The sequence below is a fragment of the Periplaneta americana genome, chromosome 7, assembly GCF_040183065.1.
Source record: "Periplaneta americana isolate PAMFEO1 chromosome 7, P.americana_PAMFEO1_priV1, whole genome shotgun sequence".
In the NCBI taxonomy this organism is placed as follows: domain Eukaryota; kingdom Metazoa; phylum Arthropoda; class Insecta; order Blattodea; family Blattidae; genus Periplaneta; species Periplaneta americana.
Window position 1 is genome coordinate 185,722,989 of NC_091123.1, and position 534,067 is coordinate 186,257,055.

The 534,067-nt window shown below is 35.1% G+C and overlaps 3 protein-coding genes across 12 annotated transcripts in view; all 3 read left to right on the forward strand.

Annotated features, from left to right (window-relative positions):
* Window positions 1-117,543, forward strand: part of LOC138703834 (C-type lectin mannose-binding isoform-like) — a 653,858-nt gene extending 536,315 nt beyond the window's left edge. For 3 of the 5 annotated variants that reach the window (XM_069832047.1, XM_069832050.1, XM_069832049.1), the window contains 3 exons: window positions 90,957-91,066; window positions 115,234-115,342; window positions 117,146-117,543. In XM_069832047.1, the coding sequence (XP_069688148.1) occupies window positions 90,957-91,066; window positions 115,234-115,342; window positions 117,146-117,393 (467 nt within the window). In that variant the 3' untranslated portion in view covers window positions 117,394-117,543. The remainder of the gene's footprint in view (window positions 1-90,956; window positions 91,067-115,233; window positions 115,343-117,145) is intronic. The other 2 variants (XM_069832048.1, XM_069832051.1) reach the window with 1 other exon arrangement.
* Window positions 117,544-139,246: 21,703 nt separating this feature from the next.
* On the forward strand, window positions 139,247-459,670 carry LOC138703836 (protein FAM135A). 5 transcript variants are annotated; one of them, XM_069832052.1, is made up of 18 exons: window positions 139,247-140,110; window positions 167,420-167,520; window positions 334,441-334,520; window positions 343,618-343,757; window positions 351,022-351,266; window positions 362,807-362,836; window positions 370,748-370,844; window positions 387,407-387,613; window positions 394,756-394,836; window positions 403,684-403,839; window positions 407,920-408,187; window positions 411,610-411,822; window positions 414,993-416,892; window positions 425,453-425,698; window positions 427,839-428,043; window positions 429,813-430,062; window positions 437,859-438,086; window positions 440,387-459,670. In XM_069832052.1, exons 2-18 carry the CDS (start codon window positions 167,444-167,446, stop codon window positions 440,590-440,592), a joined length of 4,629 nt encoding a protein of 1,542 aa, XP_069688153.1. In that variant the 5' UTR covers window positions 139,247-140,110; window positions 167,420-167,443; the 3' UTR covers window positions 440,593-459,670. The 5 variants fall into 5 exon arrangements, with proteins under 5 accessions (XP_069688153.1, XP_069688154.1, XP_069688157.1 ...); XM_069832053.1 differs by having other exon boundaries at window positions 427,839-428,040; XM_069832056.1 differs by lacking the exon at window positions 394,756-394,836.
* Window positions 459,671-473,578: 13,908 nt separating this feature from the next.
* LOC138703837 (regulation of nuclear pre-mRNA domain-containing protein 1B) lies at window positions 473,579-532,110 on the forward strand. Of its 2 annotated transcripts, none has more exons than XM_069832058.1 (6): window positions 473,579-473,844; window positions 504,788-505,027; window positions 505,223-505,551; window positions 508,121-508,220; window positions 513,073-513,248; window positions 518,192-532,110. In XM_069832058.1, exons 1-6 carry the CDS (start codon window positions 473,691-473,693, stop codon window positions 518,339-518,341), a joined length of 1,149 nt encoding a protein of 382 aa, XP_069688159.1. In that variant the 5' UTR covers window positions 473,579-473,690; the 3' UTR covers window positions 518,342-532,110. The 2 variants fall into 2 exon arrangements, with proteins under 2 accessions (XP_069688159.1, XP_069688160.1); XM_069832059.1 differs by having other exon boundaries at window positions 505,226-505,551.
* Window positions 532,111-534,067: the final 1,957 nt, after the last annotated feature.

Here is a 534,067-nt window from a genome sequence, read left to right on the forward strand (position 1 = left end):
AAGTTTGATTCCCGTTTGGGCTTGTCATTCGGTTGGGCTTACCGAGGTTTCTCCAATTGCAAGACTATCACCACCGTCACTGATCTTAGATGACTTCACGTTCGCTACAGCTCGTTTAATAACGGATTTAAAATGTTTATACCAACTTTAACCTAAGGAAGTGAATGTTGGATGTTACAAAAAAAAAAAAAACAAACAAAGATGGTAGTATGAAATTAGATTTTTAAGGCCGCTATTAGGAGTGACAGGAGATCACATACCAAATAAATTATTGCGCCCATAGTAATAAATTATTTTGACTACTAAGTGCTGGAAATATATTTCGCATTAAACTTACAGCTAAAAGTGAAAAGATCTTGTCATGCGTTCATCTGTCGAAGTTACTGACTCACGTCTGTACTGATCAAAAAGAAGTAAAAGTTTAGGAAGACCCAAAAATAGATAGATCAAAACTAGGTCTTTGATTCGGAAAAGTAATGCAAGTATTCACACTTAGAAAAGAAGAAGAACGTTGTTGGTAGCCATTGGTCTAGACTATAGGCTAGGAGCTACGAGGTTGCATTGGGTCGTAAGTTAGAATCCTGTTTGGGCTGATCCTTCAGTTGGATTTTCCGAGGTTTCTCCGACTGTACGGCGAATATCATATATTTCACATAATGAATGATCTTCGTTATCAACAACATAAGTGACGTTAGATAACTTCACGTTCGTTACAGCGTCGTTTAATAATAGATTTAAAAAGTTTGTCCATAATTACTTGATGGAGTTAGAGAGTCCAGCTTTGAAATAACAACATTTGAATGCAGAATAGTGAAATGACAAAATATGTGATAATCTATCGCTTATTATTCTTTATCATTCTACTTCATTCTCTATCTCCTTCATTCATTAATTTCCTAAAACATTTGAAATTTGTCTCTCTCCGTCTTTTCTTACATGTATCTAGACTGGCGACTTCATAGTCACATTTCCACTTGGTCAACACTACATGACACCTGCAATTGAAAACGTTGTACAGACAAACTAACCAGGTGTGAGTGATAGACACTGCCATTGTTTTGAAATGGTTACAGATCATGACCACGTGAGCGGCTTATCTTCGAGTAAATCGACAACGCACGAACAAGAACGACCACGTTCATGATCCGAACAATATCATTATGAAACACGTACCACTTTGACCAAGTCTGTTCTTGTCGAAATTAAAATCTATATTTCATAATTAATTTTATATGGTACAGTGTTTAATAAAGAAGCTGTATAATGTTGAGTACAAAGCGAGCCAAAGAAAAAGGTACAAAATTGGAAATACTCTCTTTTAGGAAATACATAACATTACTTTATAATGAATACACTGTTGGAAAGAGTAGGCTTTAAAGTTGAGCAGAATTGACTATTTATTATGTTTTTTTAGGCTCAATTAAAATCTTATGGAGGTCAATACACAATGATGCGAAAAATGTGGTTTTGAAGATAATTTTATAGGGCTAGGATTTTGATGACCTATAAATCATGAAATATGTCCTAAAAACAATGCATTTATGACCTAAAAATCTTTCAAAAATGCCCTTAAAAATGCCCTAAAAATTGATCTCACATAATTGGCTTAGTAGGAAAAGATGTTTCGTACTACTTAATATTTAGACTAGTAATTAAATTAATTCTAGTACCAACATTTAAGTTTATTTAATTTTACATAATTTTTTCTAAGTAGTACACTTTAATTAATTATTTTACCTGATGTAGTCTCCATGTAGTCCACCACAAGGCCACTCTTATCTGGAATTAGCAAGTATAGAGGAGTCACTATTGAAGGGTTGGTTGGAGTGTACTACGTTAAAATGGCAATATTTGTGTAGAAAAAAGGATTAATATATTATAAAAAATAATTGGTATTAGCCACCGGCGTAGCTAGGTCGGTTAAGGCGCTTGCCTGCCAATCCGGAGTTGCACTCGGTCGCGGGTTCGATTCCCGCTTGGGCTGATTATTTGGTTGCGTTTTTCCGAGGTTTTTCTCAATAGTAAGACAAATGTCAGGTAATCTATGGCAAATCCTCAGCCTCATCTCGCCAAATATCGTATCACTATCACCAATTCCATCGATGCTAAATAACCTCATAGTTGATACAGCGTCATTAAATAATCAAGGAAAAAAATAATTGGTATTAATGGACAAAATATGTAGACAAAATGTCAAAGGAAATAAACATTATTTTATATTAATAATGGGGATTTATGGCCAAAATTAAATGAAAATGTCCGAAAAAAACAAAAGATGCTCTTATGATTTGAAACAGGCAAAAAAATTTAAAAAAAAAACGCCCTAACAAATATGTCTTAAAACACTCAGTTTATCACATAACATATAAATACTAAAGCAGCTATGTTTTTGACTTGCTAGAAAAAAATGCAAATTCATCAAAATCCTAGTCTTTAATTTATTAGTTCAAAATGTAGAAAATGAATATTGATAAAATTAATAATAATTAATGATCTTTAAAATAATCTAAACTAAAAATTATGCTCTATGTGACCGCCATTTGCCTGCACAACCATTTGTAGGCGTCTTCTCCATTGTCCAATAGCACTGGATATCTGTCTTTGATCAAGCCGGTCCCAACATTCAAGAAGGCGTTGTCTTAAATGTTAATATTACAATTCTTGTTTTGTAGTAAACTGCTTTTTGTAGTTGACGCCATACAATAGTCCATAGGATTAAGATCTCGTTTGAAACTCCAGCGGAAACCATCAGAGAATCTGAGAAATGCGATCTTTCACGCAATAATCTCTCAGGAGGGATATCATGTCCGTATCTTGCTAATCAATCGTTGTACACTTGAAACAGACCATTCTCGCTGAGCGCAGTTCCTTACAATTTGACGGGCAGATAAATTATCATATTGGTGCAAATGTTTAATGAAAATCTTGTCTTCGTTCGTTAAGCGACCCATTGTTGACAAAATGAGAACTCAAAACGGAAGAAAACAAATGACGATAGCTCAACAAACGGCTTGGCCTGCTGAACTCGTAAGACCATAATGCTTAGTTCGGCATAAACGATCGATTTTGTAGTGCCTCACAAAAAATAAAAAATAATGTTTAATAAATGGTAAAAAGTTAAATTCAAATTTATTTACAATTTACATTTGAAATGAATACATATGAATTGATACCCGAAATGAGCATATGCTCGTGCTCGGGTACAGTCCAGTAGTCTACATAAATTTTACAGGGTTCAAATAATAATGCTGATGATATAAATAATAGTAACAATAATAACCATAATAATAATAATAATAGTAATAATAATAATAATAGAATAATAATAATAGTGATAAAACAAAAATATTTACAATAATAAAATAAATACTGAGACGGATAAAATAAAATTTAAAACCATTAGCGAGATTTAACACAACTTAAATAAGCATAACCGGAAAAAATGACGAACTGGAAAATCAACAGAAAAGTTCGTTGTATCGCAGACGACAGCAACCGCCGTATTGACATTGTGTTATGCATTAATGGTAGTAGGGGGAGCCGAAAGTCTACGTAACTGCCGTTCTCTTCGAATCTTCTCGTACAATCATGGGAAGTTAATGCTGCAAAAACAAAATGTCTACGAGTCAAACTGTTCATTATTACCAGGATAAATACAAATAATACTGAAATATATTAATCGAGTTTCAGTTATAGATCTCCCCTTTTGTACAAGAGGTATCATATCAAAATATTTTATGAATGGCGGGGAAAATATAAATTTCAAAAACTCTCTAGTGACAAGAGATAGTGACAAGTACAATCAAGTGTATCTGTGGCGATGCTAAGAAATCATTTATTGGAGATATGCACTGTTATTAATTAAGAAAATGATCTATTTATATTTATTACAATATTTTATCTTATAGGTTACATGCATCAGATAAATACAATAAATATTAGTACCATATAATGCTAGTAACACTTAAAATAATAATAATAAAATTTATCAAAAATCATACAAACATTTCCACTTTATTTTTAAACTTAAGAATGTGTAGATTGCTTAGGTCTGGATTATTTTTCAATACTGAATTGTATAGTTTTGGTCCATAATTCCTACTTTGTCTTAATCCAGCTGTAGTGTGGCATTTAGGTTCTGCCAAAAGAGTTGGGACATTTCTTCTGGTGTTATGTATATGTTTTTTAGTTATAAAATTCATTCGATTTTTGTGAAAATAAATTAGTACTGTATATTTATATATTTGCTCAAATTTTAGTGTTTGGAATTCAGAATAAATAAATTGTGTCGGATAATCAAGTGGTTTATGCAGACAAATTTTGATGATACGTTTTTGTAGTAATATTAATGGAGTTAGGATAGTCTATTACAGTACTTCCCCGGTCTACAAGGACTGTGAATTTTGCCTGTGAAATAAACTTTGAAGTGAAATCATTAGCTACTGGAATATAACCATTTAAATTTTGTGCCTTTTTGCACACTGTGTACATAATATTTTCAATGATATTGCTTGCCTTAAAACAAACGAACGTTATGTTTTAACACGAGGCTGAAATGGAAACTGCCAAACTTGGCATGGTAGCTAGTGATCTGTCAAAAATTAAACCCGATAGGCCTGTTTGCCAAAACACGTGGACAGAAAAGTGTCAGCATTCTCTCTGCGTAGCTAGTTGAGTAGTTGAGCAATCTTTCGATGCACAGAAAGCAGCCGCTACAGTACAACATAGTTACAGCAGGATTTATTAACAGCGAGATTAAATTATTAACACGTTCTGAGCAATTTGACATGTTTCTGTGCGGCGTGCACCTCATTTGTTTTGACTGTGACTTATGCACTTAGGAGATGGAACTGAGGAACACGTAGCGGGGGGGGGGGCGGCAGATAATAGCATACAGCATCATCCTCACTACATGGGCAGAAGTGTCTTGTATGGAATGTGCAGATGCGAGAACATAGTAATGGAAAAGTCTTGTAATCCGAAGAGTCCGCTATGTAACCATTCAGATGTTTTGTGTAATCTGTAGGCTACACTTCTGCCTAGATCTGTATTATTGCTTATCGCCCACCACGTTTATTTTCAATCTCCTAACCTCATTATTAGGGACCGGATTTTTTTATGTAATATCAAGGTGTGATATATGTACATATTTATGTAAGAAAAATAAGCTGAATATGTACGAAAATCTGTAAAATCATGAAAATATTTAATATCAATATCTGCACTGGTTTGTAAATATATTATTTTAATGTACCGAAGTACATATGATATTTCCATGCAGATATTCTGCGTCGTCATACGATGAAAGAGTAATGGAACGGAGAAAAATTCTCTCCGGCGCCGGGATTTGAACCCGGATTTTCAGCTCTACGTGCTGATGCTTTATCCACTAAGCCACACCGGATTCCACCCCGGCGTCGGAAGAATCGTCTCAGTTTTAAGTTCCAACTCTTGGGTTCCCTCTGGTGGCCGACCTCTGCACTAAGTCATAGATATCTATGAACCTAGGACCGAAGTCCACACATGTGCTGAGGTGCACTCGTAATGAGTGACTAGTTGGCCGGGATCCGACGGAATAAGCGCCGTCTTAAATCACGAAGTGATTTACGCATATCATATATATTATTTCAATGTACCGAAGTACATATGATATTTCCATGCAGATATTCTGCGTCATCATACGATGAAAGAGTAATGGAACGGAGAAAAATTCTCTCCGGCGCCGGGATTTGAACCCGGGTTTTCAGCTCTACGTGCTGACGCTTTATCCACTAAGCCACACCGGAATCCACCCCGGCGTCGGAAGAATCGTCTCAGTTTTAAGTTCCAACTCTTGGGTTGCAGAGTGCAGAGTGCGGCCGCCAGAGGGAACCCAAGAGTTGGAACTTAAAACTGAGACGATTCTTCCGACGCCGGGGTGGAATCCGGTGTGGCTTAGTGGATAAAGCGTCAGCACGTAGAGCTGAAAACCCGGGTTCAAATCCCAGCGCCGGAGAGAATTTTTCTCCGTTCCATTACTCTTTCATCCTAGATATTTGTAGTCTGGTACAATTTTTAATTTTCTGTTCTTCATGACTATTTCTACTGTTTCTGGTGCTCTTCCACCATTTCTGCTTATTATCATTTCTGTCTTGTCCACATTTATATCAAATTTGTTTCACTGTTTTCTTAATCCAACAGGCTGCTTATTCCTCCTAGCATACCTAGCGCTTAATGCCCGCGCACCAAGTCAAGGTCAAAAAAATGCGCTTGCTTTGACATCACTGTCGTAGGCGATTAAGGTGCGCGGCACATTGAGAGGGTTGATGCATTCATGGAGGTAGATGACGCACTCCGCTAGTTCGCGGAATCAACACCGGTCAATTTACAACGGACGGGTAGTACAGGAAATCACATTAAAAACAAACATACGTTCTTAGCGAGATTCGAATACAGAACCACGCTAAGTTTAAATCTGTGCTGTCAGCCGTTGCGTTTGCCACGATTTAGGGGAGAGTTGGGTAGTATCGGACGTCGGGTAATATCGGACAGTGAGTTTCTTTCATCTACCACACGACGATAGTGCCTGATTGACATGGTTACTTTTCTGTGAAGTTGCATACAGAAACGTAATCATGTCAATCAGGTACTACCATATTAATAATTTATTTATTTAATCTGGCAGAGCTAAGGCCAGTAGGCCTTCTCTTCCGCCCAGCCAGACTCTAATTCTAATTAAATACAATTGTTACATATTTATTACATTAATATCTAGACCATAAAACAACATAAAAGTAAATAATGAAAGTTGGATAAGTAATGTTAGTGTGACAATAATAAACATTGGTAAGAAATAGTTAAAATAATAATAATAATAATAATAATAATAATAATAATAATAATAATAATAATAATAATGGGATAATTTAGATACAGTATTTATCTGTGATAAACATTGAGAAACCTGAAACAGCTATTATTGTTAACAAGAATTGTTAGAAAAATATTTCGTTAGCCTGTTCTTAAATTGGTTTGATGTCTGACAGTCCCTGACATTACTCGGTAGGGAATTCCAAAGTCGAGGAACAGCCACAGTGAAAGAAGATGAATATGAGGATGTTCGGTGGGAGGGAATGGATAATATTGAGGAGTGTTGTGATCGTGTGTCTAGGTTATGATGGTAGATGGTGGTAGATGAAAGAAACGCTCTGTCCGATATTACCCGATGTCCGATACTACCCAACTCTCCTCTACTTCTCTTGATATAGAATAGAAAAACTAAATAAATACCGACGAATCCTAGTTAAGTTGGTTACTGATTTCACTACGTCGATACATCATGTGTGACTGCTGGGGTATAGAAACCATGATCGTCTGTATCTTTATTCTCAACTTACGTCACAGTGAATGGAACGTTAACCTACATTTTCATCATTTTCTTAGTTATCCACTGTTACATAATTTATGTCCAATATGTTTTTGCTTCCCGTCGTCGATTCAAGACCCGCACTTCATAGACTTGAAGTGGTCTCACGCTCAGCTTGCATCTTGTTCTCCACCGCTCTGCTCCCAGTAGAGTTGCAAAGGTTCGATTTCGCTAACTGTAGCCGTATTTAATTAGCCTAACGACGTCCGGCGTTTCGACAGAGTTCCGACTGCTCTGGCCTTGGACAGGAATTCCACCTGTTCAGGACGCTGTAATATGAACATGTGCGTGAAACCTTGGGATCTGAAATCCAAGAAATTCTGTTCCAACCAAACCAAGATAGTCTCCTTTCAGTACAATCCCAAGTCATGGAAACTTACCATAAGACTTTATGCAAATAATTTTACATGAAACGTTTATGTTAGATTGTCAAACGAATGATGCATGAATGTTTCTATTTTGTACAGGGACATCATTTTATTTTTACTAACATTTTTAATATTAACTTGCCTATACCTCTGGATCAACGCCGTTTGCTACCCCCTTCCGCGACTGGAGTTCGATGATACTGGCGAAATATACAAACAAATCACTTCACTAGGTATAGGAGGGAAGAAAAGTAGTTCATCCATTTACGTAAACTAGGAAATATTGCGCTTTTGAGTTTCATCATTTTCATTAGGTTTTTGTTTAATCAAAATACAGTACAGTATTAACAATGAGTCCATGTGGACGTATTCATTATGCAGTGTATATTATACTGTCTACAGCACATTAGCGTACAATATAGAGAAACAAGTTAAATTGAAAAATAATCATAATATGGATATTTAAACACATTTTCAAAAATGGTGGCCGTTCATTTCGATACAGGCTTCAGTTCTAATGTGCATATTATCGCACTATTGTCTATTGTACCTAATTCCAATTACCAGGTTCGTCCTTCGTACTAGTAACTCACGTTGAAATAATTCTGTACCTACTCTATAAAAGAGTACCTTATGTACTGTAAAATCAGATCCGAAAAGATAAAATTACTCAGACATGCTATCTACTGTCCGTCCAAGTGGTTATGTCGTAGAGTCGTAGAAAGGAGGAAATCACGTGACAGTTAATTACTTAACAAGGCCCTTTTATTTAAGTTATTTTAAACAATTGTATGGGTATAATATTACGTAGACGTCCAATTCCTAACTGAAATTAATGTTCTCGGAAAAGAGTTAAGACAGCCCAGCCACTAGCTGGCGAATAAAAGCTGGTGGGGAAAACCGGGATACGACGTACGCAAATGGACGACAGTACCTGTGCGAAAATGATTGAATATTGAAAGCTCTTTCGTCACTGGAAAACGCGAACATATTTTTGGAACATACTGTTTACTATGACCGTAACGCTACTGTGGCTGTATATGCGGCCTTGGTTCTGTGTGGAGGACGGTTGAACTTCATTAGTAGAAGGGGTGAGAGTGAAGTACATTCAAAAACTCCGGTACAATTAAAATTGAAGTAAAAATAAAATGATGTCCCTGTATTATCCATGTTGAATCTTTCGTACACTACTTTTAACACTTGAATATAAATAATTGATTAAATGACGATCTTACTCGTGTTAATTATGTAAGCATGTGTGGCTTACAACTGTTTCGGTGTTACTTGACACCATCCTCAGAGCCTACTAGATCTCGGCGCTATCTCAACTTCGCTGCCTGTTGTGTAGGTGCGTTCGTGTAATGAAAAGTTGTGTCAAATAGTGTGTGTTCTGAAATTGATCTGTGTGTTGAGAATTTGATTAGGGTGTGCTTTAGTGTGTCTGTATATTTCATATTGTTCTAGTGTGTTGAGTTTTTGGTTTTTGGGTTGTACAGTATGTGTAGGATTTCCATGTCTGTATTTAACAAACACATCATCAAAATATACAGAAAACCAACCACCACCACCACACAAATACAAGACATCTAACCACCCCACACAACACAAACATGCTGCATTCAGGACAATGGTACACAGATTACTCAACATACCCATGAGCCAACAACACTACAATGAAGAAGTGAACACGATCACATACATAGCACAAGAAAATGGTTACAATCCAAACATAATAGACAACATCATAAGGAAGACAAGACAAAAACTTAACAAACACAAAAACACACAAAACACAACACAAACACAAGAATATAAGAAATACATCACATTAACATACGAAAACAAAAACACACACAAGATTGCATCCTCATTCAGAAAACAGAAATACAACACAGCATACACAACAGAAAACACACTACAAAAACATCTCAACACACAAACAACACAAACAGATAAATACAACCACACAGGCGTATACAAACTCACATGCAATAGTTGCGACAGTTTCTACATTGGACAGACAGGCAGATCATTCCAAACTCGATACAAAGAACACATTAAAGCAATAACCAGAGGACACAATACATCTACATATGCCGAACACATAACTAATGCTAACCACACATACAATAACATAAATACAGACATGGAAACCCTTACATACAACCCAAAAACCAAAAACTCAACACACTAGAACAATATGAAATATACAGACACACTAAAACACACCCAAATCACATTTTCAAATTCTCGGTAAGTCTATCGTGCTATCAACAAGGAGTGCGTTATATGGCAGTAAAAAAGTTTTAATGGCCTCCCTATCGATATAAAAAATGAAACTCAAAACATAACATTATTTAGGGCCAAATTAAAGAAGTGCCTAATTTCTCACGCCTTCTATTCTGTAGGTGAATTCATGACATTCAATAACACTTCATGAAATTGATACTAAAACTTTGTGTTGTACTAGTAGACTATATTGTAAATCTCGTCTGTATATATTTCATCTAGACTGTGACTATAAATTAAGACTTTATAATAGTATTAAGTTTTTTGACTTGTTCCATATTCTAGCTGTAAGCAATGTATGAATACCATGGAATGTTAATAAATAGAATACAATACAATACAATACAGATTAATTTCAGAACACACTCACTATTTGACTCCACATTACAACACACAAACACACCTACCTTTACAACAGGCAGCGATATCAGGAAGACGCTATGATCCAGTAGGCTCTGACAATGGTGTATATACCGAAACAGCTGTAAGCTCACGTGCTTAAATATATAACACTAGTAAGTTGTCCATTTATCAATCTTCTGTAATAAAGTGTTAAAAGTAGTGTACACAACACTCAAGATGGGGTAAGACTTGGTAGTACTATTAAGATTTATTTTCACTTGTTCCATATTCTAGCTGTGAAGCGATGTACGAATACCATGGAATGTCAATAAATACAATACATTAATTTATTCATTCATGCATTAAATATGTATTTCCTATTTTTGCCTTCTGTTCTTCTATTAACATTCTATTATAACATAAATTAAAATGTTGTATTCTATAGGATGCTTCTTTCATATAAAGGCTGGTTCACAATAAACCGGGAACGAGAACCAGAGTGAAAACGAGAATCAGAAAACGTGAATATGAAAAATTTTTGATTCACAAACCGAGAACGTAAACGACTTTGCATATCGATATGTATGTCAATAACGATATGTAAAGTCGATATTACGCATTCTGATGTTATTTGTGTATAATTGACCAATGGCGTTCTCTCATGAGTATAAGGCAGCCAACATAAACACAGGTTAACCAACTTCAAAATTTCAACGGTACTATAAATATGTCCATGCATCTTTATTATCACAACCTATTTTAAGTCTACCATAACGTAAAATAATTAGAGAAGAAACATTTGTAATAGAACAAAAATGAACACAACAGTAGTTATTGAATTGAAGCATGAATATGTAGTGTGTAATACAACCAATACAGTAATAAAATATGATTCGCTTCCGATCGGTGTTCAAAGATGCAGTTGTTGAAAGCCACGTATTCTCCTTCATTTTCTCATCTTTATACGAGGCGCGCCGCTCATCGTAAACCTGAGGATTTTCTTCAACACTCAAAATTAGAATCTCATCAAATAAAACTTGCTCCATGATGCACAGCACAGAACAAAATAATGCATAGGTTATGTGACGGTCTTCTTGCTACAAAATATACGACGACGAAATACCTTTTAGATGGCAATAGAATGAATCTAGTGGGCTGAGATCGGAAACGTGAACGCCAGAGTTGAAACTTGGCAAGCTTTTCGTTAATTGTTAATGCTCACATTTAAATGTACACATTTAAACAATTTTCCCTTTTTCGTTTTCGTTCCGATTCTCGTTCCCGGTTTATTGTGAACCAGCCTTAAGAGTTAACACTCCTGTTTCATTATAATAATAATAATAATAATAATAATAATAATAATAATAATAATAATAATAATAATAATAATGATTTATTTTAACCGGCAGAGTTAAGGCCGTAAGGCCTTCTCTTCCACTCAACCAGCAGAAAGTGTATATACATATGCATGAACTTACAAAGAATTCAACAATTTGATTTAGATGAAAGTTACATGTATACAAGAGTTATTTACGAATTAAACAACAAAATACTATGAACTATTAATTAAACACTGAAATAAACTGTGTAGCAGAATTAAACTAAAATACATAGAATGTTAATATATTTCAAATGATATTAGATAATAGAAAGAGATTATTATGAGACAATTTTGAAAATGCAGCACAATCAGGATGATGTCTAAAGAAAAAAGCAACAGTGTAGTCAGTAATATTTTAAATCAGTATGATTGGAGTGAAATGCTAATAAGGTTATCTTTTAAGCTGTTCTTAAAGGTGTTTGTTGTCTTGCAGCCCCTAATACTTTGTGACAAGGAATTTCATTAGGAGCCTGGAAGAGAATCTCTTCCGTTCTGGATTTGACAGACGAAATCAGAAGGCATTGAGTCACGTATTGATTAGTACCTCACCCCTCAGAGCCGAGTTTTATCTCGCCGCAGTCTCTTCTAATGAGATTCGTGAGGCTTGCAGTTGTATTCAAAACGATAGCCGGAGCGAAAGAAGTCTTCAGATTGATCACGCTGTAGCGGGGTGCATGACAGCCCAATCGATGGAGTACGGCGAGGCGTGAGCCGGTGTTCTTCCTGATTTATGTGCGGACAAGGACTGATCCAACTGCAGATAAGCCCACGTACACATCGAGATCTGCACTGTTTAAACGTTTCTACCTCCCCCACCATCATTAAAAGCGCTGTTAACTGAAATACAGTTCGTGGCTGTGTTACCGTCTGCATTGGCAGTAACCCGCTTGTGATTGAAACATTTAATAAACTAATCTTTCCGAGTAAGACGAAGAGAAACATAATAATACAAAACAACATTTACCACTCTTTGCTCTTAGAACAGTGATGGGCAAACTGAACGCAACCCACAAGACAGGATTTAAATGGCAACTATACTGTTTTCGCTGTAAGAAAAATCCTAATGTAAACACAAGCACTTTGCTGTCATACCCGTGATTGGCTTCCAGTCGAAACACTCACATGACGCAGGAAAATATAGTCCGTATTTGGAAACCACAATCTTGTATTATTTGAAAATAAAAAATTGAATTCTAGTTGTTAAATACGATAAAAAATTTAACTTCATTCATATGTAAAACGCTATTTAAAAGAAAAACTACTTTTATATTTTATTATGTACTATGAACGCGGATGAATACCAACAGTAATACCGAGGTAGTCTGTTCTTGTAACAAGCTGGCGTCACTTGAGCTCGTAGTTGTTCACATAAGCACGTGGTACTGAAGTATGGTTTTTGCATTCTCAACTGTCCATTGTGAAGACATAAGACTTAAAAATAATTTAATTACAGTAATTATAAAGAAAATGTTTCCTAAGCAAACGAATGCATAGTAGTGAGGTTAGGCCTACTTGACGAGTAACGGGAAATGTTTAACATGAAACAGAATGTACAACAGTAGGCGGGAACACGTACTGAGAATCTATGGCGCCAAACAGCGGCCAATGAAGCCTCACTTCAGTCACGTGCTATTGTTTATATTGGGATTTTTCTTACAGCGAAAAGATCATACATACTGTGGGAGGGGTTGCACTCTACAGTGCAGTGACGGATTTACAGACAGTTGCACCACTACACTCCTACCTACCATATGTAATTAGAATAGTCCATTCACGTGATATTTAATTAATCATTTTTCAAAGCAATTTCTTCGAAATTGGGATTTATATCTGTGCATGCTATTTTCAGTTGCGCAAGGAGATGAGCATCGCTTAAGTGAGATCTGTGGCTGGACTTTATAAATTTCATTTCAGAAAACAGCTGTTCGCACTGGTAGGTTGATGAATACATACCGTCATTTCCCATAACTATGGTCCACGATACAATCATTCAAGGATCATTGTAGACCGTTCGTAGATAGCTGTAGTGACTTGACTTCAAACTGCAGTACAGCAAAAATATAGATAAACGAGGTACTACGTTATGGAGTACAAAATTTGAATGGTTGTATCGTGGAAAATAGTTATGTTCCAGGACCATATTTATGGGAAATGACTGTACTCATTATTTTTGAAGCAAACTTTCTAAGCAGTGGATATGTAGTACTGGACATCTTTTTAAAAATTTTAGCCCCCAGTAGACCTTCACATTCTGCTTTCAAGAAGCCATCATTCTGCAAATCCAGAACCTCTAACTGCAATTCTGGGATAACATTTTCAATTTCAACATGAAAAGGAGTGGCAAAAATATTGAAATCTTTCTCCATCCTTTGAAACTCACTGAATCTGTGTTCTTTGAACTCGTATAGCAAGTGGTCTATTTTAAGAATGTAGGCTACATATTTCAGTTCGCGTCCTGATTATTTGTAACGGATAATAAACATGAGAAATGAAAGAACCGCCTTTCTTGTAAGTGTGATATCTATCTATCTATCTATCTATCTATCTATCTATCTATCTATCTATCTATCTATCTATCTATCTATCTATCTATCTATCTATCTATCTATCTATCTATCTATCTATCTATCTATCTATCTATCTATCTATCTATCTATCTATCTATCTATCTATCTATCTATCTATCTATCTATCTATCTATCTATCTATCTATCTATCTATCTATCTATCTATCTACCTACCTACCTACCTACCTACCTACCTACCTACCTACCTACCTACCTACCTACCTACCTATCTATCTATCTACCTATCTATGTATCTATCTATCTATGTATCTATCTATCTATCTATCTATCTATCTATCTATCTATCTATCTATCTATCTATCTATCTATCTATCTATCTATCTATCTATCTATCTATCTATCTATCTATCTATCTATCTATCTATCTATCTATATCTATCTATCTATATCTATCTATCTATATCTATCTATATCTATCTATATCTATCTATATCTATCTATATCTATCTATATCTATCTATCTATCTATCTATCTATCTATCTATCTATCTATCTATCTATCTATCTATCTATCTATCTATCTATCTATCTATCTATCTATCTATCCTTGTCTTGTCTAAACTGTCTGCCTGTGTGTCCTTGAAGATGTAAATATAGGTTAAGGATTAAATTTCCTCTGAACATTTGTTTTCCATGTTACTGTCTATCCGTTCTTGCCGTATGAAGTGCATGTCATTTGTTTAGGTTCAGTTGAAGGACAACTATTTGACGTTATAGCCTATATGCACGTGACTTCTGAAGGTATTGTCTGTCACAAACCTTTCCGAACAAATTAATCAACAGCAGCGAACTTCGGTTAAACTTGTAGGATTCATTGCGATCTCAAAAAGGATTAATTTGCCAATTCGGTGCTCATCAGTGTACAGTCTTAGATAAAAGGTTGTCACAAAGATACTTTATACATACAACGAAACAAAACTAATTTTATTACTTCAATTAGTCCTTCTCTTGTGCACGTCCTCTGATCACGAGCACTGCATCCTTTCTGGGACTTATAAAGTATCTGTCCGACAAAACTTTTTTCTAAGACTGTACACAGATTCCTTTTACCTATGAGTTTATTTTGGACTGAGTGTTCCGTTCACATGTCCCAGCAAATTTTGTCGTGAATGCTTTATTTCATCCACTGGTTAAATTATTTTGTGGTTCTCATAACTTCATTCGGGTTGCTGTAATGAAATTTAAAGTCCTGCCACATCTCTCGAGAAACTCATTTCCTTTTTCATTGTCTTGCAATACAGAATTCAGAGCCACATGTACCATTGGAATTGTGATGTATGTACTTACATAATTGTAAAATTGTTTGTGTGAGATCGTGCGTATTTGCTTGTTTTCCGCACAGAACCAATACGCGGTAAGTGTGAAATACCACATTCAGTATTCCCAACCTAACACACATAACAATTTCCCTCTTCTTACCGCTTAAGCGCGACATTCATTTTACTGCTTTAGGCTTTTAACGTATTATTTTTAGAGTCGTTTAACGTAGTAATAATTATAAATTGGAAACTTACCACTGCAATTTCACCTAAATTGCAATATTAATTATTGTTTTTAAATATTTGCAAAAATTAAGTAAAGTCTACTACTCCACGAAACTTATTGCATTCCTGATACAAGTAACATTAAGGAAGCCGTGAAAAAATCAACAAGATTCCAGATGCCGATGTTATTACTGCAATATGTTATATAAATAATATTGTTAAAATATTAAAACGAAAAATAAATCATTACATAACCTTACCGTTTGTTTTAAGTTCGCATTTATAGACTGGGGGAAAAAAAGACAGACGTATATCACGACCTGCTGGAGTATAGTAAACACAGAAAACATTTTATAACAACAACGTTGAAGAAAGAAGTTGCCGTCATTAAACAGAAACCAACATGGAGATTTCATTGCAACTAATTAGAAATTCGTCTTTCAGGTATGTAATAAACGATCTTCGCACAAAATAATGTACGATACACGAGCGGTATGTTTGTTTTCATGTTCTCGGAAATTAAAAAAGCTCAACTACGTTTCGCTTTTTCAATCTTTTCCTCGACCATGAAAACGTCAACATACCGCTCTTCTTTTCTATTTTTTTTAAGTTCCTGTAAACAGTGCCGCCGACAGAATGTATGGGCCCCTATGCAATACTGTACTCGGACCCCAGATGAAAAAAGTAACAATTACAAGTTACCAGTTATTCTAACCATAATAATTATTTGCAAAATAAATAAAAGATAACCCCATATACAGATACGAACTTAAAGCACAATATATTATATTCATAAAATATTATTCCTAAACACCTGTAATTTCTGACTTGTAGTAAAACATCAACAAACAACTCTCCTTGACTTCATAGATGTAAAATCGTCAATTATATCATCAAAATTTAAAGATCTAGCAAGATCGCTCTCCAGACTAAGGAAGCCAAGGTTACTCAGTCGTTCTTGACACATTGTTTATCTGAATACATTTTTTATTTTCTTCATTTTGCTGAAAAATCTTTCAGCATCAACAATTGTCACAGGAATTGTATAGAATATTCTAATGCCTATACAAATATTTGGAAATAAACTGTCCAGTTTTAATTCCCTCAGACTATTTAGGAGATTAACAGGTTTCAGTGGGGTTGGCCTTAAATTAGAGGCATGAATTGATTTTAAATATTTCGGATCATCACTGATCTCTTTGTTAATGTCTTCATAATATTTTTCAAGTAGTCTAGCACCCATATTAATATCTTCCAATTTTTTCTGTCTCTTCTTGTGCTTCTCAGCTCCCGACTTATGCCTGTACTTGTCCATTGTGAGTTAAACTATAACCAGTAACACTAATGAACAGAATTTACTAGACAAACGACAACGAAAAGACGAAAGTTTCGACACGAAACATACAATGTATTGAAAAAGAAACGTGATCCTGCGACTTCGGTTTGAGAGAGTCCACTAGCATATTGTGTTGAGCCAGCGGTGGTAGTTAAAAAGGACAAGTCAATAAAATAACTGAACATGTTCGGTACAAGCGATGGCATAGTTCAGGCTAGACTTCGTGGAATTGCCACGAGAATCGTAAGGTTTACTACGCACGCGGTATAGACTGTATGAGAAGGGGACGTGCAACGGATGGAGTATGCCTCTGATGTAAACACTGAGCAGTATACTGCGGTTACAATAAAACCTGTATCCTGCATTCAAGAAATATAATGAATGATCATTGAAGTAGGAAACGTCTAAACATGTAAATACACAATTATTTTGTAGTGAGATATATTAACTCTTAAAATTTAATGTAACATACTCACATATCCTTGAATATGTGCATTGCAGTGAAGAGTTGCGTACATTTTGAGTGACTGCAAAGTAATCTCCTCCGATGGTCACTCAAACAGTTTTTATATTGGGAAAATGTACGTTCAACATCACACGATGTAATACGTACATATTTGAAAGTCACTACTTTTTAGTACACCAACTTCAGACGTCTTGTCGTGACCTGATGGTACATCATTTATAATACGAAGTTGTGAGTAGGCAGAATTTTTAGGAATAATGTTTCTCAACTTACATTTCACTTTTTCTGAAATTAGTGAATTGTTATTTTGGATAACGGTTTGTGATACTTTATGCACTATATTAAGGGCTTCTGAGAGTTGTAGTTTAGACGATTCTAACAGGCAGAATATCTTCCAATAGCTGTTCAGAAGGAAATGATTTTACAGCTGCAACAGCGGAACTGTCTGTGCTATCCAATGCATCAATTACCTCCATTATTATGCCGTAATATTTTGCATAATATTTAACAGCATCCAATCACGTTTTCCAACGGGTCAAGACTGGCTGCGGGGGTAAGGGTATTCCAGGGGCAATTGTTTGGAACAGCAACACTCTCATTGTAGTATATTTGATTGAAGTCTGCACTGAAAAAATGTTAAGCTTTGACTATTCCAACCACAGTAATGCAAAAACAAGTGCTTACATAGGTATACATTAGCTGTAGCTGCTCTATCTATTTGGACAGGCCACAATTCTTAACATGAACTGCTTATACTACGAGACCTGGCGGTCGCTCACCTCCTCTATACTACCGTACATCGGCAACCTGATTGCATGCTGCGTGTGGCAATTCAACGAAGTCTAGTTCAGGCAAATATCGGGGCCCTCAATTGTCGTGTCAGTGAACGTTAATGCGTGAAACCGATATTCTATTATATAATTTCATTTATTTATTTCAAATATACAGAATAAAGAAATATAATTACAAAACAAACAAAGAGAAATAGAAATAAAATAATACAAGCAATATAAAAAGAAGATACAGTAGTATTAACAAAATTTGAGACCGAATGAGCAGCGCTCGTGCTCGGTCGCAGTTCAGATATAATATTAAAATAAAAAATAATAATAATAATAAATAAGTAAAATAAAATAGGAACTAAAATATAATTACAGCGGCAATGGAATTATATAATATAATATTAACACTATAGAAGAATAATATCGCACGTGAAAAGTAGGACTAATATATATTTCAAAATTATAGAATACAAATATAATATAGGTTGATTAATTCATACACATAGGCTATAAATTTATTTAATCAAATTGAAGATATTAATACGTTTCTAATTTTCTTGTTATATGTTAGTGGGTTACATGTTAGAAGTTCTGGGTGTAATTTAGTTAAAGCATTGTACAACCGAGGGCCAAAATTTATGCTATGCTTTAGACCAGCAGATGTGAGACATTTAGGTTCTACTAATGTTGAATTAATATTTCGTCTTGTGTCATAATTGTGTGTCTGTAATACAAACTTATTACGATTTTTATGATAAAATTTCAACAGCGTATACTTATAAATTTGTTCAATATTAAATACATTAAGTTCAGAATAAATTAATTAATTAAATTAAATAAAGTCAAATATTTAAATATGAAGTGGTAATTTGTATTAATTCTATTATTGTTGAGTTAATATGTCAAATTTATGTAACAAATGTCCTTACAAAATTTTATAGTACCCATAGCCTATGTATCTACGAATAATTATTATTCATGGTAATAAAAAGTAATCAGACTCACTTAATGTGACGGGCCCATATGCACTTGCCCCCCCTTGTCGGCGGCCCTGCCTGTAAATATTGACACTACAGACGTAATTTGCGGCACAAAAGTGGATAGTGTGTCCCGATACACACATTCTTTCAGTACGAAGAATTTCCCCTATCATGGTGCGTGGAGCAGTATTGCAATGGCTGTATCAGTCCATCTATTTATTTAACAGGTGCGCCATCAGTTTGCTGTCAAACGTCTGTCAGGCAGGATTAGTGAGCATATGTTTTCGACATTTTCGTCCGTCAGCGTTGTGATCTCGCGTCATTTATGATTCTTTTCTCCATTCTAAAATAAAAATCCTCTTGAATCCATCAAAACCATATGATGTCGACATTTCATCAGCCGATCCCTTCATAAAAGCCTTCTTCAACTACTACATAATGCACCTGGCAATTTCGTTGTTTTCATCACCTACAGCGTGAACTGCAAATATTCGTCGACATGAAATACTGGCGATTTGTGCATCTGTCATTCAGCATTCAAGAGAGATATTTGTGAAATGCTGTTATTAGCATGGGAGCTTTTTATGCTACAGTTTTTTGCCCAGTTATGATTATTCTCTCGCGTCTTTTCGCCTAGCAGTATAATGAATTCTTTCAATAAGAACACTAAAGCAAGACTTCGTTTCATTTACGGTCAATTTTGGAAATTCAGTGTGCACTGTACCAGATTTCTTTATTAATATATTTGTAATAAATGTCACCTCTATAACAATTAGAAATATCTTACTTACTGGCTTTTAAGGAACCCGGAGGTTCATTGCCGCCCTCACATAAGCCCGCCATTGGTCCCTATCCTGAGCAACATTAATCCAGTCTCTGCCATCATATCCCACCTCCCTCAAATCCATTTTAATATTATCTTCCCAGCTACGTCTCGCCCTCCCTAAAGGTCTTTTTCCCTCCGGCCTCCCAACTAACACTCTATATGCATTTCTGGATTCGCCCATACGTGCTACATGCCCTGCCCATTTCAAACGTCTGGATTTAATGTTCCTAATTATGTCAGGTGAAGAATAAAATACGTGCATTTTCTCCATTCTCCTGTCACTTCATCCCTCTTAACACCAAATATTTTCCTAAACACCTTATTCTCAAACACCCTTAACCTAGTTCCTCTCTCAAAGTGAGAGTCCAAGTTTCACAACCATACAGAACAACCGGTAATATAACTGTTTTATAAATTCTAACTTTCAGATTTTTTGACAGCAGACTGGATGATAAAACCTTCTCAACCGAATAATAACAGGCATTTCCCATATTTAAAAGTATAAAATAAGCAAAGAAAATAATATTATGACGTAGTGCAGAGGGCGGCCACTAGAGGGAACCCAAGAGTTGAAACTTAAAACTGAGACGATTCTTCCGACGCCGGGGTGGAATCCGGTGTGGCTTAGTGGATAAAGCGTCAGCACGTAGAGCTGAAAACCCGGGTTCAAATCCCGGCGCCGGAGAGAATTTTTCTCCGTTCCATTACTCTTTCATCGTATGATGACGCAGAATATCTGCATGGAAATAGGAAATAGCATATGTACTTCGGTACATTATAGTAATATTGATGTATTATCATCACCGGCAAGCTGACAACAATCAATAACTTAGGAATTACACATCTTATCTTAAGCCTGCTCATGGATATAATTATTATTATATCCTCCTCATCAGAAACCTTAATTCGAATCCTGCCAGCATATCTGCTTCATACCCGAAGAACGCCTATGCCCCGAATTCTTCGTAAGATATTTATTATAGTCCTACTGGATAAAAATAAAATGGAGATCTGGGGTTAGTTTGATTAGTTCAGAGATCGAAATGGTTGAAAAAGTCTGTACCTTATGAGTGACGGAGATGAGTGATTATTTATATTTTGTTTAATCAAGAAACTTGACAACTGTTTATATATAATAGAGGTGTCGAGATATGCTTCGCTGACTACAGGAAGCAGTGCTTCAAGAACAAGTTCATGGGCACTTAGTCTCAGCTCGTATGACTTTCTCTAGTGCACTGACGACCAAGAACAACTTTCGTGTTAGGAAATACTGATGTACCTGGATAGTTAATCAATTACCACAGTAATAGAATCATTTCACTTTATGCTTCATTGTTGTTATTATTATTATTATTATTATTATTATTATTATTATTATTATTATTATTATTATTATTATTATTATACGTCGATCCTTTTTCAGCAGATGTACGAATAATATAGTTAGATCTTCAATTTAAACTCACAGATTTCCAACGTGATGTTAAATGTAAGGACTTGACAAATGTTGAATTTTTCAAATCTTTGCCAAAAATGATAAATATCCGAAGCTTCGTTCTTTCGCTTGCTCTGTTGAAGCCATGTTCGCTACAACTTACGTTTGTGAAAAATTATTTTCAACAATGAAATAGTAAAAACCAAATTTAGATCATGACTGACAGACAAATACCTTCGTGATCAACTACGACTGGCAGTGACATAACTCCTGATTTTGAAATTCTGTCGCAGAGACATTCTGAAGACAGTTAATTTTAGGTTGTGATAATGTCCTATTTTTTCTTGTTCATTTCTTTCTTCGTTACACGTACTAAACATTAGTTTGTAGCCTTGTACTGTATAAAATTATATTTGAGTGCTTGACGTAAGGCAAATGAAAATCCGTTAATAAGTCAGACAGTTGCTTCACTTCCCTTCGGGTGTCCGCCTCCCTCCATAGGTGCTATGCACGTTGCAGGTTACACAGTGGCTCGGCGCACGATCACATTTTCGCCACGGCTGCTCTAGAACGATGCGATTGCGAATGAAAACACGCGACTAGTGAAAAATCAACAAATCGTAGACGCTCCGAGCAAAATGGTGACCAACGATTATCGTTCAACGTTTCATCGTTCAACAATAATCGTTGAACCATCATCGCAATAGTCGTACCGAAGAACACGTACCTTTAGTTGGGAGGCCGGAGGGAAAAAGACGTTTAGGGAGGCCGAGACGTGGATGGGAAGATAATATTAAAATAGATTTGAGGGAGGTGGGATATGATGATAGAGACAGGATTAATCTTGCTCAGGATAGGGACCGCTGGCGGGCTTATGTGAGGGCGGCAATGAACCTCCGGTTCCTTAAAAGCCAGTAAGTAAGTAAGTACTGCGTACGGCAGATTCTGCTGCAGAGCTTGCGATTTTAGAAGGTGATGGCAAGTGCGGTGGGGCTAAGGTATCCACGCATGTCGTATCCCACATTAGCGATTTTCCTCTGCTCCACGGTACGAAAGTTAATCCAACAGGACGCTTTCCATCCGTGCGGCTAATCCCAGTGGGTTCTAAAATAGCAGGGATACCAGAAGATGTTAATACTCTCTTGTTTATGTCGTTAATTGTTGAATGTCTAAAAAAAAGTCCCTTACTCTTAACACAGCTCAGAGCGTGATGACCGAAAGTGTCGACAACTTCCCCACATACATATTTATGTGGTTGGCAGATTTTATTATTATTATTATTATTATTATTATTATTATTATTATTATTATTATTATTATTATTATTATTATTATTATTGTGTAAAATGTTTGCTAATTGTATTTCAGAAAGCATGAAAAACTATGCATACAATTCTATAATCTGTTTGCACTGAAGTGGTGGTAGTAGTTCATTTAACAATATTGTTTCAACCGAAGAGGGTATTCATCGCCAAAATTCAATATTTCTTGGCATTGAATAATTTCAAGCGAAATTGTTCTGGGGCCAGGTATCGATCTCGAGACCTCTGCTTGAACGTACCTGCGCTCTACCGACTGAGCTACCCAGGAACTCCACCCGACACCGTCTCAATTTTTCCACTTATATCGTGGAATGGGCTGACAAGACGCCAGAGATACACATCGAGTGCACACAAACTCTGTGTGACTTGGAATTGTGGTTTTCAGTTAACGTACTGTGGGTAGAGCGCTGGTACGTTCAACCAGAGGTCTCGGGATCGATACCCGGCACCGGAACAATTTTTCCCTTGAAATTATTCAAGTCTGCTTCACAGGGAGCTTTACCTGAAAACTAGATTTGCATTTCTTGGCATTATTTTTCTTCGTTATTGGAAGCAACACTGTCTCCCAGGCCAATCGCCTTGCTCATGTATTTCGTTGCATAATGACAGAATTTCCTTCTTGTCTCCACACAGCATTCAATGGGGATTCCATCAAATCCTGTTACTTTCCCATTCTTCATTTCCCTAAGTACTAATTCAGCTTCTTTTAGAATAGATAGCCCTTTTTCGTCTTTAATACTGTTGCTTCGTCTTCTGTAGCTAATTCATCTGGACGATTCTCCGTCTCATATAGTTGTTCTACATATTTTGTCCATCTGTTCAGTGTTCCTTGTTTATCTGTTATTTCATTACCGATTTCGACTTCTATCAAACACATGGATTTTCTGTTCTTATTTGTGAAGATCGTACATTTTACTTCGCGGTACATTAAATCATATTTTCCATTTATCTCTAGATCCTCTATTTCTTTATATAGTATTTCTGTTTCATCCAGCCTACCTTCGTCTTATCATATTATAGATTTATCAATTTGTCCTACAGAATAATATCTGTAATATTGACAATTACCTAATGTTTGGCAGTCAACATATATGCCTAACTTGGAGTCAGGCCACAAAGGGAAACATTGAAGGGGGAAGGTTCGATCCGGTGTTGTGGATTGAATTCGGCGTAGCTCAGTGGTCAGAGCGCTTGGTACGTAGAACCAAGGACCCGGGTTCGATCCCCGGCGCCGGAGCGAATTTTTCTCCTTAAATATTATTCGTCTTATCAGCTTCTCTTCGTTACTAACCAGTGTCTGACGATAGCGTTTGATGATTATGATGATGATGATATAATAATAATATAATAATAATAATAATAATAATAATAATAATAATAATAATAATAATAATATCTCCATTATTCTGTGTAGGGGGCTACCATTGCATGTCTTTGTGCGAGCGAAGAGTCTCCAGAGTAAAATGTGTTAAACTGTAGGCAAGTGTGAAATGCTTTTGAGTTGCTAAATTGAGACAAAGTGTTAACAGGAACAGCAAACCTTTCAATTGTTATTTCTAGACTTGTCTCAGCTTTTACTACTTGCTTAAGTGGGATTCCAGTTGTAGGCTAAAACATGGTTGTTGTATTTCTCTAAAGGGGATATTTATTGTCATATCCTTATACGACCAAGATCTAGACGACAGTCATGACAAAACCTTGTAAGAGAATACGTTTGCTGGCTTCTGATCTCCGGAACGAACTGATGTTACGTAAATCTTAAATAAGGTTAAACTTTATTGCTAAAATCTGGATCCAAAACTTTTTTTTTAAATAAAAGAAAATGAAAAAATATACGTATTTGTTAATGGTACTTGCCATTGTTTCTGTCGATGTTCGTGCCATCTGGATACATCAGCTAAGTTTTACGTTTCTTTCTTTACAATCTTTTGTTATTCTGCACTCACGCCAACACAACAGCAGTGAAATTCATTATGTTTTATTTGTTTTTAGAGGTGACTGTGTATAGACTTGAGATAGACAATGTAGTAATTATGATTCCAGGAGTACTAACGGACGTGGAATGAATTCTCCCTCTGTTGCGATGTTTTTTTTTTTTTTCCATCATGTTTTTCTGAAGTATAGTGAGAGTCACATAAGAACAGTTCCTAAAGAAAAAATATTGCCGTCTTGTCAATGTTGCCAACTGTTATTAGATATCACACGATCTTTCGTACTAAATGACTTATTCACTTACCGTACTTTATGTTGAAAGGTTATTCTAAATAATTCAATAATTTGTAACATATTTTCGTAGGCAAACTATACGAGATAAGGATCAACATGTCAAGTATTTTGTCTGGAAATACGAAATTCATTGGTTTGAGTAAACAATTGACTCACGAGACCTAACCTAAAAATGTATTTTTTTGAACACATGAAATTATTAGTACTAACTCCGAAAACTTACTTGACTATAGTCTTGCATTATAATCACAACGTAACACATAAAATAACTATTATGTATTAATATTAATGCTGATATTAATTTTCTTATTGAATTTGGTATTCCCAAGAGACTAGTTCGATTAATTAAAATGTGTCTCAGTGAAACGTACAGCAGAGTCCGTATAGGTCAGTTTCTATCTGATGCTTTACCAATTCACTGTGGGCTAAAGCAGGGAGATGCACTATCGCCTTTACTTTTTAACTTCGCTCTAGAATATGGCATTAGGAAAGTCCAGGATAACAGAGAGGATTTGAAATTGAACGGGTTACATCAGCTGCTTGTCTATGCGGATGACGTGAATATGTTACGAGAAAATCCACAAACGATTATGGAAAACACGGAAATTTTACTTGAAGCAAGTAAAGCGATCGGTTTGGAAGTAAATCCCGAAAAGACAAAGTATATGATTATGTCTCGTGACCAGAATATTGTACGAAATGGAAATATAAAAATTGGAGATTTATCCTTCGAAGAGGTGGAAAAATTCAAATATCTTGGAGCAACAGTAACAAATATAAATGACACTCGGTAGGAAATTAAACGCAGAATAAATACGGGAAATGCGTGTTATTATTCGGTTGAGAAGATTTTATCATCCAGTCTGCTGTCAAAAGTCTGAAAGTTAGAATTTATAAAACAGTTATATTACCGGTTGTTCTTTATGGTTGTGAAACTTGGACTCTCACTCTAAGAGAGGAACATAGGTTAAGGGTGTTTGAGAATAAGGTGCTTAGGAAAATATTTGGGGCTAAGCGGTATGAAGTTATAGGAGAATGGAGAAAGTTACACAACACAGAACTGCACGCATTGTATTCTTCACTTGACATGATTAGGAACATTAAATCCAGACGTTTGAGATGGGCAGGGCATGTAGCACGTATGGGCGAATCCAGAAATGCATATAGAATGTTAGTTAGGAGACCGGAGGGAAAAAGACCTTTAGGGAGGCCGAGACGTAGATGGGAGGATAATATTAAAATGGATTTGAGGGAGGTTGGATATGATGATAGAGACTGGATTAATCTTGCACAGGATAGGGAGCAAGATTAATGCAGTCTCTATCATCATATCCTACTTCCCTCAAATCCATTTTAATATTATCTTCCCATCTACGTCTCGGCCTCGCCAAATGTCTTTTTCCCTCCGGCCTCGCATCTAACACTCTATATGCATTTCTGGATTCGCCCATATGTGCTACATGCCCTGCCCATCTCAAACGTCTGGATTTAATGTTCCTAATTATGTCAGGTGAAGAATACAATTCGTGCAGTTCTGCGTTGTGTAACTTTCTCAATCATCCTGGAACTTCATCCCTCTTAGCCCCAAATATTTTCCTAAGCACCTTATTCTCAAACACTCTTAACCTATGTTCCTCCCTCAAAGTCAGAGTCCAAGTTTCACAACCATAAAGAACAACCGGTAATATAACTGTTTTATAAATTCTAACTTTCAGATTTTTTGACAGCAGACTGGATGATAAAAGCTTCTCAACCGAATAATAACAGGCATTTCCCATATTTATTCTGCGTTTAATTTCCTCCCGAGTGTGATTTATATTTGTTACTGTTGCTCCAAGATATTTGAATTTTTCCTAATAATAATAATAATACTAATAATAATAATAACAATAATATAAAACAGGATATGCTACTGGAGCTAAATGACAGCTGTGAGCAATATGAGGTGAAGATAAATGCAAATAAGACGAAGACTATGATTAAGTAGTAAAATGAGCTGCTGCCAGAAAGTCAAAGGGAGGATAGCAATGGCCAAGGAAGCAGTCCATTCATTAGTAAAGACAACGCAGAACATGGGTCCTTGATTTATTTCCTATAACTAGAAAGGAAACGAATACTCTTTCCGGAAGTCAAACTTTGACTCATTACTTTTGTATTCGTAAGTGCTGTCATCGAACCGATGGAGAACATTACCTGCAACACATGTACACAATTCCACAGGAAGTTTGACTTTCCTCCAGTGGGCGTGCCTTGCAACAAGTCTTCTCTATAGTACACTAGTTTCGCCGTGGGCGAGTCCTGCAGGCTCAGAATACGACGAACACATTCTCATATTAGACTTTAACAACAACGCGTATGTTTTGTTTTTTATTACTGTTTAAATGGCTGCGTGGCCGCGAAATCTCATTCGACACATCTACGATTTCACTCGGGACAGCGCTTGGCATTGAAGTCTGTGTTTACTGCTCGGGGAAAGCAAACGGTCGAGAAAATATTTCTGACTTCATCTAGGTTAACACTTTCATTACCTGACTGTTAATTTCTTGGCCTCACGCAGAATTTCCATCTGGCCTCTATGACATCTAGAGAAGATAGAAGTTAGTTTCTTGTAATAGTATAGTCGAGTATAGCGTGTATTTTCTTTAAAATGTATTCTTTCTGTCTAAGAGTATTGGCATGGATAAATATATAATAGGATGCGAAACTGCGGTCAGCACCATCTAGATTTGGTGATCTGAAATGAGGTGATCAGCGCCCGACGTCGTAGGTAGTGAACATTAGAACTACGTGTTGGGTACATTACCGAGAGTTCTCTATTTATCCGTTCGAGATATTGTATGGGAGAGTCGAGGAGAGAAGATGGCGGACTGAAACTTACTAATTAAGTGAACATAAAGTGATACGTGTGTGTATAAGCAGTGTATGTTAAACTGTGAGTTTATGGACGTTGTAAAAATAGTGTTGAATGTATTGTAAAGTAATAGTAATATAATAAATCGAACTGTCTACGTAGTTCTTGCAGACTTTTCCATTGTGCTGTACAATAAATACCCAAAGAATACAATCCCAATTATCTAACCTTTTGCTTTATTTTTTGTCTCTGTCTGGTTATATTTTAATCGGGTAGTGTAAAACACATCGTCTCTTTTATCTTCCTGTTGGCTCCGGTAAGAATTTTCAGTAGAATAATGCTGTGAGGAATAAAACTGTAAATGTTTTATTTTAAATTGGGTTAGTTTTGAATATCGATGAGGGCGGGAGGGAATACTTTCTGCACAGTTTAACATTTTCGTCACCAGGTGCGCTGCTAAATGCATGGAGTAATTACTCTTTTCGCTACTTGGTGCGCTGCTATTTGTAATAACGCCTCTACCACATATAGATGGCAGCAAGATCAATTTCTACAACAGCGCCTCTAGTATGTGTTACGGGAAACTCATTAAGTTTCGCATCCTATTATATATTTATCCATGGTATTGGTTTTCATTCCGGGAATTAATCTTCCAGATAGATTACTCTGATTTCAAAGTAGGATTTTATGCTTACCTCATTAGTATTTATTACCTCCTATAGTACAGCGAGTGCTGATAGTTTTCCGGTCATTTAATTGAGCTTAACGAATGTTTGTTGTCGTGATAATTATTTCGAGACCGGAAGTCGAGAAATTATTATCTAATGACAGCAAAAATGAGTTTAAAAAGCGAAATTAAATTACCTGAGAATAACTATTACCACGAATTGTATTCATAAAGATAATTCCAATGCGAACAACTGTAATTCTGAACAACTTGACATTCGAGGTTATAATAATGTTACATGACCAAAGATGTTAAAGCGAGTATAAATAACAGCGAGAAAAAATAATAAGTTCCAGAAAAACAATCGAAGCGAAGAAAAGATGATAGAGAGAGAGAGAGAGAGAGAGATCTCATCCGGCCTTAATTGAGGATGACCACGAGGATCCGGAAATTAATAGCAAATAAATATAATTAATTAAATATGAATATTGTTATAAAATGTAATAATTAAGCACCATTGATTATCAATTATAAAATAAAATCTTTGAAGATGACTATAAAATTAATCTTATAAATAAAAGATTTTATTTAAAATTAGCATATCCTTAATTAAGGCCTTCTGAGTGGTATAAATGAAATTGTATAATCTGCAGGGAATCTTTGAGAATTTGCGAGATGATTTTTTGAATTTCAAAAGATGATATTGATAATTGTTTTAAAAAATTATATGTAAATTTTGGTAAAGAACTCCGAGCACCAAAAAATAAACCTGTCACTGACCAATTGAAGAGAAGGATGTTATACTTGGCACTAAGGTAGGGAATACAAGGTTCATAAATGGCCCTCTTTTCCTGATCAAACTGATGAGCTTGGTTTAGATCTCTCTCCATGCGTATAGTTGGATCTATGATAATAGCCTTTTGTTGTTGCCTGTTTATTGCTATTATATCCACTCTTCTGTGAGAGTCGTCTTCAGAAATGCAGTGGACCTCTTCATGAACTTCCCAACCCTTGTTCCGAAGAAGACAGGCGATAGCTCCACGGACTCTATGATGCCTGTTGTTACGCAGTAACTCTCCTTTCCGACAAAATCCCAACACGTGGCCAAGAGTTTGCCTCGTTGCAGCCAGGTTGACAGCAACGGGTGGTGCTGAAAGCTCTGCCTTGGTTCCTTGGAATAAAAACAACTGAACATTTGAGGTTATAACAAAACTTTCTTTTGAACGCTTTTACAGTATCATAGCTTATCTATAATTTTCAACGTTTAATTTTATTATAAACATTTTACTTATATTAATTAATTGTGCAATTATTGTAATTAATTATTGTTGCATGTTGAGACGGCGAGTCCCACGTAATTGCTTGACTGCTGATACATCGAAACAAAGACGATACAAATAAAACAGATGAAAGTAGGAAGAAAACTATCACTTATTAATTTTAAGCAGCATGTCTTTTAACAATCAGTGTAATTCAATTCTCATTGGTCAATCTAGCAAGAAAGAGCTCGTTAATTGGCTGAGAAACGTTCGCTGGGATTATCAGTAGTATTAATTTATTTAACCGATATTAAGAATATAATTAGGAACATTAAATCCAGACGTTTGAGATGGGCAGGGCATGTAGCACGTATGGGCGAATCCAGAAATGCATATAGAGTGTTAGTTGGGAGACCGGAGGGAAAAAGACCTTTAGGGAGGCCGAGACGTAGATGGGAGGATAATATTAAAATGGATTTGAGGGAGGTGGGGTATGATGATAGAGACTGGATTAATCTTGCACAGGATAGGGACCGCTGGCGGGCTTATGTGAGGGCGGCAATGAACCTTCGGGTTCCTTAAAAGCCATTTGTAAGTAAGTAAGATATTAAGAATATAACTAAAATTATAATTGCGATTAATATTAAATTTACAATTACAATATTGAAGACTTCCCCGGAATCAGGATGTAAACCAACAAAACTATCATTTTATTCATGTTTCTGGAGAAGGAAAATAATGTCAGGGCATATTTCATTAGGCCTATATTTACTAGCAGAACCATTTTACTAATCAAGAATATATTTTTTTTTTTACAATTATGCCACATTTACAATCTGTCTACAATAGACAATAAGTAAATATTATAAAAGAATATGACATGAGTGGAGATGTCATCCCATGACAACACTCCAAAAGAAAAATAACAATGTTTTAAATAGCTGTAGTAAAAATGAGTGGAAGGTCAAGAGCATTGGTCCTTTTAAGTCTTCTTATTGTTTGACTATTATCCAGCAAATTTAATGCATGATGATTCGGATGTTGATTTAATCGGTGCAGGTATTTTTTGCTGAACTTAGAGATTTCTTCTTTTACAGTTGAAATGTTAAGATAATGATGAATGACATCATTACGTACATACCATGGTGCAGTGATAATGGAACGTAAAGTTTTGGACTGATACCTCTGCAGTATTTCAATGTTTGAGTTGCTAGCAGTTCCCCACAGTTGGATGCCGTATGTCCAGATTGGTTTTAGTATGACTTTATAAACAAGAAATCAAGAATATAAGTTTACTAGTGGCTTGTGCAGCAAATGCTGCAAACTAAGTTGATTAGACGTTCAAATAAACATTTTTCAAATTTATTTTCAATGAAGAATATCAGACATTCGGAAAGTTATTTCCTTCCATAATAATGAAAGATACTCTCTCTCGAGCTAATACTGAAGAGAACCACGCATATAAATATCTACACCACACCGCCATTAAATATATGAAAAATACCCAACCCCACTTGATTAATAACTATAAAAATATTTTATTTTTAATAGTATTATTATCTTACGTAAGTTTTATAGCTTTCAGTAACATATACTATATAGCCGCCACTCAGTAAAATATAGAAATCAAAATCTAATTTAAGTTATTCTCTACATCTACTTATATAACCAAAAACGTTTCACTTTCATATCATCAATATAGCATTAATATGTATAATTAATGAAAAATAGTCACATCATGGCATTAACTACAATAATATTTCATTTCTAATGGCAATAATGTCATCAAACCACCTCAAGTTTTGTAGTTTTTAATATCCAATACACAGCTGTACCCAGAAAATTACACACCAAAGAATCGAACCTGTAAATTATTTTTAGTAAGTTAAGTTTTTAATAACCAATTTAATTTGAGCTCTAAATATGTCAGCATTCTTGCAGATCATGGCCTTCGTGTTATATTGTTTACTGTAGTATGTGTTTTGTTTTACTCTGAAATGCAACACGGCCGACTTGATGCTCGCTTCGCTTCTCCTTTACAAAAAAGCGAAGGTAGTATCAAGTCGGCCGTGAATGCTATTAGCTAGTTCTCAAAACTGACGACAGATGGATTTTGGAAAATAGGAAAATTATGTTTAAAAATTGAAATTTCACTGAAAACTACTATTTTTCCGAAAAACTTTGAGTTCCAAGCTTCAAAATGAGGTGTCATTTATTAAAATCCGTCCAGCCGTTTTCCCGTAATTTCTATTACCAGTTCAAATTATATATATATATATATATATATATATATATATATATATATATATAGATTCTGCCTTTCAGTGCATTACTTTGTTTTCCAACTAAAACACACATTTCAATAATTTAATGTTACATCCTTTTTTCCGGGGAGGTTTTCAATTGCAATAAAAATCAAAGTACTAAAACATTACCTGATTGATAAAGACTAGACACTTTATTGTGGAAGGTAAGAACAAAGGAAGAATTTTTTTACTGAAATACAAATTAAACGTAGGATGATTATACAAAGGATAAAATTACCGAAGATTGAAATATTTTATGCAAGACCTGACTTCACTAAACAACCAATAGCCTTATAAAGGAGGAGTTTAAGATGATCTACCGGACATTGCCACCTGAATAAACTCCTACTTGTATTGGGCTTCACAGAATAAGAAATGTGGAATGGATGTTGAGTCATAATCTCTCATTCTGCTGGACTGTCCAGGTTTAAGGCACGTCAGGCATCGATACGTAGCTACCTCGGAAAAAAACATCTTGATTCCCGAGGAGATCCAGGAAAATAAATCCAGCAACATCGTGAAGCTGAGTATGAAGTTACAGACGTGGACAAATTATTAGACTAAATTAATTATATGTACAACAAAGCTGTATTTATCGGCAGAAATAATGAACAAAAATTTATTTTGCACAGAAAAAATGGACAGAAAATTGAATCTGAAGATTACTAATATTTTGTGAACATTCCCTTATTCTTTATTAACACGTTGATTTTGTCAGGGATGCTGCAAACCAAAGTTTGACACTTTCTTTGAATATCAGCATCATTTAGCCAGATATCAGACAGTGCTTAAATGAGTCCATGTTTTGTTGTAAGCCTCTTTTTGTTCACTTTCTTCTTCAGTATAGATCACAGATTTTCATTTTTGTTCATGTCCGGTCTTCTTGCAGGCCATGGGAGAACAGACAGTTGAATATCTTCTGCAGTATATAATTAAAACACCAGTAGTACCAACACAGCCAGGAAAAAATATACTTAACCATTGAAAAAATATACTAGAATATGTAAACAATCATATTTACAACAAGAGAGACTCTGTGAATTATACTGATAGTTGATATGACGAATTACATTATGTTTCCAAGAAAAATGTTTTAGTCTAATAATTTGTCCACGTCTGTACACCATGCCTTAGAGGTTGAAGCAGAAGAGGATCCGTAGATGAAATCAGCGAAGAGTTGCAACGCGTGGCTGAGGCTTTCAATTGAGAAACTGCGTCTGTTGTCCCTGAAGATGCTTTGTGTCGCGAAAACTTCTTTCAGCGCCACACGTGGCTACTGGGGCTTATTTAAATGATGTTAATTGTTCTGCAGACAGAGAGAAATCGTTTGGTGCGATGGGAGTGCCAACACTTTCCAGTGATGTGCTTGCTTTGGTAAACAGGAAAAAGATCAGATATAAATACAAAATTCCCTTGCAACTCATTTTTGGCCAGTATATCTTGAGCTGTATCAATAGATGCAGCATCACTCCAGTCCAACGAATTAACCACATCTTTAATTTTCTCATGAAATTTCGGCCAGTGTATGGGACCGGTGTCCACCCAGCATCGTGATGCACTTGGGGAGCTGCGATAGGTAGCGAAATCCGGTTGCAAATGCCAGCTATAACGGCTGGGGGGATCATCGTGCTAACCACACGATACCTCCATTCTGGTTGCATGATCGTCCACCTCTGCTTCGGCATGTGGACGTGAGGCCAGCAGCCGGCTGGTCGGTCTAGGCTGTAGCGCCACGGATTATTATTACTATTATTATTATTATTATTATTATTATTATTATTAACTACTTGTAGATGCTGTGCACAATATAATGTCGCATCGATCCGTGTTTCTCATGGGGTTAACACTGGTACAGGTGGAAGTGAAATATTAGGCGCTAAACAACTGAACTCTTCGATGAACATTTAACAACATTTTTCTTTATGGAGGCATACAAGTCAGCAATCTAGGATATGATGTTTGAATGTTCGTATTTCATCACGATGATTCTATCTCCCACGCAGCTTCCTGCTTTTTACGTTCACAAGAAAAAATCTTTTAAATCTTAATGTCTTTATCACCACTTTTATTTAATTTGCATATTGACAAAGAATGGTAACAACTGCTAACATATAACTATTATGTAAATGGAAGAATTTTAAATACGATCTCATTTGCTGACGACCAAGTGGCCTTCGCTGATTAAAAGAATAATTTACAAAAAGCTGTTTATTTTTTATACCAAGTCTCAGAAAAATATAATTTAAAAATCTCAATGATTGATTAAATGGCAAACTTACTAGTGTTAATATTATATATGTATTAATTTGTCCTACAGAATAATATCTGTGATATTGACAATTAATATTTGAGGAGAAAAATTCGCTCCGGCGCCGGGGATCGAACTTACGTTATGTCAATATCACAGATATTATTCTGTAGGACAAATTAATAACTCTATAATATTCTCATAGCTGCAGTGCACATATTTGTACAGATTACTGTGCACGTAACTGCGGAATCCCGGCCAAACAAGTCACTCAGTTGAGTGCGCTCCTAGTATAATGGCAGTTGACATTGGACATATACGTCAACATATATGCCTAACTTGGAGTCAGACCACAAAGGGAAACATTCAAGGAGAGGGGTTCGGTCCGGTGCTGTGGATTGAATTCGGCGTAGCTCAGTGATCAGAGCTCTTGGTACGTAGAACCAAGGACCCGGGCTCGATCCCCGGCGCCGGAGCGAATTTTTCTCCTCAAATATTAATTACTAGTGTTAAATTATATAACCATGTGTGGTGTATCCTTCACACCATCATCAGAGCCTACTAGATCCCAGCGTCATTTCGACATCGCTGCCTGTTGTAGGGGTGCGTTTGCGTGTTGAAATGTGGAGTCGAATAGTGTGTGTGTTCTGAAATTGATCTGTGTGTTGACAATTTCAGAACACACACACTATTCAACTCCACTTTTCAACATGCAAACGCACCCCTACAACAGGCAGAGATGTCAAGATGACGCCGGGATCTAGTAGGCTCTGATGATGGTGTGAAGGACACACCGAAACAGCTGTAAGCCACACGTGATTGTATAATTTAACACTACTAAGTTTGCCATTTAAGCAATAATTTATATTTAAGTGTTAAAAGTAGTGTACGCAAGATTCAAGATGGATTAAAAATCTCGACTGAAAAACTGAAATACTTGTACTTAAAGCAAGTGATTCTCTAAGAACCAAAATTATATTAGAAAATAAAACAAAAGAACAGGTTAATAAGTTCAACTCCCTTGGCTGCATTATATCTTATAGGGAAGAAAATGACATTGAAAATAAATTACATAAATTCCAATAATTAATAGGTACAATAAGGAAAATTTAATAAGCAAAGTAAGACCAGACACAATAATAAAATTTTATAAAACCTTGGCCATTCCAACACTGACATATGGATCTGAAACCTGGACTCTCAAATCTGAACAGTTACAGAGGATAGACGCTGCAGAAATGATATTACTACGACCTCTGGAGGGATATAACCTACTAGACCTTAAACGCTGTGAAGAAAAGAAGTTAATACCCAAAATATAACTGAAACATTATTAGAGACTACAAAGAACGAGGGCAAAAACATTTACTGCGTATGGAAGAACACAGACTACCTAGACGACTATACAATTACAGTGCAAAGGGAAAAAGAAGTATTGGAAGACCAAGGAAACGTTGGAAGGGCCAATTTCGAAACGTGTAGAGTCGGGACAGACCTTAAGGTCCTGCCCGAATAGCTTGTGATGATGAGGTTTTAAAGTGATGTCAAAGAAAGCGCATTTTTCTGACTTTGACGTCGTGCGCGGGCATCAAGCGCTAGGCATCGAAGAAAGAATAAGCAGCCTGTTGGATTAAGAAAACAGTGGTGCACAAACTTCAAACGGAAAGTGAAATTTTATGTTGTTATTTTTATATGGCTTCTTTCTGTTTGATATTATCTATATTGTCTGTAAAACAAAAGTACTAACACTGATTTCTTAATATTGCACTTGTGTTTTAAACGTTAATAACACATACGGAATAAGGAATATTCACATAAATTCCATAGCAGTATAACTATACTGCACTAAGTGGATGAAACACATCATTCATGAAAGTGATTTCCCCCCCCCCCCCAAAAAAAAAAAGATTGAGTATGATATGATAATTTGGAATTGATATTGATGGTATCTTTAGCCTTATAAAAGTAATCAATGAACGAACCAAAACAATATTAAAGTACAAAGCAAAGTTACCTAGGTATATGTTTTAACTAACTAATATTACATAAAAAAAGCTCTTGTCGCATTATGCTTTTAAGGTGATGTTGGTGCGCAAATTCCCATCATCAGAATATTAAATTATTTTCTCGAAATCTGCTGAAGCTATAGAGCTGACATTTTTACAACACATGGGCACATATCTTTTTTTGCTTATGATGTAACAGTAGTTGCTTTGTTAATTCATTTCCTTACAAACAATTTCCATGCGAATATTTTCAAAATTTTCAATACACAATCTTCAGTAATACGTATTTACGTATATTAGATTTACGAAAACATTGTTTCAGTACCTGTAAGGCTACTAAATAAATAGGCCTATACCTGAAAATTTCACTTTTCTATAAATAAAAGTTGAGAAAATATTCGTTTTGAATAAAAATACAAACTTGTGGAAAATGTGCATTAAAAATAAAATTTGCATTCTTATAATGCACTTATACTTCTCAGACAAATCTAAAAATTACCATGGATACAGTTTTAATAAGTTCTCTTCCCTTTATCTATTGAATCAGTGCTGGCCATCCCTGAATATAGCTCGACCAAGCGGCATATACCACCTCTTTCGTCTGTCTCTTTCCTTTCCGCTGTAAAGCGCTCGGTCTCTCCTCGGCTCTAAAGCGCGCTGGCGCCTATGGGCACCAATTGATATGACTGTCTTATGTATTTATAAAAATTACGGAAATATGCACTTATATGTAATATAAAATTATGCTTAATAAACTCAAAAATTGATACTTCGTATAAATAATGTGTAAGCATTTAGTTACACACTCCAGGAAAAAGTATGCAAAAGTATGAACTTCTGGGCCTTAATAATAACATACTTTTCACTGGTATCGCGTAAGTCTACCGTTCCTGCACTAGACAATACTTACTTACTTACTTACTTACTTACTTACTTACTTACTTACTTACTTACTGGCTTTTAAGGAACCCGGAGGTTCATTGCCGTCCTCACATAAACCCGCCATTGGTCCCTATTCTGAGCAAGATTAATCCATTCTCTATCATCATATCCCACCTCCCTCAAATCCGTTTTAATATTATCTTCCCATCTACGTCTCGGCCTCCCTAAAGGTCTTTTCCCCACCGGCCTCCCAACTAACACTATATATGCATTTCTGGATTCGCCCATACGTGCTACATGCCCTGCCCATCTCAAACGTCTGGATTTAATGTTCCTAATTATTTCAGGTTAAGAATACAATGCGTGCAGTTCTGTGTTGTGTAACTTTCTCCATTCTCCTGTAACTTCATCCCTCTTAGCCCCAAATATTTTCCTAAGCACCTTATTCTCAAATACCCTTAACCTATGTTCCTCTCTCAAAATGAGAGTCCAAGTTTCACAACCATAAAGAACAACCGGTAATATAACTGTTTTATAAATTCTAACTTCCAGATTTTTTGACAGCAGACTGGATGACAAAAGCTTCTCAACCGAATAATAACAGACATTTCCCATATTTATTCTGTGTTTAATTTCCTCCCGAGTATCATTTATATTTGTTACTGTTGCTCCAAGATATTTGAACTTCTCCACCTCTTCAAAAGATAAATTTCCAATTTTTATATTTATATTTCTTACAATATTCTCGTCACGAGACATAACCATATACTTTGTCTTTTCGGGATTTACTTCCAAACCTATCTCTTTACTTGCTTCCAGTAAAATTCCCGTGTTTTTTTTTCCCTAATCGTTTGTGGATTTTCTCCTAACATAGCACTAGACAACAGTGTTTGAAATTTGCATTCTAACCATCTTGAAACTGACAGCAGACACTCTGTTCCTTGAGCTCGCTCTGACGCTGTGACTATAACATCCCTTTCACATGGCAAGTCTCACAATTAAGAGGCATTAGCTCTGTTACATTGTAGCTATTGGTCGTGACTGAACGATCTTGACATTTCGATCCCCGGGCTCTAACATTCCAGAGGCTTCCGCTTGTTTTCCGTGGGGATCCTGAAGGCCTCGTGTATGTTGGAAGTTGAGGTCATCGGCAATAATGACCGCGGGAGGATCCATCTTGGGCGTGGAAGTAACTGCGTCCTTGTGGGATGTGCCGTTCAGTAGAGCTATGACGTTGCAACTCCGCACGCCGCGTCATCCTGAATACCGTGTGATCGTAACTGGAGATGGGACGGTACCAGACTTTTATCATACTTAATTGCACCTTGAAATCAAACGAGCGACACTTGTTTCTTTTCCCCTTATTCTCATTGTTCAACTCGTGATGAGACGAATATTTCTTAGGGACTAGACTAGACCAATGGCGGGCATTCCTGCGGCATTGCCGCAGTGACGTCAGACCTCAGCGAAGCATCAAACTTACCCCCTACCTTCCCCTTCCCCCACTCCATGAAAATACTGCGCGTGTACTTGGCGGATTATACTGGATTGCTGTACTTCGAAGCTTCATTAGTGATACAATGTCTTTCGCAGAATCATATGAATCGAGAGGAAATCACACTTACAAGAAAGGCGGTTCTTTTATTTCTCATGTTTAGGATCAGTTACAAATATTCAGGACGCGAACTTAAATATGTACATTCTTAAAATAGATCACCTGTTATACGAGTTCAAAGAACACAGATTCAGTGATTTTCAAAGGATGGACAAAGATTTCAATATTTTTGCCTCTCCTTTTCATTTTTAAATTGAAAATGTTATCCCAGAATTGCAGTTAGAGGTACTGGATTTGCAGAATGATGGCTTCTTGAAAGCAGAATGTGAAGGTCTACTGGGGGCTAAAATTTGTTAAAAGATGTCCAGTACTACATATCCACTGCTTAGACAGTTTGCTTCAAAAATAATGAGTACCGCCATTTCCTATAACTATGGTCCTGGAACATAACTATTGTCCACGATACAACTATTCAAATTTTGTACTCCATAACGTAGTACCTCGTTTATCTATACTCCTGCTGTACTGTAGTTTGAATTCAAATCACTGCAGCTATCTACGAACGGTCTATGTTACTTCTACAATGATCTTTGAATGGTTGTATCGTGGACCATCGTTGTGTTCCAGGACAATAGTTATGGGAAATGACGGTATGTATTCATCAACCTACCAGTGCGAACAGCTGTTTTCTAAAATGAAATTTATAAAGTCCAGCCACAGATCCCGCTTAAGCGATGCTCATCTCCTTACGCAACTGAAAATAGCATGCACAGATATAAATCCCAATTCCGAAGAAATTACTTTGAAAAATGATTAATTAAATATCACGTGAATGGACTATTCTAATTACATATGGTAGGTAGGAGTGTAGTGGCGCAACTGTCTGTAAATCCGTCACTGCATCGTAGAGTGCAACCTCTCCCACAGTATATAGTTGCCACTTAAATCCTGTCTTGTGGGTTGCGTTCATTTTGCTCACCACTGCTCTAGACTAATGGCCGTCGCTGAATCTTGGCGTAAAGTAAGAAGGAACTTACATCAGTAACGAGCAAGCTCTAAAGACTCATTCACAATGAAAATTAAACATAACGTAAGCGTTAACTTAAAAATATAAACGTTACAGTAAAATCAAGATCATTCACGATGGGAACATAAACATAACAGCAAACATACTTGGTAACCATGGAAACATAACAACGACGTCATTTCCTCATATTCTGTCGTATACTTCAGCGCTCCACGATTGTGTTCTGTTTGCAAATCACGTAAGCATAATCATGAAAGCTTGGAGTTTGCAAACTTTCATGTTAACGTCTAACAGCAATGTTAATGTCAGTGTTTATGTGAATCATTGTGAATGATCCCACTTGGTAGCCTGGGCGCAAACTTCTGTGTTTATGTTACGGTTATGTTTAATTTTCATTGTGAATGGGCCTTAATGGTAACTACAGGGACATCACTTTATTTTTACCAACATTTTTAACATTAACCTGGCTATACTCGGAAACACTGTTGCCCCCTTCCATTACAGGAGTTTGGTGTTACCAGTGCAATATGTAAACAAATCATTTTACTAGGTATAGGAAGAGGGAAAAGTAGTGTATCCCCATTAATGTTGTAGGGAAATACGATATTACGATTTTCAGTTTGATCATCACTTTTACGGAATTTATCAAAATACAGTAGAGTAGTAACATTTTTTTTCAAAAACTCAACTTTTCAGGCGGCTATGTTCGTTATGTAATGTCTACTTTATTTAGCATATTAATTATTGATGTTAACATACAATATAGAGAGTGCATTTAAATTGAGGGGGTCATAAGTAAAGGGCTGTAAGTGCACTTAAGTTACTTTTGAGAAAATGGGGTTTAAATATTTAAGCTTTCGTAAAATCGGTGAAATTTTTATTTAAATTTTAATGTGTGCTGCGATTAAAATATCCCTTTGCCACTAAAATTTTAGATACTTTAGCTTACATTGGATGCACTTAACTCATGTTATTACAAATGTCACTAGCATTCCTTTGCTTCTAGCCACCTCAATTCAAAAAAAGCTGATCTGAATTTTTAAACAAGTTGCTGAAAATGGTTGCCGTTCATTACAATGCAGGCTTCAATTCAGTACGCATATTATTAAAAACATTTTGAAGCATATTCTCTGAAATTGAATTTATCGTTTCTTGAATATAATTTTTAGTACGATATTATTAATATAGGTTCTTTCTTCTATAGAAAACGCAATCATATTTCTGAAACACACTATACACTGCAGTGTTTACTTCACTGCTTGAAGACTTCGAATGCAACAGCGGCCGTAAGTTTGTGTGTCTGACGGGAGCAAGGACATTAGTGAAGGGGTGAGAGTGAAGTACATTCAGAAATGCAGGTACAATAAAAATGCAAGTAAAAATAAAATGATGTCCCTGTACATTACCCGAAGCTATGACCATAGGATTCACGCTAGCAGCTTTGGTGACTCATGAGTAGAGGCACAGGATAGAATAGTGTTTACGAAGCAACTGGCAAGGTAGTCTTCTGCCCTCATACACATACTGCGTTAGTCGAATGGAGCTGTTGTAATACGTAATACAGGTCCATCAAGAGAAAAAAAAATAAACCTCCGCTTGAAGAGCAAACGTAAATATTATGTTGGGTAGAATACAATGTGTTATTGTGTAGAAAAATAACATTTTTCTTGGATCTATAAACAGTTATTTAGAGCAATAGATACTATTTACAAAGATACTTTGTAATAATAATAATAATAATAATAATAATAATAATAATAATAATAATAATAATAATAATAATAGTAATAATCCTTAGCACTACAGCCCGTGAAGGGTCTAGACTGATCAGTTGGCTGCTGGCTTCACGCCCACATGCCGAAGGAGAGGTAGACGATCATCCAACCAGAATGGAGGTATCATGTGGTTAGCACGATGATCCCCTTAGTCATTATAGCTGGGATTCGCAACCGGATTTCGCTACCTATCGTAGCTCCCCAAGTGCATGACGATGCTGGGTGGGCACCGGTCCCATACACTGGCCGAAATTTCTATGGCGCGGGACAATAATAATAATAATAATAATAATATAATAATAATAATAATATTAATGATAATTTATTGTAAGAACATGCATTCGTAAATGTCTCTGAATTGCAATCTAAGAAAAAGAAGCGACATAAATATACTTACTTACTTACTTACAAGGAACCCGGAGGTTCATTGCCGCTCTCACATAAGCCCGCCATTGGTCCCTATCCTGAGCAAGATTAATCCAGTCTCTACCATCATATCCTACCTCCCTCAAATCCATTTTAATATTATCTTCCCATCTACGTCTCGGCCTCCCTAAAGGTCTTTTCCCCTCTGGCCTCCCAACTAACACTCTATATGCATTTCTGGATTCGCCCATACGTGCTACATGCCCTGCCCATCTCAAACGTCTAGATTTAATGTTCCTAATTATGTCAGGTGAAGAATACAATGCGTGCAGTTCTGTGTTGTGTAACTTTCTCCATTCTCCTGTAACTTCATCCCTCTTAGCCCCAAATATTTTCCTAAGCACCTTATTCTCAAACACCTTTAATCTCTGTTCCTCTCTCAAAGTGAGAGTCCAAGTTTCACAACCATACAGAACAACCGGTAATATAACTGTTTTATAAATTCTAACTTTCAGATTTTTCGACAGCAGAGCGACATAAATGTAGTAATTATAAAGTACAAGTCAAAAAAATTAACTTGTCCTTTTTTTAATTGGGTTATTTTACGATGCTTTATCAACTGTTGTGGTTATCTAGCTTCTGAATTAGATGAAAGTGATAATGCCAGTGAAATGAGCCCAGGGTACACCGCCGAAAGTTGTTCAGCATTTTTGCTCAATGGGTTGAGGGAAAACTTGTCTTAAAATAATAAGATTAAAATAAAAGGAACAACTTTTAGATAACAATAATATGTTCTATTTAATATAATTCTAACTCCCGTATGAGTGAAACTCGTGTTCGAGTGGAAAATTCAGTATACAGTAGCTTAATACAACATTTCCAAGAAAGGAAGGTAATATTACAGTCTAGTATATTATTTACAATCACGAAGCTCAATATGTAGTAAATATGCATCCATAGATAGCTGCTAACCACTAGGATCGGTACTATCGCCTCATTACAGACAATGCGAGAGAGTACCTGCACAGTCTGTTGTTCCTAGTACCCTCACAACTCAAGCTTCGTGACTGTATATACTAGACTGTGGTGATATTATACTTCAAATTAAAATAACTGGAACATGGTATTTAGTAAGAATTTAATATAAGTAAGAAGTCTGAATGAAAGTTTTCTAGGTTAATTTGATAATAAAAGAGTAAACTGAGAATAAAATGAATTAAAATGAAATATCATCAAATCATATGATAATTAAAATAATTAAGTAATTTAAATAGCGTATTCTACACAAATCTTTTATTTTTAATTTGAATTTAAATGCTACAGTTTTTTAATATAGGTACTTCGAAATCATGTCATTATAATTTTTCTGTACATAATTAAGTTCTTTTTTTTTTTTTGTCAACAATTGTGACGCATTTTGTCTCTTCAATATAGGCTATATACTTTCTTGAAAGGGTTTTTTTTCGTGAAATGAAGTTAATAACATATATTAAAAATGTTATTACAATTGAATTTCGTTTCCGATATCGCAATGACTTCACGTTCTCCCAACTCCCTCAGCTTCAGTGTTTGTACGTACGAAATCTCCAACTAGATCTAGGCAGACAACGCAAAGGATAGTACCGATATATGGAAAAAGTAGACAAGCCCTAACCTGTTCTCCCCACCTTCGCCCAATACTTCGCTATCAGTTAACCTGCATCTCTTCGACTGGGACCTCAATTTCGAAGTCTAATCATGAGTCATGAAAACTCTGATGAGGAAAAGCAGAAAATTGATTACCCGAAAACCAACCACCTAGCACAGTCTTAGCTTACTACAAATTCCTCATGGATACATTGGGATTCAAACCTGGGTTACCAGCATGGAAAGCCGACGGTACATCATAGTCTTCCAACTAGTCTCGTGGTAAGAAGTGTGATCTAGGCTAGAATGTCCTCCAACTTGGGTTGGAATTTCCCTTAGATCGATCACTGTTCTTTTTCGAGATTTTCCCCAACTGTAATGCGAATATTAGTTAATTCCATGGCGAATCCTCAGACTTATGTCGCCAAATGGCATTTTCCTGTCACCAATTCCACCGATGCGGATAGATAGAGCTTCGTTAAATAACGAATTTATAAAATCGCTTATACAGGGTGTTTCCGAGGTGGTATTACAAACTCTCAGGGATGATGACGAAGGGAACATGTATCAATTTGAGATACGGAACCCTGGTCCAGAAATGACCGAGTCGAAAGTTACAAGCAAAAATAGTTGTGTGGAAATGAAATAATTTTATTCCTCTGTACACCTTATTTATGTGTATTTATCTGTACATCTTACACATACTGTATTCATCTGACGTTGTTTACGTTGTCTACTTACAGTATTCCATTCAGTGCCTGTCTGAGGGATGGGGACAGGAAACTACACTAAAGCAATGCAGGTAGCGTAGTGTGTAACGGACATGGTCGGCCCTGATATGCACGTCTGTAGACAGCAGTTGCAGTGTCCAGTCGATCAGTCCTAGTGAAATGGAGGAGTACACGAGAGCGGAATAAGCAGACCTGATTTTCGAATACGGATGAGCCAATGGGAACAGTAGACAAGCTCACAGATTGTATCGGGCCAGGTACCCACGTAGGAGACATCCAGCCCATACCATATTTGCATGACTGTTCCAAAGGTTAAGGGAAGGAGGGCACATGGTGCCAAATTACAATTCCATTTCCACACAACTATTTGTGCTTATATCTTTCGACTCAGTCATTTCCGGACCAGGGTTTCTTATCTCAAATTGATACATGTGCCCTTCGCCGTCATCCCTGAAAGTTTGTAACACCACCTCGGAAACACCCTGTAGATGACGACAGATTTAATTATGATATTCAAAATTAATGGGAAGTAAGGAAAAACAGAAGTGAAGAACCTACTAAGAAAGCAATTAAACAGTCTAAGTATAGTGTATGTTTGCCGACGAATTCGAAAGAGCTGAAATGCAGCGTTTTCTCTTAAAATTCGACCCTCTTCACTCAGTTGAAATAGAGAGTTTTGCGGTTGACAATGACAATACGGAAAATTTATGACATGCATCGAAGTCGTGACGCGGAACTTCATCGGCAAGTGACGTGTGAGTGGTGGGGGAAGGTTATTATTGCTGAAATATGTCGTTTTCCTTCTTTCGCTTACGAATTCTTCAGTTTTCTTAACGGCTGAGACATTTGAATTTTTCCGTCTTTATTCAAATGGAAATTTTGGACGAAAACTAAAACTTTACAAGCAGTGAGACCTTGGTCTTGTGAGATGTGCGATAATGGACCGATACTTAGAGTAAGCCTACATCCCAAGTATTTGGAGTTGTCCACTTGTTCCACTGCATCACTTCAAATTCGCAACTTTACCTTCTTTACCTTTCTTTCGTATGACATGTTTGTTTATATTCCAATTTAAATTCAATTTTTATGGCAATCTTCAACAATTAATCGGGTGAAATTGTCTCTTCCCTAATTGGGTAATATATAAATACTACTACTATTTAAAATTTCAGAGCAAAGCCGGATGTAATGTCTCTTAATTAAGTTCACAATATTCTCCATAAAATGTACACTATTTTGCTGAGCAACTGAACTTCGGTTGCTAGCTAATTCTTGGCGTTCAGGCAGGTGGTCTGTGCATTTCGAAGTTATTATTATTATTATCATCATCATAATCTTTATTACTTACTTACTTACTTACTGGCTTTTAAGGAACCCGGAGGTTCATTGCCGCCCTCACATAAGACCGCCATTGGTCCCTATCCTGAGCAAGATTAATCTAGTCTCTATCATCATACCCCACCTCCCTCAAATCCATTTTAATATTATCTTCCCATCTACGTTTCGGCCTCCCTAAAGGTCTTTTTCCCTCCGGCCTCCCAATTAACACTCTATATGCATCTCTGGATTCGCCCATACGTGCTACATGCCCTGCCCATCTCAAACGTCTGGATTTAATGTTCCTAATTATGTCAGGTGAAGAATACAATGCGTGCAGTTCTGTGTTGTGTAACTTCCTCCATTCTCCTGTAACTTCATCCCTCTTAGCCCCAAATATTTTCCTAAGCACCTTATTCTCAAACACCCTTAACCTATGTTCCTCTCTCAAAGTGAGAGTCCAAGTTTCACAACCATAAAGAACAACAGGTCATATAACTGTTTTATAAATTCTAACTTTCAGATTTTTTGACAGCAGACTGGATGATATTATTATTATTATTATCATTATTATTATTATTATTATTATTATTATCATCACTATTATTATCATCAGCAGCATCACCATTCTCAAAAGAATACGTTCACGCCACGAAATGGAACTACTGTAAGATATTATCTCCTCTTCTTCTGGATATCGTAAATAGTCTAAAATATGGCTTCATTTCTAGCAGTTAATTCAGTAAAAAAAGGGAAAAGAACATTTATCGAAATCAAAGAATTCATTTCTCATTTCCGTCAATATATACACTACAGCTGTCTGTCTAAAATCGATACTTCATCCTTTAAAATAAAAAAAAAGAAACAAGCAAAAACAAAAAATTGTTACACCCTGATTTCACGTTATGATTATCCGGAAGAATTTTACTTACGGTCTTACTAATAAAAACTCTATATACAGACGTTTAACTCTCTTATACTTATACAATGAATAGCTCGTTTATAAGTCGTGTGTAAATTCCTTACTAATAATCACTACATACGTCTTGTATAACAGTATAACTGTTACACAGCTACGTCATAGTTTCGTCATTACTTCATTACGAAAGGTAATAGAATATCTGAGATTCTTTATTGCATCCGGTAGAGCGCTCTAGTGTGCCGTATTAACTATCGATAATACAACTGGCTCTGATCGATTACACACTATATTTTGGTCAAAGAGTACAAGCTACAGCAATATTATTCTAATTATTCTGTGCTCTTTCATTTGTTCTCCTTTGGTTACTAGGTAACCATCATCATAAAATGACAATCGATACGAACAGCTGTTAGAGGGGTGGCCATTTTTTCTCTATATACAACGCTTAAACAAGGGGTTTTGTGTATATAGCTACTGCAAAGCAATTCCCATGTATAGTTGCAGACTGTTTATACATCCATTGCTTAAGACCGATACTGTATAAATTTGAAGCTTGGTGAAGTTGTTAGTAACACAGAAATAAATAGAGAAACTATGTTTGGCACCAATGTGAAAAGTAGCTCCGGACAGATCCGTGTTGTGTTTTCTGTCGCACCTTCCCGTTGTGGAATTACATGGCCAGGGGCAAGGAATAGCGGATGCTACTGGAAAGTGAAATCTATTTCCAAGTCACCAGCGTACTCAGAGCAACAAGCATTTACGTCATAAGCAGAGTACTGTCGGTAAATATGACACGTGTACTGTCACATGTATGCAGCTCTTACGGCTCATTCTCAATGAAAATTAAACATAACGTAAGCGTTAACTTAAAAATGTAAACGTTACGGTAAAATCAAGATCATTCACGATGGGAACATAAACATAACCGCAAAGATACTTGGTAACCATAGAAACATAACAACGACGCCATTTCCTCATATTCTGTCGTAAACTTCAGCGCTCCACGATTGTGTTCTGTTTGCAAATCACGTAAGAATAAGCATGAAAGTTTGGAGTTTGCAAACTTTCATGTTAACGTCTAACGGTAATGTTTATGTCAATGTTTATGTGAATCATTGTGAATGATCCCATTTGGTAGCCTGGCCGCAAACTTCTGTGTTTATGTTACGGTTACGTTTAATTTTCATTGTGAATGGGCCTTTATTGCTCTGATTGTAGGTTGAAAGTGTGAGCGCTGCAAGAACTACGAGATTCCTGTCTTCACACCCTCTTCTTTCAAATCCCTGCGCTCCACACGATTACCCTTGTCGTGGATATTGGAATTCTCTCTCCTGAAAGAGACGAGAACGTGCCTTTACTAACATCCTTGTGGTCAGAAGAATAGGAAGTGCGTGGGATGGTACAACAACTGGATTTGAAAAGGGTTTTGTCCCAACGGAACGGGAGATTTTTCACTTTGCCTCAGCTTCTAGAAAATTGCTATGTAGTTCACTCAGAATTCCTTATGCAGAATATAGAATGCCCCTTTCTTGGGAGGAAAGTGACAGATCAGGTTAAAATATTAATGATGATTAAATTTTTAACCATCCTATCAAAGGCTACTATTTAGAGCTGATAAAGCTATGAAGTGGTGTATTCAGTACCACATGGCAAGTCCAAGTACTGGTAATGGTATATTACGATACAAGGTGGGGAAGTGCTTTTTACAAAATCGAGGAAAAGTTTGAAAAATGAACAAGATTTTGTAAAGTACTTCACAAGCGTGTATTGTACAACATTTTCTGCACGATAATATTTTTAAAATTACAAATACTGTATATTTTACATTGAAAATTTTGAGCAATATTATTCCAAAGCCTTCGCAAAACAGCACTGTAATGGTAACTAAGTAACAATAAGTACACTGTAATGGGTGTATTTCAGTTTAGTGTTATGTTATGAAGAATGGTTTCCCTAGCAACAAATTTCAGTAAGTCCACATCTATGAAATAACGGTTAGCGCATCTGGCCGCGAAACCAGGTGGCCCGGGTTCTGATCCCGGTTGGGGCAAGTTACCTAGTTGAGATTTTTTCCGGAGTTTTCCCTCAATCCAGTATGAGGAATTGCTGGGTGACTATCGGTGCTGAACCCCGGTGTCATTTCACCGGCATTATCATCTTCATCTCATTCAGACGCTAAATAACCTGAAATGTTGATATGAAATTCAATTCAATTCAATTTATTAAGCCATTAAACATACAATGATAGGCGTCGTCACAGTACAAAAGGGGAAAAAAAAACATATATTTGAAAATACACATATAATTTAAAACAGTAAAATTTAATTAGAATAGAAACACAAAACATTTATAAACTGTAAAAATTAATGAAAACACTTCACTCTTGATGTAATATTTGTAACTAAATGTAAATAACTCTATTTATTAAAAAATAATTTCGTATGAATTTATGTTAAGAAACTCATCTACACAGTAGAAAGGATTAATTAAAATCAAATTATAAAATCTAGTTTTGACTTGATAGAGCGTCGTACAGCGACATTCGTCTTACAATTGGAGAAAACCTCAGAAAAAATCCAACCACGTAATTAGCCCAAGCGGGAGTCGAACCCACGCCTGTTGATAGTCTCAGATCTAGAGTCAAAACCGCTACCATCTGAGCTGTGCCGGTGGCACCGTAATACCTTAGGCCTATAGAGTGAGCGGAAAAACTACTTTTAAACAATTGTGTGGTGGTACGTGGGGGATCCAGGAAATAACGACCGTTTTGTTGTAATAATTAATATATATATATATATATTTTTTTTTTTTTTTTTGAAAAAAAAAAACAAAAACAAAGTCTGTTACATAACTGAAGCTTCCTTTACTTCTCTACATAATCACCACCTACATTTAAACATTTGTCGTATCTGTTCACTAGCTTTAGAATTCCCGTGTTATACTCCTCTGCCGCCAGTTCATTAAGCCAGGTGTTCACTGTCTTCTTCAACTCTTCATCACTTCCAAAACGCGTACCACCCAGAAAGTCTTTCAGCTTAGTGAAAAGGTGAAAATCGCTAGGAGCAAGGTCTGGACTATAGGGCGGATGATCAAAGATTTCCCAATGAATTGATCCAGCAATTCTCGAGTTGAAGCAGCAGTGTGCGGGCTGGCGTTGTCGTGAAGAAGCACAACTCCTCTCGAAAGCATTCCTCGCCTCTTGTTTTGGATGGCTCGCCGTAGTTTTCGTAAAGTCTCACAATAACGATTTGCATTGATCGTAGTGCCTTTTGGCATGAAATCCAGCAAAAGAACACCTTTGCGATCTCAAAAGACAGTAGCCAAGACTTTTTGTGTTGAGAGAGTCTGTTTGAATTTTCTCGGTTTCTTGGGTGATGAGGGATGATGCCACTGACGTGATTGGCGCTTGGTCTCTGGGGTGTTGTGAGACATCCAGGTCTCATTACCTGTCACAATTTGAACATCTGTGTGATATCGCATCAAGAATGTCAATGCTGAGGCCATTCTCTGAGTTTTGTGTTGGTCACTCAGTTGCCGTGGAACCCATCGTGCACGGATTTTGTGGTAGCCAAGATGTTGCGACACAATTTCACCAAGCAAAGAACGAGAAATGTCAGGAAAGGCAATATGCAATTCGTCGAGTGATGTGCGCCTGTCTTGCAAGATTCTGTCATTCACTTTAGTCTTCAGGTCTTCTGTGACGAGTGATGGGCGTCCGGGTCGAGTTTCATCGTGGACATTTGTTCGCCCATTGTTGAACATTTCGCACCATTTTCTCACATTTCTTTCACTCATTACAGTATCACCATACACTTCTTTCAATTGCCGGTAAATTTCTGCAGGTTTCAAATGTCGGGCATTCAAAAATCGAATCACACTCCTCACCTCACAGTCGGCGGGATTATCAATCACGTCGTTCATTTTGAAGTAACACAAAATGCACAATGGCGACTTGTTGCAACCAGTACTCACAACATTATGAGAACACATGTTAAGGAAGCCAGTTGACCTTCAAACAACGAAGGGGAGTCAGCTGCGCGGCGGGTATGCGCGAACGGTCGTTATTTCCTGGATCCCCCTCGTATTATCGTCCCATTCAAATGGTTAACGTCGTCAAATCAAAGAGTTAATGATTGCTGGCTTATTGTTTTGTTTATTAAAAGTTATCCATTACGCGACAAGCTTCTAAGGTGAAGATAATGCTGAACTCGACCTCTTCCTCCACTGATACAGAAGACTCTGTACAACAACAATTGGCTCAAAGACCAAAAAACACACGAGTAAAATAACAGACACTCGCTGAGCGGTGTAAACTTAGGTATCAAAGGATTTCCGAAGTTAACCGTTTGAGTGGGACGATATTAGATGGGGCCAAAAGAGACATGTTAAGGTAGGAAACCTTGGATCTGAAATACTTAATTGCTATCCTAAGGACCTAAGTTGCATCGATCGCTGTACGTAGAGATAGAAAATTTTTAACACTCTTGAAAGTGTTCAATTCTGATTCAATTCAATTCTATTCAATTTATTTGGCCATTAGACATACAGTTTTAGGCTTCGTCAGAATACATTGAAAAACATATAAATACATTTTAAAAAACACTAATAACAGAAACAGTGAAATTTAAATAATACAATAAAAACATGAAATAATTTGAAACTTTTAAATTGAAGAAAACTAACTAAATTGCAATTAAACTTATTTATTAAAATGCAATTTCATACAAATTTGTGTTGAAAAACTCAGCAACAGAATAAAAAGGATTATTTAATAACCAATTGTAAAATCTAGTTTTGAAGCTATTGGTTGGTAATTTATAATATTGACTGGGGAGCTTATTATATAATTTCATCCCCATAATTAAAACGTTTGTGTTGCTCTTGTGTAATCTACAATATGGAATATTAATTTGTTCACTATTTCTAATTTCATGATCATGTATATTGGCCACTATTGAGTAATTGTCGATATTTTGTCGAGTGTAAAGTACTTACTTACTTACTGGCTTTTAAGGAACCCGAAGGTTCATTGCCGCCCTCACATAAGCCCGCCATTGGTCCCTATCCTGAGCAAGATTAATCCATTCTCTATCATCATATCCCACCTCCCTCAAATCCATTTTAATATTATCTTCCCATCTACGTCTCGGCCTCCCTAAAGGTCTTTTTCCCTCCGCTCTCCCAACTAACACTCTATATGCATTTCTGGATTCGCCCATACGTGCTACATGCCCTGCCCATCTCAAACGTCTGGATTTAATGTTCCTAATTATGTCAGGTGAAGAATACAATGCGTGCAGTTCTGTGTTGTGTAACTTTCTCCATTCTCCTGTAACTTCATCCTTCTTAGCCCCAAATATCTTCCTAAGCACCTTATTCTCGAACATCCTTAATCTCTGTTCTACTCTCAAAGTGATAATCCAAGTTTCACAACCATACAGAACAACCGGTAATATAACTGATTTATAAATTCTAACTTTCAGATTTTTTGACAGCAGACTGGATGATAAAAGCTTCGCAACCGAATAATAACAGGCATTTCCCATAGCGTAAAGTACTAGATCATATATATATATATATATATATATATATATATATATATATATATATATATATGTACAAATTTATGATTGTTAAAATCCGTGATTGTCTGAAAAGTGGCCGACAATGTTCCAGATAGTTTGATTTACATAGAATTCTAATGGCTTTCTTTTGTAAAATCAACACGCTTCCAATTTTGGTTCCATTTCCCCAGAAAATTAGGGCATATCGAATTATCGACTGAAAGAAAGAAAAGTAGGCACATCTTAAATAATTTTGAGTGTGGTGCATGAAGTGGTACTCTTCCAGTTTCCTGGTCCGTTAAAATATCAGAAATATCAATAGTTTGAATAATATCTCCTCTGGCAACTAAATATGTGTGCAGGTCTACTTGCATTGGAATTTACTAATGTATTTCGCAAGAAAAGTGAAACTCTTTGAGGAATATGAAAAACATGTGAGATAGACGGTTATTCCTCTGGATGGCATACGTCATACTTTCGCCTCATCCTCTGACAACCTTGAAGTCGTGCTTCGCGCGATCTTGTAGCAGGGCAAGGTTATTCGCTGACCATTCGCTCGTAACTTAACGGTATCCAGCATCCCACTGCAGCATCCCGCGTAGAGGCAAGGCCTCTGATTTAAATAATGAAAAATAAAAACAAAATGTTGGTACATCAGCCCCGCCTCTTCAATTTGTGGTGCAGGAAATTATTTCTTCTTCTTTCACCAATCTTCATCGCATTTCCTTCAAAACTTGAGATCTGCAGTATTATAATATTTACTGGGTATTCCCCTCCTCATGTGGAAATAGTACTATGCGTATAGTTTTCATGTTCGAGGAAAAGATTGAAAAAGCGAAACATAGTTGAGCTTTTTTAATTTCCGAGAATTGAAAGAAAACATACCGCTCGTGTATCGTACATTATTTTGTGCGAAGATCGTTTATTACTAAGGAGCGGATTCCTATGTAATTAAATATTATTTTTGCGTGTGATAAAACACAATTAACAGAGTTAAAAATTCCGAACAACATGTTTCAAGTTTAAAACCCGAATTTTATTTCACATAAAAACACATATTTTCACAAAAAAATTATGTAAATACATATTTTCAGGAAATCTATTATAAACACATAAATCTTGAGTTTTTTTTTACTTAAATAATTTTTGTACAAGAACTTTTAAACATTTTAAAACTAAATCAATTATGTCACTCAGAAGTACGTTATCTTTTTAAGAATTCTTGGTTGCTTCCAGTTTCTAAGCGCTGTGTGGTGTATCGGTGATCCATTTTTCTAATAGTATCGCCCCAAGTTCTGAGAACTGCTAGGCAGCATATCAATGTTATTATTAGAGAATAAATTAACATGGACAAGGAAGAGAGATCTTGCAACACATAATTAGGAATGTTTATTGTTGCTGAAGATGATTTCATTCCACGCTTTGTTTGTGAAACACAACAGAGAAGAGTTCGGGTATGAACATTATTTAATTTAAACAAATCTCTCGCCTCTCGCTCATGTCTATCAAGTAAGGCAATATATCTTGTTGTGATTCCCTGTTATTGGGCTTCGTCAATCGATATCCTCAAAATATACTGGAAGATGGTTATTTAAAAAACGATTTGGCTTTCCTATTAGCAAATTTAAGCTTTTTGTGTGACATCATAAAAAACTCGAAACATCCAAAAACCTGTTGTCTGAAACAGGGAGGTGCGTGCCGTGGAAATTACACTAGACTCGCTACCAGGTTCAGAAGTACAAGTACTAAGGGACAAATTCCAGAATGTGTTTGGGAAAAACAGTGGATATAAAAAATGTGTAAAGTTGCTCAAATATTGGAGGATGTGCCTGTAGGTGAAATTGACGATGTTTGTGTTTGTGACATTCCTCTCTTTAAATATGCACGTCTGACTTCCTGTGATGCGGAAAGATCGTTTTCACAGTATGTCGTTGTTCAGAGATAATCGGCATGCATTTGTGATGGAGAATTTGGAGATGACCTTTGTTGTTCACTGCAATTCTCGGCCAACTACTAGCATTCAAGTGTGGTTGGTGAGTACCTAGCAACATTTTTTTTTTTCCAAGCTAAGTAAGGTATTTTTGTAATATTTAAAACAAATATTTTTTTGTTTTTAGCAAATATTTTTTTGTTTTTAGCAAATATTTTTTTGTTTTTTAGCAAATATTTTCGTACCTTTTAGCACATAAAAAATAAATATATTTAAATTTTTTAGCACATAAAAATCCGCTCCCTATTTATTACATACCTGAAAGAGGAATTTCTAATTAGTTGCAATGAAATCTCCATCTTGGTTTCTGTTCAATGACGGCAAATTTGCAAAACAAAAATATATATCTTCAACATTGTTGCTTTAAAATGTTTTCTGTGTTTACTATACTCCAGCAGGCCGTGATATACGTCTGTCTTTTTTTTTCCCCCCAGTCTATCATGAGTCTGGAATCTTGTTGATTTTTTCACGGCTTCCTTAATGTTACTTGCATCACGAATGCAGTAACTTCAGTGGAGTTGTAGAGTTTACTTAATTTTGCAAATATTTAAAAACAATAATTAACAGTGCAATTTAGGTGAAATTGCAGTGGTAAGTTTCCAATTTATAATTATTACTATATCGAACGTCTCTAAAAATAATATGTTAAAAGCCTAAAGCAGTAAAATCAATATATGTCACTTAAGCGGTAAGAAGAGAGAAATTGTTATGTGTGTTAGGTTGGGAATACTGAATGTGGAATTTTAGACTTTCCGCGGATTGGTTTTTGTGTGGAAACCAAGCAAATACGCACGATCTCGCACAAATACTTTTTACACTAGTATTGAAAGTACTTTTCGCGCACTACCGCATAATAGTGAGTTTTTAAAACGATTGTATAGCGTTAAAATATTTGCTTCTAGGAATGGCTATCTAAAATATTGTTATATTTTCAATACCTGTAAATTTATTTTCACTGTATTGGTGTGGGTCCTTAGAGATAAAATCTTGCAACTACAAAATTAGTTAAGTGTTACACACGCCTTCATAGTAACTTATAATTTACATCATGCAAATTAGGGATTCTCATACAGTGAAGGGAGTGTTTTTCGGATAAGGTAGTTTCATAATGTCAAGGTTTTGAAGTGTAATATGACGTAATCATTACAGCGTGTAAACACAGTGTATAGTATTTTTACAGCTATTTTTCTTGTAATTATGGTCAACCGTCGGAGATACAATCTCTCCTGGTAACATTGAGAAAAACAAGAGACTGTCATTTGTTTTATTTCTGGGCTTTGAAATGCCAAGACGTTCAGTGACGGGACACTGAATCGACCTAAATTGACTTACACATAATTCAATTTCAGGTTATTACCAAGTAGAAAAAAATGGATGTAAAATTAAGTAGATGATAATGATCGAAAATTGATACTTTTTAAATTATGCATTACCTTTCTTATTGCTAAATTATATATTAAATTATATATCATATTAAATGATATAGATCTATACTATGGGGAAAAACGGGAGAAACGTGAGAAAAACCCCAACTGTGACCTTGTCCGCCATAAGTGTCACTATGGATTTTTCAATGAAAAATCCCAGACATGAAAAATCCCAGACCTGACCGGCACTCGAATCCGGGCCGCCTGCGTGACAGGCCGGAGATCTGACCACTCAGCCACCGTAGGAGTTATAACCTAACCTTACTTCACAGTCTAATCTTGGTACGAATAACCTACATTAGATTAAAAGATTTAGGGCCGATTGTATAAATCATTTAATCTTAGATCAGAGGTTAAATTGATCCTCGTTCTAGCTGAACTTGGAATTTTGTGTTGTATAAAGTCTAATCTGAGATTAATTTGTCTCAAACTAAAGTCAACTTTGATTGAAGAAATTTCTACGATTAAGTTAGATGATCCAAGTTCAGTTATTTCTTCCCTGTTTGAAATATACGAGTGGCAGATTGTGCAAATAGAATAATATTATTAATATTAATAGATACGGTAGTTACATATATATATATATATATATATATATATATATATATATATATATATATATATATTCAGTTTCTTGCCTTAAAAATACACAAACATTCTTATATTTTATAAGGCTCTATCGTGTTCAGCAGTATCAAATAACATAACCTATAATTATATTATGTCTATAACAACCATTAATTATTAATGGATATGATAGGTACATTCACAAATTTTCAATTAACTGTATTACTAAACGAAAATTGTTGTTTTATAAAGCTTTATTATGTTTAGCAGTATCAAACACCATAACATGATAACAACTCGGAGAACAGTCAACCTTCTTCTTATTGTCCGCAATTATTTACAATGCACGAAACAAACCAGTGTCTCCAACAGAGTGTGCGGAAAGTCGCCAAAAAGTAGTTGCAAAGTCGCTAGATTTCTTATTATCAACAAAGAAAGATTGCGTTTTGTCACTATGGGGTGCTAAAAGTTCGCTAAATCCCTATTTAAGCAATATAAAAGTTAAAAGAAATTGTCATTGAAAAAGAGTTAAAGTCGCTAGATTGGCAACACTGAACAAACCTGTACAACATGGTCCGCGCATAACATACTTCACCTGTTTATGCGATGTTGCCAAGTCCTTTTCACGTGAACTTAGATTGCATTTGAACCAAGGTAATTTGATCGCAGAAAAGTTTTATATAATAGAAGAAGTGTCTGAACTCGGTTCACTTTCCGATCTTCGATCAAAGTTGATCTTTAGTCAGGGAGTTTTATACAATTGGGCCTTAGTTACTGTTTCATTAATTACATTTTCCGTTATGAAGACTCACTTTTACTATGAAGTACCCATTTTGAGGCCGTGTCTGTGGCTTAAACACTGGCGCGTTAGTCTTCGTCCAAGTGTCTCGGGTTCGATGTATGGCCTGATCGTACTGGAATGTGTGGTGGACAGTTTTTCTCGGGGTACTCCCGTTGTCTAACAATCCTCCAACACTCTTCATCTCTTCCTCATTCATCTATCATCTACAGTAGTTATAAATAGGCTGCGTTGAAGTCTTTGGGGATTAGTATGGGTTTCTGGTTATGATTAGGGAGCGGATTTTTATGTGCTAAAAAATGTAAATATATTTATTTTTTATGTGCTAAAAAGTACGAAAATATTTGCTAAAAATAAAAAACTTTTTTTTTTAAATATGACAAAAATACCTTAATTAGCTTTAAAAGAAAATGTTACTAGGTACTCACCAACCACACTTGAATGCTAGTAGTTGGCCGAGAATTGCAGTGAACAACAAAGGTCATCTCCAAATTCTCCATCACCAATGCTTCCCATTATCTCTGAACAACGACTTATACTGTGAAAACGATCTTTCCGCATCACAGGACGTCAGACGTGCATATTTAAAGAGAGGAATGTCACAAACACAAACACCGTCAATTTCACCTACAGGCACACCCTCCAATACTTGAGAAAATTTACACATTTTTTATATCCACTGTTTTTCCCAAACACATTCTGGAATTTATCCCTTAGTAATTGTGCTTCTGAACCTGGTAGCGAGTCTAGTTTAATTTCCACGGCACGCACCTCCCTGTTTCAGACAACAGGTTTTTGGATGTTTCGAGTTTTTTATGGTGTCATACAAAAAGCTTAGATTTGCTAATAGGAAAACCAAATTGATTTTTAAACAACCATCTTTCAGTATATCTTGAAGGATATCGATTGACGAAGCCCGACAACAGGGAATCGCAACAAGATATATTGTCTTACTTGATAGACATGAGCGAAAGGCGAGAGATTTGTTTAAATTAAATAATGTTCATACCCGAGCTCTTATCTGTTGTGTTTCACAAACAAAGCGTGGAATGAAATCATCTTCAGCAACAATAAACATTCCTAATTATGTGTTGCAAGATCTCTCCTCCTTGTCCATGTTAATTTATTCGCTAATAATAACACTGATATGCTGCCTAGCAGTTCTCAGAACTTGAGGCGATACTATTACGAAAATGGATCACGGATACACCACACAGCGCTTAGAAACACGAAGCGACCAAGAATTCTTAAAAAGATAACGTACTTCTGAGTGACATAATTGATTTAGTTTTAAAATATTTAAAAGTTCTTGTAAAAAAAAGTATTTAAGTAAAAAAAAACTCCAAGATTTATGTGTTTATAACAGATTTCCTGAAAATATAATTTTTTTTCTGAAAATATGTGTTTTTATGTGAAATAAAATTCGGATTTTAAACTTGAAACTTCATGTTCGAAATTTCTAACTTTGTTAATTGTGTTTTATCACACCTAAAAAGAATATTCAATTACATAGGAATCCGCTTACCCGGTACTCCGATGGGATCTGGATCTGTCAGGGCTGAAGCAGGATGTCTCTCTGTCAGCATTGGATTCACGAATTCGACACGGAAAACTCAGTACTTACTTGTTTGTAATGGATTAATAAATTCTCATGCACCCTGCTATCTATTCTCTAATAGCACACGCCACAACATAATCCGCAATCTATAAATTGCTTTTTTGTTCAGGTTTACAGATGTATTACTTACTTACTTACTGGCTTTTAAGGAACCCGGAGGTTCATTGCCACCCTCACATATGCCCGGCATTGGTGCCTATCCTGAGCAAGATTAATCCATTCCCTATCATCATATCCCACCTCCCTCAAATCTATTTTAATATTATCTTCCCATCTACGTCTCGGCCTCCCTAAAGGTCTTTTTCCCTCCGCTCTCCCAACTAACACTCTATATGCATTTCTGGATTCGCTCATACGTGCTACATGCCCCGCCCATCTCAAACGTCTGGATTTAATGTTCCTAATTACGTCAGGTGAAGAATACAATGCGTGCAGTTCTGCGTTGTGTAACTTTCTCCATTCTCCTGTAACGTCATCCCTCTTAGCCCCAAATATTTTCCTAAGCAACTTATTCTCAAACACCCTTAACATATGTTCCTCTCTCAAAGTGAGAGTCCAAGTTTCACAACCATAAAGAACAACCGGTAATATAACTGTTTTATAAATTCTAACTTTAAGATTTTTTGACAGCAGACTGGATGATAAAAGCTTCTCAACCAAATAATAACAGGCATTTCCCATATTTATTCTGTGTTTAATTTCCTCCCGAGTATCATTTACATTTGTTACTGCTGCTCCAAGATATTTGAACTTCTCCACCTCTCCAAAAGATAAATTTCCAATTCTTATATTTTCATTTCGTACAATATTCTGGTCACGAGACATAATCATATACTTTGTCTTTTCGGGATTTACTTCCAAACTTATCTCTTTACTTGCTTCCAGTAAAATTCCCGTGTTTTCCCTAATCGTTTGTGGATTTTCTCCTAACATATTCACGTCATGCGCATAGACAAGCAGCTGATGTAACCCATTCAATTCCAAACCCTCTCTGTTATCCTGGACTTTCCTAATGGCATACTCTAGAGCAAAGTTAAAAAGTAAAGGTGATAATGCATCTCCTTGCTTTAGCCCGCAGTGAATTGGAAAAGCATCAGACAGAAACTGACCTATACGAACTCTGCCGTACGTTCCACTAAGACACATTTTAATTAATCTAGCTAGTTTCTTCGGAATACCAAATGCCCTTTTGAAATCTATGAATAACTGATGTACTGTACCCTTATGGTGTTTGAGAATAAGGTGCTTAGGAAAATATTTGGGGCTAAGCGGGATGAAGTTACAGGAGAATGGAGAAAGTTACACAACACAGAACTGCACGCATTGTATTCTTCACCTGACATAATTAGGAACTTAAAATCCAGACGTTTGAGATGGGCAGGGCATGTAGCACGTATGGGCGAATCCAGAAATGCATATAGAGTGTTAGTTGGGAGACCGGAGGGAAAAAGACCTTTAGGGAGGCCGAGACGTAGATGGGAGGATAATATTAAAATGGATTTGAGGGAGGTGGGGTATGATGATAGAGACTGGATTAATCTTGCACAGGATAGGGACCGATGGCGGGCCTATGTGAGGGCGGCAATGAACCTTCGGGTTCCGTAAAAGCCATTTGTATGTAAGTAAGTAAGTAAGTAACTGTACCCTTATACTCCCATTTTTTTCTCTATTATCTGTCGAATACAGAATATCTGGTCAGTAGTTGATCTATTACGCCTAAAAGCACACTGATGATCCCCAATAATTTCATCTACATATGGAGTTAATCTTCTCAAAAGATTATTGGACAAAATTTTGTACGACGTCAACAAAAGTGATATTCCTGGAAAGTTACTACAGTTAGTCTTGTCCCCCTTCTTAAAAATAGGTACGATTATGGATGTATTAAATAACAAATTAGAGAACAACCATGAGGTTGTAATTTCTGTTGTAAATAATTTTAAGTAATGAAAAGCAAATAACAGACACAAAGTTGCAGCTGCCGTGTTTCTCTACAGCCTTCGTCCCTGTTGCGGTTTCTCTGTTACGAAACATAAAATATCGCAAAGCAATTTCCTTGGTTTCGGCCGTCTTTCTTTTGTTATTAGTCATTATTTACATCGGAAGAAGTAACCGACTTCCTTGAAGTTATGTTTCTATTTTTCTCCATCGCTCGTCTGTCAGAGCGTGCCAACCAGATAGTAATCAAGAGAAAGTGAGACGTCATCAGAAAAGCGAGGCAAACGACACACAAGATCGTTTTCATTTCCCATCAAGGAGTGTCATTGAATCTCCAGCCTTTGTTCGGAGTTTTGGCTCATTTTTCTGTCGTCATAGCAACTTGATCAGATTTTCTGTTGTTCTTGACGGAAAATGGACGTCTGTACTCAAACAAATGAAGATGCTTACACGCTGACCCCGATACTGTGAGTCAGATTGAATGGCCCGATGGATGGAACGAATCGTCAATGTTAGCAATGAATTCTTCTTCTTCTTTTGCTTCCTGGAATTATGTCGTAGACCTGTTTCTATTTCAAGAGACTAAATGTACGGCGAATACTGTACTTCTTTCTTCTGTAGGTAGACCTATATGAGCTGTTCAGAGCAGAAGTGGTGTAAGTCAAAAATGGATAATGAGGGTTAAAGTAAACATTCTGTAAAATACAGCGCAAAGTAGCAATTAATATTCAGTCACTGAATAGCAAGAAAGACCTATTATTATCTCTCTTTATAATCTTATCTCTCTTATTATCTCATTATAATGAGATGATTTTTGACGAGATGAGGCAAAGGCAGGCAAGCGCCTTAGCCGACTGAGCTACATCTGTGACCAGCATATATCTTAGGCGGTAGTAATATGAAATATTCAGAGTAAAAAAAAAGGTTCATATAAACATGTGTCCAATTTTGAATGGTTGTGGAGATACACGTGTTTAAATGTTACGCATAACATGTCTTAACAAGAAATGACAAATGACTACGTACGAATGAATAGAGATCGTCTGGGGGCAGCACTGCTCAAAATGGATGCAAAGGAACAGCTGTTTGTAATGTGTACAAGTCTGAAACAGATGACAAGCGCTTGGCACTATGAATAACATGTATCTGACTGCAGTTTTGCTCGTATGCTGTTGCGTAGTAGCCTACACGACGTTTCTTAACAAACGCCTATCGCACACCTGTACGCAGTATGTGAATATGTCAATAGTATATTTTTTATGGTTTTGTGGTGGAAATTCTGTCTCTGATCGTAGAGAGATAGATGTTGAGGTACTCCTGATCACTACTACAGGTTTGATATACGGATTACGCCATTAGGCTGGAGAGGACTGCGTACTGTGGCGGAGTGGGGAGTCGACTTGATCGAACAGCACATTTAGCACGCATCTCATTTCATCATGGGTGTACAAGAAGCTTATTTTCAGTTGAAATGTGTAGGATACATGATTCAGGGTTTCAAAGCGGCCAAGGACTTAAAGGGTGATAGAATTATTTGCATGTCTGCTTCTGGGAAGGATTTAAAACTAGGGGTCTCATTTCGTATGTTTACGGCGCCTAAAAGAAACCTATTTCTGCTAGAGGGTTCCAGGCAAAGTTTGCTGTATTTCTCACCTATGTTGAATTTCGGCACCGAATGATATCAGCAGTAGAAAGCTTGTTAAATATATACTAGTACTAATATTATTACTACTGCTACCTTCTTCTGTTATTCGATATAGACGTGAAGACGACAGCTACACAAAAAGAAGTTCTGCAATGTTCTCTGTACCATCACACCATGCATTGCATGTTACTTATTTCAGGCTCTGTTGAGATGGCTGCAACTGAGCAAGTTCGGGGACTTCTGGGTCAGCACAAGGTCTGGCCGTGTGACATGTGTTGCGAAGAATGCAAGGGGCGTTTTCTCACGTTTACTACGACCTTGGTCCGGACTAGCTTTGCCAGTTTTATACTTATTTTACTCGCAGTCTTTGTAGATCTACTAATCTGTGTTTATCCTTCCACAGATGGCTTCATTGAACATATGTTTGAAATCTTTGTAGAAATGCCGATTGTGTCGAGTCAAGGCCGGCCATGCGAAATACTGCAAGGTGTTAAATTCACAGGAGAGCGTAAATAATTAGCCCCGCCTATGTTTAATCTGTGTATAGCAGAGTAATCGAGAGTAAAAAAATGTTTGTTACGTAGATAATACACGCGTTCGCGTTATATTCTTCATGCGTTTCCACTCCTTTATTATGTTGTTACTATGTACTATCTGTAGTATATGTTCTATACAGGGTGTTACTATCTGTAGTATATGTTCTATACAGGTGTTACTATCTGTAGTATATGTTCTATACAGGGTGTTTCAGAAATACTTCGATAAACCTTGGAGGCATGTTCCTCACATCAAAACAAGAAAAAAGTTCATATAAACATATGTTCGAAAATCCTTAGTTTTTAAGTTATTAATGAAAGAACATAATGAAACATCTGTTAGATATTGTCAGCTAGTATCAAGTGTTGCAGCTTTAATCAATTCAGAAACTCATAACAATGAAAGTTTACGTTTAACGCGTTTCGAAGTACAATTCAACAACTTAACTTAAGTTTGTAATCGATAGTAATTCATTTTGTTAGAAAATCGAATGATGTTATCGATACAAGTCTGCTGATGCACCCATTGTATCCTAGATGGCTGTATGTTGCCAAGGAGACTTGTCTACTACAGTCACTTGTCATTTGAACATTTGTTATGAGTTTCTGAATTCATTAAAGTTGCAACACTTGCTACAAACGTCTCCACTTATTTACACTTATTCTCGAAGTGTGCAGAACTCAAAATACTGTGTGTTGCGGGATAGCATTTATTTCTATACATTTTTTAGAACCCACTGCTTCGTTAAAAAAATATTTCCCAACGGTAATCTGTAAAAACAATATACACGTTACAAAATTTTTCTATCAGTAATAACTGTTATGATTCATTTCTTGTTCAGCCCAAGGGCAAGTCTTTCACTACAAACCCAGCATTCTCCAATCTTTCCTCTTTGACTCCTCATATTATTTTATTTATTTATTATATTGCTAATAATTGTAACATAAATTATAAAATATACAGAGAAACTTTAGCTCGCCCCTGAAAGAGTAGAACTCGTGCTCAGGGCCGGATTCCTGAATTGAAATTAATAATTATACAATACAATTTGCAATTATAGTATATAAATTTAAATTTACAATTTTTCAATTTTTTATAAAATCCATACATAACTTTTTAAATTTAATACTAGAACTATTAGAATTGACAAGATTAGGATATTTAAATATAAATTTGTTATATATTCTTGGGCCTAAATTACTACTATGATTAAATACTGTAACAGTGTTGCATTTTGTTGCATATGATCCATATAATATCTTAATGTCGTCTATCATCTGATAAATTAAGTGTTAAAACTGTTCGGGTATACGTCATATCCGTTACAAAAGAATGCCTGAAATACTACACGATACACAAAAATGCACAAAATATGGTTGAGTTCTTAAATAATGATCGTTATTTAGAAAAGTGGAAATAAAGGTTATCGTATATATATATATATATATATATATATAATCCAATCTTCCTCAACTTGGTGAGGTTGCCAAAGATAAAGAATGTTAAACAGTAACATTTAAAACGATATTAAAAATGTCTTACAAGAAATTTGTTTACAAGAAACTAAAATTTGCAGTAGATAATATTTCACATAATGAAAATTTATAAAAATACAGATAAAAAAATAGACTGAGAAAATTCAACTGTAATTTGAATTGAAGTACAAGTATCGCCGTAAAATCTGCAGAGAACCCTTCAAAGCTATCATAGAAATTTCCTTAATTGTTGTTGTTGGGGATCCAAATTTATGACAGAATGACACAAATTGTTTTGTTGTGGTCCCTGTAGTGCCCACCATTAATCCGATGACTTCTATATCCCTGAGTTTATATCATGTTTTGTAATACGGGATAGTGGGTTCATAAATTGTCCTTTTCTCTAGATTAACCTCCTCAGGTAGATTCTGATGCGTCTCGAATCTCATGGTCGGATCCAGAATATAACCTTTTGTCTCTTCAGGTTTATACAGGGACATCATTTTATTTTTACTAACATTTCTGATATTAACCTGGCTATACCTTTGAATCAACGATTGCTATCCCCTTCCACGACTGGAGTTCGATGGCGTAATATACAAACAAATCACTTTACTAGGTATAGGAGGGAACAAAAGTAATTCATCCATTTACGTAAACTATAAAATATCACGCTTTTGAGTTTGATAATTTTCATTAGGTTTTTGTTTAATCAGAATACAGTACAGTATTAACAATGAGTGTTTTTACTCACGAACTGAGCTGTCCATACGGACGTATTCATTATGCAGTATATATTGTACTGTCTACAGCACATTAGCGTACAATATAGAGAATGAAGTTAAATTGAAAAATAATCATAATATGGATATTTAAACACATTTTTTAAAATGGTGGCGGTTCATTTCGATACAGGCTTCAGTTCTAATGTATGTAATTCAAATTAAAAGTTTCGTCCTTCGTACTAGTAACTCATGTTGAAATAATTCTGTACCTACTCTGTAAAAGAGTACCTTACGTACTGTAAATTCAATCTTCACTTCTGCTCGATCCGAAAAGATAAAATTACTCAGACATGCTATCTACTGTCCGTCCAAGTGGTTATGTCGCAGGATCGTAGAAAGGGAGGAAATCACATGACAGTTAATTACTTAACGAGGCCCTTTTATTTAAGTTATTTTAAACAGTTGTATGGGTATAATATTACGTAGATGTCCAATTCCTAACAGAAATTAATGTTGTCAGAAAAGAGCTAAGACAGCCCAGCCACTAGTCTTTACAGAGAGGGAAAACCGGAATGCGACGTAGGCAAATGGACGACAGTACCTGTGCGAAAATAATGCAATATTGAAAGCTCTTTCGTCATTGGAAAACGCGAACATATTTTTGGAACGTACTATGACGGTAAGGCTAGTATGACTGTGTATGCGGTCTTGGATCTGTGTGGTTGAACTTCATTAGTAGAAGGGGTGGGAGTGAAGTACATTCAAAAACTCAGATACAATAAAAATTGAAGTAAAAATGAAATGATGTCCCTGTACAACACACAATGACACTCGAAATAGAAATTTTTGCGGCTTACATAGACAACCATAGTCTACTGTTATCGTTTTGAGCAGTAAGTCGTCTCTGTTAAAAGTGCCTGTTGTCTTCATCGTGGAGAAGTCTTGATTTTTATGCCTCGTGGCCTGTGATAGCCTCACTGTTCATCCAGAATATTCTTCTAAGAGGGCGATCTGGGCTCCGTTTCCTTATTGGTTAGTACTTTAAAATTAAATATGGTAACCTATTCTTCGTCTATCTTCCAACATGTAGGATCAGTTTATTTCCTTACTGGTGAATGTTTCAATGGCAAGTTTTACTTTCAGCTCTGAAATATCTTGCTTTGTTTTTTGGTCTTACCCTGAGGGTTTTGCTGTTCTCTTGAATTCCATTTCTTCTACAGTGATGCGGGATTAATGTTTTATTAAAACTTTGAATTTTAAATTTAAAAAGTAATTAAATGATACGATCCAGTCGTGTGGTCCAAAAGAGCGGAAGCAGAACTCGCTGTAATTTTGTACGTAATTTCCGTTCGGCGGCAAAGTGCAAGTGATATGTTGTTTCATGTGTGGATGTGATTTTTGGAAGTGACTTTTTCATTTGTGGTGCTTATCGTGCGGCTTATCTCGTCCTATTCACGCACTACTCCTTAAAATTCTCGTGTTTTCCCTAATAGTTTGTAGATTTTCCCCTAACATATTCATCATATTCACGTCATCTGCATAAACAAGCAGCTGATGTAACCTGTTTAATTCCTAGTCCTCTCTATTATCCTGAACTTTTCTAATGGCATACTCTAGAGCAAAGTTAAAAAGTAAAGGTGATAGTGCATCTCTTGCTTTAGCCCGCAGTGAATTGGAAACGCATCTGACAAACTGACCTATACGGACTCTGCTGTTCATTTCACTGAGACACATTTTAATTAATCGAACTAGTTTCTTGGTAATGTCAAATTCAATAAGAATATTATATAAAACTTCTCTCTTAACCGAGCCATATGCCCTTTTGAAATCTATTAATAACTGAAGTAGGCCTACTGTGCCCTTATACTCCCACATTTTCTCCAATATCTGTCCAATATAAAAAATCTGGTCATTAATTTATATTAAATAAAATGTATAATTAGGATATTTTCCTTCTTCTTGAAGAGCCTTATCAACAATTAGAAGTTTAGACCTTTCTTTGTTCCAACATTAGACTCTTTCACATGTTGATCCTCCCTGTTCGTGTTGTCAGCACTATGCACAGCCACCGACAAATACAAGATAAGAGACAAACATCCTTTCCCATGGAATGGAGTTAGGATCTACTCCTCCCACGCCGGGATAGAACTACGGATTGCGTGATTGGGGAGCGCACGCGTCATTCACTGAGCCATAGGAGAGGAGAATTTGGATATTATGGGTGTCATATACTGAATTGGTATCTTTAGTTTTCATTTTCCGATTAGATGTTTGTAGGTTCTACCAAATTCTCATATTTAATCATTTTAACTTAATTCATATAGGAAAAAGCAAATTCGACTTTTGAAGAGAAATATTGGAACTAAAGAATCTGGATATTACTTATAAGATAGTCGTCCAAATATGTATGTATTTATTAACACTACAATTGGGTATACACCCGGTGACAGTGATATATAATATACAATAATACCATTACAATTATACAATAATTACAGCAATAAAATGAAAATAAAAAAAATAAACCTAAGATTTCTAACTATAAATAAATAGATGCAATAAACCTAGGGTTATAAATAAAAAACTATTCTATAATAACGCCTACAATAAGCAAAAGTAAACCTAACTTATAAGTACTTCTATTTCACCCAACTATTACCAATTTAAGTAATTACATATCACCTTAATTAATTACAAATCATCTTAATTAAATATCATTTTAATTAATTACATATCACCTTTATTTATTTACATATCAACTAAATTACGTATCATCTTAATTACATATCATCTTAATTACATATCAACTTAATTAATTACATGACACAAATTAGATAATTACCCTGCCCTACAATTAAATTTTTAGTCTAATCTTCTCAACCTTTCCTTAAATGTATTGATTTTAAGAGGACCACCCTGAAAGATTGCCGCAGGTAAGCTGTTCCAGTCTACTATTGTGCGGTTAACAAAGGAAAATTTTGCCACGTCCGTTCTTTGTTTTCTACATTTAAACTTCCTAATATGATCAGCCCTTCCTAAGTATGATGGTGTTGCTAATCTAGCATTGATGTCGGTCCATGGTTTGTGTCCCATTTGTGCCTTAAACAATGCGGTGAGTCTGGTTTTTCGTCGCCTTGATTTGAGAAGTTCCCACCCTAAATCTTTTACTATCTCTTCACCATGTCCCTTTCCCATTTTGACATATTTTGCTGCCTTGCGTTGGACCTTTTCTATTGAATCGATTTGATTTTGTCTGTACGGATCCCAACCTACTATTCCATATTCCATAATTGGGCGAACAAGGGTTTTGTATGCTAATTCTTTTGACTTTCGGTTAGATTTCTTCAGAATACGCATAGAGAAATGTAGTGCTTTCCAGGCTTTTCTTGTGGTATTAGTGACTTGTTCCTCCCAACCCAGTTTGTTACTTAAATATATACCTAGGTATTTACAAGTGTAATTCTTTTGACTTTCGGTTAGATTTCTTCAGAATACGCATAGAGAAACGTAGTGCTTTCCAGGCTTTTCTTGTGGTATTAGTGACTTGTTCCTCCCAACCCAGTTTGTTACTTAAATATATACCTAGGTATTTACAAGTGTAATTCTTTTGACTTTCGGTTAGATTTCTTCAGAATACGCATAGAGAAATGTAGTGCTTTCCAGGCTTTCCTTGTGGTATTAGTGACTTGTTCTTCCCAACCCAGTTTGTTACTTAAATATATACCTAGGTATTTACAAGTGTTCACTTGTGGCACCGATGTACCATTGAGCTGATATCCGAGACAAATTTCTTTATGCATTCTACAGAAGGATATTGACTTACTTTTACTCACATTGATTTTCATTTTATTTTCTGTCGTCCAGGTTTCAATAACGTTAAGATAGTCTTGTAAGCCGGCGATATCGGATTCGTCATTATTTATATGTCTGTTTAAATTTAGAGAATGTTACAGATCTAAACTTTAATAATAATAGAAGATTATAGTCACAAGACTTTTCTATTTCCTTGACGCAAAACGTATTATCTTACCATAAAATATGTACCACACTGCTAGGCCTATATTAATTACAAGATGTTGTTATCCCGAAGGTCTTGTTGTGGTCATCATTTCCAGGCATCATTATATTATCTTTGTCTTCCGTGACAAAGGAGGGCGTGGAGCCTCCCTGAGATTGGAGGCTTCTTAAATGAAGAGAAATCACGCAGATTGAACCTTCTTTTGTATTATAATCGTGTAACAGAGCTTCAGAAATTTTACGGGTGACGTACGTAACGCCTTAAAAATAGAAAGCCTTCAATTTTACGTCTCGGACTGGTGGCACACAAAAGCTAATTTCAACACTCGATTCGAGACAGCTTGTTGGATTCATAAGCGGAAGGTCAGAAGTTGGTGCTTGAGGTCAATTCCCTGACTGGGAGGAGAAGAATTGTGATTGGTTTGACTTAGATTACACGTGAAGTAAGTGCATTTTATGATGTAAACGGTTCGATTACCGCATGACTGATTACATGGTTGGATTTTTTCCGTGGTTTTCCCCAACCGTAAGGCAAATGTCAGTTAATATATGGCGAATCTTCGATCTCATCACGCAAAATACCATTTTGATATCATCAATTCCGTTGACGCTGAATAACATAGTAGTTGGTACAACGTCGTTAAATAATCAGTTGAAAATAAGAAAATGATTTAAAGAAGCATAGATAACTTTCTAATTGTTCTGATTGCGATCTCCTAATTATCTATTTAAATTTGCAATTTTCAGCTTCTACAGGGTGATTCACGAGGAAAGGTAAAAAATTTAGGATGTGAATTCTGAACTCATTCTGAGTCAAAAAGTTCATATGAATATAGGTCCGTTTTCGAACGGTTACGGAGATATGGCTCTTTGATTTCACAAAAACTTCTGAGATTCCATTGTACTAACTCGCATTTAGAGACAGATAACGGACAAATTTAAAGTTTATATTCACGTATGCATACATACCTAATATTCTAGATGTTGGGGTCGATGTTTTCGCACATTTTCAAAGGTACCTCCTTCTGCTTCAATGCACTGTTGCGCTCGGGTGTGAATCGCGCTCATAGCGCGGGAGAGTTGCACGCAATTGTTCTCTATGCCGCATCCGAAATACGGTCGATTAGCGCCTCTCTCGTTTCCCCCTTCCTTTGCCATGCCAAGTCTTTCATCCAACACCATAGACAGTAAATACTCTTCGATATGGTACCCTTCTGTTCGGAAAGCGTCGTTCATATTCAGCGACGGCACGCAAGGAACTTCCATCGCACAAACCATAAACATGCACAATATCGGCGTATTCTGCAGTCGAAAATTTATAAGGCATCTTGAAAAACACAACTTAACATTTCCGATAACTGTACCTGTATAACTACTGTACTGTAGGTAGCTGACTGAACTGCTGTGAATTGATGATAGTGTAGGCTATTTGTGTTATCTGCAGGTTCTGTGTCATTACATCAGACAAGGGCCGGCGATTGGACATTTGTAATGCCCCACCACCCGGTTTCTTCCTCTTATCTACATCGTTCTCAAGGCAGATTCCAATGTTATGTCATTCATTGCGACCTTGACCTTGTGTCACGCCTCGTCTCACGTCAGCAGCATATGGTAACGTCTGATTCACATTGGGGCGAGACGTTTTACCAAAAAAATTCATCTAGCTCCGCCATCGTTCGAAAACGGACCTATGTTCATATGAACTTTTTCACTCAAAATTGTCTAAGATATCGTATCATAATTTTTTTACCTTTCCTCGTGAATCACCCTGTATTAATTGAAAGATATGTCAAAATTTTCGAATATAAATTTGGTTTAATCCCCTAATCACAAAGGAAATTCCGTGGTCTACAGCTCATTAAGAGCTGAAGTCTAACAGTCGGAAGTCTCACATCTACATGCCTCAGCAGAGGATTATAATAGGAGAATTTATCCTGATGAACTATTTGATCGAATCCTCTCGCCTCTCGGAGGGACTGGATATTTCCTTCCCTTGTTTTAGCCTCGTCCAGCGTTGGCCTGGAACTGATGCTTGAAGTACAGTAGTGGCAAAAAAAACCGGACCGACCCTTGTAGCTGATTTCAAAGCCTTGTTCACTCGGAGCACGATAGACTGGTAACTAAGACTTTCGTGGTTCGAATCCTACCTTGGAAAGAAACTTGTTTTTGTTTCTTATTCAAATTTATTCCCAATACTTTTCGATTGCAGCGATATTTTAGTACTTAATTAACTTATTATTCCCAGAACATGAATTTTACCATCAATCGAAAAGTATTGGGAATAAATTTGAATAAGGAACAAAAAAAAAGTTTCCTTCCCAGGCAGGATTCGAACCACGAAAGTCTTAGTTACCAGTCTATCGTCCTCTGGAGCAGGGGTCGTCAGCACAGAGCACGCTGGGGCTAGTCTCTCTTACCCGCGGAAGACGCAGTGCACTGGGGTGCACTCCATAGCTGCTAGCGGCTGTGCTCTCTATCTCTCCCTGTTGCACAACAGTGCACACCGGACAGCACTGCGTACTCTTTGCACATTTCAGCGAGTGCTGACGACCACTGCTCTAGAGTGAACAAGGCTCTGAAATTAGCTGCAAAGGTCGGTCCGGTTTTTTGCCACAACTGTACATCCACCGTGGTATTTACTGTATTACTAGTGACTCTAATATAGCGTGCGCGCTTACCGAACAAGCGGTCTGAAGTTCGATTTCCGGCGTCAGGCGCGAGCATTGGAATAAATTTATCTTCAATCCATGGGACTGAGTGTTTGTTCGTTGTCTTGTGAATATCCTGTGATGTCTCTGTGCGGTGGTTGTGCGTCATAACCAGGGAGACCGTCATTTGTGGGATGTCTAGTGTACGACCTGAAGTATCTCCCTCCTCTACCCGCAATGATGTGTAAGTCGGAAAAAGGTGAGGTTAAACAGAGTAAGAAAGAAAGTTATTTCTTAATCATAACAAGAATAACGACGGAAAGGATAAAAATCTCCATTACTAGAGCACATTATTATTATTATTATTATTATTATTATTATTCTTATTGTTATTATTGTTATTATTATTGTTGATGACCTAAAAATCTACTTAAAATGATCATTAAAAAGCCCTTAAACTAATGGCAAAATTACATACAATTCAAAGAAAAACATTTAAATATTATTCACCGTACTCGCGCCACAACTTCTTAAAAATTAGTCACCTTGTTTCAATGACTGCCCTGCAAATCTCGGAGAGAGGAGGCAACTTCCTGGAATTTGGCTAAGATAAAGGAGAAGAACATGCAACAAAATGAGGGTTTTGAGGGAAAACTATAGATTTTAATGAGGTTTTACAATGTGTTTCACTCAGGGGTGGTCCATGTCAGTGCCTTCATTCTCCGTCTCCTCCTTCCGCGCTTCATTTTTGTTACCAGATCTTCCAGATAAGGGAGTATGAATGACAAAACAAAGTGTCGTCGCAGCGTGCATTCTTGCAATCGTTGTATTAAAAATACTGTCTACTACAGTAGATATCCCTTCCGAACCATGTTGAGGACACAACGTCCTGTCCAAGACACGGTAAAAGTTTCCCCTCTTCCAAACATAAATTCTAAGGACGCCCTCGTTCCGATAAAAGAACAGTAGCGGTCAAAGCCCTCACTTAAACTAAGCTGTTGTCAAGCATTTTATATTACTTCCTTGTGTGAAGTGAATCCTTCAGTGGAATGAGGGATGGACTTCAGAGTCTGTTCCAAACTATAAAACTCAAATTTCACTGTTATTCACTTATTCAGTAGATAATTACTACTGACCTATTTGCTTAGAAAATGATTTAACAGACCTATCGGTAAAGAAGAAAGTAAAATGCATTCCAAATGATCTAAAAGTTCTTCAAAGTATTAAAAATGACCAAAAAACTGCCGAAAAAAGTATAAAAATGACCTATTAGTTCAAAAACGTCAAAAATGCAAAAAATGCAATATAGGAAATTATTTTCTTACGTTGATATTAACATAGAAAGGATTTCTACATTAATAGGCATCGTCCTAATGCGAAAAATAAGAAGATGACTTTTCATCAACATCCGCCCCCTAATTAGGCCTATTACTGAAGCAATAAAACATTCTGGTAATTTAAAAAGCGTCTTTGCGAAAGTTAGATCTGTAAAAATAAATGACGTGAAAAATTTACTGAATTCTATGTGTATGCGACAACTGTTTTTTTTTTCTTTCGAAGCGGATTGATATATGATCCCACATAAACCCATGTCGTCCTTGCAAGACCACCTACTAGAAGAAGGTCAGAGATCCCTACATTAGACACAGAATTGGTTTTAAAATTGTATTGCAGAAGAGAGCTTCTACTTGGCCTTGACATTCATCACAGCGGTTGTTTCTAAACGCCCACATATTACGATATAGATAATGAGTCTCAAGATTGGACGGAATTTTATGGTTGCTGAATGTAGTACTGATTGCTGCTATAGAGTTATCTGATCTGCATTTGGAAACGTCAGGTTATTCTTTTTCCTTTTTCGCCTTATGTTGTGCCCTAAGGCTTGTCTTTCCAGTTTGATCTTCCTCGGACATCGCCCAGCTTTCTCTCAATCTTTTTTGGTCTTCCGGGTGATCTTGTCCTTTCTACTTCTGTAATCATTCTGACAATTCGATTGCAGTGCATTTGATCAATCTTTTGATTTCGTCCCTTCCTTGGTAATCTTGCCCACATATTGTAGAATTTTCAGATGTTTTCACCAACAACCAACAACCAAAAACGTATTTAAAAATAGGCTTAAGGACTTTACTAATAGACGATAATTATACACAGTATGTAAAGGATGTAAATGATATTTTGTTATTGAAGTGTTGTATCAGTGAAGAATTATGTTGTGTCAGTGAAGTGTGTTGTGTTAGTGAAGTGTGTTGTGTCAGTGAAACGTGTTCCTGTCAGGGAAGCTTTATAGTTTATAGTGGCAGTGCAAAGTATTTGAACAGTGAAATGTGTTTGAAGTGTTAGTGAAATCAGGATAGAATCAGTGAAATGTGTCGTAGTTCCAGTGCAGTGAGTGAGTTGACAGCGAAATGAGTGTAATGTTGAAAGGTACTTGTGCAGATATGAACATATCATACTCGTGGGTTTTAGTTCGAACTTAGATTTAAGATACAAATTAGATTTATTTTAAATGTTATTTTAAGTGACCGTGCTTCATTTAATTTAGGATATTCCCTATTATTATTATTATTATTATTATTATTATTATTATTATTATTATTATTGTTAGTATTAATTATTGGTATTATTAAGTGTATTTTTAATTAATAAGTTTATTATTGTCATTATTGAGTGTAATTAGTTACCACTGCCACCGGGTATATACCCATTGCAGTGTGCATAAATACATACATACAATTTTTATTGACTTCGCCGCCTTGGCTCTTTGAATGGCGCACGCACTTCCAGTCCCAAGTGGTTCGTGGCTCGATTTCCGGTAGTGGAAGGGATTTATTTTCCGTTTACGGGACTGGAAATTTGTCTCTGTTATGTATTGTCTTGTGTTGTTTCAGCGGTGGCCCTATATCGCGCTGTTCACATGATTCGTGTGGGGTTTTATCAAAGATATTGTCTATTCACAGACACCCAGAAACATTGATAATCTGAGAGTAAAAATTACTCAAGGTTTTCAACAAATCAACCCTCTTATGTTACAACGGACATGGGCTGAATTACATCACCGTTATGAGTTATGCAGGGTGCGCAATGGGGGTCATGTTGAGCTCTGTGGAATCTCCCATCTTTCAGTGTTGTATGCACAAAGTTTCAACAAATAAAGTTCAGTAGTAAATGTTTTACGGTGTTTTTATTTTATCCATACCCAAACGGATCACCTTGTACAGTATATGAAGCATTTCCAGTAGTTTGTGTGAGAATAATACTTACTTACTTACAAATGGCTTTTAAGGAACCCGAAGGTTCATTGCCGCCCTCACATAAGCCCGCCAGCGGTCCCTATCCTGTGCAAGATTAATCCAGTCTCTATCATCATACCCCACCTCCCTCAAATCCATTTTAATATTATCCTCCCATCTACGTCTCGGCCTCCCTAAAGATCTTTTTCCCTCCGGTCTCCCAACTAACACTCTATATGCATTTCTGGATTCGCCCATACGTGCTACATGCCCTGCCCATCTCAAACGTCTGGATTTTATGTTCCTAATTATGTCAGCTGAAGAATACAATGCGTGCAGTTCTGTGTTGTGTAACTTTCTCCATTCTCCTGTAACTTCATCCCGCTTAGCCCCAAATATTTTCCTTAGCACCTTATTCTCAAACACCCTGAACCTATGTTCCTCTCTCAGAGTGAGAGTCCAAGTTTCACAACCATACAGAAGAACCGGTAATATAACTTTTATAAATTCTAACTTTCAGATTTTTGGACGGCAGACTGGATGATAAGAGCTTCTCAACCGAATAATAACACGCATTTCCCATATTTATTCTGCGTTTAATTTCCTCCCGAGTGTCATTTATATTTGTTACTGTTGCTCCAAGATATTTGAATTTTTCCACCTCTTCGAAGGATAAATCTCCAATTTTTATATTTCCATTTCGTACAATATTCTGGTCACGAGACATAATCATATAATCATATACTTTGTCTTTTCGGGATTTACTTCCAAACCGATCGCTCTACTTGCTTCAAGTAAAATTTCCGTGTTTTCCCTAATCTTTGTGGATTTTCTCCTAACATATTCACGTCATCTGCATAGACAAGAAGCTGATGTAACCCGTTCAATTCCAAACTCTGCCTGTTATCCTGAACTTTCCTAATGGCATATTCTAGAGCGAAGTTAAAAAGTAAAGGTGATAGTGCATCTCCCTGCTTTAGCCCGCAGTGAATTGGAAAAGCATCAGATAGAAACTGACCTATACGGACTCTGCTGTATGTTTCACTGAGAGACATTTTAATTAATCGAACTAGTTTCTTGGGAATACCAAATTCAATAAGAATATCATATAATACTTCCCTCTTAACCGAGTCATAAGCCTTTTTGAAATCTATGAATAACTGATGTACTGTACCCTTATACTCCCATTTTTTCTCCATTATGTGTGAGAATAATAATAATAATAATAATAATAATAGTAATAATAGTAATAATAATAATAATAATAATAATAATAATAATAATAATAAATTGGCGACACTGGAGAACCAGTTTAATAAACGTTCAGACATTTACGTACAAGTCTGAAAACTTGTCGAATGTAACTGTCCTTGTTCAGCAGATATTTTTCTTGCTGGTGCATATTATCATAACGTAAGGTCATTCAACATACACTTTAAACTTGAAAACGTATACATTTTATAATATTTGAGTTACAAAAAAACATCACAGTGTTGGGCAATCAGTGGAGTTTCGTTTTACAAAAGGCTCGTAATATATCCGCTGTTCTCTTGTTCAACACCCACCTTTCTTTCTGCGACACCATGCACAGTCATATTGTTAGGAAGTGCGCCCTGATGACAAGCTCGCCAAAGATCAGTGTAATTGTTTTGCAGAGGCGTAGAAGTGAGGCGGTGCGCCATATTCCATAAAGATTATGTTTCGCAGGTCGTGAGTTCTTCAGTCTTGGGATGACGAAGTTCTGTGGCGAACTGTATTAGCGCTCTCCGTTTACTGTAAAAGTCTCTGTTATGCTATTGTCTATTTCGAAGAAATATGGACAAATGATGAATTGCGTTGTGAATTCACACATACAGCGACTTTCAAATCATAAAGACCTTGTTGAAATGAAACCTGGGGTTCATTTTCAGATCAAATTCTGTAATTACATGTGTTAACTTCGCCATGAAATATGTAGTGCGTTTCGTCTATTCAGAAAACTTTGCCTATCCAATGATTAAGTAGAATTATTTCTTCTAGCACACAAAAGCAAAATTATAAATTTTCTTATACCTTGAGAAAGACGCATTGGACCAACTGTATTTTAACAATTGTGGACTGGACAAGGAAAAAGATGTATGTGCCAAAATGACAAAGTGCGGGAAAACACATAAAAACTGTATACATGCAATCATTATTTAATTCTTTCAACATAAAGTGTCTCAACATCCAATTAAGTTCCCTGCAAACATATTGAGCTGTGAAACAACCCATTATTGACGATATTATGTAGTGTAACTGACTCCCACATTATCAGTCTGACAACGTTATAAGTGACATCATTTTATTTTTACTTCAATTTTTATTGTACCTGAGTTTTTTAATGTACTTCGCTCCCAATAAGTTCAACCGTCCTCCACACAAATCCAAGACCGCATACACAGCCATAGTAGCCGTACGGTCATAGTAAACAGTACGTTCCAAAAATATGTTCGCGTTTTTCAGTGACGAAAGAGCTTTCAATATTGCATCATTTTCCATTTACCTACGTCGCATCCCACTTTCCCCCACCTGCTTCTATTCGCCTCGCTGTAAAGGCTAGTGGCTGGGCTGTATTAGCTCTTTTCTGAGAACATTAATTTCTGTTAGGAATTGGACGTCTACGTAATACTATACAACTGTTTAAAATAACTTAAATAAAAGGGCTTCGTTAAGTAATTAACTGTCACGTGATTTCCCCCCTTTCTACGACCCTACGACATAACCACTTGGACGGACAGTAGATAGTATGTCTGAGTAATTTTATCTTTTCGGACCGGGCGGAAGTGAAGACTGAATTTAGAGTACGTAAGGTACTCTTTTATAGAGTAGGTACAGGATTATTTCAACATGAGTTACTAGTATGAAGGACGAAACTGGTAATTGGGATTAGGTACAATAGTTTATAATGTCATAATATGCACATTAGAACTGAAGCCTGTATCGAAATGAACGGCCACCATTTTAAAAAATGTGTATAAATATCTATATTATGATTATTTTTCAGTTTAACTTCATTCTCTATAGTGTACGCTAATGTGCTGTAGACAGTATAATATACACTGCATAATGAATACGTCCGCATGGACAGCTCAGTTCGTGAGTAAAAACACTCATTGTTAATACTGTACTGTATTTTGATTAAACAAAAACCTAATGAAAATTATCAAACTCAAAATCGCAATATTTCCTAGTTTACGTAAATTGATGGACTACTTTTCTTCCCTCCTATACCTAGTAAAGTGATTTGTTTGTATATTACGCCAGTATCATCGAACTCCAGTCGTGGAAGAGGGTTTCCGGTTCTTAATCGTTGATCCAAAGGTATAACCAGGTTAATATTAGAAATGTTAGTAAAAATAAAATCATGTCCCTGTATAATTTCCTTGAAAACGGTACAGTCAAGTGATTTGTGAATATTAAAAGATAGAGCACTAACAATTTGATTTGTAAGCATGAGAAACTGTTTGTTTTTTCTTACTGGCACAGGTCCTTATAAAAATCATGGTACTTAGTGTCCATGAAATCTAGCATTGCCAGAAGGTCTGCCTTTAAAGAGTTCTTAGGAGTCAGCATAGCAAACTTCTCCAGATTTGTAATAGACTGCAGTGTTCGTCCTCTTCTGAACCTGACATGTCTTCCACTGTTCAGATCACTCTAGTTATTCCTGGTAAGGACCAATGTTGGGTGATCACAAGCAACTCGAATCCATGATACTTGAGTAATGCGCAATGGTAACGTATTTAGAGCCCTGTCAGCTTCTGAAGCCACATTCAAGAAGTCTTCAGATTTCATTGAAATCACTTTGAATGTTTTTTTAATTCTGGCCGACCTTACAATGTCCTGCATCTCATCAGGAACCATGGCTTTACAAACTTTCTCCCTTGGCAGTTGTGTATGGCTTCCCTTGCTATCGTAGTTTCCTATTTTCTACACACTTCTTTGCCTTAGATACTTCTATAGTTAGTGGCCTGTTACTATCCATGATAAATGCTACAAAACCGCTACATTCACTACAGATCAACACAGCGAGTAACCCTCCACAGAACATACACTAGGTGGCATTTATATCGTTCATCAGGACTATACTACGAGACTTACATCAAGTGTCATCTAGAATACACTCGTTTGACTATATGGAAGGATGTTTGGCACATATATCCATTACACTTACACCATTTTCCATGTCTGCTCCTTAAGTAATGATAGAACCATGGCTTGAATCTTTAACTTGTATCAGTTCTAATAAAAAGTCATTGATATTTTAATCAAAAACCGTCACTGTGGCTCAGCGCGTTGAGCTTATAAGTCAAGGGACCCGATTTCAAATCTCGCTCCACTCTGAATTTATAACTTGTGTCGGGCAAGTTCGTGGTCCAGACAACACAAACGTTTTCTTAGGTTACTCCGGTTCCCCTGTGATATCTCAACAATTCTTCATCATCTATTACAAGCGTAATATGGACTTACTGCTTGTGGTGCACTCTGGATAGTCTTTGACAAACTAAGTGGTTTACGCTTCTTGGCACTTGGCGAATAACGACAAGTTAAGGACCCTGTCATTGAAAAAAAAAATATATATATATATATATATATATATATACAGTGTTACTATAAATGAACTTCCCGATTACAAACTTGAATAACTATCGTTAGGAGACACTTAGAAACATGATATTGGTATCAATAAAAAGAGAAACTCAAATATTTTTTGTTATGTTGGTGAACCTGTCGCATATTTATTAATTTCGTTGCTAGGAGACGATATAACAGAAAAATGGCTGCAAACGAAGACAGGAGGGCATTTTGTGTGCTAGATTATCACATATCCCAGTCTGTTTCACTCCACAACGCAATTTTAGAAGAAATTTTGGTGTTGATCCACCCAGTGGGCCCAGTATCCGTAAGTGGTACGCTGAGTTCAAAACGAGGGGATGCATCTGTAAGCGGAAGTCAACCGGTCGTCCGTCAGTAAGTGAGGCAAATGTGGAGCCTGTGAGAGAGAGTTTCACACAAAATCCACAGAAATCCACCGTAAAGGCCAGTAGATAATTAAACATCCTCCAACAAACTGTGTGGAAGATTTTACGGAAACGTTTGAAGTTCCATCCATACCGTCTGCTCTGAAACCAGACGACAAAGCCAAGCGACAGCCTTTCTGTGAGGAGATGCAACTCAGAATGGAATACACGACTTTCAAAGAGATGGATTGGACGTGCTGACCGTGAAGATTAAAAATTGTTTCATTGGCCTCCGCGTTCCCTCGACCTCACTCCTTGTGATTTTTTTCTGTGGGGTTTTATAAAACAGCAAGTGTATCATTACCGCCTACCATTGAGGATCTTTGTGTCCACATCACAGAGGCCATTGCACTGGTGGATGGTCCAATGCTACAACGTGTATGGCAGGAAATCGACTACAGACTTGATGTGTGTCGTGTGACACAAGGAGCTCACATTGAGCACATGTGACTTACTTACGGTTGTGAACCAAATGTTTCTCTTTCCGTTTCATGTTTTCCAGTGAAAAAATGTGAAAGTTGTTGGAGTTTCTGTTTCTGTTGATACCAATTTCATTTCTGTTTTCCAATTTTTGCTGATTTAAGAGTATCACGTGTGATTTAACCGAATGGATAACAAAAAAATATTTGAGTTTCTCTTTCCATTGATACCAATGTCATGTTTCTAAGTGTCTGCTAACGATAGTTATTCAAGATTGTAATCGGAAAGATCATTTATAGTAATACTGTATATATATTTTGTGCGAGATCGTGCGCATTTGCTTGGTTTCCGCACAAAACCAATCCGGGGTAAGTCTAACATTCCACATTCAGTATTCACAACCTAACACACACAACAATTTCCCTCTTCTTACCGCTTAAGTGACATATTGATTTTACTGCTTTAGGCTTTTAACATATTATTTTTAGAGACGTTCAATATAGTAATAATTGTAAATTGAAAACTTACCACTGCAATTTCACCTAAATTGCACTGTTAATTATTGTTTTTAAATATTTGCAAAAACTCTAAATCATTACATAACCTTACCGTTTGTTTTAAGTTCGCATTCATAGACTGGGGGGGGGGGGAGACAGATGTATATCACGGCCTGCTGGAGTATAGTAAACACAGAAAACATTTTAAAGCAACAATGTTGAAGATAGATATTTTCGTTTTGCAAATTTGCCGTCATTGAACAGAAACCAAGATGGAAATTTCATTGCAACTAATTATAAATTCCTCTTTCAGGTATGTAATAAACGATCTTCGCACAAAATAATGTACGATACACGAGCGGCATGTTTTCTTTCAATTCTCGGAAATTAAAAAAGGTCAACTACGTTTCGCTTTTTCAAACTTTTCCTCGAACATCAAAACTTCAACATACCGCTCTTGTAACGCATATTACTATTAATCAACAATATGGTAACTATGGAAACGTAAAATGTTTGCCCAACATATCCACGTTTCTTTGTTTTTTTGTAGCACAAAAATATTGCAATATTTATAGCGCTTTGAAGTTTGAAGTGACTTTTGAATGATCCTGATGCTTCAGCTCGCAGCGTCGTAGTCCAGGCCGTCGCTTCCTCTGAGGCTTGATGACTACTTTCTCCGCTGAAAGACTCGTTCGTTAGCGAGTAACAAGTCGTTCACAGACGCCGCGTGATACCGCGTCGTGACATCGTCCTGATTGCGATTCTCATCGTCGCTGACGGTTCAATACCCAGACTGAAGTGTCATATCCTGTGTTGATTGTTGCGAAGACATACTTTTCCATCCACTCGCTGAACAAGAAACAGATTAGATCTCTCTTGCTACGTACAGTACATAAGAATGTATGATCAGCCCATAAGCGACTGGATTAGACTGGAACTCTATCAACACAATCGGGTATAAATTAATTGTCGCTGATAGATGAAGCAAGATTCAGCTCCTGAATGCAACTTTATATCTGATGTAACGGTTTGTTTTAAAATATCAGCAGGGGGTTTCGAACTAGGTCACGACACAAAATGCCGCACCAGTCTGTAAAATGTTACAGAAATAAGAGCAATAGTAATATGCGTTACAAGAGCGGTATGTTGAAGTTTTCATGTTGAGGAAAAGTCTGAAAAAGCGAAACGTAGTTGAGCTTTTTTAATTTCCGAGAATTGAAAGAAAACATACCGCTCGTGTATCGTACATTATTTTGTGCGAAGATCGTTTATTACATACCTGAAAGAGGAATTTCTAATTAGTTGCAATGAACTCTCCATCTTGGTTTCTGTTCAATGCCGGCAAATTTGCAAAACAGAAATATCTATCTTCAACATTGTTGCTTTAAAATGTTTTCTGTGTTTAGTATACTCCAGCAGGCCGTGATATACGTCTGTCTTTCTTTTCCCCCAGTCTATGATGAGTCTGGAATCTTGTTGATTTTTTCACGGCTTCCTTAATGTTACTTGCATCACGAATGCAGTAACTTTAGTGGAGTTGTAGAGTTTACTTAATTTTTGTAAATATTTAAAAACAATAATTAACAGTGCAATTTAGGTGAAATTGCAGTGGTAAGTTTCCAATTTATAATTATTACTATATTGAACGTCTCTAAAAATAATATGTTAAAGCCTAAAGCAGTAACATCAATAGGCTATGTCACTTAAGCGGTAAGAAGAGGGAAATTGTTATGTGTGTTAGGTTGGGAATACTGAATGTCGAATTTTAGACTTTCCGCGGATTGGTTTTGTGCGGAAACCAAGCAAATACGCACGATCTCGCACAAACTTTTTTTATTATTATAGGAGTCAACGAAAGTAAATGTTTCGCTTATGAATTTCGACATATCTGAAGTGTTTCGTGCATTACAAAAACTGATTTCCTCAGCTTAAAACAGTATTGTATTTTGATCTCCCGTCCCACATCGTAGCTGCGTGGTATAAGGCATAATGCTTTGGATTCGCATTACGGTACGGATTGAGCGTTGTTGTCAGTATTCATTGAGAAAGATTTTAGGTTATTCTTATGACGTTTCGGCCAATGTCTGGGACCGGTGCCCAGCCAGCATCATCAAGAATTTGGGGAGCTACAGAAATCTCATTTCGTAAGCCAACTATAACGGTTGGGGCGATCATCGTGCTAACCACACGTTACCCTCATACAGGTTGGATGATTGTTCACCTCTGCTGATGCATGTAGACGTGATGAGGCCAGCAGACGGCTGGTAGCCTTGGATCTTCATGGGCTGTCGCGTAACGGATTTGGTTTTTTTTATTGTTAGTTAGCACTAATGTCAGTCCGCTAGTATTTCACTTGGAATCGCCCTCTGCTAAGCAAATCTATTTCACGCATACTTATATAAAGTATGGACTGAACTAATTTTGTTCCTTTGTATAATAGATTAATTATAGCGCTACTGAATTGCTGTCCGTCACCTCCTGTGGCAGCCAGTGTGAATGCTTTGTGCTGCCAGATTGATTTCTTTTATATTAACGTTGTTGTAGTGCCTGCAGTGCTTTGCGTAACAAGCGACTGTGTGCTTAATATTAAATGGGGCCCAGAATTGCTTACACTTCGGACTACTTTCATGGAACCTGCCAACAATTATTCATTGTGATGGTAAGCATTCAGAATTTTAAATATTTTAGTTATATGCTAACTAGGCCTATTCGTTATTTACACATACTTCACGGAAAACGATTTTCACTTTAGAAATACTAACGACGGGTAAATGCAGTTACACACCGTGTAGGCAAAAAAATTTGAAATCATTTTTGTACGGTTTAAAAAACGTATTATTGCTTTCAAGGTTTGCAATGAATTTTTTCGGTATCGCAATATTTTCATACTGTATGTGATATAATAATAGTTATAATTATAATAATAATATATTATAATTATATTACGTTACGGTATATTGTGTTGTATTATATTATATTATATTATATTATATTATATTATATTATATTATATTAATTATTTTATATTATATTATATTACACCATACTATACTATACTATACTATACTATACTAAAGTATATTATATTATATTATTCTATACTATACTATACTATAATACAATGCTGTATATTATATTATATTATATTATATTATATTATATTATATTATATTATATTATATTATATTATATTATATTATATTATATTACACTATACTATACTATACTATACTAAAGTATATTATATTATATTATTCTATACTATACTATACTATAGTACAATGCTGTTTATTATATTATATTATATTATATTATATTATATTATATTATATTATATTACACTATACTATACTATACTATACTAAAGTATATTATATTATATTATTCTATACTATACTATACTATAGTACAATGCTGTATATTATATTATATTATATTATATTATATTATATTATATTATATTATATTACACTATACTATACTATACTATACTATACTAAAGTATATTATATTATATTATTCTATACTATACTATACTATAATACAATGCTGTATATTATATTATATTATATTATATTATATTATATTATATTATATTATATTATATTATTCTATACTATACTATACTATAGTACAATGCTGTATATTATATTATATTATATTATATTATATTATATTATATTATATTATATTATATTATATTATATTATATTATATTACACTATACTATACTATACTATACTAAAGTATATTATATTATATTATTCTATACTATACTATACTATAATACAATGCTGTATATTATATTATGTTATATTATATTATATTATATTATATTATATTATATTACACTATACTATACTATACTGTACTATACTATACTAAAGTATATTATATTATATTATTCTATACTATACTATACTATAGTACAATGCTGTATATTATATTATATTATATTATATTATATTATATTATATTATATTATATTATATTATATTATATTACACTATACTATACTATACTATACTATATTATATTATATTATTCTATACTATACTATACTATACTATAGTACAATGCTGTATATTATATTATATTATATTATATTATATTATATTATATTATAAATAAACTGCAAACATTTGTTAATAGATGTTTACGAAGAATTTTAAAAATTAGATGGCCAGATATAATCACAAACTCAGAACTATGGAAGATAACAAATCAGAAAGAAATCACAATAGAAATCAAAAGACGAAAGTTGAATTGGATAGGGCACACAATCAGGTAAGAAGATGGATAAGTAGAAAGAATGGCTTTGGATCGGAACCCCCAGGGTAGTAGAACAAGAGGAAGGCCAAAAAATACATGGAAGAGAACAGTTTTGGAGGAAATTGCTAGGGAGGGGAAAACATGGAGCGAAGTGAAGAAGTTGGCTACAAATAGGGTCCGATGGTGGCACTTTGTGAATGCCCTATGCTCCTATGAGGAGATACAGGAGTTTTATTGATATATTATATTATATTACTAGCCGTACCCGTGCGCTCCGCTGCACCCGTTAGAAATAAATATAAAGTAATTACATAATTAAAATAGGACATTTGATCCAGGGAACATTCGTGTTTGATAGAAGGATAAATCGTTTAATATGTTACTTAATTTAAATTGTATTTAAAATATTAAATGCGATCATTTTGATCCAGAGACCACTCATTCGGCGCAATGACAATTCCTTTAACATGTTTCTTAATTGTTATTACCAATTATTTTTGGAAAAGCGAAAATTAACAGAAAAATTTTGGCTACAGATTTATTATTATGTTTATATTATATTATATTATATTATGGAAAAGTGTGTTGATAACGGATGTACTCGAATTAGAAAGTTTTTAATTTGTTGTGGGAGCTCTTGAATCTCAGGAGGAACAACTTTTACAACAGCGCAACATAATCTGCTTGGCTCATTACCCATTTTTTTTTGCATTGCATTTATTGCATATGTATTTTATGTATTTTAACACGATTTAATTGAGCATAGTTAAAATTTGAATTATGAAATAATGGATTGCTAAGCTAACGTACTATTACTGCATACTAAATCAATACACTCTCGTTGTTCGTTAATTCTCTGAGATAAAAATGAATATGTTCATAATCATTATTATAAGAAATACAGGAAATGAATATACAGAATAACCTATCAAGTTTTCTGTGCATAAGAAGCTATTTTAATCTTACCTGTCCTCAATTCACTCAGAAGTTACTGTAATAACATTATAGCATTATGTCCATCCAGAGAAACTACACTTTCCAATGATGAAATAATAATTAATTATACAAATCGGTTAATTTAGCTTCCGATATTACTTCATATAAACACAGAAACATTCTCTGTAGGCTATCTTTCATAGCTTTCGATTGTTCTGTCCAAGGCCCCTTATAGACGAAGTCATTTGTTTTTTATTTCAATACACCGCCTTAGATGGCAGTTATTTTAATTTTAAAACTCATTTATCTCATTAAATATCGGTCCTATCAAAATTTTTCAGAGAATAAAACTTATCAGAAATCATTTTTAAAGAAACTTTTGTTATGTAATATATTTCACAAAAATCAATAATAAGCGAGATATTTCGATTTATTTAATTCAGGCCCCCTTATAACCCCCCTTTTAAATAACGCATTTTGAATGTCATATAGCCTATAATCTAAGTTACAACGAACTTAATTTATATTCCAATTTTCATCGAAATCGGTTCAGCCATTATCGCGTGAAAAGGTAGCAAACATACAGACAGACAGACAGACAAACAAAAATTTCAAAAAGGCGATTTTCGGTTTCAGGGTGGTTAATTATATATGTTAGGACCAATTATTTTTGGAAATTGAAAATTACCAGAAAAATTTCGGCTACAGATTTATTATTAGTATAGATATTATATTATATTATATTATATTATATTATATTCCAAACCAATCCGTAGCGCGATAGCCCGTGAAGGGTCTAGGCCAGGGATGCCAAAACCCTGCACGTTGTGCAGTTGCGCACATTTTGCAGTAATAGATATACGAATTAGGTTATTATCTCACAGGAATGTGGCAATGTTCATTTTTCCCTCGTACCCTTCATTCCAAAAAATCGAACCCAGTCCGTTAAGTTTATAGCTAGAATCCTAGAGAGGAGGACGATATAAAATAAAATATAACGTTTCTCTTTATATAATTATGCCTGCTTGGACAAAAACGCAACATTTTTAGACAGAGCTTTATACAGTATTAAGGTATGAAGATTTGCCACTCCGCCACTTCCTCTGCTGTTTAGCCGGAACAACTTTGTATCTTTGACCTTTACGTCCATCTCATTAATAACTACAGTGACATTAGTATTCTAATTTAACGGCTTCATCCTAAAGGGATACAGCGAAGAGCTTGCAGTAGGGAATATCTGCTTATTTATACTTATTTTCAATGGTCGAAATGGATATTGCACAATTATTAGCGGGTAGGAACCTGTGCCATCAGCACGTATAAATGTTTAGGTAATATTATAATCCATATTGCTTCACAACTGGAACACCAAATTAATTTTCAGAAATTGATTGTAATAGTTTGTTTATTGCCCTGTCTCCTGTCTGGCAGCTTAATGATAACGCACACGTTTGTCACTCCAAGACTCAGGTTTTATATCTGAGGGTAACTGGAATAGATACGGCCAAGCTCGTGTGATGAGGATTTCCCACAAATAAAAGTCACAAGGAGTGAGATCGGGACTACGAGTGGGGCCACAACTAATGACTCTATCCTAAAAAATCTCTTAAATAAGTCATGTGTGATGATTCGTAAGCAGTGTGTGCAGTAGCAGATTGCTGCTGAAAGAATTATTTATTGCTGGCATTCAGTGTCTCGAGTAAAAAAAGGTCTTAATATTTTTGTTCGCTATCTTGCAACATTGTTAGCATATTCATAAAACATATATTCATGACAGACAGAGACACTGCTTATCGTAAATACAGACGGAGCAAGGACGAATTAGATTTTAATACTTACAAAGTTTTAAGAAATAAATGTAATCAAGCAGTAAGAAATGCTAAATTACGCCATGCACATTCCCTTATTATACCTTCGGTCAGTGCGAAAGAATTGTGGCGTAACCTTAATAACCTGGGTCTAACAAAAGCAAAGCCTCGGGTAGATAACATCAACTTGTCACTCAATAGCCTAAATGAACATTTCGTCACTGCTCCACCTGAACCATTACATAAAAAAGAGACTCTTGAATTTCTCAGATCTTGCCCCCAACCTGTATGGGATAAATTCTTCTTTAAATACATTAACCCGACTGACGTAATGAAGACGCTGCGATGTATGAAATCTAAAGCCCAAGGTGTAGACAATATAAACATCACTCTCCTGTATAAAATAATAGATGTGATTCTGCCGACCGTCACCCATATATTCAATGCATCTATTATGACTGGGTCCTACCCCTCACTCTGGAAAATGGCATTAGTGAAACCTTTACCTAAATCTAACACACCTTCTACAGTAAACCAATACAGACCGATATCAATTCTTCCCACTCTTTCAAAAGCATTAGAACATATTGTACACGGACAACTTACGAACTATCTCGACGAACACAAACTCCTCGATGACTATCAATCGGGTTTTAGGTATGGACACAGCACTACTACAGCCCTACTTAAAGTGACCGAGGATATCCGTGAAGCTATGGATAGGGGTGAAGTAACGGCACTAACTCTTCTCGATTTCAGCAATGCCTTTGGTTCTGTTGATATCGACTTGCTTCTTGCGAAGATGAAAACTTTGCACCTATCAGACAATACCTTGAGCTGGATGGACTCCTACCTACGGGACCGCCAACAGTGTGTTTCACTTGATAATCAATTCTCCCAATGGCGATACACAAAGGCGGGAGTGCCGCAGGGCTCCGTATTAGGACCACTACTTTTCTCTATCTACATTAATGACGTATCAAAGAACTTACAGTATTGCCGATATCACCTCTATGCCGACGACCTACAACTTTACATACATTCCAGACCCAATACGATCAATGAATCGATTGACAAGTTAAATTGTGACCTAGCCACTGTCTCCACTTGGGCGGCCAATTTCGGACTCGCACTTAACCCAAGTAAGACTCAAGCCATAATTATTGGACATAAGCGTGTAGTTAACTCCCTTAATAACAGTAATCTTTCAGTTGTTACCCTTAACAACACGCTAATCCCTTATTCATCTGTCGTAAAAAATCTTGGCTTCTTTTTTGATAATAATCTAAGTTGGAATTTTCAAGTTAAAGAAACGATAAAGAAAATCTGTTCCTCCTTTCACTCTTTGAGTCGCTTGAGAAACTTCTTGCCCCAGCAACTAAAACTTACCCTAGTACAAACCCTAGTAATGCCGCACTTCGATTATTGTGACGTTTTGTTAAGTGATCTAAGTTCTGAACTGTCAGTCAAGTTACAGCCAGCTCAGAATATGTGCATCAGATACGTGTGCAACATCCGACGATATGATCACATATCACCGTCCTTCGCAAGTCTCTCGTGGCTCCGACTTAAAGAACGCAGAACTTTACACTCTTTGTCTTTACTCTTTCGAATTCTGCACACCTCAACACCAAATTACCTTTCGTCTCGTTTCTCTTATCTATACTCTAACCACGACGTAAATACCAGATCACTTATCTGTGGCACGCTAAATATACCTCTTCATAGAACATCTTGTTATTCCTCATCTTTTACAATATCCACCTCGCGTCAATGGAATTCCTTGTCACAAAGTATTAGGGGCTGCAAGACAACAAACACCTTTAAGAACAGCTTAAAAGATAACCTTATTAGCATTTCACTGCAATCATACTGATTTAAAATATTACTGACTACACTGTTGCTTTTTTTCTTTAGACATCATCCTGATTGTGCTGCATTTTCAAAATTGTCTCATAATAATCTCTTTCTATTATCTAATATCATTTGAAATATATTAACATTCTATGTATTTTAGTTTAATTCTGCTACCCAGTTTATTTCAGTGTTTAATTAATAGTTCATAGTATTTTGTTGTTTAATTCGTAAATAACTCTTGTATACATGTAACTCTCATCTAAATCAAATTGTTGAATTCTTTGTAAGTTCATGCATATGTATATACACTTTTTGCTGGTTGTGTGGAAGAGAAGGCCTTACGGCCTTAACTCTGCCAGCTAAAATAAATCATTATTATTATTATTATTATTATTATTATATCCTGTCTTTCTGTATGTATTGAAATCACACCACACACCAATCTCTTGTCGACCTGGTTGGCAAGTTGGTATAGCGCTGGCCTTTTATACCTAAGGTTGCGGGTTCGATCCCGGGCCAGGTCGATGGCATTTAAGTGTGCTTAAATGCGACAGGCTCATGTCAGTAGATTTACTGGCGTGTAAAAGAACTCCTGCGAGACAAAATTCCGGCACATCCGGCGACGCTGATATAACCTCGGCAGTTGCGAGCGTCGTTAAATAAACCATAACATTTTTAACCAATCTCTTAATCATGTAGTGGATCTTCATGCACAAGCCGGAGGTTTGTTACATGTCAGTACCAGTTTTTTTGTGAAATGATGTTACCATTTGAGTCTAACCCTGCTTCATCCGAAAATATTATTGAAGGAAATACTTTCTTACTAGCGACAAAAGCTGACTCTACTCTCATCATCAGTCGACATGAACTCGAGGAACATTGTAATTTAATAGTGTTTTAATTTAAGCCGATTAATCATGATTTTGAAACGTCTATTTCCAAAAACTTTCCACCAATATGGTATTACACTTTTTTGTTTCATTCAACACGAGCTATTTCCTCTGAAAATCTGAAGGGTTATTTCACTTCCACCATATATATATATATATATATATATATATATATATATATATATATATATATATATATTATATATATATATATTATATATATATATATATGTATGTATGTATGTATGATCAGAGGTTTAACTAAGCCTGTTTTCATTTTGTGTTGCAGGTGATTGTGCCAACTGCGTGGATGAAGGTGTAGGTCTGTCTGGCAACAGATGGACGATGCCGCTACTCAAGTTGGGAGAGAAACGCTACTACCTCGGCATCTTTTTCAAGGTGAGGAACAACGAGACTTTGTATTTCTGTAGAATATCAGAATTTGTACTTCCTCATGGTTGGGTTTCAAATCTGACGCACTTATTTTTACTACAGTATACTGTAATTAAGTGCAGTGACAAAACCACTGTATCTCTAACAGAAGCTGCTGAATATTATATAGTAATTATTACATCCCGGATTGTGGGTCCCTATCACCACGGCATGGCGCGTCCTCAGGTTGCGGATAGAGGAGACGGCCTCCAGATATGAAGGGTAGCTGTGAATATATTGAATAAGCAGTCGTGGACAGGCGATGAGGGGTGGTCCTCCAGCTTGGGGGCTGGGCGAAGGGCTAACAACCCATCACCGTAAAAAAAACAGCTTGTTACGAAACCTAACAATAAGCCTCGGAATAGGACTGATTCTCCGGCACGACCACAGCAAAGGAATAAGGACGGAAATTCTACTTGAAGCAAGTAAAGAGATAGGGTTGGAAGTAAATCCCGAAAAGACTAAGTATATGATTATGTCTCGTGACGAGAATATTGTACGAAATGGAAATATAAAAATTGGAGATTTATACTTCGAAGAGGTGGAAAAATTCAGATATCTTGGAGCAACAGTAACAAATATAAATGACACTCGGGAGGAAATTAAACCCAGAATAAATATGGTAAATGCCTGTTATTATTCGGTTGAGAAGCTCTTGTCATCTAGTCTGCTGTCAAAAAATCTGAAAGTTAGAATTTATAAAACAGTTATATTACCGGTTGTTCTGTATGGTTGTGAAACTTGGACTCTCACTTTGAGAGAGGAACATAGGTTAAGGTTGTTTGAGAAAAGGTTCTTAGAAAAATATTTGGGGCTAAGAGGGATGAAGTTACAGGAGAATGGAGAAAGTTACACAACGCAGAGCTGCACGCATTGTATTCTTCACCTGACATAATTAGGAACATAAAATCCAGATGTTTGAGATGGGCAGGGCATGTAGCACGTATGGGCGAATCCAGAAATGCATATAGAGTGTTAGTTCGGAGACCAGAGGGGAAAAGGCCTTTGGGGAGGCCGAGACGTAGATGGGAAGATAATATTAAAATGGATTTGAGGGAGGTGGGATATGATGATAGAGACTGGATTAATCTTGCTCAGGATAGGGACCAATGGAGGGCTTATGTGAGGGCGGCAATGAACCTCCGGGTTCCTTAAAAGCCAGTAAATAAGTAAGTAAGTAATTATTACATCACATATTCATTATATGAGGTACCGCCACCCGGGTTCGATTCCCGGTGCCGGAACGAATTTTTCTCGATTTAAATGTGATATTTAGTAATTATTGTTAAGCTGAAATAAATTAATTACGAGATTTTCACTGAAATACACGTTTTTAAAATCCCTGGTTATTATTTTTGCTAAGTTTTTTTTTAATTTCATTGATATAATTGTACATTTTCCCAACAATTTTTTCCTTGTTAAACTTTTTTTTTGGCTTGTTGCTTTTCCCAAGTTTTACACTTGTACTGACATAATTATAAATTGTCCTAAAAATTTTCTCCTTGGTAAGCAATTTTTTTTAGCTCACTGTTTTTGCTAAATTTTGTAATTCTACTGATACAACTATGAATTTTCCTGGAAATTTTACCTTTGTTAAAAATTGTTTTCGCTTATTGATTTTGCTGAGTTTTATACTTATACTGATATAATTACTACTCACATCTTATCCTGATCGCTAGGTAAACTAATTCCTCCTTAAATAGCCACCATTTACACAGTTTTTGTATTACACTATCACACGAAAATTACACACGTACAATTCAAAACAGATAAGGGTTTAAAAATGAATTTTTTCTACGATAGTGCGTAAAGTTGCATTCTACCTACTATCATCATTATTAAAGTGAACCTTTAAAACACTAGTGCGTAAAAAAAGTAAGTAATCACTTTGCTTCAAAGTACAAACTTCATTCAATAAGAAATTAATACATTACCTCGATCTTTCAATACGTAAATATTACACGTAACACAAATAAGTAATAAATTTAACATTCATATCTATATTCCATCTCTTATTATTCTGAAGTCACATATAGGAGAGTTATTGCGTAACAACAGGCATCATAGAGTCCGTGGAGCTATCGCCTATTTTCTTCAGAACAAGGGTTGGGAAGTTCATGAAGAGGTCCACTGCATTTCTGAAGACGACTCTCACAGAAGAGCGGATATAATAGCAATAAACAGGCAACAACAAAAGGCTATTATCATAGATCCAACTATACGCATGGAGAGATATCTAAACCAAGCTCATCAGGTTGATCATGAAAAGAGGGCCATTTATGAACCTTGTATTCCCTACCTTAGTGCCAAGTACAGGGACATCATTTTATTTTTACTAACATTTTTAATATTAACCTGTCTATACCTTTAGAGAACCGGAAACACCGCTTGCTCCCCCCTCCAAAACTGGAGTTCGATGATACTGGCGTAAAACAGAAATCACTCTACTAGGTATAGGAAGGAAGAAAAGTAGTTCATCCATTTACGTAAACTAGGAAATATCGCGATTTTGAGTTCGATAATTTTCATTAGGTTTTTCTTTAATCAAAGTACAGTACTGTATTAAGAATAAGTGTTTTTACTCACGAAGTGAGTAATCCATGCGAACGTATTCATTATGCGGTGTATATTATACTGTCTACAGCACATTAGCGTACAATATAGAGAAGAAGTTAAATTGAAAAATAATCATAATATGAATATTTAAACACAAATTTGAAAATGGTGGCCGTTCATTTCGATACAGGCTTCAGTTCTTTTGTGCATATTATCGCACTATAGACTATTGCATCTAATTCCAATTGCCAGTTTCGTCCTTCGTACTAGTAACTCATGTTGAAATAATTCTGTACCTACTCTACGTACTGTAAATTCAATCTTCACTTCTGCCCGACCCGAAAATATAAAATTACTCAGACATGCTATCTACTGTCCGTCCAAGTGGTTATGCCGCAGGATTGTAGAAAGGGAGGAAATCACGTGACAGTTAATTACTTAACGAGGCCCTTTTATTTAAGTTAAATTAAACAGCTGTATAATATTACGTAAACTTCCAATTCCTAAGAGAAATTAATGTTTTCAGAAAAGAGCTAAGACAGCCCAGCTATTACAGAGGGGCGAGCAGAAGCAGGTGGGGGAAATCGGGATGCGACGTAGGCAAACGGACAGTACCTGTGCGAAAATATGATTCAATATTGAAAGCCCTTTCGTCACTGGAAAACGCGAACATATTTCTGGAACGTACTATACTCAGTAACTCAGTACTGCTTACTATCTACGGTGTTGGTTCTGTGTGGAGTTGGAACTTCCTTAGTAGAAGGGGTGGGAGTGAAGTACATTCAAAAACTCAGGTACAATAAAAATTGAAGTAAAAATAAAATGATGTCCCTGTATAACATCCCTCTCTTCAATTGGTCAGTGACAGGTTTATTTTTTGGTGCTCGGAGTTCTTTACCAAAATTTACATATAATTTTTAAAACAATTCTCAATACCATCTTTTGAAATTTAAAAAATCATCTCGCAAATTCTTAAAGATTCCCTGCAGATTATACAGTTTCATTTATACCACTCAGAAAGTCTTAATTAAGGATATGCAACTTTTAAATAAAATCTTTTATTTATAAGTATAATTTTATAGTCATCTTCTAAGATTTTATTTTATAATTGATAATAAATGGTGGTTAATTATTACATTTTATTTTATAACAATACTCATATTTAATTAATTATATTTATTTGCTATTAATTTCCGGATCCTCGTGGTCATCCTTAATTGAGCTCGGACGATTTATTTCTCTCTCTCCAACAAGATTTATCATTCAACTATTCCTAACCGCTTTGCTGATTTTATTGCCGGTTTAGACGGCCATGAAATCGTAAACATGAATCAAACATGCTGCCATTCCATGGATGCTGACTTCTTAATGGTTCTGAGTTTAGATGGCCATGACGTTGTCATCTGGTGAGTCTGCAGACATGCAGGCATAACGATGTCAGGGAGTGACAAACCACACAACAGTTTAATGTGTCCCTCAAGCAAAAATTAACAATTATTATAAATTGATAGGCATACATCAGCCCCTTGTGATACAAATTTATATGACTATTTATATTATATCAGTAGAGTTATCAGAATATGATATTCATCAGCGCGTGTTTGCTTAGCAGTATCAGTGTTGTGGTAAAGCAGACTTGACAATGGCGTTGTTTTGGAGTCAGTCTGGCATAGTCATCGAAGGTTATGACTTACGACTAAACGACCAGCACATGTGCAGCTCTTGGGGCTGGAAGCAAGGGAGCGAAGAAAGAAACAGTTTGGTCAGGCGTAGCCGAGAAAATATAGTTGAAAATTTCCAAATCAGACATTTCTCTGCGGAAAATTTTCCTTCTCACATAACTACACTCTGTTTACCTTAGTTCATAGGCTGTCTTCCGTGACTATGAATAGTATATAGTGTTGAAAAACATTTGTTATGTAGATGAGGCTTTCTCTTCCACTCAAATAACAGCAATACAGAAAACAATAGATGAGATTAAGGTGAGCGGTTTCTAAAGTTTTGGGAATACTGACACAATAATGAGGTAACAGAAATAAGGTGGGGTACACTAGGTGACCTACCCACTAGCGACTTTAAAGGTTTGGTGCAGTAGCACTGATATGATCGCAGAATAACAATTATAATTGTACACGCCCGAACCAGCGTCCACCAGTAAGCACGACAGCCTGTGTAGAGCATAGATAGTTATGGTTGTTGCAAGGTCGTGAATGCCAAAATTTTAGAGGTCGGAAATTCGCAGCTGACGTAGTAATTAAGGTATTAGGAAGTCATAATAACCGACTTGCTATATTTAAGGACTAAAATTCTGCATGAAAATAGCAGTTGTGGGCTCGAACCCCGCCTAGGGCATGGATCTTTATCCGTTGTGAGGGCGACATTGCATGTTTTCCTAGTTGAAGCACAGCGTCGTGTTGACTCCCTGTCACGAGAGTCTCACAATGTCTCTGCGTAATTTAAGGCCGAGGAAACGTCCAGGTGTAAAAATGATCCATAGCTCTTCAAAGTTTATAATGACACGAAGATAAACTATGTCACAATTAGCAGTTTACGCATGTCGATACAGGAATATGCTATATTTGTGATTGTAGATGAATATTATGTACATATTTATAGTCTCACCACCTGTGGTGCACTCTGGATAGTCTCTAACGAACTAAGTGGTCTAACATGGATGAATATATAATAGGATGCGAAACTTACTGAGTTTCCCGTAACACATACTAGAGGCGCTGTTGTAGAATTTGATCTTGCTGCCACCTGTTGGGCGGAGGGCTGTTATTACATCTAGCAGCGCACAAAGTAGCGAAAAGAGTAATTAATTACTCCATTTAGCATTTAGCAGCGCACCTGGTGACGAAAATGTTAAACTGTGCAGAAACTATTCCCTCCCTACCCTCATCGATATTCAAAACTAACCCAATTTAAAATAAAACATTTACATTTTTATTCCTCACAGCATCTTCTACTGAAAATTCTTACCGGAACCAACAGGAAGATAAAAGAGACGATCTATTTTACACTACCCAATTAAAATATAACCAGACAGAGACAAAAATAAAGCAAAAGGTTAGATAATTGGGATTGTATTCTTTGGGTATTTATTGTACAGCGCAATGGAAAAGTCTGCAAGAACTACTTAGTTCAATTTATTATATTACTATTACTTTACAATACATTCAACAACACTATTTTTACAACGTCCATAAACATCACTGTTTAACATACACGTAGCAAGTTTCTGTCTGCCATCTTGTCTCCTTGAACAATATGTCGAACAGATAAATAGAGAACTCTGGGTAATGTACCCAACACGTAGTTCTAATGTTCACCACCTACGACGTTGGGCGCTGATCTTCTTATTTCAGCCCCCTGCCGCCAGATGGTGCTGACCGCAGTTTCGCATCCTATTATATATTTATTCATGGGTCTACTCTTCTCGGCACTGGCGACATCTCTGAGCACGCTCGTAGAATTGGGGCGATTAACAGCAAATTATGGACAAAAATATACATTCTGGGTTTTATATTTCCCTTTTTTGTTCTTCAACTGGCTACACTGTTACTCAGAAGTTAACCAGCCATTGTGTAAAAGAGAATGCTTCAGTGTATCAATTTATCACTATGAAGAATAAGGCCACTACGAATTAAGCTAAGCTTCTGCCTGTGATTATTTAATTCGTGGTTCCCTTATTCATATAGTGATAAATCGATACACTGAAGCATTTGTCTATGTTATGTACACATACATGGGGATCATAAAATTTGAGATAATTTTTACAGAATGATATAGTAGTTCAGGAATGGTCAACTTGATACCCCTAGAGGGATAGATTTAATTCGGAGAAGTCCATTAGGAGCCAGATCATGCTTTAAGCTTACTTTTATTCAAACGGAGAGAAAAATACAAGCAGTAATGCATATAATTTAATTTAACCCCTTCAGTCCTGAATTTATATTTAAAAAAAATTGAAAAAAAAAACTGGTCTCACAATCATTCTGGGGATCCAAAATTCCAAATCAAGTTTTCACAGAAAATAAAAATTTGAGGATAATTTTGATCCCTAGGGCCCCAAAATTTCAAATTTTATTTTTAATTCGGGTATAGAAATGTTTCAAAAATAACATTTTTCATTTCTATCACATTGAATTTTTAAAAATATTTATAAGTATGGAAGACATTCCAAACAAGAACAAAAAGGAACAATGTGTACACTATAATGTACATCAGGCCTGAATGAGTTAAAGATCATATATGGAGATTTGTCATTATTCATCAGAAAATAGTAAGTTAATAGACAAAATTATTCCTCTTTCAGCAGAATCAAGCATAAAAATCTTATTGGACCTAATTTTGTTATGGCCCTTAAATAACTGAAATTCTTTTACACACGTTGTTAGTAAGAACACTGTATTTTCTGAGTATATGAAACTAGTGATTGAAAATCTACGTATAATTGTGAGGTTGGAGAATATGTGATATGAAGAGTCCAATGCAAGAATGATGGATGTCACTTTCTTGTCGAAAATGAACCAAGACTGTCAATGCATAGCTTAAGACATATAGAATGTACGTAGAGAGTTATATGGCATTAACACTGATAGTCATTGTCCAGTAATGATCGAAAAATCACAGTTAAGCTTTGAGCGCTAAGCATTTCAAACTTTCAATTGCTTCTCCTGCAAAATGTATTCCAAATGACATCCATCATTCTTGCAGTGGACTCTTCAAATGATAACACGGATCTGAAAGTCTGTTTCTGTTCTTAGGTTTTACATGCGTCTTTCGAATAATAAAGAAAATACAGACTCTTATTAATAGTAATATAATTTGCAATTGAATTCTTGTCAGACGCGTAAAACATATAATGAGAAAGTATGTGTCACTTTCGTGACATTCAATTTGATAGGAATCGAACCCACTCCCAAGCGTATCCTCGTAGTATGAGTCCCGCTCGTTAGTCGCTAGCTACAATGGTAGCTTACCTCTTGTTATTAGGTGAATTACCTTTAGAGATACTTAGCCTATAGAATACTTACAAAAATTTCCACTCATGTCCGGACAAGAGGGGTTTTGCTGTATGAATTTTTTATGTGTGTGTTGTGCAGAAGTTAGCTGTCTAGATTATGTGAATGAGCTAGTTGTTTTGAAGAGAGTTGTTCTCTATAAAAAGTTAATCCCCTGTTGATAGGCAGGTAATGCTCGACTGCAAGCTGGGTCGGAGATTACTTTCACTTTAAGCAATATTGATCCTGACAAAAGAAACACGTCGCTATTTAACCCAGGCACGATGGTACCATCCCACCGACAGGGGAACGTTGTAAGAAGCCAGAGCAGTTTGTTATTGCGGTTACTTTTTAGTACGAGAATAAACAGCAAATCACGTTCGGTGAAATCTTCAGTCATCAGTAAATGAGTTAAGAAAAACAAGAAGCAAGAAAACCATTGTCACTGTTGCAGTAAGTAGCGTGGTTAATTTGTAAGCAAAAATTAAGTTCACTTTCAATTCACGAACAGAAATTTAGTTTATTCTAATAGGCTTATAATTGATTTATTGAGGAAAATAAAACAAAAACTGCCGTTCTCCTTCGGCCTGCTGGGTCTGGTATTTCCGTGAGATTTTTTAGTGACAAATGTTTAATTTTTTACTATAAAAGGAGTCACAAGTAGCCGACATAACTCTTTGTTATTTTGGGTAGATGATAAGGTTTCGGGTTTAGCCTAAAGGCTGGTTCACAATAAACCGGGTACGGAAACGGCAACGAGAACGAGAACGGAAATAATTTTAAAATAAATGTATTTAAATGTGAGCGTTCACAATAGGTAATTGTGAGTCCTCACATTTAAATACATTTATTTTAACATTATTTCCGTTCTCGTTCTCGTTGCCGTTTCCGTTCCCGGTTTATTGTGAACCAGCCTTAACAGCTGTGTCTGTTACGTACACTGACATTGATCTTTATCCTTCAACTTGGTAGTAATTCGTAATACGAGTACGCTTAGTATAACATCTGAAACACATTATCCAGAGCAACATTTACTCTTTATTTATTTGTTTTCGTAGTAAGGATCAGTATTCGCGTAACATCTGAAGTCTGTCTATTTATTTATTTATTTATTTATTTACTTGCTTACTTATTTACTTATATATTTACTTACTTATTTATTTACTTATTTATTTATTTACTTATGTATTTACTTATTTATTTATTTACTTACTTATGTATTTACTTATTGATTTATTTATTTACTTATTTATTTATTTATTTATTTATTTACTTGCTTACTTATTTACTTATATATTTACTTACTTATGTATTTACTTATTGACTTATTTATTTACTTATTTATTTATTTACTTACTTATGTATTTACTTATTCACTTATTTATTTACTTATTTATTCATTTATTTATTTATTTATTCATTTATTTATTTATTTACTTGCTTACTTATTTACTTATATATTTACTTACTTATTTATTTACTTATTTATTTACTTATTTATTTATTTACTTATGTATTTACTTATTGATTTATTTATTTACTTATTTATTTATTTATTTATTTATTTATTTATTTATTTATTTATTTATTTGCTTACTTATTTACTTATATATTTACTTACTTATTTATTTACTTATTTATTTATTTACTTATGTATTTACTTATTGACTTATTTATTTACTTATTTATTTATTTATTTATTCATTTATTTATTTATTTATTTACTTCCTTACTTATTTACTTATATATTTACTTACTTATTTATTTACTTATTTATTTATTTACTTACTTATGTATTTACTTATTGATTTATTTATTTACTTATTTATTTATTTACTTGCTTACTTATTTACTTATATATTTACTTATTTATTTATTTACTTACTTATGTATTTACTTATTCATTTATTTATTTACTTATTTATTTATTTATTTACTTATTTATTTATTTATTTATTTATTTATTTACTTGCTTACTTATTTACTTATATATTTACTTACTTATTTATTTACTTATTTATTTACTTATTTATTTATTTACTTACTTATGTATTTACTTATTGACTTATTTATTTACTTATTTATTTATTTATTTATTTATTTATTTATTTATTTATTTATTTTTTTTACTTGCTTACTTATTTACTTATATATTTACTTACTTATTTATTTACTTATTTATTTACTTATTTATTTATTTATTTACTTACTTATGTATTTACTTATTTATTTATTTACTTACTTATGTATTTACTTATTGATTTATTTATTTACTTATTTATTTATTTATGTATTTACTTGCTTACTTATTTACTTATATATTTACTTACTTATTTATTTACTTATTTATTTATTTACTTACTTATTTATTTACTTATTGATTTATTTATTTATTTACTTATTTATTAACTTACTTATTTACTTACTTATTTACTTGCTTACCTAGTTATTACTTATTTATTTACTTACTTATTTACTTGTTTGTTTGTTTGTTTATTGAACATAATAGGCAAAATTTAAATGTCATATTGAGAGTTCAGATAAGTTCGTGAATTATAATATCAAATAATTTGTTTTATTTTCAGTCTATCACTTATCAAGTTATGGCAGCAGAAGTAGATTCTGTTACATCATTTACAATATATTAATATGCATCACGAATATTTTCGACTTTTTTATGTAAGTCATCTTCAGGTGATGTAATTTGCTAACAAACAAGTACAACTGAACGTAGTTGAAAATATATAAAGATAAAAACACATACAAAAGACAAGTAAAAATTTAACCTTGCTTGCTCATTTTAAGAGGTTAAATGACGTCAAACATAGTATTAAATTAAAACACTTAGATAAAAAAATATTCTAGTAAATATGGTTGCAATTAGAAACAGTATATTTAAATGGCAAACAATGTGCTGAAGTTGAAGAATTAAAATGGTTTAAAATTATTTTAAACAGAAGGCTGAGGCTTGTTCATTTGTAATACAATGTTCAACATGTTGGAATTCTGTAGGAAGTAGATGCAAGATTATTCTCAGTCTTTCGCCACAATGAGCATTGAATCATCATTGTCGACCATTTTGCAAACATTGCCTGTGGTCACGTGATAGAAGTTAATGATGTGACAATACGTCAATACATAGTGTAAAGTCTGTAGATTATGATCATATGATCGTTTTTGTTACATTGTTGAAATTGAAATTATAGCAATGTTTTGCTCATGACTTTCAGTGCGACCCTCTGTACTCTATTAGATCTTTTACTTAATACTGGATTTCTATTATCATATGGGATGGCTAGTTTCATACAAATATTTGAGAGCACAACATACGATTCATAGTAGGCACTGACTTAGTTAAATTGTATCGACATATACATTTTATTGTGACTTAAAAGTTGCAATAATTTGTCTCTAATAAAGCGTAGGAAGTAATTTCACTAGCTGCAAATACAAAGGTCACTGAACACTAATAGACAATTGGCACTAATTTCTTAAGTATTTTTTCTCTCTTTTGCATCTTGCTGTTTGCTTATTATGTAACTAGTGTTTATAAATGATCTTGCCCCCCTAATAAAAGATGTAGGTCATCCCATATTATTTGCAGACGACACAAGTATAGTAATTACAGCCAATAACTCCAACACATTCCAATCTTCAACAGAGGAAATTCTCTTCAAAATATGTGACTGGTTCTCAGTCAATAAATTGGTATTAAATTGTAACAAAACTAACATAATTCAATTTAAATCCTGTCCAAATTCAACCTCGCAAATTTCTAGCGCAATAATTAACAATAGATCCCTATTAGAAACAACAACAACCAAATTTCTTGGCTTAAAAATCGATAATGTGTTAAATTGGAAAAATCATATTAAAGAAATTACCCCGAAACTAAATTCAGCTTGTTTTGCTATTAGATCTATGCAAAGGATAGTAAATATCAATACCTTAAAAACAATATACTTTGCATACTTCCACTCGGTAATGAGTTTTGTAATAATATTCTGGGGAAATTCCACAGATAGTAACAATATATTTCTATTACAAAAAAGAGTAATTAGAATAATAGTAGGTGCCAAATCTAGGGAATCTTGTAGGACTATTTTCAAAAAACTACAAATAATGCCCATTGCTTGTCAGTATATCGTTTCATTAATAATCTTCCTCGTATGTAATCGTGAAAACTTTGTAACTAATTCAACAGTTCATAGCATAAATACACGTAAAAAAATGACTTTCATACTCCATCGGCAAGTCTATCGTGCTATCAAAAAGGAGTGCGTTATGTGGTAGTAAAAATTGTTAATATCCTCCCTATCGATATAAAAAAAATGAAACGCAAAACATAAGATTATTTAGGGCCAAATTAAAGAAGTACCTAATTTCTCACGTCTTCTATTCTGTAGGTGAATTCATGACATTCAACAACGCTTCATGAAATTGATACTAAAACTTTGTGTTGTACTAGTAGACTATATTGTAAATCTCGTCTGTATATATTTCATCTAGACTGTGACTATAAATTAAGACTTTATAATAGTATTAAGTTTTTTGACTTGTTCTATATTCTAGCTGTAAGCATGTATGAATACCATGGAATGTTAATAAATACAATACAGTACAATACAATACAACACAATACAACTTTGTTTTGAAGTAGGCTTGTCATGTGCAAATTGTAAATCAGTGTTTCGACCTGCGGTGGAAAGTTCTCATGTTAGTCGAACCTCTGTGTTGCACATCGTCAATTTTTTTTTAATTTCTGCTTTCCAGAATTTTCAGAGTCGTCCTCGTTTATTTCTCTCTGCAAATACTTGGCTGTATACTCTTTTAAGTAATCTATCTTCCTCTTCTGTGCTATAATGCCCAAACAGATTTACTCTCATCTTCCCGAACTCTCTAATCCGCATTATTTTAATTTCTTCGTTCTTAACCTTCCGTTGTTAATTAGTTAATGGAGAATTATATAATAATGGATCCATCAGAATAATAATCCATATTACCTCTTAATTACAAAGCTAGGTCCTAAGCAGAATATTTTTATTAGATATAGTGAAAATCTTTGTTTCCTCAGTGAACTCAACTAACTCTTATTTTGTAGCGAAGTATATTATTTACATATCTCAGAATAAACAAGATGGTTTCGTTAATCTCCCAAAGGAGATGGAAATATGAATCGTTTCTTTCTTTTTTCTTTGCCAAGCAATATACTCCAGGTCCATTGAATTTCATTATATTTATCTTATACTGGGCACCACGCTACGAGACAGAATGACAAACGAAACACTACAAAGACTGACGAACACTACTGACGCAGCAGAACGAGCCATGGCAATGAAGTGGACCTGGGGAGACATATGGCGAGACTACACTAGACAAGATGGACCCATGCAGTCACGATGTGGGACCCCTACGTCGGAAAGAGAGGACAGGGAAGACCACGGCTCAGATGGTCTGACATGTTTACCAAAGAGGCGGGGGAACAATGGTGGAGGACAGCAAAGAACAGAGTTTTGTGGAAAGAACTAGGGAAGCTCATTGTAAATAGATAACGTAATCAGTGTTAAGATATTGTAAATAGTAAAGTCAGTATTAGTGAAAGTGTAGGATAAGTTTTGTAAATAGTAAAGTCAGTGTTGAGAAAGTGTCAGGTAAATAGTGTAAATAGCAATCAGTGTTTGTCAAAGTGCTGGTGTCAGTATAATGTGGGTAGTGCAAGGAAAAAAAATGAACAAAGAACAGAGCTGAGACTAGCCAAACAGGGTTATTAACCATGTCACAAAAGTAGTACACACGTCAAGCTCGCCTGGATTGGCTCACCAAGCGAGTACACTTGAGCCATCCCTGTCGAGGGGGTTCTAACCCCATCACAGGAGGCCTGTGCCCAACATGGGATATCATGGCTAACATTCATTCAAGTTAACCGTCAATATGTGTCAGAGGAAGAACAATTAAGTTGTTTGTATACATCTGAAGTCTGATTACTATAAAATGTAGCTCATCGGCGATGTATGCAATGGAGAAGGAAAGGAACTGGTCACCCTACCCCATTATCTCTTGGTCTAGTTACCTCATAAGTGGTGCCTTCTTGGTATCACTTGTGAGGTTCAGACCTGTCTTCGGACAGTTGACTAAACAACAATAGTTTACAGGCTTCATACGAGGTATAATCTACCTCAAAGTAATCCCCAATAGTATGTTACCGGGATATTGCTTAGCGGTTGTTTCTCCTGAAGAGCATTATTATTATGTCTTTATAGTTCTGTCCATTTATTGTCTTCTAAGAACCTATACATCATCTTCAGTTTTTTAGTTTGAACGCGAAAACGCAAATAACAATGTCAGGACGATCAGTCGGTTTTTCATGTGAGAGTAAAGCAATAACTATTTCAGGTCATTGCGGAATGTAGGGGAAAATTAAAAAAAAAGTCAGGTTTGCTATGCTTTCCAACAATAGACATAGCATCTTGGTATAGCTGCTGCATGTTTCGTGAAGTACTTTGAAATGTAGGGGGTAAAATCATTTTATCCTGCTAAGAGATCTTGCTGAAATGATCGGGAGACTACAAAATTTTGTAGGCCTCTTATTTTATCAGTAATACCTTTTGGTCTTTCCTTAGGAACTGTAATTTTTGCGCTCTCTCGAGCCAATACTGAAGAGAATCACGCATATACAGTAAATACCTACACCACACCGTCATTAAATATATGAAAAAGACCCAACCCCACTTCATTAATAACTATAAAAATATTTGATTTTTAATAACAGTATTATTGTCTTACGTAAGTTTATAGTTTTCAGTAACATATACTATATATACTATATAGTCACCACTAATTTAAGATATTCTCTACATCTACTTATATAACACCAAAATGTTTCACTTTCATATCATGAATATAGCATTAATATGTATAATTAATGAAAAATAGTCACATCATTGCATTAACTATAATAATATTTTATTTCTAATGGTAATGTTATCAAACCACCTCAAGTTTTGTAGTTTTTAATATCCAATACACAGCTGTACTCAGAAAATTACACATCACAAAATCAGACCTGTAAATTATTTTTAGTAAGTTAAGTTTTTAATAATAATTTAATTTGAGCTCTAAATATGTCAGCATTCCTGCAGATCATGGCCTTCGTGTAATATTGTTTACTGTAGTGTGTGTTTTGTTTTATTCTGAAATGCAATTAGTGACGACAGATGGATTTTAGAAAATAGGAAAATTATGTTCAAAAATTGATATTTCACTGAAAACTACTATTTTTCTGAAAACCTTTGGGTTCCAAGCTTCAAAATGAGGGGCCATTTATTAAAATCTGTTCAGCCGTTTTCCCGTAATTGCCATTACCAGTTCAAATTATACACTGGATGTTCAGTTCATAATGTGTCGTGGCTCGCTGTATGCCGTCATGTGGCTAGTCGATGAGCCTAGAGAATTCAATCTTCCTACACTTCTGCAGAGGCGTATTACCTATATGCCAGAGAAGTTGCCTAGCAAGTACGGCGTTCATTATGAAGAGTACTTACCGATACGTACGGTAACGCCGGGTAGTGGCAGGAATGTGAACTGTTTGGAAACACGTACTGAGATGAGTTTTTTTTCTTACTGTCGGGATATGTGGAGAGGGTTAAGACGATTACTTACGTATTTGTTGACATCAACTTCAACGGTCAACATGGTCACAGAGCATTTGACTTGTATTGTGGAATGTTGCCGTACGAAATCGATGATAACAAATACCCTGCGACGACTTGCCGGCGCAAAACACAGTTCGAAAGAGGTTATGGTAGCACACAGACCGTACAGACCGCCGTCTGTTGCTACGACATTCAAGTTATACCGTACACGTTCTCAAGTTCAGATTGAACGCCTTGATTAATAGGCAACTTCTCTGACATAAAAGCTGAAACTCGCTTCAAATCGCTGACTCACAACAGTGACGTCATGACACACTTTGAAATGAACACCCAGTATATAGCCTAGATGACATGATCAACGTATATAGATGACAAGACAAAACCTTGAAGCCGCGTGGTCGTTTGCATGAACACTGCCTAGGGCATGGATATGTGATGATCAGGGAAAGGATTTATATGTAAATACATATTTACTTATAAAGCTAATATAATTTATATTTTGCATTATCTTTAGGTTTCACAATGTGTAGGGTTGAAAAATCCTACTTTTATTTTCCATATTTTTCCATATTTTAGAGTTTAGTACATATTTTCGTTAATTTCCATATATTTTCCATATTTCATATAAAACAGTCCATATTATATTAGGTTTAACAATAAAACAAAACAAAATTCCATTAACTTTTAAAAATACATTTCAACAATAGAGATTTAAACACATGTTCAGTAATCCCTTTAACATCAGAGTTATTTGAAAATTAGCAGTCCTATCAACAATGGGAAAGTAAGTTACAAAACTGTATTAATTTAATTTAAAATTTTTAACAGACTTCAGTTGTGCAGCTCAACAGTTAAATGCCAGTCAGAGTACACATAGGTTCAGTTTTGTAAATCATACTATAAAGACGGTAAATATGCCAAAAGTACCTCATTCAGTCAATTTAAAATCAAAACTAACAAGTTACATTTCAGAATTTAAAGAAGATGGTTTATCAACTGACAATAAAATATTATTTTGTAATTTGTGTCAGTGTGCAGTATCATCTACACAAAAGTTCCTGGTGCAACAACACATTACAACTAGTAAACATCAGGCCAACAAACAACTAAATTCCAAGCAGAGACAATTGTTTTTAACACAACCAACAACATCGAATGTAAGATCTGAGTTTAACATCGACCTGTGCCGTTCTCTCATCTCTGCTGATATTCCTCTCTACAAACTAAAGAATAAGGTCTTCAGGGAATTCCTTGAAAAATATACTCAACATACAATCCCGGATGAGTCAACACTTAGGAAGACGTATGCTCCATCCATCTACGATGAGACAATACAGAAGATAAGAGATGAAATTAAAGATAGTTCAATTTGGGTTTCCATTGATGAGACTCCCGACAAAGAAGGTAGACTTGTTGGTAATGTAGTTATCGGTTTGTTAAGTGAACAATATTCTGAACGAATTCTTTTACATTGTGATGTTCTAGAAAAGTGCAATAACAAAACTATAGTTAAACTGTTCAACGAAGCTATGGGTATCCTGTGGCCAAAGGGTATTATGTACGATAATGTGTTATTCTTTATTAGCGATGCTGCCCCTTATATGGTCAAAGCTGGACAAGCATTATCTGTTGTATATCCTAAATTGACTCATTTTACTTGTGTGGCGCATGCATTTCATCGTGTGGCAGAAGTGGTCAGAGACAATTTCCCTAAAGTAGATTTGTTGATTTCATCAGTGAAAAAAGTATTTCTCAAAGCTCCCAGTAGAGTTAACGTGTTGAAAGAAATGTACCCTGAAATTCCATTGCCACCAAAGCCAATTTTAACTAGATGGGGTACATGGCTAGAAGCAGTTGAATATTATGCCGAACATATAGACTCTATTAACAATGTTCTCCTTGCATTGGACTCTGAAGATGCAGTCTCAATTGATACTGCGAAAACAGTTACCTGTGACATAAGTGTGAAGAATGACTTAGCTCACATTCAGCATACATTTTCATGCATCATAAAAACGCTCAAAAGTCTCCAAAATAGGCACCTTTCACTATCTGAAAGTTTTGAAATTATAAATAGTACTGTGGAACAACTGAATCGTGGTAGAGGTAAAGTTGCAGATGCAGTAAGAGCTAAGGTGGACACTGTACTTTCAAAAAACCCTGGATATGAAGAACTACAAAAGGTTGTTGCTGTGATGAGTGGTGAATCAACAGTGAAGATTAACTTGGACTTATCCCCAGCAGACATTGTGAAATTGAATTATGTACCAGTTACTTCTTGTGACGTCGAACGCTCTTTTAGTCAGTATAAATCTATCCTCAGAGACAATAGAAGAAGATTCACTTTTCAGCACTTGAAAGAAATGTTTGTAACCTATTGTTATGGTAACAGACAATAAAAATTGTGTTTTGTTGAAACTACATTGGAAGATAAGGTACGTCCATTATGTTTTTTGTTTAGTTTGATTAAAATGTACCAATATTTAACGTACATAGTCATTTTTTTATAATTTTAAGTCCATATTTAATTCCATATTTTGGTAAAAATCCATATTTAATTCCATATTTTGGTAAAAATAACTACATATATATTTACATATTTCATATATTTTTAGTCCATATAAATCCGTTCCCTGGTGATGATTATTATGTTTTAGGTGGAAATTCGATATGTTAATCCTACGTCGTATGATCTATCTAATGTAGGGTTGAAAAATGTCGGATATAGAGGCTGAGGGATAAATTCAGCCGAAGGAATTATTAGATCGATTTATAGCATGAACGAAAATCCTATTTCATAGCAGGAGACACGGATAGCAATCACTTCTTCCCCATATGGCCGTTTTCCTTCACGGAAACTATCATGATGGACATTTATCGCAGAACGCCCGGGGCATTCGAAGTGGGGAGGTTGTAATAGCTGTGATACAATAACCGAGAACAATGAGGTCCAAGAGCAGCCTTGGTGGCAGGGAGTTTTAATGATTTAGGTCTGTGCCAAGTTCGTGCCAGCCTTGGTGAAGCAGAAACGCTCGAGGCGGGCGTGTTAGCTTCGTATTTGGAATGTCAACAGATCGAATTCGGGCGCAGGATCATTTCATAGCGTAGGCCTCTATGATCTTAAAGTTACGTAATGGAGAGTTCAGCATTGAAGTATCATACATAAACAAACATCGAATGCAGCTGAGAAGTTTCACGTAGGGTAACCAAGGGTAAATGGGGTCAAAAAGCAACAAATCTTCAATTTTATTGTTAATTTCATAATATATTACACTCATAACTAGACTTCGTTGAATTGCCACACGCAGCATGCAATCAGGTTGCCGATGTACGGTAGCATAGAGGAGGTGAGCGACCGCCCGGTCTCGTAGTATAAGCAGTTCATGTTAAGAGTTGTGACCGGTCCAAATAGATAGAGCAGCTACAGCTAATGTATACCTATATAAGCACTTGTTCTTGCATTACTGTGGTTGGAATAATCAAAGCTTAACATTTGTTCAGTGCAGACAAGAATTCAATCAAACATACTACAATGAGAGTGTTGCTGTTCCAAACAATTGCCCCTGGAATACCCTTACCCCCGCAGCCAGTCTTCACCCGTTGGAAAACGTGGTTGGATGCTGTTAATTATTATGCAGAATATTACGGCAAAATAATGGAGGTAATTGGATAGCACAGATAGTTCCGCTGTTGCTGCTGTAAAATCATTGGCTTCTGAACAGCTATTAGGAGATATTCTGTTCATTGATTCTAATTTTAAAATCGTGTCCAAAAGCATCATCCTATTAGAATCGTCTAAACTACAACTCTCAGAAGCCCTTAATATAGTAGATAAAGTATCACAAACCGTTAACCAAAATAACAATTCACTAATTTCAGAAAAAATGAAATTTAAGTTGAGAAACATTATTGCTAAAAATTGTGCCTATTCACAACTTCGTATTATAAATGATGTACTATCGGGTCACGACAAGACATCTGAAGTATTGACTTTCCGTTCTTCAAATATGTACGTATTACATCGTGTGATGTTGAACGTACATTTTCCCAATATAAAAACTGTTTGAGTGATCATCGGAGGAGGTTCACTTTGCAGTCGCTCAAAATGTACGTAACTCTTCACTGCAATGCACATATTCAAGGATGATGTGAGTATCTTGCATTACATTTTAAGAGTTAATATATCTCACTATAAAATAATTGTGTATTTACATGTTTAGACATTTCCTACTTCAATGATCATTGATTATATTTCTTGAATGCAGGATACAGGTTTTATTGAAACCGCAGTATACTGCTCAGTGTTTACGTCAGAGGCATACTCCATCCGTTGCACGTCCCCTTCTCATACAGTCTATACCGCGTGCGTAGTAAACCTTACGATTCTCGTGCCAATTCCACGAAGTCCACTCATAACATATCATTAGTTACAGCCACATGTAAGTACTACTTCCCCAAAAATGTTTCTCTTTTACTCTAAACTAACTGTCTGTACATGAACTGAAATATTTCACTGCAGTGACCCTTTTTACCCTTCTGTATAAGAATAAATGGAGTCAGTGTTTAGGGCAAATCGGGTCACAATTTTTCCCTCTATATACCCACACGGAACGTTAAAATCAATATTGAATTGATTTAATTTAATACTTTACACCTTCCATAAACAAACACTGTTTTCTTTTCTGCACCAACGAACTGTGTTGCAGTATAGTCCAAAACCACATGCGTACAGTTTCAAAATTCTAGACACAAGTTCATTTTCTTGTTCTGGAGTAAACGTAGTTTGACGGCCTTTACTTTTCAAGTGGTTGACGTCGTTGCAGACATGAATGAGGAACTCCTAACAATTCAGCAGCATGACGTTGGCTTCTTCCCTCGCGAAATGCTTTAATAGCCTTCTGCACGTCGTTCTCAGTCCACGAATTTGACGTTTTCCTCTTACATTTAACCATCTGTCACAAAGAATTGAAAATAAATACTTAATTTGAGTGGACTGTTTTGAAACATGTGGACCCTTTTTGTCCGATACTACTGAACCTATTTAACCCAAATTTAGAACTTTTTCTGCCAGAGGTTGGTAGTACTGAATACTGCTTCGACGAAGGCGTTAATAGGCATAATCTCTTCTAAAATGCTTAAACTTAATACTGAAAGTTAATCACACAAATTCTCTGCAACAGTTGTAAAATAATAAAGGAACCGTAAAGCATTATTTAAAATGTATAAAATACTCTTAACTCACCTTTATATTCTCTCTATTCTTTTATTGTCAACACAAAGAATACACACACCAGCTACCATCAATGGCACTCAACGTGTACATGAAGTTCTCTTCCTGACCAGTATATGGTAGCACTTGCTTGAACTGGTTTACGCCTGAATATGGAGACAGGGTTTTGAAATTGACCCGATTTAACCTCTGACCCGATTTAGACTGAGTTATCCTATAGGTGCAATTCGATTACAATACAATGTAATGCAACAGAGTTCAGTAGTGAATCTTCGCATATAAATGCAAATAATTTAAGTGAGCTTTGCTTAAAGTAACAAACTGAGCAATGAATTCTTAGATGTATACCAGTGCAGTGGTGTCACGAAATCAGCACGGCAACTTGTGATTTTGAAGATTTTTATCGCCAAGTGCTCTGCATGTAACTGTACGACTGCTCAGTCTTCAGAAAGATCTTTGTAAACCTGTTTTTAATACTCTAATTTTTTCTCTATTTATACAAGGTGCTGAGGACAGTGCATTTTCAAAAATATACTATCGAAAGTCAAACGGTTTTCGTACTATTGAGCGACAAATTTAGCGTATTTTATAAAAACAAGCCTCTTTCAGCGCTCAGAACTCTGGAACCATTTACTGCAGAACATTGAATGAGAGCTTATTTTGAAGCTGACATTTGGTAGGTTATGTTAAGAAATAATCCTTGTTTTTATTGTACACAGAGAGACAGATAATCTGATTTTACTTACTTTTAGGCTTTTTGCTAATTTGTAAAAATGTAAAAAATATTGAGAAAAAACCTTGCATTATCAAGAGGAATTCGGCATTGTTTGCTTAGTGGCTCGGCAATAAGTTTCGAGGGTATTAAGTAAATTATTTTCATACGCCTAGACTTAAACGGGACAGTGCCGCACGCACTGGCCGAGAGCTGAAGATAAGCGAGCGTTGGGCGTCATTTTACTCCTGTGTTTATGAAAACTTGTGATAAAGCTAGCCCAGACATGCGCTACTAGACGAAACATCACGTGTTTGTCTCTTGGCCTTGCTTGCCTGGGCTAGCTCCCGTCTCACAGTCAGCTGGTTACTTCACGCGCGTACTATTTATTTTCTTTATTTGAAATTTTTAATACTTTATCAACGATGCACCAGTAAAAATGTGTGTTTATTTGTCCTTTCAATGCGGAATGTAACGATATATTTTAAAAATATTTTTTCGTGGCCAAAGGCGTCTTAATGAAGAAAAATCTAAATTTCTCCATTTCCAAAACAAGTAAGAAAAACTGTTTACATGTCAATATAAACTTTAATTTCTCAGCATCAAAATAAACAATGTTTTTTATCATTGGGTGAAAGGGTTTCGGAGCCACAACAGTTTAAAGTTGCTAATTTTATGAAAATACGATAAATTTAAATATTTTAAATTTAAACACTATGAAGTTCTGATACCTCAAACTTTGCACAAAGCATTGTATCACAGTTGTCAACAGACAGAAAAAGTTTCATTGTATTTAAAAATTGCAAGGTCAATTTTCTCTATATTTCGGTCGAGTTGAGATGGAATAGCCCATATGTAGGGGAGAGTCGGGTAGTATCGGACATCGGGTAATATCGGACAGTGCGTTTCTTTCATCTACCACCAGATGGTAGTACCTGAATGACATGGTTATGTTTCTCTATGCGACATCACAGAAACGTAACCACGTCAATCAGGTACTATCATCGTGTGGTAGATGAAAGAAACTCACTGTCCGATATTATCAGATGTCGGATACTACCCGACTCTCCCCTATTATGTGGCCTTCAATAATCTCAGAAAATCTGTAAGTAACCCAAGTGATGCAAAATTGTCCATCTTGCTGGTTGTATAGTTTTAATGCCCTATTCGTCGCTGCAAGCTGAGGATTGTTGCATAAACGTGAAAATGCGGAAATAAATAACTTGCATTTCATTTGCTTTTTAATCAACACGTTAAATTAATATAGCAGCCTACCTTGATATTGGCCATGACAACTTCCTTCTGATTTTTTTAACTCGTGTCGCAGGGCTGTCCTCTGCTTCCTTTACGTGTTATGTACACAAAGTCTAGTCCTCTCCATTCTTCATCACTCATTATTTGTATCTTGAGTGTCTTTGTTTCCATTATAGTTATAAGAACGTTGTCATAGTTACTTGAGCTTACCTTCCTTTTTTTTGTTACTATTAGGAAAATATTTCGTCCTGCCTCAATCGTTACTCTTGCTGCCTTGGTAGCATCATCATTCAAACAAGTATAAGGCCCAAAACCTGTTACGTTCCCAATTAGCAAAAATAACTGTGGACTCGGCTTCGGATTCCGGTGGGATTCGTATTTGTAGTGGATAAAGCCAAGATACCTGACAGTTTTTTTTTTTCAGGTTCTCCAGTTTCATCCATCTTTTGACTCTCACTCTCCGTTTCAATATTCATTATCTTTTCAAATAGCATTAACCAAAATGGTATCGAATTATGTAGTACTGTAACTGACATACAAATGGCATCAGACTGACCAGACTCTCGTATGCTTTTGGGGAAGGTAAGAGTGTGCTGCAGTGAGACTTAATTGGAATCGTAAAGATATGCAAGCTGAATGCAAATATAAACATGAAGGCAATATCCTTGAGAGTCCATTTTTCTGTTAGAGATAAGTTCGCAAAAATAATTTATACACTTCCTTTGTAAAATCGGAATTTCTAAATGATTTATTAATGTTAGGTATGAACAATTGTTAATAAAATAAATAATAAAATAATTATTAATAAAATTAGAATGCCAAATTAGCGGATGTCTACAGCTCTTCTTAACTGTAATCCAACTGACCTGTATCATGATGTACACTATTATTATTATTATTATTATTATTATTATTATTATTATTATTATTATTATTATCCGTGGCGCCACAGTCCTTGAAGGGCTGTTGGACGGACGATCATCCAACCAGAATGGAAGTATCGTGTTGTTAGCACGATGATCCCCCAGCCGTTATAGCTGGCTTTCGCAACCGGATATTTCGCTATCTATCGTAGCTTCCCAAGTGCATCATGATGCTGGGTGGGCACCGGTCCCATTCACTGGCCGAAATTCCATGAGAAAAAATTTCTTCCCATGAGGACTCGAAACAGCGCGCATTCCGTAACGCGAGTCCTAGACAGGACATCATCATCATTATTATTATTATTATTATTATTATTATTATTATTATTATTACTATTATTATTATCATTATCATTATTATTATTATTATTATTATTATTATTATTATTATTATTATTATTATTATTATTATTATTTAATTACTCTCCCAAACTGGAGATTGTTCTGCGTCAATAAAATTACAAAAATGAAAATCTCTTGCCTTTGATACAGCTTAGAGCTGTCTCAGCTCAATCAGCAATGAACTCCAACTAAAGGGTCCTCAAGTCGTTTGCCGGTAAATACTGTAACACTTTATTTTTAGACGAATAAAAGAATTGATTAGAATTGTTCTTGCTTCTAGTACTATGATTTTCATTCTACCATTGCTTCACGATAATTTCACCAAATGTGAATAGCCTTTTCACAGTGAAAATATCGTCAAAATTAGAAGTACGACTGCGCCAGAACCTCTCTGTTCAGTAGGCTATGTATAATAAAACACTGCATATACGTAAGTTTGGTGTGTTGTCTATGTTGCAGGCGAACTGGTACAGAGCAGCACAGTATTGTCGCTACCACGGGATGCACCTGGCCAGCATCAACAGCCAGGAAGAGAACGACAAGCTGGAGAAGCACATACGAGACTTCGGTACGTTTCTATTATAGGACCAGCGATATTTATATCAATGTCCAAGCTTTATAGTTATATACAGAACGCCCTGATTACACTGCATGTATAATGAACGGCGCCATGCTGGTTCCACTCCATGAAGTTGCATCATGCCTAAGGTGTGTAAGGTAAACCCTGACGGGATATGAAAACCACTGTAGAAAAATGGACATAGATACAGATATTACTTGTGTTATAGCTATATTTATGTAGGAAGGAGATGGATAGTTCGGTAGCTACTGTGACAGACAGGTTGCTGAATGGGCGAATGGATTAGATGGGTATATGGTGAATTTGTGAATAGAAAGTTTATATGAATGAATGGATGGATGGATTGGATAGTTGTGTGGTGGATAAGTGAATAGAAGAATTAGATGGATGGATGGATGGATGGATTAGATTGGTGTATGATGGATAAGTGAATAGAAGAATTGGATGGATGGATGGATTAGATTGGTTTATGATGGATAAGTGAATGGAAGCATTGGATGGATGGATGGATGAATAGATGGATTAGATAAGTATATGGTGGATAAGTGAATGGAAGAATTGGATGGATGGATGGATGGATGGATGGATGGATGGATGGATGGATAGATGGATGAATAGATGGATTAGATAAGTGTATGGTGGATAAGTGAATGGAAGAATTGGATGGCTGGATGGATGGATGGATAGATGGATACATGGATGAATAGATGGATTAAATAAGTATATGGTGGATAAGTGAATGGAAGAATTGGATGGATGGATGGATAGATGGATGAATAGATGGATTAGATAAGTATATGGTGGCTAAGTGAATAGAAGAATTGGATGGATAGATGATGGATGGATGGATTACATTGGTGTATGATGGATAAGTGAATAGAATAATTGGATGGATGGATGATGGATAGATGGATGGATTAGATTGGTGTATGATGGATAAGTGAATGGAAGAATTGGATGGATGGATAGATGGATGAATAGATGGATTAGATAAGTATATGGTGGATAAGTGAATGGAAGAATTGGATGGATGGATGATGGATGGATTAGATAGGTGTATGGTGGATAAGTGAATGGAAGAATTGGATGGATGTATTATATGGTTGTATGATGGATAAGTGAATGGAAGCATTGGATGGATGGATGGATGGATGAATAGATGGATTAGATAAATATATGGTGGATAAGTGAATGGAAGAATTGGATGCATGGATGGATGGATGGATGGATGAATAGATGGATTAGATAAGTATATGATGGATAAGCGAATGGAAGAATTGGATGGATGGATGGATGGATGGATGAATAGATGGATTAGATAGGTATATGGTGGATAAGTGAATGGAAGCATTGGATGGATGGATGGATGGATGGATGAATAGATGGATTAGATAAATATATGGTGGATAAGTGAATGGAAGAATTGGATGGGTAGATGATGGATGGATGGATGGATTAGATAGGTGTATGGTGGATAAGTGAATGGAAGAATTGGATGGATGGATGGATGATGGATAGATGGACGGATTAGATAGGCGTATGGTGGATAAGTGAATGGAAGAATTGGATGGATGGATGGATGGATGGATGGGTAGATGGATGGATGGATGGATGGATGGATGAATGGATGGATTAGATGGGTGTACGCTGGATGATTAAATTGGGTGATGGGGGTGGGGAATGCAGGAGGTAGAATATGTATGTCTGGTGGATATAAACTGCAATTGTGCCATTATAAAATATGTGACTCCTGAAGCTGAACTATATCATTGACTGGTCTGTTCCCACAAGCAGGACTGGGCCACGAGCACTTCTGGACGTCGGGCACTGACCAGGCCGAGGAAGGAGTCTTCTTCTGGATGTCGACCGGACGACCCGTGACCTTCACCAACTGGAACACGGGGGAGCCCAACAACTTCCGCTACGAGAACGGGGAAGAGGAGCACTGTCTAGAACTGTGGAACCGCGACGGCAAGGGACTCAAGTGGAATGACACGCCCTGCTCCTTTGAGACGTTCTTCGTGTGTGAAGTGCCGTGACGCTAGTGTGAACCTCCCTGTACATAGCGCTTCTTGCTCAGCAGCGGGATTGCAGGAACATTGGCTGCGAAGTAACCCCTACTTGTGGACGTGCATAAGAGTTGCACTTAATTCTCTTTTTACAATTAAAAAAAATAGTTAAACCTTACAGATTATCTGAATTTTTGTAATACTCGTGTTTAAAAAAAAAACTGAAAATTTCCATCCCTCACATTTATGTTGTTTAATACTCACAATATGACGAGGACGCGATGATTTTTAAAGGTATTTTCATACGTTTTTCTAAGTTTATGTTACCAATGAAAATAAAAATGTTGTTGGCGTTACCCGTGTAGTTCAATAATCGGGAAACATCTACCGGGTGTTCAGTTCAAAGTGTGTCATGGCTCGCTGTATGCCGTCACGTGGCTAGTCGATGAGCCTAGAGAATTCAATCTTCCTACACTTCCGCAGAGGTGTATTACTTATGTGCCAGAGAAGTTGCCTAGCAAGTACGGCGTTCATTCAGAAGAGTACTTACCGATACGTACGGTAACACCGGTAGTGGCAGGAATGTGAACTGTTTGGAAACGTGTACTGAGGTGAGTTTTTTCCTTACTGTCGGGATATGGGGAGAGGGTTAAGACGGTTACTTACGTATTTGTTGACATTAACTTCGACGGTCAACATGGACACGGAGCATTTGATTTGTGTTGTGGAATGTTGCCGTACGGAACCGATGATAACAAATACCCTGCGTACGACTTGGCCGCGCAAAATACAGTTCGAAAGAGGTTATGGTAGCACATAGACCGTACAGAACGACGTCCAAGTTATACCGTACACGTTCTCAAGTTCAGATTGAACGCCTTGATTAATAGGCAACTTCTGTGACATAAAAGCTGAAACTCGCTTCAAATCGCTGACTCATCAACAGTGACGTCATGACACAATTTGAAATGAACACCCTGTATTTCCGCACCATTACGCCGTTGCAGACTGTCCGGGAAAGGAAATGCATAAGGCTGTACTTTTAACAGTAAAAAAACGAAATACAGTGAAACTTCCCTTAACGGACACTTCCCAATAGCGGACTCCTCTCAATAGCGGACATTTTAAAATTCCCCTGCAAAATAACATGGGCCCTTATGATAAAATTCTTCCAAATAACGGACATTCTCAATAACGGACGCGGACACTGAAATGTATCTCCCAACAACAATTAAAACTTCCAAATAACGGACAGCGTGAAAGAAAAAAAGAAAAAGACGGTTGTAAATTAAACGGAATTCTAACGGAATTCTTTGCAACAATCATTATCGTGCATTTGAACGTTCTTGTACTTTATTGAAGGTAAGCAGCACAGTTGTTAGTTGTGATACTGTACGTGAGCAGTCCGTGCTTTCTTAGTTTGTCAAGTTGAGTGTTCGGAAGTACAGTCACATTAAGAAGTCACAAAAACGTAAACGTTTGTCACTAAAAGAGAAAGTGGATATTGCAAAGCAAAGTGAGAAGGAGAAATTAAGTGTTCGTGAGCTGGCCACAAAGTTTAATGTGGAAAAAACTCAGGTTATTGAGATTTTGAAAGACAAGGATGTTATTTTAAAATCATACACTGAGAATGCAATTCTAGATTTCTTTGTGTGAGGTGAAGTGGTACAGTGACTGATGTCTATTTAATTTACAAAACATTTACTGGTACGATTTCTCTCTGGATGAATACTGTAAACAATCTCACTGTCTACTGTACGGTACTGTAAAATATAGTGTTGAATATGTATGAGAAATTTTAATGTACTGGATACTGGCTAACGATTTTCTAAATAGCGGACACTTCTCAATAACGGACACTTAATTTTTCCCCGGCGGTGTCCGCTATTGGGAAGTTTCACTGTATTATTTTCAATGCAACGTCTCTGACAACTTTGTATTCCGGATAGAGGACTGATTGTTGAAAATGGTAGCGCAGGAATGAGTGTAATTAAATCTCAATTTGTGTTTCTTAAAATAAAGAACTCTGGAGTAATATAGCAGACACAAAACAACTGAGAACTTGTGTTTGTCCAATAGACTTTCCTCTCTTGAGTGTTGCCGATAGCGGCTGTGAAACGAAAGTGAAGGAAGCAGTGTTGCCAACTCAGAATTTCATTTACCGCTGCACAAGCTTAAAAAAGCCGCTAAACTGTAGTTTAAAAACTCCATATTTTTCTAACACATAATTTTAAAATTTGAAATACAAACTATATAGTTTTAGGAACTGGACAATTTCAGGTTTCAAATTTATAAAAAAAATTGTAATATTTATAATGCTCACCTCTGCCCAGAAGCTTGTTGTGAATGGCAATATTATGTTGTCGAAGAACAGAAAAACACTCGCTACCCTTTTTTGTGTGTATAATTATCAGCATGGGTAATTAAATCTAAATATTTTGCATTTAATATCACCTTACACCATTTTGAAGTATCACCGGTAACTTCTCCCACCCAATCTTTCAACACATGTTTTTTTCACATCTCTAAACTTTTGTACGTATGGAGTTTTATGCGGCATATTTCTTCAAAATTGAATGAAGTAGATCAAGAATAATATACTGGACACTTCGGAAATAATCACATTCACAGTCACACCAGTCTGTTCGAAATCTGATTTCACACTGAGCTGGAGACGTGCCTGCCAACAATGAGTCTGGTTTTAAGTTTTAAGTATGTCTGTGTTACATAAACTATAATGCGGAATGATAAATTAAATAATATATCATAAGTGAAAATAATAATCCAGTTCATTATCTATTCTTTATGATTAAATACAACAATTCATTTTAAAAACAATGCATACATTAGATTAAGAGGTTAACGAATGCGGAATACCTTATTTGTACAACAACAATGGATGAAGTAGGAAATGGACGTGATTGCACCAAATCGAGTTCACATAAAACGTTGATATTATAATATACTCGCACAATGAAAAAGTGTGTTAATACCATACTAAACTCTGGTTTATGATTAATTAACATTGTCCGAAAGTACATATAAAAATTATAACATTTTTACAGAAAAAAAAACTTTAAACTATCATCTCTCTCTGCCTGGAATCATGAGAAAAAACGCCAAATAAACAGGTAGCCGCTGACGGTAAAATTCTGTAGCTGACCATAGTTCTAAAAACACCAGATTTAGCTACAAAACCGCTGACTTGGCAACACTGGAAGGAAGGCAGCTGCTATCTCTCTCTCTCTCTCTCTCTCTCTCTCTCTCTCTCTCTCTCTCTCTCTCTCTCTCTCTCTCTCTCTCTCTCTGTTCCACTCTGCACCACAGAACTAAACAGTGTAACATCCAACAAACATCCGATTTGTCGAATCACCGATACTACGCTGTCTTCGTAACCAACATATGGAAGTTCCCTCGCCGATATGTCAAAGCTCCCGCTTGGCGGACGGGAGATAATTTGCTTATCCAGTACAGTAACGGGCATAAGTTTAGAGCACCTCTCTTTAAAAACGTATTATTTAACATTATTGCAACACAATTTTTTTATGGGCAATTGTGACATTGTGTAGTTATAGACGATATCCATACAAGCATTTTAAGAGTTCTTGGGACTTGTTAGCATTTTTTCTTGAGGAGTTATGACAATTTTATGTTTCTTTACATTTCTACACTTATAATGCGATTCCGATTTTTCAAGAGATTAAAATGTGTGTCTTAATGTTCGTTTATTGGTTTCAAGGTGCACCAATAAACACATTTTAATAAAAAACTATTCAAAACTTTATTTGATCAAAAATGTGCAGGCCATCAATTGAAAATGACGTTTTTTAGGGTGGAAAAAAGTTTTTATTTACAGTTTTCCCCACTATGTTCTTTTTCCTTCTCTTTCCCATGTTGCAAGAATCTGGAAATGCAGAAATAATGGTTAGTGTGAAAGAATGTGCCCTCTCAAACAAAATTCCATTATTCACCCTCGCCTTCTCCCCTTTTATGACGGGACGGAAGTTGCCGCGGTACCTACTTTAGAAATAGGAAGTTGTAAACCATTGAAGTGTGACGGCTGCGAGCTACTCTTACGAAATGGGAAGAACATCAGTGAGTGTTGCAATTAAATGGCAAATCCATGTGTCAGTCATCTAAAAACCAATGTGTCCATATCTAGAAAAAAAAAAAAAATTGTGTGTGAAGTGGCAGAGGATATATTGAAAATTGCGAAATTTAAAAAAAAACATAAAAATAAACATATTTCCTTAACAAAAGCTAATAATAAGTTCAAAATTGCATCTAAGTCATAATTTTAGTAGTATTTGATAAATATAGAAGCAACAATTAACTCCAGAAAAATATGTTGAATTGGCAACAAATTATTCAATTTTAAAAGTGGGTGCTCTAAACTTTTGCCCGCTACAGTACTTGGAGTTAGAATTCCTTTTATTGATATTACATGAAAAGATAAGGCACAAATCTGTTATTTTATTCACAGAAACAGTTAAAACATTCTGTAACGAACTGCCGGGATATCGCAATTCTCTTGATCACTCGTGCATATCTTCACTTATTGGGCTGTCAAAGAAGAGTATTAAATGTTCTGTCTTAATTTTATACCCCATGAAAACGCAGTCTCCAGACTTGCTAATTGAAGAATATAGACAGAGAGTGTGGGCTGTCGACTTCAAAACATCTAGCTTTATGTCTTGGCGTCACCGAAATAGTAATACCTTTAATGTTCTACGCGTAAAAAGTAAAATAATAACAACGTCACTGCGAGCTAGACTGTAGGACTGTAGGACGACTACACCAGCATCTCTCTTATGCATGTTGCCTATAATGGTAATTAAGATACTCATATGAAAATTATGAACGCTCGTTTCACAAACATACTCGCGTCTTCATTCCTACCATTATAGACTCGTTGCATAATATAATTTTTGTACGATAGTATTTTTTTTTTGTAGCTGTTGTTGTTAGGCCTTGAAAGTTAGAATTCCCACATAGAAACTTGTTGCTAGGAAACCAATCTTCATAACATAAAACTATACTGAAATAGACCCATTCCAGTGCACTTATTGTTACTTAGTTACCATTACAGTGCAGTTTTGCGAAGGCTTTGGAATAATATTGCTCTACATTTTCAATGTAAAATACATTCTATTTGCAATTTAAAAAATATGGTCGTGCAAAAAATGTTGTACAATACGCGTTTGTGAAGTGCATTACAAAATCTTGTATCGTAATATACTATATAGAGAAAAAAGTATTTTGACATTTTTAACGTATTACGTAGTTAATTAAAAGTATATATATATATATATATATATATATATATATATATATATATATCTGCAGTACTTGGGAAAAGTGACACAAGTCAGTTTCCACAAACCTTTTTTGATAATTTATTGACTACTTTCGAAACATCTACTCGCTTGGGAAAAAAATACATAAGTATTTCGCCCATTACAATAATTCATACAGAAAAAAATCAAATCGACATAAACCAGTGTAAGTTGTCAATAAATTAACAAAAAAGGTTTGCGGAAACTGACTTGTGTCACTTTTCCCAAGCACTGCAGATATACAATTAGAATTTTTAAATAAATTATATACCAAATTACGCAGAAAAAACTAAATAATTATTTAGAACAAAAAAAACAAATTTTTAATTTTTGTTTCCAAAACGCCATCTCTGATTTTACCTTCACCAGATTTTACACTACATTGATGAAATGGTATTTGAGCGAAATACTGTTTAAAGTAAAACTCATTTAAGTAATTAAATTCAAATATTGGCGGTATACACCGTATGTAGCCATAACAATTAGATAATTTACTTGAATAATTGCAATATTTCTCAAAATCTGAGCGAAACGTGTCCATGATTTTCTCAGTATTATTTGTGTATGAAAATAAAGCCGCTCGAATGCATGGGCATCGATTTTGTCTCTCAGACTAGCACGTGTGGAGCGGGTAAGCGTGACTACAGGCACGATATGCATTATTACACGGCGTTAAAATTTAACGTACCTCGAAAAGGGCACACGCAGACTTTTATTACAAAACGCAGCAGAGACTGTAAGATGAGGGGTTCTTGGGTAGCGTCACGCCACAGCCACTGTATTAAGAAGTCACAACACCCACAAGAGACCAGCATGCTTTGCGTTGCCCCAACATCCAGTATTGGCTAGCTCAGCGTTAGACAGGTTCAGATGGGCTATTTTAAACAAACTGTTTCTTCATTCTTTATATTAAAATAATTTTACCAGATAATTCTGTAAACTTTAGTTTAGCTCAGTGGTAGACCGGTGCAAACGGGTTATTTTAAACAAACACTTTGTGAGTCTTTTTTCTTTCAGTTCTTGAAAGAAAAATTATTATTATTATTATTATTATTATTATTATTATTATTATTATTATTATTATTATTATTATTATTATTATACTTTTCGTTTTATTTTAGTGTTTAGAAATATTTCCTGTTCCGATTTCAGTTTGTCTCTTTCGTAAGCGATTCAAGTTTTTTCTTCTTCTTCTTCTTCTTCTTCTTCTTCTTCTTCTTCTTCTTCTTCACTTTTGTTTTGGGATTCTTTCTTCATTCTTTATATTAAAATAATTTTACCAATAATTCTGTAAACTTTAGTTTAGCTCAGTGGTAGACCGGTGCAAACGGGCTATTTTAAACAAACCTTTGTGAGTCTTTTTTCTTTCAGTTCTTGAAAGAAAAATTATTATTATTATTATTATTATTATTATTATTATTATTATTATTATTATTATTATACTTTTCGTTTTATTTTAGTGTTTAGAAATATTTCCTGTTCCGATTTCAGTTTGTCTCTTTCGTAAGCGATTCAAGTTTTTTCTTCTTCTTCTTCTTCTTCTTCTTCTTCTCCTTCTTCACTTTTGTTTTGGGATTCTTTCTTCATTCTTTATATTAAAATAATTTTACCAGATAATTATGTAAACTTTAGTTCAGCTCAGTGGTAGACCGGTGCAAACGGGCTATTATTATTATTATTATTATTATTATTATTATTATTATTATTATTATTATTATTATTATTATTATTATTATTATTATTATACTTTTCGTTTTATTTTAGTGTTTAGAAATATTTCCTGTTCCGATTTCAGTTTAACTCTTTCTTAAGCGATTCAAGTTTTTTCTTCTTCTTCTCCTTCTTCACTTTTGTTTTGGGATTCTTTCTTCATTCTTTATATTAAAATAATTTTGCCAGAGAATTCTTTAAACTTTAGTCTAGTTCAGTGGTAGACCGGTGCAAACGGGCTATTTTAAACAAACTCTTTGTGAGTTTTTTTCTTTCAGTTCTTGAAACCAAAATTATTATTATTATTATTATTATTATTATTATTATTATTATTATTATTATTATTATCATAATACTTTTCGTTTTTATTTTAGTGTTTAGAAATATTTACTGTTCCGACTTCAGTTTGTCTCTTTCGTAAGCGATTCAAGTTTCTTCTTCTTTTTCACTTTTGTTTTGGTATTCTTTCCTCATTCTTTATATTAAAATAATTTTACCAAAGAATTCTGCAAACTTCAGTTTTGTTTCCTAAAACAAATATCTATATTCATTCCATATAGGTCTACCTTTATTTTTAATTATATCCAGGTTTATAAATTCTTCAATACAGTTCAAAATTTAATATCGGCGATCGTGTTTTGTTAATATATTTTTCACAAAGGGTAGCTATATACCTCGTATCCATAAAGTAAAGCAGCAAAATTTTGTGTATTCTCTTTTCTAAATTATATGAATCTTTGTATAGGGTTATTAGTAAGCAACTAAAATAATTCAAATCAATAGGCTATAGGAACCAGCTGATAAACAAACAGAGCAATTAAGCTCGACTAAATTGCCATCGAATGTGTTAAGAATGGTATTTATTCTCTGTGCTTGCATTTACTGTTGTCTATATTCTACAATTATGAATAACTGAAAGTACAGTGAACAGCATTTGTCGAAAGTATTCGAGATAATAAATCAGGTTCAATTACCGCCTCAACTAATACACACAATGAAAAGTTGATTTCTTTTGGTAATCATCTTCCTTCAATTCAAACATCATTTACAGTTTGTAATGCTAGCGCCTTGAACAGCGAATTCTGTACTTATTTATTTTCTTGCACTGCTTACGATATTCATTAAAAGTTAAAGTTTCTGTCTTATAGTTATGCTAAGATGAATCTCACCAAGCGGTGATCTACGATTATTTGAAATCACACAACCACTAAGCGCTTAAACTTTCCACCCAGTAAATAGGGGGTTTATAATCCCTTACCATCTTTTGTTCCTGAGAGAGATATTGAAAGAAAAATCAATCGTATAGCCTTAATTAAGAATTACCGTAAAGTGGGGATATTTCGGACGCAGGGGTAACATCAGACAGTAATTCAATGTATCATATTTTATGTTGGTAACACCAGTTCTTAGCATCTTTTCCGCGCTTTTTACTATGTTCGTATGTTTCTGCACATTTTTAAAGACTCATTGGTGAACTAAGATCCGGCAATTAATAGCAAATATAATTAACTAAATGTGAAAATAAACACCAGGGGCCTGTTTAATAAATGTATAGTAAAAACTCTATTAGCATGATATGATATGATATGATATGATATATGATATGATATGATATGATATGATATGATATGATATGATATGATATGATATGATATGATATGATATGATGATATGATATGATATGATATGATATGATATGATATGATATGATATGATATGATATATGATATGATATGATATGATATGATATGATATATGATATGATATATGATATGATATATGATATGATATGATATATGATATGATATATGATATGATATGATATATGATATGATATGATATGATATGATATATGATATGATATGATATGATATGATATGATATGATATGATATGATATGATATGATATGATATGATGTATGATATATGATGTATGATGTATGATGTATGATGTATGATGTATGATGTATGATATGATATATGATATGATATGATATGATATGATATGATATGATATGATATGATATGATATATGATATGATATGATATGATATGATATGATATATGATATGATGTGATATGATATGATATATGATATGATATATGATATGATATGATATGATATGATATGATATGATATGATATGATATATGATATGATATATGATATGATATGATATGATATGATATGATATGATATATGATATGATATGATATGATATGATATGATATGATATGATATGATATGATATGATATATGATATGATATATGATATATGATATATGATGTATGATGTATGATGTATGATATGATATATGATATGATATGATATGATATGATATGATATGATATGATATGATATATGATATGATATGATATGATATGATATGATATATGATATGATATATGATATGATATATGATATATGATGTATGATGTATGATGTATGATGTATGATATGATATATGATGTATGATATGATATGATATGATATGATATGATATGATATGATATGATATGATAGTCCACACCTGTGGAGTAACGGTTAGCGCGTCTAGCCGCGAAACCAGGTGGCCCGGGTTCGATTCCTGGTCGGGGCAAGTTACCTGGTTGAGGTTTTTTCCGGAGTTTTCCCTCAACCAAATATGAGCAAATGCTAGGTAACTTTCGGTGCTGGACCCCGGACTCATTTCACCGGCATTATCACCTTCATCTCATTCAGACGCTAAATAACCTAAGGTGTTGATAAAGCGTAGTAAAATAACCTACTGAAAAAAAAATGATATGATATGATATGATATGATATGATATGATATGATTTATTATCATTTAAAAAATATCCAAGTGGTTAATGATCTTTCATATTTCTGTATTCAGGGATTCACAATCACTATTTACAGATTGCTATACTAAATTGACCGGTAATCTAAATTACATTCCATAACTTAACACATTTCCAACCCTATCAATTCTAACGACCACCCTCCATATTCCTCTAATATCTATCTATTCTCCCTACACCCCAAAGTATATTACTATCCTCCCCTGTACATAATAATAACAATCACTACAATAAGAGTCATTCACTATTATTGTTCTTGTTCCATTCTCAGTTCTGTTCAATTTTTTTTTTTACTCTCGTTTCAAGACATACGTACCACATTCACATAACACCTCTTCACCTAACAACTATAGTAAACTTTTATGAAACAGGCCCCAGAGACATTAATGCTTTTGTTCCAAATCAAGTCACTAATCTCCCCTTAAAGTAAAAACAGTAGATGCCCTTAGACTCCAGAGTGAAAAGCAGCGATCCCTTCGAGAATATAATTCACGATCTACTGTATATTAAAACATCCTTGAATTTAAATTAATCGAATTGAATTTCTAACAAAAATGACAAACACTAGGAATATAATATATCTTAACGGGAAGTTTTCAAATGTACCGTGGACTGGAAGCCGGTTGGTTTCTTATATGTTCTCTAAGCTGTTTTACAAATCACAGAATTGTTTTGGTATTCTGACATATTCCATTATTCATGTTTGAAGCTCCATCCGAACCCGCACCGCGGAAGTGTGACAGGGTTGACACGTTTGCAAAGTGAAATGTTACTGCAATCCCTTGTGACTCTAGTTATCCGTGAGATAACGTAATATGGACAATATTTGTTGCGTTATAACAACTAACTTTTTTTTTATTATAGACCCGTTTTAACGACAGTAAACTGTTTTATGGTGTCAACATCACCACCTTCTGTTACTTTGAGTCAAACTGTGTAACCATGTTCATTTTCTTGACGTCTTCATGTCCATGTGTGTGATGTGTAAACATTGACGGGTTGAAGATAATGTTTTTTCAGCATGATTCATTCAATTAAATGTCTTTTTTAATAGAATATGTTTGTTTAGAATAAGTTGAAATTGTTGTATTATATTATTATATAAGATCTACATATGAAGTATTTCAATTCATACCAAATAAATGGGCCACTAATCATTGGACACTTTCCTTGCTTGACGTTAACGTCTTCGGCATACATTGTTGTTAGTACTCTTAATTGTATTATCTTATTGAGGAGTAAGAATAAAACTGAAGTACTTTCTCAAGGTTTATACTTATGAGTATGAGCACTTTATGTGACTATATACTCGTAACCACTAGAACATACTCATTTCCGTAAGAATAAAAACATTCTACCTAACGCAAATATATACTCATCTCAACAGCCTTTTTGATCATTTAGAAGTTAGTATATACTCGTGTTATATATTATCTTCTTTGACAACATCGCACCGTGATGCTCAATTTTTTTTTATAGATTTTCACATGCTGTCAGCAGTCAAGGCTTCTATACTCTCAATAGGTTATCTCGTTTTTCAATAGCCAATCAAATAGCTAGTTGGCTGATGACGGGTGAAGAGTCCATGCTGATTGGTCCTTTATTTTTGATGATAAGCGTGAATTATAAACATAATCGCCTCAAATAAAAACATTACAAGGAATATAAACCAAATATGTACGTATCATGGAATAAAATAAATACGTTGAAAATGTTTATACCTTGTATATAAAAGCTGTACTTGTCACTGCATTATTTTTCTGTATTTCTTAACAATTCGTCTGCTCTCAGTGTCTGACGTCCGTTTTCGTCTGCTAGTTTCCAGTCTTGTGTTCACATACTAGAGTCGTATAAAGAACCTAGTTTTGACCGTATAATCAACAATAAAATTTCACGTGGAACGTTATGTACTAACATTGCCACATATTGTTTGGTTCTTTTTATAATATTCCGCCCCTTTTTAATCGTGTTCTTGCCATGAAACTCATTGTAGAATTTTTCAGTATTATTGAAAGAACTTAGCCATGCTGGTGATGGCATGGTTAAACCTTCAAAAGATAGAATAATGTACTAAAATTTAAAGAGGGCCAAGATGGTGGAGTTTTTATTTTAAATGGATGCTTATAAAAAATCTAACATTGATTGATCTTAATACCTCATTCTAAAGTTTGGAAAAAGGGGCATGTACCGGTAATGAAATGTCAACAACACGTTCATTTACAATAATCATTATAACTCAACAATGAATTATCACTGGAGGCTATTATGATTAACCCACTGTTTATGCCATAATAACAAAATGTCATAAATCGTTAATATAAAATCAATATAATGATAATTATAGTGAAAAAAACATCACTGGTATCAGTCGTTAACCCTCCACCCCTTTGGTATGCCACTGTTAGTATAAGTAGCATGATTACAAAAGAAAGAAAATAATTTGTAGGTTAACATAGACGAACCTAATCTAATTATATAAAGCTGGTATTAATATAGGCCACTTATATAGACCTACGTGATTTATTTAAACTTACCTATAGGCATTAACATTGTCGGTCGTTTCGGCTTTATTTTCATTAAAGCTGCTCGAAAATCAGGAACAAAATCGTCATCTTTAACATTATCACAGCATAATCTGCTTGCATCAGGATTGAATTTATCCTGTCTTTTGCACGCAATTACCCACTTTTTTCTAATTTCTAAATCTTTAGGAATGGTAAAGAGAGACAACTCTTTATTTTTATCGTTAGAATTGTTGCATACCGTAACAGCACATCTTTGACCTGGCGTAATGCATTCAAAACAACATAAACAAGAAAAAACACGAGATACTGCTTTGAAGCATTTGAGCTTTGGCGCGCTTAGTCTTGTGACGTCAGAATCGCTTTCCTTTCCCCGTCGATCCCTCACCAACAAGCTCAATAATAATGCAACCTATGATAGGTTTAGAAGCGTTGGTCAACAATGGCTTGTGGTTTTTTTTTGTAAATTTTGATAATGGCTGGATAAATAAATAAATAAAATGGAAGGGAGAGTGAATCAGAAAAGTGACATTAAGAAAACAGGAAATAAATTTATACTGGGAAATCGTCATTGATTAACGAGATGTTGAATGAAGATTACAATCCATTTCTAGAATTACAGGTATGTTAATAGTCTTTTTATTATGAAGCAGTTATTTATATATAATGATATGTGTAATAGGCTATATAATTTTAGAGTTACAAGTAATTGCATTTTTCAATTCATATTTTACAAAATAAACTGTAATTCTTAATTATAAATAACAATACAATCTAACCTTATAATATGATAGTCATTCATATGTTTATAGATCATGTCTTTTATGAAGATCAAATCGTGTTTAACCAATTTACACTCACTTTCGTGAAGTGTTAAAGGTTTTTAAATTTTGTGAATCCACATGTTCACGTATTTTTCTATATTTTTCCATGAGGCATTACATCGTTCATAAATTCTGCAATTTTTTCTTAAACTAAACACAAATCAACAAATACTCAGAATTGATCCTGTTATAAACCATACTCAGAATAACATGAGAACGAACTTATAAATATGAGAATATACTAGCTTTTATTCTTAACAAATGAGTATGTATTCTGTACAAGATGGACACTAGAATATATTCTACTATGCTTCCATGTTATGAGTATGTAATTAAAAATAAGTAGGTACTCAAATGTTTTTATTCCTACTAACAGGAGTATTTACTATTATATAATATATACTCATTTTTATTCTTATCACCCATTTTCTTTTTAATCTTATTGTCTGTATACGAAATATATCTTCCAAATATAATTACTGCTCATGTTCAATGATAAGTATTTTGCAATGTGAGATACAGTTGCAATTGAATATAAATTCCCATTTGCTCAGCCCCAAAACGATTACACACCACAAATCTAATAGTTTACGCTTCTTCTTTTTCTCTTCTTCAGACTTGAAGTATTTTTGTTAATGTTTTATATGTTCTGCCACAGTATATGAATTTGTTTGTTCTGTAAGTTCACAAACTCTTGGCCAAAAATTCTAATTACTAACAATGGTTGGAGAATTAAAGTGAACCCAAAATATGTTGGCATATTTTATTGTTTCGGAATTCTGCTTCATTTATTTTTTCTCAAAATAAAATGAAGTATAATGACAATGACTGAGTATTGTCTACAAGTGTCTCAACCAGAGGCTTCCTAACTCCGGATAGCCTGATATTTTTTTCATGGTACTTAAGTGATAAACATTATCTTAGCATTGTAAATATTTGTACTCAAACAGATGGCCCTCTTTTACCAGTTTCATTGTATATACATGTATATCAAATACTGTAGATTACAATACAAATTAGTCATAGAAGTTAGAATAAAAAGTGTGTAATAAAAATAAATAATTTCTACTTAGACTGTACATTTGCCTGCTCATCTATTGATCTATATTTACATGATTTGTCTTGACATCGATAGTATCTTAGTCTATCTCACTCTCTTTGATTCTAAAATCAAAGGAAAGAATAAAGGCTCATTCTCAATGAAAATTAAACATAATGTAAGCGTTAACTTAAAAATGTAAATGTTACGGTAAAATCAAGAACATTCACGATAGGAACATAAACATAACCGCAAAGATACTTGGTAACCATGGAAACATAACAACGACGCCATTTCCTCATATTCTGTCGTATACTTCAGCGCTCCACGATTGTGTACTGTTTGCAAATCATGTAAGCATAAGCATGAAAGTTTGGAGTTTGCAAACTTTCATGTTAACGTCTAACGGTAATGTTAATGTCAGTGTTTATGTGAATATTGTGAATGATCCCATTTGATAACCTGGCCGCAAACTTCTGTGTTTATGTTACGGTTATGTTTAATTTCCATTGTGAATGGGCCTTAATACATTTTACGTTGAAGTTGTTTTCAGATTATGTTCCTTGAAGGCATACATAATTATGTAAGACTTGACAAAAGGAAATTGTGCTGTACGTTGTTATATTTTCAGGAACGCACTCACTATTTCTCATTTTTGGCGGTTCGGTAATCTCTCTGCTCGCCAAACTGTGATCCAGACCTGCCAACATGATGAGCTACAGAACAACGTAGACGAATTCATGAAGAAATATGATAATGATGACGCAAATAAAACATTTTGATTTCTGTAACAATGTGCAGTAGTGATGATTTTTACCACGTAGCTTAGCTACATAATTTTAAGGTATTTTAACGATATCGATGTCTAAGGATCGATAAAGAAACAACTTGTATCGATGTAAGCACTTCACAATAAATCTCGAAAGCAATAACGTTAAAGCCACGTGCTACATGAATATACATTATTCAGGACTAACGATGCTGTGAAGTTGAACTGAAAGCTGGCAGGCGACTCAAAGTGGGTGAGAGATCACAGGTTTGACACCACTCCTTTGAGTTGAGCACGGTATTGCTTCAGAGAGCGCGGCACCATCATTTCCAGCTCCTGATCGTTACCAGCGCTTCAGACTTGTTCGACGTCTTGCCACATAATGTAATAGGCTACAGCGTTCCTGAATAACTGAAAGTACAACACTGCATTCTAGAAACCTTAAATGTTTTGGAATTACAATTATTATGACATTATCTTAAAGGAAATTCTCTCTTCCGATGGCCATGATATGCAGAACGATTAACACAACTTTCACGTGTAAGCAACAAGTTTATTAATGACTTATTTATTTATTTTATTTATTTATTTATTTACTTACTTACTTAGTTACGTACTTATTTATTTATTTATTTACTTAGTTACTTTATTTATTTATTTAATTATTTATTTATTTATTTATTTACTTATTTACTTACTTACTTAGTTACTTACTTGCTTTATTTATTTATTTACTTACTTAGTTACTTACTTTATTTATTTATTTACTTATTTATTTATTTACTTAGTTACTTACTTACTTTATTTATTTATTTATTTACTTACTTACTTAGTTACTTACTTTATTTATTTATTTACTTACTTAGTTACGTATTTATTTATTTATTTACTTACATACTTACTTTATTTATTTATTTAATTATTTATTTACTTATTTACTTACTTAGTTACTTACTTTATTTATTTATTTACTTATTTACTTATTTATTTATGTATTTTATTATTTATTTATTTACTTATTTAATTATTCATTTATTTATTTATTTACTTATTTATTTAATTATTTACTTATTTTCTTACTTATTTACTTATTTGTTTGTTTGTTTATTTGTTTATTTATTTATTTATTTATTTACTTACTTATTTACTTACTTATTTATTTATTTACTTATTTATTTATTTATTTACTTATTTACTTACTTATGTACTTATTTATTTATTTGTTTGTTTATTTGTTTATTTCTTTCTTTATTTATTTAATTATTTATTTACTTACTTATTTACTTATTTATTTATTTACTTACTTATTTATTTATCTGTTTATTTATTTATTTACTTATTTATTTATTTATCTGTTTATTTATTTATTTATTTACTTACTTACTTATTTGTTTGTTTATTTATTTACTTATTTATTTACTTATTTGTTTGTTTGTTCTCCAAAAATATTTAATTTATGAAAACAATCTAACATACAATTTTATGTGTACAGTACAGTATACAAATAACAAATGTTGGTTAGGAGAAGTGATTTCCTGCTTGTACACCATTTTGAAGCCGGCTCTATACAATGTAGTCCATAGGGTTTATTTTCAAACTGATATATCTGTCATATTTATTATTACCAAATTGATGTTGATTTTTTGGTATTATTTTGTAAACTATAAAAATAATATTTGTAGAATTGTTTCAGTTTTAAATCATAATAGTATATTATTTACCAAAACCTAAAAATTTAAATTAAGCTCGAAAAAAACCTTTTGACACAGAAGAAGGAAAACAGTACGCTCCGACTATCTTTTACCCTCGGGGGAGACCGAAAACTCAAAGTGATAGGAGGCTGAGCGAACCTCGGGGCCTTTCTGGAAGTTTGGCAACAAGCAAAACCCCGCCACTGCGAATACAGAGCCTTTCAGTCCGTAGCTAGCTGCTCTACCAACTGAGCAACTCGGCCACCAACGATTCTGTAATATGAATATTTTAAAAGGCCGACCATAATGTTCCCAGTTTGCATTGTACATCATACAGTATTTTCCCTAGTCCAGAGTGAATCAATTGCCTTGTGGAGGCCTATGTCACCTAATCAGTTTCATGAAAATTGTTTACATGGAGTACATTTCGTTGTTTTTAATGTATAGATTATATTTCAATAGATAGGTAGAAGGGGAATTGTTATCCCCCAGGATGAATAATTCAAATTATTCGTGGGAATATGAAACACTGGGGAGGGGGAATCCCCACATGTCCTTCCCCGGTAATTTGCACACGATGTATCTACTGTTGTTCTGGACAGAGTTCATCCCTTTGCTGTAAACATTTCTTGGAGCACGGATTTCCTATACCATTCATTTTAAGAAGGCCCACACTGAATACTGTTACATAAAATAAATTGCAGTAAAGTTAATACTATTCATGCATGTAAATCATTGGCTTACAAACGATTAGGGAAAACACGGAAATTTTACTTGAAGCAAGTAAAGCGATCGGTTTGGAAGTAAATCCCGAAAAGACTAAGTAGACTATATGATTATGTCTCGTGACCAGAATATTGTACGAAATGGAAATATAAAAATTGGAGATTTATCTTTCGAAGAGATGGAAAAATTCAAATATCTTGGAGCAACAGTAACAAATATCAATGACACTCGGGAGGAAATTAAACGCAGAATAAATATGGGAAATGCGTGTTATTATTCGGTTGAGAAGCTCTTATCATCCAGTCTGCTGTCCAAAAATCTGAAAGTTACAATTTATAAAACAGTTATATTACCGGTTCTTTTGTATGGTTGTGAAACTTGGACTCTCACTCTGAGAGAGGAACATAGGTTAAGGGTGTTTGAGAATAAGGTGCTTAGGAAAATATTTGGGGCTAAGAGGGATGAAGTTACAGGAGAATGGAGGAAGTTACACAACACAGAACTGCACGCATTATATTCTTCACCTGACATAATTAGGAACATTAAATCCAGACGTTTGAGATGGGCAGGGCATGTAGCACGTATGGGCGAATCCAGAAATGCATGTAGAGTGTTAGTTGGGAGACCGGAGGGAAAAAGACCTTTGGGGAGGCCGAGACGTAGATGGGAGGATAATATTAAAATGGATTTGAGGGAGGTGGGGTATGATGATAGAGACTGGATTAATCTTGCACAGGATAGGGACCGCTGGCGGGCTTATGTGAGGGCGGCAATGAACCTTCGGGTTCCTTAAAAGCCATTTGTAAGTAAGTAAGTAAATCATTGGCTTCGTAATATTACAGCGATTATAAACCATATTTTGTCGAAAGCACTTCAGTAAAAGTTCCGAGTCTTGGTCAGTTTTGTTATGTGATTCCATAAAATAATTTCCATACACACCACGAATCCACAAGGAAAATAATCATGCTCCGGTTGTTTTTGTACAAGTACGATTATTTAGTCCTGACAGTCACCGGCGATGTGCGCCTGGGTCAGGCGAGTCCATTTAGTTACGCCAAGGGGTGTTTGGGTTATTCACTCGCTTGCCTTCGGAGCGATCGGATGTCAGAGTGCGGTGGAGCACTATGTTACTAGTACAATTATTAAGCTGTACTGCATTCCTTTACCGACCGCTCGCCCTTATCTATACTCCGGAGCTCTCTCCACTACTCCTATTACTTCCCCTCTTTCGCGTCGCCGAGCTTCAGGACTAAATAATCGGTCTGTATCCTACGAAAATATTTGAGTAGCCATTTGATAGCAAGCTGAAGATTTGTATTAACGTTCCGAAAGTAAAAATGAATAAAAGCATTCGTATTCCTATCGAAGATCCAAGATAGGTTGTTTCTGCCCGTATCCATTGGCTGTATCCACTGCAGTATATTAATTCTCAGTTTCGTCTATGGTTCAAGCGCCAGCGAGATGATCTTCCACCCGCCGGTCCGCGTTCGATCCCCGGACAGGTCATGATGGAATTCCTGGTGGAAAAAGCATACGTGCAGAGGATTTTTCTCTTGGTCTTCGTTCTCTGTATTATTCCACTTTCACCTCATTTCATCTATCATCTGTAGTGCAGGTTTTCGATGCTGAAACAGGGACATGAGTTTATTTTTACCAACATTTTTAACATTAACCTGGTTATACTCGGAAACACTGTTACCCCGTTCCATTACAGGAGTTTGGTGTTACTAGCACAATATGTAAACAAATCATTTTACTGGTTATAGGAGGAGAGAAAAGTAGTGTATCCAGTCATGTTACAGGGAAATACGATATTAGGATTTTCAGTTTGATCATTACTTTTACGGTATTTTATCAAAATACAGTAGAGTAGTAACATTTTTTTTTTTTTTTTTTCCACAAATTCAACTCTTCAGGCGGTTTTATTCATTATAAATGGCTAATTTATTCAGCATATTACCGTACTTTCGGTAACACTAATTTTCACTGCTGCTCAGTCCACAGAGATGAAGTTATTCAGTCATGCTACACATCGTACCTGCGCGAAATAACCAGGGGCGGGTATTTACGGAGATCGCGAAAATCACGACATTCAAATAGATATACAATAGATTTTTACTAATCTTTACGAGTTAAGTGATAAAACAATCACGACAAATCGGGAAATAGAGTTCTAATAGCGAAATATGAACACATTCGCGAATTATTTTTGTGTAATTTTATAGCGAATTTCATATTCTGAGTTCTTTTTTCGGACTTTTTTTTAATTTGAATTTGTTGCACATTCAAGTAGGCTACATTACATGGTATTCCAGGTGTTCTAATTACATTAGTGAACTCAGAAGACGAAGAATTCAACATTTCATTAATAATTTGAAAGTGTTAATTTGAGGGATGAAATTTTTTTTTCCGTTTTTAATGAATGTGTGTTAAATACAGTCTCAATCCAACAAATATTGTCTATTGGCCATACCGCACCTTTACCAGAATCCAATGAATCTTTAATGTTAATTATTTGGGAAGTAATATTCATACTGAGTTAATACTCCAACTTCAAAATAGTTGTATTTTCCAAAATTTCCATTAATATCCAACAAGAGTACAAATCAATCTCCAACAATCTCCGCCGACACCAATACTGAAAAACACAAATGATAAAATTAATCTCCATAAATATCTGCCCCTGGAAATAAGCTTCAATAATATAGGTTCTCTCTTCTATGGAAAACGCAACCATATTTCTGAAACACACCAGACTCTGTACTAGGCCTATTTACTTCACTGCTAGCAGACTTCGTTTGCTACAGCGGCCGTAAGTTTGTGTGGCTGACTGGAGCAAGAACATTAGTGAAAGGGGTGGGAGTCAAGTACATTCAGAAACGCGGGTACAATAAAAATGCAAGTAAAATAAAGTGATGTCCCTGTATAAGAAGGGCTTGGGATTTCGGCCCTGCGTCTTATCAGGCTACTCATCCTAGGATGCGACCTGGTTCTATCAAGGATGGTCCACCAGTCATCTTTGGATTCACGAAAGCCATAATATAACATTATCGTTCATATCCATGTAGTTGCCGCAAATCAAAAACTCTTTGTGATATTAGAATGGGCCTATCTGAAAACCTTGAAAACGCTTTTGTGAGTATACTGAAAACCAAACGTACCAAATGACCCAAAACGTGAAGCTCTTGTTGTTTAATGATGATCTCTGGTGAAAATACGTATTTCTCTTTTACTGTCATTCTAGCATGATATTTTCACTGAATGAAAGAAAGTGTTATATTTTTAAAATTCAGCTTTAAGCTTCTTTAATTGTAAAGGTACATGTCCTCACGAACGGGCTAGAAACTGATGACCTTAAATTGCCAATAACAAAAAAATCGGGAATGCCATACTTACCAAGGAACAATCCGGACATAGGAGTCGGAAATCGAACCCGAAATATCCTGCTTAGAAGCCAGCGTCGCTAACCACTAGACCAAGAAACTTACCAAGGCGCAGCGTACTGAAATTTGATAGCTATCGTCCTCACAGTCCGACAACTGTGTGGTGAAACATGTTTTATTACCCCTGTTTCTATTAAGCTTTGATAATTCCGTAAGTAGATAAATACATAACTGGGAAAATTGAACACTGGCACAAAACAAAAATAACCTCAATGAATCTGAAATATTTTTAAACTTCCAAAATGACAGAAAGGTATAAATATGATCTGAAAGCCAAAAATGATGTAAGATGACTTAAAGTTGGCCTAAAATGTAAATATTGGTATGGGATTTGTGTGCAAATGAGCATTGTTAGTGAATATTTAAAGAAATATGTCTTTAAAATCTGTATTATTCTCATTATTGACTTGTGAAGGGGCATGTGCATAGGGAGCTATCATATTTCTGTGATTCTTACAATGTTACATGAATGAATAATCACACTTCGACCGCTTTACTTCAATGAAAATCGTTTACTTTTTGTTTATTAGAGGCCAAGAATGAAGCACAGCTATTCTAATATTCATGACGATGAAAAAAATAGTTTATTTCTCCCAAACAAGGATATGCCCTCTTTTAATTCCTCGTCATAAATTTATTTTAACTTCTGTTAAGTCTACTCGACTCCGTTGAGTTAACTGGAGGTATATAGGCGTTTTGAATGTCCGCCAATAGTTAGACTTATCACGTGGTCTGTTTAGTTCTTACGCTATCCGCGAGATGGAAAGACAACGCAATCTGTCAGTACAACCAATATATGCTCAACTTTTATCGGACTTGATTTGACGCTTATCGCTAATATCATACTTTTAATGTCACCTCTATTCTCATATAGAATAAATTATACACATATGCTGAGTGCATATTAATTTTATAGAGTGCCGTAATAACTATGCACATTTATGTACTTTATGTACAATTCCCTCTGTTGTTGGTCACCCTGATAGGAGAAAACAAGTTCCGAGTATGGCGTCTGATATCGGTTTGACAGTTTCTGTGGAGTGCAGTTTTCGTTCTGTGTGGCATGGGTAGCGTACATGTTTCGCGTCTAGTGTGCTAGTGATGTTTGATTTATGCCTTAGTTCAGTTGAGAAGTTTTAAAAGGGTGTAGATTACAAGTTTTAAAAAATCGATAAAATGTGTTCACCACTCTTGAGCTCAAGTGCAAGAGAAGCTGGATGCGCTGGCCCGTGAACCAGGGAATCTGGATGGATACATTGATTTATGATGTCTGTGATACTTTGTCAAGAGTGCAATCAGGTCGTAGTCCAACGGGATAAAACTTCAGTACGTAGTGAATTAGAGATATGCTGCAATTTTCGTATATTTTAGTGTGACCTAATTTTAAAAGAGATTTAAAATGAATGGCAGCGGTGTATTCCGTGTAGTGACTGATACTGTTGATGATTTAACATTAACTCTGACATAACGTGATGGATTTCAATACGTACATCGTTATGGATATGATCACAGAAGCTGACAGTTGTTATGCAATTAAAAGTTGTGGTGGGATGAAAGGATTAAAAAAACATAGTTGTGGGCAATACTTATTCCTGTTTTTAAAAATGGAAAGTTTGATTGATGTGAGGTTAGAAGCTGTTGAATTAGGGTTGCTCACATGTTCCTGATTACGTTTAAAGAACTCGAGCCGTATTAATGAGTGGTTCCGTTCGTACTTTCAGAAAGTGATTAATTTTCGTATTTTGACAGTGGTTGTGAATATTTTCGTATTGAGTGCCAACATTTCCAGTGCTTTGTGATTCAAGAGTTTATACACAAGAATGTTAGAAGTTTGGTAGTGGAAAGGTATGTATTTTACTGTATCGGTATTTTACGTAACGTAAGCTTGTTAAAGCCACTAATTTTTGCACCGTGCAGATTTAAAAATTATAATAGTTGTCAGTGTGCATACTTCACACATGCTTCAAATGTTACTTAGAAATGTCCATTAATAATGCAGAAAATGACATTTTCAGACTTACGTAGTAATTTAGTTAATATGGGTAATTTACAATCTGCAGGACTGCATCGTAATTTACCATTTATTACGGACATAAATAATCGTAAAAGACATAGACCTAAAGGAAGAAAATAAATGTAGTGTTTAGTTTTAACGTTAAGGCTTAGCTTGTTTTTTTTTTTTTCTTAATCGTTGTTTCATTGTATATATTGTCTCTATAAATCTTTGTATTTAACTTTTATTTGAATAATATCTAGGCCTACTAACATTGACTTCATTCTACTATATTATAGCCCTGATCACCAGGTATTATGATGAGATACAAGTTCAGTTTAGAAATTTCCAAATATTTTGAGAGTACGCTCATTAGTTGTTTTCATGAGTTATTAGGCCTAAATAACATGTTCATTTCAGTTCAATTTATTAAGCCATTAGACAAACAGTGATAGACTTATTGTGTTTATAATACATAAAATTTATTTTATATTACATTATAATTAAGTAATCTATTTTTCAAGTTTTTTTTTTCTTCCACCATTCTATAACGGAATAGGTATGTATGGCCATTTTTATTGTTTAACGAAAATAACTGATAATTCTGATTGTCTGATAATTGTTGTGTTATCGTTTTTACTTTCAAAGTATGCGCGACTTGAGAATTTTTGTACAATATAAAGTTAGTGAAATTTAAGTTTACTGAATGCTGCTGGGAACATGTTTTTAAAAAAGCTAATATTGTCTTGAATTCAATTAAAAAATGATTGGATTTTAATCTGCTAGCACGCAACATAGATAAGTTAAAACAACTTTCATTCCCTTTGCTTTAAACAAAACAAGCCTCCCTACAGTGGAAAACAACTGTAATTAAGAAATTCATAGCAATAATTGTACAAATATCTATAATAATTGCAATTTCCTAAACTACGCCCATCAAACCATGTGAAATATTTAGGTATCTTCATCGATCATATTAACTACCTACTTATGTCTTAAATTACGTAAAACTCTTATAAATTTCAATTTCATTTTTGTTTTGTTACCGATAAGCTGCTATATTTTAATGGCAATTAAATGGCAAGACACAACAGAACTCAAAGACGGAATAACAAAAACGACCAAACAAGTGTTCTTTTATAAAAGTTTTTATATTGGTGTTATACTATAAGTTTTATATTGCATTATAGAAATTGATTGATATTAAGTAAGCTTAGTATTACTATTAGCACTAATTACTAGTAGACAAGCGACATCCATAAATGTATCACACACTTAATTCAAGAAAAGAAGTTCACAGAACACACACACCAATGGCTAGGTTTTCAATCATTTACAAATGTTAATTGTTAATTTTAATTATAATGCATCTGAAGATGATACAAAAAATGGTATCGAAAACGTTCATGTAAAAATCTTATTCATGTAAATGACTATTATAGTAGATAAGCATTGGCGGCTTAATAAAAGTGTTAAAAACATTAAATTCTTACAAATTTGTTCATCTGAGTCGCTTTATGCCAGTAAAACTATTGAAAACAGTATTTTTAGCCGTGGTTCAGTCTATAATACAGTATGGAATTATAGGATGGGGTGGATTGTCACAGAGTACCATTCGCCAATTAATATTACTACATAAAGGAATTATTAAAATACCGGTAGCCTAAGTTATGTTTAAGAAGAAAACTTGATCATCCAACTCATCTTATATATAAGTTAAAGAATTGAATGTTTTGAATATCATGCAAATGTATGTGTATACTATTTTGAATTACTACCATAAATAACAAATTAAATTTAGGCTACATCATCCGATCATGACCACAACACAAAAAGATAAAATAGGCTCTTTCGCTCCTCCTCATTGAACCAAACTGTAAGACTGAAGCAGGTCTAAGGCACAGTTCTAATTACGGTCCAAGATTATATAATGATTTTATAAAGAGGAATTCTAAACTGAAAAATTTATTAAACAATAACTTACATTATTGAAAAAACAAGTGCTTGAACTATTTTTAAAATTATAATCATATTATAAATTCTTATCCTTTATTTTTGTCACTTTAACAATTCATTTCATTTAGTGTTCTGCCCAAGGGCAGGTCTTTCACTGCAAACCCAGCTTTCTCCAGTCTTCCCTATTTTCTGCCTTCCTCTTTGTTTCCTCATATGATCCATATAGGCCTATCTTAATGTCGTTTATCATCTGATATCTTCTTCTGCCCCAAACTCTTCTCCCATCCACCATTCCTTCCAGTGAATCCTTCAGTAGGCAGTTTCATCTCAGCCAGTGACCCAGCCAATTTCTTTTCCTCTTTCTGATCAGTTTCAGCATCATTCTTTCTTCACCCACTATTTTCAACACAGCTTCATTTCTTATTTTATCTGTCCATTTCACACGTTCCATTCTTCTCCATATCCACATTTCAAATTGCTTCTGTTTGCTTCTCTTCACTTCATCGTAATGCCCATGTTTCTGCCCCGTACAATGCTACACTCCACACGAAGTACTTCATTAGTCTCTTCCTTAGTTCTCTTTCCAGAGTCCGCAGAAGATATTCCTTTTTCTATTAAGGGGGCGACGGGTAAAATTTTGGTCATTTTCAGTTAAAATCGCATTTTCGTTTTCTTGTAAAATGAATCAGCAATCCCTTATTTATATGTTGAGCAAGTTTCAAAGCTTTACATCGCTCGAAAGCATAAGAATTACTCAATATATTAATGGCTGCACCCTTGAACTTCAATTTCATGCAAATTTTATAAACTGTTTTCTCACACTTTTTTTTTCAGCGCATTTCGTCAGGTTCGAAGTGTAAAGCTCTTACAATTTTGATACTAGGAACATGAATTTTTTTCTCTGCATGTTCTATAAACTATGGTTAAGACATTAGAATATCAGATTTTTGATGTTAATTACTTTTTTTAGACCTAATTAAAATATAATTTGTATAACAATAGGTACTAGAAAATTAAAAAAAAAATAACTTTTGACAAAATAATAATTTTTTTCTGTATTCTAAGGATTTATAAAATATGGATTATTTGCAACCAAGACCTCTTCAAGTCATATCTCTATCCAGTGCTTTTGCTTCAGTAAAGTCTCATTTTACAAACCTATGGATCAACAATTGGCTCTCTTCTGACAAAGGAAAAATTTTACAGTCTGTACAAAAGAAACCAAATGACCTGCAAATGTACAAAAACTTGCCAGACTTGTTCAAACATTTTTAACAAGAGCCAGAACAGGTCACATTGTCACTCAGTTGTACCTACACCGATTTCACATTTCTGATAATCCTACTTGTCTGTGGTGTAATAATCATGATGAAGATCTGGAACACATTCTTCTATACTGTCCATCCATAAACCACAAAAGAAGTAAATTAAAATCATGAGTACCAGTTGCAGAAGACACAGCCCTGCAGTATATATTGACTACACCCCAACTCTGGCTACTAGCAACAGGCATCTATAATGAACACCGATCAAAATACCCCTCATTTCTCGTGAAAAACAACAACTGAATAGACTACAGTGGACTATAGTGGAATTTATGTTGTCAGCAAACAACTGGATACATTAAGAAGAGTGATAAAATATGGATGCTTAGTGCTTTTCTAGGTACATCAGAGTTACTGTAACATTTTTCTAGATCATATAGTTTACTTAAAATTTGTACGAGGAGATAGATTTTGAAAATATGCCCCAGTCTTTTTAGAAAAAGGGCATAATTCAGAAAATATCTGGATGACATGCATGAAAATTTGTAGCATGTAGGTCTATATACTGTATATCATATGTGGAATAAGTTACGTGTGTCAAAAATGAACCAAAATAGCTTAAAAATGACAGAAGTTAGAAATTTCACCCATCTCCTCGCTTAAAAGCTTCCTTTGCCATTGCTATCCTCCTTTTGACTTCCTGGCAGCAGCTCATGTTACTGCTTATAGTACAACCCAAGTATTTGAAGCTGCCCACTTACTCTGAAATAGCAAAGACGTGTTGAACTGCCATTCTCATTTGTGAAGATAACTCTGTAGGCATCCATGCCCTAAAAATTTACACCATTTTCCAACACTTGTCTGATGTTCACTTTATTTAAATGTACATTTCATCCGTCATCCTGTCTGACTCCAAAGCTGCAATCCAGTCCATCAGCTCAACTACATCCCCTAAAATGGAAAAAGTAAAAGAAATTCATTGCATGGTAAAACAAATTCAAATGCTAAATAAAAAAGTGGTCTTGCAATGGATCCCGGCCCACTGTGGACTGAACGGTAACGAGAAAGCGGATATGTTAGCAAAGAAAGGAACTTATATCAACTTAAAAACAAATTTCAAGTTCCCATATTGAATCAATAAAACGAGTCATAAAAAGAATAAGTAACAGCGAACAGGCAAAACATCAAAATTCAAAATGGAAAGAATCATTCAAAGATCCAAAACTAATTCCTATCTACCTCGAAAACCTGCCGTGGCCATGTTTAGATTGATTACTGGTCATGATTGCCTCAGTAAACACCTCCATCGTATTGGAGTACTGAATTCACCTAAATGCTTACTGTGCACCAGAGAAGGGGACATGGAGATGGAGCACCTGGCTAATTGTGAAACTCTTAGGACATTTGTGGACCTTCCATCAAAATATTGGGAAGCAAGAAGGATGATGACTTCATCGTTAAAGCCATAGCATTAGATACACACATTTCATCTAGATGAAGCGCTAGTTTTTGCCAAAGACTTAAAATTTCTTCCACTTTTAGTGTAGAACCATCAGATTTTAAGGCTGAAAAATACTTGAAAATTCCCATGTCTTTAGCTGGTCTGAGTCAGTGGCGTATACTGGTTAAAGGGTTTGGGCTACCGCTGACCCTATTATTACACAAAATATATCTAACAATTACTTTAATTTTAATTACTATGGTAAAACTATTAATACAAAATTATTACATTATGTTATATTATAAACTTTTACTTTTGTAATTTCCTTGGGCTACCACCGGTAGCCCGCAAAATACGCCCCTGGTCTGAGTTAACGGTTAAAATGTCTCACGATATAAAAAAATCCTTTTAGTCTGCTAGATAAAAGCTCTTATCACAAGTTCTAAAATTCACTTGATAAAATTGCGGGCCAGAAACAGGGCGATAAGGGATTGATGTCGATCACCGGCCTTGTGTTGAGATACGCCAAGATTTGCGCCCAAGCTGGTGAAATACCGGTAAGTTGGCAACCCTAAATATGTTACTAATCGGTGAGGGGGAAAGGAATTGGCCACCCTTCAAGCTTAGTTGCCTCATGTATGATGCTTTATTGGTGTCATTTATTAGGTTCAAACTTGTTGACTGAACAAAAAACAATGTAAATTTTGTACCTGTTGTTATGTTTCATATTTTCTTAGCAGCAACAAGGAAAGAACTTAAAGTTTGTTGTTTTTTGCATGTAACTATAACTTAAGCTTAGTGTTATGCTTTTTATACATTTCTAGCTACTCATTTGACATTGGGATTGATTTTTTTATTTGGACGTCTAATAGGCCTGATATTTCTTAAATAACGTACTAGGAACATTTTTTTACATAGTATTACGAATAGCCGTATTTGAAATGTGGATATGGAGAAGAATGGAGCTTGTGAAGTGGACAGACAGAATAAGAAACGAAGCTGTGTTGGACAGAGTGGGTGAAGAAAGAATGATGCTGAAGTTGATCAGGAAGAGGAAAAGGAATTGCCTGAGTCAGTGATTAAGAAGAAATTGCCTACTAAAAGATGCACTGGAAGGAATGGTGAACGGGAGAAGAGTTCGGGGCAGAAGAATATATCGGATGATAGACGAAATTAAGATATATGGATAATATGGAAAGACAAAGAGAAAAGCAGAAAATTCATTTATTTATTTATTCTGGTGTAGTTAAGGCCATCAGGCCTTCTCTTCCACAGCACCAGAAATACAAATACAATAACAGAAATAGGCCTAAAAAGGGAAAAAAAAAAAAACACTGTAAACAAAGTAAAGTCACACAAAAATATACACAGGTTGCAGTCACAGAAACTTTAAATGCGTGATTAAGTATAATTAATTGTATCCAAAGTAATTAACTAACATAAACAAGAAACTTCCAATTTTAATCTAGATTAAAAAAACACAAATCAATACTTCTAGAAATACCTAAAAAAACATTAAATAAGACAAAATTTTCCAATTTAATTTTGAATTGTGATAAAGTCCGGAAGTCCCTGACGTCATTAGGTAACGAATTCCAGAGATGAGGTATTTCTACAGTGTAGGAGGATGAGTATAAAGACATTCATGCAAAGATAGGAAAGATTTGAGAATGCTGGGTTTGCAGTGAAAGACCTGCCCTTGGGCAGAACACTATGAATGAATTACTTTTTTTTTTATTTCGTGTTTGCTGCTCCATACTATTTGATAGTATTACTTGGATTAATAGTAGGCCTATTGTGACTAGAACAACACTTACCTGGAATGTAGGAGACCTAGTTATAGGCCTACATAATAATATAAAGTACACAGATGTGATATTTCAACACTGTTAGCATAGTTACATCGTACTAACGGCCTCGAAAAAGTCATTTTACAAACTCCTCATTTTTATTTGAAAGATTATTGTGTTGTTGTTTAGTCAATTGTCCGAAGACAGGTGTGAATCTCATAAGTGACACCAATAAGGCTTCACTCATGAGGCAACTAAGCTAGGAGATAATGGGGTAGGGTTGTCAGTTCCTTCCCCCTTCCATTGCATACATTGCTGGCTAGTAACATATTACATTAATCAGACTTCAGATGCATACAAACAATTGTTCTTCCTCTGGCACATATCATCAAGTGAGATATACTGCCTGATAGATATGTGTGCATATCGTTTACCAACCAGAACCTCAGTCAGAAATGCGATTATTATGTATAGCTTTAATATTCTGAATTTATTTAATCTTACTACAGAAGAATAATAATTCTCGTGTTTTTGTGTGCTTGTTTTATCTGGCTGTAGAAATCTGGAATGTAGGGTAGTGGCAGTTGTGTGTTGTAGAGATAAGCCTAGATGTGCGATACTTTATGGCAGTGTACAGCTACACACAAAAATGTTTATGTTCGACCATGCCGAAATGTAGTAATTATACACCTGGTAGCAGTCCTTTAATGCATGTCATTAAAGTACACCTACTCATTAAAGTACAGGTCTTCAGCCAATCACAAGTCAGCTTTGTACCGTTATATCGATTATTCTCGGATATGCAATCGACAGACAATTAGCGAAAAGTCACGGAGGCTGGAAATCCAATACTGTCGCAGAAGGTTATGTTCTGTTACTATAATAATTAGCGTTAATTGTAAGTAATATTAAAATAAATTCAATTTGTCATCTCGTTTTTCAATTCTAAATCAATTTCCAGGTTATATCAGACTAATGTTCATTCTTATTCTGTGCCAAGGTCAATGACATTCGGCCTCGGAAAAAATCAATACTTACGCGTCTGCGCACATCTCACAATTCAGGTCAGTTCGCACATAACCATAAAAAGACCTAATTTTCAATACTTTCAAGTTAGAAATATGGTCGAGCATAAAAAGTCGTATGAAACTTGCCTATATGGTAATTAAGATGCTCGTATGAAAATTATGAAACTTGCTTGCTCTCGTTTCATAAACAATCATACTTGCGTCTTAATTACTACCATTATAGGCTCGTTGCATATGTACTATTATTACATCGCAGAAATTTGAGCTAGGCCTATTTTAAAATCATGTTTTATTCTCGAAATAAAATCACTTTAAATTTAATTTACTTATTTTAAGACAATTGCCTAATCCTTATTTTTGAAAATAAGATAGGCTATTTTCTCTGTCTCATTTCTGTATTAAATTTTCAGTACTTAGACCTACTCCTATGTTGCATCCAGCTAGTTTGACTAATATAATGGCATAGGCCTATGCATGCTTTCACTTCAACGACATGATTCATGTTAAGCTACGTACAGGTTATATTATTTTTCTGTGATGAGTCATTTTGAAGACATGACTCACTGAAAGTAAATAATCGTGACTTGCATACATTACCATGTAAATAGGATGCATTGTTCCACAAAATGTAAAATTGAGTCACTGGGTGCAATAAGTTGAAAACCCATGTTTTCAGAAAAAACAGTGTCAAAGTTTTAGAACAAAGTATAAATTTTAATTAGTAACTTAAATATACTCGCATCATTTGTTTTGTATAATATTTTAGACTATAAATTATTCAAACTCAATACTTACTTACTGGCTTTTAAGGAACCTGGAGGTTCATTGCCGCCCTCACATAAGCCCGCCATCGATCCCTATCCTGAGCAAAATCGATCCAGTCTCTACCATCATATCCCACCTCCCTCAAATCCATTTTAATATTATCTTCCCATCTACGTCTCGGCCTCCCCAAAGGTCTTATTCCCTCCGGCCTCCCAACTAACACTCTATGCATTTCTGGGTTCGCCCATACGTGCTACATGTCCTGCCCATCTCAAACGTCTGGATTTAATGTTCCTAATTATGTCAGGTGAAGAATACAATGCGTGCAGTTCTGAGTTGTGTAACTTTCTCCATTCTCCTGTAACTTCATCCCTTTTAGCCCCAAATAATTTCCTAAGAACCTTATTCTCAAACACCCTTAATCTCTGTTCCTCTCTCAAAGTGAGAGTCCAAGTTTCACAACCATACAGAACAACCGGTAGTGTAATTGTTTTATAAATTCTAACTTTCAGATTTTTTGACAGCAGACTAGATGACAAAAGCTTCTCAACCGAATAATAACAGGCATTTCCCATATTTAATTTCCTCCCAAGTGTCATTTATATTTGTTACTGTTGCTCCAAGATATTTGAATTTTTCCACCTCTTCGAGGGATAAGTCTCCAATTTTTATAGTTCCATTTCGTACAATATTCTGGTCACGAGACATAATCATATACTTTGTCTTTTCGGGATTTACTTCCATCCCTATCGCTTTAGTTGCTTCAAGTATCAAACTCAATATCAGGTATAATTTAAAGGTTAATTTCACTGTCACTAACCAGCAATTTCATAAAATAAGGGAATTTCTACAAAGAATTTAAAGTGTTTAAAAACTGTCATATTGGTACTGAATATATCACTCAAATAAGTGAAATGTATCTCTTTTTGAGCAATTTGTTTACAAAATGAAGGTTTTTAAGTAAGCAATAATCTTTATTCTTAGATGTTTTCATTGTAATTAGAGCTGCTAACTGACTAGAGCATTTATGTAAAGCATAACATACTGAAGTTCAGACATCAGAGCATATACTGCAAGGGAGATTTGTTAAAAAGTTATGCTAAACTTTATTGCATTAATATAGGCCTATTACTTTTATATAACATTTATCCCACTCATAAATCAAAAACTTTTTCTTTAATTAATTTAAATTCTGTTGTTAGGATTTTCTTTATGCTTTATGAAAGTAACCTAAAACATGTGATTAGTTAACCTATAAACTCGAAATAAAGAGGTGCCTTCTTTTTTATATTAAATATGGTAACACATTATGGGTGGGACATTATAGTAATTTATAATTGGATCAAGACTATGTATATTGATATTGCACAATTCATTGCTTTTTTATGCAAATCACGGAAACACTCCCCTATCATTAACTGGGAAAGGGTGGTTGATCTTCCTTCTGATGGAATTAAGAGGGTACCAAATTTCGTCCCTTTCTTGTCACCACTGCCAACCTCCTCGACATGGATGTAAAGCATTTACTGACACTTCACTGTTGCACATATTTGTAATTACTCCTGGATATGATTTTTTTATCATATGTAACTGAAATACCGGTATTGGTTTCTGTAGGCTCTTCATTGCTTGACCAATCGAAACTTTTAACCTTTTGAAACAAACCTTGCAGAATTTTATGATTATTACGACATTATACACATAGAAATTCTATACACTGGTATTTATATTAATGTTGAAAGGGACTGCAAGTGAATAAGGTATGATTTGTAAATTCGACGTAAGCGAGACATTATTATTAGTATTATTATTATTATTATTATTATTTTTTTTTTTATTTTTTTTTATTCGGTTGACAAGCTTTTATCATCCATTCTGCTGTCAAAAAATCTGAAAGTTAGAATTTATAAAACAGCTGTTACATTACCGATTGTTCTGTATGGTTGTAAAACTTGGACTCTCACTTTGAGAGAGGAACATAGGTTAAGGGTGTTTGAGAATAAGGTGCTTAGGAAAATATTTGGGGCTAAGAGGGATGAAGTTACAGGAGAATGGAGAAAGTTACACAACACAGAGCTGCACGCATTGTATTCTTCACCTGACATAATTAGGAACATTAAATCCAGGCGTTTGAGATGGGCAGGGCATGTAGCACGTATGGGCGAATCCAGAAATGCATATAGAGTGTTAGTTGGGAGGCCGGAGGGAATAAGACCTTTGGGGAGACCGAGACGTAGATGGGAAGATAATATTAAAATGGATTTGAGGGAGGTGGGATATGATGATAGAGAATGGATTAATCTTGCTCAGGATAGGGACCAATGGCGGGCTTATATGAGGGTGGCAATGAACCTCCGGGTTCCTTCAAAGGCAGTAAATAAGAAATTAAGTAAGTAAGGATTATTATTATTATTATTATTATTATTATTATTATTATTATTATTATTATCCTTTTATGAATTGATTAACTAGAATATTATACAGGCATGAATAGCCGGAGTACAACTGCTTTATGCAATACAGGACAATAGATAGGCCTTCATACATGCAAGAGGGCGTGTGAATGTACAGTTCCCCAGGTGGGAATACAATCCAGGATCGTTAGATTTGTACTGTATTAACGTGAACACTAACCACAGAACTGTATGTTCTTTTGGTCATAGTACATCTTCATGGCGTATTTACAATGTTGTTTAGTCAACTGTCCGAAGACAGTCTGGACCTCATAAGTGATACAAATAAGGAATCACTCATGAGGAAACTAGGCCAGGAGATGATGGGGTAGGGTGGCCAGTTCCTTTCCCTCTCCATTGCATATATCGTCGATTAGCTACATGTTACACTAATCAGACTTCAGATGTATGCAAATAATTATTATTCTTCCTCTGACACATATCGTCAAGTGAGATGCACTGCCTGATAAATAATAGATGTACGCCTCAATCAAAGGAATGTATTTACGATATCTTTGTTAATTTAGGCCGAATATAGGCTATAATTCAGAGATTCAGATCATAAAAAAGTGTTGCAATCTGTTATATTGCAGTTCAAAGTAACTTAATGCTGTTAATTTCAGGTGGTTATTCATTGAGATAGGCTATTTAAAAAGAAAAAATAATTTTAATACAAATTTTTCTCGTTTTTGCTTCCTTCTCGAGACAAAAATTGTTTTATATTAAACACTAGCCGTACCCGTGCGCTCCGCTGCACCCGTTAGAAATAAATATAAAGTAATTACATAATTAAAATAGGACATTTGATCCAGGGAACATTCGTGATTGATATAAAGATAAATCGTTTAATATGTTACTTAATTTAAATTGAATTGAAACAATTAAAATGCGATCATTTTGATCCAGAGACCACTCATTTGGTCATAAAAATTATTTTAGGAAATACAGGAAACGAATGTACAGAATAGCCTATCAAGTTTTCTGTGCATAAGAAGCTATTTTAATCTTACCTGTCCTCGATTCACTCAGAAGTTACTGTAATAACATTATAGCATTATGTCCATCTAGAGAAACTACACTTTCAAATGGTGAATTAATAATTAATTATACAAATCGGTTAATTTAGTTTCTGATATTACTTCATAAAAACACAGAAACATTATCTGTAGGCTATCTTTCATAGCTTTCGATTGTTGCTGTCCAAGGCCCCTTATAGACGAAGTCATTTGTTTTTTAATTCATTACACGGCCTTAGATGGCAGTTATTTTAATTTTAAAACTCATTTATCTCATTAAATATCAGTCCTATCAAAATTTTTCAATGAATAAAGCTTATCGGAAATTATTTTTAAAGAAACTTTTGTCATGTAACATTTTTCACAAAAATGAATAATAACCGACATATTTCGATTTATTTAATTCAGGCCCCCTTATAACCCCCCTTCTAAATAAAGTATTTTGAATGTCATATAGCCTAAAATCTAAGTTACAACGAACTTAATTTATATTCCAATTTTCATCGAAATCCGTACAGCCATTATCGCGTGAAAAGGTAACAAACATACAGACTGACAGACATACAAACAAAAATGTCAAAAAAGCGATTTTCGGTTTCAGGGTGATTAATTATATATGTTTGGACCAATTATTTTTGGAAAATCGAAAATTACCAGAAAAATTTCGGCTACAGATTTATTATTGGTATAATTTCATAGCGTGTTTTGCGAAAGCCGTTGTTAGGTCGAATATAGGTATGATAATTCAGAGAGTCAGATCATAAAAAAGTGTTTCAATCTAGCATATTACAGGTTCTTAATATACATAGTGAACCGTAACTAATGGCGTTAATTTCAGGGGTTTATTCTTTGAGATATTTCAAACAAAAATGTTTAATACAATTTTTTCTCGTTTTTGCTTCCTTTTCGATATAAAAATTGGTTTATATTAAACATTCATAGCGTGTTTTGCGATTTAATTTCCAGTATGCTCAGTCAATTTAAGATAGCGATCTATTCTGATTATAAATAATTGAAAGAATTTGTTTTGTCCTTTAAATGTGCAGAAATTTGATCAGCACAAATGGAACATTGAAAAATTTCTTTCCTGAACGGGAAGTTACATTTGTTCGGATAAAATTGCTGCACATATAAAGAACAAAATTGAAATTCCTTCAATGATTTATTATCATAATACACTGTAAAAATATCTCAAGTAAATAGTAATAAAGGATTGTATTAAACTAGTGTTACTCTCATTAGATATCTTACTTACTTACTGACTGGCTTTTAAGGAACCCGGAGGTTCATTGCCGCCCTCACATAAGCCCGCCATTGGTCCCTATCCTGAGCAAGATTAATCCATTCTCTATCATCATATCACACCTCCCTCAAATCCATTTTAATATTATCCTCCCATCTACGTCTCGGCCTCCCCAAAGGTCTTTTTCCCTTCGGCCTCCCAACTAACTCACTATATAGGCCTACATTTCTGGATTCGCCCATTAGATATCTACATGACTTATTAGCGTGAAATAAAATGATATCTGATTCTGTCTGTACAGATACGGAAATAAAATTTGGAGCTCCCTTATTGTACAAGTTTCGCTTACAATACACTGTGCATACAGAAAACAAGAGCCCCTGTATATATATATATATATATATATATATATATATATATATATATATGCTACTTGTGGACAGTTGTGTGAAATTGTTGCCTACATACAGTTGGACTCCCATGAAGACTCGCTCCAAATTTTAATTCCTTGTCTGTATATGTTTGAATGCGAGTTAATATATCTGCAGTGCTTGGGTAAAGTGACATAAGTCAGTTTCCATAAACTTTTTTTTTTTTTTTAGACTGCCTCCGTGGTCTGTTGGTCAGCATGCTGGCTTGCAGATCCGGAGGTCCCGGGTTCGACTCCCGGGCTCGGCTCCCGGTGAATTTTTCTTGAAGAAGAAGAAGAATTGCCTGGGTGTCTAGAGTCTGGAAATTTGTATGAATGTGAGTGTGCCGGGTTAATATTAATTAACCAATCATCAAAATATAAAATATATCAGGACTGTCGCTGGGCAGTAACCTGAACACACGTTTCAGCGTCACATTGCAGACAAGTGACTCCATCTGTTAGCACAACCATAAAGCATCTATTAGATGCTATAGAGTTACCAACAACGGGGGGGGGGGGAACAAACATTTTTTTATAATTTATTGACAACATACGGAACATCTGCTCGCTTGGAAAAAGAGACATAAGTATTTGTGTTTCGTATGTATTTATTTTCACTGCAAGTGGGCAAGCACCCGGTGGCAGTGGTATATACAATATTAACAATACACAGTAAAATGATAAGCAATACACAATAAAATTTACAATACATAATACAATTTACAACACATATACAATTTTATACACAATACAATAAGAATACACAATACAATTTAACACAATAATAATAAAACATAAAATAAAACACCTAATTTTACAACACAACCTACATAATTATGTATAGGTCCTACATAAGTTTCAATAGTCTTTCACTTTACTCTCATCTCATTCCCTGTAGTGGCACTATGACGCATTTCAGTGACACTTTAGCACACATTTCACTGACACTCTGTAACACATTTCACTGACACTATAGAACACATTTCATTGACGCTATAAATTATCACTGATCGGAACTGTTCACTGCACTGTAAAACCATAACTTCACTGACTCACCTCGCTTCACTGATATAACAGTTCAAATAAGACAAATAATTGCATTCTTATGCATACTTATAAACAGAACTACATTTAAACTAAACATTTCTAGTCTAAGGCCCTCTTACACGCTATTTTTAAATAATTTACAATTCAAACCAAGGAAGTAAACTCGTCAGGCTAGATAAATACATGTCACCTTAAAAAATTAAATGTTGAATGTCACCTTAATTTTAATTTTCACTTTATACACAACTCTTTAAATTATTCTTGAATCTCCTTAAGAAAGGACAGTCCTCAAAGACCGCTGCAGGTAGGTCATTCCAATCATTTATAGTTCTATTTAAAAATGACAATTTACCGACATCCGTTTTCTGTTTCCTACATTTGATTTTAAAATCATGATCGTTCCTACCATAGTACGTTGGCTTTTCTAACCGAGCCGTTATGTCCACCCATGCTTTCTGACCTAGATGTGCTCTATACAATGATGTTATTCTAGTTTTCCTACGTCTGTTTTCCAAAGTTTCCCATTTGAGTTCTTTTATCGTATCGTTTCCATCTTCTCTTTTACCTTTAACAAATTTAGCTGCCCTATACTGGATTCTTTCTAAGGAATTTATCTGATATATTCTATAGGGATCCCAACACGTAGTTCCGTATTCCATTAACGGTCGCACTAACGTTAGATATGCTATTTCCCTCGATTTGGGACTAGCCTTTCTCAAGATTCTCATAATAAAGTGAAGTGCCCTCCATGCTTTGCCTGTAACATTATCAACATGCTCTCCCCAAGAAAGTTTGGAGTTTAAATACACTCCTAGGTATTTACAACATTGTTCTTGCTGAATTACAACACCACTGAATTCGTAATTAAGACTAGTTTCCTCTCGGGTTTTACAAAATGATATAGATTTACTTTTCGAACCATTTATTTTCATCCTATGCTTTAACGCCCAGTTGTAAATGTTATTCCCATTACAATAATTCATACAGAAGAAAAATCAAATCGACACAAACCAGTGTAAGTTGTCAATAAATTATCATAAAAGGTTTGTGGAAACTGACTTGTGTCATTTTTCCCAGGCACTACAGATATGTTCTTAAGAATAATTCGTTTTACTTAATGATATTTACACATCTTTGTTTTTTTGCGCTCACTTCTATAAAATATAGTGCATTCAGCTGTTACTGCTTGTAGCGTTTTCATGAAGAGTTATGTGCGATTTTACACTGCACATTTTATGTACCAGTAGCGACTTATTTTTATATAAACAACGAATCCAACCGAGTGACAACACGTATAAAATTATACATTACATATAACTTAGCATGAGCACAGAAATCAATTGCGAGTGAATGGGATGCAGAGGAAAGTAACAGATGAGAGAAAGCAAAGAGGTGAACATTATAAGCGAATTCGAATTCCTTTGTTTAGAACGGCTGTTGTGTGAATCTTTTTCATGATTTAACTTGTCTTCTGTAGCAAATGTACGATCTCTCTGTCCGTAATTTCTACCCGTTACTAAAAGTCGCCATTACATTTCCGTGTTTATGTGAACGTTACTTTGCATCTCTGAATAGCAATGAATCCCCTAAAGAGTGTCTGCTTATTAAATTATACCAGTCTTTGTTCTGTGTAGCCATTTTAGGTAATATATTTCACAAGTTGCGTGACTCATGTTATTCATTTTGTACTACTGGCCAGCGGTACGATAATTGTACAGAATTTGAAACTGTGTCATTATTAAAATATTCAGATTTCTATATTTACATAATTCTCGATATAGGCTATTCACTTTAAGTAGGCCTACTTTTCATTATTATTTCATACTTATGATTTGTATTGGTGCCACAATAAGTGCCAGTGACATATACATTTGAGCCAAATTGAATAATGAAGATCGACATGTTTTTTCAGTGATAACACTGGTCAACAGTGATTTCATTTCATTTATTGTATTCCATAGATTTTATATTAACAATGAAGCTTTAAGATGTGGAACAAATCAAAATTTTACAAGATTACAATGACAATTTTTACAATTTAAATTAAAATTAATAAATTTAACTATACGAGTATATGTCGAACAATAAAAATCAACCTCAAACAAACTAGGAAAGAAACTAAATTAAAATTTTATAAAGTAATGGCAGTGCCCATGTTCCTATATGGCTCGGACATTAAGAAAAAGTGAAGAGAGAAAAAATAGAGGCCGCCGAAATGCGATTCTTAAGGAGTATAGCTGGCTACACTTTGTTAGACAAAAGGAGAAATGATGACATCAGAAAGGAATTAGGCATCTTTAAACTAACAGAGAAGATACACCAATATAGAACTAAGTGGAGGAAACATGTGGAAAGAATGGAAGAATACCGCATTCCAAAACTGCTATTAGATTACAGACCAACAGGCAAAAGAAACATTGGCAGACCAAAGAAAAGATGGACTCAACAAATGTTTAATGCACGAGACCGGAACAAGCCTATAGAGGCTTAAACCTTGACGATGATGATGATAATTTAAATTTCATTTTTTACAATTTTTTGGCGAGATGAGGTGAGGCCGAGGACTCGACATAGACCATCCGGCATCGGTCCCACGACTGGGGAAAACCTCGGATGAAACCAACCAATCAGACCAAACCAAGCCCGAGCGCAGCTCCGGATTAGCAGCCAGCGAGACTGTCGACTGAGTTACATCGGTGGCTCTGCTAAAAATATACAGTACATAGCCAATTAGATTATTAAATTTACAAACCCAAACGATTATTCATCAGCTGAGCTATAAAATATAATACATAGCAAGTAAGTTAATTCAATTTAAAGGCATAAACAATTCAATCAGTTGATATATACAGAAATTGATAATACATATCATGCAAATTACTTAAAATTACAAGCATAAACAATTCATCAGTTGAGCTACACAGATTACTGTTCAATTTAAAGCATATACAATTCATCAGCCAAACTATACAAACATATAGCAGTAATTTAGACCCAAGAATATATAACAAATTTATATTTAAATATCCTAATCTTGTCAATCCTAATAGTTCTAGTATTAAATTAAAATTGTTAGGTATGAATTTTATAAAAAATACTTATTAAATTACATAATTCTGATTGTTGTCTTATACAGTGTAATGTCCGATTATTAAATAGTCCTCTGAAGTTAAGTATTTAGGCATAATTTTCGATAATCATTTAAAATGGAACCAACACTTTAATTACCTTTGTAATAAATTACGTAAAATAATATATTATTTTGTTTATTGAGAAATGACTTGTCAATAAGTTTATTACGCACAATATACTTAACTTTATTTCAATATGGAATTTTGAGTTGGGGTAGCTCATTTAAATCCAATTTTAATCTATTTTATTTATTACATAAGAAAATAATTAAAATATGTCTTCATAAACCTATTCATTTCCCATCTCAAAAATTGTTTTTAGACTTTAATGTACTTAACGTAAGATAAATTTATTATATTGTATTAATAAAATTCATACATAAAAATGGAAATAATTTTGAATTGTATTCTCATAGTTATGAAACAAAAGGCATGAATTCTTTAAGATTGTTTGAACCAAGTTGCAACACTGTTACAGTATTTAATCATAGTAGTAATTTAGGCCCAAGAATATATAACAAATTTATATTTAAATATCCTAATCTTGTCAATTCTAATAGTTCTAGTATTAAATTAAAAAAGTTATGTATGGATTTTATAAAAATTGAAAAATTGTAAATTTAAATTTATATACTATAATTGCATAGTAGACATAAGACAAATTGTATTGTATAATTATTAATTTCAATTCAGGAATCCGCCCCTGAGCACGAGTTCTACTCTTTCAGGGGCGAGCTAAAGTTTTTTTTGTATATATTATATTTTATGTTACAATTATTAGCAAAATAAATAAATAAATATACAATACACAGTAAACAGATTAATTCAATTTACAAGCATACTTTCGTTAAGCTATACAAAATTGTACAATTCCTTTCAAGTAGATTAATTGAATTTATAGTCATAAACAATTCTTCAGTTGAACTATACAGACTACTATTCATTTTAAAGCGTATACAATTCATCAGCCAAACCTACAGACACATACAATATTAATTAAATTTACAAGTATATCTTCGTATACTTAAAATGTCATACTTTGCATATTTTCACTCTGTAATGAAATATGGATTAATGCATAACAGGCAGAGCTCAATTTAGGAGTAATACATTCTATGCGTGTTTTGCAGTTCAATGATTGTCCAACTTTAAACCAAAAAACTTTATCCTTATAAATGTTATATATGTTTCATGCTTGTATATTCTGGGGTAACTCGTCTGAAGCTAAACATATTGTGTAGATGGGAGGTGGGCTATGATGATAGAGACTGGATTAATATTGCACAGGACAGGGACAGATGGCGGGCTTATGTGAGGGCGACGATGAACTTCCGGATTCTCTAAAAGCCATTTGTAAGTAAGTTATGATTATTTTAATCTTCTATTACCAACCTATCTGATTTTCTTAGCAAATATGAAAGTTTAGTCTTTAGTTATTTAGGCCTATTTGTTTTGATATCTTCTAGTAAAACATACTTCTCACACTTAGCTATGGGAAGTCTTTCATAAAACGTTTGCTGTACATTTACACCTCGTTGGTTTTTATTTTGTCTTTTCTCTACAAAAGGTTGAATACAATTGCCTTAGAGCATTTGAAATGGTTTGAAGAAAATCAATTTGTATAGGGTTAGCTGTAGCGTTACGTAACTGATTTATTTTTCTACAAAGGTCCGTGTGTGCACTGAACCATAGAAACGTTTGTAGTTTACTTAAACATTGCAATTCCAAGAAAAATGTTACATGCAAGACTGTACGAATTCTTTATTGGAAGAATAATAAACTCCTTTGTTTCTATTTTAATGTTCCCAGAATTGTTATGAGTTGAAGTATTTCAGTGAAGAATGCATAATGTTCTTAGAATGTTTGTAGTAACATGAACGTGGAGATATGCTACTTTGCTACTCCAATCAACTAAAATTTGTATTGCAGTTTTTGCTCTTACTAATATTGAGTTACAGTAATCGGAGATGTCTGAGGTTTTGAAGTTATGGTGTGCATTGGTTTTATGGGCCTTGCTTAAAGGCTCATTCACAATGAAAATTGAACATAACGTAAGCGTTAACTTAAAAATGTAAACGTTACTGTAAACTCAAGAAGTCATACCATCATTCACGATGGGGACATAAACATAACCGCAAAGATACTTGGTAACCATGGAAACATAACAACGACGCCATTTCCTCATATTCTGTCGTATTCTTCAGCGCTCCACGATTGTGTTCTGTTTGCAAATCACGTAAGCATAAGCATGAAAGTTTGGAGTTTGCAAACTTTCATGTTAACGTCTTACGGTAATGTTTATGTCAATGTTTATGTGGCCGCAAACTTCTGTGTTTATGTTACGGTTATGTTTAATTTTCATTGTGAATGGGCCTTAATACATTGTACAAGCTAGGTAGGCGTCTGTCAGCATGCTGGCTTCTCGGTGAATTTTTCTTGAAGAAGAGGAATTCCCTGGGTGTCTAGAGTCTGGAAATTTGTATGAATGTGAGTGTGATTGTGAATGTGCCGGGTTAATATTAATTTACCAATCATCACAAATATAAAACTACATCAGGACTGTCGCTGGGCAGTAACCTGAACACACGTTTCAGCGTCACATTGTTGACAAGTAACTCCATCTGTTAGCACAACCATAAAGCTTCTAATAGATGCTATAGAGTTACCAACAACGAGAAAAAAAAAAGATAGGCGTTTCCATGGTAACTGGTCATTTGATTGAATAAGCTCTTATGCCCAATGCTTTTTTTCCTTAACGTGAAATCCTCTATAGCTCTTATCGTGATTTATGAGCCTACCCGCTGACAAAAGCCTGTAGCTACTATTGTAGTTAACTTGGCTAATAGGTAGCGGTCCTTCTGTGACATTCCCCCCCCTCCCCCCATCTAGTTGTGGATACGGAATACTTGTTGCACTTGTTAGAGTTACTGCTAGTTGACATGCGATGCAGATATGTTTCAAGATAGGATCAAACTAATACCAGCTTGGTTAATGTAATGTACCTCTTGGGTGTTTAAATCTGAGAACCCTGGCCGCTATGTAATTAAATATAGTTTCAGAGCTTGCTGTTTCACATTAACTAATAATGCATGAAATTGTAAAAAGAAAAAAATAATTAACAGATGTATTACAAGAGTTTTCTCAGAATTTTCGGTAGGCTAATTACCTTAAATCCGACCTTTATGAATGAAAATCAGTAAACTGCTTTTTACTACAATGAGGTGCATGCACGAATAGAGTTCAGAGTTACAGGGGACATGAAGTTCATATCTTGTTTTGTAAAATAAGCGACACTTGCGTTCATGATAATGTAAGCAAAGCTATAGAGAAAATAAACAAAGTGTTTAGGCCTATGTAGATTTTCTTGTCTATGCGGATGACGTGAATATGTTAGGAGAAAATCCACAAACGATTAGGGAAAACACGGAAATTCTACTTCAAGCAAGTAAAGAGATAGGGTTGGAAGTAAATCCCGAAAAGACTAAGTATGTGATTATGTCTCGTGACCAGAATATTGTACGAAATGGAAATATAAAAATTGGAGATTTATTCTTCGAAAAGGTGGAAAAGTTCAAATATCTTGGAGCAACAGTAACAAATATAAATGACACTCGGGAGGAAATTAAACGCAGAATAAATATGGGAAATGCATGTTATTATTCGGTTGAGAAGCTCTTATCATCCAGTCTGCTGTCCAAAAATCTGAAAGTTAGAATTTATAAAACAGTTATATTACCGGTTGTTCTATATGGTTGTGAAACTTGGACTCTCACTTTGAGAGAGGAACAGAGATTAAAGGTGTTTGAGAATAAGGTCCTTAGGAAAATATTTGGGGCTAAGAGGGATGAAGTTACAGGAGAATGGAGAAAGTTACACAACGCAGAGCTGCACGCATTGTATTCTTCACCTGACATAATTAGGAACATAAAATCCAGACACTTGAGATGGGCAGGGCATGTAGCACGTATGGGCGAATCCAGAAATGGATATAGAGTGTTAGTTGGGAGGCCGGCGGGAAAAAGACCTTTGGGGAGGCCGAGACGTAGGTGGGAAGATAATATTAAAATGGATTTGAGGGAGGTGGGGTATGATGGTAGAGACTGGATTAATCTTTCTCAGGATAGGGACCAATGGCTGGCTTATGTGAGGGCGGCAATGAACCTCTGGGTTCCTTAAAGGCCAATAAGTAAGTAAGTAATATTTATTCATTCATTCATAGTGTTCTGCCCAAGAGCAGGTCTTTCACTGCAAACCCAGCATTCTCCAGTCTTTCCTATTTTCTGCCTTCCTCTTAGTCTCCGCATATGATCCATATATCTTAATGTCCTCTATTATTTCACATCTTCTTCTGCCCCGAGCTCTTCTCCCGTTCACCATTCCTTCCAGTGCATCATTCAGTAGGCAGTTTCTTCTCAGCCAGTGACCCAGCCAATTCCTTTTTCTCTTCCTGATCAGTTTCACCATCATTCTTTCTTCACCCACTCTTTCCAACACAACTTCGTTTCTTATTCTGTCTGTCCATTTCTCACGCTCCATCCTTCTCCATATCCACATTTCAAGTGCTTCTAGTCGCTTCTCTTCACTTCGTCGTAATGTTCATGTTTTTGCCCCACACAGTGCCACACTTCACGCAAAGCACTTCACTAGTTTCTTCCTTAGTTATTTTTCCAGAGGTCTGCAGAAGATGCTTCTTTTTCTATTAAGTGCTTCCTTTGCCTTTGCTATCCTCCTTTTGACTTCCTGGCAGCAGCTCATGTTACTGCTTATAGTACACCCCAAGTATTTGAAGCTGTCCACTTGCTCTACTGCCTCATTTAGAATTCGCAAATTTACCTTCTTTATTTTTCTTCCTGTGACCATGGTCTTCGTTTTGTTTGCATTTATCTTCATCCCATACTGCTCACAGCTGTCATTTAGCTTCGGTAGCATATCCCTTAGTACTGTCGAGGATACAAATACACAGAAAATAAAATAACCATTTCCAAGCAAATTTTTTTCTTCTGTATGTAACATAGGCCTGTATAGATTAAAATAGTTACATTCCAAATAACGCATTACATTATATATGACAGAAGTCATTCAGTTGAAATAGTAATATACGTTACAAGAGCGGTATGTTGACGTTTTCATGGTCGAGGAAAAGATTGAAAAAGCGAAACGTAGTAGAGCTTTTTTAATTTCCGAGAACATGAAAACAAACATACCGCTCGTGTATCGTACATTATTTTGTGCGAAGATCGTTTATTACATACCTGAAAGACGAATTTCTAATTAGTTGCAATGAAATCTCCATGTTGGTTTCTGTTTAATGACGCCAACTTCAGAACACCAAAATATCTTTTTTCAACATTGTTGCTGTAAAATGTTTTCTGTGTTTACTGTACTCCAGCAGGCCGTGATATACGTCTGTCTTTTTTTTCCCCGAGTCTATAAATGCGAACTTAAAACAAACGGTAAGGTTATGTAATGATTTATTTTTCATTTTAATATTTTAACAATATTATTTATATAACATATTGCAGTAATAACATCGGCATCTGGAACCTCGTTGATTTTTTCACGGCTTCCTTAATGTTACTTGTATCAGGAATGCAATAAGTTTCGTGGAGTAGTAGACTTTACTTAATTTTTGCAAATATTTAAAAACAATAATTAACAGTGCAATTTAGGTGAAATTGCAGTGGTAAGTTTCCAATTTATAATTATTACTATGTTAAACGTCTCTAAAAATAATATGTTAAAAGCCTAAAGCAGTAAAATGAATGTGGCGCTTAAGCGGTAAGAAGAGGGAAATTGTTATGTGTGTTACGTTGGGAATACTGAATGTGGTATTTCACACTTACCGCGTATTGGTTCTGTGCGGAAAACAAGCAAATATGCACGATCTCGCACAAAATGTAATACATAGGCCTAATATATAAACCTATAAAAAGTGGAAAATGAGTGTAATAAAAATATGGATGATTTTGAAGTTGTAAGTTATAAAATGGAGGACGTGATATGTGACGGGCATGCAGATGGCATTAGTCTGAGGGGGCATAATTCGATTTCGAGCGGGATTCTCGTGGGACTTGACCTATCTACAAAGATGGTGGCGTTTAGAACTTGAACAATATTCCTCAATAAATAAGTGGTAAGGCACTATAAGACCATTTGGACCCTTTCTCCATATAGGAAAAAATCGTTAAAAGATTCGTTAGCGAGAAGAAGAAAGAGGTAAATAAAAGTTAAGGGAGAGAACGAAAAACTAGGAGATGCAAAGAAGTGAAATGGAGGACTTATTAATAAAGTATCTAAGCCTATAGGACTAATTTTTCAGTTATTATAGAGAAGGAAAATAAGAACCAATATTGAAGAGTAAGAGAGCAAATAAGATAAGAGAAAAAGAGGGAAAGGAAAGTACATGCAGGAAGAGAGAAACGGGAAAGGAAGGAATGAAAAGAAAATATGAAAGAAAAGGAAGGTGTCAATGAATAACTCATTTTCCTTATTTAATCATTCTTTTCATTAGCAAGGCGTATTTTGATTTAAAATGTATTAAGAATTGAAGACCTCCGCGGAAAAAGCATGTAACATCAAATTAATGAAATATGTAACTTAGGTAGAAAAAGTAATTCTGAAGCATTCATTTATAACAATAAATTCATTAGCTGAAATGTTTATTTCTCAGACATTATGAAACGAAGTGTAGCACTGTTATAGATGAGGGGGCGAGACCTGGCATGTGAGCTGTGTGAGAGGGGAAGGAACGAGCGATCAGAACGAGAGTTTATTTCACGAGTAGGGTACGGATTTTTAGGTCGTTAAAATGTAATTTTAGGTGCCTAAAATAGGCTTAAAAGTGTAGAAAATAGTCTGTAAAGAATTGAAAATAGGTTCTAACAAAAAATAATGTTTTCTTTTAAAACATGTTCCAAATCATCAGGAATTCACTTCTAGAATTTAATCATTGTAAATGCTTATACACCGTTACTACCACTTCTACTAAAAGTACAAGAACAACAAATATCTAACTAGTTATACATAAACTAAACAATTAAATGTGAAAAATAAGTTTTAGACATAAATTCAGTACATAAACAAGTCAATCAATTTTTACCAAGCCTTGTCCGTTAATGTCCGTAATTAGCTTCACACTAAATTAGGCTACTAATACTTTTTTCTAAATTTTCAACTGAAAAGAAATGCTTCTGTCACTCAACATAAATTTGTAAGCTGAAAATGAACGCTCCACGTCCACTGAAGTAACAGGAGCGTATTTCAATTTTGACACTAGTTGGACAGGAATGTTGCATTGTAAATCCGTGTTCTTCCCTGCTAGGATATCTGAAGCAGTACGCAGGTCTTTCAGCCCTACATTTCTCTGCAGAACTTGCTCCAAATTATTTATCCCGTACTTTATTTCCAACAGGAACACATTTGGAATTTAAAATACAATTTTCCGAAATAAGAATGGGTGTTTTGACCTATTACAGATAAAACATACTTAATAGGTCAAAATAGGCTTTCTCGTCAAAATAGGCATTTTAGGTGCTATTAAAATACCAATTTTAGGCATAGTTTTATATGAAACTTATACTTGCAAGTTTTTATAAACTTATCTTTTAAGGATTAATACCTAAAATCCGAAGTGTATTCATGAGGTTAATCTTATATGAATCTGTCGACGCGGAAGTTCATCTCAGACTAAAACCTATCTTCCCCCTCCATACTCATTGCTGATACAACCACAGCTCATGGTATACTCTATTTTTTTTTTTTCGTGGAGTGCAGTTTCATAGAAAGGTCTTTACCGACAGACCTTCTACTGCCCCATACTAATTGGTTGTCGTAAATAAATGTCTTTCTTACTGTGACGGAAATCTTGTCTTCTCCTGTCAGTAACCAATCAAACCCTTGTTCAGAAGAATTGACAGGCTCCCCTCAGATCCACATAGAGGCAGAGTTGCTGCATCTTTTCTGAATATCAAGAATCCCGTCAGTCTCATTTCGAGGGTCACCAGAATTGTGGCAACTGTGCAATGTTGGGACGAGGGGACAGGATGGAATTGTCAGAGGTGTTTGTTTAGGAAGTCATAAATCTGTAAGTGGGTGTTCAAAGGAGCCACCGAACTGCACTCCTTGAAATGAAATAGAGTATAACGTCATAGGACAGGTCTTGCCTCCTCTACTGTACTACTGCTGCTGCTGCTGTGTTGTTCCTCAATGTCGAGTTCTAGCCTCATCAGCAGGGAAAGGGATTTGGAGTATTATAAAGAATGGTGAAACGTTCGTAGCTCAGTGACTGTCAAGCGAGCTGCGTCACGGCGCATGGAAGAGTACAGTCCACTTCATACAAACTTACACGCAACGTCTGTAAATATATTTCAGAATAAACAAATGGAATAGTTTAATGACATATAGTGACCTACATACATAATCTGCATTTCTTTTTTAACTACATGTGCTTTTCTTCGCAACGCACAAGACACCAATAAACAACATTACAAATATACATAATTAAATATGAACCTCTGCATCTTCGCGTGTCAGTGGACATATTGATGTTGATAGACAGTTGTCTTCTGTATGGAACTCGCCTCTGAATATGTAGATCCAAACGAAATGGCATTTTCAATTAATGCTATACCTTGTTATAATAAATTGTAAATATTATTTTCAAATTTTCAAAATACAACTTTGCTCTGTTGCAAGGAAGGAAATTTTGTAACATGAAAAAACTCCGCTCTCCATCTGCAGAGACAATTAGAGAGTACTTGAAACAAGATACGTCAATTAAATTCACATGTTGAATGACGTCATTGGGACACGTCTTTGTTAGTACATCTGAAATCCGACTAAGAATATCGTATCCATCATTTTTAATCAAAACTTTGTTCATTTTTTCACCAACACGTTTTCCTACTTCACCTTCCACTGCACTCAGTTTATTTACAATAGTCCTCATAATATTTATTTGCTTAACTAGTTCTACTCCTGACTTGCCTAATTGAATAATGGCATCCGGTAAATATAAAAAATTTGGCTTAATATCCGTGACTCCTTTCTCGATTGTTCTATCATTTAGCAGTTCCTGGCGTATTTGAATCGCAGCCGCGTCATCGGTATCGAAAGACTGGACCACTTTCTTCACAGATTGGAGGTGACGTGCGTAATAATTGCAAGCTTCTAATCATGACCCCCATCTCGTAGGAACTGGACATGGGGGAAGCGACAATTTAGGGAATTGTTTCCTGAATTTTGATACTTGATCTGGAGGTTTTACAAATATAGTCTTTCAATACTGTATTGTTAGTTGGTTTCACTTTCGGCATTGTACCTGCACTTCACTACTCTGAACTGCAAACCTGCACGTTGAAGTTCTTATGCGACAACTGTCCCGTTCACCTGTTGTTGACGTGTAGAGACCTGCGAGTATGTCATGGAGGGGAGGACTTGGTATAAAGGGTTGTAAACAAATGACTGTGTAGATGCCAATACTAGCTTTTACTACTCCAAATTCCGTTCCCCACTCATCAGCTATGATATTCTAAATATGTACTGTGAATAAAATCTGTGGAAATGTGAATGAAGACGACGCAATCGCAATGTTGATACAAAGCCTATTGTTTCAGGATGGGGAGCCTGGCTGGGCCGCCATGAGCGAGCTGCAGGCGACAGTGGAGTTCTCCGTGGAGCTCTACAAGTTCTACAACGTGGATCTCTTCCAGAGAGGGTAGGGTATATCATTAAAGTTCCCTAACTAGCTGCTAGATGATACCAATTGTCAGTACTAATATAACAAACCGAAGCGCGCATCACTTGACATCCAATATTTTATGCTTTACTTCGCCACTCCGTTAATGAAGCTCAAAGCAAGTCCCAGACTGTAACTTGTAACGAAATTGGTATGAAAACTAACTCTCCCATAAGCGTAGCTTGTGAATATTATCAGTTATTTAGTTTCCAGAATTATACGGGTGCTGGGTGAATACGTTGTAGAGAAACCTCAACTCAGTGATTCGGTTCTTGACCAAGCCGGTTGCAGACTATCAGTGATATGCAGATTATTATTATCGGTAACTCCACACACCACGAGACATTACTACATGTAGTATGTATAAACATTCAAAGGACGGAGTATAGTGGGAGAGTAAAGGCCCATTCACAATGAAAATTAAACATAACCGTAACATAAACACAGAAGTTTGCGCCCAGGCTACCAAATGGGATCATTTACAATGATTCACATAAGCATTGACATAAACATTACCGTAAGACGTTAATATGAAAGTTTGCGAACTCCAAACTTTCATGCTTATGCTTACATGATTTGCAAACAGAACACAATCGTGGAGCGCTGAAGTATACGACAGAATATGAGGAAATGGCGTCGTTGTTATGTTTCCATGGTTACCAAGTACGTTTACGGTTATGTTTATGTCCCCATCGTGAATGATGGTATGACTTCTTGATTTTACCGTAATGTTTACATTCTTAAGTTAACGCTTACGTTATGTTTAATTTTCATTGTGAATGAGCATTTATTTTGCTAACAATAACCTTAAACTTGTATTTATTTATTCACACTGCAATGGGTATATACCCGGTGGCAGTGGTAATTAATTAGACTCAATAATGACAGTAATAAACTTATTAATTAAAAATACAATTAATAATAATACTAATAATTAATACTAATAATAATAATAATAATAATAATAACAGGAAATATCCTAAATTAAATGAAGCACGATCACTTAAAATAACATCTAAAATAAATCTAATTTGTATTTTAAACCTAAGTTCGAACTAAAACCCACGAGTATGATATGTTCATATCTGCACAAGTACCTTTCAGCACTACACTCATTTCGCTGTCAACTCACTCACTGCACTGGAACTACGACACATTTCACTGATTCTATCCTGATTTCACTAACACTTCAAAAACATTTTACTGTTCAAATACTTTGCACTGCCACTATAAACTATAAAGCTTCACTGACAGGAACACGTTTCACTGACACAACACACTTCACTGACACAATATAATTCTTCACTGATACAACACTTCAATAACAAAATATCATTTACACCCTTTAAATACTGTGTATAATTACCGTCTATTAGTAAAGTTCTTAAGCCCATTTTTTAAATACATTTTTGGTTGTTGGTAAAGCCTTTAGTAAGTCTGCAGGTAAAGCATTCCAGTCCCTGATAGTACGATTGAGAAAAGAAAACTTTCCAGTGTCCGTCCTCTGTCTTCTTTCCCTCAATTTATATGAGTGGTCGTTCCTTGAAGAGTAATTTGGCGGCTGCAACCTATTTTTTATTTCTCTCCAGGCAGGCTCACCTCTGTATGTTTTGAACAGTGCGTATAATCGAATTCGCGTTCTCCTGTCTGTGTGTCCCATTTTAATGGTGAATTTTTCCGACAACACTTGAGAGCCCGTTTTTTAATCTTTTCCAGTGTCTTAATATGTTCTAATCTGTAAGGATCCCAACATGCAGCACCATATTCCATTACTGGACGTACTAGTGATTTATATACAATCTCTTTGGATTTATCAGAGCTTTTTCTTAGTACCCTCATCACAAAGTGTAACTTAGTTGTATATCTACGTAATTAGATTTTTCGTACAAGACAGATTTATTTAAAATAGTTTTGTGGTTTCATTTAAGAAAACAATTTGACACTCTAAAATTGCTGCCAGTTTAGTTTTTCTATTGCTGTGATTTCATTAAATCATTACACAGTTCAAGCTGTGGCTACTTCGCTGTTGTTTGCAGGAATGCAACATTAACTCTAGCTTTTAGTATGGAAATGTTAAGTTCCTTGATTTTGGCAAAGGGCCATTCAGTTTATCAGTGCTTATCCTGGCGGGGGTGGTTCTTTGTTTTCCAGAAAGTCATCCACAGATCAAGCCTTAATATTCAGCCTGATAAATTATTATTCATATATTCCAAAGTGTTCCCCTAAACACTTCTTCATTGTTGAGCTTCCGCTTTATGCCGGGGGGGGGGGGGAAACCAAATTCTTACCCAGTCTACCTAGACGCGGATTACACCCACCTTCTCTGAGTTGTCGAGTTGGTCAGTGCTATTAACCTGGGATCCTAGCATTAGTTAAAGTGAGATTGAGTGTTTTGAAAGGGAGTAAAAACAAACAGATCACTTTAGTGTGTTCACAAATATTTGCGATTATGATCTGTTGCTCTTAGGGATAGAGACAGATGGTCCGTATCTTTCTTCATCTTCTGAGGTTTATGAACTAACACTGGACAAATAGGAGAAGAGAAACAGGCATTCGCAGTCCTTTTCGGAGAGAGATAAAAATCCCCATATCCATAGGCTATACTAAGTAGCCGAAAATGCTATCGGAACTCACAGAGAAAGTACGGAAAATAATCAGTCTTAATTGAAAGGAATATATCACTTCAGACATATGCATGAAAGCGAAGTAATTCTGAAAATAATTCTGACCTCTCCCTCTTTCTTTCTCTCGAACTCTTTTCCACCTTTCGTTTACCTTCTCCATGGAGTTCAAACTGTTAACGCTCATTCACAATGAAAATTAAACATAACGTAAGCGTTAACTTAAGAATATAAACGTTACGGTAAAATCAAGAAGTCATAAGGTGGGTGCTCATGTTATGGCCATGTTCCTGATATGGCCAACCCCCTATTGTGAGTTAGTTAACCAAAAAATCGGCTAAATTGCAGCAGCATCCAGTGAAAGGGCATCCTGGTATGTCACTTGATCGTTTTCCATCCAGTCAGGTTGAGCAATATGGCGTCAGTTGCCTGTTTTGCGGTTTTCATGTAACCTCTTCTTATTTTTCTCTGGTAAGTTTCCTTTGTTTTATGCATGTTTTTCAAATACTTTTTTCATGAAAACCATCGTACTCCATTCAGTTTTTAATGTTCTGTTGATTGGTGTTGTAGTTGATGGCGTATCTTTTACGAGTTGTTCATAATCAAACGATTTTCGTGAAAGCTTACCTGCCCCTGATATGGCCATATCAAATGCACCATGGCCATATCAAGTTCATTTCACTTTTATTTTTTTCACCTGACAAATTTACATGCCTTATAGCTGGGATTACGCAAAAATTTTGTATTTTAAGAAAAACAACTTAATTTTTTATGGAAAAACCTGTTTTGACTACACTTTTGAATTATAAAAAGATTATTAAGTGTCATTTTTATTCATTTTACACCAAAATTATTTAATTTTAGCACAACTGCGCTATCAAACTGAAAACAATCACGATTTGTAGAACATGGAACAAGGGTGGCCATATCATGTGCACATGTTCCTGATATGGCCACTAGATAGACTTTTGGAATTTGGGAATTTTTGGACAATTAAAGCTATTTATATGGTGAAAGGTAATTGATTTAAGAGTCCATTAGACTGAGAACGAGTAAGAAAAAAGTGGTTTACATTTTTTTTTTCAAAATGGCGGCTAGAAAAATTCTCAAACCTTAGCATGGCCATATCAGGGACACCTACCTTACCATCATTCACAATGAGAACATAAACATAACCGCAAACATACTTGGTGGCCATGGAAACATAGCAACGACGCCATTTCCTCATGTTCTGTCGTATACTTCAGCGCTCCACGATTGTGTTCTGTTTGCAAATCACGTAAGCATAAGCATGAAAGTTTCGAGTTTGCAAACTTTCATGTTAACGTCTAACGGTAATGTTTATGTCAATGCTTATGTGAATCATTGTGAATGATCCCATTTGGTAGCCTGGGCGCAAACTTCTGTGTTTATGTTACGGTTTTTTTTTATTATTTTCATTGTGAATGGACCTTAACGCTGGGCAAATAGGAGAAAAGAAAAACACAGGCATTCGCAGTCCTTTTCGGAGAGAGATAAAAATCCCCACATTTATAAACTATACTTGTAACCGAAAATGCTATCAAACTCATAGACAAAGTACGGAAAATAATCAATCTTAATTGAAAGGAATATATCACTTTAGACACATGCATCAAAGCGAAGTAATTCTGAAAATAATTCTGACGTCTCCCTTTTTCTTTCTCTCGTCCTCTTTCGTGTACCTTCTCCATGGAGTTCAAACTGTTAGTATTACTGCTCATGGATACACTTCACTAATTCGATATACTGTAATACCTCTTAACTGCTCTCTCCTTGTGCAGTCTGGACTTCAATTGCCAACTGAATTTTGAAATGTCGGATGTATTTTCTTTCCATTTCATCTACAAAGCTTATTCACTAACGATCTCCACTTGAGCTACGATATGTATCATGCTTATTTGTACACCGTGTTCCGCTTATAAGTATAACAAAAGAAATAGCTATAACTTCTGAATTAATACAAGTATATAGTTGAAACCAACTGCTACAAAGAATGAAAACTGGGAATTTTTGTTACCTTATGTTCCATAAACCTCAACATGGCTTCCATTGGTGGCACGGGAAATATCCAACCGGTATTCAACCTCGACCCAAGTGTTATGAAGCATCTGTGGTGTAACATTGTTGACAGCAGCATAAATTCTTTCTTGTAAGTCTGCCAAATCACGTACTGGCGTCCTGTAGACCTGGTCCTTAACAAACCCCCACAGGAAAAAATCAGGTGGTGTTAGATCTGGTGATCTGGCAGGCCATGTGATGTGCGGTGATCCTCTTCCGATCCATCTTGCAGGGAATTGTTCGTCTAAGAATGTGCGAACCATGTTGGCAAAGTGTGGTGGAGCCCCATCTTGCTGGAAAATTGCTCCATCTGGGAGTTGTGGCACAGCATACAGTTGCAACACATCCAGGTACGTGTTTGCAGTGACTGTCTTTTCAGCAAAGAAATAGGGACCAATGATTCTGTCACGCATGATCCCACACCAAACATTCCATTTAGGGGAATCCCGTTGGTGTTCAATTACGACACTTGGATTTCCCGACCCCCAGATGCGACAATTGTGTCGGTTTACTTTTCCACTGACGTGGAAGGTTGCCTCATCTGAGAAACAGACTCGAGTTAGAAATGTGTCGTCATCGTCCACTTTATCCAACATTGTTTCTGCAAAGCGTTTTCGTTCCAGTTTATCATTCGGCGTAATCATCTGATGAAGTTGCAGCTTGTACGCTCGCAAACGCAATCTTTTATGGAGCACTGTATGCACTGTTGTTGGTGGGATGTTCAACTGCACACTAGCCTGTCGAATGGATTTCCGCGGGCTTCTCTGAAATGCCTCGCGAATGCGTTCGACATTTTCGTCAGACACTTTACGCTTGGAATGTTTACCTGCATTAGACAACAAACTTCCTGTTTCTCTGAGCTGCCTATCCCATTTCATTATTGAGACGTACGTCGGTACAGCTTCCCTCGGTCTAAGATTGTACTGACGGCGAAACAAGCGCTGTACACGAATTATGGATCTATGTTCTGCTAATGACAGCACACAAAAGGCTTTCTGCTGTGGCGTCCACATGCTGACTGACTAAAGATACGATACGAATTCTCTTATTTAATGATCTGCGCATGCGTGAGTCTTCTAAAAATAAGTAACAACAATGGATTAAAACTTCCCAATTTCCTCTTTACAATGGTACCAATCTTAACCCATTTGCATGCATTGTTATGAAATTATAACTATTTCTTTTATTATACTTATAAGCGGAACACGGTGTATTTGTTGAATCATAACAATCACTTGAAGTTACACAGAGCTCGAAAGAAATAAAATATTCTGCGCCTATTATAAACAGTTTCCCTCGACTAGAAATAAATTCTGAGAAAAATATGATTACAAAATCACAGTTTGTACGTAGGTAATAAAGTAGAAATGTGGGCAAAAATAGCCAAGAAATTGAGACGCCAAAACCGTAGGCATGTGCATACGTTTTTGGTACTGTAAGTTTCGAAATTTTATTTTAATTTTTTCACATGTATCCAATTTCGGATACGAACATTTTACCTTACTGACATGTATTCCCTTTCAGATATGAACATTTTAACTTATTCATGTGCAACCCATTTCGGTAATAAAATGTGAAATTCTTGACGTGTATCCCATTTAGGATACGAAAATGTGAAATTCTTGATGTGTATCCATTTAGGATGCGAAACTGTGAAATTCTTGATGTGTATCCATTTAGGATGCGAAACTGTGAAATTCTTGACTTGTATCCATTTGGGATACGAAAATGTGAAATTCTTGATGTGTATTCCATTTAGGATGCGAAACTGTGAAATTCTTGATGTGTATCCATTTAGGATGCGAAACTGTGAAATTCTTGACTTGTATCCATTTGGGATACGAAAATGTGAAATTCTTTATGTGTATTCCATTTAGGATGCGAAACTGTGAAATTCTTGACTTGTATCCATTTGGGATACGAAAATGTGAAATTCTTGATGTGTATTCCATTTAGGATGCGAAACTGTGAAATTCTTGACGTGTATCCATTTGGGATACGAAAATGTGAAATTCTTGATGTGTATTCCATTTAGGATGCGAAACTGTGAAATTCTTGACTTGTATCCATTTAAGATACGAAAATGTGAAATTCTTGATGTGTATTCCATTTAGGATGCGAAACTGTGAAATTCTTGATGTGTATCCATTTAGGATGCGAAACTGTGAAATTCTTGACTTGTATCCATTTGGGATACGAAAATGTGAAATTCTTGATGTGTATTCCATTTAGGATGCGAAACTGTGAAATTCTTGACTTGTATCCATTTGGGATACGAAAATGTGAAATTCTTGATGTGTATTCCATTTAGGATGCGAAACTGTGAAATTCTTGACGTGTATCCATTTGGGATACGAAAATGTGAAATTCTTGATGTGTATTCCATTTAGGATGCGAAACTGTGAAATTCTTGACTTGTATCCATTTAAGATACGAAAATGTGAAATTCTTGATGTGTATTCCATTTAGGATACGAAAATGTGAAATTCTTGACGTGTATACCATTTAGGACACGAAAATGTGAAATTCTTTATGTGTATTCCATTTAGGATGCGGAACTGTGAAATTCTTGACTTGTATCCATTTAGGATACGAAAATGTGAAATTCGTTATGTGTATCCCATTTAGGACACGGAAATGTGAAATTCTTGATGTGTATCCCATTTAGGATACCAAATTTTTGTGAAATTCTTGATGTGTATCCCATTTAGGATACGGAAATGTGAAATTCTTGACGTGTATCCCATTTAGGATACGAAAGTGTGAAATTCTTGATGTGTATCCCATTTAGGATACGAAAATGTGAAATTCTTGACGTGTATTCCATTTAGAATACGATAATGTGAAATTCTTGACGTGTATCCCATTTAGCATACGAGAATGTGAAATTCTTGATGTGTATCCCATTTAGGATACGAAAATGTGAAATTCTTGACGTGTATCCCATTTAGGACACGGAAATGTGAAATTCTTGACGTGTATCCCATTTAGGATACGAAAATGTGAAATTCTTGACGTGTATCCAATTTAGGATAGGAAAATGTGAAATTCTTGACGTGTATTCGATTTAGGATACGAGAATGTGAAATTCTTGACGTATATTCCATTTAGGATACGAAAATGTGAAATTCTTGACGTGTATCCAGTTTAGGATACGAAAATGTGAAATTCTTGACTTGTATCCCATTTAGGATAGGAAAATGTGAAATTCTTGACTTGTATCCCATTTAGGATAGGAAAATGTGAAATTCTTGACTTGTATCCCATTTAGGATAGGAAAATGTGAAATTCTTGACTTGTATCCCATTTAGGATAGGAAAATGTGAAATCCTTGACTTGTATCCCATTTAGGATAGGAAAATGTGAAATTCTTGACTTGTATCCCATTTAGGATACGAAAATGTGAAATTCTTGACTTGTATCCCATTTAGGATAGGAAAATGTGAAATTCTTGACTTGTATCCCATTTAAGATGCGAAAATGTGAAATTCTTGACGTGTATCCCATTTAGGATAGGAAAATGTGAAATTCTTCACGTGTATCCCATTTAGGATGCGAAAATGTGAAATTCTTGACGTGTATCGCATTTAGGATGCGAAAATGTGAAATTCTTGACGTGTATCCCATTTAGGATAGGAAAATGTGAAATTCTTGACGTGTATCCCATTTTCGATGCGAAAATGTGACATTCTTGATGTGTATCCCATTTTGGATGCGAAAATATGAAATTCTTGACGTGTACCCCATTTGGGATACGAAAATGTGAACTTCTTGGCGTGTATCTCATTTCGGATACGAATATTTTAACTTTTTGACGTGTATCCCATTTCGCATACGAATATTTTAACTTCTTGACGTGTATCCCATTTCGGATACGAATATTTTAACTTCTTGACGTGTATCCCATTTCGGATACGAATATTTTAACTTCTTGACGTGTATCCCATTTCGGATACGAATATTTTAACTTCTTGGCGTGTATCTCATTTCGTATACGAATATTTTGACTTCTTGACGTGTATCCCATTTCGGATACGAATATTTTAACTTCTTGGCGTGTATCTCATTTCGTATACGAATATTTTAACTTCTTGACGTGTATCCCATTTCGGATACGAATATTTTAACTTCTTGACGTGTATCCCATTTCGGATACGAATATTTTAACTTCTTGGCGTGTATCTCATTTCGTATACGAATATTTTGACTTCTTGACGTGTATCCCATTTCGGATACGAATATTTTATCCTCTTGGCGTGTATCCCATTTCGGATACGAATATTTTAACTTTTGGCGTGTATCCCTTGACATTCCCCTTGCAAAGAACAGTTCTATTCCTTAATTTTGTAAAATGACAACGAATTGAAGACTTGACGAATCCAGACGAGCTGGGACTTGCAGCAACAAGAAACTTGTGCATTACGACTGATAATGATATTACCCTTGTAATGTGGCATGTATTGCCTAATTATCTTCAATAATGGACTCTGTGAATGCCAGGGAGTTATCACCAAGAGCCATAGGCTACGAACACAAAAATCACAATGACAAAATCGCCATTATCTCTCACGCGATTTTTCCGGAACTGTGACGGCAAAACGCTGTCACACGCCTCCTCTACTCTTGATCCTTAGGGAGAGAGGATGGTATGTTTTGGTGAAAAATGAATAAATTTTCAAAAAAAAAAAATCTTTAAAATACTCTGTGATATGTGTGGAATGCATTGTATAACATTTTGTGGGTATTTGTGACCTTATCGGATGTTTAGTCACCATTTTTAAACTTCCTGCGTTATGGATTTTTAAATGATTCGGCCACTTTTATTGTTGTTTCCGGTAAATCAAATTTTCAAAAAAAATTTTTTTTCTTTAAAATACCCCTTGATATGTGTGGAATGCATTGCATAACATTTTGTGGGTATTTGTGCCCTTATCGGATGTTGAGTCGCCATTTTTAAACTTCCTGGGTTATGGATTTTTAAATCATTCGCCCACTTTTATTGTTGTTTCCGGTAAATTAAATTTTCAATTTTTTTTTTCCTTAAAATACCCTTTGATATGTGTGGAATGCATAGCATAACATTTTGTGGGTATTTGTGCCCTTATCGGATGTTGAGTCGCCATTTTTAAACTTCCTGCGTTATGGATTTTTAAATCATTCGCCCACTTTTATTGTTGTTTCCGGTAAATTAAATTTTCAAAAATTTTTTCTTTCTTTAAAATAACCTTTGATATGTGTGGAATGCATTGCATAACATTTTGTGGGTATTTGTGCCCTTATTGGATGTTGAGTCGCCATTTTTAAACTTCCTGCGTTATGGATTTTTAAATCACTCGCCCCACTTTTATTGTTGTTTCCGGTAAATTAAATTTTCAAAAATCTTTTTTTCTTTAAAATACCCCTTGATATGTGTGGAATGCATTGCATAACATTTTGTGGGTATTTGTGCCCTTATCGGATGTTGAGTCGGCATTTTTAAACTTCCAGCGCTATGGATTTTTAAATCATACGCCCGCTTTTATCGGTTTCCAGTAACTTCATTTTTTTTGCCACATTGCCAGACAAAAATGGGTATAATTTCTGAAGTATTAAAGATACATGCATGAAATTTAGAACACACTTTCTTTAGACTATTAGGAAACGTTTCTCTATAACAGAATTTTGTTAATTGATTTCATTTTAAAAATACGTCCGTGTTTTTGCAAGAAAGGAAAACTAGAAAACTGTTATTAAATTTTAATTGTTTATTTTACAAACGTAGGGACTAATATCAAAATTCTGTTGCAGGCAGTTTGTAGAACATGCTTTTGCAAATACATTGCAAAAAACTGTTTGAATCTATCTTTAAAAACGGTTTAGATATATCGGTTTTAGTACAATCTTGCATTGGGTATATTTTTTTTTCAAATTTAGGCCCCCCAAATAATTTTTTTTTTTTTATATTTTTATTTTGTTGAGTTGCCACAGCTATGAGCTCTCTACATACAAAAATTAATAGTTTACACCAAATAGCAAAAAAGTTTTTAAAAATATCATCCTCTCCCCTTAAAAGTGAAGCAACCGAACTAAGGTACCTTTATAAATGTTTCTTTTCTCTTTCTTCTCTCTTTTCTGGAATGGCAGACCGATGTGTTTTTAATCTGTGTATTTTGCTATCTATCCTTTAAACCCTATAACTTGGAATGAGTGTCATTCAAATTTGGCGTCTTTCAGAATGCAGTCTCTACGGCATGTCGTTTAGAAGGGTCATTAAGCGAAGCATTAACAGGCAAGAAAGGATCCATTTTCCGCCATCTTAATGTGACGTCATGTAAGGGGAAAGTGTTTTAAAGTTCTTGAGCTTGAGAATCACGTCGTCGTTGTTTGTTTAGTTTTCTGCTCTCGCTCATTTTAAATTAGATTTCAGAGGTCATCGGGACGCTCGCATGAAACACTGTATTGCACTTAAAAATAACAGCGAATCGATTAGCGCATCAAAGAATAGCACATGTAGGGGTTCACGGCTCTGAAAACACCCTCTGGCATCAGGATTGGTCTGTTCGAGCGATTGAATTTAATGACGGGGAAGAAATATCCGCCCTAAGGGAGGATCTGTTATCGATTTAACATTTTTACTTTCTTTTGCCTTTCTCCTTTATGGAAAAGTGTACTCATTTGTTCTATACGATTGTTCAATACCTAAAACTTGTCGTGTACCAGTCGCTTGTTTCTTGTTTTAACATAATTATCTTGCTGTAACTCTGCTTTCTTCTGGCTGAACAGTTGATATAAGAACGTACAAATACAGTGAAATTGTAAAAATTAAAAAGAAATAGAATTCCTACGTTTTCACTCTAGAGATGGTGCAGAAAATGCTTATACAGTGAAACTCTCATTTACGGACATCGAAGTGACGTAACAATCTGTCCGCATCTGGGAGGTGTCCTTTATTGGGAGGGAGGCTCCCCAATCTAACAGTAAATTTATAATAATCCAGTTATTTATCCCTTCACGCTTTAAATGAAATGTATTACTGTACTTTAATTCTAAATACAATATACTGTACTACTATAAATTCTTTGCAACTTTGAACTACAGTAGATGAAACTGAAAAAGGAAAATACAGTACTGTGCCATGCAATTTTATTCTAGGTCTACAGTTATGCAGTACTGTAATTTACAGTTTTCAACTTAACCTTTACGTTCAGGTGCCATGTCCTCTCGAAACAGAACAAGTGATTGCAGTGAAGAGAATAATCCTACTAACCCCATCATGTGTCGAATACAATTTCACGATCGCGGAAACCTTGGACCCATCAGACAGATTAAGGCCCGATTGTATAAACCATTTAATCTTAGATCAGAGGTTAAATTGACCCTTGTTTCAGCTGAACTTGGAATTTTGTGTTGTATAAAGTCTAATCTGAGATTAATTTGTCTCAAACTAAAGTCAACTTTGACTGAAGAAATTTCTCCGATTAAGTTAGATGATCCAAGTTCAGTTATTTCTTTTCTGTTTGAAATATACGAGTGACAGATTGTTCAAATAAAATATTCATTATTATTAATATTAATAGATACGATAGGTACATTTATATATATTTCTTTCAATTTCCTGCCTTAATACACAAACAATCTTATATTTTATAAGGCTCTATCGTGTTCAGCAGTATCAAATAACATAACCTATAATTATATTATGTTTATAACAACCATTAATTATTAATGGATATGATAGGTACATTCATAAATTTTCAATTAACTGTATTACTAAACGAAAATTGTCGTTTTATAAAGCTTTATTATGTTTAGCAGTATCAAACACCATAACATGATAACAACTCTTCTTATTGTCCGCCATTATTTACATTGCACAAAAAACCAGTGTCTCCAACAGAGTGTACGGAAAGTCGCCAAAAAAAGTAGTTGGAAAGTCGCTAGATTTCTCATTATCAACAAAGAAAGATTAAATTTTGTCACTATGGGGTGCTAAAAAGGTCACTAAATCCCTATTTAAGCAATATAAAAGTTAAAAGAGATTGTTGTTGAAAAAGAGTTAAAGTCGCTAGATTGGCAACACTCCGCGCATCACGTATTTCACCTGTTTATGCGATGTTGCCAAATCCTTTTCACGTGAACTTAGATTGCATTTGAACCAAGGTAATTTGATCGCAGAAAAGTTTTATACAATAGAAGAAGTGTCTGAACTCGGTCCACTTTTCGATCTTCGATCAAAGTTGATCTTTAGTCAGGGAGTTTTATACAATTGGGCCTAAATTTTATGACTTTGTTTATCCACCCGCTTCCAGCTAACAAGGGATAGCCGGCTGGGCTAGTGGTATCCTACGAGACTCTTATGTTATGTTTCATGTTAAGGAATTTCTGTACTAAATTTCCCATTTTTGTAACACATTAGGTCTTGAAATCCAAGTTGTGTCCGGGGTCAGGAGGTAAAGCAAGCTTTAGGACTGTGAAACAACTGTCCGTGTCTGAGAGTGTCATTATTTCTATATTATTTCAGTTGGGACTTAAAAATCTGTCCGTAAATGAGGAGTTTCCGCATCTTGGAGGTGTCCGTTAGGAGAGGTTTCACTGTATAGTGATTTAGAATAGTCCGAAATAAGTCACAAAGTATCGTAGAACTTGGTTTCCTTCACAGGTACGGTTGATATAGAAAATTTTACCACGGTAGTCTTGTTCTTTTTTTTTTTATTAAGATATTTGAAGTCTGATAATGAAGACATGAACTCCAGAATCACAAAAAATAAGAAAAGTTGGAAACAATGATTATTATGTAACTAATAATGCTTCTTATGTCAAACAACCAACAACAGTTTCAGGGCTCAACAATCTGTATTGATTTAGGGAAAGAGTGTCTCAGTTCAAAAACTTCATAATAAGTAATGGAGATACAAAGTTTTGTCGATATCATTTAAGGACTAAAGCCGAGACTTTAAAGTTGTGTAATTAGGAAAATTCTTTTTGAAACCCTCTAAGGGAATGGATTCCTTTGTTACTCTAAAATTAAAACTGTGAATTGTTTTACAACGGAGCAAACTTGTGAACATGCTTTGCTGTGATCATCACAAGATAGCGGTTGTGTAGAATTATTAAATTAAATCCGTGCGCGACAGCCCATGAAGGGGCAAGGTCGACCAGCCGTCTGCTGGTCTCACGTACACATGCTGAGCAGAGGGGAACGATCATCCAATGATCCAATGGTTAGCAAGATGATCTCCCTAGCCATTATAGTTGGTTTCCGTAGTAACCGCATACGAGCGTTATTTAGTTGTAAAAGAGTGCATTATTTATTATTTATTTATTTAATCTGACAGGATTAAGGCCATAATGCCTTCTCTTCCGTCCTACCAGATAGCACATATAAATACAAAAAAGAAATACAGATGCTGGTGAAAATAATACAAATTAAATTAAAGCCCTATAGAGGGTCAACAGGGTCAAAAGGACAGTATAGAGCTTTCATCGAGCTAATACAAGAAAAAAAAATAAAGATAAACAGAGATAGCAATGATGATACTGATAACTAATAATAATAATAATAATAATAATAATAATAGTAAATACATTACATATTAATTGTCAATTTTACAACAGCATAGTTACAATATTTACTATATGTCATGGGTTAAGGTGAAGTTGCGCAACCTGACAGGTGTTCAACAAGAAATTCCACGAACTAGAATGTGATTTTTAAATTAAATTTCAATTTTGATATTGTCCGACAGTCTCTGACATGGTCAGCGAGAGAGTTCCAGAGGCGTGGAATATATATGCTGAAAGATGATGAGTAGAAGGATGTTCTGTGCAGAGGAATAGAGAGAAGGTACATGTTCCGGGTTCGAGGTAGTGAAAGGTAAACGAAAAGAGATGCTAGGTAAGAGGGTGTGGAGGTGTGGATTATTTTAAATAGTAATAAGAGAGAGTTGAAGAATCTTCTTTCTTTAAGTGGACTCCAAGACAACAATTCTAGTGACGGTGTTACATGATCGAATTTTCTAATGTTACAAACGAAACGAACGGAGATATTGTGAACACGCTGTAGTCTATGGACAAGATCAGTATTTAGATTCGTGAATCCTGAGTCCTGAGACTATAGTGTACTATACCTACTGCATACATGATTATGAAATAAGATGTATGTGCAGAGACCCGTAGTATAGTATAATATACCTGCATTTATGCCCTAACTGTAACCTGCAAATTGTTTTCAACATTTTCTCTCATGTTTGACTATTTTGAAGTACAGAATTATATTGAACTTTAAAAATAAAACAACAGTTGTGTCAGGACTCAGAAGGATATGAAAGATTATGGAAAGAACATAGAACGAACAATTGAAATATTGAATAATTTCAAGGAAAAAATTGTTCCGGGGCCGGGTATCGATCCCGGGACCTCTGGTTGAACGTACCAGCGCTCTGCCACTGAGCTACCCGGGAACTCCACCCGACACCGTCTCAACTTTTCCCTTTATATCCACACAACTCGCGTGGGCTGACGAAACGCCAGAGACCCACAACGAGTGCACACAATCTCTGTGTGACTTGGAATTGTGGTTTTCTGTTAACGTACACAGTGACGTATAAGGGATATAAAGGGAAAAGTTGAGACGGTGTCGGGTGGAGTTCCCGGGTAGCTCAGTGGCAGAGCGCTGGTACGTTCAACCAGAGGTCCCGGGATCGATACCCGGCCCCGGAACAATTTTTCCCTTGAAATTATTCAAATCTGCTTTACAGGGAGCTTCACCTGAAAGACTAGATTTGCAATTGAAATATTACAAACAAATTGAATCAAAGCAGGAAAATTATAAATGGAGGGAAGCTGTGGTGGTGGTGGTGGTGGTCCTAAGACAAGTTGTCACCCTCGTTCGTGGTTGGAAGAATCTTGTTTTGTTTCCGGACTGTACACGTCAGAAAAACTTAACATATTGGTTACACGATCAATATTGATATCTCTTCCCTGTTTGATTTCACTCCATGATGCATCGGTGTATAGATATTTGTGCACAAAACAATAGAATCAACTTTGCGTCTGATTATGAATTTGATCACCCCTAGCATGGTCTCTCGTGTTGTGAACCACTAGCCTCAAACACCAAACTAAATTAAAATGTCAAAGCACAAAGGGTTAATAACAAGGGAAAGGGTGTTTTGTTCGAGATCATGTGGGAAGCGAATCCGCCAACACAAATCGGGTAGAGTAGTGAATTCGACGGTCCCTAGGGTCCGAGAAGAGTGGGAGGGATCCTGTCACAGTCAGGCCTCGAGTTAACGCAGCGAAATTTGTTTTTCGATTCAGGGACACTCCGCATGTGTTAGAGTTGCCACCTTCCACCTTCCATTATCCTCTAAATCTGTGGTACTCACAACTTTTCTGGCTACGCCGCGCTGTCTGAAAAGCCTTTTTAAAATCTTACTTTATCGTTTAATACAGAGACATTGTATAGTTTATGCTAGGGAAATTGCTTGGACCATGGAAATAGATGCAAACTGCATTTTTCTTATAGATTTAGGTTTTATACTTCTTCTTGCATTTGTTTCATTACCTTAAATTGTGGCCTTGATCTATTAGGGTTCGTTACTGTATGCCTTATTAATAGAATAAGACTAGTGGCTTGTGCAGCAAATGCTGCAAACTAAGTTCATTAGACATTCAAATAAACATTTTTCAGATTTATTTTCAATGAAGAATACCAGACATTCTGAAAGTTATTTGCTTCCATAATAATGAAAGATACTCTCTCTCGAGCCAATACTGAAGAGAACCACGCATATAAATATCTACACCACACCGCCATTAAATATATGAAAAAGAACCAACCCCACTTGATTAATAACTATAAAAATATTTGACTTTTAATAATATTATTATCTTACGTAAGTTTTATAGCTTTCAGTAACATAATATATTATATATACTATATAGCCGCCACTCAGTAAAACATAGAAATCAAAATCTAATTTAAGTTATTCTCTACATCTACTTATATAACCCCAAAATGTTTCACTTTCATATCATCAATATAGCATTAATATGTATAATTAATGAAAAATAGTCACATCATGGCATTAACTACAATAATATTTCAGTTCTAATGGTAATAATGTCATCAAACCACCTCAAGTTTTGTAGTTTTTAATATCCAATACACAGCTGTACCCAGAAAATTACACACCACAGAATCGGACCAGTAAATTATTTTTAGTAAGTTAAGTTTTTAATAACCAATTTAATTTGAGCTCTAAATATGTCAGCATTCTTGGAGATCATGGCCTTCGTATAATATTGTTTACTGTAGTGTGTGTTTTGTTTTATTCTGAAATGCAATTAGCTAGTTCTCAAAACTGACGACAGATGGATTTTGGAAAATAGGAAAATTATGTTGAAAAATTGACATTTCACTAAAAACTACTATTTTTATGAAAAAATTTGAGTTCCATGCTTCAAAATGAGGCATCATTTATTAAAATTCTTTCAGCCGTTTTCCCGTAATTTCCATTACCAGTTCAAATTATATATATAGATATTCATCCTGCGATGTATTGTTGCATTGGGACCAGCGATTTGAAAGTAAGGTGCATAAATATAAGCAACTTATAGGTAGGATGGAGCAAACCTTGTTAAGGAGAGTATGAAAGTTTAAAATTTCATAGAGACGTGGCGCTCTTAACTCTGTAAGTTAATAGCTCTGAAATATGGATACTGACAACCTAACAAGAAAAACGCATCGACTTGGCAGATATGAAATTCTTGACACCTACCTCTCGCAGGATATAGGCTACACTACGTGACATGAACCTAATTAAAGAAAAGAGGTGTTAAAATTGATACTATTACAACTAAAATAAGTACTACTATCTGTGCATTTCGAAATGGCGCCTCAAGGTCAAGTAATGGACTGCATTTGCCACGTGTGCTTATCCCAAACCTGGACCATTCTCCTCAACTAATGTCAGCTGGGACAGCCTGAATTACCAGTGCTTCAGTTCACAGTTTTCAGTTCAGTGACTCGTGCGTGGTTTGTACATTTGTAGCTATGTGACTTTGATCCGCCAGTTCGAAATTCATTCATTCATTCATTCATTCATTCATTCACTCTATTCCATAGATCTTACATGAGCAATGAAGCTTTAAGATGTGGAACAAGTCAAAATTTTACAATATTACAATTACAATTTTTACAGTTTTACAATTTAATAATTTTGTACAATTTTTACAAATTTGTGCAATTTTTTACAATATTTTGGTGAGATGTAGTGAGATGAGGTGAGGTCCGAGGATTCGCCAAAAGATTACCCGGCATTTGCCTTTTGGTTGGGGAAAACCTCGGAAAAACCCAACCAGGTAATCAAATCAAAGGGGGTTGATGCCGAGGACTCGCCATAGACCATCCGGCTTGAGTCCCACGGCTGGGGAAAACCTCGGAAGAAACCACCAAAGAGGGATCCAACCCAAGCCCGAACGCAGCTCCGGATCAGCAGTCCAGCGAGTCTGCCGACTGAGCTACATCGATGGCTCTACTAAAAGTATACAATACATAGCCAATCAGATTATTAAATTTACAAACGCAAACGATCATTCATCAGTTGAGCTACATGTATAATACAAAACAAGTGAGTTAATTAAATTTAAGGTATAAACAATTCGATCAGTTGTGATATACAGAAATTGATAATGCATATCATGCAAACTACTTCAAATTACAAACACACAATTTATCAATAGAGCTATACAGATTACTATTCAATTTAAAGCATATACAATTCATGGCCATAACTATACAAATATATACAATACAAAGTAAGCAGATTAATTGAATTTACAAGGATACTTTTATTAAGCTATACAAATTTGTGCAATTATTATCAAGTAGATTAATTCAGTTTATAATCATAAACAATTCATCAGTTGAGCTATACAGACTACTATACAATTTACAGCATATACAATTCATCAATTGAGCTATACAGACTACCATTCAATTTACAGTAGGCCTATATACAATTCATCAGTAGAGCTACACAGACTAGTATTCATTTTAAAAGCATATACAATTCATCAGCCAAACTATACAAACATATACAATCAAATTAGTTCAATTTACAATCTTATTTTCGTTAAGCTATACAAAATTGTACAATTCATATGAAGTAGATTAATTCAATTTACAGCACATACAATTCATCAGTTATGCTAAACAAAAATATACAAATAGACTAAGTCAATATGCACAGATAATAATTATCCAAACAGCTGGCTAGATCATATAACAAAAATGAAACCAATAAACACCATAAAAGGTTAAGATTACAGATGGAAAGTGTGATAGCTCAGTTGATAGAGCAACTGCTACGGACTAGAAGGTTTTGGGTTTAATCCTGGTTGGTGATGTAAATTTTCGTTACCAGAATTTTCAGCCTCCTATCAAATTGAATTCCGGGCCGTTCCCTGAAGTAAAAATCGGTCGGAGTTTGGTGCCGGCAATATCATCTCATTCTAATTCCATTCATTGAAGCATGGAGCTGTGTCTCCACGCCACCCATGCATCTTCACTGCATATATAGGGGCTAACTTTACCTTTACAGATTGGTAGGCGGATCAGTGGGATAACTTATGAAGAGATAACGAGTTCACTTTCAATGTCAATTTTCCTGCTGAATTGGATTCTTTCGCAGCAAAGTCACTTAAGGTATTCCAGGGAGATCAAGGCGAAATATGAGTCACAATGGAATCAGTTCCTTTCCGTGCTACGATGTATCCTGGATGATATATATATATTGTGGGTAAAATGCAAGAAATTACTTATTACAAACTGAACTTTTTTTCTCCTGGAACATTTCTGTTGGATGTTTCTTCTGAAATAGAGAGCTTTTTGGAAAATTGTTGCCACCAGGTTTTGAAGTCCAATAAGTCTGCAGTGCCTCTTTCCTACATAGTGAACTTTAGAGTTGTATGTATGTATGTATGTATGTATTTATTCACACTGCAATGGGTATATACCCGGTGGCAATGGTAACTAATTACACTGAATAATGACAATAATAAACTTATTAATTAAAAATACAATTAATAATAATACTAATAATTAATACTAACAATAATTAATAATAATAATAATAATAATAATAATAACAACAAAAACAACAACAGGGAATATACTAAATTAAATGAAACGATCACTTAAAATAACATTTAAAATAAATCTAATTTGTATCTTAAAACTAAGATCGAACTAAAACCCACGAGTATGATATGTTCATATCTGCACAAGTACCTTTCAACATTACACTCATTTCGCTGTCAACTCAATGCAATAGAACTACGACACATTTCACTGATTCTATCCTGATTTCAGTAACACTTCAAAAACATTTCACTGTTCAAATACTATGCACTGCCACTATAAACTATAAAGCTTCACCGACAGGAACACGTTTCACTTACACAGCACACTTCACTGACACGACATACTTCTTCACTGATACAACACACTTCACTGACACGACATACTTCTTCACTGATACAACACACTTCACTGACACAACATAATTCTTCACTGATACAACACTTCAATAACAACATATCATTTACACCCTTTAACTACTGTGTATAATTACCGTCTATTAGTAAGGTCCTTAGGCCTATTTTGAAATACATTTTTGGTTGTTGGTAAAGCCTTTAGTAAGTCTGCAGGTAAAGAATTCCAGTCCCTGATAGTACGATTGAGAAAAGAAAACTTTCCAGTGTCCGTCCTCTGTCTTCTTTCCCTCAATTTATATGAGTTGTACTAGAGTTTGTGATTGGCTCTGTAGAATCTGTCACGATTTTTTATTTCTCTTTTTATTATACTGAAAACCCTATTACATGGGAGAAACGAATTCTTCTCGTAAGGAAGTAGCGTTCAATTCTTTTTTTTTTTAATCGAATGGTATCAGTCGGTGCTAACAAAAGTCTTGCTACAAAATTATTTTTATTTTCTCTCCCACAGTTATCAGAATATAATTGCAATTCAGTAAACTGTGGAGAAATATTTTACAAAAACTCGTAGATGGAGGAGCATATCTTATTAGGTCGTTTGTTTGCTATGCTATTCTTCACGAATAAAATGTATGAAACGATACGAACTTCTCTTCTCTTCTCTTCTCTTCTCTTCTCTTCTCTTCTCTTCTCTTCTCTTCTCTTCTCTTCTCTTCTCTTCTCTTCTCTTCTCTTCTCTTCTCTTCTTCCTTGTCCTGTCCTCACCTCCAATTTTTCTCCTGTCCTCCCCTAACCTCCTCCCTTCTCCATTCTGTTCTTTCTCCTCCCTTCTTTCTTCACTGTCTGTAATTTTATCTAGCAAAACGACGAAGAACTCAGTTGTGTTGTCCTGGCCAGTGTACGGAATCGAATACCCGACCTGTACACTTAATATCCAGTATTTAACCCACTATTTTCATTTTATGATATCTACATATGTGTTTTAATTACTGTATACTAACTCTTAGTGTGCAAGCTTGCCAGCGATTGAGAAGAGGCGTGGAATCCTAGACACACACACTAATAGATATTACGGCGAAAGGTTAAACATGCCTCGTATGACCTAACATGACCACACTTTGAACTTGCAACATTTAAACTAGCCTAAAGGTCGCACATAAAACGTGTAACAGTAGCCGATTTGTGACCATATTTCGCAGGATTAACACGAAAAACTGAAATTATAAGAGGCAATAAAAGTTGCCGTCTGGCGGCAGCAGGCATTAAGCTCGTGGCTCGTGCAACAAGCGTTTACAAGCTTTATGAATTTTATTTAAATAATTTTAAGTTTATAGGTTCTCCCACTTTCATGGTGACGTAAGAAGGTAATGGCGTTACTGAGTATTTTGCATTCCGACACGCATTTAACAGCTTTAAAGTTCACATTAATTTTATTAATGTTGGACTATCGAAAATTTCTACGAAATTTAATAGTGTTCAATGATGTGAAAGTCGGTTCTGAGGTTTTTATATAAGTGCACGGTGTTTGCATGTCTACCGATCTATCAGTTTTGCCTCCTTCTATCTATCCTATCTATCTGACTGTCTGTGTGCCTGTCTACTGTCTATCCTAATCTCTTACAATCTAGGTCTTATGCTGTCTATCCTAGTCGTAAGTTGTCTATGTTTATCTTATGTTGTCTATCCCGATCTTACTTTGTCTATCCTGATCTTATGTTACCTTTCCTAATCTTGTGTTGACTTCCCAAATCTTTTGTTTTCTTCTCCATCTTGTGTTGTCGAACCTAATCTTATGTTGTCTAATATAATCTGTGTTGTCTATCCTAATCTTGCGTTGTCTGTCCTAATCTTGTGTTGTCTAATTTAATCTTGTGTTGTCTATCCTAATCTTGTGTTGTCTGTCCTAATCTTGTCTGTCCTAATCTTGTGTTGTCTAATTTAATCTTGTGTTGTCTATCCTAATCTTGTGTTGTCTGTCCTAATCTTGTGTTGTCTAATTTAATCTTGTGTTGTCTATCCTAATCTTGTGTTGTCTGTCCTAATCTTGTGTTGTCTGTCCTAATCTTGTGTTTATAATTTAATCTTGTGTTGTCTATCTTAATCTTGTGTTGTCTATCCTAATCTTGTGGTGTCTATCCTAATCTTGTATTGTATAATTTAATCTTGTGTTGTCTGTCCTAATCTTGTGTTGTCTGTCCTAATCTTGTGTTGTCTATCCTAATCTTGTGTTGTCTAATTTAATCTTGTGTTGTCTATCCTAATCTTGTGTTGTCTAATTTAATCTTGTGTTGTCTATCCTAATCTTGTGTTGTCTATCCTAATCTTGTGTTGTCTATCCTAATCTGGTGTTGTCTGTCCTAATCTTGTGTTGTCTGTCCTAATCTGGTGTTGTCTGTCCTAATCTGGTGTTGTCTGTCCTAATCTTGTGTTGTCTGTCCTAATCTTGTGTTTTCTGTCCTAATCTTGTGTTGTCTGTCCTAATCTTGTGTTGTCTGTCCTAATCTTGTGTTGTCTAATTTAATCTTGTGTTGTCTATCCTAATCTTGTGTTGTCTATCCTAATCTTGTATTGTCTATCCTAATCTTGTGTTGTCTGTCCTAATCTTGTGTTTAATTTAATCTTGTGTTGTGTATTCTAATTTTGTGTTGTCTATCCTAATCTTGTTTTGTCTGTCCTAATCTTGTGTTGTCTGTCCTAATCTTGTGTTGTCTATCCTAATCTTGTGTTGTCTACCCTAATCTTGTGTTGTCTATCCTAATCTTGTGTTGTCTAATTTAATCTTGTTTTGTCTGTCCTAATCTTGTGTTGTCTATACTAATCTTGTTTTCTGTCCTAATCTTGTGTTGTCTATCCTAATCTTGTGTTGTCTATCCTAATCTTGTGTTGTCTGTCCTAATCTTGTGTTGTTTAATCTAATATTGTGTTGTCTATCCTAATCTTGTGTTGTCTAATATAATCTGTGTTGTCTATCCTAATCTTATCTGGCTGTTTATGCTTACCTATACTTGTCTGTTTGTCATTAATTCTATTGAGCAAGTATTGATGATTTCTGAGAGTCATCAACTAATTTATCAGATAAATACGATATTAATTTTCTATATATTTTGTATGGAATAGTTGTATTATTGTATACGTTAATCTTAAAAGAAAACTAATAAAAATAACAATTTAATCGTAGTTAACCTAGGATTTTTTTCCTAGACCTTATTTTTAAGTAAAGAAATATTAAAGGTAAAAAATCCTAATATTGCTCTGTTATTACCAAAATATACTATGTCATAAATAGAAATAATATTATACTTACAAAAATTGTAAAACTTAGAGCTACTCAGCATTGGATGTCATTCTAGTTAGGAAATAAGCCCTTGACTTAGCAACAGACAACAGACCATCATGTAACTTTCTCTGCATTCAGTTCATATTTTAACTCACCTTTTTAAGAATTAGATTGCCCCTTAAGAGTGTTCTTATTTAACCCTTTCCAGTCGAATGGGTCCATTTGGAATCACTAATATTTCTGTTATCTCTGATTCGTATGATTTTCCTGATGATTCCATTTGGTGTCCTCAGAAGTAGTATCGTTCTTTACCGATAGAGTGCAGTACCCGCCAGTTCCTTAGCCAGCTGTTATTAAGAAGAGGATTGCTTTGCTATTTTGTTTTTTCATGATGCCTATGAAAAAAATTCAGATCAGAAAGGGTTAAAAATTAATTTTGAAAGGATTTGTTCTGTTATTGATATCGATACTTGTGATTTTCGTGACCGGGTGACCGTTTTCCGGATTCATTAGAAGCGCTGCTCTACAATATAACTCAAAAATGTAATTTTTCTAACTAATATTGTTCCCGTACTACCCCCATTTCCAATCTGGCTGCTATACGTGAGGCATTCCATGGAATTCCTAAATATTATTTTATAAAATTTATATCTTATTCTAGGTATGTGTACTTCTGATAAATAATCTCCCCATATCTCAATATTATTTAATATCTTTGATTCAATCATCGCTCTACAAATATCATTTAATCTTTTGCTATCTATGTTGGGCCATTTATTTAAACATTTGTGTATTGGTACGTTTCCTTTATTTCCGGTATTTTCATTTTGTTCTTTCCAGTCTCCTTTATTATGTAAATTAGTTTCATATATGCTACGTGTTTAGTTTGAGATTCTGAAATGCATAAGAACTAACTAAACTTATTTTAGACGCCGGGTGACCGTTTTCCGGACTCATTAGTTATAACTAGGGCTAGGATTTTGATGAAATTGCATCTTTTTTCTAGTAAGCCAGAAACATAGCTGCTTTAATATTTATATGTTATGTGATAAACTGAGTGTTTTAAGACATATTTGTTAGCTAATTTTTTTGCATTTTTTGCCTGTTTCAACTCATAAGAGTATCTTATGTTTTATTCGGTCATTTTTTAGGCATTTTCATTTAATTTTGGCCATAAATCCCCATTATTAATGTAAAATAATGTTCCTTTCCTTTGATATTTTCTTTACATATTTTGTCCATTAATAGCCTACCCATTATTTTGTATTATATTTTAATCGTTTTTCTACACAAATATTGCCGTTTTAACGTAGTACACTCCATGTAATGGATCAGTCCAACCCCCTTCAATATAGACTCCTCTATACCACAGTCTAGTATATACAGTCACGAAGCTTGAGTTTTTGAGGGTGCTAGAAACAATAGACTGTGACGGTTCTATTTTGCATTGCCTGTAATGAGGCGATATTAGCGATCCTAGTGGTGAGCAACTACCTAATGTTTGCATATTTACTACGTATTGAGCTTCGCGACTGTATATACTAGACTGTGTCTATACCTGCTAGTTCCGGATAAGAGTGGTCTTGTGGTAGTCTACATGGAAACTAAAAGTAAAGTAAATCCATGGCGCTACAGCCCATGAAGGGCCAAGACCGACCAGCCGACTGCCGACCTCAGGTCCACATGCCGACGCAGAGGTGAACGATCATACATGGAAACGACATCAAGTAAAATAATTAAAGTGTACTACTTAGAAAAAATTATGTAAAATTTAATACTTACTTACAAATGGCTTTTAAGGAACCCGAAGTTCATTGCCGCCCTCACATAAGCCCGCCATCGGTCCCTATCCTGAGTAAGATTAATCCAGTCTCTATCATATCCCACCTCCCTCAAATTCATTTTAATATTATCCTCCCATCTACGTCTCGGCCTCCCCAAAGGTCTTTTTCCCTCCGGTCTCCCAACTAACACTCTATATGCATTTCTGGATTCGCCCATACGTGCTACATGCCCTGCCCATCTCAAACGTCTGGATTTAATGTTCCTAATTATGTCAGGTGAAGAATACAATGCGTGCAGTTCTGCGTTGTGTAACTTTCTCCATTCTCCTGTAACTTCATCCCGCTTAGCACCAAATATTTTCCTAAGCACCTTATTCTCAAACACCCTTAATCTATGTTCCTCTCTCAAAGTGAGAGTCCAAGTTTCACAACCATACAGAACAACCGGTAATATAACTGTTTTATAAATTCTAACTTTCAGATTTTTGAACAGCAGACTGGATGATAAAAGCTTCTCAACCGAATAATAACAGGCATTTCCCATATTTATTCTGTGTTTAATTTCCTGCCGAGTGTCATTTATATTTGATACTGTTGCTCCAAGATATTTGAATTTTTCCACCCCTTCGAAGGATAAATCTCTAATTTTTATATTTATGTAAAATTTAATTTAATTACTAATCTAAATATTAGGCCTAAGCAATACAATTTTTAAGGCATTTTAAGGGCATTTTTGAAAGATTTTTGGTCATAAATGCATTGTTTTTAGGACATTTTTTTAATGATTTATAGGTCATCAAAATCCTAGCCCTACTTATAACACATTTACGCACACGCAAAGAAGAAGTGCACATTAGAAGTGAACTTTTTATCTGGTGAGCAGCGAATGGAAAATCTTTCCCAGATGTAGCACAGCTGCGTTCAACATGACAATAAAAACTCTGTTTAGATTATATCTGTGTAATATGTGCGCTTCGGTATCAGGAGCAGCAATCTTAATGATCGGGACAACTCGCCCGGCTCGTCAGCTCCTGCCTCTGCGATGGCTCGGACTTCGACACCCGGGAACTTCGTGAAGGATTGTGGAGATGAGATAGGCCACCCTATCCGAGTTCCTTCCTTAGCTGAGCTGTCCCTTCTCCTCCCGCGCCTGGCAACGGAATTTGGCAACGTGGCGCCTCGAATATCGATCATCTGGGGCACCGAACTCGGGGAGAGAGAGAGAGTAGGAGAGCTGGCCGATCCGAGGCGGGGGTCACACGATATTCTTAAAGCAACCACCGACGTGGATACACGTGGTGAATCTATTCCCTTGCTCCCACGTGACATTTTACAAGTTCGGTCTAGTGATGAGCCCCACCCCCGCGGCCTTCATCTTCTGCTCAGCAGGGACGCTTGCCAAACCGCGGCCCCCGGCCCAGGTAATGAATAAAAGAGGTCAACCTCATCGCAAGGCATTTTTAAGGCCACGGTTAAGATTGTGTCGGCCCTCGTGAATAGTGGAGCAGCCCGTCTGCTGCTATTCAGGGCCGGGGATCAATTCTGACGGGTGAAATATTTAATATCCCGACGCTGTGCTTTTTTACGTTTGTCTGTCGCGCCGACGGTCGAATTCTGGGGTCACCTGCGGCCAAGTTTCCTTGCGAGTGATGAAATACTTAACAGTTCCAAATATAACTCCTCAAAGTCCGTCCCTAGACAGAATTGATTAGTTCACACAGAAATACAGTACCATAGTTCATACTGCCTAATTCAGTATTCACACTACGTAGGCTATATTTGATCAAGATCAACGTAGAAGTATGTTGTACAATTTCTATACAACCAGTATTCACATTATGTAGGCTGTATTTGATCAAGATCAACGTAGAAGTATGTTGTACAGTTTCTATGCAACCAGTATTCACACTACGTAGGCTATATTTGATCAAGATCAACGTAGAAGTATGTTGTACAATTTCTATACAACCAGTATTCACACTACGTAGGCTATATTTGATCAAGATCAACGTAGAAGTATGTTGTACAGTTTCTATACAACCAGTATTCACACTACGTAGGCTGTATTTGATCAAGATCAACGTAGAAGTATGTTGTACAATTTCTATACAACCAGTATTCACACTATGTAGGCTGTATTTGATCAAGATCAACGTAGAAGTATGTTGTACAGTTTCTATACAACCAGTATTCACACTATGTAGGCTGTATTTGATCAAGATCAACGTAGAAGTATGTTGTACAATTTCTATACAACCAGTATTCACACTACGTAGGCTGTATTTGATCAAGATCAACGTAGAAGTATGTTGTACAGTTTCTATACAACCAGTATTCACACTACGTAGGCTGTATTTGATCAAGATCAACGTAGAAGTATGTTGTACAGTTTCTATACAACCAGTATTCACACTATGTAGGCTGTATTTGATCAAGATCAATGTAGAAGTATGTTGTACAATTTCTATACAACCAGTATTCACACTATGTAGGCTGTATTTGATCAAGATCAACGTAGAAGTATGTTGTACAATTTCTATACAACCAGTATTCACACTACGTAGGCTATATTTGATCAAGATCAACGTAGAAGTATGTTGTACAGTTTCTATACAACCAGTATTCACACTATGTAGGCTGTATTTGGTCAAGATCAACGTAGAAGTATGTTGTACAATTTCTATACAACCAGTATTCACACTATGTAGGCTGTATTTGATCAAGATCAACATAGAAGTATGTTGTACAATTTCTATACAACCAGTATTCACACTATGTAGGCTGTATTTGATCAAGATCAACGTAGAAGTATGTTGTACAATTTCTATACAACCAGTATTCACACTATGTAGGCTGTATTTAATCAAGATCAACGTAGAAGTATGTTGTACAGTTTCTATACAACCAGTATTCACACTGTGTAGGCTGTATTTGTTCAAGATCAACGTAGACGTATGTTGTACAATTTCTATACAACCAGTATTCACACTATGTAGGCTGTATTTGATCAAGATCAACGTAGAAGTATGTTGTACAGTTTCTATACAACCAGTATTCACACTATGTAGGCTCTATTTGATCAAGATCAACGTAGAAGTATGTTGTACAGTTTCTATACAACCAGTATTCACACTATGTAGGCTGTATTTGTTCAAGATCAACGTAGAAGTATGTTGTACAATTTCTATACAACCAGTATTCACACTATGTAGGCTGTATTTGATCAAGATCAACGTAGAAGTATGTTGTACAGTTTCTATACAACCAGTATTCACACTATGTAGGCTGTATTTGTTCAAGATCAACGTAGAAGTATGTTGTACAATTTCTATACAACCAGTATTCACACTATGTAGGCTGTATTTGATCAAGATCAACGTAGAAGTATGTTGTACAATTTCTATACAACCAGTATTCACACTATGTAGGCTGTATTTGATCAAGATCAACATAGAAGTATGTTGTACAATTTCTATACAACCAGTATTCACACTATGTAGGCTGTATTTGATCAAGATCAACGTAGAAGTATGTTGTACAATTTCTATACAACCAGTATTCACACTATGTAGGCTGTATTTAATCAAGATCAACGTAGAAGTATGTTGTACAGTTTCTATACAACCAGTATTCACACTATGTAGGCTGTATTTGATCAAGATCAACGTAGAAGTATGTTGTACAGTTTCTATACAACCAGTATTCACACTATGTAGGCTGTATTTGATCAAGATCAACGTAGAAGTATGTTGTACAGTTTCTATACAACCAGTATTCACACTATGTAGGCTGTATTTGATCAAGATCAACGTAGAAGTATGTTGTACAGTTTCTATACAACCAGTATTCACACTATGTAGGCTGTATTTGATCAAGATCAACGTAGAAGTATGTTGTACAGTTTCTATACAACCAGTATTCACACTATGTAGGCTGTATTTGATCAAGATCAACGTAGAAGTATGTTGTACAGTTTCTATACAACCAGTATTCACACTATGTAGGCTGTATTTGATCAAGATCAACGTAGAAGTATGTTGTACAATTTCTATACAACCAGTATTCACACTATGTAGGCTGTATTTAATCAAGATCAACGTAGACGTATGTTGTACAGTTTCTATACAACCAGTATTCACACTGTGTAGGCTGTATTTGTTCAAGATCAACGTAGAAGTATGTTGTACAATTTCTATACAACCAGTATTCACACTATGTAGGCTGTATTTGATCAAGATCAACGTAGAAGTATGTTGTACAGTTTCTATACAACCAGTATTCACACTATGTAGGCTGTATTTGATCAAGATCAACGTAGAAGTATGTTGTACAGTTTCTATACAACCAGTATTCACACTATGTAGGCTGTATTTGATCAAGATCAACGTAGAAGTATGTTGTACAGTTTCTATACAACCAGTATTCACACTATGTAGGCTGTATTTGATCAAGATCAACGTAGAAGTATGTTGTACAGTTTCTATACAACCAGTATTCACACTATGTAGGCTGTATTTGATCAAGATCAACGTAGAAGTATGTTGTACAGTTTCTATACAACCAGTATTCACACTATGTAGGCTGTATTTGATCAAGATCAACGTAGAAGTATGTTGTACAGTTTCTATACAACCAGTATTCACACTATGTAGGCTGTATTTGATCAAGATCAACGTAGAAGTATGTTGTACAGTTTCTATACAACCAGTATTCACACTATGTAGGCTGTATTTGATCAAGATCAACGTAGAAGTATGTTGTACAGTTTCTATACAACCAGTATTCACACTATGTAGGCTGTATTTGATCAAGATCAACGTAGAAGTATGTTGTACAATTTCTATACAACCAGTATTCACACTATGTAGGCTGTATTTGATCAAGATCAACGTAGAAGTATGTTGTACAATTTCTATACAACCAGTATTCACACTACGTAGGCTGTATTTGATCAAGATCAACGTAGAAGTATGTTGTACAGTTTCTATACAACCAGTATTCACACTACGTAGGCTGTATTTGATCAAGATCAACGTAGAAGTATGTTGTACAGTTTCTATACAACCAGTATTCACACTATGTAGGCTGTATTTGATCAAGATCAACGTAGAAGTATGTTGTACAATTTCTATACAACCAGTATTCACACTATGTAGGCTGTATTTGATCAAGATCAACGTAGAAGTATGTTGTACAATTTCTATACAACCAGTATTCACACTACGTAGGCTATATTTGATCAAGATCAACGTAGAAGTATGTTGTACAGTTTCTATACAACCAGTATTCACACTATGTAGGCTGTATTTGGTCAAGATCAACGTAGAAGTATGTTGTACAATTTCTATACAACCAGTATTCACACTATGTAGGCTGTATTTGATCAAGATCAACATAGAAGTATGTTGTACAATTTCTATACAACCAGTATTCACACTATGTAGGCTGTATTTGATCAAGATCAACGTAGAAGTATGTTGTACAATTTCTATACAACCAGTATTCACACTATGTAGGCTGTATTTAATCAAGATCAACGTAGAAGTATGTTGTACAGTTTCTATACAACCAGTATTCACACTGTGTAGGCTGTATTTGTTCAAGATCAACGTAGAAGTATGTTGTACAATTTCTATACAACCAGTATTCACACTATGTAGGCTGTATTTGATCAAGATCAACGTAGAAGTATGTTGTAAAGTTTCTATACAACCAGTATTCACACTATGTAGGCTGTATTTGTTCAAGATCAACGTAGAAGTATGTTGTACAATTTCTATACAACCAGTATTCACACTATGTAGGCTGTATTTGATCAAGATCAACGTAGAAGTATGTTGTACAGTTTCTATACAACCAGTATTCACACTATGTAGGCTGTATTTGATCAAGATCAACATAGAAGTATGTTGTACAATTTCTATACAACCAGTATTCACACTATGTAGGCTGTATTTGATCAAGATCAACGTAGAAGTATGTTGTACAATTTCTATACAACCAGTATTCACACTATGTAGGCTGTATTTAATCAAGATCAACGTAGAAGTATGTTGTACAGTTTCTATACAACCAGTATTCACACTATGTAGGCTGTATTTGATCAAGATCAACGTAGAAGTATGTTGTACAGTTTCTATACAACCAGTATTCACACTATGTAGGCTGTATTTGATCAAGATCAACGTAGAAGTATGTTGTACAGTTTCTATACAACCAGTATTCACACTATGTAGGCTGTATTTGATCAAGATCAACGTAGAAGTATGTTGTACAGTTTCTATACAACCAGTATTCACACTATGTAGGCTGTATTTGATCAAGATCAACGTAGAAGTATGTTGTACAGTTTCTATACAACCAGTATTCACACTATGTAGGCTGTATTTGATCAAGATCAACGTAGAAGTATGTTGTACAGTTTCTATACAACCAGTATTCACACTATGTAGGCTGTATTTGATCAAGATCAACGTAGAAGTATGTTGTACAATTTCTATACAACCAGTATTCACACTATGTAGGCTGTATTTAATCAAGATCAACGTAGACGTATGTTGTACAGTTTCTATACAACCAGTATTCACACTGTGTAGGCTGTATTTGTTCAAGATCAACGTAGAAGTATGTTGTACAATTTCTATACAACCAGTATTCACACTATGTAGGCTGTATTTGATCAAGATCAACGTAGAAGTATGTTGTACAGTTTCTATACAACCAGTATTCACACTATGTAGGCTGTATTTGATCAAGATCAACGTAGAAGTATGTTGTACAGTTTCTATACAACCAGTATTCACACTATGTAGGCTGTATTTGATCAAGATCAACGTAGAAGTATGTTGTACAGTTTCTATACAACCAGTATTCACACTATGTAGGCTGTATTTGATCAAGATCAACGTAGAAGTATGTTGTACAGTTTCTATACAACCAGTATTCACACTATGTAGGCTGTATTTGATCAAGATCAACGTAGAAGTATGTTGTACAGTTTCTATACAACCAGTATTCACACTATGTAGGCTGTATTTGATCAAGATCAACGTAGAAGTATGTTGTACAGTTTCTATACAACCAGTATTCACACTATGTAGGCTGTATTTGATCAAGATCAACGTAGAAGTATGTTGTACAGTTTCTATACAACCAGTATTCACACTATGTAGGCTGTATTTGATCAAGATCAACGTAGAAGTATGTTGTACAGTTTCTATACAACCAGTATTCACACTATGTAGGCTGTATTTGATCAAGATCAACGTAGAAGTATGTTGTACAATTTCTATACAACCAGTATTCACACTATGTAGGCTGTATTTGATCAAGATCAACGTAGAAGTATGTTGTACAGTTTCTATACAACCAGTATTCACACTATGTAGGCTGTATTTGATCAAGATCAACGTAGAAGTATGTTGTACAGTTTCTATACAACCAGTATTCACACTATGTAGGCTGTATTTGATCAAGATCAACGTAGAAGTATGTTGTACAGTTTCTATACAACCAGTATTCACACTATGTAGGCTGTATTTGATCAAGATCAACGTAGAAGTATGTTGTACAATTTCTATACAACCAGTATTCACACTATGTAGGCTGTATTTGATCAAGATCAACGTAGAAGTATGTTGTACAATTTCTATACAACCAGTATTCACACTACGTAGGCTGTATTTGATCAAGATCAACGTAGAAGTATGTTGTACAGTTTCTATACAACCAGTATTCACACTACGTAGGCTGTATTTGATCAAGATCAACGTAGAAGTATGTTGTACAATTTCTATACAACCAGTATTCACACTATGTAGGCTGTATTTGATCAAGATCAACGTAGAAGTATGTTGTACAATTTCTATACAACCAGTATTCACACTACGTAGGCTGTATTTGATCAAGATCAACGTAGAAGTATGTTGTACAGTTTCTATACAACCAGTATTCACACTACGTAGGCTGTATTTGATCAAGATCAACGTAGAAGTATGTTGTACAGTTTCTATACAACCAGTATTCACACTATGTAGGCTGTATTTGATCAAGATCAACGTAGAAGTATGTTGTACAATTTCTATACAACCAGTATTCACACTATGTAGGCTGTATTTGATCAAGATCAACGTAGAAGTATGTTGTACAATTTCTATACAACCAGTATTCACACTACGTAGGCTATATTTGATCAAGATCAACGTAGAAGTATGTTGTACAGTTTCTATACAACCAGTATTCACACTATGTAGGCTGTATTTGGTCAAGATCAACGTAGAAGTATGTTGTACAATTTCTATACAACCAGTATTCACACTATGTAGGCTGTATTTGATCAAGATCAACATAGAAGTATGTTGTACAATTTCTATACAACCAGTATTCACACTATGTAGGCTGTATTTGATCAAGATCAACGTAGAAGTATGTTGTACAATTTCTATACAACCAGTATTCACACTATGTAGGCTGTATTTAATCAAGATCAACGTAGAAGTATGTTGTACAGTTTCTATACAACCAGTATTCACACTGTGTAGGCTGTATTTGTTCAAGATCAACGTAGAAGTATGTTGTACAATTTCTATACAACCAGTATTCACACTATGTAGGCTGTATTTGATCAAGATCAACGTAGAAGTATGTTGTACAGTTTCTATACAACCAGTATTCACACTATGTAGGCTGTATTTGTTCAAGATCAACGTAGAAGTATGTTGTACAATTTCTATACAACCAGTATTCACACTATGTAGGCTGTATTTGATCAAGATCAACGTAGAAGTATGTTGTACAGTTTCTATACAACCAGTATTCACACTATGTAGGCTGTATTTGATCAAGATCAACATAGAAGTATGTTGTACAATTTCTATACAACCAGTATTCACACTATGTAGGCTGTATTTGATCAAGATCAACGTAGAAGTATGTTGTACAATTTCTATACAACCAGTATTCACACTATGTAGGCTGTATTTAATCAAGATCAACGTAGAAGTATGTTGTACAGTTTCTATACAACCAGTATTCACACTATGTAGGCTGTATTTGATGAAGATCAACGTAGAAGTATGTTGTACAGTTTCTATACAACCAGTATTCACACTATGTAGGCTGTATTTGATCAAGATCAACGTAGAAGTATGTTGTACAGTTTCTATACAACCAGTATTCACACTATGTAGGCTGTATTTGATCAAGATCAACGTAGAAGTATGTTGTACAGTTTCTATACAACCAGTATTCACACTATGTAGGCTGTATTTGATCAAGATCAACGTAGAAGTATGTTGTACAGTTTCTATACAACCAGTATTCACACTATGTAGGCTGTATTTGATCAAGATCAACGTAGAAGTATGTTGTACAGTTTCTATACAACCAGTATTCACACTATGTAGGCTGTATTTGATCAAGATCAACGTAGAAGTATGTTGTACAATTTCTATACAACCAGTATTCACACTATGTAGGCTGTATTTAATCAAGATCAACGTAGACGTATGTTGTACAGTTTCTATACAACCAGTATTCACACTGTGTAGGCTGTATTTGTTCAAGATCAACGTAGAAGTATGTTGTACAATTTCTATACAACCAGTATTCACACTATGTAGGCTGTATTTGATCAAGATCAACGTAGAAGTATGTTGTACAGTTTCTATACAACCAGTATTCACACTATGTAGGCTGTATTTGATCAAGATCAACGTAGAAGTATGTTGTACAGTTTCTATACAACCAGTATTCACACTATGTAGGCTGTATTTGATCAAGATCAACGTAGAAGTATGTTGTACAGTTTCTATACAACCAGTATTCACACTATGTAGGCTGTATTTGATCAAGATCAACGTAGAAGTATGTTGTACAGTTTCTATACAACCAGTATTCACACTATGTAGGCTGTATTTGATCAAGATCAACGTAGAAGTATGTTGTACAGTTTCTATACAACCAGTATTCACACTATGTAGGCTGTATTTGATCAAGATCAACGTAGAAGTATGTTGTACAGTTTCTATACAACCAGTATTCACACTATGTAGGCTGTATTTGATCAAGATCAACGTAGAAGTATGTTGTACAGTTTCTATACAACCAGTATTCACACTATGTAGGCTGTATTTGATCAAGATCAACGTAGAAGTATGTTGTACAGTTTCTATACAACCAGTATTCACACTATGTAGGCTGTATTTGATCAAGATCAACGTAGAAGTATGTTGTACAATTTCTATACAACCAGTATTCACACTATGTAGGCTGTATTTGATCAAGATCAACGTAGAAGTATGTTGTACAGTTTCTATACAACCAGTATTCACACTATGTAGGCTGTATTTGATCAAGATCAACGTAGAAGTATGTTGTACAGTTTCTATACAACCAGTATTCACACTATGTAGGCTGTATTTGATCAAGATCAACGTAGAAGTATGTTGTACAGTTTCTATACAACCAGTATTCACACTATGTAGGCTGTATTTGATCAAGATCAACGTAGAAGTATGTTGTACAGTTTCTATACAAATGGATATGCACTAGTGGCTTGTGCAGCAAATGCTGCAAACTAAGTTCATTAGACGTTCAAATATAAAATTTTTCAGATTTATTTTCTACTAGCCGTACCCGTGCGCTCCGCTGCACCTGTTAGAAATAAATATAAAGTAATTACATAATTAAAATAGGACGTTTGATTCAGGGAAAATTCGTGTTTGATAGAAGGATAAATCGTTTAATATGTTACTTAATTGAAATTGTATTTAAATAATTAAAATGCGATCATTTTGGTCCAGAGACACTCATTTGGTGCAATGACAATTCCTTTAACATGTTTCTTAATTGTTATTACATGCAACCATAGTTTAATGAAGATTGACATATCATTTAGTTTTAATGTGTATACTTTATTTTACTTGTTATAGGTTTCCATTGAATTATGGTAATAACTTAATTTTAATCATTGTTTTCTACGTCTTCAGTAAATGGCGCTTGGGCCACTATGGTTCTAAACCCTTCAAATAAGTTAAATAGTGATACAGCATAAACAGTGATATGTAATTATATTATTATTTCTTTCGAAAATGTAAGAATTCACGATCTCCTATGTACCATTGCCATGGAATGAATAAATGTGTTTTTTCTTCCTACTCAAAAATTTTATATTTTGCACATAGGAATTACTGCAGGAACAACAACGCTACAATCTGAGGCGGCAGTGAAAATGTATTGTATTGTTATTTTAAAAGTCTTATATATCCTTAAATATCAGTCCTATCAAAATTTTGCATTGAATAAAACTTATCGGAAATCATTTTTAAAGAAACTTTTGTTATGTAACATTTTTTTTTACAAAAAATCACTAATAAGCGAGATATTTCGATTTATTTAATTCAGGCCCCCTTATAATCCCCCTGTTAAATAAAGTATTTTGAATGCCATATAGCCTAAAATCTAAGTTACAACGAACTTAATTTATATTCCAATTTTCATATAAATCGGTTCAGCCATTATCGCGTGAAAAGGTAACAAACATCCAGACAGACATACAAACAAAAATTTCAAAAAAGCGATTTTCGGTTTCAGGATGGTTATTTATATTTGTTAGGACCAATTATTTTTGGAAAATCAAAAATTACCAGAAAAATTTCGGTTACAGATTTATTATTAGTATAGATGAAGAATACCAGATATTTTGAAAGTTATTTGCTTCCATTATAATGAAACATACTCCCTCTGAATGGCTTTTTATGCCGAATACTTTTTCTTGAACTTATCCACCTTCAGTTTTTGAGGTTCAACGCGAAAACGCAAGTAACAATGTTAGGACGATCAGTGGGTTTTTCATGTCGGAGTAAAGCAAGAGCTATTTCAGGTCATTGTGGATTCTAGGTGAAAGTTTAAAAAAGTCAGGTTTGCTATGCTTTCGAACAATAGACATAGCATGTTGGTATAGCTGCTACATGTAGAGCTTGAAATGTAAAGGGTAAAATCATTTTATCAACAGTAATCTCACTAGAAGTTTTGATTTATCTAGAGAAAATCAAAACTCGAGTGGGATTTAATTGACTATTACACGATTAGAAGAAAGTATATGAAGATTATAAGTAACAAAGTACTCCAATACAATAAAATATTAATTGACTTACGAAAATAAACCTGTCTTCAAATGTATTATTGCACCATTACGCTAGATGGCAGTTGTGCCAACTATGGAATCTTCATTGAACTCTGTAGACGGTTACTAGTCAAGAAAGCTTTGTTGATTCAGTTTCATTTTTATTAAGACAGTTGCATTCCACTTCAATTATCCGAATCCCAGTAATCAACGTCACTTGACAGATGATTTTCAATAAATCTTAATATTAAACAATCTCTGATACGTGACTAACCATAATATCATATATCAGAAGCTATAACATAACCTAACTAATATACACAAGTGTTAGAAAAGTTTTAATTAACGACGACGACATAAAAAATAAACATGAATAATTTTAAAAGGAATAATTATTGAATGTACAATTTTCAAATTTGAATGTGGTTGGTGGTTCAGTTGATATTATATTGGACGTGTGCGTAATAGAAGTGGAACTCGTTGATTTAGGCCTACATGGTGTATTCAATTTATTCAGGATTTCCTAATGGTGCTCTTCATTTATTTGTAAATCGGATTTCAGAAGATGCATAGGTATGATCAGTGATTTTTATTAATTCTTGTTCTTGAATGCCAATGCGAGTCATATTTGAAACTGCTGTGCATCGACTGGAGTGGTTTGTAATTTTATATGTATATATATATATTTTTTTTTGACGTCCAGACCAGCGCAGTTTCAAATGTTGGCAAACAAAGAAACAAATGCTAGGGACGCGATAAAATGAAACAAATGCTAGGGACGCGATAAAATTAAACAAATGCTAGGGACGCGATAAAATTGTGCGATAAGCAGCCATGATTGGTCGAAATACGTCCTTTCGTACCGTTTTATTGGTAAAAAGTAGTATGACGTAGTAAGAGTGTAATAGTCCTGTTTAGAGATCTTGCTGAAATGATCGGGAGACTACATAATTTTGTAGGCTTTTTATTTTTTGGTCTTTCCTTATGAACTGTAATTTTTGCGCTCTTTCGAGCCAATACCGAAGGGAATATAATATGATATAATATAATATAATATAATATAATATAATATAATATTGTAACACTACGATATGAACGTTGCATTAAAATAATAAATTATTTTAACAGTTCGACAGTACCTTTATTTTGAGGAGTGCCTTTGTGATTGGCACAACATGATATTTATGTGAAGACCACCTTCAGTACTGGTACTTCAGGATTTGAAGCAGAGTTATTCGTTAAATATTGTATGACAAATCAGTATCGGTATTTGTTTCCACTGCTAACATGGTTTGTATATTTCCACATTAAATCGATACCTCTCTTCAAATCATATGTAATTTATGCTAGAAAGCACTCTTTCAATATTGATGATGCTTTGCTGCCAAGTGAGCTCAGTAGAAGGTCTACAATTTTCATGTTGCTATGCGACATCACTTTCTTTAAAATGTACACAACTTCGATGTACTCCTTAGGCTGAGAATTAAAACTAAACTACTCGCTCTTTCTTACGCGATAGCTAACCGCGTAAATAAGTACACTCCTACCCCAGCATTATAAACAGTCTTTATAGTTAGTGAAAGTTGTGTATAAATTATGCACATATTGTACTAGACCCGTAAAATATTACCAAATCTATACTAATAATAAATCTGTAGCCGACATTTTTTTGGTAATTTTCGATTTTCCAAAAATAATTGGTCCTAACATATATAATTAATCACCCTGAAACCGAAAATCGCTTTTTTGACATTTTTGTTGTATGTCTGTCTGTCTCTCTGTATGTTTGTTACCTTTTCACGCGATAATGGTTGAACGGATTTCGATGAAAATTGGAATATAAATTAAGTTCGTTGTAACTTAGATTTTAGGCTATATGGCATTCAAAATACATTATTTAAAAGGGGGATTATAAGGGGGCCTGAATTAAATCGAAATATCTCGCTTATTATTGATTTTTGTGAAAAATGTTACATAACAACAGTTTCTTTAAACATTATTTTCGATAAGTTTTGTTCCTTGAAAAATTTTGATAGGACTGATATTTAATGAGATAAATGAGTTTTAAAATTAAAATAACTGCCATCTAAGGCCGTGTAATGAATTAAAAAACAAATGACTTCGTCTATAAGGAGTCTTGGATAGCAACAATCGAAAACTATGAAAGATAGCCTACCGAGAATGTTTCTGTGTTTGTATGAAGTAATATCGGAAGCTAAATTAACCGATTTGTATAATTAATTATTATTTCACCATTGGAAAGTGTAGTTTCTCTAGATGGACATAATGCTATAATGTTATTACAGTAACTTCTGATATAATATAATATAATATATGTAATATTATATAATATAATTCAAGTTATTTCAAGGGTTCACAACCATAGTGAGCCAAGCGCCATTTACTGAATACGTAGAAAACAAGGGTTAAAATTAAGTTATTACCATAATTCAATGGAAACCTGTAACAAGTAAAATAAAAAGAAAACATTAAATCTAAATGATGTCAATCTTCATTAAACTATGGTTGCATGTAATAAAAATTAAGAAACAGGTTAAAGGAATTGTCATTGCACCAAATGAGTGTCTCTGGACCAAAATGATCGCATTTTAATTATTTGGATGCAATTTAAATTAAGTAACATATTAAACGATTTATCCTTCTATCAAACACGAATGTTCCCTGGATCAAACTTCCTATTTTAATATGTAATTACATTATATTTATTTCTCACGGGTGCAGCGGAGTGCATGGGTACGGCTAGTAATAAATAATAATAAACTGTCCCCCATTAAGGGTAGTCCTTACGGACTCAGTATATCCTCAAAAAAAATATTATACATATGTAAACATAGATAGTAAATTTAAAAAAAGGGAAACAAAGAAAAGGGCGTGAAAAATTACAATTGCTATTAATGTGGCACCATGTGATTAATTAGGATTTGGCAGGATTTTTTTAACATAATTATCACAATGTCATCCCTCAGAGATGTTGGTAGAGCAAACTGCCGTCGAAATTCTTAAAAAAAAAAAAAAAAAAAAAGCTGGTATAGTCCCTCGAGCACCTATGGGCAAGCCGAATACCTCAACGTGAATTAAGGCCTATTTCAGCTTGAAATAGTTGACTGTAGGCTCATAGATCGACTTCTTCTCAAGGTGGAACTCGGCTGACTGATGACATTCTACTTCAAAACGTATCGTGGGGTCCACAATGATGCCCTGTTTAGTGTCATCATTGTACGCTAAAATATCTACTCGTCTCATTGACCCATTTTCAGCTAGACAGGAGATTTCTTCTTCTACTATCCAGCCCTTATTTCTTACTGCGGCAGCAATTTTGGATCTTACAAGATGATGTCTAGAGTTCCTCAAGAGCAATCCCTGTTCACAGAATCCCAAGACGTGTGCTAAAGTTTCAATCTCCGGGCAGCCATGTCTGCACCGGGTGCCGTCGAGAGATCTGCCGGGAACGGAACGAACAGCTGCTAAATTTGCTGTCATTTTCAGGCTAGATATCCATTCACTAGTCGAAAGTCCTTTCTCGTTTGCAATCCAACTGTTGGCGGCTGTTACTTCGCTATACATCTCAACACCTTTTCCCCGTCCTGAAAGGGTTTTCCATGATTCATATTCACGACCTCGCAATTCTTCTCGAAAATTTCGAATTGTAGCTTTAGTAAAGACTTCGGGAAAAGAAAGGCAGAGGGAATCACACGACGATTTGAGTTCGACATCTGTCTCATCATGTTAACATGCGGATTATCTGCTCTGATTAATGATAGACAGATGTTACAATGTTGAAGAAAAGCTTCCCACGAAGCGCGTATTAACTGAAGTCCTTTAAACTTTTTACTAGCGTACAGCATGCTATTTGGAATATCAGCCGGGAGGAAAAGCATTTCTTTTATGTCTTGCAATTATATTGCATACATCACTGTTGTCATAGCAACCAATTTATGCATATACCATAATATAAAACTACCCACCATTACAAATTTGATAGATTATTTATTGTTATACTAGCCGTACCCGTGCGCTCCGCTGCACACGTTAGAATTAAATATAAAGTAATTACATAATTAAAATAGGACATGTGATCCAGGGAACATTCGTGTTTGATAGAAGGATAAATCGTTTAATATGTTACTTAATTTAAATTGTATTTAAAATATTAAAATGCGATCATTTTGGTCCAGAGACCACTCATTAGGTGCAATGACAATTCCTTTAACATGTTTCTTAATTGTTATTACCAATTATTTTTGGAAAAGCGAAAATTAACAAAAAAATTTTGGCTACAGATTTATTATTATATTATATTATATTATATTATATTATATTATATTATAGTATATTATATTATGTAAAAAGTGTGTTGATAACGGATGTACTCGAATTAGAAAGTTTTTAATTTGTTGTGGGAGCTCTTGAATCTCAGGAGGTACAGCTTTTACAACAGCGCGACATAATCTGCTTGGCTCATTACCCAATTTTTTTGCATTGCATTTATTGCATATGTATTTTATGTATTTTAACACGATTCAATTGAGCATAGTTAAAATTTGAATTATACAATAATGGATTACTAAGCTAACGTACTATTACTGCATACGAAATCAATACACTCTCGTTGTTCGTTAATTCTCTGAGATAAAAATGAATATGTTCATAAACATTATTTTCAGAAATACAGGAAATGAATATACAGAATAACCTATCAAGTTTTCTGTGCATAAGAAGCTATTTTAATCTTACCTGTCCTCAATTCACTCACAAGTTACTGTAATAACATTATAGCATATGTCCATCTAGAGAAACTACACTTTCCAATGATGAAATAATAATTAATTATACAAATCGGTTAATTTATCTTCCGATATTACTTCATACAAACACAGAAACATTGTCTGTAGGCTATGTTTCATAGTTTTCGATTGTTGTGTCCAAGGTCCTTTTTAGACGAAGTCATTTGTTTTTTATTTTAATACACCGCCTTAGATGGCAGTTATTTTAACTTTAAAACTCATTTATCTCATTAAATATCAGTCCTATCAAAATTTTTCAAAGAATAAAACTTATCGGAAATAATTTTCAAAGAAACTTTTGTTATGTAACATGTTTCACAAAAATCAATAATAAGCGAGATATTTCGATTTATTTAATTCAGACCCCCTTATAACCCCCCTTTTAAATAATGTATTTTGAATGCCATATAGCCTAAAATCTAAGTTACAACGAACTTAATTTATATTTCAATTTTCATCCAAATCGGTTCAGCCATTATCGCGTGAAAAGGTAACAAACAAACATACATACAGATAGACAGACAGATAGACAGACAGACAGACATACAAACAAAAATTTCAAAAAAAGCGATTTTCGGTTTCAGGGTGGTTAATTATATATGTTAGGACCAATTATTTTTGGAAAATCGAAAATTACCAGAAAAATTTCGGCTACAGATTTATTATTTATTGTTGTATAATGCTGGTGTACAAACAATAACGTATGAAACACGTTTGGAATGTTACACAGTTATTTCAAGAAAATCAGAAAACTGGCTTCACTCGTTCCCTAAACATTGACTCTTCCAATAAAGCATATCCTTATAAACTAGGCATGATATGCAATTATGGGGTTGACGTTCTTAAATCTGCTATTCTGAGGACATCAGATCAAATACATTATCGGAATTTTCTACATCAGACAACTTATCCAAAAGAAGAAAGTTCAGATTCGATTGATATTCATCTTTATTCCATACTTTTAAATTCGTTTATAAGTTCAGAAGTTATAAAATGTAATTTCAACTTTCAGTGACTCTCCGAAGCTACATTTTTGTTTTCCTCAAAACATGCTTCAGCGTACAGATACCAAATCAATTGTTTTTTTACCATACGAAGGGTGTGAGTTTTGTTAATGACTCTTAAGCCGAAAATAAACCAATGATTTGCTTAGACGGTAATTTAAATTAAATAAAACGAGATTTAAATGCCTATCACCCTACCACACTGGCAGAAGTTTGTATTGTATTGTATTGTATTGTATTGTATTGTATTGTATTGTATTGCATTGTATTTCTTAACATTCCATGGTATTCATACATGCTTACAGCTAGAATATGGAACAAGTCAAAAAACTTAATACTATTATAAAGTCTTAATTTATAGTCACAGTCTAGATGAAATATATACAGACGAGATTTACAATATAGTCTACTAGTACAACACAAAGTTTTTGTATCAATTTCATGAAGTGTTATTGAATGTCATGAATTCACCTACAGAATAGAAGGCGTGAGAAATTAGGTACTTCTTTAATTTCGCCCTAAATAATCTTATGTTTTGAGTTTCATTTTTTATATCGATGGGGAGGTTATTAAAAATTTTTTATGCTCGACCATGCCGAAATGTAGTAATTATACACCTGGTAGCAGCCCTTTAATGGACCTCATTAAAGTTCAGATGTTCCACCAATCAGAAAACATCATTGTAGCAATATGAAAGCGTAAGTATCGATTATTCTCGCATATGTAATCGAAAGACAGCTAGCGAAACGTCACGGAGGCTGGAAATCCAATACTGTCGCAGAAGATTATGTTCTGTTACTATAATAATTAGCGTTAATTGTAAATAATATTCAAATAAATTCAATTTGTCATCTCGCTTTTCAATGTCTAAATCAATTTCAAGGTTATATCAAGATTAATATTTATTTTACTCCCTAGATTATATCAAGGTCAATGACATTTGTTTCTCGGAAAAAATCAATACTTTTGCGTCTGCGCACATCTCACAATTTACGAGATATTGCACAAGGTCAGTTCCCCTCCCCAGTCAGATAAGAATAACATGAATACTTATGAATAATTTCAAGTTAGAAATATGGTCGAGCATAAAAAGTCGTATGAAACTTGCCTATAATGGTAATTAAGTCGCTCGTATGAAAATTATGAAACTCGCTTGCGGTCGCTTCATAAACATACTCGCGTTTTAATTACTACCATTATAGGCTCGTTGCATAATGTACTATACTGTCATATAACGCACTCCTTTTTGATAGCACGATAGACTTACCGATGGAGTATGAAAGTCATTTTTTGACGTGTATTTATGCTATGAACTGTTGAATTAGTTACAAAGAAGTTGTAATTTATGAAATTACACCGACTACAATGATCAAAAGTTACACATTGTCGATGATTTTATGAAACCTCCTGTGTGATAGCACAGATCATAATTTTTCAGAAGGAAGAAAAAATTAATTAAATATCAATAGGCCTACACTATATTTGGGGCTAAGAGAGATGAAGGTACAGGAGGATGGAGAAAGTTACTCAACGCAGAACTGCACAAATTGATTGTTCTCCTTTGTAGCACATTTCTGTGTTGGGAAGGGTCATAGCCTTCACTGTACTAGTAACGATGACCCGATGAATTCTTGGCGGCTCTAGGGGCTCATTACGCACCTGTCTTGGAGCATATCCAGCACCGTCGAACGGAATGATGCCTTCGTTTTATATAGAAATACAGTCATCAACCAAGGTTAATATCTGAGAGAACAAAGCGGAAGTACATTAGCCATTGCCTAGCAGAGCGGTATCGTGTTTCCTGACAACTCAGTGGTTTGGTAGGCCATATCCCAAAGCATTTGACTGTATAAATCATAAAATGCTGCTAGATAAATTAGATTATTATGGAATTAAAGGTGTTGCACACCAATGGTTTCACTCATATCTCATAGATAGGAAACAGAAAGTTGAAATCAATACAACTATGAAATCTGCATCGACATGGGGAACTATTAATAATGGAATTCCTCAAGGATCAATATTAGGTCCCCTACTTTTTCTAGTGTTTATAAATGATCTTGACCCTCTAATAAAAGTTGTAGGTCATCCCATATTATTTGCAGATGACACAAGTATAGTAATTACATCCAATAACTCCAACACATTCCAATCTTCAACAGAGGAAATTCTCTTCAAAATATGTGACTGGTTCTCAGTCAATAAATTAGTATTAAATTGTAACAAAATTAACATAATTCAATTTAAATCCTGTCCAAATTCAACGTCGCAAATTTCTAGCGCAATAATTAACAATAGATCCCTATTAGAAACAACAACAACCAAATTTCTTGGCTTAAAAATCGATAATGTGTTAAATTGGAAAAATCTTATTAAAGAAATTACCCCCAAACTAAATTCAGCTTGTTTTGCTATTAGATCTATGCAAAAGATAGTAAATATCAATACCTTAAAAACAATATACTTTGCATACTTCCACTCCATAATGAGTTTTGGAATAATATTCTGGGGAAATTCCACAGATAGTAACAATATATTTCTATTACAAAAAAGAGTAATTACAATAATAATAGGTGCCAAATCTAGGGAATCGCGTAGGGCTATTTTCAAAAAACTACAAATAATGCCCATGGCTTGTCAGTATATCTTTTCATTAATAATCTTCCTCGTATGTAATCGTGAAAACTTTGTAACTAATTCAACAGTTCATAGCATAAATACACGTCAAAAAATGACTTTCATACTCCATCGGCAAGTCTATCATGCTATCAAAAAGGAGTGCGTTATATGGCAGTAAAAATTTTAATAGCCTCCCTATCGATACAAAAAATGAAACTCAAAACATAAAACTATTTAGGGCCAAATTAAAGAAGTACCTAATTTCTCGCGCCTTCTATTCTGTAGGTGAATTCATGACATTCAATAACACTTCATGAAATTGATACTAAAACTTTGTGTTGTACTAGTAGACTATATTGTAAATCTCGTCTGTATATATTTCATCTAGACTATGACTATAAATTAAGACTTTATAATAATATTAAGTTTTTTGACTTGTTCCATATTCTAGCTGTAAGCATGTATGAATACCATGGAATGTTAATAAATACAATACAATACAATCCCAAACTCTTTTCCCTCCGCACTCTTTTGGCTTCGAACAATAATAGCTAGGGCTAGGATTTTGATGACCTATAAGTCATGAAAAAAATGTTCTAAAAATAATGCATTTATGACCTAAAAATCTTTAAAAAATGCTCTTAAAATGCCCTAAAAATTGATCTTACATAATTGGCTTCGTAGGAAAAGAGGTTTTGTACTACTTAATAATTAGACTAGTAATTAAATTATATTTTACATAATTTTTTTCTAAGTAGTACACTTTAATTATTTTACTTGATGTAGTTTCCATGTATGATCGTTCACCTCTGCTTCGGCATGTGGACGTGAGGTCAGCAGTCGGCTGGTCGGTCTTGGCCCTTCATGGGCTGTAGCGCTATTGATTTACTTTACTTTTAGTTTTCATGTAGTCTACCACAATTCCACTCTTATCCGGAATTAGCAGGTATAGAGGAGTCTATATAGAAGGGGTGGTTGGACTGTTGCATTACATGGGGTGTACTACGTTAAAAGGGCAATATTTGTGTAGAAAAACGATTAAAATATTATACAAAATAATGTGTATTAATGAACAGAATATGTAAAGAAAATATCAAAGGAAATGAACATTATTTTACATTAATAATGGGGATTTATGGCCAAAATTAAATGAAAATTCCTAAAAAATGACCGAATAAAACAAAAGATGCTCTTATGAGTTGAAACACGCAAAAAAATGCAAAAAAATGCCCTAATAAATATGTCTGAAAACACTCAGTTTATCACATAACATATAAATACTAAAGCAGCAATGTTTCTGGCTTACTAGAAAAAAGATGCAATTTCATCAAAATCCTAGCCCTAATAGTAGCAGATCTCACGTCTTTGTTTCAATGAAAGTAGCGCTCAAATTATACCACACAGACCTGTTGCTATCCAAAAGTTAATGAAACGTTGCTGTTAAAATACTTACTTACTTACTTGCTTTTAAGGAACCCGGAGGTTCATTGCCGCCCTCACATAAGCCCGCCATTGGTCCCTATCCTGAGCAAGATTAATCCATTCTCTATCATCATATCCCACCTCCCTCGAATCCATTTTAATATTATCCTCCCATCTACGTCTTGGCCTCCCTAAAGGTCTCTTTCCCTCCGACCTCCCAAGTAACACTCTATATGCATTTCTGGATTCGCCCATACGTGCTACATCCCATCTCAAACGTCTGGATTTAATGTTCCTAATTATGTCAGGTGAAGAATACAATGCGTGCAGTTCTGTGTTGTGTAACTTTCTCCATTCTCCTGTAACTTCATCCCTCTTAGCCCCAAATAGTTTCCTAAGCACCTTATTCTCAAACACCCTTAACCTATGTTCCTCTCTCAAAGTGAGAGTCCAAGTTTCACAACCATAAAGAACAACCGGTAATATAACTGTTTTATAAATTCTAACTTTCAGATTTTTTTGACAGCAGACTGGATGATAAAAGCTTCTCAACCGAATAATAACAGGCATTTCCCATATTTATTCTGCGTTTAATTTTCTCCCGAGTATCATTTATGTTTATTACTGTTGCTCCAAGATATTTGAACTTCTTCACCTCTTCAAAAGATAAATTTCCATTTTTTGCTGTTAAAGTACAACTGTCTTAAATGGAAAATTGTGCACCAGTGGATGGACATGTACGCAGACAGGCGTCACGCCAGAAACTAGTCTTTCGGTGTCGGAAGTTGGAAACGTGTATTTGCAGCAAAGAAAAATTGAAATAAAATGTGCATCATTACAAAATGGTTTCTTCATACTATCTATAACGGGAAAATAACAAGGGTCACACACCCACTCCTCAATCTGCACTCCTCCACAAAGAGGACTATCAAGTGCTCTGCTTCATAAAATCATAATAGCGTTATTGATGTTTTTCAAAGCAGTAAGTCAAGTGAGCAATTCTTTAGCTAGAATTATCAGTGGCGTATTGCTGCAGAGAAATTTAGGACCCTTATGTTTTCTAACACTTCACCTTTGAATAAAAATGTTAGCTTATTAGTAGATTTCGAAGTTGAGGCACATTTACTCTGAAGGTAAGTACACACAGAATAATACAGTGCTTACAAAGCAGCTGGCAAGGTAGTTCCTCCCCTCATACACATCATTTTAGTTGGTTAGAGCAATACAGGCTGAGCAAGGGAAAAATTAAATGTTCACGTGAAGGACAAAGTTAGATTATCCTGTCTCTTGTGAAAGCCGTCGCAAGGATGTTTCAGTCTAACACAAACATCCCATACCGCAGTGATGTCAAAGCAAGCGCATTTTTCTGACCTTGACGTCGTGCGCGGGCATTAAGCGCTAAGTATGGAAAGAGGAAGGGTTGTGTATATGAATAAGCAACCTGTTGGATTAAGAAAACAGTGGTGCACAAACTTCAAACGGAACGTGAAATTTTATGTCTTTATTTTTATATGGCTTCTTTCTGTTTGATATTATCTATATTGTCTGTAAAACAAAAGTACTAACACTGATTTCTTAATATTGCAGTTGTGTTTTAAATCTTAATAACATAATAGAGAGTTAAGAAGGAATATTCACCTAAATTCCATAGTAGTATAATATCATACTGTATTAAGTGGATGAAACACATCATTCATAAAGAAAGTGATATTCCAAAGAAAGAGATTGAGTATGACATGATAAGTTGGAATTGGTATTGATGGTATCTTTAGCCTTACAAAAGTAATCAATAACTAAACAAAACAATATTACAGTACAAAGCAAAGTTACCCAGGTACTGTATCTGTTTTAAGTGTAACTAATATTACATAACAAAACTCTTATTGCATTAAGCTTTCAAGGTGATATTTGTGAGCAACTTCCTATCATAAGAATATTAAATTATTTTCTCGAAATGTGCTGAAGCTATAGAGCTGACATTTTTACAACACATGGGCACGTATCTTTTGCTTATGATGTAACAGTAGTTGCTTTGTTAATTCATTTCCTTACAAACAATTTCCATGGTAATATTTTCAAAATTTTCAGTACACTATCTTCAGTAATACGTATATACGGTAGGCCTATATTAGGTTTACGAAAACATTCTGTAAGGCTACTAAATAAATAGGCCTATACCTGAAAATTTCACTTTTCTGTACGAAAAGTTGAGAAAATATTTCTTTTGGATAAACAAATCAAACTTGTGAAAAATGGGCATTAAAATTAAAACTTACATTCTTATAATGCACTTATACTTCTCAGGCAAATCTAAAAATTACCATGGATACAGTTTTAATAAGTTCTCTTCCCTTTATCTATTGAATCAGTGCTGGCCATCCCTGAATATAGCTCGACCAAGCGGCATATGCTACCTCTTTCGTCTGTCTCTTTCCTTTCCACTGTAAAGCGCTCAGGCTCTCCTGGGCTCTAAAGCGCGCACTTGCTCCTGTGGGCATCAATTGACGTGCCTGCCATACCGTGTTGGTAGTTAGTGTTGACTCGTTCATCTAGAGTTTCCCTGGTGCCGTTTATAGATAGAAAACACAATTTCTTGGGAAGATTTATTAGAACAGATACAGCAAATATTGTTGAGCTATTTTTTCAACGTATTCCCCACCGGAAGTTTTATCTAGAATGTCACTTTTTTCATTTGTGTACAATTTTCTGTGTTTATGAAAACATTTCAGAAACTGACGATGAGAAAGAAAAGTAACGCTTCTCTTAAGACGATGCCATTGTCATTTACTCGTTAGCAAGTCCGCGTGAAGCAGCAGATGTTTAGTATTCACTGCAAATGCTTCCAGCACAAAATTATCGGATTCATGCCGTGTGTACTTCATCTGACTGGGGAAGCTGCGTAGGAGTTGAACTTGCCGGTCGAACATTACAGCTCAAGTCTTCCAAGTTTCCGGAAAGAATCTGCGACATATTCAGCAAGGAATATCTTGTTTCTATTGTACTGCAGCACTTTCTTTGCAACTCAGCATTCCAAGAAATAATCTCGTTATATTGTGATGTCTGCGACTTCATGCTCTTCTGAGAAAGGATTATGAATTGACTCTTGCGCGTGGGATCGCCACTTTGCGATGCACTTCAGCAATTTAGTTCTTATTGCGACCAAGGAGGTTCCTGACATAAGGCTCACTATGAAAAACGTGTGAAAAGTGTATCTTTGTTTCTTATAATTATGAACCAAAAATAAGCTATGTCTTGCTTATTTATCAACAGTAATAATAATAATAATAATAATAATAATAATAATAATAATAATGATTTATTTAATCTGGCAGAATTAAGGCCATACGGCCTTCTCTAACACTCAACCAGGAGTAAAAACTGCGTTATAGAAACACTACAAATTTACAAAGTACACACAAAACTGAATAAGATAATAATAATAAAATGTAAACAACAAGTAAGAAGAAATCAGACATAATATATAACTTACAGAAAGAAAGAAAAAAGCATAATAAAATGTGAACAGCAGGTCAAAAATAAATGAGGCCTACAAAGTATAAAAAAATAAGAAAATTATTGATGATAATAATAATAATAATAATAATAATAATAATAATAATAATAATAATAAATAAGAATAGTAATGATAATAATAATAATAATAAAATAATAATAACAGGCCTAATAGTAATAATAATACTAATAGTAGTAATACAATAGTGCAGTACAAAGCATACAATGAATACAATATTTTTAAGTACACACAGTAAGGAAAATTATGTTTATATATAGCTCAACTTATCACATTAGAGATATACCATTATCGGAAAATATGAAAACAAAAATATAAAATAAGTTAAATATCACTAGAACATAAAAAAAAATGTGAATACGTGGAAACATGCAATACAACACTTGTCATAATAGTAAGTTAGTTTGGCAACTCGTCATAAGATAATTTTCTAACTTGGATTTGAAAGATTTCAATGTTCGGCAGCCCTTGACTTCAGGCGGCAGAGAGTTCCAGTGACGAGAGTAATCTCACTAGACGTTTTGATTTGTCTAGAGAAAATCAAAACTCGAGTGGGATTTAATTGACTATTACACGATTAGAAGAAAGTATATAAAGATTAGAAGTAACGAAGTACTCCAATACAATAAAATATTAATTGACTTACGAAAATACAACTGTCTTCAGATGTATTATTGTACCATCTCAACATTACAAATATTACGCTAGATGCATGCTAGATGGCAGTAGTGAGCAATGCCTTCTCGTCGAGAAGTTCTCGATCTATTATACACGATGGCAATGTTACTAGTCAAGAAGACTTTGTTGATTCAGTTTCATTTTTATTAAAATGCAACATTCCACTTCAATTATCCGAATCCCAGTAATCAACGTCACTTGACAGATGATTTTCAATAAATCTTAATATTAAACAATCTCTGATACGTGACTATCCATAATATCATATAGCAGAAGCTATAACATAACCTAACTAATATACACAAGTGTTAGAAAAGTTTTAATTAACGACGATGACATAAAAAATAAACATGAATAATTTTAAAAGGAATAATTATTGAATGTACAATTTTCAAATTTGAATGTGGTTGGTGGTTCAATTGATGTTATATTGGACGTGTGCGTAATAGAAGTGGAACTCGTTGATTTAGGCCTACATGGTGTATTCAACTTATTCAGAATTTCCGAATGAATAATTTTAAAAGGAATAATTATTGAATGTACAATTTTCAAATTTGAATGTGGTTGGTAGTTCAATTGATGTTATATTGGACGTGTGCGTAATAGAAGTGGAACTCGTTGATTTAGGCCTACATGGTGTATTCAACTTATTCAGAATTTCCGAATGAATAATTTTAAAAGGAATAATTATTGAATGTACAATTTTCAAATTTGAATGTGGTTGATGGTTCAATTGATGTTATATTGGACGTGTGCGTAATAGAAGTGGAACTCGTTGATTTAGGCCTACATGGTGTATTCAACTTATTCAGGATTTCCGAATGGTACTCTTCATTTATTTGTAAATCGGATTTCAGAAGATGAGTAGGTATGATCAGTGATTTTTATTAATTCTTGTTCTTGAATGCCAATGCGAGTCATATTTGAAACTGCTGTGCATCGACTGGAGTGGTTTATAATTTTATATATATATTTTTTTTGATGTCCAGACCAGCGCAGTTTCAAATGTTGGCAAACAAAGAAACAAATGCTAGGGACGCGATAAAATTAAACAAATGCTAGGGACGGGATAAAATTGTGCGATAAGCAGCCATGATTGGTTGAAATACGTCCTTTCGTACCGTTTTATTGGTCAAAAGTAGTATGACGTAGTAAGAGTGTAATAGTCAACGTAATCAATCCTCAAGCTGATTTAATCATTTTTTCACAATATCTCATCTTTATCAACATCATAGCGGTATAGACCAGGGGTGCTTAATTCAACCTTATGAAGTATGAGGACCAGTATTTTTTTATAAAAATTCTGACGGAGGACCGCAGCGTCCTATCCTTGAACTTCGACTGATGTGTGTGCATATACAGAGTGAACCGGAAGTAATGTCATTAATTTTAGGAGGTTATTCTCTGAGGTATTTGAAACAAAAAAAAGTTTAATACTGTTTTGCTCGTTTTTGCTTTCTTTGCCATATAAAATTGCCTTATATTAAAACATTATATTACGTATTTTGGCAAATCCATTGATTTCATTATCCAATATTTATTTTATTTTAGTAGGTTATTTTACGATGTTTTATCAACATGTTTGGTTATTTAGCGTCTGAATGAGATGGTGATAATGCCGGTGAAATGAGTCCAAGGTCCAGCACCTAAAGTTACCCAGCATTTGCTCATATTTGGTTGAGGGAAAACCCCGGAAAAAAACCTCAACCAAGTAACTTGTCCCAACCGGGAATCGAACCCGGGCCACCTGGTTTCGCGGCCAGACGCTGTATCTGTTACTCCACAGGTGTGGACCCCATTTCCAATATGCTTAGTCAATTTAAGAGAGCAGTGTATTATGACAATTCATAATTGAACGAATTTCAGTTTTGTTCTTTAAATGTGCAGAAATTTGATTCGAACAAAGGTAACATTTTAAAATTATTTTCAGAACGAAAAGCTACATTTGTTCGGATCAAATTTCTGCACATTTAAAGGGGGAAAAAAACTAAAATTTTCTCAATCACTTATTATCATAATACTCTGCTGTCTTAAATTGACTGGGCATATTGGGAATTAAATCAATGGCTTTCCCAAAACACGTTATGAAAAATTTCATATAAAACTATTTTTATCTCAAAAAGGAAGCAAAAACGAGCAAAATTCTATTAAGCTTCATTGTTTGAAATGTCTCAAACAATACATACATAGCCTACATACATACATACATACATACATACATACATACATACATACATACATACATACATACATACATACATACATACATACATACATACATACATAAATAAATAATATACGTACATACAGTCGACCTGATTGGCGAGTTTGTATAGCGCTGGCCTTCTATGCCCAAGGTTGCGGGTTCGATCCCGGCCCAGGTCGATGGCATTTAAGTGTGCTTAAATGCGACAGGCTCATGTCAGTAGATTTACTGGCATGTAAAATAACTCCTGCGGGACAAAATTCCGGCACATCCGGCGACGCTGATATAACCTCTGCAGTTGCGAGCGTCGTTAAATAAAACATATTTACCTACATACATACATACATACATACATACATACTCGTACATACATTCATTTATGATTTTATAGTGTAATTTACAACATTTATAATAATTTTTTAATAATAAAAATGTAATTTACAAAAATGCATTACTAATTAAATTAATGGTTTGATAGTGTCATTAATAATAATAATAATAATAATAATAATAATAATAATAATAATAATAATAATCATAATAATAATAAATGCAATTTACATAACTTGAATGGTGAAATAATAATATGGCACAGTTTAATGAGAAATTTGGCACAGTTTACGTCTTGCTAAATTCTCAATGTTACGTTCAATGTCCGATATTGCAGTATGTATGTTGCTTCCAAATGTAAGTTAGGATTCTCCTTTCCATTTCATTTGTTTCATCACCGCAAAATAACTTCATACAAATGGGCATTGCCATTTTCATTGCGTGGTCACTGAGGTGCTCCCTTTTTTGCGTAAGTAGAACTTACAGAAGTCAAGGAATGTTACACTATCAAATTAAATTTTTAATTCAATGTTACTTTGAATATCAATTACTTTCAGCTGCAAAATTTGAGAATTATCTCAACATCAACATGAAAGTGCAGTGGAAATAATTTGAGTGATTTTTTTCAAATTTTCGAACACTCTGGAATCTGTTGTTTAAATTCATCCCTAAGGTTTTGAATGAGGTGAGCACATTATTTTTCAAAATCCGTTAAATGAATAATAATGTATTATATCTGTTGACATTAAGTTACTTCGTAACTCATTAATTTCGTGAGCACGAGAGTATTAAAATTTTCTGTCCTAGCAGTGGAAAGGGCGATGTCTATTATGTGTATCTTTCGATTCCAACATTTAATTTAAAGTCCGACACTACGGGCCGCAAAAAGTACACAGACGGGCTGCGGGTTGTGTACCCCTCTTGAAACCATTATCGACCTGTTACTGTTACACAGATTTTTTTTTTTGTCTAAAGTTGTCTAGCCATGTCTTCCTCAGGCATCCTGTTCTTCTGCCTGTAGATCTGTAAAGTAATAATTATTGATGAGGTACCTTGTAGTCCCCACACACCGTACGTACTGTACATGTCCGTGACGTCTCTTTTTATAATCTATTGCAGAGTTAAAACTTACTACTCTTAGCTCTTGTATTTCTTTCTTCCGTTTACTATTGATTAACATAAATCCTGCTACATGTCTCAGAAATCTCATGTCTCCTACATCAACCCGTTTTTTTTCTCTTGGTAACTGTCCAGGTGTCTGATCTGTATTTCGATATTGGAACTGCAATAATTTTACGAAATTGTACTATTGTTTTTTGTGTTACTTTTCTTGCGAAGGTTATTTTTATTATTCCTGGCATATACACTGAGTTCCAAAAGTTACGTTGAATTTCAGAGAATTACATCTTTTGAATGAATATATGTATACAAATGTAATATTGGTGCCAGATGAAAATAAAATTCTCAAAAGTTTTTCGTTTGTAAGTTTGAGGCACTGAATGAAACAAAAAACGGTAACAATCGAACCAATGGAATAATTTTCATTGTTACAATTAATTATACAAGATGGATATCCAAAGAAAAGTGCAATGTGTTTTGTGACTGGCAAAATTTGAATCTGTGACTCGTGTAAGACGTGAATTTCGTCGCATATTTAACGAAAAATACCACACGAGAATAAAATTCCTCGTTAGACTGGACAGTTAAAAGAGACTGAAAGTCTATTGGGAAAAAAAAGTGTACTGGAAGACCATCGACAAAGGAAACGATAGAAGCCATCTGAAGAGCATTTTTTCGGAGTCCAAAGAACAAAAAAAAAAAAAAAAAAAAAACAAAGATGTCATGTCCGGCGATCGTGGAGGCCATTGCTTCCATCCACCCCTCCCAATCCAGCGCCATGGAAATCTTTCATTAAGAATATCCATAACAGTGTTGGCATGTTGTGAAGGAGCACCATCTTGCTGAAAGATCACATTATCATCAAAGTGGGGTACTGCTTTTTGCATTTTCTTCGGACATAAATCTTGTAACAATTAAAATTATTTCATTTGTTCGATTGTTACCGTCTCTTGTTTTCTACAATACTTCAAAGTTACAGACGAAAAGCTTTGGACACATTTTGTCCGTAAGTGTGAAAAGAAAGGAGTCTTATTGGTTGATTTCATTAAAAAAATAAATAAATAAAATAATTAATGCTGATCGTTACATTAAAACTTGGATGTGGTGGAATGCTCTTCCAGAGCGTCAGGTACGACAATGTAACTCTCCATACTGATGCGACAAGTTATGAAAAAGAAAGAATCTGGAAATTCTGAAGAAACTCTCTCACAATCCCTATCTTGCACCATCTGATTTCCACCTGTTTAGGAAGGTGAGCATATACTTTTAAGACAACTATTTTCATCTGATGTGCAAAGAAAGACAATAAACTGGCTGATAAACATGGACGAAATTTTTTGCAACTCGTATTTTGAACCTAGTGTCACGTTGCGTTAGGATATTTGGATAAATACACTTAGCGATTACGTTGAAAAACGAGGAAGAGACAAGTTTTAGCTTTGATACACAATTATGAGGATATCTTGTGTGATATCTTTTAAAAATAATTATAGAATAATGACTGTGAAGTCCAGGAATATTCTAAAAGAAAAAAATATCACGAAGATGATACATAGTTTCTCATGATACGGTTTTGTGTTTCTTAGCAACTCAGTTCTTCTTCATCTTATAATGACATTTCTCTTCGTGCTTCATTTTTTTTAACTACTCGTGTAATACAAAAGGCATATATTGGCTAAATCAAATCTTTTAAATAAAATATATATTTTTTTTTTGACACAATACTAATATACGTTACAAGAGCGGTATGTTGACGTTTTCATGTTCGAGGAAAAGATTGAAAAAGCAAAACGTAGTTGAGCTTTTTTAATTTCCGAGAACATGAAAACAAACATACCGCTCGTGTATCGTACATTATTTTGTGCGAAGATCGTTTATTACATACCTGAAAGACGAATTTCTAATTAGTTGCAATGAAATCTTGATCTTGGTTTCTGTTTAATGACGGCAACTTCGGAAAACAAATATATCTATCTTCAACATTGTTCCTATAAAATGTTTTCTGTGTTTACTATACTCCAGCAGGCCGTGATATACGTCTGCCTTTTTTTTCCCCCCAGTCTATAAATGCGAACTTAAAACAAACGGTAAGGTTATGTAATGATTTATTTTTCATTTTAATATTTTAACAATATTATTTATGTAACATATTGCAGTAATAACATCGGCATCTGGAATCTTGTTGATTTTTTCACGGCTTCCTTAATGTTACTTGTATCAGGAATGCAATAAGTTTCGTGGAGTAGTAGACTTTACTTAATTTTTGCAAATATTTAAAAACAATAATTAACATTGCAATTTAGGTGAAATTGCAGTGGTAAGTTTCCAATTTATAATTATTACTATGTTAAACGTTTCTAAAAATAATATGTTCAAAGCCTAAAGCAGTAAAAGGAATGTCGCGCTTAAGCGGTAAGAAGAAAGAAATTGTTATGTGTGTTACGTTGGGAATACTGAATGTGGTATTTCACACTTACCGCGTATTGGTTCTGTGCGGAAAACAAGCAAATACGCACGATCTCGCACAAAAATAATTTCGTATTTTTAACAAGTTATATAGCTCAACATTTTCCCGTACTAATGTAATACAATCATTTTATACATTTAACTATTGAAGTACATGTACCTAATTAATTTTGCACAGTTTCACTTAAAGTAGATATTAACATGTTTATAATGACTTAGATTATTTGATTTACTCTTTATGAAAATCTGTATTTAAAATTGACGGATATTAAAATTATTGATGGTTTATAATTGGATTATAAGTAGCTGCAACATTATATGCCGTGAACTAGAATGGATTGAAGAGTAGGCCTAAGTTTCATCTTCATCTTCCTTTCAAGTAATAGACCTGCTGCCGTATTAAGGTCTCCAACCATTTCTTGTGAGTTCCTCCAACGGAATCTTTTCCTTCGTGGTATGTAGAAGGAATCTGTCAGATATTCTGAAGCGTTCCATTCTTTTTACATGTTGAAGTAGATGTTCCCTGTAGTCTTGTGAATATTGAACATTATGTGTTATTTTTAACGCATTTACTAATTCATCATTCCTCTTATAACCCAAACGACTATAGTCAGCAGTTGTTAAAAATCTCATTTCTGCATTTGTTAAGCATTGTTCATCTCGACGTCTAATAGTTCAAACTTCACTCCTACAGTCAAACATTTGTAGAATAATATGAGCCTTAAATGTTTCTGAACTTTTAAATGACTGGAAGAACTTGATTGCAATGCTTCATTACATTTTTGGATTTTGTCACACTCTTTTATATTATACTAGCCATACCCGTGCGCTCCGCTGCACCCGTTAGAAATAAATATAAAGTAATTACATAATTAAAATAGGACATTTGATCCAGGGAACATTCGTGTTTGATAGAAGGATAAATCGTTTAATATGTTACTTAATTTAAATTGCATCCAAACAATTAAAATGCGATCATTTTGGTCCAGAGACACTCATTTGGTGCAATGACAATTCCTTTAACATGTTTCTTAATTTTTATTACATGCAACCATAGCTTAATGAAGATTCACATCATTTAGATTTAATGTGTATATTTTATTTTACTTGTTATAGGTTTCCATTGAATTATGGTAATAACTTAATTTTAACCCTTGTTTTCTACGTATTCAGTAAATGGCGCTTGGCCCACTACGGTTCTGAACTCTTTAAATAACTTAAATTATATAATATAATATTATATTATATTATATTATATTATATTATATTATATTATATTATATTATATTATATTATATTATATTATATCAGAAGTTACTCTAACATTATAGCATTATGTCCATCTAGAGAAACTACACTTTCCAATGGTGAAATAATAATTAATTATACAAATCGGTTAATTTAGCTTCCGATATTACTTCATACAAACACAGAAACATTCTCTGTAGGCTATCTTTCATAACTTTCGATTGTTGCTGTCCAAGGCCCCTTATAGACGAAGTCATTTATTTTTTAATTCATTACACGGCCTTAGATGGCAGTTATTTTAATTTTAAAACTCATTTATCTCATTTAATATCAGTCCTATCAAAATTGTTCAAGGAATAAAACTTATCGCAAATTATTATTCAAGAAACTTTTGTTATGTAGCATTTTTCACAAAAATCAATAATAATCGAGATATTTCTATTTATTTAATTCAGGCCCCCTTATAACGCCACTTTTAAATAATGTATTTTGAATGCCATATAGCCTAAAATCTAAGTTACAACGAACTTAATTTATATTCCAATTTTCATCGAAATTCGTTCAGCCATTATCGCGTGAAAAGGTAACAAACATACAGACAGACATACAAACAAAAATTTCAAAAAAAGCGATTTTCGGTTTCAGGGTGGTTAATTATATATGTTAGGACCAATTATTTTTGGAAAATCGAAAATTACCAGAAAAATTTCGGCTACAGATTTATTATTAGTATAGATGTTAGTGTGATAGCCTAAATATTTAAAGGAATTGACGTGTTTCAGTATGAAATTTCCAATGTAAATCTTTCTTCCCACTGGTAGTTTACTCTTACAGGCAATAACTTTCGTTTTAATTGATAATATTTTCAAATTTTAATTTTTTTGCCGTAAGATTCATGTGATGTATTGAATACTGTAATTCATTTTCATTATTGCTGAAAAGAACAATTACCTGCGTATAACAGAGTACCTAATAAGGCTTATGTTGTTTCTTTGTATATGGATCCATGCACTATCGAACTGCACCGCTTAAGATCAGAGTAAGTTTCAAAACAATTATCAAATTGTAGACGTTTGCCAGAGTGTATAAAAGTGGCAGTGTAACCATTTATCTGAAACCGTAATGGCTTTCATCACTACTTGAGTGATGAGGATCTAATATCTTTGTAAAGACCGACTTGGGATGATACTGCCTAGCTTTTAAATTATTTTAAATAGAAATCAAACACTCCGGGAGTACATTTGCCTGTAGAAAACTAAAAATGTTCCAGGAAAAATAACCTTCTCCCTCCCCCCTGTTTGCGCAAGGGCTAGGGTTAGGTACATTTTTGTTATCGATAGAAATATCTTCAGTCTCTAACATAGTTGTTTGGAATTTTAAATTAACATAGCGCTGTGGATAATTCTGTGGTGTTCGGGTAAAGGGGTATAAGTAATTTTTTGTGCAGGTGGAATTTTGTTTCCCAGATGAACACACAAGTTAAATTATACAAATGAGTGTGCAAAAATCAAAGAATACAAGCAGTTGATGTGCTTTATTTGTGTAGAAAATTATTTGCAATGATGGTTCGAAGTTTAATTTTCATTTATCTTCAAACTCATTTTTATGACTTACCTCTCTTTACCCAAACACCACAGAATTATTAATTTTAGTAGAAAAGTAGTGCGACTAGAATTACGTTTATTTTAGTTCAGGTTAGCCAGCGTTTCGTATCTGAACTCGGGGCCTACATAGTCATCAACAATCTAGCGTTCTAGAAGTTCTCACGACTCGCTGTCTTTTAAGTTTACCTATTTTCTGGGTCTAGGGGTTTTGGCCCTCGGAAATTTCGTCACAGGTATAGATAGACACGCTGTTTTAGTCACACTGTGTGTTTTGATCACATTGGGCAAGTAGTCATATTGTAAAATAGTCACAATGGTGTTTTTTATCACGGGAAAATTCAACACAGGCATGTTTTTTTTATTTTATTTTAGTAGGTTATTTTACGACGCTTTATCAACAGCTTAGGTTATTTAGCGTCTGAATGAGATGAAGGTGATAATGCCGGTGAAATGAGTCCGGGGTCCAACACCGAAAGTTATCCAGCATTTGCTCATATTGGGTTGAGGGAAAACCCCGGAAAAAACCTCAACCAGGTAACTTGCCCCAACCGGGAATCGAACCCGGGCCACCTGGTTTCGCGGCTAGACGCGCTGACCGTTACTCCACAGGTGTGGACGGCATAGATGGTCACAGATAAAAATATGTATATTGTTTCAGAGTGGGCTGTACAATTATACAAAGTGTAAAGGCACAGTTTGTCGTGATTTTCATGGGGGGGGGGGAGAAAAAAAACCTTTCAGCAATCTTAATATCCAAAATTATTGTTTTACACCCTTTTTTTCTGTCTGTGTTCAGCGATTTCATCTAAACTATGGGACGGGTTTTGTTTAGATTCCGAGTGTATGAGTTAATTCATCTTAAAGTGAAATTACTTTTACTGAAAAGAATAAGATTTTATCTGTAGTAATGTCACGAGAGGTCTGAGATTTATGTGGGAAATCTCAGACCTCGAGTGACATTTATTATGACTATTTCGTGAATAAAATAAAAATGTAAATAATATATCCATAAAATTCTATCACAAAATATTAATAATTGTATATTAACGAATACTTAACCTATTCAGACATTGTGAAGTTGAAATACTCGTAGATGAATATCGATTACTGCAATAAAGAAATTCGATGTTATTATTCAGTAATGCCAATTGCGAAAAGCGAAATACAGGTTTAACAATGTTAATTACATGTGGGGACAGCTATATACCAATGCTTATGTATTCACAGCGAGACATGTTGCTATATAGTGAAGCCATCTCTGTATATATAGGCCTAATTAAAACACGAATTTTATTACGCCATACGGAAGGCAGTTTCATCAAAGGCCTTATTATTACTATGCAAGGTCTTTGGGTTTGATATGCGATGATGTTACATAAATTTGAACATCTGACTTTCTATTATTGTTTCATTTCATTCACAAAATACAAATTTTATAGGCTACAATTATAGGTTAAGTTACCTGTGGGAGCAGGACCAATGTCAGCCGTGCCTTATTTCGACCGTTACTTAAAAGTCAATGCTACACGAAAACATTTTTTATAGCTCGACAAACGCATTCTAGCTGTAGTGTGTAATGGAACTAAAGCTGCATCTACACAGTTCAATATTCCAATCGCGTATGCGTGCAATCTGGGAAGAAATTGAAAGAATCAAGTATAAAAGGTACGTTCAATTAAGATGCATGAAGATTTTGTGTCTACATGGTGCGCCGTTTTGAACGTCGTCTTCACTGCGTAAATATATTAATTAATATTAAATATCAATCTTGCATTCATTGCTTTAAAGTTGGAAGAAAAGCTTAACCGTGTAGTTGCATCTTAATGTATTCATGATCATCAATTTACGGGGAAACAGTTGGCGACAACGACTAAACAAAAGAACGACCATGCGATAAATTGATAGCGATAAATCTAGCTGCAAAAATTATCGCGAAGTGTAACTGTGATTGGTTAGAATTCAAAATTTCATTACACTTCATTGGTAGAAAATGGAATGACGTCATATAAACGAAATAGTCATTTAAATTCAAACAGTAATAACGAAATCGGCTTCAACTATTTTAACAGAATCTAATCTCTTACATAGCTTAAAGTAATATGTGAAACCGCTCGGACAGTACGTATACGAAGTCATGTGTCCAAGAAATAATGTATTTACATAATTATGTCTCGATTGCAAATGTTAGACAAGTGCATATCTTTATTACGCTGCATAAAGTTATGCAGGTAGAACTACATGTGGGTGGTGTGAGAAATGAAACATGGAGAAGATGAGAACAATGAGAATACAAGGATGACTAGAAGACAAGGAGAACAAGGGGAAAACTAGAGGATTGTAAGGAGAATGAAGTACACGGAGAACAAGAGGAAGAAACGGAGAGCAAGGAGAACAAGAAGAAGAACAAGGGACGGGTTTGCACTTTTATGTAACGGTCAATTCCCAAATCCTCCCGCTCATACTTAGTGAGGAGGAAGACATAGTTCTACGTCAAAATTCCAATTTATAATATTTTGTGCGAGATCGTGCGTATTTGCTTGTTTTCCGCACAGAACCAATACGCGGTAAGTGTGAAATACCACATTCAGTATTCCCAACCTAACACACATAACAATTTCCCTCTTCTTACCGCTTAAGCGCGACATTCATTTTACTGCTTTAGGCTTTTAACATATTATTTTTAGAGATGTTTAACATAGTAATAATTATAAATTGGAAACTTACCACTGCAATTTCACCTAAATTGCAATGTTAATTATTGTTTTTAAATATTTGCAAAAATTAAGTAAAGTCTACTACTCCACGAAACTTATTGCATTCCTGATACAAGTAACATTAAGGAAGCCGTGAAAAAATCAACGAGATTCCAGATGCCGATGTTATTACTGCAATATGTTATATAAATAATATTGTTAAAATATTAAAATGAAAAATAAATCATTACATAACCTTACCGTTTGTTTTAAGTTCGCATTTATAGACTGGGGGAAAAAAAGGCAGACGTATATCACGGCCTGCTGGAGTATAGTAAACACAGAAAACATTTTATAGCAACAATGTTGAAGAAAGATATTTTGGTGTTCCGAAGTTGGCGTCATTAAACAGAAACCAACATGGAGATTTCATTGCAACTAATTAGAAATTCGTCTTTCAGGTATGTAATAAACGATCTTCGCACAAAATAATGTACGATACACGAGCGGTATGTTTGTTTTCATGTTCTCGGAAATTAAAAAAGCTCAACTACGTTTCGTTTTTTCAGTCTTTTCCTCGACCATGAAAACGTCAACATACCGCTCTTGTAACGTATATTACTATTTAAGTATGAGTAGGTATTCAGTCTATTGTTGGAAATGTTTGCAGTTCAGCTGTCACCTTTCGACGACCACATTTTCAGTCACATATATCTACCTGGTCGCCTGGAAAGATGATGGTCCAGACTCTAAAGACACCCTATTGGTCTACAGGTTCCGAAAAGAATAGCAATTCGGACTCTCTTTCCTTTCCTCCAGGGATGCTCACCTGCCACACGAGGAAACGTTGTGTTAATTAAATGTATCAATATTTTGATATCTAGTTATCTGTGTCGTCTTTCAGTCTTCAGGGAATTTCTGTCGTTCTATATAAATTGTGTGTGAATGACTACGTTTTGGTGCGCCCTCTCTGTGTAGAACTGTCACCTACAAGAATTTGTTATTTCTCTAATAATATTACTGCAAAAGATTTTTTTTTTCAGTATCTGCTGCAAAAATTTATGCCAGAACGAACAAGTTGATGTCTTAAGAGCCCATAAACCATCTTGCTTAAAATGTGGAGAGAAAATTATTAAAAATTTGTTAAGTGTAAATCGAATCTCTCTGACACATTACTGTAGGTGTATTCTCTTCCAAGAATTATTAATGCTGGAGATTTACAAGGTTATCATTAATACCGCCATCTTTTTCTATTTATAGGAAAAGTATACATGGTGTTTTCGAGGTGGTGTTAGAAACTCTCAGGGATGATGACGAAGGGCACATGTATCAATTTGAGATGAGGAACCATGGTCCGAAAATGACTGAGTCGAAAGTTATAAACCAAAATAGTTGTGTGGAAATGGAATTGTAATTTGGTACCACGTGCCCTCCTTTCCCTTAACTTTTGGAACAGTTGTGGAAAAATGATATGGGCCGGATGTCTCCTACGTGGGTACTTGCCCGATACAATCTGTGAGCTTGTCTACTGTTCCCATTGGCTCATCCGTATTCGAAAATCAGGTCTGCTTATTCCGCTCTCGTGTACTCCTCCATTTCACTAGGACTGATCGACTGGACACTGCAACTTGTACACATACACTGCTGTCTACAGACGTGCATATCAGGACCGACCATGTCCGTTACACATTACGCTATCTGCATTGCTTTAGTGTAGTTTCCTGTCCCCACCCCTCAGACAGCGCACTGAATGGAATACTGTAAGTAGGCAACGTAAACAACGTCAGATGAATTCAGTATGTGTAATATGTACAGATAAATACACATAAATAAGGTGTGCAGAGGAATAAAATTATTTCATTTCCACAGAACTATTTTTGCTTGTAACTTTCGACTCGGTCATTTCCGGACCAGGGTTCCTTATCTCAAATTGATACATGTGCCCTTCGCCATCATCCCTGAAAGTTTGTAACACCACCTCGGAAACTTCCTGTATAAAGAGTGCCCCAACAAGAACGCCGTATTTAATAATGTAATAAATTCAACAAAACATATAAAATAACAGGTAACAGTTCCGCCAACCCAACAACAAGAGGGTTACGCAATGTCCCAACAATGTTTTGTTGTCATTGGGTTGACGACATTATTATCTATTCTCTTATTTGTCTGTGTTGCATTTATTCACGCTATTAAATCCGGCGTTCTTGTTCGGACACCCTTCATTAGGAAGAGGATCTCGGGAAAGATGGACAGTTTATGTTTTTGTTCTCTTAAAGTTACATTAAGTCTATATTTTTCTCTTTATCCGCAATACACGAACATTTCGAAACTTCCGTAGGGAGTGGTTAGCACAATATCAGTTAGCACAGCGTTTCTCAAACTATGGTCCGCGGACCACCTGTGGTCCTAGAGTTCTGTCCTTGTGGTCCTTCAAAAAAGACAGAAGAAAAAATAAAATTCAAACGAATTGCGTATCACACTATAGCTGAAAATCTCAGACTTTGGAAATTACACATGGCAATCGCCTTTCACTTTTTCTGCCAGTATTAATATTTTATGAAATTTCTTACCCTACCCGTCTGCCCACTTCCTACTCTACTCTCAACAACAAACGAGGGATTTAAAGCACTATGAACGTGGTGTTTCTCGCCATATTTTCCCTGCATATCTGGTGCCGAGACTGTAACCTAGCCAGGGACCACTCGAATTCATAACAGAGGACCGAAGTACCGAACCTTTTCATGTATTGATGACTTTCTTAATAGTTTTGCCGACACTCAGTCTGCACATTGAAATGGGCACGTACTGTACGTCGTATATCAATAAAATAGAACGTGCCAGATTGCATCTTTACTTGTTGAAAATCGGGCATGTTTCTGCATTAATTTTTTTAATTTGTTTTTCCAGATGACGATATAAGTAATTTTAGACTCCGCCTATTTTAAAATCCAACAGGTTTACTTTTCACACTTGAGTGTTTCGTCTCTAAGTGCCGTTTCAATTTCACAGGTTTCATACACTCGTTTGAAAGCACCGAGGTTTCGGTTCACTCTCATTGCCACACCAAGCAAATCCAAGTTCCAAATAACTCTTGTCATATTTACGAAAGTATTTTTTCTCTGAACTGCTACCACTAGGACTAGATATTTCTTTAATGACACTGTAATTAATATATTTCTTCACACACAGCTTCTGAACTATTAGCACTGGCTAAAAGAAGCGTATCAACATATGTTCCTTTCTTTTCAAAGATCCGGATCAAAGCCAGTTTTCCATTATTTATAACGGACACTATATAATAGAGACGTGGACAACTACTAGCGTGTACCACATAAGAAGGATTTCAAACAACTAACTGCTAACAGGCAAGCGATGAATCAACTATGCACAGAATTTGTTATAAGTTACTTGTGATTGGCTACAAAAAATATAATTACAAAAGCATTATAATTAATTAATTCTGTTTTAAAATATAAGTATACTGGTATTAAAATATAGACCTACTACAAAAATGATGAATTTGCTTTCAGAGGGAATAAGAGTAAGGTGGTCCGCAGAACTGTTCTGACTTAAAAAAGTGGTCCCTACTTGAAAAAAGTTTGAGAAACGCTGAGTTAGCACATAGACTACAGTAAGACGTGCCAGGGCTGTCGTCGTTGGTATAGTTGTTTCCATGGCATGTCATAGTATTTTTAAGACAAGTGAAAATCTCCTTGGCATGCCTTCCTTGAGCGGGAGAATAAAACAGAAAAGCCCGTGTCATACATTTTCCGCTTGTTGTTCCAAAATTAAAAGACTCTGATAAAATTTTCCGATCACTTCTCGTCTACGTTTAAATTCAATTCCAGACGTAGGTAGCGTAATTAACCGGTATGTGTGGCTTAAGTACGCATGGTTTATCCCTCCACCTGTAATCCATTCACTGGAAACAGTACGGCGCGTTGCATTAACAACATACAAACAAGCATGTCCTACGCGACATTCGATCCCATGACTGCAGCTTCCACAGTCCATACTGCGGTATAAGAAGTATGCTTACAACGACACTCACTCTAGTCCTCCAAAGTATCAAATGTGTTTTTAAAATAAGTAAAAGTTACGTTTCTTCCAAGTTATTCAGTGTGACATATTTAAATTTTCAATCTTACGTTCCTTCCAAGTTATTCAGTGTGACATATTTTAATTTTCAATCTTACGTTTCTTCCAAGTTATTCAGTGTGACATATTTAAATTTTCAATCTTACGTTTCTTTCAAGTTATTCAGTGTGACATATTTTAATTCTAAATCTTACGTTTCTTCCAAGTTATTCAGTGTGACATATTTAAATTTTCAATCTTACGATTCTTCCAAGTTATTCAGTGTGACATATTTAAATTTTCAATCTTACGTTACTTCCAAGTTATTCAGTGTGACATATTTTAATTTTCAATCTTACGTTTCTTCCAAGTTATTCAGTGTGACATATTTAAATTTTCAATCTTACGTTTCTTCCAAGTTATTCAGTGTGACATATTTAAATTTTCAATCTTACGTTTCTTCCAAGTTATTCAGTGTAACATATTTAAATTTTCAATCTTACGTTCCTTCCAAGTTATTCAGTGTGACATATTTAAATTTTCAATCTTACGTTTCTTCCAAGTTATTCAGTGTAACATATTTAAATTTTCAATCTTACGTTTCTTCCAAGTTATTCAGTGTGACATATTTAAATTTTCAATCTTACGTTTCTTCCAAGTTATTCAGTGTAACATATTTAAATTTTCAATCTTACGTTCCTTCCAAGTTATTCAGTGTGACATATTTAAATTTTCAATCTTACGTTTCTTCCAAGTTATTCAGTGTGACATATTTAAATTTTCAATCTTACGTTTCTTCCAAGTTATTCAGTGTGACATATTTAAATTTTCAATCTTACGTTTCTTCCAAGTTATTCAGTGTAACATATTTAAATTTTCAATCTTACGTTCCTTCCAAGTTATTCAGTGTGACATATTTAAATTTTCAATCTTACGTTTCTTCCAAGTTATTCAGTGTGACATATTTAAATTTTCAATCTTACGTTTCTTCCAAGTTATTCAGTGTGACATATTTAAATTTTCAATCTTACGTTTCTTCCAAGTTATTCAGTGTGACATATTTAAATTTTCAATCTTACGTTCCTTCCAAGTTATTCAGTGTGACATACTTAAATTTTCAATCTTACGTTTCTTCCAAGTTATTCAGTGTGACATATTTAAATTTTCAATCTTACGTTTCTTCCAAGTTATTCAGTGTGACATATTTAAATTTTCAATATTACGTTCCTTCCAAGTTATTCAGTGTAACATATTTTAATTTTCAATCTTACGTTTCTTCCAAGTTATTCAGTGTGACATATTTTAATTTTCAATATTACGTTCCTTCCAAGCTATTCAGTGTAACATATTTTAATTTTCAATATTACGTTTCTTCCAAGTTATTCAGTGTGACATATTTAAATTTTCAATCTTACGATTCTTCCAAGTTATTCAGTGTGACATATTTTAATTTTCAATCTTACGTTCCTTCCAAGTTATTCAGTGTAACATATTTTAATTTTCAATATTACGTTTCTTCCAAGTTATTCAGTGTGACATATTTAAATTTTCAATCTTACGATTCTTCCAAGTTATTCAGTGTGACATATTTTAATTTTCAATCTTACGTTTCTTCCAAGTCCTTCAGTGTGACATATTTAAATTTTCAAATTTACAAATGAAGGAGTCCATAATCGTACCTATCTTTAAGAAAGGGGACAAGACTAACTGTAGTAACTTTCGAGGAATATCACTTTTGTTGACGTCGTACAAAATTTTGTCCAATATTCTTTTGAGACGATGAATTCCATATGTAGATGAAATTTTTGGGGATCATCAGTGTGGTTTTAGGCGTAAAAGATCAACTATTGGCCAGATATTTTGTATTCGACAGATAATGGAGAAAAAATGGGAGTATAAGGGTACAGTACATCAGTTATTCATAGATTTCAAAAAAGCATATGACTGGGTTAAGATAAGATATTCTTAATGATTATGATATTCCCAAGCAACTAGTTAGATTAATTAAAATGTGTCTCAGTGAAACGTATAGCAGAGTCCGTATAGGTCAGTTTGTCAGATGCGTGTCCAATTCACAGTGGGCTAAAGCAAGGAGATGCACTATCACCTTTGCTTTTTAACTTCGCTCTAGACTCTAGAATATGCCATTAGGAAAGTCCAGGATAACAGAGAGGGTTTGGAATTGAACGGGTTACATCAGCTTCTTGTCTATGCGGATGACGTGAATATGTTAGGAGAAAATCCACAAACGATTAGGGAAAACACGGGAATTTTACTAGAAGCAAGTAAAGAGATAGGTTTGGAAGTAAATCCCGAAAAGACTAAGTATATGATTATGTCTCGTGACCAGAATATTGTACGAAATGGAAATATAAAAATTGGAAATTTATCTTTTGAAGAGGTGGAGAAGTTCAAATATATTGGAGCAACAGTAACAAATATAAATGATACTCGGGAGGAAATTAAACACAGAATAAATATGGGAAATGCCTGTTATTATTCGGTTGAGAAGTTTTTATCATCCAGTCTGCTGTCTGAAAGTTAGAGTTTATAAAACAGTTATATTACCGGTTGTTCTTTATGGTTGTGAAACTTGGACTCTCACTTTGAGAGAGGAACATAGGTTAAGGATGTTTGAGAATAAGGTGCTTAGGAAAATATTTGGGGCTAACAGGGATGAAGTTACAGGAGAATGGAGAAAGTTACACAACACAGAACTGCACGCATTGTATTCTTCACCTGACATAATTAGGAACATTAAATCCAGACATTTGAGATGGGCAGGGCATGTAGCACGTATGGGGGAACCCAGAAATGCATATAGAGTGTTAGTTATAAGGCCGGAGGGAAAAAGACCTTTAGGGAGGCCGACACGTAGATGGGAAGATAATATTAAAATGGATTTGAGGGAGGTGGGATATGATGATAGAGAATGGATTAATCTTGCTCAGGATAGGGACCAATGGCGGGCTTATGTGAGGGCGGCAATGAACCTCCGGGTTCCTTAAAAGCCAGTAAGTAAGTACGTTTTGGTTACAAACCGAAGTGTAGTCCAAACATGAATAGCGAACTGGGGAAGTCATAGTTCGAGGCATGACTGTATGTTATGTAAATCGTCACCCTGTTTTCAGTAATTCATACAGGTACGAAATTATCATAGTGGTAACACCCCGCCCCGCATGTTCTTTCCTTTATTAAATAATTGCTCTGCATGTTTTACACAAGTACTCTCTGTTCCCTTGGTGCGGCAAACCGAATGGTATATTGTGTTATTATTTTGGTGTCACTTGCCGTTCAATTATCTGCAGGTCATTTACTGAGAGGGGGAAAACAATGCATCGATCATATGACGCTTTCCCACAAACAGCAGGGATGAGTGTAATGAATCAGAGCATTATATAGCTCCGCTCGAGAAGGAAAATTATTGATGAAACTCAGTGAGTGTTGTGTCGCAGTCGAACACCTACTGATTGCGTTGTGTATAGACTTAATAAAAGGAGTAACGCATCATTGGACGCGTTCGGAAACAAATGTTTCGTTATTTTCAAGTGCAGTAAAATAGGGAACGTGTATTACGGAAAGAATTAAGTGAAACGATCTTCTAAATCAGGCATGTCAATTGATGCCCACAGGAGCAAGCGCACGCTTAAGAGCCCAGGAGAGCCTGAGCGCTTTACAGCGGAAAGGAAAGAGACAGACGAAAGAGGTGGTATATGCCGCTTGGTCGAGCTATATTCAGGGATGGCCAGCACTGATTCAATAGATAAAGGGAAGAGAACTTATTAAAACTGTATCCATGGTAATTTTTAGATTTTCCTGAGAAGTATAAGTGCATTATAAGAATGTAAGTTTTAATTTTAATGCTCATTTTTCACAAGTTTGATTTTTTTATTCAAAAGAAGTATATTCTCAACTTTTTTTTTATAGAAAAGTGAAATTTTCAGATATAGGCCTATTTATTTAGTAGCCTTACAGAATGTTTTCGTAAACCTAATATAGGCCTACCGTATATACAGACGTGGACAGATTATTAGCAAAATTGAAGATTTTTATTATAAATTTTTACAAAATATGATTCTTCAATTCAGACTGCAGTTGACATTTTTGCGTATTTCCAAATTATTAGCAAAATTGAAGATTTGTATTGTATATTTTTAGAAAATTTGACTCTTCAATTTGGACTACATTTGATATTTTTCCATATTTACAAATTATTGGCAAAACTGAAGATTTTTACTATATATTTTTACCAAATTCGACTCTTCAATTTGGACTACAGTTCACATTTTGGATATTTCCAAATAATTAGCAAAACTGAAGATTTTTATTTTATATTTTGACAAAATCTGACTCTTCAATTTAGACTGCAGTTGACATTTTTGCATATTTACAAATTTCTAGCAAAATTAAAGATTTTTATTATATATTCTTACAAAAATTGGCTCTTCAATTTAAACTACAGTTGACATTTTTGCATTTTTCTGTCTACTATAATGATAGAAATATGAAAAATTGTCAACTGTAGTGTAAATTGAAAAGTCAAATTTTGTAAACAGACTTATCATAAAAATCGTCAATTTTGTTAATAATTTGTCCACGTCTGTACGTATTACTGAAGATAGTGTATTGAAAATTTTGAAAATATTCGCATGGAAATTGTTTGTAAGGAAATGAATTAACAAAGCAACTACTGATACATTATAAGTAAAAGATACGTGCCCATGTGTTGTAAAAATGTCGCCTCTATAGCTTCAGCAGATTTCGAGAAAATAATTTAATATTCTGATGATAGGAAGTTGATCACCAATATCACCTTAAAAGCATAATGCGATAAGAGTTTTGTTATGTAATATTACTTACACTTAAAACAGATACAGTACCTAGGTAACTTTGATTTGTATTGTTATATTGTTTTTATTAGTTTATTGATTACTTTTGTAAGGCTAAAGATACCATCAATATAAATTCCAACTTATCATGTCATACTCAATCTCTTTCTTTGGAATATCACTTTCTTTATGAATGATGTGTTTCATCCACTTAATACAGTATAATATTATACTACCATGGAATTTAAGTGAATATTCCTTCTTAACTTTCTATTATGTTACTAAGATTTAACACACAAGTGCAATATTAAGAAATCAGTGTTAGTACTTTTGTTTTTACAGACAATATAGATAATATTAAACAGAAAGAAGCCATATAAAAATAACGACATAAAATTTCACGTTCCGTTTGAAGTTTGTGCACCACTGTTTTCTTAATCCAACAGGTTGCTTATTCATATACACAACCCTTCCTCTTTCCATACTTAGCGCTTGCTGCCCGCGCACGACGTCAAAGTCAGAAAATTGCGCTTATTTGACATCACTGTTCTAAATAATGAATGAATTAAAAGAGGGAGAAAGGAGGAATTATCAGTTAAACGATACGCGAAAACGCGTCCTTGCAGCGAAATTGGGGCTGAGAGAAAGTGTCTGTGAGAGCTCCAAGCCTGTTGGCCATTTGTCTCACTCTGCTTTTTGCCAGTCCATATGAAGGGACATTAGAGAATTTAGAAGAGAAATGCCGAAAATGGATGTAATCTACCAACTACCATTTGAAGAAGGGACGAAACACGACAGAATAGCAACAGAGCAGGATCGCCGAAGACGTTAAAAGCCTGGGCAACGAGTGGGAAGAGGAGGCGTCACAGTCCTCGCAAGAGAAGGGATCAGAACCCTTGCGCTGTGCAAGTGACAATTGAGTAAACTCGCCCTAGAGTACCGAAGGCGGTACTTTAAATAATTAAGTGCAGCAAAATATTTATATTTTATTTTATTGAGTTATTTTACGACGCTGTATCAACATCTAGGTTATTTAGCGTCTGAATGAAATGAAGGTGAAAATGCCGGTGAAATGAGTTCGGGGTCCAGCACCGAAAGTTACCCAGCATTTGCTCATATTGGGTTGAGGGAAAACCCCGGAAAAAATCTCAACCAGGTAACTTGCCCCGACCGGGATTCGAACCCGGACCACCTGGTTTCGCGGCCAGACACGCTGACCATTACTCCACAGGTGTGGACAAAATATTTATATTGTAATACAATAAATCACAGTCGATGAAGATACATAATTAGGAAAGTAACCACCAAAAATTGTTAGTAGCGAATGAAGAAACTCGTAAGAGAAAGGCTCTCTCTTTGGCATGAATGTGAAGTTTGTGAAACGAGAGCAAAAAAAAAAAATAACTTTACGAATGTATATCATACAATGGTTTTTTCTACGATAGCACAAATTTACATTAAATAAATATTCCAATTATTAATGAGTATTTAATGAATTTCAATCTTAAGGCATATAAACTTGCAAATGTTTATTTGCTATTTAATAACAATATATGAACGTTTTCGCCGTTTAGGGCATCTTCAGATATAACAAAACATATTATCTGGACCTATGATAACATATTATGCAACTAACATGGAAAATAGAGAACAATATATGTGGTACATGAAATTCATGAGCTTTATGTAGATATAACATGAAACAGGATGAATATTGAGATAATCTTTGAATTTGAACTTAGACTGGACGAATATTTTATTTTATACATATAGCTCATGTTACAATTAATATACAATGTTTAAAATTTGTCAGTGATGTTAATTTTAAAATTTAAAATGATGATAATAAAATATTTAAAGTAATCATGGCTGAAAGTTGTCGTAAGTTACAAGATAGTATGCGTAGTTAATGTGTTTTGTAATTATTTCGCTTAGAGAGGCCGTTGGCATTTGAATGAATGTTGGCCTCTCTAAGTGAAATAATTACAAAACACAAGAACATTAACTACGCATACTATCTTGTAACTTCAGCCATGATTACTTTAAATATTTTATTATCATCATTTTAAATTTTAAAATTAACATCATTGACAAATTTTAAACATTGTATATTAATTGTAACATGAGCTATATGTATAAAATAAAATATTCGTCCAGTCTAAGTTCAAATTCAAAGATTATCTCAATATTCATCCTGTTTCATGTTATATCTACATAAAGCTCATGAATTTCATGTACCACATATATTGTTCTCTATTTTCCTTGTTATTTGCATAATATGTTATCATAGGTCCAGATAATATGTTTTGTTATATCTGAAGATGCCCTAAACGGCGAAAACGTTCATATATTGTTATTAAATAGCAAATAAACATTTGCAAGTTTATATGCCTTAAGATTGAAATTCATTAAATACTCATTAATAATTTACCAGGCATATTGATATATTAAAATGAAGTGTAAATTAAATATTCCAAGTTGGAGAGGTTATAAGATCACGCTTTCACGGTCGTCTAAACTGAGAACCATTAAGAAATACGAATGTATTGATTTACATGCTGTTTTATTCATGATCACGATTTCATGGCCATCTAAACTGGCTATATAATTAACAAATCGGTTACGAAAAGTTAAAGTGTTGCAATGAGTACTACAGAATAATACGGGCTAAAATGTAAATATGAGTGTTACATTTGTTGCTTATTTGTGTTACTCTAATTTCTACGTCATGAAATACCGAGGTAATGCATTAATTTCTTATTAACTGAAGTTTGTACATTGAATATTTCATTTTTTTTTTTTTGCATTGCGAAAAATGTATAGGAGTGCGTAAAGTGATTACTTACTTTTTACGCACTAATGCTTGAAAGGCTCACTTTACGCAATGATATCAGTGGGTAAAATGCAACTTTACGCACTATCGTAGAAAAAATCTAATTTTTCTCGATAATGTTGTTTTGTGACATTTCGGTTTTCTCGCAACATCCTTCATATGCACAAGTTGTGAACTAGGAATTTACGAAGTCTGATTTTCAAGTTTGTGGGAGCTCTTGGATTGCGTCAACAGAATGGTTTTTGTTGACATCATCTCGATAAATATCATATCCCACCTCCCTCAAATACATTTTAATATTATCCTCCCATCTACGTCTCGCCTCCCCAAAGGTCTTATTCCCTCCTGCCTCCCAACTAACACTCTATGCATTTCTGGGTTCGCCCATACGTGCTACATGCCCTGCCCATCTCAAACGTCTGGATTTAATGTTCCTAATTATGTCAGGTGAAGAATGCAATGCGTGCAGTTCTGCGTTGTGTACCTTTCTCCATTCTCCTGTAACTTCATCTCTTTTAGCCCCAAATATTTTCCTAAGAACCTTATTCTCAAACACCCTTAATCTCTGTTCCTCTCTCAAAGTGAGAGTCCAAGTTTGACAACCATACAGAACAACTGGTAATATAACTGTTTTATAAATTCTAACTTTCAGATTTTTTGACAGCAGACTAGATGACAAAAGCTTCTCAACGGAATAATAACAGGCATTTCCCATATTTATTCTGCGTTTAATTTCCTCCCTAGTGCCATTTATATCTGTTACTGTTGATCCAAGGTATTTGAATTTTTCAACCTCTTCGATGGATGTCTCCAATTTTTATAGTTCCATTTCGTACAATATCCATGGTATAGTTCTGTGGGACAAAATGTCACTAACTGGAAGATGCCTGAACTATTTTGTACTTTATATTGTTAGTCAAAATTTAAAACTGCAATTTATTTACAGTATTTCACGTTTAATGTAGAATGCAGCTTCCCAGCACTCGGGTTTCGATGGTTCCAACAGGCTTTTTCAATTAGACCTGTAGGGTTTTGTGCAGTTTTTTAACTTTTAAAAATGTTTACAAATGGAAGTTATTAAATTAAATTATGTATTCATTACACAGCACGGTATTGTGAGTTCCGTTATACGCATACATACATTTTCAGTGTAAATATTGTATCTAAATTCCAATCGCAGGGATTTGTTACTACTCGTATCTTCGCTCCATGATGGATTATATGCACCAACTATGCATTGTCTATTCCTACCCGTCGTTATTTTGTCTATGGATATGATATATGTTAAAGTTTTGTCGATATTCGTGAGCGAATTGTTTTGAAAAGGATGGCATTTAATGCATAAGCTGTGATTTAAATGGTTAATAATGCATTTGACGTAGCCATAAGCGTATTTTCACAGTCCGACGTGTTTTGTGATTTTTTTGAGTTTGACTAGAGGTTAAAATGCAATGAAGGTCCGGACACTAACTCTTAAAAAAAGAAAATAAAAAAAAAAAAAATAAATAAATAACAAAGAAACAACGGCGCATGCATTTTAAATGAATGTATAAATATCTACGTTATATACATAGCTTGGTGGAAAAGGGGTGAGTGGATGCATTTGATTGAATTACATGGATGGCTTGCTGTATGGATGAATTGAATCGAATAATATAGAAGGATGAATGGATAGATGGATTGGATGGTATGGACCAGCCGTGGCGAAAATGTGACTCGCGAGCACATTGTGGCTCGCAATGATAGCTATGCATTTCTCTTGCTTCCTACCTCTCCCAACTCCCACCCTCTCACTCTCGGAGTCAAACGCCGTTCCATTTGTATTTGTTTCTGACCTGCGAGTGGCGTATCGTCGCAATGTCTCTCTCGAAACCATGTACCTCTACAAAAACGAAAGTTTCAAGTAGGATGGGAGGACGCATTTTTTTGCTGCCAATATGATGAGAATATTAAATGTATGATTTGTTCACAAATATTACGAGGAAAACGGTTGTATAACATAAAACGACATGATACTATATATCATTCATGAAACAATAAAAGGTTAAGTGTTATTATTATTATTATTATTATTATTATTATTATTATTATTATTATTAATATCCGAAGCTTCGTTCTTTCGCTTGCTCTGTTGAAGCCATCTTCGCTACAACTTATGTTTGTGAAGAATTATTTTCAACAATGAAAATAGTAAAAACCAAATTTAGATCACGACTAACAGACAAATACCTTCGTGATCAACTACGACTGGCAGTAAGTGACATAATCCCTGATTTTGAAACTCTGTCACAGAGACATTCTGAAGACAGTTAATTTTAGGTTGTGATAATGAGTCCTATGTTTTCTTATTAATTCCTTTCTTCGTACACGCACTAAACTTTAGTTTGTAACCTTATACTGTATAAAATTGTATTTAAGTGCTTGACGTAAGGAAAATGAAATCCGTTAACAAGTCAGACAGTTGCTTCACTTCCCCTTCGGGTATCCGCCTCCCTCCGTAGGTGTTATGCACGTCGCAGGTTACACAGTGGCTCGGCGCACGATCACATTTTCGCCACGGCTGGTATAGACGATAGAGGATTGTTTGGATGGATTGTTGGATTTGATTAATGGGTTCGCTTCGTTGTTGGATATTCATTCTTTCACTGATTGATTTAGATTTACTGGATCAGATTGGATGAATGGATGGATTGCATTGATTATTGGAATTAATTATATATTTTGATTTTTATAATTTTATTTTAATGATTAATGTAAATATACGTGATGTGAACACTGAAATAAATTTGACTTTATTTGTTTATCACTAAGATAGGTTGATGGATTTATGAATTTATTACATAGGCGTAAATAATGGATTTAATTGAATTGATGGATTGGATCTGTTGGATGGATGTATTGGATGGATAGGTTGATGAATTTATGAATTTATTACATAGGCGTAAATAATGGATTTAATTGAATTGATGGATTGGATCTGTTGGATGGTTGGATAAGTTTATAGGATGCATTGCCCTATAGATCGATCGGTAGATAAAGAATAGACAAATAGGTAGACAGGGAGATCCAAATATAAAAATAATTAAACTATAATAATATGTTAATTTTATTTATGCTCGACCATGCCGAAATGTAGTAATTATACCTGGTAGCAGTCCTTTAATGCATGTCATTAAAGTACACCTATTCATTAAAGTTCAGGTTTTCGATTATTCTCGGATATGCAATTGAAAGACGAGGGAAACGTGACGGAGGCTGGAAATCCAATACTATCGCAGAAGGTTATGTTCTGTTACTATAATAATTAGCGTTAATTGTAAATAATATTTAAATAAATTCAATTCGTCATCTCGTTTTTCAATTCTAAATCAATTTCCAGGTTATACATTCTCTGCATTAGATCAAGGTCAATTACATTATTGTTCCTCGGAAAAAATCAATACTTTCGCGTCTGCACACATCTCACAATTCACGAGCTATGAACAAGGTCACTTCAGATCTTCTGTCAGATACAAATAAAATAAATACTTCTGAATAATTTCAAGTTAGAAATATGGTCGAGCATAAAAAGTCGTATGAAACTTGGCTATAATGGTAATTAAGACGCTCGTATGAAAATTATGAAACTCGCTTGCGCTCATTTCATAAACAAACATACTTGTGTCTTAATTACTATCATTATAAGCTCGTTGCATAATGTACTATTCTCTGTGTCATTGGATACAATTACCATATCTTGACTGGATTCGTCGTCATTAAACACAACTAATGATGGAGATAAGACGACAAATTATTCTAATCGATCTTTAAATTGACGTAAAACATATAGTAAAGAATATATGTAAGCTGCGTGTAGTCACTCCGGTAAATGGGGAGCAGAAATCAGCATGGGGCAATGGGTGCAGCTTCCCTACTAAAAGGAATTAACTGTTATAAACGCTAACACCCTCCTGTCCCTGTGTTTTCTCTCTGGCGCTGAATTGGCACAGATCATTACTGCCGGGTGTTTTATTAATAATGAGACTGCTGAGCGTTGATATTTCAGTGGGAACACTGAAGACTGCGAGGGTTGAGCGGATATACAGGGCGACCCGAAAAGTTTGAAGAGTGCATACAATTCGAAGCAAAGCAACTTTCGTTTAGAAACCTGTGCATAAACTTCCAAATTTCTGCAAATTAAACTTATCATAAATAGAACTTCCGGACAGAGTTCTGTTCAAAAGCCTCCATTTAACGACACTGTTTGAAGTATGATGTGTGATTGGTGATGCAGTGGAACTCCACAAATAGACGCTCAGTCTCGTACACTTCACGATACAAGGCAAGTCAACGCATCCTGTCCCGTGCTGCACAGGGCTAACCAGCTGAACCAGTGCAGTAGTGTGCAGATACTGGTACACGTTGCAGCAAGGCAGGGAACAGAAATGTGTACTTATGTTGAAGCAGACGTTACAACTATTGGAACGGTTAAAAAAGGTGTATCAATCAAAGCCAGCGCTCAAGAATGTGACATTTCGATCAGAACAGTGCATGGGATAAAACAAAATTCATCTAAATACGAGGCATTCTGTAGTGATTATAAGAAGCTTTGTTATTATCAGTTGATTGCAGGATGAAAATACAGCTTATTTTGTGTATTTCCTAAATTTAATCAATAGGAATGATTTATGTTCTCTCTTGAAGGGTATAGGCTACACCATTTGAAAATAATTTAATACACAAACACAACTATTACAAGAAATGCTCGATAAGTTTTTGTAGCTTTATTCTCTTCGGCTCTAATCAACAATAACAAAAATGCAGGTTGCCAGGCGACGATAGAAAAGAAAAGATGCGAAAACAAATGAATGAGGTGTATAATCAATTGAATGCTCTTTCATATTTAAGTATAAAAATATAGGGGTACCAATTGAAATTTCAAAGTGGGAGCGGCTAGGGGTGGGAGGTGAAATCTAAAATGCAATTAAGCCTAGTTTAAGACTTCCCCTTGATATCTAAATTTACGTGTTTTTTGGTTTAAATTGAATTCAATTTAATTAACTAGCTATTTAGAGTGGGAAGTTTTGAAATGAAAGCCCCGTATGTAGATATATTTAGAGAGTTTTTCCTCCAGAAGTTTGTTTTATGTTTCAGATGTATCACGTATATATTATACTTAATCACGGATTTGTTTTGTTATATATTTTGCATATACTACAATATATTATTTAAAATTATGCACGGTAATTATTATGTCTCGTGACCAGAATATTGTACGAAATGGAAATATAAAAATTGGAGATTTATCTTCGAAGAGGTGGAAAAATTCAAATATCTTGGAGCAACAGTAACAAATATAAATGACACTCGGGAGGAAATTAAACGCAGAATAAATATGGGAAATGCGTGTTATTATTCGGTTGAGAAGCTCTTATTATCCAGTTTGCTGTCCAAAAATCTGAAAGTTAGAATTTATAAAACAGTTATATTACCGGTTCTTCTGTATGGTTGTGAAACTTAGACTCTCACTCTGAGAGAGGAACATAGGTTAAGGGTGTTTGAGAATAAGGTGCTTAGGAAAATATTTGGGGCTAAGCGGGATGAAGTTACAGGAGAATGGAGAAAGTTACACAACACAGAACTGCACGCATTGTATTCTTCACCTGACATAATTAGGAACTTAAAATCCAGACGTTTGAGATGGGCAGGGCATGTAGCACGTATGGGCGAATCCAGAAATGCATATAGAGTGTTAGTTGGGAGACCGGAGGGAAAAAGACCTATAGGGAGGCCGAGACGTAGATGGGAGGATAATATTAAAATGGATTTGAGGGAGGTGGGATATGATGATAGAGACTGGATTAATCTTGCTCAGGATAGGGACCGATGGCGGGCTTATGTGAGGGCGGCAATGAACCTTCGGGTTCCTTAAAAGCCAGTAAGTAAGTAATTATTTATGTTTCGGTCCACACGCCATAAAAACATTGTACAGCCCTTATGTTTACCAATTTCGCAGTACTCCGTAGAAAGACAGAGTTCGTACCTCGTCTCGCACACGAACCATTGCTGTGTGTATTTGTGGAGTTCCACTGTATTGAAATTATATTTTGACGATAAGAGTTCGAGGATTCACCATGGAAAATCTTGAAAGAAACTCAACGAGATAATCAGTCCAAGCAAGATTCGAACCAACACTCGGATTAGTAGGTCATCGCTCTACCGCCTAAGCTACGCCGGTGGCTTTCTGTTTTGAGGAATGTATATAGTACGAAGTTTGATCGAACAGCAAGGCGAATATCAGATAATTCCATTGTAGGATAATGAATCCTTCTGTGTAGGCGTGGGTTTGTTAGCGCGATGAAAAGAGGACTGGGCTTCAGCGAGTTAAGAAATGTTACGTATTGAAAACATCCAGGCAAGGAATGAACAATGAATTATGCACAGGCTATGGTAGGACACGAGATGTGCATGTTTAATGTGTACGTGTGTTTTCGTAACAGCGTAGTTCGGCGTTTCGTGCGTGTGCCCCCCTCCATTCTCCCGGCTTCACATTTTCAGCTGCCATAGCAACTCAGCGAACTTCTTGCTTCATATACAGTATGTAGGATTTTCTCCTTAAAGTTCTCATTATTTCCATGTGCAAAATTGCGTTTCATTACACAAGGCTGCCAACACAATGCCGAGTACTTCACCCGTGTTTATTTGTCTTTTCTTTTTCTAGCTTCTTGCCTCTAATAAGGCGTCGCCTTTCTGCTCTCTCGAGGAACAGTAAAATTTCCGACTAGACACACGTGGCGTCATCTCTTAATATGGGGTTAGCATGAAGTCGAACCTTCGCGTAAGACTATGCAATCATCACATTGACGACCGACGAACATCAGTGTCCCAAGCATGATTCGAACCCACGAATTTCCATAGAGTAGGGGAGACTGTTGTATCTTTAGCATAGTGTACCTTTGAACATTTTTTGTTTCTTAATTTTTGCTGTTACCTAGAAGACTCAAATTGAAGTAGATTGTAGAGAAAGCCGCTAAGTAGCTCTGGTCGTAGTTTCAGTTTGATTTATTGCAAACTGTGAGTTCCGTGGACAGAAGAATTTTTTTAGTACCAAAAGTAAACATTTCGTTCATTGATGTATGTTTTCCAACACAAAACCAGATTGCATTTGTTAATATCTTTCAAGTACGGCGTGCTCCCTATCATCTGGTGAGTAATAACATATTTTAATTTCCATGATTTATTTGACTCTCTTATTTTTCGGAGCCATATTTGTTTAAACGTGCACCCTCTTGTACCTTTGAACACAAAACATGTTGTACCATGGAACATGTTCCAAATTACACGATACTATCGGTTTTTGTTTTTCTTTTATTTTAAGGTCATGTCACGAAGAAAGTCTGGAATTAAAGAGGTCCCCAATTGATTCGGATGCCTTGAAGAAAGTTGTTGAATCAGTTATTGCTCCTCCAGGAAATAAAATCTAAATCAGAGAAGCCTGCTCTGGTTTATGATTACAAATACATTTTAAATATGATTGTCAGTTTTTACAGCTACATTCCCATCTATATTCCATGTGTTCCAACTTACAAGAGGGTATGTTCCAAGGTACATGATCCTGTTGTACCTTTGAACACATTACATATCCCTTCATTTTATTTTTTCCATCCTTGATAGATCTGTAAAACAGGAACATACATACAGGAAGTTGTAAAGGAATCTTCAATAATTATTTCAAGCATTTTTTCATTTAAAAATTTTCATCTCCCAAAGTTAAAAAAAATAAAGTATGAAAAGTGTTTAAAGGTACAACACTCTCCCCTAGTATTTTTAACGATACTTTCAACTACTGAGATTAGTCAGCGTGGACGAGAGCTCTCTCTCTCTCTCTGTCTCTCTCAGGGATGAGGTTCTTTTACTTGCCGTAAATCTACGACGTGGGCCTCCCAGCTTTGCTTACTTCCCGGAGGAAGCCATGCTAATATACAAATCTACGCGCTTTGACCGATATTTGTCAAAGTTTGCACATTTAACCTTCATAACTAGGAGAAGAACATAGGCTACATTAAAATCGGACAAATTGACGTTAAATTTATTTAAAAAATAAAATTATATACGATCAAACATTCATGTATAATATTTCATGCAATCTTCTGCAGTCAGTGGGAACCTTTTTGTCATCGTGTCCCGACAGATGGCAGCAGGGGCTAACCCGGTCCAGGTCCGACAACATGGCGTCTGCTTTGTTTATATTGTATCCGAGATTGTGAAGTCTATTGACTGAATGAAGTTTCTGAATTACTTATAATTATTTTAACATTTGACTTGAATACTAATACTAGTAGCAATACTAATGCTAATTTTGACTATAGTAGTATTTTCACTATTTGCAGTAATTATACATGCATGATATAATATACTAGTGGCTTGTGCAGAAAATGCTGCAAACTAAGTCCATAAAAAGTTCAAATAAAAATTGTTCAGATTTATTTTCAATGAAGAATACCAGACATTTTGATAGTTATTTGCTTCCATAATTATGAAACATACTCCCTCTGTATGTTTTTTTTCCCCCCAAATACTTTTCCTTGAACCTATCCGTCTTCAGTTCTTGAGTTTCAATGCGAAATCGCTAGTAACAATGTCAGGACGATCAGTGGGTTTTTCATGTGGGAGTAATGCAGTAGCTATTTCGGGTCATTGCGGATTGTATGTGAAAGTTAAGAAAATGTAAGATTTGTCATGCTTTGAACAAAAAACTTAGAATCTTGGTATAGCTGCTGCATGTTTCGTGAACTACCCTGAAATGTAGAGGGCAGAATCACTTTTTCCCACTAAGAGATCTTGCTGAGGTGATCAAGAGACTACAAAATATTGTAGGCCTCTTATTTTATCAGTAAGTAATACTTTTTGGTCTTTTCTTAGGAATTGTAATTTCTGCGCTTCCTCCAGACAATACTGATCTACCAAATACTGCTGGATTAATTTGTGTAACAATGAATGTTATTTCGTATATTTTCTGTAATATAGGCTGTTGTGAGGAATCTATTGCTGAGATGTGGAAAATGAGGCGAATGATGTGTCAGAGTTGTAGAATCGTATATGCGCCCTAAATAAAATTGTCCATCGTAAATCGTTAGCAGCTTCAGTGTTTCATTCGTTGCTGGTTGCGGGAAATAAACGTACTCATCACGGTAGCAAGAAGTGAAATGGCATGCTGTTTTCCCTACAACAAAATATGCTTGGCAGCGATCACAAATCTAATCGATTAAACCAAAGAAATATTAAATTGATTTTGATGTAGTTAAAAGACGCAGCTAAAATAGGAAGCACGACTCAATTACTACCAAGGAAAATTAGAGACTGAGACATATAAATATCTATATCACACTGTCATTACATATATGAATAAGACCTACACCACTTGATTAATAACTATAAAAGTATTTCATTTTTAATAATAATATTGTTACCTAACGTAAGTTTTATAGTTTTCAGTAACATAAGTTTATATATAGTCGTTACTCAGTAAATTATAGAAATGAAGAACTAATATAAAATATTCTTTCTCTGCGTCTACTTACTTAAAGCCCCAAAAGGTTTCACTTTCATAATATCATCAGTATAACTATAGCATTATGTGTTGCATTAACTATAATAATTCATTTTTAATGGTAATAATGTCATCAAAATTCTTAAGTTTTGTAGTTCTTAATATCCAATACACAGCTGTACTCGGAAAACTACAGACCAGAGAATCAGACCTGTAAATTATTTTTTATACGTTATCAAAAATTACACAAATGAAGATCGACATATTGGCATTATGATGGGAAAGAATCTGAGCCATCTGAATTCTATGTCAGCAATCCTGTAGGTCATGGCCTTCGTGGAATTGTCTATTGTTTATTGTAGTGTGTGTTTTGTTTTATTCTGAAATGCAATTAATTAGTTCTCAAAACTGACGAAAGATGGATTTTGGAAAAAAGGAAAACGATGTAGGAAAATTGACATTTCACTGAAAACTACTATTTTTCTGAAAAACTTTGGGTACCAAGCTTCAAAATGAGGGATCGTTTATTAAAATCCGTTCTGCCGTTTTCCCGTAATTTCCATTACCAGTTCAAATTACTGTATATATAGATATCTTAATATAGTCTATCATCTGATATCTTCTTCTGCACCGAACTCTTTTCCCCTTCACTAATTACAGATGAAGGGGTAAGAAGGAAAGGGATACAAGTGACATTTGTAAGAACATGAGTTAAATGCATCCAGGGCAACCTGAAACATTTAAAATTTTAGTGGCAAAGGGATATATCTTTTAAGCACACTACACACTAAAGTTGAAATAAAAATTTCACGGAATTTACGAATTCTGAAGTATTTTCAACCACATTTTTTCACAAATAATTTAACTTCACTTATACCCCTTTGCTTCTGACCCCTTCAAATATATCCTAACGGTCTTACTAATAAAAACTCTATATACAGACGTTTAACTGTCTTATACTTATACAATGAGTAGCTCGTTCATAAGTCGTGTGTAAATTCCTTACTAATAATCACTACATACGTCGTGTATAACAGTACAACTATTACACAGCTACGTCATAGTTTCGTCATTACTTCGTTACGAAAGGTAATAGAATATCTGAGGTTCTCTATTGCATCCGGTAGAGCGCTCTAGTGTTGCATGTTAAGTATCGATAGTACAACTGGCTCTAATCGATTACCACACTACATTTTGGTCAGAGAGTACAAGCTACAGCAATATTATTCTAATAATTCTATGATCTTTGGTTTGTTCTTCTTTGGTTACAAGGCATCCATCATCATAAAATGACAGTCGATACGAACAGCTGTTAGAGGGCGGCCATTTTTTCTCTATATACAACGCTTAAACAAGGAGTTTCGTGTATATAACTACTGCAAAGCAATTCCCATTGTATAGTTACAGCCTATTTATACGTCCATAGCTTATTCACGGTTTATTAGTAACGTTTTCTGTCTCAACTCTGCATAAGTCTCGTATAAAAACTATACACGGTTTATTAGTAAGACTGTAATTGTGTAAATAAAAGCGCTTGCATCTTGTTAACTGTAATAGTTTGAGTGTTGCATCATTCTATGCAGAGATAGTGTCATGGCTGTCGTTGATTGCTCTTCTTGTTCTTTTCTTATTTGAACTTTGAAAATTAGACCAACATTGCCCATAAGCCTACTTCATTCTTTGATTCCTTTCCATTTCATCAGCTCAGGTCATTCTGCTGCCTGAACTCCACCGTTAAACAAACACCCCGTCTGCAGGTGTGGTGGATTTGGTAATAACCGCGCCGCTCTCCGCTCCTCAAGACCATTGACTTTAATATTATGCACTTCGCGATATCGCGTCGCCCAGCCGCCGCGCCGTGGCTTCTTAGCCCTGAATGCCGTCATCTCTCCCCCTCTCCCCCACCACCTTCTTAGCTACAGGCATTCTGAATAGCACTTTCCCATTTAGTCATCTGAAATGAAAATGTCGCCCCCAGACTCCATCGCTGGTTTCAATTTCAATTACAGCTTTCGAGGAGGGTGGTTTCATTTTGTAATATTTTCTCCCGTCCCCTTCCCATACTCGATATATTTTTAGATCACCCTAAGAAATCTTGTCCGATGATCTCTCGTCTTATATTCAATTTCAGAGGCCGGCCGATATTACACGGCAGATTGACTGCGCTCACAGCTATTCCTACGTACGTCATTGCGAGCTCGGGGACGATAATCCAGATTGGAATGGAACGAGAGGTGTTCGCAGACTTGTGCAATATCCAGCTCTAAGCTCAGTTTAGTGGGACGATGTGTAAAGAGAGGGACTTCTGTGTCCTAAATTGGTTGGAGTCAAACATAAATACATTGCCTGTGGAAGTTTATCTCTAAAGAGATAATAATAATTATTATTTATTTATTTAATCTGGCAGAGCTAAGGCCAGCAGGCCTTCTCTTCCGCCCAGCCAGACTCTAATTCTAATAGAATATAATTGGTTACATAGTTATTACATTAATTTCTAGATCATAAAACAACATGAAAGTAAATAATGAAAGTTGGATAAGTAATGTTAGTGTGACAATAATAAACATTAGTAAGAAATAGTGATGATGATGATGATAATAATAATAATAATAATAATAATAATAATAATAATAATAATAATAATAATTCAATTCACTGTGGGCTAAAGCAAGGAAATGCACTATCACCTTTACTTTTTAACTTTGCTCTAGAGTATGCCTTTAGGAAAGTCCAGGATAACAGAAAGGGTTTGGAATTGAACGGGTTACATCAGCTGCTTGTCTATGCGGATGACGTGAATATGTTAGGAGAAAATCCACAAACGATTAGGGAAAACACGGGAATTTTACTGGAAGCAAGTAAAGAGATAGGTTTGGAAGTAAATCCCGAAAAGACAAAGTATATGATTATGTCTCGTGACGAGAATATTGTACGAAATGGAAATATAAAAATTGGAAATTTATCTTTTGAAGAGGTGTAGAAGTTTAAATATCTTGGAGCAACAGTAACAAATATAAATGATACTCGGGAGGAAATTAAAAACACAATGAATATGGGAAATGCCTGTTATTATTCGGTTGAGAAACTTTTATCGTCCAGTCTGCTGTCGAAAAATCTGAAAGTTAGAATTTATAAAACAGTTATATTACCGGTTGTTCTGTATGGCTGTGAAACTTGGACTCTCGCTTTGAGAGAGGAACATAGGTTAAGGGTGTTTGAGAATAAAGTGCTTAGGAAAATATTTGGGGCTAAAAGGGGTGAAGTTACAGGAGAATGGAGAAAGTTACACAACACAGAACTGCACGCATTGTATTCTTCACCTGACATAATTAGGAACATTAAATCCAGACGTTTGAGATGGGCAGGGCATGTAGCACGTACGGGCGAATCCAGAAATGCATATAGAGTGTTAGTTGGGAGGTCGGAGGGAAAAAGACCTTTAGGAAGGCCGAGACGTAGGTGGGAAGATAATATTAAAATGGATTTGAGGGAGGTGGGATATGATGATAGAGAATGGATTAATCTTGCTCAGGATAGGGACCAATGGCGGGCTTATGTGAGGGCGGCAATGAACCTCCGGGTTCCTTAAAAGCCAGTAAGTAGTAATAATAATAATAATAATAATAATAATAATAATAATAATAATATTATTATTATTATTATTATTATTATTATTGATGAGATGATTTAAATATTTATTCTGTGATATATATAACCATTAAACATTGAGAAACCTGAAACAGCTATTATTGTTAACAAGAATTGTTAGAAAAATATTTCGTTAGCCTATTCTTAAATTGGTTTGATGTCTGACAGTCCCTGACATTACTCGGTAGGGAATTCCAAAGCCGAGGAACAGCCACAGTGAAAGAAGATGAATATGAGGATGTTCGGTGGGAGGGAATGGATAATATTGAGGAGTGTTGTGATCGTGTGTCTAGGTTATGATGGGTAGATCAATTTTGAAAACGAGACGCAAGATAGACAGGAGTGGAGAAATGTAATATGTGAAAGAGAAGGGAAAGACAGTGGATTTTCCTACGATCTTCTAGACGGAGCCAGGACAACATTTCGAGGGATTGTGTTACGTGATCAGCCCGGCGAATATTGCAGACGAAACGGACGCACATATTATGAACACGTTGTAGTCTCTGCGCCGAAGTAACGCTTAGGTCAGTAAGCAGAATATCACAGTAATCGAAGTGGGGCATCACGAGTGTTTGCACTAACATTTTTTTCATGGAAAAGGGTAGAAAATTCGTCAATCGCCTAAACGAGTGGATTAATGAGAATGCTTTTTTTGCAGGTTTCTGCAACTTGAATGTTCCAATTTAAACTTTTATCCATATAAATACCTAGATTCTTTACTGATTCACTGAACGGAATTTCGGTGCCGTATATTTTAATCTCCTCAGTAAACGCTCATTTGTATCTTTTCTCCGAAACTATTCAACTTATTTACTTGACTTTTTCATGCACGTAATAGCAATCCGAATTAATTAGAAATATGATGTTAAGGGCACTGGGACTGAGTTCTGAAATTTCTAAAGTTTTTGATCAATTGCTTTCAAATTCGGTGGATTTATTGTATCTGTACATTTAAATAATGGTACCAAATTTAATCAAATTTCATGCATTAGTTCCTTAGATATTAATATTATTTTAATGATATTAAATTATGCGTAAATTCAAAACATCTCTGATGGCTTTAGAATTGTTATTGCGTATTAAAATTTTCTGTGGAGGACTTACGGGAAACTCGGCAAATTTGGCAATATTCCTGTATTTCTTTTATTGCCAAATTTCCTACAGAGTTTTAAGAAGTTCAATGACACCTTCATACAGTGCAACATCTGAGTGTACTTTCAGTTTTCGTTTCATTCGAATCCGCGCATTATAGTGGCAGATATTGTTACTAATAGAAAGAAGTGTTGAATACTTCCTGTTGACGTGGTGATTGTGTGGACGTGTGTATACAAAGACGGAAAGAAAGTGTTGTTCATTACCTACGTTTGTTTGTGCATTACATATCAAAAGCTGAGATTCCATATTATAAGGTAAGCCATTTATATAATTAATATTTTATGTTAATAACTCATCAGGCCTTAGCTGGTTTTATGTTCTTCTTAGCAAAAAATGTCTTCTCCAGGGTAGTGTGAATTAGCCATTTTCCTTCATAGTGATATATTGCTGCTCTCTTTGAACAAGAATGTGTACTCGATGGTAAAATTTAAGAGTAGGGACGTATGAGGGATTTTTACAGTCTTCAATGCAGCATTGTGTGTGGTGTGTTGCAGATATGCCAAGGGAACGAAGACATTATTCTGAAAAATATTCCAAAGATGATTTGCGGGCTGCGATTGGGAGTGTTTTGAAAAATAGATCGTCGACTTATAAGGCTTCTAAGAAGTACAATGTGCCCTTTAACAACTTAAAGAGGTTTCTGTATGCATTCTGTATGTCATTCCCAAGAAAGGATGAACCCTAGCTCTAACCGTTGAGGAAGAGCAAAAACTGGTGACATGTGTAATCAAAATGCAAGAACTTGGGTTTGGGCTATCGGCAAAAGAAATTAGAAGACAACCCTTCAATATAATTAATAAGAGTGGTCGGAAAATCCATTCAATTCTTTTTTTTTTTTTTTTTTTTTTTTTTTTTTGTGATGTTTAGTGACTTCTTGTCCCAGTAAATTAAGTCTTATAAACCTCGTACCACTGTTTTATTTTGAAAAATTCACTTTTTAAACCTATTCCCTAATTACCCCTGTACTATTGCCAATGCTGATAAAGTACCAAATCTGGAAACATGTAATTTGTTATTTATTAGTGTGTTATGTGTAAAGTAAATTAGATTTGTAGAATTTTCTTTCAGAGGTTTATTGAGATTTAATGTTTAAACACATTCCATAATTGAGGAATATTTAATTTCAGAATAGTAACTACAAACTGTGTCAAATTACAAATATTGCCAAATTAGACGAGTCTCCCCTACATTTCATGATTGAGAAAACCACGCATGGATTTTTAACAACACATGTCAACGAACTTTAGGGCACCTTGGCGTTCTCAAATAAACGTTCCTTTAAACTATTGATAAATATTGCAATTCATATAAAGATCTTACCCTACAAAATAAGAACATAACCTAATATTTATAAGCTGCAGACAATTTTTTTGCAGTTTTATCTAAACTTGTAGATAAGGACATGTATGGTTTCTCAAATAACAGATTCAGTTCTTCTTCCGCTGACAGATATCGCCAAAGAGATGCACTACTTAATAATAACTAGTGAAAATCAGCAGTTTACCAAAAACATTTTTCGTTGAGTCAAGTACACAAACTTAATCTATCATCTCCGATTTATTCTTATATTATCTACTATTCTTTGGTTTTTAGTTAGGGATGTGGAGTATGTGGATACTTGCTAGTTTTCGTGCCGTTCGCTTCACCACACAAATAACTACATAAAGAAGAAATCATGCTGAACTGTACCCTCTTATGAAGTTAAATATTTGTATTCCATTGTTTTATGTTATCAAAGATAATGTTAAAAACATAAAATTACTTAGTCACACGTTAAAAAATGTTAAAATTTTAAAAAAAGGTATATACCTTAGACAGACGGCCCGTTTCGACGTGATGTCACGTCTTCATCAGTGTCTCTTGAACTACTGGTGATCTTGAATTCTGCGATGTGCATTTGTCGGTTGTAGAGGTGGGGGTGTGTTGCTCTTATGGTGGGGGCTGGTTGTTTGTGTGTTATGACGTATCATGACGTCGAATAATGTGTGGGTATTGAACTGTAATTGTGTGTTAAGTATATATTGTGGGTATGTTATTGTATGTTTATATATTTCGTATTGTTCTAAGATGTTTAACTGTGAACTTTTTGGTGTGATGTGTAGAATTTCCATATCTGTTTCTATATTGTTGTAGTCATGATTATTGCTGATAATGTGATCTGCATAATTTGATGTGATGTAGGGTTTGGTTACAGCTTTAATATGTTCATTATATCTTGTGTGAAAGGATCTTCCTGTCTGTCCTATGTAAAAATGTGGGCAACTATTGCATTTTAGTTTGTAAACTCCAGTTGAATTATATTTATTTGAATGTTTAATGTTATTATTTAGATATTTCTGTGTTGTATTTTTTGTATTTTAGTTTTCTGAATGAACATCAAATTATGCAGACCACATTATCAACAATAATCATGACTACAATAATATAGAAACAGATATGGAAATTCTACACATCACACCAAAAAGTTCACAGTTAAACATCTTAGAACAATACGAAATATATAAACATACAATAACATACCCACAACATATACTTAATACACAATTACATTTCAATACCCACACATTATTCGACATCATGATACGTCATAACACACAAACAACCAGCCCCCACCATAAGAGCAACACACCCCTACCCCTACAACCGACAAATGATGCACATCGCAGAATTCAGGATCACCAGTAGTTCAAGAGACACTGATGAAGACGTAACATCACGTCGAAACGGGCCGTCTGTCTATGGTATATACCTTTTTTTAAAATTTTAACACTTTTTAACGTGTGACTAAGTAATTTTATGTTTTTAACAAAGTGTTAACGTGAACTTTAATTAATGAAAGATAATGTTTTCAGACTTGTTACATATAACCAAACCATTACATTTTCCCGAATTTATTTCAGAAATTCAGTATTTCCCTGTTCCCTCTTTGGAAACGAAAACATTTTTTTTTTTTTTTCGAAAAAGTTAAATTTCCCTCGACTTACAATCACGAGTCCAGGTAGACCGCGGGGAAATGTGTGAGCTCACCACATACTGATAATTACAGACCGACATTCTAACGAAAGAGAAGAAGTTATCGATTGAGGTTTCTGTGAGCTTCTTTGCATTGGAAAAGCGAGAAGTTGCTACGGTGTGGCTTAGTAATGTATGATACACAACTCCGCCACTGGGTCGTTCACAGATTCTCTGTTGTGAGCCGGAACGTAAACCTTGACCTTTTGCACATCGGCTCGGATTGCAGCTGAGCGTAAAAAAAAGCGTGAACAAGGGTTGCCTCTGTCCTCCATAATGAAAGCACTGTCGTATTGTTAGAATTTTATCCGTAGATTTACCTATATTTCAGCTGAAATTTATTATCCAACATTAAAAATGCCCGCCAGTAGCGGTATACAAAACGGGCTAGCGCGTAGCCTTAACATGGCCACGGGTTCGAATTTGTTACCTGTGTAATGTTGTGTATTGCCTTAAATGGAGTTTCGGCGTCGTGCTGACCACATGTACTGGAGTTCCACCACATGTCGTCTAGTGTCAGATCGAAAAAATAAAAGGAGAAACGGATTAAGAGTAAATTCTGGAATTAAAAACCTAAAATAAATTGCAAATGTTCGAAGAGTAATTTATTTATTTATTTTATTGCTAGTAAGTTTGAAATGAATACAAGTTAATAAATACAATGAAAGATAAACTAGCCCACTCCTGAATGAGTAAGACTCGTGCTCAGGAGGGGATTCCAATACAGACAAAAATAAAATTAAAATTGAGAGTGAATACAGATTAAATAGTGTTTAATATGTTTAAACCCAAACTATAAATCCAATACAATTTTTTTTATTTTTTTATTAATTTGGAGAGGATTCGTGGTTAAAATAATATTGGAATAAAATTTGTTTAATAATCTGGGACCTTGACTCATGCTATGATAAAAAGCTGCATTGGTTTTACATTTTGGTTCAGACAAACGCAGAGAATTCATATTTTTAGTTCTATATTTATGTATATACCTTTAAAAGTTATTACAATTTCTATGAAAATATTTTAATAAAATAAAATAATATATTTGTTTAATATTGAAAAGTTTGAAGTATTTAAACAAAAATTTAGTTGGGTAATGTTTCTGCTTTTTAAAACAAATTTTTAATACTTTTTTCTGTAGTAAAATTAACGGATAAAGGTTGGATTTATAAGTTCCACCCCAACCTATGATACCATACATAAATATAGATTGAAATAATGCTAAATAAATTACACGTAAACAGTTAATTGACAAAATATTTCTTAGAACAACGATGTAACATAATGTTTTACGTAATTTATTCCAAATATAATGAATATGATTATTCCATTTTAAATGATTATCAATAATTATACCTAAGTATTTAACCTCATTAACTTCATTAATAACTGAACAATTGCAATTTATATCGGAACAATCAGAATTATGCATTTTAATTTGTAGTATAGATGAATTGGTTTATTACCTTTATTATTTAAAGAAAATGGGATAGCTATTGTTTTATCTTTATTAATTACAAGTGAATTTAAATCGAATCTTTTTTTATTAATTTCAAGCCGCAATTTGCATTATAATAAGCATCAGTCCAAGTTTTTCCACTAAAAAGTAAAACAGTATCATCAGCATACGAATATAAATCACCTTCATATTCTTTAAGGTCTATCATTAAAAGGTCATTAATATATATTAAAAATGAAATCGGTCCAAGGACTGTTCCTTGCGGAACACCTATTTTAATTTTAATAAATTCACTTAATACATTATCAATTTTAGTAGCTTGAACTCTATCATTTAAATAAGATTTTAATAAATTAAAAGCATTATTTTTAATTCCAACACAATTTAATTTCTCTAATAATAAATGATGATTTACAGTATCAAAAGCTTTTCTTATATCCAAAAATATACCAACACACTTAAAACCTTGATCAAATACCTTAATAATTTTTTGAGTAACAGTTTTTTCTAAATCCAAATTGTTTTTCACTTAATATATTCTACTTATTTAAATGATCCATTATTCTATTTTTAATGCATTTTTCAAATAATTTAGAAAAACAAGAAAGCAAAGATATAGATGTATAATTATTCATATTCATTTTATCACCGTTTATTCAATAATTATGTTTCATCACCCGAATATTATTTTTGTCTGTTATTGGGATGTATAAGATGTTGCATTGAAATGCACTTAAATGTAAATGAGTTGTAATAAGCTATTGTACAATCTTTTTAGTAGAAACTGTTATGAAACAGTTTTCTTGAATGTTATTCTCCACTCACACATGGCTGTCACAGAACCCGGAGGTTCATTGCCGCCCTCACATAACCCCGCCATTGGTCCCTATCCCCATCAATAGAAAATTGTAAATGTCAAAAACAGTGTAATATGTTACTAGTCAGCTATGTATGTATGTATGTATGTATGTATGTATGTATGTATGTCTTACTTGCCTCATGACTGATTCCTTATTCATATCACTAAGTTCAAACTGTTTTCAGACATTTGACTAAACAACAACAATATTGAATAATTTCAAGGGAAAAATTGTTCCGGGGCCGGGTATCGATCCCGGGACCTCTGGTTGAACGTATCAGCGCTCTACCACTGAGCTACCCGGGAACTCCACCCGACACCGTCTCAACTTTTCCCTTTATATCCACACAACTCGCGTGGGCTGACGAAACGCCAGAGACCCACAACGAGTGCACACAATCTCTGTGTGACTTGGAATTGTGGTTTTCTTTTAACGTACACAGTAACGTATATATTATGCAAATCTAGTCTTTCAGGTGAAGCTCCCTGTAAAGCAGATTTGAATAATTTCAAAGGAAAAATTGTTCCGGGGCCGGGTATCGATCCCGGGACCTCTGGTTGAACGTACCAGCGCTCTACCACTGAGCTACCCGGGAACTCCACCCGACACCGTCTCAACTTTTCCCTTTATATCCCTTATACATCACTGTGTACGTTAACAGAAAACCACAATTCCAAGTCACACAGAGATTGTGTGCACTCGTTGTGGGTCTCTGGCGTTTCGTCAGCCCACGCGAGTTGTGTGAATATAAAGGAAAAAGTTGAGACGGTGTCGGGTGGAGTTCCCGGGTAACTCAGTGGTAGAGCGCTGGTACGTTCAACCAGAGGTCCCGGGATCGATACCCGGCCCTGGAACAATTTTTCCCTTGAAATTATTCAAATCTGCTTTACAGGGAGCTTTACCTGAAAGATTAGATTTGCATAATACCCTAGATCATATATGTTACAGATATGTCGGGCTTATAGGCTTTGAGGTTAACAACTTTTGTCAGGTTTACTACGCTGCCATCTAGTTGTTACATAAGGAGTCACGTTATAATTCCCATTTGAATAGCATTACCGACTGTGCTGCCATCGCGTATTCGTTTACGGCGGACGGGTGGCGATCCTGGCGGTTGTTCTCTTCAAAGTGCTGCCGATTTTAACGTAGTGAGGAGTTATCTGTTACATATATGATCTAGGATAATACATACGTCACTGTGTACGTTAACAGAAAACCGCAATTCCAAGTCACACAGAGATTGTGTGCACTCGTTGTGGGTCTCTGGCGTTTCGTCAGCCCACGCGAGTTGTGTGGATATAAAGGGAAAAGTTGAGACGGTGTCGGGTGGAGTTCCCGGGTAGCTCAGTGGTAGAGCGCTGGTACGTTCAACCAGAGGTCCCGGGATCGATACCCGGCCCCGGAACAATTTTTCCCTTGAAATTATTCAAATCTGCTTTACAGGGAGCTTCACCTGAAAGATTAGACTTGCATAACAACAATATTGTTATTACCGTTATATTATATTTGTATTTAGTTAAAAACTTCAACCGTAATATACTCACATAAAATATTTTGAGAATTTAAAGTCTTGAAATGCATCTGAAAATGTAATTTGAGTTTGTCATTGCACAGTGTTTAGTATTGGAGTGTTTACATTACTCACATTCATCTCGTCAATAGAAAGTTATGCTTCGACCGTATATAGTCCATACTACAGAACGTCCATGTGATGAAACCTCCATAAGGTTAAAATGTCCATATTGTCAAAATGTCCATGTACTAAATGTTCATACGACAGAAAGTCCATATGATAAAACATTCATAAGGTGAAAATGTCCATAGTGTCAAACGTCCATAATGTCCAAGTTCAAAGGAAAATTCTGCTTGAATAGAACCCAAATTTTATTCCATAACTCGTATAAATAAGTTATTAATCACCGGAAACCGAAGCCCCACTTTTAAGATGGTAACCAGTACTTTTAAGGTAGCTATATGGGAATTTCTCCATTTTCTTTGTACCTGTTGTAGTTTCTCACAATCTGGAGAATTTGTCTTTGATTCGTCAAATACGTTTTACTCACCGGCTCTTTAATTTGTGTATGGCCCCTTCTTTCTTGCAATATTTGTCTCCAAATTTAATTTCCTTCACGCTTTAGGCACTATAAATCGCCAAATGGATGAATGATGTACAGCTAACATTCTTCCTCTTGCCTTAACACAGTTCAAGATGCACTTCACTTCTATACCTGCTTCATCGGCACTATGTAAATGCTTATCTGTGCCATCCCGCAAAACCCGGATGTTATCCAGGTTGCTGTTAGTTATCATTGCAGCATTACAAATTTTCTTTCCCTGCATCGCCAATATATTTTTGTCCTATCTCTATTAAAGTGATGATTTTGGTACAGGTACCCACGAAAAGAAAGAAGTGGCTTACCCTTCTGTGATGGCACTAACTGAGGATTTCGTTCCATCTTCAAAAATTTAAGTTCTGGTTAGTTATACCTTGAGCAATGGATATAATGTACATTATAGAGCTATGAACATTATGACTCTGGACATCAGAGTGAAGTGGACATTATAGAACTATGGACTTTTTGACTCTGTACGATTTAATATGGACATTTTCAACGTGGACATTATTCTATGGGTATTTTGACGTATGGACATTATAATCCTGGACTTTATGTCTGGTAACCAAAGTTATAAATGTCATTATTATTATTATTATTATTATTATTATTATTATTTATTAGATATTATTATTATTATTATTATTATTATTATTATTATTATTATTATTATTATTATTATATGATCTGTACTGACAAACAAACATTCTCATGGGGGTAGATAAATAATTTAATTTTTTTCTTTCACCATGTTAATAATGTCAAAACAAGTGCTTGTACAAATTTTGGCCATTCGAGCATAATTATGAGGGGCGTAAAAAATAAGCTTCCCTGGGGCCGTTTACAGAAAAAAACAATTCCATGGGAAGATTTATTGGAAGAGATACAACAATTGTTGGGCTATTTTTCAACATAATGCCAACTGTAATTGAGACATTTGTCATACCGTGGGCTCGACAGAGAGGTGCAGACGTCTGCCGCACACTGGTTCCGTTCCAGACGACAGACTTCTACGAGTACGACGCAGGGATACAAAAGTTGATTCCATGGAATGACAAATGTTTGAATTCGGGTGTACAGTGTAAGTATTTAGTGTATAAATAATACAGTATAACATATAGCACCGGCGAAAATTCCTCAGAAAACTGTCACAGTAGAAGTGATAGGAAATCCACTAGGATTAACGAGAGTCTACTGTAATTTCCGTTGTTAAATACTACTGTTATTACTGCAACGTAAAAGGGCCAAGACTGCTGACCTCACGTCCACATGTTTCAGCAGAGGTGAACATTAATCCAACTAATACGGGGGTAACGTGCATCAGCTCGATGATCTCCTCCCCCAGCCGTTATAGCTGGTTTCAGTACTAATCCATGGCGCTACAGCCCGTGAAGGGCCTAGACCGACCAGCCGGCTGCTGGCCTCACGCCCACATACCGAAGCAGAGGTGGACGATCATCCAACCAGAATGGAGGTATCGTGTGGTTAGCACAATGTTCCCCCCAGCACAATGTTATAGCTGGCATTCGCAACCGGATTTCGCTACCTATCGTAGCTCCCCAAGTGCATCACGATGCTGGGTGGGCACCGGTCCCATACACTGGCCGAAATTTCATGAGCTAATTTCCTCCCCCATGAGGACGACTCGAACCAGCGCGCATTCCGTAACGCGAGTCCTAGGCATGATGTCTTGGACCACGACGCCACGGCGCGGGACTGGTTTCAGTACTACGTATAGTAATTCCCATAATTCGTCATCACTAGACTTCGTTGAATTGCCACACGCACCATGCAATCAGGTTGCCGATGTACGGTAGTATAGAGGAGGTGGGCGACCTCCCGGTCTCGTAGTATAAGTAGTTCATGTTAAGAGTTGTGTCCGGTCCAAATAGATAGAGCAGCTACAGCTAATGTATACATAAGTAAGCACTTGTTTTTGCATTACTGTGGTTGGAATAGTCAAAGCTTAACATTTGTTTAGTGCAGACAAGAATTCAATCAAACATACTACAATGAGAGTGTTGCTGTGCCAAATAATTGCCCCTGGAATACCCTTACCCCCGCAGCCAGTCTTGACCCGTTGGGGAATGTAGTTGGACGCTGTTAATTATTATGCAGAACATTACGGCAAAATAATGGAGGTAATTGATGAATTGGATAGCGCAGACTGTTCCTCTGTTGCAGCTGTAAAATCATTGCCTTCTGAACAGCTATTGGAAGATATTCTGTTCATTGATTCAAATTTTAAAATCGTGTCCAAAAGCATCATCCTGTTAGAATCGTCTAAACTATAACTCTCAGAAGCCCTTAATATAATGGATAAAGTATCACAAACCGTTATCCAAAATAACAATTCACTAATTTCAGAAAAAGTGAAATGTAAGTTGAGAAACATTATTGCTAAAAATTCTGCCTATTCACAACTACGTATTATAAATGATGTACTATCAGGTCACGACAAGACGTCTGAAGTTGGTGTACTAAAAAGTAGTGACTTTCAAATATGTACGTATTACATCGTGTGATGTTGAACGTACATTTTCCCAATATAAAAACTGTTTGAGTGACCATCGGAGGAGGTTCACTTTGCAGTCGCTCAAAACGTACGTAACTCTTATCTGCAATGCACATATTCAAGGATGATGTGAAAATATTACATTAAATTTTAAGAGTTAATATATCTCACTACAAAATAATTGTGTATTTACATGTTTAGACATTTCCTAATTCAATGATCATTCATTATATTTCTTGAATGCAGGATACAGGTTTTATTGTAACAGCAGTATACTGCTCAGTGTTTACATCAGAGGCATACTCTATCCTTTCCACGCCTCCTTCTCATACAGTCTATACTGCGTGCATAGTAAACCTTACGGTTCTCGTGGCAATTCCACGAAGTCTAGTCATCACAATGTTGGGTGAGCGCCGGTCTTTACATTGACCTAAAGTTCACGAGAAAATTCCGTTCCCAAGATGGCTCGAACCAGAGCTCGTTTCGTAACGCAAGTCCTAGGCTTGAAGTGCGGTGCGGGAAGTTACTCCAGCGTACGCCTGGTAAATTCGTGGCAGTAACTACCTCCCCACCATTCTCTGGTTTTCGTCTTCGTGCCTGATGTTGACTGTGCTCAGCTTAAAGCAGCAATGTCACGCACTCTGTCAGTAATAGCAACGTGATGTATGTCGGAATTTTGTGACTGAATTCCTGTTGTTGTTGACATAATACAATTTTTATTGTTGAGAACGGGAGCAGCGAGATATGTTTTGTTTGATTTACTGAAAGTTGGTAAACATTAAATACAATACAATACCACTATGTCACAATATCACGTAATGGAAACACGCCACGCTTTCAGTTACCCATTACAATGGCCCAAATTTACAGGTATTTTTGCATTATTAAACATCAGTTTTGTGTGACATAATATTTATTTAAACTTTTGTAGGCATGTTTTTAAATCTGACAATACTATATATTGTATTTAAGTTATTTAATATCGCACCAATACAGTCACTCTACTATAAATATTTCTTTTTTTATTCTTTAAGTTCAGTGCCCTTTTAGGACGTTGGCTACTATTGTAGCAACTTTTACTCTCTTGACACCAACAACAACCATATATTCGACGTCGACCATGACCACAGCTTCCTGCTATTCTATCCTGCATGATGTTTTGCAAGAGTCGATATAATAATAATAATAATAATAATAATAATAATAATAATAATAATAATAATAATGTTTTATTTTCGCTGGCAGAGTTAAGGCCATAAGGCCTTCTCTTCCACTCAACCAGCCTTAATCAATACAATACATATTTAAATTACGAATATTTACTCTACACTTAAAAGGTTCTCCAGCAATATTCTTCAGTTACGTTTTAACGACTAGTAGACTACATATTTATTTAAATTTAGATAAACCTATAAGGTAAAGTAGTAACTTAATTTATGAGCTAATTTAATTCAATCAATTATAATTAATTTGAGATTTGAGATAGCTAGTAAAATGATGAAAATTAATTTAATATAAGCTTACTAGAACTATGTTACAGGGAGAAAAAAAATATATATATAAATCTAAAATATATTTCTATAATGAGAATATTAATGTAATTGCCATTAGAGGTTTTGTAAATCTATTTAGAGAAATTAATGATAATAATAAGAATGGACAGATGTTAGTTTCATTATATGTGATAAATATTAATCAGCAATTTATTTGTTAAGTAAGAATTTATGTAATTTTGACCTAAATGAAGTTATTGTCCAACAACCCCTTACATCACTCGGAAGCGAGTTCCAATTTCTAGCAACTGAAACTGTATAAGATGAAGAATATAAAGATGTCTTGTGGTAGGGTATAATGAGTAAATTGTTATGATGAGATCTTGTACTTAGCTGATGATATGCGGATAAATTTTTAAAACGAGATATTCTCTTCCACATCAGATGGCCAAAATATTACAGATTTCTTATTTTTGCCGTTGACACTACATCTGTCTTTTCATCTAGTCGACGAAGTACCTCGATATTAGCGATTATATCTACTCCCACGCATGATACTCTGAACATCATCTTCTAGCACCACAGTCAGTTGATCGCGAGAATTTTGAAGTTATGCTTTTCTTTGGATTTAGTTTCCAGTAAATTGTTTTCATTCTACTTTGGTTTTAGAACGGCTTGAAACTAAAGCTAAGGTAAAGGTTTAATGACATCTAGGGTAGATAGTAACATATATATTAAATGAAGTAAAACCACTTAACGTAAATACATGTCCAGAGGTCAAATTAAGGGTACACTGATGTGAAATTTGAAATTTCTAAACTATTCTATGTAGATCTCTGAAATTTTGCACAGTTGTCGTACTGTATACAAACAGTCTGTGTACAAAGTTTCATCTCATTTGGTGCAGAAATATATGAATTATTAATAATTTTGTAATTTTAAATTGTGTAAATTTAGCTTTTCAAAAATTGCTACTCCTCCCACAAATTCAAATATTTTGGCCTGAAATTTTGTCTACATACTTGTCAGACCCTCGGAAATAAAACTTACTATACAATTTTTCCTTTTATTCTACTTTTTTATGCACTAAAGTGTAAAAACGGAAAAAAATCAACTCGAGCATAAAGAAAAATTAATATTAAATAAAATATGAATCCTGATAGTAAGTTTTGTTAAGAACACATTCAGAAACCGCTACAAAAAAAAATCATGCATGTAGTACAAAATTTGTAGGAAGAGTAGCATTTTTAGCAATGCAAAATGTACAAAAACTGAAAGTGGAGAAAATTGACTTCAAAGTTTGGGATGATAATAATAAATAAGAACTCAATCTTTTTGATTTTCTAGGCATCTTGAGGTATATAGGCCTTGCTTATTATACGCATAACTTACTCTGATATACACTACCATGCAGTGCACACCTAACTGCACTAGTAAATAAAGATGACGACTGAAAAAAAAAACATGTAAACTTATGAAAACAAATCACTATAGACTGTAGACACTATTATAATACCAACAATAAAACTATTAGAAACTTGCAAATATTTCTTGTATAACAAAACAAAAACCAAGCATGGAAAACACGTTGTTATGGCCACTTGCAACATATGGAATTTTGCTTTAGACAAGAGTTGTGGTCTCCTTGGTAACTGAATATTTTTCAAAGGAAAGCATCCTTTGAAGTGACATCTGTTGGATCCTATGAAGAAATATTTCGAGAAGTCGAGAAGCTACACTGTCTGAATTAGAAATCTAATGTACACAAATGTTTCTGGAAATTGCAACACCAAGAAAGATACATGTGACTGAAATGAAATTGATACCTCAGATTAGGTACACAACAATATACAAATCATTAGAATTACAGAATTGTACCTGATCTGTGACCGTGAGATTTCTGTATGGTGTGAAGCTTCCATGCGCTGCAATCAGAGCTTCTAAGCGTCGTGGCATGGAATCAAAGAGAGAGTGGATATGTTCCTGGGGAATCTCCCTTCACGCAGTTTGTATGCGAATCCACAAAGAGTCAAAGGTCGGTGCTGGAGGACCATGACGAACAAATTGCCAACCAACTATTTCCCAGTCCACACCTGTGGAGTAACGGTCAGCGCGTCTGGCTGCGAAACCAGGTGACCCGGGTTCGAATCCCGGTCGGGGCAAGTTACCTGGTTGAGGTTTTTTCCGGGGTTTTCCCTCAACCCAATACGAGCAAATGCTGGGTAACTTTCGGTGCTGGACCCCGGACTCATTTCACCAGCATTATCACCTTCATATCATTCAGACGCTAAATAACCTAGATGTTGATATAGTGTTGTAAAATAACCCAATAAAATAAATAAATAAAAACTATTTCCAAGACATGTTCGATGAGCGACATGTCTGGCGAACGTGCAGGCCAGGGAAGAGGATACCCGTCGTTCCTCAAAGAAGGCTTGCACAATCCTCGCCACATGTTGCTGGTCATTGTCCTGCTGAAATATGGCATGTGGAGTTGCCTGAAGGAGGGGCAGTACTTCGAGCTCTAAAACCTCCCTAATGTAGCGGTTGCTGTTCAGATTGCCCTGAATACGTAGAAGGCGAGATCGCATATTGTATCCAATGGCGCCCCAAACTATCACACTAGGGTTTCTCCTCTATGTTGCTCAACAATGCAGGCTCTCAGATTGTGTTCACCGCGGTAGGGTCTAACATGTATTCAACCATCATTGTAGGACAATTAGGACTAGCATGACTTGTCCGAAAACACTACATTTTGCTACTCAGCACGCCAGTCACGGTGTTCACGTGCCCATTACAGTCTGAGGCGTTGGTGGTTTCTGGACAATGGAAGCCGTCGCAACGGCATGCGAGCCACTAGTCCATCCCTCAAAAGACGGCGACGAACGACGGCAGATAGATCAACACACGATCCAGTACTCCAACGTCGATTCAACATTGTGGATGAAGCTGTACAGTCCGTCACGGCCAAGAGGATAAGATGGCGGTCATCCCGTGCTGTGGTCACATTACGTGATCCAGTACCCGCTTGTCTGTGTACGACCCTCTTCTATCCACTGGTTCCACACACGCATCACTGTCATAGCGGCATGCCCTGTACGAGCCGAAATGTCACGGTATGACAAACCTGCTTACTGGAGAACAATCATTCCCCCCGAACTCATTCACGTGCTGATATTGCGGCCTTCCTCGTCGACGAGGCATACCTACACTAGATCCATGTTTCCACTTCGTTTGGAAGCTCTGCACTGTCTGAGCAAGTCATAACATTGACCTTGCTGGTGAAACAAGAGACGTCACTGTTTGGCCATTTCTATGGAAATGTAATCAATCATTGATGGTACACTGTTCTACACATCTCCCGAGATTGGAGTCGTTCGGGCCATTCTTTCTGGGTGTTGTCTTTTCACAAACAGTAGTGTAATAAATAATATATGAAATACAGCGTAATTTCCACAATCGTCGCAGAATTCAGAGTTGAGGGCGTGGACGGGGGATTTACATTACCGGTCAGAGCGCGCAACCTTTTCGAAATGTGGCCCTAACAGGTGATAGACCGATCGTATGGCCATGAAAATTGGCAGAGGACATCTCTACACCATGAACAATTTTTTTAAAGATAAAAACAAAAAATCAATATTTTTGACCAAAAATGACAAAATTTCACATCAGTGTATCCTTAAGGTCGAAACTGCAGTTATCATTTGGCGGTATAATAGGCTATAGTAATGCTGCTGCACGTCAAATGTAAGAGACAAGACTTGTCACGTGAAGGTACACTGAAGGTTTTCTGTGTATACTGTTTGGAAGACCACATGTTTATAAGGTCCAGTCAGTTGACCTGCACGGTCCTCTGGCTTTAATCACTTATAATCTTGGCTGTAACTACATTTAAAGACTTCGGTGTATTCAAGACCAATAATTGACTTGGAAGCTTTACCTCAACTGATAATGAATGCCTGACAACAGATTCGTGAGCAGGCAGGAATTGTAACGAACGCGTGTTTTTTGCGACGAATGACTGTTATTGTCGGGCCATCGGATCTGTGCCCTTTCAGCGCTGTCGTTCTTGAAAAAGTTAACGCCTGTACTCACTCCATTCCACCCGCTTTCCTCCCACCACGTCAAACAGCAGACCACGAACCTTGCCGAATAGGGATGTTGCCAAACTTCCGTCAAACGGTCTCATAAATAACTGGTCCTCCATGCTACAATATCATTTCTTTCAATCAAAATACATCTTGTATTTCTACATTTTTTAAACCTAAAGTCCATGTCTCGAATCACTTTCCGTAGAGGTCCACACCTGTGGAGTAACGGTTAGCGCGTCTGGCCGCGAAACCAGGTGGCCCGGATTAGATTCCCGGTCGGGGTAAGTTACCTGGTTGAGGTTTTTTCCAGGGTTTTCCCTCAACCCAATACGAGCAAATGCTGGGTAACTTTAGGTGCTGGACCCCGGACTCATTTCACCGGCATTATCACCTTCATCTCATTCAGACGCTAAATACCTGAGAGGTTGATAAAGCGTCGTAAAATAACTTAGCACAACAACAACTTTCCGTAGCGTTTCTCTCCAACCTTGGAAATTATTGGTTCTCTCGCAACTTTCAGTAATTTCTTCAATGTTGAAACTTCTTTCTGCACGGTATAAAATTCTTGTATCTTTCTTCTTAAAATACATCGGTTCATATCATCTACAAGAATTAAAGGTTCCCTTGGTCTGTTCTTCTCTGGTGATCCTAGCTTTTCATCTCCTGCACAGACTCCCTCTCTCCTGATTTTCTTTGTTAGTCGCTCTGACCTGCCTATATAAATTACATAACATGTTGTATTATATCAATATTAGTTAAGTAAGTAATTTTAATACGTAATCAATTGAAATAAAATAAGCCTCACCTGTGATATCAGTTGCTCTTTTCGTTGCCTGATTTATAGGAAACAGATATTGACCTGTTTGTTTCTCTTCATCGCAAAATGCTATTACGTACTTGCTTAATAATATTTCTTTCGCCACTCCTTGCTACATTGTTCATGTTGAGTTGACAACACTGGACTGCAAGTGCAAATTAACTGTCCCGCAAGAAGGCTCAAAATTGTGAGTAGTGGGAGAGAGAAAGGTAGAGAGATAGAAAAGAGAGAGATATAGGAATCCAGGGAGAGAAATGAATTACAGAGGCTGAGTAGGAATTAGGATTCAGTTCGCATATCTTACGGGGGCACAGATCCGATGGTCCGACAATACCACAAATAACACTTGGCCATGGTAGTAGCAATAAAAGACTCGCAGCTCCTTTCATATTATTTTTGTACCTATATTAATTAGTTTTTAAGGTAGTGAGCAGTACTTGGCGCCAAAGTCTGTAACCTAACTTTTTTATATTGTACACAAAATAACAGAGAATTTGGACACCTTTAAGTTTACCTTCGTAATATTGCAAGTTTCTGGACCAGATTTGAGGGGTATTTCTTACTTTCCAAAAATATGTTAATTGCCAAAAACTTCTTCGTTTTCCCGGTCAACTGCTAATTCAAGTGTGTCCATCACAGGAATAGTCTAAGTGATGAATGAATTTCGTTTTACGCACATAACTTAAAAACTTGTGTATAAAGTGTGAATTAAAATTAAGGTAACATTTAACATTTAATTTTTTAAGGTGACGTATTTATTTATCCTGACGAGTTACTCCCTTGATTTGAATTGTAAATTATTTAAAAATAGCTTGTAAGAGGATCTTAGACTAGAAATGTTTAGCTTAAATGTAGTTCTGTTTATTATTATTATTATTATTATTATTATTATTATTATTATTATTATTATTATTATTATTATATTATTAAATTTCCAAGTTTATAGAACCCTATTTTACCCGAAGGTATATTAGAGCTGTAATTAAATCATATATATTATAGCCCTGTACAAATAGTTACATAAAATATATACATAATTATGACATAAAATACACATGTAGTTCTATTTATAAGTATGCATAAGGGTGTAATTATTTGACTTATTTGAACTGTTGTATCAGTGAAGCGAGGTGAGTCAGTGAAGTTATGGTTTTACAGTGCAGTGAATAGTTCCGATCAGTGATAATTTATAGTGTCAATGAAATGTGTACTGTAGTGTCAGTGAAATATATTATATAGTGTCAGTGAAATGTGTTCTAAAGTTTCAGTGAAATGTATCATAGTGCCAGTGCAGTGAGTGAGATGAGAGTAAAGTTAAAGATTATTATCAGTACCAATGTGAAACTTGTGTTGGGCCTATACATATGTAGGTTGTAATGTAAAATTAGGTTCACTTATTAATTAGGTTACTTTATGTATTATTATTAATTTTAATTATTGTGTATAATTGTACCTATTGTGTATTCTTATTGTATTGTGTATTGTTTATATTGTGTATACCACTGCCATCGGGTGCATGCCCACTTGCAGTGTCAATAAATACTCCAACCACGAGAAAGTCTCAGGGGAATGAGACGCAGCGGGGTGATGCTATGAATGAATGTTGATGTCATAAGGTCACACACGTGGGTACACGCATCTCCATTGGCACAAACGATAACACTGATACACACATACTTATACTACCCTAGTTACAAAATTAGGTCACTGTTAATCTCCTGGTCTTTTAATTCCTCCATACAGGAAATAACATATGCAGGAGAGCGCATGTTTTTTTAAACTGACGTTATAACGGTAGGCCTAATATTATCTATCTACTTCGCTCCAATAGATGACGCAATAGTAAGCATATTCCTTTCACGGTTGATTTCCTGGTTGGAGAACAGTAGGCCTACGTAACAGTTCTTCAGTTATTTTTAACCCGAGGAGGACGGCAACTTCTCCATCTTCGTCGCCAAGCGTGTAGTCTAAACAGGAAATATTAGGGGTTCTGTATTCGCTGCAATCTTATACTGTACTTGACGTATAAAGAGAAATCAGTTTCATTCTATTCTTCAATCATACTCCTTTTCATACTTCCCAAGGGCAAATCTTTCACTGCAAATCCAGCATTCTCCAAATTTTTCCCATTTTCTGCCTTCCTCTTAGTCTCCGCATATAATTCATATAGGGCCTATCTTAATGTGTCTCTCATTTGATTTCTCCTGCTCCGAACTATGATCACGTCCCTTGTGCTGTTCCATTCTGCGAACAGAGAAACTCCAAGACCGTGTGTTCAGCATGACTCCAGGCTACAGCTTAGAAAAATGCAGAATGTACATAAGATAGTGAACATACCTACCAGTCCATGTTCAGTGGAGATCCATCATTTTTTCTGGTAATTAAACTCGGGGATCGAGCCCGGGTCCTTGGTTCTACGTACCAAGCGCTCTGACCACTGAGCTACGCCGAATTCAATCCACAGCACCGGATCGAACCTTCCTCCTTCGATTTTTCCCTTTGTGGCCTGACTCCAAGTTAGGCATATATATGTTGACGTGTATCCAATGCCAACTGCCATTATACTGCCGGGTTCGATCCCCGTCGCCGGAGCGAATTTTTCTCCTAAAAAATATTACTTACTTACTTACTTACTTACTTACTGGCTTTTAAGGAACCCGAAGGTTCATTGCCGCCCTCACATAAGCCCGCCATCGGTCCCTATCCTGTGCAAGATTAATCCAGTCTCTATCATCATACCCCACCTCCCTCAAATCTATTTTAATATTATCCTCCCATCTACGTCTCGGCCTCCCTAAAGGTCTTTTTCCCTCTGGTCTCCCAACTAACACTCTATATGCATTTCTGGATTCGCCCATACGTGCTACATGCCCTGCCCATCTCAAACGTCTGGATTTTAAGTTCCTAATTATGTCAGGTGAAGAATACAATGCGTGCAGTTCTGTGTTGTGTAACTTTCTCCATTCTCCTGTAACTTCATCCCACTTAGCCCCAAATATTTTCCTAAGCACCTTATTCTCAAACACCCTTAACCTATGTACGTCTCTCAGAGTGAGAGTCCAAGTTTCACAACCATACAGACCAACCGGTAATATAACTGTTTTATAAATTCTAACTTTTAGATTTTTGGACAGCAGACTGGATGATAAGAGCTTCTCAACCGAATAATAACAGGCATTTCCCATATTTATTCTGCGTTTAATTTCCTCCCGACTGTCATTTATATTTGTTACTGTTGCTCCAAGATATTTGAATTTTTCCACCTCTTCGAAAGATAAATCTCCAATTTTTATACAGGGTGCGTCAGAAAGAACGGATGGATTTCAAACTATCAATACTCAGCGAGGGGAGGGATAGAGTGAGGGGGACCACGACTGTTCGGTCAGCGAGAGAATGCAGTTTCAGTTGAGAACATGGTGTTGGTCTGGTGTACAACGTGCTTTCATCGCAGAGACATTTTTGAAAAATGAAGAGTCTGTGATCGTCACTCAGGATTCATTTCGACATCGGACGTCACGCTAGGATTCCAACTCGGGCGGCTTCATTTCGTACCACAGGTTCAACATTAAAGAAGAAATCACCTGGACGAACACGGAGCGCATGTACTCCTGCAAATGTGGAGACAGACAGTAGGTTGTCCTGCCACCTCAACCATCAGCCCGCAAACATGCTATTGCACTGAGATTGTCCGAGGTTACGATAAGATCTCGCGCCCTGCGAGTTCTTTCTTTGGGACCACATACACTGGACGAACTGAAGACGGCGATTCGTGAAGAAATTGCGGCAATCCCACCAACTATGACTGTGAAAGTTACGGCGAACTTCAGAAAACGCCTCGATGCCTGTATCGAAAGCCAAGGACATCATATGGATGGTGTTGTATACCGTAAATAAACTGCATGTATTGGTGAATATGTTGATAACAATACATTTTTGATTTGATGAATCCTTACAATTTTCTTGCCCTGTGAAATCCATCCGTTCTTTCTGACGCACCCTTTATTTCCATTTCGTACAATATTCTGGTCACGAGACATAATCATATACTTTGTCTTTTCGGGATTTACTTCCAAACCGATCGCTTTACTTGCTTCAAGTAAAATTTCCGTGTTTTCCCTAATCGTTTGTGTACCTAAAAAAATATTAAGTGTCAATATTACAGATAAATTCTGTAGGACAAATTAATAAATCTATAATATTCTATTTATCTAACCTGGAAAAGTATGTTGGCTTTGGTGGTCTAGTGGTCACTGTAGAGGTATATAGGAACTTACCGGGCGGGACATGGGGAGTCTGTAATCACTTTAGCCCAAACAGACGCACCGACTGTGCTGCCTGGCTAAGCAGGCGCCACCACCCGCCACACTACGTATTCTTCTCCATCCTACTAACCTTTGAACAAATAGCGAAGAACTCTCACGATGCCGGAATACCGATTCGCCGTGACGCAGACACAATAAATGGTATATTTCCCGAGATGATAATGAAAGAGGAATTGTCGAGTGTCCGTGGAATGACGAGGAAAATTGTGTTATTTATTTATTTATTTATCTATTTATTTATCTATTTATTTATTTATCTATCCATTTATCTATTTATCTATCTATTTATTCATTTATTTATCTATTTATTCATTTATTTATCTATTTATTTATTTATCTATTTATTTGTTTATTTATTTATCTATTTATTTATTTATCTATTTATTTATCTATTTATCTATCTATTTATCTATTTATTTATCTATCCATTTATTTATCTATCTATAGATCTATATATCTATCTATCTATCTATCTATCTATCTATCTATCTGTCTGTCTGTCTCTCTGTCTATCTATCCACCCACCCACCGATCTATCTATCTATCTATCTATCTATCTATCTATCTATCTATCTATCTATCTGTCTGTCTGTCTGTCTGTCTGTCTGTCTGTCTGTCTGTCTGTCTGTCTGTCTGTCTGTCTGTCTGTCTGTCTGTCTGTCTGTCTGTCTGTCTGTCTGTCTGTCTGTCTGTCTGTCTGTCTGTCTGTCTGTCTGTCTGTCTGTCTGTCTGTCTGTCTGTCTGTCTGTCTGTCTATCTATCTATCTATCTATCTATCTATCTATCTATCTATCTATCTATCTATCTATCTATCTATCTATCTATCTATCTATCTATCTATCCATCCATCTATCTATCTATCTATCTATCTATCTATCTATCTATCTATTCTGGTGTAGTTAAGGACATCAGGCCTTCTCTTCCACAACACGAGCAATACAAATGCAATAATATAAATAAACAGAAAAAATATACACTACATACAAAATAAAGCTACACAAGAAATAAAGAGAGAGAGAGAAAAAAACACTATAAACAAAGTAAAGCCACACAAAAATATACACAGGTTGCAGTCACACAAACTTTACATGAGTGATTAAGTATCATAATTAATGGGAGAGTCCTGAGAAAAAGTCAACCTTGGCTTTGTCCACGACAAACACAGCTCCGCCATCAACGAGAATCGAACTCGGGTCCGCTGTCGCCGTAAACCAGCGCTTAATTAGCTACGTCATTCTCGCCATGAAAGATGACGTGTTTGGTAGCTGTGATGAGCGGGCTAATGTATTTTTATTCCCCCCCCCCCACCCCGCCGACTGGTTGCTCTCAGAGCACTTTCTGTTTGATAAGTAACGTAGTTATAATCACATTATAAACGACTAATGTTTTTTTAAAATACTATGTCACTTTTAAATACCGATTGTCTTAATAGAGACTTCATTGTACGAGGAGCTGTCATGTGATTTTGTGCAATATTCAATCGCATGAACTACATACGTAACCACCGACCCGGCGGCGTAGCTCTTACAACTCTCAGCCATCTGCTAAACTTTTAGGAATTGTACTGGATACCAAATTATCTTGGGGGCCCACATATTGATTATGTTTGTACAGGGACATCATTTTATTTTTACTAACATTTTTAATATTAACCTGGCTATACCTTTGGATCAACGCCGTTTGCTACCCCCCTTCCACGACTGGAGTTCAATGATACTGGCGTAATGTACAAACAAATCACTTCACTAGGTATAGGAGGGAAGAAAAGTAGTTCATCCACTTACGTAAACTAGGAAATATCGCGCTTTTGAGTTTGATAATTTTCATTAGGTTTTTGTTTAATCAAAATACAGTGCAGTATTAACAATAAGTGTTTTTACTCACGAACTGAGCTGTCCATGTGGACGTATTCATTATGCAGTGTATATTATACTGTCTACAGCACATTAGCGTACAATATAGAGAATGAAGTTAAATTGAAAAATAATCATAATATGGATATTTAAACACATTTTTTAAAATGGTGGCCGTTCATTTCGATACAGGCTTCAGTTCTAATGTGCATATTACCGCACTAGCCTATAGACTATTGTACCTAATCCAAATTACCAGTTTCGTCCTTCATACTAGTAACTCATGTTGAAATAATTCTGTACCTACTCTATAAAAGAGTACCTCACGTACTGTAAATTCAGTTTTCACTTCCGCCCGATCCGAAAAGATAAAATTACTCATATATATTATTATAATGTACCGAAGTACATATGATATTTCCATGCAGATATTCTGCGTCATCATACGAAGAAAGAGGAATGGAATGGAGAAAAATTCTCTCCGGCGCCGGGATTTGAACCCGGGTTTTCAGCTCTACGTGCTGACGCTTTATCCACTAAGCCACACCGGATTCCACCCCGGCGTCGGAAGAATCGTCTCAGTTTTAAGTTCCAACTGTAGAGGGAACCCAAGAGTTGGAACTTAAAACTGAGACGATTCTTCCGACGCCGGGGTGGAATCCGGTGTGGCTTAGTGGATAAAGCGTCAGCACGTAGAGCTGAAAACCCGGGTTCAAATCCCGGCGCCGGAGAGAATTTTTCTCCATTCCATTACTCTTTCTTCGTAAAATTACTCAGACATGCTATCTACTGTCCGTCGAAGTGGTTATGTCGTAGGGTCGTAGAAAGGGGGGAAATCACGTGACAGTTAATTACTTAACGAGGCCCTTTTATTTAAGTTATTTTAAACAGTTGTGTAATATTACGTAGACATCCAATTCCTAACAGAAATTAATGTTCTCAGAAAAGAGCTAAGACAGCCCAGCCACTAGCTGGCGAATAAAAGCTAGTGGGGGGAAACCGGGATACGACGTAGGTAAATGGACGACAGTATCTGTGCGAAAATGATTCATTATTGAAAGCTCTTTCGTCACTAGAAAACGCGAACATATTTTTGGAACGCAGTGTTTACTATGACCGTAAGGCTACTATGACTGTATATGCGGTCTTGGATCTGTGTGGAGGACGGTTGAACTTCATTAGTAGAAGGGGTGGGAGTGAAGTACATTAAAAAACTCAGGTACAATAAAAATTGAAGTAAAAGTAAAATGATGTCCCTGTACTAGACTCTCAAGGGCTATTTATTTATTAAGCAAATTGAAGTCACTGGTGCCTAAAACATATGTAAGAAGTGCTAATTTTGCCTTCTTCAATAGGATGATAACCTATGGTATTTCTTTGTGGGGAAATAGTCCTAGTGTATCTAATGTTCTCCTTCTACAAAAAAGCCTTACGTATTTTAACTGGTTCTGTTTATGATGCGTACTGTAAGCCACTATTTATAAATGAGGCTATTCTGTTATTAATCTTTACATCTCCACTTCTTTGCTGAAGGTAAAGAAAAACTTAGCAAATTATTATCATAGACCTGATCATCATAATTACAATACAAGATACAATTTTCACTTGACTGAATCTAATGTTAGACTGGAAACAACTAAGAAACAATGTATGTCCATGGCAGTATCTATGTTTAATAGATTGCATAAGTCTGCACACACTGTTAACTATAACACATTTAAGACTGTTTTAAAACGCTGTAAATGTCCGATTATTAAAGAGTCCTCTGAAGTTAAGTATTTAGGCATAATTTTCGATAATCATTTAAAATGGAACCAACACATTAATTACCTTTGTAATAAATTACGTAAAATAATATATTATTTTGTTTTATTGAGGAATTACTTGTCAATAAGTTTATTACGTACAATATATTTAACTTTATTTCAATCGGTAATTATGTATGGAGTTATAGGATGGGGTAGCTCATTTAAATCCAATTTTAATCCACTTTATTTATTACAGAAGAAAATAATTAAAATAGTCTTCATAAACCTATTGATTTTCCACCTCAAAATTTGTTTTTAGACTTTAATGTACTTAACGTAAGACAAATCTATTATATTGTATTAATAAAATTCATACATAAAAATCGAAATAATTTTGAATTGTATTCTCATAGTTATGAAACAAAAGGTATGAATTCTTTAAGATTGTTCGAACCAAAATGCAACACTGTTACAGTATTTAATCATAGTAGTAATTTAGGCCCAAGAATGGTAACAAATTTGTATTTAAATATCCTAATCTTGTCAATTCTAATACTTCTAGTATTAAATTTAAAAAGTTATGTATGGATTTTATAAAAATTGAAAAATTGTAAATTTAAATTTATATACTATAATTGCATAGTAGACATAAGACAAATTGTATTGTATAATTATTAATTTCAATTCAGGAATCCGCCCCTGAGCACGAGTTCTACTCTTTCAGGGGCGAGCTAAAGTTTTTCTGTATATATTATTTTTTTTGTTACAATTATATATTAGCAAAATAATGATAGTAATACGAGTATACGTTACAAGAGCGGTATGTTGACGTTTTCATGGTCGAGGAAAAGATTGAAAAAGCGAAACGTAGTTCAGCTTTTTTAATTTCCGAGAACATGAAAACAAACATACCGCTCGTGTATCGTACATTATTTTGTGCGAAGATCGTTTATTACATACCTGAAAGACGAATTTCTAATTAGTTGCAATGAAATCTCCATGTTGGTTTCTGTTTAATGACGGCAACTTCGGAACATCAAAATGTCTTTCTTCAACATTGTTGCTATAAAATGTTTTCTGTGTTTACTATACTCCAGCAGGCCGTGATATACGTCTGTCTTTTTTTCCCCCCAGTCTATAAATGCGAACTTAAAACAAACGGTAAGGTTATGTAATGATTTATTTTTCATTTTAATATTTTAACAATATTATTTATATAACATATTGCAGTAATAACATCGGCATCTGGAATCTTGTTGATTTTTTCACGGCTTCCTGAAAGTTACTTGTCTCAGGAATGCAATAAGTTTCGTGGAGTAGTAGACTTTACTTAATTTTTGCAAATATTTAAAAACAATAATTAACATTGCAATTTAGGTGAAATTGCAGTGGTAAGTTTCCAATTTATAATTATTACTATGTTAAACGTTTCTAAAAATAATATGTTAAAAGCCTAAAGCAGTAAAATGAATGTCGCGCTTAAGCAGTAAGAAGAGGGAAATTGTTATGTGTGTTACGTTGGGAATACTGAATGTGGTATTTCGCACTTACCGCGTATTGGTTCTGTGCGGAAAACAAGCAAATACGCACGATCTCGCACAAAATAATAAACATGCACCAATTGTTATTGTAGAATCTCTGTGCACCATTTAATTTCTCAATGTGTATTATATCACCTTCAACGAGATCAATTCCATATACCAGCAGGCTTATCAACAGTTCTAAACAACCCGTCATTCAGTTCAAACTTAATTAAATTTCTGAAAGCTATCAACATTTACAAATGTATCTAAAGTGATTATTGTAATACAGTAAACTCTATGCAGACTGTAAGAATTGTTTATGTATTGTCGCGATATGACATCCTAAGTTAAAGCGACATAAAAAAAAAGAAATATATAATCCTGAAACCCCACCATGAGTTTTGGGACACATTGTATTATCATAAATGATAGTTATGGTGGTACCGAATGCAGAAATGTCAAGGGCCTCATGACTTATAGAGGATTGAAAACATTAAATATTATTATTATTATTATTATTATTATTATTATTATTATTATTATTATTATTATTATTTATAAAACAGTTATATTACCGGTTGTTCTGTATGGTTGTGAAACTTGGACTCTTACTTTGAGAGAGGAACAGAGATTAAGCGTGTTTGAGAATAAGGTTCTTGGGAAAATATTTGGGGCTAAGAGGGATGAAGTTACAGGAGAATGGAGAAAGTTACACAACGCAGAACTTCACGCATTGTATTCTTCACCTGACATAATTAGGAACATTAAATCCAGACGTTTTAGATGGGCAGGGCATGTAGCACATATGGGCGAATCCAGAAATGCATATAGAGTGTTAGTTGGGAGGCCGAAGGGAAAAAGACCTTTGGGGAGGCCGAGACGTAGATGGGAGGATAATATTAAAATGGATTTGAGGGAGATGGGATATGATGATAGAGACTGGATTAATCTTGCACAGAATAGGGACCAATGGCGGGCTTATGTGAGGGCGGCAATGAACCGTCGGGTTCCTTAAAAGCGAGTAAGTAATTATTATTATTATTATTATTATTATTATTATTATTATTATTATTATTATTATTATTATTATTATTATTATCATCATTATTATTATTATATGAAATCTGAAATATTTCTAAGCGTGTGAAGAGTGCATTTACGCTGTATTTTAAGAGACTACAAGGGCAATTGGTTTTGTAAATAAATTCTAGAATACAAGTGTGTCTATTGTGAGACTGGAGTCTTTGCCAACTGTACCTGGCTTAAAAATTGTGTCGCCTGAAAGTTAATATAGCTAACACCTTTAGTAATGATCCTGCTGGCAACGTAGGAAATAAAATATGAAATTCCACGTGGACCATAATCATATTTTGGTGGCGCGCTCGTAGACCACTGGTCCACACCCTGCGACTGCACCTGCATACTGATCACGACGCTCAACAGGTAACAGGGTGTGGTTGGACGCCTCGGTCTGTGAGAGAGAGAGAGGTCGATATTGGAGAGGGAGTGGGAACGGCCGGAGTGCTACTCCGTGACCCCTCAGCCTCTGCATGTGCGTCTTACGAGTAAGCTGACATCGTACGTTCCAGTCAAGTTTTGTACACGCAGTGACTATAGCTCACTAAAAATGATCGGGTTTCAATCTCGAATTGATTCTGTAGGGTTTGTGGTGGACATGGCAGCTCTGTAGCAGGATTTTTGCGACTACTGTGTACGTCTCATCTTTCCATATCTCTTAATATCCCCAGAGAAACGTACACGTGACCAGGTTATCTAAACTTATGCCTAATTCACACGGGGATAGTTTACAGGAGTCAAGTGCTTGAAGCCTCTAAACTTGACACCATATTTGTGATCACACGGAGATACCTAAACTTGAAACCATGTCCCACACGTAAAAAACGCGCGCTGAATGTTGAATTCTTGGAGGTACACTGTTTTTAAGTTTTTTTTCTACCTTTTTGCGAACCACTTCTACATTAATGTTATGGACACCTTGCTAATTAAGTTTCGTAACAAGTTTATGAAATAATTCCCTCTTATTTAATTTTAATTTTTATTATTATTGGAGTATTTTTCTTGCTGTATATATCCAACGGAATTTCGTACATCTCATGCAATTCTAAACATGTTACAATAAGGTGTATATATACTGTATATTTTATTTATTTATTTGTTTGTTTGTTTATTTATTTATTTATTTAACAGGTCAAAGCCGCAATTGCAATATACTGTACAAATATACTTACTTACTTACTTACTTACTGGCTTTTAAGGAACCCTGAGGTTCATTGCCGCCCTCACATAAGCCCGCCATTGGTCCCTATCCTGAGCAAAATTAATCCATTCTCTATCATCATATCCCACCTCCCTTAAATCCATTTTAATATCTTCCCATCTACGTCTCGGCCTCCCTAAAGGTCTTTTTCCCTCCGGCCTCCCAACTAACACTCTATATGTATTTCTGGATTCGCCCATACGTGCTACATGCCCTGCCCATTTAAAACGTCTGGATTTAATGTTCCTAATTATGTCAGGTGAAGAATACAATGCGTGCAGTTCTGTGTTGTGTAACTTTCTCCATTCTCCTGTAACTTCATCCCTCATAGCCCCAAATATTTTCTTAAGAACCTTATTCTCAAACACCCTTAAAGTGAGAGTCCAAGTTTCACAACCATAAAGAACAGCCGGTAATATAACTGTTTTATAAATTCTAACTTTCAGATTTTTTGACAGCAGACTGGATGATAAAAGCTTCTCAACCGAATAATAACAGGCATTTCCCATATTTATTCTGTGTTTAATTTCCTCCCGAATATCATGTATATTTGTTACTGTTACTCCCAGGTATTTGAACTTGTCCATCTCTTCAAAGGATAAATCTCCAATTTTTATATTTCCATTTCGTACAATATTCCCGTCACGAGACATAATAATATACTTTGTCTTTTCGGGATTTACTTCACAACATACACTACGTTTAATTTCGAGACAGTATGGATTATGTTCTTGAACTACGTAGGATTTTCTGTGCCCCACATTCGAACATTGTGTCTTAACAGACGGGAAATGTAGTCTCCCCAGAGAACAAGATTTAAATAATGATTTTGGCCGATGCGCCCAAAAGTGTGCATTTTAAAATTGCATCGCTCTCTGGCTCATTGGTCGGCTAGATTCTTTTTATTTCCAGTTTGCACAAAACCCATCCGCTTATGTAGGAATCTTTGCAGGGTTGCAGTTCGCATGACGCACGCCTGGTGGATTTTTGCGGACTACTAGCAAACAAAACTCTAACCTTTTCGTTCGTTACTCAGAGACGTGTTCATGCCACTGTCCGTTTATAAAACTGTTGTGAACCATTGCTTTATAAAGTCTGCGTCAGATAGATTTTTCTAGCATACACGTCTAAATTGTCTTTGAACCCCGATTACAGGTTTACTCTTTGCAAATCACTTTATTGGCTGCTCTTTATTTTGCACTGATGCTATTTTTACATGAACGATGTCAGTCCGCACACCGATAACGTCGAGTTACAGAAGATACTGTCGTATAAAACTTGCTGAATGTTTTTTATGTAATTTAAAGGTAAGTACTACTAGAATTTTTTTTCTTTAATTTAAAGGTAAGTACTACTAGAACAGAAGACAGAGAAGGAAATAAAACGAAGGATTTCTCTCGCGTGGAAGGCATTCTGGAGTCTCAAGTTCATCGTACTGGAGGGAACACTCAGCAAGAAACTCAGAGTAGAAATATTGGAGACCTGCGTAACTCCTGTACTGTTATGTGGGTGCCAGACGTGGTCTCTTACTGCCAAACTTCGTAACAGTCTCCAAATATGCCAAAGAAAGATGCTGAGGAAGATACTAGGCTTATCACTGAGGGACAGAGTTCCAAACGAAGTGCTACAAAAGATGTGAGCAATTAAAGGTCCAGCACTGCAAGCCACCAACACCAAATGGAAGTGGGGAGGCCATGTTGCACGACTTAGAGACGGAAGATGGACGCAGTCACACTATGGGATCCCCGCATTGGCAAGAGATCACCCGGAAGACCAAGAAGAAGATGGGCCGACCTCTTCAGTGAACGTGTAGGAAGCCATTGGTCAAGCAGAGCAAGACATAGGGAAGACTGGAAAAACCTAAGAAGACAAGTGAACAGCGACTAAAACCAGTACGACAGAAACAAGCGAATAATACCAAACTGTGTAGAATGTGAACCAAGTGAACAATTCCACTCTTACGCAGAGTAGCTCACCGCGTGAGACAAATAGAGCTCTCCCTCTATAGGAGGAGGCCTTTGCCCTTAACGGGACATTTTTAGGTTAATCATCATCACTACTAGAATGCAATATCTGCGTTAGGTTATTACAAAAACAGTTATAAAAATTACAGGGACACATATTTTTGGTTAGTATGTTTTAATCATCTGTAAGATTAGAGTTGTTAGGTTATGGGAAAGAAAAAAATGCAAATTTCCTAATCTCAAAACGTTCCTGAGAGGAACACAAGAATAAGTACAAACTTAGTAATACTAAGCGAAATCCCATTTTGTACGCCATTAACCCTTAAATTGAGAAAACTTCATTTGTGCGAGATCGTGCGTATTTGCTTGGTTTCCGCACAAAACCAATCCGCGGAAAGTCTAAAATTCCACATCCAGTATTCCCAACCTAACACACATAACAATTTCCCTCTTCTTACCGCTTAAGTAACATATTGATTTTACTGCTTTAGGTTTTTAACATATTATTTTAGAGACGTTCAATATAGTAATAATTATAAATTGGAAACTTACCACTGCAATTTCACTTAAATTGCACTGTTAATTATTGTTTTTAAATATTTGCAAAAATTAAGTAAACTCTACAACTCCACTAAAGTTACTGCATTCGTGATGCAAGTAACATTAAGGAAGCCGTGAAAAAATCAACAAGATTCCAGACTCATCATAAACTGGGGGAAAAAAAAGACAAACGTATATATAACAATGTTGAAGATAGATATTTTTGTTTTGCAAATTTCCCGTCATTGAACAGAAACCAAGATGGAGATTTCATTGCAACTAATTAGCAATTCCTCTTTCAGGTATGTAATAAACGATCTTCGCACAAAATAATGTACGATACACAAGCGGTGTACACGATAAGGCATACATGGGCACAATTTTCGGTTACGTGAGGCACTCGATTTGAAATAGTTTGTTTACTAGGAGAGGAGACTGCAAAGTAGGATGGGAAATATAAACTGCTGTGACCTGCGTCACCTTATCGTAATCGCTAAGGCGGTCAGTGGCGAATTATTAGGAAAGCGCTTGGTTAACGTGAGAGACTCGAAAACTTTTATTCAATTTGGCAAATTAATTCGGCAGCTTTAATCATAAACCTCTTTACTGTTTCTCCGTAGCTGAATTGATTTAAATCACAGGCGAGAAATTGCGTAACTGGCCAATAATATTCCATCACGTTGTCTACGTTTATTTTCTTGAATATTCTGGCGTTTCTCAAGATTATTTAATAGATTTGCACATTCTCGACCTAAAATAATTTCAGAAAATCATATTTCGTTTTCTACGCACATTTGATATATATATATATATATATATATAAATTTCTTTTGGAAATAATACGTACAAACAACATTTAATTCCTCGTAGGCTACCTTTTTTATGCAGCGTGTTTAAGGTATAATGTCGTATTTAGTATACTATGCAAATGTTAAGATCATAAATTTTCTTCGGAATAGTACGAAAAATAACATTTAATTTGTCTTACCTTCTAATTCAGCATGTTCTTTATGACATAAGGAGTAATGTCGTTGTATATTAAATGTATTAATGCCTAATAGTATATTCGAGCATAACATACATCGTATGTTCTCCCCTTCTTAAACAGCAAAAAAACTCTTCCTCCCATTTTTCATGAAATAATCGTTTTCTAACGCGTACACACTGCTTTGATAATGCCATTATGCCACCACTAATATTGCTTATGAAACTGGTGTAGAACCTGCCCACGCCTAGGAGCTACGTGAGGGAGGAACGGGGACTGTGAAGAAGATGTCATTCAGAGCGATAAGCTCTGTGAAGGTCAGTGAGGCACAAATTCTCAAGTGAGGCACGATGCCCATGTATGCGATAAGGTGACGCAGGTCACAGCAGTTTATATTTCCCATCCTACTCTCCTAGTAGAGATGAGCTTAAACGATATTTTCAAGTATCTGTGACAACTGTGACTGTGACAATTAAATATATGTGACTTTTATCGGTGATTTTGTCACACCGATAAAAATTAGCAGGAAATATTGAAGAGCAGTGCAATGTGAATACGATTTCTCTAAACACACCACTCAACAGTGATTTATATGGGAAAATCCAACAAAGAAATTATGTACATGTACCATTAACAAATAAATACTTACCTAACTGAACAGTAACATGTCAAAAGTTAACCTCATGTACCAAGAGGTTATCACAGCCTACTATATACAGTCGCGAAGCTCAATATGTAGTAAAAATGCAAACATGGGTAGTTGCCCACCACTAGGATCGCTACTATCGCCTCATCATCGCAGATCTCTCTCCTAGTAGACGACAAAATATGTTACACTTTCGTTGTGTTCTTTTGGAAAAATTAACACCTTCCTTCCATTATTGAAATATTAAATGCATAAAGCTAATTTATTATTTTAATGAAGTATATTAAATTCCACCATAAACTCGAAGATACCTGCGAGAAATAGGTTAATATTATTTTTGTTTGTGCAAAACGAACTGAAATTTACTATAATCGCTTCACTCATTCAAGATTATAGCGATAATTAACTATGAAACCAATAAATATTAATTTGCATTTCCCTTTACAACAACAATAATGGAAATATGAATTAATGGAGTAACTTACGTGTGCCGGTACTTGTAGTGTACGCTTACGTAGTTAACAAAGTGGGATGAGGTTAAGCAATAATAATCACACCAGAATTGGAAATAAAACGTGATCAATAAATTTTATTGTAGCAGACTTTTTCTACGTCTCTAGTAAAGTAACAAATAAAAATAACAACAAAATTAACAGCTATAATTAAAAACATATCCTTTGAAAAAAAAAGTAGGCCTAAGCAATAATAATCCCACCAGAATTGAAAATAAAACGTGATCAATAAATTTCATTAAAACAAACTTAATTTTTCTACGTCTCTAGTAAAATATTATTATTCCAATTATTGTATTTTAGCCATTAACATTTTCATTACAACCAATAACGAACATTTCACAAGCATCAATGTGAAATACGCAACGAGCTAGCACTCGATGGAAATACGACACAGTCCAAAGTCGATCGTGGACAGTCTATTGTTTCTAGTTGCTAACCGCTTGGAGCGCTTTATCACGAGATTTGCAAAAAATCACCTCAAGCTTCGCGAATGTATATAGTAGACTGTGAGGTTATATTATACATATTGAACCAGTTGATCATTTTTAAATGTAGTTGGGTATGGAGAAATTGAGGTTATATGATTATCCTAATGGTTTTAAAAATTGATTCTTTTTATTGTATATAATATAATGGATAAATTATTTTAAGTCGTGCATTAACATTATAATATTGAGTCATAGAATAAAAATTAATGAAACATAAGTATTCGGAAAAACACTGGAATATAATTACAAAACAAAACGGTTGTTCAGACAGAATTTTACACAAGATTAAGTACTGGTAATCAATGGTGTTGTTATTTAAATCGTGTAATAACTACATAATTTATAATAAGATGGAGAAACTACCGCCAGATTGCTGTTATTGTATCATGCGCACGCGCAAACCTACGACGTAGAGGAGAAAATATCAGTCACAGAGTACTGAATACGGAGGAGATTTCGATAGCGATATTTTGTCACAGATATTTCGCGTCATCAGTCACAGGTTTATCTGTGACAAAAAAATACCTGTGACAAAATATCGGTTTGTGAAATATCGGCCATCTCTATCTCCTAGTAAGCAAACTATTTCAAATCGAGTGCCTCACGTAACCGAAAATTGTGTCCATGTATGGGCTGGACAGTCTTGGTTCTCTATGGGCTGTCGCTCTCTCATTCGAAGCTCTGTTTCGAACTGTGTGATCAGCATGCGGTTATTTTATTAAGATGGTGATATCTGTCTCTTCAGCGGAGGATTCGTCTGCGTTGTGTAGCCTACATCGCACATTGATTTTCTTTACTTTGGCGCTAGTAGATGATTTAGTTCTGTTCATTTTTGAACTTGTAGTGAGGCTATCACAATAGTAAGATTTGGCTTACTGTACAATAGCGGTTCTCGAACTGTTTGAAAAGTTGCGTCTGTCTACCTCAGCCGCGTAAGTGAGAACTGATCCTACAGGCTTACACAGCGTTTCTCAAACTATGATCCGCGGACCACCTGTGGTCCTCGAAGTCTGCCCTTGTGGTCCTTAAAAAAAGACAGAAGAAAAAATAAAATTCAAACGAATTGCGTATCACACTATAGCTCATCTGGCACCTGTAACCCAGCCAGGGACCACCGAATTCATAACAGAGGACCAAAGTACCGAACCTTTTCATGTATTGATGATGACTTTCTTGATAGTTTTGCCGACACCCAGTCTGCACATTGAAATGGTCACGTACCGTACTATTATGTCGTACACCAATAATACAACTCTGAAGTCACAATTTTAAACTTATTTTCCAAGTAAATATGACGAATTTTCATGGATTCCTGATCACTTTCATTGCGATATTGAAAATAACAAACTTTCATTGAGTGAAAGAGAACAGTTAATTGAACTCTCGAATGACACCGGACTTAAAATGAAATTCCAAGCGGAAGGTATGGTTAATTTCTAGACCTCATCACAAGTGAAAAGAGAATATAGTGAACAGTGCAATGGTGCTTTAGAGATTATAATTCAGTTTGCTTTTACGTATCTGTGTAAGAAAGGTTTTCATCACTAACTCTAATAAAAACGAAGTCCCGAAATCGACTCGAGTATGTGATAATCCCCGACTTAAGCTTACCAGTATACATCCAAACATAGAACTGTGCAAGAATCGGCAGGCTCATCCATCTCATTAATGCGAGTACCAACATTTATTTATTTATTTTTAGTTAATAAGTTAAAGATTATCCAAACTCTAATAGCCTTGAATTGTATGTATGTATTTATTTACACTGCAAGTGGGCAAGCACCCGGTGGCAGTGGTATATACAATATTAACAATACACAATAAAATGATAACTAATACACAATAAAATTTACAATGCACAATACAGTTTTACAACACATATACAATTTTACACACAATACAATAATAATACACAATACAATTTAACACAATAATAATAATAAAACATAAAATAAAATACCTAATTTTACAATACAACCTACATAATTATCTATAGGTCCTACATAAGTTTCAATAGTCTTTCACTTTACTCTCATCTCATTCCCTGTAGTAGCACTATGACGCATTTCACTGACACTTTAGCACACATTTCACTGACACTCTGTAACTCATTTCACTGACACTATAGAACACATTTCATTGACGCTATAAATTATCACTGATCGGAACTGTTCACTGCACTGTAAAACCATAACTTCACTGACTCACCTCGCTTCACTGATACAACAGTTCAAATAAGTCAAATAATTACACCCTTATGCATACTTATAAACAGAACTACATTTAAACTAAACATTTCTAGTCTAAGGCCCTCTTACACGCTAGTTTTAAATAATTTACAATTCAAACCAAGGAAGTAAACTCGTCAGCCTAGATAAATACATGTCACCTTAAAAAAATTAAATGTTGAAATGTCCCCTTAATTTTAATTTTCACTTTATATACAACTTTTTAAATTATTCTTGAATCTCCTTAAGGAAGGACAGCCCTGAAAGACCGCTGCAGGTAGGTCATTCCAATCATTTATAGTTCTATTTAAAAATGAGAATTTACCTACAAAATTTATATAAATTCAATTTATTACTTCTGCTTAGTGAGAGTTTTTTTTTTTCATTACTGTTTACAAAATTATAAAAAAACAAAATGATTTTTCTTCAATTAACATTAACTTAATTAGTTAATACTAATATAAAATTAATTGAATTAAATTAATTTTAATTAATTAATTTTTTTTTTTAAATATAAGTATATGGTATTAAAATATGCTACAAAAATGATAAATTTGCTTTGGAAGGGAACAAGAGTAAGGTGGTCCCCAGAACTGTTCTGACTTAAAAAAGTGGTCCGGACTTCAAAAAAGTTTGAGAAACTCTGGGCTAATTCATTTCTAAACTCCGACTATAGTTTCTTGTTCTATATAATTATTTTGTCATATTACACTTGCTGGACATCCCAAAATTCTTGCAGCCTTACCGTTATATCTCACGGCGGAGCACACCACAAACTTTTTATTTCTTCTCTACATAATTAACTTTCATCACCTGTTCTATGAGCTTTCCTTGCGATTCCAATTTGCAACGGAGATGTTGTTGCTCGTGTTGGTCATGGAATGGTTGCGCTATTATTACATTCTAGTGTCATACAATCGTACATCAGGCTTGAGTGGCAGTGGAATGAATCAGTGTATAATGTGCAACTTGACGACCTGGCAGAATGTAAATGTTGCTGTTCATATTATAGTCTACGACATTTCTTGCTTACATTACTGCTTTCAGATTGTCCTTACCGTCAAGTTGACCTGAGTCTTACCCCGCTATAAATTAAACAAATTCAGTTTATTACTTCTGCTTAGTGAGAGTTTTTTTTTTCATTACTGTTTACAAATTTACACCTATTGAACGGGTTACATCAGCTTCTTGTCTATGCGGATGACGTGAATATGTTAGGAGATAATAAACAAACGATTAGGGAAAACACGGAAATTTTACTTGAAGCAAGTAGAGCGATAGGGTTGGAAGTAAATCCCGAAAAGACAAAGTATATGATTATGTCTCGTGTCCAGAATATTGTACGAAATGGAAATATAAAAATTGGAGATTTATCCTTCGAAGACGTGGAAAAATTCAAATATCTTGGAGCAACAGTAACAAATATAAATGATACACGGGAGGAAATTAAACGCAGAATAAATATGGGAAATGCGTGTTATTATTCGGTTGAGAAGCTCTTATCATCCAGTCTGCTGTCCAAAAATCTGAAAGTTAGAATTTATAAAACAGTTATATTACCGGTTCTTCTGTATGGTTGTGAAACTTGGACTCTCACTCTGAGAGAGGAACATAGGTTCAGGGTGTTTGAGAATAAGGTGCTTAGGAAAATATTTGGGGCTAAGTGGGATGAAGTTACAGGAGAATGGAGAAAGTTACAAAACACTGAACTGCACGCATTGTATTCTTCACCTGACATAATTAGGAACATTAAATCCAGACGTTTGAGATGGGCAGGGCATGTAGCACGTATGGGCGAATCCAGGAATGCATATAGAGTGTTAGTTGGGAGACCGGAGGGAAAAAGACCTTTAGGGAGGCCGAGACGTAGATGGGAGGATAATATTAAAATGGATTTGAGGGAGGTGGGGTATGATGATAGAGACTGGATTAATCTTGCACAGGATAGGGACCGCTGGCGGGCTTATGTGAGGGCGGCAATGAACCTTCGGGTTCCTTAAAAGCCATTTGTAAGTAAGTAAGTAAGTATAGGATCACTAGTGGTCCTCGGACCATAGTTTGAGAGGTGCTGTGTAAAGTCTTCAAGAGTAAAAAATGTCCTAGCCTTACGCCGTTCAGTAGATATCATTGTCATGCCATACATGAATATGCGGACGTCTGCGGTTTTCATTCTTGCAGTAAATTATTTGAATTGTATAGTCTACTTTTAAAAGGACATCAATCAACAATCCGGTTATTTTTAGTGAGACTAGCTTAAGTTAAGAGGTTTCAAATTTGTAGCAATTTCTAAGGTAGAGCTACATACCAGTCTCATTTCGAGGCATTCAACCACCGTTGTAGCTTTCATAAAGTAGGAAATTGTATTTTTATTTAATTACTTCACGAGATCTGGACCCGGGTTAGATCCTTGCATTTAAGCCGTTTTGACCCTTTATGTGACCTATATGTAATGATTAAGTCCCGCATGGCCCGGGATTCGTGAATCCGACGCTGACAGGCCGGCCATCCTTCCTGGGCCATGCAGGTAAAGTCTCATCAGTTACTGACGAGATCGAACCCAGAGCCCGGAGCCCCAAGCCCTTAGAATCCAGATCAGCGTCAGATACTCGTTCTACCCTCAGACATCATCCCAGCTTATTTTTACTTTCCCAGATGATAAATGAAATGAGGAAGAAGTGGTGAGTGTTGGGGAGATGGAAGAAGGAAACGGGTGTACCTCGAGAAAAATCATCTGCAATGTCCTCCACAAATTCCATCCATACCTGACCGGGGATCGAACTCAGGCTGTCTGGGTGGAAGACCAGCGTGCTAGCACTGTAGTCACGGACGCGGCAAAGCAGGAGGAAGAAATGTGGGCCTACATGAAGGCAGGCCGTGCTTTTTCGCTGTCAGTAACTCATGAATAGAGACCGGATTTTTAGGTTTTTAAGAAGACCATTTTAGGTTTTTGGAATAGGTGAAATAGGTATCTTTAGGTTTTATGTCCAACCTGTGAAAGGAATCGCAAAAACTGCCCGATCGTTAAAAATGTGTCCTTACAATTGAGGACCGTTTTTGCAAAACTTGCTAACTGCAAAATTTGCAAAATTGAGATTTTGATGGTTTCGTTAACATAAGACAGGCTCTACATGATGTTCAAAGCGTCTTAATAAAATTGGGTTATTTCTCTTCATTGTAGTGTGTCAAAATGTGATCGTTTTTTTCAAAACTTGCTTTCTGCTATAAGTGAGAGATACAGCAAAACTTGCTTACTTATAGTGTTTTGTCTTCCCTGTAAAATTTATTTTTTTTTTCAGTTAGCAAGTTTTGAAAAAACGGTCCTCAATTATTTAAAAAAAATAAATATATATTTCGACCCTCACAAGTACTAACATTGTAACTCACTTTCTTACATTTTTTAGGAGATGAAAATGACGTTTTAAAATGATCGTGTAAATTAGTGTATACAGATATGTAGAGTAAAAATAAGATTTTACATATAATTGGGGAGGTTTAGAGTTACAATGATAGTACCTGGGAGGGTCGATTTATTAAGGCAACATGGACCACGAAACTGACCTTTTCAAGAACCAAACTGTTTATCAAAATTTATAAGATTCCAAATTTTTGCTCCTTCCCCTTTAACATTATTTGTAGTTTGAATAAATTATTATAACAATTAACACTTTATCTAATATAATTTGCCTTGATATAACTACATAAATTTCAATTTTCAATAGATAAAAGGTATAGTACACACACAACTTTTGAATTAAATTTGTTCAAACGATCAAGAATTATTTGAAAAATAACAAACAAACAAAACAACATTATTTATTGGTACTGTTCCTGGTTGCAATATATGACCAAATACTTTTAGATTCTCGACTGAGAAGTTTTTTCTATCGTCTCCCAAATACATTTGGACGAAAAGTTTCTTTTGACGCATATGACGTCATAGGAACAAATTTCATCGCTGCCACTGCAGCAGGTACCCACGGTAACTGACAATTAAAGCTTCCCCCCTGGAGAATGGAGCACACATTTTTCATTTTTTCAAACCCTGGATTCCTCTGCAAAACTTCCTTCAGTTTTAATGTGACGGCTCCACCCACGGGTCCTGGTACTTGTTTCTGTAGAAGCGAGTTAATGACACCAATTGCATCTTTCAGTTGTAGCGACGAAGATTCCAAGTACTCAATATATTGTGGAAGGTCACTGAAATGTGCCTTGAGGAAAGCAAGGGAGCCATAGATGTTGTCACTGCTAAGTACAGATTTTGCCTTAGGGATTGAGGCAGCAGCAAATATAGGTTAACGCTTATCAACAATGATTTAGGTTTTTTAGGTACTTACTTACTTAATTACTTACTTACTGGCTCTTAAGGAACCCGGAGGTTCATTGCCTCCCTCACATAAGCCCGCCATTGGTCCCTATCCTGAGCAATATTAATCCATTCTATATCATCATATCCCACCTCCCTCAAATCCATTTTAATATTATCTTCCCATCCACGTCTCGGCCTCTCCAAAGGTCTTTTTCCCTCCGGTCTCCCAACTAACACTCTATATGGATTTCTGGAGTCGCCCATACGTGCTACATGCTCTGCCCATCTCAAACGTCTGGATTTAATGTTCCTAATTATGTCAGGTGAAGAATACAATGCGTGCAGTTCTGTGTTGTGTAACTTTCTCCATTCTCCTGTAACTTCATCCCTCTTAGCCCCAAATATTTTCCTAAGCACCTTATTCTTAAACACCCTTAACCTATGTTCCTCTCTCAAAGTGAGAGTCCAAGTTTTACAACCATACAGAACAACCGGTAATATAACTGTTTTATAAAGTCTAACTTTCAGATTTTTTGACAACAGACTGGATGATAATAGCTTCTCAACCGAAAAGTAACAGGCATTTCCCATATTTATTTTGTGTTTCTTAGCTATTAAGGTCCAATTTAGGTTTTTTAGGTTCAACAGAATTCACATGTGGATTCTATATACGACTCCTACGATCATGATTCGGAAAAGTATTGAAGAAATTAGGAGTTCAGAAGCAAGAAAAAAAATTAGGTAAAAACCTGCAAATCCGATCCCTATTCATGAACTACAGAACGATATAAAATTTGGTTTCGCTATACATTATTTTAAATCATTAACTTCCAATCTAGACAGTGCCATGAAAGGCGATGATTCCAAAAGCGTATTATTTCCTTGTTTGTGTGAAATATCTTTCTAAAAGATTAATTTTATTCAGTAATTGAATGTTAAATAAGTAGAGAGTTTATGCCAGGAGGACCAGAAAGACAGGTAAAGGCTGGTTCACAATAAACCGGAAACGAGAACCAGAATGAAAACGAGAAGCAGAGGACGTGAATATGAAGACTTTTGATTCACAATAAACCGAGAACGTAGACGACTCTGCATATCGATATCCATGTCAATAACGATATGTAAAGTCGATATTACGCATTCTGGTGTTATTTGTGTATAATTGACCAATGGCGTTCTCTCATGAGTACAAGGCAGCCAACATAAACACAGGTTAATCAACTTCGAAATTTCAACTGAAACATTTCGTTAGGTACGGTACTATAAATATGCCCATGCATCTTTATTATCACAACCTACTTTAAGTCTACCATAACGTAAAATAATTAGAGAAGAAACATTTGTAATAGAACAAAAATGAACACAATATTAGTTATTGAATTGAAGCATGAATATGTAGTGTGTAATACAACCAATACAGTAATAAAATATGATTCACTTACGATCGGTGTTCAAAGATGCAGCTATTGAAAGCCACGTATTCTCCTTCATTTTCTCATCTTTATAGCAGGCGCGCCGCTTATCGTAAACATGAGGAGTTTCCTCAACACTCAATATTAGAATCTCGTCAAATAAAACTTGCTCCATGATGCACTGTACAGAACAAAATAATGCATAGGTTATGTCACGGTCTTCTTGCTACAAAATATACGACGACAAAATAGCTTTTAGATGGCAATAGAATTAATCTAGTGGGCTGTGATCGGAAACGTGAACGCCAAAGTTGAAACTTGGCCAACTCTCCGTTCCCGATCTCGGGCTCCGACAAGATTTTCGTTAATTGTGAATGCTCACATTTAAATGTACACATTTTAACAATTTTATCGTTTTCGTTCCGATTCTCGTTTCCGGTTTATTGTGAACCAGCCTTAACTTACGTAGAAGTTGAATCTCATTTTATTTTTCGGGACGCAGTTTTCCCAACCAGCTTGCCCATGAACTATATCACGTTTTGCATTCCTCGTGTGCGAAGCGAAGACTCTGGCTCATATTTTATTTATTGGGAGCGCGATATGTGGTAACCATTTACTGAAACAGAACCGTTGGAGATGTTGCAACGTAGTGGAGCACTACATTACAGAAGGAGCTCACGGCTTCTACTTCCTTTTAAGTGCTCTCAGGCTGAAAAAAGTCTGTGTATGAATAAATATTAATATGGTTTTGTAGCACGCCCTCCGTGGTGAACCCAGCGACTAAAGAGCGTTTTAACGGTACACGGTAGTTACGGTTGTGGGTTCAGATCATTTTTAGGATCGGTAACATATTGTCCCTTCAACGGTGTCTCACCTCATGTCCCTATAACAGATAAAATGATTGTAACATTGTAAAATTCCTTTGCAGAACAAAGAGTTACATTTGTTCGGATGAAATTTCTGCACATTTAAGGGACAAAACTAAAATTCGTTCACTCATTTATTATCATAATACATTACTCTCTTAAATTGACTGAGCGTATTGGGAATTAAATCATTGGTTTTCCCAGAACACGCTATGAAATGTTTCATTTAAAGCAGTCTTTATCTCGAAAAGGAAGCAAAAACGAGCAAAATTGTATGAAACTTTTGTGCGAGATCGTGCGTATTTCCTTGCTTTCCGCACAAAACAAATACGCGGTAAGTGTGAAATACCACATTCAGTATTCCCAACGTAAAGCACATAACAATTTCCCTCTTCTTACCGCTTAAGCACGACATTCATTTTACTGCTTTAGGCTTTTAACATATTATTTTAGAGACGTTTAACATAGTAATTATAAATTGGAAACTTACCACTGCAATTTCACCTAAATTGCACTGTTAATTGTTGTTTTTAAATATTTGCAAAAATTAAGTAAACTCTACAACACCACAAAAGCCACTGCATTTGTAATGCAAGTAACATTAAGGAAGATTCCAGATGCCGATGTTATTACTGCAATGTGTTATATAAATAATATTGTTAAAATATTAAAATGAAAAATAAATCATTACATAACCTTACCGTTTGTCTTAAGTTCGCATTTATAGACTGGAGGAAAAAAAAAGACAGACGTATATCACGGCCTGCTGGAATATAGTAAACACAGAAAACATTTTATAGCAACAGTGTTGAAGATAGATATTTTAGTTTTTAAAAGTTGCCGTCATTGAACAGAAACCAAGATGGAGATTTCATTGCAACTAATTAGAAATTCCTCTTTCAGGTATGTAATAAACGATCTTCGCACAAAATAATGTACGATACACGAGCGGTATGTTTGTTTTCATGTTCTCGGAAATTAAAAAAAGCTAAACTACGTTTCGCTTTTTCAAACTTTTCCTCGAACATGAAAACTTCAACATACCGCTCTTGTAACGCATATTACTATTGCAGAACAAAAGTTACATTGGTTCGGATGAAATTTCTGCACATTTAAGGGACAAAACTAAAATTCGTTCACTATTTATTATCATAAAACATTACTCTCTTAAATTGACTGAGCATATTGGGAATTAAATCAATGGTTTTCCTAGAACACGCTATGAAATGTTTCATTTAAAGCGTTCTTTATCTCGAAAAGGAAGTAAAAACGAGCAAAATTGTTTGAAACTCTTTTGTTTCAAATATCTCAAAGAATAACCGCCTGAAATAGATGACATTACTTACGTGTCACTCTACCTACCTACATACACACAACTACGTTTTTAGGTATACACTTTGTTTGAAGCATAAATGTTACGATGGAATGTATGTCATTTGCTCTTTTCTTTTGTACTTAATACATGATAATTATATTTTTTGCGACACTGACTAAACAAAAGAACGACCATGCTATAAATTGATAGTGATAAATCGAGCTGCAGAAATTATCGCGATGTATGACTGTGATTGATTGGAATTCAAAATTTCATTACACTTCATTGACAGAAAATGGAATGACGTCACATAAACGAAATAGTCTGTAGTAATGTCACGAGAGGGCTCAGATTTATCTAGGAAATCTCAGACCTCGAGTGACATGTATTATGACTATTTTGTGAATAAAATAAAAATGTAAGTAATATATCCCTAAAATTCGATCACAAAATGTTAATAATGGTTTATTAACGAATACTTAACCTATTCAGACATTGTGAAGTTGAAATACTCGTAGATGAATATCGATTACTGCAATTTATTCAGTAATGCCAATTGCGAAATACAGGTTTAACAATGTTAATTACATGTACTGCACTTTTCTCTTATTATTATAACATAAATACATTTTCATTATCTGCTGAAATTATAATTTAATTTAACAGTAACAGTGGGGACAGCTATATACCAATGCTTATGTATTCACAGCGAAACATGTTGCTACACAGTGAAGCCATCTCTGTATAGATAGGCCTAATTAAAACACGAATTTTATTACGCCATACGAAAGGCAGTTCGATCAAAGACATTATTACTATGCAAGGTCTTTGGGTTTGATATGCGATGATGTTACATAAATTTGAACATCTGACTTCTATTAATTGTTTCATTTCATTCACAAAATACAAATTTTATAGGCTACTTATAGGTTATGTTACCTGTGGGAGCAGGATCAATGTCAGCTGTCTTATTTCGACCGTTACAATCAGTGCTATACGAAAACATTTTTTATAGCTCGACAAACGTATTCTCGCTGTAGTGTGTAACGGAATTAAAGCTGCATCTACACAGTTCAATATTCCAATCGCGTATGCGTGCAATCTGGGAAGAATATTGAAAGAATCAAGTTTAAAAGGTACGTTTAATTACGATGCATAAAGATTTTGTGTCTACATGGTGTGCCGTTTTGAACGTCGTCTTCACTGCGTAAATATATTAATTAATATTAAATATCAATCTTACATTCATTGCTTCAAAGTTGAAAGAAAAGTTTAACCGTGTAGTTGCATCTTAATGTATTCATGATCATCAATTTACGGGGAAACATTTGGCGACGACGACAAAACAAAAGAACGACCATGCGATAAATTGATAGTGATAAATCGAGCTGCATAAATTATCACGATGTATGACTGTGATTGGTTGGAATTCAAAATTTCATTATACTTCATTGACCGAAAATGGAATGACGTCATATAAACGAAATAGTCTATATAAATCCGTTCCCTGGTTATCAAATATGAAACAATGTTGGCATTGATAATTGCATTCTACACATTGTGAATCGTGAACAACCTTGTTTTCATACTGCTAGCAGGAACGAATTAGATATTTCAGAATATGAAATTTCCTATTTCGCTTGATACTGCTTACGTCATATCACACCGAAAAGAATTTACTGTCCCTGGTAAAGGCGGCGATGAAAGCTGATGGAAGTGGAATGGCAAAGGCGATGCGCTCCTCTGCTGACAAGACTGTGGAGATGTAGGGTAGTAGTGGGTACAGGGAGACACAAAATATTAAGACATATGTATGCAAGTGATAATTCAAGTATTTTTAAAATCAAGTGCAATAGAAATAGACATTAAAACATGGAGTATAATAATAAATAAACAAAAATGTTAATAGATGAAGGACATAATATACAATATGTGTTTGTCAAAAAAAAAATGCAAATGTCTCACTGTTCCCATTCAGGAGGGTACAGTGAGACACCACAGTGTCTATTAACGGACATTGAAATGATTTACATTTATTTCAAAAGAAAGGAAAGCTTGCTTGCCATGTTCTGTAGGCTTATTTAGAATCATATTGATGTGTGACTTCGAAACCATTGAAAAATCTGGAACATTTGGAAAAGTGAATGTTCCATGACATTTCAAACTTTTGCGAAAAAATGAAATGAATTTTTGGTGACAACAAAGCTTATAATTATAAGAATTTAATGTAATTCTTTATTATTTTTTAACATTTTCTTAAATTTTGTGAATAATATTTTATTTATGAAACCATTACAAAGTAATGTATCCATTATTTTAAGCTATAGTTCCTAAAATGGTTACTAGTATGTTCATTTTTAATGTTAGTTACTGGTAAATGTAATATAATTACAGTTTGATTTTGCAAATCATTGGTACATGGGAACAGTGAGACGTCTCAGTGTACCCTTCAATGGCATGTCTCACTGTTTATAACTAGAATGAAATCGAGTATGAAAATACTGTTACTTTACTCATACAACATACAGGGACATCATTTTATTTTTACTAACATTTTTAATATTAACCTGACTATACCGTTGGATCAACGCCGTTTGCTACCCCCTTCCACGACTGGAGTTCGATGATACTGGCGTAATGCACAAACAAATCATTTTACTAGTTATAGGAGGGAAGAAAAGTAGTTCGTCCATTTAGGTAAACTAGGAAATACCGCGCTTTTGAGTTTGATCATTGTCATTAGGTTTTTGTTTAATCAAAATACAGTACAGTATTAACAATGAGTGTTTTTACTCACGAACTGAGCTGTCCATGTGGACGTATTCATTATGCAGTGTATATTATACTGTCTACAGCACATTAGCGTACAATATAGAGAATGAAGTTAAATTGAAAAATAATCATAATATGGATATTTAAACACATTTTTTAAAATGGTAGCCGTTCATTTCGATACAGACTTCAGTTCTAATGTGCATATTAACGCACTATAGACTATTGTACCTAATTCCAATTACCAGTTTCGTCCTTCGTACTAGTAACTCATGTTGAAATAATTCTGTACCTACTCTATAAAAGAGTACCTTACGTACTGTAAATTCAGTCTTCACTTCTATCCGTTCCGAAAAGATAAAATTACTCAGACATGCTATCTACTGTCCGTCCAAGTGGTTATGTCGTAGTGTCGTAGAAAGAGAGGAAATCACGTGACGGTTAATTACTTAACAAGGCCCTTTTATTTAAGTTATTTTAAACAGTTGTATAATATTACGCAGACTTCAAATTCCTAACAAAAATTAATGTTCTAAGACAGCCCAGCCACTAGCTGGCGAGTAAAATCTGGTGGGGGAAACCGGGACACGACGTAGGCAAATGGACGACAGTACCTGTGCGAAAATGATTCAATATTGAAAGTTCTTTCGTCACTGGAAAACGCGAACATATTTTTGGAAAGTACTGTTTACTATGACCGTAAGGCTACTATGACTGTATATGCGGTCTTGGATATGTGTGGAGGACGGTTGAACTTCATTAGTAGAAGGGGTGGGAGTGAAGTACATTAAAAAACTCAGGTACAATAAAAATTGAAGTAAAAATAAAATGATGTCCCTGTACAACTTCACTGTTACCAACATCTCAACATCAAGATTTACCATCTAATAAAATGTGTCTCACTGTTCCCCCTGTCTCACTGTACCCCTTCTCCCCTAATCCGTGGAGCGTAGTGGTGCGTGCCCGTGATCGCCCTTTGTATTCTGATAGGCTCATTACAATTCGTGGCCATGCTCGGTGGCAATTCGCCGATAGCACCGACGTGTATTGCAATGGGAATATGATTGGTAAGTCGTTAACCGATGGAAAGAGATACAGACAGAGAAATGTAATTTTTTATTACATTACGAGGCCGAATCCAGTAGTAATAGCAATTGGACGTCGTACAGCCTGCGTGCATTATGCATTTCAATTAGAATGCACTGCCCTCGGAATTCACAATGAATGGCACTGTCACTCCACCTTGCTGCAACCGTACTAACTTAATTTCGAGCCTGTTTGCCGTGTGTACAGCATGTTTAACTTCTGCTCGGTACATATTAGCCTACATGGCTTCACCGATTGATTGTCCCATGGTCTTTTCTAATCCCAAATCCACACGCTAATCAGTTAACATGTATAACAGGACATGGACAGCGGTGACATCACACTCGGCATAAGCTACAGTGGAATTATAAAATTCTGCACTGGCTTTTGTTGGATGTTAACAATAGTACTGCGTGTTACGCACTGCTGGAATTGGGGTTGTGGCGTGTCCGTGTTTTGATACAAAAACTTTACCTTTATAAATCACAGGCTATCTTATTTTCGAATAAAAAATTAATCCCCGATATTAATAAGCTGAACCTTCCTCCTGTGACTCTGAACAAAGCGATCATTCCATTCAGTTCAACTGTAAAAAACCTGGGAGTTCATTTTGAATCTAACCTTACCTGGGACACGCATATCAAACACACATGCAAGAAAGTATTTTCCACTCTTCACTCATTAAAAAGATTGTACCACTATCCAGCTAAATTAAAGCAGACGCTTGTACAGACTCTTATTATGCCTCATTTCGATTATTGTGACGCTTTATTTAGTGATCTCAGGGTGGATTTATCCCAGAAACTGCAACGTGCTCATAATGCGTGTGTTCGTTTCATTTGTAATGTCCGCTACTACGACCACATTTCGCCTTCTTTCGATAAATTATTGTGGCTAAGGTTAAATGAGAGGAGAAAGTTACATTCCCTTTCTCTCTCATACCGAATTTTGCACACCTCTACTCCCTCTTACTTATCTGTCCGATTCCACAGTCTTTCTCGGTATCATAACTTAAATACTCGGTCACAATATGATAACACGCTAGAAATACCACTGCACACATCATCTCTTTATTCTTCATCTTTCACTGTTGCTACTTCTCGTCACTGGAATTCTCTGCCGCCTGAAGTCAAGGGCTGCCGAACTTTAATTTCCTTTAAATGTAAATTAGAAAAATATCTTATGATGAGTTGCCAGACCTAACGCGTTGCAAATATTTAATGGAATGTGTTCCACTGTATTTGTTTTTATTTATTTTTTTTTGTTTCTTATTTTTATTCTCTAAATCGTGTTTATTTATCAGTTATCACTTAACACCAATATGTATTCCACTGTGTTGTTTTTTATTATTAATCTATTTTTTGTGTACATTTTATTCAATTGTCGGTTTCTGGTTTAATTATGTAAATCCTACTTAATTGTAATCTAATACTAATATGTATACTAATGTGTTTATTTATATTTTTACTGTGTACATTTTTTATTGAGTTATCCGTTTCTGTTTTTATGTGATTCGTATTTGATTCCAACAACATTAATATGTATTCCACTATGTTTATTTTTATTTTATGAGGTAAATTTTTATGTAACTACCTCTTTTGATCTCATTATGTACCTAAATTGTATCAGTATGTAATTACTTAATTCCGATCCAGTTTTATGTTCAACTATGTAAGCAGGTTTAAATCCTGATTGAGTGTAAGAGAAGGCCTTACGGCCTTAACTCTGCCAGGTTAAATAAAGCCATTATTATTATTATTATTATTATTATTATTATTATTATTAATTATTATTATTATTTATTATTGGAATGATTGATTAATAATTCGTTTCTTCGCTTTCTGTTTTATTTATGCAGTTACTTTTTAAAGCCGAATAACATTATTATCGAGGGCCGCTAGGATGAAAGGGACACTCACGCAACTCCGTCTTTGGATCCTGATAACTAGAGCCCGGAAGTAAGGCTTAATGCCTTTTTTTTTTTAGCATTTTATGAAATATTTTAATAGAGAAATACTTTTTGATTTTGATAGCTATTTATATTTTCAACCAGAATGACATCAATTATTTACAATAAAACAAATATTATATAGGCCTAATACGATCGCCGTTACGAAAATGAATGTGAGAAGAAATTCGCTATTCGTGGATGATTTTGACGAGATGGCAACGCTGTTCTCAGCGCAGGTATTAAGCGTAATTACTTTCTCTTATCACAGGGACTGTACAAGTACGTATCCCATTTCTTTCTTTATTTCCCTTTGTGGCTTTTATTTTATTTTTCTTTATCTTTTATTTATCCTGTTAATTTTTCATTCCATTTTTCATTTTTGTGTCTTTTTTTTCTCCTTCATTTGCTTATTTCTGCGTCTTTGTACTGCTTATTTATATTGCTTCGTATATAATTTCTCTTTTTCTTTCATCATATTCTGTTTCTTCGCCACTTCCTTCTTTTCTTATTATATATATAATCTATCGATTAATCGATTAAATTCAAATAGTTAATCGATTAAATATTGTGGTCGATTAACAGCACTAATATATATTGTTTCTCTCTTGAATTTCAGCTTCTTTCAAGTTCAGTTCCTTTACGTATTTCTTTCCTCTTTCTTCCTTCTGTTCGTTTGTCCCTTTAATGTCTCTTTGCTTTTCCAATGTATTTTTTTTTTTTTTTTTACTTTTCAATTTCTTTACTTTTAAATCCCTTTCTTTATCTTATGATAGCATGGATAGTTTTAAACCTCCTAAGCTAGATACCTGTAGTGGGGTTCCATTAGTGTTTTATTCCCATGGCTCCGATTTACATACAACAAATGTACAGGGAATCCTGGACTTAACGTGTTCTAGAAGGGCTTCTAACATGTTTCCTCGAGTTCCACGAAATGCAGTTTACTTTGATATTTTTATATTATATATTCCCTCTTTCTCTCTTTTGTTTTGCCATTTTTCTCTTTACTTATTTATTTAGTAATTTATTTATTTGTATTCTCTTTCTTACTGGCTTTCTCCCAATTCACTTCCTTTATTTGCTTGTGTATATTTTTATGGTATTTCTTTTTTAAATCTTTCTCATCTCTTTTTTCAATTTATTTTCTCATTTTTTCTATTTTTAATTTGATTATTTATAATATCTTCTTCAGTTTGGGTGAAGAGAGACTTACATGTTATGCTATTGATGATTTGATGATCATGATGATCTCTTCTTTTAATTCCTTCTTTGTTTCATTCTGATCGTCACGCGGCTGAAGAATCCGTATTTTGCAATTACCGGCTATGTCTTACAATAACGTGTAAACCAAGAGGGTAAGGAACTGACCACCCTACCCCGTCATCTCTTGGCTTAGTTGTCTCATGAGTGATGCCTTATTGATGTCACTTATGAGGCTCAAATCTGTATTGGGACAGTTGACTAAACAACAATATTATGGTAATGTTTATTTCTAAAATAATAAGAACTTAAATACTCGGTCACAATATGATAACACGCTAGAAATACCACTCCACACATCATCTCTTTATTCTTCATCTTTCACTGTTGCTACTTCTCGTCACTGGAATTTTCTGCCGCCTGAAGTCAAGGGCTGCCGAACTTTAATTTCCTTTAAATGTAAATTAGAAAAATATCTTACGATGAGTTACCAGACCTAACGCGTTGCAAATATTTAATGGAATGTGTTCCATTGTATTTATTTATTTTTTTTCTTATTTTTATTATCAGTTAACGCCAATATGTATCCCACTGTGTTGTTTTTTTTATTATTAATCTATTTTTTTGTGTACATTTTATTCAATTGTCGGTTTCTGGTTTAATTATGTAAATCCTACTTAATTGTAATCTAATACTAATATGTATACTAATGTGTTTATTTTTATTTTTACTGTGTACATTTTTTATTGAGTTATCCGTTTCTGTTTTTATGTGATTCGTATTTGATTCCAACAACATTAATATGTATTCCACTATGTTTATTTTTATTTTATGAGGTAAATTTTTATGTAACTACCTCTTTTGATCTCATTATGTACCTAAATTGTATCAGTATGTAATTACTTAATTCCGATCCAGTTTTATGTTCAACTATGTAAGCAAGTTTTAATCCTGGTTGAGTGTAAGAGAAGGCCTTACGCCCTTAACTCTGCCAGGTTAAATAAAGCCATTATTATTATTATTATTATTATTATTATTATTATTATTATTATTATTATTACTTACTTACTTACTTACAAATGGCTTTTAAGGAACCCGAAGGTTCATTGCCGCCCTCACATAAGCCCGCCATCGGTCCCTATCCTGTGCAAGATTAATCCAGTCTCTATCATCATACCCCACCTCCCTCAAATCCATTTTAATATTATCCTCCCATCTACGTCTCGGCCTCCCTAAAGGTCTTTTTCCGTCCGGTCTCCCAACTAACACTCTATATGCATTTCTGGATTCGCCCATACGTGCTACATGCCCTGCCCATCTCAAACGTCTGGATTTTAAGTTCCTAATTATCTCAGGTGAAGGATACAATGCGTGCAGTTCTGTGTTGTGTAACTTTCTCCATTCTCCTGTAACTTCATCCCGCTTAGCCCCAAATATTTTCCTAAGCACCTTATTCTCAAACACCCTTAACCTATGTTCCTCTCTCAGAGTGAGAGTCCAAGTTTCACAACCATACAGAAGAACCGGTAATATAACTGTTTTATAAATTCTAACTTTCGGATTTTTTGACAGCAGACTGGATGATAAGAGCTTCTCGACCGAATAATAACAGGCATTTCCCATATTTATTCTGTGTTTAATTTCCTCCCGAGTATCATTTATATTTGTTACTGTTGCTGCAAGATATTTGAACTTCTCCACTTCTTCAAAAGATAAATCTCCAATTTTTATATTTCCATTTCGTACAATATTCTGGTCACGAGACATTATTATTATTATTATTATTATTATTATTATTATTATTATTATTATTATTATTAGTTTATAACTCTCAGGGTGGGACTTTTTGACAAATTGGATAATTTTAAACTTTCTAAGCTGAATATTTGCTATAGGACACAATTAACGTTATGTTAGCATGTCCGCCCTCACCCCAGTCTCCATGTAAGACAATACAGTTGTGGACATACTTATGTCCTGCAATGACTTCCAAACTGCTCCATGAATATCACGAAAGCTTAATGCTGGAAGTGTATATCGCATGCCGACATCCATTTATATATTATTTTATGTATATTTATTTGAAACAAAAACACAACACTCCGCCTGTTCTAATATCATAATAGAGAATTCTACGTGATCAGTCACCCACTTTTCGACGTCCTCTGCAGTGCATATCGGCAGCCTTGCATTCCGTTGCTTTGATGAAGAGTAAATCTCGCCCGTAAAAATAGCTCGCCAAGTAGTGTCCATCCTTCCGTGCTGTAAGCAGCCTACCGCGAGCACTCGATCGTGTTACTCCATTCACTGTCTCTTCCAAGTCAGTGAAGACGACCAACAATGCATTAGGCTCGCCGCCAAAAACAAGCGCCTTGCAGACCTTCACCGCCTGGCTTTGGCATTGTCACACTTGATGCATGTTTTCTAGGTGTCTCTACCACGTCGACGAAAAAAAAAACACAGTATTTCACAGAACAATGATGATTGAAATATGACAGATACGTAGGGACCGGATTTTTATGTGGTGGTGGTGGTTTGCCTGGCAGAGTTAAGGCCATGAGGCCTTCTCTTCCACTCAACCAGGTTTCAATAATATACATGAAATACAAAATTTGATTACAAAACAACACAAAAGAAAATACCTTAGAAATTACATAAAATATAGTAGGAAATTACAATAGAAAAGATCAGTTACATAATATAAAATTACAAATAGTCAAGATCGGTTATGTAATATATAACATAAAGTAGAAAATTACACATAATCAAAATCAGTTACATAACATAAGGGGAATATACACACTCACACACACACACACACACAATTTATAAGACCTAAAATGCCCGAGATAAATACGACGATTAATTCACTTGAGATATATTATACAGTTAATATACTAATAGGAGAATACAGTAGAACTTGGTTATAGCGACCTCGTTTTGTGCGACACCTCGCCTATAACGTCAGATATTCTGTGGTCCCAACTAATTCCCCATAAGACATATGCTTTCCTACCTTGCTTAATACGACAAACGTATATGCGTCTACGTCGCATATAATGTCATTTTCAACCTCAGTTTGGAATAAAATTTTCTAAATATTTTGTTGAAATCTGGCCCTGACAAATTCTTTACAGTCTCCTTCTGTCATAGACCTCTGGAATGCAGGCGGATTCCCCACCCCATTGTAACCTGCCCGAATTCATGCGGTATTAGATCAGTTTCGACAGGACGTTTTCACTAAGTGCACGCATTTTAACGCAGTATGGCCACTAAAAGAAGTGAGTGACGCTTTAGAAGTCACTAGAATTATGAACATGTTCTATGAAGGGAACAGTGAAATTGCAACTAAAATTATGAACGTAATTTAGCCCTAGGAAGTGTGTATTGGGCAAGTAGAAGACAACAGAGTAAAATCACTGATTACTTCACTTCTAAGTAAAGTAGTTTGGTGAGTACTGAACAAACTGTTTTAATACAGAATACTGTATTTATAATTGTAGGCCTACGTGTATTTTATTATGTTCACTGTAGGCTTAAAAGTCAATACATAAATCTAAAATAAGTCTAATTAAATTTATTTTTCATTTTCCACCTCACTAGATTGATAATGTGAATCTCGGTTACTACGACACTCGTTTATAACAACATAATGTTTAAGGTCCCTTGGATGTCGTTATAACAAAGTTCTACTGTAATTACATATTATATTCTTTTCAATCTAATCGTATATAAATAACAAATCTTTGCGAATCTTGTAATTACCATTAATATAATAAAATTTGATACTACATATTTTTACATATTTACCCCACATTACATATTATGGCTTGGTATTACATAAAACTACATATTTAGAGGTTTTATTCATTTTTACTTCTATAAACGGGGGAGGGGGAGAACTTTTGCTGGGGAAGTTCACAATTTGAAATACACAGATTTAAAAAGCCTTTTTACCTACCCAAGAAAATATAAATTTGGGGACGAAACATAACGTCCTTAGTTCCAGGAAGTAATAGAGGCACTCTCCCCATACCGCCCACTGTAAATATGAGTGAACAAAAGGCAACCTTTCTCATACAACTATCTTGTATTGTAAAAATCACTCAAAGTAGCGTTGCCTTCATGCGGTGGAGTGGAACGGGTACAACATGATTTGTCTCGAACCATAATTGTTCTTCACACGTCTTAACAAGCCGTTCCCATGCAATTTGCAACTTTACCTACCCTCGTCCTATTCCTTCCAGGGAAAATCCGTATCAAATCTGACATGAGCCGCAATAAAGTAGCCGACTTTTGAAAAGGAGCTGGAGTAAAGGAACAAAGTGGAAAGATGTTGAAAGATTAAAATAAATAGCTTTTCAGATTATTGCTTGACCTCTTTACTTTAAATTTAGTAGACCTATACGGAAATGGGATTTTCCGAGCAATTAGAAAGTATGGTTCTCGGCTGGAATAATCCTACCCTTCTGAATGAGACAGGAATGCCACTTTTCAACAACAGTTTGTAAATGCCTATAGTTTGAGGTTTTAGTAGGTACTTTGTTTCTAACAGGGAGCAGCTAAAATGCATGTGTCCCACATCTCCTCTTATTTTCTCCTAATCCAGTAAACCGAAACAGTGCTTGCAGTACTGTTGTGTCATTCATTTCACTCAGTTCTCTAGTTTTAGTACTTACAGTATAAAGTGCAAGTGAGTTTATCTATTGCTTTTAACTAACTAAAATGGCCCTGTATCTTCGACCCTAACGACAAAAATAAAATCATGGATTGCAATGGACGAAGCTTTCACTACAAATGGAAAAATAGTAATGTGTCAAGTGTGCGGTAAAATAGTCGGGTGCCCTATGAAATCACAACTTGAGAGTCTTAGGTACCTATCCTATATCTGCCAGATATTGATATTAAATATGATTTTACATATTTTGGTACATATTCAGCTTATTTTCTTACATAAATATGTACATATTTCACACCTTGATATTACATAAAAATCCGGTCCCTACAGATATATTACACTCGTTGTATAAACTCAAAGGAAAGAGTTCACATTTCTCTGTTCGTTGTTTGGGACTGTTGAGAATAATGGCTTTCTGCGAGTACATTAAAAAAAATTGATATCGCTAAGGCGATGCACACTCTCTTACCAGTCGTTTCACTTCTTTCATCATTTTGCGAATGGTATTCCCCGTATATAGGCTAGTTTAGAAAGGGAGTGGTTTGGTCTTCTTTCGTTGCGATGATGAATAAGATTTCAAAACCTTTCGAAGACTGGCGAGCTGCTTTCGTCTTCAGGTGAAGAAGAAACGGCAGTATTGCTATCTTACTAATTAGAGTGGTTGAAGAGTTTAAATCTATTGTAAATGTAGGGATAGAAAATGACAAAAGAACCTTGTTTTCAGAATTAACGTTAACGTTAAATAACATGGCATCATTTGAACTACATTCTATAGGGATGAATATGTGGCAGGGACCTGCAAGAGTATCAAGGAAGCACAAAATTATAAATAAAAGGAAAAAATGAAAGTGCAAAGACCGTTTGTAGAATCTATCAGAACAAAACAATTACGATGGTTTGGTCATTTAATGAGGATGACAGAAGATAGATTTCAGAAGAAAATGTAGGAATGGATTCCAATGGGAAAAGGAAAGAGAGGAAGTTCAAAATTGACATTTACACAATGAATAATTAGAGCATTGAGAGAAAGGGGATTGGAAGACAGGGCACGGGAGAATAGAGAAGAATGGAGTGACACTGTAGAATCTTGAAATTGGGTACGGACATTGTAAAACCTGATGATGATGATGATAATAATAATAATAATAATAATAATAATAATACTTACTTACTGGCTTTTAAGGAACCCGGAGGTTCATTGCCGCCTTCACATAAGCCCGCCATCGGTCCCTATCCTGAGCAAAATTAATCCATTCTCTATCATCATATCCCACCTCCCTTAAATCCATTTTAATATTATCCTCCCATCTACGTCGCGGCCTCCCTAAAGGTCTTTTCCCTCCGGCCTCCAAACTAACACTATAGGGGAGAGTCGGGTAGTATCGGACATCGGGTAATATCAGACAGTGCGTTTCTTTCATCTACCACCATATAGTAGTACCTGAATGACATGTTACATTTCTCTATGCGACATCACAAAAACGTAACCATGTCAATCAGGTACTATCATCGTGTGGTAGATGAAAGAAACTCACTGTCCGATATAACCCGACCTGCCGGTCTGAAGTTGCGTCCCACATCTCCTCTTATTTTCTCCTAATCCAGTAAAGCGGGTTCGATCCCCGCTTGGGCTGATTACCTGGTTGGGTTTTTTCCGAGGTTTTCCCCAACCGTAATCTGAATGCAACGTAATCTATGGCGAATCCTCGGCCTCATCTCGCTGTCACCAATCTCATCGACGCTAAATAACCTAGTAGTTGATACAGCGTCGTTAAATAACTAGTTAAAAAAATATATTACCCGATGTCCGATACTACCGGACTCTCCCCTATGCACGTCTGTATTCGCCCATACGTGCTACATGCCCTGCCCATCTCAAACGTCTGGATTTAATGTTCCTAATTATGTCAGGTGAAGAATACAATGCGTGCAGTTCTGCGTTGTGTAACTTTCTCCATTCTCCTGTATTATTATTATTATTATTATTATTATTATTATTATTATTATTATTATTATTATTATTATTGTGAAACTTGGACTCTCACTTTGAGAGAGGAACATAGATTAAGGGTGTTTGAGAATAAGGTGCTTAAGAAAATATTTGGGGCTAAGAGGGATGAAGTTACAGGAGAATGGAGAAAGTTACACAACGCAGAACTGCACGCATTGTATTCTTCACCTGACATAATTAGGAACATTAAATCCAGACGTTTGAGATGGGCAGGGCATGTAGCACGTATGGACGAATCCAGAAATGCATACAGAGTGTTAGTTGGGAGGCCGGAGGGAAAAAGACCTTTAGTGAGGCCGAGACGTAGCTGGGAAGATATTATTCAAATGGATTTGAGGGAGGTGGGATATGATGATAGAGACTGGATTAATCTTGCTCAGGATAGGGACCAATGACGGGCTTATGTGAAGGCGGCAATGAACCTCCGGGTTCCTTAAAAGCCGTAAGTAAGTATTATTATTATGATTATTATTATTATTATTATTATTATTATTATTATTATTATTAACAATAGTAATATAATAATAGCAATAATATGATAATAGTAATAATGTTATCGTCACCCTGCAGTCTTGTAGATCATACAGCCTTTGGTTTACTTTGCTGATTATTCGCGCGGCTGAATTATCTTCACGCTCCGGCCGGTGAAAAGCGTTGCGATACTCGATGAATAGCATATCCCAGGCTTAGAATCGAACTGACGGCCAGTCGACTTCCGTCTGAGCTCTTTTAGTATGCTCACTGAACACGATGCGCCCGCTGGCTCCGTCATGCGTTCGTGTGTGCTCTCTCATCCATACGCATCTATCAGACGCGTTCTGCTTGAAGGGATTTGATGGAATTTGATATCGATTCCTCTTGCGTGATTGTTTTGTACTATGCGGTTAAACGAAGCTACAAAGATACAGGCCTGCGAGATGACATTTTTTTAAACTAGTACGTTTTGCTGGTACAAGAGTCAGTAATCACCAGGGAAAGGGATTTGGAGTATTATAACGAATGATGAAACGTAGTATAGATATTCGTAGCTCAGTGACTGTCGAGCGAGCTGCGTCACAGAGCATGGACAAGTACAGGTCACTTCATACAAACTTATACGCAGTGTTCTGTAAACGTATTTCAGAATAAACAAATGTTATAGTTTAATGACATATAGTGGCCTACATACATAATCTGCATTTCACTTTGAACTACATGTGTTTTTCTTGGCAACCACAAGACACCAATAAGCAACATTACAAATATACATAATTAAATATCAATCTCTGCGTCCTCCCGCGTGGAAATATTGATGGCTGATAAACAGTTGTCTTCTGTATGGAACTCGCCTCTGAATATGTAGAACCAAACGAAATAGCCTTTTCAAATAATGCTATGTTTTGTTGATGAAACAATTATTCCTGCTATGCCTTGTTATAATAAACTGTAAATATCATTTTCAAATTTTCTGTTGCAAGGAAGAAAATTTTTTACATGGAAAAACTCCGCTCTACATCTGCAGAGACAATAAGTACTTGAAACAAGATACGTCAATTAAATTCACATGTTGAATGACGTCATTGGGACATGTATTTGTTAGTATGTCTGAAATCCGACTAAGAATACTGTACCTATCATTTTTAATCAAAACTCTGTTCATTTTTTCACCAACACGTTTTCCTACTTCACCTTCTACTGCACTCAGTTTATTTAAAATAGTCCTCATAATATTTATTTGCTCAACTAGTTCTACTCCTGACTTCTCTAATCGAATAATGGCATCCGGTAAATATAAAAAAATTTGACTTAATATCCATGACTTCTTTTTCGATTGTTCTGTCATTTAGCAGTTCCTGGCGTATTTGAATCGCAGCCGCGTCATCGGGATTGACAGACTGGACCACTTTCTTCACAGATTGGAGGTGATGTGCGTAATAATTGCAAGCTTCTAACCATGACCCCCAGCTCTTAAGAACTGTACATGGGAAAGTGACAATTTAAGGAATTGTTTCCTGAATTTTGATACTCGATCTGGAGCTTTTACAAATATAGTCTTTCAGTTTTGTATTGTTAGTTGGTTTCACTTCCGGCATTGTACCCGCACTTCACTACTCTGAACTGCAAACCTGCATGTTGACGTTCTTATGCGACAACTGTCCCGTTCACCTGTTGTTGACGTGCAGAGATCTGCGAGTATGTCATGGAGGGGAGGACTTGGTATAAAGGGTTGTAAACAAATGACTGTGTAGATGCCAATACTAGCTTTTACTGCTACAAATTCCGTTCCCTAGTAATCACTAATCATATTCGACCATAGCGTACACGGTGGTTAAGACGCGTCATGGAAGTCACAGCAAATTAAAAAATGATAAAAATACAGGTTTTGGAAGAATAATAGGGTCATATTTACATTTCTCTGATACGAAGAGGGAACCCTGTCACTGACCTCATGAACCTAATACCCACAGATACATTTTTCACGACTGTAGTTGCACGCTGGCACTTGAGTTACAGACGCGGCTGCATTCATGCCATATACGGGATATTTTAAGCCACGAGTATGGCTTACCATTGTATATGTACAGGGACATCATTTTATTTTTACTTCAATTTTTATTGTACCTGAGTTTTTGACTGTACTTCACTCCCACCCCCTCTACTAGTAAACTTCTAACCGTTCTCCACACAGAACCGAGGCCGCGTATGCAGTACTGAGTTAGTGAGTATAGTACGTTCCAGAAATATGTTCGCGTTTTCCAGTGAGGAAAGAGCTTTCAATATTGAATCATATTTTCGCACAGGTACTGTCGTCGGTTTGCCTACGTCGCAGCCCGGTTTCCCCCACCTGTTTCTGTTCGCCCCTCTGTAAAGTCTAGTAGCTGGGCTGTCTTAGTTCTTTTCTGAAAACATTAATTTCTGTTAGGAATTGGACGTCTACGTAATATTATACAACTGTTTAAAATGACTTAAATAGAAGGGCCTCGTTAAGTAATTAACTGTCACGTGATTTCCCCTCCCCCTTTCTACGACCCTGTGACAAAACCACTTAAACGGACAGTAGATATCATTTCTGAGTAATTTTATCTTTTCGGATCGGGGAGAAGTGAAGACTGAATTTACAGTACGTAACGTACTCTTTTATAGAGTAGGTATAGAATTATTTCAACATGAGTTACTAGTACGAAGGACGAAACTGGTAATTGGGATTAGATGCAATAGTCTATAGTGCGATAATAACATAAAAGAACTGAAGCCTGTATCGAAATGAACGGCCACCATTTTCAAAAATGTGTTTAAATATCCATATTATGATTATTTTTCAATTTAACTTCATTCTCTATATTGTACGCTAATGTGCTGTAGACAGTATAATATACACTGCATAATGAATACGTCCGAATGGACAGCTCAGTTCGTGAGTAAAAACACTTATTCTTAATACAGTACTGTATTTTGATTAAACAAAACCTAATGAAAATTATCACACTCAAAATCGCGATATTTCCTACTTTATGTAAATGGATGAATTACTTTTCTTCCCTCTTATACCCAGTGAAGTGATTTGTTTGTATTTTACGCCAGTATCATCGAACTCCAGTCGTGGAAGGAGGTAGCAAACGGTGTTTTTTCGGGTCTCAATCGTTAATCCAAAGATATAGCCAGGTTAACATTAAAAATGTTAGTAAAAATAAAATGATATCCCTGTACATAGTGGCATGTTTTGTATGTTAATATTTGTACTTTATCACAAAGAAGTGCTCAGTAGGTTCCACTGTACCATGGGTAGTTCATTTGATTACAAACCTTTAGTCCGTAAGTGCAGCTCCAGTTGTAACCCTTCGCTTCTGACATAGAACTGACTAGTGGCCACAGGGTCTTCTGTAATAGCTCTGAACAATCTGCTAATTAACGAATTCCTTCGGGAACCTTCACGCGCCCCGCATTGACGTGTTGAAATCCCTTGCACGCACCGAGGTGCTCCACAGGCTGTTCGAAATATTTTCCGTAGATCGATGAAGTTGATTCTGAATTCCGATTCACTTTCGGAGCAAGTGCGGGTTTCATGCAAAGAAAGAGTTTATCGGGGTAAGATAACCGGCGCTTGTTAAGGTAATTGTCTTATGGCGAAGTGCATCAACATCGGTTAAAAACGAAGTAATCATAGATTACGAAACGAAGGTTAAACAGTAACCGTGGTTAAAATGTAATTTCTGTGCACCATTCATAATCTCCGATTACTAAAACATGGCTAGCTGACACCTCATTTAACCAGAGTAAAGTCTATGATGGTACATTGTTTCTACAGGGACATCACTTTATTTTTACTCGCATTTTTATTGTACCTGCGTTTCTGAATGTACTTGACTCCCACCCCTTTTACTAATGTTCTTGCTCCCGTCAGCCACACAGGCTTAAGGCCTCTGTTGCATTCGAAGTCTGCTAGCAGTGAAGTAAACACTACAGAGTATAGTGTGTTTCAGAAATATGGTTGCGTTTTCTAAAGAAGGAAGAGCCTATATTATTGAAGCTTAATTCCAGGGGCAGGTATTTATGGAGATTAATTTTATCATTTGTGTTTTTTAATATTGGTGTCGGCGGAGATTGATTTCTACTCTTGGTGGATATTAACGGAAATTTTGGAAAATACAATTATTTTGGAACTGGAGTATTAACTCAGTATAAATATTACTTTCCAAATAATTAACATTAAAGGTTCATTGGATTCTGGTAAAGGTGCGGTACGGCCAATAGACAATATCTGTTGAATCGAGTTGTATTTAACACACATTCATTAAAAAAAAAAAAAAAAAAAAAATTGCAGCCCTCAAATTAACACTTTCAAATTATTAGTGAAATGTTGAATTCTCCGTCTTTTGAGTTCACTAATGTAATCAGAACACCTGGAATACCATGTAATGTAGCCTACTTGAATGTGCAACAAATTCAAATGAAAAAAATGTCCGAAAAGGAACTCAGAATATGAAATTCGCTATAAAACGACACTATAATAATAATAATAATTCGCGAATGTGTCCATATTTAGCTATTAGAACTCCATTTCGCGATTGTTTTATCCGCATATTATTAATCAGAATCACTTAATTCGTAAAGATTAGTAAAAATCTATTGTATATCTATTATGTCGTGATTTTCGCGAGCTCCGTAAATACTCGGCCCTGCTTATTTAAAGTAATAATCAAACTGAAAATCCTAATATCGCATTTCCCTGTAACATAAATTGATACACTACTTTACTCTCCTCCTATAGCTAGTGAAATGATTTGTTTACATATTGCACCAGTAACACCAAACTCCTGTAATGGAAGGAGGTAACAGTGTTTCGGAGTATAGCCAGGTTAATGTTAAAAATGTTGGTGAAAATATAGTGATGTCCCTATACAAAATGACTAAAGGAAAGCATCCATACCGCTGCAAAGATAACAGTCAACGTTTAAAAACGACTGCGCTCACTACGTTCTACATCGAAATGAAGTATCCTACATTTTCGCTTTGCATTTGTCTTTAGGCGCTGTTATATTTGCGAGTTGCATTTCTTTGTTTTTCAGTACTGTTAGGTTAAAATCGTACAAAATGGAAAATTGAATGCAAAAATGATTATATCCCAATGTGAGGTTGGAGTATCGATAGACTTAATTACTAGATTTAAATATATTATATAAAAAAGATGGAATATCCATAAAGGAAAAGGATGCAGAAGATTAGTAGGAATGTGTGTACGATCTTGGACCCCATTTACACTAGGGAATTGTGTATTATCCTAAGATCCATCCATAACCTCTCTTTGTTCAGATAAAGATATATTCCAGTATTCCCTCTTAAAATACAGAAAATAACAGTTTCACAGAATCGTAATATAAGCAGCCGATCCATAGGAGAAATATGATTGTTCTTGTGTTATTTCAAGTGATAAATGAAATCCCTCCTGAAATTTTCTGTCACCTAATTCCTCGTAAGAATTCTCTCTTTCCACTAAAGAACCTTCACGCTGACGCTCTATCCAAGTAATTCAAGTACTGTACAATAATAATCGCCTTCGAAATAATCACCTGTGGCTCTGGCCGCATTTTGCATTACTTCCTCTACTAATCGCTGGTTAACTCCTTAACCGCTCGTATATGGCCGGTTAGAGATTACTGTGGTTAACCTCCTATTTGAGTCGTAACCGAGATCGATCCACTGTAAAAATGCTTAATCAGGGGTTAGGTGACAATTTTAACCGATGGTTACACTAACCGACGTTGATGCACGTGGGCATTAGTTTAGTAAATGTGAAAGGTTAAGACTCCTTCAAACAGTTTTCCTTGTATTTTTAGTTGTATCTTAAGGAGAGACGTAGTCTCAAATGCACTTATATGTAGCCTAATTAATTAATTAATCACTGAGCCCACAATTTTTTAACTATCTATCTGAAATTTGACACAGGTATTTAAAATGACTGACTCTATTATGATACTTAATTACAATACCTTACCTTGTCAGGAAGCCTAATTGAAGCTGTGAGATCAATAACCATTCAAGTTCACTTCTGGCCATTCTTTCTTTGCAAATTTGAAATTAAATTTTGGATATTTCCACAAGTATTACGACTTTAAAAGTTGGTATACTACTTTGTCTTGATCTCGAAAACAACCAGAAATATTAAGTGCAAAAAAATAATAATTAGGTAAGAAATAAAAAAAAAAGTTTTTTGCATTTTTCTCGAAACTTGTGTAAATGCACTTGAATGGTTATTGATCTCACCGCTTCAATTACGAACGCACCTAACCTAACCTGATATCACAAAATATAAGGAACATTTTCTCTTGATCTATTAAAGATATGGTTGTGAAATGTTGTACACATTTGCTCTACATTAAATGTAACGAACCCCTACAAACAGAGTGTTAAAACTTCAGAATTTTTTTTCAACAGTAATCTCACTAGAGGTTTTGATTTATCTAGAGAAAATCAAAACTCGAGTGGGATTTAATTGACTATTACACGATTAGAAGAAAGTATATGATGATTAGAAGTAACGAAGTATTCCAATACAATAAAATATTAATTGACTTACGAAAATACAACTGTCTTCAAATGTATTATTGTACCATCTCTACCATCTCTAAATTACAAATATTACGCTAGATAGCAGTAGTGTGTTATGTTTAGCTGTTTCTTGTTATCAGTTGTGCCAACTATGGAATCTTCATTGAACTCTGTGGACAGTTACTAGTCAAGAAGGCTATGTTGATTCAGTTTCATTTTTATTAAAAAGTTGCATTCCACTTCATTTATCCGGATCCCAGTAATCAACGGCACTTGACAGATGATTTTCAATAAATCTTAGTATTAAACAATCTCTGATACGTGACTATCCATAATATCATATAGCAGAAGCTATAACAAACATAACCTAAATAATATAAACAAGTGTTAGAAAAGTTTTAATTATGGATGATGAAATAAACAAGAAAAGTTTTAATTAACGATGTTGAAATAAAAAATAAACATTAATCATTTTAAAAGGAACAGTTATTGAAAGTACAATTTTCAAATTTGAATGTTTTAATGGTTGGTGGTTCAGTTGATGTTATATTAGACATGTGCGTAAAAGAAGTGAACTCGTTGATGTACATGGTGTATCCCTCAACTTATTCAGGATTTCCGAATGGTACTCTTCATATATTTTTAAATAGGATTTCAGGGAAGATGCATAGCTATGATCAGTGATCTTTATTAATTCTTGTTCTTGAATGCCAATGCGAGTCATATTTGAAACTGCTGTGCATCGACTGGAGTGGTTTGTAATTTTATGTTTTTTTGACGTCCAGACCAGTGCAATTTGAAATGTTGGCAAACAAACAAATGCTGGGATATTGATAAAAATAAACAAATGCTAGGGACGCTATAAAATTAAACAAATGGTATGGACGCGATAAAATTGTGCGATAAGAAGCCATGACTGGTTGAAAGACGTCCTTTCGTGCCGTTTTATTGGTCAAAAGTAGTATGACGTATATTGTGTAATAGTCAAAATAAATCTAAAAAATGTAGTATTTAAAAAACATATATATATATATATATATATATATATATATATATATATATAATTTCTTTACCAAAGTAAAGTTCTTTAAATTTTCTGCAGGGAAATTTGCATTGTGCATTAATAAAGGAGTGCAAAATTTCATTACTTTATGTGAAATAGTTTCTAAGAAACTTCTTCTTTATTGAAAATTGGGTACTGCGGATCACAAGTCGTAAAGTTTGAATGTGCATGCCACGTGATTAATTATTTGTTTATCTCTTGTCACTCATAAGAACAACAACAATAGGCACTGTTTATAGCACATAACTAGTACAACAATTCACGTGTGAAAATATTTTTCTCTGAGGTGCTTTTTGCCACGTACGTAAAAAGCAGTACTACCAATCTACTACAGTTTAAAATTGTATGGATAAATGTTTCAAGATGATATGAATGGGATATTTGTAAATCCTGCCTGGACAATGACTGTTTTCACAAAAAAAAGTTCTTGAACTATGGTTGTTTTATGAAAACCATTAAAAAATGTCCCCTCCTATAACATAGGCCTATGGTGTTCCCCCCCCCCCAACAACTAATTCAGTAGATGGCCGCTACAATACACTCACCATATGCTTACTATCTCAAATTTGCATTTTTTGGACTGTGGATCTTTTTTCAAAGAACCCTTCAATTGAAAACACTCTAGGAACAAATATTATTAACGAAAGATTAACTTTTATGCTTGTTTAATTGTTTTTCATAATAATTATACTTAATAATTTTTAGGATTGTTTCCATATACGAGATCTGCCCGAAAAGTGGCCAGCCATTTTGAATATCTCGAGATCTGATCGCGCGGCTTTGATGTAACCTGGCAGCCAATCAGAGGGGACCTTACTGCGCATGAGCCAACAGTGGAACTCCCGTTTTATGCAGTACAAATGATCATACCAGTTACAGTGGTGAAGTTATCAGATATACATCGAAATCGTCCACACCTGTAGAGTAACGGTCAGCGCGTTTGGCCGCGAAATCAGGTGGCCCGGGTTCGAATCCCGGTCGGGGCAAGTTACCTGGTTGAGGTTTTTTCCGGGGTTTTCCCTCAACCCAGTACGAGCAAATGCTGGGTAACTTTCGGTGCTTGACCCCGGACTCATTTCACCGGCATTATTACCTTCATTTCATTCAGACGCTAAATAACCTAGATGTTGATACAGCGTCGTAAAATAACCCAATAAAATAAATAAAATACATCAAAATCAAGTTTTGAAATTGTGCCAGCTCTTGTACTGGTAGTCGCTGCAATAAAAATAAGTAACACTTCTTGGTCCGTGTCATAGGTATAAACACATTCAGTGTTTCTGAGCTAGATATAGGTTTCATCGGCAGGTAATGTAACATAGGCCAATGTCTCTGGACAGTCCACGAAAACAACTCTTGGGTTACCTTCTTGTTTTTGCCGATTATAGAGTTGATACGTAAGTCCGAATCGTTGGATTTTCCCACACTTATAACACGGTACAGAAACGCAAATATATTGTATAACCACAGTCTACTATATACAGTCACGAAGCTTGAGTTTTGAGGGTGCTAGAAACAATAGACTATGACGGTACTATTTTGCATTGCCTGTAATAAGGCGATATTAGCGATCCTAGTGGTGAGCAACTATCTAATTATGCAAATCTAGTCTTTTAGGTAAAGCTTCCTGTAAAGCAGATTTTAATAATTTCAAGGGAAAAATTGTTCCGGGGCCGGGTATCGATCCCGGGACCTCTGGTTGAACGTACCAGCGCTCTGCCAACTGAGCTACCCGGGAACTCCACCCGACACCGTCTCAAAGGGAAAAGTTGAGACGGTGTCGGGTGGAGTTCCCGGGTAGCTCAGTTGGCAGAGCGCTGGTACGTTCAACCAGAGGTCCCGGGATCGATACCCGGCCCCGAAACAATTTTTCCCTTGAAATTATTCAACTGCCTAATGTTTGCATATTTACTACGTATTGAGCTTCGCGACTGTATATACTAGACTGTGGTATAACGATGAATACCATGAAAGCCATGATCATACCTAAAACTATGAGGAGCGTGTTTTAACTTAGAGGTCCAGTTCTGAAGAATAACTCGTGATAACGAATTCAAGAGATGAGTTTTTCCTTGCTCCCCAAGGAGGTCGCGACCCACGCTTTGGGAACCATTAAGATACTGTCTACAAACCTGACAATTGTAACACTAGAGGTCAAAGAGCCTGGCTGCTATCCGCTGTTTATAGATGTAATTCTAGGAATTAGAAGTAAGTTAGATTACATTTATCACGACCATAGCGCCGTATGTTAAGAATCTTGGCGTGTTGCATGAATATCAGATTACGTGTTTTTAATCTTGGATCTTAAAGCCGCTAATGCGATATATATTTGTCGTTGCTTGAATCACGCAGTTTGTAAGATCACAGTGATATGTCATTCACCTTTACCCTTTCCTCCATCAGATTCATTCTTTTATGCGAATATGCATAACTCACGAATATGAAACTGTCAGTTACCTTGAAGGGAGGCTGGGTGAAATTTCTATTTTATATATTTATTAAACTAAAGACTTGATTTCTTGAACACATACATACTTGTATTGATATCAGTAATGGTGTGTTTATAGATTCAGTGGTTTAAATTAAAAAAAAAATAATAAATTGCATAGTTTCAAAATGTTTCATTTCCCCCAAATTTTAAGTATCATGTCTGAAAATGTTTACAGTACCTTTGATCTCTTTAGAAAGTGCCTACATTCTCACATTTTCTAGTTTCACCTTGTAAAAGCATAGACAAATATGTCTTCATATTCGGATTTATAATTTTTTTGTTACCATAGCAACGTTCGTTGTATAAAACAACTGATAGCTTGTGTAACCATGGAGAATAATAAAATCTTTCAGATGGTGTACAGAAAAAAACAGGGTGTCGTTTAAAAATGTTTTCGATGACGTCACAATTCGCCCAACAATGATATCAAGAGTGGTTTGTTTTTTGTGAAAAAGTGTCTTTTAAAATATACTGTTTGACGTGTCCGAGCGGTTTTAGAAAAAAATTCCATTTAGCTGTAGCAGGAAATATGCGTGACTTTTGAAACGCACTGTATAAGTCCAAATAAACAAATATATCGATAATAAGAAAAAAAGGAGACATTAATGTTAAAGAATTTGCTTCATGTTATTCTTAAATAGCCTATATCAAAATTAAAATTACTTGGATCTTAATGTATTATCAATAAGGAGTTGTATAACCTTGGCCCGTCACACTGGCTGTAATTTAGTCCAGCGGTTGTGTAAGATTTAGGTTCAGCTAACGGACTTGTCAGATTCTGTGGAATAAACACGCTGTTCTTCGTTATATTTTTTACTATTTTTATGATAATATTTCAATAATGTATTACAGTAGAACTCCGATTATCCGTCATCCTATTAACCGATTGGCGGATTATCCGACTGTCTATATCTCGCGCTTTTTTTTTCTTCAGAAATAAATAACTTACATAAAGTAGGTACTGTTTTGTATATCATATTAGTAGCACAGTCTAGTATACACAGTCACGAAGCTCAATACGTAGGGAATATGAATCCATAGATAGTTGCTAACCACTAGGATCGCTACTATCGCTACTACCGCCTCATTACAGACAATATGAAATAGTACCGACACAGTCTATTGTTCCTAGTACTCTCACAACTCGAGCTTCGTGACTGTATACACTAGACTATGTTAGTAGGTTCTACATATTACGTTTGTGCGAGATCGTGCGTATTTGCTTGGTTTCCACACACAAAACCAATCCGCGGAAAGTCTAAAATTCCACATTCAGTATTCCCAACCTAACACACATAACAATTTCCCTCTTCTTACCGCTTAAGTGACATATTGATTTTACTGCTTTAGGCTTTTAACATATTATTTTAGAGACGTTCATTATGGTAATAATTATAAATTGGAAACTTACCACTGCAATTTCACCTAAATTGCACTGTTAATTATTGTTTTTAAATATTTGCAAAAATTAAGTAAACTCTACAACTCCACTAAAGTTACTGCATTCGTGATGCAAGTAACATTAAGGAAGCTCTGAAAAAATCAACAAGATTCCAGACTCATCATAGAGTGAGGGGGGGGGGAAGACAGACGTATATCACGGCCTGCTGGAGTATAGTAAACACAGAAAACATTTTAAAGCAACAATGTTGAAGATAGATATTTTTGTTTTGCAAATTTGCCGTCATTGAACAGAAACCAAGATGGAGTTTTCATTGCAACTAATTAGAAATTCCTCTTTCAGGTAGGCTATGTAATAAACGATCTTCGCACAAAATAATGTACGATACACGAGCGGTATGTTTTCTTTCAATTCTCGGAAATTAAAAAAGCTCAACTACGTTTCGCTTTTTCAAACTTTTCCTCGAACATGAAAACTTCAACATACCGCTCTTGTAACGCATATTATTATTTTGCTATAGTGTTTCATTACAAGTCTTTATCGTTACACAGCATTGCCTACTGTTTGAATTGCCGTTTTATAATATAACTCGTATATAAAATGTCTTCCAAGGATGTTAACAGAAAACGTGTTGTGCTAAGTATCGAAGAAAAATGGAGATAATTGAATGGTTTGAGAAAGAGAAACTGTGGCTCATCTCGCATCAGAATACGAGATTGTAGTTACAAGTGCGCGATTTAATAAAAAAAAAAAACAAGGATAAAGAGTAAAAAAGTATGTAAATCTACAACATGAGACCTCCTTTATTCCTGTCTTTCCTGAGACAGTCATTACAAAGGGCTTCCTTGTTCTTTAAAACCCCGTCGTTTATAACCAGACTTAAATTACTGAACTCCTGATCCACTACCTAGCGAGTTAAATACAAGACCATGGAGGCAATTACAAAATCTTCCATGGTACGGATTATCCGATTTTTTCGATCAACCGTTCAGTCCATCCCCTTCATTACCACGGATAATAGAGGTTCTGCTGTACTATATATACTGTATTTGTTCAATTTAAAAAATAGCATTAATATCGGAATAATCATATTTGTTATCAATTATTTCTTTAAGAAAATTTGAATTAACCTCTTTAGAAGCAATATGAATGGAGAAAGTGTAAAATTTTGTTGTTACTTCCCCACGATTAGAGCGTGTATTAGATGAGAGTTTGAATCAGATTAATTTTTGGGATGTAAGAACAAATTTATAAATTGTTGTACGAAGTCTGTTACATAACTAAGAAATACTGGGCCGTATTCACAGACATTTTTAGCGCGGGTTTCCGGTGGATGATCAGCGTTTTTCGTATTCATAAACCCGTGTTAGCGATAGGATATGATTTGAATTCTGTACTAGTAACCAGTGGATAGCCGGGGTTAGCTTAGTACGCTCGTAGCGCGTGCTGCGAAATGTCTATGAATAGCACCCTCTATGATTATCACCATCGTCCTCGCAGGTATTAGGTCTAGTGGCCTGTTACGGTCTCCGTCCATCTTTTCAGGGGGCGTCCCAAAGATCGCCTTCCATATGGTATATAGGCTAATTTGTCTTGGGAGTCTGGAACGGTCCATTTTATTGACATGGTTAAGCCATTTTTGTCTATAGTGGTTGAGATGTTCATAAATAGGTGTAATTTGCAATTCTTTTGTAATTAGTTCATTCTTTTTGTGGTCAAGCAAGCTGTAGCCGGCAGTCCTCCTTAGAAATCTCATTTCCGCAGTTGTTAGGCGTTGAACATCTGAGTTTCGGACTACTATGTTTATCCCACCTTAAATACTAGTGAAGTTTATATACAGTAGTAGTAGTAGTATAGGGACATCATTTTATTTTTACTTCAATTTTTATTGTACCTGAGTTTTTGAATGTACTTCACTCCCACCCCTTCTACTAATGAAGTTCAATTATCCTGCACACAGATCCAAGACCGCATATACAGTCATAGTAAACAGTACGTTCCAAAAATATGTTCGCGTTTTCCAGTGACGAAAGAGCTTTCAATATTGAATCATTTTCGCACAGGTACTGTCGTCCATTTGCCTACGTCGTATCCCGGTTTCCCCCACCTGCTTTTATTCGTCAGCTAGTGGCTGGGCTGTCTTAGCTCTTTTCTGAGAACATTGATTTCTTTTAGGAATTGGACGTCTACGTAATATTATACAACTGTTTAAAACAACTTAAATAAAAGGGCCTCGTTAAGTAATTAACTGTCACGTGATTTCCTCCCTTTCTATGACCCTACGACATAACCACTTGGACGGACAGTAGGTAGTGTGTCTGAGTAATTTTATCTTTTCGGATCGGGCAGAAGTGAAGATCGAATTTACAGTACGTAAGGTATTCTTTTATAGAGTAGGTACAGAATTATTTCAACATGAGTTACTAGTTACGAAGGACGAAACTGGTAATTGGAATTAGGTACAATAGTCTATAGTGCGATAATATGCACATTAGAACTGAAACCTGTATCGAAATGGACGGCCACCATTTTCAAAAATGTGTTTAAATATCCATATTATGATTATTTTTCAATTTAACTTCATTCTCTTTATTGTACGCTAATGTGCTGTAGACAGTATAATATACACTGCATAATGAATACGTTCGCATGGATAACTCAGTTCGTGAGTAAAAACACTCATTGTTAATACTGTACTGTATTTTGATTAAACAAAAACCTAATGAAAATGATCAAACTCAAAAGCGCGAGATTTCCTAGTTTACGTAAGTGGATGAACTACTTTTCTTCCCTCCCATACCTAGTAAAGTGATTTGTTTGTATATTATGCCAGTATCATCGAACTCCAGTCGTGGAAGGTAGACAACGGTGTTGATCCAAAGGTATAGCCAGGTTAATATTAAAAATGTTGGTAAAAATAAAATAATGTCCCTGTATTAGTAATTGTAGTAGTAGTAGTAGTAGTAGTAGTAGTAGTAGTAGTAGGCCTAGTGATGGTGGTGGTAGTGGTTCATTTAATGAATACCTTCAGGTTCCCTCGCGTATCTCTCTCTCTGTCTCCCTTCCCACCCAGGCAGGCAGCTCGATATCTCAGAATCACTTTGATGTACGAGCGGTCCTTCATCTCGCTGACGGGCGTTACAGCCCTGGCGTGGTTTGGGTTTCATTTCCGGGCGAAATGCATAAATGACCGGTGATCTACGAGAACAGTGAAGATACAAACATTTACTCAAACACCGGAAGTCTGGAAGGGAGGGTACTGGCCTGCGAATGGGAATCTGACCACTGGCTACACACTAGCTGCTAGCTGCATTGATTGACCCGTCGGTCATAGCCCTGACCTATAGAAGATGGGACTAGATCGCTAGGACCTCATATCAGCGGTGTTGTAGTTCTGAAGAGGGTGGGGTGTGATAGCGCTGCAGGATTTGAAAGAGGAAACTATGCTGTTTTTGTGAATGTACGCCACCGGGAGAGAGAGAGAGAGAGAGAGAGAGAGAGAGAGAGAGTCTATCGATCGATCCACGGGACACAGTTTTACGGTCCATTTCGAAATCACTAAAACTCCTCCCTATCCTCACAATATGAACCTTGACATTAAACTCGTGTGATTTTCTGTCAATCGTCGTCACCCTGCCCCTACTTCATTAACTCTTACTGCATCCTCATTAGAGTAATGCAGTGACGTAACAAACACTTCGCACTGACACATCTTGTCAGTTTCCCAACAGGGGTATCAAGCTGACACACACAACATCGTTCTCGTTGTAGATGTTGCATCTCCCATCGTTATAATAGTAATATGCGTTACAAGAGCGGTATGTTGAAGTTTTCATGTTCGAGGAAAAGTTTGAAAAAGCGAAACGTAGTTGAGCATTTTTAATTTCCGAGAATTGAAAGAAAACATACTGCTCGTGTATCGTACATTATTTTGTGCGAAGATAGTTTATTACATACCTGAAAGAGGAATTTCTAATTAGTTGCAATGAAATCTCCATCTTGGTTTCTGTTCAATGACGGCAAATTTGCAAAACAAAAATATCTATCTTCAACATTGTTGCTATAAAATATTTTCTGTGTTTACTATACTCCAGCAGGCCATGTCTTTTTTTTCCCCCAGTCTGTGATGAGTCTGGAATCTTGTTGATTTTTTCACGGCTTCCTTAATGTTACATGCATCACGAATGCAGTAACTTTAGTGGAGTTGTAGAGTTTACTTAATTTTTGCAAATATTTAAAAACAATAATTAGCAGTGCAATTTAGGTGAAATTGCAGTGGTAAGTTTCCAATTTATAATTATTACTATATTGAACGTCTCTAAAAATAATATGTTAAAAGCCTAAAGCAGTAAAATCACTTAAGCGGTAAGAAGGGGGAAATTGTTATGTGTGTTAGGTTGGGAATACTGAATGTGGAATTTTAGACTTTCCGCGGATTGGTTTTGTGTGGAAACCAAGCAAATGCGCACGATCTCGCACAAAAATGAATGTATCTGAGCGCTATCTGCATTCAGTCGATTGCTGGACGAACTGTACAGTAGACAAAACGCGTTTAAATAAGTTTTTGAAACCGTCTTCAATTGAATTTGTGAAGATTATATAGGCCTACACTTGATTCAATCTTTATAATACCATTCATTGCTTTGCAGCCATCACAGATGCGTACAAAGGAGCGAATGTTTCTGTTTATAGATAAACAGTTTGTAGTGGAAGTAACGCTACAATCGGAGAAGTTATGAAAAGTTGGTGAAGAGGTAGGCCTATGTTCCGCCATGAGCCTTGTAGGAAAATGTCTTTTCAGTGCTTGGAATATTGCATCCTCTCGCCCGTACTTCGTTTCAAAGAAGATAGTCTGGTTGCTTGCTTAAGAAAAGTAGCTGGAGGAAAATTTGTGTACAGAACAACACAGCCAAATACTTGCAGATGAGGATAATGAGGAAGTTACAATCGTGTAAACTTAAAGCTCATTTACAATGAAAATTAAGCATAACGTAGGCGTTAACTTAAAAATGTAAACGTTACGGTAAAATCAAGAACATTCACGATGGGAACATAAACCTAACAGCAAAGATACTTGGTAACCATGGAAACATAACAACGACGCCATTTCCTCATATTCTGTCGTATACTTCAGCGCTCCGCGATTGTGTTCTGTTTGCAAATCACGTAAGCATAAGCGTGAAAGTTTGGAGTTTGCAAACTTTAAGGTCCATTCACAATGAAAATTAAACATAACGTAAGCGTTAACTTAAGAATATAAACGTTACGGTAAAATCAAGATCATTCACGATGGGAACATAAACATAACAGCAAACATACTTGGGTTATCATGGAAACATAACAACGACGCCATTTCCTCATATTCTGTCGTATACTTCAGCGCTCCACGATTGTGTTCTGTTTGCAAATCACGTAAGCATAAGCGTGAAAGTTTGGAGTTTGCAAACTTTAAGGTCCATTCACAATGAAAATTAAACATAACGTAAGCGTTAACTTAAGAATATAAACGTTACGGTAAAATCAAGATCATTCACGATGGGAACATAAACATAACAGCAAACATACTTGGGTAACCATGGAAACATAACAACGACGCCATTTCCTCATATTCTGTCGTATACTTCAGCGCTCCACGATTGTGTTCTGTTTGCAAATCACGTAAGCATAAGCGTGAAAGTTTGGAGTTTGCAAACTTTAAGGTCCATTCACAATGAAAATTAAACATAACGTAAGCGTTAACTTAAGAATATAAACGTTACGGTAAAATCAAGATCATTCACGATGGGAACATAAACATAACAGCAAACATACTTGGGTAACCATGGAAACATAACAACGACGCCATTTCCTCATATTCTGTCGTATACTTCAGCGCTCCACGATTGTGTTCTGTTTGCAAATCACGTAAGCATAAGCGTGAAAGTTTGGAGTTTGCAAACTTTCATGTTAACGTCTAACGGTAATGTTTATGTCAATGCTTATGTGAATCATTGTGAATGATCCCATTTGGTAGCCTGGGCGCAAACTTCTGTGTTTATGTTACGGTTATGTTTAATTTTCATTGTGAATGGGTCTTTAAAGTATATGTTTAATATAAGAACCATCCGTTTAAATGCATGTCTCCGTTCGATGCTCCCAGTTGCGTTAAACTCGTGTTAGTGTTGTAGGAGTGGGGGGGGGGTGGTTTGTGACATGGCTTGTGTGATCCTTTCTTTGAGGTGGTCAATGCTGTTAATTTTCTCAGAGTACTACCTTTGTGTCCCTACAACTAAAAATATAGGAGTGTTAGATCTGGCGACCGTGGTGGCCATTCAACAGGCTCTTGATGAACTATCCACCTTTCTGAGGAAAGGTATTATGTAATCGCGAAAGAACTTGGTGATCGTAATGGGATGAGACACCATCTTGTGGAAGCATGTTAGGAAAATCCCCTTGTTCATTTAGGATGCTTGGAAAAACGCTTTCTTCGAGCATTTCCTTATATCCTTCATCAGTGAAAATGGACCCAATGACTTTTTTTTCCAAACTTTAGCTTTCCTGTCACCTGCATTTTACTGTTACTCTGAAATTGCTAATTATGCTTATTGATTTCACTATTAATGTAAAAATTGGTTTATTCGTTCAATAGAATGAGAGGAAATGGATAAATTTATCTGTTCGTAATATGTATGATAAGAACTTTCTTGTGTTAAATTTTAACGTACCTTGTTAACATGTTTCGACCTATTTTGGGTCATCTTCATAACTGGTCGTTGTTGGTCTTGGCGCCTCTTGTTTCCCGTGAGGGTACATTCGTAGTGTAGAGTCAAAGAGTGTGTGTGTTTTGAACTTGAATAATTAACAAAATTACAAAACACCTCCACATATGCAGAACACATCACAAATGCCACCCACACCTACAGAGACATCAGCACAGACATGGAAATACTGCACATCCAACCAAAAAGCCAGAAACTCAACACACTAGAACAATATAAAATATACAGACACACGAAAACACACCCCAACGATATTCTCAACACACAACTCAACTTCAAAACACACACACTCTTTGACTCTACACTACGAACGCACCCTCACAGGAAACAAGAGGCGCCAAGACCAACAACGACCAGTTCTGAAGATGGCCCAAAATAGGTCGAAACATGTTAACAAGGTAGGCCTACGTTAAAATTTAACACAGGAAAGTCTTATCACACATATTACGAAGTGATACAGTGTTAAAAGTTGTGTAATCAAGATGTATAATTTATCTGTGTTACTTGATTTCTGTCTCACCCTGTAGAAAATTTCATATCTGGATAGTGCGTCATATTTGTAGTGTTTATGGGTATATTATTATAGATTTTGCTGAAATATGCCATTGAAAGTGGTGAAGTGAGGTCGTGATGGAATTGGAAAGAAGAAATTGTATCTAATTCAATCCTCTTCAGTATTGTATAATATAATGCGAGTGTCTCAGTACATGTCTGGTGCAGTTTTCAAATGACAACTCTCGACGCTGACCTCCCTACTGTAAGTTTCTTCGCTTGTTAATGTATTGTGTTGATTTTTAAAACGTTAATTTTAGAATTGATGATGTTTTGAAGTAAGGTGGGTGCTCCTGTTATGGCCACCCCGCTATTGTGAGTTAGTTAACCAAAAATCGGCTAAGTTGCAGCAGCATCCAGTGAAAGGGCATGCTGGTATGTCACTTGATCGTTTTCCATCCAGTCAGGTTGAGCAATATGGCGTCAGTTGCTTGTTTTGCGGTTTTCATGTGACCTCTTCTTATTTTTCTCTCGTAAGTCTCCTTTGTTTTATGCATGTTTTTCAAAGACTTGTTTCATGAAAGCCATAGTACTCCATTCAGTTTTTAATGTTCTGTTGATGGGTGTTGTCGTTGATGGCGTATCTTTTACGAGTTGTTCATAATCAAACGATTTTCGTGAAAGCTTACCTGCTCCTGATATGGCCACATCAAATGCACCATGGCCATATCAAGTTCATTTCACTTTTATTTTTTGACCTGACAAATTTACATGCCTTATAGCTGGAATTACGCAAAAATTTTGTATTTTAAGATAAAACCTGTTTTGACTACACTTTTGAATTATAAAAAAAGATTATTAAGTGTCATTTTTATTCATTTTACACCAAAATTATTTAATTTTAGCACAACTGCGCTATCAAACTGAAAACAATCACGATTTGTAGAACATGGAACAAGGGTGACCATATCATGTGCACATGTTCCTGATATGGCCACTAGGTAGACTTTTGGAATTTGGGACTTTTTGGACAATTCAAGCGATTTTTATGGGGAAAGGAAATTGTTTTAAGAAAGTCATTAGACTGAGAACAGTAAGAAGAAAGTGGTTTACACTTTTTTTTTCAAAATGGCGGCTAGAAAAATTCTCAATCCTTAGCATGGCCATATCAGGGACACTTACCTTACGTACTGACCTGATTGAATATTAAATTTGGATGTTACAAATTTGAAGCAAATATTTTGACAAAACCATTATTTTATCAAAAGTTTATTTCATCCATATTTATTCAGAATATTTGTGATATTATTTTCTGTCTTAAGGTTTAATTAATTCTAATTATTTTAAACATTTTTGCTGTTTATCCGGAATTCAGAATTTTCACTTGCCAAGTCCTCAGTCTAACTTCTTGTTATTGCCTACAAAGCAGATCTGGTTACATGACTTCGTTTGCTTGTCCACAGGTTCTACCAGGTCCGCACAGCTCTGCGCGTCTCGCCCAAGCTGCCCGTCAAGGTGGAGGTGAATTTACCTCGCAATCAACGTAAGTGTTGTTTGTACTTCGTATTATATTCGGTCAGTAACCTGATATATCCTCCAATGATGCGAAATTCGCACTTAGCCATAAATAGCAACTAAAATTATGTTCTTTATAGCAATCTTGACCAGCAGATTAAAAAAATTCTGAAAATGAATATAATTTACTTCCTTATTCACAAAGCTTTGAATAATAATAATAATAATAATACTTACTTACTGGCTTTTAAGGAACCCGGAGGTTCATTGCCGCCCTCACATAAGCCCGCCATTGGTTCCTATCCTGAGCAAGATTAATCCAGTCTCCATCATCATATCCCACCTCCCTCAAATCCATTTTAATATTATCCTCCCATCTACGTCTCGGCCTCCCCAAAGGTCTTTTTCCCTCCGACCTCCCAACTAACACACTATATGCATTTCTGGATTCGCCTATACGTGCTTACATGCCCTGCACATCTCAAACGTCTGGATTTAATGTTACTAATTATGTCAGGTGAAGAATACAATGCGTGCAGTTCTGTGTTGTGTAACTTTCTCCATTGTTCTGTAACTTCATCCCTCTTAGCCCCAGATATTTTTCTAAGCACCTTATTCTCAAACAACCTTAACCTATGTTCCTCTCTCAAAGTGAGAGTGCAAGTTTCACAACCATAAAGAACAACCGGTAATATAACTGTTTTATAAATTCTAACTTTCAGATTTTTTGACAGCAGACTGGATGATAAAAGCTTCTCAACCAAATAATAACAGGCATTTCCCATATTTATTCTGTGTTTAATTTCCTCCCGAGTATCATTTATATTTGTTACTGTTGCTCCAAGATATTTGAACTTCTCCACCTCTTCAAAAGATAAATCTCCAATTTTTATATTTCCATTTCGCACAATATTCTGGTCACGAGACATAATCATATAGGTACTTTGTGTTTTCGGGATTTACTTCCAAACCTATCTCTTTACTTGATTCAAGTAAAATTCCTTTTTTTTCCCTAATCGTTTGTGGATTTTCTCCTAACATATTCATGTCATCCGCATACACAAGCAGCTGATGTAACCCGTTCAATTCCAAACTCTCTGTGTTATCCTGGACTTTACTAATGACATACTCTAGAGCGAAGTTAAAAAGTAAAGGTGATAGTGCATCTCCTTGCTTTAGCACGCAGTGAATTGGAAACGCATCTGACAGAAACTGACCTATACGAACTCTGCTGTACGAATAATAATAATAATAATAATAATAATAATAATAATAGCCATGCCAGCAGCATATCTCAGGCGGCAGAGCATGTTCCTGCAGATCCAGGCATGCACTGGGTCATGGGTTTGATTTCCTCTTGGGCTGATTGGTTGGGTTTTTCTGGGATTTTTCCCAACCGTAAGGTGAATGTCAGTTAATCGCATGGCGAATACTCGGCCTCATCTTTCCATATACCATTTCGCTATCACTAATTTCGACTCAAAATAATCAAGTAGTTGATACAGCAGTTTTAAAATTATTAACATACAAAAAATGATATTCATTTTAATATTGCTGGTTTACTTAAAGATAATACGAAAATAATGGTAGAACAGTGACATGTGGTAGCAGAATATTCTAAACAAGAAATTTAATTTTCTTTTCATTTATTATGTTCCATAGGTCTTACATTAGCATCATAGCTTTGAAATGTGGAACAAGCAAAAAATTATACACAAAATATTGTATGATATGACATATAAAGCAAATTAACCCAATTTAGAAGCGTAAACAATTCGTGAGTTAAATAGAAGGTATGCATATGGAGAAATATTATTTCTGTTCAGAACTTTTTCTCTTGGCCCTTGTATTAATATTATGAATTTATTCCTTCCCCGCACAGAATTTGGCTTCATTGCTTACGTAGAACATTATTAACAAAAATATATATGCAGGTATTCGCAAGAAAGGGTCAGTATTTACAGACGTGGACAGATTATTAGCAAAATTGAAGATTTTTATTATATAGTTTCACAAAATATGATTCTTCAATTCAGACTGCAGTTGACATTTTTGCGTATTTCCAAATTATTAGCAAAATTGAAGATTTGTATTGTATATTTTTAGAAAATTTGGGTCTTCAATTTGGACTACATTTGATATTTTTGCATATTTACAAACTGAAGATTTTTACTATATATTTTTACCAAATTCGACTCTTCAATTTGGACTACAGTTCACATTTTGGATATTTCCAAATAATTAGCAAAACTGAAGATTTTTATTTTATATTCTGACAAAATTTGACTCTTCAATTTAGACTGCAGTTGACATTTTTGCATATTTACAAATTTTTAGCAAAATTAAAGATTTTTATTATATATTCTTACAAAAATTGGCCCTTCAATTTAAACTACAGTTGACAATTTTGCATTTTTCTGTCAACTATAATGATAGAAATATGAAAAATTGTCAACTGTATTGTAAATTGAAAAGTCAAATTTTGTAAACAGAATTATCATAAAAATCGTCAATTTTGTTAATAATTTGTCCACGTCTGTATCTATCTATCTATCTATCTATCTATCTATCTATCTATCTATCTATCTATCTATCTATCTATCTATCTATCTATCTATCTATCTATCTGTCTGTCTGTCTGTCTGTCTGTCTGTCTGTCTGTCTGTCTGTCTGTCTGTCTGTCTACCTAACCTGGTAGAGATAAGGCCATCAGGCCTTCTCTTCCCGTCTACCAGGGGACTACAACTACAATATTATGAATACAATTACAATTATAATTACAATTAATATTAAGTTTACAAATACAATAAAAATCGAAGTACTAAAAGATTAACTGATTAATAAAAGCTAGACAGTTTATTGTAAAAGTTAAGAAGAGAGAAACATTTTTTTTATTAATTAAGTAAAAATTAAACCTATTCTACGCAGTAAGAACATGCTTAATAAGTTTGCTTTTGAACGCTACTATCAGATACTTTGGAAATAAAGATTTACAAGAAGCTTTAAATCAGAAACTCTTACAGCCAGGTATTCTATTTAATGTAGTTTAAAGTCATTGACATTGTTGCATGTTATAATAACCCTAATGTCATTGCGAATATAAATGTTTAATACAAAAATTATTTACATTTAATATGTTGATGTACAGGGCTCGCACAAAAGACCTTTCCGGTTTCGAACACACGTTCTATGAATCTGAGATGCATGAAAATAGTACCAATGGAAAGAGAAACTCAAAAAGTTTAGTTCTTTACCTTAAAGGTGTTCAATGTGTTCCCCCTTGATAACACAGCCTATAGTCAAGTCCCACGTAAGTACGCGGATTTTCCGGACCCCCCCCCCCCCCCTCAGATTCTGAAGTTGCGTCTGTTCACCTTACCAGAAAGTGGCTTCGTCAAAAAACACCACGGAACGAATAAATTCATCATCGTTTTCAATTAAAGTCTGCATACTTATACAGAAATTTCTTCGTAGCTCTTTGTTCTCTGGTTTTAAGGCTTGCAGCAACTGTAGTCGATACAGATGAAATCGCAACCGCTTGCGAAGAATCTTGCCTTAAAATCAGTGTACTATTTATGGATTGTACGCCCACTGGGTGGATCTGCACCAGACTTTGTTTGGTAATGCCGTTGCACATTAATAACCGACTGGTTCACATGAAAATCAAGCTTTTCTGTCCTCTATAGCAGCCATTTCGCTTCAACAATGAACAAATTTGTTTATATGCGCTATTATGAGGTAGTGTTAATGTGTTCGAAACCGGAAAGATCTTTTTAGGAACCTTGTATATAAAGAACAATAACGACCCTAAAATAAAGCCATGGGGATGTTATGTCTTAAGATAGTCAACTTCTTTTGTTATTAGTTGCAGAAATTATTTCTGCCTTTTGCTTTTGGCCTTTCAAATATGACGACAACCATTTTAAATATTTAGCTATAGTGCTGTGTTGAACACTAATGCCATTGAAATTAGGTATAGCTAATACGTAACATTTCATTATTAAGGTATATGTACACCTACAAAACGCAAAAAAATGATGAAAAATTAGAATTTTCAAAATATAACTTTTTAATAGAGAATTTTCTCCCCTTTAATTTGATATAAAACATTTTCGATTTATGCCTTATGGTTTTTCAGATAAGTCCCATTTTCCAAAATGCTGCGTCATCAGCCACGGTCACTTAGGCTACTTTTCGAGTGCATTACTTTTGGAGTGATCTTCGTAGCAGTCAATCCCCTCGTCCAGCATAAACTTCTTTCTAGTCCCGAAATAGATGCATAGATATCTGGGCATGATCATTAGATTGAAAAAACTTTTTTACATAATGAAGTAATTTATAATCTTTTATTGTTAGTCATAAAACTGTAAATTTGTGTGTCAGTGATGTTGTACGTCATTTTAATAAGAGTCCAAAAGTAGAAATTACAATTCTGAGGAGGATGGACATAAACCCTGGGACAAACACCATCGCAGGATTTGTTGCATCAATGGAAATAGGGACAAAAATGCCAAAAAATAACATTCAACATCTGAAGTTAAAACAAGGCGGAGGTATTTGAGAGGCAGAAACTGGACCGACATGAAGCTGCTTAAGGGGTGACATATGATGATGGAGTCTTCTAGGCTCTGAAAGTTTGTGGCTCATTTCCTGTAAATAGTAATTTTAGAATATTTAATTCTTTCAAACATGATATCTCAGTCAAATATAGTGATACCAAGAAGATATTGGTGTCATTTTGAAGCTTGAAATATCCCCCAGTGCCTGACAATGAGTGAAATAACATTAATATAATTAATAATTATCTATGGATTTTTACATGATTTATGCAACATAAAATATTATTATAAGTTACATACAGTAGAACTTGGTTATAACGACATCCAAGGGACCTTGAAAATTATGTTGTTATAAACGAGTGTCGTAGTAACCGAGATTCATATTATCAGTCTAATGAGGTGGAAAATGAAAAATAATAAACATAATTAGGCATTTTAGATTTATGTATTCACTTTTAAGCATACCATGAACATAATAAAATACACATATAATTATAATACAGTATTCTGACTAAAACAGTTTGTTCAGTACTCATCAAATTTCTTACTTACTAGCGAAGTAATCAGTCATTTTACTCTGTTGTCTTCTACTTGCCCAATACACACTTTCTAAATTACGTTCTATGTTCATTATTTCAGTTGCAATGTCACTGCTCCCTCCCCTAGCTTCATAGAACATGTTCATAATATTCTTATGGCTTCTAAAGCGTCACTCACTTCTTTTAGTGGCCATACTGCGTTAAGGGAACGAACAAGTGAAAAATGTGAAAAAATGGAAAAAAATACAAATTTTTGTTTTTATGTTCATAATTTTATTTAAACCTTCTACTTTCATAATATGGCCTCATTTTTTATTTGGGAGCCCTTTAAACCGTGTCACATGACGTTTAAATGTCTGCTTGCACGTGCTTCGTTGCCCTTTAAACGAGCTGTCAGCTCTAAAGTTTAATGTTGAGCTTTGTAATTTGAATAAAGCGGGCTAGTTTTTTTTCTGGTGTGTATCTAGTGAAATTAAGTTTGTTGTCACTCCTGAATATACTATCAGCTTGCCTGTCAGCCCTGCAAATACTTCGTTTTGAAACTGAACGGCAAAATATTGTTTGTGGACCGTTTCTTCTCGAGTTTGTGCGTTTGTACGTGAATATTCATACTTGTTTTGCTGATTTCGTGTTATTTAGGATGTTATTAAAGTTTTACACTAATTTTGTATTCAATTAGTTGTATATATTAGTGTGAATAAGTTAGTATAAGTGCATTAGGTTAGGAATCGTCACAATAACATTCAAGACCACGTGTATAACTCAACATTTAGCATTTTAGGCATAGTTTTAGTTTTCTAAACATGAATAGACTAAGTGACATTCATAATAAGGGCAAGAAACGATCAAAATATGCTAATAGGGCTAAAAATTTAGCAAATATAAGGTGGAAGAATGCCAAAACTATTGTGGAATGTGTGCAACAAGAAAATGTGTTAGGCCTAGTTGGTGATAATGAAGATCAAGTGTCAAAAGAAACAAATAATAAAGTGCTAGTGAGATAAAGTTGATAAAATATGGCAACTTGCAGGAGAATTCAAATATAAGTGCCCCCCAGTGTAGTGAAGACTACACATTAGTGCATGTAAGTTTGTGGAGTGAACTGTATAAAGGAGTAAAATGTGGTGAATGTGGAATGGATAGTGCAAAAGCTGAGCTTACTGAACCATCAGGCTTTGCACTTAAAGTGATAGTGAAGTGTTATAATTGCAACACAGTGTTGAATGAAATGTATACAAGCCCTAAGGTAGGTAACACTGAGTCAACTCGACCTCCCTTCGATGTAAATAGGAGAATGGTCAACGCCTTTGTTACCATGGGAAAAGGACACTCTGCTATGGAACAACATTGTATGGCTATGGGTATGGCAGGTTTGAGCTCACCATCCTTCAACTCTCACCTGATAAAACTGACGGAAGAAAACAAACTTGTTAGACAACATGTGTTGAGAAATGCTCACTCTGCAGTTAGACGAGCTCACATGGAAGTGGACAGTTCTATTAGTGATAGTGATGTTATAAATATTGGTGTGTCATACGATGGCACATGGATGAAGTGTGGACATACATCAAAGTATGGTTTAGGTTTAGTCATAGATATTTTAACAGGGCTAGTGTTAGATTTTGAAATAATGTCAAAATATTGCAGTACTTGTGAAAAGACAGAAAAAAAAATGGATGTTGCAAGTGACGAATATAAACAGTGGTATCAAAGTCACAAAGATGCTGGTGTTTGTGAGAAAAATTTTGATGGATCTTCAAATGCCATGGAGATGAAAGCTGCAGAAATTCTCTGGACCCAGTCCATTAGGTTGTGTAATATGAGGTACACAACCTTATTGTCTGACGGGGATGCAAAAACACACCATCACCTTCAGCAGCTTCAAGTTTATGGTGAAGGCATTGACATTAGAAAAGAAGAATGTGTGAACCACGTTGCTAAGAGAGTAGGTAAAGGTCTACAGAATATTGTTAGGGAATGGAGAGGGACAGATTCCTCAATCGGAGGCAAAAAAAAAGGGAAGTCTGACTGCAGAAATGATACCTCGACTACAAAATTACTACAGAAAAGCCATTATTGATAACATCCCCGATGTAAACAAGATGAAGAAAGCCATCTATGCAACACTTGACCATGCAATGTCCACGGATGACAAGCCCCTGCATTCAAGATGCCCTAGTGGTGAAAAGTCATGGTGCTTCTTCAACCGGGCCATTGCGAAGCAAGAAGCTGTTCCGAAGCATGACTTGAAAACCATGAAGACAGTGTTGCGACCTGATGTTGTGGCTAAAATCATGCCAGTGTACTGTAGACTAGCTAGTGATGAACTTCTTAGCAAGTGCACTGCAGGAAAAACTCAAAATGTGAATGAAAGTGTTCATAGTGTGATATGGCGGAAGTGCCCAAAAGAAATTTTTGTATCAAAAAAAAAACTTGAAGTGGCTGTTACTTCTGCTGTGACTGAATTTAACATGGGTTGTACAGCAAACATTTCCATGAGAGATTTAGTGTCAACAGTGAAATTATCTCCTGCAGCATACAAAATTGGCAATAGGAGAGACAAGCGTCGACTGCAGCAAGCGGCTACTTCAACCAGTGAGAACTTCAAAACAAGCAGGAAGAAGCTACGTTTGTCAAAAAGTGTCACTGAAAGTAGGAAAAAGCAGCAGGAGGGGTCAACATATCAGGCAGGAGGGTTTTAAGCAATTTCCATAATGTGTAAGTACTCAAACATAGTGTTGTACTTTAAAACTTGATTTTCTCCCTTTTAAATTTTATTACATTTTAACATGTTCAAATTGCTCCATATGATGCATTTCTTAACCAATAGTGATGAAATTTTTACCACAAGCCCACATTACCTAAAGGAAAAAGACTGTCACATGGATTTTTAAAATATTTATTATTTGCCAAGATATAAATTGATTAAGATGCATGAAATTAATTTTTTTCTTTAAATTGGCACTCACCCAGTTTTGAATTTTTTTCTCAGTAACTAAGAAGTGCTAACTAAAAATCATGTGATAGATGTTTTATTATTGTTAGAGGAACTGTTCTATATTTTTTTTAAATTCATAATGTTAAGCGTTCATCATGCAGCATTTTTTAAATATTAATTAGTATTAATTGGTAAATAATTAATTTCTTCAAAACTAATTAAGATACATTGATGAAATTTATAGGGATGTTTTAAATACATATCAGCACTCTGTGGTAAAAATTTCAGTCCATTAGCATCACAAATGCATAATTTGAATATTTCACTTGTTCATTCCCTTAAAATGCGTGCACTTAGTAAAAACTTCCTGTCGAAACTGACCGCATGCAGGTACCATTAATACCGCATGAATTCGGGCAGGTTACAATGGGATGAGGAATCTGCCTGCATTCCAGAGGTCTGTGATAGAAGGGGACAGTAGAGGATTTGCCAGATTTCAGCAAAATACTTTGGTTCTTAGAAAATTGTATTCCAAACTGAGGTTTAAAATGACGTTATATGCGAGGTAGACACATATACGTTTGTCGTATTAAGCAAGGTAGAAAAGCATATGTCTTATGGGGAAATTAGTTGGGACCACAGAATATTTGACGTTATAGCCGAGGTGTCGCACAAAACGAGGTCGCTATAACCAAGTTCTACTGTATATGGTAATATTTAATGTAAATAAAAATACAAAATATCTCTATGTCAGGCACTAAAGAATAGTTTTAGCTATAAAACAGTGAAAAAACTGTCGCTCTATCTTAAAAACTGCATGAGCTATCATGTTTCAAGTTGCATGTCAAAATTATAAACAAAATAATTTTTAAAAACAATTTGGACATAATTTCAAGGGATGTGTTCATTCTCTTTCTGGTACCATTCTCAATTGTATAAAAATTTTACAGAGCAAAATTATACAAAACAAAATTTTTTGTACGTAAAAGTGTACATACACCTTAATCAGTCGAACAATGAGGTGATACAACTTCATATTTGTAAATTAATGTTTCATGAATTTATAGAATTAATAATTTTCTGTTGCAGGCTCAGAATTAGCATTTCCAGCGTGTGTGGTGAATGGAACAGGTGTGAGCAAAACATTCCAGATTCTGTACCGCAACGAGGAAGTGCTTCTTGACGACGTCATCATGTTCCGAGCACACATTCTAGTTGATAGTCATAAGGTGACATAATTATAAATAGTTAAACACGAATTTAGTCCTGTTTATCCGTCCTTTCATTTGTTCATCCTTAAATCCAACTGTTCATCAGTGCTTTTATCCTCCATAGATACTGTTTCGGAAATTCTGCCTTTATTTCAGTGCTTCTTACCTATAATCTAAAGAGCATTCAGCTTGGCTTTCGGCCAGGAACACGCACATCAGACCTGTGTTATAGAAATCCTTCCATTTGGATTCACACATTTCTGACGTCTTTTGATGAAATTGTTATTCACATGCAATAGTTCTATGTATTTCCATAATACTAGCAATTTCTCTGCTTACACTGTCTCTAAGTTCATCCATAAGGTGAGATCCACACCTGTGGAGTAACGGTCAGCGCGTCTATCCGTGAAACCAGGTGGCCCGGGTTCGAATCCCGGTCAGGGCAAGTTACCTGGTTGGGGTTTTTCCCGGGGTTTTCCCTGAACCCAATACGAGCAAATGCTGGGTAACTTTCGGTGCTGGATCCCGAACTCATTTCACCGGCATTATCACCTTCATTTCATTCAGATGCTAAATAGCCTAGATGTTGATACAGCGTCATAAAATAACCCAATAAAATAAAAATCCATAAGGTGAGGGTTATTTCTGTATAGCCTATTGTATTTTTAGAGTTTTTTTGGAATGTGAATAATAGTAATTTCATCAAAATATGTCAGGAATGCAAATCTAGCTTTCAGGTAAAGCTTCCTGTGAAGCAGACTTCAATAATTTCAACGGAAAAATTGTTCCGGAGCCGGGTATCGATCCCGGGACAATTTTTCCCTTGAAATTATTTATCTCAGGAATGTTTAAATGTAGAAGGACAACCGAACAATTCCTATAACACAAATTAGTAACCATTACTTACTTACTTACATACTTACTTACTTACTGGCTTTTAAGGAACCCGAAGGTTCATTGCCGCCCTCACATAAGCCCGCCATTGGTCCCTATCGTGAGCAAGATTAATTCAGTCTCTATCATCATATCCTACCTCCCTCAAATCCATTTTAATATTATCTTCCCATCTACGTCTCGGCCTCCCCAAAGGTCTTTTTCCCTCCGGCCTCCCAACTAACACTCTGTATGCATTTCTGGGTTCGCCCATACGTGCTACATGCCCTGCCCATCTCAAACGTCTGGATTTAATGTTCCTAATTATGTCAGGTGAAGAATACAATGCTTGCAGCTCTGCGTTGTGTAACTTTCTCCATTCTCCTGTAACTTCATCCCTCTTAGCCCCAAATATTTTCCTAAACACCTTATACACAAACATCCTTAACCTATGTTCCTCTCTCAAAGTGAGAGTCCAAGTTTCACAACCATAAAGAACAATCGGTAATATAACTGTTTTATATGACATAAAAAATATAAATGCGTGTATGCTATTATCAATCAAAGTTATATGAATAAAAACACACGGGAGGTTAGAATCAATATTGACACAATCTATGCCAGCCATGCAAACATGTCTGATGCACGTGTTCCCGGCTAGAAGCCAGGCTGAATGCTCTGTACTAGTTCAGTTACACTTTGTGAAGGTGTTGATTTGTTGTTTAATACTGAAACGCACAAAGAAACAAATGAATCAAATAAAGTAATCTATTTTTAGGGTCTTGATTATAATTAGACATCGGATTTTTAGGCACTACAAATTGCAGTTTTAGGCGCCTAAAATAAGCTCAAAATTTGTAAAATTAGGCTCTATTTTAATGAAAATAGGCATTTTAGGCACATCAAGGTATCATACTTATTTCTTTCACTGAAATTTTTAGTTATACACTAAAATACGCACAAAAAAGTATGTTTAAACATTAAAAAAGAATACTATATTATATTTATAAACAGAGCTGCACAAATTTAATATATTGAAACTAATGAAATAATGATTATTGATATCAAGATTACTCATTTTAAGTTATTGAAATTCAGTTCCATGCTCAGACTTTATTATAATTATCTGCACAGTATACCACCAGAAATTGTGATTTTATGACACTCTGAAGGCCAGTACAGCTAATCGGTTTCAGACCGAAAACAGTCATTTTTATAGTATAGTATATCTCTGAATCGGTAGCAGTACATGTTGTGATTGTTCCTGCTTCAAAACTAAGGTTGGTTCTTTGTCGGCATTTATGCCTCCAAACATGTTAAATTCGGTGAAATCTATTGCGAGTGTCGTCAGATTCAAAACATTTTGTTTCCTTTATCAATGGTTTCATGGCTGGTGTGAAGCAAACTTTCCACTTTTTAAATGCCTTAAATTTCGCAGTGAATGCATGTATAAATTATAAAAAGTAAGAGTAAAATGCGAAACTTTACAGTGAGTTAGGCATTTTTAGGCGAATATTAACAAATTAGGCTCTAATAACCGTTTTAGGGCATTTTAGGGCACTATAAAACTCTTTGAATACCTTTCAATTTCCATGAAACACAAATATTAATAATTATTTTTACTTTTCTCCTAAAGAAACAAAATAGGCATTTGCCCTAGAATCCGATGTCTGATTATAAGATAGCAGTTATCGTACCAATATCTGTATGGGTTTCATTGAAAAGTTATTATGATTTATATAAACAGTAATTAATTACGATCAATTATTTTGTTAGTTATTATAACTGTATGATATTAAATAATTGTGATATATGGGGTGTTCAGAGCACGAGGGAATCAAGTCACAAAAATAAACTTTTCGGAAAATTAGACTTAAAGTCTTTATGTATAGACACTGGAGGAAGCAGATCCAAAGAAAGACCGAGGAGCAGATGGGAGGATAATGTATACGAAGATGCCAACCTTATTGGTGCACGAATGTGGACAGTCATGGCCAGAAGTAGAGACGGCTGGAATAAAATACTGAGGAAGGCTACGACTCTCAATGGGTTGTTGAGCCAATGATGATGATGACTAAGGACCGGATTTTTATGTAATATCAAGGTGCTAAATATGTACATATTTATGTAAGAAAAATAAGCTGAATATGTACCAAAATATGTAAAATCATCAAAATATTTAATATCAATATCTGGCAGGTATAGGATAGGTAAGACTCTCCAGTTGTGATTTCATAGAGCACCCGACTTTTTTACCGCTCACTTGACACATTACTATTTTTCCATCTGTAGGTCCACACCTGTGGAGTAACGGTCAGCGCGTCTGGCTGCGAAACCAGGTGGCCCGGGTTCGAATCCCGGTCGGGGCAAGTTACCTGGTTGAGGTTTTCTCCGGGGTTTTCCCTCAACCCAATACGAGCAAATGCTGGGTAACTTTCGGTGCTGGACCCCGGACTCATTTCACCGGCATTATCACCTTCATACCATTCAGACGCTAAATAACCTAAATATTGATACAGCGTCGTAAAATAACCCAATAAAAAAAAACAAATCCATCTGTAGTGAAAGCTTCGTCCATCACAATCCATGATTTTACTTTTGTCGTTAGGATTGAAGATACAGGGCCATTTTAGTTAGTTAAAAGCAGTAGATAAACTCACTTGCACTTTATACTGTAAGTACTAAAACTAGAGAACTGAGTGAAGTGAATGACACAACAGTACTGCAAGCACTGTTTCGCTTTACTGGATTAGGAGAAAATAAGAGGAGATGTGGGACACATGCATTTTAGCTGCTCCCTGTAAGAAACAAAGTACCTACTAAAACCTCAAACTATAGGCATTTACAAACTGTTGTTTGAAAAGTGACATTCCTGTCTCATTCAGGATTATTCCAGCCGAGAACCATACTTCCTAATTCCTCGGAAAATTCCATTTCCGTATAGATCTACTAAATTTAAAATAAAGATGTCAAGCAATAACCTGAAAAGCTATTTTAATCTTTCAACATCTTTCCAGTTTGTTCCTTTACCTCATCTTCTTTTCAAAAGTCGGCTACTTTATTGCGGCTCATGTCAGACTTGACACGGGTTTTCCATGGAAGGATTAGGAAGAGGGTGGGTAAGGTTGCAAATTGCATGGGAACGGCTTGTTAAGACGTGTGCAGAACAATTAGAGTTCGAGAAAAATCATATCATCCTCGTCCCACTCCACCTCAAGAAGGCAACGCTACTTCCCCAGCAGAAAATTTTTTTCCCCCCTTTTGGAGAAGTAAAAATGAATAAGCCCCCTAAATATGTAGATTTATGTAATATCAAGCCATAATATGTAATGTGGCGTAAATATGTAAAAATATGTAGTATCAAATTTTAATATATTAATGGTAATTACAAGATTCGCAAAGATTTGTTATTTATATATGGTTAGGCTGAAAGGAATATAATATGTAATTATATAAAAATCCAGTCCCTACTAATAACCCATTAAAGGTGAGTGTGATTTTAAACATCTGCGCCGTTACAAAGATTGTAAGGATATGGTTCTTTTATGCTCTGAAAGTAGCCTCATCTTAGGTATGTACAGATGAAATATCTCCAAACTGACCAAAAGTGGACTTGATTCTCTCGTGCTCTGAACGCCCCATATAGGTTGGATAAAAAGTAATGGCAACACTGCTGTCACGTGACAATGGTGCGTTCGAGAGCTGCAGCTGTGCGGACATGAACAAGGACTGTTAGATTAGTTAGTGTAGCCAGCAGCGACAGTACTCTGTCAATCTACTGCAGTTTGTAGAACCTTGACTTTCATAGGGATAGTGCGAGCGCCCTAAGATCATGTTTACAAAACTAGAGCAACGTTCCTGGATCAAAATTGAAGTGGCACGAGGTCGTAGTGCACAAGAATGTTTTCAGGGACTGCGTGAAGCATGTGGCGATGCAGCGTTGCCATATCGCACAGTGGCACGATGGGTTAAAGCATTCCGGGAAGGCCTTGTTGGAAGTGCTGTGAAGGAGATGTTCATTGTGGCGTATGACATTGATGGGGTAATACTGCACCACGCTGTACCTCCAAGGCAGACGGTTCCTGCAGCACCACCTTCGTCCAGCCCTCAGGAGAAAACGACGACACTTGGTGGTATAGAACCCCAACATTCTTCATGATAATGCAAACAGTCATACCGCTGCTGCTGTTAAGGACCTCTTGCGTCACTGGTAATGGGAGATTCTGGAACATCCTCCGTACTCACCCGATATTGTTTATTGTTAATAAAATAACATTGACAGAAATACAATCTTAGTTCTTCCCTGAAGGAGTAAAAAACTCGTGCTCAGGGAGATATCTAAACACAAAGGTAAACACAAAGATAATTTTTTGACACAAACTGGGTCAAGAAAAAAAAATTACAGGATTAAATTAAATTTAAAAATACAATTTCAATTTTAACAATTTAAGTCATACAAATACATATACATATTAAATCAATATATTGTAAGTTTTATTAGTAACAACAATGTAATTTATTCGCCACAACAATAATTCCTTTCTACAATTCGCCTTAAACGCTCTCGTCAACAATTGGATCTTCACTCAACAAAGTATTCGTTATAGCACTCCACCGACGACAATGACAGTTTACTTGGATTATTACGCACAACAATGAACTGTTAATCTTAACTAATATTTACAAAGCACTATTTACAAATCAGAACTACCAGTTCTCAGTTCACAGTTCTTCTATCTCAGTCACTCGAGTTCACAGTATCTCGAACCACAGACCTTCAGAGACAGTTCACTGTACTCGAACTCGGGTCCCTCCAACTGCGGTCCACTGCACTCGAACTCAGGTCCCTCCAACTGCGGTCCACTGCACTCGAACTCAGGCCTTCGGATGCTGACGCAGATGCGGACGCACACTCGAGTCGAACTCTGGCTTGCTTGCTCTGGCTTACTCACTGACGGAATAACTGAAAACTCTGCTCTAGTTCGCTGGCGCTTCTTCTTTTATAGCAAAATCATAGTTGCGAGAACCTTCTACAGGTGTGTAGAGAATTATCTGGATATCTCCACTTCGACGCATTTTCTGGAAGGGTCGAGAAGGTCCATTCCCCCTTACTCCGCATGCAGCAGTTGCGCGTGCACTCTCCCCTCGTCGCGTGGGCCTTTCCCTTTCCCCTCGTCGCGCCGTCCCTCATGCTTCATGAAGCCCGCGCGATATGCTCTCTCTCGCGGGACGCTGGTCGTGAGTTCGAATCTCACGTCGCTGTCACAATATATTCTTTAAAAATTAAATTCCTAACGCTATTTTTGAAATTCCTGATACTAAAATTTTCCAAATCTGGATATTTAGCAATTATTTTATTGTATAACCTTGGACCAAAGTAGGCACCATGGCTCAGAGCTGTGCTTGTGAAACACTTTGGTTCCTCTAGTCGTATAAAATCGGATCTTTTAGTTCCATATTTATTATGATACAATTTGAATTTATTACGGTTTTTATGTATGAAGATTAATAAGGCAATATAATACATCTGTTTAATTTTCAAAACATTAAAATCAGTAAACAAAAGCTCGGATGAGTAATCAATTGGTTTATTAAGGCATATTTTAATGATTCTTTTCTGAATAAGTATTAATGGAGTGAGATTAGAATTACAAGCATTTCCCCACCCTAAAATTCCATATTGGAGAATGGATTGAAATAAAGCTAAATAAATGAGACGTAAAATATTAATTGGTAAATATGACCGAAGTATAACAAAGATATAAATTGTTTTACGTAATCTATTGCATAAATATGTAATATGTGTGTTCCATCGTAAGTGTTGGTCGATTGTAATGCCTAAATACTTAACTTCTGAGGATTCGGTTAATATGGGACATTCACAATTTTGAGAAGAACAATCTGAATGATGAATTTTGAGTCTAAAAGAAGATTGAGGAGATTGAAGACCACTGGACCTTAGTGAAAATGGAACAACAGTTGTTTTGGATGTGTTTAAGGAAAGAGCGTTAAGATATGATCCATGCGATTACGATCTTTTCACCAAAGTGAAAGAACCACTGCGAGGGACCCGGTACAATACCAGAGATGAACTTATCCGTGCTATAGGGCGGTCAATACGGAACATCAACAAAGATGGACGCGCTGATGGTGTACGACGCCTTCCAAACATTTGGCAAAAGGTGATAAATAAGGGGGGCGACTATATTTAAGATACATAAATGTTGTACCTTTGTGAATAGAGCCATGTCAGAAATATCGAACTGTTGCCATTCCTTTTTAACCAACCTATGTATTGATCTGAAGTTAATTTTTGCCTAATCCTTTGATATTCTAAATTAACATTTGCTAATTATGCATAATTTTCAACAGTAAATTGTATGATATGTCTCCTGTGCAATGATTTCAGATTGAAGACACTCTGGAGCGCGCAGACTTCACACTAATGGTAGAACTGTGGTTCACAGACCAGACGTTTGGTCCAGACCAGCACAGCTCCATATCGTGTGTATCAAGTCGCACACTGCAGCTTCACTTCTCCCCAACCAGAGGTCTTCACTATCACCTACCCGTCCTTTTTGACTACTTCCATTTGGCTGCCATTACTCTCACGATCCATGCTAGCCTTGTCGCCTTGCACCAACCCTATATAAAGTGAGTAAAACTGTTTCCTTTCTAAAAATCATGTTTTCTTTGTTTCTGCTTGCAGAGACTAGTTCATATTATATTTAAATTACATATCGAATTATGTTGTGTTCACAGAATTTGCTGTTAAGCTGTAATATAACATTGTGAAGAAGATACGGTATTGCGTTTTCCAATCGTGTGATCAAAATTAACTTCTCCGACATTAAGGGCTATGTAAAGATTCCATCCTGAATGTCTCATAACGATTGAAGATCTGGAAAGAACAACCTCTTTTTGTTTCCCATTATGTTAAACTCACCAGAAGCGTCACTAGGTTAGTCATGCATAGCAGAAAATTTTGAAAAATATAACTCTGAGCATGGAATCTATAAGTAATTACGAAATGTAAGAAGAATTAAATATCAACATCTCGGTTGAAAATCCAGAAATTTTCTTCCACTGAGGAAGTCTGAAATCTTATAAATACAGGGCTATTCAGAAAAGAAGGCGCACATTTCAAATATTTATTTCTTCCAAACTACAAAAGATAGAAACACAATTCCAACGTTCCTGGACAGACGAAAGTTTAGATTTTTTAACAGTCCGGGTAGAAGTTCCAATCATGGCTGCATTGGCACTAGATATACTCGTATTTTAATGACCGTGTGGCCACTATGCAATTGCAATATTATTATAATATAAAATATATCGCTACTTGCTAACGAATTGTACCCTATATTTATAAACATTTTTCCTAAAAAAGTCGATTTTTTCAGGAACGGAGAAAAATATTTTATTATTTAAATATGTTTTTTTTTTTTTTTCGTGAAACTAAATTCGTTAAAATGAAATATTCTAACATTAACATAAGAAAAAAGAAGGAAACAGAAAATAATTTCGTGATACTGAATATTTTGTTATACTGCATTCGTTCTAATGATATTTTACTGTACTTACAAATATCAGGACTTGTACTTAATGTAAGAGTATAACAATTCACTGTGTTCAACACATTACCATTAAAAACGCGATAATTGTAATTTTTCAAGCTCTGTTTCCATATCTAAGTTAAATTTTGTATCATATAATTAAACTGTGTTTACAATGTCTTGTAAGAATGTATATTAGAGGAAATAGTCATGTTGAATTTTAAAACTGCTTATTTTTCAGAATTTGGTATTTTATGTGCATTATAAAGTATGTTCAAAAACAGTGGTTCCACAACGATACTTTAGTTCTGCAGTTGATTTCAAGACAAATTAAAAGTTTTAAAACTAATTAATTAAATTTTATTTATCACCCCGCCAACACATAAAAATGTTGTTGAAAATTTTACAAACATATCTTCAAATTTCTAATGCCTAAATTAAGAATAGCAATTGAAGTAAAACATGATCTTTCTATCGTTATTTTCCAGTTTTTAAATAGCATCAGGTTATTCCTTCTTGAGCTGCATTGAACTGTTATTTCATTTGAAAGTAATTTCTAAGTTAAAGGTACAAAGATGATCTTTTCCTATGTCCATAAAATGTCATGAAAACGAACTCCAGGCAAAGTATATGTGGAGAGATTGCGTAAATGTATTTATTTTTTTAATATTTGTACCTAAATTTGTTTATAATACAAAAGCTGTAATACAAATGTTATGCCAGGGTTAGAAATTGTAAGTAGAAGTTACTGATGAACATATGTTGTTGCTACATATGTATATGTTGGAACAGTTTTGAATACTTTCCAACATGACTCAAATTTAATATGGGGAGCCAATGTTTTATAAAATACACACCTTGAAGCATAATATGAAATCAGTTGAAGAAATCTGGGAGGGATATAATGATCATAGTAGTAATAATAATAATAATAATAATAATAATAATAATAATAATAATAATAATAATAATAATAATAATAATTTGGTTCCTCTTTCTCTTTACAGCATATGTTGCATGTATTTTTCTTCCTTGTTGTGATCCTTTCCTTTCTTCTTCCATCTTTCACTCTGCACTCCTCTAGCTTTGTGGAGGCCCTCGCACCAAGGGCACAATCCTTGTAGCTATTGGAATCCAGCCAAGAAATCGGCTATTCGAAGTAGCTATCATTTAAATTGGAGGCCTTGTTGGAATATGAGCATTCATCTTTTACTCGAAACAAGTCTGAAATTTTGAAATAATATTCATATACATTTTTCGCTTCCTTTATATCTAAGATGATAAAAATCTGTTTGTTAGATCCACATGTAAATATGTAGATAATATTTTACCAGAAGACTTTTTTTTAAGGTTATAAGCATTAAATATGTTTATGTATTTTTGTCTCTCTTCTAATGTTTTTTTTTCTTCTGAAGTGTTTATTTTCAGAAATATATTTTTCTTATATAGAGATGGCACAATACAAATTTGTATTTAAGATACAGTGCCCCTGTTTTATTATCTTCCTAATAAGCAGAACTTAGCATTATGAGGTTACCTAATGCTCCATCACACTTATGGTCAGTTTCTCCAAGAAATGTTTAATTTGGCTTAACTAGTGTTAAATTAACAGTCTGTTTATTTTTAACGTTTTGTTAATGTATTTTATTTTCCATTTCTTCAATATCGTTTTGTTTAAAACAACCACACTTAACTATAATAGTCGTTAACACTATTTTAACCACTCAATAGCAGTTGGTAATGATTTTCCACATGTAAGGCAATTTTTTATTGGCTGATATTATTCTTTAAATTCTGTATTGTAGAGTAAGTCATGAAACATGTATAAAATCATAACCTGGTACAGTAGGCCATGGTCGATAAAGAAGAAGACAAATGAAAGTTGTAGTTGTCTGCTATTGAATAATAATATTATTACAAAGTGAGGTTATAGTACAAATGCTAATAGATGACTTCTCAAAGAAGCAATTTTTGCTGAAAACTTTTTAGTATAATACCGTACTCACTATGTATTTTGAAACATTCTGACATTGGCTATAGTTAGTTGAAAAGAGCCAGTATCATAGAATCAAGAGTAAATAGTAGATGCTGAATTGGAGTAAGTGGTCTATTTCTGTTTGTAGGATTTCAAGTCTGGTTTAAATTTCTTGTAAATTTTGAGGCCTACTTGTTTTGAAAATCTATATTGTCATAAACTGAGTATCATGCATAATATTATAATATATAAATCATCATTCCTAGTTACCTTGCCACGTTAAGATCCCACATTTTCTAAATATTCAATAAATACGAGCTAAGTATCAAAATAAGCAGCGAATATGACAATCAGTTCACTTTTGAAGATTATCTTCCCTATATTATCTTTCCAAAGTGTCTTTTAAATGTTATGTTATCAGTCATTCACGAAACATTCCTAAAAGAGAGTAATAAAATATTATTTTCACAAGTTCTGTTTGAACAGCTGTGGTGTCATCTGCCATATTTAACTATCTGTCAAATGAGTTAACTGCCTAAAATCCTACATCGTTAACAAACACTTAACAATCTGTTAAGCCAAACTAGTGTTGAAGACATGAAAAAACTATATATTTAACAAACTGTTTAGAGTTTAACATTCTTTAAATGTTCTAACAATACTTGGAGAAACCGTCATTACACTGGTTAACACTGAGATAACAATAGGATAACTCACCCAGTCCCTGTAGAAGGGAGTTCAGTTTCTTGCTAGGTCTGGCAGTCAGTTCGAGTGGATTTTTTATATGGTGATCATGTGATTGACATGAATATTTGTTGGTTTATTATGCAACAACGAGTGCATTATCTTGTTAGAAAATTTAAAGAAACTAGAACTATACAAGGCAAAAAAGCTATGGGAGGTAGCGACATGATTTAACTAAATTATAATAATGCTTGAGTATAAATTTTAAAATGAAGCTACCGTACGTATTTTATTTTGATTAGTAATGCAATAACAATTAATGGCAATAATAAGTAACTTTTCAAGCATTCTTTTGCTACTATCTTGTAGACAGAATCTGGTAGTGTAGCTTCATTGATTGAAAATATTGCTTAGTGCTAAGGAAGTAAAACAGATGCACTGGAGAAGATATTCATCAGTGCAACAAAGTTGTGGTTTTAAATGTTTACATATTTGTAGATAAAGTTCTCCAAGTTCTTGCATGTGATTCTTAACTAACTGTTCAGTATTTATAATAATAATAATAATAATAATAATAATAATAATAATAATAATAATAATGAAAATTCTTCATTGTTGGATATACACTTTTAACACTTACCGGAATAATCACTGATTAAATTTATAATTTCTTTTCTGTGTTAACATTTGAAAATTACCTGGCTTAGTATACATACCCACAGCACATCCTGAACACTCAACTGAATTTCAAAACACACCCTTTTCGACACAATCATGAACACACCCTACCACAACAGGAAACCAGAAGATAGCATCAGCGAATAGGGATTATAAAGAATGGACACTGAGCGAATTTTCCTGTGTTTTGTTTCTCTGTGCGCCGGCATTTAATTCTACTTTCAAGCGCTAGAGGTTAGTGCAATCGAGCATATGCTAAGATAATAATTGAGAATAGAGTTCAGACACAGGATCCAAACATCGCCTACCTTATTGCATAATCCAGTAATGCTTTGCTTCAAATAAATTCAAGTTAACAGCTTTTCCTTATTTCTCAGTGACAAACTAGTTGTAATAATAATTTTTAATGTTTCAGATATAATAAATTATATTATAAAATAATATAATACATTATAAAATTATGTATCAAATTCGTTTAATATTAGTATACAATATAATACAGGTATATGGTTTTACTTCTCATAAGAGTTTTGTTTTTCCATTTTCAGCGCTATCAAATCATTACATATTTTAATTGTTGTTGGGGTCAACGTCTCAACTGTCATTATAAAGGAAATCTAGAGTCCAGACATTACAGTTAATGACGGATTTATTATTTTATGGATCCAATTTATTTTATTTGAGTACATAATGTACCTAGATGTATTAATTATATGTGTTATATTTCCGCTGTGTCGACTGCTAGCTGGTGTGATGTCAGCGCCAACTCTAGGGAGAAAGCAGAATCTCACGCTCTAGCTGGCTTGAAGGTCATTGAAATCAGTCCGGCTACATCAAAGGTATCGACGCGAAGTGTCCATACTTAGTTACCTATACGCTGATAGCATGGGACCTTCACTAGGCTTCGAACAATGAAGAATACCACTTCGAAAGTAGTCAGCCAGGTATTTTTCTAGCACAGTAAAGAAGTTAAATGATGATGATGATGATGATGATGATGATGATGATGATAATAATAATAATGATAATGATAATAATAATAATAATAATAATAATAATAATAATAATTTATAGTTTATAATTTATATTGTACATTGGAAGTGTAACATATTTCTTATATTATCTTGTAATTTCATTTGTTATTTATTTTATGTATTCTGATGTAGATAAGTGAATATGTTGAAATATGCTCTTTTTCCTCCAAGTCCTTTCAATTTCTCTAGCAGTTGTATACGTAATAAAAACAGAAATAAGCAGCAACAGCTACAGAACTTTTTGCAGACAGACTCACTAAGGACATCAATATCGGAAGTGAAGAGATTCTAGTAAGAATTCTAAGTGGAATTAATGCATTTATTCTTATGAAAAGATTGTTTAAGCTCGTACATTAATTAATTGTCTGCAAAAAGAAGTCCTTAGATACTTTTTTCTTGGTATACTTTGTTTAGTAACTGGTAAATAGAACGAACACGTTGGGTAAATGATGGTGCACTAATTCTTGCCACATACTAGAAATATTGTTCGCACCTCTGAATTCCTCACTTGTCACTTCTTGATGTTATGATGTAATACTGTGAATATCTTAATCAGTAGTTAGTCCTTCAAATCTAATTTCAACACAAAGACAACACATCTGTGTGTAATTTGTGTTCATAAGAGACCATTTTTCAATATTGAACAGTTACCTATCAGTATGCAATTTCCACATTTGTTGCTGCATATAACAAGTCAGGGATTTGAATCGTCAAATTATTCAATGACAGCCTACTTGAGGTCTTGAGAAACAGAACATAGGAATGTTTCATGACATCGTGAAAGAATAAATGACATATCTCGGAGTGAGATAGAGAAAATTATGAATATATTACTATTTCTCTTTGTAATGCTAATGCGAAATTGTTGAAATTCGAACTCACAGCATTTTTAGAGATTAATTCTGGTTTAGATAAATATATTTGTGATCTAAACAAAAGTTTTAATTATTCTAACATCAAAGAGCATTATATAATAGAGTTGGGTCGATTCGTGAACGAATCGTTCATTCGAACGACTAATAATAAAGAATCGTAAGAATCGACTCGTGGTATCAACGAATCGTCGTTCAAAAGAATCGTAACGATTCGTCGTTCAAAACAATAGTAACGAATCGGCATGGTAACGTAACCCACGATTCTATTTACTTGTTTGATGTAACCTGTCAGCGGACATTTCCGAACCGTGCCGAATGCTACCAAACGAGAACGAAATCAAAATGCTGCATTTGTTAAGTGTGGAAAATAATGAACACAAACCTGAAATTTGCATAGTTAAATAGAGATGTAATGCAAAAAATGTACTTCATAATAAGGTTCAGTTGATAAATTATAATTTAGAAACACTATCTTGGGTAATTTTGTAGACTAATGGAGGTCATGCTGAATGGTTCCAGCCAATGAGAAAGAGACAATCCAATCTCTCGCCTCTTATGCCATCTATGCGAGAGATGTAGAACGTTTTTGTTCTACGCATGGTTTGCAAAGGAAAGTGTCCTGCGAGTCGTTCATTGACGATTCAAAAGAATAGTTTGAATCGCAGACTGAGAAGAATCGTGAACGAATCGTTAGAATCGATTCGTAATGTATGATTGAATCGTTGGAATCGACTTCTGAGAAAGAATCGTGTTGCCCAACTCTATTATATAATGCCCAGCATTTTGGGATAACGTGTTTGTTGTCTGTTTTAAGCAAAATTCTTCATGATTGCCAACTTCTATTAGGCCCGATTGTATAAACCATTTAATCTTAGATCAGAGGTTAAATTGATCCTTGTTTCTGCTGAACTTGGAATTTTGTATTGTATAAAGTCTAATCTGAGATTAATTTGTCTCAAACTAAAGTCAACTTTGACTGAAGAAATTTCTCCGATTAAGTTAGATGATCCAAGTTCAGTTATTTCTTTTCTGTTTGAAATATACGAGTGACAGATTGTGCAAATAAAATATCCATTAATATTAATATTAATAGATATGATAGGTACATTTATATATATTTCTTTCAATTTCTTGCCTTAATACACAAACATTCTTATATTTTATAAGGCTCTATCGTGTTCAGCAGTATCAAATAACATAACCTATAATTATATTATGTTTATAACAACCATTAATTATTAATGGGTATGATGAGTACATTCATAAATTTTCAATTAACTGTATTACTGAACGAAAATTGTCGTTTTATAAAGCTTTATTATGTTTAGCAGTATCAAACACCATAACATGATAACAAAACTGAGAACAGTCAACCTTCTTCTTATTGTCCGCCATTATTTACATTGCACAAAAAACCAGTGTCTCCAACAGAGTGTACGGAAAGTCGCCAAAAAGTAGTTGTAAAGTCGCTAGATTTCTCATTATCAACAAAGAAAGATAAAATTTTGTCACTATGGGGTGCTAAAAAGGTCACTAAATCCATATTTAAGCAATATAAAAGTTAAAAGAAATTGTTGTTGAAAAAGAGTTAAAGTCGCTAGATTGGCAACACTGAACAAACCTGTCCGCGCATCACGTATTTCACCTGTTTATGCGATGTTGCCAAATCCTTTTCACGTGAACTTAGATTGCATTTGAACCAAGGTAATTTGATCGCAGAAAAGTTTTATACAATAAAAGAAGTGTCTGAACTCGGTTCACTTTTCGATCTTCGATCAAAGTTGATCTTTAGTCAGGGAGTTTTATACAATTGGGCCTTAAAGTTTAAACACTAAATATGATGTGCTTTTAAACATCGTGTTTTAATATGCATTGATTAAAGTAACAGCATATCAAAATATCACAGTGTTGTCATTTTTTTTAAGAATAACACAAATTTTTTGTCGTTGAGATGAGAGAAATGTGTTAGTGTTCACCTGACCGAAATAATAAGAGCATTTCTGAAATATATGACATTTGGACTTTTGTTTGTAATAATTCTTGTAAGCAGTGAAATGGTTTCACCCTTCCTTTGTCACAAGTTGAGTGTTGCATACCTACTTCCTCTGCTGTTGCTGTTGCTACAACTGCTGTTTATTATCTCTTTCAGGCTTGCTAGAATTTGCGTACGGGTGTATATTATGTTTAATTATTACTTTAAGCTTGCTAGAATGAGTTTCGTATTTTATCTTAATTACAAATAACATGATAGTGAAGATTTCATTGCTAAAATTCATGTAATATATACCTCGAGATAGTTGTGATATTTCGAATATATTGCTAATATTCCTGATTCCGTAGGGAGGTTCAATGTTGGTGAATATAAATATGTATACGGTACCTTATAATTCGGCACAGGCACAAAATTATATGCCCTATACTGTGAAGGAAAATATATGTTTATATAAACTGTTCTATTATAACAGAATTTAGCTTATAAATAAATTATTTTAGGAAACAACGACAATACACAAACTACACCAATACATAAACAAAATACACCCAAAACTCCAATACATACTGCAACTCGAAAACAATAACTCCATAAATTTCCTAGACATCACCATAACAAAAGTTGACAACAAACATACCTTCAAAATATACAGAAAATCGACCACCACCACCACACACATACACAACACATCTAACCACCCCACACAACACAAACATGGTGCATTCAGGACAATGGTACACAGATTACTCAACATACCCATGAGCCAACAACACTACAATGAAGAAGTGAACACAATCAAATACATAGCACAAGAAAATGGTTACAACCCAAACATAATAGACAACATCATAAGGAAGACAAAACAAAAACTCAACAAACTCACAAAACACAACACAAACACAAGAACACAAGAAATACATGACACTAACATACGAAAACAAAAACACACACAAGATCGCATCCTCATTCAGAAAACAGAAATACAACATAACATACAGAACAGAAAACACACTACAAAGACATCTCAACACACAAACAAATAAATACAACCACACAGGCGTATACAAACTCACATGTAATAGATGCGACAGTTTCTACATTGGACAGACAGGCAGATCATTCCAAACTCGATACTAAGAACACATTAAAGCAATAACCAGGGGACTCAATACATCTACATATGCCGAACACATAACTAGTCAGTGACACAGTTCATCTGCCCTGGAAGGAATGCGGAGTTGGGGTAGTAGTTTCGCACTAGTAGTGGATGGAGAGAAAGTTAGAAATGTAATGTAGCATGCATTACAAAAACAATGATTTACCAATTCCGCACCATGTTACTATGGAGTACACTACACTTGAAAGTTATATTGCTACGTCTTAACTTTGAATATATATTTACACCAGCAATTCTATTAAGCAAACGTTCACCTTCGTCTTCCAAGTACAAATTAAGAGAGAGAAATGTTTTTTTGGAGAAAATAGAAAGGGGATTAAGCAGAGGATATTCACACCAAAAGTACCGTTAGCAAGCCGCTTGCTCCAAAGTTAGCCTCACACCCCTCTAAACAACACCCCTAACTTCCCCAAGGTTCAGGGCAGATGAGCTGTGTCATCGACAGTAATGCTAACCACACATACAATAACATAAATACAGATATGGAAATCCTACACATACAACCCAAAAACCAAAAACTCAACACACTAGAACAATATGAAATATACAGACATAATAAAACACACCCTGATCAAATTCTCAACACACAGATCAATTTCAGAACACACACACTATTTGACATCATATTTCAACACTTTTCAACAATCGAACGCACCCACACAACAGGCAGCGAAGTTCGAGATGACGCCGAGATCTAGTAGGCTCTGAGGATGGTGTGAAGAAGCACCGAAACAGCTGTAAGCCGCACATGCTTACACAATTAACACGAGTAAGATCGCCATTTAATCAATTATTTAGAAATTTGTACATACATTACGTGTATTTGCACACATAATGAACCATTAAGCTTTAATAAGTTTTAGTGAGTACAGTTAATGAAATAGACATATATTGCGTTAAAGTTATTAGTGATATCTGGGACATTCATTAACATAAACTTCGATTTCACTAGTAGAATTACAGAACAGTAAGTGAAATTATTACAGATGACCCCTTTGTGTTACAAAGTAAAATTGGTAGTAATCGGTGGCGGTTCCTCCATGGAACAGAGGGAACAGGCTGTTCCCTTCCTCCCTGTCCCCTTAACTGAGATTGTGAGATATGCTTCATTCTAATGGACAGGCCTACTTGCAGTTTTCGAAAAGCGAAAACAGCTATCGTTAGCAGGCTTATTGCAGCGAAGTGTAAACGACTCGAGCCCTTCTCGTCTGCTGTGTGTGATGATGTGAGTGGGAGTTGCAAGCAATGTTTTCTCCGAAGCAGGCCGAGCGGACACGAACTTACCCGAGTATCGTTGGAAGCTGTAAAGTTACCTCTTCCCTCGCGGAGTATTGAGAAGTGTGTAATATACTGTTTCATCAAGCTAGTTTATTTATATAGTGATAATTCGGAAAACAATTAAGTTCGAAGAGTTTTTCGTGTGACATAATATAGTGTGTGAAATTATACAATAGTCCTTTAAAAAATCCGTACGATTTACGCATTCACGGCCTGAGTTAAATCTGACGAAATACTGGCAATGGAACAGGTGACTGCTGCCTGTTCCAACTTCAACGAGGCCGAGCGCGAGCGCCCTGATGCGAACCAAGACAGCGAGTGTTGTGTTATCGATCAGCTGAAGTCGAGAGCGTTTAGTTCGATCAATGTTGCTGAGAAAAGCGCGGTTATTTTGAATGGCAAACCTACTCCTCTCCTTACAGAACTTAAAACTAAAACAAAATCTTATACAAGACATTTTCAAAATAGTTACTTAATTCTGTGAAATGGTTAACTAGGTCAAGCGGTAAATTGTAGGTTTAATTTAGGTTTATTTATTTTTAGTTAACGGTGTTATATATTTAGGTCTAATAATAATAATGATAATATAATATAATTAATTTGTTTTATATTAACATATTCTTTTTCTAATTAAGTTGTAAATGAAGTAAAAAAAAAAGAATTGATAATGTTGCTAAATCATAATACAGATTACTATTACTATTATTATTATTATTATTATTATTATTATTATTATTATTAGTGTTGTTTCTGACCTGTTCCCCATCGAGAAATAGCACCGCAAGCCACTGGTAGTAATGTTTTATAAAGGATCGGAACGGAAAGTGCACTGTGCAATGTACTGTTTGCAAGTTCTAGCAAGCCTACTAATAGCCAAGAAAGGAAGCGTGTTAGAGCTGGAAAACCACTGATTGCTTTGTGTTTTCTCCCTGTTGCATGCTCAGGAAAAGTATTCTGCACTATGTGCAGAGTTGGTGAGTGACTCACTTTGTGCCATGCTTCTATACTTCACACTTGGAAGCATATGTGTTGTAGGATCCACTTATGTATCTACATAAGCACAGTAAATTGTAGATGTACACATTACGAGGTATGCTCTCAAATGTTTAAATAGAAGTTGGAAAATTTATTTTTGCCTTACACTGACATGTTATGAGTACCGTATCTAGACAATAATTGAGAAATAGAGTTATATGAAGCTTTAATAGTGATTTAAATTTAAAAGGTATGATGGGGCCGATAAGCTAATTTTCAATAATAACAATCAAAGTTTTATCATACACCGTCTATGCTTATCCATTTAACAAATTTATTGGTTCTACAATACTTTGTTACATTTATTTGATTTTGAACGTTTTCGGCTTTATTGAGCCATCATCAGAATCATTTATGCCCATATGCATGAGAAAGGTACACATATATGCAATACTTACTTACTTACTTACTGGCTTTTAAGGAACCCGGAGGTTCATTGCCGCCCTCATATAAGCCCGCCATTGGTCCCTATCCTGAGCAAGATTAATCCAGTCTCCATCATCGTATCTCACCTCCCTCAAATCCATTTTAATATTATCTTCCCATCTACGTCTCGGCCTCCCTAAAGGTCTTTTTCCCTCCGGCCTCCCAACTAACACTCTATATGCATTTCTGGATTCGCCCATACGTGCTACATGCCCTGCCCATCTCAAACGTCTGGATTCACACATATATGCAATACAAATAAATAACCAAATAACATCAAATAACATATCATTCTATGGAAGTGATTAAACATGTGGCAATATTAAAACATTACTGTATAAAACTGGCTATGTGAGCCATAATCAAGGTGTTAAAATTATTTAAATTATTACATGCTAAATTTAAATTATAATACAATTGTAATTAAAACGGGTTTATGTCTGTGTTGAATTCCAAATCTGATAGTGACTTGATGCGACGAAATGATGAGTGTTGCGGAGCTGTCCTTGTGGTCGCCGAAAGTAGGGAGTTATCAAGCCACTATCAGTTTTATACAGTAATGTTTTAATATTCCCACATGTTTAATCACTTCTATAGAAGGATATGTTATTTGATGTTATTTGGTTATTTATTTGTATTGCATATATGTGTTTCTTATTGAATTTGGTATTCCCAAGAAACTAGTTCGATTAATTAAAATGTGTCTCAGTGAAACATACAGCAGAGTCCGTATAGGTCAGTTTCTATCTGATGCTTTTCCAATTCACAGTGGGCTAAAGCAAGGAGATGCACTATCACCTTTACTTTTTAACTTTGCTCTAGAGTATGCCATTAGGAAAGTTCAGGATAATAGAGAGGGTTTGGAATTGAACGGGTTACATCAGCTTCTTGTCTATGCGGATGACGTGAATATGTTAGGAGAAAATACACAAACGATTAGGGAAAACACGGAAATTTTACTTGAAGCAAGTAAAGCGATCGGTTTGGAAGTAAATCCCGAAAAGACAAAGTATATGATTATGTCTTGTGTTGAGAATATTCTACGAAATGGACATATAAAAATTGGAGATTTATCCTTCGAAGAGGTGGAAAAATTCAAATATCTTGGAGCAACAATAACAAATTTAAATGATACTCGGGAGGAAATTAAACGCAGAATAAATATGGGAAATGCGTGTTATTATTCGGTTGAGAAGCTCTTATCATCCAGTCTGCTGTCCAAAAATCTGAAAGTTAGAATTTATAAAACAGTTATATTACCGGTTGTTCTGTATGGTTGTGAAACTTGGACTCTCACTCTGAGAGAGGAACATAGGTAAGGGTGTTTGAGAATAAGGTGCTTAGGAAAATATTTGGGGCTAAGAGGGATGAAGTTACAGGAGAATGGAGAAAGTTACACAACACAGAACTGCACGCATTGTATTCTTCACCTGACATAATTAGGAACATTAAATCCAGACATGAGATGGGCAGGGCATGTAGCATGTATGGGGGAATACAGAAAAGCATATAGAGTGTTAGTTGGGAGGCTGGAGGGAAAAAGACCTTTGGGGAGGCCGAGACGTAGATGGGAAGATAATATTAAAATGGATTTGAGGGAGGTGGGATATGATGGTAGAGACTGGATTAATCTTGCTCAGGATAGGGACCAATGGCGGGCTTATGTGAGGGCGGCAATGAATCTCCGGGTTCCTTAAAAGCCAGTAAGTAAGTAATAGTGTTTCAGGGTGCACTGTTCCCAAAGGGATAGAGCATTGACTTTCCACGCTGATAGACTGAGTTCGAATCCCTATGGGTCCAAATGGAATGTATGGTGATTGGCAGTATGTTTTTGCGGGATATTCCCGTTTCCTCTGACAGCATTTCCCATTGTTCCATTAATCAACATTGTCACATGCACTGCTATGTAGTTCGCCTCCCATGGTGGGCAATGCTAAAGTGGTTTGACAAAATGGTTAATAAAATATGCACTAAATCGCATTCGTTATGACATCTGTCCATACCCGTGTTCAGTTACAACTGCGAAGGAAGAAAAGCCTTGTCTGGGGACACATTTTCTGAAGTTCAGTGGTGAGCATAAAAAATTGCCATGTAGTTTCCAGTTGATGTAGAGAAATGTAAGGTTTCTGAAAAGTATAGTTTGCTTTGTATAGTATGCTGAAACTAGAAGGGCTGGTTCTATAATATCTTTTGTCATTATATTTTGTGAAATAAATCTTTTGTATTCCGTAAAAATTGTCATATTTTCTGAAATAAATCTTTTGTAATTTGTAAAAATTGTCATTATATTTTCGAAATCGTATTTTGAACTGAAAATAACAGCATTCGAAAGAAATGACTACGGAAAGTCATATTCGGAATAATAGAATTCGCAATTAAATCGCGTTTGCAACTTTGGCATTCGGAAAAATGGGCTCCTTTCAAATTTCTCGCGTTAGGATACATTTCTATTTAACAATAACTGGTATAAATCTCGACCACTTTTTCCCAGAAGTTTTTATGAAAATGTTGGCAATAAATCGTTTAACCATTTTGTCATTTATGAAATTAAAGAATCACAAATAGAAATGAAATTCCATAAAATAAAGACTACAATAATAATTTTACATAATTATCTATCTAAGTTTTTTTTCCCCCATAATCTTTACTAAGGACAGCATTGAAATGATGTCTTATATTATAATTCCGTATATAACGAAATTGAATGGAACATAATAAGCAATTAGCTTTCTTATCTTCATCAACAACAAAATAATCATATTCCCATTCCTTATTGAAGCTGTATCTTGGTACTGTAGACAGTGCCATTTTCGAATATTCTGAAACTGCTCGCCACTGAATGTGACTTAACAGAATGAGAAAATCCATAACCCCATTGGGAATTGAACCTGCAACCTTCCGGCTTACAGTGTTATGCCTTAATCGCAATGCTGTCGCACATTCCCGATAATAAGGTAGGTGTGCCTGATATGGCCATGCTAAGCTTTGAGAATTTTTCTAGCCGCCACTTTGAAAAAAAATGTAAACCACTTTTTTCTTACTCGTTCTCAGTCTAATGGACTTTCTTAAATCAATTACCTTTCACCATATAAATAGCTTTAATTGTCCAAAAAGTCCGAAATTCCAAAAGTCTACCTAGTGGCCATATCAGGAACATGTGCACATGATATGGCCACCCTTGTTCCATGTTCTACAAATCGTGATTGTTTTCAGTTTGATAGCGCAGTTGTGCTAAAATTAAATAATTTTGGTGTAAAATGAATGAAAATGACACTTAATAATCTTTTTTATAATTCAAAAGTGTAGTCAAAACAGGTTTTTCCATAAAAAATTAAGTTGTTTTTCTTAAAATACAAAATTTTTGCGTAATACCAGCTATAAGGCATGTAAATTTGTCAGGTGAAAAAATAAAAGCGAAATGAACTTGATATGGCCATGGTGCATTTGATATAGCCATATCAGGGGCAGGTAAGCTTTCACGAAAATCGTTTGATTATGAACAACTCGTAAAAGATACGCCATCAACTACAACACCAATCAACAGAACATTAAAAACTGAATGGAGTACGATGGTTTTCATGGAACAAGTCTTTGAAAAACATGCATAAAACAAAGGAGACTTACCAGAGAAAAATAAGAAGAGGTCACATGAAAACCGCAAAACAGGCAACTGACGCCATATTGCTCAACCTGACTGGATGGAAAACGATCAAGTGACATACCAGGATGCCCTTTCACTGGATGCTGCTGCAATTTAGCGGATTTTTTGGTTAACTAACTCACAATAGGGGGGTGGCCATATCAGGAACATGGCCATAACAGGAGCACCCACCTTAATAAATATGCACAGTGTAATTCAGTATTATTTTCACTTGTATGGTGCTGAAATAAGTAATGTAATAAATAATAGACATTTTAAACCAGTGACATATTGCTTACAAGATTTGAACTGCTTTCTTCAATACATGCTAGTATAATTGTATAAACGTGTAAAGTGGATTATCACAGCTACAGTACTACTCAAAATGATTAATTATTATTGTAATGAAATTTAAATATAATTCTTGCAGTGAATGAAATATATATCTATTCTTACAATACACATGCTTCCAGGGAAATAAAAATCGATGTTTCTCTTTCCTTTAATTTCAAGTATTCACTTCTGCTTATACTTTTTTCACTTCCATCATTGCTTTCTTATAATATTATTTTATTAACTTCATATAAATTATTTTCTATTTCAATTAGTGCATTATTTCGCATGATTTTTTTTTCTTCAGAAATACGTAGTTTCAGTGCATACGTGTTTCAAAATATGTTTTAATCTTATGTATGTTATGTTTATTGAAGTTGGATGATACCTAATTCTTCTATGTGGGCGTATTTATGAATCCAATTTCATGCCCTTTTCCTTTTATTTAATTCTGAGTTAGTATTTTGTTGAAAATGGCATATGTACAGACCTATATAGAAAAATATATTGTGAACTATCTTATTACATTGCATATCTGCAATTGAAAATTTTAAATCTAAAAAAAAAATTAAGTTACTTTCGCTCATTTCATCTTTGCTTCTCTGGATTGCTGTATTATAATTGAATGGCTTCAATTGATACGATCATCCAACTACAATAAATGTATTAAGTACATTCCTTGTGTCTCTTGCAGGAAATCTTGTTACATTGACGATATCATTCCACCTAATTTTACAATACTTTCTCCTGAACGCTTTGTCTGTAGCTCTTAAGCTTCTCTGTTAGTGGAGAGCTTTCAGTTACTGCTCCATTCTGTTTCCATTTTAATCATTGCTTTAGATACCAAATGTGTGTAATTTGATGTTTTCTAAGAAATTCAAGATCTTTAATAATACCCAGTTTTATTCCATTCCTTTGATTACTTACATCATTCGTCTAGTTACCTTTTGTAATACGATTACTTTTATGATTGCATAACTATCTTGTGCATTTTTTAACCTCAAAACTATTATCAAAATGTTGTTCATTCAGGTACTATATTTGAGACAACCCTCAAATCATATTAACATAAAGTTATAATAGTTCCTTATTTGTAATGTAGGCTTAGCTGCTATTGTACTTTTTAAGTTCTGTAGTATCTTGTCAGAATTAGTGGAGCATATAAGCACAGTCTAGTATATACAGTCATGAAGCTCAATACTTACTAAATATGCAAACATAGACAGTTGAAATATGCATCCATAGATAGTTGCTAACCACCAGGATCGCTACTATCGCCTCATCACAGACCCTTTCCCCAGCAGACGATAAAATGTATAGTAGCCTACAGTACTTTTGATATTGTATTCTTTTGAAAAAATTAACACCCTCCTTCCACTATTGAAATGTGAAATACATAAGGTTTATATATTATTTTCATAAAGTATATAATATTATATTTTATAAACTCACCTTCCTCGATTTTTCAGAAGAAGGATAAATCTGACCTCTTTTTCTTGCAATATTTATAGTACCACAAACATCTCCTTGTCCCATATTATTATTCAAATTATTGTAATTTAGCCATATACAGTTATTACAACCGATAACGAACCTTTCACAGTTTACACAACTTTTCACAACAAAGCGAAATACGGCACAGTCAATGCCTTTTCGAATTTAGCACATCTACCTTCCTTAATTGTAGACAGAAAATTTATCATACCACTCCTATTCAGTACTCAATTGTAATATTAAAATACAAACAGAATGTGACATTATGCTTAATTGTAATGTATAATTGCGAATATAGCAATACAAGTTAAATATAGTAAACATAACCTATACTTTCCATATGACATAACATACATATGTAGTGGGAGGGCATTTGAGACCACTAAAATTAGACAGAAATGGGCAACTGGTACAGTAAACATAACTTATAATTTCAACATATCTAAATATTTGTGCGATGCAACTGAAAATTATTGAATCGTGCATAAATGAATGTACAAGAATTTCGAAATATTTAATCGAAATAAAGGAAGGTATTACACATATGAACAACGTAATTTTCACGCCAAAAATAATATTACACCTTAACTCGCAAGGAATTATGTCTGAAGTGTCTCATAATCATTGTTTTAAATTTTATTAATGCAATTACACTACATTTTAGACAAATATATGTTACTCTTATGCATGCCAATTAATTTATATGGTTGAAACGCCGCCCTTCGTGATCGGGTTAAGCGAGTCACATGGTCTATCTTACGGCCTGTATTAGATCATGATGTCAGTGACACAGTCTATTGTTCCTAGTACTCACAGCACTCCAAGCGGGAAGCAACTATCGTGAGAAATGCAAAAGGCACCCTAAGCTTCGTGACTGTATATAGTAGACTGTGATATAAGCTACATTTGTTTCTTTCACGATTTAATATTATATTCTGCACTTTATAATTAAATTTTATTACTGTATATGAAAACTGGATGTAACCTATACGAATACTATTACTTTTAAGTGCCATTCTTTTATAAACTTAGTTCAATATTAACACGTGAAAGTAATTACCATAATTTCTAAGTGATTAGTGTTAAAAGTTGTGTAATCAGGATGTATAGTATATTTATCTTCAGTAAAAGAGTATCTGTAACATAGAGAATGAATAACTCGCAAGTTAATGGACTTATTGTGATTTGGGGTATTATTTTGCAATCTAAATAACATTTTAACAAACTTATAGTACCGGTATTCATATTGCCAGGTTTCCTGTTGTCATACTAAACAGTGTATTACTAGATTTGGTTTCCTGTCATCTGTTATTACCGATATAGGTCTACTGGTACATAATTTTTTTCAAAGTTTTCATGAAACTCGAAAAAAGATTCTGTTAACTCCATTTAATGTAACTGAAACTTTGTTACTTATTTTTCTAGACTATTACTTCAGTATTAAACAGAAATTAAATACTTAATTTTACCCTAGTTAATTTATCAGAGAATTTAACTCAATTTTCAGACTTTGCCTTTTGTGAGTGTATTTTTTAAGTTAAATAAATGGGTGGTATCTATATTTTTCATCCTGTTATAAAAAACAGTGTTAGGCATAGTAAATTACTTGCGTATGCTGTGAAACTAATTAATTAAGTAGACGTGTATGATGAAGTTTTTAGTAGAATTACTTTATTTATAGTTCTAATTGCGGAATATCTTATTCACAATTTATTCTGAACAGGTCATGTCCAAGAGTCCTCGTTTACATCAGTCTTGTGTGTTATAAAATGGGTTATAAATGGAATTTTACACTCTTAAGTTCTGACTAGATATAAACTTTTTCTTTTCTATTGTCTTGATCACTGTCAACTTTTAAATAATAATGTTGGTAATGTGTTAATGTTACTCATACATATACGCAATTAGAAGTGCTACGTAGTTGTGTTGTTTCAGCACTGTATAATTTATGTTTCAGTACACCACGCAGTGCCAAACCTTGGCTTGGTGCATCACAAAGGCTCAATTTTCGCCAGCCACAGTCCACCATGGAGACTGTATTTTTTGGAAATCTGGTAAGTGTGTGGATCATTTTATGGAGTGATATTTAGCATTTCTTTAAATCATTAGCAGTGTTTTAGAGTCTTAAGTAACATTTGGATTATTGTCCATTTCTTTCTTGATTTCTACAGGGTGAGTCAGACCACCTCTAACAGTAATTTATTTCGGAAACTAGTGCATTAAAATTTTCGAGTAATATTTATTACTAAAGCACAGTGAACTTTCACTTGAGCTTGATTTCATCAATCAATCTTAACAGGAAGTAGGGTCAGTGGCGTATCACTTTAAAATTTCAAATGGGAGTAGTGGTCAAATATGGTACCATTTGATAGAGCTCTTCAAAACAAACAACTTTCAGAGGAAACGTTTTTATTAATTCCTACTCTTTCAATGAGAAAACGTACAAAAAAGCAATGGGTGATTCAGACCAACGTTAAGTCATTTATTTCGGAAACTAGTGCATTAAAACTTTCGAGACAAAAATATTTTTAACTAAAGCACATGTGAACTTTCACTTGAGCTTGATTTCATCAATCAATCTTAACAGGAAGTAGGGTCAGTGGCGTATCACTTTAAAATTTCGAATGAGAGTCCGGTCAAATTTGGTACTATTTGATAGAGCACTTCAAAACAAACAACTTTCATAGGAAACGTTTTTATTCATCCCTACTCTTTCAATGAGAAAACGTACGAAAAGACAATGCTATCAATATTGAGAAATGTTACAAAACGAAAAGGAGAAGGGGTAGTTTACTTGTATTCACCTCTGCCGGCCACCAGGTCTACACTCAGCCAGGTAATTGTGCGTGTGTACTATGTTAATATTAAATGTACTTATGTAGTTTACATTTTCTTTTCGTAACATTACTCAGTATTAATGACATTATCTTTTCGTACGTTTTCACATTGAAAGAGTAGGAATTGTTAAAAACGTTTCCTATAAAAGTTGTTTGTTTTGAAGAGCTCTATCAAATGGTACCCTATTTGACCCGACTCCCATTTGAAATTTTAAAGTGATACGCCACTGACCCTACTTCCTGTTAAGGCTGATTGATGAAATCAAGCTCAAGTGAAAGATCACGTGCTTTAGTTACATTTTTGTCTCGAAAGTTTTAATGCACTAGTTTCCGAAATAAATGACTTAACGTTGGTCTGAATCACCCATTGCTTTTTTGTACGTTTTCTCATTGAAAGAGTAGGAATTAATAAAAACGTTTCCTCTGAAAGTTGTTTGTTTTGAAGAGCTCTATCAAATGGTACCATATTTGACCACTACTCCCATTTGAAATTTTAAAGTGATACGCCACTGACCCTACTTCCTGTTAAGATTGATTGATGAAATCAAGCTCAAGTGAAAGTTCACATGTGCTTTAGCAATAAATATTTTTGTCTCGAAAATTTTAATGCACTAGTTTCCGAAATAAAGTACTGTTACGGGTGGTCTGAATCACTCTGCATAACAATAATGTTTTACTTTAGTTTTTTTTTTTTCTTCAATTTTTTAACAAATATTAAGTTAGTATTTGGAGAGTTATCTGGTAGATTATAATGTATTGCTATTTCATTCTTACGTATTTTATAACACACTTCTTTCTATACTGTTTTTGCTGTAAGAAAAATCCTAATGTAAACATAAGCACGTTGCTGTCATAACCGTGATTGGCTCCCAGTCGAAACACTTGCATGACGCAGGAAATATAGTTCGTATTTGGAAACCATAATCTTGTATTATTTGAAAATAAGAAATTGAATTCTAGTTGTTAAATACGATTAAATACATAACTTCACTCATATGTAAAACGCTATGTAAAAGGAAAGCTACTTTTATATTTTGTTATGTACTATGAACGCGGATGAATACCAACAGTAATACCGAGGTAGTCTGTTCTTGTAACAAGCTGGCGTCACTTGAGCTCGTAGTTGTTCACGTAAGCACGTGGTACTGAAGTATGGCTTCTGCATCCTCGGTGTGTGTGGTTATTAAACATAAGAGTGGAAACCCTCTCAAAAGCGGAGAAAAACAAATAGTCTTAAATGTATGTCATAAGTTAAGTGAGTTACAGTAATTATAAAGTAAATGTTTCCTAAGCAAACGAATGCATAGTAGTGAGGTTAGGCCTACTTGACGAGTAACGGGAAATGTTTAACATGAAACAGAATGTACAACATTAGGCCGGAACACGTACTGAGAATCTATGGCGCCAAACAGTGGCCAATGAAACCTCACTTCAGTCACGTGATATTGTTTATATTGGGATTTTTCTTACAGCGAAAAGATTATAAATAATTTAGTTTTTATACCTATGAGATAATTTATCAAGACCTAGAGATTTCTACCCTTTATTCCGTTGTGTTACTTCGGGAATTATGGTCCATTGCTTTGGAATAGTGGTCAGCATGTCTGACTGCAAAACTAGCGGACCCAGGATCGAATCCTGGTTGCAACTAGTTTCTTGGTTGAGGTGTTTTTCGGGGTTTTCTCTCAACCCATTAAGAGCAAATGCTGAGTAACTTTCGGTGCCGAACTCTGGGTTCATTTCGCTACCATTTCACCTTCATCTTCATCCAGCCTCCTACTTCCATACTGATAAATCATCCTAGCATACAGGGCTAACAGAATAAGACCTAAAGGGTGCCCCAAACTCAGAACAGAATTCCTCACCATAATTGCTACTGGCAGAGGGGCAAATGGCTACACGTGAACATGCGCGACATTAGTATTAAAAAAAAAACTTCGGGAATTATATTATTGTCTTCTCAAAACTTTTTCGCGCCATTTTTGTAGCTCATGGTTTTGAACACTGGCCTCCAAAATTGAATTAAATAATTCTCTGCCTATTGCTAAACTGTAAGACTTAACTTCAATACTTAGCCACAAGCGTAGCTGAGGCAGCTGGTGTGTTTGCTTGCTGATCTGAAGTTGTTCTCAGGCTTGGGTTCGATTCCCACTTGGGCTGATCACGTGGTTGGCTTTTTCCAAACAGTGTTACCGAACTGTTAGACGAATGCCAGGTAATCTATGGCTAATTCTGGTCCCTCGCTGTCACCAACCCCTTTGACGCTAAATAACCTTGTAGTTGATACACCATCGTGAAATAACCAACTAAAAAAGCTTAATTACTTCCTGGGCACGTTCAGTAAAGATTACACAAGTCGAGTTTGTTATGAAATATGAATATTCTTTTAAAAGTAGAATATAAAAAAGTTGGTGTAAAACAAATATCATTTCATTTCTTGTCATAACCTTAATATACAGGGTTAGTTAAAAGTCCCGCACCACCTAAATAACTTTTGAAGCATACGGTTCAATGACATGAAACTTGGTATGTGAGGATAACCATATACTAAGAACTCAATAATGGTATTACCGAGTTTTTTCTACTTCCGGTTTAACCGGAAGTAACTCCAACTCTCTTATTTTAAATGTAACACCCAATATATTATTTTATTTTTGAATAGTGCTCATTAAGAGCTTTTCAAAAAGTACCCACACTCGATACTTCTGTACAAATTCAGTGTTGCTAAGTGAAGGAAATAGAAAAGTGTATCAAATATTAAAATAATAAAATACTCTCTCCTTAACAAAAACAAAACAAAGCTAGCTCACCTTCTAAATTATGTGTTCAAATTGATAGCCCTCAGCTGCTTTACAATATGTCACTCAGTCATAGAAACCATTTAAGGAATGATTTAACCAGGCTTTAGGAATATCTTGCACACCACATCCATTTTTATTTAGCAACACTGAATTTGTACAGAAGTATCAAGCGTGGGTACTTTTTGAAAAGCTCTTAATGAGCTTTATTCAAAAATAAAAAATATATATATTGGGTGTTCCATTTAAAATAAGAGAGTTAGAGTTACTTCCGGTAAACCGGAAGTAGAAAAAACTCGGTAATACCATTATTGAGTTCTTAGTATATGGTTATCCCCACATACGAAGTTTCATGTCACTGAACCATATGCTTCAAAAGTTATTTAGGTGGTGCGGGACTTTTAACGAACCCTGTAGGCCTATATTTAATTCCGGAACTTTTCATAGAGAAACAGCTTTACATTGTAAGACTACCAAACATGGTAAAAACGTTACAGAAATCTGCTGTATCTTTCTTGTTCTGAGGACGAAGATGAGAAGTTTATTAAAACTCGGCATTAATAGACTTGGAATACTGTTCTGCTGCTTGCATATTACGCCAGATTTAAGCAATTTTCCTTGGAGTTTGAAATAAAGAGTAATATCAATGAACAAGTGAGTGTATGTACCGGTACATAGCAGCTTACTGTTTAAAATTTAGTCGTGTTTGAGGATGCCATATTCCACTTTATTGTAATGACTGTACATGCTATAAATATATATACCGTATTGGCCCGAGTGTAAGCCGCACCCGAGTATAAGCCGCACCCTTAATTTTAGGGGGAAAGGAGAAAAAAAAAAGAAAAATTGAGTGCAGAATGAGAAAAAAAGGAAAATTGAGTGCAGTGAAATTTACCAGTCACATTATCCAGTTACAAAACTGTTTACACTTTTTAAACACTTTTTCTTCAATTACGGTATTACGTGGGTAAATCACCAAAAATACCGGTACAACTAATCACCGTCTTCTCCAATGTCACTGCTGACTTCACTACTACCGGTATCGGTATTTGTTTTATCACTGTCACTTTGTTCATCACTCTCCGCCCAAAGTACGTCGTCCTCACTGCCGTCCAGAGCATTAGACACGCAGCATTTCTTGAAGCCTTTGATGATTGAATCTGGTGATATCGTGTGCCATGAAGAGAGAATCCACTCACACATAAGGCTGACAGATGGCTTCTTGATCTTCCCAGATGGAGTGAATGCATGACCCCCTTCCAGAAGCCAATCCGAATACTGTTTTCGGAGATGGTCTTTAAAAGGCTTGTTCACGACGACATCAAGCACCTGCAATTTTGATGTCATACCTCCAGGTATGACGACAAGGTCTGTCTTCAATGCAGTAATTTTCTTCTTTACTTCGGGTGTGAGGTGACCTTTAAAGGCATCCAATACTAACATAGCCCTCTTACAGAGCAGCACACCTGGTCTGCGATTCCAAACCGTAGCTAGTCAGTCCATCATTAGTTCGGTTGTCATCCATCCTTTCTCTTGGCAACGAATCACTAATCCCTTAGGTAAATTCTCCTTGGGCATAGTTTTACGCTTCAGAATAACGTACGGAGGCAGTTTTCCTCCATCTGCCGTAACCGCCAGCATCACAGTGATTCTTTGTTTTTCATTTCCAGCTGTTCTCAATGATATGCTTTTCGCCCCTTTATTGTCAACTGTCATATTGCTCGGCATGTCCCAAAATACGGGCGTCTCGTCGGCATTGCCGATCTGGTGTAATGGGTAAGAGTGGCGCTGACGCAATTCAATGACGTGCCTCTGGAAGTTGATATAAAATTACCGGTAGCAACATGCGCCACATTTCAAGTTTAAATTTATCGGCCGCGCAAATAAGCCGCACCCCAACTTTTCGAGTTTGAAATTTGAATAAAAAGTGCGGCTTATATTCGGACCAATACGGTAGTAGTAGCCTTTAGTTAATTGATTTTCAGCAGTAGAATAACTGTACCTTTTGTTACTACATTGCATTCTTTGATGAAGAAAAATACAAAGGCAAGCTTTTTAGTAATATTTCTATACTAATATGAGTAATGCATAACCCTGGTCACAATCAAGGCTTTAAGATATTACTTGCTGAAGTGAGAATACTTTGAAAACAAGTAATCACATTTAGAAAATCTGTAATAGAATTATATTGATGCACACCACTACAGCCTACGCATTGCTGACAAGACCACAGGCATTACTTGTACGTTGTTGAGCATTCATTGTTGCCATATGATTTGTAGTACAAGTGGAGTTTTAATTGTTTATGTACAGAATGTTAGGGAAGGAAGTGCAAATACTGGGTGTTCATTTCAAAGTGTGTCATGACGTCACTGTTGTTGAGTCAGCGATTTGAAGCCTATTATTCAAGGCGTTCAATCTGAACTTGAGAACGTGTATGGTATACCTTGAACGTCGTAGCAACAGATGGCTGTCTGTAAAGTCTGTCTGCTACCATAACCTCTTTCCAACTGTGTTTTGCGCGGGCAAGTCGTATGCAGGGTATTTGTTATCGGTTGTGCACTGCAACATTCCACAACACAAATCAAATGCTCCGTGTCCATGTTGACCGTCGAAGTTAATGTCAACAAATACGGAAGTAATCGTCTTATCCCTCTCCACATATCCCGACAGTAAGGAAAAAACTCACCTCAGTACGTGTTTCCAAACAGTTCACATTCCTGCCACTACCGGCGTTACCGTACGTATCGGTAAGTACTCTTCAGAATGAACGCCGTACTTGCTAGGCAACTTCTCTGGCACATAGGTAATACGCCTCTGCGGAAGTGTAGGAAGATTGAATTCTCTAGGCTCAACGACTAGCCACATGAAGGCATACAGCAAGCCATGACACACTTAGAACTGAACACGCAGTAGTTTTTAGTAATGGAGGATAATGAAAGGAACCTGGTTTGTTGCTAATATGTGTAGCACCCTTGGATTAATGTCGCCATTTTTCTAGCTATGTTTTTCTTATGGCCATCAATTGTGCGAAGACTCTTTTGATAGGCAATACCTTTTAGATAGCCCTGGAGGAAAAAGTCTACTAGAGACAGGTTTGGTGATCTTGACGGCCTAAGTCCTTTAAAAATGAATATATGTAATCCATTTTGAATCTTGCATACACTACTTTTAACACTTTAATATAATTAATTTATTAACTAGCGGACTTACTCGTGTTAATTATATAAGTTTGTGCAGCTTACAGCTGTTTCGGTGCTTCACACACCATCCTCAGAACCTACTAGATCTCGGCGTCATCTCGAACTTCTCTGCCTGTTATGTGGGTGCGTTTGATTGTTGAAAGGTGTTGAAAAGTGGAGTCAGATCAATTTCAGTACATACACACTATTTGACTCCACTCTTCAACACCTTTCAACAATCAAACGCACCCACATAACAGGCAGAGAAGTTCGAGATGACGCCGAGATCTAGTAGGCTCTGACGATGGTGTGTGAAGCACCGAAACAGCTGTAAGCCGCACAAACTTACATAATTAACATGAGTAAATCCGCTAGTTAATCAATTAATTACAAGTAATCCATTTTTATGTAGGCTAAGCGAAAAGAAATAGATTGGTATGGTATGTTAGACATGGTGACATGTTACGTATCTCTAAGCCAGGCCTGCACAAACAGCGCTCAATGAGCACGCGCACTCATTCGGAGCGGGATAGCTGTGTTTACCGCTCGCCGAAACGGAGAGGAAGATACGTCAGATTGACATAGACTTGCTATAGGTAGAGGAGAGGGAAACGACCACAGTTATCTAGTGGAGTGCAGTGTGTAGGCCTATTCTCAGTAACTGTTTCACGTTGCTTACCTACTGCTACAGTACAGTATGGAGGAATCTAAAAGACGAAACGTAACATTTAACATTTAACGATTTACAGGTCGAATTTATTGATCTTCAATGCGACCTAAGAGCTAAAGATCGTTTGAATAATACTACTAGCCTGGTTGAGTTTTACAAGACTAAACATTAGCAATAATATCCACGACTACACAGGCTGGCTGTGAAAATGATTGCTATGTTTGGCTCAACATTTATATTTGTGAGCAACTGTTTTCTATAATCAACTTTAATAAAGGCAGACATCGAACATCTGTAACTGATGTTTCATTACGATCAGTAGGCTACTGTTCCTTTCAGCTGCCAACAGCATAAAACCTCGTTTTGATGTACTGATAAATAAAAATAGATCAAAATGATATTGTACATTTAAGTAGCTATAGAATTTCTATTACTTCTGTAAAATAAATATTTCTTTATTAATTAATAATAGTCCAAGATAGTTTTGCAAACACTGAACGGGAATTCATTTCATAAGCACTCGTAATAGTACTTCCTTTTGTGTATATTTTGTACGAGATCACCCCTTCTTCCAGTCCACCCTTATACAGAGCGCAGCTAATATCTGCATTCCGCTCATGAGCTGTGAGCCGGCTCGGAGAGCGCAAACCTTGTGCAGGCCTGCTCTAAGCACTTCACCATACCTAGTATGCTTAACTTTTTAAGATCGAAATTTTAACAGACGCACAGAAGTCTGGAGATGATTTTAATGATAGGAAGTGATTTTTCTGTGTTCTTGCTTCAAGACCTCAGGCTCATGCAGTCTCACAGGTTCTGCAGAGACATCTTTCTACAAAGTAGGAAACTCAGACTTTTTTTCCGATGGAAAATCCATTGCGATAGAAATGTGAGAACTCACTGTATTACCGGTATCATTTAATGTATTTGTCTTTAGAGATTATTTTTAAAAATTTCTACTATACAGTATTATACATTATATAGAAAGTGCTACAGCCTTTTATAGCTTCTGTTAGAAATTTAATGGTTCGAGAAATTCATATGCTCATATTTTAGCAAATATGATACGAAATAATTCAGGCTCCATTTCAAGTTGTTGGTCTCATTGAGGTGTGGGCTTGAATAGGCAATATTCTTTTCAGCTTTTGCTTTTATGTCATTGATTCTGCCCTGAAGCTTTTATGAAAAACTTAATTGAGGGCTTGCAGCACCTTCTAACGACTCTCTTAAATTGTTCATATGGCAACATTGTGTGATAATGTGAAGATAGAAAGTTATCATGAGCTGCAGCATGCATGTTTCATGCCAAGCACGCCACGCATTCCAGCTTTTTGAGATCTTGCACATTAGGCCTACACATCACAGAATGGCGAATTGCAAGCCTTTTAAATATTAGCAAGCATAGCTTTAGCCAATGAAGATGTCATCCACAGAGCGTCTAGGGACATTACATGTTTATCACTCTTATTGTGCTTTACAGATACAGAGAGAGTTTTGTGTGTTAGGTACATCATTTTTTTCCAGATGTTGCAGAGTTAAGAAAATATTGAAACTTGTGTATATTCATATTCTGAAATATTTATCAGAGAATGGGATATTGTGACTTATTTCATTTTTCAAAATTTCAAGACCTTTTTTAGATGTCTTGTTTGTCAATACAGTTATAATAATATTTTATGAAACTAGGGTCCGGTTTCTTCAACTTTTGTTAAAATGCACCTAACATAGCGTTAGTTAACTGTAAGTTAAAAGTATGAATTGTTGTTAAAAATATTGCGTTTCTTCAACTTTACATTTCACATTTTAACATTCTGTTTGTTAACTCTCTGTTAGGACCAGAGATTGTAGAGTTTAACCATAACCTATAACCAAGTATAGGCTCAATTCTGTTTTCTGAACTCTGACAATTGCGATTCTCGCTTGTTTCCGTTGTTTGATTCAGAGAGGATAGAAGTCTTTCTATTCTCTCAGGTTTGATTTCTCTTCTTTCCATCGTCTGTATGACAGTAGCGTGAACAATTTCTCTTCGTTTGCGAGAAGCCTTCTGCTGGAAATAATTTCGCAGTATAAACCAATTAATGAGAATAAACAAATAAACGGATCTAAGTTGAAAGCGAAAAGTGAGGCATGGCAGAATATAGCCTATACCTTTGTATGAACTTCTGTTCTGTCAAATCACAGATATCATCCCCTCTGTTTATGTATTCATGGATATCATTTTGTATATAATAAAGATATAAAAGTTCAGCATCTAATGCACCAGCCATATTGGATACTTCTATGCTAACAGAGAGTTAAATGATTTAACTGCATGAAATTGGGCAGTTAAATTAACATAGGTTTTAACAGCCTGTTAGTACTAACAGTAGTTGAAGAAATGCTTCAGCTGTTAAGTTCACAGTTAAAATGAAATAACACACTGTTATAATTTAACAAAGGTTGAAGAAACCGGGCCTAGGAAGTGTATACTTCAAAATCACAGCAACTGCTTTTATACTTTATTGGTCACTATGATTACAAAGTTAAAATACGAAGGAAATAAAATAAAGGAAATAAAAATTATATAATTTTGGTTCATCAGTAATTGCATAGCCGATAAACACGTAAGTAAAGTTAGGATTGTCAATTCACAAACGTTTACGACATTTTGAATGCTTGTAGTACTGAGACACGATTATCTGAAATATGTTAAGTACAGTGGGATTATTTCAAGTGTTACCAAACTTCGGCATGTATTCTTGAGTCAGCCACGCCTATATGCAAGGAAATACTGCAATGATTTGGAACGTGGTATCGATAATACCAAAATAAAAATTAATATCAGCACTAATGAAAGCCTAAAACTCTTTGTAATCGTACCAGTAATGCAGTGGGTACAGATAAAAGTGACAGGAGTGAGGTTAGGGATTCAAAGTGGTCACGTGTTATTACTGATAACTCTGGTTATTGAAAATTTGATTGGTTGCTTGTAAGGAAACATTAGCTGTGTGAGAGACTGGCAGAATCTTGAAAATGGCGTAAAATTATATCCTTTTGCCATTCACTGTTTCCTGGAGGGGAGAGTAACATGGTTCTGTGATTTTCTTGCTGCTCGTGGCAATCATACTCTTTGAGAAAAACATCGAGGGGAGTCAGATCTGATGAGCGAGTTGACCCTGCACGACCAATCCAACGACCTGGAAAATGCTGATCAAGTAGGACACCTCGTGGTGGTAGTAAGGTGCTCATCTCACTGGAAGTGAATGCGTCCATTTTGATCAACTTTGTATATCTGCAGAATGAGGAACAATTCGAGCATATCTTGATACACCTCTGTCCCTTATTACTACGTTTTCGTAGTACCCGCCAAACCGTGATGTGTGGTATACATATCTCACGAGAGGCATGTCTCGTTGAATTTCTGGGGCTATGGTAAAGCTCTCCCTGACATGTTCAACAACATCAGAAGTTTGCGGGTGACCTGGAGATTTGTCATGTTGCACTGAACAACCAGTCTCAACAAAAGTCCTGTGCCAAGAGTAAATTGTAGACCTAGGATCTTTATGATACTGAGTACGAAAATTACGTTGCACTGTAGTCGCCAACTCAGTTGCGTGAAACCAAAACACACAGCGAGCAGGGTTGCCAGATTTTAGAGGTACCAAGAAGGGACATCCTTTTTCACCATATGTAGTGCTGTACTTACGTTTTGTCTTAAAGAAAGACTGATATGAATTTGGGCAGAATTTACATTTTCATGACTATACAAAATAAATAAAAAAAAATAATAAATAAAAATTATCCCGCAGCTGAAAAAAAGTAATATGAATCTCAAAATTGCAATTTGAATAAAATACATACAGACGTGGACAAATTATTAGCAAAATTGAAGATTTTTATTATATATTTTTACAAAATATGATTCTTCAATTTAGACTACACTTGACATTTTTGCGTATTTCCAAATTATTAGCAAAATTGAAGATTTGTACTGTATACTTTTAGAAAATTTAACTCTTCAATTTAGACTACATTTGATATTTTTGCATATTTACAAATTATTAGCAAAACTGAAGGTTTTTATTATATATTTTTACAAAATTCGATTCTTCAATTTGGAATACAGTTGACATTTTGGATATTTTTTCAAATTATTAGCAAAACTGAAGATTTTTATTTTATAGTTTTACAAAATTTGACTCTTCAATTTAGACTGTAGTTGACATTTTTGCTAATTTACAAATTATTAATAAAATTGAAGATTTTTATTACATATTTTTACAAAATTTAACTCTTCAATTTAAACTACAGTTGACATTTTTGCATATTTCTGTCTACTGTAATGATAGAAGTATGCAAAATTGTCAATTGTAGTCTAAATTGAAAAGTCAAATTTTGTAAACAGAATTATCATAAAAATCGTCAATTTTGTTAATAATTTGTCCACGTCTGTATTATAGATACAGCTATTCAAGTACAAACAATATTTATCTGGCTGTAAGTTACATCACATTTCTCTGGCGTCTTTCTGAAGGGCTTGTGGCAATAATATGTTACGCCAAATTATTAACTTAAATGACTTAATAATAGCTATGTCTGGCATCATATGTGACAAAATATTTAAATTTCAATGTTTAATAATTGATAACAGTGACAAAATTTATTTATACCTAAATTCATACTTAATTTGTGCCTTAGCATATTACTGCTCCGAACCCACATTTTTAGAGCTTCCTACATATTTATCACTGAACTTTAGCAATTTCAACAAGCTTCTGTGCATTCTCTGTGTCATGCATTTCTGATAAACGTCTCTTTTTAAACGTTTAGAAATATCATATTCACCACTGAATTCGCTGTCACAAACCTTACACTTGCCAAAATATTAGTTTTTTTTCCAACGTGTAAACCTACATTGTTAAGAAAATTGATTGAAATTTAATGTAATTATTTAGGCCTAGAAGAAAATAGTTACTAGGTAACAATAAAATTATTCAAGTGATGTTAATTCTCTAAAAGAGGGACTTTTTGCATCCCGCCTCGAATCGAAGCGGGACCCGGGACTTTTATATGAAAATCGGGACATGTCCTGCCAAATCGGGACATCTGGCAACCCTGACAGCGAGCACGTTCTGAAAGTACCTATTTTGTGCTGTAGCTGATGTAGCGCTCTTGGTGTCTGAATTTGGTACAAAGGCACTACTTCAGTCAAAACTTGATGTGTTTTACTTTAAAGTTGTAAAGTCCTTCTTGATACACGGTGTAGAAGGGCACTGGATGAACGAGATTAAGATTTCTAGAGGACTAGTGTCGTTTATTTTGAGAGTCGACATAGCCATAGAGACGAAACCAAGCCTTATCCAAGAACAGACTTAAGATGTGGATCTGTGTCTCCATTATGAACTGATTCAGAATCCATTCACATTATCTGACCAATGCTGTGTTCAGTATCGTCCATTTGCAGTTTTGTGCACGCCTATTGGACTTATGGGAACTTTCTAGCTGATAAGCTATGATATCTAGGATTTCTTCAATGTACACCTTACGCTGAATTGAATTTAATTGAATTGAAAGAGGAGAATTGGGAGGAGAAATTTAAAAGGTACGCAAAACACGTCCTTGCAAGGGTTTCGGGGCTGTAAGAAACTAAATATGTGAGCTCCAAGCCTGTTGGCCACTAGTCTCACTCTGGGTTATGCTGCTCCACTGAAGAAGCTCTAGAAAATTTTGAAGGGGAAAAACCGAAAATGGACGTAACCTCTTAGGTACCACATACGCGAGGGGAACGGAAATGTGATCAAAGTGATCATGGGACGGGACGAGGAAGAAATGGCTGGTGTAAATCTGCACATTGAAAGAAACTGTGTCATTTTGCAGTGCAGGAGGAGTCGAGAAGACTCTGTCATCTGTTGTTCGATGACAAGGCAGGTGAAGACCGTCAGAAGAAACGCTGTGAATTCTGAATCTGCAAATTGAAAGGTTCCCTGACCTTTGGCATTGCGACTAGATGAGTGACCTCGCACATGTAACAGGCAATTTATAGATTCTGAACTACGGCATTGCGTTGTTAGTTAGGAAAGGGGGAATTTATGGGGAAGGGGTAATTATTAATTAAATTTAGAGTAATTACGGGGGTCATGGGGATATGAGTGCAGGTCCGTGGCCCATTTCTTATAGGTCTCATCCCGACATTTGTCTTAGCGCCTTAGGAAAACCACAGAAAAACCTTACGCTGTTCCCTGGACTTTTATCTGCAACATTTTTCTGTCTGTGGAAATTTCATAACTAGATTATGAATCGTTGTAGGGCTTTGAAATGTAACATCAAGAAATATTCTGTGAGTCTCCTCGAAATTTGTCAAGCTGAATGTGATAACATGTATTACTTGTACATAAATACATGTTCTGTAGGAAATTTAAAGTCTTCCATACTACACTGTAAGGTGGACAAACAACACTGTAGTGCATTGGAAACAAAAAACGTAAACTATGTCACTATGAAGTCAGCTGAGCGGTAAATATTGCTTGTGCTGATTGTGAGACCTTGGAAGTTCTAGTAGCTTGTTGACATTCACCAACAATGTGGGCGTCATCTGGCGTTTCACACTGAAAACATACACTAAGTAGGTACTAAATTTGATGAGTTCAAGAAATTGTTCCAAATTCTGCATGTTCATATGTATGTATATGTTTAGCTTCTTTTTATACCTGGAAACGAGAAAGTCGATAATATTGCAAAACAGGCAACATATTTGCAACCGAGACCTCTTCAAGTGATATCTCTATCCAGTGCTTTTGCTTCAGTAAAGTCTCATTTTACAAACCTATGGATCAACAATTGGCTCTCTTCTGACAAAGGAAAAATCTTACAGTCTGTGCAAAAGAAACCAAATGACCTGGAAATGTACAAAAACTTGCCCAGACATGTTCAAACATTTTTAACAAGAGCCAGAACAGGTCACATTGTCACTCAATTGTACCTACACCGATTTCACATTTCTGATAATCCTACTTGTCTGTGGTGTAATAATCATAATGAAGATCTGGAACATATTCTTCTATACTGTCCATCCATAAACCACAAAAGAAGTAAATTAAAATCATGAGTACCAGTTGCAGAAGACACAGCCCTGCAGTATATATTGACTACACCCCAACTCTGGCTACTAGCAACAGGCATCTATAATGAACACCGATCAAAATACCCCTCATTTCTGGAGAAAAACAACAACTGAATAGACTACAGTGAACTATAGTGGACTTTATGTTGTCAGCAAACAGCTGGATACGTTAAGAAGATTGATTGATGTAGACTTTTTGACATTCACTCCCTTAATTTATTGTGTGCCCTTATATTATGTTATGATATGTTTATGTTTGTGTTTATGTTTATGTTTCAATTCCTCTATTGTTCAAGAATTATATCCAACATTTTCAGACTAATTTTATAGTTTACCACCAGCCTTATCACATTTCACGTTGGTGAACATATATTTTTCTATTTGGTTCCTTATTCAATACAGGTCTAGCTTCTCAAATTTTCCACGCATTTTTATTGTGTGTGTGTGAGAACAAATATCTAGATAGATACTTTAAGAAAAACAGTTTTCTTACTTTTCTTACAGATTCTCTTTGACATGTCTACAAATCATATGAAAGAATATTTTGTTGACACAACACAGAGCTGCACGCATTGTATTCTTCACCTGACATAATTAGGAACATTAAATCCAGACATTTGAGATGGGCAGGGCATGTAGCACGTATGGGCGAATCCAGAAATGCATATAGAGTGTTAGTTGGGAGGCCAGAGGGGAAAAAGACCTTTGGGGAGGCCGAGACGTAGATGGGAGGATAATAAAATGGATTTGAGGGAGATGGGATATGATGATAGACAATGGATTAATCTTGCACAGGATAGGGACCGATGGCGGGCTTATGTGAGGGCGGCAATGAACCTTCGGGTTCCTTAAAAGCCATTTGTAAATAAGTAAATAAGTAAGTTTTATTTCTTTTTTACATTTTATGTATTTTTTTATATTTTATGAATCTTTATTTATTTATTTATCTGTTTACCTACTTAGCTAGTTACCTATTTACATATTTGTTTATCAATTGTTTCATTCATTTATTCAGTAATTTATTTATTTTGTAACTAATTCATCAATTCATTTGTTGCTTTTCCTCTGTTTTCTTCACTGCCTACTGGATCATATCCTATGCTACGTAAACTGACTGGTCAATCGCGTTATTTTGCCGCTATGTGGCAGGTAGTGCACAACACTATTAACTTTGTCAGTATATGCAAAGACACTACCTGCCATCTAGCGGCTATTCGCGCATGAACATTGATTGGGCAGGCAGTGTAAGCAGCCATAGGACACAATCCAACAGGCAGTGGTTTCCTGTATGTTCGTATTTTTTATCTTTACATTTCAGTTGTTTCTTTCCTCGTTCTTTCTTATTCATTTGTCTCTTTTCCCTTGTTTTTTACCCCTTCCCTTTTTTTCATTCGTTCATATACTCATTGAAATGTAAAAATTCTAAAACATTAAAGAAATTATTTTAGAGCAACAAAGGACAATTAAAGCTACATTAAATAGAAGAAAGAATTACGAAAATAACTGAAGTTACGCACTAATATTGGATAATTCATAGTAGACATCATAACTTCGAGTTGAAGAAAAATATTTCTTAAATTGAAATTAAGCACATTATCACTATTTTGAAAAATACTTCCTGAATCAGATATTAATAATCCAAAATGTATTCTTTGATAATTTTATCTCGACTTGAAATATGACATTTATACATTATTTTGAAAAGAATTGTTGCAGCACTTTCGAACAGAACTGAAAAACACTAAGAAATTAATTGGAGGCATCGTTTTAGAGCTTTCGTTGTGAATTTCAGTTACTATTAATAAGGTCGGCGAGTGAGAATTGGCTCATTATTTCAGAATATTTGCTGTTGCAGGAATTGCATGGCGGTTTTAATGGTGCATGTCAGTTTTAGTGATGCCGGTATTGATGCATGGAGTCCACTTTCTTCAGTTTCTCTAACAGACCTATAATTTTATAAACTGACTAAATGTTGGCCTCCATTCACACGAGAGTGATTGTATTACATGTTTCATTATTATTCTTTCCCACAGAACAGCACAAAGTGTGTCAGTTCAGGAACTCGTCTGGCACATGCTCGTCACGTTCATCAGGAAGTCTGTAGCATTCTGCTGGCGTCTTATGAGACACTTCAGGCACGGCTGCAAGAGTACATGAAGCTGCTGCCTTCCTGGCAGCAGTTGAAGCTTGAGACAACGGACTGCTTTCAGAGATTCAGCAACCTCAGTGATTTGGCAAAAGTGAGTAGACAAAATTAATGGTGGATACTCGGTATTGTCTAATTTTTGTTGGGTCTTCTTTATTTATCTCCAATCTGTGTTCTGTTATATAAACACTTGGCCTTGTTTAATTTCTAGATTATTATTAAAATAAATTTAATCAGATGGGCCCTATTCATTAAATTCAAATTAATCAGTCGACCTGGTTGGCGAGTTGGTATAGCGCTGGCCTTCTATGCCCAAGGTTGCGGGTTCGATCCCGGGCCAGGTCGATGGCATTTAAGTGTGCTTAAATGTGACAGGCTCATGTCAGTAGATTTACTGGCATGTAAAAGAACTCCTGCGGGACAAAATTCCGGCACATCCAGCGACGCTGATATAACCTCTGCAGTTGCGAGCATCGTTAAATAAAACATAACATTTCAAATTAATCTTATGGCCATTTGTCTCTTTATTTTAAAGTAAATTTGTTGAATTATCATCTTTAAAACCTAAACATAGTCCATTTTAACACAACTACAATTAAAGTCTTAATCGGAATATGTATGATAAGAACTTTCTTGTGTTAAATTTTAACGTACCTTGTTTACATGTTTCGACCTATTTTCGGTCATCTTCGGAACTGGTCGTTGTTGGTCTTGGCGCCTCTTGTTTCCTGTGTGGGTGCGTTCATAGTGTAGAGTCAAAGAGTGTATGTGTTTTGAAATTGAGTTGTGTGTTGAGAATATCGTTGGGGTGTGTTTTCGTGTGTCTATATATTTCATATTGCTCTAGTGTGTTGAGTAAGACAAAACAAAACCACAAAAAACAGAAGAATACAACACAAACACAAGAACACAAAAAATACATCACACTAACATACGAAAACAAAAACACACATAAAATTGTAATCTCATTCAAGAAATTAAACTACAACATCGCATACAGAACAAATGACACTTTACAAAAACATCTCAACACACAAACAACACAAACAAACAAATACAACCACACAGGCCTATACAAACTCAAATGTAACACCTGCAACAACTTCTACATAGGACAGACAGGCAGATCATTTCAAACACGTTACAAACAACACATCACAGCCATAACAAAATTACAAAACACCTCCACATATACAGAACACATCACAAATGCCAACCACACCTACAGAGACATCAACACAGACATGGAAATACTGCACATCCAACCAAAAAGCCAGAAACTCAACACACTAGAACAATATGAAATATACAGACACACGAAAACACACCCCAACGAAATTCTCAACACACAACTCAATTTCAAAACACATACACTCTTTGACTCTACACTACGAACGCACCCACACAGGAAAGAAGAGGCGCCAAGACCAACAACGACCAGTTCCGAAGATGACCGAAAATAGGTCGAAACATGTTAACAAAGTACGTTAATATTTAACACAAGAAAGTTCTTATCATACATATTCCGAAGTGATACAGTGTTAAAAGTTGTGTAATCAAGATGTAAGTCATAATTTGATCCTACACATGCTTCACACATCTTGAATGAATTCGGACAGACATGCTTCAGGTCATTACTTATAATTTGGAACATCTTAAAATAGTGAATAAAATACATGGAAATTGGTAGATAAAACTACTGTAATTCGTGAAAAAAGTCGTTATTTAAAAATGTAAATCATGAAGAAAAATTTGAAGTTAAACATAGAAATCAGTTTATTGATCATCACATTCACTACAACTTCAATAATTTGGTTTTGTCATTAGCATGGCATGACTCCATTCTAATTTTATCCAGAAAAAACTTCCTCTGGCAGGAAAATGTGGATCAAATACCTTACTATAATAATACCGGACAGCTAGCAGTTTTGCGTGTGAACAACGCTGGTGCTGCTACCTAGGCGGCCGGTGTGGAGATACTCGCGAAACAAGCTGTAATCAACTGCAATGTGTATTGTTGCTGGGCTAGTTAATAGTTTTATTAATTAGTGCTGTGTTAAAATGTCAGGGTGTATATATGCTGTTTATAATTGCTACAATAAAGCATTACAAATTGCTCCAAATCGTATTGCTTTTGTCTCTGCGTTGATAGAACAATAAAAATTAGCTTTTTTATTTAGACCTAATAAATGAATAGAAGTTAAAATATATTGGAAATTTTAAGGTTTTAGCAAACTAAGTTTTATTGTTGTCTACATGCCTTTACTAATAATTATTACAAGCATCAGAATACTACCATTTTTATTTTTGCAGTTGTCAGCAATGCGTATATAAAGCATTATTGTAAATTCATTCCTAATGTCAGAACTGATTTTGTCTCACTAAAGCAAAGAAAAAATATGTAACAATTAATAATTACGGAAAGTAATATGAAGTATGCAATATTCTCATAATATGCAGCTCTGATATAAGGTAATAATTTTACATTAAATACTATTCAACATTTATTAAGTGTTTCATATATAATTCCACATTAGTAACTCACGTTTTAAACAATAGTCAGAATCCCTCTATGTTAATATTTGTATATGTGGACGTAATTCTATTCTGCTCCACTAGATGTCAGGTCCGCAATATTTCACACTCACGCCAATGCTACTAGTGTACAGCTGTCCGGTATTATTATAGTAAGGTATTTTGGTATGACCACAGATGTTAAAGCATGTATAAATAAACTTAACAGAAATAATGATGATGATGATGATGATGATGATGATGATCATAATAATAATAATAATAATAATAATAATAATAATAATAATAATAATCTTTCTCTAATAATTCATTTGACATGAATTTTTCAGTATTATTTGATTTACACATGTTCATTGTCTTTGTTAAATAATTCCTTAATCACTGTCCAACTGATCTTAAATTATACTGTAACACAAAACAAATTTAATCTTTTCCGATACTGAGAAAATAAATTGTTCGCCATATTCTTCTCAAAGATACAGAGAACTGTCTGCATCAAAACTACTATTTAAAAAATTGTTTCTTTTGTCAACTGCCCATACTAAATTACCGGTATCTTATTATTTCCGAAGTCTTTTGTTGTAAGATTATTTTTAAAGTCTGATGGTAATCATCAGTGTGGAAGAGATTGGGACCTCATTACACGCCCATACCATGAGACTAAATACGAGGGGGTGGAGGAGGAGAGGGAGAATGTGCTATTAATAATATACAAGAAATTATTTTATTTTAGAACATAATTTGTTGTTCCCTTTGTACATAATGGATTAGTGGCTTCTACATTGCTCTCCTGTTCTTAAACGTGTATTTCCTTCATTATTCTGAGACATAAAATTAATATATCGCTTAATTGATGATAAAAATACAGATTTATAACTATAGACTCGTTAATGTTTTAAACTTTATTGCCATTCTTCATTATCTTAAATTTTACAGACCATTTTGTAATAGCACAATTGTTCAGTTGACTAGTTTTTGTCATACAGGTGCACATTAATGTGTCATGAGTAGTGTGTAATTTTTAAGCACAGAATTGGAATTTGATTGCACTACTTTTTAATAAGTGCACACCATTATGTTTGAATATTATAAAATAAAATTAGTCTTCAGAATCAATCGTGGTTATGATCATTGTTCTCTTTGTTAATGAAGGCAATTCATATCTTCTTTATCTTGAATGCATGAACACACACATTTGTCTTTCTCTTTCTCTCTTCCTCTCTCTTTTCCACTCATTTTTACTGTCTTTCTCTACTTTTGCAGCAGCATATCCCTTGATGTTGTACTTTTAAGTTTAGCCACAGTTTACCTACTCACGAAAAATTTACCCAAATGTCTTCTCAGAGAATTTCTTTGTCCAACAGTTTTATATATAAAGGCAGGGAAAAATTACGAGAAAGCATTACTACGAAATATTTCTCTTGTACACTAAAAAGGCGATAATATTTCTTCATTTGTTTGCACTTGGGGTGGTATGTCAACAGTTTTAAAAATTGCAGGGTCACATAAAAGAACTTTAACACTAGTAATACTTAACGACTACCTATGTCATTAAAAAACAGTAAGTGGTTTAAATTGTACTTTATGACACCAGTTTACTGTACCAAACATTTCAGACAACGAAAAAAAAAAAAAATACGCATGTTAACCCTATTACATATGCAACTCGCTTTTTATCTAACTTATGCCACATTTAGGCCCAATTGTACGAACATGGAATAAAGTCCTGATAAAATTAACTCCATGGTTACGTGAGAAATGTGTTGTACGAACTCGGAATAGTGCAATATCTAGAAGATATCTTCTGAATAAGCTATTCCATGCTTTCAGTCGTTATTCAATTGTTATGTAGAGGATAAATTATATTATAATGATAGCAGCATTAGACATGAATCTCTGATACTGATTGTGAACTACTATAATACATTTTTGAGAATGCAGAAACAAAAGAAAATAAGGCATAATAGACATGATGTATGAAATGAGTATGACAATGAAGAATTTCTGGCAAGATTTAGACTAAAAATGGACACTGTTTTAAGCATACTGGAATTAATCAATGATGATTTGAAACACATGACAGACAGGTAAAAATAATTAACATTGTCATCGTTGTAAAGAAATGCTAATTCTTAAAAATAATTAAAATTATATTTTTAACAAATTTATATGACAATATTGTACATAATATGTATATACATATATACATAATATCAGTATTACGTTCTACATTCATGTAGGTATTTGTCTGAGCATTAAATAACCTAGCTACAGACTCCCGTGCTTTTGCCTTTTGATAGACATTATGACTTTTTTTTTTCTAGTACATTATTATGGTCATTCACTATCTCAACTAGCTTGAATATATGTTCTAGCTAATAGTTTTAATTTCTAATTCCTTTTGATTCATATTAATTTCTTTATAATAAATTCCGTAGACAAATAGTAATATGTTCATAAATATTTAAAAAAAACTGATTGTGAATACACTTTATAAACAAAACATCATCTAAAGTATTGCCAACTTCTGTTCGAATTCTGCCAACTATGGAATTTAGAACGTTGGAATAAACGAACGTCATACAACACAGAGCTCCATTTATTCTATAATTGAGGACCGTTTTTGCAAAACTTGCTAACTGCAAAAATTTGCAAAATTGAGATTTTGATGGATTCGTTAACATAAGGCAGGCCTCTACATGATGTTCAAAGCGTCTTAGTAAAATGGGATTATTTCTCTTCATTGTAGTGTGTTAAAGTGTGATCGCTTTTTAAAAACTTGTTTTCTGCTATAAGTGAGAGATACAGCAAAACTTGCTTACTATAGTATTTTGTCTGTCCTGCAAAATTTAGTTTTTTCAGTTAGCAAGTTTTGCAAAAACAGTCCTCAATTAGACTATTCCACGAAGAGCTATTCCATGATTTATTCTGCGATCGTACTACTGGACCTAAATGTGTTACTTTATTCGTTTTGCAATATTATATTAATAAAGTGTTATTAATATTATTACTAATGAGTATAATTTATAACACACTGCATGAAAAGCTTCTAAAAGAGACTTACTTAATTACATAACAGAAGCTTCATATTTTATTTTTGAAAATTTATTAATGTAACATACTGCAGCAATAGTATTGGTGTTTTTATAAATAAATAACTACATAAATTCACCAGCAATAATACACATGGTAATCAGAAGTGTATTTTGTTTTCTGTAATTTGTCTCTTATTTGTTATTTTATTTTTCCGAGTGTACGAATTTAATATTCTCCTTCTCTTCAAGAAATTAGTTTGACGTGAATACGTCTTTGTTCAAGTTACATTTGATAAGAAAACCTAACATTTTTAGCGTAATACTAAGTTAAAGATGCTGCATATGCCAAAGTGTAAATGTGCTGCCATCTGTTGAGTGTTTCATAATCTGTTTGGAAGTAAATAAGTAACGAGCATTGTCTGGGAAATAGCTAGCTTTAATCTGCATTTAACTGATCTGTACGGTATGTATTAAAAGGAGAGTCAACTGAAAACACAAAACTATCAGACGAAGACATATTCACGCAATCATCGGGATTCTGTGATTCCCCTGTTAATTTTCATGATATGATGCTTGAACCAAGCAATTACAATAAACTGAAAATCAGTCAAGTTTTTGGTTTCAACATGACGAAGAAATGTTTGACTTTCTTTTTTATATTTGCGTATATTATAACTCAAATAAATCAAATTTAAAGAGGGATAAAATTACAAGTGTTAAAGAGTTGTGAGACAGGTTCGTTCCAACAACAGTCAGGAACCGTCCTTAACCATCGTGAGCATGTGCAGTACAGAAAAAACGTTCCAACCGGAAACATGTACTGCAGTCGGGCGTTCCAACAAACTTTTGATACGGGTCCGGAACGGTCAGAAATAGTCCGCGGATTGAGGCATGTACGGAAGAGTACGCGAGACGCGCATGCGCATAAGCTCACCAACGTCTCCTGTATACTGAAGAAAGACATGATCGACTGTTCACATCAGTGAGGTTAAAGATGAAAAGTGACAGTGCAGACGAATAATAAAACTAGAGATTTAATTTAAATTTTCGCCAAAAAGAAAGGGAATGGAAATTATTTAGGTATTGAAATAGTTAATTACAATTTCAACATTCAGCTTTGATTAAAAGTATAATAAATGACGTACATAAATTAATAATTAAAAAAAGAAAAGAAAAATAACAATTTTTTAGATGAGAGTTCCCCTAGTACACGACATTGAATTAACGGAATCCTTGCCTTCCATACTTTTGTCATCTTTTAATAGAAAATGATCGAAATTCTATTTTCTGCAATTAGAATCAGCTGCGAAATGATAATAATAAGCATCCCGTTATTAGCAAAGATGATCACAGTTATAGCATCTCTGGATCTAGTACATAATGATCCGCGAAAGCGTTCCAACAGCGTCCAGTCCAGTTTCAATCCCATAGAGATGCTCAACTAGCGCATGCGCATAAGATGGTACAGGAACCGTACATGAACTGATCCATGAACCGCTTGTTGGAACGAACCTCTGGCAATGAATACATACATTTAAATTATGATTAATATTGAATTTAAAAAATCAATTTAAGCAAAATGAAAAAAGTTGTACCTACTATATTATCACAAAAGTTAGTACCGGTATTATTAATGATTTGGCTCATTATTTTGTCTGTTGTGGAGGAGTGTCATCGGAACCTCCTGGCGACAGTTAATCACCGCTCATCCAGCAACCATACAGAGGCTAACTGGGACAGACTAAGGGTAAAACTGGCTGTACAGCACAGTTATTGTTGGCATGGCCTGTGCTCTACTGGAGTAACTTTCCTTGCTAAATAATTAGAATTTGATATAAAATGCTTTGATGTGTTTGAATCTATTGAACGCTTATCCAGTAATTGTTATTTGTATAGCCTGATATTGCATTACTGCATTCCTGTAGAATTTACAAGATCACGAACTCCCTCTTCACTTACCTATTGTAATAGGATTTTGATTTACATTATGTTATTTTATATGGAAATTAATCTTAGCATGCAGGCTTTCACGGCCGGTGTCTAGTTGAAACAGAGCTTCCGGGCTAAGATGCCGTGGTCTACTGGTGCTGACGTTACCAGACGTTTCGTCTACTTCTACGGCAGACATCTTCAGTGGTTAGGTATCCTCGGTCGAAGTCTTCTGCTCGGGATACCTGTAGCAACTGATGATACCTGTAGCTACAGGTATCCCGAGCAGAAGACTTCGACCGAGGATACCTAACCACTGAAGATGTCTGCCGTAGAAGTAGACGAAACATCTGGTAACGTCAGCACCAGTAGACCAAGGCATCTTAGCCCGGAAGCTCTGTTTCAATTATATGGAAATTGTTAGATTATGATTATGACAAGGTAACAATTTTTGTAGTTAGGCCTGTTATATACTTCAGATAATTCTTACAGCCTTATTGTACCAGTGAACAAATTCATTGCAATAAAATTTACTTGTTGATAATATTGGTATAATGTTATACAGGGCTCTCATGTTAAAACTTTCCTGTCTAAATAATCACTTATTTTCATTAAATTTATTTTAAACAAAAAACACATCAGTTCAGATATTGAGGAGGAAGTTTAAAACCAGTGTTAATAAGTTTCATCCCCTCAACTCCACTTCTCCCTTTCAAATTTCCAATGGCACACCTACAAATGATGATACTTAAATTTGAAAGAGTATATCAATTCGTTATACATCTAATTTCATTCATTTATTTCACATCTTTTATTTTTTATCGTTGCGTGGCAACCTGGATTGTTGTTATTGTCAGTTGGTTGTAGGATGAAATAGTAATATGCGTTACAAGAGCGGTATGTTGAAGTTTTCATGTTCGAGGAAAAGTTTGAAAAAGCGAAACGTAGTTGAGCTTTTTTAATTTCCGAGAATTGAAAGAAAACATACCGCATGTATATCGTACATTATTTTGTGCGAAGATCGTTTATTACATACCTGAAATAGGAATTTCTAATTAGTTGCAATGAAATCTCCATCTTGGTTTCTGTTCAATGACTGCAAATTTGCAAAACAAAAATATCTATCTTCAATATTGTTGCTTTAAAATGTTTTCTGTGTTTACTATACTCCAGCAGGCCATGATATACGTCTGTCTTTTTTTTCCCCCAGTCTATGATGAGCCTGGAATCTTGTTGATTTTTTCATGGCTTCCTTAATGTTACTTGCATCACGAATGCAGTAACTTTAGTGGAGTTGTAGAGTTTACTTAATTTTTGCAAATATTTAAAAACAATAATTAACAGTGCAATTTACGTGAAATTGCAGTGGTAAGTTTCCAATTTATAATTATTACTATATTGAACGTCTCTGAAAATAATATGTTAAAAGCCTAAAGCAGTAAAATCAATATGTCGCGCTTAAGCGGTAAGAAGAGGGAAATTGTTATGTGTGTTAGGTTGGGAATACTGAATGTGGAATTTTAGACTTTCTGCGGATTGGTTTTGTGCGGAAAGCAAGCAAATACGCACGATCTCGCACAAACATAGTTTATTTTGCGTAATTTCCTAAATTTAATTAATTAAATGTAGGTGGGTCATTTGCAAAATTTGTATAAAAATGACGTCCATCAATTCATACCCTTCCCATTATTGCATTTATAACGATAGAGTTATAAATTCCTAACAGTTAGTAGTTTCAATACTAATATAGTAAACGTCACAAGAATTATTTCCTTCATGTCAAATATTTCACGAGAATAAAATAAAATTCTCATAGTAACAGCTAAAATGCCGTGTCCATACTAGTTAAGTATTTAAAATGGAGCATGATTATGTCCAGATAAAGGTTTGTTTAATAATGGAATTGAGAAAAAAATCAAAGAAACATTTGATATTATCAAAACTTCTTCAATTATGTCTGAGTTTATATTTCCTTAAATATGATTGCATAATTACTCTAGTCCAGTAAATCAGTCGGGTTTGTTACACCATTCTGTTCCTATGGCTACACAATTGAAAAAGAAATCCCACAGAGGTCAACACAAGTCAAGATGATGCACAAAGAGCCATCTTGATTGTACTGCTGTGTTCACCCATTTTGATTTGGCGAGTTTGTGTGTCATACTCTTGCTTTGTGTTTTAGTCTAAGTGTGCATTTTTACTCTGTCAGATCTGTTTGTGTTGTGTTTTCCACAAATAACAACATATACAGTCAAGATCAAGAGCACATAATAGTACACGTGTGCAGTAGTTAAGTTGCTATTTTGAAGATTTTTAAGCAAAAAAATGTTAGGTTAGCACATGCTTATGTTTGCTTTATCATGTCTGTTACTTGTCAGATCTGTTACTCCAGTCATGTCTGTTACATCATACAAAACAGTTCCTTCATTTTTTCTAATTATATATCATTAAAGGCTCAAATATCTTCACCTTAGGAGTAATGTACTAAGATAATTGTTACTGAAAGAATGCTTTTCTATTAGTTACTGAAGAAGTTATTATCTTCATATTAGGTAAGAGATCTGATATTAAGATATTTAAAATATTTGTTCATTTTTGATCTGAAGTTAGTTCTGTTACTATTCTAGGACTTATGCACTGTTTAAAGAATATATGATATAGAAAATAAAGTAATTCTATTTCTATAAAAGTAATAAATGATTGATAAAATGGCAAACTTACTAGTGTTAATTATATAAGCACATGTGGCTTACAGCTGTTTCGGTGTATACTGTACACCATCATCAAAGCCTCAGCTTTTGTTATCCTCTGTCCTGTTTAAAATGTTTAAAGGGTAGGTTTATAATAACAACCATAATATTCCTTAATATTAGTTTGTGTTACATCCTGAAATAATCTGTAATCAACAAGAGTCTTTATAGTTTTATTGTCTTCAGCTCCAGTCTACAATAAGAACAATCCAAGTTTCCAGGGGATGATAGAAAAAAAAAAGATGTGAAATAAATTAATGAAAATGTATAAACAATACTTTTTCAAATTTAATTATCATAATATAGTCCGTTTTAAATTTCAAAAGGGGGGAGGGTTGAGGGGGTAAAACTTAAACTGCAATTAGCGCTGGCTTTAAACTTTCCTGCATTATCTAAATTAACGTATTTTTTTGTTCAAATTAAGTTTGGAATAAATAGTTATGCTTTAGATTGTTTTAAAATGAGAGCCTTGTATGTAAGTATATAAGTAAGAAAGTCGAAAAAAAATGTGACTTTTTTTTCTGTAAAATTGTGAAATTTTTAATTAGAGAAATGTGTGACCAAAATATTAATTTCTTATAGCAGAGTCACGAAACAATTTTTTGACTGTGTGCAAGAGAATTTGTTATATATAAAATTTAGAGCAAGTGTTGTGAAGTTAAAACTTTTTTAATGATACAGTGTGTTCACGCATTTCGCAACAATTCAGTTTCTTGATCATGTTGTGAGTGATATTACTGTTTGTAGTGATTTTCTTGAAATATAATTGAAAAATAAATGAAATCATTTAAAATGTATTCAAATAAAAAGATGAGCTTTCTTTTTTCTGGATTGCACACAAAAGGCATTCTTTATAATCCCAAAAGTAAGACATTGGACATAATTTATACAGTGTACGGCTTAACTAGATATAGGCTATGTAGGCTGATTAATTTTACATAAAATAGTTATATGTATATTGTAATCAGTTTTAATGCTATCTTTATATCTGCAAAAAATCGCCATTTATGAGTGATGTGCATAGGTGGAGATAGAACGATTTCCTTGTGGGGTGGGGGGGGGCACAATAGGATTATAAAACTAGCTAATTTATAAATATACAGTCTTTTCTATGTATGTGCCCACATGCTTAAAAAAAAACAAATACATAACTTTTTTTTACTGAAAAGGAGCCCAAAGACTTGCACTGCGGTCCAAGGCTTGTATTTACCACTCCTGTTCTGTGAATAATATTTGTCGCCAAACGGTCCCGCTCTTGTACGAATACAGCACTGCACAATGAACTTAACCCAGGCTTTGATAATGATGATCACAATGGTATTTGAATAAATGATGGTGATGTGAGTCCGAGATCCAATGCCGAAAGTTACCCAGTGATTCTGTTTGAATTAGTTGAAGGAAAACCTGGAAAAACCAATCAGGTAACTTGCCCCAAACGAGATATGAACCCGGACCAGCCCGTTTCATAGTCAGACATGCTAAATGTTACTCCACAGTTATGGACAATACATACCTATACATATACAATGGAAAAATAAACATCCGTTATTTCCTCCCTGAACTAGAGAGCTGTGTCGTCAGTGATTGTTAGGATGCTTCATATCTGTCCACTTCTCCATTTGTTATCACTTGTATGGTCACTAGTTGCAGGTTGAATGTCATCACCACAATAATAGCAGATGCACGAACACTTACACCAGTGGTTGCCAAACACCACGAAATTGTGACATAATAGAAATGCAACCCGCACACCACTATCGCAGGGAGAGGGGTGGAGTGGGTATCTCCTCAGGTAATGCAGTGAATAACACTACAGAGACGGACTGTGACCAAAAAACAAAAGCAATATAATATTCTTCTACTTATTAACTATACACACTTTTTTCCATGTTAATTTTTTATCCTCCTATTCATTATTTTTGTATTATTAATAAAATAAAATAAATTAATTTTCTTATTTACCATAAAAAGAATGTGTACTTAGATCAGCAGATATTTGAAATTAGAAAACCTACCAAACTGTTCACGAAGTTGTAAATTACACTACATAATTTAAAAAAAGTCGAAGTATTTTACTCCGATTAAGACATAGAAGCCGATATTTTTTATTGTTTATTTATTAATGAAATATTCAAATTATACCACATACGTCGAAGAAAAACGTGAAAGTATTTTACACCGATTAATACATAGAAGCCAATACTTTTTATTGTTTATTTATTAATGAAATATTCAAATTACACTACATATGTCGAAAAAAAACGTCGAAGGATTTTACCCCGATTAAGACATTAGAAGCCAATACTTTTTATTATTTGTTTATTAATGAAATATTCAAATTACACTACATACGTCGAAAGAAAACATCGAAGTATTTTACCCCGATTAAGACATAGAAGCCAATACTTTTTATTGTTTACAGGTAAGGGCGTGGTAGTCTTCATAACAAGAAGAATAATGACAACATACATTGTTCTTTTATACTTCATTTAAAATTTTACAACAAATTAAGTATCTCATATTTTCGCCATCTGCACAAAATAAACACTTTTCCTCCCATGCTCCTTAAAATTAAGTTTTTACTTTTTATCTGTTTTGGAAAAGACATCGAAACATATTATCCTACACACTTGTAACATTACATGTGTACGTCCGCTGCTGATAAATGTCTTTACTTATATCGAAGTGAAGGCTGTAAACAGAGGGTGGGGATATGTTGCCATGGTTACGCTTGAGTGGAGGCAGGGGCATGTGTCGCGACACAGCTTTTGGCGATCACTGACTTACACTGTCATCAGTAGCATTAGCAAGTTCTTCATAAGAAAGAATGGATAATGCTGGATAGAAAACTATAAATGAATGAATGAATGAATGAATGAATGAATGAATGAATGAATGAATGCCATTTTGTTCTATGCTTTTAAAAAAGGAATGGGTATCATATCTCGCGAACTCAATGTCACATGAAGTGAGCTGAATGAACTCTCTAGTAAATGTTTCAGACTTGTTCCATTTTTTTCTTACCCATACTATGAAAAGATAAGTTGCATGATGAATGCCTATAGGCTCTACTTAGGAACATTACTACCCTCAAGACTTCACTCCAGTCTATTTTAATTATTCCAGAACAAAGATGAAATGAGGTGGTGGTAGAGTGGTGTTAGTGGAATGAAAGAGGGAAACGGGAGTATCCCAAGAAAAATCGTGTGCAACGTCTATTTTGTCCACCACAAATTCCATCACTACCAAACCAAGGTTCGAACTCAGACTGCCTGGATGGACGGCCAGCATACTAGTGCAATGAGAAAATTGAGATAAATAGTACATAACGGATCTTCTATGTCTGTGTCATAGGATTTCTAAACTTTATGTTAGTTTATATTCAATATATCACTATTTTTAAATGAGCATTTCACAATAATATGTTACCTTGGGAGAGTTTTTCAAACCTTCCCTATGTTTACGTTTCTGTAAAATGCACGTTAATAAATGCAGCCCTCATTGCTTTGAATTGTCCTAGAGCTTATATTTTGTTCTTATTGTTACATTTTTCTTTTGGAATAAATTTTCTCTTCTGCTGTTATAAATTATAACTTTATGTGGAGAAATATGTATTTTATGCATACTTGTGATATTTTTAACATTTGTAATATACTGTACATCTATAACAGGGCTGGGCACATTACGTGATTCTGAGAAATGAGCGCTGTGTGATTTAAAGAGCGGGTCTCGCAAGCGCTGTGATGTATGCATACTGTACGTCATTCAGTGTCGGTGCAGTGGTGACTCTGCAGTATGATGGTAAACTTTGAAGACGGAGCTTCCGCTCATACATTAAAGCATCCCGCTATACCCAATGCTTTTAATGTATCATGGGAGGAGGAGTTCTTTTTCGTAGAGAGCAGTGGATTAGCAAAGTGTTTAATTTGGCACAAAACACTCCAACTGATTAAGAAGTTCAATATCCAACGACATTATTCTTTGCAACATGCTACTGAATATGACAAATATGTTGGTAATGAACGCCATAAATTAATACAACTCAAAGAAAATGTTTCTCAGGTACATTATATTAGAGTATCTATTCGATATTTACATTGTATTATAAGTTATTATAAATTTAGTAATATATAATTTTAAATTATACAAGTATTATGATATATAATATATCATATTATATATCATGAACTGTAATATACTATACTATGATATATTATAATATTTGTATAATTTAAAATTATATATTAAAAATGTACTATAATAACTTATAATACAATATAAATTTCGAATAGATACTCTAATATAATGTACCTGAGAAACATTTTCTTTGAGTTGTATTAATTTATGGTCATACCATATCATATATCATATCATATATCGCATCGCATTATATTATATTATACTGGGTGTTCAGTTCAAAATGTGTCATGGCTCGCTGTATGCCGTCATGTGGCTAGCTGATGAGCCTAGAGAATTCAATCTTCCTACACTTCCGCAGCTCAGGTGTATAACCTAAGAGGCAGAGAAGTTGGCTAGCAAGTACGGCGTTCATTCTGAAGAGTACGTGCCGATACGTACGGTAACGCCGGTAGTGGCAGGAATGTGAACTGTATGGAAATACGTACTGTCGGGATATGGGGAGAGGGTTAAGACGATTACTTACGTATTTGTTGACATTAACTTCGACGGTCAACATGGACACGGAGCATTTGATTTGTGTTGTGTAATGTTATCGTACGCAACCGATGATAACAAATACCCTGCGTACGACTTTCTGGCGCAAAACATAGTTCGAAAGAGGTTGTGGTAGCACACAGACCGTACAGACCGCCATCTGTTGCTACGACGTTCAAGTTATACCGTACACGTTCTCAAGTTCAGATTGAAGAACGCCTTAAATAATAGGCAACTTCTCTAACATTTAAGCTGAAACTCGCTTCAAATCGGTGACCCAACAACAGTGACGTCATGACACACTTTGAAATGAACACCCAGTATTATATTATATATTATGTAATAACAGGATGACAATAATGCACTTAGTGAATCGACTATGAGAATTAGCTACAAAATTTGCCACGAAACTGCAAAGGAATTGAAAACATTCAACGAAGGCGAATTCATCAAGCGATGTTTAATTATACTGGCAGATGAACTCTGTCCACAGCAAGTAGGGGAAGTGGAAGCCATACGCCTGTCTCGTAGAACCGTTGTGAGGAGGTTGCAGTATGTGCATATGGGTTATGTAAATAAGCCTAATGATTTGTGTGTGTGCATAGAGCGAAGTTTATTCCATTAAATTAATAAGAGTGTTACAAAGTCTGTACTGTACATTGGATTGATGTAATATCCTTATATACTATTATGTACTGACAGACTGAATGACTAGAACAACCGTGGCTCTTGTTACATTAATGCAGGGAAGGTAGCTGTAATGCGAGTCCGCCACTGCGTGAGCGTTCTGCTCTGACTTGGAATTGAAGTGCCTTGCAGAGCGAGAGCAGCTCTGGCCGGCTAGACTGAGCCGCTCTCATGCCCAGCCCTGATCTATAATGTACATTAGACCATGTCTTTGTTTACATAACATGATTAATTACTTACATATCGTTACGTGTTAAGTAATGATGTTTTTATTTGATAGCATGTATGTTACGTAGAACAATATAGCATGGATTGTTAATAGACTCCCAACCTTTCCTATGCACATTCAGTAATGTAGTAACATAGACGTTATTGTTAAACACAGATATTGTCAAAATATTGAATTAATACAAGCACATGTAAATATTTGTTCCTTGTTTACGCGACTTTATACTGATAGTAAGAAAACTGCGTTATACTTTGTATCTTTATTTTGATACGTAGTACGGATGATGATTATTCCTCTGTCTGTACAATGTGCTTGGTATTGACAGTTGGTGGAGGTTGAAGAAGAGTTCGTGGCCATGGCAAATAGTGACATTGCTCAGCTCTGTGCAGAGAACATCTTGCTCTGGCAGCAGTTCCTGGAGGCTTTCTCCTGCAAGGATCCTGTACACCAACACTTGGCACGCCATCACCACCATCTCAGGGTAGGAGTATACACAGTTTTAGACATTCAGAAAGTTCAGTGATGTATACTGATTTCAAGACCCTAATACAGCGACGCTTACCTCCCTGCACTTGTGGAGCATCAAGAGCACTCCTGTGCTTTCCTCCATGCTGCGAGTATGAAGAGTGGCAGTGGCGATCTTTTGATTTTACATTAAGAAAAGTACAAATATTTGTTGCACTTTTTCATCATTATCATATTTATTTTATTGTATTTTGTAAGCACTATTAGCAATTACAACTACAGAGGTGTGAAAATTATTAGAATAATCTTAATTTTAAAGGTTTTTTAATAGTTCCTTCACAATTATTAATTGAATTGATGAATATTCGTATATATTACTATAATGATGTAGGATATATTTACTACTAACAATGCCGGAAAGCATTGTTGTACATTGGTATTTTTCTTATTTTACAATTGTTATGGGAATTCAGAAATTATTATATTATGTTGGCGGAATTGGAAACATAAAAAATTATATGCACAAAACAGATGTATAAGTTCATTTGAACCTTCACAACAATGTAAACGCAAAGAACAATTTGTTTAAAGTATTTCTTAATTAATTTTTTATGTTTCCAATTCCGCCAACATAATATAATAATTTCTGAATTCCTATAACAATTGTAAAATAAGAAAAATACCAATGTACAACAATGCTTTCCGGCATTGTTAGTAGTAAATATATCCTGCATCAGTATAGTAATATTATATACCAATATTCATCAATTCAGTGAATATTTGTGAAGGAACTATTAAAAAACCTTTAAAATTAAGATTATTCTAATAATTTTCACACCTCTGTAATCAACTGATCACGTAAGGAAAGCTGTCTCTTAAATAGAAATATATATCTGTATTTTATTTTATTTCATTTTCTATATTTAATGAATTAATTTTGAAACAAAGCTAAACATGTTGAAATACTGCGTGTTCAGTTCAAAGTGTGTCATGGCTCGCTGTATGCCGTCACGTGGCTAGTCGATGAGCCTAGAGAATTCAATCTTCCTACACTTCTGCAGAGGTGTATTACTTATGTGCCAAAGAAGTTGCCTAGCAAGTACGGCGTTCATTCAGAAGAGTACTCACCGATATGTACAGTAACGCCGGTAGTGGCAGGAATGTGAACTGTTTCGAAACATGTACTGAGGTGAGTTTTTTCTTACTGTCTGGAAATGGGGAGAGGGTTAAGACGATTACTTCCGTATTTGTTGACATTAACTTCGGTCAACATGGACACGGAGCATTTGATTTGTACTGTGGAATGTTGCCGTACGCAACTGATGATAACAAATAGCCTGCATATGACTTGCCCGCGCAAAACACAGTTCGAAAGAGGTTATGGTAGCTCACAGACCATACAGACTGCCATCTGTTGTTACGACGTTCAAGTTATACCGTACACGTTCTCAAGTTCAGATTGAACGCCTTGATTAATGGGCAACTTCTCTGACATAAAAGCTGAAACTCGCTTCAAATCGCTGACTCATCAACAGTGACGTCATGACACACTTTGAAATGAACACCCAGTAGAGTAATATGGTTTCAATGTTTCCGTCTTGACTTATTTATAATGTCAACCCAAAAAATAGTTTTGTTAACACATTTTAATTATTTTTGTGAACGTTTTCGCCCTGTGTGGGCATCTTCAGACAATATAGATATCTGTACACAATGCATATCAAAATTACATAATACATGTGACCAATTATACAAACAATAACTTGAGGTTTTAAAAGGCTATTAAAACACTTTTAAAAATCTAACTAAAACTACAGCAACAAGATTAATCAATAAGTTTTATAATAAATATGCGTATTTAATATCATACTGTGATCGTCCATGACAGATAGAGATCGCAAACGGGCTATTATGTAGGATCAATAAGCTGTGTTGTTACTATTATGTGTGTGAAGACTCGTAGGTGGACACTTATTTGACAATAGGACGCATAATTAAATGTGCATATTTTAACACATGAAAATATTTGCAAATCAATAAATATATATGGGGTCATAGATAACTAATATGATTCTGAATTGGTGTTTAGACGTGAATAGGAAATGTTATGGATCGATAGGAAGGCTTGGAAATACAAGATTAAATGATAAATGTAGTTTACATAAATTTAAGTAACACTATGATCACATATTAACAAATCTATATATATAATTTGAACTGGTAATGGAAATTATGGGAAAACGGCTGAACGGATTTTAATAAATGGCCCCTCATTTTGAAGCTTGGAACCCAAAGTTTTTCGGAAAAGTAGTAGTTTTCAGTGAAATGTCAATTTTCCCACATAATTTTCCTATTTTCCAAAATCCATCTGTTGTCAGTTTTGAGAACTAATTTTGTCGAATCACGGCCGACTTGATTGAATTTGAAAACAAAACACACACTACAATAAACAACAGGCTATTACACGAAGGCCGTGACCTGCAGGATTGCCGACATATTTAGAGCTCAATTCAATTTGTTATTTAAAAACTGATTCTGCAGTGTATAATAATTTTCTGAGTACAGCTGTGTATTGCATATTCAAATCTACTTGACGTGGTTTGATGACATTATTATCATTAGAAATTAAATATTATTATAGTTAATATCATGATGCATCTATTTTTCATTAATTGTACATAATATTGATGCTATATTGATGACATGAAAGTGAAACGTTTTGAGGTTATGTAAGTAAATGTAGAGAATATCTTAATTTAGATCTTCATTTTTATAATTTACTGAGTGGCTGCTATATATAACTACAAAATTTAAGTAAGATAATAATATTGTTATTAAAAATCAAATATTTTTATACTTATTAGCCCAGTGGGGTTGAGTCTTTTTCATGTACTTAATGGCGGTGTAGTGTAGATATTGATATGTGTCATTGTCTTCAGTATTGGCTCGACAGAGCGCAAAAATTACAGTTCCTAAGGAAAGATAAAAAGGTATTACTTACTGATAAAATAAGAGGCCTAGAAAATTTTGTAGTCTCCAGATCATTTCAGCAAGATCTCTTAGTAGGATAAAATGATTTTACGCTCTACATTTCAAGTTTTACATGCAGCAGCTATACGAAAATGCTATTGTTCGAAAGCTTAGCAAACTTGACATTATTTTAACTTTCGCCTACAATCCATAATGACCTGAAATAGCTACTGCTATCGTCCTGACATTGATACTTGAGTTTTCGAGTTGAAACTCAAAAACGGAAGTTGGATAGGTTCAAGAGAAAGTATTTGGCCTAAAAAAAATCCATTCAGAGGGAGCATGTTTCATTATTATGGAAGCAAATAACTATTAAAAAGACAAGTATTCTTCATTGAAAATAAATCTGAAAAATTTTTATTTGAACGTCTAATGAACTTAGTTTGCAGCACCATTTGCTGCACAAGCCACTAGTATGTTATAAAGATGAAATATTATTATGTAGTGTTGCAATTATATGGTAAGTGAACATCAGATTGTACACTTATAACAATTTGATGTTCACTTACCGTATTATAATTGCAACTCTTTATAATAATATTTCATCTTTATAACATATTTGTTAATAAGTGATCATAGTGTTACTTAAATTTATGTAAACTACATTTATCATTCAATCTTGTATTTCCAAGCCTTCCTATCGATCCATAACATTTCCTATTCACGTCTAAACACCAATTCAGAATCATACTAGTTATCTATGACCCCATATACCTTTATTGATTTGCAAATATTTTCATGTTATTTTCTGTTAAAATATGCACATTTAATTATGCGTCCTATTGTCAAATAAGTGTCCACCTACGAGTCTTCACACACATTATAGTAACAATACAGTTTATTGATCCTACATAATAGCCTGTTTGCGATCTCTATCTGTCATGGATGATCACAGTATGATATTAAATATGCATATTTATTATACAAATATGTTGTTGTTGTTGTTTTCTAATGCCAGGCGTTTGACAATAAAGTCATTTGACCTCTTGCACAAATATAAATATAAGTGATGTTTATCTTTTTGCAAACCAGTGTGTCTAGTACATGTAATGCAATATTTGTGTAGGTGAAGAGGTTTGCAGAAGCATTCTTTGTGCTGGACAACCCTCGTCAGTCTGCAGCTGGGTGTTACGATGCCAATTACCAGAACTATCTGGCTGTGTCTGAGATGGTGCGGCGGTCCCGGTACCTCGCAACTCTACCTCCTCTCCCCGTTCAGTGTAACGACCTGGATGGGGACATCACCACACTGCCCATCATCTTCGAGGACCAGTATCAAGACATGGCGGAGTTCGCCCGCAGGCGCAGTGTTGCAGGTCGCAAAGCAGGGAGTGGTAAGAATGCTGGATGTATTTTCTACATTTCCTGAAGTGTAAATACAGTAGAACCCCTTTTTAAAGAATCTCTGAGGCATTACTTTTTTTTTCCTGAAATAGAGGTTTTCCTTAAAAACGGGTTTACATAAAATGGAAAGGAAACGCTAAAATAACTAGTACTATATTCCTGTCGCTCTAATTTCCGGCAGCCAATCGCGTTGCAGGTCGGCTACATTTAAACATGTGCGTCTTGTGATTCGCTTATGAAGACGTTATTCATTTCTTAAGGCTCGATAAATACTTAATATAATCGCCCGCCATTTTGGCTCTTTCGTTGGCGTTCGCAGAAAGCACACGAAGACGTTATTTGCCGCTGAATTATTTGCTGAATTACAGTGCGTTTGATTTATTATCATAGGAGCTACGACATGATAATGTTTAACGGTGTGGCAAATAGATTCCTCGTCTGGTAGCTCGGGAACGAAAGAACAAAAATGGCGAACGATACTACCTACCTAGACTTTATAGAGCCTTCACTTCCTAAGACGTAAGCAAAGAGGCGGAGTCATGCCGGCAATAACAGCATCGCGACTATAGCATGTATGTTATACAGGGTTAATTGAAAGTCCCGCACCACCTAAATAACTTTTGAAGCATACGGTTCAGTGACATGAAACTTGGTACGTGGGGATAACTATATACTAAGAACTCAATAATGGTATTACCGAGTTTTTTCTGCTTCCGGTTTAATCGGAAGTAACTCCAACTTTCTTATTTTAAATGGAACACCCAATATATATTTTTTATTTTTGAATAAAGCTCATTAAGAGCTTTTCAGAAAGTACCCATACTCGATACTTCTGTACAAATTCAGTGTTGCTAAGTCAAGAAAACAGAAAAGTGTATCGAATATTAAAATAATAAATGCACTACCTAAATAACTTTTGAAGCATACGGTTCAGTGATATGAAACTTGGTATGTGAGGATAACCATATACTAAGAACTCAATAATGGTATTACCGAGTTTTTTCTGCTTCCGGTTTAAGTTTAACCGGAAGTAACTCCAACTCTCTTATTTTAAATGGAACACCCAATATATATATATTTTTTATTTTTGAATAAAGCTCATTAAGAGCTTTTCAAAAAGTACCCACACTTGATACTTCTGTACAAATTCAGTGTTGCTAAATAAAAATGGAAGTGGTGCAAGATATTCCTAAAGCCTGGTTAAATTCATTCCTTAAATGGTTTCTATGATCGAGTGACACATTGTAAAGCGGCTGAGGGCTACCAATTTGAACACATAATTTAGAAGGTGAACTAGCTTTGTTTTGTTTTTGTTAAGGAAGAAGTATTTTATTATTTTAATATTCGATACACTTTTCTATTTCCTTGATTTAGTAACACTGAATTTGTACAGAAGTATCCAGTGTGGGTAATTTTTGAAAAGCTCTTAATGAGTACTATTCAAAAATAAAATAATATATTGGGTGTTCCATTTAAAATAAGAGAGTTGGAGTTACTTCCGGTTAAACCGGAAGTAGAAAAAAATCGGTAATACCATTATTGAGTTCTTAGTATATGGTTATCCTCACATACCAAGTTTCATGTCACTGAACCGTATACTTCAAAAGTTATTTAGGCGGTGCGGGACTTTTACGTAACCCTGTATACGAAACACTATAATCATTGTAATAGACCTAATTATTATTTACAATAAATTTCTTTATAACATTTTCTAACTCTTCAAATGGTGAGGGACGAATGTTTTTCCTTTTGGTCGAATCCAAACGACACTGAAACTCTGCATTGAAAATTTCTTCTTTCTTATTCATTATTCCCCACAAACCTTGATATTTAGGTTTAGACTCGACATCCCTTATTATTTTCACTTTCTATCTGTTAGTTAATTTCTTCCATTTAGTCGCCATTATAACAATGCATAAAAATAATAATTTAACAAACAAAAACAAAAACTTGGAAACAGGATCCACACAACTCACGAGAACAAAGCAAGATCACAAAGAACGATGAAGGATGATGCTATTGATTGAGATGCACTATTGAACATGCTGGTAGTATTGATTATTTGAAGTCGAGTTGATATATGAGACTTTATTGATATAAAATCCACTTGAAAAGTATTCCTTAAAAGCAGGATTTTCCTTAAACCGGATTTCCTAAGCTGGAATTAATTACATTGTTCTTATGGTAATTTGGCTGGGACTTAACAGATTATTCCCTAAAAACGGGAACGTTAAAATGGGGTTTTACCATAGTCTAGTATATACAGTCATGAAGCTTGAGTTTATGAGAGTGCTAGGAACAACAGACTGTGGTCGACCTGGTTGGCAATTTGGTATAGCGCTGGCCTTCTATGCCCAAGGTTGCGGGTTCGATCCCGGGCCAGGTCGATGGCATTTAAGTGTGCTTAAATGCGACAGGCTCATGTCAGTAGATTTACTGGCATGTAAAAGAACTCCTGTGGGACAAAATTCTGGCACATCTGGCGACGCTGATATAACCTCTGCAGTTGTTAAATAAAACGTAACATTTAACAGACTGTGCAGGTACTATTTTGCATTGTCTGTGATGAGGAGATATTAGCGATCCTAGTGGTTAGCAATTATCCATGGATGCATATTTACTACGTATTGAGCTTCGTGATTGTATATACTAGACTGTGGTTTTACTGTAATTAGAAATTCCTCATCAATGTTTGTGTATGTACAGGCCAGTTTATCATTCACGCAATGGAACTGTTTGTTAAGCACTGAATCAGCGAACTGTTAACACTACTGGTACGCAGTGAAGGAAATAGTTCAATGTTTCTTGACAAGAGATTATGCTGCGGAGCATGCGCAAACAACTCAGTTGGCTCCACCCACGTTACACGCTCCCTTCCCTTTGCCCTTCTGTCCCTGCTCAGAAAGTTCAAGATAACTTGTAACAACAGTAAGAAGCAGAGAAAAAAATGGGGTTTTTTGATAGAAGAAACATTGAATGATATTGAATATTGCTTTGAAAATTTCCCAAGAAATCCGTTATATGGCTTGTCCAGCAAACGGAAATTTTCTCGTTCTTCTGCACATAGAGCTAGCTACAAAGTTCTATTGCCATTGAATAATTTTAAGGGAAAAATTGTTCCGGGGCCGGGCATCGAACTCGGGACCTTTGGTTTAACGTACCAACGCTCTACCAACTGAGCTACCCGGGAACTCTACCCGACACCGATCCAATTTCAAATTATTCAAATCAACTTTACAGGGAGTTATATCTGAAATCTTGATTTGCATTTGTATCGTCATTGTTTTGTGGTCATGAATCTGACGTCATTACGATTAAAATTTCCTTGAATATTTCTTAACAGTAGAATATGATGTTTGTCAGCTTCGCAAATATTATGTATATGTGCAAAATAAATTGTACTTTGTATCAGATCCTTTCCTAAGCAGTTCTGCAGACGCTAAGACGGAAAGCCGAACTTCGTTACCACCTCAGGAAGACTGCAGTTGTGGTATTGCTGCCATCTTAGAATCACGCTCACACAAAATCCCAGCATCAATGCGGTCCAACGCCAACACACCTTCATCCTCGCAGCCCCTGCCTAAACCAGGCTCTGGTCGACAGGCGTCCATACCAATGTCTTTAGGTAAGTAGAAATGTAGTGATCTACTTTTGTATAGAACTTAATGAATACCGCCTGCAGCAACAAAGATGTTTGGCTCACAATGGATCTCTTGTTCATTTATCTTAACAGGGTCAGTGTTTTGTTTTAAAGATAGAATGCTCTCAGAGATGGTTCTGCCAAAGGACGAATTAGATGGACGCCTTTGATTGCCCCTAATAGAGTGTTGTTCATGTCATAACTTTTCCATACGGGCTATTCCATATGAAATCGATCAGTAAAAAACCTCGAATTTTTTTAATACTCTAATTTTTTCCCTATTTATACAAGGTGCTGAGGAGAGTGCATTTTCAAAAATATACTATCGAAAGTCAAACGGTTTTCATACTATTGAGCGACAAATTTAGCATATTTTATGAAAACAAGCCTCTTTCAGCGCTCAGAACTCTGGAACCATTTACTGCAGAACATTGAACGAGAGCTCATTTTGAAGCTGACATTTGGTAGGTTATGTTAAGAAGTAATCCTCATTTTTATTGTATACAGAGAGACAGATAATCTGATTTTACTTACTTTTAGGCTTTTTGCCCATTTCTAAAAATGTAAAAAATATTGAGAAAAAACCTTGCATTATCAAGAGGAATTCGGCATTGTTTGCTTAGTGGCTCGGCAATAAGTTTCGAGGGTATTAAATAGATTATTTTCACACGCCTAGACTTGAACGGCGCAGTACCGCACGCACTGGCTGAGAGCTGAAGATAAGCGAGCGTTAGGCGTCATTTTACTCCTGTGTTTATGAAAACTTGTGATAAGGCTAGCCCAGCTATGCGCTACTAGACGAAACATCACATGTTTGTCTCCTGGCCTTGCTTACCTCGGCTAACTCCCGCCTCACAGTCAGCTGGTTAGTTCACGCGCGTACTATTTATTTTCTTTATTTGATATTTTCAATACTTTCTTATCAATATACCATAAGTAAAAATATATGTTTATTTGTACTTTCAATGCGGAATCTAACTATATATTTTTAAAATATTTTTTCCTAGCCAAAGGCGTCTTAATGAGGAAAAATCTAAATTTCTTCATTTCCATAAAAAATTAAAAAAATCTGTTTATATGTCAATATAAACTTTAATTTCTTAGAATCAAAATAAACCATGATTTTGATCATTGGGTGAAAGGGTTTCGGAGCTGCAACAGTTTAAAGTTGCTAATTTTATGAAAATACGATAAATTTAAATATTTTTAATTTGAACACTATGAAGTTCTGATGCCTCAAACTTTGCACAAAGCATTGTATCACAGTTCTCTACGTACAAAAAAAGTTTCATTGTATTTAAAAATTGCAAGGTCAATTTTCTCTATATTTCGATCGATTTGAGATGGAATAGCCCGTACAGGGATATTGCAGGTGGGAAGTAACATTAAGACAAACTGTTTATGATAGAAAGCTTTAAACAGAATGCCCTTTATTCTACATAACTACTGTTGAGGTTATCATCTCTCTCCCACTGCACTCGCGAATCTGAGTGAACTTTTGGTCGAATGGTTAATCGCTCTGCTTTTCACTGTGGTGATCCAGGTTAGATTCCTGTCTGGATCAGGGTGGAATTTGTGGTGAAAAACGGTCGCTTAGAGGTTTTTTCTTGGAGTTCTCCTGTTTCTCCTCACCATTATCATCATTATTCCTCCTACCACAGTCCCGAGACAGACCTACAGAACAAATATAGCATGGTTAGAAAGATGAACAAGTTGCATACATTTTATTTAAGAAAGATAATTATTTGCACATAAATGTTATTTGCACAATCACACCGGAATTATTTTATCTATATGGAAATGTTAACTAATACTGGCAGTAAACTGATAATTTTAAATATCTGTGTCTCTAGGACACAGGAATTTATATGGACAGAAACTTAAGTTGGAATACTCAAATCACACACATATGTACAATAATTTTTATGAAAATTCACACACTAAAAAGAATTCGAAATTTCCTTCCGTTGGTTCTCAAGAAGAATTTAGTGCTGTCGCTCTTGATGCCTCATTTTGATTACTGAGACACTCTCTACACTGACCTTAACATGAGACTGACAGACAGACTACAGCGTGTTCGATTTATTTGCAACGTCCGTAGATCTGACCGTATCTCACCTTCACTAAATATGCTGCCCTGGGCCCGTCTCAAAGAGCGAAGAACTATTCACTCTCTCACTTTACTCTTCAGTATTCTTCAAACCTCTAACCCTAGCTACCTAGCTTCTCGTTTTCAACATTTGTCCTCATATCACGAAATAGATACTCGCTCACAACACTATATCACACTCTCCATTCCTAAACACAGAACATCCTTCTACTCTTCATCTTTCACGGTCTCTGCAGCTCATCTCTGGAACTCTCTACCACAACATGTCAGAGACTGTCGGACATTGTCTAGTTTCAAAAATAAATTAAAATTGCACTTTTTGAATTAGATTCCTTTCAGTTATAAGCCCTTTTCTCTGCGATAGTTTTGTAAAAATGTAGACTATATATTTCTTTTTCCTTCCTTTCCCCTTTTTGTTCTCTTTATCAGCCGATGAATTTATTATCATAGCCTTTTTATCGTGAATTTTATTTAATTTTCGTATATCTTTTCTTTTTTATTATTATTTTATTACATTCCATTTTGATATATTCTTCCTTACGTTTTTCCATATTAACCATTTGTACTAAATGAGTTGCTTTCACTATATTCCAATGTATTTTACTTTCTTTTTTTTTCTATTATGGTATTATTTTCATGTTGTTTAGTGTTGATTTTATTATGCTATTATTATTATTTTTTTTTGTAATATGTTAGTATTCTGTTCTTTAACTTTTTGTTAAATTTTAACTCCTTGTATACTTTGTGACCTGGTAGAGTGTAAGAGAAGGCCCTATGGTCTTAACTCTGCCAGTATAAATGAATAAAGAATCTCTTGATGTTCACTTCAGCACTTGTTACAAAATATAAAACTTTACGAAAACTTAAAACTTTACAATTGTGTCATGCTCGTGAGCACCAGTAACTTTAAAAGTTTTTGCCTATTATAATTTCATATTAGAATCTTGAATTATTTTTTGGGTGAAGTACGTGTTAGACATTTTATGCAGTCTCAAATATGTACCATTTAGTTTACAATATTTTGTTTATTTTCACAAAATTGTAGGTATGCTGGGTGTGAACGAGCAGCGAGTTCTTCACGCAGGGGACGTGCTCAAGGCAACTCTGACACTAGCGCCTCACAGCGGGCGCCGCTCGCAGCACCATCGCCACAATGCCCCTGCGTCAGCCACGGCAACCTTATTACTTCACGGAAGTAAAAGAATGGAGAGTGATAGTCTGACCAAATCGTCGCTCCCTGCTCGTCACAGCAAGTCTCTGGACCAGTTACGTACGACAGGCACTTCTGCAACAGAACCCGCCACCATACCAAGGCCTCTCGTGCCCCCTCGTCGTTCACAACCACAGCCCGTCACGCCAACCGCCTCTTCGTCGGCCCCCAACCCGTCCCTGGGTATTCTGCACATGTCCAGCATAGCACGTTCCTCTTCCACACAGATCCGTCGAGAAAAGAGTGTGGACTGCTTGAAGCCTGGAATCAGCATGACTACCACAGTAGTGTCGTCGGCCACCCTTCCCCTTCCCCACCCCCCACCCCTCATACCCATTCCGATTCGTAACAACCTGAAGGAGAAGTTAAAAAATAATCTTCGTCTAGAGCTGAAGGTTGCAAATGGGAACGGTGGCCCCGGGACTTCCCCGTCCACCGACTCGGGGGACTCTTTGGCAGTTGGATATCGTCGACTGGAGCAGAGTGCCAGCGTACCGTTTAATCTGAGCGAGGCCATCAACGGAGGAGTGTCTCCTAACACCACCATGAAGCATTCGCAGAGCACGATGTCTATGCCGAGCGTGGCCGTGCTTCAGCGCGAGTGCCAAGGTGGTGAGTCTTCCGAAGCTCTTCTCGGTGGTTCGCGTTCAATAGGTGCCAACAGCAGTGAATCTATGCCAAACCTCGTAGCGCCACTGGTCTCTCCTCCCCCAACACTTATTGTTCCGCCTCCCGTAGCAAAACCCGCATTAGACGAGCCCCCCTCAGATCCATTGATTCCCATCGGAGGTCCGGTTCCTCCCCCAGGAGAGCTCAGCAAACTGGAAGTAGGTCTCTACAGTTCAGCCGATCCCGCCCTCATCTCTGTGGAGTCAAGTCTTGCAGAGCCCCTCACCGTGGCGACGACTGTCACAGTCAAATCCAAGTCGCAGTCTCCTGGGAAGTCCCTCTCTTCCCCTCCGTCGTCCTCCCTGTCGGACATCACTTCGGAGCAGAGTGGATGGGTCTCCAACTCCAGCCGCCGCACCTCGGGGGACATGTCCAGCGGCCAGCTCAGTCCGGACGGCAGTGACTTCGGCATCAAGCTGCGTGTGGACAGGCATCCTGCGACGATAGCCTCTAAACAACAACAGCAGCAGCAGCAGCATCGCATGTTGAATGGTGAACAGCTCCGAGCCAGGCTGCAGAAGTTAGTGGAACCGCCCCCTGCAGTGCCAGAACCGGAAGTGATAGACCATCCTTACGAGGAACTGAGATTACCTCCGCCAAAACAGTTTCGCGATGTTCCTCCACCCCCCGAACCATTCAGGGACCCACCTGTACCACCGCCTAGACCCACGATACCTCTGGTGGCACCAAAACCCAAACCGAAGGTTTCTCCTCCAGCTCCCATAGACAATCTCTTGTATCACGTGTATGAAAGCGTGAAGGAAGTGGAGAGGAAGCCGGTCATCGAACCAAGTCCTCGTGCCACGCGTGAACGTGATCGTGATCGTGATCGTGACCGTGAACGTGAACGAGAACGTGAACGAGAACGTGAACGTGAACGTGAGCGAGAGCGAGAAAGAGAAAGAGATAGAGAAAGGGACAGAGAAAGGGAAAGAGAGAAGGATAGAGAACGGGATAAAGAGAAAGAAAAGACTCCAAAAGAGAAAGACCCTCAGTCTCAAAGTAATAGTTCAACCTTGCCAAAACTGGACAGCAGTGAGCAAGTCAAGAAAACACCTTCACCCAAGTGAGTTTTATTTATTTGCCATGCTTCGTATTCAAGTGAAAATTTGTTTTCGCTTTTTTTTTTCTGGGATGACAAAATATGTATGTGAACAACACTCATAACTTCAAAGCTATTTTAGTTAATATTTAGGGATGTATGAAGTTAAAGCTACGGTCTGTATAATGAAACTCTAGAGATTTTCCTTAATTGATCCCATTATGCGACAACTTTTTGAATACACAGATCATATGAATTACACTGGTAAACATTGATTTTGTTAAATGTATAATTTCTGCTGTTTCTTATGTAATGTCATGTGCTGATTCCAAAAATGAAGTCAGAATTTTTCTACCACCCACCATTTTTTTTGTAATTTTATAAAAATTTATTTCTTTTTATTGCTATATACAGTCAACATGTTAATGGAAAGAAAATATTTCAAATATTTCATTTCATTGCTTTAACAATAAAATTGTCCTATAACTTTAGATCATTGTTTCATAATCTATGTTTTCTTTGTTCTCATTTTAAGTATGGTAAAAGTATCTTATAAAGTGAAACATACCTCGAAATACTGTGTAAATCACAAACAATTTCTTTACGTTTGTGGTTAATTAACTTTGAAAGCACACAGGTGAATTTTATGACACTAATTAAGAGCTTACAAGTGTTCTTTTGATTGCAAAATAGATGAGAACAGGAACTGGGTCCCTGATTGAAATCTGTTGTGCTCCATGTAATTGTATTAGTCTAACTGGATGGCTAAAAGGATTCCGTCATATGCCTTTTCCAGTTCCAATAATATGCCGGGAACCTAAGGATCATTCAACAGACTGTTACTTTCTAGACCATAGATCAGAAGATTACAGAGAACTTGTCAGCGAGCTGATTCAGAGCTGTAACGTGGTGGGGGTCGTGTGTCTCTCAAAGTAACTTCTTGGATTCTCATCTATTTTTTCTTTCCTCAAAACCTTCGGGTAGTGAGCGGCTTCATCATCAGAATTTTTATGGAATAGAAAGGTGCTACTAGGAAAACTGGAGCCCAAATATTCTGTCAGACTACTGCTGGACACTTAAAAGAGACGTTTCTCAAGCGAAGTATAGCCTAAAATCTATTTCGCTCACATTTTAGGTGAATAAATATGATTTTATGTAAAATGTTACAAGATATCAATACTAAAGTAGTCTGAAGTACATTACATATAATTACTCAAGAACCTTGGGTGATAGAACAATTTTGAAAACGGATCTGAAATCAGCACGAAAAATTGTATAAGAATAACCCATTCTTTATCTTTTAACAAAAAATATGTTTAAGTTTATTGACCAGTGTTATGTACGTAATTCACATAGAGAATCATGCTAGTCAAGTATTAAATTGTGTACCAATCTGCAAAATCATTAATGTAAAATAATGTTGTGAAATTTTTTTATATTAGTAGTTTTCAATTCCATAAAATCTGATCTAGTACCATGTAAACATATTTCCATACTGATATATTTATTCATTAATATAAAATCATTTTACAGTAGCATTGCGTTTGGAACCATTTGTAACAACTAATTTAGACTGATATGGTAAGTGAGAATATTTTAATTATGACATTTTCAAGTCTGTGTGACAAAATAATGAAAATTATCGTATTTTAGTTCATATAAAATTATTTATTTAGTACCATTTTTAACATTTTCAGTATAAATTGTGCGAACATTCCTATTTAATTGCACATCATCTGATTGCATTCAAGATTACAGTGTCAGCCAACAAAAATTGCTTTTCGTAACTCAAATGAGAATCCACGTTGAATCTTTCGTACACTACTTTTAATTCTCAGTCGATCCACTGGTCTGGTGGTTACCCAAGGCTTCCATCAGATAAGAAAGTGAAATTGTTGCTGCCATGTGATAGATTTACTACGTGTAAAATTTTCATTTCATTTCATATATTATTTTCGCAGATTTTACATCACCATTGAGATGTGAAACCTGTCAAAATATATACAAAAATATGTAATATTTAATAAGTTGATTAATTCAGTTTACAAGAATTCATTAGTTGAGTAGAAGGTATGATAATATCTTTGAAAAATATTGGAGTGCAAGAGGTCAAATGACTTTATTGTCAAATGCCTGGCATTAGAAAACAACAACAACATTTTCTCAGATAAAATCTTGTTGTTCGTGTTGACTACTGTGAAGATCATTGATGCTGTAGCTGTATGTAAGTACTTAGACGTATATGATACAAGATATTTTTGTTGAGTCCCGTATATCTAGTTCAGCCATGCGTGTCTGCAACAATTTACATTGTATTAATAGATTGAATTAAGACGATTTTGTTTTATTGTTAAGTTGAAATTTATCTCGCGTAAAACTAATACATGGAAAATACAATTATAGCTGATGTCGGAGTGTTCCTGTGTGGTGCATGGCTGAGACTAGAATGGCGGGCTCAATTACAGTATTTCCTTAATGTACGTCATCTGGAATAGGAAGTGGAGGGGGGATTGGTGGGACCTGTGTGGTTGTTGTGTATGTTTGTTTTGGCGGGAATAATTTAAATAAGTTAAAAAGTCAACATGAACAACAAAATTTTACGAAATTTTAAAAAACAATAAGCCTACAAAAAACTCCAACAACATACAATACCATACTACAGATAATCAGTGAAAGTGCGTCAGAAAGACAGTGTTTTTTAACCAAGAAACAGCGATAATAACCCAATTTTACGACATAACAGGCTAACACAGCCAATCATCAATATGATAAAAGTGCCATAGTGTTTACAGTGTTTTATAGTGTATATTTTACTTGTTTATATTTATGTGTCATAATATTGGTTTTAACATAATTTCCTATTTACCTATGTGTGCTTTCAAAAGAAAGAATGTTAACAGAATCATAACAAGCAACCACACACTGCATCAAGTACTTACTTACTTACAAATGGCTTTTAAGGAACCCGAAGGTTCATTGCCGCCCTCACATAAGCCCGCCAGCGGTCCCTATCCTGTGCAAGATTAATCCAGTCTCTATCATCATACCCCACCTCCCTCAAATCCATTTTAATATTATCCTCCCATCTACGTCTCGGCCTCCCTAAAGGTCTTTTTCCCTCCGGTCTCCCAACTAACACTCTATATGCATTTCTGGATTCGCCCATACGTGCTACATGCCCTGCCCATCTCAAACGTCTCGATTTTATGTTCCTAATTATGTCAGGTGAAGAATACAATGCGTGCAGTTCTGTGTTGTGTAACTTTCTCCATTCTCCTGTAACTTCATCCCGCTTAGCCCCAAATATTTTCCTTAGCACCTTATTCTCAAACACCCTGAACCTATGTTCCTCTCTCAGAGTGAGAGTCCAAGTTTCACAACCATACAGAAGAACCGGTAATATAACTGTTTTATAAATTCTAACTTTCAGATTTTTGGACAGCAGACTGGATGATAAGAGCGTCTCAACCGAATAATAACACGCATTTCCCATATTTATTCTGCGTTTAATTTCCTCCCGAGTGTCATTTATATTTGTTACTGTTGCTCCAAGATATTTGAATTTTTCCACCTCTTCGAAGGATAAATCTCCAATTTTTATATTTCCATTTCGTACAATATTCTGGTCACGAGACATAATCATATACTTTGTCTTTTCGGGATTTACTTCCAAACCGATTGCTCTACTTGCTTCAAGTAAAATTTCCGTGTTTTCCCTAATCTTTTGTGTATTTTCTCCTAACATATTCACGTCATCTGCATAGACAAGCAGCTGATGTAACCCGTTCAATTCCAAACCCTCTCTGTTATCCTGAACTTTCCTAATGGCATATTCTAGAGCGAAGTTAAAAAGTAAAGGTGATAGTGCATCTCCCTGCTTTAGCCCACAGTGAATTGGAAAAGCATCAGATAGAAACTGACCTATACGGACTCTGCTGTACGTTTCACTGAGACACATTTTAATTAATCGAACTAGTTTCTTGGGAATACCAAATTCAATAAGAATATCATATAATACTTCCCTCTTAACCGAGTCATAAGCCTTTTTGAAATCTATGAATAACCTGCATCAAGTACTGACCTATCATGATTTCTTAATTTAGCTAAAATTACTGCATCAAGTACATTTATAGTAGTTTTAGCTAAATTAAGAAATCATGATAGGTCACACGCACGTGAATAACCCACTACACAATAAGAGGCTAAGTCTTCACAACACATATTGACATACATATCTGAAGATGATACACACTGAATATCGAAAACGTTAATATAAATCCAAATACAATAAGATAAGCAAAGGTGGAAAATAAAAAACTGACATTGTAAAACATTAAGCTTATCGGCATCTCCAAAATGAAACTATGAAGAACATAGATTAGGCAATTAACACTACTAATCTATGTTGCCTAATTCATCTTCTGTTAAAACACTATGTAACAATTTTCATTCTTTTGTGTAAAATAGAATTGGTACTTTGTATTTTAATTATATTTCTTTATATCGTGGTCCTATTGTGAATGGCAATATCGGGAAATTTCTTGTAAAATATTCTTGATATTACTAATGACTCTGTATTCTCATAAGTGTCGTACATATATCATTGCTGTTGTAACACGTATTGTACATTCGGCACGATCACTTTAAAAATTGGTTGTCAACAACTCACCAACTTGTTTTTCGCACCATGTCACGAGACGCTGTTCATCTGAACTTGAAATGCACTTGATTTAAAACATACACCTATTTTCCTTACGAACCGTGGTCGAACTGATGAAAATGTAGAGAAGGGTGAGGGGGGGGGGGGGACTTCTCCTTCACGTATCTGGATTTTTTAAGTATTTTTATTATTGTTGTTTTGTTATTATTGTTGTTGTTGTTGATCTTTTTAACCTTTAACCTCCCTTGTAATTATTGTGGCACCAGAGGTGATTTTATGATATTGTGGTACCCAGGTAACACATTCTAGCTTATTACAGTACATTATTAAAACAATACTAGGAGCAAACTTACAATATTTTAGGAGAATTTTCTTTCCCCATTTGGGAATGATTACAAGAATGCACAACTTGGAAAAACAACCCAGAAGGGGAATCCTCGGTTTCTGCTCTTTCAATTCGAATAATTCATAAACGTACAATCTGGATGTGTTTACTTAACAAAAGGAAAGCCATATGTTTCTAGGTGGAGAGGTAGTCTCTACCTTCATACAGCCTGGTCACAGGATGTTGAACAGCTTAAAAATGGCACTGTATATTGATGATAAAAAAAAGATTGTGTACGTTTTGTTGCTTACTCTTATGTCATAAGTTACCGGTACATATATCGGACTACAGCATAATGAACTTGGAAGAAGTTAATTTAATTGATTAACTTTCATCATATCGTAATTTTACTGTAAAAAAAGAGTATGTGTATTATATAATTCTGTATTGTATGTTTTAGCATTGTCAGTGAATGAAAGATGTAGAGATAGAATGTTGAGATTTACATGTTTATTTATGTTTTGCTTGATTTATTCCAGTTTGATAAGCACCCTTCAAATTAGACTCGAAGCCTATTTCTCAGTAATATTTTCTTTGTATTTGGCCACTTTTATACCTTTGTGTTGTCTTTTATGTATCCCTAAGTATTGTGTGTACATCAACTACTTTAATTTTTCCTTTGCTTTTCAGATGCTTAAATTAACTATCAGCATCAATTTCAGAATCAATTCGCAGCTTTACACATAAAAAAAAATTTAAAGAACTATATGCCATTACTATAAAATACGGCATAACACTTTCATAGGGAAATGAATTGAATGGTTTTGTTTTGTTATAGAATTTATCTGTGGAGTTGCTGAAGAAAGAATTTTTTTCTCAGAAAGTGAAGCCCGGTCGGGGCAAGTTACCTGGTTGAAGTTTTTCCGAGGTTTTCCCTCAACCCAATATGAGCAAATGCTAGGTAATTTTCGGTGCTGGACCCCGGACTCATTTCACCGGCATTATCACCTTCATCTCATTCAGACGCTAAATAACCTAAGATGTTGATAAAGCGTCGTAAAATAACCTACTAAAAAAAAGTATGGCTCAATTATTCCTCTGGAAGACAAACCACACCATACTGTTACTCCTGGAAGATTGACGGCCTTTTCTTGAAAAAAATGTGTGGGTTTTCGTTAGCCCAGTCACAATTGTGCTGGTTAATTGTGCCGTTAAGTTTAAATGTGGCTTCATCTGACCAAATAATTAAAGTCTTGAAAATCGTCCCTTTCATCACACATGTTCAAGTACCACTCACAAAATTCCAGTCGCCTATCTGGGTCGTCCTCATTTAGTGCATGGACTAGTCTCAGAAAGTAAGGCTTCCATTTTTGAGCTTGCAAAATTCGATGAACAGTGGATTTGCTGATACCAATCTCACGAGAACATTGCCTCATTGACTTCTTTGGGGATTGTGCAAAAGCCTGCACGACTGCATCAGTATTCTCGTTATCTGTGGAACTTCTCTTTCTTCCGCACCGTCCTTTCAACACATTTTACATCGTTCTGACTACATCAAACTTGTCTCGGATACTTGTGATGAGTTAACTTTGTTGGTGGTTGTGGTCCAAATTCAAACCTCCAACGTCGTTGAACCTCAGCAACATTCTCCACTTCCCAATAACATTTCAGTATCCACTTATATTCATTGAACGATAATTGCACCGCCATGTTTTTTTATAAACAGATGAACATGTTTTCATGCTTTCCACTGCCTTCTGAATCATAAACCGCAAAAATCGTATTTCTATCTCATTTTTTTTGCTGTGAAATAGTATTTCAAAGAGTGTATACATCAATTTGGGACACTCCGTATATGTATTCCAGTACTAGTTCCATTTCAAGTTCATGTAAAATGTCTTCATTTCTTTTGTGATCCCAGCTGTCTGGCGCATGAACTTCATCTCACTAGCTGTAATTTTGCTCCCATCACTTTTCCATAAAGTCCAGGGTTCGCTTCCATAACATAGGACGTAGGATGAGAGAAGATTTCGTTAACTGTTACCCTATTTATGATGCGTATGCATTTTTTTCCCCCTGAAATGTCTTGTTTCACCAAAATTTATAGCTTGAAACCAAGATACTTCAATTCATTTGCTCTTGTCATTTTTCTTGGAACAGGGTCCCTCCCTTGTTTTATCCGCGGATATTTCTATGCAGTATTTATCTGCTACTGATTTTAAATTACAGATTTACCTTTGTAAATTATTTTCTGAGGTGGCTAGTAAGATCAAATCATCTGCAAAAGCTATTGAATTTAAATATGTATTCCGGTTTGTAACCATGTCTTATAAACCTGAATTCTCTTATAATTGTATTCATATGTGGGTCATTTGCAAAATTTGTATAACAAATGGACGATTTAGAACGTCAAAATTAAAGTACTATTTAGTGCATATTCTGCATGTATTAATGTAGTGCAATGTCTCTGGCATAGTAATCAGCCACTGTACACTCACCTTGCTTTACAGCACTGTTTTGAATGATGTAACAGACATGACAAAGCAAACATAAGCATGTGGTAACCTAAAATGCTTTTGCTTAAGAATCTTCAAAATAGCAACTTAACTACTGGACACGTGTACTATTATGTGCTCTTGATCTTGACTTTATATGTTGTTATTTGTGGAAAATACAACACAAACAGATCTGACAGAATAAAAATGCACGCTTAGACTAAAACACAAAGCAAGAGTATCACACAGAATCTCGCCAAATCAAAATGGGTGAACATAGCAGTACAATCAAAATTACTCTTTGTGCATCATCCTGGCTTGTGCTGACATCTGTGGGATTTTTTTTTCAACTCTGTATCCATAGGAACAGAATGGTGTAACAGACCTGACTGACTTACTGGACTGGAGTAATTATGTAATCATATTTAAGGAAATATAAACTCAGACATAAATGAATAAGTTTTGATAATATCAAATGTTTCTTTGATTTTTTCCTCAATTACATTATTGAACAAACCTTTATCTGGACATAATCATGCTCCATTTTAAAAACTTAACTAGTATGGACACGGCATTTTAGCTGTTACTATGAGAATTTTATTTTATTCTCGTGAAATATTTCACATGGAGGAAATAATTCTTGTGACGTTTACTACATTAGTATTGAAACTAATCACTGTTAGGAATTTATAAATCTATCGTTATAAATGCAATAATGGGAAGGGTAAGAATTGATGGACGTCGTTTGTTATACAAATTCTGCAAATGACCGATGTATGTTGAATAAAAGATACGAAAGTGCACATCCTTGCCTGGCACCAGTAAAAATCTCTCTGTATTTCGGTGTCTTATCTTCAGTTTTAACTGAAATTGAAATTACTTTTTGCAAGGTAGAAATATTTTGAATAATTCACTGTGGAATCTGTTCACTTCTTAATATACTTAACAATTTGCTGCAATTTACTCTATCAAAAGCTTCTTTTTTAAATCAGTAAATACAATTGACTTTTCATAAAGCAATTTCATGCTTCCGTTCATATTTCAGGAAAGCTGTGTAGATTTCTTCATTCTTTAGTCCAAATAAACGTTGCTGCTCATTTGCAGAGTTGCAGATGGACAACAGTGTGTATGTCCAAGCGGCACCTCACCGTCTGTGACGTCGTCTACAGTGGCCACTGTAACACCAGCAACATCTGAGCGAGAGCTGTCATGTGACTGCTATAACAGTAAAGATGGGGAGGAGCAGCTACGTCATAAGCTGGTCCAAGCCATTGGTGATGACACCCTCAGCTTCATCAAATCTAAAGAGGAATTCAAACGCCAGATGAATTTTACAGGAATGATATACAGGTATGTACAAACAGACTCCGTTTAGGAAATATTGTGATCTCAAAAAAATTTTACATTTGCAAGTTTTATTTTGGGGGGGGGGGATTTGTAAAGTTGAAACAATTGTTACATTTCCTGAAACAAACATGTGTCGAAAAATTCTAAACTTTTAATATTACTGTATTTTATTATTGAGAGTAAACGTGGTACAGTGAAACCTCTCATTTACGGACATCGAAGGGACGTAACAATCTGTCCACATCTGGGAGGTGTCCTTTATTGGGAGGGAGGCTCCCCAATCTAACAGTAAATTTATAATATGCATTATGTATCCCTTCACGCTTTAAATGAATTGTATTACTGTACTTTAATTCTAAATACAGTATATTGTACTACAGTAAATTCTTTGCAACTTTGAACTACAGTAGATAAGACCGAAAAAGGAAAATACAGTACTGTGCCATGACATTTTATTCTAGGTCTACAGTTATGCAGTATTGTAATTTATACTTTTCAACTTAACCTTTACGATCAGGTGTCATGTCTCTCGAATCCGAAGAGCTGATTGAAGGGAAGAGAATAATCCTACTAACCCTATCGTGTGTCGAATACAATTTCATGATCGCGGAAACCTTGGACCCATCAGACAGGTTAAATTTTATGACTCTGTTTATCCACCCGCTTCCAGATGACAATGATTGGTAGCCTACGAGACCCTTATTGTCTTCTTTCATGTTAAGGAATTTCTGTACAGTTCTAAAAACTAAATTTTCCATTTTTTTACACATTAGGTCTTGAAATCCAAGTTCTGTCCGCAGTCAGGAGGTAAAGCAAGCTTTAGGACTGTGAAACAGCTGTCCGTGTCCGTGTCTGAGAGTGTCCATAAACGAGAGTTGAATTTATCATTATTTCTATATTATTTCAGTTGGGGCATAAAAATCTGTCCGTATATGAGGAGTGTCCGTAAGGAGAGGTTTCACTGTAGATCACTTTATATGGAAAAATTACTGGGCTTCACTAAAGTGTTCTGTCGTATCTTATGTCTGTGTGTATAATGACAATATGTCAGAAATTACGAAATAAATATTCAGACACATCAGAGCAAGAAGTCAAATACTCTGTGATAATCCATGTTGAATCTTTCGTACACTACTTTTAACACTTGAATATGAATAATTGATTAAATGGTGATCTTACTTAAGTTAATTATGTAAGCATGTGCGGCTTAAAGCTGTTTCGGTGCTACTTGACACCATCCTCAGAGCCTTCTGTGTCTTGGCGCCATCTCAACTTCGCTGCCTGTTGTGTGGGTACGTTCGTGTGATGAAGAGTTGTGTCAAATAGTGTGTGTGTTCTGAAATTGATCTGTGTGTTGAGAATCTGATTCGGGTGTGTTTTAGTGTGTCTGTATATTTCATATTGTTCTAGTGTGTTGAGTTTTTGGTTTTTGGGTTGTATGTGTAGGATTTCCATGTCTGTATTTATATTATTGTATGTGTGGTTAGCATTAGTTATGTGTTCGGCATATATATATAGCATACAGAACAGAAAACACACTACAAAGACATCTCAACACACAAACAACACAAACAAATAAATAGAACCACACAGGCGTATACAAACTCACTTGCAATAGTTGCGACAGTTTCTACATTGGACAGACAGGCAGATCATTCCAAACTCGATACAAAGAACACATTAAAGCAATAACCAGAGGACACAATATATCTACACATGCCGAACACATAACTAATGCCAACCACACATACAATAACATAAATACAGACATGGAAATCCTACACATACAACCCAAAAACCAAAAACTCAACACACTAGAACAATATGAAATATACAGACACACTAAAACACACACACTCTTTGACACCACATTTCAACACTTTTCAACAATCGAACGCACCCACACAACAGGCAGCGAAGTTCGAGATGACGACGAGATCTAGTAAGCTCTGAGGATGGTGTGAAGAAGCACCGAAACAGCTGTAAGCCGCACATGCTTACACAATTAACACGAGTAAGATTGCTATTTAATCAATTATTTATATTCAACTGTTAAAAGTATTGTACGAAAGATTCAACATGGAAACTTTATGCTTCATAATTATGTTATTCAGTGTACTATCATTTCAATTTATTTGCACAGTGACTTCCCTACACTGGCGTCAACACTGCCATACTTCCACATCAGTGATGAGTACCGTATTTTCTCACCAGAGGGTCTGCATCTTATAGTGTGTGTTCATGGCCTAGATGGCAACTCTGCAGATCTCCGCCTGGTAAAAACGTACCTGGAATTGGGGCTTCCTGGTGCCAACTTGGAGTTCCTCATGTCTGAGCGAAACCAGGTAGCCGCCCCTACTCCCACTTGTTTTAATTATCGTAATCAGCAGTCATGATAAATACTGTTACCTTTTTTGTCAATATTGCTGAATACAGAAACAAGTAGACAGATGATAAATAAAGCACGTGAGTGAGTTTAAGAATATTAACTCAGCTTAAGTCATAAACAGTAGTGTTTTTTGTAGACTATTACACTTTTACTACGTCACACTACTTTTGACCAATAAAACTGTACGAAAGGACGTCTTTCAACCAATCATGGCTGCTTATCGCACAATTTTATGGCGTCCCTAGCATTTGTTTATTTTTATCACTACCCTAGCATTTGTTTCTTTGTTTGCCAACATTTCAAACTGCACTGGTCTGGACGTCAAAAAAGAGGACATTACAAACCACTCCAGTCGTTGCACAGCACTTTCAAATATGACTCGCATTGGCATTCAAGAACAAGAATTAATAAAGATCACTAGCATATATGAAGAGCACCATTCGGAAACCCTGAATAAGTTGAGGGATACACCATGTACATCAACGAGTTCACTTCTTTTACGCACACGTCCAATATAACATCAACTGAACCACCAACCACTAAAACATTCAAATTTGAAAATTGTACTTTCAATAATTGTTTCTTTTAAAATTATTCATGTTTATTTTTTATTTCATCATCGTTAATTAAAACGTTTCTTGTTTATTTCATCATCCCTAATTAAAACTTTTCTAACACTTGTTTATATTATTTATGTTATGTTTGTTATAGTTTCTGCTATATATTATTATGGATAGTGACGTATCAGAAATTGTTTAATACTAAGATTTATTGAAAATCATCTGTCAAGTGACGTTCATTACTGGGATTCGGATGATTGAAGTGGAATGCAAATGTTTTAATGAATTTAAATACTATTATAGTCACAATCATGCCATGGTATGAAAGAAAAATTTCACAACCTCGAGCGGGAATCGAACCTGCGACTTCCTGTTCTCCGGTCAGGCGCTCTACCACTGAGCTATCGAGTTCGTCTCACGCCAAAGGCTCGGAATTATCCTTTCATACTGGCGACTCTGTTAGTCTCTTTAAACCCATAAGCAGTGCTGACTAGATCAGACGCTATGGACAGTACTCTATAACAGAGTCGCCAGTATGAAAGGATAATTCCGAGCCTTTGACGTGAGACGAACTCGATAGCTCAGTGGTAGAGCGCCTGCCCGGAGAACAGGAAGTCGCAGGTTCGATTCCCGCTCGAGGTTGTGAAATTTTTCTTTCATACCATGGCATGATTGTGACTATAATAGTATTTAAATTCATTAATATGTCACATCAACGGACGTATATACGTCACCAAACATCGTAAGATGAAGATTACATTTGCAAATGTTTTAATAAAAATGAAACTGAATCAACAAAGCCTTCTTGACTAGTAACCAACGAGTTAGATACTAGTATTTAACTCGTTGCTAGTAACCGTCCACAGAGTTCAATGAAGATTCCAGTTGGCACAACTGATAACAAGAAAATCATAAAACACTACTGCCATCTAGCATAATGTTAAGATGGTACAATAATACATTTGAAGACAGTTGTATTTTCGTAAACCAATTAAAATTTTATTGTATTGGAGTACTTTGTTACTTCTAATCTTCATATACTTTCTTCTAATCGTGTAATAGTCAATTAAATCCCACTCGAGTTTTGATTTTCTCTAGATAAATCAAGACCTCTAGTGAGATTACTGTTGATAATTAGGCGAGTAACACTCTGTATATGTGCCAACAGGGAGATACGTTCTCAGACTTCGACACCATGACAGACAAGCTGGTGGCAGAAATCCTATACCATGTGGAGGCATGTGGGCTGAACCCGTCCAAGATCAGTTTCATAGGCCACTCACTGGGCAATATAATTATCCGCTCAGCCATCACAAGGCCACAGATGAAGCATCTGCTGCCGCGCCTGCATACCTTCCTCTCTCTGTCTGGACCCCACCTCGGCACTCTCTACAACAACAGTGGACTTGTCAATATGGGTATGTTACTTGCGCTACTTCCTCAATTAACATACATCTTGATTACACAACTTTTAACACTGTATCACTTCGGAATATGTATGGTGAGACTTTCCTGTGTTAAATTTCAACGTACCTCGTTTACATGTTTCGACCTGTTTATGGGTCATCTTCAGAACTGGTCGTTGTTAGTGATGGGCGAAGTTGTTCTTTTCCCGGAACAGTTCCGACTGTTCCGGTTCCGGAAAAATACTATGTTCCAAACAACAGTTCCGAAATAACAGTTAAAAATATACAAGTTGAGATGTGTCTGAATCGTTCACTGATGCGAGTTATCTCTTTGACTCTCGCTCCATTTGAGGAGTCGTTCAAAGAGCGGTACGGTACCCTCCCTCTTCCCCAAGCAACTCGCACATGCGTTGGAGCACTCATCACTCGGACTCCTCTTAAAATACGTTATCGGCATGACATCATGGCACACATGCTTCTCAATAGATGACATTCCAATGCACATTCGAATCGGTTTGGAAACTGGCTGTGTATGCGGACAGAAGCTTCGTGTTTATTAGATAAACAACTGTTGAATACAAGGTCAGATTGCAACACTAATTGGTACATAAAGTCATGTAGATACGGTAACCAACTCAAAAATTTAACATGTCATTTAAGGGGAGTTGGTCATTATCACATGCAAAATAATGGTAAAAATAGCCTATCTTCTAGCAGTCATAAATATAATAGTCTACTATTTATCAGAGGTCTTTCATTTTTGTTACCTATGTGTGTATACATATTAAGCTTTAAAATGAAAAAGAATGGTGACTCTAGAGTAAATCTGTATCCTTAAATTAATTTTTTTAATTAAGCACAATTTTTTTTTATAAATTCACTACATGTCTGTGATTTGGTACACTCTATTCACTTATTATAGCACATACTGAATTGAAAATTTGACCACTTACTGGTAATAGATACTAAAACATACCCTACTAAAATTATTCATATATCTGTAATATTATGGGCATAGGGCTTATAGTAATCATCACCGTCAATAAATTAAAAAAAAATTTAAGATTAGTATAAGCCCTATGCCCATAACACTACAGATATTTTAATAATTTTAGTAGGGTATGTTTTAGTATCTATTAGCAGTAAGTGACCAAAATTTTAATTCAATGTGTGCTATGATAAGTGAATAGAGTGTACCTAATCACAGGTATGTAGTGAAGTTATATAAAACATATGTTTAAATTCAAAAATTAATTTAAGGGTAAGATTTAAACTAGATTAACCATTCCTTTTTCATTTTAAAATTTAATATGTATACATATATCACTAAAAAAATGAAATAGCTGTGATAAATAGTATTACATTTATGACTGCTTGAAGATAGGCTATTCTTACCATTAATTTGCATGCGATAACGTCCAATTCCCCTTAAAACGTGTACCGTAGTATGTAATTTTTGTTCTCCGCGTTACGTATTAAAAAAAATTAAAATCGTTAATTTTTATTTTTACTTTTCTTAATGCTTAGCTATAATAATAATAATAATAATAATAATAATAATAATAATAATAATAATAATAATATAATTTCATACATAATAAAAATATATAACTACTGTATATATTGATATATTAGCATTAGTGAAACCTAAAACCCCACACTTAGTAAAATGTTAGAAACACTCTGTACCAAAGTGTAGTACTTTAAACTTCGCATCACACCTCGTTCTGTGTCATTACTTATGATCACACTGCAGAGATTTCAATTTCCTTGCTTCCTCATCCATCCACGTGAGAGTTCCAAGTTCCAACTTGTTCCAAGTACTACATAAAGAACGACGAGAACAGTGTAGTCAGAGCTGTCACTGTTCAACGGAACGGCTTCCGACTGTTCTCTGTTGTCTCGGAGTCGGAACATGCCTTGCGCAACGCAGCACTGCGGGCCCACCACAGCTTGACAAGTGAGCAGCTCGGAGTCGGAACAGGAGGTTCCGGCCTACTGTTCTTTTTTGCAACAGTTCCGGTCTCGGAACTGTTCCAAAATAACTGTTGTGTTATTTTTTACCCATCTCTAGTCGTTGTTGGTCTTGGCGCCACTTCTTCTGTTTCCTGTGAGGGTGTGTTCCTGTGGTATAGTGTAGAGTCAAAGAGTGTGTGTGTTTTGAAGTTGAGTTGTGTGTTGAGAATTTCGTTGGGGTGTGTTTTTGTGTGTCTGTATATTTCATATTGTTCTAGTGTGTTTAGTTTCTGGCTTTTTGGTTGGATGTGTAGTATTTCCATGTCTGTGTTGATGTCTCTGTGGGTGTGGTTAGCATTTGTGATATGTTCTGCATATGTGGAGGTGTTTTGTAATTTTGTTATGGCTGTCATGTGTTCTTTGTAACGTGTTTGAAACGATCTGCCTGTCTGTCCTATGTAGAAGTTGTTGCAACCTCATTCAAGAAATTAAATTATAACATCGCATACGGAACAAATAACACTCTACAAAAACATCTCAACACACAAACAACACAAACAAACAAATACAACCACACAGGCGTATACAAACTCAAATGTAACACCTGCAACAACTTCTACATAGGACAGACAGGCAGATCGTTTCAAACACGTTACAAAGAATATATCACAGCCATAACAAAATTACAAAACACCTCCACATATGCAGAACACATCACAAATGCTAACCACACCCACAGAGACATCAACACAGACATGGAAATACTGCACATCCAACCAAAAAGCCAGAAACTAAACACACTAGAACAATATGAAATATACAGACACACAAAAACACACCCCAACGAAATTCTCAACACACAACTCAACTTCAAAACACACACTCTTCGACTCTACACTATACCACAGGAACACACCCTCATGTGGCGCCAAGACCAACAACGACCAGTTCTGAAGATGACCCATAAATAGATCGAAACATGTAAACAAGGTACATTGAAATTTAACACAGGAAAGTCTTATCATACATATTCCGAACTTATTTTGTAGTAACTCTTATGGAGTACTTTTTCTCTACGAATATATGCTCATTTGTTCGCAGTAGCACAATGTACTCCAAAAGCAGGAAAATTGAGAACATTTCGAACAATGTTAACAAGGGTGCAGATTATAATTGAATTTTGTAATTTTGACTGCTGAGTTTGCTGTAATTCTAATTTTTATCTGTGTATGTTCAGTCACATTTTTTGTGGATGGTAACAGTTTTTTCTTTCCTTGTCGAATTTTCTGAGCCAGATCAGTGTACTTGGTTATCTGCTGCAGGTTGTGAGTGTTTGGAATAGTTACATCTGCCCTACAGTGCTTTAATTTTCCTGATGTCCTGTTGCCAATAGATCCCACAGAGCCATATTCCGGCCGCATAAGTACAGCTGTTAGAGCACGTCGAGTGTTCAGTCATGATTCATAACCATAATGAGAGATCACTGAACTATGCTGTCGTTCAATTATTATGTTTTGTATTGTACATAAGAGGTCGCTACGTGCTCTGTACAGTGAAATACTGCATGTCACGTCTTTCTGTAGTTGTAGAATGAAGTGCAATCACTTGTTTGCCCTTGAAAAGTATGTGTTTGGAATGGAGCAGTGTAGGATAGAATGTTTCAATTAAGGAAAGTATCTTTTAATAAAAGAGCAAAAAGGGATATATATAAATCTCGGTATACTAGATATACAGGGTTAGTTAAAAGTCCCGCACCACCTAAATAACTTTTGAAGCATAAGGTTCAGTGACATGAAACTTGGTATGTGGGGATAACCATATACTAAGAACTCAATAATGGTATTACCGAGTTTTTTCTACTTCTGGTTTAACTGGAAGTAACGCCAACTCTCCTATTTTAAATGGAACACCCAATATATTGTGACAGCGACGTGAGATTCGAACTCACGACCAGCGTCCCGCGAGAGAACAGACCGCGCGGGCTTCACGGAGCACTGAGGGGCGGTGCGCGGCGGGGAAAGGGCCTACGCAGCGAGAGAGTGGAGAGAGATCGCGCGCACAGCTGCTTACAGAGTGAAGGGGGAACGGACCTTCCCGACTCTTCCAGAAGCCCGTCGAAGTGGAAAAATCGCGAATTCGAAGTCTCTCGGTTACGTTGCTGTGGTTATAAATTACGGACGCGAAGGAGTGTGTGGTCATTCATGATTAGTTCAGTGAGTAAGCCAGTGAACAGAGCAAGCTAGCCAGTCTTGTGTACCGGAGTTCGACTTGAGTGTGCGTCCGCAACTGTGCCAGCATCCAAAGGCCTGAGTTCGAGTGCAGTGGACCGCAGTTGGAGGAACCTGAGTTCGAGTACAGTGAACTGTCTCTGAAGGTCTGTGATTCGAGATACGGTGAACTCGAGTGACTGAGCTAGAAGAACTGTGAACTGAGAACTGATAGTTCTGATTTGTAAATAGTGCTTTGTAAATATTATTTAAGATTAACAGTTCATTGTTGTTTGTAATAGTCCAAGTAAATTGTCATTGTCGTCGGTGGAGTGCTATAACCAGGGAACGGATTTATATGGACTAAAAATATATGAAATATGTAAATATATATGTAGTTATTTTTACCAAAATATGGAATTAAATATGGATTTTTACCAAAATATGGAATTAAATATGGACTTAAAATTATAAAAAAATGACTATGTACGTTAAATATTGGTACATTTTAATCAAACTAAACAAAAAATATAATGGACGTACCTTATCTTCCAATGTAGTTTCAACAAAACACAATTTTTATTGTCTGTTACCATAACAATAGGTTACAAACATTTCTTTCAAGTGCTGAAAAGTGAATCTTCTTCTATTGTCTCTGAGGATAGATTTATACTGACTAAAAGAGCGTTCGACGTCACAAGAAGTAACTGGTACATAATTCAATTTCACAATGTCTGCTGGGGATAAGTCCAAGTTAATCTTCACTGTTGATTCACCACTCATCACAGCAACAACCTTTTGTAGTTCTTCATATCCAGGGTTTTTTGAAAGTACAGTGTCCACCTTAGCTCTTACTGCATCTGCAACTTTACCTCTACCACGATTCAGTTGTTCCACAGTACTATTTATAATTTCAAAACTTTCAGATAGTGAAAGGTGCCTATTTTGGAGACTTTTGAGCGTTTTTATGATGCATGAAAATGTATGCTGAATGTGAGCTAAGTCATTCTTCACACTTATGTCACAGGTAACTGTTTTCGCAGTATCAATTGAGACTGCATCTTCAGAGTCCAATGCAAGGAGAACATTGTTAATAGAGTCTATATGTTCGGCATAATATTCAACTGCTTCTAGCCATGTACCCCATCTAGTTAAAATTGGCTTTGGTGGCAATGGAATTTCAGGGTACATTTCTTTCAACACGTTAACTCTACTGGGAGCTTTGAGAAATACTTTTTTCACTGATGAAATCAACAAATCTACTTTAGGGAAATTGTCTCTGACCACTTCTGCCACACGATGAAATGCATGCGCCACACAAGTAAAATGAGTCAATTTAGGATATACAACAGATAATGCTTGTCCAGCTTTGACCATATAAGGGGCAGCATCGCTAATAAAGAATAACACATTATCGTACATAATACCCTTTGGCCACAGGATACCCATAGCTTCGTTGAACAGTTTAACTATAGTTTTGTTATTGCACTTTTCTAGAACATCACAATGTAAAAGAATTCGTTCAGAATATTGTTCACTTAACAAACCGATAACTACATTACCAACAAGTCTACCTTCTTTGTCGGGAGTCTCATCAATGGAAACCCAAATTGAACTATCTTTAATTTCATCTCTTATCTTCTGTATTGTCTCATCGTAGATGGATGGAGCATACGTCTTCCTAAGTGTTGACTCATCCGGGATTGTATGTTGAGTATATTTTTCAAGGAATTCCCTGAAGACCTTATTCTTTAGTTTGTAGAGAGGAATATCAGCAGAGATGAGAGAACGGCACAGGTCGATGTTAAACTCAGATCTTACATTCGATGTTGTTGGTTGTGTTAAAAACAATTGTCTCTGCTTGGAATTTAGTTGTTTGTTGGCCTGATGTTTACTAGTTGTAATGTGTTGTTGCACCAGGAACTTTTGTGTAGATGATACTGCACACTGACACAAATTACAAAATAATATTTTATTGTCAGTTGATAAACCATCTTCTTTAAATTCTGAAATGTAACTTGTTAGTTTTGATTTTAAATTGACTGAATGACGTACTTTTGGCATATTTACCGTCTTTATAGTATGATTTACAAAACTGAACCTATGTGTACTCTGACTGGCATTTAACTGTTGAGCTGCACAACTGAAGTCTGTTAAAAATTTTAAATTAAATTAATACAGTTTTGTAACTTACTTTCCCATTGTTGATAGGACTGCTAATTTTCAAATAACTCTGATGTTAAAGGGATTACTGAACATGTGTTTAAATCTCTATTGTTGAAATGTATTTTTAAAAGTTAATGGAATTTTGTTTTGTTTTATTGTTAAACCTAATATAATATGGACTGTTTTATATGAAATATGGAAAATATATGGAAATTAACGAAAATATGTACTAAACTCTAAAATATGGAAAAATATGGAAAATAAAAGTAGGATTTTTCAACCCTACACATTGTGAAACATAAAGATAATGCAAAATATAAATTATATTAGCTTTATAAGTAAATATGTATTTACATATAAATCCTTTCCCTGGCTATAACGAATACTGTGTTGAGTGAAAATCCAATTGTTGACGAGAGCGTTTAAGGCGAATTGTAGAAAGGAATTATTGTTGGAAGAATAAAATCCTATTGTTGAGTTAAATAAAATTCACAATATATATATATATATATATATATATATATATATATATATATATATATTTTTTTTTTTTTAATGGTGCTCATTAAGAGCTTTTCAAAAAGTACCCACACTCGATACTTCTGTACAAATTCAGTGTTGCTAAGTCAAGAAAACAGAAAACTGTATCAAATATTAAAATAATAAAATACTCCTTCCTTAACAAAAACAAAACAAAGCTAGCTCACCTTCTAAATTATGTGTTCAAATTGGTAGCCCTCAGTTGCTTTACAATGTGTCACTCAATCACAGAAACCATTTAAGGAATGATTTAACCAGGCTTTAGGAATATCTTGCACCACTTCCATTTTTATTTAGCAACACTGAATTTGTACTGACATATCAAGTGTGGGTACTTTTTGAAAAGCTCTTAATGAGCTTTATTCAAAAATAAAAATATATATTGGGTGTTCCATTTAAAATAAGAGAGTTGGAGTTACTTCCGGTTAAACCGGAAGTAGAAAAAACTCGGTAATACCATTATTGAGTTCTTAGTATATGATTATCCTCACATACCAAGTTTCATGTCACTGAACCGTAGGCTTCAAAAGTTATTTAGGTGGTGCGTTTATTATTTTAATATTCGATACACTTTTCTGTTTTCTTGACTTAGCAACACAGAAGTATCAAGTGTGGGTACTTTTTGAAAAGCTCTTAATGAGCTTTATTCAAAAATAAAAAAAATATATTGGATGTTCTAATTAAAATAAGAGAGTTGGAGTTACTTCCGGTTTCTTCCGGTTAAACCTGAAGTAGAAAAAACTCGGTAATACCATTATTGAGTTCTTAGTATATGGTTATCCCCACATACCAAGTTTCATGTCACTGAACCACATAGGTGGTGCGGGACTTTTAACTAACCCTGTATGTTTATGTGTTAAGCTTTATTCTTCATAGACGTTCAGTACAGAAGTTTTAATTTATGGAGTTCGATATACAAAAAGTGTTTATTGCCTCTAGGGATGTGGTTCATGCAGAAGTGGAAGAAGTCTGGGTCACTCTTGCAGCTTGCTTTACGTGATGCTGCTGATGTGCGCCAAACGTTCTTGTATCGTTTGAGCCAGCGTTCAAATCTCCATCACTTTCGCAATCTGTTACTGTGTGGATCATCTCAGGATCGTTATGTTCCCCTTCATTCAGCACGCATTGAACTATGTAAGGCTGCGGTCAAGGATACTTCTGTACAAGGTACGTGATGACATTGACTGCCTTATTTTCTCATTAACTTCTACAATAATTAGAATTGTGTCAAAGTAGACCATAAATATTTCTTTTCAATCATTTGAAAAGTTAATGTATGTAGCAGTAGCGCCAACTTTGAAAACATTGGTTAAGCTCAAACACTTTAGTTTCAAGTCCTTCTTTTTCTTCTTCTTCTTCCTATCACGTATTAAGCCTGGTGGCCTGTTATGGTCTCACTCCATTGTTTTAGCAGATGGCCCAAAGATCTTATTCCTAAGGGGCGATAATTTATTGCTTGGCGTGTTATCCTTCTTCTAGGCATCCTGAGTAAATGATATTTCCATTTCTGTCTATAATTTTTAATTTTCTCTAAAATTGGGTCAATATTTAATTGTGTGGCCGGGAGGAAAAAGGTCTTAAGTCAATTTTTTGTTAAAATGAGATTTTTATATATTCTGAAAGCGGAAACAATTCTCTATAATCTGGTAAAACGGCTAAAGTCAAATAAGACTCCTGACTGGATTTATAGAGCGTTACCAAATGTCCTAAGTACTTTTTGAATCGAGCACACACAGAATAAAGGACTTAAGAATATTTAATGCTCTATTCCTTACAGACTATTACATATTTACTTTCCATGCTTCCCTATTATAAAGTTCTAAATTGTATTTTACCTATTTTATCACATACTGATGCACTTTCCTTTTAAAACTTTAAGCACCAGGGTAAACAGTCCTATAATTGTTTAAGACCCATTTTGCATTCCTAATAATTTACATTTCTCATTTATGTAGACATGAAAAAGATCTTATGTTTAAATAGTCCCTTCTACTCAGTTTGGGTTGTAGTCTTAAAAGGGCTTAAGTGCGGCTATTTTTGGAATAATCAAGAAAATTGTTAAATGAACAACGTTACCTATTTTAGAAGAAATATAAACAAATAATATCCAGGAAAAACCTGTTAATTAAAAAAACTCTATAATTGACTCCAATTTCAATCTTTCTACTGCTCTCCTGAAAAGTATACAATTTTTACTTAAGACCTTTTTTCCTCCCAGCCACAGAATTCTTTCAAAATATCCAAATTTTCTTCTTGTCTAATCTAGTATAGCCAGCAGTTCTTCTTAAAAACTTCATTTAATTGGCAGTGATTCGGTGTTCATCATATTTATGTATGGTCTAAGCTTCACTTCCATACATGAGAACAGGTCTCGCCAGTTTATTAATTGTATTCATTGCATACTTACTTACTTACTTACTTACTGGCTTTTAAGGAACCTGGAGGTTCATTGCCACCCTCACATAAGCCCGCCATTGGTCCCTATCCTGAGCAAGATTAATCCATTCTCTATCATCATATCCCACCTCCCTCAAATCCATTTTAATATTATCTTCCCATCTACGTCTCGGCCTCCCTAAAGGTCTTTTTCCCTCGCCTCCCAACTAACACTCTATATGCATTTCTGGATTCGCTCATACGTGCTATATGCCCTGCCCATCTCAAACGTCTGGATTTGATGTTCCTAATTGTGTCAGGTGAAGAATACAATGCGTGCAATTCTGTGTTGTGTAACTTTTTCCATTTTCCTGTAACTTCGTCCCCCTTAGCCCCAAATATTTTCCTAGGAATCTTATTCTCAAACACCCTTAACATATGTTCCTCTCTCAAAGTGAGAATCCAAGTTTCACAACCATACAGAACAACCGGTAATATAACTGTTTTATAAATTCTAACTTTCAGATTTTTTGACAGCAGACTGGATGATAAAAGTTTCTCAACCGAATAATAACAGGCATTTCCCATATTTATTCTGTATTAATTTCCTCCCGAGTGTCATTTATATTTGTTACTGTTGCTCCAAGATATTTGAACTTCTCCACCTCTTCAAAAGATAAATCTCCAATTTTTATATTTCCATTTCGTACAATATTCTGGTCACGAGACATAATCATATACTTTGTCTTTTCGGGATTTACTTCCAAACCTATCCCTTTACTTGCTTCCAGTAAAATTCCCATGTTTTCCCTAATCGTTTGTAGATTTTCTTCTAACATATTCACGTCATCCGCATAGACAAGCAGCTGATGTAATCCGTTCAATTCCAAACCCTCTCTGTTATCCTGGACTTTCCTAATGGCATACTCTAGGGCAAAGTTAAAAAGTAAAGGTGATAGTGCATCTCCTTGCTTTAGCCCGCAGTGAATTGGAAATGCATCTGATGGTATTATTCATTGCATAGTTAAAGCAATTGCCATTGCAAGTGTATCTCACGTGTGTTGGTGGTTAATGTAACATTTGTTGTCCAGGTGCTGCATATCGTGAAATGGTGCACAATATCCTGTATCCTATCATCAGCAAGCCAGAAGTGACATTTGTGCGCTACGATGTGCACCACGCACTCCCCAACACAGCGAACTCCCTGATTGGGCGAGCTGCACACATAGCCGTATTGGACTCTGAACTCTTCATCGAGAAGTTCCTCGTGGTCACTGGTCTCAAATACTTCAGATGAGGGCGCCACTCGACGCCTCGTGGTCTCTGAGCACCCGATTCCAACACCAGATGGCGCCGGCCATTCAAACTGCCCACTATTAGTGTTAATCAACAATAGTAGGTAAATGAATGTATGTGAATTTTATTTTGTGGCAAGGACAGGGAGAAGACGAGTTTGTTGGATTTTCATGTGAAGAAGAAAATGTTGATACAAGACAACTGATACCTATTTTTTGTCACTTTTCATTTTACTAAATACAGTAGAGATGTGTTGATCTTGCCTTGTGCAGGAGTGTAGGTACCCGAGGGTTAGTGAGTTTATAGCATAAAAGGTGCCTGCGTAAGTAATTCGTAATTCTATTTGTCTTTCTTTTCCACACTCTGTACAGAAGTTTGGAAAGTTTTCATTTGAGAACTAAAGTAAAAAATAAATAATCATCGAAGTTCTTACATTTTAATTCTCATGTGAATCAAATTCTTCCTTGAATGTGTTAATATGTAACATGGAAATGTTTCAAATCATTATTAAGTAGTCTTATAAATTAATACTTTCTTTAAGACTGACGAGAGTAAGGAAATGGATAGTACAGTAAGTCTAAAGAAATTGAATTAGGTGGAAGAGGAATAATCGTGTTTCAAATGTTATCTTCCGTCTTGCTAGATGAAGGCATTCTGCTTGTGTGATGTGCAATGATTGTTGCTGTTTCAAAGAGTAAGTACACTAAGATGTACTTAATCCTCCAGGACACACTTTTTAAATGTCAGAGAACTGTTTTACTTTTTTATTTGCTGCATACAGTATTTTAATAAAACTTATTTATCCATGACCATAACGAAAAACATGCCTTTACTAAATACTTTTGCGTTTGTAAACTAGGCTTTTATTCAACATTACTTTATTTCACTAGTGAGATAAAGACTTTACCTCACAGTTTGAACTTTATCTCACAGTTCATTAGTATTTTCCTAGTACCCGGGTACACATGTATACTTTTCCATTGAACTATTACTCAAGAAGTTAATATATTAGTTACTAGATGTCACTACCTCTACTTCTTTATTATCATTTCTTAAATATACATACACTCAATCTCCTTCTCTTTTCTCTATCTACTACATCGTAATTTGTGCATTACATCCATATATAATATGTATTTTTTTTTTTAATTTTGTAATAATTTACCTTTTGGGAGGCGAGGAGACTTGAACCTGCGAAGTTGGGTTTATAGGATTTTATATAACAACACAAACAAAACAAATTCAAATGCTAAATAAAAAAGTGGTCTTCCAATGGATCCCGGCCCACTGCGGACTGAACGGTAACGAGAAAGCAGATATGTTAGCAAAGAAAGGAACTTATATCAACTTAAAAACAAATTTCAAGTTCCCATATGAATCAATAAAGCGAGTCATAAAAAGAATAAGTTACAGTGAACAGGCAAAACATCAAAATTCAAAATGGAAAGAATCATTCAGAAATCCAAAACTAATTCCTATCTACCTCGAAAATCTGCCGTGGCCATGTTTAGATTGATTACTGGTCATGATTGCCTCCATCGTATTGGAGTACTGAATTCACCTAAATGCTTACTGTGCACCAGAGAAGAGGACATGGAGATGGAGCACCTGGCTGATTGTGAAACTCTTAGGACATTTGTGGACCTTCCATCAAAATATTGGGAAGCAAGAAGGATGATGACTTCATTGTTAAAGCCAGAGCATTAGATACACACACACATATAACAACACGCATTAGTCAACTGAGCTAATTAGACACAATGATTAATTACGTTTTAATATTTACAGAAGTAAAATGTGAAATTATTTTAATCACATTAGTCCCGTGAACACTTCTAAATAATCCCTGAAACTTCAAAAAGATGAAAATACACGTTTAAAATGAAGAAATATATATTAAAATTATATAATTAATTATAATTTGTTATTTATCCAACGCCTTAGATATCATTCTTCACTAATCATGGCCTCCTATATCATGACCTATCTAGTACACGTATCGATTCTAAAATCTATGCCATGATATGTGATTATATGAGGACTTATTTTCAACATATTTTCTTTTATAAAACAGAATTTTTCGTTATGATCATGGATAAAATTACGTTTGGTACTTGTGAGCGTGATCTTTATTGAGCTTAAATCTCTCCACTCGCGCAATAAAGATGCACTTACCTCACAAGTACCACAAATAACTATTCTTTGCTAAACATTAAGAAATTAACATTTGAACATATTTGAGGATTATATTTTTTTAAATTTCGCTTTATCTTCATTCTCTTTTGAAATAATTGTATAACTAGATTTAAAGATTCAAGAACAAAGAATACAAACCACTTTTATTTTAATCCTTATAGCGGCAGAGATAGTATTCAGGTTTTTAAAGATTCTTGAAGATTATAAATGATATTGTTGTCTTGCAAGCAATTATCAAGACAAGCTACAAAGTATGTATTTGAACACATTTTAAAGAGATCTCTTGAAGATGATATTTACACTTTCAGTATTACACTTCTTAAAAATATGTTTAAGAAAGAAATGCAGTACACGTATTATGTTGTGCGCATAAGGACTTGATGCAGTGGAAGAATACCTTATACTAAAAGGTAGAATGATGTAATGACAGCCGACAGAAAAAGAGAATGTATTTTTGGGCAACTGTGTTCTTTGTTTCTCATATATTTGACACATCCGATTACAATAGATAAGCATTGTTTAATTCACAGGAGTTTGTTTTATGCCTCTTGTAAGTCAGCATTAATAATAATAATACAGTAGAACTTGGTTATAGCGACCTCGTTTTGTGCGGCATCTCGCCTATAATGTCAGATATTCTGTGGTCCCAACTAATTCCCCATAAGATATATGATTTTCTACCTTTCTTAATACGACGAACGTATATGCATCTACCTCGCGTATAACGTCATTTTCAACCTCAGTTTGAAATAAGATTTTCTAAGAACCAAAGTATTCTAAGAAAAATATTGTGTTGAAATCTGTAACCTGGCAAATTCTTTGCTGTTCCCTTCTATCATAGACCTCTGGAATGCAGGCAGATTCCCTACCCCATTATAACCCGCCCGAATTTATGTGATATTAGCAGTACCTGCGTGCAGTCAGTTTTGACAGGAAGTTTTTACTAAGTGCACGCATTTTAACGCAGTATGGTCACTAAAAGAAGTGAGTGACGCTTTAGAAGCCATAAGAATATTATGAACATGTTCTATGAAGCTAGGGGAGGGAGCAGTGAAATTGCAACTGAAATAATGAACATAGAACGTAATTTAGAAAGTGTGTATTGGGCAAATAGAAGACAACAGAGTAAAATGACTGATTACTTCGCTAGTAAGTAAGAAATTTGATGAGTACTGAACAAACTGTTTTAGTCAGAATACTGTATTATAATTATATGTGTATTTTATTATGTTCATGATAGGGTTAAAAGTGAATACAAAAATCTAAAATAAGCCTAATTAAGTTTGTTATTTTTAATTTTCCACCTCATTAGACTGATAATATGAATCTCTGTTACTACGACACTCGTTTATAACAACATAATTTTTAAGGTCCCTTGGATGTCGTTATAACCAAGTTCTACTGTAATTATTATTTCGCAAAGATTGGCAAATGAGATCATTTCCTCTAAAGAAAAGATATGCCAATTTTTCTCTCATTCCTTTTAAATGTTACTTTTCATGTAGTTATATTATATATGTGTGTTTTAACATTGTACTCTAACAAGTTTGGTACAACTGTACTCTGTAACAAACAGTCTTTATTTACATTCTATGTTTATCCATATTTGATGTCTTCCTCATACTGGATATTACACTTCAGGTTTTAATGACATAATCAAAACATTTCAGATGGATGAAGAAATAATCAAAATTAGTAAAAAAAAAAATGTGAAAGGAAAGTATCCAGTATGTCCAAATGTACAAACTGCACCGAGAAAGTAAGAACACAGTCCTTGTTAAAAAAAAAATATCTTTGAAAAGAAGAATATTTACCTACATTGGAGAATACAGTCCTTTAATGTTTGAAAAGGATCTTGAGTTTCAGTCATTTGTGCAGTCACCTACTATGCTATAAAAGTAGTTTTAATTTTTCCATGGTGGTTTTTATTATTTTTCTTTGAGACAAGAAAAAGACCTTGTTCTCGATTGGTGCAATGGACCCTCCAGCATTGACTGGAGTGCAGCTAAGTCACCCTCAAGTCAAGGCTCAAACATGACTACGCTTGAATCCTTGTTGTGCCGTGCCGATATGAACACCACTACAACATCCTACTACAGGGAGTCACCGTTTCACTTCACTCCATCGTATATGTTTATACTTGTAAGAATTAGATATCACTTTCCATACCATATTAGCAACCTTCCTAAACCATTCCAAAGTCAAAATCTTTAGAGCAGATCTGCAAAGTGTTTCAGTTCGATCTGAAGGAACGTTGGGTTGTTTTGTTCCACTACCTTTCTTGTTCGGTCTGACATGATGATGTGGATGTTGAATGCGTGAGCCGTCAGTTATTATTTTTTTATTCTCCTGCAGGAGTTGGATATAAACAAAAACGATGTCAATTTCTTTGCTCACATGTTGATTCCATAACAAAACTAAATGTAGGAAAGACATCAGTGGTCCCTAATTTGCATTGCAGTATGCACCAAGATAAAAATTTCCTGTTGACTATCATATTTATCAAATCTATGTAAATGTTGGTTCTGTCGTTTGTAATTTATTAAAATCATACTCGGTGATATAACGATAGGAAGAAATCGCCACAATTCAGGCATAGACTCCCTCCACACCAGGCACTCTACATGTTATCTATTGCTCAGAACAATCTTGGACGGACAGGTGGATGGACAGGTTGGTGTCGGGTAGTCCAGGGTTACACTTCCTGTAAACATAACTTAGTAATCCATCCAGTCCACATTTAGCCACTTCTGTTCTCTTCAATGCAAGATTGGTATGTGTTTTTAATAAAACATTATTGATCTTTTCTGTAGGCTTCCTTGGCTGATGTCCAGTGGAGAGCTTCTTTATGGCTTATGCCACACTGTTACTGGGTTTTGTGCCAATGACTGTGATGCTTATGCAATCCATGTTCATACAAGTTTGTTTTGTGGGGTTTGGAAAGGGTATGTATGCTCTTCTTACAGTAAGCTACAGTAGTACATACCCATTGTGTAAACACTACAGTTTCACTTTTCACATGGTCAATAAATAATTACTTCTGTAATCCTTATTCGTTAAATATAATAGCTATTATTTACTAAGTTGTAAGCTGCTTGAGCACGATCAAATTCAATGCTTCACAAGACTTTTCAAGACTTGCCAATACTTTACAAGTTTTATTGTCAATAATTGATTAAATGGCGATCTTACTCGTGTTAATTATGTAAGTATGTGTGGCTTACAGCTGTTTCGGTGCTATTCGACACCATCCCCAGAGCCTACTAGATCTCGGCGCTATCTCAACTTTGCTGCCTATTGTGTGGGTGCGTTGTATTGTATTGTATTTATTAACATTCCATGGTATTCATACATTGCTTACAGCTAGAATATGGAACAAGTCAAAAAACTTAATACTATTATAAAATCTTAGGGTGCTATTCATAGACATTTCGCAGCACGCGCTACGAGCGTACTAAGCTAGCCCCGGCTATCCACTGGTTGCTAGTACAGAATTCAAATCATATCCTATCACTAACACTGGTTTATGAATACGAAAAACGCTGATCATCCACTGGAAGCCCGCGCTAAAAATGTCTATGAATACGGCCCTTAATTTATAGTCACAGTCTAGATGAAATATATACAGACGAGATTTACAATATAGTCTACTAGTACAACACAAAGTTTTAGTATCAATTTCATGAAGCGTTATTGAATGTCATGAATTCACCTACAGAATAGAAGCCGTGAGAAATTAGGTACTTCTTTAATTTGGCCCTAAATAATCCCATGTTTTGAGTTTCATTTTTTATATCGATAGGGATGCTATTAAAAATGTTTACTGCAATATAACGCACTCCTTTTTGATAGCACGATAGACTTGCCGATGGAGTATGAAAGTCATTTTTTGACGTGTATTTATGCTATGAACTGTTGCATTAATTACAAAGTTTTCACGATTACATACCAGGAACATTATTAATGAAAAGATATACTGACAAGCCATGGGCATTATTTGTAGTTTTTTTTAAATAGTCGTACACGATTCCCTAGATTTGGCACCTACTATTATTCTAATTACTCTTTTTTTGTAATAGAAATATACTGTTACTATCTGTGGAATTTCCTCAGAATATTATTCCAAAACTCATTACCGAGTGGAAGTATGCAAAGTATATTGCTTTTAAGGTATTGATATTTACTATCTTTTGCATAGATCTAATAGCAAAACATGCTGAATTTAGTTCGTGTTCGTGTGATGAAGAGTTGTGTCAAATATTGTGTGTGTTCTGAAATTGATCTGTGTGTTGAGAATTTGACTGGGGTGTGTTTTAGTGTGTCTGTATATTTCATATTGTTCTAGTCTGTTGAGTTTTTGGTTTTTGGGTTGTATGTGTAGGATTTCCATGTATACAAACTGACATGCAATAGTTGCGACAGTTTTTACATTGCACAGACAGGCAGATCATTCCAAACACGCTACAAAGAACACGTTAAAGCAATAACCAGAGGACACAATACATCTACATATGCCGAACACATAACTAATGCTAACCACACATACAATAACATAAATACAGACATGGAAATCCTACACATACAACCCAAAAACCAAAAACTCAACACACTAAAACAATATGAAATATACAGACACACTAAAACACACCCCAGTCAAATTCTCAACACACAGATCAATTTCAGAACACACACACTATTTGACACAACTCTTCATCACACGAACGCACCCATACAACAGGCAGCGAAGTTGAGATAGCGCTGAGATCTAGTAGACTCTGAGGATGGTGTCGAATAGCACCGAAACAGCTGTAAGCCGCACATGCTTACATAATTAACACGAGTAAGATCGCCATTTAATCAATTATTTATATTCAAGTGTTAAAAGTAGTGTACGAAAGATTCTACATGGATTTTATTGTCAAATCACTTACCATGCTTTCAAAGTCTTTGATTGTCTTCAAAATAAATAAGAACATGTTATAATTGATCAAAGACTTGACATTTCTTGAAGGAATTGACCAGTGGCATTCGAAAATATTATAATGCCAAGAACCACAAAGAAAAAACATGGTGTCAGGCCTAAAGAAGTTGTTTGCGAGTTAATTCAATTATATGAATTAAACTGATAATTGTATGCTGTGGGTTCTATGGAATATCGCAATAAAATGAAGAAAAGTAATGCGTATGAGGAAACTGATAGGCAGATATCTCGAGTAAACACCAGTACATGTATGTATACCGTACTGTTACCTATTCAAATACTAATCAAAATATTTTGTTTTAAAACAATATGCAGTCATAATATTCTTTGTTACACGGTGCCGTACTGTACAGTTAAGTAAAACAAATATTGTTTTATACAGCCTACTTATGCTCTGAAAGATTTACATACGAGTAGTTATATTGTAATATTTGGTGCATACCGTAGGTTACAATGAACTTGAAGCACATGTTTTAAAATCTTGTCAAATATTTTTCAGTACTGAACAGTCTGTGACAGTCTTTGACAAATTTTCTTGTAAAGTATTGAATTGGAAGAAAACTTTGATCGTGTACAAGCAGTTTTAGTTACTATAGCCAGCGAGTGGGGATTACAAAGAATGGACACTGAGCGAATTTTCCTGTGTTGTGTTTCTCTGTGTGCCAGCATTTAGTTCCACTTTCAAGCGCTAGAGGTTAGTGTAACCGAGCATAAACTAAGATAATGATTGAGAATAGAGTTAAGGCACAGGATTCAAACATCGCCTACCTTATTGCATAATCCAGTAACGCTTTGCTTCAAATAAATTCAAGTTAGCAGAATTTACTTATTTCTCAGTGATGAACTAGTTGTAATAATAATTGTTTATATTTCAGATGTAATAAATTATATTATAAAATAATATAATACATTATAAAATTATGTATCAAATTCGTTTAATATTTGTATATAATATAATATAGGTATATGGTTTTACTTCTCATAAGAGTTTTGTTTTTCCATTTTCAGTGCTATCAAATCATTACATATTTTAATTGTTGTTGGGGTCAACGTCTCAACTCTCATTATAAAGGAACTCTAGAGTCTAGACATTACAGTTAATGAGGATTTATTATTTTATGGGTCCAATTTATTTTATTTGAGTACATAATGTACCTAGATGTATTAATTATATGTGTTATATTTCCGCTGTGTCGACTGCTAGCTGGTGTGATGTCAGCGCCAACTCTAGGGAGAAAGCAGAATCTCACGCTCTAGCTGGTTTGAAGGTCATGAAAATCAGTCCGGCTACATCAAAGGTACCGACGCGAAGTGTCCATTCTTTATACTCCCTATTCGCTGCTATAGCCTTTAAAAAAATAAGAAGATTTATCTTTTCCGTGATGTAGAAATATCAATGAACTGTTCTCTAATTTTCTTTAAAGATTGACGTGTATAATTATTTTCTACAATTTAATTGATTATAAAATAGTATTCTCTTTTTTATTATTTTGATATTTCAATTATTTAAAAGCTCGAATTAATATTTGAAATGAGGCACCAGCAAAGCATCCCAAACATTGGTACGGTATCCTTGTAAATCGTGATGCCATACTTTAAAGATGTTCCCATAGAAAAATATGGTTGCATTGGTATTTTAAAAGCCTATTAATTGTGTAAAATTGCTACAGTCATACGAATTCAAGAGAAGTTTGTAAAATTGTATCATAGGTGACACAGTAAAATTGAAAAGTTCTGACATGAGACATGGTAGGCCCAATATTGTTCCTAAGGCTTTAAAACTGAAGCTTTTCATTTACAAAACAAGAAAATTTGGCTTAGAGTGCTTATGTGTATTTCAGTAATTATTACTTCAGAAATAAGTGAGAGTTGAACACTTCAATTTACATTTCAGTTTTCAGTTGTAAGTTCGTATTAATTGCATGTGTGTGCTTGAATCCTTAACGTAACATATACAGTAAAATAACAGCATAATCTATATATATAGTCATGGTAATTCAAACGTTTTTCAATTCATTTAGACCTCAGATGGAAAACTGCTAGGTTATGTTCATTTTATTTACCTGTTAATTGACTACCGGTACTGCATGTATTTAATTCCCCATGAAGCAAAGGTTTATAGAAAATAATATATCATGTCTTCTTTCAAGCCATCTCCTTTAAGTTTTCAAACATTCAGGTAATACTGACTTTAAAAACTGCTGCCTGTGGTAAGTCTCAGAAGTAGCCTATATTCTAACATCGCAAATATGATTCCAGTAGGTTCCCTTCCCTCTCAGCAACGAACATCTTTTGTATGAGATTTGAGTAATGAGTTCATTTCCTTTATGTTTTCGGATATGATTCAGTCTGAACAATCCACTATTCTATGATTAAATAGTAATCCACATATTGGTATGTAACCTATGTTACTGAACCACTTCATTGGTTATCTGATTTATTTATGATTAAGCACTTATTGCTGAAAAGCATTTTCATAGCACTTGATTCAAGATTCAAGTCTTCGCATTGTTATTAAGGCCGTGTCTCAAAACTCAAGTCCACACTACACACTAGTGACTAGCAACTAGATAACTTGTAAACTACACACTAGGGAACTTTGGACATGTATGTTGGAATCATGGCCTTCTTCATTTTTCTCAAAGCCATGAAATTAAGGTATAGCATTAAATTAAGAAGGCAGTGTCCTAATGCAGTTTAATTACGAGTTATCAGCTGTTATTTTTTGGAAATTCGAATTCTTTGTTTATAAACAGTTTTCCAGTAAACAGTTTAAGAAACTTAATTCTCAGGTTTATGAACTCAATGGTAATTTCCTGAGACACTAGAAAACAAACGTAGAAAGATGTAGAGTAAAAGGTTCAAAAGATGTCTATGAAAATTACTTTTGGCTATCAGCAATCGAAATAAATGTGGAAAAGGTAAGGGTCTGAAATATTACAATATTAAAAAAATGTAACACAGGTACCAACAATGTCAATGTTCCAACTTTAACGTGTTATTCTACATTGAACTCACATTTTATTTCCAAAGCATCTGATTTCATAACCCCAATTGTTAATGAGGTATCCATTTTTGTTTATTATGCAAGTCAACAATCAAGCATTTTCATTTACTAGCTACAACGGACTTGATTGCTATTCACTACGTAGCTTTGGATAGTAACTTCTGATGTCACATCCGGCTATTTAGTCAACAATCTAGTTCACTTCAGCTGGAAATGTAGCTTTGAGACTCGGCCTAAATATGGAAAAGACGTAACATCTCATTGTTTAGTTTCAAATTGTGAACTGGAATTTGATTGGTCAGAAATTAATTTTACTTCTGTGCACGTGTTTTTATTTGTAAATTTCTTGTATATACTTTTGCTTCTAAGGAATTACTTTGAGAATTTCTTAAGATGTGTGAGAGGTGTTAAATAATTAAGTTTCTGGAGTCCACACGTTAATTTATATATAGATTTTTTTGTTTTCCACAGTCAGTGTTACCCATATGTAACGTACATTTTTAGATAATCACATTCAATGTTCAAGAATTTATTCCACTCCTGTACCAACTTTTCAAAATCCACTGCAAAGAGAATGGGATGTGACTATGTAAGATAGAATATATTATATAGATCAGTGTTTCTCAAACTTTTTTGAAGTGGGGACCACTTTTTTAAGTCAGAACAGTTCCGTGGACCACCTTACTCTTGTTCCCTTCGAAAACAAATTTATAATTTTTGTAGTCTATTTTAATATTAATATACCTATATTTCAAAATAGAATTAATTAAAATTAATTAAATTAAATTAATTTTATATTAGTATTAATTAATTAAGCTAATGTTAATAAAAGAAAATTCATTTTTATTTCTTTAATAATTCAGGGCTATTAGAGTTTGGATAATCTTTAACTTATTAACTAAAAAAATGTTGGTACTCACATTAATGAGATGGATGAGCCTGCCGATTCTTGCACAGTTGTTTTATATTGGTAAGCTTAATTCGGAGATTGTCACATACATCGAGTCGATTTCGGTAGCCTACTTTGTCTTTATTAGAGTTAGTGATAAAAGCCCTTTCTCACACAGATACATAGAAGCAAACTGAATTATAATCTCTAAAGCACCATTGTACAGTTCACTATATTCTCTTTTCACTTGTGATGCACTCCAGAAATTAACCATTCCTTCCGCTTGGAATTTAATTTTAAGTCCGGTCTCATTCGAGAGTTCAATTAACTGTTCTCTTTCAAATTGTGACCTCAGAGTTGTATTATTGGTGTACGATGTACAGTGCGTGACCATTTCAATGTGCAGACTGGATGTCGGCAAAACTATTAAGAAAGTCATAAATAAATGGAAAGGTTCGGTACTTTGGTCCTCTGTTATGAATTTGGGTGGTACCTGGCTGGGTTACAGGGGCGGCGTCAGATGTGCAGGGAAAAGATGGCAAGAAACATCACATTCATAGTGCTTTAAATCTCTCTTTTGTTGTTGAGAGTAGAGTGGGAAGTCAGTAGACGGATAGAGTAATAAATTTTATAAAATGTCAGTACTGAGAGAAAAAGTGAAAGGTGATTGTCATGTGTCATTTCCAAACTCTGAGATTTTCAGCTGTAAAGTGATACGCAATTTGTTTGAATTTTATTTTTTCTTCAGTCTTTTTTGAAGGACCACAAGGGCAGACCTCGAGGACCACAGGTGGTCCGCGGACCAGAGTTTGAGAAACGCTGGTATATATGGATGAATATATTTACTTGCTTGGTAATTTTGTTGTTATAATAATATTTTGCTTCTCTTTGTTTTTTTCTCCGAATGTCATTATATATATATATATATATATATATATATATATATATATATATATATATACAACAAATTATCACTCACATATGCAAGTGTTGTTGAAATAATACAAATTAAGTGTTCAATTTGTTTTAAAATTTACAGTCTCCTTTTATACAGTATGAAGAACATCAGTTTAAAAGCTTATTGGGAACATAACCTAAAAAATGAATTCTCTTAGTCTTGTACCACTGGTTTTATTGCAAGGTATACTGATCTGAACAATGGGCAGAAGTGTCTAGTACTTAGACCTGTGATGTAATTTGTATATAGTGTAAAACGAAGGATATTAGATGTCATGCATCTGAGAAAGGGACATGGATTAGTAAACTAAAATACAAGTTCAAAATCACTTTCTAGAATAAACTGAATGTACTTTGAAATTATACAGTTGCGGATTTACAGCTTTCTTTTCCTCCATAATATGCAAATGTATCAATAAACTTATTTTTGCAGCATAATACTGGTACAGAGTGAGTATCCTCCACAAGAAGCTTGATTTATTCTGATCAGATTTCCTATTCTTTATTCAATTTATTCTACTTTTCTGTGCTCTTTAAATGCATATTCCTACGCCTTCAGTTTATTTTACCATTTAATGTTACGTGTACAGTACCGTAATAATAATAATAAAAAAGGAATTTAATGTTTGGAACATTAACATATTTGTATTTTTTTAAATATAGTCATCCTGAGAAACACAAAATGTTGCAACTAATTTAAAGCGAAATAGCACATTTGTTCATAAAACTCTAAAGCACTCAATAACTAAATTCTCCACTCATTTCCTCATATTTCGTGTGCATGTGTTATCCGTGATTGTTTTATGTTTTAAATATTTTTTTTATGTTTATGCATGGACAGAGATTCTGATTGTATTTGTATACATCATATTGAAATGATGCTGTAAAATTGAAAGGATAACAATTAACATATCAATTTAGTAATTTGTCTGGCGTATTTAAAAGCTGCATGTTATAGTCAACATAACAAAACTTTACATTTATTATTTACAAATTCGAGTAAATTAAATTTCTTTTAAAATTGGCCAATTATTTATTTCATATTTCAAATAACCTGATCTGTCACATGCAATAGTTGCGACAGTTTCTACATTGGACAGACAGGCAGATCATTCCAAACTCGATACAAAGAACACATTAAAGCAATAACCAGAGGACACAATACATCTACATTACATATGCCGAACACATAACTAATGCTAACCATACATACAATAACATAAATACAGACATGGAAATCCTACACATACAACCCAAAAACCAAAAACTCAACACACTAGAACAATATGAAATATACAGACACACTAAAACACACCCTGATCAAATTCTCAATACACAGATCAATTTCAGAACACACAACTATTTGACACAACTCTTCATCACGCGAACGCACCCACACAACAGGCAGCAAAGTTGAGATAGCGCCAAGATCTAGTAGGCTCTGAGGATGGTGTTAAGTAACACCGAAACAGCTGTAAGCCGCACAGACTTACATAATTAACACGAGTAAGATCGCCGTTTAATCTACTTAATTGTAGATATAAATTTGTAAATGTCATATTTCAACACGTTTTTATTTTTCATTTATACGAAATACAGAATTTGTGATGCTGCAAAAAGGCATTTCGAGATTTGCGTGCAAATGTCCGTTTTCAGCATCTCAAATATCGAAAAATATTACTGGGAAGGCTGTCTCTGTCTGTCCACGTGTCTGTGTAGTTATTCTCCTAAACTGTTTGACATGTTTTTCCTATATTCACTATCGACGAGTCAGTTTATCCAGAAATTATGCACATTAAATACAACAGTGTTCAGTTAAAAAATTAATATAATATCATTAAAAGCACAAATTGGCGATATACTCGAAATTGACTCTATCGATTTTTTAGATTGTTTCTTACATAAGATGAAGAGAGAAAAGAAATAAGTATGCTTTCAGACACTTACCGGTATATTTCGGAGAAATTATTATACAGTACAGAGTTATTTATGTATCTCCTTGCGAATATTCTGAGTTCCAAAATCCCTTAGGCCTTACCAGACCAGATAGTCAGCAGTAGTAAAAGACCATTGTCGAGGATTAGCATTCCTTATTGTAATCACATTTGTCTTGCATTAGTGAAACACTGAAGTAAGGTTTAATACCTACATGTTATTATTTAGGGCCTACTGTATATCACTTTCAAATGTCGATTTACAGCTACAGTAAAACCTCGATAAGACGCACCCGCTTATTACGCTTTTTTTTGTCTGGTCCCCGTACATGTCATATATAACGCCTTTATAAAATACCCCGTTTGTTGTGCTCAAGTCCCGCATACTACTCTGTTTTTGTGGAATATTTTCGATGTAATTTTCAGGAATGTACTGTAACAGCAATGAAACATCTTGGTCACTGAACTCACTGGTGCCGTTAACATGAAAAGTATTGGTATTCGACCCTTCACTGCGCATTTAAACCTTCACACTTCATACCTTAGTATACCCCACCCTCTTGCTAACCCTCTCTCTCAAACAACATTCCTCACTCAGTCGTAATAAAATTCTGGAATTTTTTGCTGGGCAGTTTGTTGTCCTTTAGTGTATTGAAGTGTCTGTGAATGTGATTACAATGAGTGTTAAATGAAAAGCGCTTTCTGTGTCGGAAAAACTAGAAATCTTACGAAAGTACGATGAGAACAGTACTCTTACTCAGAAACAACTCTCTGATTCATTAGGAATCCCATCATCGACATTAAGAACGATAATAAAAAATCGCGACTCAATCACTACAGCTGCGATGTCGGGAGGATGTAATCGCAGAAACTGAAGTGTGGTGAACATGAGGACTTGGAGAACACGCACACGGCAAACAACTATAAATGGCTTTTTTTTTTTTTTCGAAAGAATTAAGTACAGTACATATTGTAAATGTCTTTGACATACAGTACAGTAATTACATAATGGAGTAATACTGTATTACCTTTCATGAATCATGTACTTCAATAAAGAAAAATGCTAATAGATACTGTATATAAGTCAAAATTAGTATACCCGCCTAATACGTGGTTTACACCCGGTCCCTTGAACAGCGTCTTATCGGGGTTTTACTGTATTTTATGTTGTTGTTGTTTTCTAATGCCAAGCGTTTGACAATAAAGTCATTTGACCTCTTGCACTCCAATATTTTTCAAAGATATTATCATGACTAGCCACTGAAGCACAGATTTTGAGGTGTTCCGAATCCATTTCTTGGTTTCAGTTGCACATTGTATTTTATGTACATTTGTGCAAAGTTAATCTACAGCAAACCTCAGCAAATGTTCTAAGTGTTTCTGTTGGCCAATCAATAGCAGATTCAACCCACTATTGCCATTGCTTGCATTCTTTGGCGTTTAGTTTGAAAATTAATTTGTGTAGGTATCTTTTAAGTCCTAAAAGTTTTGCTTCCTGATGTTTTCAATTGCAAGTATAACTCTGTTTCTGTTTGATTTTGGTGGGGAGGAGGAATTTAAGTCTGATTTTGCTCCATTTCCGTAATGGTTAGGTTATGAATTATATATTTACAAAGAAATTTGTATAATTACGTAGCTTTAAATACTAAATGCTTTTGTCTGAAGAAGATATAATTATGAAGTAGTAATTAAATTCTACTAAATAAAGAAGGTTGGAGATATATTGCCTACATCATTCATTTATTAGGCATACCTACTTAATTTTGTGTAAAAAAAAAACAATTAAGCAGGTTTGAAGAAAACTGCCATTAATTTTAGTAAAAATTATTGTTTTTCAATTGGATCATTCTCCGTTTAATTGACTCGTAGATAGTGAATAAGACGAAAATCCATCAACACTGTTTTACAGCAACTTCTACACTTTCTTTACTTGAGTGTTTTAGTTATTTCTTATATGTACTTCTCAGAATTGTTTAAATATATGAAACATTACGCAAGTTTTTAATGTGCATCCTGCTATGGACTCTGTAGAACCGACTACGAACACTGTCCATAGATGTGGCAGTTCCATAAAATTATTTAAAACGGAAAAAGATAGTAAGTTATGAATTTAATATTCGCAATTGTATTGAAACAAAGGTGAATTACTGCGTATTTAATTTCTAAATTCGTAACATTAATTATTTATACATCTTGATTACACAACTTTTAATACTGTATCACTTCGGAATATGTATGATAAGAACTTTCTTGTGTTAAATTTTAACGTACCTTGTTAACATGTTTCGATCTATTTTTGGTCATCTTCGGACCTGGTCATTGTTGGTCTTGGCGACTCTTATTTCCTGTGTGGGTGCATTCGTAATGTAGAGTCAAAGAGTGTATGTGTTTTGAAATAGAGTACAACATCGCATACAGAACAAATAACACTCTACAAAAAACATCTCAACACACAAACAACACAAACAAACAAATACAACCACACAGGCGTATACAAACTCAAATGTAACACCTGCAACAACTTCTACTTAGGACAGACAGGCAGATCATTTCAAACACGTTACAAAGAACACATCACAGCCATAACAAAATTACAAAACACCTCCACATATGCAGAACACATCACAAATGCCAACCACACCTACAGAGACATCAACACAGACATGGAAATACTGCACATCCAACCAAAAAGCCAGAAACTAAACACACTAGAACAATATGAAATATACAGTCACACGAAAACACACCCCAACGATATTCTCAACACAACTCAATTTCAAAACACATACACTCTTTGACTCTACACTACGAACGCACCCACACAGGAAACAAGAGGCGCCAAGACCAACAACGACCAGTTCCGAAGATGACCGAAAATAGGTCGAAACATGTTAACAAGGTACGTTAATAATATTTAACACAAAGTTCTTATCATACATATTCCGAAGGAAAAAGATAGTAAGTTAGGAATTTAATATTCACAATTGTATTGAAACAAAGGTGAATTACTGCGTATTTAATTTGTAAATTCGTAACATTAATTTTTTATTTAAAATTAGAAAAAAAATATTCTGCACAAGATCCAAAAGATTAAAAAATTCAACTCGTTCGCATAAAACTGACCTGAGATACACACACTGATCAAATGTTGTTCATAATGAGTGATAATGAAAGCATTGTCACATTGACATCAAACCAGATTTCTCCCACACTGACGTGCTCTCAGGTACAATGTACAGTATCTCTTATGAGTGAACTGATTGTTCATATTATTAAATTTTTCGACTGTTTCAGTATCAGTTACTCAATCTTGAATGTTTTTCTTATCAAAATATTTTCAGTTAGGAAACTCCTTGTTTTTTGTATTTGTTGTTTCTTCAAAATCAAGAAAATTCCTTATTTAAAATAAACGTAAAAACGTCCATAACAATTCTTTATTAAAGACTAAGTGTATTCTTACTCCGTTATTAATTACAAAATCACTTACACTACTTACAGAAGTGGATAAATGAAAATGGTAAAACTCATCGAAAGCCATTAAAATGTAGTTGAGATTTTCCTTCTTCTTTTGTGATTGTGAATTCATTTCCATTTCCATGGTTCCGTTTTTTTCATTTTTATTATATATGTGCATAATAATTAGTTTTGTAATAAATTAAAAATTAAAATAGTAATTTTCTCTTAGAAGGTGCATGGATAATAATTAACGAGTTTCAACAGTAATTAATTTTACCAACTGGGACCTACAAACAAGCAGATCCTATGAAATTTCTACACTACACATCTTTCAGTAAAAGCTTACAAATAAAATATCTTTTGTGCTTAGGTTTCTCAGGACGACAAACTGTGGAAGTAAAATTTTTTTATACCAAAGTTGGCAACTTTATTAATTTCGGTAAAGTAAAGAAAGGAAATACGAAATAGCATTTATTCCTACAAAGCAACTGTATCCAGAACTCTGAATAGTACACTCTCTTATGTATAAAAACTGAACTAGCTCTGTTGGTAGACATGAAACATAATTTAATGAATGCAGTTATTAATTTACTGGAGCATAAATTTTAAAATTATGTGCAAAACTTTAGCTTTGTTTGAATTAGCAATTCAGGCGTGCAGTATTTAAATTAGCTTAAGGTATTATTTAAAATATATCTGCACCTTTTATCCTTACGACAATCCTTAAGAATGATTGGTATTTGCCTGAAAATGTTCCATAATATATATTCCAAATACAAGTTTAAGGTAGGTGTCGTTAATTGCAAAATTATAGTGTAGAGAATATATTTTACGGCAATAATTCCAAAGTACGGAAAAATAAGTAAATAATTTGATACTATTTTTGTGTTGCATACTTTACGCATTTAGTAGTATACATTGATTTCTTTTTTCCTTATAAAAGTACCGTTAAAATACTTTTTTAATATATCTACCTTTAATTACTTGTGTTACAAAAATTAAAACGTACTTTCAGAATTTAACATTATTTATAAATATTGTGAGCAAAATGTGCATATGAAAATGAGTTCAGATTTCTTAGGGATTGTCGGAAAATTTAATTTTTTTTAGCTTTAAATTATACCGATAAACTTGAGTAATTGAAGTTAAGTAAAGTAAATGAGATGTCTGTAAAATATAGTTGAGTAACTAGACATATGCTAAGAAAAGTTTCATTAAATTAATTTTTGTCATTTATACCACATTATCTTCTTGTTATGTTCAGCATAAATTGATGCATTTTGGGCTGCACTTCCATCCCCAAAAGGCCTAATTTAACCAACAGTATTAAAATGACTAATGTTGTTTAATTATACAAATAACATTATTAATAATATCCCACTTCTAATTTAAGTGTACTGTCATCATCCAATTGATTGTATTTCTTGGAGAAGTATATAGATGTCACTACTTTCAATCTTTTAGCAGCTCAAAGTGGAAAGATATTACACTTGTAATATTTTAATACAGTTGAAAGGAATATTGTGTTTAGGAGAGCTCAATATATATTATGTATTGGATGAGATTTGTTTTAGTGCTGTGATAGAATAATGTACTTTTTACTGTTTATTATGAATGATGGTGATAATGGTGATGATAAACTGGTCGTCTTACCATGTGGCTATATGTCTGTGTCTTTTACAGCATCTTGTAGTTTGTAGAATGGTGAGAAATGCAAATATTGAATCCCTTCCTATATTCCCCCTTCCATCCTCTGATGCATATGAACAGTCTCTTGAAAGGGAGAAGAAAATAGTCCATGTTGAATCTTTCGTACACTACTTTTAACACTTGAATATAAATAATTGATTAAATGGCGATCTTACTCGTGTTAATTATGTAATCATGTGCAGCTTACAGCTGTTTCGGTGTTTCTTCACACCATCCTCAGAGCCTACTAGATCTCGGCGTCATCTCGAACTTTGCTGCCTGTTGTGTGGGTGTGTTTGATTGTTGACAAGTGTTGAAATGTGGTGTCAAATAGTGTGTGTGTTCTGAAATTGATCTGTGCGTTGAGAATTTGATCAGGGTGTTTTAGTGTGTCTGTATATTTCATATTGTTCTAGTGTGTTGAGTTCTTGGTTTTTGGGTTGTATGTGTAGGATTTCCATGTCTGTATTTATGTTACTGTATGTGTGGTTAGCATTAGTTATGTGTTCGGGATATGTAGATATATTGTGTCCTCTGGTTAACATAAACACAAGAACTACATCACACTAACATACGAAAACAAAAACACACACAAGATCGCATCCTCATTCAGAAAACAGAAATACAACATAGCATACAGAACAGAAAACACACTACAAAGACATCTCAACACACAAACAAATAAATACAACCACACAGGTGCATACAAACTCACATGCAATAGTTGCGACAGTTTTTACATTGGACAGACAGGCAGATCATTTCAAACTCGATACAAAGAACACATTAAAGCAATAGCCAGAGGACACAATACATCTACATATACCGAACACATAACCAATGCTAACCATACATACAATAACATAAATACAGACATGGAAATCCTACACGTACAACCCAAGAACCAAAAACTCAACACACTAGAACAATATGAAATATACAAACACACTAAAACACACCCTGATCAAATTCTCAACACACAGATCAATTTCAGAACACGCACACTATTTGACACCACATTTCAACACTTTTCAACAATCAAACACACCCACACAACTGGCAGCGAAGTTCGAGATGATGCCGAGATCTAGTAGGCTCTGAGGATGGTGTGAAGAAACACCGAAACAGCTGTAAGCTGCACATGCTTACATAATTAACACGAGTAAGATTGCCATTTAATCAATTATTTAGAAAATAGTCGTATAATGGAATCCATTCGTGCTCTTCTGTTTAGAACTTTTGACTAGAGGATGTATAACATGTTAAACAGACATTAATTTAAATTTCACCACTGAGGCTGCAAGTCTCTTCCAGCCATTTCTGCAATACTTTCTCCGAACCAGACGACATAGTGCAGCAGAAGAAACAGCAGAAGTCTTAATCTGCAAACACAAGGTGACGAAAATCTTCCTAATGTCATTGCAGACATGTATTGTATCACATGAAAGTACTTTAATTTACGAACTGAGCATCAGTTTTTCTAATTTGTAAGAATCCACTTTATAAATTCTGGCTTTCAGATTATATCACAAAAATTAAAATCTGGCCACAATCCAGTCACGGCTCCTGCATATTTCTTAAGTGGAGGAAAGAAGTTAACAGGTCAAAATGACACAAGCTACAAATTAGCCTACATGCATACATGTAAGACCAGATAGTGTTGGGGTTGGCCTTCCCTTTTGTATAGCAATAATCTGTTTTTGTAAACTGAGTTTCCTAAATTGTCCAAAATATTATATGTGTTTTTACTTCCATTCATTGTTGAATAATTGCACAAATTAACAATTACAGGGAAATTCACAACCTCGCAGCATTTTTCACGCACACTACAGCATCACACGTGTTGGAAGAGACCAGCTACTAACACTAGCTAACCGGAACCGTTTTATGGAAATGGGAATGGAAAATAATCTGTTAGGAAAGCGAGAACACTGCACCCACCCACGTGGTCTGTGTTGCCACATATACATTTTACAAGTTCAGCATCACATGCTTTTGAAGAATGTCAGTTCTTGTAAAGTCATACTATCATTATTGTTCATAGCTGCAGGTGGCCGATTAATTTTTTTACGTTAAAATAATGTAGTTTGCAGTACTTTCAATTTCAAATATATTTGTACAAAACTGACAACTTGGCTGTTGTCCTGTCTAGTAGACAATGAATAGAAGTGAATTTCAGGGGCCAAAAAGATCTGCGATAGTAATGTAGAACTACTTCCTCTTTGTTTTATATAAATCCAACTTCAACTTTCAGATATCCTTGAAAGTTTCAAACCATGAATAGTAGCTTATACAAAGTGCAATGAATAATATATTTTGATTTATAATTTTAAGAAAATTTATATGGTGTCTTTCATAGCTTTGCGTTAAAACTGTTTTTATTGTGTCTCCTCCTAGATGTGTTATAGTCTGGTTGAATGAAGCATCGTTAGATGGCAGCGGTAGCAAGCTTGCTGCAAGACCAGTCTGTTTCTAATTCCCGCCCATGCGCAGATTCAGAGGAGGATCTCCTCCCTCTCCGTTCATTTACTTGCTTTAAAACTATGCTTCTTTCTCTGGCCGCTAGCGCACTGTTGTCTATGTGTGTTAACTGCTGTAAAGGAGGAAAGGATTGACTTTCCTCCACACAAACAATCTCGCATCCTTCTTACATTTTTCAAGAGATGAAAATAAAATTTTAAAATGATAGTGTAAATTAGTGTATACAGATATGTAGAGTAACAATAAGATTTTACATACAATTGTGGAGGTTTAGAGTTACGATGATAGTACTGGAAGAAAAAGAAACAATTTAAGACCATATTAACTAGTATTACTCAAAACCATAAAAAAATTGAGTTACAATGTTAGTATTTGGGAGGGTCGAGTTTTCTAGCAGCACATGAGTACGCGTCATTTAAAACTCGATCAACCAAGGCTTTCTTATAGCTGTGAACTTAAAAATTATCGAATCTTCCTTGAATTTCAAGGCATATATTTCATTTGGTATTTACTTTCAAAAGAAGAAAAATGTGAGGAGGACGTTCCTCCCTTCCTTTCCTTGAGGAACCGCCACTGCCACAAACATATACTAATACTAATAAATGTATCTTCAGACACATCACTTACTGCAGACTACGTCACACACACGCTTTTAAGTGTCATTATAGAGTTCTGTTGGAAATAGCCATATTGCTATTCTGTTAGTCGATGTGGTGGACGACTGTTCTATTCCAAATACACTGTAGCATTCATTTGAGTCCTTGTACACTATATGTATATCACTAGCCAGAGGCATATGCAAGGTGGGGGGGATACCGTGTTTGACGCCCCCTCTCCTTGAAATTTAAAAAAATTACATATTTAGAGTAGAATGTTTTTTTATCCATAATTGTTTTCTCTGTCAGAGTAACAAATCTACATGGACATAAGGCATAGTCCTCCTACCCCAGAATTTTATTCTCTAAAATATTATTTTCGCTTTAGAAAATTATGAATAGAATTTTGTGTCACTTTATTACATCACTTCTTATTAATTTATTTTGATTTAATTTTTTTTTTACATTATCTAAACTGTCCTTTAAATAGTAATAAGTCCATTTGTATGTTCCCTAACCACGCAGTCTTTCCACTTGGTTATATTTTTATCCTTCAATTTTGAAACTGAATTAATGTGAGTATTCTCACATTTTAATTTTTTCGCTAATTTTCTTTCAGATAAACCCCTTTCACTTCGATTCGATCCTCCAACGATAATACTCTTCTCATTTTACTGAACATATTTTTAATCGTAACAACTTTACACAATGCCAGAAAAAATTAAACTGTTAAACAAGGGAACAAATGCCGTCCTACGAGGGGGATCCAGGAAATAACGACCGTTTTGTTGTAATAATTAAAAAAATATATATTTATTTGAAAAAACAAAGTCTGTTACATAACTGAAGCGTCCTTTACTTCTCTACATAATCACCACCTACATTTAAACATTTGTCGTATCTGTTCACTAGCTTTAGAATTCCCGTGTTATACTCCTCTGCCGCCAGTTCATTAAGCCAGGTGTTCACTGTCTTCTTCAACTCTTCATCACTTCCAAAACGCGTACCACCCAGAAAGTCTTTCAGCTTAGTGAAAAGGTGAAAATCGCTAGGAGCAAGGTCTGGACTATAGGGCGGATGATCAAAGATTTCCCAACCGAATTGATCCAGCAATTCTCGAGTTGAAGCAGCAGTGTGCGGGTGGGCGGCGTTGTCGTGAAGAAGCACAAGTCCTCTCGAAAGCATTCCTCGCCTCTTGTTTTGGATGGCTCGCCGTAGTTTTCGTAAAGTCTCACAATAACGATTTGAATTGATCGTAGTGCCTTTTGGCATGAAATCCAGCAAAAGAACACCTTTGCGATCCCAAAAGACAGTAGCCATGACTTTTTGTGTTGAGAGAGTCTGTTTGAATTTTCTCGGTTTCTTGGGTGATGAGGGATGATGCCACTGACGTGATTGGCGCTTGGTCTCTGGGGTGTTGTGAGACACCCAGGTCTCATCACCAGTCACAATTTGATCAAGAAAGGCGTCTCCATCTGTGTGATATCGCATCAAGAATGTCAATGCTGAGGCCATTCTCTGAGTTTTGTGTTGGTCACTCAGTTGCCGTGGAACCCATCGTGCACAGATTTTGTGGTAGCCAAGATGTTGCGACACAATTTCACCAAGCAAAGAACGAGAAATGTCAGGAAAGGCAATATGCAATTCGTCGAGTGATGTGCGCCTGTCTTGCAAGATTCTGTCGTTCACTTTAGTCTTCAGGTCTTCTGTGATGAGTGATGGGCGTCCGGGTCGAGTTTCATCGTGGACATCTGTTCGCCCATTGTTGAACATTTCGCACCATTTTCTCACATTTCTTTCATTCATTACAGTATCACCATACACTTCTTTCGATTGCCGGTAAATTTCTGCATGTTTCAAATGTCGGGCATTCAAAAATCGAATCACACTCCTCACCTCACAGTCGGCGGGATTATCAATCACATCGTTCATTTTGAAGTAACACAAAATGCACAATGGCGACTTGTTGCAACCAGTACTCACAACATTATGAGAACACATGTTAAGGAAGCCAGTTGACCTTCAAACAAGGAAGGGGAGTCAGCTGCGTGGTGGGTATGTGCGAACGGTCGTTATTTCCTGGATCCCCCTCGTAATAATAATTATAATTATAAAATAATTATCTGGCTTATCATTTTGGATTTAGAAAACCAAATGATATTGAAATAAAATTAAATAAATTTAAACATTTCTATGGAACAATACTGCGAACTCTGAAACATAATGTGCAAAAAGAAACTTTATTAAAACTGTATAAAGTAGTTGTATTGTCACTATTACTATATAGCTATGAAAGTTGGACTTTAACAACAGAACGATTATTAGACCTAGAAGAAGTGAGGATATCAAGAAATGAATATAAATCCTGTTACAACTATAATTAACGAATACAGTGTAGGACAAACTGGATAGATCATATATAACAAATCAGACACCTGGACAGAAAGGTCGCATTCCAAGATAACCCTCAAGGAGAAAGGAATGTAGGTAGGTCTCAAAAGATGGCGTGAACAATTTTGAGGTCTACCAGTATGAAAGAATAAATTTCAACATTTTGTAATTCTGTATTACAGAATTATTATATTTTCTCAAGGAAGCATAATAAAATTCATCTTCATTTTTCATGGACTCATAGCTTGAAGTTTGCATCCACTGCCCATTGCACGATTCATTTTGTCGTTTTATGACAGAATTGTTACTGTAATTTTTAAAAAGTTTAAAGAGGAAACCTGCTGGTACTATGCATCGTTGCAAACCATCAGAAAAAAAGAACATTGTTTATTATGAACTATGTTCTTGTCAAAAAGTTAAGCTGTTCGTCGAAATCAGAAACGGTTTTTGAAAGCTAAGGCAATGAATTGTTATTTAATTTAATTAAAAGGAAAAAAGTGTATATAAAAACCATAATTACCGTGAATAACAATTGTGTCACGTGGACTTCAGGTACCATTTTCCGATTTCCAGCTAACCAGGTTTGCATTGGAAGTTAGTAATAATGAAATTTGAAATAAGCAAAATGATATTATCAGTGTGCAAATTTATTAGCACAAGGAAATTATGCGTTAGTTAATGCGTGGATCTTCTGTGTATGTATTTAATGAAGTTCTTTAGCTTAAGGGTATATGTACGTGAACGACCACAAATATTATCAGAAAATGCACGCTCTAAATTTCTAAAATTTTATAAGAAAATGAACTCACAATTGGAAAAAAATTACAAGGTACCACAACAAGACTTATCAGAACTTAAATATCTGATAAAAGTATAAAAAAGATTACTATTAATATTTTTCAAACCAGTTTTATCAGAGTATGAAAAAAACAAAAGAATTCTGCAGTTACATCATTTGGTAACCATAACATTGTTATGATCTCTCCGACATCTTTAATATTTTTCCTGCATGTAATAAACACTTATTTCTGAAAAGTAGACTACTCTCAGACATGTAGAGCTGTTTATTTTAATACAATTAATTTTTTATTTGTCCTATATAAAATACGAGTATATTAAAATTGACAATGTTTTGTGACCTATTTTTTATATTTTCAAAGAAATGAGCATTAATGTAGTCTAACTTTTGCATAAATGCATGTTAAATCAGTGTATAAAGTATCAGAATTCTATCTCTAATGGTTGTGGAGTTATAAAATAATATGTGTGAAAATTGTCAAATTTTGGAAAATTTAATTTAAAGTAAAAAGTGATTTCTAAAAAAAATATTATTAATAACCTTTTTATACTTTTATCAGATATTTAAGTTCTAATAAGTATTGTTGTGGTACCTTGTAATTTTTGTCCAATTTTGAATTCATTTCCTTCTAAAATTGTAGAAATTTAGAGCCTGCATTTTCTGATAATATTTGCGGTCGTTCACGTACGTATACCCTTAAGCACTCATTGATAACTCACCAAAACAATCTGTGACGTCACAAACATTAATCGAAGAAATGTGTGTTGAATTAGTGCTCAATTAAAAAGGAAGTGCACTCACTCTGTGATTCAGACAATGGAGAATCGCATTCGATTCCCAGTAGCACATCTAATTTATAAATATGACTTATCATAGAGTGTGAAAGCAATCTGTTCTATTAGAAAAACTGAATTTTTTTAGAAATTGGAACAACAATGCTGTGAGAACACCAGAGTAAGCTTTGGCAGAGGAGTTCGCATCTAGTAAACTTTGAACCTGACACGGTGATGTGAGATTTCTACAAGATTATTTATGGCTAGAACCACCTCCGTTACTATTTCAATTGCTACATTTTATCTTCCATTGCCAATGTTGTTCGCTTGATGAGTATGGTATCGCCATAACAAAACCAGGAGTGGATGTAGCAGTGCTCAGGGCAGTTGTACACATTTGAGTGAGGGAAGATAAAATGTATGAACTACACTTCAAGTATTATGTTACAGTATTTTTTTAGCAAAAATGTTCTTTGTCCTTGCGATATCTTTTTTGTGACAAATTTACAAAAAAAGAACATGAAAACGACAAACTGTCTTGAAACATTACACAACATTCAAATGTTCACAAGTCCCTGAGCAGGAGTATATTCATGTCGTAACTTTTGATGTGGATACGTCTTTGTTCAAGGTACAATTGATGAGAAAATTTAACACGAGTTCGAGAAGTCTCTGTTAGATGCTGCACATGCCAAAGCATATCTGTGCTGCCATCTGTTGAGTGTTGCATAATCTACTTCTAATTGAATAAACGACAAGAGTTATCTAAACAATGAGCGACATAGCAACATTTGAAGACAATGCAATGAACACAGAAGTACAATAACCTATTTCATATACAAAAGTTTATGTATTGGGAACGTCTTTAGTTATGTATAAATGATATGTGTGTCAATCATTTATATTTTATTTACAAAAGAAAATCTCAATCATATCCTTGTTGTTGTTGTTTAGTCAACTGTCCGAAGACAGGTCTGAACCTCACAAGTGTTACCAACAAGGCGCCACTTATGAGGCAACTAGGCCAGTAGATAATGGGGTAATGTGACCAGTTCTTTTCCCCCTCCATTGCACACATCGCCGATTAGCTACATATTACACTAGTCAGACTTCAGATGTATACAAACAATTGTTCTTCCTCTGACACATATCGTCAAGTGAGATGTACTGCCTGATAATAGATGTACAGATACGGAAATAAAATTTGGAGCTCCCTTATTGTATTGTATGTTTCGCTTACAACACACTGCGCATGTGCAGTAAACAAGAGTCCTGTATATATGCTACTTGTGGACAGTCGTGTGAAATTGTTGCCTACATACAGGTGGAATCCCATTAAGACATGCACCAAATTGCAATTCCATATCTGTACATATCAGCCAGAATAACAGTCAAAGGATAAATTATATCTTTAATAACCAAAAATCAAGTACATATTGAACAATAAAAAACACATCCCTAATCATAAAAAGTAACAAGATACAAAATGTTAAAAGACCCAGTCACACGATTTTCGAGATTCTGTAAATTCCTTGACACTTCTTGGCGTGGAATTCGTCTTGCCTTGCACCAAGTATGGACACCCGTTCTGGGATCCATGGTGAAACGAAAAATGACAGAACTAAATGCTTACTTCAGCCTCTCACGCAGGTGTTCGGGGTTTGAGTCCCAGTCAGACCTGTAATCATTGTGAAGGACGAAGTCGCAATTGAAGTTTTTCTCGGGGTTCTCCCTTTTTCCCATACTAAGCATCTACAACATTCTGCCAACATTTCTCCATTCCGTCATCATTCCATAGCATTCACCGAACGCCAGCTGTTGATGAATAGAGAGGGCTGGCCTTGAGACGAGTGTGGTTGCCTGCTCTAAACTTAGGTACGCAGTGAACCTTAGTATAGTCAGCCGGTTTGGGTTTGTATGTATGTATTTATTCACACTGCAATGGGTATATACCCGGTGGCAGTGGTAACTAATTACACTCAATAATGACAATAATAATAAACAGAACTAATAAAAAACATTAATAAATAATAATAATGATAAATAATAATAATCATTATCATCGTCCTTGCAGGTATTAGGCCTAGTGGCCTGTAACAGTCTCCGTCCATCTTTTCAGGGGGCGTCCCAAAGATCGTCTTCCATGTGGTATATAGCGGAGAATTTGTCTTGGGAGTCTGGAACGGTCCATCCTATTGACATGGTTAAGCCATTTTTGTCTATAGTGGTTTAGATGTTCATAAATAGGTGTAATTTCCAATTCTTTTGTAATTAGTTCATTCCTTTTGTGGTCAAGCAAGCTGTAGCCGGCAGTCCTCCTTAGAAATCTCATTTCCGCAGTTGTTAGGTGTTGAACATCTGAGTTTCGGACAGTCCAGGCCTCACTACCATACATGAGGACAGGTCTCGCTAGAACTTTATATGCTTTTAACCTGGTATGTTTTTTTGTTTTCTTGGTCGTGAAAACCTGGTTGATGATTCTTAAGGCTCCATTAAAATGTTGAATATTTTCAGATATATCAGTAACAGGTAAATATGTCAAATTATAACCTAAATATTTAAATAAGTTTACCTGTTCTAACATATGGGTTCCAATGCAAATTTTACTCCTAACTGGCTGTTTACCTTGGAACGCCATAATTTTTGTTTTGTTTGGGGAAATTTTCATATTGAAATTTTGTGCCATTATAGTCAGTGATGTATTGAGTATTGCAGCTCGTCTTCATTTGTAGCAAAAAGAACCTGATCGTCTGCATATAATAATGTATCTAGAGTACAATTTCGGAAGAGCGGGAAATAATAATAATAATAATAATAATAATAACAACAACAAGAAGCATCCTAAATTAAATGAAGCACGATCACTTAATTAGTGCAATAAATCTTGAAAAAAAAAAAAAGTGGCAGTGCTGTGCCATAGTCCTTAAAATTCAATTTGATTCAAAATGCTTACTGTTGATTTCTGATATTTCATCTGTGCACTCGGCTGACGTCAGAGCAATGGGGGGGGGGGGTTGCCTTCCTACACCTCACTACAAAAATATCAGTTCAAGAAGGCATATTTAGTATAGCATTATAATAGTCCTAATACATAAATACATTGTTATATACACTACCCATATTGTATACTTACTTACTGGCTTTTAAGGAACCCGGAGGTTCATTGCCGCCCTCACATAAGCCTGCCATTGGTCCCTATCCTGAGCAAGATTAATCCAGTCTCTACCATCACATCCCACCTCCCTCAAATCAATTTTAATATTATCTTCCCATCTATGTCTCAGCCTCCCCAAAGGTCTTTTTCCCTCCGGCCTCCCAACTAACACTCTGTATGCATTTCTGGATTCGCCCATACGTGCTACATGCCCTGCCCATCTCAAACATCTGGACTTAATGTTCCTAATTATGTCAGGTGAAGAATACAATGCGTGCAGTTCTGTGTTGTATAACTTTCTCCATTCTCCTGTAACTTCATCCCTCTTAGCCCCAAATATTTTCCTAAGCACCTTATTCTCAAACACCCTTAATCTCTGTTCCTCTCTCAAAGTGCGAGTCCAAGTTTCACAGCCATACAGAACAACCGGTAATATAACTGTTTTATAAATTCTGACTTTCAGATTTTTTGATAGCAGACTGGATGATAAGAGCTTCTCAACCGAATAATAACAGGCATTTCCCATATTTATTCTGCGTTCAATTTCCTCCCGAGTGTCATTTATATTTGTTACTGTTGCTCCAAGATATTTTAATTTTTCCACCTCTTTGAAGGATAAATCTCCAATTTTTATATTTCCATTTCGTACAATATTCTGGTCACGAGACATAATCATATACTTAGTTTTTTCGGGGTTCACTTCCAACCCTATCACTTTACTTGCTTCAAGTAGAATTTCCGCGTTTTCCCTAATTGTTTGTGGATTTTCTCCTAACATATTCACGTCATCCGCATAGACAAGCAGCTGATGTAACCCGTTCAATTCCAAACTGTCTCTGTTATCCTGAACTTTCCTAATGGCATATTCTAGAGCGAAGTTAAAAAGTAAAGGTGATAGTGCATGTCCCACCCATATTATATATTATACGCAAATTAAATAAACACAACTGAACAAATGATGTTTTCCGGAAATACGGTAACATGAGTGGAGTGCTGTTCTACGCATGTGCATCTATATTCTCTTTCTCTCTCTCTCTCTCTCTCTCTCTCTCTCTCTCTCATGTTTTAACAAGTCGGAGAACATGCAGATAAATTGTCAGTCTGACAAGACCATGAGCCACAGCTGAACGCTAATATTATTAGTAGTTACGTCATGAACCAATGAAACTTGTGTGACCACGCCCAATAAGCCTACCTACAGCACTGTGGTCATGAGAATGTCGAAGTTGTATATAAAATTAGCTATGCCATGCGGACTCTCTCAGTAATATCTCGGCATCGAGAACAGCTACAGACTGTGTGACCACTCGTTTGATTTGCACTCGCGACTTAAGGGGATCCGGTAGGCAAAATTTCTTAAAAAAAAAAATTTATTTTCGATTTTTATGCTATATAATTATACATTCTTTTCTGTTTAATTTGACATATATATCATAACCCAACAATATATATATATATATGACAAAAAAGGTTTAATATTTTGAATTAAAATAAAAGTTTTAATATTTTGAATTATTTGAATGTGTTTCTATAAGTTTGTTTTTTTTTTCTTACAAAATGCAGTTTTTTTCAGCTTCTATTACACATATAGGACTTTCAAATTTTCACAGCACGTTGCCACAAGCCTTGTCCCTAATTTAACATGAGATTTTCAATAAATATAAATTATGAAAATAATTATGTACTGATATATATTGAAAATTGTAGTTAAAATTTGGACCGGAACAAAAAAAAAATTATATTTAATGCACTTTTCCTTCAAATGGCTGTGTTAAATTCAAGTCAGTATATGTAACAATAACGTGTAAAAAAATCAAGTGCCTACTACTAGCAGTTTCTGAGAAAAGCTGCATGAAAAATAATGATTTTAACATAGGACGTACCTTAAGCAATATTAAAATGATAATAGACACTTATGGTACACTGTGAGTGAACCATAGTGAAAAATTTGTTGTGAGCTCGGACTAATACCACAGTCTAGTATATACAGTCACGAAGCTCAATAAATAGGGAATATGCATCCATAGATAGTTGCTAACCACTAGGATCGCTAATATCGCCTGATTACAGACAATGCGAAATAGTACCGGCAGAGTCTATTGTTCCTAGCACCCTCAGAACCCAAGCTTCGTGACTGTATATATACTAGACTGTGCTAATACAGTAATTTTTTTCGAAATCTCGCTTCATATGAAGAGAAAATATATCGCATGCCCTTAATCAATTACTTTTCTTACTATAGACTCATACTCTTCATTTGTAAATCGAAACAAAAATAAATCAACCAACACAAAGGTAGTTTAATTCCCGAAACAACATCATATAGGCTAGTCTATGTACCGGTGTAATTCAAATACAGCGTAGAATTCTTTCCTCTGTCTCTTCCGTCTCCGCACATATCTCAGAAAACTAATGGTTTGCTTCTTCTCTGTACAGTCTAGAAATTTGCGCACAAAATGTTATGTAAAGTATTATTGTATGCATGTGAACCGACCTTAACAGACGGTACTTCCTTACTTACAAATGGCTTTTAAGAAACCCGAAGGTTCATTGCCGCCCTCACATAAGCCCGCCATCGGTCCCTATCCTGTGCAAGATTAATCCATTCTCTATCATCACACCCCACCTCCCTCAAATCCATTTTAATATTATCCTCCCATCTACGTCTCGGCCTCCCTAAAGGTCTTTTTCCCCTCTGGCCTCCCAACTAACACTCTATATGCATTTCTGGATTCGCCCATACGTGCTACATGCCCTGCCCATCTCAAACATCTGGATTTTAAGTTCCTAATTATGTCAGGTGAAGAATACAATGCGTGCAGTTCTGTGTTGTGTAACTTTCTCCATTTTCCTGTAACTTCATCCCTCTTAGCCCCAAATATTTTCCTAAGCACCTTATTCTCAAACACCCTTAACCTATGTTCCTCTCTCAGAGTGAGAGTCCAAGTTTAACAACCATACAGAAGAACCGGTAATATAACTGTTTTATAAATTAACCTTAACAGACAGTAAGTGAGAAAATGTTCTGGAGAAGTTACAGTAGATGTACTTTGATACATCGATTTCTTTGATGGAAGTTAATGTTAAATTTATTTCACGTAGACTCCTTGAGCAAAAGCTGATAATTCGGACAGTACATATCAAATACATGGCGGGTATACATAAGCGGAGAGAGAACCGTTTCCTTGGAAAGGGGGGGGGGGGCAAATCAAAACCATAGAATCGCCATATATGGACATCATTTACCTCCTCTCCCCGTTATAGCTTGACCGTGGTACAGTATATCGGAATATGATTACTTAAAGGTATTTTCGAGGGCATGTTTCTTACAGTGTTACATCCATATTCGCGATGTTTCGGACCGAGTTATATAGGACTTGAACTGTAGGTTTACTACAAATTATAATAGAGCATAACTTAAAACAATCTCCCTCTTTTTTCTCTCTCGTATAGAAACAGTGCTAACGGAAACATTTTTATATGATGTTTACCTTCCTGAAGACATCATATGAAATATAAACTCTAATTATTTTATTTAATCTCGTTTTTAAGTTTACACGTTAATCTGAACGTCTCTTGAAAAAGGCATTTGAATATTGCGCGTAAAGATAATGTATCCCATGCATCTATGATGAATAGTAGATTCTTTGGCAATAGATGGCAGCACTTGCCTCAAGCGTGAAGTTCTGCCATTGCCATGCTAACGTACTCTATCCGGCATAGTTGAAACGAATAATCAAAACAACAGAAGATCGAATTTGTAAAATAACATTTTCCCGTGTAGGAAGGTTCTGAGATGATGGCTGGTTTTACAGAAGGAGCTTTGGCTAAAAAGCTAGCAGATTTGAACAGTTCTCAGCAGAGTATTCAGACACTGTCTTTGTGGTTGATACACCACAGAAAACATCATGCCACAATTGTTAAAGTTTGGTTCAGGGAACTTCAAAAAGGTAAGCCATTGGCAAGCACTATAGTATACATAATCATCTCTGTTTACTATGTAATAATGCTGTAAGAAATTGCATGTTTTTATAATGAAAGACGTTGCATATTGACATCGAAATATAACGTAACGATAAAAGGTCGCATACCCTACAATAAATATCTCTATAGGCTAACTGTACATATATTGTGTAAAAATTTTAATGATTTATCTGTAATTGGGGATACCGGTAACAACTCTTTCTCAGAGTGTAGTATTTCATTTTGTTAAATTCCTGACCATAATTGTATAAAGAGAAAGAAAGGATAGTATTTTGGAGTAGGCTACAGTACGGACCTGTCTAATATTAGTAAATTAGAAAGGGTATTTAGTGCATAAGATGCATTTTCAAAATTACATCTGATACACCAAAACACTTTGACGTGGAGATATACGGTGATACAAGTTTTCATTTTTCTATAGAAATATTGCATCATATTGACACAGGCCTACCAGTATGGAAGAATAAATTCCAACATTTTGTAGTTCTGTATTACAGTATTATATTTTCTCAAGGAAGTATAATTAATCTTTCTGAGAGTGGAATATAGGCACCATGTGTGAATAAATGATTAGATTTCTTAGTACCAAACATCTGTAACTTTTATCGATGTAATATTTTTAGAGGTCCATACCCAGTACGAAGTGGTAAGTAAATTAGATACCGGTAATTATATATTCATTATTTACAGTAGACATTTAGATTATTTACATTTATTGCATAATTTACATTTGTATTGCTCATATGAAGTTAACTGCCTTCCTTCATCCAAACAAAATGTTTGGGTTGATCTATCTTTACCAGAAAATACTTATCTTGCTATCACTACATATAAAATATTCCTTGTGGACCTGTAGTCTTTGTAGCACTTATGAATTGTTCTTAGGCTGTCTTTGGTTTGTTCGTGAAAATTGCCACAACGAATTAATTAATCATTGTGGGTAAACCCTGCTTTCTTTCAAGAAAGAATCGATTTCATTTTTAAATAACATACACACACGCAGACACAGATGCTGTTTAATTCAGCAATTATAGGCCTATATAAAGTCTATGAATTGTATGTATGTCAGTAATGCTTGAAGCTGTCAGGCAGTGTATGAAATAAAATACTTCTTGTCTTATATTGTGTAAGTAATTTGCGTAGAAAAAAAAAGATCTGTAGACAAAGTATTAGGCCTACTAACAAATATTCTAATTTCAATATACAGGGTGTTTCAGAAATACTTTGACAAACCTTGGGGGGCATGTTCCTCACACCAATACAAGGAAAAAGTTCATATAAACATATGTCCGAAAATCCTTAGTTTTTTAGTTATTAATGAAAGAACATAATGAAACATGTTAGATATTGTCAGCTTGGTAGCAAGTGTTGTAATGTTAATCAATTGAAAAACTCATAACAAATGTTCAAAATGTTCTTTTCCACACACGCGTGCACTCTTCGAATCATGGACTCCTTGGCAACACATAGCCATCTAGGATACACTGAGTGCACCAGCAGATTATCTAACGAAATCGGTTACAAACTTAAGTTATGTTGTTGGATTGTACCTCGAAACGCGTTGAACGTAATCTTTCATTGTTTATGAGCCAGTAAGTAAGTAAGATTGAGGGTAAACTAGTTAGAGCTGAGACGAGATGTTATGGCACCAACCTGCGCGAAGTTTTAAATTGCCGGCCAGCAGGGTAGAGGAGTGGGGGTTGTTTGGGTTACGGTTCTCAAGCTCAGAGCGGCAGGCATATCCGTTTCATCTCTTTCCAAAAACATTCGTCTTATCTTAGTATCACCACTTTCCTACTCAGAGTCCGAAGGTAGCTAATGAAATTACGCCCGCTATTCCAGCTTTATATTCTTATTCTCCGTCCGAATCAGACGACTGATCTGTGCTGGAATCAGATGGCCCTAAGTTTATGGAAATGTTCTCCGAAATACTGTCCATCACGTGCTCACTTTCAGTGTAATTGTTCTCTACTTTCTTCACATAATCATACACTGATATCCATTCTTGGAAGAAGCGATTACAGAGTCGGCCTCTGCTTATGCGTAGCGCAGAAATTATAGATGAGTCTTCTTAGGACTTCCTCATCAAAACTGTCTACAGCTGCAACAATCTTCTTCTTCGGGTGTGATTTTTCCGGACTGGAGAAAGAATCTGCTGTTCCTGCCTCAATATTTTTCCCTTCTTTCCTGATTCTTGCCAAGGTTCGCTTTCAAATACCAGCAGCAGTCGGTACTCTTGCACACACGCTTTTCAGTGGAATTGGTATTCCATTTACAGCCTCTTCTGACATGAATTTCCATACATTGTATGCTATTTCATGTCCTTGACTATGAACTACTCTATGATTTCACATCTTAGACAATGCCATAATGAGGGTGCTCAGAAGGACAATGTTTTCAGTATTAGCAATAGCGGTAGTAGCAGAACGATCTAACACTCGGAATGCTAGTAACCAACTAACCCAACACCCCTCCAATTGAGTGTGAGGGTGAGTCCAAGCAAACGAACTAAAATGCGTCCCTCGCGCTGGTGCAATAACTTCTCGTCCGGGCTCTTATATGGACTTACAACTGATGTTACTGTAAAATGCGATGGATGGTTTGCTACCCACTGAGTGCAACACAATCCTTACTGGAAAGTGATTTCACATTGAGCATTGATTTCACTGTCTTTATATGCAACTTGTTTTTCTTATCGATCAGGAGAACAATCTTGCAACATTACCTGCATTTGTATCAGGAATACACATATTAATGAATTTTTTTATAACTTTTTAAAATTGTGAGCTTTTCAACAACACTTCTGAGCAGGTCCACTCAGACTTCATCTAAATGTTTTTGATTTGAGAATTTCCTACAATTCACTGCCTTCTTTAGAATGCAGAACATTTTTCACAATTATGATCTCATCAAACTACAATGTTTGATCTGGTAGCAGTTTGCTTCACAGTATGAACTCTTTTAAGAACATTGTATGCATTCAGTGTCATCTTTAGTGTTACCAACAATGATGGAGACTGACATAATAAAATAGCAGTTTTTGTTTTTTTGAGTCACTAATTTGTAAATATGGGACAAAAACATGTTCTGAAGAACCTCTTTTGGGACAACGGGATACATTATCAAAAAAATGGACGTTTCTGTATTTTACGAGACAATTGGGAAACCTAGATAAATACAGTAGAACCTCGTTAATATGCTCTTGCTTACAACACTATCCTGTTCATTACGTTCTTTTTATACAGTCCCTGGACATTTCATATACACTCCTGCATAATTTCACCTTCTTGTAACATTTCCAAATCCTGTTTGTAATGCTTTTTCGGATCAGAAATGACTAAAAAATTCCATACTACTACCGAAACTTACTATTTTAAGAACATGTTGCTATGACTATCATTGCACCACGAGTGCAAGAAAGAAATTTCATCCTCTATCAGTCATCACTGTCAGAAGTTGTATTTACCAGTACTTTCCTATGTATGAAAGGATTTTAACACTCAGAAGTCTCTCTGTCAATACATTCCTGTAATTTCTGTAAAAATTTCGTCATTCTTTGAATTCTGTGGAGTGTGCAGTGAGTTTGATAGTGCAAAATGGCAAAGTGGAAATCTCTGTCTACAAGTGAAAAATTACATTAGTGTTGCTCCTAGCGGTGTATCAAGTGAAGTTATCTGTAGTTACTTCAACTCCATAGAAAATGTTATCATTCATAACAGTAGTACAAACACACAGCAAATAACGGTTAAGTGAGATGTGGTCACTTTGCAATAGGTCCTCTCTACGAAAATATCCAACATTTAGAAATGTCCATATAGAAAATACGCCCATGCCGTAAAAATGCCCTTACCTGAAAAGGTCCACTGTCAGCAAGTCATCTTCTTAAAAATGCCCTACATTTTAAAATAAGTGAATGTCTCAGGAATCTTCTATGCCACATCAATAAATTTAGGAATGCAGTTATATTGTCAGACTCCAAAGCAGCTATTCTGTCAATCGTCTCTAGACACACACCTTCATCTCAAACAGCAGAAATAACTAAAATGCTCTCTCAATTAATATCACTCAATAAAAGAATCGTATTCCAATGGATACCATCCCATTGTGGAATCCTGGGAAACGAGAATGCGGATGCTTTAGCAAAGAAGGGCAGCACTGCTACTTACAGACCTGTTACTAAATCTACGTATTACTCTGTGAAAAGATTTATTAAATCTACATACTTAGACTTCAACAAACAAAATTTGATAACACAATCCCAAGGGAAAAAATGGAAAACTCTGCATCAAAATCCACAGTTAATTCCCGATTTACCACGAAAATCGTCTGTAGCTGCATTTAGATTGGCAACAGGCCATGATTCTTTGGCCAAATACGTGCATAGAATTGGAATATATCAGTCCCCTAACTGCCCATTGTACAACTCAAACCAAGAAATGGATTCGGAACACCTCAAAATCTGTGCTTCAGTGGCTGACCATGATAATATCTTTGAAAAATATTGGAGTGCAAGAGGTCAAATGACTTTATTGTCAAACACCTGGCATTAGAAAACAACAACAACATTTTAAAATGTCCACAAATAAATTCGTCCATTTCGCTAAAATGTCCGACAAGGGATGTACCGAGAAATTTATTGTCATTTCAATTATGTTATGCAATACAAAAAATACATCTATTGTTCATCTTGAGGGTCACTATATAATTTCAAATGGTATGATATCGCTCTAGGATATCGAAAAATGTCATTCCTATCTTTGTAATCTTGGTAATTACCGACAATGTTGAAAATTCTCTTTTGATTATTGATAGGCCTATACAGTTTCTTTACTCGCTATTTGTATACCCACCAAGGACCTAGGTTACTAAATGCTCTGTTTACGATTGTGTTGTTGCAAATGGCTGATGAATTGCCAATTATTCACGTGATGTGCCACCACAAGTCGTTGGAATTGTGAGTGAAATCCTTCAACCACATTATTCGTACGCTGTCTGCCATTAATATTAATTCATAGACGTTCCATGTCCCAGGAAAAAATCTATGGAGAACTGCTCGCCTTCGCCCTCTTGCCAGATGACAAGTAATATATGTAATTTCAATGTAATATAAGTCTAAGAGATCGTCCACAAATATTTCATTTAATAAATCCCAAACAAATTGAAAACCAGTTAGCGGAATAACGGCAATCCCATAATTTAGACCTCTGTTGACAATATTTCTCCGTATTGCTTGATTGAAGTGGAAAAGACACCCACTCACTACTATCCAATGGAATGCCAGTTGACAAGCATTCATATTGGCGATATCAAAATCACACATTGTATAGGTAGGATTGCAAGTGAGCTTTAAATGTGCTGAATAATTTTTTATCTCATTATATACAGTGCGGTAAGTATTTTCAGTCTGATTCGCACTTAGGCAATGTACTAAAGGAAATACTTAACCTCAAACAATCCCATGAACTGTGAAAAGCTGAAAAAAAAAATTGATTTCGTATGATGAACCTTTTCGTATGATGGGCTTTATAATATGGTGGACCACATAGATGTTGGGCTTTTTTACTTCATGTACAAATTGTATGTAGGACTTTAAATGTTGGACTATTTAGTTTACTTACTTACTTACTTACTTACAAATGGCTTTTAAGGAACCTGAAGGTTCATTGCTGCCCTCACATAAGCCCGCCATCGGTCCCTATCCTGTGCAAGATTAATCCAGTCTCTATCATCATATCCCATCTCCCTCAAATCCATTTTAATATTATCCTCCCATCTACGTCTCGGCCTCCCTAAAGGTCTTTTTCCCTCCAGTCTCCCAACTAACACTCTATATGCATTTCTGGATTCGCCCATACGTGCTACATGCCCTGCCCATCTCAAACGTCTGGATTTAATGTTCCTAATTATGTCAGGTGAAGAATACAATGCGTGCAGTTCTGTGTTGTGTAACTTTCTCCATTCTCCTGTAACTTCATCCCACTTAGCCCCAAATATTTTCCTAAGCACCTTATTCTCAAACACCCTGAACCTATGTTCCTCTCTCAGAGTGAGAGTCCAAGTTTCACAACCATTTATGGACATTTTCTTGTGGACCTTTTGTACTTGTGGGCATTTTGTTATGGACATTATAACCTGGAAGCCAAACAACAATCAAAGAATTTTTTTTGTATGAAATCAGCTCATATTTGCATTTCGCACTGTAACATGCACAATAAAATGTAATAGGCCTATATGTCCTATGAAGTGATGTCTAAATTGTTTTCCCCATTTCATAAATAATTTTCTGTCGATAGCGCTGTCTTGCTTATAATGCTTTAAGGCCACAGTTGCTTGACGAGCATATTAACGGGGTTATTCTGTAACTTAATTTGCTGTTATGCAGGCCTACAGCCGTAGATATAATTGATGACACACAAAAAGGAGGCACTGCACATGATCGGAGGATGAGCGACCAGGTTCACAAGCGAACCACTAGTTGAGGTTATAACATTCGTTGTTTCGTTGAATGTCGTCCCTAAACAGCTAGAACAAGTGCTAGGGAAAATAATTTCACGTAAATAAGTAGTGCGATAATAGTACATTATGCAACGAGCCTATAATGGTAGTACTTAAGACGCGAGTATGTTTATGAAACGAGCGCAAGCGAGTTTCATAATTTTCATACGAGCGTCTTAATTACCATTATAGGCAAGTTTCATACGACTTTTTATGCTCGACCATATTTCTAACTTGAAATTATTCATAAGTATTCATGTTATTCTTATCTGACTGAGGAGCGGAACTGACCTTGTGCAATATGTCGTAAATTGTGAGATGTGCGCAGACGTGAAAGTATTGATTTTTTCCGAGAAACAAATGTCATTGACCTTGATATAATCTAGAGAGTAAAATAAACATTAATCTTGATATAACCTTGAAATTGATTTAGACATTGAAAAACAAGATGACAAATTGAATTTATTTGAATATTATTTACAATTAACGCTAATTATTATAGTAACAGAACATAACCTTCTGTGACAGTATTGGATTTCCAGCCTCCGTGACGTTTCGCTAGTTGTCTTTCGATTGCATATCCGAGAATAATCTATACTTGACCTTTCATATTGCTACAATGGTGTTTTCTGATTGGTGGAACACCTGAACTTTAATGAATAGGTGTACTTTAATGAGGTCCATTAAAGGGGCTGCTACCAGGTGTATAATTACTACATTTCGGCATGGTTGAGCATAAAAACTTTTTCACCACTAAGAATCGCACCATCAATTGTTTCTAAGACTGTACATGTAACTGACGTGTGTTAATGCGCATGCTCTTTCTTATCTCACACACTCACACATTCACCCAAATCAATCAATGCATAGATCAATCGATCAGTTCGGTTCTGTCTTTTGCATTACAGCTTGAAGTGCCACAATGTGCCCGTATGTGAGCTACTTTATTATTAGCGGCATAAAAGAAAATGGGTTGATAGCAGAATTAGAGTTGAGTGCTGACCTAGTACTTGAAGGATGCAGTATCAGCAGTACTTACTGACCGAGGTCCTTGTGATTTTCATAAATTGGCAGGTAGACGTTGACATATTTCTTACTAAACCACTGTCGACTGCTTGAAAATCCACGTGAATTCATAATCGTCTTGTAAAGTGTTTGAAGCTGCATAATTTACAGAGTACAAAGCTTTATGGACAGAGAAATGAAACAATTATTATTTCAATATGATAAGTGCTGTAAATATGTATTTCCACAACCGCCTTAAGTAATTAATTAATTTCAGATGGCTGTGGTATTTCAGACTCTGCTGTCAGCCAATAATGTGCATACTTCTGCTGCTTTTTGGAATTAAATGATTATTGATTTCCCATCGTCATACAGTGTTTACCAGACATTTCTTGTTTTGATGAATACTGACACCTCTCAGAATATTGACTCCTTTCCTTTTTTTTTTTTTTCAACGGAAATCATATTGAACATCTCCTACGATGTTGATGAACAAGTATTCGTATCTCGGAAGATGTTAATATACAATTACTAGTGGCTTGTGCAGCAAACGCTGCAAACTAAGTTCATTAAATTTCAAATAAACATTTTTCAGATTTATTTTCAATGAAGAATACCAGACATCCTGAAAGTTATTTGCTTCCATAATAATGAAACATACTCCCTCTGAATGGTTTCTTTTTATGCCAGATACTTTTTCCTGAACCTATACTCCTTCAGTTTTTTGGTTTGAATGCGAAAACGCAAGTGACAATGTCAGGACGATCAGTCGGTTTTTCATGTGAGAGTAAAGCAATAGCTATTTCAGGTCATTGCGGATTGTAGGTGAAAATTAAAAAAAAAAATTCAGGTTTGCCATGCTTTCGAACAATAGACATAGCATCTTGGTATAGCTTGCATGTTTCGTAAACTACCTTGAAATGTAGAGGGTAAAATCATTTTATCCTGCAAGGAGATCTTGCTAAAATGATCGGAAAACTACAAAATCTTGTAGGCCTCTTATTTTATCAGTAAGTAATACCTTTTGGTCTTTCTTTAGGAACTCTAATTTTTGCGCTCTCTCAGGCCAAAACTGAAGAGAATCACGCATATAAATATCTACACCACACCACCATTAAATATATGAAAAAGACCCAACCCCACTTGTTTAATAACTATAAAAATATATGATTTTTAATAACAGTATTATTATCTTACGTAAGTTTTATAGTTTTCAGTAACATATACTATATATATTATATAGCCGCCACTCAGTAAATTATAGAAATCAGTATCTAATTTAAGATATCCTCTATATCTACTTATATAACCCCAAAACGTTTCACTTTCATATCATCAATATAGCATTAATATGTATAATTAATGAAAAATAGTCACACCATGGCATTAACTGTAATAATATTTAATTTCTAATGGTAATAATGTCATCAAACCACTTCAAGTTTTGTAGTTTTTAATAACCAATACACAGCTGTATTCAGAAAATTACACACCATAGAATCAGACCTGTAAATTATTTTTAGTAAGGCTTGAAGTTTTTAATAACCAATTTAATTTGAGCTCTAAATATGTCAGCATTCTTGCAGATCATGGCCTTCGTGTAATATTGTTTATTGTAGTATGTGTTTTGTTTTATTCTGAAATGCAATTAGTTAGTGACGACAGATGGATTTTAGAAAATAGGAAAATTATGTTGAAAAATTGACATTTCACTGAAAACTACTATTTTCTGAAAAACTTTGGGTTCCAACCTTCAAAATGAGGGGTCATTTATTAAAATCCGTTCAGCCCTTTTCCCGTATTTTTCATTACCAGTTCAAATTATATATATAGATATAGGTCTATACACATATTTTCACGACGGCTGAGCTTGGGTGTGGGTTCGATAACCACTTGGGCTGATTACGTGGTTGTGATTTTCCCTAACTGTGTGGCGAATGTCGGGTAATCATGGCGAATCTTCGGCTTCCTCCTTTCCTTACCAAATACTCTATCACTGTCACCAGTTCCATCCACTTAAATAACATAGTATTCGATACAGCGTCGTTAAATAGCCGACTAAAAATTCAGGGCAACATGCGTGCGTGCGCGAGAGAGAGGGAGAGAAATCGAACACCAGATGAGATTAAAACTTTAAAGAATTGTCCTTTCATAAAAACCGAGCGTCATCAAAACAAGGCCATGGGTAGCAACCGATAAAGAGATACGTCTGATTGAATCCAACGAAAGTAGCAATGGTTTTGAGCAGAAATAAGAATTTTTCACTTGAAATACACAGAAATATTAATTCAAAATTCTGTATTAATCACAGAATAAACATATTTCAGTTTGGAAGCAGATTTTAAACTATCCCTCCTTCCACTTCAATGCACTTGGCCGCACGGATGTGAATGGCGCGCGTAGTGTCACGGTTGTCCGTGATAAACTTAGCAGCGTGTACAATACTGACAGACTCATCCCCCCCCCCCTTCCCAGCGTATTTCAAGTTATAGTGCAACAACTCCCGTTTAGTTTGCTTTCCAATATTCTTGATACGATTGAAGTCTGATTCACAGTAAGACGTTTGCACTTTGTTCCAAATAAATAAAAAGCCTACATCGACGACTGTATACGACTCGCAAAGGATCGAAGTACGACATCTGCTATTTATTATCTGTGCATTTCGAACTGGCGCCTCAAGGTCAAGCAATGGACTGCATTTGCCACCCCAATCCTGGACCATTCTCCTCAGCTAAAGTCAACTGGGACAGCCAGAATTACCAGTACTTCAGTTCACAGTTTTCAGTTCAGTGACTTGTGCGTGGTTTGTACTTTTGTACGTGACCAGTTCGAAATGCACAGATAATAGTGTAACCCGGCCTAACGGACTACTTGCCTGTGATATCTTCTCCGTCTTCTGTCTCATGAGTATACAAAACAGCGAGGGTTCTTTTCCATCTTGTCGACTTATATAACTTATATTAAGTCACTGTTAATATACTATAAAAAAGCGTATTTATAATCCATTAAAGCTTATCATTTTCCAGAATAGTATTCGATTTTCAAGACCACTGCATAAACAAGAAAAGGGAAAAAAAGGTCTTTTTACACATACTTGTAATGAACTCTTGCCTAAGCTATGTATGGGCTATTCCATATGAAATCGATCGGTAAAAAACCTCGCATTTTTTATACTCTAATTTTTTCCCTATTTATACAAGGTGCTGAGGAGAGTGCATTTTCAAAAATATATGCTATCGAAAGTCAAACGGTTTTCGTATTATTGAGCGACAAATTTAGCGTATTTTATAAAAACAAGCCTTTTTCAGCGCTCGGAACTCTGGAACCATTTACTGCAAAACATTGAACGAGAGCTTATTTTGAAGCTGACATTTGATAGGTTATGTTAAGAAGTAATCCTTATTTTTATTATACACAGAGAGACACATAATCTGATTTTACTTACTTTTAGGCTTTTTGCCAATTTGTAAAAATGTAAAAAAAATTGAGAAAAAACCTTGCATTATTAAGAGGGATTCGGCATTGTTTGCTTAGGGGCTCGGCAATAAGTTTCGAGGGTATTAAATAGATTATTTTCACACGCCTAGACTTGAACGGCGCAGTACCGCACGCACTGGCCGAGAAATGAAGATAAGCGAGCGTTGGGCGTCATTTTACTCCTGTGTTTATGAAAACCTGTGATAAAGCTAGAACAGCCATGACTGCTAGACGAAACATTACGTGTTTGTCTCCTGGTCTTGCTTGTCTCGGCTAGCTCCCGCCTCACAGCCAGCTGGTTAGTTCACGCGCGTACTATTTATTTTATTTATTTGATATTTTCAATACTTTCTTATCAACGTGCCATCAGTAAAAAATATGTGTTTATTTGTACTTTCAATGCGGAATCTAACTATATATTTTTAAAATATTTTTTCCTTGGCAAATGCGTCTTAATGAGGAACAATTTTAATTTCTCCATTTCCATAAAAAGAAAGAAAATCTGTTTATATGTCAATATAAACTTTAATTTCTGAGCATCAAAATAAACCATGATTTTGATCATTGGGTAAAAGGGTTTCGGAGCTACAACAGTTTAGAGTTGCTAATTTTATGAAAATACGATAAATTTAAATATTTTTTTTTAAACACTATGAAGTTTTGATGCCTCAAACTTTGCACAAAGCATTGTATCACAGTTCTCTACTTACAAAAAAAAGTTTAATTGTATTTAGAAATTGCAAGGTCAATTTTCTCTATATTTCGGTCGATTTGAGATGGAATAGCTCGTGTATAAATATAAAATGTTGAAATATTTTAATAGATTAAAAAAATATATGTGACAGTACGAAACGCGGCAGTTAGCAAAGTAGAAAACTTCTGGCAATTCAAATTTTAAAAACTACCGGCACTGAGTATCGGCCCAACTAATTCTATTTCGAATAACATTACGAAGGCAGTAGTTGAACTCGCCACCCATCATCAATACAGCGCGCTTAGCCTGTGTGCTCAGTGCCATTTGCCATCGAATAATCCGTCTGATAAAGTATTGATATTTACTGGCATGTATGTGTGTCAAAAGCCTGCCATTCTTATTCTGGTAAAAGAGTCTCGTGTGTTTGGATTTTATAAGGGGGTAAAGGGTAGTTTTATAAATTCTTTGAGACAGAACATGTACTGATAAGGCTAATACGTGAAGGTGATGATGATGATAATGATGATGATAATAATAATAATAATAATAATAATAATAATAATAATAATAATAATAATAATAATAATATACTTTAAAGACATCTTACTTCGACATTTCTCTCCTTTTTCTTGCCATTTTTTTTTCTTTGCCTCGTTAGACGTGTAGGCCTAACTAGTTTAGGAATACAGTAAGTATAAAGTGATTTCGTGTCCACGTTGAATCCTAGTCTAGGACTCTTGTATCCTTGGAAGTGTAACATTGCGAATACAAGGGCCGAACTCTACAAACATGCGTTTTGAGGAAAATGCAGTTAAAATTATTTCATTCGGGCGAACTCGACAAAAAGGACTTAAACAGATTATGTACTACTTCAGATAAAAATAGTATTAATTAAAAAAAAAAGAACTGAATCATGTTGTACTTTTTGTATTCCGCGTTGTTTAATATTCTAAAGGATTCATTGCCAACAAAATTTTCTTCTATTACAGAAAAGTTAAATTGTGTTACCTTTTCATAGTCAGTGATGTCACTGTTGTCATTCTCTTGTCCTTATATCTGCTTTCCGTGAGTTTGGGCGTCGATGATGTGAACAAAAGACTTGCCCCATGGTGAAGGAACATGTTATGACAACAATTCATGCACGTCTTTCAGTTTTGCATGCGTCGCGATTGGACACTTTTTGGAGATTTTCGTTTGCAAAAAAAAATTTGCAGGTTGTAATTTGTGGCTTTTACTTTTTGAAGTTTAACTGATGTTTTTACTTCCAGATTACATAATTTATTTATGTAGAATCCTGTTTGTATTCCTGTGTGAATTGGAAGTTTATTCAATCTTTAAGTTTCTCTCCGTCAACTCAGCTTTGTTTCTGGAGGGCAGTAAAGTACATGACCAAATCCTGTGAGAATACATATGTTGTCGTGCGACATTTTTCAGTGCAGCTTGAAATAGCACAAACGCTGACTTAACAGGGAGGAGAACCGTTGAGTCCGTTCTTTATACTCGCAGCCAAAACTTTCAAAATCTTTGCTCTATTTTCTTGAGCCTTTATCGAAAGTAAATAAGTGTGAATTCAATAAAATTGTCTCAAATTATTGTTCATAATTCAGAGATTAAGGTGTTTGAGAATAAGGTGCTTAGGAAAATACTTGGGTCTAAGAAGGATAAAGTTACAGGAGAATGGAGGAAGTTACACAACGCAGAACTGCACGCATTGTATTCTTCACCTGATATAATTAGGAATTTTAAATCCAGATGTTTGAGATGGGCAGGGCATGTAGCACATATGGGCAAATCGAAAACTGCATATAGAGTGTTAGTTGGGAGGCCGGAGGGAAAAAGACCTTTGGAGAGGCCGAGACGTAGATGGGAGGATAATATTAAAATGGCTTTGAGGGAGGTGGGATATGATGGTAGAGACTGGATTAATCTTGCTCAGGATAGGGACCGATGATGGGCTTATGTGAGGGCGGCAATGAACCTGCGGGTTCCTTAGAAGCCATTTATAAATAAGTAAATAATTAGTATTAAAAATTGACATTTTTATTATAAAGCTATTAAAAAACGCCTATACACTTCGATAACCAATAGCACTATTCTCGTAAACAATGTTGGCAACCCTTCTGTCCAAATTCAACGTCGCAAATTTCTAGCGCAATAATTAACAATAGATCCCTATTAGAAACAACAACCAAATTTCTTGGCTTAAAAATCGATAATGTGTTAAATTGGAAAAATCATATTAAAGAAATTACCCCCAAACTAAATTCAGCTTGTTTTGCTATTAGATCTATGCAAAAGATAGTAAATATCAATACCTTAAAAACAATATACTTTGCATACTTCCACTCGGTAATGAGTTTTGGAATAATATTCTGGGGAAATTCCACAGATAGTAACAATATATTTCTATTACAAAAAAGAGTAATTAGAATAATAGTAGGTGCCAAATCTAGGGAATCGTGTAGGACTATTTTCAAAAAACTACAAATAATGCCCATGGCTTGTCAGTATATCTTTTCATTAATAATCTTTCTCATATGTAATCGTGAAAACTTTGTAAGTAATTCAACAGTTCATAGCATAAATACACGTCAAAAAATGACTTTCATACTCCATCGGCAAGTCTATCGTGCTATCAAAAAGAGTGCGTTATATGGCAGTAAAAATTTTTAATAGCCTCCTTATCGATATAAAGAATGAAACTCAAAACATAAAATTATTTAGGGCCAAATTAAAGAAGTACCTAATTTCTCACGCCTTCTATTCTGTAGGTGAATTCATGACATTCAATAACACTTCATGAAATTGATACTAAAACTTTGTGTTGTACTAGTAGACTATATTGTAAATCTCATCTGTATATATTTCATCTAGACTGTGACTATAAATTAAGACTTTATAATAGTATTAAGTTTTTTGACTTGTTCCATATTCTAGCTGTAAGCATGTATGAATACCATGGAATGTTAATAAATACAATACAATACAATACAATACAATACAATACAATACAATGTGCTGCGGAAAATTAAAATAATAATAATAATAATAATAATTGTATTATCAGCACATGTATCCTGCGTTGTACATTTAGCAAAAGGAACTGGCCACCCTAACCCGTTATCTCCTGACTTAGTTGCCTCATGAGCGATGCTTTATTAGTGTCACTTATGAGGCTCCAACCTATCTTCGGACAATTAACTAGCCTATATAACAAATATAATTTATTTTCATCACGTGAAACACTCAAATACATGCAACCAATATAAAGCATTATTGGTACAATTGGGTAGCAACACTGTTCGCAACCGCTGCATGTTAACGAAACTATCATAAATACTGCGGCTGCAACCCAGAGAACCTGTCCACACGTCGCAGTACGTGTATTGCGCAGTATTTTGCACTGCAGCAGGAGCGCCGTGCGATCGTACCTTATCAGCACAGTACAAGAATCGAACAAGGACTGAAGACTGATGCTCATTGTACTAGACAAGACTACGTCACTCCCTTTGCTATCGCGCATCCGACAGCCTGCAAAAGGTACCCGCTTTATTACGTTAAGGCCCGATTGTATAAACCATTTAATCTTAGATCAGAGGTTAAATTGATCCTTGTTTCTGCTGAACTTGGAATTTTGTGTTGTATAAAGTCTAATCTGAGATTAATTTGTCTCAAACTAAAGTCAACTTTGACTGAAGAAATTTCTCCGATTAAGTTAGATGATCCAAGTTCAGTTATTTCTTTTCTGTTTGAAATATACGAGTGACAGATTGTGCAAATAAAATATCCATTATTATTAATATTAATAGATATGTTACGTACATTTATATATATATTTCTTTCAATTTTTTGCTTTAATACACAAACATTCTTATATTTTATAAGGCTCTATCGTGTTCAGCAGTATCAAATAACATAACCTATAATTATATTATGTTTATAACAACCATTAATTATTAATGGATATGATAGGTACATTCATAAATGTTCAATTAACTGTATTACTAAACGAAAATTGTCGTTTTATAAAGCTTTATTATGTTTAGCAGTATCAAACACCATAACATGATAACAACTTGGAGAACAGTCAACCTCCTTCTTATTGTCCGCCATTATTTACATTGAAAAAAAAAAAACCAGTGTCTCCAACAGAGTGTAATACGGAAAGTCGCCAAAAAGTAGTTGTAAAGTCGCTAGATTTCTCATTATCAACTAAGAAAGATTAAATTTGGTCACTATGGGGTGCTGAAAAGGTCACCAAAACCCTATTTAAGCAATATAAAAGTTAAAAGAAATTGTTGTTGAAAAAGAGTTAAAATCGCTAGATTGGCAACACTGAACAAACCTGTATAACATGGTCCGCGCATCACGTATTTCACCTGTTTATGCGATGTTGCCAAATTCTTTTCACGTGAACTTAGATTGCATTTGAACCAAGGTAATTTGATCGCAGAAAAGTTTTATACAATAGAAGAAGTGTCTGAACTCGGTTTACTTTTCGATCTTCGATCAAAATTGATCTTTAGTCAGGGAGTTTTATACAATTGGGCCTAAGAGGATTGTTGCTTTACTGCATATGGCGAGAACCAATAGAGGTTGCTGCGACGGACGCGGACGTAGTGATTCCGCTGTCTCCTACGAGAGAGAGAAAGAAAAATCAATTCCCGGTTGCATATATCTAATGACGTATTGAGAAATGCAGTTCGTAAAATATTCGTATTAATAGGATCGAGCTCTTACCTAAGATAAGATAGAAGGAACATACTTACCTGCCCATGATTAGTGATTACTTCTGGCCGTTCTGTCACTGTTAAATTTATTATATTTGGTTCGAAAATATCGTTTCGTCCTATCTTTTTTACGAAATTGACTTCCTATAATTAGAGTTTTCGCACTCCAACCGTCCGTAATTCTTTAACACTATCGTGACATCATTAATCGCAGAACCAATCAGAATGGAGATCCTTGCGCTATTGTGGTAATGTGAGTCTTAACGTTATCACAGTCTAGTATATACGGTCACGAAGCTCAATATGTAGGGAATATGCATCCATAAATAGTTGCTAACCACTAGGATCGCTACTATCGCCTCATCACAGACAATGCGAAATAGTACTGGCACAGTCTATTGTTCCTAGTACTCTCAACAACTCAAGCTTCGTGACTGTATGTTCTAGACTGTGATGTTATGGTAAAACGATAGCTTCTCGTTTGAGATTTAATATTACCTGTGATATTTACTTTTGGAGGAAGCTGCTAATCCTTATGAAGGTAGCTCAAAATGTACTAGAAGATACACAAAAGAATTATTATTATTATTATTATTATTATTATTATTATTATTATTATTATTATTATTATTATTCAGTGAGAACTGTGAAAGAGCATGTTCAACATTTTCTTCTATTATGGAAAATAGAGATAGAGCGAATATTTGCAAGTACTCAGAGTTCATGTTATGTAACTTACATTTTTAAGTTTATTAATCTGTAAGCTTACTCTTATAAACAATAATAAATTTCATCTCTATACTCAAGTTCTTTCTCAATAGCCATGGAATTCGCTACCGCTGGAAATCAGGGGTAGTAGTAGTTTTAAATTAGGTTATTTAGGTATATTTTAAATGCACAGAATTAGTTTTTTTGGAGGTATAATTTTATTATTATTATTATTATTATTATTATTATTATTATTATTATTTATTATTTTAATATAGTCATTACTTTGTTTTTTTTTCTATTAACACTAATATCTAGGTAAATGACATTGTTTCAATGTAACATAGTATCAAATTTAGACAACTCCATTTTTTGCGATTTCGAGATATCGATTGTTTCTCATAGAATTTTGTATGCTGAATGCGATTCTGGAACTGTTTAGGTTCAAAAACGGATAGAACAGAGCGAAAATAGCACTTAATTGTGCTCTCTAGACTCAAAATGTAGACAACTCCACTGTGACTTGGTTTCAAATTAGGACAATTCTTCAGTAGCCAATGAGAAGCCCACATTCTACCACCTTTTCCCATCATGCATCGCGAATTCAACATGGCTGATTTATATAATCGGTTTATGGAGTAATAAGTACTGTTTTACGTAAGTTTGCTTTGAAACCGAGTTAGAAAAGACTTAGATTCTAAAGTAGACAATTTCGCTTTAAATATGGCTTCGTTTGGTTTCAAATATAGACAACTAGACTTTAAATATGGCTTCATTTGGTTTCAAAAACAGACAACTCCATGACTTATAGTCGCGACGCTGTTATTCCCGGCGTGACTCCTCCTCTTTGCTTACGTCTTAGGAAGTGAAGGCTCTATAAAGTCTAGGTAGGTAGTATCGTTCGCTATTTTTGTTCTTTCGTTGCCGAGCTACCATACGAGGGATCTATTTGCCACACCGTTAAACATTATCATGTCGTAGCTCCTATGATAATAAATCAAACGCACTGTAATTCAGCAAATAATTGAGCGGCAAGTAACGTCCTCGTGTGCTTTCTGCGAACGTCAACGAAAGAACCAAAATGGCGGGCGATTATATTAAGTATTTATCCAGCCTTAGGAAATGCATAACGCCTTCATCAGCGAATCACAAGACGCACACGTTTAAATGTAGCCGACCTGCAACGTGATTGGCTGCCGGAAGTTAGAGCGACGGGACTATGGTTTCAGAGATGGACAACTCCACTTTTTAAACTTAAATTGCGACCTGAATATTAATTTTAATCACATTTTGAGACAAAAATGTGTCTATGGCCCATGAGAATGTTACCGGTACAAAAAAATGTACGTGGTGACATTGGTTTCCAAGGATCTAGTTTTTCGCCTCTTCTGTTAAAAAAAACACACACACACAATTGGAATTGTCCAACTTTGATACCAAGTTCCTCGATTGTACTATTCCTTTATTTGTGTGATTATATTAATATTTTTTCGGCGTAAGGAATCACGCACTTTTTGAAATTTGTTTTAATATGTTAATATAACATATATTAACATATTAAATATATATTAACATTCTATGTATTTTAGTTTAATTCTGCTACACAGTTTATTTCAGTGTTTAATTAATAGTTCATAGTATTTTGTTGTTTAATTTGTAAATAACTTTTGTATACATGTAACTCTCATCTAAATCAAATTGTTGGATTCTTTGTAAGTTCATGCATATGTATATACACTTTTTGCTGGTTGAGTGGAAGAGAAGGCCTTACGGCCTTAACTCTGCCAGCTAAAATAAATCATTATTATTATTATTATTATTATTATTATTATTATTATTATTATTAATATAAAGTCCTGATAACGATCCCCAGTTAATCTCTGTGGTAGCACATATGGCCCTATTAATCTATCACCATACGTTGATTGAGAATCGGTGCTGATGTCTTGTTTCTTCAACTGCATGGGGATTTTCATCAGCCCACACATGCTGATTACGAAAATTCACAACACCATCTCTGCTGAACCCCGCTCATATCCGCAACGAAACTTTTGTTTTCAGTATTCCTTGCGACGTATCAATATTCCATGCCAGAGGTGTCAACTACGGTATGATTATCTGATAGTCTGCTGTATTGTAGGGCAGAGGAATGTATTGCCATGAATGGAAGTCACATTGAGCACCTCCTATGAACAAATGTTCAGATCTCAGAAAGTATGTGTTGTAGGACCCATGTTTATCAGACATTATTTTCTTGTTTTGATGCAGACTATCACCTCCTAAAGTATTGGATATCTTTTAACACCCTGTATAAAATTATTGTACTGTTCTATGGCTCTTTGTTCCGACCAGTTTCGAATCCACACTATCATATTTCATAAGTGGTGCTTTTTGGTATCACTTGTGAGGTTCAGACCTGTCTTTGGACAGTTGACTAAATAACTACTATCATATTTAAGGTGAGTCACAAAGTTAATACTTATTTTAAATTTAAATTGAATTTGTGTTTCAGCAAGAGCACTCTACAGGGTGTTTCCGGGCTAGTGTTACAAACTTTCAGGGATGATGGGGAAGGACACGTGTCAATTTGAGATAAGGAACCCTGGTCCGGAAATGACCGAGTCGAAAGTTATAAGTAAAAATAGTTGTGTGGAAATGAAATAATTTTATTCCTCTTTACATCTTACACATACTGTATTCATCTGACGTTGTTTACGTTGTCTGAGGGGTGGGGACAGGAAACTACACTAAAGCAATGCAAATAGCGTAATGTGTAACGGACATGGTCGGTCCTGATATGGACGTCTGTAGACAGCAGTGTATGTGTACAAGTTGCAGTGTCCAGTCGATCAGTCATAGTGAAATGGAGGAGTACACGAGAGCGGAATATGCAGACCTGATTTTCGAATACGGATGAGCCAATGGGAACAGTAGACAAGCTCACAGATTGTATCGGGGCAAGTACCCACGTAGGACACATCTGGCCCATACCATCTTTCCATGTATCGGGGCAAGTACCCACGTAGGACACATCTGGCCCATACCATCTTTCCATGACTGTTCCAAAAGTTAAGGGAAGGAGGGCACGTGGTACGAAATTACAATTTCATTTCCACACAACTATTTTTGCTTATAACTTTCGACTCAGTCATTTCCGGACCAGGGTTCCTTATCTCAAATTGATACATGTGCCATTCCCCATCATCCCTGAAAGTTTGTAACACCACCTCGGAAACACCCTGTATATTAATGAGTTAAGAGAAAAAGAAAAGACTAGATCACTAGAGCGTTAATGCGGGAACTGTGATATGTTGCAGAAGTTTGAGGATCCGAGTTCCCGCAAGAAGCGGCATAAGTAGCATCGTTTTTCAAGTCATTAGATTTCGTAAATGAGGAAAAAGCAAAACGAACGATTATCACCACGTTTCTTAATGAAAGAAAATTCAAGCACCACGACTGGGACGGTTCCCTCGCCAGAGCACAAATATCCCGATCGATGGTAGACCTAGTAACGTCTGGTTGTATTGTCAGCTGCACTGTGTGTCACGTTTTTTACGTACCTTGACGATGTTTGCTTTTCAGTACTTCTTTCCATCCCAAAAGACTTTCTAAAGGTACGTCACACGTCACTACTTTTGCAGCGCTACTTTTACACTGCAGCTGCAAAAGCTGCGTGTCGTGCGTTGCTTACGAGATTATACAAGCTGGCGCATAGAGCTTGAAAAACTAGTCTGAAGTGGTTCCCTCGTAATGCCAATTCCGCCGCTCGGAGCGCTGTTCTGCCCTATATATTCATAGCAGAACACTTAAAAGACATTGACATTTGGGACATTTAAAGGACTCACCATTGCTTATTAAATGCTTCGTACAATATTTTATGGACAATAGACGTAATTTGCAAACTTCTACTCCTCAATTATATTACAATAAAAGGCTGTCATTCTTGATATTAAAACATATTACATATAAACTGAGGGACTGTCTGCTCTGTACTTCAGTTCATACACCAAACATTTCCGGAAATAAATTAACTTGACATCTTACATATACGCACTATAGCCTACCCTTTTCACCTAATATTATTAATATTGTTATTAAATAAGATATTGCAACTAATTAAGGTACTGCATTTTCTTTAATTTCCTTGAATTCATAATTACGCATTTGCAAGAAGGCCTAACTTTTCCCTCTCTTTTTAAAAAAATACGGACGTCACAATAACTGAGAAGTATAATTATTGCGCGATTTTTTCTTGCAGTGGTGAAAACATTTCTATAGGCCTACTGATTAATCTATTGAGCATAGTAATAGTAAACGCTGTAGTATTTTAGTGCGTGTACGCCTACTTAGCTCTTGTAAAACGAAATTTTCACTTTCACTTTCAACGGAACACTCACTTATATTCAGTTCTTGTATCTTGCAGTAAATTATCCATTTGTGATCATCTTTCCAATATAACTTCCCATTCAAACGACCACTTAAAATCATGAGCTAGAATTTATTATTTTAAAAACATTTCCACGTACATACTGTTATAATTGTTATGAACCACAATACAAAAGACAACACTGTGAAATTGAATTAATTTACCAAGATCAACATCAATACCGGTAGTATAAAATCACATATAGGCCTAGGCTATATTATTTCATTACTTTATGGTATTAATTAGAAGAACAAACTTCAAATAACACTGTAATATGCTTGGCATATTTATAATATTCGTACTCAATCAGTAATGCACAATTAATCGAACTATTTTCACGATGCACAATGCTTTGTAATGGTACCATTCATCATTTCATAGGGCAGAGAGGCGAACCTAGCGGCAGAAATTGTCATGACTCACAGAGACCTACTCTCGATCGTGCTATGCGCCAGCTTGTGTAATCCCGTAAGCAACGGTGTCGTGTTCACACATAAGCCAAAAGTAGCGCGCTGCACGCTGCTTTTCGTGCTGCGCAACCCGAGTGCAGCAAAAGTTGCAACTGGAGGTTGCGAGTCTGTTCACACACAAGGCGCTACTTTTGCAGCCGCAGTCATGCTGCAGGTTCCCATCTCCGTGTTGACTTCTCAATATACATTTTGTGGTTATGTTTGCATTATTAAGAAACTCATGCGAAAGCTTCCTTATCTATTATTTGCTTTTCTGTCGTATCTAGTATTCAGAAATTGGCATTATTTTTACTACAAAGCTTTTAAAAACGCCTATATACTTAAATGGGGCGGCCAGGTAGCTCAGTTGGTAGAGCAGCTGGCTACGGACTGAAAGGTCCGGGGTTCAATCCCAGGTGGTGACAGGATTTTTTCTCGTTGCCAAACTTTCAGAACGGCCCCGAGGTTCACTCAGCCTCCTATAAAATTGAGTACCGGGTCTTTCCCGGGGGTAAAAGGCGGTCAGAGCGTGGTGCCGACCACACCACCTCATTCTAGTGCCGAGGTCATGGAAAGCATGGGGCTCTACCTCCATGCCCCCCAAGTGCCTTCATGGCATGTTACGGGGATACCTTTACCTTTTTACCTTTTTTATATACTTAAATGATAATAATAATAATAATAATAATAATAATAATGATTTATTTAACCTGGCAGAGTTAAGGCCATACGGCCTTCTCTAACACTCAACCAGGAGTAAAGACTGCGTTACAAAAACACTACAAATTTACAAATTACACTACAATTTTACGCACAAAATTGAATAAGATAATAATAATAATAAAAAATAAACAACAAATAAGAACAAATCGGACATAATATATAACATACAGAAAGAAAGAAAAAAGCATAATAATATGTGAACAGCAGGTCAAAATAAATGAGGCATACAAAAAAAAGACAATTATTCATAATAATAATAATAATAATAATAATAATTAAATAAGAATAGTAATAATGATGATAATAATAATAATAATAATAATAATAATAATAATAATAATAGTAGTAATAAAATAGTGCAGTACAAAGTATACAGTGAATACAATATTTCTAAGTACACACAATAAGGAAAATTAAGATTATATATAGCTCAACTTATCACATTAGAGATATAACATTATCGGAAAATATGAAAACAAAAATATAAAATAAGTTGAATATCATTAGAACATAAAAAAAAATGTGAAAACGTGGAAACATGCAATACAACACTTGTCATAATAGTAAGTTAGTTTGGCAACTCGTCATAAGATAATTTTCTAACTTTGATTTGAAAGAATTCAATGATAACCAACAGTATATTCACGTAATCAATGTTGGCAACCCTCCTGTTTGGAACTACGCTACGGAAAATTTAAAAAATGAATTATATCGTCACCAATCATGCTCAGACTGTGTTGTGTATTTAATAGCTGTTACAAATAATTTATTTTCATCACATTTAACATTAAAATATATCCAAACAATAAAAGTATCATTGACACATTTGGGTGGTAACACTGGTTGCAACCGCAGCAAAAGTTTCAACAAAACCGATATCAAAAATGCTGCGGCTGCAACCCTGAGAACCCTGTTCACACGTCGCTACTTTTAAGCTGCGCGCAGCATGGAAAAGTAGCGGGCAGCAGGTTCGGCAGCGCTACTTTTCGGGTTGCACCGTTGTGCACACGTCGCAGTACGAGAGTTGCGCAGTTTTTTGTACTGCAGCGCTGCAAAAGTAGCGACGTGTGATCGTACCTTAATGACGATAACTCTGATGTTCGGACGTATGTATAATACTGTATTCTAAACCAAGTGTCCATGTAAATGTTTGTGTAGAGCAGTTGTGAAAACGCAGAGCACATTTCAATGCGTTTTCATGAATGTATCCAGCGTCGTGGAATTTCCGGTTTATGGTATTTTAAAAACTAAAATGTGCTGATTAATTTTATTACTAAAACTGTTATCGCAACCTTCACTCTCGTGCGCATACGACTTTCAGCTGTTTCTCAGCGGAGCGATATCACTTAATTTAGCATTATGTGCTTTTGATACGTGTTCCCTAAGATTTTTGGTATAGTCACAGCACTCATAGCTATTCCCACATTCCGAACAGATACGTTTAGGCATGTTAATAATGATTGTAATGTTGGTTATAAGCTATATAAAACAAAAAAGACACATATTTACCTGCTGTGCGCGAAATAAGACTACAAACTGTCGGAGACATTCGTTCGCCACACTAATATCGCAGGAGCCAGACTCCAGTCGAGAATAGAATTTCCCCTGCTCCTTCACACTATGCGTTGGAATTAATAATGGTCACCTTCGACATGGTGATCTTCCGAGTTCAGAAAATCGTAGCCATAACCTTTTCTGCTTAAGTAACAGACTTGAATTTCGTATTACTTACTTACTGGCTTTTAAAGAACCCGGAGGTTCATTGCCGCCCTCACATAAGCCCGCCATTGGTCCCTATTCTGAGCAAGATTAATCCATTCTCTATCATCATATCCCACTTCCCTCAAATCCATTTTAATATTATCTTCCCATCTACGTCTCAGCCTCCCTAAAGGTCGTTTTCCCTCCGGCCTCCCAACTAACACTCTATATGCATTTCTGGATTCGCCCATACGTGCTACATGCCCTGCCCATCTCAAACGTCTGGATTTAATGTTCCTAATTATGTCAGGTGAAGAATACAATGCGTGCAGTTCTGCGTTGTGTAACTTTCTCCATTCTCCTGTAATTTCATCCCTCTTAGCCCCAAATATTTCCTAAGCACCTTATTCTCAAACACCCTTAGTCTCTGTTCCTCTCTCAAAGTGAGAGTCCAAGTTTCACAGCCATACAGAACAACCGGTAATATAACTGTTTTATAAATTCTAACTTTCAGATTTTTCGACAGCAGACTGGATGATAAAAGTTTCTCAACCGAATAATAACACGCATTTCCCATATTTATTCTGTGTTTAATTTCCTCCCTACTATCATTTATATTTGTTACTGTTGCTCCCAGATATTTGAATTTCTCCACCTCTTCAAAAGATAAATTTCCAATTTTTATAGTTCCATTTCGTACAATATTCTGGTCACGAGACATAATCATATACTTTGTCTTTTCGGGATTTACTTCCAAACCTATCTCTTTACTTGCTTCCAGTAAAATTGCCGTGTTTTCCCTAATCGTTTGTGGATTTTCTCCTAACATATTCACGTCATCCGCATAGACAAGCAGCTGATGTAACCCGTTCAATTCCAAACCCTCTCTGTTATTCTGGATGAATTTCATATTACCTGGTAAATTCGCGTGTTGCCACTCCGTTGATTGCCTTTTGGTGAAGCGATGTATAATTTCCCGTTACTTACTTACTTACTTACAAATGGCTTTTAAGGAACCCGAAGGTTCATTGCCGCCCTCACATAAGCCCGCCAGCGGTCCCTATCCTGTGCAAGATTAATCCAGTCTCTATCATCATACCCCACCTCCCTCAAATCCATTTTAATATTGTCCTCCCATCTACGTCTCGGCCTCCCTAGAGGTCTTTTTCCCTCCGGTCTCCCAACTAACACTCTATATGCATTTCTGGATTCGCCCATACGTGCTACATGCCCTGCCCATCTCGAACGTCTGGATTTAATGTTCCTAATTATGTCAGGTGAAGAATACAATGCGTGCAGTTCTGTGTTGTGTAACTTTCTCCATTCTCCTGTAACTTCATCCCGCTTAGCCCCAAATATTTTCCTAAGCACCTTATTCTCAAACACCCTGAACCTATGTTCCTCTCTCAGAGTGAGAGTCCAAGTTTCACAACCATACAGAACAACCGGTAATATAACTGTTTTATAAATTCTAACTTACAGATTTTTGGACAGCAGACTGGATGATAAGAGCTTCTCAACCGAATAATAACAGGCATTTCCCATATTTATTCTGCGTTTAATTTCCTCCCGAGTGTCATTTATATTTGTTACTGTTGCTCCTAGATATTTGAATTTTTCCACCTCTTCGAAGGATAAATCTCCAATTTTTATATTTCCATTTCGTACAATATTCTGGTCACGAGACATAATCATATAATTTGTCTTTTCGGGATTTACTTCCAAACCGATCGCTCTACTTGCTTCCAGTAAAATTCCCGTGTTTTCCCTAATCGTTTGTGTATTTTCTCCTAACATATTCACGTCATCCGCATAGACAAGAAGCTGATGTAACCCGTTCAATTCCAAACCCTGCCTGTTATCCTGAACTTTCCTAATGGCATATTCTAGCGCGAAGGTATAATTTCCCGGTACTATTTTTTTTAATGAAATCCATCTCCCTTTTCACACCGCTCCAAAAGTTCGCCGCATATGTGTTCCTGTCAGTTCCCTCAGGATGGAGCCCATCTCTCTCGCATAGACCTTCTACTGCGCTAACTCTTCCAATATTCTGTTGAAACGTGCCTCTCCAGTGTCAATCGGAAGAGAGAATGCATCTGTCAGTTATAACCATATTGTTCACACTTGTGATGGTGGGTGACAGCGTTTTGCCGTCACAACTTCGAACTGTGATAGTTTCGGAAAAATCGTTGTGACGGATAATAGCTATTTTGTCACTGATTTTTTATGTTCGGGTGATTCTTGGTGATTGCGTTCTTAGGGTACGGTCACACGTCGCTACTTTTGCTGCGCAACTTTTGTACTGCAGCTGCAAAAGTTGCGTGTCGTGTTCACACGTAAGCCAAAAGCAGCGCGCTGCACGCTACTTTTCGTGCTGCGCAACCGGAGTGCTGCAAAAGTTGCAACTGGAGGTTGCGAGTCTGTTCACACACAAGGCGCTACTTTCGCAGCCGCAGTCTAGCTGTAGCCGTGTTGACTTCTCAATATACATTTTGTGGTTATGTTCGCGTTAGAGTTTGAGATTATGAAACTCATGCGATAGCTTACTTATCTATTATTTGCATTGAAATTGGCATTATTTTTACTATAAAGCTATTTAAAAACGCCTATATACTTAAATGATAACCAACAGCATTTTCACGTAATCAATGTTGGCAACCCTCCTGTTTGAAACTACGCTACGGAAAATTAAAATAATGAATTATATCATCAGGAATTATACTCAATGTTGTACATTTAGTAACTATTAAATCATTCATTTTCATCACATCAAACATTAAAATATATCCAAACAATAAAAGTATCATTGGCACATTTGGGTGGTAACACTCATCAAAACCAATATGAAAAATGCTGCAGCTGCAAGCCTGAGAATCCTGGTCACACGTCGCTACTTTTAGGTTGCACCGTTCACAGTATACGAGAATTGCGCAGTATTTTTTACTGCAGCGCTGAAAAAAGTAGCAACGTGTGATCGTACCTTTATATAGGCCTACGTTAAATTAGAAGATACGTAAATTACTACTACTACTGCTATACTTGGTTTTTTTAAAGATGGGACATGACAGGAGCGTTGCGATCGGAATAACAACTGAATGTCATATAGCGTGGTAGGCCTGTTGCTATGGTAACAGCGGTTGAGTTGCCAAGCTTATTGTTCCCACGTGGCGAGTGCTTAATAGCTCTCTTGGCGACATTTATTGTGCACACAGTGTTAGTATTGGTACGTTTCGTCTTTGATTCTCTGTCGGTTTTTGTATTGTTTTCTTACCTTCGCGTAAATTGTCAATGAATGTTTTAACGTCAGCCATCTTAACGTCAATTGCTAGCTTCCATCAGCTGGCAGCGTGGTAGTCTATATTGGCAACATGGCACTGTAGTTCCAAGCTCGGCCGCTTAACTGTCATGCCCCATCTTAAAAAAAAAAAAACAAGTATACTACTGGTGCTGCCGCCATTGCCACTACTGACATGTTTTCTCCATAGACTTACTAAATAACCGCTAGACTGCTTACTGGCGCTAGTGTTATGTTCCCAAATTGAACAGTCGACGAGCGGCCATTTGTTTGGTAGAGCTGAATAAGTATTGTTCTTTCATGTTCTGCTTTTTATTGCAGCAATACACACGAATGTAACGACAACGAAGGAAGGAATGTTATAGTTCACTGGTTAGTTAATCCTTAATTTCTACGACGATTTTTTCTCCATATTATGTTACAGAAGACAAACTATTGTACTTGCCATGTGATTCTTTATGCTTCAAGTTTTCTCTGAGTAAAGATTCCCTTAACCGAAAATGGATAGGTGCAATCCGCAGAGAGCATTTCTACCCTACATTGAATCATTCAGTGTGTTCAACTCATTTCGAAGATAGTAATTACCTTTCAAACTACGTTATTATACACCGTTATTGTCCTTCATTCACTCCATATCATTCATTTTCTTCAAACAGGTGTTGTTTCAGTGCATACATGAATAATAAAATTATTCACCGAACTTCAACATACAGAAACTGCATAAATTATAAAAATATATTTTTTTAATAGGCATATAACTGATTGAAAGTAATTCCTGTCTTAGTTACGGATTAATTATTAAACATTTTCTTATGCTATTGCTGCTGCTACTGCTATCATTACTACTACTACTATTCCTGCTACTGCTGCTACTACTACTTTTTTGACTTCATACAGCAGTTTAACCTACAGATTGAATTAAGAAGTTGACATATTAATTCTTTTATTAACCGTGGTTATGAATGTTCACATTCAGAGTTCGTATGAAAATGATGCAAGTCTGTACACAGTACCTATGTCTGACAGCCAGGGTTGTCGGGTATCCCAATTTAGGCGGGATTCTCCTAATTTCCTGGTTGAGTCCCGATTAAAGGGAGTCGGGATTGACAAAAATCCCGATTTTGCAGATATTAGCCGTGAACATATTTAAACAAATTAGTCTGTATTTCCTATTATCCGATATGTTTATTTATATATTGACTCAAATGGTAACATTGTAAACACAGAGATAACCTGCGGATATTTAGGAAGTCTCTGAGGTAGCCCAGCTGATTGCCGTAAGACAACTAAACTCGCAAAATAATACTTCTTCTAGTTCTACCTCATTGTTGATTATTCCGTTTCGGTCTCTAGTCGCTGTCCTCGCAATTAGTAAACATTGTGTATTTCAAGTGCGTTGATTGGCAAGAAAGATAGCGTTTTGATATCATACTTTACACTAATAACAGAGACATACAATTGCTGCGTTTTATGGTTTAGTGAACTATGTTTAAACATGGATTCATCGTCAGATAGTGAAACTGTTGCAGTACCGGTTCCAAAATTAATTTATTAGCAAATTGTTAAAACATAGGCTATTCGCAGTTGGTAAAAGAAAAAATGGTAATTTCATAGAAGACGGGCACCTGGTTGGATGTACTAAGTATTACCAACTTTTTTACTTTAGAGTTAGTGATTTTTAGTAACTTTTATATGTTAGTTCTAGGTTTTTATACTAGGTGTCGCATTGATGATGTTTCAATTTGATTGGTTATAGTTGTCATTTGTTCTAGAATTTTCGTTAATTTTGAATGGGTAATGACGTTGTCAATTGTTCTTGGTTGTTTGACGTGAGTGGTGTTATACTGTTTTGCTGGCTAAAGGTATTGGAAGTTTGTCATTTTATGATTTTCTTTCGATTTGATTGGTTATAGTTGTCATGTGTTCTAGAATTTTCGTCAATTTTGAATGGATAATGACGTCAGTAAGTTGTTCTTGGTTGTTTGACGTGAGTGGTGTTATATTGTGCCTGATGGGTAAAGCTATTGAAAGTTTGTCATTTTATGATATCTGTGAAAGATGTGTGAACATAGAACAGAGTATTAAATTTTATGTCGATTTTGGTTCAGTTCTTTCTCTGGTGAATAAAAATTGTGTCGATTGTTGACGAGAAAACTGTTCCTGTGATTCCAAGGAATTGTTCATTGAATTTTCCGTACAAGTTAAGGTGTAATAAGAGTTCAAAGAGAATTTCATTTTGTGTAAATACATGGTTTAGTTATGTGAAGTTGACTGTACGACAAAGTGGTGGTTTAGTTCTTTGTTGGCTGCATGCTTTAAGTTTAGATTGCCTTGAAGCCTGTGTCATAATGCAAGTGAAGTGGTTGTCTTTGAAGACGTCAATGAGGATTGAATTTTGTTTGATTAGGTGATAAATTATTGTTTTGTTTTGTGTTTTAGTGATTTGTGGGGGTAAAGTGCGGACGAAAACTGCCAGAAAAGTACTACCAACTTTGAAGTGCAAATGCCACCAAACACCATAAAAATCAAAGATGAAAAATTAAACATATTTTCATTTTTTGAAGGGCTTTTTCTTCCTTAAAAATATGAATATATGTTTGATTTTCCATCTTTGATTTTGTAATGTTTGGTGACATTTGAACTTCATAGTTGGCAGAATGTTTTGGTAGTTTTCGTCAGCCATGTTGGATTTTGCCCGTCTTCTAGGAAATTACCGAAAAAATTATTGTAGTGTTCACTGTACTGTGTGTCCTTCGTATTTTAGTGTGTCTCACGGAGGCGAATAGGCCTATTACATTAAAAAGCACATGAAAACTGTCTTAGGTTAGCTTTTGATATCCCGACTTCCCTCGCAGAAAACATAGCAACTCTGCAGACAGTAGAGACAGGGTATTAAAGGTATCGGAAAGGAAGTATTGTTCCTTTAAACAAAAACATTCAGCTTTCTGATACACAATACAACACGTATTCAAATAGTGGTTTCGAAATCCCGCGCATTTTCTACCTAGCAAATGGCGGCTTTCTGCTGCTTCAATTTGGGAGCATATTTCTCACTTCTGCGCTACGGCGTGGTAGGGGCTCGGTTTTCTCAAGAACCTAGCCTGTTTGTTTTTCAACTGTGAATAGTAATCATAGGAATGTTTTTTATAGTGATCGTAGCTAAATAAAAATGCATTGCATTGTTCATGTCTTTGTTATCTTTTCAGCAAAGGATCACAGAAAATTGACTTTCATGTACCTAGCAAATGATGTCATCCAAAATAGTAAAAAGAAAGGGCCAGAATTTGGGAAAGAATTTGGAAACGTACTCAGAAAAGCGTTTGAAAATATGGCAGTTCCTGAAAGTGATGAAAAAACGCGAAAAAGTATTGAACGGATTCTACAAATTTGGGAAGAAAGAGGTGTATACGATTCAAAACTGATCAAGGAGTTCAGACGAGGATTAGGTATGTATTTAAAATGTGTGTATTTATGTCTATTTTCCAAGTATTAGCTCCTGAAAGTGTTACCTCATCATATTCACTGTTGTGTAGCATTACCACTTTGCATGGTTCATGGACATTGTTGCATAAATGTTCCCTGGCTTAGTACTGCTGTGATACGTTCAATAAATTTTTCTATCGTTACTGTTTAATTATAAGCAGAAGGAGCTTCACAGAAGGAGGGCTCTCCTCCAAAGAAAAAAGTGAAGGTGGTGGAGAATGTGAGACCGGAAGTGGAAAAGACACCCAAAAGGGTGGGAGGAGGAGGAGGAGGTGGTGGAGGAGGAGGAGGTGGCGGAGGTGGAGTAGGAGGAGGAGGAGGTGGTGGAGGCGGAGGTAGACCTCGATCTCCTCTAAGAGAACGAAAGAAATCGGAGACTGAAGTTGAAATCGAAGTTGATGGGATGAAGGAATTACATGTTACCCTGTCACCAAGGACCCCAGCTGGTGACCCTCCTGAACCAGAGGAACTTATTAAAGCTTTACTGGTAAGTTCTAAAAAGAATCTTGATTAATTTTGACAGTTTTGTGATGTTTATGTTACATTTATATTTTTATGCTCGACCATGCCGAAATGTAGTAATTATACACCTGGTAGCAGTCCTTTAATGCATGTCATTAAAGTACAGGTGTTTTCAGGCAATGACAACTCAGCTTACAGGTGTTCAGCCAATGACAAGTCAGCTTTCGTTATAAAACCGCAAGTATCGATTATTCTCGAATATGCAATCGAAAGAGAATTAGCGAAAAGTCACGGAGGCTGGAAATCCAATACTGTCGCAGAAGGTTATGTTCTGTTACTATAATAATTAGCGTTAATTGTAAATAATATTCAAATAAATTCAATTTGTCATCTCGTTTTTCAATGTCCAATTCAATAATCAAGGTTATATCAAGTTTAACGGGATTACATCAAGGTCAATGATATTATTGTTCCTCGGAAAAAATCAATACTTTCGCGTCTGCGCACATCTCACAATTCACGACTTAGAACAAGGTCACTTCCGATCTTGTCAGATACAAATAAAATGTATACATCTGAATAATTTCAAGTTAGAAATATGGTCGAGCATAAAAAGTCGTATGAAACTTGCCTATAATGGTAATTAAGACGCTCGTATGAATATTATGAAACTCGCTTGCGCTCGTTTCATAAATGTCCATACTTGCGTCTTAATTACTACCATTATAGGCTCGTTGCATAATGTACTATTGTTTCACATTGGAATTCTTAAGTTGTGAAGTGGAATACATTTTCGTATTAAGTTGTTGGAATTAATGTATTCCTTACTGTTTTCTGGTCTGATTTATACTTTCCTGGATGCATTACGATAATTATTACCAACAAAAAAAAACTGTGTTGTAATAGATTTTCATTTCATTTCTGAAGTAAAGTTTTGGATATTCGGGGGAAATTCCACAGATTGTAACAGTATATTCCTACTACAAAAAAAAAGTAATTAAAGTAATAGTAGGTGTCAAATCTAGGGATTTGTGTAGGACAATTAAAAAAAACTAGAAATAATAGTATATGATTATGTCTCGTGACAAGAATGTTGTACGAAATGGAAATATAAAAATTGGAAATTTATCCTTTGGAGAGGTGGAAAAATTCAAATACCTGGGAGCAACAGTAACAAATATAAATGATACTTGGGAGGAAATTAAACACAGAATAAATATGGGAAATGCCTGTTATTATTCGGTTGAGAAGCTTTTATCACCCAGTCTGCTGTCAAAAAATCTGAAAGTTAGAATTTATAAAACAGTTATATTACTGGTTGTTCTTTATGGTTGTGAAACTTGGACTCTCACTTTGAGAGAGGAACATAGGTTAAGGGTGTTTGAGAATAAGGTGCTTAGGAAAATATTTGGGGCTAAGAGGGATGAAGTTACAGGAGAATGGAGAAAGTTACACAATGCAGAACTGCACGCAATGTATTCTTCATCTGACATAAATCCAGACATTTGAAATGGGCAGGGCATGTAGCATGTATGGGCGAATCCAGAAATGCATATAGAATATTAGTCGGGAGACCGGAGGGAAAAGGACCTTTGGGGAGGTCGAGACGTAGATGGGAAGATAATATTAAAATGGATTTGAGGGAGGTGGGATGTGATGATAAAGACTGGATTGATCTTCCTCAGGATAGGGACCAATGGCGGGCTTATGTGAGAGCAGTAATGAACCTCCGAGTTTCTTAAAAGCTAGTGAGTAAGTAAGTAAGAAATAATGCACATGGCTTGTCATTATATTTTTACATTAATAATCTTCCTCGTATGTAATTTGTAACTAATTTAACAGTTCGTAGCATAAATACACGTCAAAAAACTTTCATATTCCATCGGCAAGTCTATCTGCTATCGAAACAGAGTGTGTTATATGGCACTAAAAAATTTTTAATAGCTTCCCTACGGATATAAAATATGAAACTCAAAACATAAGATTTTTTAGGACCAAATTAAAGAAGTACCGTCATTTCCCATAACTATTGTCCTAGAACACAACTATGGTCCATGATACAACCATTCAAAGAACATTGTAGAAGTAAAATGGACTTCATAAATAGCTGCAATGACTTGACTTCAAACTACAGTACAGCAAAAATATAGATAAACGAGGTACTACGTTATGGAGTACAAAATTTAGTTGTATGTTTTACTGTATGTTGTTCTGTGACAATTACGTCATTTGCAGTCAAAAAATTGTTTATGATATCATGATTGCTAGTAAAAGGATATTTCAGTGTTTATTTCAACTCATCTGTTAAAATAATTTTCTTATGGTGATTTCCTACTTTCTCGCTATTTAGTAAGAAAATAGCGATTTCCGATAAATATTCAATAAGTTAAGTTCATCTGAAATACAAGCATGTCCATCATCAGTCGTCATTCACAGACTGTGGTCTAGTCATCATTCATGAATCAGAACATATAAATGGAATACTTTTATCACATCCAAGGCTCAACACAGGCATCAAAATGTATTAAATATTTGTGAATTATTATTTATATAAGCACAAGGAAGAGATTCAGTTTGTACCTCAATTATTACAGGATCTAGAAAATTCTGCATCAAGTGATGCTCATGTGAGAGAAAAGATTGCAAGTTTGCCCCCAGAAGTTTCAGAAATCGCACTACTTTCTAAGCTCGAAGGTAATGTATATGTATATTTATCTACAAGGAGAATTCTTAAGCATTTTATTGATAATCTAATGCACGCTACTAGCATTGCACTTGTTTTTCTATTACTGTACACTTTGTTATTCCTGTCCTTTCATAGGGCAGTGAACTAATTCAGTGTGAAGTCTTGCTAGAGTTGCTTTCTTTTTTATCTTGACAGTAATATTTGATTGTGAATGGAGAGACTATTTGTGTACATTTTAATAATTTTTGAATGGGAGAAATTAACTATTTTATTTGTAGTGTATTTGTAGCCTACTGTTTTCTCTGTAAGAAAAATCCTTATGTAAACATAAGCACGTTGCTGTCATACCCGTGATTGGTTCCCAGTCGAAACACTGGCATGACGCAGGAAAATATAGTTCGTATTTGGAAACCATAATATTGTGTTATTTGAAAATAAAATTGAATTCTAGTTGTTAAATACGATGAAACATATAACTTCACTCATATGTAAAACGCTATGTATAAGAAAAGCTACTTTTATATTTTGTTATGTACTATGAACGCGGATGAATACCAACAGTAATACCGAGGTAGTCTGTTCTTGTAACCAGCTGGTGTCGCTTGAGTTGTTCTCGTAAGCACGTGGTACCTTCTGCATCCTCGGTGTGTGTGGTTATTAAACATAGGAGTGGAAACCCTCTCAAAAGCGGAGAAAAACAAATAGTCTTAAATGTATATAATAAGTTATGTGAATTTTAATTACAGTAGTTATAAAGTAAATGTTTCCTAAGCAAATGAATGCATAGTAGTGAGGTTAGGCCTACCTGACGAGTAACTGGAAATGTTTAACATGGAACAGAATGTACAACAGTAGGCGGGAACACGTACTGAGAATCTATGGCGCCAAACAGCGGCCAATGAAGCCTCACTTCAGTCACGTTCTATTGTTTACATTAGGATTTTTCTTACAGCGAAAAGGTTATAGAGACATCATGCTGTTGCAGTACCTTAAGCCTCTTTTACACTTTTCAAGTAACTTGAATTCAAGTCACGTGATTTCAAGTAACCTGAATTCAAGTTGCAGTTCAGACATATTCAAGTTATTCTACATCAAACGCCGGGAAAGCCTCAAGTCATCAAGTTATTTTGTTTTCAGGTAGGATAAAATGGCGTCAATGGAAGTTGTGCAATTAGGAATTTCTGTAGTAGCAAGCCTCCATGCCAGAGAAATGATAAATATATTGAAGAAATGGAAAACGCGTTGTTCAGTATGGGTTAGGAATTAGATTAGTAAGAGAAATGCACGACCATTGACCATTACGAATAGAATAAGTGAAATCTTCAAGCAGATTTAATCATTCTTATCGGAAATGTAATAAAATATAAGCAAGTCTGATTTACCATAATTGAAAATGATTATCTTGAAGCTGTTACAGTTCCCAAAAAATCTATCAACTACATTGAACCATGCCAGTTTCGGCGATAAACGTCATCTTCCTCACTTCTTCTGTATCTACAGTTTAATGGTTTTTATCGTCTTTCATAGGCCATCTCATCTGTGTCCACGTTAAGATCTCTGCTGTTCAATTCTTCAATGAACTCTTCCTTTCTTTGCAGTTTCCTTTGCATTTCTATTACGAAACTTTGCAGTTTATATAATCTGCAGGCCTTCGTGAATTTTATACAACTTCAGAAACTCAAATATTTGGTCATTATTTCACTTACTACTATTTCATATTATTTTTACGTTCCCAGTAGAACAGAAAAACAATCAGGTGTTAATTTAACGCTCTTAAAATAGCTGTTAATTTGAATTTCCGCACTTTTCTCCTTGAATTCAAGTTATCAAGTGACGTTCAGACTTTTCAAATGTTCTTTCAAGTCAAGTAAGAAGTAGAAAGGGATCCAACTTCACTTGAAACTTGAATTCAAGCCGTTAATTGATTTCAAGTCAACTTGAAACACAGTTCACACTTTTCAAGTTCGTCTTTTCAAGTGACTTGAAAAGTGTGAACGAGGCTTTACACCAGGGGTCGTCATCTCAGTGCAGTATGGTGCAGGCACAGTCTGCTCGCTGCTCATTTCCATCCCTTGGACATCAACTGTGCAACAGGAGGTGGGGGAAGAAATCGGGTGATGGCAGTGGTGGCCGTTCACTTGTTCAACCCTTTTAATCAGTCTTTAATAATTATAATAAACACGGAAGAAGCATGTACTTAATTTATTTTAAGAGGAGCTGTGTAATAAGTAAACCACTTTTCAGTTAAAGACAGGAAAGAATATGTGTTTTCCCGTTATGTATTGTATCGGTTTTGAAAGTAAATAGTTTTTTTTTATATTAAAGTAATTGAGAACTTACAGACCTATAATGCATTTTCACTGTTACAAAATATTAAACAATTCGAATCCATTACTAATATTTAAATCCTGTCATCCTATTCCTTTGTTCAAGTGTCATCAATAAAACAAAATTAATTATCCATTTTTTACCTGACACTATATATCACAAAACCAATTATTTGTTATTTTGTATAACATATGAACCATATTGTCGTTTCTGTTACAAGACTGAAGTAGGCCTAAATTATTTTATTACGATGTAAATAACAAATGATTAAAGTTATTTTCGCTTATGATTAGCATTGGTTTTCCTGGATTTTTTAATTCGTTTTTCCCCTCACTAACTGGTTTATGTTAGGTGTCATTGCTCGCGTAGAACACAATCGAAGAAGGCATTGTAAATTATGGTCATAAAGTTAGCTTCTGTGATGGATGCGTTGACTTGGCTCGACACACTGCACACTACTACCTCCTCAGCCAGCGTCTCGGCGCTCCGAACTAGAATGCAGGCCAGTTGACGATGGCTGCTTTACACTATCTGGTTGATATATCCTCGTAACTGCTCCATCATATTTTTTACCTTGTAGTTTGAAAATTAATTAGGTAAAATATTACCTGTTTAACTTCCAGCATTTTTCATTAATCATAACACTTCAATATTTAAATTTATGAAACATTCATTTTCGACATTAGTATTGCATGTGCTGGTAATTATCAGTAGTGACTTTGAATGTATTGTATGCTGCAGTTATCTGTGTAATAAGCCTGCGTACAACAAAACTGTTGTGTGGGGAAAACTTATATCTTTGCAAGGCGATTGTGTTTTGATTTGTCTTCACCAAGCTCTCTCATAACTTCTAATGACATACGAGGGGGATCCAGGAAATAACGACCGTTCGCGCATACCCGCCGCGCAGCTGACTCCCCTTCCTTGTTTGAAGGTCAACTGGCTTCCTTAACATGTGTTCTCATAATGTTGTGAGTACTGGTTGCAACAAGTCGCCATTGTGCATTTTGTGTTACTTCAAAATGAACGACGTGATTGATAATCCCACCGACTGTGAGGTGAGGAGTGTGATTCGATTTTTGAATGCCCGACATTTGAAACCTGCAGAAATTTACCGACAATTGAAAGAAGTGTATGGTGACACTGTAATGAGTGAAAGAAATGTGAGAAAATGGTGCGAAATGTTCAACAATGGGCGAAAAAATGTCCACGATGAAACTCGACCCGGATGCCCATCACTCATCACAGAAGACCTGAAGACTAAAGTGAACGACAGAATCTTGCAAGACAGGCGCACATCACTCGACGAATTGCATATTGCCTTTCCTAACATTTCTCGTTCTTTGCTTGGTGAAATTGTGTCGCAACATCTTGGCACCACAAAATCTGTGCACGATGGGTTCCACGGCAACTGAGTGACCAACACAAAACTCAGAGAATGGCCTCAGCATTGACATTCTTGATGCGATATCACACAGATGGAGACGCCTTTCTTGATCAAATTGTGGCTGGTGATGAGACCTGGGTGTCTCACAACACCCCAGAGACCAAGCGCCAATCACGTCAGTGGCATCATCCCTCATCACCCAAGAAACCGAGAAAATTCAAACAGACTCTCTCAACACAAAAAGTCATGGCTACTGTCTTTTGGGATCGCAAAGGTGTTCTTTTGCTGGATTTCATGCCAAAAGGCACTACGATCAATGCAAATCGTTATTGTGAGACTTTACGAAAACTACGGCGAGCCATCCAAAACAAGAGGCGAGAAATGCTTTCGAGAGGAGTTGTGCTTCTTCACGACAACGCTCGCCCGCACACTGCTGCTTCAACTCGAGAATTGCTGGATCAATTCGGTTGGGAAATCTTTGATCATCCGCCCTATAGTCCAGACCTTGCTCCTAGCGATTTTCACCTTTTCACTAAGCTGAAAGACTTTCTGGGTGGTACGCGTTTTGGAAGTGATGAAGAGTTGAAGAAGACAGTGAACACCTGGCTTAATGAACTGGCGGCAGAGGAGTATAACACGGGAATTCTAAAGCTAGTGAACAGATACGACAAATGTTTAAATGTAGGTGGTGATTATGTAGAGAAGTAAAGGAAGCTTCAGTTATGTAACAGACTTTGTTTTTTCAAATAAATATTTTTTTTTAAATTATTACAACAAAACGGTCGTTATTTCCTGGATCCCCCTCGTAGTTTCTAAGCTGTGGAATATGGTGACCAGCTTTGACTGATGTACTTTGTCTGGGACTCTCTCATTGAGGGACATGAGTCTCTTACCTGCTTTACAACACGGACCTCCCAGCTTTACTCTCCTTCCAAAAGGATTTCCATTGTCTTCAGAAATAATATCGTCCGCATCCAGGTTTAAACCCACGAATCTTGTATCCATTGGCAAGTGTAGTGACTACAAGACTGAGAACGACAGAATTCGGTAGAGAATTAAAAGATTTGGCTTATAATATTGCCTATTTTTTAATGCAGGTAAGAAATTTTGATGTTATTCATAACATGAGCTATTTCTGTTTACAGACAAGACTTCAGCAGAGAAATTATCAATACAAGTGAATGAAGCTGTGCAGCTTTTAACAGAATATAACAGTCGATTGGCTTCAGAAATGGAATACCGAAAGAAATTAACAACTATGTTGAGGGATTTCCTTCAAGCACAGAAAGACTTACTTGCACAGGCAGAACAGAGATTAGAGGTAATTTTAAAACTGTCTCCATGGAAACGTGGTTACAGACAAAATTATGCAACTTACATAGTTTTATTTTATTCTTCTTCTGCTAGGAGAAGTTGCTATAAAGACAAAAGAATAATGAACAAAAGGTGTTAAAAAGAAAATTAATATTGATTGACTTAAATGCTGAACAAGAATGAATTAAAAATTACAAAACAGTAAATAATCATGCAGAAATCTGTAAAAAAAAAATTGTACAACCATTGAAATAAAAAGTTATATCTGGCTATACAAATGATGCCTAAAAATTGCTATAGAACTTTTAATAGCCTTTAGGTACAGGACTGTTACATCTTTTGAAATTTTATTTTTGTTAAGTCCTGTTTTGTGATGACACTGTATCAACTATTAGGTTATCTAGCTGCTTTGGAGTAGGTTATAGTGATATCACAGTCTAATATATAGAGTCACAAAGCTCAATGTAATAAATATGCATCCATAGATAGTTGCTAACCACTAGGATCACTACTATCGCCTCTTTACAGACAATGCGAAATAGTACCTGCACAGTCTGTTGTTCCTAGCAACCTCAACAACTCAAGCTTCGTGACTGTATGTACTAGACTGTGGTGATATGGTATGTGATTATTTGACATTTGCCTTAGAGTTAGGAAAAGAATCTAATCAAGTAATAAGTCCAAGTGGAAATCTAATCTACACCTAAACATAGCTCTGGATCAAAAGGAAAATCCATCTGTCATCTGAGTATGTTGTGGAACATGTTAACAGGTGTTCAGTATCCATTGTACTGAAGCACTTTCTTCCCGATGAATTAAAATTAATCCTTGTACAAACACTCGTGATGCCACACTTTGACTACTGCGATGTTGTATTAAGTAACCTAAATGCAAATTTGAGCAGCAGGCTACAACGTGTGGATAATGCGTGCGTCCGTTATATTTGGAATATTCGTAAGTATGATCATGTTTCCCCGTCTTTCCAAACTCTGTCTTGGCTAAGGCTAAGCGATCGACGAGCTCTGCATTCTCTTGTTCTCTTATTTCAAATTCTGCGCACCGCTACCCCAATCTATTTGGCTTCTCGTTTTCAAAATTTATCCGCATTTCATCAGCTAAGTACAAGATCTCATCATAACAATTTACTCATTATACCCCAACACATGACATCTTTATATTCTTCATCTTATACAGTTTCAGTTGCTAGAAATTGGAACTCGCTTCCGAGTGATGTAAGGGGTTGTTGGACAATAACTTCATTTAGGTCGAAATTACATAAATTCTTACTTAACTGATTAATTGCTGATTAATATTTGTTACTCATAATGAAACAAACATCTGTCCATTCTTATTATTATCATTAATTTCTCTAAATAGATTTACAAAACCTCTAATAGCAATTACATTAATATTTTCATTATAAAAATATAATTTAGATTTATATATATATTTTTTTTCTCCCTTTAACATAGTCCTAGTAAGCTTATATAAAATTATTTTTCATCTTTTGCTAGCTATCTCAAATATTAAATTAATTATAATTGATTGAATTAAATTGGCTCATAAATTAAGTTACTACTTTACCTTATAGGTTTATCTAAATTTAAATAAATACATATGTAGTCTACTAGTCAAAATTGAAGAATATTGCTGGAGAACCTTTTAAGTGTAGTGTAAATATTTGTAATTTAAATATGTATTGTATTGATTAAGGCTGGTTGAGTGGAAGAGAAGGCCTTATGGCCTTAACTCTGCCAGCTAAAATAAAACATTATTATTATTATTATTATTATTATTATTATTATTATTATTATTATTATTATTATTGTACAGTTCTAGTCTGGAATGTGATGTGCAGTAAGTGGTATGTGACACTCATGTCCAGTGTATAACTTCTTTTCGAAGTAAGCTGTAAAAATATATTACCATTAGTTCCTATGCTGACTCATTGTTACAAACCTTATTTTTTTGGTGAAATAAAATTGGTAATTTCGGTGTTAAACTTGAATAATTTCAATCGATATCACAGTCTAGTATATACAGCCACGAAGCTCAATACGTAGTAAATATGAATCCACAGATAGTTGCTAACCACTAGGATCGCTAATATTGCCTCATCACAAACAATTTGAAATACAGACATGGACAAATTATTAGCAAAATTGAAGATTTGTGTTATATATTTTTACAAAATATGATTCTTCAATTCAGACATTTTTGTGTATTTCCAAATTATTAGTAAAATTGAAGATTTGTATTATATATTTTTACAAAATATGATTCTTCAATTCAGACTAGTTGACATTTTTGTGTATTTCCAAATTATTAGTAAAATTGAAGATTTGTATTATATATTTTTACAAAATATGATTCTTCAATTCAGACTAGTTGACATTTTTGTGTATTTCCAAATTATTAGCAAAATTGAAGATTTGTATTATATATTTTTACAAAATATGATTCTTCAATTCAGACTAGTTGACATTTTTGCGTATTTCCAAATTATTAGTAAAATTGAAGATTTTTATTATATATTTTTACAAAATATGATTCTTCAATTCAGACTGGTTGACATTTTTGCGTATTTCCAAATTATTAGTAAAATTGAAGATTTTTATTATATATTTTTACAAAATATGATTCTTCAATTCAGACTAGTTGACATTTTTGCGTATTTCCAAATTATTAGCAAAATTGAAGATTTTTATTATATATTTTTACAAAATATGATTCTTCAATTCAGACTAGTTGACATTTTTGCGTATTTCCAAATTATTAGTAAAATTGAAGATTTGTATTGTATATTTTTAGAAAATTTGACTCTGCAATTTGGACTACATTTGATATGTTTGCATATTTACAAATTATTAGCAAAGCTGAAGATTTTTATTATATATTTTTACCAAATTCAACTCTTCAATTTGGAATACAGTTGACATTTTGGATATTTCCAAATTATTAGCAAAACTGAAGATTTTTATTATATATTTTTACCAAATTCAACTCTTCAATTTGGAATACAGTTGACATTTTGGATATTTCCAAATTATTAGCAAAACTGAAGATTTTTATTATATATTTTTACCAAATTCAACTCTTCAATTTGGACTACAGTTCACATTTTGGATATTTCCAAATTATTAGCAAAACTGAAGATTTTTATTATATATTTTTACCAAATTCAACCCTTCAATTTGGACTACAGTTCACATTTTGGATATTTCCAAATTATTAGCAAAACTGAAGATTTTTATTTCATATTTTTACAAAATTTGACTCTTCAATTTTGACTGCAATTGACATTTTTGCATATTTATAAAATTTTAGCAAAATTAAAGATTTTTATTATGTATTTTCACAAAATTTGGCTCTTCAATTTAAACTATAGTTGACATTTTTGCATATTTCTGTCTACTATAATGATGGAAATATGCAAAATTGTCAACTGTAGTCTAAATTGAAAAGTCAAATTTTGTAAACAGAATTATCATAAAAATCGTCAATTTTGATAATAATTTGTCCACGTCTGTAGTACCTGCACAGTCTATTGTTCCTAGTACCCTCATCAACTCAAGCTTCGTGAGTGTATATACTAGACTGTGATAATATCCATATAGAAAATTCAGAAATATTGGCATTACCAAGTGATTGATAAATTAACTGAAACAAAAGTCACAAACATATTTTTTAACAATATTGAATAAAATTTTGATGCATATTTCGTAGTTTTTCGAGAGGTGGGTTATATTTAGTGACTATTGACAAATTTCGCGTTATTTCGAAAGTTGTTTTGCTGAAATATTTCGTATTTTAAGTATCAATCAATCTTCTTAATGTATCCAGCTGTTTGCTGACAACATAAAGTGCATTATAGTCCACTGTAGTCTATTCCATTGTTGTTTTTCATGAGAAATGAGGGGTATTTTGATCGGTGTTCATTATAGATACCTGTGTATTTAAAATTGCAAGCCTCATCCAGATCTCAGATATTCTTCAAACTGTCAGATGATATCCTGTGTAATTTCTATAAAATAAAAAAAGAAGAAATACCAATCTATATCACAGACACACTCATTGCTAAAACTCCAGTTGTGAACGAAATTCCTCCATGGAAATGGGTGATTCCAGAACATAACATACAAATACCAGGAAATCATTCCAAAAATGATCCTCCATACAGTCGTAAGTTAGATGCCATGGAACTACTCTGCAGCACATATAAGGATCACCTTCAGATTTATACAGATGGATCTCTAAATCCTAATAATGGGACATCAGGAGCAGGGTATTATATTCCACAATATCAAGAAGTTATTTCATACCATGTTCATCCTCCTCCAGTCTTGACACTGAATTGCTAGCTATTGATGCTGCTCTTCAGTGTATTACTCAAATTCCTGAAAAATCTATTTGCATACTTACTGACTCCAAGGGGGCTATATTTAATATAAATAAATACGTACCAAACCTATACGCACACAGAATTATTCCAATTCAGAAAAAACTGAGTAAACTAAAACAACTCCAAAAGGAAATAACATTTCAATGGATACCTAGTCATTGTGGTATACCTGGAAACGAGAAAGTCGATAATATTGCAAAACAGACAACATATTTGCAACCAACACCTCTTCAAGTGATATCTCTATCCAGTGCTTTTGCTTCAGTAAAGTCTCATTTTACAAACCTATGGATCAACAATTGGCTCTCTTCTGACAAAGGACAAATTTTACAGTCTGTATAAAAGAAACCAAATGTCCCGGAAATGTACAAAAACTTGCCCAGACATGTATTTTAAGTATCTAAAAGGGTAAATGTAACAAAGAAATTAATTGTGGAAAATTTTGCGTGTATGACTATTACCAAAAAATATGATCCCTATTCGTTGTATATCTTGATTTCACTTTTGTATTAAAGAGTAATTTTTAAAACTTTCCCAATCTTTCACAGGAATACAAGGACAAACTACATAAGGTGCATACAGTGAGACAAGAAGTAAAATCTCACATTCAGAATCTCCCGGACCTAACTCAGCTTCCTGATGTGACTGGTGGGTTGCCACCACTGCCATCTGCAGGAGATCTCTTTAACATGCACTGACTCGGCCAGTTTCAGGAATGAACAGACTCCTATGGCAGCAGTGTGTGGTGTGTGAGTGTGTGTGTACAGGTACTTATATAAAACTTCCATTATTTTGCGTTGTTCCTGCATTCGGAAATACATTTAGATAACGTGCCTGCCTGATTGTGTTTCAGTGTTATATTATGCAGACTTTTGTATTTATACTAGAGTGATATATATATATAAAAAGAGAGAGAGATATATATGCGGGGTTCCCACAAATATGAAATGTAGTACCGAAACTGATGCTAGAAGCTACACTCAGAATGTCATTTGTTGTGTAGTCTCTTTTAACCTTCAAAGAGTTATCATATGTCCTACGGTAGTGAAAGATTATGTGTTTCTTGAACAATTTTATGATAGAATTTAATGTTAAAACATATTTGATGGTTAGGTATTCAATCTTATTGCCTATTGAATTGTTCAGGTATATATGCAATTTAAATTGACAGCCACACTTCTGGTTTGGGCATCTTTCTATATTGAGGTAAAGCAAACAGTTTTTTTTTAACAGACATTGTAAATGTAAATATTTACATTACTGAATGCCATTGAGATGTTATGCCTCATTGGACAGCGCTAACACAGGTGAAAGTAAAGCTGTATTTTCTTTTGTACAATTAGATCATTGAATGTTAAAAATTTTACACACCAGAAAATTAACTTGGGTAACTCTTATTTGTTAAATAAAATTATATTATAAAATATACTAATGTTTTATTCATTATCAGTGATAAATGAAACATAACTTCTTGATGGTAAATACCAGCCACACATGTAAACTCATGTGTTATTTCTTTATGTTTGATTTTTTTTTCTCAATCTTTATTTTTCCTGTGCTTTTTCTCTATAATTTAATAAATGAAGATATTTGCCAAAATAAATGAACTGCTATTTTACCGGTTTTGATGAACTAAAGAATTAATTGGATAAGCACCTTCCAGACAAGTGCAATTAAAAATGTAATGTAGTACATTGTTTTCTTTTGTCATGAATTTAATTGTTACTTGATGTTAAAAATTTTGCAGTTGCGGTTAAAATTTTTATTTTTAGCATTATCTTTCAGTTCATATTTGGATATTTATATTCTGCATTATGATCTATGAAAGTATTTGATGTGAACAAATCGCCATACTGTTCAGTATTTTTTACAATAAGCATTGTTTTTAATGGACAGTTGTATATACAGTGAAACCTGTTCAAGAGGAAGTGACATGGTCCTAATTTTTTTTCCGTTGTGGACAGGTTTCCGTATTATTCAGGTATGACATTAAAATGGAGTATTTTGTCATTCATATACATGAAAAACAAAATGGCATGCCGCAAATTGCTGAATTAAACAGTGAACCTGTATGTCAAACGAAGATTATGCAGGCGAATGTATTCACTGCAGTGATTATTTGTTTGTTTGTAATACAATAATTAAATGTTTGGGGAGTTTGAAGTAAAAGAATGTAGAGGGTGGAAGTGATTCAACTAAAGTGTTGTGAACACACGTGAAGTACATTGCAGTCTCAGAGAGATCACACAACACCGAAATAATACGAAAGCTTCTCTGACACAGTTATGTATTATAATATCACAACTTATTACTATATAATCAAATTTAATGTTCTTTGTTTGTGTACTCTGTTCCTGATTTCTAATATGAATAATGGCCTGAGATTACTTTAATTTTCCTGATAATGTGCAGTGATTTATTTTAGATCTCCATTTTTTATTTATTGCATTTTTTAATATTATGGTATTGCTTTGTGAGTGTTGCACATAAATATGTTTGGAACTTCTCTTCACCATTAGTAATACAGCGTTCAAATTCGCCTGTGTAGCCTGTATTGATGTAACTTTGGACACTGATTTCACATGCTATTGTGACATGCGTAAATGGTCTCCTATTTCTTCTTCCCCCTAGGTATAATAGAATTTAATTTCCTTTCAAGTGAATTACGATAAAACCTAGAGATTGTACGTAACTGCCTATCTCTGTATGTATGTGAGAATTTATTTATGACTGTAAAGAATTATCACGCTCATTTCATGCACATATGAAGAGTCCACTGCGAGAATGATTTGTGTAAAAACAGTGAAATGTGTCTTATCAGGTTTTTCCCCTGTCCTTTTCAATTGTATTTTGAAAAATTGCATTTTATACAGTGAAATATAAAAACAGGTAAAAACTGTCATGTCTAGCAGAAAAAAAAAATTAAATATATTTTTTTTTCCAGAAATGTTGAGATTTAAAGAAAATTTTGATAGAAAGGATATTTTTTTTAATATTGGAAACAAAAAATTTAAATTTTTCACCAAAATAGACAAATTTTCCCCCCCCCCCATTGTATCCATAAGGAACAAATAATCGAGGTTCTACTGCAGCGGAAAAGTTTTGTCCATATTTGATGTTACCAGATGAATATGTATCATATTTGAAAATGGAATATTGTTTTTTCTCAAGAATTATGAATTTGTTGAAAGAACGTATTACATGTAATGAAATTTTATTGCACAACTGTTTGGAAGTGGCTTATTCAAGACTATTGAGAGAGAGTACGGCATCTTCCCTTCCCATAGTAAATTTGTTGTGTTATTGGCAGTTGCTTAGCAACTGAGCAATTTTATAATTTTAAAAATATATTTTAATAATTACCAGCGTGCCTTCAGAAAATAGACTATATGGTTGCATTACATTGTATGGAAGACTTAATGAAATACATTTGCAGTGCTTGTTTTGCTCTTTTTATTATTTATACTTAAATAAAACCTTTGGGTATAAAAGTCAAGGGAAACACTCTGTCGAATATGTTAAGTCACCCTTGTGGTCACTCAAAATTCTTTGAGCTGATATCTATAATTTAGAAATTTATTTTCGATTAAAATTGAATGTATATATCAGAAAAGGGCTGCAAGAATTTTAAGTGTTGATTGTAATGAAGTACTTACGTATCTGGTTAGCAGCAGCCAGGTCAGATATCCACGAATATATCTCAGTACTTCCATTTCATAAGCAAAGTTTCAGTTGTATTGAATGTCCGACATTCTACATCAGGGCTTGCCAAACTTTTCATAGCGAGGGCCACATTTAACCATCCGAGAAAGAATCGCGGGCCAAGTCACGTAAGTTTAAATTAGGTCTAATAAATAAACAAAGCTCATAAACAACATTCCTATTCAAACTTTGTGTTTTATTGAGCTAAAATCTACACTTTCAAACTGTTTTCTTTTTTCATTCAACTGGCAAGTTATGTTTTTGACAATATCTTCCACTCTGCGAGCAACTGTATGTAGGCTACTAAAAGACTAAAGGTATGGTCACACATCGCTACTTTTGCTGCGCAACTTTTGTATTGCAGCTGCAAAAGTTGCGTGTTGTGTTCACATGTAAGCCAAAAGTAGCACGCTGCATGCTACTTTTTGTGCAGCAAAAGTTGCAACTGGAGGTTGCAAGTCTGTTCACACACAAGGCGCTACTTTTGCAGCCGCAGTCATGCTGCAGGTTTCCATCTCCGTGTTGACTTCTCAATATACATTTTGTGGTTATGTTCACATTATTAAGAAATTCATGCGAAAGCTTACTTATCTATTATTTGCTTTTCTGTCCAAACTAGAAATTGACATTATTTTTACTATAAAGCTTTTAAAAACGCCTATATACTTAAATGATAACCAACAGTATATTCACGTAATCAATGTTGGCAACCCTCCTGTTTGAAACTACGCTACGGGAAATTAAAAAAGTGAATTATATCGTCAGCAAATATGCTCAGACTGTGTTGTGCATTTAATACTGTTACAAATAATTTATTTTTATCACATCTAACGTTAAAATACATCCAAACAATAAAAGTATCATTGGCACATTTGGGTGGCAACACTGGTTGCTACCGCAGCAAAAGTTTCAACAAAACCGATATAAAAAGTGCTGCGGCTGCAACCCTGAGAACCCTGTTCACACGTCGCTACTTTTAAGTTGCGTGCAGCATGGAAAAGTAGCGAGCAGCAGTTTCGGCAGCCGCTACTTTTCTGGTTGCACCGTTGCGCAGTTTTTTGTACTGCATCGCTGCAAAAGTGGCGACGTGTGGCTGTACCTTAATATTCTTAAATAAATCTACTTTCTCAGGACAAATATCCTTTGCTGCCATTATCATGCACGATTTAATAAATTCACCATCACTAAAAGATTTTGTCCTTTTCGCCAGTTCATGCGAAACTAGCCACTGTTGCTGTTTCATTGTCTGATCTCTTTTTTTTTTTTAATATTGTGTTAAGATGATAGCCTACGCTTCATTGCTTCAAATTTATCATCCCGTGTCTTCCTCGTAAATTGTAAAAATTTTGAAAAGTGATTGATTTCATAATGTCTGCAAATATTATATTCTTTAAAGACAGCACCTGATTCGTTACAAAACAGGCATAATTACTTTATTTACAGTTTGAATCATAAAATAGTTCCAACTCAATTGTTGTTTAAACACAGAACATTCACTGTCCATTTTCTCTTTTTTTTTTTTGTTTCCCTTACTTACTTACAAATGGCTTTTAAGGAACCCGAAGGTTCATTGCCGCCCTCACATAAGCCCGCCATCGGTCCCTAGCCTGAGCAAGATTAATCCAGTCTCTATCATCACACCCCACCTCCCTCAAATCCATTTTAATATTATCCTCCCATCTACGTCTCGGCCTCCCCAAAGGTCTTTTTCCGTCCGGTCTCCCAACTAACACTCTATATGCATTTCTGGATTCGCCCATTTTCTTTCCCTGCCATAATTAATTTAAAGTTACGCTGTAAGAACTATTAGTAAATGCTTGTAGATTAACTCAGAGTGCTAATACTAGACTATTCTTAACTTGATAATATTTACCACTTCACATTTTCCGCTACTCTATTATGTGTGAGCGTGTACCGAAAGAAGTTGTTGTCAGCTTACTACGGTGCAATCTCTTTTTGCTCTGTTGCCACACTTCGCTCTTTTGCTGGACAACCAAACGTAGCGACCAGTAGCCTATATTGTAGCAACATAATTATCACAGTATATGAGCAATTTGTTTAACAATCTGGGCCTCTGATTTGATTTCATCGATCGAAATTCGTGAATAAATCTTCTTTTTTATTGATTTTTAATTTTTTTTAAGTTAGTAAATGGGCCGAACAAAAGGAGCTTGCAGGCCTCATCTGGCCTCTGGGCTGTAGTTTGGCAAGCCCTGTTCTACATTAATCTTATGTTTGGTGAAATAAAATTATATTCAGCGCATAATGAATTCAATATGTAGGTCTGCAAGAATGGAGTAACAGGAAAGTTGTCAATGCTCATACTTCATAGGATAATTTTTTTGATCGACAACTCTTTTGCTTATTACATCAAATTAGTCAAGATTGTGCAATACACACTATTATTGGCTTTGCTGTTACAATAAAAATGCAGTCACTGTTAAGATGCAAATTATAAATTAACTTCTGGTTGCAATTAGTGGTTAATTGACCTTCAATACATAATGCGAAATAGGTATTAAAGCATTTTGTTTTTAGGAAATATTTATTAATATTCTATTTACATTTAATGTAGACGAAAATATTGCTATAATAATGACAGAGGCATAGAAGCATGTAGCGTTAAACACTCTCTTATATACCAAATAGAAATGTCAATATATTATTTATATAGTGCAGGATTTATATCCACATAACGTACTGTTATTGCAAGTTATCTTGAACCTTACATCCCCTAAGTCTGTCTTTCGAAATGCTCGGTATGGCATGTACTCATCAACGTAACCGCATTGCAAGGATGCCCCTCTCTTAGGTAATGTGACTCTTTTCAGTAAACGTTGGTTCTTTCACTTTACGGCTCTCTACTGTGAAAGAACTGAACATGGTTTCGTAGCAGGTTTTAAGTATCCTGTAATGAGTAAGTATTTAAATATAATCGTGTGTACACTCCTCCTCTCTCATCCGGGCTGGGGACCGGGAATGGCGGAGTTACTACAGATACTTCTATACATTATATAGGCCTACATGACTTACACCTACAGCTGATATGTACATATTCTTATAACAATATTTTACAGGCTTATTATTTGAATTTACATTAATTTACAATTATACACAATTCATATCCCTATCATTGCTGCCATCATCGTCATTGTCTTCATCGCTTGGTCAAAAATTAATTATTATTTCGTCAATGGCATCCATCATCCATTCGGAATTATCTTCTTAAACGTAGGTACTACTTTCTGAACAGGACAGAATTCTTCGATTGTATCCCGAATGACATGTTGATCTAAGTCGTCCACTACACAAGTCCTAATTCTGGAATGAAATAATATGTTTTGCAGAACTATAACAAAACAATAACTTACAGCAGTAATTCATTACGTCGCTCACAGTACACACACTATTGCACATAACTTTTATAGCAATAATTTCTAAACATTACATACCTATTCTTTCCCGGAGTAGTGTGAGGTTCATTCGGTTGTAATTCAATATTATTCTTAATTCTCTTCACGGAACTAATACTTTTGCCAGAGTATTTAGCCGCTCTCTCATATTCCTTATCAAGAGGTTCCAGCAAACATTTGTTTAATTTTTCCTCATCGCAACGCTTAATTATATTTGCGATAATTTCTCTTTTCTCCGCGGTGGTGTAATTTCACCATAATTACTACCCTGTGGTTGCTGCCCCATGTTAACACTACTGGTATGCAGTGAAGGAAATGGTTATATGTTTTTTGACAAGACATTATGATGCGGAGCATGCGCAAACAACTCAGTTGGCTCCACCCACATTACGCGCTTCCTTCCCTCTGTCTCCGCTCAGAAAGTTCAAGATAACTTGCAATAACAGTACATGTGTTCTAATAAGAGGCTTAATCATTATTTATGAATGGGAACCCTGATATATTAAAAGAAGGCAGCGAAGTCTTTAGGCTTTCACTTATAATTCATATAATCAAAACGAACTGGAGTATATAGTTTGACACCATAGATCGTTGTCATACACAAGAGTTTGTTTTGTGTTAATGGTGTGGAAAATGTATGATGGTAAAAATTATGTTACACTGATTATTATTATGTGTACTTGTGCATCTGTAAGATTGCGTACTGTAGACTTGAAAGAAGAAAAAGGTCGTGCTCTTATTTCTTAGACAAACATCTTTATATAACTTGTTCATAATTTGACATTAATTTCCATTTAAGTTAGAGAAAATAATTTAACTCTTAAATGATGTAAAATAATTAAGTAGTCTTGCCAAAATGAATATAGATTTTTGGTAAGATTTACATGTAATGTGGATGAGAGATGAATGTATATTATATCAGATTGTACGATATAGTTTGTCACCGATTTATCAATTACACACGAGACTGAGAGGTATGGTTTAAGCGTACCATTTCCATGCCAGTTTATTCTTAATATACTGTATGAAGTTCATAGCTGGTTATATAATTTTCCATATAGGTACCTCATAATCAATGAAATAAATGATTTGACAAGAAAATATGATTTGTAAAACAACATTTCCTCGTATATAGTCAGGTTAGTTCAGTTGGTAGAACAACTGACTATGGACTGAAAGAGCATGTGTTAGGGTCGTATTCATAGACGATACTTTGGACCAAAGTTGACTTTGGAAAGTACAAAGTCGCCGTTTTCCTATTCACAGTCACAGACGAAAGTAAACTTCAATCGTGACTTTACATCGAAGTCACCGAAAATCTTGTCTTTGACTTTCTCTTTCGTTCGTGGACATAAGAAAAATGGCTGATATTTGGAAAATTGTTATATTTGCCGAGAAGATTGATAACATCCAGGAAATTGTTGAAGGTCCCCATGTTTCTCGGCGTATTATTAGACATGTACAAAACTCTATTAAATTTTATAGAGATAATGCATTCAAATCAAGATACAGATATACTTCCTCACAAACCACTCATCCTCCTGCCCATCCTGAATTTCAAAAACAGTGGGACGCTATCTTTTCCCAAAAAATGTTAGATACACTCCTTTCTTCTTTCAAATCCGAACAAGACATTGCACGTCTCCTAGCTCTTCAAGAGAGTGAGTCTGGAGCTTGGTTACACGCATTACCTTCTCCTCACATCGGCACCCTAATAGATAGCACATCCTTTAAAATCGCAATAGCTTTACGCCTTGGTTGTAAACTCTGCCAGCCACACCAATGTATTTGCGGGGGAATTGCTGATATTTACGGCCATCATGCACTCAGCTGTGCGAGGAGCAAGGGTCGCATTCCCAGACATACATCACTCAATGATATCATTAAAAGATCTCTGACTTCTTGTGGCATCCCATCTCTTTTGGAACCACCAGGTATTAGTCGCGCAGATGGTAAACGACCCGATGGTCTGACCTTAATTCCATGGTCTAGAGGAAAATCTTTAATTTGGGACTCCACTTGCGTTGACACTCTAGCTCCATCTCACTTACCGAATACCTCCAGACGCGCAGCATCTGCTGCTGAATTAGCTGTCAAGAAGAAAGTCAATAAATATGCTCATCTTTTAGACAATTATATCTTTGTCCCCTTTGCTGTGGAGACCTTCGGTCCTTGGAGTCATGACGCTAAAGTTTTGGTATCTCAAATCGGCCAAATTTTGATCTCCATTACTGGTGATCGCCGTTGCACTACTTATTTGCGTCAACGCTTAAGTATTGCTATTCAACGCGGAAATGCAATGAGCGTTTTGGGTACTCTTCCAGAGTCCAGCCCTTTGGACGAACTTTTTCTCCTGTAAAATTTTTTATCTCTATGTAAATGTTTATATTTAGTTTTTATATATAAAAAAAAAAAAAGATACAAATTTGAAAAGTGGACCGTATTAAATAATATCCACGATTCAACATGCACTGATGGATAATAGAATAATAAAAAAGGATTACCTGTTCCATTAATAATACTCTTGTTCCACTTCGATATTGCTCTATGGGTATAAGGATTAATGGTTTACTATTGATTTTGTATATTTAATTGTATTATTTATACGTCTTCACCAGTTCTAGTAGCATGTCTCTTTCATAATCTGTCATTGGTGGCATCTTCTTATCTTTCACGTCTTCACAATTATTTTACATGGAAATAATATTATATAATGCTGCAACAATCGCTTAACGTCTGACGATGTTCAATTGTTTCACTGATTTGAGACTCAAAAAATGGCTTTTATTGTGGCAATGCCTACTCTACTTCAGCTATTCATTAATTTAATTCGTTTAGAAGGCCATGATTGTGATTGCCAACATTCATAAAAGATCGTCAAATCTCGACTTACCGAAGTCAAGTCAAAGTCTCAGAAGTAGTGTCTATGGATAGGACTTTTAACAAAGTTAAACTTTACTATGAAAGTTGGCTTTAGGAAGTCTTCAGCCAAAGTCTCGTTTATGAATACGGCCCTTAGATCCTGTGTGAAGTGCAATGGATTTTTCTCTGTGTCGTAACTTCCTATTTGACTCTGGATTCCACCAGCTTGCTGTGCAAGTACCAATGATAAATAAAATGAGAATATGATTCTAATCATCTCCTTATGCCGAAGTTAAAAGGTAACAGAGGATTTCAGGAAATCCCTATGATTGCGTGTAACGTCGATACAGGAATTGGAGGAACGGAATTAGGATAAATAAATAATTTGCTGTAAGTTTTAAGTGTGTTTAATGAATGGAATGAAATATGGTATGAATAATGGTCAATCCTCCAACAACAACAACAACAACAATAATAATAATAATAATAATGATAATGTATTAAAATAGAATTCCTATTTAGGGCACAAGTAAGGAACTGTTTTTGAGCAACAGACAATTAACTGTTATGCTGTATTTAAACACATGGGAATATCTCGTAAAAATTAATGTTCCTACTATTTCTCCATCTGTAATAGAGGTGGGGTGTGACAGCTCCAGAAAAATCACTGTAACAGATAATAGTGATTTTTGTGTTGAGATGATTTTTGGCGATTCGAATGTTGTAATGCCCTGGCATTTACAGAGTCATTCATTAAAGATGATAGCAGGCAATATATACCACATTACAAGGGCAATGTCATCAGTCGTTATGTAGAAGTTTCTTGTTCTGCAAGTTCTAGCTTGTCTGAGTTCTTCAAGTCTTCAATTCATGACCATTTTACAAAATTAGAGTGTTCTTTGCAAGGGGAATGTATATCAGAACAAAGCCGGAATGAATCCGAACATTACAATCAAACGGCATAGTACAGTCCATAATGTACCAAATACAAATTTTCATTTTGAAACTCAAACCATTACTTCTAACTGGTTACCAGTGATGTGTTCAGTCTTCTCTTTCATATAATTCCATAACATTCGATTATTGAGAATTTATAGAAATCAATAAAGAAGGTTAAATTGTTAAATTCTTCTAAATTAATCACCTTTAGCAATATGGGCTATAAATTAAGGGAGTAGTGGGTACAGTGAGACACAAAATATTAAGACATGTGTATGCAAGTGATAATTCAAGTATTTTTAAAATCAAGTGCAATAGAAATAGACATTAAAACATGGAGTAGAATAATACATAAACAAAAATGTTAATAGATGAAGGACATAATATACAATATGTGTTTGTCAAAAAAAAATGCAAATGTGTCACTGTTCCCATTCAGGAGGGTACAGTGAGACACCACAATGTCTATTAACGGACATTGAAATGATTTACATTTATTTCAAAAGAAAAGAAAGCTTGCTGTCTCTTTATCTTGCCGTGTTCTGTAGGCTTATTTAGAATCATTTTGTTTGATGTCTGACTTCGAAACCATTGAAACGTCTGGAACATTTGGAAAAGTGAATTTTCCATGACTTTTCAAACTTTTGCGAAAAAATAAAATGAATTTTTGGTGACAACAAAGCTTATAATTATAAGAATTTAATGTAATTCTTTATTATTTTTTAACATTTTCTTAAATTTTGTGAATAATTTTTTATTTAAATAACCATTAAAATGTAATGTATCCATTATTTTAAGCTACAGTTCCTAAATTGGTTACTAGTATGTTCATTTTCAATGTTAGTTACTGGTAAACGTAATATAATTACAGTTTGTTTTTGCAAATCATTGATACATGGGAACAGTGAGACGTCTCAGTGTACCCTTCAATGGCATGTCTCACTGTTCCCTTTACACATAGTTCATTTAAAAATGACGCAATCACTTGAAAATTAAAACAAGAAAGACGAAACTTTGCCAAACATAACCTCAAATACCATAGTATTAGGTAACAAAACATTCATATTTATATCTCATTTGTATATCCAATATAACCTTCATTAAACACAAGCCAAAATTTTACTTCTAGAGTGAAAAATTACGAATTATTTTTTCATCACTCACCTTTATAACTAGAATCAAATCGAGTATGAAAATACTGTTACTTTACTCATGCAACATACAACTCCACTGTTACCAACATCAAAATTTACCATCTAATAAAATATGTCTCACTGTTCTCCCTGTCTTACTGTATCCACTTCTCCCCTACACTACATTTAATTAAAACATTTCAACGTTTCCCATCACAAACCGACATATTTATGTTTATCGATCTTCCACAAATTCAATTGATATACCTGTGCCCTGTCTTATATCAACAAAAGTAATTAGCGTGGTGAATATACTAAACAGAATCAGCCTACACTCCGACCAATGTTATCGCGAAATGTGGGCGAGTATATCACCTAAGAATGTTTACAAAGATGAGTAATTTATGGAAGAATATAGAGAGTGCTTGTAGTTTGAGTATCAAAGAGTTGCCAACGCTTACCTCTACAATGGGACAATAATTAGATCCCAGATATGTTGTACTTTCAAGTTAATCTTCTGACTTGTCTGGACTCTGGAGTTATCACTTTGAATCACGTATTGGTCTGAGAAGGTGATTTCTCGGAGCTGTGATTTTGGAGCTACAGTCACAGTCGGAGCCAATGACAAATCTGTCACAGTGACAAAATCACACCCCACCACTAATCTGTAATGCCATACGGTAATTTTCTATAGTTACGCATGTATTGTGCATGCATCTGTTTCGTATTCATGTCAGCGCACAACTCAACATTATTTTTTTAAATTATTGCACCCCCTTACCATGGAGTACAGAGCGCTGCATCGGAGTTAAATCGCTCGCTTGAACTCGGTCGAGTGTCGCACCCTCGAATAAGATACGATCGGTCGTGATACGCTCGTAATAAATAGAAGCACAGTACAAGGTCATCTCACCGACATGTCTTATCTTGCATGGAAGGCGACAGATAAGATACACATATGTTTTGCTCACACGGTAAAAATAAGGCTTTATTTTCTGCGTTTATGACAAACGTTTAATGGAACGTACCAAAACAGTAACATGAAGTTATAAATAAAATAGTATGAAAAACTTCGATATACAGTTATTATTGCTAATTAATAGTTATTCAATATTTTATTTACCACTTATATAATATGATAGGTCCATACATAGTGTTCCGCCTATATACTGCGACAATGTAGAAACGTTTTACAAAATATTATTGATATAGCAGTAGATTAATAACAATATTAGTACAGAGATAACGTCGCAGAAAATATAATAAAACGAATAATCATGCTGCACAACTGTTACAGACGCAAAGATTGATACACTAATTATTAGAGATTATTATTATTATTATTATTATTACTAGAAAACTTGATACAGTTCTTGCATTATCGTGATTGTGTTCTCCGTTTATAATAATTATATTTACATCCAATAACATCTATCAGATGTGGCAAAAATAAAATCACTCTGTGTGGAAAAAGAAAAACATTTACCTACAACATTTATATTACATTTTAAAGCAAGTTTTGTAGTTGTACTATGGAGAAGTTAGTTAAACACTGCAAAGTTTTGAAATGATAAACATCTATGATGTTACTACACAGTCCATCACTGTAACAAGAACGAATGTCTAACGCTCGGCTTATACCGTTCGAGGATTTATCGCTCGTGACAATTTTACCCATCATGCATGTGCGCTACCCATCGGATTATGCTATGAACTACTTGGCGCTCGAGCAAAAACGTCCGATGCAGACCTCTGATCCGAAGCTTCGTTCTTTCGCTTGCTCTGTTGAAGCCATGTTCGCTACAACTTACGTTTGTGAAAAATTATTTTCAATAATGAAAATAGTAAAAACCAAATTTAATTCACGACTGACAGACAAATACCTTCGTGATCAACTATGACTGGCAGTACTCTCTCAGTACTTGTCAAGGATAACTTTAAATGTAGAGGCTGTATGTAGCAAAACTTGCATTTCATATTCACTGTTGTTTTATATTCACAGCTATTGCTTGCTTTTCACTGTGTTTATTATACAAATACTAAGAGGACACATCAATTTAATATTTCTACGTTTATGTTGCAGTTTGAATATTATACTGTTGTTATTGCAAAGAATAATTAAATTAACATTTCAAAATAAAAGTCAGTTTTATCTGCCACTGTCAAGGGATAGCATGAGTACAGAAGTCAAGTCATTTAGTTGATAGATTGAGAGGTGCCTGTATCAGGATGTAAGAACAGTTGAGCTTACAACTTATGTTGAATTGTATATATTGTGCTGTGATGGAATTCAGTTAATTCTTAGTATACTGCGCAAATAGTTTGTCATCTGTAGAATTCTCTGTTTGAAGAAAGATGTTATCTCTGTAATATGTTTATTATTGTGTTTACGAATATAAATAAAATAGCTTAGAACAAGGAAGGTGTTGATAACGAAATGTGGAAAACCCAGGTAGCAAGACAACACGTGAGAAAGTCTTCACAAAACCAGATTCAAGCACTCAGAATTGGAAATTGTCTTAATGAAATTAAATGTAAGTGTAACTTGAAGAAAATAAGTACAAATTTCTCCAAAATTATGCTTTTTTGGGAAATTTATTGATGAAAAGTAAACTTTTCTATTTACTAGGATAATATTTATTTGCAAAGTATATTGATTTGATTAACAAACAATACAAAACACCAAAATTTCTTATTAAAGTGAAAGTACATGATTTTGTAATGGTAATTAGCACGAGAACATGAAAAGATAGGGGTAAACAAAATATAGACTCATGTAATATGCTCGCAATAATTTATTATTATGCCTTAAAAGGTAAAAAATGGGAGCTAATATCAGCTCTCACATTGCATGTGCCAAAAATAAACGTATTGAATAAACCTCTAAATTAGAGAACAATAATGTGTACCTATTAATTTCAGAAAATCATTGCAATAAGCAAAACTTTGATACTCCAACATGTTCATTAATCTTTATACAGGGTTAGTTAAAAGTCCCGCACCACCTAAATAACTTTTGACATGAAACTTGGTATGTGAGGATAACCTTATGCTAAAAACTCAATAATGGTATTACCGAGTTTTTTCTACTTCCGGTTTAACCGGAAGTAACTCCAACTCTCTTATTTTAAATGGAACACCCAATATATTTTCTATTTTTAAATAAAGCTCATTAAGAGCTTTTCAAAAAGTACCCACGCTTGATACTTCTGTACAAATTCAGTGTTGCTAAATAAAAATGGAAGTGGTGCAAGATATTCCTAAAGTCTGGTTAAATCATTCCTTAAATGGTTTCTATGATCGAGTGACACATTGTAAAGCAGCTGAGGGCTACCAATTTGAACACATAATTTAGAAGGTGAGCTAGCTTTGTTTTGTTTTTGTTAAGGAAGGAATATTTTATTATTTTAATATTCGATACACTTTTCTGTTTTCTTGACTTAGCAACACTGAATTTGTACAGAAGTATCGATTGTGGGTACTTTTTGAAAATCTCTTAATGAGCACTATTCAAAAATAAAATAATATATTGGGTGTTCCATTTAAAATAAGAGAGTTGGAGTTACTTCCGGTTAAACCGGAAGTAGAGAAAACTCGGTAATACCATTACTGAGTTCTTAGTAATTATATGGTTATCCTCACATACCAAGTTTCATGTCACTGAACCGTATGCTTCAAAAGTTATTTAGGTGGTACGGGACTTTCAACTAACCCTGTATATATTCACAGAGTGTCTACTTTAACGTTCTCATAAAAGCTCTATTAGATCAGTTGGTAGACTGAATATGAACTGATAGTTCTGTGCAGGAACAGAAAGTTTTTTCTAAATACTGAAGGCTATTTCCCAGAAATCAAAGAGCTTACACCAACAAGAGAGAGAAAACAACGGTTTCCACAGATAATTTGTAGAAACAAAAGCCGCCCTAAATAAGGGTTCGATAGATCGGCCTACTAATCAATTCATAAAGAATAATAAGTAAACAAAACAATTTTGTGACACTTGGAAAGAAAAAGAAAAAACATTAAGTTAAGAAAATGTAGGAAATCATTTACAATAAAAATTTTGTTGGGTACAAATGATTACTAATTATAGCTAAGGATGATTTTAACACGTGAGATCCTATGGCATCAATTGTTGCATCAGAAATTTTATATTGTTTAAGTTGATTTAAAGTTTCACGTGGGATCGTGCCACGGGCACCAAACATGAGCCCAAAAACTATTCAATGTGTGATGTGGTATTGTGCTCCAAGATGCTGACAACAAGGCTCATATATGACTTGTTTTTCACGACACACCTCTTGTGGCTGTTGCTCATGCATCTCGAAACGGATTGTGGGATCAAGAATGACACCCTTATCCTTCTGCCGATCAA

Excerpts from the sequence above, each read along its gene's own strand:
- LOC138703836 (XM_069832052.1), top strand. The coding sequence starts at position 167,444 with ATGAGCGAGCTGCAGGCGACAGTGGAGTTCTCCGTGGAGCTCTACAAG. Across the intron at positions 167,521-334,440 it reads GTGGATCTCTTCCAGAGAGG|GTTCTACCAGGTCCGCACAG; the intron begins GTAGGGTATATC and ends GCTTGTCCACAG. Across the intron at positions 425,699-427,838 it reads TTTACAGGAATGATATACAG|TGACTTCCCTACACTGGCGT; the intron begins GTATGTACAAAC and ends TTATTTGCACAG.
- LOC138703837 (XM_069832058.1), top strand. The coding sequence starts at position 473,691 with ATGATGGCTGGTTTTACAGAAGGAGCTTTGGCTAAAAAGCTAGCAGAT. Across the intron at positions 505,028-505,222 it reads GGAGTTCAGACGAGGATTAG|CAGAAGGAGCTTCACAGAAG; the intron begins GTATGTATTTAA and ends TTTAATTATAAG. Across the intron at positions 505,552-508,120 it reads AACTTATTAAAGCTTTACTG|GATCTAGAAAATTCTGCATC; the intron begins GTAAGTTCTAAA and ends CAATTATTACAG.